Genomic DNA, 493,076 nt, shown 5'->3' with positions numbered 1-493,076 from the left:
TGGGGAAGAGGGACACTGTATCACAGTGAGAGGGGAGGGGAGAGGGGGACACTGTATCACAGTGAGAGGGGAGGGGAGAGGGGACACTGTATCTCAGTAAGAGGGGAGGGGAGAGGGGGACACTGTATCACAGAGAGAGGGGAGAGGAGAGGGGACACAGTGAGAGGGGAGGGAGAGGGGACACTGTATCACAGTGAGAGGGGAGGGGAGAGGGGACACTGTATCACAGTAAGAGTGGAGGGGAGAGGGTACACTGTATCACAGTGAGAGGGGAGGGGAGAGGGGACACTGTATCACAGTAAGAGGGGAGGGGAGAGGGGACACTGTATCTCAATGAGAGGAGAGGGGAGAGGGGACACTGTATCACAGTGAGAGGTGAGGGGAGAGGGGACACTGTATCACAGTGAGGGGAGGGGAGAGGGGACACTGTATCACAGTGAAAGGGGAGGGGAGAGGGGACACTGTATCACAGTGAGGGGAGGGGAGAGGGGACACTGTATCACAGTGAGAGGGGAGGGGAGAGGGGACAGTGTATCACAGTGAGAGGGGAGGGGAGATGGGGACACTGTATCTCAGTGAGAGGAGAGGGAGAGGGGACACTGTATCACAGTGAGAGGGGAGGGGAGAGGGGACACTATCACAGTGAGAGGTGAGGGGAGAGGGGACACTGTATCACAGTGAGAGGGGAGGGGAGAGGGGACACTGTATCACAGTGAGAGGGGACGGGAGAGGGGACACTGTATCACAGTGAGGGGGAGGGAGAGGGGACACTGTATCACAGTGAGAGGTGAGGGGAGAGGGGGACACTGTATCACAGTGAGGGGGAGCTGAGAGGGGACACTGTATCACAGTGAGAGGTGAGGGGAGAGGGGACACTGTATCACAGTGAGAGGGAGGAGAGAGGGGACACTGTATCACAGTGAGAGGTGTGGGGAGAGGGGACTCTGTATCACAGTGAGAGGGGGAGGGGAGAGGGACACTGTATCCACGTGAGAGGGGAGGGGAGAGGGGACACTGTATCACAGTGAGAGGTTGAGGGGAGAGGGGACACTGTATCACAGTGAGAGGGGAGGGGAGAGGGACACTGTATCACAGTGAGAGGGGAGGGGAGAGGGGACACTGTATCACAGTGAGAGGGGAGGGGAGAGGGGGACACTGTATCACAGTGAGAGGGGAGGGGAGAGGGGACACTGTATCACAGTGAGAGGGGAGGGAGAGGGGACACTGTATCACAGTGAGAGGGGAGGGGAGTGGGGACACTGTATCACAGTGAGAGGGGTGGGGAGAGGGGACACTGTATCACAGTGAGAGGGGAGGGGAGAGGGGACACTGTATCACAGTGAGAGGGGAGAGGAGAGGGGACACTGTATCACAGTGAGAGGGGAGGGGAGAGGGGACACTGTATCACAGTGAGAGGGGAGGGGAGAGGGGACACTGTATCACAGTGAGAGGAGAGGGGAGAGGGGACACTGTATCACAGTGAGAGGGGACGGGAGAGTGGACACTGAATCATAGTGAGAGGGGAGGGGAGAGGGGACACTGTATCACAGTGAAAGGGGAGGGGAGAGGGGACACTGTATCACAGTGGGAGGGGAGGGGAGAGGGACACTGTATCACAGTGAGAGGGGAGGGGAGAGGGGACACTGTATCACAGTGAGAGGGGAGGGGAGAGGGGACACTGTATCACAGTGAGAGGGGAGGGGAGAGGGGACACTGAATCATAGTGAGAGGGGAGGGGAGAGGGGACACTGTATCACAGTGAGAGGGGAGGGGAGAGGGGACACTGTATCACAGTGAGAGGGGAGGGGAGAGGGGACACTGTATCACAGTGAGAGGGGAGGGGAGAGGGGACACTGTATCACAGTGAGAGGGGAGGGGAGAGGGGACACTGTATCACAGTGAGAGTGGAGGGGAGAGGGGACACTGTGTCACAGTGAGAGGGGATTTGAGAGGGGACACTGTATCACAGTGAGAGGGGAGGGGAGAGGGGACACTGTATCACAGTGAGAGGGGTGGGAGAGGGGACAATGTGTCACAGTGAGAGTGGAGGGGAGAGGGGACACTGTATCACAGTGAGAGGGGAGGGGAGAGGGGACTCTGTATCACAGTGAGAGGGGAGGGGAGAGGGGATACTGTATCACAGTGAGAGGGGAGGGGATAGGGGACACTGTATCACAGTGAGAGGGGAGGGGAGAGGGGACACTGTATCACAGTGAGAGGGGAGGGGAGAGGGGACACTGTATCACAGTGAGAGGGGAGGGGAGAGGGGACACTGTATCACAGTGAGAGGGGAGGGGAGAGGGGACACTGTATCACAGTGATAAGGGAGGGAGAGGGGACACTGTATCACAGTGAGAGGGGATGGGAGAGGGGACACTGTATCAGAGTGAGAGGGGAGGGGAGAGGGGACACTGTATCACAGTGAGAGGGGAGGGGAGAGGGGACACTGTATCACAGTGAGAGAGGAGGGGAGATGGGACACTGTATCAGAGTGAGAGGGGAGGGGAGAGGGGGACACTGTATCACAGTGAGAGGGGAGGGGAGAGGGGACACTGTATCACAGTGAGAGGGGAGGGGAGAGGGGACACTGTATCTCAGTAAGAGGGGAGGGGAGAGGGGACACTGTATCACAGAGAGAGGGAGAGGAGAGGGGACACAGTGAGAGGGGAGGGGAGAGGGGACACTGTATCACAGTGAGAGGGGAGGGGAGAGGGGACACTGTATCACAGTAAGAGTGGAGGGGAGAGGGTACACTGTATCACAGTGAGAGGGGAGGGGAGAGGGGACACTGTATCACAGTAAGAGGGGAGGGGAGAGGGGACACTGTATCTCAATGAGAGGAGAGGGGAGAGGGGACACTGTATCACAGTGAGAGGTGAGGGGAGAGGGACACTGTATCACAGTGAGGGGAGGGGAGAGGGGACACTGTATCACAGTGAAAGGGGAGGGGAGAGGGGACACTGTATCACAGTGAGGGGAGGGGAGAGGGGACACTGTATCACAGTGAGAGGGGAGGGGAGAGGGGACAGTGTATCACAGTGAGAGGGGAGGGGAGAGGGGACACTGTATCTCAGTGAGAGGAGAGGGGAGAGGGGACACTGTATCACAGTGAGAGGGGAGGGGAGAGGGGACACTATCACAGTGAGAGGTGAGGGGAGAGGGGACACTGTATCACAGTGAGAGGGGAGGGGAGAGGGACACTGTATCACAGTGAGAGGGGACGGGAGAGGGGACACTGTATCACAGTGAGGGGGAGGGGAGAGGGGACCACTGTATCACAGTGAGAGGTGAGGGGAGAGGGGACACTGTATCACAGTGAGGGGGAGCTGAGAGGGGACACTGTATCACAGTGAGAGGTGAGGGAGAGAGGGACACTGTATCACAGTGAGAGGGGAGGAGAGAGGGGACACTGTATCACAGTGAGAGGTGTGGGGAGAGGGGACTCTGTATCACAGTGAGAGGGGAGGGGAGAGGGGACACTGTATCACAGTGAGAGGGGAGGGGGAGAGGGACACTGTATCACAGTGAGAGGTGAGGGGAGAGGGGACACTGTATCACAGTGAGAGGGGAGGGGAGAGGGGACACTGTATCACAGTGAGAGGGGAGGGGAGAGGGGACACTGTATCACAGTGAGAGGGGAGGGGAGAGGGGACACTGTATCACAGTGAGAGGGAGGGGAGAGGGGACACTGTATCACAGTGAGAGGGGAGGGAGAGGGGACACTGTATCAGTGAGAGGGGAGGGGAGTGGGGACACTGTATCACAGTGAGAGGGGTGGGGAGAGGGACACTGTATCACAGTGAGAAGGGGAGGGAGAGGGGACACTGTATCACAGTGAGAGGGGAGAGAGAGGGGACACTGGTATCACATTGAGAGGGGAGGGGAGAGGGACACTGTAATCACAGTGAGAGGGGAGGGAGAGGGGACACTGTATCACAGTGAGAGGAGAGGGGAGAGGGGACACTGTATCACAGTGAGAGGGGACGGGAGAGTGGACACTGAATCATAGTGAGAGGGGAGGGGAGAGGGACACTGTATCACAGTGAAAGGGGAGGGGAGAGGGGACACTGTATCACAGTGGGAGGGGAGAGGGAGAGGGGGACACTGTATCACAGTGAGAGGGGAGGGGAGAGGGGACACTGTATCACAGTGAGAGGGGAGGGGAGAGGGACACTGTATCACAGTGAGAGGGGAGGGGAGAGGGGACACTGAATCATAGTGAGAGGGGAGGGGAGAGGGACACTGTATCACAGTGAGAGGGGAGGGGAGAGGGGACACTGTATCACAGTGAGAGGGGAGGGAGAGGGGACACTGTATCACAGTGAGAGGGAGGGGAGAGGGGACACTGTATCACAGTGAGAGGGGAGGGGAGAGGGACACTGTATCACAGTGAGAGTGGAGGGTGAGAGGGGACACTGTGTCACAGTGAGAGGGGATTGAGAGGGGACACTGTATCACAGTGAGAGGGAGAGGGAGAGGGGACACTGTATCACAGTGAGAGGGGTGGGGAGAGGGGACAATGTGTCACAGTGAGAGTGGAGGGGAGAGGGGACACTGTATCACAGTGAGAGGGGAGGGGAGAGGGACTCTGTATCACAGTGAGAGGGGAGGGGAGAGGGGATACTGTATCACAGTGAGAGGGGAGGGGATAGGGGACACTGTATCACAGTGAGAGGGGAGGGGAGAGGGGACACTGTATCACAGTGAGAGGGGAGGGGAGAGGGGACACTGTATCACAGTGAGAGGGGAGGGGAGGGGACACTGTATCACAGTGAGAGGGGAGAGGGGACACTGTATCACAGTGAGAGGGGAGGGGAGAGGGGACACTGTATCACAGTGAGAGGGGAGGGGAGAGGGGACACTGTATCACAGTGAGAGGGGAGGGGAGAGGCGACACTGTATCACAGTGAGATGGGAGGGGAGAGGGGACACTGTATCACAGTGGGGGTGAGGGGAGAGGGGACACTGTATCACAGTGAGAGGGGAGGGGAGAGGGGACACTGTATCACAGTAAGAGGGGAGGGGAGAGGGGACACTGTATCACAGTGAGAGGGAGGGGAGAGGGGACACTGTATCACAGTGAGAGGGGAGGGGAGAGGGGACACTGTATCACAGTGAAAGGGAGGGGAGAGGGGACACTGTATCACAGTGAGAGGGAGGGGAGGGGAGAGGGGACACTGTATCACAGTGAGAGGGGAGGGGAGAGGGGACACTGTATCACAGTGAGAGTGAGAGAGAAGAGGGGACACTGTATCACAGTGAGAGGGGAGGGGAGAGGGGACACTGTATCACAGTGAGAAGGGAGGGGAGAGGGGACACTGTATCACAGTGAGAGGGGAGGGGGAGAGGGGACACTGTATCACAGTGAGGGGAGGGGAGAGGGGACACTGTATCACAGTGAGAGGGGAGGGGAGGGGAGAGGGGACACTGTATCACAGTAAGAGGGGAGGGGAGAGGGGACACTGTATCACAGTGAGAGGGGAGGGAGAGGGGACACTGCATCACAGTGAGAGGGGAGGGGAGAGGGGACACTGTATCACAGTGAGAGGGGAGGAGAGAGTGGACACTGTATCACAGTGAGAGGGGAGGGGAGAGGGGACACTGTATCACAGTGAGAGGGGAGGGGAGAGGGGGACACTGTATCACAGTGAGAGGGGAGGGGAGAGGGGACACTGTATCACAGTGAGAGGGGAGGGGAGGGGAGAGGGGACACTGTATCACAGTGAGAGGGAGGGGAGAGGGGACACTGTATCACAGTGAGAGGGGAGAGGGGACACTGTATCACAGTGAGAGGGGAGGGGAGAGGGGACACTGTATCACAGTGAGAGGGGAGGGGAGAGGGGACACTGTATCACAGTGAGAGGGGAGGGGAGAGGGGACACTGTATCACAGTGAGAGGGGAGGGGAGAGGGGACACTGTATCACAGTGAGAGGGGAGGGGAGAGGGGACACTGTATCACAGTGAGAGGGGAGGGGAGGGGAGAGGGGGACACTGTATCACAGTGAGAGGGGAGGGGAAAGGGGACACTGTATCACAGTGAGAGGGGAGGGGGAGAGGGGACACTGTATCACAGTGAGAGGGGAGGGGAGAGGGGACACTGTATCACAGTGAGAGGGGAGGGGAGAGGGGACACTGTCTCACATTGAGAGGGGAGGGGAGAGAGGAGACTGTATCACAGTATGAGGGGGAGGGGGAGAGGAGACACTGTATCACAGTGAGAGGGGAGGGGAGAGGGGACACTGTATCACAGTGAGAGGGGAGGAGAGAGGTGGACACTGTATCACAGTGAGAGGGGAGGGGAGAGGGGACACTGTATCACAGTGAGAGGGGAGGGAGAGGGGACACTGTATCACAGTGAGAGGGGAGGGGGAGAGGGACACTGATCACAGTGAGAGGGGGACTGTTCACAGGAGAGGGGAGGGAGAGGGGACACTGTATCACAGTGAGAGGGGAGAGGGGACACTGTATCACAGTGAGAGGGGAGGGAGAGGGGACACTGTATCACAGTGAGAGGGGAGGGGAGAGGGGACACTGTATCACAGTGAGAGGGGAGGGGAGAGGGGACACTGTATCACAGTGAGAGGGGAGGGGAGAGGGGACACTGTATCACAGTGAGAGGGGAGGGGAGAGGGGACACTGTATCACAGTGAGAGGGGAGGGGAGGGGAGAGGGGACACTGTATCACAGTGAGAGGGGAGGGGAAAGGGGACACTGTATCACAGTGAGAGGGGAGGGGAGAGGGGACACTGTATCACAGTGAGAGGGGAGGGGAGAGGGGACACTGTATCACAGTGAGAGGGGAGGGGAGAGGGGACACTGTCTCACATTGAGAGGGGAGGGGAGAGGGAGACTGTATCACAGTGAGAGGGGAGGGGAGAGGAGACACTGTATCACAGTGAGAGGGGAGGGGAGAGGGGACACTGTATCAGAGTGATAGGGAGGGGAGAGGGGACACTGTATCACAGTGAGAGGGGAGGGGAGAGGGGACACTGTATCACATTGGACACAGGAGGGGACAGTGGCACAGTATCACAGTGAGAGGGGAGGGGAGAGGGGACACTGTATCACAGTGAGAGGGGAGGAGAGGGGACACTGTATCACAGTGAGAGAGGAGGGGAGAGGGGACACTGTATCACATTGACACGGGAGGGGACAGGGGCACTGTATCAGAGTGAGAGGGGAGGGGAGAGGGGACACTGTATCACAGTGAGAGGGGTGAGGGAGAGGGGACCCTGTATCACAGTGAGAGGGGAGGGAGAGGGGACACTGTATCACAGTAAGAGGGGAGGGGAGAGGGGACACTGTATCACAGTGAGAGGGGAGGGGAGAGGGGACACTGTATCTCAGTGAGAGGGGAGTGGAGAGGGGACACTGTATCACAGTGAGAGGAGGGGAGAGGGGACACTGTATCACACTGAGAGGGGAGGGGAGAGGGGACAATGTAGCACAGTGAGAGGGGAGGGGAGAGGGGACACTGTATCACAGTGAGAGGGGAGGTGAGAGGGGACACTGTATCACAGTGAGAGGGGAGGGGAGAGGGGACACTGTATCACAGTGAGAGGGGAGGGGAGAGGGGACACTGTGTCACAGTGAGAGGGGATTTGAGAGGGGACACTGTATCACAGTGAGAGGGAGAGGAGAGGGGACACTGTATCACAGTGAGAGGGGGAGGGGAGGGGACACTGTATCACAGTGAGGGGAGGGGAGAGCGGACACTGTATCACAGTGAGAGGGGAGGGGAGAGGGGACACTGTATCAGAGTGAGAGGGAGGGGAGAGGGGACACTGTATCACAGTGAGAGGGGAGGGGAGAGGGGACACTGTATCACAGTGAGAGGGGAAGGGAGAGGGGACACTGTATCACAGTGAGAGGTGTGGGGAGAGGGGACACTGTATCACAGTGAGAGGGAGGGAGAGGGGACACTGTATCACAGTGAGAGGGGAGGGGAGAGAGGACACTGTATCACAGTGAGAGGGGTGGGGAGAGGGGACAATGTGTCACAGTGAGAGGGGAGGGGAGAGAGGACACTGTATCACAGTGAGAGGGGAGGGGAGAGGGGACACTGTATCACAGTGAGAGGGGTGGGGAGAGGGGACACTGTATCACAGTGAGAGGGGGAGGGGAGAGGAGACACTGTGTCACAGTGAGAGGGGAGGGGAGAGGGGACACTGTATCACAGTGAGAGGGGAGGGGAGAGGGGACACTGTATCTCAGTGAGAGGGGAGGGGAGAGGGGACACTGTATCACAGTGAGAGGGGAGGGGAGAGGGGACACTGTATCACAGGAGGTGAGCGTTGAGGGGAGAGGGGACACTGTATCACAGTGAGAGGGGAGGGAGAGGGGACACTGTATCACAGTGAGAGGGGAGGGGAGAAGGGGACACTCTATCACAGTGAGAGGGGTGGGAGAGGGGACAATGTGTCACAGTGAGAGGGAGGGGAGAGGGGGACACTGTATGCACAGTGAGAGGGGAGGGGAGAGGGGGACACTGTATCACAGTGAGAGGAGAGGGGAGAGGGGACACTGTATCACAGTGAGAGGGGAGGGGAGAGGGGACACTGTATCACAGTGAGAGGGGAGGGGAGAGGGGACACTGTATCACATTGAGAGGGGAGGGGAGAGGGGACACTGTATCACAGTGAGAGGGGAGGGGAAAGGGGACACTGTATCATAGTGAGAGGGGAGGGGAGAGGGGACACCTGTATCACAGTGAGAGGGGAGGGGAGTGGGGACACTGTATCACAGTGAGAGTGGAGGGGAGAGGGAACACTGTATCACAGTGAGGGGAGGGGAGAGGGGACACTGTATCACAGTGAGAGGGGAGGGGAGAGGGGACACGGGTATCACAGTGAGGGGAGGGGAGAGGGGACACTGTATCACAGTGAGAGGGGAGGGGAGACGGGACACTGTATCACAGTGAGAGGGGAGGGGAGAGGGAACACTGTATCACAGTGAGGGGAGGGGAGAGGGGACACTGTATCACAGTGAGAGGGGAGGGGAGAGGGGACACGGTATCACAGTGAGGGGAGGGAGAGGGGTCACTGTATCACAGTGAGAGGGGAGGGGAGAGGAGACACTGTATCACAGTGAGAGGGGGAGGGGATGAGGGGACACTGTATCACAGTGAGGGGAGGGGAGAGGGGACACTGTATCACAGTGAGAGGGAGGGGAGAGGAGACACTGTATCACAGTGAGAGGGGAGGGCAGAGGGACACTGTATCACAGTGATGAGGGGAGGGAGAGGGGACACTGTATCACAGTGAGAGGGGAGGGGAGAGGGGACACTGTATCACAGTGAGAGGGGAGGGGAGAGGGGACACTGTATCACAGTGAGGGAGGGGAGGGGACCACTGTATACAGTGAGAGGGAGGGAGAGAGACATCCTTTGACATCGAGCTTCCTGGATTTTCATTGTCGTGGCATGGAGCAGCTTTAGGTGACCTCGTAATTTAATCTCGGAATGTTTGTCAACGCACAAAACCTATTGGTCACACGGGTGTTTGTTTCAAAATCCCTTCCCCACCTAAAACCGTCCTGCTTTGTAATAATCTCATTCCCCTTTCAATATTTCTCTGTTCAATTTCTACGTCTGCCCCTAGGAATTCAAGAAAATCCAGAAATACGACCTTGGGATCTCGTCACCAGTCAGGTGAGTCCACGGTCTGGCATTCAATTCATTAAACGGACCTATAGGTGAGCACTGAAATAGAGAAGGGACTGAGAGACACCAGTCAGTGTACAGATATCTCCTGAGAGAGAGGAGACTGAGAGACACCAGTCAGTGTACAGATATCTCCCTGAAGAGAGAGGGGATGAGAGACACCAGTCAGTGTACAGATATCTCCCTGAGAGAGAGGACTGAGAGACACCAGTCAGTGTAAAGATATCTCCCTGAGAGAGAGGGGACAGAGAGACACCAGTCAGTGTGCAGATATCACCCTGAGAGCGAGGGGACTGAGAGACACCAGTCAGTGTACAGATATCTCCCCGAGAGAGAGGGGACTGAGAGACACCAGTCAGTGTACAGATATCTCCTGAGAGAGAGAGGGACTGAGAGAGACCAGTCAGTGTACAGATATCTCCCTGAGAGAGAGGGACTGAGAGGACACCAGTCAGTGTACAGATATCTCCTGAGAGAGAGAGGACTGAGAGACACCAGTCAGTGTACAGATATCTCCCTGAGAGAGAGGGGGACTGAGAGACACCAGTCAGTGTACAGATATCTCCATGAGAGAGAGGGGACTGAGAGACAACAGTCAGTGTACAGATATCTCCCTGAGAGAGTTGACTGAGAGTCACCAGTCAGTGTACAGATATTTCCCCTGAGAGAGAGGGGACCTGAGGAGACAACCAGTCAGTGTACAGATATCTCCCTGAGAGAGGGGACTGAGAGACACAGTCAGTGTACAGATATCTCCCTGAGAGAGAGGGGGACTGAGAGACACCAGTCAGTGTACAGATATCTCCCTGAGAGAGAGGGACTGAGAGACACCAGTCAGTGTACAGATATCTCCCTGAGAGAGAGGGGACTGAGAGACACTAGTCAGTGTACAGATATCTCCCTGAGAGAGAGGGGGACTGAGAGACACCAGTCAGTGTACAGATATAGAATCATAGAATCATAGAAGTTACAACATGGAAACAGGCCCTTCGGCCCAACATGTCCATGTCGCCCAGTTTATACCACTAAGCTAGTCCCAATTGCCTGCACTTGGCCCATATCCCTCGATACCCATCTTCCCCATGTAACTGTCCAAATGCTTTTAAAAGACAAAATTGTACCCGCCTCTACTACTGCCTCTGGCAGCTCGTTCCAGACACTCACCACCCTTTGAGTGAAAAAATTGCCCCTCTGGATCCTTTTGTATCTCTCCCCTCTCACCTTAAATCTGTGCCCCCTCGTTATAGACTCCCCTACCTTTGGGAAAAGATTTTGACTATCGACCTTATCTATGCCCCTCATTATTTTATAGACTTCTTTCAGATCACCCCTTAACCTCCTACTCTCCAGGGAATAAAGTCCCAGTCTGTCTAACCTCTCCCTGTAAGTCAAACCATCAAGTCCCGGTAGCATCCTAGTAAATCTTTTCTGCACTCTTTCTAGTTTAATAATATCCTTTCTATAATAGGGGTGACCAGAACTGTACACAGTACTCCAAGTGTGCCTCACCAATGCCCTGTACAACTTCAACAGACATCCCAACTCCTGCATTCAATGTTCTGACCAATGAAACCAAGCATGCTGAATGCCTTCTTCACCACCCTATCCACCTGTGACTCCACTTTCAAGGAGCTATGAATCTGTACTCCTAGATCTCTTTGTTCTATAACTCTCCCCAACGCCCTACCATTAACGGAGTAGGTCCTGGCCCGATTCGATCTACCAAAATGCATCACCTCACATTTATCTAAATAAACTCCATCTGCCATTCATCGGCCCACTGGCCCAATTATCAAGATCCCGTTGCAATCCTAGATAACCTTCTTCACTGTCCACAATGCCACCAATCTTGGTGTCATCTGCAAACTTACTAACCATGCCTCCCTAAATTCTCATCCAAATCATTAATATAAATAACAAATAACAGCGGACCCAGCACCGATCCCTGAGGCACACCGCTGGACACAGGCATCCAGTTTGAAAAACAACCCTCGACAACCACCCTCTGTCTTCTGTCGTCAAGCCAATTTTGTATCCAATTGGCTACCTCACCTTGGATCCATGAGATTTAAACCTTATGTAACAACCTACCATGCGGTACCTTGTCAAATGCTTTGCTGAAGTCCATGTAGACCACGTCTACTGCACAGCCCTCATCTATCTTCTTGGTTACCCCTTCAAAAACTCAATCAAATCGTGAGACATGATTTTCCTCTCACAAAACCATGCTGACTGTTCCTAATTAGTCCCTGCCTCTCCAAATGCCTGTAGATTCTGTCCCTCAGAATACCCTCTAACAACTTACCCACTACAGATGTCAGGCTCACTGTCTGTAGTTCCCAGGCTTTTCCCTGCCGCCCTTCTTAAACAAAGGCACAACATTTGCTACCCTCCAATCTTCAGGCACCTCACCTGTAGCGGTGGATGATTCAAATATCTCTGCTAGGGGACCCGCAATTCCTCCCTAACCTCCCATAACGTCCTGGGATACATTTCATCAGGTCCTGGAGATTTATCTACCTTGATGCGCGTTAAGACTTCCAGCACCTCCCTCTCTGTAATATGTACACTCCTCAAGACAATCACTATTATTTCCCAAGTTCCCTAACATCCATGCCTTTCTCAACCGTAAATACCGATGTGAAATATTCATTCAGGATCTCACCCATCTCTTGTGGTTCCGCACATAGATGACCTTGTTGATCCTTAAGAGGCCCTACTCTCTCCCTAGTTACCCTTTTGCCCTTTATGTATTTGTAGAAGCTCTTTGGATTCACCTTTGCCTGATCTGCCAAAGCAATCTCATATCCCCTTTTTGCCCTCCTGATTTCTCTCTTAACTCTACTCCGGCAATCTCTATACTCTTCAAGGGATCCACTTGATCCAGCTGCCTATGCATGTCATATGCCTCCTTCTTATTTTGACTAGTGCCTCAATCTCCCGAGTCATCCAAGGTTCCCTACTTCTACCAGCCTTGCCCTTCACTTTATAAGGAATGTGCTTACACTGAACCCTGGTTAACACACTTTTGAAAGCCTCCCACTTACCAGACGTCCCTTTGCCTGCCAACAGACTCTCCCAATCAACTTCTGAAAGTTCCTGTCTAATACCATCAAAATTGGCCTTTCCCCAATTTAGAATTTTAACTTTTGGGCCAGACCTATCCTTCTCCATAGCTATCTTAAACTAATGGAATTATGATCACTGGTCCCAAAGTGATCCCTCACTAACACTTCTGTCACCTGCCCTTCCTTATTTCCCAAGAGGAGGTCAAGTTTTGCCCCCTCTCTAGTCGGGCCATCCACATACTGAATGAGAAATTCCTCCTGAATACACTCAACAAATTTCTCTCCATCCAAGCCCCTAATGCTATGGCTGTCCCAGTCAATGTTGGGAAAGTTAAAGTCCCCTACTATTACCACCCTATTTTTCTTGCAGCTGTCTGTAATCTCCTTACATATTTGCTCCATGAGAGAGAGGGGACTGAGAGACAACAGTCAGTGTACAGATATCTCCCTGAGAGAGAGTTGACTGAGAGACACCAGTCAGTGTACAGATATCTCCCTGAGAGAGAGGGGACTGAGAGACACCAGTCATTGTACAGATATCTCCATGAGAGAGAGGGGACTGAGAGACTACAGTCAGTGTACTGATATCTCCCTGAGAGAGAGGGGACTGAGAGACACCAGTCAGTGTACAGATATCTCCCTGAGAGAGAGGGGACTGAGAGACACCAGTCAGTGTACAGATATCTCCCTGAGAGAGAGGGACTGAGAGACACCAGTCAGTGTACAGATATCTCCCTGAGAGAGAGGGACTGAGAGACACCAGTCAGTGTACAGATATCTCCCTGAGAGAGAGGGGAATGAGAGACACCAGTCAGTGTAAGATATCACCCTGAGAGAGACGGGACTGAGAGACACCAGTCAGTGTACAGATATCTCCCTGAGAGAGAGGGGACTGAGAGACACCAGTCAGTGTACTGATATCTCCCTGAGAGAGAGGACTGAGAGACACCAGTCAGTGTACTGATATCTCCCTGAGAGAGAGGGGACAGAGAGACACCAGTCAGTGTACTGATATCTCCCTGAGAGAGAGGACTGAGAGACACCAGTCAGTGTACTGATATCTCCCTGAGAGAGAGGGGACAGAGAGACACCAGTCAGTGTACTGATATCTCCCTGAGAGAGAGGGACTGAGAGAAACCAGTCAGTGTACTGATATCTCCCTGAGAGAGAGGGGACTGAGAGGCACCAGTCAGTGTACTGATATCACCCTGAGAGAGATGAGACTGAGAGACAGCAGTCAGTGTGCAGATATCTCCCCGAGAGAGAGGAACAGAGAGACACCAGTCAGTGACCAGACATCTCCCTGAGAGAGAGGGCACTGAGAGACACCAGTCAGTGTACTGATATCTCCCTGAGAGAGAGGACAGACAGACAGCAGTCAGTGTGCAGATATCTCCCTGAGAGAGAGGAACAGAGAGACACCAGTCAGTGACCAGATATCTCCCTGAGAGAGAGGGGACTGAGAGACACCAGTCAGTGCACAGATATCTCCCTGAGAGAGAGGGACTGAGAGACACCAGTCAGTGTACAGATATCTCCCTGAGAGAGAGGGACTGAGAGACACCAGTCAGTGTACAGATATCTCCCTGAGAGAGAGGGGAATGAGAGACACCAGTCAGTGTAAGATATCACCCTGAGAGAGACGGGACTGAGAGACACCAGTCAGTGTACAGATATCTCCCTGAGAGAGAGGGGACTGAGAGACACCAGTCAGTGTACTGATATCTCCCTGAGAGAGAGGACTGAGAGACACCAGTCAGTGCACTGATATCTCCCTGAGAGAGAGGGGACAGAGAGACACCAGTCAGTGTACTGATATCTCCCTGAGAGAGAGGACTGAGAGACACCAGTCAGTGTACTGATATCTCCCTGAGAGAGAGGGGACAGAGAGACACCAGTCAGTGTACTGATATCTCCCTGAGAGAGAGGGACTGAGAGAAACCAGTCAGTGTACTGATATCTCCCTGAGAGAGAGGGGACTGAGAGGCACCAGTCAGTGTACAGATATCACCCTGAGAGAGATGAGACTGAGAGACAGCAGTCAGTGTGCAGATATCTCCCCGAGAGAGAGGAACAGAGAGACACCAGTCAGTGACCAGATATCTCCCTGAGAGAGAGGGCACTGAGAGACACCAGTCAGTGTACTGATATCTCCCTGAGAGAGAGGACAGACAGACAGCAGTCAGTGTGCAGATATCTCCCTGAGAGAGAGGAACAGAGAGACACAAGTCAGTGACCAGATATCTCCCTGAGAGAGAGGGGACTGAGAGACACCAGTCAGTGTACTGATATCTCCCTGAGAGAGAGGGGACTGAGAGACACCAGTCAGTGTACTGATATCTCCCTGAGAGAGAGGACTGAGAGACACCAGTCAATGTACAGATATCTCCCTGAGAGAGAGGGGACTGAGAGACACCAGTCAGTGCACTGATATCTCCCTGAGAGAGAGGGGACTGAGAGACACCAGTCAATGTACAGATATCTCCCTGAGAGAGAGGGGACTGAGAGACACCAGTCAGTGTACTGATATCTCCCTGAGAGAGAGGACTGAGAGACACCAGTCAGTGTACTGATATCTCCCTGAGAGAGAGGGGACAGAGAGACACCAGTCAGTGTACTGATATCTCCCTGAGAGAGAGGGACTGAGAGAAACCAGTCAGTGTACTGATATCTCCCTGAGAGAGAGGGGACTGAGAGGCACCAGTCAGTGTACTGATATCTCCCTGAGAGAGAGGACTGAGAGACACCAGTCAATGTACAGATATCTCTCTGAGAGAGAGGGGACTGAGAGACACCAGTCAATGTACAGATATGTCCCTGAGAGAGAGGGGACTGAGAGACACCAGTCAGTGTACTGATATCTCCCTGAGAGAGAGTGGACTGAGAGACACCAGTCAGTGTACAGATATCTCCCTGAGAGAGAGGGGACTGAGAGACAGTAGTCAGTGTGCAGATATCTCCCTGAGAGAGAGGAACAGAGAGACACCAGTCAGTGACCAGATATCTCCCTGAGAGAGAGGGGACTGAGAGACACCAGTCAGTGTACTGATATCTCCCTGAGAGAGAGGGGACAGAGAGACACCAGTCAGTGTACTGATATCTCCCTGAGAGAGAGGGACTGAGAGAAACCAGTCAGTGTACTGATATCTCCCTGAGAGAGAGGGGACTGAGAGGCACCAGTCAGTGTACTGATATCTCCCTGAGAGAGAGGACTGAGAGACACCAGTCAATGTACAGATATCTCTCTGAGAGAGAGGGGACTGAGAGACACCAGTCAGTGTACAGATATCTCCCTGAGAGAGAGGGGACTGAGAGACACCAGTCAGTGTACAGATATCTCCCTGAGAGAGAGGGACTGAGAGACACCAGTCAGTGTACAGATATCTCCCTGAGAGGGAGGGACTGAGAGACACCAGTCAGTGTACAGATATCTCCCTGAGAGAGAGGGGAATGAGAGACACCAGTCAGTGTAAGATATCACCCTGAGAGAGACGGGACTGAGAGACACCAGTCAGTGTACAGATATCTCCCTGAGAGAGAGGGGACTGAGAGACACCAGTCAGTGTACTGATATCTCCCTGAGAGAGAGGACTGAGAGACACCAGTCAGTGTACTGATATCTCCCTGAGAGAGAGGGGACAGAGAGACACCAGTCAGTGTACTGATATCTCCCTGAGAGAGAGGACTGAGAGACACCAGTCAGTGTACTGATATCTCCCTGAGAGAGAGGGGACAGAGAGACACCAGTCAGTGTACTGATATCTCCCTGAGAGAGAGGGACTGAGAGAAACCAGTCAGTGTACTGATATCTCCCTGAGAGAGAGGGGACTGAGAGGCACCAGTCAGTGTACTGATATCACCCTGAGAGAGATGAGACTGAGAGACAGCAGTCAGTGTGCAGATATCTCCCCGAGAGAGAGGAACAGAGAGACACCAGTCAGTGACCAGATATCTCCCTGAGAGAGAGGGCACTGAGAGACACCAGTCAGTGTACTGATATCTCCCTGAGAGAGAGGACAGACAGACAGCAGTCAGTGTGCAGATATCTCCCTGAGAGAGAGGAACAGAGAGACACAAGTCAGTGACCAGATATCTCCCTGAGAGAGAGGGGACTGAGAGACACCAGTCAGTGTACTGATATCTCCCTGAGAGAGAGGGGACTGAGAGACACCAGTCAGTGTACTGATATCTCCCTGAGAGAGAGGACTGAGAGACACCAGTCAATGTACAGATATCTCCCTGAGAGAGAGGGGACTGAGAGACACCAGTCAGTGCACTGATATCTCCCTGAGAGAGAGGGGACTGAGAGACACCAGTCAATGTACAGATATCTCCCTGAGAGAGAGGGGACTGAGAGACACCAGTCAGTGTACTGATATCTCCCTGAGAGAGAGGACTGAGAGACACCAGTCAGTGTACTGATATCTCCCTGAGAGAGAGGGGACAGAGAGACACCAGTCAGTGTACTGATATCTCCCTGAGAGAGAGGGACTGAGAGAAACCAGTCAGTGTACTGATATCTCCCTGAGAGAGAGGGGACTGAGAGGCACCAGTCAGTGTACTGATATCTTCCTGAGAGAGAGGGGACTGAGAGACACCAGTCAGTGTACTGATATCTCCCTGAGAGAGAGTGGACTGAGAGACACCAGTCAGTGTACAGATATCTCCCTGAGAGAGAGGGGACTGAGAGACAGTAGTCAGTGTGCAGATATCTCCCTGAGAGAGAGGAACAGAGAGACACCAGTCAGTGACCAGATATCTCCCTGAGAGAGAGGGGACTGAGAGACACCAGTCAGTGCACTGATATCTCCCTGAGAGAGAGGGGACTGAGAGACACCAGTCAGTGTACTGATATCTCCCTGAGAGAGGACTGAGAGACACCAGTCATTGTACAGATATCTCACTGAGAGAGAGGGGACTGAGAGACACCAGTCAGTGTACAGATATCTCCCCGAGAGAGAGGAACAGAGAGACACCAGTCAGTGACCAGATATCTCCCTGAGAGAGAGGGCACTGAGAGACACCAGTCAGTGTACTGATATCTCCCTGAGAGAGAGGACAGACAGACAGCAGTCAGTGTGCAGATATCTCCTTGAGAGAGAGGAACAGAGAGACACCAGTCAGTGACCAGATATCTCCCTGAGAGAGAGGGGACTGAGAGACACCAGTCAGTGTACTGATATCTCCCTGAGAGAGAGGGGACTGAGAGACACCAGTCAGTGTACTGATATCTCCCTGAGAGAGAGGACTGAGAGACACCAGTCAATGTACAGATATCTCCCTGAGAGAGAGGGGACTGAGAGACACCAGTCAGTGCACTGATATCTCCCTGAGAGAGAGGGGACTGAGAGACACCAGTCAATGTACAGATATCTCCCTGAGAGAGAGGGGACTGAGAGACACCAGTCAGTGTACTGATATCTCCCTGAGAGAGAGGACTGAGAGACACCAGTCAGTGTACTGATATCTCCCTGAGAGAGAGGGGACAGAGAGACACCAGTCAGTGTACTGATATCTCCCTGAGAGAGAGGGACTGAGAGAAACCAGTCAGTGTGCTGATATCTCCCTGAGAGAGAGGGGACTGAGAGGCACCAGTCAGTGTACTGATATCTCCCTGAGAGAGAGGACTGAGAGACACCAGTCAATGTACAGATATCTCTCTGAGAGAGAGGGGACTGAGAGACACCAGTCAATGTACAGATATGTCCCTGAGAGAGAGGGGACTGAGAGACACCAGTCAGTGTACTGATATCTCCCTGAGAGAGAGTGGACTGAGAGACACCAGTCAGTGTGCAGATATCTCCCTGAGATAGAGGGGACTGAGAGACAGTAGTCAGTGTGCAGATATCTCCCTGAGAGAGAGGAACAGAGAGACACCAGTCAGTGACCAGATATCTCCCTGAGAGAGAGGGGACTGAGAGACACCAGTCAGTGCACTGATATCTCCCTGAGAGAGAGGGGACTGAGAGACACCAGTCAGTGTACTGATATCTCCCTGAGAGAGGACTGAGAGACACCAGTCAATGTACAGATATCTCACTGAGAGAGAGGGGACTGAGAGACACCAGTCAGTGTGCAGATATCTCCCTGAGAGAGAGGGGATTGAGAGACACCAGTTAGTGTACAGATATCTCCCTGAGAGAGAGGGGACTGAGAGGCACCAATCAGTGGACTGATATCTCCCTGTGAGAGAGGACTAAGAGACACCAGTCAATGTACAGATATCTCCCTGAGAGAGGGGACTGAGAGACACCAGTCAATGCACAGATATCTCCCTGAGAGAGTGGACAGAGAGACACCAGTCAGTGAACAGATATCTCACTGAGAGCGAGGGTAATGAGAGACACCAGTCAGTGCACTGATATCTCCCTGAGAGAGAGAGGACTGAGAGACACCAGTCAGTGTACAGATATCTCCCTGAGAGAAAGGGGAATGAGAGGCACCAGTCAGTGTACTGATATCTCCCTGAGAGAGAGGACTGAGAGACAGCAGTCAATGTACAGATATCTCCCTGAGAGAGAGGACTGAGAGACACCAGTCAATGCACAGATATCTCCCTGAGAGAGTGGACAGAGAGACACCAGTCAGTGTACAGATATCTCCCTGAGAGCGAGGGTAATGAGAGACACCAGTCAGTGCACTGATATCTCCCTGAGAGAGAGGGGACTGAGAGGCACCAGTCAGTGTACAGATATCTCCCTGATAGAAAGGGGACTGAGAGACAGCAGTCAATGCACAGATATCTCCCTGAGAGAGTGGACAGAGAGACACCAGTCAGTGCACTGATATCTCCCTGAGAGAGAGGGGACTGAGAGGCACCAGTCAGTGTACTGATATCTCCCTGATAGAGAGGACTGAGAGACACCAGTCAATGTACAGATATCTCCCTGAGAGAGAGGACAGAGAGACACCAGTCAGTGTACAGATATCTCCCTGAGAGAGAGGGGACTGAGAGACACCAGTCAGTTTACTGATATCTCCCTGAGAGAGAGGGACTGAGATACACCAGTCAATGTACTGACATCTCCCTGAGAGAGAGGACTGAGAGACACCAGTCAGTGTACTGATATCTCCCTGAGAGAGAGGGGACTGAGAGACAGCAGTCAGTGTACTGATATCTCCCTGAGAGAGAGTGGACTGAGAGACACCAGTCAGTGCACAGGTATCTCCCTGAGAGAGAGGGGACTGAGAGACAGCAGTCAGTGTACAGATATCTCCCTGAGAGAGAGGGACTGAGAGACACCAGTCAGTGCACAGGTATCTCCCTGAGAGAGAGTGGACTGAGAGACACCAGTCAGTGTACAGATATCTCCCTGAGAGAGAGGGGGACTGAGAGACACCAGTCAGTGTGCAGATATCTCCCTGAGAGAGAGGGGACTGAGAGCCACCAGTCAGTGTACTGATATCTCCCTGAGAGAGAGGGGACCGACATACACCAGTCAGTGTACTGATATCTCCCTGAGAGAGAGGGGACTGAGAGACATCAGTCAGTGCACTGATATCTCCCTGAGAGAGGACTGAGAGACACCAGTCAATGTACAGATATCTCCCTGAGAGGGGACTGAGAGACACCAGTCAGTGCACTGATATCTCCCTGAGAGAGAGGGACTGAGAGACACCAGTCAGTGTACAGATATCTCCATGAGAGAGAGGGGACTGAGAGACACCAGTCAGTGTACAGATATCTCCCTGAGAGAGAGGGGACTGAGAAACACCATTCAGTGTACTGATATCTCCCTGAGAGAGAGTGGACTGAGAGACACCAGTCAGTGTACAGACATCTCCCTGAGAGAGAGGGGACTGAGAGACAGCAGTCAGTGTGCAGATATCTCCCTGAGAGAGAGGAACAGAGAGACACCAGTCAGTGACCAGATATCTCCCTGAGAGAGAGGGGACTGACAGACACCAGTCAGTGTACTGATATCTCCCTGAGAGAGAGGGGACTGAGAGACATCAGTCAGTGTAATGATATCTCCCTGAGAGAGGACTGAGAGACACCAGTCAATGTACAGATATCTCCCTGAGAGGGGACTGAGAGACACCAGTCAGTGCACTGATATCTCCCTGAGAGAGAGGGGACTGAGAGGCACCAGTCAGTGTGCAGATATCTCCCTGAGAGAGAGGGGACTGAGAGACACCAGTCAGTGTACAGATATCTCCCTGAGAGAGAGGGGACTGAGAGGCACCAGTCAATGTACTGATATCTCCCTGAGAGAGAGGGGACTGAGAGACACCAGTCAGTGTACTGATATCTCCCTGAGAGAGAGGAACAGAGAGACACCAGTCAGTGACCAGATATCTTCCTGAGAGAGAGGGGACTGAGAGACACCAGTCAGTGTACTGATATCTCCCTGAGAGAGAGGGGACTGAGAGACACCAGTCAGTGTACAGATATCTCCCTGAGAGAGAGGGGACTGAGAGACACCAGTCAGTGTACAGATATCTCCCTGAGAGAGAGGGGACTGAGAGACACCAGTCAGTGTACAGATATCTCCATGAGAGAGAGGGGACTGAGAGACAAGTCAGTGTACAGATATCTCCCCGAGAGAGAGGGGTCTGAGAGGCACCAGTCAATGTACTGATATCTCCCTGAGAGAGAGGGGACTGAGAGACACCAGTCAGTGTACTGATATCTCCCTGAGAGAGAGGAACAGAGAGACACCAGTCAGTGACCAGATATCTCCCTGAGAGAGAGGGGACTGAGAGACACCAGTCAGTGTACTGATATCTCCCTGAGAGAGAGGGGACTGAGAGACACCAGTCAGTGTACTGATATCTCCCTGAGAGAGAGGGGACTGAGAGACACCAGTCAGTGTACAGATATCTCCCTGAGAGAGAGGAACAGAGAGACACCAGTCAGTGACCAGATATCTCCCTGAGAGAGAGGGGACTGAGAGTCACCAGTCAGTGTAATGATATCTCCCTGAGAGAGGACTGAGAGACACCAGTCAATGTACAGATATCTCCCTGAGAGGGGACTGAGAGACACCAGTCAGTGCACTGATATCTCCCTGAGAGAGAGGGGACTGAGAGGCACCAGTCAGTGTGCAGATATCTCCCTGAGAGAGAGGGGACTGAGAGACACCAGTCAGTGTACAGATATCTCCCTGAGAGAGAGGGGACTGAGAGGCACCAGTCAATGTACTGATATCTCCCTGAGAGAGAGGGGACTGAGAGACACCAGTCAGTGTACTGATATCTCCCTGAGAGAGAGGAACAGAGAGACACCAGTCAGTGACCAGATATCTTCCTGAGAGAGAGGGGACTGAGAGACACCAGTCAGTGTACTGATATCTCCCTGAGAGAGAGGGGACTGAGAGACACCAGTCAGTGTACAGATATCTCCCTGAGAGAGAGGGGACTGAGAGACACCAGTCAGTGTACAGATATCTCCCTGAGAGAGAGGGGACTGAGAGACACCAGTCAGTGTACAGATATCTCCATGAGAGAGAGGGGACTGAGAGACAAGTCAGTGTACAGATATCTCCCCGAGAGAGAGGGGTCTGAGAGGCACCAGGCAATGTACTGATATCTCCCTGAGAGAGAGGGGACTGAGAGACACCAGTCAGTGTACTGATATCTCCCTGAGAGAGAGGAACAGAGAGACACCAGTCAGTGACCAGATATCTCCCTGAGAGAGAGGGGACTGAGAGACACCAGTCAGTGTACTGATATCTCCCTGAGAGAGAGGGGACTGAGAGACACCAGTCAGTGTACTGATATCTCCCTGAGAGAGAGGGGACTGAGAGACACCAGTCAGTGTACAGATATCTCCCTGAGAGAGAGGAACAGAGAGACACCAGTCAGTGACCAGATATCTCCCTGAGAGAGAGGGGACTGAGAGTCACCAGTCAGTGTACAGATATCTCCCTGAGAGAGAGGGGGACTGAGAGACACCAGTCAGTGTACAGATATCTCCCTGAGAGAGAGGGACTGAGAGATACCAGTCAGTGTACAGATATTTCCCTGAGAGAGAGGGGACTGAGAGACACCAGTCAGTGTACAGATATCTCCCTGAGAGAGAGGGGACTGAGAGACACCAGTCAGTGTACAGATATCTCCCTGAGAGAGAGGGGGACTGAGAGACACCAGTCAGTGTACAGATATCTCCCTGAGAGAGAGTTGACTGAGAGACACCAGTCAGTGCACGGATATCTCCCTGAGAGAGAGGGGACTGAGAGACACCAGTCAGTGTACAGATATCTCCATGAGAGAGAGGGGACTGAGAGACAACAGTCAGTGTACAGATATCTCCCTGAGAGAGAGTTGACTGAGAGACACCAGTCAGTGTACAGATATCTCCCTGAGAGAGAGGGGACTGAGAGACACCAGTCAGTGTACAGATATCTCCATGAGAGAGAGGGGACTGAGAGACAACAGTCAGTGTACTGATATCTCCCTGAGAGAGAGGGGACTGAGAGACACCAGTCAGTGTACAGATATCTCCCTGAGAGAGAGGGGACTGAGAGACACCAGTCAGTGTACAGATATCTCCCTGAGAGAGAGGGACTGAGAGACACCAGTCAGTGTACAGATATCTCCCTGAGAGAGAGGGACTGAGAGACACCAGTCAGTGTACAGATATCTCCCTGAGAGAGAGGGGAATGAGAGACACCAGTCAGTGTAAGATATCACCCTGAGAGAGACGGGACTGAGAGACACCAGTCAGTGTACAGATATCTCCCTGAGACAGAGGGGACTTAGAGACACCAGTCAGTGTACAGATATCACCCTGAGAGAGATGGGACTGAGAGACAGCAGTCAGTGTGCAGATATCTCCCTGAGAGAGAGGAACAGAGAGACACCAGTCAGTGACCAGATATCTCCCTGAGAGAGAGGGGACTGAGAGACACCAGTCAGTGTACTGATATCTCCTTGAGAGAGAGGACAGAGAGACAGCAGTCAGTGTGCATATATCTCCCTGAGAGAGAGGAACAGAGAGACAACAGTCAGTGACCAGATATCTCCCTGAGAGAGAGGGGACTGAGAGACACCAGTCAGTGTCTTGATATCTCCCTGAGAGAGAGGGGACTGAGAGACACCAGTCAGTGTACTGATATCTCCCTGAGAGAGAGAACTGAGAGACACCAGTCAATGTACAGATATCTCCCTGAGAGAGAGGGGACTGAGAGACACCAGTCAGTGCACTGATATCTCCCTGAGAGAGAGGGCACTGAGAGACACCAGTCAATGTACAGATATCCCCCTGAGAGAGAGGGGACTGAGAGACACCAGTCAGTGTACTGATATCTCCCTGAGAGAGAGGACTGAGAGACACCAGTCACTGTACTGATATCTCCCTGAGAGAGAGGGGACTGAGAGACACCAGTCAGTGTACTGATATCTCCCTGAGAGAGAGGGACTGAGAGACACCAGTCAGTGTTCTGATATCTCCCTGAGAGAGAGGGGACTGAGAGACAGTAGTCAGTGTGCAGATATCTCCCTGAGAGAGAGGAACAGAGAGACACCAGTCAGTGACCAGATATCTCCCTGAGAGAGAGGGGACTGAGAGACACCAGTCAGTGCACTGATATCTCCCTGAGAGAGAGGGGACTGAGAGACACCAGTCAGTGTACTGATATCTCCCTGAGAGAGGACTGAGAGACACCAGTCAATGTACAGATATCTCCCTGAGAGAGAGGGGACTGAGAGACACCAGTCAGTGTACTGATATCTCCCTGAGAGAGAGGAACAGAGAGACACCAGTCAGTGACCAGATATCTCCCTGAGAGAGAGGGGACTGAGAGACACCAGTCAGTGTACTGATATCTCCCTGAGAGAGAGGGGACTGAGAGACACCAGTCAGTGTACAGATATCTCCCTGAGAGAGAGGGGACTGAGAGACACCAGTCAGTGTACAGATATCTCCATGAGAGAGAGGGGACTGAGAGACAAGTCAGTGTACAGATATCTCCCTGAGAGAGAGGGGTCTGAGAGGCACCAGTCAATGTACTGATATCTCCCTGAGAGAGAGGGGACTGAGAGACACCAGTCAGTGTACTGATATCTCCCTGAGAGAGAGGAACAGAGAGACACCAGTCAGTGACCAGATATCTCCCTGAGAGAGAGGGGACTGAGAGACACCAGTCAGTGTACTGATATCTCCCTGAGAGAGAGGGGACTGAGACACACCAGTCAGTGTACTGATATCTCCCTGAGAGAGAGGGGACTGAGAGACACCAGTCAGTGTACAGATATCTCCCTGAGAGAGAGGAACAGAGAGACACCAGTCAGTGACCAGATATCTCCCTGAGAGAGAGGGGACTGAGAGACACCAGTCAGTGTACAGATATCTCCCTGAGAGAGAGGGGGACTGAGAGACACCAGTCAGTGACCAGATATCTCCCTGAGAGAGAGGGACTGAGAGACACCAGTCAGTGTACAGATATCTCCATGAGAGAGAGGGGACTGAGAGACAACAGTCAGTGTACAGATATCTCCCTGAGAGAGAGGGGACTGAGAGACATCAGTCAGTGCACTGATATCTCCCTGAGAGAGGACTGAGAGACACCAGTCAATGTACAGATATCTCCCTGAGAGGGGACTGAGAGACACCAGTCAGTGCACTGATATCTCCCTGAGAGAGAGGGACTGAGAGACACCAGTCAGTGTACAGATATCTCCATGAGAGAGAGGGGACTGAGAGACACCAGTCAGTGTACAGATATCTCCCTGAGAGAGAGGGGACTGAGAAACACCAGTCAGTGTACTGATATCTCCCTGAGAGAGAGTGGACTGAGAGACACCAGTCAGTGTACAGACATCTCCCTGAGAGAGAGGGGACTGAGAGACAGCAGTCAGTGTGCAGATATCTCCCTGAGAGAGAGGAACAGAGAGACACCAGTCAGTGACCAGATATCTCCCTGAGAGAGAGGGGACTGACAGACACCAGTCAGTGTACTGATATCTCCCTGAGAGAGAGGGGACTGAGAGACATCAGTCAGTGTAATGATATCTCCCTGAGAGAGGACTGAGAGACACCAGTCAATGTACAGATATCTCCCTGAGAGGGGACTGAGAGACACCAGTCAGTGCACTGATATCTCCCTGAGAGAGAGGGGACTGAGAGGCACCAGTCAGTGTGCAGATATCTCCCTGAGAGAGAGGGGACTGAGAGACACCAGTCAGTGTACAGATATCTCCCTGAGAGAGAGGGGACTGAGAGGCACCAGTCAATGTACTGATATCTCCCTGAGAGAGAGGGGACTGAGAGACACCAGTCAGTGTACTGATATCTCCCTGAGAGAGAGGAACAGAGAGACACCAGTCAGTGACCAGATATCTTCCTGAGAGAGAGGGGACTGAGAGACACCAGTCAGTGTACTGATATCTCCCTGAGAGAGAGGGGACTGAGAGACACCAGTCAGTGTACAGATATCTCCCTGAGAGAGAGGGGACTGAGAGACACCAGTCAGTGTACAGATATCTCCATGAGAGAGAGGGGACTGAGAGAGACAAGTCAGTGTACTGATATCTCCCTGAGAGAGAGGAACAGAGAGACACCAGTCAGTGACCAGATATCTTCCTGAGAGAGAGGGGACTGAGAGACACCAGTCAGTGTACTGATATCTCCCTGAGAGAGAGGGGACTGAGAGACACCAGTCAGTGTACAGATATCTCCCTGAGAGAGAGGGGACTGAGAGACACCAGTCAGTGTACAGATATCTCCATGAGAGAGAGGGGACTGAGAGACAAGTCAGTGTACAGATATCTCCCTGAGAGAGAGGGGTCTGAGAGGCACCAGTCAATGTACTGATATCTCCCTGAGAGAGAGGGGACTGAGAGACACCAGTCAGTGTACTGATATCTCCCTGAGAGAGAGGAACAGAGAGACACCAGTCAGTGACCAGATATCTCCCTGAGAGAGAGGGGACTGAGAGACACCAGTCAGTGTACTGATATCTCCCTGAGAGAGAGGGGACTGAGAGACACCAGTCAGTGTACTGATATCTCCCTGAGAGAGAGGGGACTGAGAGACACCAGTCAGTGTACAGATATCTCCCTGAGAGAGAGGAACAGAGAGACACCAGTCAGTGACCAGATATCTCCCTGAGAGAGAGGGGACTGAGAGTCACCAATCAGTGTACAGATATCTCCCTGAGAGAGAGGGGGACTGAGAGACACCAGTCAGTGTACAGATATCTCCCTGAGAGAGAGGGACTGAGAGATACCAGTCAGTGTACAGATATTTCCCTGAGAGAGAGGGGACTGAGAGACACCAGTCAGTGTACAGATATCTCCCTGAGAGAGAGGGGACTGAGAGACACCAGTCAGTGTACAGATATCTCCCTGAGAGAGAGGGGGACTGAGAGACACCAGTCAGTGTACAGATATCTCCCTGAGAGAGAGTTGACTGAGAGACACCAGTCAGTGCACGGATATCTCCCTGAGAGAGAGGGGACTGAGAGACACCAGTCAGTGTACAGATATCTCCATGAGAGAGAGGGGACTGAGAGACAACAGTCAGTGTACAGATATCTCCCTGAGAGAGAGTTGACTGAGAGACACCAGTCAGTGTACAGATATCTCCCTGAGAGAGAGGGGACTGAGAGACACCAGTCAGTGTACAGATATCTCCATGAGAGAGAGGGGAATGAGAGACAACAGTCAGTGTACTGATATCTCCCTGAGAGAGAGGGGACTGAGAGACACCAGTCAGTGTACAGATATCTCCCTGAGAGAGAGGGGACTGAGAGACACCAGTCAGTGTACAGATATCTCCCTGAGAGAGAGGGACTGAGAGACACCAGTCAGTGTACAGATATCTCCCTGAGAGAGAGGGACTGAGAGACACCAGTCAGTGTACAGATATCTCCCTGAGAGAGAGGGGAATGAGAGACACCAGTCAGTGTAAGATATCACCCTGAGAGAGACGGGACTGAGAGACACCAGTCAGTGTACAGATATCTCCCTGAGACAGAGGGGACTTAGAGACACCAGTCAGTGTACAGATATCACCCTGAGAGAGATGGGACTGAGAGACAGCAGTCAGTGTGCAGATATCTCCCTGAGAGAGAGGAACAGAGAGACACCAGTCAGTGACCAGATATCTCCCTGAGAGAGAGGGGACTGAGAGACACCAGTCAGTGTACTGATATCTCCTTGAGAGAGAGGACAGAGAGACAGCAGTCAGTGTGCATATATCTCCCTGAGAGAGAGGAACAGAGAGACAACAGTCAGTGACCAGATATCTCCCTGAGAGAGAGGGGACTGAGAGACACCAGTCAGTGTCCTGATATCTCCCTGAGAGAGAGGGGACTGAGAGACACCAGTCAGTGTACTGATATCTCCCTGAGAGAGAGAACTGAGAGACACCAGTCAATGTACAGATATCTCCCTGAGAGAGAGGGGACTGAGAGACACCAGTCAGTGCACTGATATCTCCCTGAGAGAGAGGGCACTGAGAGACACCAGTCAATGTACAGATATCCCCCTGAGAGAGAGGGGACTGAGAGACACCAGTCAGTGTACTGATATCTCCCTGAGAGAGAGGACTGAGAGACACCAGTCACTGTACTGATATCTCCCTGAGAGAGAGGGGACTGAGAGACACCAGTCAGTGTACTGATATCTCCCTGAGAGAGAGGGACTGAGAGACACCAGTCAGTGTTCTGATATCTCCCTGAGAGAGAGGGGACTGAGAGACAGTAGTCAGTGTGCAGATATCTCCCTGAGAGAGAGGAACAGAGAGACACCAGTCAGTGACCAGATATCTCCCTGAGAGAGAGGGGACTGAGAGACACCAGTCAGTGCACTGATATCTCCCTGAGAGAGAGGGGACTGAGAGACACCAGTCAGTGTACTGATATCTCCCTGAGAGAGGACTGAGAGACACCAGTCAATGTACAGATATCTCCCTGAGAGAGAGGGGACTGAGAGACACCAGTCAGTGTACTGATATCTCCCTGAGAGAGAGGAACAGAGAGACACCAGTCAGTGACCAGATATCTCCCTGAGAGAGAGGGGACTGAGAGACACCAGTCAGTGTACTGATATCTCCCTGAGAGAGAGGGGACTGAGAGACACCAGTCAGTGTACAGATATCTCCCTGAGAGAGAGGGGACTGAGAGACACCAGTCAGTGTACAGATATCTCCATGAGAGAGAGGGGACTGAGAGACAAGTCAGTGTACAGATATCTCCCTGAGAGAGAGGGGTCTGAGATGCACCAGTCAATGTACTGATATCTCCCTGAGAGAGAGGGGACTGAGAGACACCAGTCAGTGTACTGATATCTCCCTGAGAGAGAGGAACAGAGAGACACCAGTCAGTGACCAGATATCTCCCTGAGAGAGAGGGGACTGAGAGACACCAGTCAGTGTACTGATATCTCCCTGAGAGAGAGGGGACTGAGACACACCAGTCAGTGTACTGATATCTCCCTGAGAGAGAGGGGACTGAGAGACACCAGTCAGTGTACAGATATCTCCCTGAGAGAGAGGAACAGAGAGACACCAGTCAGTGACCAGATATCTCCCTGAGAGAGAGGGGACTGAGAGACACCAGTCAGTGTACAGATATCTCCCTGAGAGAGAGGGGGACTGAGAGACACCAGTCAGTGACCAGATATCTCCCTGAGAGAGAGGGACTGAGAGACACCAGTCAGTGTACAGATATCTCCATGAGAGAGAGGGGACTGAGAGACAACAGTCAGTGTACAGATATCTCCCTGAGAGAGAGTTGACTGAGAGACACCAGTCAGTGTACAGATATCTCCCTGAGAGAGAGGGGACTGAGAGACACCAGTCAGTGTACAGATATCTCCATGAGAGAGAGGGGACTGAGAGACAACAGTCAGTGTACTGATATCTCCCTGAGAGAGAGGGGACTGAGAGACACCAGTCAGTGTACAGATATCTCCCTGAGAGAGAGGGGACTGAGAGACACCAGTCAGTGTACAGATATCTCCCTGAGAGAGAGGGACTGAGAGACACCAGTCAGTGTACAGATATCTCCCTGAGAGAGAGGGACTGAGAGACACCAGTCAGTGTACAGATATCTCCCTGAGAGAGAGGGGAATGAGAGACACCAGTCAGTGTAAGATATCACCCTGAGAGAGAGGGGACTGAGAGACACCAGTCAGTGTACAGATATCTCCCTGAGAGAGAGGGGACTGAGAGACACCAGTCAGTGTACAGATATCACCCTGAGAGAGATGGGACTGAGAGACAGCAGTCAGTGTGCAGAAATCTCCCTGAGAGAGAGGAACAGAGAGACACCAGTCAGTGACCAGATATCTCCCTGAGAGAGAGGGGACTGAGAGACACCAGTCAGTGTACTGATATCTCCCTGAGAGAGAGGGCAGAGAGACAGCAGTCAGTGTGCATATATCTCCCTGAGAGAGAGGAACAGAGAGACAACAGTCAGTGACCAGATATCTCCCTGAGAGAGAGGGGACTGAGAGACACCAGTCAGTGTACTGATATCTCCCTGAGAGAGAGGGGACTGAGAGACACCAGTCAGTGTACTGATATCTCCCTGAGATAGAGGACTGAGAGACACCAGTCAATGTACAGATATCTCCCTGAGAGAGAGGGGACTGAGAGACAGTAGTCAGTGTGCAGATATCTCCCTGAGAGAGAGGAACAGAGAGACACCAGTCAGTGACCAGATATCTCCCTGAGAGAGAGGGGACTGAGAGACACCAGTCAGTGCACTGATATCTCCCTGAGAGAGAGGGGACTGAGAGACACCAGTCAGTGTACTGATATCTCCCTGAGAGAGGACTGAGAGACACCAGTCAATGTACAGATATCTCCCTGAGAGAGAGGGGACTGAGAGACACCAGTCAGTGTACAGATATCTCCCTGAGAGAGAGGGGTCTGAGAGGCACCAGTCAATGTACTGATATCTCCCTGAGAGAGAGGGGACTGAGAGACACCAGTCAGTGTACTGATATCTCCCTGAGAGAGAGGAACAGAGAGACACCAGTCAGTGACCAGATATCTCCCTGAGAGAGAGGGGACTGAGAGACACCAGTCAGTGTACTGATATCTCCCTGAGAGAGAGGGGACTGAGAGACACCAGTCAGTGTACTGATATCTCCCTGAGAGAGAGGGGACTGAGAGACACCAGTCAGTGTACAGATATCTCCCTGAGAGAGAGGAACAGAGAGACACCAGTCAGTGACCAGATATCTCCCTGAGAGAGAGGGGACTGAGAGACACCAGTCAGTGTACAGATATCTCCCTGAGAGAGAGGGGGACTGAGAGACACCAGTCAGTGTACAGATATCTCCCTGAGAGAGAGGGACTGAGAGACACCAGTCAGTGTATAGATATTTCCCTGAGAGAGAGGGGACTGAGAGACACCAGTCAGTGTACAGATATCTCCCTGAGAGAGATGGGACTGAGAGACAGCAGTCAGTGTGCAGATATCTCCCTGAGAGAGAGGAACAGAGAGACACCAGTCAGTGACCAGATATCTCCCTGAGAGAGAGGGGACTGAGAGACACCAGTCAGTGTACTGATATCTCCCTGAGAGAGAGGACAGAGAGACAGCAGTCAGTGTGGAGATATCTCCCTGAGAGAGAGGAACAGAGAGACAACAGTCAGTGACCAGATATCTCCCTGAGAGAGAGGGGACTGAGAGACACCAGTCAGTGTACTGATATCTCCCTGAGAGAGAGGGGACTGAGAGACACCAGTCAGTGTACTGATATCTCCCTGAGAGAGAGGACTGAGAGACACCAGTCAATGTACAGATATCTCCCTGAGAGAGAGGGGACTGAGAGACACCAGTCAGTGTACTGATATCTCCCTGAGAGAGAGGACTGAGAGACACCAGTCACTGTACTGATATCTCCCTGAGAGAGAGGGGACTGAGAGACACCAGTCAGTGTACTGATATCTCCCTGAGAGAGAGGGGACTGAGAGGCACCAGTCAGTGTACTGATATCTCCCTGAGAGAGAGGACTGAGAGACACCAGTCAATGTACAGATATCTCCCTGAGAGAGAGGGGACTGAGAGACACCAGTCAATGTACAGATATGTCCCTGAGAGAGAGGAGACTGAGAGACACCAGTCAGTGTACTGATATCACCCTGAGAGAGAGTGGACTGAGAGACACCAGTCAGTGTACAGATATCTCCCTGAGAGAGAGGGGACTGAGAGACAGTAGTCAGTGTGCAGATATCTCCCTGAGAGAGAGGAACAGAGAGACACCAGTCAGTGACCAGATATCTCCCTGAGAGAGAGGGGACTGAGAGACACCAGTCAGTGCACTGATATCTCCCTGAGAGAGAGGGGACTGAGAGACACCAGTCAGTGTACTGATATCTCCCTGAGAGAGGACTGAGAGACACCAGTCAATGTACAGATATCTCCCTGAGAGAGAGGGGACTGAGAGACACCAGTCAGTGTACAGATATCTCCCTGAGAGAGAGGGGACTGAGAGACACCAGTCAGTGTACAGATAACTGGCTGAGAGAGAGGGGACTGAGAGGCACCAGTCAGTGTACTGATATCTCCCTGAGAGAGAGGACTGAGAGACACCAGTCAATGTACAGATATCTCCCTGAGAGAGAGGGGACTGAGAGACAGCAGTCAATGCACAGATATCTCCCTGAGAGAGTGGACAGAGAGACACCAGTCAGTGCACTGATATCTCCCTGAGAGAGAGGGGACTGAGAGGCACCAGTCAGTGTACTAATATCTCCCTGAGAGAGAGGACTGAGAGACACCAGTCAATGTACAGATATCTCCCTGAGAGAGAGGACAGAGAGACACCAGTCAGTGTACAGATATCTCCCTGAGGGAGAGGGGACTGAGAGACACCAGTCAGTTTACTGATATCTCCCTGAGAGAGAGGGACTGAGATACACCAGTCAATGTACTGATATCTCCCTGAGAGAGAGGACTGAGAGACACCAGTCAGTGTACTGATATCTCCCTGAGAGAGAGGGGACTGAGAGACAGCAGTCAGTGTACTGATATCTCCCTGAGAGAGAGTGGACTGAGAGACACCGGTCAGTGCACAGGTATCTCCCTGAGAGAGAGGGGACTGAGAGACAGCAGTCAGTGTGCAGATATCTCCCTGAGAGAGAGGAACAGAGAGACACCAGTCAGTGCGCAGATATCTCCATGAGAGAGAGGGGACTGAGAGACACCAGTCAGTGTACAGATATCTCCCTGAGAGAGAGGGGACTGAGAGACATCAGTCAGTGTAATGATATCTCCCTGAGAGAGGACTGAGAGACACCAGTCAATGTACAGATATCTCCCTGAGAGGGGACTGAGAGACACCAGTCAGTGCACTGATATCTCCCTGAGAGAGAGGGGACTGAGAGGCACCAGTCAGTGTGCAGATATCTCCCTGAAAGAGAGGGGACTGAGAGACACCAGTCAGTGTACAGATATCTCCCTGAGAGAGAGGGGACTGAGAGGCACCAGTCAATGTACTGATATCTCCCTGAGAGAGAGGGGACTGAGAGACACCAGTCAGTGTACTGAAACCTCCCTGAGAGAGAGGAACAGAGAGACACCAGTCAGTGACCAGATATCTCCCTGAGAGAGAGGGGACTGAGAGACACCAGTCAGTGTACTGATATCTCCCTGAGAGAGAGGGGACTGAGAGACACCAGTCAGTGCACAGATATCTCCCTGAGAGAGAGGGGACTGAGAGACACCAGTCAGTGTACAGATATCTCCATGAGAGAGAGGGGACTGAGAGACAAGTCAGTGTACAGATGTCTCCCTGAGAGAGAGGGGACTGAGAGACACCAGTCAGTGTGCAGATATCTCCCTGAGAGAGAGGAACAGAGAGACACCAGTCAGTGACCAGATATCTCCCTGAGAGAGAGGGGACTGAGAGACACCAGTCAGTGTACAGATATCTCCCTGAGAGAGAGTGGACTGCGAGACACCAGTCAGTGTACAGATATCTCCCTGAGAGAGAGGGGACTGAGAAACAGCAGTCAGTGTGCAGATATCTCCCTGAGAGAGGAACAGAGAGACACCAGTCAGTGACCAGATATCTCCCTGAGAGAGAGGGGACTGACAGACACCAGTCAGTGTACTGATATCTCCCTGAGAGAGAGGGACTGAGAGACACCAGTCAGTGTACTGATATCTCCCTGAGAGAGAGGACTGAGAGACACCAGTCAGTGTACTGATATCTCCCTGAGAGAGAGGGGACTGAGAGACACCAGTCAATGTACTGATATCTCCCTGAGAGAGAGGGGACTGAGAGACACCAGTCAGTGTACAGATATCTCCCTGAGAGAGAGGGGACTGAGAGGCACCAGTCAATGTACTGATATCTCCCTGAGAGAGAGCGGACTGAGAGACACCAGTCAGTGTACTGATATCTCCCTGAGAGAGAGGAACAGAGAGACACCAGTCAGTGACCAGATATCTCCCTGAGAGAGAGGGGACTGAGAGACACCAGTCAGTGTACTGATATCTCCCTGAGAGAGAGGGGACTGAGAGACACCAGTCAGTGTACAGATATCTCCCTGAGAGAGAGGGGACTGAGAGACACCAGTCAGTGTACAGATATCTCCATGAGAGAGAGGGGACTGAGAGACAAGTCAGTGTACAGATATCTCCCTGAGAGAGAGGGGTCTGAGAGGCACCAGTCAATGTACTGATATCTCCCTGAGAGAGAGGGGACTGAGTGACACCAGTCAGTGTACTGATATCTCCCTGAGAGAGAGGAACAGAGAGACACCAGTCAGTGACCAGATATCTTCCTGAGAGAGAGGGGACTGAGAGACACCAGTCAGTGTACTGATATCTCCCTGAGAGAGAGGGGACTGAGAGACACCAGTCAGTGTACTGATATCTCCCTGAGAGAGAGGGGACTGAGAGACACCAGTCAGTGTACAGATATCTCCCTGAGAGAGAGGAACAGAGAGACACCAGTCAGTGACCAGATATCTCCCTGAGAGAGAGGGGACTGAGAGACACCAGTCAGTGTAAAGATATCTCCCTGAGAGAGAGGGGACTGAGAGACACCAGTCAGTGTACAGATATCACCCTGAGAGAGAGTGGACTGCGAGACACCAGTCAGTGTACAGATATCTCCCTGAGAGAGAGGGGACTGAGAGACAGCAGTCAGTGTGCAGATATCTCCCTGAGAGAGAGGAACAGAGAGACACCAGTCAGTGACCAGATATCTCCCTGAGAGAGAGGGGACTGAGAGACACCAGTCAGTGTACAGATATCACCCTGAGAGAGAGTGGACTGCGAGACACCAGTCAGTGTACAGATATCTCCCTGAGAGAGAGGGGACTGAGAGACAGCAGTCAGTGTGCAGATATCTCCCTGAGAGAGAGGAACAGAGAGACACCAGTCAGTGACCAGATATCTCCCTGAGAGAGAGGGGACTGACAGACACCAGTCAGTGTACTGATATCTCCCTGAGAGAGAGGGACTGAGAGTCACCAGTCAGTGTACTGATATCTCCCTGAGAGAGAGGACTGAGAGACACCAGTCAGTGTACTGATATCTCCCTGAGAGAGAGGGGACTGAGAGACACCAGTCAATGTACTGATATCTCCCTGAGAGAGAGGACTGAGAGACACCAGTCAATGTACAGATATCTCCATGAGAGAGAGGGGACTGAGAGACACCAGTCAGTGTACAGATATCTCCCTGAGAGAGAGGGGACTGAGAGACACCAGTCAGTGTACAGATATCTCCCTGAGAGAGAGGGGACTGAGAGGCACCAGTCAATGTACTGATATCTCCCTGAGAGAGAGCGGACTGAGAGACACCAGTCAGTGTACTGATATCTCCCTGAGAGAGAGGAACAGAGAGACACCAGTCAGTGACCAGATATCTCCCTGAGAGAGAGGGGACTGAGAGACACCAGTCAGTGTACTGATATCTCCCTGAGAGAGAGGGGACTGAGAGACACCAGTCAGTGTACAGATATCTCCCTGAGAGAGAGGGGACTGAGAGACACCAGTCAGTGTACAGATATCTCCATGAGAGAGAGGGGACTGAGAGACAAGTCAGTGTACAGATATCTCCCTGAGAGAGAGGGGTCTGAGAGGCACCAGTCAATGTACTGATATCTCCCTGAGAGAGAGGGGACTGAGTGACACCAGTCAGTGTACTGATATCTCCCTGAGAGAGAGGGGACTGAGAGACACCAGTCAGTGTACTGATATCTCCCTGAGAGAGAGGGGACTGAGAGACACCAGTCAGTGTACAGATATCTCCCTGAGAGAGAGGAACAGAGAGACACCAGTCAGTGACCAGATATCTCCCTGAGAGAGAGGGGACTGAGAGACACCAGTCAGTGTAAAGATATCTCCCTGAGAGAGAGGGGACTGAGAGACACCAGTCAGTGTACAGATATCACCCTGAGAGAGAGTGGACTGCGAGACACCAGTCAGTGTACAGATATCTCCCTGAGAGAGAGGGGACTGAGAGACAGCAGTCAGTGTGCAGATATCTCCCTGAGAGAGAGCAACAGAGAGACACCAGTCAGTGACCAGATATCTCCCTGAGAGAGAGGGGACTGACAGACACCAGTCAGTGTACTGATATCTCCCTGAGAGAGAGGGGACTGAGAGACACCAGTCAGTGTACTGATATCTCCCTGAGAGAGAGGACTGAGAGACACCAGTCAATGTACAGATATCTCCCTGAGAGAGAGGACAGAGAGACAGCAGTCAGTGTGCAGATATCTCCCTGAGAGAGAGGAACAGAGAGACAACAGTCAGTGACCAGATATCTCCCTGAGAGAGAGGGGACTGAGAGACACCAGTCAGTGTACTGATATCTCCCTGAGAGAGAGGGGACTGAGAGACACCAGTCAGTGTACAGATATCTCCCTGAGAGAGAGTTGACTGAGAGACACCAGTCAGTGCACAGATATCTCCCTGAGAGAGAGGGGACTGAGAGAAACCAGTCAGTGTACAGATATCTCCATGAGAGAGAGGGGACTGAGAGACAACAGTCAGTGTACAGATATCTCCCTGAGATAGAGTTGACTGAGAGACACCAGTCAGTGTACAGATATCTCCCTGAGAGAGAGGGGACTGAGAGACACCAGTCAGTGTACAGATATCTCCATGAGAGAGAGGGGACTGAGAGACAACATTCAGTGTACTGATATCTCCCTGTGAGAGAGGGGACTGAGAGACATCAGTCAGTGTACAGATATCTCCCTGAGAGAGAGGGGACTGAGAGACACCAGTCAGTGTACAGATATCTCCCTGAGAGAGAGGGACTGAGAGACACCAGTCAGTGTACAGATATCTCCCTGAGAGAGAGGGACTGAGAGACACCAGTCAGTGTACAGATATCTCCCTGAGAGAGAGGGGAATGAGAGACACCAGTCAGTGTAAGATATCACCCTGAGAGAGAGTGGACTGAGAGACACCAGTCAGTGTACAGATATCTCCCTGAGAGAGAGGGGACTGAGAGACACCAGTCAGTGTACAGATATCACCCTGAGAGAGATGGGACTGAGAGACAGCAGTCAGTGTGCAGATATCTCCCTGAGAGAGAGGAACAGAGAGACACCAGTCAGTGACCAGATATCTCCCTGAGAGAGAGGGGACTGAGAGACACCAGTCAGTGTACTGATATCTCCCTGAGAGAGAGGACAGAGAGACAGCAGTCAGTGTGCAGATATCTCCCTGAGAGAGAGGAACAGAGAGACAACAGTCAGTGACCAGATATCTCCCTGAGAGAGAGGGGACTGAGAGACACCAGTCAGTGTACTGATATCTCCCTGAGAGAGAGGGGACTGAGAGACACCAGTCAGTGTACTGATATCTCCCTGAGAGAGAGGACTGAGAGACACCAGTCAATGTACAGATATCTCCCTGAGAGAGAGGGGACTGAGAGACACCAGTCAGTGTACTGATATCTCCCTGAGAGAGAGGACTGAGAGACACCAGTCACTGTACTGATATCTCCCTGAGAGAGAGGGGACTGAGAGACACCAGTCAGTGTACTGATATCTCCCTGAGAGAGAGGGGACTGAGAGGCACCAGTCAGTGTACTGATATCTCCCTGAGAGAGAGGACTGAGAGACACCAGTCAATGTACAGATATCTCCCTGAGAGAGAGGGGACTGAGAGACACCAGTCAATGTACAGATATGTCCCTGAGAGAGAGGAGACTGAGAGACACCAGTCAGTGTACTGATATCACCCTGAGAGAGAGTGGACTGAGAGACACCAGTCAGTGTACAGATATCTCCCTGAGAGAGAGGGGACTGAGAGACAGTAGTCAGTGTGCAGATATCTCCCTGAGAGAGAGGAACAGAGAGACACCAGTCAGTGACCAGATATCTCCCTGAGAGAGAGGGGACTGAGAGACACCAGTCAGTGCACTGATATCTCCCTGAGAGAGAGGGGACTGAGAGACACCAGTCAGTGTACTGATATCTCCCTGAGAGAGGACTGAGAGACACCAGTCAATGTACAGATATCTCCCTGAGAGAGAGGGGACTGAGAGACACCAGTCAGTGTACAGATATCTCCCTGAGAGAGAGGGGACTGAGAGACACCAGTCAGTGTACAGATAACTCCCTGAGAGAGAGGGGACTGAGAGGCACCAGTCAGTGTACTGATATCTCCCTGAGAGAGAGGACTGAGAGACACCAGTCAATGTACAGATATGTCCCTGAGAGAGAGGGGACTGAGAGACAGCAGTCAATGCACAGATATCTCCCTGAGAGAGTGGACAGAGAGACACCAGTCAGTGCACTGATATCTCCCTGAGAGAGAGGGGACTGAGAGGCACCAGTCAGTGTACTAATATCTCCCTGAGAGAGAGGACTGAGAGACACCAGTCAATGTACAGATATCTCCCTGAGAGAGAGGACAGAGAGACACCAGTCAGTGTACAGATATCTCCCTGAGAGAGAGGGGACTGAGAGACACCAGTCAGTTTACTGATATCTCCCTGAGAGAGAGGGACTGAGATACACCAGTCAATGTACTGATATCTCCCTGAGAGAGAGGGCTGAGAGACACCAGTCAGTGTACTGATATCTCCCTGAGAGAGAGGGGACTGAGAGACAGCAGTCAGTGTACTGATATCTCCCTGAGAGAGAGTGGACTGAGAGACACCGGTCAGTGCACAGGTATCTCCCTGAGAGAGAGGGGACTGAGAGACAGCAGTCAGTGTGCAGATATCTCCCTGAGAGAGAGGAACAGAGAGACACCAGTCAGTGCGCAGATATCTCCATGAGAGAGAGGGGACTGAGAGACACCAGTCAGTGTACAGATATCTCCCTGAGAGAGAGGGGACTGAGAGACATCAGTGAGTGTAATTATATCTCCCTGAGAGAGGACTGAGAGACACCAGTCAATGTACAGATATCTCCCTGAGAGGGGACTGAGAGACACCAGTCAGTGCACTGATATCTCCCTGAGAGAGAGGGGACTGAGAGGCACCAGTCAGTGTGCAGATATCTCCCTGAGAGAGAGGGGACTGAGAGACACCAGTCAGTGTACAGATATCTCCCTGAGAGAGAGGGGACTGAGAGGCACCAGTCAATGTACTGATATCTCCCTGAGAGAGAGGGGACTGAGAGACACCAGTCAGTGTACTGATATCTCCCTGAGAGAGAGGAACAGAGAGACACCAGTCAGTGACCAGATATCTCCCTGAGAGAGAGGGGACTGAGAGACACCAGTCAGTGTACTGATATCTCCCTGAGAGAGAGGGGACTGAGAGACACCAGTCAGTGCACTGATATCTCCCTGAGAGAGAGGGGACTGAGAGACACCAGTCAGTGTACAGATATCTCCATGAGAGAGAGGGGACTGAGAGACAAGTCAGTGTACAGATGTCTCCCTGAGAGAGAGGGGACTGAGAGACACCAGTCAGTGTACTGATATCTCCCTGAGAGAGAGGAACAGAGAGACACCAGTCAGTGACCAGATATCTCCCTGAGAGAGAGGGGACTGAGAGACACCAGTCAGTGTACTGATATCTCCCTGAGAGAGAGGGGACTGAGAGACACCAGTCAGTGTACTGATATCTCCCTGAGAGAGAGGGGACTGAGAGACACCAGTCAGTGTACAGATATCTCCCTGAGAGAGAGGAACAGAGAGACACCAGTCAGTGACCAGATATCTCCCTGAGAGAGAGGGGACTGAGAGACACCAGTCAGTGTAAAGATATCTCCCTGAGAGAGAGGGGACTGAGAGACACCAGTCAGTGTACAGATATCACCCTGAGAGAGAGTGGACTGCGAGACACCAGTCAGTGTACAGATATCTCCCTGAGAGAGAGGGGACTGAGAGACAGCAGTCAGTGTGCAGATATCTCCCTGAGAGAGAGGAACAGAGAGACACCAGTCAGTGACCAGATATCTCCCTGAGAGAGAGGGGACTGAGAGACACCAGTCAGTGTACAGATATCACCCTGAGAGAGAGTGGACTGCGAGACACCAGTCAGTGTACTGATATCTCCCTGAGAGAGAGGACTGAGAGACACCAGTCAGTGTACTGATATCTCCCTGAGAGAGAGGACTGAGAGACACCAGTCAGTGTACTGATATCTCCCTGAGAGAGAGGGGACTGAGAGACACCAGTCAATGTACTGATATCTCCCTGAGAGAGAGGGGACTGAGAGACACCAGTCAGTGTACAGATATCTCCCTGAGAGAGAGGGGACTGAGAGGCACCAGTCAATGTACTGATATCTCCCTGAGAGAGAGCGGACTGAGAGACACCAGTCAGTGTACTGATATCTCCCTGAGAGAGAGGAACAGAGAGACACCAGTCAGTGACCAGATATCTCCCTGAGAGAGAGGGGACTGAGAGACACCAGTCAGTGTACTGATATCGCCCTGAGAGAGAGGGGACTGAGAGACACCAGTCAGTGTACAGATATCTCCCTGAGAGAGAGGGGACTGAGAGACACCAGTCAGTGTACAGATATCTCCATGAGAGAGAGGGGACTGAGAGACAAGTCAGTGTACAGATATCTCCCTGAGAGAGAGGGGTCTGAGAGGCACCAGTCAATGTACTGATATCTCCCTGAGAGAGAGGGGACTGAGTGACACCAGTCAGTGTACTGATATCTCCCTGAGAGAGAGGAACAGAGAGACACCAGTCAGTGACCAGATATCTTCCTGAGAGAGAGGGGACTGAGAGACACCAGTCAGTGTACTGATATCTCCCTGAGAGAGAGGGGACTGAGAGACACCAGTCAGTGTACTGATATCTCCCTGAGAGAGAGGGGACTGAGAAACACCAGTCAGTGTACAGATATCTCCCTGAGAGAGAGGAACAGAGAGACACCAGTCAGTGACCAGATATCTCCCTGAGAGAGAGGGGACTGAGAGACACCAGTCAGTGTAAAGATATCTCCCTGAGAGAGAGGGGACTGAGAGACACCAGTCAGTGTACAGATATCACCCTGAGAGAGAGTGGACTGCGAGACACCAGTCAGTGTACAGATATCTCCCTGAGAGAGAGGGGACTGAGAGACAGCAGTCAGTGTGCAGATATCTCCCTGAGAGAGAGGAACAGAGAGACACCAGTCAGTGACCAGATATCTCCCTGAGAGAGAGGGGACTGAGAGACACCAGTCAGTGTACAGATATCACCCTGAGAGAGAGTGGACTGCGAGACACCAGTCAGTGTACAGATATCTCCCTGAGAGAGAGGGGACTGAGAGACAGCAGTCAGTGTGCAGATATCTCCCTGAGAGAGAGGAACAGAGAGACACCAGTCAGTGACCAGATATCTCCCTGAGAGAGAGGGGACTGACAGACACCAGTCAGTGTACTGATATCTCCCTGAGAGAGAGGGACTGAGAGTCACCATTCAGTGTACTGATATCTCCCTAAGAGAGAGGACTGAGAGACACCAGTCAGTGTACTGATATCTCCCTGAGAGAGAGGGGACTGAGAGACACCAGTCAATGTACTGATATCTCCCTGAGAGAGAGAACTGAGAGACACCAGTCAATGTACAGATATCTCCATGAGAGAGAGGGGACTGAGAGACACCAGTCAGTGTACAGATATCTCCCTGAGAGAGAGGGGACTGAGAGACACCAGTCAGTGTACAGATATCTCCCTGAGAGAGAGGGGACTGAGAGGCACCAGTCAATGTACTGATATCTCCCTGAGAGAGAGCGGACTGAGAGACACCAGTCAGTGTACTGATATCTCCCTGAGAGAGAGGAACAGAGAGACACCAGTCAGTGACCAGATATCTCCCTGAGAGAGAGGGGACTGAGAGACACCAGTCAGTGTACTGATATCTCCCTGAGAGAGAGGGGACTGAGAGACACCAGTCAGTGTACAGATATCTCCCTGAGAGAGAGGGGACTGAGAGACACCAGTCAGTGTACAGATATCTCCATGAGAGAGAGGGGACTGAGAGACAAGTCAGTGTACAGATATCTCCCTGAGAGAGAGGGGTCTGAGAGGCACCAGTCAATGTACTGATATCTCCCTGAGAGAGAAGGGACTGAGTGACACCAGTCAGTGTACTGATATCTCCCTGAGAGAGAGGAACAGAGAGACACCAGTCAGTGACCAGATATCTTCCTGAGAGAGAGGGGACTGAGAGACACCAGTCAGTGTACTGATATCTCCCTGAGAGAGAGGGGACTGAGAGACACCAGTCAGTGTACTGATATCTCCCTGAGAGAGAGGGGACTGAGAGACACCAGTCAGTGTACAGATATCTCCCTGAGAGAGAGGAACAGAGAGACACCAGTCAGTGACCAGATATCTCCCTGAGAGAGAGGGGACTGAGAGACACCAGTCAGTGTAAAGATATCTCCCTGAGAGAGAGGGGACTGAGAGACACCAGTCAGTGTACAGATATCACCCTGAGAGAGAGTGGACTGCGAGACACCAGTCAGTGTACAGATATCTCCCTGAGAGAGAGGGGACTGAGAGACAGCAGTCAGTGTGCAGATATCTCCCTGAGAGAGAGGAACAGAGAGACACCAGTCAGTGACCAGATATCTCCCTGAGAGAGAGGGGACTGACAGACACCAGTCAGTGTACTGATATCTCCCTGAGAGAGAGGGGACTGAGAGACACCAGTCAGTGTACAGATATCTCCCTGAGAGAGAGGACTGAGAGACACCAGTCAATGTACAGATATCTCCCTGAGAGAGAGGACAGAGAGACAGCAGTCAGTGTGCAGATATCTCCCTGAGAGAGAGGAACAGAGAGACAACAGTCAGTGACCAGATATCTCCCTGAGAGAGAGGGGACTGAGAGACACCAGTCAGTGTACTGATATCTCCCTGAGAGAGAGGGGACTGAGAGACACCAGTCAGTGTACAGATATCTCCCTGAGAGAGAGGGGACTGAGAGACACCAGTCAGTGTACAGATATCTCCATGAGAGAGAGGGGACTGAGAGACAAGTCAGTGTACAGATATCTCCCTGAGAGAGAGGGGTCTGAGAGGCACCAGTCAATGTACTGATATCTCCCTGAGAGAGAGGGGACTGAGTGACACCAGTCAGTGTAGTGATATCTCCCTGAGAGAGAGAGACACCAGTCAGTGACCAGATATCTTCCTGAGAGAGAGGGGACTGAGAGACACCAGTCAGTGTACTGATATCTCCCTGAGAGAGAGGGGACTGAGAGACACCAGTCAGTGTACTGATATCTCCCTGAGAGAGAGGGGACTGAGAGACACCAGTCAGTGTACAGATATCTCCCTGAGAGAGAGGAACAGAGAGACACCAGTCAGTGACCAGATATCTCCCTGAGAGAGAGGGGACTGAGAGACACCAGTCAGTGTAAAGATATCTCCCTGAGAGAGAGGGGACTGAGAGACACCAGTCAGTGTACAGATATCACCCTGAGAGAGAGTGGACTGCGAGACACCAGTCAGTGTACAGATATCTCCCTGAGAGAGAGGGGACTGAGAGACAGCAGTCAGTGTGCAGATATCTCCCTGAGAGAGAGGAACAGAGAGACACCAGTCAGTGACCAGATATCTCCCTGAGAGAGAGGGGACTGACAGACACCAGTCAGTGTACTGATATCTCCCTGAGAGAGAGGGGACTGAGAGACACCAGTCAGTGTACTGATATCTCCCTGAGAGAGAGGACTGAGAGACACCAGTCAATGTACAGATATCTCCCTGAGAGAGAGGACAGAGAGACAGCAGTCAGTGTGCAGATATCTCCCTGAGAGAGAGGAACAGAGAGACAACAGTCAGTGACCAGATATCTCCCTGAGAGAGAGGGGACTGAGAGACACCAGTCAGTGTACTGATATCTCCCTGAGAGAGAGGGGACTGAGAGACACCAGTCAGTGTACTGATATCTCCCTGAGAGAGAGGACTGAGAGACACCAGTCAATGTACAGATATCTCCCTGAGAGAGAGGGGACTGAGAGACACCAGTCAGTGTACTGATATCTCCCTGAGAGAGAGGACTGAGAGACACCAGTCACTGTACTGATATCTCCCTGAGAGAGAGGGGACTGAGAGACACCAGTCAGTGTACTGATATCTCCCTGAGAGAGAGGGGACTGAGACACCAGTCAGTGTACTGATATCTCCCTGAGAGAGAGAACTGAGAGACACCAGTCAATGTACAGATATCTCCCTGAGAGAGAGGGGACTGAGAGACACCAGTCAATGTACAGATATGTCCCTGAGAGAGAGGGGACTGAGAGACACCAGTCAGTGTACAGATATCTCCCTGAGAGAGAGGGGACTGAGAGACAGTAGTCAGTGTGCAGATATCTCCCTGAGAGAGAGGAACAGAGAGACACCAGTCAGTGACCAGATATCTCCCTGAGAGAGAGGGGACTGAGAGACACCAGTCAGTGCACTGATATCTCCCTGAGAGAGAGGGGACTGAGAGACACCAGTCAGTGTACTGATATCTCCCTGAGAGAGAGGAACAGAGAGACACCAGTCAGTGACCAGATATCTCCCTGAGAGAGAGGGGACTGACAGACACCAGTCAGTGTCCTGATATCTCCCTGAGAGAGAGGGGACTGAGAGACATCAGTCAGTGTACTGATATCTCCCTGAGAGAGGACTGAGAGGCACCAGTCAATGTACTGATATCTCCCTGAGAGAGAGCGGACTGAGAGACACCAGTCAGTGTACTGATATCTCCCTGAGAGAGAGGAACAGAGAGACACCAGTCAGTGACCAGATATCTCCCTGAGAGAGAGGGGACTGAGAGACACCAGTCAGTGTACTGATATCTCCCTGAGAGAGAGGGGACTGAGAGACACCAGTCAGTGTACAGATATCTCCCTGAGAGAGAGGGGACTGGGAGACACCAGTCAGTGTACAGATATCTCCATGAGAGAGAGGGGACTGAGAGACAAGTCAGTGTACAGAAATCTCCCTGAGAGAGAGGGGTCTGAGAGGCACCAGTCAATGTACTGATATCTCCCTGAGAGAGAGGGGACTGAGTGACACCAGTCAGTGTACTGATATCTCCCTGAGAGAGAGGAACAGAGAGACACCAGTCAGTGACCAGATATCTTCCTGAGAGAGAGGGGACTGAGAGACACCAGTCAGTGTACTGATATCTCCCTGAGAGAGAGGGGACTGAGAGACACCAGTCAGTGTACTGATATCTCCCTGAGAGAGAGGGGACTGAGAGACACCAGTCAGTGTACAGATATCTCCCTGAGAGAGAGGAACAGAGAGACACCAGTCAGTGACCAGATATCTCCCTGAGAGAGAGGGGACTGAGAGACACCAGTCAGTGTAAAGATATCTCCCTGAGAGAGAGGGGACTGAGAGACACCAGTCAGTGTACAGATATCACCCTGAGAGAGAGTGGACTGCGAGACACCAGTCAGTGTACAGATATCTCCCTGAGAGAGAGGGGACTGAGAGACAGCAGTCAGTGTGCAGATATCTCCCTGAGAGAGAGGAACAGAGAGACACCAGTCAGTGACCAGATATCTCCCTGAGAGAGAGGGGACTGAGAGACACCAGTCAGTGTACAGATATCACCCTGAGAGAGAGTGGACTGCGAGACACCAGTCAGTGTACAGATATCTCCCTGAGAGAGAGGGGACTGAGAGACAGCAGTCAGTGTGCAGATATCTCCCTGAGAGAGAGGAACAGAGAGACACCAGTCAGTGACCAGATATCTCCCTGAGAGAGAGGGGACTGACAGACACCAGTCAGTGTACTGATATCTCCCTGAGAGAGAGGGACTGAGAGACACCAGTCAGTGTACTGATATCTCCCTGAGAGAGAGGACTGAGAGACACCAGTCAGTGTACTGATATCTCCCTGAGAGAGAGGGGACTGAGAGACACCAGTCAATGTACTGATATCTCCCTGAGAGAGAGCACTGAGAGACACCAGTCAATGTACAGATATCTCCATGAGAGAGAGGGGACTGAGAGACACCAGTCAGTGTACAGATATCTCCCTGAGAGAGAGGGGACTGAGAGACACCAGTCAGTGTACAGATATCTCCCTGAGAGAGAGGGGACTGAGAGGCACCAGTCAATGTACTGATATCTCCCTGAGAGAGAGCGGACTGAGAGACACCAGTCAGTGTACTGATATCTCCCTGAGAGAGAGGAACAGAGAGACACCAGTCAGTGACCAGATATCTCCCTGAGAGAGAGGGGACTGAGAGACACCAGTCAGTGTACTGATATCTCCCTGAGAGAGAGGGGACTGAGAGACACCAGTCAGTGTACAGATATCTCCCTGAGAGAGAGGGGACTGAGAGACACCAGTCAGTGTACAGATATCTCCATGAGAGAGAGGGGACTGAGAGACAAGTCAGTGTACAGATATCTCCCTGAGAGAGAGGGGTCTGAGAGGCACCAGTCAATGTACTGATATCTCCCTGAGAGAGAGGGGACTGAGTGACACCAGTCAGTGTACTGATATCTCCCTGAGAGAGAGGAACAGAGAGACACCAGTCAGTGACCAGATATCTTCCTGAGAGAGAGGGGACTGAGAGACACCAGTCAGTGTACTGATATCTCCCTGAGAGAGAGGGGACTGAGAGACACCAGTCAGTGTACTGATATCTCCCTGATAGAGAGGGGACTGAGAGACACCAGTCAGTGTACAGATATCTCCCTGAGAGAGAGGAACAGAGAGACACCAGTCAGTGACCAGATATCTCCCTGAGAGAGAGGGGACTGAGAGACACCAGTCAGTGTAAAGATATCTCCCTGAGAGAGAGGGGACTGAGAGACACCAGTCAGTGTACAGATATCACCCTGAGAGAGAGTGGACTGCGAGACACCAGTCAGTGTACAGATATCTCCCTGAGAGAGAGGGGACTGAGAGACAGCAGTCAGTGTGCAGATATCTCCCTGAGAGAGAGGAACAGAGAGACACCAGTCAGTGACCAGATATCTCCCTGAGAGAGAGAGGACTGAGAGACACCAGTCAATGTACAGATATCTCCCTGAGAGAGAGGACAGAGAGACAGCAGTCAGTGTGCAGATATCTCCCTGAGAGAGAGGAACAGAGAGACAACAGTCAGTGACCAGATATCTCCCTGAGAGAGAGGGGACTGAGAGACACCAGTCAGTGTACTGATATCTCCCTGAGAGAGAGGGGACTGAGAGACACCAGTCAGTGTACTGATATCTCCCTGAGAGAGAGGACTGAGAGACACCAGTCAATGTACAGATATCTCCCTGAGAGAGAGGGGACTGAGAGACACCAGTCAGTGTACTGATATCTCCCTGAGAGAGAGGACTGAGAGACACCAGTCACTGTACTGATATCTCCCTGAGAGAGAGGGGACTGAGAGACACCAGTCAGTGTACTGATATCTCCCTGAGAGAGAGGGGACTGAGACACCAGTCAGTGTACTGATATCTCCCTGAGAGAGAGAACTGAGAGACACCAGTCAATGTACAGATATCTCCCTGAGAGAGAGGGGACTGAGAGACACCAGTCAATGTACAGATATGTCCCTGAGAGAGAGGGGACTGAGAGACACCAGTCAGTGTACTGATATCTCCCTGAGAGAGAGTGGACTGAGAGACACCAGTCAGTGTAGAGATATCTCCCTGAGAGAGAGGGGACTGAGAGACAGTAGTCAGTGTGCAGATATCTCCCTGAGAGAGAGGAACAGAGAGACACCAGTCAGTGACCAGATATCTCCCTGAGAGAGAGGGGACTGAGAGACACCAGTCAGTGCACTGATATCTCCCTGAGAGAGAGGGGACTGAGAGACACCAGTCAGTGTACTGATATCTCCCTGAGAGAGGACTGAGAGACACCAGTCAATGTACAGATATCTCCCTGAGAGAGAGGGGACTGAGAGACACCAGTCAGTGCACAGATATCTCCCTGAGAGAGAGGGGACTGAGAGACACCAGTCAGTGTACAGATAACTCCCTGAGAGAGAGGGGACTGAGAGGCACCAGTCAGTGTACTGATATCTCCCTGAGAGAGAGGACTGAGAGACACCAGTCAATGTACAGATATCTCCCTGAGAGAGGGGACTGAGAGACACCAGTCAATGCACAGATATCTCCCTGAGAGAGTGGATAGAGAGACACCAGTCAGTGTACAGATATCTCCCTGAGAGCGAGGGTAATGAGAGACACCAGTCAGTGCACTGATATCTCCCTGAGAGAGAGGGGACTGAGAGACACCAGTCAGTGTACAGATATCTCCCTGAGAGAAAGGGGAATGAGAGGCACCAGTCAGTGCACTGATATGTCCCTGAGAGAGAGGACTGAGAGACAGCAGTCAATGTACAGATATCTCCCTGAGAGAGGGGACTGAGAGACACCAGTCAATGCACAGATATCTCCCTGAGAGAGTGGACAGAGAGACACCAGTCAGTGTACAGATATCTCCCTGAGATCGAGGGTAATGAGAGACACCAGTCACTGCACTGATATCTCCCTGAGAGAGAGGGGACTGAGAGGCACCAGTCAGTGTACAGATATCTCCCTGAGAGAGAGGGGACTGAGAGACAGCAGTCAATGCACAGATATCTCCCTGAGAGAGTGGACAGAGAGACACCAGTCAGTGCACTGATATCTCCCTGAGAGAGAGGGGACTGACAGACACCAGTCAGTGTACTGATATCTCCCTGAGAGAGAGGGGACTGAGAGACATCAGTCAGTGTACTGATATCTCCCTGAGAGAGGACTGAGAGACACCAGTCAATGTACAGATATCTCCCTGAGAGGGGACTGAGAGACACCAGTCAGTGTACAGATATCTCCCTGAGAGAGAGGAACAGAGAGACACCAGTCAGTGACCAGATATCTCCCTGAGAGAGAGGGGACTGAGAGACACCAGTCAGTGTAAAGATATCTCCCTGAGAGAGAGGGGACTGAGAGACACCAGTCAGTGTACAGATATCACCCTGAGAGAGAGTGGACTGCGAGACACCAGTCAGTGTACAGATATCTCCCTGAGAGAGAGGGGACTGAGAGACAGCAGTCAGTGTGCAGATATCTCCCTGAGAGAGAGGAACAGAGAGACACCAGTCAGTGACCAGATATCTCCCTGAGAGAGAGAGGACTGAGAGACACCAGTCAATGTACAGATATCTCCCTGAGAGAGAGGACAGAGAGACAGCAGTCAGTGTGCAGATATCTCCCTGAGAGAGAGGAACAGAGAGACAACAGTCAGTGACCAGATATCTCCCTGAGAGAGAGGGGACTGAGAGACACCAGTCAGTGTACTGATATCTCCCTGAGAGAGAGGGGACTGAGAGACACCAGTCAGTGTACTGATATCTCCCTGAGAGAGAGGACTGAGAGACACCAGTCAATGTACAGATATCTCCCTGAGAGAGAGGGGACTGAGAGACACCAGTCAGTGTACTGATATCTCCCTGAGAGAGAGGACTGAGAGACACCAGTCACTGTACTGATATCTCCCTGAGAGAGAGGGGACTGAGAGACACCAGTCAGTGTACTGATATCTCCCTGAGAGAGAGGGGACTGAGACACCAGTCAGTGTACTGATATCTCCCTGAGAGAGAGAACTGAGAGACACCAGTCAATGTACAGATATCTCCCTGAGAGAGAGGGGACTGAGAGACACCAGTCAATGTACAGATATGTCCCTGAGAGAGAGGGGACTGAGAGACACCAGTCAGTGTACTGATATCTCCCTGAGAGAGAGTGGACTGAGAGACACCAGTCAGTGTAGAGATATCTCCCTGAGAGAGAGGGGACTGAGAGACAGTAGTCAGTGTGCAGATATCTCCCTGAGAGAGAGGAACAGAGAGACACCAGTCAGTGACCAGATATCTCCCTGAGAGAGAGGGGACTGAGAGACACCAGTCAGTGCACTGATATCTCCCTGAGAGAGAGGGGACTGAGAGACACCAGTCAGTGTACTGATATCTCCCTGAGAGAGGACTGAGAGACACCAGTCAATGTACAGATATGTCCCTGAGAGAGAGGGGACTGAGAGACACCAGTCAGTGTACTGATATCTCCCTGAGAGAGAGTGGACTGAGAGACACCAGTCAGTGTAGAGATATCTCCCTGAGAGAGAGGGGACTGAGAGACAGTAGTCAGTGTGCAGATATCTCCCTGAGAGAGAGGAACAGAGAGACACCAGTCAGTGACCAGATATCTCCCTGAGAGAGAGGGGACTGAGAGACACCAGTCAGTGCACTGATATCTCCCTGAGAGAGAGGGGACTGAGAGACACCAGTCAGTGTACTGATATCTCCCTGAGAGAGGACTGAGAGACACCAGTCAATGTACAGATATCTCCCTGAGAGAGAGGGGACTGAGAGACACCAGTCAGTGCACAGATATCTCCCTGAGAGAGAGGGGACTGAGAGACACCAGTCAGTGTACAGATAACTCCCTGAGAGAGAGGGGACTGAGAGGCACCAGTCAGTGTACTGATATCTCCCTGAGAGAGAGGACTGAGAGACACCAGTCAATGTACAGATATCTCCCTGAGAGAGGGGACTGAGAGACACCAGTCAATGCACAGATATCTCCCTGAGAGAGTGGATAGAGAGACACCAGTCAGTGTACAGATATCTCCCTGAGAGCGAGGGTAATGAGAGACACCAGTCAGTGCACTGATATCTCCCTGAGAGAGAGGGGACTGAGAGACACCAGTCAGTGTACAGATATCTCCCTGAGAGAAAGGGGAATGAGAGGCACAAGTCAGTGCACTGATATGTCCCTGAGAGAGAGGACTGAGAGACAGCAGTCAATGTACAGATATCTCCCTGAGAGAGGGGACTGAGAGACACCAGTCAATGCACAGATATCTCCCTGAGAGAGTGGACAGAGAGACACCAGTCAGTGTACAGATATCTCCCTGAGATCGAGGGTAATGAGAGACACCAGTCAGTGCACTGATATCTCCCTGAGAGAGAGGGGACTGAGAGGCACCAGTCAGTGTACAGATATCTCCCTGAGAGAGAGGGGACTGAGAGACAGCAGTCAATGCACAGATATCTCCCTGAGAGAGTGGACAGAGAGACACCAGTCAGTGCACTGATATCTCCCTGAGAGAGAGGGGACTGACAGACACCAGTCAGTGTACTGATATCTCCCTGAGAGAGAGGGGACTGAGAGACATCAGTCAGTGTACTGATATCTCCCTGAGAGAGGACTGAGAGACACCAGTCAATGTACAGATATCTCCCTGAGAGGGGACTGAGAGACACCAGTCAGTGTACAGATATCTCCCTGAGAGAGAGGAACAGAGAGACACCAGTCAGTGACCAGATATCTCCCTGAGAGAGAGGGGACTGAGAGACACCAGTCAGTGTAAAGATATCTCCCTGAGAGAGAGGGGACTGAGAGACACCAGTCAGTGTACAGATATCACCCTGAGAGAGAGTGGACTGCGAGACACCAGTCAGTGTACAGATATCTCCCTGAGAGAGAGGGGACTGAGAGACAGCAGTCAGTGTGCAGATATCTCCCTGAGAGAGAGGAACAGAGAGACACCAGTCAGTGACCAGATATCTCCCTGAGAGAGAGAGGACTGAGAGACACCAGTCAATGTACAGATATCTCCCTGAGAGAGAGGACAGAGAGACAGCAGTCAGTGTGCAGATATCTCCCTGAGAGAGAGGAACAGAGAGACAACAGTCAGTGACCAGATATCTCCCTGAGAGAGAGGGGACTGAGAGACACCAGTCAGTGTACTGATATCTCCCTGAGAGAGAGGGGACTGAGAGACACCAGTCAGTGTACTGATATCTCCCTGAGAGAGAGGACTGAGAGACACCAGTCAATGTACAGATATCTCCCTGAGAGAGAGGGGACTGAGAGACACCAGTCAGTGTACTGATATCTCCCTGAGAGAGAGGACTGAGAGACACCAGTCACTGTACTGATATCTCCCTGAGAGAGAGGGGACTGAGAGACACCAGTCAGTGTACTGATATCTCCCTGAGAGAGAGGGGACTGAGACACCAGTCAGTGTACTGATATCTCCCTGAGAGAGAGAACTGAGAGACACCAGTCAATGTACAGATATCTCCCTGAGAGAGAGGGGACTGAGAGACACCAGTCAATGTACAGATATGTCCCTGAGAGAGAGGGGACTGAGAGACACCAGTCAGTGTACTGATATCTCCCTGAGAGAGAGTGGACTGAGAGACACCAGTCAGTGTAGAGATATCTCCCTGAGAGAGAGGGGACTGAGAGACAGTAGTCAGTGTGCAGATATCTCCCTGAGAGAGAGGAACAGAGAGACACCAGTCAGTGACCAGATATCTCCCTGAGAGAGAGGGGACTGAGAGACACCAGTCAGTGCACTGATATCTCCCTGAGAGAGAGGGGACTGAGAGACACCAGTCAGTGTACTGATATCTCCCTGAGAGAGGACTGAGAGACACCAGTCAATGTACAGATATCTCCCTGAGAGAGAGGGGACTGAGAGACACCAGTCAGTGCACAGATATCTCCCTGAGAGAGAGGGGACTGAGAGACACCAGTCAGTGTACAGATAACTCCCTGAGAGAGAGGGGACTGAGAGGCACCAGTCAGTGTACTGATATCTCCCTGAGAGAGAGGACTGAGAGATACCAGTCAATGTACAGATATCTCCCTGAGAGAGGGGACTGAGAGACACCAGTCAATGCACAGATATCTCCCTGAGAGAGTGGATAGAGAGACACCAGTCAGTGCACAGATATCTCCCTGAGAGCGAGGGTAATGAGAGACACCAGTCAGTGCACTGATATCTCCCTGAGAGAGAGGGGACTGAGAGACACCAGTCAGTGTACAGATATCTCCCTGAGAGAAAGGGGAATGAGAGGCACCAGTCAGTGCACTGATATGTCCCTGAGAGAGAGGACTGAGAGACAGCAGTCAATGTACAGATATCTCCCTGAGAGAGGGGACTGAGAGACACCAGTCAATGCACAGATATCTCCCTGAGAGAGTGGACAGAGAGACACCAGTCAGTGTACAGATATCTCCCTGAGATCGAGGGTAATGAGAGACACCAGTCAGTGCACTGATATCTCCCTGAGAGAGAGGGGACTGAGAGGCACCAGTCAGTGTACAGATATCTCCCTGAGAGAGAGGGGACTGAGAGACAGCAGTCAATGCACAGATATCTCCCTGAGAGAGTGGACAGAGAGACACCAGTCAGTGCACTGATATCTCCCTGAGAGAGAGGGGACTGACAGACACCAGTCAGTGTACTGATATCTCCCTGAGAGAGAGGGGACTGAGAGACATCAGTCAGTGTACTGATATCTCCCTGAGAGAGGACTGAGAGACACCAGTCAATGTACAGATATCTCCCTGAGAGGGGACTGAGAGACACCAGTCAGTGCACTGATATCTCCCTGAGAGAGAGGGACTGAGAGAAACCAGTCAGTGTACTGATATCTCCCTGAGAGAGAGGACTGAGAGACACCAGTCAGTGTACTGATATCTCCCTGAGAGAGAGGGGACTGAGAGACACCAGTCAATGTACTGATATCTCCCTGAGAGAGAGGGGACTGAGAGACACCAGTCAGTGTACAGATATCTCCCTGAGAGAGAGGGGACTGAGAGACAGCATCAGTGTACAGATATCTCCCTGAGAGAGAGGGGACTGAGAGACAGCAGTCAGTGTGCAGATATCTCCCTGAGAGAGAGGGGACTGACAGACACCAGTCAGTGTACTGATATCTCCCTGAGAGAGAGGGGACTGAAAGACATCAGTCAGTTTAATGATATCTCCCTGAGAGAGGACTGAGAGACACCAGTCAATGTACAGATATCTCCCTGAGAGGGGACTGAGAGACACCAGTCAGTGCACTGATATCTCCCTGAGAGAGAGGGGACTGAGAGGCACCAGTCAGTGTGCAGATATCTCCCTGAGAGAGAGGGGACTGAGAGACACCAGTCAGTGTACAGATATCTCCCTGAGAGAGAGGGGACTGAGAGGCACCAGTCAATGTACTGATATCTCCCTGAGAGAGAGGGGACTGAGAGACACCAGTCAGTGTACTGATATCTCCCTGAGAGAGAGGAACAGAGAGACACCAGTCAGTGACCAGATATCGCCCTGAGAGAGAGGGGACTGAGAGACACCAGTCAGTGTACTGATATCTCCCTGAGAGAGAGGGGACTGAGAGACAGCAGTCAGTGTGCAGATATCTCCCTGAGAGAGAGGAACAGAGAGACACCAGTCAGTGACCAGATATCTCCCTGAGAGAGAGAGGACTGAGAGACACCAGTCAATGTACAGATATCTCCCTGAGAGAGAGGACAGAGAGACAGCAGTCAGTGTGCAGATATCTCCCTGAGAGAGAGGAACAGAGAGACAACAGTCAGTGACCAGATATCTCCCTGAGAGAGAGGGGACTGAGAGACACCAGTCAGTGTACTGATATCTCCCTGAGAGAGAGGGGACTGAGAGACACCAGTCAGTGTACTGATATCTCCCTGAGAGAGAGGACTGAGAGACACCAGTCAATGTACAGATATCTCCCTGAGAGAGAGGGGACTGAGAGACACCAGTCAGTGTACTGATATCTCCCTGAGAGAGAGGACTGAGAGACACCAGTCACTGTACTGATATCTCCCTGAGAGAGAGGGGACTGAGAGACACCAGTCAGTGTACTGATATCTCCCTGAGAGAGAGGGGACTGAGACACCAGTCAGTGTACTGATATCTCCCTGAGAGAGAGAACTGAGAGACACCAGTCAATGTACAGATATCTCCCTGAGAGAGAGGGGACTGAGAGACACCAGTCAATGTACAGATATGTCCCTGAGAGAGAGGGGACTGAGAGACACCAGTCAGTGTACTGATATCTCCCTGAGAGAGAGTGGACTGAGAGACACCAGTCAGTGTAGAGATATCTCCCTGAGAGAGAGGGGACTGAGAGACAGTAGTCAGTGTGCAGATATCTCCCTGAGAGAGAGGAACAGAGAGACACCAGTCAGTGACCAGATATCTCCCTGAGAGAGAGGGGACTGAGAGACACCAGTCAGTGCACTGATATCTCCCTGAGAGAGAGGGGACTGAGAGACACCAGTCAGTGTACTGATATCTCCCTGAGAGAGGACTGAGAGACACCAGTCAATGTACAGATATCTCCCTGAGAGAGAGGGGACTGAGAGACACCAGTCAGTGCACAGATATCTCCCTGAGAGAGAGGGGACTGAGAGACACCAGTCAGTGTACAGATAACTCCCTGAGAGAGAGGGGACTGAGAGGCACCAGTCAGTGTACTGATATCTCCCTGAGAGAGAGGACTGAGAGACACCAGTCAATGTACAGATATCTCCCTGAGAGAGGGGACTGAGAGACACCAGTCAATGCACAGATATCTCCCTGAGAGAGTGGATAGAGAGACACCAGTCAGTGTACAGATATCTCCCTGAGAGCGAGGGTAATGAGAGACACCAGTCAGTGCACTGATATCTCCCTGAGAGAGAGGGGACTGAGAGACACCAGTCAGTGTACAGATATCTCCCTGAGAGAAAGGGGAATGAGAGGCACCAGTCAGTGCACTGATATGTCCCTGAGAGAGAGGACTGAGAGACAGCAGTCAATGTACAGATATCTCCCTGAGAGAGGGGACTGAGAGACACCAGTCAATGCACAGATATCTCCCTGAGAGAGTGGACAGAGAGACACCAGTCAGTGTACAGATATCTCCCTGAGATCGAGGGTAATGAGAGACACCAGTCAGTGCACTGATATCTCCCTGAGAGAGAGGGGACTGAGAGGCACCAGTCAGTGTACAGATATCTCCCTGAGAGAGAGGGGACTGAGAGACAGCAGTCAATGCACAGATATCTCCCTGAGAGAGTGGACAGAGAGACACCAGTCAGTGCACTGATATCTCCCTGAGAGAGAGGGGACTGACAGACACCAGTCAGTGTACTGATATCTCCCTGAGAGAGAGGGGACTGAGAGACATCAGTCAGTGTACTGATATCTCCCTGAGAGAGGACTGAGAGACACCAGTCAATGTACAGATATCTCCCTGAGAGGGGACTGAGAGACACCAGTCAGTGCACTGATATCTCCCTGAGAGAGAGGGACTGAGAGAAACCAGTCAGTGTACTGATATCTCCCTGAGAGAGAGGACTGAGAGACACCAGTCAGTGTACTGATATCTCCCTGAGAGAGAGGGGACTGAGAGACACCAGTCAATGTACTGATATCTCCCTGAGAGAGAGGGGACTGAGAGACACCAGTCAGTGTACAGATATCTCCCTGAGAGAGAGGGGACTGAGAGACAGCATCAGTGTACAGATATCTCCCTGAGAGAGAGGGGACTGAGAGACAGCAGTCAGTGTGCAGATATCTCCCTGAGAGAGAGGGGACTGACAGACACCAGTCAGTGTACTGATATCTCCCTGAGAGAGAGGGGACTGAAAGACATCAGTCAGTTTAATGATATCTCCCTGAGAGAGGACTGAGAGACACCAGTCAATGTACAGATATCTCCCTGAGAGGGGACTGAGAGACACCAGTCAGTGCACTGATATCTCCCTGAGAGAGAGGGGACTGAGAGGCACCAGTCAGTGTGCAGATATCTCCCTGAGAGAGAGGGGACTGAGAGACACCAGTCAGTGTACAGATATCTCCCTGAGAGAGAGGGGACTGAGAGGCACCAGTCAATGTACTGATATCTCCCTGAGAGAGAGGGGACTGAGAGACACCAGTCAGTGTACTGATATCTCCCTGAGAGAGAGGAACAGAGAGACACCAGTCAGTGACCAGATATCGCCCTGAGAGAGAGGGGACTGAGAGACACCAGTCAGTGTACTGATATCTCCCTGAGAGAGAGGGGACTGAGAGACACCAGTCAGTGTACAGATATCTCCCTGAGAGAGAGGGGACTGAGAGACACCAGTCAGTGTACAGATATCTCCATGAGAGAGAGGGGACTGAGAGACAAGTCAGTGTACAGATATCTCCCTGAGAGAGAGGGGTCTGAGAGGCACCAGTCAATGTACTGATATCTCCCTGAGAGAGAGGGGACTGAGAGACACCAGTCAGTGTCCTGATATCTCCCTGAGAGAGAGGAACAGAGAGACACCAGTCAGTGACCAGATATCTCCCTGAGAGAGAGGTGACTGAGAGACACCAGTCAGTGTACTGATATCTCCCTGAGAGAGAGGGGACTGAGAGACACCAGTCAGTGTACTGATATCTCCCTGAGAGAGAGGGGACTGAGAGACACCAGTCAGTGTACAGATATCTCCCTGAGAGAGAGGAACAGAGAGACACCAGTCAGTGACCAGATATCTCCCTGAGAGAGAGGGGACTGAGAGACACCAGTCAGTGTAAAGATATCTCCCTGAGAGAGAGGGGACTGAGAGACACCAGTCAGTGTACTGATATCTCCCTGAGAGAGAGGACTGAGAGACACCAGTCACTGTACTGATATCTCCCTGAGAGAGAGGGGACTGAGAGACACCAGTCAGTGTACTGATATCTCCCTGAGAGAGAGGGGACTGAGACACCAGTCAGTGTACTGATATCTCCCTGAGAGAGAGAACTGAGAGACACCAGTCAATGTACAGATATCTCCCTGAGAGAGAGGGGACTGAGAGACACCAGTCAATGTACAGATATGTCCCTGAGAGAGAGGGGACTGAGAGACACCAGTCAGTGTACTGATATCTCCCTGAGAGAGAGTGGACTGAGAGACACCAGTCAGTGTAGAGATATCTCCCTGAGAGAGAGGGGACTGAGAGACAGTAGTCAGTGTGCAGATATCTCCCTGAGAGAGAGGAACAGAGAGACACCAGTCAGTGACCAGATATCTCCCTGAGAGAGAGGGGACTGAGAGACACCAGTCAGTGCACTGATATCTCCCTGAGAGAGAGGGGACTGAGAGACACCAGTCAGTGTACTGATATCTCCCTGAGAGAGGACTGAGAGACACCAGTCAATGTACAGATATCTCCCTGAGAGAGAGGGGACTGAGAGACACCAGTCAGTGCACAGATATCTCCCTGAGAGAGAGGGGACTGAGAGACACCAGTCAGTGTACAGATAACTCCCTGAGAGAGAGGGGACTGAGAGGCACCAGTCAGTGTACTGATATCTCCCTGAGAGAGAGGACTGAGAGACACCAGTCAATGTACAGATATCTCCCTGAGAGAGGGGACTGAGAGACACCAGTCAATGCACAGATATCTCCCTGAGAGAGTGGATAGAGAGACACCAGTCAGTGTACAGATATCTCCCTGAGAGCGAGGGTAATGAGAGACACCAGTCAGTGCACTGATATCTCCCTGAGAGAGAGGGGACTGAGAGACACCAGTCAGTGTACAGATATCTCCCTGAGAGAAAGGGGAATGAGAGGCACCAGTCAGTGCACTGATATGTCCCTGAGAGAGAGGACTGAGAGACAGCAGTCAATGTACAGATATCTCCCTGAGAGAGGGGACTGAGAGACACCAGTCAATGCACAGATATCTCCCTGAGAGAGTGGACAGAGAGACACCAGTCAGTGTACAGATATCTCCCTGAGATCGAGGGTAATGAGAGACACCAGTCAGTGCACTGATATCTCCCTGAGAGAGAGGGGACTGAGAGGCACCAGTCAGTGTACAGATATCTCCCTGAGAGAGAGGGGACTGAGAGACAGCAGTCAATGCACAGATATCTCCCTGAGAGAGTGGACAGAGAGACACCAGTCAGTGCACTGATATCTCCCTGAGAGAGAGGGGACTGACAGACACCAGTCAGTGTACTGATATCTCCCTGAGAGAGAGGGGACTGAGAGACATCAGTCAGTGTACTGATATCTCCCTGAGAGAGGACTGAGAGACACCAGTCAATGTACAGATATCTCCCTGAGAGGGGACTGAGAGACACCAGTCAGTGCACTGATATCTCCCTGAGAGAGAGGGACTGAGAGAAACCAGTCAGTGTACTGATATCTCCCTGAGAGAGAGGACTGAGAGACACCAGTCAGTGTACTGATATCTCACTGAGAGAGAGGGGACTGAGAGACACCAGTCAATGTACTGATATCTCCCTGAGAGAGAGGGGACTGAGAGACACCAGTCAGTGTACAGATATCTCCCTGAGAGAGAGGGGACTGAGAGACAGCATCAGTGCACAGATATCTCCCTGAGAGAGAGGGGACTGAGAGACAGCAGTCAGTGTGCAGATATCTCCCTGAGAGAGAGGGGACTGACAGACACCAGTCAGTGTACTGATATCTCCCTGAGAGAGAGGGGACTGAAAGACATCAGTCAGTTTAATGATATCTCCCTGAGAGAGGACTGAGAGACACCAGTCAATGTACAGATATCTCCCTGAGAGGGGACTGAGAGACACCAGTCAGTGCACTGATATCTCCCTGAGAGAGAGGGGACTGAGAGGCACCAGTCAGTGTGCAGATATCTCCCTGAGAGAGAGGGGACTGAGAGACACCAGTCAGTGTACAGATATCTCCCTGAGAGAGAGGGGACTGAGAGGCACCAGTCAATGTACTGATATCTCCCTGAGAGAGAGGGGACTGAGAGACACCAGTCAGTGTACTGATATCTCCCTGAGAGAGAGGAACAGAGAGACACCAGTCAGTGACCAGATATCGCCCTGAGAGAGAGGGGACTGAGAGACACCAGTCAGTGTACTGATATCTCCCTGAGAGAGAGGGGACTGAGAGACACCAGTCAGTGTACAGATATCTCCCTGAGAGAGAGGGGACTGAGAGACACCAGTCAGTGTACAGATATCTCCATGAGAGAGAGGGGACTGAGAGACAAGTCAGTGTACAGATATCTCCCTGAGAGAGAGGGGTCTGAGAGGCACCAGTCAATGTACTGATATCTCCCTGAGAGAGAGGGGACTGAGAGACACCAGTCAGTGTCCTGATATCTCCCTGAGAGAGAGGAACAGAGAGACACCAGTCAGTGACCAGATATCTCCCTGAGAGAGAGGTGACTGAGAGACACCAGTCAGTGTACTGATATCTCCCTGAGAGAGAGGGGACTGAGAGACACCAGTCAGTGTACTGATATCTCCCTGAGAGAGAGGGGACTGAGAGACACCAGTCAGTGTACAGATATCTCCCTGAGAGAGAGGAACAGAGAGACACCAGTCAGTGACCAGATATCTCCCTGAGAGAGAGGGGACTGAGAGACACCAGTCAGTGTAAAGATATCTCCCTGAGAGAGAGGGGACTGAGAGACACCAGTCAGTGTACAGATATCACCCTGAGAGAGAGTGGACTGCGAGACACCAGTCAGTGTACAGATATCTCCCTGAGAGAGAGGGGACTGAGAGACAGCAGTCAGTGTGCAGATATCTCCCTGAGAGAGAGGAACAGAGAGACACCAGTCAGTGACCAGATATCTCCCTGAGAGAGAGGGGACTGAGAGACACCAGTCAGTGAACAGATATCACCCTGAGAGAGAGTGGACTGCGAGACACCAGTCAGTGTACAGATATCTCCCTGAGAGAGAGGGGACTGAGAGACAGCAGTCAGTGTGCAGATATCTCCCTGAGAGAGAGGAACAGAGAGACACCAGTCAGTGACCAGATATCTCCCTGAGAGAGAGGGGACTGACAGACACCAGTCAGTGTACTGATATCTCCCTGAGAGAGAGTGGACTGAGAGACCCCAGTCAGTGTACTGATATCTCCCTGAGAGAGAGGGGACTGAGAGACACCAGTCAGTGTACTGATATCTCCCTGAGAGAGAGGGGACTGAGAGACACCAGTCAGTGTACAGATATCTCCCTGAGAGAGAGGGGACTGAGAGACACCAGTCAGTGTACAGATATCTCCATGAGAGAGAGGGGACTGAGAGACAAGTCAGTGTACAGATATCTCCCTGAGAGAGAGGGGTCTGAGAGGCACCAGTCAATGTACTGATATCTCCCTGAGAGAGAGGGGACTGAGTGACACCAGTCAGTGTACTGATATCTCCCTGAGAGAGAGGAACAGAGAGACACCAGTCAGTGACCAGATATCTTCCTGAGAGAGAGGGGACTGAGAGACACCAGTCAGTGTACTGATATCTCCCTGAGAGAGAGGGGACTGAGAGACACCAGTCAGTGTACTGATATCTCCCTGAGAGAGAGGGGACTGAGAGACACCAGTCAGTGTACAGATATCTCCCTGAGAGAGAGGAACAGAGAGACACCAGTCAGTGACCAGATATCTCCCTGAGAGAGAGGGGACTGAGAGACACCAGTCAGTGTAAAGATATCTCCCTGAGAGAGAGGGGACTGAGAGACACCAGTCAGTGTACAGATATCACCCTGAGAGAGAGTGGACTGCGAGACACCAGTCAGTGTACAGATATCTCCCTGAGAGAGAGGGGACTGAGAGACAGCAGTCAGTGTGCAGATATCTCCCTGAGAGAGAGGAACAGAGAGACACCAGTCAGTGACCAGATATCTCCCTGAGAGAGAGGGGACTGAGAGACACCAGTCAGTGTACTGATATCTCCCTGAGAGAGAGGGGACTGAGAGACACCAGTCAGTGTACTGATATCTCCCTGAGAGAGAGGACTGAGAGACACCAGTCAATGTACAGATATCTCCCTGAGAGAGAGGACAGAGAGACAGCAGTCAGTGTGCAGATATCTCCCTGAGAGAGAGGAACAGAGAGACAACAGTCAGTGACCAGATATCTCCCTGAGAGAGAGGGGACTGAGAGACACCAGTCAGTGCACTGATATCTCCCTGAGAGAGAGGGGACTGAGAGACACCAGTCAGTGTACTGATATCTCCCTGAGAGAGAGGACTGAGAGACACCAGTCAATGTACAGATATCTCCCTGAGAGAGAGGGGACTGAGAGACACCAGTCAGTGTACTGATATCTCCCTGAGAGAGAGGACTGAGAGACACCAGTCACTGTACTGATATCTCCCTGAGAGAGAGGGACTGAGAGACACCAGTCAGTGTACTGATATCTCCCTGAGAGAGAGGGGACTGAGAGACAGTAGTCAGTGTGCAGATATCTCCCTGAGAGAGAGGAACAGAGAGACACCAGTCAGTGACCAGATATCTCCCTGAGAGAGAGGGGACTGAGAGACACCAGTCAGTGCACTGATATCTCCCTGAGAGAGAGGGGACTGAGAGACACCAGTCAGTGTACTGATATCTCCCTGAGAGAGGACTGAGAGACACCAGTCAATGTACAGATATCTCCCTGAGAGAGAGGGGACTGAGAGACACCAGTCAGTGTACAGATATCTCCCTGAGAGAGAGGGGACTGAGAGACACCAGTCAGTGTACAGATAACTCCCTGAGAGAGAGGGGACTGAGAGCCACCAGTCAGTGTACTGATATCTCCCTGAGAGAGAGGACTGAGGGACACCAGTCAATGTACAGATATCTCCCTGAGAGAGGGGACTGAGAGACACCAGTCAATGCACAGATATCTCCCTGAGAGAGTGGATAGAGAGACACCAGTCAGTGTACAGATATCTCCCTGAGAGCGAGGGTAATGAGAGACACCAGTCAGTGCACTGATATCTCCCTGAGAGAGAGGGGACTGAGAGACACCAGTCAGTGTACAGATATCTCCCTGAGAGAAAGGGGAATGAGAGGCACCAGTCAGTGTACTGATATCTCCCTGAGAGAGAGGAGTGAGAGACAGCAGTCAATGTACAGATATCTCCCTGAGAGAGGGGACTGAGAGACACCAGTCAATGCACAGATATCTCCCTGAGAGAGTGGACAGAGAGACACCAGTCAGTGTACAGATATCTCCCTGAGAGCGAGGGGAATGAGAGTCACCAGTCAGTGCACTGATATCTCCCTGAGAGAGAGGGGACTGAGAGGCACCAGTCAGTGTACAGATATCTCCCTGAGAGAGAGGGGACTGAGAGACAGCAGTCAATGCACAGATATCTCCCTGAGAGAGTGGACAGAGAGACACCAGTCAGTGCACTGATATCTCCCTGAGAGAGAGGGGACTGACAGACACCAGTCAGTGTACAGATATCTCCCTGAGAGAGAGGGGACTGAGATACATCAGTCAGTGTACTGATATCTCCCTGAGAGTGGACTGAGAGACACCAGTCAATGTACAGATATCTCCCTGAGAGGGGACTGAGAGACACCAGTCAGTACACTGATATCTCCCTGAGAGAGAGGGACTGAGAGAAACCAGTCAGTGTACTGATATCTCCCTGAGAGAGAGGACTGAGAGACACCAGTCAGTGTACTGATATCTCCCTGAGAGAGAGGGGACTGAGAGACACCAGTCAATGTACTGATATCTCCCTGAGAGAGAGGGGACTGAGAGATACCAGTCAGTGTACAGATATCTCCCTGAGAGAGAGGGGACTGAGAGACAGCATCAGTGTACAGATATCTCCCTGAGAGAGAGGGGACTGAGAGACAGCAGTCAGTGTGCAGATATCTCCCTGAGAGAGAGGGGACTGACAGACACCAGTCAGTGTACTGATATCTCCCTGAGAGAGAGTGGACTGAGAGACACCAGTCAGTGTACAGATATCTCCCTGAGAGAGAGTGGACTGTGAGACACCAGTCAGTGTACAGATATCTCCCTGAGAGAGAGTGGACTGAGAGACACCAGTCAGTTTACAGATATCTCCCTGAGAGAGAGGGGACTGAGAGACAGCAGTCAGTGTGCAGATATCTCCCTGAGAGAGAGGAACAGAGAGACACCAGTCAGTGACCAGATATCTCCCTGAGAGAGAGGGGACTGAGAGACACCAGTCAGTGTACTGATATCGTCCTGAGAGAGAGGGGACTGAAAGACATCAGTCAGTTTAATGATATCTCCCTGAGAGAGGACTGAGAGACACCAGTCAATGTACAGATATCTCCCTGAGAGGGGACTGAGAGACACCAATCAGTGCACTGATATCTCCCTGAGAGAGAGGGGACTGAGAGGCACCAGTCAGTGTGCAGATATCTCCCTGAGAGAGAGGGGACTGAGAGACACCAGTCAGTGTACAGATATCTCCCTGAGAGAGAGGGGACTGAGAGGCACCAGTCAATGTACTGATATCTCCCTGAGAGAGAGGGGACTGAGAGACACCAGTCAGTGTACTGATATCTCCCTGAGAGAGAGGAACAGAGAGACACCAGTCAGTGACCAGATATCTCCCTGAGAGAGAGGGGACTGAGAGACACCAGTCAGTGTACTGATATCTCCCTGAGAGAGAGGGGACTGAGAGACACCAGTCAGTGTACAGATATCTCCCTGAGAGAGAGGGGACTGAGAGACACCAGTCAGTGTACAGATATCTCCATGAGAGAGAGGGGACCGAGAGACAAGTCAGTGTACAGATATCTCCCTGAGTGAGAGGGGTCTGAGAGGCACCAGTCAATGTACTGATATCTCCCTGAGAGAGAGGGGACTGAGAGACACCAGTCAGTGTACTGATATCTCCCTGAGAGAGAGGAACAGAGAGACACCAGTCAGTGACCAGATATCTCCCTGAGAGAGAGGGGACTGAGAGACACCAGTCAGTGTACTGATATCTCCCTGCGAGAGAGGGGACTGAGAGACACCAGTCAGTGTACTGATATCTCCCTGAGAGAGAGGGGACTGCGAGACACCAGTCAGTGTACAGATATCTCCCTGAGAGAGAGGAACAGAGAGACACCAGTCAGTGACCAGATATCTCCCTGAGAGAGAGGGGACTGAGAGACACCAGTCAGTGTAAAGATATCTCCCTGAGAGAGAGGGGACTGAGAGACACCAGTCAGTGTACAGATATCACCCTGAGAGAGAGTGGACTGCGAGACACCAGTCAGTGTACAGATATCTCCCTGAGAGAGAGGGGACTGAGAGACAGCAGTCAGTGTGCAGATATCTCCCTGAGAGAGAGGAACAGAGAGACACCAGTCAGTGACCAGATATCTCCCTGAGAGAGAGGGGACTGAGAGACACCAGTCAGTGTACAGATATCACCCTGAGAGAGAGTGGACTGCGAGACACCAGTCAGTGTACAGATATCTCCCTGAGAGAGAGGGGACTGAGAGACAGCAGTCAGTGTGCAGATATCTCCCTGAGAGAGAGGAACAGAGAGACACCAGTCAGTGACCAGATATCTCCCTGAGAGAGAGGGGACTGAGAGACACCAGTCAGTGGACTGATATCTCCCTGAGAGAGAGGGGACTGAAAGACATCAGTCAGTTTAATGATATCTCCCTGAGAGAGGACTGAGAGACACCAGTCAATGTACAGATATCTCCCTGAGAGGGGACTGAGAGACACCAGTCAGTGCACTGATATCTCCCTGAGAGAGAGGGGACTGAGAGGCACCAGTCAGTGTGCAGATATCTCCCTGAGAGAGAGGGGACTGAGAGACACCAGTCAGTGTACAGATATCTCCCTGAGAGAGAGGGGACTGAGAGGCACCAGTCAATGTACTGATATCTCCCTGAGAGAGAGGGGACTGAGAGACACCAGTCAGTGTACTGATATCTCCCTGAGAGAGAGGAACAGAGAGACACCAGTCAGTGACCAGATATCTCCCTGAGAGAGAGGGGACTGAGAGACACCAGTCAGTGTACTGATATCTCCCTGAGAGAGAGGGGACTGAGAGACACCAGTCAGTGTACAGATATCTCCCTGAGAGAGAGGGGACTGAGAGACACCAGTCAGTGTACAGATATCTCCATGAGAGAGAGGGGACTGAGAGACAAGTCAGTGTACAGATATCTCCCTGAGAGAGAGGGGTCTGAGAGGCACCAGTCAATGTACTGATATCTCCCTGAGAGAGAGGGGACTGAGAGACACCAGTCAGTGTACTGATATCTCCCTGAGAGAGAGGAACAGAGAGACACCAGTCAGTGACCAGATATCTCCCTGAGAGAGAGGGGACTGAGAGACACCAGTCAGTGTACTGATATCTCCCTGAGAGAGAGGGGACTGAGAGACACCAGTCAGTGTACTGATATCTCCCTGAGAGAGAGGGGACTGAGAGACACCAGTCAGTGTACAGATATCTCCCTGAGAGAGAGGAACAGAGAGACACCAGTCAGTGACCAGATATCTCCCTGAGAGAGAGGGGACTGAGAGACACCAGTCAGTGTAAAGATATCTCCCTGAGAGAGAGGGGACTGAGAGACACCAGTCAGTGTACAGATATCACCCTGAGAGAGAGTTGACTGCGAGACACCAGTCAGTGGACAGATATCTCCCTGAGAGAGAGGGGACTGAGAGACACCAGTCAGTTTACTGATATCTCCCTGAGAGAGAGGGACTGAGATACACCAGTCAATGTACTGATATCTCCCTGAGAGAGAGGACTGAGAGACACCAGTCAGTGTACTGATATCTCCCTGAGAGAGAGGGGACTGAGAGACAGCAGTCAGTGTACTGATATCTCCCTGAGAGAGAGTGGACTGAGAGACACCGGTCAGTGCACAGGTATCTCCCTGAGAGAGAGGGGACTGAGAGACAGCAGTCAGTGTGCAGATATCTCCCTGAGAGAGAGGAACAGAGAGACACCAGTAAGTGCGCAGATATCTCCATGAGAGAGAGGGGACTGAGAGACACCAGTCAGTGTACAGATATTTCCCTGAGAGAGATGGGACTGAGAGACATCAGTCAGTGTAATGATATCTCCCTGAGAGAGGACTGAGAGACACCAGTCAATGTACAGATATCTCCCTGAGAGGGGACTGAGAGACACCAGTCAGTGCACTGATATCTCCCTGAGAGAGAGGGGACTGAGAGGCACCAGTCAGTGTGCAGATATCTCCCTGAGAGAGAGGGGACTGAGAGACACCAGTCAGTGTACAGATATCTCCCTGAGAGAGAGGGGACTGAGAGGCACCAGTCAATGTACTGATATCTCCCTGAGAGAGAGGGGACTGAGAGACACCAGTCAGTGTACTGATATCTCCCTGAGAGAGAGGAACAGAGAGACACCAGTCAGTGACCAGATATCTCCCTGAGAGAGAGGGGACTGAGAGACACCAGTCAGTGTACTGATATCTCCCTGAGAGAGAGGGGACTGAGAGACACCAGTCAGTGCACAGATATCTCCCTGAGAGAGAGGGGACTGAGAGACACCAGTCAGTGTACAGATATCTCCATGAGAGAGAGGGGACTGAGAGACAAGTCAGTGTACAGATGTCTCCCTGAGAGAGAGGGGACTGTGAGACACCAGTCAGTGTACTGATATCTCCCTGAGAGAGAGGAACAGAGAGACACCAGTCAGTGACCAGATATCTCCCTGAGAGAGAGGGGACTGAGAGACACCAGTCAGTGTACTGATATCTCCCTGAGAGAGAGGGGACTGAGAGACACCAGTCAGTGTACTGATATCTCCCTGAGAGAGAGGGGACTGAGAGACACCAGTCAGTGTACAGATATCTCCCTGAGAGAGAGGAACAGAGAGACACCAGTCAGTGACCAGATATCTCCCTGAGAGAGAGGGGACTGAGAGACACCAGTCAGTGTAAAGATATCTCCCTGAGAGAGAGGGGACTGAGAGACACCAGTCAGTGTACAGATATCACCCTGAGAGAGAGTGGACTGCGAGACACCAGTCAGTGTACAGATATCTCCCTGAGAGAGAGGGGACTGAGAGACAGCAGTCAGTGTGCAGATATCTCCCTGAGAGAGAGGAACAGAGAGACACCAGTCAGTGACCAGATATCTCCCTGAGAGAGAGGGGACTGAGAGACACCAGTCAGTGTACAGATATCACCCTGAGAGAGAGTGGACTGCGAGACACCAGTCAGTGTACAGATATCTCCCTGAGAGAGAGGGGACTGAGAGACAGCAGTCAGTGTGCAGATATCTCCCTGAGAGAGGAACAGAGAGACACCAGTCAGTGACCAGATATCTCCCTGAGAGAGAGGGGACTGACAGACACCAGTCAGTGTACTGATATCTCCCTGAGAGAGAGGGACTGAGAGACACCAGTCAGTGTACTGATATCTCCCTGAGAGAGAGGACTGAGAGACACCAGTCAGTGTACTGATATCTCCCTGAGAGAGAGGGGTCTGAGAGACACCAGTCAATGTACTGATATCTCCCTGAGAGAGAGGGGACTGAGAGACACCAGTCAGTGTACAGATATCTCCCTGAGATAGAGGGGACTGAGAGGCACCAGTCAATGTACTGATATCTCCCTGAGAGAGAGGGGACTGAGAGACACCAGTCAGTGTACTGATATCTCCCTGAGAGAGAGGGGACTGAGAGACACCAGTCAGTGTACAGATATCTCCCTGAGAGAGAGGGGACTGAGAGACACCAGTCAGTGTACAGATATCTCCATGAGAGAGAGGGGACTGAGAGACAAGTCAGTGTACAGATATCTCCCTGAGAGAGAGGGGTCTGAGAGGCACCAGTCAATGTACTGATATCTCCCTGAGAGAGAGGGGACTGAGTGACACCAGTCAGTGTACTGATATCTCCCTGAGAGAGAGGAATAGAGAGACACCAGTCAGTGACCAGATATCTTCCTGAGAGAGAGGGGACTGAGAGACACCAGTCAGTGTACTGATATCTCCCTGAGAGAGAGGGGACTGAGAGACACCAGTCAGTGTACTGATATCTCCCTGAGAGAGAGGGGACTGAGAGACACCAGTCAGTGTACAGATATCTCCCTGAGAGAGAGGAACAGAGAGACACCAGTCAGTGACCAGATATCTCCCTGAGAGAGAGGGGACTGAGAGACACCAGTCAGTGTAAAGATATCTCCCTGAGAGAGAGGGGACTGAGAGACACCAGTCAGTGTACAGATATCACCCTGAGAGAGAGTGGACTGCGAGACACCAGTCAGTGTACAGATATCTCCCTGAGAGAGAGGGGACTGAGAGACAGCAGTCAGTGTGCAGATATCTCCCTGAGAGAGAGGAACAGAGAGACATCAGTCAGTGACCAGATATCTCCCTGAGAGAGAGGGGACTGAGAGACACCAGTCAGTGTACTGATATCTCCCTGAGAGAGAGGGGACTGAGAGACACCAGTCAGTGTACAGATATCTCCCTGAGAGAGAGGGGACTGAGAGACACCAGTCAGTGTACAGATATCTCCATGAGAGAGAGGGGACTGAGAGACAAGTCAGTGTACAGATATCTCCCTGAGAGAGAGGGGTCTGAGAGGCACCAGTCAATGTACTGATATCTCCCTGAGAGAGAGGGGACTGAGAGACACCAGTCAGTGTACTGATATCTCCCTGAGAGAGAGGAACAGAGAGACACCAGTCAGTGACCAGATATCTCCCTGAGAGAGAGGGGACTGAGAGACACCAGTCAGTGTACTGATATCTCCCTGAGAGAGAGGGGACTGAGAGACACCAGTCAGTGGACTGATATCTCCCTGAGAGAGAGGGGACTGAGAGACACCAGTCAGTGTACAGATATCTCCCTGAGAGAGAGGAACAGAGAGACACCAGTCAGTGACCAGATATCTCCCTGAGAGAGAGGGGACTGAGAGACACCAGTCAGTGTAAAGATATCTCCCTGAGAGAGAGGGGACTGAGAGACACCAGTCAGTGTACAGATATCACCCTGAGAGAGAGTTGACTGCGAGACACCAGTCAGTGGACAGATATCTCCCTGAGAGAGAGGGGACTGAGAGACACCAGTCAGTTTACTGATATCTCCCTGAGAGAGAGGGACTGAGATACACCAGTCAATGTACTGATATCTCCCTGAGAGAGAGGACTGAGAGACACCAGTCAGTGTACTGATATCTCCCTGAGAGAGAGGGGACTGAGAGACAGCAGTCAGTGTACTGATATCTCCCTGAGAGAGAGTGGACTGAGAGACACCGGTCAGTGCACAGGTATCTCCCTGAGAGAGAGGGGACTGAGAGACAGCAGTCAGTGTGCAGATATCTCCCTGAGAGAGAGGAACAGAGAGACACCAGTCAGTGCGCAGATATCTCCATGAGAGAGAGGGGACTGAGAGACACCAGTCAGTGTACAGATATTTCCCTGAGAGAGAGGGGACTGAGAGACATCAGTCAGTGTAATGATATCTCCCTGAGAGAGGACTGAGAGACACCAGTCAATGTACAGATATCTCCCTGAGAGGGGACTGAGAGACACCAGTCAGTGCACTGATATCTCCCTGAGAGAGAGGGGACTGAGAGGCACCAGTCAGTGTGCAGATATCTCCCTGAGAGAGAGGGGACTGAGAGACACCAGTCAGTGTACAGATATCTCCCTGAGAGAGAGGGGACTGAGAGGCACCAGTCAATGTACTGATATCTCCCTGAGAGAGAGGGGACTGAGAGACACCAGTCAGTGTACTGATATCTCCCTGAGAGAGAGGAACAGAGAGACACCAGTCAGTGACCAGATATCTCCCTGAGAGAGAGGGGACTGAGAGACACCAGTCAGTGTACTGATATCTCCCTGAGAGAGAGGGGACTGAGAGACACCAGTCAGTGCACAGATATCTCCCTGAGAGAGAGGGGACTGAGAGACACCAGTCAGTGTACAGATATCTCCATGAGAGAGAGGGGACTGAGAGACAAGTCAGTGTACAGATGTCTCCCTGAGAGAGAGGGGACTGAGAGACACCAGTCAGTGTACTGATATCTCCCTGAGAGAGAGGAACAGAGAGACACCAGTCAGTGACCAGATATCTCCCTGAGAGAGAGGGGACTGAGAGACACCAGTCAGTGTACTGATATCTCCCTGAGAGAGAGGGGACTGAGAGACACCAGTCAGTGGACTGATATCTCCCTGAGAGAGAGGGGACTGAGAGACACCAGTCAGTGTACAGATATCTCCCTGAGAGAGAGGAACAGAGAGACACCAGTCAGTGACCAGATATCTCCCTGAGAGAGAGGGGACTGAGAGACACCAGTCAGTGTAAAGATATCTCCCTGAGAGAGAGGGGACTGAGAGACACCAGTCAGTGTACAGATATCACCCTGAGAGAGAGTGGACTGCGAGACACCAGTCAGTGTACAGATATCTCCCTGAGAGAGAGGGGACTGAGAGACAGCAGTCAGTGTGCAGATATCTCCCTGAGAGAGAGGAACAGAGAGACACCAGTCAGTGACCAGATATCTCCCTGAGAGAGAGGGGACTGAGAGACACCAGTCAGTGTACAGATATCACCCTGAGAGAGAGTGGACTGCGAGACACCAGTCAGTGTACAGATATCTCCCTGAGAGAGAGGGGACTGAGAGACAGCAGTCAGTGTGCAGATATCTCCCTGAGAGAGGAACAGAGAGACACCAGTCAGTGACCAGATATCTCCCTGAGAGAGAGGGGACTGACAGACACCAGTCAGTGTACTGATATCTCCCTGAGAGAGAGGGACTGAGAGACACCAGTCAGTGTACTGATATCTCCCTGAGAGAGAGGACTGAGAGACACCAGTCAGTGTACTGATATCTCCCTGAGAGAGAGGGGACTGAGAGACACCAGTCAATGTACTGATATCTCCCTGAGAGAGAGGGGACTGAGAGACACCAGTCAGTGTACAGATATCTCCCTGAGATAGAGGGGACTGAGAGGCACCAGTCAATGTACTGATATCTCCCTGAGAGAGAGCGGACTGAGAGACACCAGTCAGTGTACTGATATCTCCCTGAGAGAGAGGAACAGAGAGACACCAGTCAGTGACCAGATATCTCCCTGAGAGAGAGGGGACTGAGAGACACCAGTCAGTGTACTGATATCTCCCTGAGAGAGAGGGGACTGAGAGACACCAGTCAGTGTACAGATATCTCCCTGAGAGAGAGGGGACCGAGAGACACCAGTCAGTGTACAGATATCTCCATGAGAGAGAGGGGACTGAGAGACAAGTCAGTGTACAGATATCTCCCTGAGAGAGAGGGGTCTGAGAGGCACCAGTCAATGTACTGATATCTCCCTGAGAGAGAGGGGACTGAGTGACACCAGTCAGTGTACTGATATCTCCCTGAGAGAGAGGAATAGAGAGACACCAGTCAGTGACCAGATATCTTCCTGAGAGAGAGGGGACTGAGAGACACCAGTCAGTGTACTGATATCTCCCTGAGAGAGAGGGGACTGAGAGACACCAGTCAGTGTACTGATATCTCCCTGAGAGAGAGGGGACTGAGAGACACCAGTCAGTGTACAGATATCTCCCTGAGAGAGAGGAACAGAGAGACACCAGTCAGTGACCAGATATCTCCCTGAGAGAGAGGGGACTGAGAGACACCAGTCAGTGTAAAGATATCTCCCTGAGAGAGAGGGGACTGAGAGACACCAGTCAGTGTACAGATATCACCCTGAGAGAGAGTGGACTGCGAGACACCAGTCAGTGTACAGATATCTCCCTGAGAGAGAGGGGACTGAGAGACAGCAGTCAGTGTGCAGATATCTCCCTGAGAGAGAGGAACAGAGAGACACCAGTCAGTGACCAGATATCTCCCTGAGAGAGAGGGGACTGAGAGACACCAGTCAGTGTACAGATATCACCCTGAGAGAGAGTGGACTGCGAGACACCAGTCAGTGTACAGATATCTCCCTGAGAGAGAGGGGACTGAGAGACAGCAGTCAGTGTGCAGATATCTCCCTGAGAGAGAGGAACAGAGAGACACCAGTCAGTGACCAGATATCTCCCTGAGAGAGAGGGGACTGACAGACACCAGTCAGTGTACTGATATCTCCCTGAGAGAGAGGGACTGAGAGTCACCAGTCAGTGTACTGATATCTCCCTGAGAGAGAGGACTGAGAGATACCAGTCAGTGTACTGATATCTCCCTGAGAGAGAGGGGACTGAGAGACACCAGTCAATGTACTGATATCTCCCTGAGAGAGAGAACTGAGAGACACCAGTCAATGTACAGATATCTCCATGAGAGAGAGGGGACTGAGAGACACCAGTCAGTGTACAGATATCTCCCTGAGAGAGAGGGGACTGAGAGACACCAGTCAGTGTACAGATATCTCCCTGAGAGAGAGGGGACTGAGAGGCACCAGTCAATGTACTGATATCTCCCTGAGAGAGAGCGGACTGAGAGACACCAGTCAGTGTACTGATATCTCCCTGAGAGAGAGGAACAGAGAGACACCAGTCAGTGACCAGATATCTCCCTGAGAGAGAGGGGACTGAGAGACACCAGTCAGTGTACTGATATCTCCCTGAGAGAGAGGGGACTGAGAGACACCAGTCAGTGTACAGATATCTCCCTGAGAGAGAGGGGACTGAGAGACACCAGTCAGTGTACAGATATCTCCATGAGAGAGAGGGGACTGAGAGACAAGTCAATGTACAGATATCTCCCTGAGAGAGAGGGGTCTGAGAGGCACCAGTCAATGTACTGATATCTCCCTGAGAGAGAGGGGACTGAGTGACACCAGTCAGTGTACTGATATCTCCCTGAGAGAGAGGAACAGAGAGACACCAGTCAGTGACCAGATATCTTCCTGAGAGAGAGGGGACTGAGAGACACCAGTCAGTGTACTGATATCTCCCTGAGAGAGAGGGGACTGAGAGACACCAGTCAGTGTACTGATATCTCCCTGAGAGAGAGGGGACTGAGAGACACCAGTCAGTGTACAGATATCTCCCTGAGAGAGAGGAACAGAGAGACACCAGTCAGTGACCAGATATCTCCCTGAGAGAGAGGGGACTGAGAGACACCAGTCAGTGTAAAGATATCTCCCTGAGAGAGAGGGGACTGAGAGACACCAGTCAGTGTACAGATATCACCCTGAGAGAGAGTGGACTGCGAGACACCAGTCAGTGTACAGATATCTCCCTGAGAGAGAGGGGACTGAGAGACAGCAGTCAGTGTGCAGATATCTCCCTGAGAGAGAGGAACAGAGAGACACAAGTCAGTGACCAGATATCTCCCTGAGAGAGAGGGGACTGACAGACACCAGTCAGTGTACTGATATCTCCCTGAGAGAGAGGGACTGAGAGACACCAGTCAGTGTACTGATATCTCCCTGAGAGAGCGGACTGAGAGACACCAGTCAGTGTACTGATATCTCCCTGAGAGAGAGGGGACTGAGAGACACCAGTCAATGTACTGATATCTCCCTGAGAGAGAGCACTGAGAGACACCAGTCAATGTACAGATATCTCCATGAGAGAGAGGGGACTGAGAGACACCAGTCAGTGTACAGATATCTCCCTGAGAGAGAGGGGACTGAGAGACACCAGTCAGTGTACAGATATCTCCCTGAGAGAGAGGGGACTGAGAGGCACCAGTCAATGTACTGATATCTCCCTGAGAGAGAGCGGACTGAGAGACACCAGTCAGTGTACTGATATCTCCCTGAGAGAGAGGAACAGAGAGACACCAGTCAGTGACCAGATATCTCCCTGAGAGAGAGGGGACTGAGAGACACCAGTCAGTGTACTGATATCTCCCTGAGAGAGAGGGGACTGAGAGACACCAGTCAGTGTACAGATAACTCCCTGAGAGAGAGGGGACTGAGAGACACCAGTCAGTGTACAGATATCTCCATGAGAGAGAGGGGACTGAGAGACAAGTCAGTGTACAGATATCTCCCTGAGAGAGAGGGGTCTGAGAGGCACCAGTCAATGTACTGATATCTCCCTGAGAGAGAGGGGACTGAGTGACACCAGTCAGTGTACTGATATCTCCCTGAGAGAGAGGAACAGAGAGACACCAGTCAGTGACCAGATATCTTCCTGAGAGAGAGGGGACTGAGAGACACCAGTCAGTGTACTGATATCTCCCTGAGAGAGAGGGGACTGAGAGACACCAGTCAGTGTACTGATATCTCCCTGAGAGAGAGGGGACTGAGAGACACCAGTCAGTGTACAGATATCTCCCTGAGAGAGAGGAACAGAGAGACACCAGTCAGTGACCAGATATCTCCCTGAGAGAGAGGGGACTGAGAGACACCAGTCAGTGTAAAGATATCTCCCTGAGAGAGAGGGGACTGAGAGACACCAGTCAGTGTACAGATATCACACTGAGAGAGAGTGGACTGCGAGACACCAGTCAGTGTACAGATATCTCCCTGAGAGAGAGGGGACTGAGAGACAGCAGTCAGTGTGCAGATATCTCCCTGAGAGAGAGGAACAGAGAGACACCAGTCAGTGACCAGATATCTCCCTGAGAGAGAGGGGACTGAGAGACACCAGTCAGTGTACTGATATCTCCCTGAGAGAGAGGGGACTGAGAGACACCAGTCAGTGCACTGATATCTCCCTGAGAGAGAGGACTGAGAGACACCAGTCAATGTACAGATATCTCCCTGAGAGAGAGGACAGAGAGACAGCAGTCAGTGTGCAGATATCTCCCTGAGAGAGAGGAACAGAGAGACAACAGTCAGTGACCAGATATCTCCCTGAGAGAGAGGGGACTGAGAGACACCAGTCAGTGTACTGATATCTCCCTGAGAGAGAGGGGACTGAGAGACACCAGTCAGTGTACTGATATCTCCCTGAGAGAGAGGACTGAGAGACACCAGTCAATGTACAGATATCTCCCTGAGAGAGAGGGGACTGAGAGACACCAGTCAGTGTACTGATATCTCCCTGAGAGAGAGGACTGAGAGACACCAGTCACTGTACTGATATCTCCCTGAGAGAGAGGGGACTGAGAGACACCAGTCAGTGTACTGATATCTCCCTGAGAGAGAGGGGACTGAGACACCAGTCAGTGTACTGATATCTCCCTGAGAGAGAGAACTGAGAGACACCAGTCAATGTACAGATATCTCCCTGAGAGAGAGGGGACTGAGAGACACCAGTCAATGTACAGATATGTCCCTGAGAGAGAGGGGACTGAGAGACACCAGTCAGTGTACTGATATCTCCCTGAGAGAGAGTGGACTGAGAGACACCAGTCAGTGTACAGATATCTCCCTGAGAGAGAGGGGACTGAGAGACAGTAGTCAGTGTGCAGATATCTCCCTGAGAGAGAGGACAGAGAGACACCAGTCAGTGACCAGATATCTCCCTGAGAGAGAGGGGACTGAGAGTCACCAGTCAGTGCACTGATATCTCCCTGAGAGAGAGGGGACTGAGAGACACCAGTCAGTGTCCTGATATCTCCCTGAGAGAGAGCGGACTGAGAGACACCAGTCAGTGTACTGATATCTCCCTGAGAGAGAGGAACAGAGAGACACCAGTCAGTGACCAGATATCTCCCTGAGAGAGAGGGGACTGAGAGACAGTAGTCAGTGTGCAGATATCTCCCTGAGAGAGAGGGGACTGAGAGACACCAGTCAGTGCACTGATATCTCCCTGAGAGAGAGGGGACTGAGAGGCACCAGTCAATGTACTGATATCTCCCTGAGAGAGAGCGGACTGAGAGACACCAGTCAGTGTACTGATATCTCCCTGAGAGAGAGGAACAGAGAGACACCAGTCAGTGACCAGATATCTCCCTGAGAGAGAGGGGACTGAGAGACACCAGTCAGTGTACTGATATCTCCCTGAGAGAGAGGGGACTGAGAGACACCAGTCAGTGTACAGATATCTCCCTGAGAGAGAGGGGACTGAGAGACACCAGTCAGTGTACAGATATCTCCATGAGAGAGAGGGGACTGAGAGACAAGTCAGTGTACAGATATCTCCCTGAGAGAGAGGGGTCTGAGAGGCACCAGTCAATGTACTGATATCTCCCTGAGAGAGAGGGGACTGAGTGACACCAGTCAGTGTACTGATATCTCCCTGAGAGAGAGGAACAGAGAGACACCAGTCAGTGACCAGATATCTTCCTGAGAGAGAGGGGACTGAGAGACACCAGTCAGTGTACTGATATCTCCCTGAGAGAGAGGGGACTGAGAGACACCAGTCAGTGTACTGATATCTCCCTGAGAGAGAGGGGACTGAGAGACACCAGTCAGTGTACAGATATCTCCCTGAGAGAGAGGAACAGAGAGACACCAGTCAGTGACCAGATATCTCCCTGAGAGAGAGGGGACTGAGAGACACCAGTCAGTGTAAAGATATCTCCCTGAGAGAGAGGGGACTGAGAGACACCAGTCAGTGTACAGATATCACCCTGAGAGAGAGTGGACTGCGAGACACCAGTCAGTGTACAGATATCTCCCTGAGAGAGAGGGGCCTGAGAGACAGCAGTCAGTGTGCAGATATCTCGCTGAGAGAGAGGAACAGAGAGACACCAGTCAGTGACCAGATATCTCCCTGAGAGAGAGGGGACTGAGAGACACCAGTCAGTGTCCTGATATCTCCCTGAGAGAGAGGGGACTGAGAGACACCAGTCAGTGTACTGATATCTCCCTGAGAGAGAGGACTGAGAGACACCAGTCAATGTACAGATATCTCCCTGAGAGAGAGGACAGAGAGACAGCAGTCAGTGTGCAGATATCTCCCTGAGAGAGAGGAACAGAGAGACAACAGTCAGTGACCAGATATCTCCCTGAGAGAGAGGGGACTGACAGACACCAGTCAGTGTACTGATATCTCCCTGAGAGAGAGGGGACTGAGAGACACCAGTCAGTGTACTGATATCTCCCTGAGAGAGAGGACTGAGAGACACCAGTCAATGTACAGATATCTCCCTGAGAGAGAGGGGACTGAGAGACACCAGTCAGTGTACTGATATCTCCCTGAGAGAGAGGACTGAGAGACACCAGTCACTGTACTGATATCTCCCTGAGAGAGAGGGGACTGAGAGACACCAGTCAGTGTACTGATATCTCCCTGAGAGAGAGGGGACTGAGACACCAGTCAGTGTACTGATATCTCCCTGAGAGAGAGAACTGAGAGACACCAGTCAATGTACAGATATCTCCCTGAGAGAGAGGGGACTGAGAGACACCAGTCAATGTACAGATATGTCCCTGAGAGAGAGGGGACTGAGAGACACCAGTCAGTGTACTGATATCTCCCTGAGAGAGAGTGGACTGAGAGACACCAGTCAGTGTACAGATATCTCCCTGAGAGAGAGGGGACTGAGAGACAGTAGTCAGTGTGCAGATATCTCCCTGAGAGAGAGGAACAGAGAGACACCAGTCAGTGACCAGATATCTCCCTGAGAGAGAGGGGACTGAGAGACACCAGTCAGTGCACTGATATCTCCCTGAGAGAGAGGGGACTGAGAGACACCAGTCAGTGTACTGATATCTCCCTGAGAGAGGACTGAGAGACACCAGTCAATGTACAGATATCTCCCTGAGAGAGAGGGGACTGAGAGACACCAGTCAGTGCACAGATATCTCCCTGAGAGAGAGGGGACTGAGAGACACCAGTCAGTGTACAGATAACTCCCTGAGAGAGAGGGGACTGAGAGGCACCAGTCAGTGTACTGATATCTCCCTGAGAGAGAGGACTGAGAGACACCAGTCAATGTACAGATATCTCCCTGAGAGAGGGGACTGAGAGACACCAGTCAATGCACAGATATCTCCCTGAGAGAGTGGATAGAGAGACACCAGTCAGTGTACAGATATCTCCCTGAGAGCGAGGGTAATGAGAGACACCAGTCAGTGCACTGATATCTCCCTGAGAGAGAGGGGACTGAGAGACACCAGTCAGTGTACAGATATCTCCCTGAGAGAAAGGGGAATGAGAGGCACCAGTCAGTGCACTGATATGTCCCTGAGAGAGAGGACTGAGAGACAGCAGTCAATGTACAGATATCTCCCTGAGAGAGGGGACTGAGAGACACCAGTCAATGCACAGATATCTCCCTGAGAGAGTGGACAGAGAGACACCAGTCAGTGTACAGATATCTCCCTGAGAGCGAGGGTAATGAGAGACACCAGTCAGTGCACTGATATCTCCCTGAGAGAGAGGGGACTGAGAGGCACCAGTCAGTGTACAGATATCTCCCTGAGAGAGAGGGGACTGAGAGACAGCAGTCAATGCACAGATATCTCCCTGAGAGAGTGGACAGAGAGACACCAGTCAGTGACCAGATATCTCCCTGAGAGAGAGGGGACTGACAGACACCAGTCAGTGCACTGATATCTCCCTGAGAGAGAGGGGACTGAGAGACATCAGTCAGTGTACTGATATCTCCCTGAGAGAGGACTGAGAGACACCAGTCAATGTACAGATATCTCCCTGAGAGGGGACTGAGAGACACCAGTCAGTGCACTGATATCTCCCTGAGAGAGAGGGACTGAGAGAAACCAGTCAGTGTACTGATATCTCCCTGAGAGAGAGGACTGAGAGACACCAGTCAGTGTACTGATATCTCCCTGAGAGAGAGGGGACTGAGAGACACCAGTCAATGTACTGATATCTCCCTGAGAGAGAGGGGACTGAGAGACACCAGTCAGTGTACAGATATCTCCCTGAGAGAGAGGGGACTGAGAGACAGCATCAGTGTACAGATATCTCCCTGAGAGAGAGGGGACTGAGAGACAGCAGTCAGTGTGCAGATATCTCCCTGAGAGAGAGGGGACTGACAGACACCAGTCAGTGTACTGATATCTCCCTGAGAGAGAGGGGACTGAAAGACATCAGTCAGTTTAATGATATCTCCCTGAGAGAGGACTGAGAGACACCAGTCAATGTACAGATATCTCCCTGAGAGGGGACTGAGAGACACCAGTCAGTGCACTGATATCTCCCTGAGAGAGAGGGGACTGAGAGGCACCAGTCAATGTACTGATATCTCCCTGAGAGAGAGGGGACTGAGAGACACCAGTCAGTGTACTGATATCTCCCTGAGAGAGAGGAACAGAGAGACACCAGTCAGTGACCAGGTATCTCCCTGAGAGAGAGGGGACTGAGAGACACCAGTCAGTGTACTGATATCTCCCTGAGAGAGAGGGGACTGAGAGACACCAGTCAGTGTACAGATATCTCCCTGAGAGAGAGGGGACTGAGAGACACCAGTCAGTGTACAGATATCTCCATGAGAGAGAGGGGACTGAGAGACAAGTCAGTGTACAGATATCTCCCTGAGAGAGAGGGGTCTGAGAGGCACCAGTCAATGTACTGATATCTCCCTGAGAGAGAGGGGACTGAGAGACACCAGTCAGTGTCCTGATATCTCCCTGAGAGAGAGGAACAGAGAGACACCAGTCAGTGACCAGATATCTCCCTGAGAGAGAGGTGACTGAGAGACACCAGTCAGTGTACTGATATCTCCCTGAGAGAGAGGGGACTGAGAGACACCAGTCAGTGTACTGATATCTCCCTAAGAGAGAGGGGACTGAGAGACACCAGTCAGTGTACAGATATCTCCCTGAGAGAGAGGAACAGAGAGACACCAGTCAGTGACCAGATATCTCCCTGAGAGAGAGGGGACTGAGAGACACCAGTCAGTGTAAAGATATCTCCCTGAGAGAGAGGGGACTGAGAGACACCAGTCAGTGTACAGATATCACCCTGAGAGAGAGTGGACTGCGAGACACCAGTCAGTGTACAGATATCTCCCTGAGAGAGAGGGGACTGAGAGACAGCAGTCAGTGTGCAGATATCTCCCTGAGAGAGAGGAACAGAGAGACAGCAGTCAGTGACCAGATATCTCCCTGAGAGAGAGGGGACTGAGAGACAAGTCAGTGTACAGATATCTCCCTGAGAGAGAGGGGTCTGAGAGGCACCAGTCAATGTACTGATATCTCCCTGAGAGAGAGGGGACTGAGAGACACCAGTCAGTGTCCTGATATCTCCCTGAGAGAGAGGAACAGAGAGACACCAGTCAGTGACCAGATATCTCCCTGAGAGAGAGGTGACTGAGAGACACCAGTCAGTGTACTGATATCTCCCTGAGAGAGAGGGGACTGAGAGACACCAGTCAGTGTACTGATATCTCCCTGAGAGAGAGGGGACTGAGAGACACCAGTCAGTGTACAGATATCTCCCTGAGAGAGAGGAACAGAGAGACACCAGTCAGTGACCAGATATCTCCCTGAGAGAGAGGGGACTGAGAGACACCAGTCAGTGTAAAGATATCTCCCTGAGAGAGAGGGGACTGAGAGACACCAGTCAGTGTACAGATATCACCCTGAGAGAGAGTGGACTGCGAGACACCAGTCAGTGTACAGATATCTCCCTGAGAGAGAGGGGACTGAGAGACAGCAGTCAGTGTGCAGATATCTCCCTGAGAGAGAGGAACAGAGAGACAGCAGTCAGTGACCAGATATCTCCCTGAGAGAGAGGGGACTGAGAGACACCAGTCAGTGAACAGATATCACCCTGAGAGAGAGTGGACTGCGAGACACCAGTCAGTGTACAGATATCTCCCTGAGAGAGAGGGGACTGAGAGACAGCAGTCAGTGTACTGATATCTCCCTGAGAGAGAGGGGACTGAGAGACACCAGTCAGTGTACAGATATCTCCCTGAGAGAGAGGGGACTGAGAGACACCAGTCAGTGTACAGATATCTCCATGAGAGAGAGGGGACTGAGAGACAAGTCAGTGTACAGATATCTCCCTGAGAGAGAGGGGTCTGAGAGGCACCAGTCAATGTACTGATATCTCCCTGAGAGAGAGGGGACTGAGTGACACCAGTCAGTGTACTGATATCTCCCTGAGAGAGAGGAACAGAGAGACACCAGTCAGTGACCAGATATCTTCCTGAGAGAGAGGGGACTGAGAGACACCAGTCAGTGTACTGATATCTCCCTGAGAGAGAGGGGACTGAGAGACACCAGTCAGTGTACTGATATCTCCCTGAGAGAGAGGGGACTGAGAGACACCAGTCAATGTACAGATATCTCCCTGAGAGAGAGGAACAGAGAGACACCAGTCAGTGACCAGATATCTCCCTGAGAGAGAGGGGACTGAGAGACACCAGTCAGTGTAAAGATATCTCCCTGAGAGAGAGGGGACTGAGAGACACCAGTCAGTGTACAGATATCACCCTGAGAGAGAGTGGACTGCGAGACACCAGTCAGTGTACAGATATCTCCCTGAGAGAGAGGGGACTGAGAGACAGCAGTCAGTGTGCAGATATCTCCCTGAGAGAGAGGAACAGAGAGACACCAGTCAGTGACCAGATATCTCCCTGAGAGAGAGGGGACTGAGAGACACCAGTCAGTGTACTGATATCTCCCTGAGAGAGAGGGGACTGAGAGACACCAGTCAGTGTACTGATATCTCCCTGAGAGAGAGGACTGAGAGACACCAGTCAATGTACAGATATCTCCCTGAGAGAGAGGACAGAGAGACAGCAGTCAGTGTGCAGATATCTCCCTGAGAGAGAGGAACAGAGAGACAACAGTCAGTGACCAGATATCTCCCTGAGAGAGAGGGGACTGAGAGACACCAGTCAGTGTACTGATATCTCCCTGAGAGAGAGGGGACTGAGAGACACCAGTCAGTGTACTGATATCTCCCTGAGAGAGAGGACTGAGAGACACCAGTCAATGTACAGATATCTCCCTGAGAGAGAGGGGACTGAGAGACACCAGTCAGTGTACTGATATCTCCCTGAGAGAGAGGACTGAGAGACACCAGTCACTGTACTGATATCTCCCTGAGAGAGAGGGGACTGAGAGACACCAGTCAGTGTACTGATATCTCCCTGAGAGAGAGGGGACTGAGACACCAGTCAGTGTACTGATATCTCCCTGAGAGAGAGAACTGAGAGACACCAGTCAATGTACAGATATCTCCCTGAGAGAGAGGGGACTGAGAGACACCAGTCAATGTACAGATATGTCCCTGAGAGAGAGGGGACTGAGAGACACCAGTCAGTGTACTGATATCTCTCTGAGAGAGAGTGGACTGAGAGACACCAGTCAGTGTCCAGATATCTCCCTGAGAGAGAGGGGACTGAGAGACAGTAGTCAGTGTGCAGATATCTCCCTGAGAGAGAGGAACAGAGAGACACCAGTCAGTGACCAGATATCTCCCTGAGAGAGAGGGGACTGAGAGACACCAGTCAGTGCACTGATATCTCCCTGAGAGAGAGGGGACTGAGAGACACCAGTCAGTGTACTGATATCTCCCTGAGAGAGGACTGAGAGACACCAGTCAATGTACAGATATCTCCCTGAGAGAGAGGGGACTGAGAGACACCAGTCAGTGTACAGATATCTCCCTGAGAGAGAGGGGACTGAGAGACACCAGTCAGTGTACAGATAACTCCCTGAGAGAGAGGGGACTGAGAGCCACCAGTCAGTGTACTGATATCTCCCTGAGAGAGAGGACTGAGGGACACCAGTCAATGTACAGATATCTCCCTGAGAGAGGGGACTGAGAGACACCAGTCAATGCACAGATATCTCCCTGAGAGAGTGGATAGAGAGACACCAGTCAGTGTACAGATATCTCCCTGAGAGCGAGGGTAATGAGAGACACCAGTCAGTGCACTGATATCTCCCTGAGAGAGAGGGGACTGAGAGACACCAGTCAGTGTACAGATATCTCCCTGAGAGAAAGGGGAATGAGAGGCACCAGTCAGTGTACTGATATCTCCCTGAGAGAGAGGACTGAGAGACAGCAGTCAATGTACAGATATCTCCCTGAGAGAGGGGACTGAGAGACACCAGTCAATGCACAGATATCTCCCTGAGAGAGTGGACAGAGAGACACCAGTCAGTGTACAGATATCTCCCTGAGAGAGAGGGGACTGAGAGACACCAGTCAATGTACAGATATGTCCCTGAGAGAGAGGGGACTGAGAGACACCAGTCAGTGTACAGATATCTCCCTGAGAGAGAGGGGACTGAGAGACAGTAGTCAGTGTGCAGATATCTCCCTGAGAGAGAGGAACAGAGAGACACCAGTCAGTGACCAGATATCTCCCTGAGAGAGAGGGGACTGAGAGACACCAGTCAGTGCACTGATATCTCCCTGAGAGAGAGGGGACTGAGAGACACCAGTCAGTGTACTGATATCTCCCTGAGAGAGAGGAACAGAGAGACACCAGTCAGTGACCAGATATCTCCCTGAGAGAGTGGGGACTGACAGACACCAGTCAGTGTACTGATATCTCCCTGAGAGAGAGGGGACTGAGAGACATCAGTCAGTGTACTGATATCTCCCTGAGAGAGGACTGAGAGGCACCAGTCAATGTACTGATATCTCCCTGAGAGAGAGCGGACTGAGAGACACCAGTCAGTGTACTGATATCTCCCTGAGAGAGAGGAACAGAGAGACACCAGTCAGTGACCAGATATCTCCCTGAGAGAGAGGGGACTGAGAGACACCAGTCAGTGTACAGATATCTCCCTGAGAGAGAGGGGACTGAGAGACACCAGTCAGTGTACAGATATCTCCATGAGAGAGAGGGGACTGAGAGACAAGTCAGTGTACAGAAATCTCCCTGAGAGAGAGGGGTCTGAGAGGCACCAGTCAATGTACTGATATCTCCCTGAGAGAGAGGGGACTGAGTGACACCAGTCAGTGTACTGATATCTCCCTGAGAGAGAGGAACAGAGAGACACCAGTCAGTGACCAGATATCTTCCTGAGAGAGAGGGGACTGAGAGACACCAGTCAGTGTACTGATATCTCCCTGAGAGAGAGGGGACTGAGAGACACCAGTCAGTGTACTGATATCTCCCTGAGAGAGAGGGGACTGAGAGACACCAGTCAGTGTACAGATATCTCCCTGAGAGAGAGGAACAGAGAGACACCAGTCAGTGACCAGATATCTCCCTGAGAGAGAGGGGACTGAGAGACACCAGTCAGTGTAAAGATATCTCCCTGAGAGAGAGGGGACTGAGAGACACCAGTCAGTGTCCAGATATCACCCTGAGAGAGAGTGGACTGCGAGACACCAGTCAGTGTACAGATATCTCCCTGAGAGAGAGGGGACTGAGAGACAGCAGTCAGTGTGCAGATATCTCCCTGAGAGAGAGGAACAGAGAGACACCAGTCAGTGACCAGATATCTCCCTGAGAGAGAGGGGACTGAGAGACACCAGTCAGTGTACAGATATCACCCTGAGAGAGAGTGGACTGCGAGACACCAGTCAGTGTACAGATATCTCCCTGAGAGAGAGGGGACTGAGAGACAGCAGTCAGTGTGCAGATATCTCCCTGAGAGAGAGGAACAGAGAGACACCAGTCAGTGACCAGATATCTCCCTGAGAGAGAGGGGACTGACAGACACCAGTCAGTGTACTGATATCTCCCTGAGAGAGAGGGACTGAGAGACACCAGTCAGTGTACTGATATCTCCCTGAGAGAGAGGACTGAGAGACACCAGTCAGTGTACTGATATCTCCCTGAGAGAGAGGGGACTGAGAGACACCAGTCAATGTACTGATATCTCCCTGAGAGAGAGCACTGAGAGACACCAGTCAATGTACAGATATCTCCATGAGAGAGAGGGGACTGAGAGACACCAGTCAGTGTACAGATATCTCCCTGAGAGAGAGGGGACTGAGAGACACCAGTCAGTGTGCAGATATCTCCCTGAGAGAGAGGGGACTGAGAGGCACCAGTCAATGTACTGATATCTCCCTGAGAGAGAGCGGACTGAGAGACACCAGTCAGTGTACTGATATCTCCCTGAGAGAGAGGAACAGAGAGACACCAGTCAGTGACCAGATATCTCCCTGAGAGAGAGGGGACTGAGAGACACCAGTCAGTGTACTGATATCTCCCTGAGAGAGAGGGGACTGAGAGACACCAGTCAGTGTACTGATATCTCCCTGAGAGAGAGGGGACTGAGAGACACCAGTCAGTGTACAGATATCTCCCTGAGAGAGAGGAACAGAGAGACACCAGTCAGTGACCAGATATCTCCCTGAGAGAGAGGGGACTGAGAGACACCAGTCAGTGTAAAGATATCTCCCTGAGAGAGAGGGGACTGAGAGACACCAGTCAGTGTACAGATATCACCCTGAGAGAGAGTGGACTGCGAGACACCAGTCAGTGTACAGATATCTCCCTGAGAGAGAGGGGACTGAGAGACAGCAGTCAGTGTGCAGATATCTCCCTGAGAGAGAGGAACAGAGAGACACCAGTCAGTGACCAGATATCTCCCTGAGAGAGAGGGGACTGAGAGACACCAGTCAGTGTACTGATATCTCCCTGAGAGAGAGGGGACTGAGAGACACCAGTCAGTGTACTGATATCTCCCTGAGAGAGAGGACTGAGAGACACCAGTCAATGTACAGATATCTCCCTGAGAGAGAGGACAGAGAGACAGCAGTCAGTGTGCAGATATCTCCCTGAGAGAGAGGAACAGAGAGACAACAGTCAGTGACCAGATATCTCCCTGAGAGAGAGGGGACTGAGAGACACCAGTCAGTGTACTGATATCTCCCTGAGAGAGAGGGGACTGAGAGACACCAGTCAGTGTACTGATATCTCCCTGAGAGAGAGGACTGAGAGACACCAGTCAATGTACAGATATCTCCCTGAGAGAGAGGGGACTGAGAGACACCAGTCAGTGTACTGATATCTCCCTGAGAGAGAGGACTGTGAGACACCAGTCACTGTACTGATATCTCCCTGAGAGAGAGGGGACTGAGAGACACCAGTCAGTGTACTGATATCTCCCTGAGAGAGAGGGGACTGAGACACCAGTCAGTGTACTGATATTCCCTGAGAGAGAGAACTGAGAGACACCAGTCAATGTACAGATATCTCCCTGAGAGAGAGGGGACTGAGAGACACCAGTCAATGTACAGATATGTCCCTGAGAGAGAGGGGACTGAGAGACACCAGTCAGTGTACTGATATCTCCCTGAGAGAGAGTGGACTGAGAGACACCAGTCAGTGTACAGATATCTCCCTGAGAGAGAGGGGACTGAGAGACAGTAGTCAGTGTGCAGATATCTCCCTGAGAGAGAGGAACAGAGAGACACCAGTCAGTGACCAGATATCTCCCTGAGAGAGAGGGGACTGAGAGACACCAGTCAGTGCACTGATATCTCCCTGAGAGAGAGGGGACTGAGAGACACCAGTCAGTGTACTGATATCTCCCTGAGAGAGGACTGAGAGACACCAGTCTATGTACAGATATCTCCCTGAGAGAGAGGGGACTGAGAGACACCAGTCAGTGCACAGATATCTCCCTGAGAGAGAGGGGACTGAGAGACACCAGTCAGTGTACAGATAACTCCCTGAGAGAGAGGGGACTGAGAGGCACCAGTCAGTGTACTGATATCTCCCTGAGAGAGAGGACTGAGAGACACCAGTCAATGTACAGATATCTCCCTGAGAGAGGGGACTGAGAGACACCAGTGAATGCACAGATATCTCCCTGAGAGAGTGGATAGAGAGACACCAGTCAGTGTACAGATATCTCCCTGAGAGCGAGGGTAATGAGAGACACCAGTCAGTGCACTGATATCTCCCTGAGAGAGAGGGGACTGAGAGACACCAGTCAGTGTACAGATATCTCCCTGAGAGAAAGGGGAATGAGAGGCACCAGTCAGTGCACTGATATGTCCCTGAGAGAGAGGACTGAGAGACAGCAGTCAATGTACAGATATCTCCCTGAGAGAGGGGACTGAGAGACACCAGTCAATGCACAGATATCTCCCTGAGAGAGTGGACAGAGAGACACCAGTCAGTGTACAGATATCTCCCTGAGAGCGAGGGTAATGAGAGACACCAGTCAGTGCACTGATATCTCCCTGAGAGAGAGGGGACTGAGAGGCACCAGTCAGTGTACAGATATCTCCCTGAGAGAGAGGGGACTGAGAGACAGCAGTCAATGCACAGATATCTCCCTGAGAGAGTGGACAGAGAGACACCAGTCAGTGCACTGATATCTCCCTGAGAGAGAGGGGACTGACAGACATCAGTCAGTGTACTGATATCTCCCTGAGAGAGGACTGAGAGACACCAGTCAATGTACAGATATCTCCCTGAGAGGGGACTGAGAGACACCAGTCAGTGCACTGATATCTCCCTGAGAGAGAGGGACTGAGAGAAACCAGTCAGTGTACTGATATCTCCCTGAGAGAGAGGACTGAGAGACACCAGTCAGTGTACTGATATCTCCCTGAGAGAGAGGGGACTGAGAGACACCAGTCAATGTACTGATATCTCCCTGAGAGAGAGGGGACTGAGAGACACCAGTCAGTGTACAGATATCTCCCTGAGAGAGAGGGGACTGAGAGACACCAGTCAGTGTACAGATATCTCTATGAGAGAGAGGGGACTGAGAGACAAGTCAGTGTACAGATATCTCCCTGAGAGAGAGGGGTCTGAGAGGCACCAGTCAATGTACTGATATCTCCCTGAGAGAGAGGGGACTGAGAGACACCAGTCAGTGTCCTGATATCTCCCTGAGAGAGAGGAACAGAGAGACACCAGTCAGTGACCAGATATCTCCCTGAGAGAGAGGTGACTGAGAGACACCAGTCAGTGTACTGATATCTCCCTGAGAGAGAGGGGACTGAGAGACACCAGTCAGTGTACTGATATCTCCCTGAGAGAGAGGGGACTGAGAGACACCAGTCAGTGTACAGATATCTCCCTGAGAGAGAGGAACAGAGAGACACCAGTCAGTGACCAGATATCTCCCTGAGAGAGAGGGGACTGAGAGACACCAGTCAGTGTAAAGATATCTCCCTGAGAGAGTGGATAGAGAGACACCAGTCAGTGTACAGATATCTCCCTGAGAGCGAGGGTAATGAGAGACACCAGTCAGTGCACTGATATCTCCCTGAGAGAGAGGGGACTGAGAGACACCAGTCAGTGTACAGATATCTCCCTGAGAGAAAGGGGAATGAGAGGCACCAGTCAGTGCACTGATATGTCCCTGAGAGAGAGGACTGAGAGACAGCAGTCAATGTACAGATATCTCCCTGAGAGAGGGGACTGAGAGACACCAGTCAATGCACAGATATCTCCCTGAGAGAGTGGACAGAGAGACACCAGTCAGTGTACAGATATCTCCCTGAGAGCGAGGGTAATGAGAGACACCAGTCAGTGCACTGATATCTCCCTGAGAGAGAGGGGACTGAGAGGCACCAGTCAGTGTACAGATATCTCCCTGAGAGAGAGGGGACTGAGAGACAGCAGTCAATGCACAGATATCTCCCTGAGAGAGTGGACAGAGAGACACCAGTCAGTGCACTGATATCTCCCTGAGAGAGAGGGGACTGACAGACATCAGTCAGTGTACTGATATCTCCCTGAGAGAGGACTGAGAGACACCAGTCAATGTACAGATATCTCCCTGAGAGGGGACTGAGAGACACCAGTCAGTGCACTGATATCTCCCTGAGAGAGAGGGACTGAGAGAAACCAGTCAGTGTACTGATATCTCCCTGAGAGAGAGGACTGAGAGACACCAGTCAGTGTACTGATATCTCCCTGAGAGAGAGGGGACTGAGAGACACCAGTCAATGTACTGATATCTCCCTGAGAGAGAGGGGACTGAGAGACACCAGTCAGTGTACAGATATCTCCCTGAGAGAGAGGGGACTGAGAGACACCAGTCAGTGTACAGATATCTCTATGAGAGAGAGGGGACTGAGAGACAAGTCAGTGTACAGATATCTCCCTGAGAGAGAGGGGTCTGAGAGGCACCAGTCAATGTACTGATATCTCCCTGAGAGAGAGGGGACTGAGAGACACCAGTCAGTGTCCTGATATCTCCCTGAGAGAGAGGAACAGAGAGACACCAGTCAGTGACCAGATATCTCCCTGAGAGAGAGGTGACTGAGAGACACCAGTCAGTGTACTGATATCTCCCTGAGAGAGAGGGGACTGAGAGACACCAGTCAGTGTACTGATATCTCCCTGAGAGAGAGGGGACTGAGAGACACCAGTCAGTGTACAGATATCTCCCTGAGAGAGAGGAACAGAGAGACACCAGTCAGTGACCAGATATCTCCCTGAGAGAGAGGGGACTGAGAGACACCAGTCAGTGTAAAGATATCTCCCTGAGAGAGAGGGGACTGAGAGACACCAGTCAGTGTACAGATATCACCCTGAGAGAGAGTGGACTGCGAGACACCAGTCAGTGTACTGATATCTCCCTGAGAGAGAGGGGACTGAGAGACACCAGTCAGTGTACAGATATCTCCCTGAGAGAGAGGGGACTGAGAGACACCAGTCAGTGTACAGATATCTCCATGAGAGAGAGGGGACTGAGAGACAAGTCAGTGTACAGATATCTCCCTGAGAGAGAGGGGTCTGAGAGGCACCAGTCAATGTACTGATATCTCCCTGAGAGAGAGGGGACTGAGTGACACCAGTCAGTGTACTGATATCTCCCTGAGAGAGAGGAACAGAGAGACACCAGTCAGTGACCAGATATCTTCCTGAGAGAGAGGGGACTGAGAGACACCAGTCAGTGTACTGATATCTCCCTGAGAGAGAGGGGACTGAGAGACACCAGTCAGTGTACTGATATCTCCCTGAGAGAGAGGGGACTGAGAGACACCAGTCAGTGTACAGATATCTCCCTGAGAGAGAGGAACAGAGAGACACCAGTCAGTGACCAGATATCTCCCTGAGAGAGAGGGGACTGAGAGACACCAGTCAGTGTAAAGATATCTCCCTGAGAGAGAGGGGACTGAGAGATACCAGTCAGTGTACAGATATCACCCTGAGAGAGAGTGGACTGCGAGACACCAGTCAGTGTACAGATATCTCCCTGAGAGAGAGGGGACTGAGAGACAGCAGTCAGTGTGCAGATATCTCCCTGAGAGAGAGGAACAGAGAGACACCAGTCAGTGACCAGATATCTCCCTGAGAGAGAGGGGACTGAGAGACACCAGTCAGTGTACTGATATCTCCCTGAGAGAGAGGGGACTGAGAGACACCAGTCAGTGTACTGATATCTCCCTGAGAGAGAGGACTGAGAGACACCAGTCAATGTACAGATATCTCCCTGAGAGAGAGGACAGAGAGACAGCAGTCAGTGTGCAGATATCTCCCTGAGAGAGAGGAACAGAGAGACAACAGTCAGTGACCAGATATCTCCCTGAGAGAGAGGGGACTGAGAGACACCAGTCAGTGTACTGATATCTCCCTGAGAGAGAGGGGACTGAGAGACACCAGTCAGTGTACTGATATCTCCCTGAGAGAGAGGACTGAGAGACACCAGTCAATGTACAGATATCTCCCTGAGAGAGAGGGGACTGAGAGACACCAGTCAGTGTACTGATATCTCCCTGAGAGAGAGGACTGAGAGACACCAGTCACTGTACTGATATCTCCCTGAGAGAGAGGGGACTGAGAGACACCAGTCAGTGTACTGATATCTCCCTGAGAGAGAGGGGACTGAGACACCAGTCAGTGTACTGATATCTCCCTGAGAGAGAGAACTGAGAGACACCAGTCAATGTACAGATATCTCCCTGAGAGAGAGGGGACTGAGAGACACCAGTCAATGTACAGATATCTCCCTGAGAGAGAGGGGACTGAGAGACACCAGTCAGTGTACTGATATCTCCCTGAGAGAGAGTGGACTGAGAGACACCAGTCAGTGTCCAGATATCTCCCTGAGAGAGAGGGGACTGAGAGACAGTAGTCAGTGTGCAGATATCTCCCTGAGAGAGAGGAACAGAGAGACACCAGTCAGTGACCAGATATCTCCCTGAGAGAGAGGGGACTGAGAGACACCAGTCAGTGCACTGATATCTCCCTGAGAGAGAGGGGACTGAGAGACACCAGTCAGTGTACTGATATCTCCCTGAGAGAGGACTGAGAGACACCAGTCAATGTACAGATATCTCCCTGAGAGAGAGGGGACTGAGAGACACCAGTCAGTGTCCAGATATCTCCCTGAGAGAGAGGGGACTGAGAGACACCAGTCAGTGTACAGATAACTCCCTGAGAGAGAGGGGACTGAGAGCCACCAGTCAGTGTACTGATATCTCCCTGAGAGAGAGGACTGAGGGACACCAGACAATGTACAGATATCTCCCTGAGAGAGGGGACTGAGAGACACCAGTCAATGCACAGATATCTCCCTGAGAGAGTGGATAGAGAGACACCAGTCAGTGTACAGATATCTCCCTGAGAGCGAGGGTAATGAGAGACACCAGTCAGTGCACTGATATCTCCCTGAGAGAGAGGGGACTGAGAGACACCAGTCAGTGTACAGATATCTCCCTGAGAGAAAGGGGAATGAGAGGCACCAGTCAGTGTGCTGATATCTCCCTGAGAGAGAGGACTGAGAGACAGCAGTCAATGTACAGATATCTCCCTGAGAGAGGGGACTGAGAGACACCAGTCAATGCACAGATATCTCCCTGAGAGAGTGGACAGAGAGACACCAGTCAGTGTACAGATATCTCCCTGAGAGCGAGGGGAATGAGAGTCACCAGTCAGTGCACTGATATCTCCCTGAGAGAGAGGGGACTGAGAGGCACCAGTCAGTGTACAGATATCTCCCTGAGAGAGAGGGGACTGAGAGACAGCAGTCAATGCACAGATATCTCCCTGAGAGAGTGGACAGAGAGACACCAGTCAGTGCACTGATATCTCCCTGAGAGAGAGGGGACTGACAGACACCAGTCAGTGTACAGATATCTCCCTGAGAGAGAGGGGACTGAGAGACATCAGTCAGTGTACTGACATCTCCCTGAGAGAGGACTGAGAGACACCAGTCAATGTACAGATATCTCCCTGAGAGGGGACTGAGAGACACCAGTCAGTGCACTGATATCTCCCTGAGAGAGAGGGACTGAGAGAAACCAGTCAGTGTACTGATATCTCCCTGAGAGAGAGGACTGAGAGACACCAGTCAGTGTACTGATATCTCCCTGAGAGAGAGGGGACTGAGAGACACCAGTCAATGTACTGATATCTCCCTGAGAGAGAGGGGACTGAGAGACACCAGTCAGTGTACAGATATCTCCCTGAGAGAGAGGGGACTGAGAGACAGCATCAGTGTACAGATATCTCCCTGAGAGAGAGGGGACTGAGAGACAGCAGTCAGTGTGCAGATATCTCCCTGAGAGAGAGGGGACTGACAGACACCAGTCAGTGTACTGATATCTCCCTGAGAGAGAGTGGACTGAGAGACACCAGTCAGTGTACAGATATCTCCCTGAGAGAGAGTGGACTGAGAGACACCAGTCAGTGTACAGATATCTCCCTGAGAGAGAGTGGACTGAGAGACACCAGTCAGTGTACAGATATCTCCCTGAGAGAGAGGGGACTGAGAGACAGCAGTCAGTGTGCAGATATCTCCCTGAGAGAGAGGAACAGAGAGACACCAGTCAGTGACCAGATATCTCCCTGAGAGAGAGGGGACTGAGAGACACCAGTCAGTGTACTGATATCGTCCTGAGAGAGAGGGGACTGAAAGACATCAGTCAGTTTAATGATATCTCCCTGAGAGAGGACTGAGAGACACCAGTCAATGTACAGATATCTCCCTGAGAGGGGACTGAGAGACACCAGTCAGTGCACTGATATCTCCCTGAGAGAGAGGGGACTGAGAGGCACCAGTCAGTGTGCAGATATCTCCCAGAGAGAGAGGGGACTGAGAGACACCAGTCAGTGTACAGATATCTCCCTGAGAGAGAGGGGACTGAGAGGCACCAGTCAATGTACTGATATCTCCCTGAGAGAGAGGGGACTGAGAGACACCAGTCAGTGTACTGATATCTCCCTGAGAGAGAGGAACAGAGAGACACCAGTCAGTGACCAGATATCTCCCTGAGAGAGAGGGGACTGAGAGACACCAGTCAGTGTACTGATATCTCCCTGAGAGAGAGGGGACTGAGAGACACCAGTCAGTGTACAGATATCTCCCTGAGAGAGAGGGGACTGAGAGACACCAGTCAGTGTACAGATATCTCCATGAGAGAGAGGGGACCGAGAGACAAGTCAGTGTACAGATATCTCCCTGAGAGAGAGGGGTCTGAGAGGCACCAGTCAATGTACTGATATCTCCCTGAGAGAGAGGGGACTGAGAGACACCAGTCAGTGTACTGATATCTCCCTGAGAGAGAGGAACAGAGAGACACCAGTCAGTGACCAGATATCTCCCTGAGAGAGAGGGGACTGAGAGACACCAGTCAGTGTACTGATATCTCCCTGAGAGAGAGGGGACTGAGAGACACCAGTCAGTGTACTGATATCTCCCTGAGAGAGAGGGGACTGCGAGACACCAGTCAGTGTACAGATATCTCCCTGAGAGAGAGGAAAAGAGAGACACCAGTCAGTGACCAGATATCTCCCTGAGAGAGAGGGGACTGAGAGACACCAGTCAGTGTAAAGATATCTCCCTGAGAGAGAGGGGACTGAGAGACACCAGTCAGTGTACAGATATCACCCTGAGAGAGAGTGGACTGCGAGACACCAGTCAGTGTACAGATATCTCCCTGAGAGAGAGGGGACTGAGAGACAGCAGTCAGTGTGCAGATATCTCCCTGAGAGAGAGGAACAGAGAGACACCAGTCAGTGACCAGATATCTCCCTGAGAGAGAGGGGACTGAGAGACACCAGTCAGTGTACAGATATCACCCTGAGAGAGAGTGGACTGCGAGACACCAGTCAGTGGACAGATATCTCCCTGAGAGAGAGGGGACTGAGAGACAGCAGTCAGTGTGCAGATATCTCCCTGAGAGAGAGGAACAGAGAGACACCAGTCAGTGACCAGATATCTCCCTGAGAGAGAGGGGACTGAGAGACACCAGTCAGTGGACTGATATCTCCCTGAGAGAGAGGGGACTGAAAGACATCAGTCAGTTTAATGATATCTCCCTGAGAGAGGACTGAGAGACACCAGTCAATGTACAGATATCTCCCTGAGAGGGGACTGAGAGACACCAGTCAGTGCACTGATATCTCCCTGAGAGAGAGGGGACTGAGAGGCACCAGTCAGTGTGCAGATATCTCCCTGAGAGAGAGGGGACTGAGAGACACCAGTCAGTGTACAGATATCTCCCTGAGAGAGAGGGGACTGAGAGGCACCAGTCAATGTACTGATATCTCCCTGAGAGAGAGGGGCCTGAGAGACACCAGTCAGTGTACTCATATCTCCCTGAGAGAGAGGAACAGAGAGACACCAGTCAGTGACCAGATATCTCCCTGAGAGAGAGGGGACTGAGAGACACCAGTCAGTGTACTGATATCTCCCTGAGAGAGAGGGGACTGAGAGACACCAGTCAGTGTACAGATATCTCCCTGAGAGAGAGGGGACTGAGAGACACCAGTCAGTGTACAGATATCTCCATGAGAGAGAGGGGACTGAGAGACAAGTCAGTGTACAGATATCTCCCTGAGAGAGAGGGGTCTGAGAGGCACCAGTCAATGTACTGATATCTCCCTGAGAGAGAGGGGACTGAGAGACACCAGTCAGTGTACTGTTATCTCCCTGAGAGAGAGGAACAGAGAGACACCAGTCAGTGACCAGATATCTCCCTGAGAGAGAGGGGACTGAGAGACACCAGTCAGTGTACTGATATCTCCCTGAGAGAGAGGGGACTGAGAGACACCAGTCAGTGTACTGATATCTCCCTGAGAGAGAGGGGACTGAGAGACACCAGTCAGTGTACAGATATCTCCCTGAGAGAGAGGAACAGAGAGACACCAGTCAGTGACCAGATATCTCCCTGAGAGAGAGGGGACTGAGAGACACCAGTCAGTGTAAAGATATCTCCCTGAGAGAGAGGGGACTGAGAGACACCAGTCAGTGTACAGATATCACCCTGAGAGAGAGTGGACTGCGAGACACCAGTCAGTGTACAGATATCTCCCTGAGAGAGAGGGGACTGAGAGACAGCAGTCAGTGTGCAGATATCTCCCTGAGAGAGAGGAACAGAGAGACACCAGTCAGTGACCAGATATCTCCCTGAGAGAGAGGGGACTGAGAGACACCAGTCAGTGTACAGATATCACCCTGAGAGAGAGTGGACTGCGAGACACCAGTCAGTGTACAGATATCTCCCTGAGAGAGAGGGGACTGAGAGACAGCAGTCAGTGTGCAGATATCTCCCTGAGAGAGAGGAACAGAGAGACACCAGTCAGTGACCAGATATCTCCCTGAGAGAGAGGGGACTGACAGACACCAGTCAGTGTACTGATATCTCCCTGAGAGAGACGGACTGAGAGACACCAGTCAGTGTACTGATATCTCCCTGAGAGAGAGGACTGAGAGACACCAGTCAGTGTACTGATATCTCCCTGAGAGAGAGGGGACTGAGAGACACCAGTCAATGTACTGATATCTCCCTGAGAGAGAGGACTGAGAGACACCAGTCAATGTCCAGATATCTCCATGAGAGAGAGGGGACTGAGAGACAGCAGTCAGTGTGCAGATATCTCCCTGAGAGAGAGGAACAGAGAGACACCAGTCAGTGACCAGATATCTCCCTGAGAGAGAGGGGACTGAGAGACACCAGTCAGTGTAAAGATATCTCCCTGAGAGAGAGGGGACTGAGAGACACCAGTCAGTGTACAGATATCACCCTGAGAGAGAGTGGACTGCGAGACACCAGTCAGTGTACAGATATCTCCCTGAGAGAGAGGGGACTGAGAGACAGCAGTCAGTGTGCAGATATCTCCCTGAGAGAGAGGAACAGAGAGACACCAGTCAGTGACCAGATATCTCCCTGAGAGAGAGGGGACTGAGAGACACCAGTCAGTGTACAGATATCACCCTGAGAGAGAGTGGACTGCGAGACTCCAGTCAGTGTACAGATATCTCCCTGAGAGAGAGGGGACTGAGAGACAGCAGTCAGTGTGCAGATATCTCCCTGAGAGAGAGGAACAGAGAGACACCAGTCAGTGACCAGATATCTCCCTGAGAGAGAGGGGACTGAGAGACACCAGTCAGTGGACTGATATCTCCCTGAGAGAGAGGGGACTGAAAGACATCAGTCAGTGTAATGATATCTCCCTGAGAGAGGACTGAGAGACACCAGTCAATGTACAGATATCTCCCTGAGAGGGGACTGAGAGACACCAGTCAGTGCACTGATATCTCCCTGAGAGAGAGGGGACTGAGAGGCACCAGTCAGTGTGCAGATATCTCCCTGAGAGAGAGGGGACTGAGAGACACCAGTCAGTGTACAGATATCTCCCTGAGAGAGAGGAACAGAGAGACACCAGTCAGTGACCAGATATCTCCTGAGAGAGAGGGGACTGAGAGACACCAGTCAGTGTAAAGATATCTCCCTGAGAGAGAGGGGACTGAGAGACACCAGTCAGTGTACAGATATCAGCCTGAGAGAGAGGGGACTGAGAGACAGCAGTCAGTGTGCAGATATCTCCCTGAGAGAGAGGAACAGAGAGACACCAGTCAGTGACCAGATATCTCCCTGAGAGAGAGGGGACTGAGAGACACCAGTCAATGTACTGATATCTCCCTGAGAGAGAGGGGACTGAGAGACACCAGTCAGTGTACTGATATCTCCCTGAGAGAGAGGAACAGAGAGACACCAGTCAGTGACCAGATATCTCCCTGAGAGAGAGGGGACTGAGAGACACCAGTCAGTGTACTGATATCTCCCTGAGAGAGAGGGGACTGAGAGACACCAGTCAGTGTACTGATATCTCCCTGAGAGAGAGGGGACTGAGAGACACCAGTCAGTGTACAGATATCTCCCTGAGAGAGAGGAACAGAGAGACACCAGTCAGTGACCAGATATCTCCTGAGAGAGAGGGGACTGAGAGACACCAGTCAGTGTAAAGATATCTCCCTGAGAGAGAGGGGACTGAGAGACACCAGTCAGTGTACAGATATCAGCCTGAGAGAGAGTGGACTGCGAGACACCAGTCAGTGTACAGATATCTCCCTGAGAGAGAGGGGACTGAGAGACAGCAGTCAGTGTGCAGATATCTCCCTGAGAGAGAGGAACAGAGAGACACCAGTCAGTGACCAGATATCTCCCTGAGAGAGAGGGGACTGAGAGACACCAGTCAGTGTACAGATATCACCCTGAGAGAGAGTGGACTGCGAGACACCAGTCGGTGTACAGATATCTCCCTGAGAGAGAGGGGACTGAGAGACAGCAGTCAGTGTGCAGATATCTCCCTGAGAGAGAGGAACAGAGAGACACCAGTCAGTGACCAGATATCTCCCTGAGAGAGAGGGGACTGACAGACACCAGTCAGTGTACTGATATCTCCCTGAGAGAGACGGACTGAGAGACACCAGCCAGTGTTCTGATATCTCCCTGAGAGAGAGGACTGAGAGACACCAGTCAGTGTACTGATATCTCCCTGAGAGAGAGGGGACTGAGAGACACCAGTCAATGTACTGATATCTCCCTGAGAGAGAGGACTGAGAGACACCAGTCAATGTACAGATATCTCCATGAGAGAGAGGGGACTGAGAGACAGCAGTCAGTGTGCAGATATCTCCCTGAGAGAGAGGAACAGAGAGACACCAGTCAGTGACCAGATATCTCCCTGAGAGAGAGGGGACTGACAGACACCAGTCAGTGTACTGATATCTCCCTGAGAGAGAGGGGACTGAGAGACATCAGTCAGTGTAATGATATCTCCCTGAGAGAGGACTGAGAGACACCAGTCAATGTACAGATATCTCCCTGAGAGGGGACTGAGAGACACCAGTCAGTGCACTGATATCTCCCTGAGAGAGAGGGGACTGAGAGGCACCAGTCAGTGTGCAGATATCTCCCTGAGAGAGAGGGGACTGAGAGACACCAGTCAGTGTACAGATATCTCCCTGAGAGAGAGGGGACTGAGAGGCACCAGTCAATGTACTGATATCTCCCTGAGAGAGAGGGGACTGAGAGACACCAGTCAGTGTACTGATATCTCCCTGAGAGAGAGGAACAGAGAGACACCAGTCAGTGACCAGATATCTCCCTGAGAGAGAGGGGACTGAGAGACACCAGTCAGTGTACTGATATCTCCCTGAGAGAGAGGGGACTGAGAGACACCAGTCAGTGTACAGATATCTCCTTGAGAGAGAGGGGACTGAGGGACACCAGTCAGTGTACAGATATCTCCATGAGAGAGAGGGGACTGAGAGACAAGTCAGTGTACAGATATCTCCCTGAGAGAGAGGGGTCTGAGAGGCACCAGTCAATGTACTGATATCTCCCTGAGAGAGAGGGGACTGAGAGACACCAGTCAGTGTACTGATATCTCCCTGAGAGAGAGGAACAGAGAGACACCAGTCAGTGACCAGATATCTCCCTGAGAGAGAGGGAACTGAGAGACACCAGTCAGTGTACTGATATCTCCCTGAGAGAGAGGGGACTGAGAGACACCAGTCAGTGTACTGATATCTCCCTGAGAGAGAGGGGACTGAGAGACACCAGTCAGTGTACAGATATCTCCCTGAGAGAGAGGAACAGAGAGACACCAGTCAGTGTACAGATATCTCCCTGAGAGAGAGGGGACTGAGAGACACCAGTCAGTGTAAAGATATCTCCCTGAGAGAGAGGGGACTGAGAGACACCAGTCAGTGTACAGATATCACCCTGAGAGAGAGTGGACTGAGAGACACCAGTCAGTGCACTGATATCTCCCTGAGAGAGAGGGGTCTGAGAGGCACCAGTCAGTGTGCAGATATCTCCCTGAGAGAGAGGGGACTGAGAGACACCAGTCAGTGTACAGATATCTCCCTGAGAGAGAGGGGACTGAGAGGCACCAGTCAATGTACTGATATCTCCCTGAGAGAGAGCGGACTGAGAGACAGCAGTCAGTGTACTGATATCTCCCTGAGAGAGAGGGGACTGAGAGACACCAGTCAGTGTACAGATATCTCCCTGAGAGAGAGGGGACTGAGAGACACCAGTCAGTGTACAGATATCTCCATGAGAGAGAGGGGACTGAGAGACAAGTCAGTGTACAGATATCTCCCTGAGAGAGAGGGGTCTGAGAGGCACCAGTCAATGTACTGATATCTCCCTGAGAGAGAGGGGACTGAGAGACACCAGCCAGTGTACTGATATCTCCCTGAGAGAGAGGAACAGAGAGACACCAGTCAGTGACCAGATATCTTCCTGAGAGAGAGGGGACTGAGAGACACCAGTCAGTGTACTGATATCTCCCTGAGAGAGAGGGGACTGAGAGACACCAGTCAGTGCACTGATATCTCCCTGAGAGAGAGGGGACTGAGAGACACCAGTCAGTGTACAGATATCTCCCTGAGAGAGAGGGGACTGAGAGACACCAGTCAGTGTACAGATATCTCCATGAGAGAGAGGGGACTGAGAGACAAGTCAGTGTACAGATATCTCCCTGAGAGAGAGGGGTCTGAGAGGCACCAGTCAATGTACTGATATCTCCCTGAGAGGGAGGGGACTGAGAGACACCAGTCAGTGTACTGATATCTCCCTGAGAGAGAGGAACAGAGAGACACCAGTCAGTGACCAGATATCTTCCTGAGAGAGAGGGGACTGAGAGACACCAGTCAGTGTACTGATATCTCCCTGAGAGAGAGGGGACTGAGAGACACCAGTCAGTGTACTGATATCTCCCTGAGAGAGAGGGGACTGAGAGACACCAGTCAGTGTACAGATATCTCCCTGAGAGAGAGGAACAGAGAGACACCAGTCAGTGACCAGATATCTCCCTGAGAGAGAGGGGACTGAGAGACACCAGTCAGTGTAAAGATATCTCTCTGAGAGAGAGGGGACTGAGAGACACCAGTCAGTGTACAGATATCACCCTGAGAGAGAGTGGACTGCGAGACACCAGTCAGTGTACAGATATCTCCCTGAGAGCGAGGGTACTGAGAGACAGCAGTCAGTGTGCAGATATCTCCCTGAGAGAGAGGAACAGAGAGACACCAGTCAGTGACCAGACATCTCCCTGAGAGAGAGGGGACTGAGAGACACCAGTCAGTGTACTGATATCTCCCTGAGAGAGAGGGGACTGAGAGACACCAGTCAGTGTACTGATATCTCCCTGAGAGAGAGGACTGAGAGACACCAGTCAATGTACAGATATCTCCCTGATAGAGAGGACAGAGAGACAGCAGTCAGTGTGCAGATATCTCCCTGAGAGAGAGGAACAGAGAGACAACAGTCAGTGACCAGATATCTCCCTGAGAGAGAGGGGACTGAGAGACACCAGTCAGTGTACAGATATCTCCCTGAGAGAGAGGGGACTGAGAGGCACCAGTCAATGTACTGATATCTCCCTGAGAGAGAGGGGACTGAGAGACACCAGTCAGTGGACTGATATCTCCCTGAGAGAGAGGAACAGAGAGACACCAGTCAGTGACCAGATATCTCCCTGAGAGAGAGGGGACTGAGAGACACCAGTCAGTGTACTGATATCTCCCTGAGAGAGAGGGGACTGAGAGACACCAGTCAGTGTACAGATATCTCCCTGAGAGAGAGGGGACTGAGAGACACCAGTCAGTGTACAGATATCTCCATGAGAGAGAGGGGACTGAGAGACAAGTCAGTGTACAGATATCTCCCTGAGAGAGAGGGGTCTGAGAGGCACCAGTCAATGTACTGATATCTCCCTGAGAGAGAGGGGACTGAGAGACACCAGTCAGTGTACTGATATCTCCCTGAGAGAGAGGAACAGAGAGACACCAGTCAGTGACCAGATATCTCCCTGAGAGAGAGGGGACTGAGAGACACCAGTCAGTGTACTGATATCTCCCTGAGAGAGAGGGGACTGAGAGACACCAGTCAGTGTACTGATATCTCCCTGAAAGAGAGGGGACTGAGAGACATCAGTCAGTGTACAGATATCTCCCTGAGAGAGAGGAACAGAGAGACACCAGTCAGTGACCAGATATCTCCCTGAGAGAGAGGGGACTGAGAGACACCAGTCAGTGTAAAGATATCTCCCTGAGAGAGAGGGGACTGAGAGACACCAGTCAGTGTACAGATATCACCCTGAGAGAGAGTGGACTGCGAGACACCAGTCAGTGTACAGATATCTCCCTGAGAGAGAGGAACAGAGAGACACCAGTCAGTGACCAGATATCTCCCTGAGAGAGAGGGGACTGAGAGACACCAGTCAGTGTACAGATATCACCCTGAGAGAGAGTGGACTGCGAGACACCAGTCAGTGTACAGATATCTCCCTGAGAGAGAGGGGACTGAGAGACAGCAGTCAGTGTGCAGATATCTCCCTGAGAGAGAGGAACAGAGAGACACCAGTCAGTGACCAGATATCTCCCTGAGAGGGAGGGGACTGAGAGACACCAGTCAGTGTACAGATATCACCCTGAGAGAGAGTGGACTGCGAGACACCAGTCAGTGTACAGATATCTCCCTGAGAGAGAGGGGACTGAGAGACAGCAGTCAGTGTGCAGATATCTCCCTGAGAGAGAGGAACAGAGAGACACCAGTCAGTGACCAGATATCTCCCTGAGAGAGAGGGGACTGACAGACACCAGTCAGTGTACTGATATCTCCCTGAGAGAGACGGACTGAGAGACACCAGTCAGTGTACTGATATCTCCCTGAGAGAGAGGACTGAGAGACACCAGTCAGTGTACTGATATCTCCCTGAGAGAGAGGGGACTGAGAGACACCAGTCAATGTACTGATATCTCCCTGAGAGAGAGGACTGAGAGACACCAGTCAATGGACAGATATCTCCATGAGAGAGTGGGGACTGAGAGACAGCAGTCAGTGTGCAGATATCTCCCTGAGAGAGAGGAACAGAGAGACACCAGTCAGTGACCAGATATCTCCCTGAGAGAGAGGGGACTGACAGACACCAGTCAGTGTACTGATATCTCCCTGAGAGAGAGGGGACTGAGAGACATCAGTCAGTGTAATGATATCTCCCTGAGAGAGGACTGAGAGACACCAGTCAATGTACAGATATCTCCCTGAGAGGGGACTGAGAGACACCAGTCAGTGCACTGATATCTCCCTGAGAGAGAGGGGACTGAGAGGCACCAGTCAGTGTGCAGATATCTCCCTGAGAGAGAGGGGACTGAGAGACACCAGTCAGTGTACAGATATCTCCCTGAGAGAGAGGGGACTGAGAGGCACCAGTCAATGTACTGATATCTCCCTGAGAGAGAGGGGACTGAGAGACACCAGTCAGTGTACTGATATCTCCCTGAGAGAGAGGAACAGAGAGACACCAGTCAGTGACCAGATATCTCCCTGAGAGAGAGGGGACTGAGAGACACCAGTCAGTGTACTGATATCTCCCTGAGAGAGAGGGGACTGAGAGACACCAGTCAGTGAACAGATATCTCCTTGAGAGAGAGGGGACTGAGGGACACCAGTCAGTGTACAGATATCTCCATGAGAGAGAGGGGACTGAGAGACAAGTCAGTGTACAGATATCTCCCTGAGAGAGAGGGGTCTGAGAGGCACCAGTCAATGTACTGATATCTCCCTGAGAGAGAGGGGACTGAGAGACACCAGTCAGTGTACTGATATCTCCCTGAGAGAGAGGAACAGAGAGACACCAGTCAGTGACCAGATATCTCCCTGAGAGAGAGGGGACTGAGAGACACCAGTCAGTGTACTGATATCTCCCTGAGAGAGAGGGGTCTGAGAGACACCAGTCAGTGTACTGATATCTCCCTGAGAGAGAGGGGACTGAGAGACACCAGTCAGTGTACAGATATCTCCCTGAGAGAGAGGAACAGAGAGACACCAGTCAGTGTACAGATATCTCCCTGAGAGAGAGGGGACTGAGAGACACCAGTCAGTGTAAAGAAATCTCCATGAGAGAGAGGGGACTGAGAGACACCAGTCAGTGTACAGATATCACCCTGAGAGAGAGTGGACTGAGAGACACCAGTCAGTGCACTGATATCTCCCTGAGAGAGAGGGGACTGAGAGGCTCCAGTCAGTGTGCAGATATCTCCCTGAGAGAGAGGGGACTGAGAGACACCAGTCAGTGTACAGATATCTCCCTGAGAGAGAGGGGACTGAGAGGCACCAGTCAATGTACTGATATCTCCCTGAGAGAGAGCGGACTGAGAGACAGCAGTCAGTGTACTGATATCTCCCTGAGAGAGAGGACTGAGAGACACCAGTCAGTGTACTGATATCTCCCTGAGAGCGAGGGGACTGAGAGACACCAGTCAATGTACTGATATCTCCCTGAGAGAGAGGACTGAGAGACACCAGTCAATGGACAGATATCTCCATGAGAGAGAGGGGACTGAGAGACAGCAGTCAGTGTGCAGATATCTCCCTGAGAGAGAGGAACAGAGAGACACCAGTCAGTGACCAGATATCTCCCTGAGAGAGAGGGGACTGACAGACACCAGTCAGTGTACTGATATCTCCCTGAGAGAGAGGGGACTGAGAGACATCAGTCAGTGTAATGATATCTCCCTGAGAGAGGACTGAGAGACACCAGTCAATGTACAGATATCTCCCTGAGAGGGGACTGAGAGACACCAGTCAGTGCACTGATATCTCCCTGAGAGAGAGGGGACTGAGAGGCACCAGTCAGTGTGCAGATATCTCCCTGAGAGAGAGGGGACTGAGAGACACCAGTCAGTGTACAGATATCTCCCTGAGAGAGAGGGGACTGAGAGGCACCAGTCAATGTACTGATATCTCCCTGAGAGAGAGGGGACTGAGAGACACCAGTCAGTGTACTGATATCTCCCTGAGAGAGAGGAACAGAGAGACACCAGTCAGTGACCAGATATCTCCCTGAGAGAGAGGGGACTGAGAGACACCAGTCAGTGTACTGATATCTCCCTGAGAGAGAGGGGACTGAGAGACACCAGTCAGTGAACAGATATCTCCTTGAGAGAGAGGGGACTGAGGGACACCAGTCAGTGTACAGATATCTCCATGAGAGAGAGGGGACTGAGAGACAAGTCAGTGTACAGATATCTCCCTGAGAGAGAGGGGTCTGAGAGGCACCAGTCAATGTACTGATATCTCCCTGAGAGAGAGGGGACTGAGAGACACCAGTCAGTGTACTGATATCTCCCTGAGAGAGAGGAACAGAGAGACACCAGTCAGTGACCAGATATCTCCCTGAGAGAGAGGGGACTGAGAGACACCAGTCAGTGTACTGATATCTCCCTGAGAGAGAGGGGACTGAGAGACACCAGTCAGTGTACTGATATCTCCCTGAGAGAGAGGGGACTGAGAGACACCAGTCAGTGTACAGATATCTCCCTGAGAGAGAGGAACAGAGAGACACCAGTCAGTGTACAGATATCTCCCTGAGAGAGAGGCGACTGAGAGACACCAGTCAGTGTAAAGATATCTCCCTGAGAGAGAGGGGACTGAGAGACACCAGTCAGTGTACAGATATCACCCTGAGAGAGAGTGGACTGAGAGACACCAGTCAGTGCACTGATATCTCCCTGAGAGAGAGGGGACTGAGAGGCTCCAGTCAGTGTGCAGATATCTCCCTGAGAGAGAGGGGACTGAGAGACACCAGTCAGTGTACAGATATCTCCCTGAGAGAGAGGGGACTGAGAGGCACCAGTCAATGTACTGATATCTCCCTGAGAGAGAGCGGACTGAGAGACAGCAGTCAGTGTACTGATATCTCCCTGAGAGAGAGGGGACTGAGAGACACCAGTCAGTGTACAGATATCTCCCTGAGAGAGAGGGGACTGAGAGACACCAGTCAGTGTACAGATATCTCCATGAGAGAGAGGGGACTGAGAGACAAGTCAGTGTACAGATATCTCCCTGAGAGAGAGGGGTCTGAGAGGCACCAGTCAATGTACTGATATCTCCCTGAGAGAGAGGGGACTGAGAGACACCAGTCAGTGTACTGATATCTCCCTGAGAGAGAGGAACAGAGAGACACCAGTCAGTGACCAGATATCTTCCTGAGAGAGAGGGGACTGAGAGACACCAGTCAGTGTACTGATATCTCCCTGAGAGAGAGGGGACTGAGAGACACCAGTCAGTGTACTGATATCTCCCTGAGAGAGAGGGGACTGAGAGACACCAGTCAGTGTAGAGATATCTCCCTGAGAGAGAGGGGACTGAGAGACACCAGTCAGTGTACAGATATCTCCATGAGAGAGAGGGGACTGAGAGACAAGTCAGTGTACAGATATCTCCCTGAGAGAGAGGGGTCTGAGAGGCACCAGTCAATGTACTGATATCTCCCTGAGAGAGAGGGGACTGAGAGACACCAGTCAGTGTACTGATATCTCCCTGAGAGAGAGGAACAGAGAGACACCAGTCAGTGACCAGATATCTTCCTGAGAGAGAGGGGACTGAGAGACACCAGTCAGTGTACTGATATCTCCCTGAGAGAGAGGGGACTGAGAGACACCAGTCAGTGTACTGATATCTCCCTGAGAGAGAGGGGACTGAGAGACACCAGTCAGTGTACAGATATCTCCCTGAGAGAGAGGAACAGAGAGACACCAGTCAGTGACCAGATATCTCCCTGAGAGAGAGGGGACTGAGAGACACCAGTCAGTGTAAAGATATCTCTCTGAGAGAGAGGGGACTGAGAGACACCAGTCAGTGTACAGATATCACCCTGAGAGAGAGTGGACTGCGAGACACCAGTCAGTGTACAGATATCTCCCTGAGAGAGAGGGGACTGAGAGACAGCAGTCAGTGTGCAGATATCTCCCTGAGAGAGAGGAACAGAGAGACACCAGTCAGTGACCAGATATCTCCCTGAGAGAGAGGGGACTGAGAGACACCAGTCAGTGTACTGATATCTCCCTGAGAGAGAGGGGACTGAGAGACACCAGTCAGTGTACTGATATCTCCCTGAGAGAGAGGACTGAGAGACACCAGTCAATGTACAGATATCTCCCTGAGAGAGAGGACAGAGAGACAGCAGTCAGTGTGCAGATATCTCCCTGAGAGAGAGGAACAGAGAGACAACAGTCAGTGACCAGATATCTCCCTGAGAGAGAGGGGACTGAGAGACACCAGTCAGTGTACTGATATCTCCCTGAGAGAGAGGGGACTGAGAGACACCAGTCAGTGTATTGATATCTCCCTGAGAGAGAGGACTGAGAGACACCAGTCAATGTACAGATATCTCCCTGAGAGAGAGGGGACTGAGAGACACCAGTCAGTGTACTGATATCTCCCTGAGAGAGAGGACTGAGAGACACCAGTCACTGTACTGATATCTCCCTAAGAGAGAGGGGACTGAGAGACACCAGTCAGTGTACTGATATCTCCCTGAGAGAGAGGGGACTGAGAGGCACCAGTCAGTGTACTGATATCTCCCTGAGAGAGAGAACTGAGAGACACCAGTCAATGTACAGATATCTCCCTGAGAGAGAGGGGACTGAGAGACACCAGTCAATGTACAGATATGTCCCTGAGAGAGAGGGGACTGAGAGACACCAGTCAGTGTACTGATATCTCCCTGAGAGAGAGTGGACTGAGAGACACCAGTCAGTGTACAGATATCTCCCTGAGAGTGAGGGGACTGAGAGACAGTAGTCAGTGTGCAGATATCTCCCTGAGAGAGAGGAACAGAGAGACACCAGTCAGTGACCAGATATCTCCCTGAGAGAGAGGGGACTGAGAGACACCAGTCAGTGCACTGATATCTCCCTGAGAGAGAGGGGACTGAGAGACACCAGTCAGTGTACTGATATCTCCCTGAGAGAGGACTGAGAGACACCAGTCAATGTACAGATATCTCCCTGAGAGAGAGGGGACTGCGAGACACCAGTCAGTGTACAGATATCTCCCTGAGAGAGAGGGGACTGAGAGACACCAGTCAGTGTACAGATAACTCCCTGAGAGAGAGGGGACTGAGAGGCACCAGTCAGTGTACTGATATCTCCCTGAGAGAGAGGACTGAGAGATACCAGTCAATGTACAGATATCTCCCTGAGAGAGGGGACTGAGAGACACCAGTCAATGCACAGATATCTCCCTGAGAGAGTGGATAGAGAGACACCAGTCAGTGTACAGATATCTCCCTGAGAGCGAGGGTAATGAGAGACACCAGTCAGTGCACTGATATCTCCCTGAGAGAGAGGGGACTGAGAGACAGCAGTCAGTGTACAGATATCTCCCTGAGAGAAAGGGGAATGAGAGGCACCAGTCAGTGAACTGATATCTCCCTGAGAGAGAGGTCTGAGAGACAGCAGTCAATGCACAGATATCTCCCTGAGAGAGGGGACTGAGATACACCAGTCAATGCACAGATATCTCCCTGAGAGAGTGGACAGAGAGACACCAGTCAGTGTACAGATATCTCCCTGAGAGCGAGGGTAATGAGAGACACCAGTCAGTGCACTGATATCTCCCTGAGAGAGAGGGGACTGAGAGGCACCAGTCAGTGTACAGATATCTCCCTGAGAGAGAGGGGACTGAGAGACAGCAGTCAATGCACAGATATCTCCCTGAGAGAGTGGACAGAGAGACACCAGTCAGTGCACTGATATCTCCCTGAGAGAGAGGGGACTGAGAGGCACCAGTCAGTGTACTAATATCTCCCTGAGAGAGAGAACTGAGAGACACCAGTCAATGTACAGATATCTCCCTGAGAGAGAGGACAGAGAGACACCAGTCAGTGTACAGATATCTCCCTGAGAGAGAGGGGACTGAGAGACACCAGTCAGTTTACTGATATCTCCCTGAGAGAGAGGGACTGAGATACACCAGTCAATGTACTGATATCTCCCTGAGAGAGAGGACTGAGAGACACCAGTCAGTGTACTGATATCTCCCTGAGAGAGAGGGGACTGAGAGACAGCAGTCAGTGTACTGATATCTCCCTGAGAGAGAGTGGACTGAGAGACACCAGTCAGTGCACAGGTATCTCCCTGAGAGAGAGAGGACTGAGAGACAGCAGTCAGTGTGCAGATATCTCCCTGAGAGAGAGGAACAGAGAGACACCAGTCAGTGTACTGATATCTCCCTGAGAGAGAGGGGACTGAGAGACATCAGTCAGTGTACTGATATCTCCCTGAGAGAGGACTGAGAGACACCAGTCAATGTACAGATATCTCCCTGAGAGGGGACTGAGAGACACCAGTCAGTGCACTGATATCTCCCTGAGAGAGAGGGACTGAGAGAAACCAGTCAGTGTACTGATATCTCCCTGAGAGAGAGGACTGAGAGACACCAGTCAGTGTACTGATATCTCCCTGAGAGAGAGGGGACTGAGAGACACCAGTCAATGTACTGATATCTCCCTGAGAGAGAGGGGACTGAGAGACACCAGTCAGTGTACAGATATCTCCCTGAGAGAGAGGGGACTGAGAGACAGCATCAGTGTACAGATATCTCCCTGAGAGAGAGGGGTCTGAGAGACAGCAGTCAGTGTGCAGATATCTCCCTGAGAGAGAGGGGACTGACAGACACCAGTCAGTGTACTGATATCTCCCTGAGAGAGAGGGGACTGAGAGACACCAGTCAGTGCACTGATATCTCCCTGAGAGAGAGGGGACTGAGAGGCACCAGTCAGTGTACTGATATCTCCCTGAGAGAGAGAACTGAGAGACACCAGTCAATGTACAGATATCTCCCTGAGAGAGAGGGGACTGAGAGACACCAGTCAATGTACAGATATGTCCCTGAGAGAGAGGGGACTGAGAGACACCAGTCAGTGTACTGATATCTCCCTGAGAGAGAGTGGACTGAGAGACACCAGTCAGTGTACAGATATCTCCCTGAGAGTGAGGGGACTGAGAGACAGTAGTCAGTGTGCAGATATCTCCCTGAGAGAGAGGAACAGAGAGACACCAGTCAGTGACCAGATATCTCCCTGAGAGAGAGGGGACTGAGAGACACCAGTCAGTGCACTGATATCTCCCTGAGAGAGAGGGGACTGAGAGACACCAGTCAGTGTACTGATATCTCCCTGAGAGAGGACTGAGAGACACCAGTCAATGTACAGATATCTCCCTGAGAGAGAGGGGACTGAGAGACACCAGTCAGTGTACAGATATCTCCCTGAGAGAGAGGGGACTGAGAGACACCAGTCAGTGTACAGATAACTCCCTGAGAGAGAGGGGACTGAGAGGCACCAGTCAGTGTACTGATATCTCCCTGAGAGAGAGGACTGAGAGACACCAGTCAATGTACAGATATCTCCCTGAGAGAGGGGACTGAGAGACACCAGTCAATGCACAGATATCTCCCTGAGAGAGTGGATAGAGAGACACCAGTCAGTGTACAGATATCTCCCTGAGAGCGAGGGTAATGAGAGACACCAGTCAGTGCACTGATATCTCCCTGAGAGAGAGGGGACTGAGAGACAGCAGTCAGTGTACAGATATCTCCCTGAAAGAAAGGGGAATGAGAGGCACCAGTCAGTGAACTGATATCTCCCTGAGAGAGAGGTCTGAGAGACAGCAGTCAATGCAGAGATATCTCCCTGAGAGAGGGGACTGAGATACACCAGTCAATGCACAGATATCTCCCTGAGAGAGTGGACAGAGAGACACCAGTCAGTGTACAGATATCTCCCTGAGAGCGAGGGTAATGAGAGACACCAGTCAGTGCACTGATATCTCCCTGAGAGAGAGGGGACTGAGAGGCACCAGTCAGTGTACAGATATCTCCCTGAGAGAGAGGGGACTGAGAGACAGCAGTCAATGCACAGATATCTCCCTGAGAGAGTGGACAGAGAGACACCAGTCAGTGCACTGATATCTCCCTGAGAGAGAGGGGACTGAGAGGCACCAGTCAGTGTACTAATATCTCCCTGAGAGAGAGAACTGAGAGACACCAGTCAATGTACAGATATCTCCCTGAGAGAGAGGACAGAGAGACACCAGTCAGTGTACAGATATCTCCCTGAGAGAGAGGGGACTGAGAGACACCAGTCAGTTTACTGATATCTCCCTGAGAGAGAGGGACTGAGATACACCAGTCAATGTACTGATATCTCCCTGAGAGAGAGGACTGAGAGACACCAGTCAGTGTACTGATATCTCCCTGAGAGAGAGGGGACTGAGAGACATCAGTCAGTGTACTGATATCTCCCTGAGAGAGGACTGAGAGACACCAGTCAATGTACAGATATCTCCCTGAGAGGGGACTGAGAGACACCAGTCAGTGCACTGATATCTCCTTGAGAGAGAGGGACTGAGAGAAACCAGTCAGTGTACTGATATCTCCCTGAGAGAGAGGACTGAGAGACACCAGTCAGTGTACTGATATCTCCCTGAGAGAGAGGGGACTGAGAGACACCAGTCAATGTACTGATATCTCCCTGAGAGAGAGGGGACTGAGAGACACCAGTCAGTGTACAGATATCTCCCTGAGAGAGAGGGGACTGAGAGACAACATCAGTGTACAGATATCTCCCTGAGAGAGAGGGGTCTGAGAGACAGCAGTCAGTGTGCAGATATCTCCCTGAGAGAGAGGGGACTGACAGACACCAGTCAGTGTACTGATATCTCCCTGAGAGAGAGTGGACTGAGAGACACCAGTCAGTGTACAGATATCTCCCTGAGAGAGAGTGGACTGAGAGACACCAGTCAGTGTACAGATATCTCCCTGAGAGAGAGTGGACTGAGGGACACCAGTCAGTGTACAGATATCTCCCTGAGAGAGAGGGGACTGAGAGACAGCAGTCAGTGTGCAGATATCTCCCTGAGAGAGAGGAACAGAGAGACACCAGTCAGTGACCAGATATCTCCCTGAGAGAGAGGGGACTGAGAGACACCAGTCAGTGTACTGATATCTCCCTGAGAGAGAGGGGACTGAAAAACATCAGTCAGTGTAATGATATCTCCCTGAGAGAGGACTGAGAGACACCAGTCAATGTACAGATATCTCCCTGAGAGGGGACTGAGAGACACCAGTCAGTGCACTGATATCTCCCTGAGAGAGAGGGGACTGAGAGGCACCAGTCAGTGTGCAGATATCTCCCTGAGAGAGAGGGGACTGAGAGACACCAGTCAGTGTACTGATATCTCCCTGAGAGAGAGGGGACTGAGAGACACCAGTCAGTGTACAGATATCTCCCTGAGAGAGAGGAACAGAGAGACACCAGTCAGTGACCAGATATCTCCCTGAGAGAGAGGGGACTGAGAGACACCAGTCAGTGTGAAGATATCTCCCTGAGAGAGAGGGGACTGAGAGACACCAGTCAGTGTACAGATATCACCCTGAGAGAGAGTGGACTGCGAGACACCAGTCAGTGTACAGATATCTCCCTGAGAGAGAGGGGACTGAGAGACAGCAGTCAGTGTGCAGATATCTCCCTGAGAGAGAGGAACAGAGAGACACCAGTCAGTGACCAGATATCTCCCTGAGAGAGAGGGGACTGAGAGACACCAGTCAGTGTACTGATATCTCCCTGATAGAGAGGGGACTGAGAGACAACAGTCAGTGTACTGATATCTCCCTGAGAGAGAGGACTGAGAGACACCAGTCAATGTACAGTTATCTCCCTGAGAGAGAGGACAGAGAGATACCAGTCAATGTACAGATATCTCCCTGAGAGAGAGGGGACTGAGAGACACCAGTCAGTGTACTGATATCTCCCTGAGAGAGAGGACTGAGAGACACCAGTCAATGTACAGATATCTCCCTGAGAGAGAGGGGACTGAGAGACACCAGTCAGTGTCCTGATATCTCCCTGAGAGAGAGGACTGAGAGACACCAGTCACTGTACTGATATCTCCCTGAGAGAGAGGGGACTGAGAGACACCAGTCAGTGTACTGATATCTCCCTGAGAGAGAGGGGACTGAGAGGCACCAGTCAGTGTACTGATATCTCCCTGAGAGAGAGAACTGAGAGACACCATTCAATGTACAGATATCTCCCTGAGAGAGAGGGGACTGAGAGACACCAGTCAATGTACAGATATGTCCCTGAGAGAGAGGGGACTGAGAGACACCAGTCAGTGTACTGATATCTCCCTGAGAGAGAGTGGACTGAGAGACACCAGTCCGTGCACAGATATCTCCCTGAGAGAGAGGGGACTGAGAGACAGTAGTCAGTGTGCAGATATCTCCCTGAGAGAGAGGAACAGAGAGACACCAGTCAGTGACCAGATATCTCCCTGAGAGAGAGGGGACTGAGAGACACCAGTCAGTGCACTGATATCTCCCTGAGAGAGAGGGGACTGAGAGACACCAGTCAGTGTACTGATATCTCCCTGAGAGAGGACTGAGAGACACCAGTCAATGTACAGATATCTCCCTGAGAGAGAGGGGACTGAGAGACACCAGTCAGTGTACAGATATCTCCCTGAGAGAGAGGGGACTGAGAGACACCAGTCAGTGTACAGATAACTCCCTGAGAGAGAGGGGACTGAGAGGCACCAGTCAGTGTACTGATATCTCCCTGAGAGAGGGGACTGAGAGACACCAGTCAATGCACAGATATCTCCCTGAGAGAGTGGATAGAGAGACACCAGTCAGTGTACAGATATCTCCCTGAGAGCGAGGGTAATGAGAGACACCAGTCAGTGTACAGATATCTCCCTGAGAGAGAGGGGACTGAGAGACAGCAGTCAGTGTACAGATAACTCCCTGAGAGAGAGGGGACTGAGAGGCACCAGTCAGTGTACAGATAACTCCCTGAGAGAGAGGGGACTGAGAGGCACCAGTCAGTGTACAGATATCTCCCTGAGAGAAAGGGGAATGAGAGGCACCAGTCAGTGAACTGATATCTCCCTGAGAGAGAGGACTGAGAGACAGCAGTCAATGTACAGATATCTCCCTGAGAGAGGGGACTGAGAGACACCAGTCAATGCACAGATATCACCCTGAGAGAGTGGACAGAGAGACACCAGTCAGTGTACAGATATCTCCCTGAGAGCGAGGGTAATGAGAGACACCAGTCAGTGCACTGATATCTCCCTGAGAGAGAGGGGACTGAGAGGCACCAGTCAGTGTACAGATATCTCCCTGAGAGAGAGGGGACTGAGAGACAGCAGTCAATGCACAGATATCTCCCTGAGAGAGTGGACAGAGAGACACCAGTCAGTGCACTGATATCTCCCTGAGAGAGAGGGGACTGAGAGGCACCAGTCAGTGTACTAATATCTCCCTGAGAGAGAGAACTGAGAGACACCAGTCAATGTACAGATATCTCCCTGAGAGAGAGGACAGAGAGACACCAGTCAGTGTACAGATATCTCCCTGAGAGAGAGGGGACTGAGAGACACCAGTCAGTTTACTGATATCTCCCTGAGAGAGAGGGACTGAGATACACCAGTCAATGTACTGATATCTCCCTGAGAGAGAGGACTGAGAGACACCAGTCAGTGTACTGATATCTCCCTGAGAGAGTGGGGACTGAGAGACAGCAGTCAGTGTACTGATATCTCCCTGAGAGAGAGTGGACTGAGAGACACCAGTCAGTGCACAGGTATCTCCCTGAGAGAGAGGGGACTGAGAGACAGCAGTCAGTGTGCAGATATCTCCCTGAGAGAGAGGAACAGAGAGACACCAGTCAGTGCGCAGATATCTCCCTGAGAGAGAGGGGACTGAGAGCCACCAGTCAGTGTACTGATATCTCCCTGAGAGAGAGGGGACTGACAGACACCAGTCAGTGTACTGATATCTCCCTGAGAGAGAGGGGACTGAGAGACATCAGTCAGTGTACTGATATCTCCCTGAGAGAGGAGTGAGAGACACGAGTCAATGTACAGATATCTCCCTGAGAGGGGACTGAGAGACACCAGTCAGTGCACCGATATCTCCCTGAGAGAGAGGGACTGAGAGAAACCAGTCAGTGTACTGATATCTCCCTGAGAGAGAGGACTGAGAGACACCAGTCAGTGTACTGATATCTCCCTGAGAGAGAGGGGACTGAGAGACACCAGTCAATGTACTGATATCTCCCTGAGAGAGAGGGGACTGAGAGACACCAGTCAGTGTACAGATATCTCCCTGAGAGAGAGGGGACTGAGAGACAGCATCAGTGTACAGATATCTCCCTGAGAGAGAGGGGACTGAGAGACAGCAGTCAGTGTGCAGATATCTCCCTGAGAGAGAGGGGACTGACAGACACCAGTCAGTGTACTGATATCTCCCTGAGAGAGAGTGGACTGAGAGACACCAGTCAGTGTACAGATATCTCCCTGAGAGAGAGTGGACTGAGAGACACCAGTCAGTGTACAGATATCTCCCTGAGAGAGAGTGGACTGAGAGACACCAGTCAGTGCACAGATATCTCCCTGAGAGAGAGGGGACTGAGAGACAGCAGTCAGTGTGCAGATATCTCCCTGAGAGAGAGGAACAGAGAGACACCAGTCAGTGACCAGATATCTCCCTGAGAGAGAGGGGACTGAGAGACACCAGTCAGTGTACTGATATCTCCCTGAGAGAGAGGGGACTGAAAGACATCAGTCAGTGTAATGATATCTCCCTGAGAGAGGACTGAGAGACACCAGTCAATGTACAGATATCTCCCTGAGAGGGGACTGAGAGACACCAGTCAGTGCACTGATATCTCCCTGAGAGAGAGGGGACTGAGAGGCACCAGTCAGTGTGCAGATATCTCCCTGAGAGAGAGGGGACTGAGAGACACCAGTCAGTGTACAGATATCTCCCTGAGAGAGAGGGGACTGAGAGGCACCAGTCAATGTACTGATATCTCCCTGAGAGAGAGGGGACTGAGAGACACCAGTCAGTTTACTGATATCTCCCTGAGAGAGAGGAACAGAGAGACACCAGTCAGTGACCAGATATCTCCCTGAGAGAGAGGGGACTGAGAGACACCAGTCAGTGTACTGATATCTCCCTGAGAGAGAGGGGACTGAGAGACACCAGTCAGTGTACAGATATCTCCCTGAGAGAGAGGGGACTGAGAGACACCAGTCAGTGTTCAGATATCTCCATGAGAGAGAGGGGACTGAGAGACAAGTCAGTGTACAGATATCTCCCTGAGAGAGAGGGGTCTGAGAGGCACCAGTCAATGTACTGATATCTCCCTGAGAGAGAGGGGACTGAGAGACACCAGTCAGTGTACTGATATCTCCCTGAGAGAGAGGAACAGAGAGACACCAGTCAGTGACCAGATATCTCCCTGAGAGAGAGGGGACTGAGAGACACCAGTCAGTGTACTGATATCTCCCTGAGAGAGAGGGGACTGAGAGACACCAGTCAGTGTACTGATATCTCCCTGAGAGAGAGGGGACTGAGAGACACCAGTCAGTGTACAGATATCTCCCTGAGATAGAGGAACAGAGAGACACCAGTCAGTGACCAGATATCTCCCTGAGAGAGAGGGGACTGAGAGACACCAGTCAGTGTAAAGATATCTCCCTGAGAGAGAGGGGACTGAGAGTCACCAGTCAGTGTACAGATATCACCCTGAGAGAGAGTGGACTGCGAGACACCAGTCAGTGTACAGATATCTCCCTGAGAGCGAGGGTACTGAGAGACAGCAGTCAGTGTGCAGATATCTCCCTGAGAGAGAGGAACAGAGAGACACCAGTCAGTGACCAGATATCTCCCTGAGAGAGAGGGGACTGAGAGACACCAGTCAGTGTACAGATATCACCCTGAGAGAGAGTGGACTGCGAGACACCAGTCAGTGTACAGATATCTCCCTGAGAGAGAGGGGACTGAGAGACAGCAGTCAGTGTGCAGATATCTCCCTGAGAGAGAGGAACAGAGAGACACCAGTCAGTGACCAGATATCTCCCTGAGAGAGACGGGACTGACAGACACCAGTCAGTGTACTGATATCTCCCTGAGATAGACGGACTGAGAGACACCAGTCAGTGTACTGATATCTCCCTGAGAGAGAGGACTGAGAGACACCAGTCAGTGCACTGATATCTCCCTGAGAGAGAGGGGACTGAGAGACACCAGTCAATGTACTGATATCTCCCTGAGAGAGAGGACTGAGAGACACCAGTCAATGTACAGATATCTCCATGAGAGAGCGGGGACTGAGAGACACCAGTCAGTGTACAGATATCTCCCTGAGAGAGAGGGGACTGAGAGACACCAGTCAGTGTACTGATATCTCCCTGAGAGAGAGTGGACTGAGAGACACCAGTCAGTGCACAGATATCTCCCTGAGAGAGAGGGGACTGAGAGACAGCAGTCAGTGTGCAGATATCTCCCTGAGAGAGAGGAACAGAGAGACACCAGTCAGTGACCAGATATCTCCCTGAGAGAGAGGGGACTGACAGACACCAGTCAGTGTACTGATATCTCCCTGAGAGAGAGGGGACTGAGAGACATCAGTCAGTGCAATGATATCTCCCTGAGAGAGGACTGAGAGACACCAGTCAATGTACAGATATCTCCCTGAGAGGTGACTGAGAGACACCAGTCAGTGCACTGATATCTCCCTGAGAGAGAGGGGACTGAGAGGCACCAGTCAGTGTGCAGATATCTCCCTGAGAGAGAGGGGACTGAGAGACACCAGTCAGTGTACAGATATCTCCCTGAGAGAGAGGGGACTGAGAGGCACCAGTCAATGTACTGATATCTCCCTGAGAGAGAGGGGACTGAGAGACACCAGTCAGTGTACTGATATCTCCCTGAGAGAGAGGAACAGAGAGACACCAGTCAGTGACCAGATATCTCCCTGAGAGAGAGGGGACTGAGAGACACCAGTCAGTGTACTGATATCTCCCTGAGAGAGAGGGGACTGAGAGACACCAGTCAGTGTACAGATATCTCCCTGAGAGAGAGGGGACTGAGAGACACCAGTCAGTGTACAGATATCTCCATGAGAGAGAGGGGACTGAGAGACAAGTCAGTGGACAGATATCTCCCTGAGAGAGAGGGGTCTGAGAGGCACCAGTCAATGTACTGATATCTCCCTGAGAGAGAGGGGACTGAGAGACACCAGTCAGTGTACTGATATCTCCCTGAGAGAGAGGAACAGAGAGACACCAGTCAGTGACCAGATATCTCCCTGAGAGAGAGGGGACTGAGAGACACCAGTCAGTGTCCTGATATCTCCCTGAGAGAGAGGGGACTGAGAGACACCAGTCAGTGTACTGATATCTCCCTGAGAGAGAGGGGACTGACAGACACCAGTCAGTGTACTGATATCTCCCTGAGATAGACGGACTGAGAGACACCAGTCAGTGTACTGATATCTCCCTGAGAGAGAGGACTGAGAGACACCAGTCAGTGCACTGATATCTCCCTGAGAGAGAGGGGACTGAGAGACACCAGTCAATGTACTGATATCTCCCTGAGAGAGAGGACTGAGAGACACCAGTCAATGTACAGATAACTCCCTGAGAGAGAGGGGACTGAGAGGCACCAGTCAGTGTACAGATAACTCCCTGAGAGAGAGGGGACTGAGAGGCACCAGTCAGTGTACAGATATCTCCCTGAGAGAAAGAGGAATGAGAGGCACCAGTCAGTGAACTGATATCTCCCTGAGAGAGAGGACTGAGAGACAGCAGTCAATGTACAGATATCTCCCTGAGAGAGGGGACTGAGAGACACCAGTCAATGCACAGATATCACCCTGAGAGAGTGGACAGAGAGACACCAGTCAGTGTACAGATATCTCCCTGAGAGCGAGGGTAATGAGAGACACCAGTCAGTGCACTGATATCTCCCTGAGAGAGAGGGGACTGAGAGGCACCAGTCAGTGTACAGATATCTCCCTGAGAGAGAGGGGACTGAGAGACAGCAGTCAATGCACAGATATCTCCCTGAGAGAGTGGACAGAGAGACACCAGTCAGTGCACTGATATCTCCCTGAGAGAGAGGGGACTGAGAGGCACCAGTCAGTGTACTAATATCTCCCTGAGAGAGAGAACTGAGAGACACCAGTCAATGTACAGATATCTCCCTGAGAGAGAGGACAGAGAGACACCAGTCAGTGTACAGATATCTCCCTGAGAGAGAGGGGACTGAGAGACACCAGTCAGTTTACTGATATCTCCCTGAGAGAGAGGGACTGAGATACACCAGTCAATGTACTGATATCTCCCTGAGAGAGAGGACTGAGAGACACCAGTCAGTGTACTGATATCTCCCTGAGAGAGTGGGGACTGAGAGACAGCAGTCAGTGTACTGATATCTCCCTGAGAGAGAGTGGACTGAGAGACACCAGTCAGTGCACAGGTATCTCCCTGAGAGAGAGGGGACTGAGAGACAGCAGTCAGTGTGCAGATATCTCCCTGAGAGAGAGGAACAGAGAGACACCAGTCAGTGCGCAGATATCTCCCTGAGAGAGAGGGGACTGAGAGCCACCAGTCAGTGTACTGATATCTCCCTGAGAGAGAGGGGACTGACAGACACCAGTCAGTGTACTGATATCTCCCTGAGAGAGAGGGGACTGAGAGACATCAGTCAGTGTACTGATATCTCCCTGAGAGAGGAGTGAGAGACACGAGTCAATGTACAGATATCTCCCTGAGAGGGGACTGAGAGACACCAGTCAGTGCACCGATATCTCCCTGAGAGAGAGGGACTGAGAGAAACCAGTCAGTGTACTGATATCTCCCTGAGAGAGAGAACTGAGAGACACCAGTCAGTGTACTGATATCTCCCTGAGAGAGAGGGGACTGAGAGACACCAGTCAATGTACTGATATCTCCCTGAGAGAGAGGGGACTGAGAGACACCAGTCAGTGTACAGATATCTCCCTGAGAGAGAGGGGACTGAGAGACAGCATCAGTGTACAGATATCTCCCTGAGAGAGAGGGGACTGAGAGACAGCAGTCAGTGTGCAGATATCTCCCTGAGAGAGAGGGGACTGACAGACACCAGTCAGTGTACTGATATCTCCCTGAGAGAGAGTGGACTGAGAGACACCAGTCAGTGTACAGATATCTCCCTGAGAGAGAGTGGACTGAGAGACACCAGTCAGTGTACAGATATCTCCCTGAGAGAGAGTGGACTGAGAGACACCAGTCAGTGCACAGATATCTCCCTGAGAGAGAGGGGACTGAGAGACAGCAGTCAGTGTGCAGATATCTCCCTGAGAGAGAGGAACAGAGAGACACCAGTCAGTGACCAGATATCTCCCTGAGAGAGAGGGGACTGAGAGACACCAGTCAGTGTACTGATATCTCCCTGAGAGAGAGGGGACTGAAAGACATCAGTCAGTGTAATGATATCTCCCTGAGAGAGGACTGAGAGACACCAGTCAATGTACAGATATCTCCCTGAGAGGGGACTGAGAGACACCAGTCAGTGCACTGATATCTCCCTGAGAGAGAGGGGACTGAGAGGCACCAGTCAGTGTGCAGATATCTCCCTGAGAGAGAGGGGACTGAGAGACACCAGTCAGTGTACAGATATCTCCCTGAGAGAGAGGGGACTGAGAGGCACCAGTCAATGTACTGATATCTCCCTGAGAGAGAGGGGGCTGAGAGACACCAGTCAGTTTACTGATATCTCCCTGAGAGAGAGGAACAGAGAGACACCAGTCAGTGACCAGATATCTCCCTGAGAGAGAGGGGACTGAGAGACACCAGTCAGTGTACTGATATCTCCCTGAGAGAGAGGGGACTGAGAGACACCAGTCAGTGTACAGATATCTCCCTGAGAGAGAGGGGACTGAGAGACACCAGTCAGTGTTCAGATGTCTCCATGAGAGAGAGGGGACTGAGAGACAAGTCAGTGTACAGATATCTCCCTGAGAGAGAGGGGTCTGAGAGGCACCAGTCAATGTACTGATATCTCCCTGAGAGAGAGGGGACTGAGAGACACCAGTCAGTGTACTGATATCTCCCTGAGAGAGAGGAACAGAGAGACACCAGTCAGTGACCAGATATCTCCCTGAGAGAGAGGGGACTGAGAGACACCAGTCAGTGTACTGATATCTCCCTGAGAGAGAGGGGACTGAGAGACACCAGTCAGTGTACTGATATCTCCCTGAGAGAGAGGGGACTGAGAGACACCAGTCAGTGTACAGATATCTCCCTGAGATAGAGGAACAGAGAGACACCAGTCAGTGACCAGATATCTCCCTGAGAGAGAGGGGACTGAGAGACACCAGTCAGTGTAAAGATATCTCCCTGAGAGAGAGGGGACTGAGAGTCACCAGTCAGTGTACAGATATCACCCTGAGAGAGAGTGGACTGCGAGACACCAGTCAGTGTACAGATATCTCCCTGAGAGAGAGGGGACTGAGAGACAGCAGTCAGTGTGCAGATATCTCCCTGAGAGAGAGGAACAGAGAGACACCAGTCAGTGACCAGATATCTCCCTGAGAGAGAGGGGACTGAGAGACACCAGTCAGTGTACAGATATCACCCTGAGAGAGAGTGGACTGCGAGACACCAGTCAGTGTACAGATATCTCCCTGAGAGAGAGGGGACTGAGAGACAGCAGTCAGTGTGCAGATATCTCCCTGAGAGAGAGGAACAGAGAGACACCAGTCAGTGACCAGATATCTCCCTGAGAGAGAGGGGACTGACAGACACCAGTCAGTGTACTGATATCTCCCTGAGATAGACGGACTGAGAGACACCAGTCAGTGTACTGATATCTCCCTGAGAGAGAGGACTGAGAGACACCAGTCAGTGCACTGATATCTCCCTGAGAGAGAGGGGACTGAGAGACACCAGTCAATGTACTGATATCTCCCTGAGAGAGAGGACTGAGAGACACCAGTCAATGTACAGATATCTCCATGAGAGAGAGGGGACTGAGAGACACCAGTCAGTGTACAGATATCTCCCTGAGAGAGAGGGGACTGAGAGACACCAGTCAGTGTACTGATATCTCCCTGCGAGAGAGTGGACTGAGAGACACCAGTCAGTGCACAGATATCTCCCTGAGAGAGAGGGGACTGAGAGACAGCAGTCAGTGTGCAGATATCTCCCTGAGAGAGAGGAACAGAGAGACACCAGTCAGTGACCAGATATCTCCCTGAGAGAGAGGGGACTGACAGACACCAGTCAGTGTACTGATATCTCCCTGAGAGAGAGGGGACTGAGAGACATCAGTCAGTGCAATGATATCTCCCTGAGAGAGGACTGAGAGACACCAGTCAATGTACAGATATCTCCCTGAGAGGTGACTGAGAGACACCAGACAGTGCACTGATATCTCCCTGAGAGAGAGGGGACTGAGAGGCACCAGTCAGTGTGCAGATATCTCCCTGAGAGAGAGGGGACTGAGAGACACCAGTCAGTGTACAGATATCTCCCTGAGAGAGAGGGGACTGAGAGGCACCAGTCAATGTACTGATATCTCCCTGAGAGAGAGGGGACTGAGAGACACCAGTCAGTGTACTGATATCTCCCTGAGAGAGAGGAACAGAGAGACACCAGTCAGTGACCAGATATCTCCCTGAGAGAGAGGGGACTGAGAGACACCAGTCAGTGTACTGACATCTCCCTGAGAGAGAGGGGACTGAGAGACACCAGTCAGTGTACAGATATCTCCCTGAGAGAGAGGGGACTGAGAGACACCAGTCAGTGTACAGATATCTCCATGAGAGAGAGGGGACTGAGAGACAAGTCAGTGGACAGATATCTCCCTGAGAGAGAGGGGTCTGAGAGGCACCAGTCAATGTACTGATATCTCCCTGAGAGAGAGGGGACTGAGAGACACCAGTCAGTGTACTGATATCTCCCTGAGAGAGAGGAACAGAGAGACACCAGTCAGTGACCAGATATCTCCCTGAGAGAGAGGGGACTGAGAGACACCAGTCAGTGTACTGATATCTCCCTGAGAGAGAGGGGACTGAGAGACACCAGTCAGTGTACTGATATCTCCCTGAGAGAGAGGGGACTGACAGACACCAGTCAGTGTACTGATATCTCCCTGAGATAGACGGACTGAGAGACACCAGTCAGTGTACTGATATCTCCCTGAGAGAGAGGACTGAGAGACACCAGTCAGTGCACTGATATCTCCCTGAGAGAGAGGGGACTGAGAGACACCAGTCAATGTACTGATATCTCCCTGAGAGAGAGGACTGAGAGACACCAGTCAATGTACAGATATCTCCATGAGATAGAGGGGACTGAGAGACACCAGTCAGTGTACAGATATCTCCCTGAGAGAGAGGGGACTGAGAGACACCTGTCAGTGTACTGATATCTCCCTGAGAGAGAGTGGACTGAGAGACACCAGTCAGTGTACAGATATCTCCCTGAGAGAGAGGGGACAGAGAGACAGCAGTCAGTGTGCAGATATCTCCCTGAGAGAGAGGAACAGAGAGACACCAGTCAGTGACCAGATATCTCCCTGAGAGAGAGGGGACTGACAGACACCAGTCAGTGTACTGATATCTCCCTGAGAGAGAGGGGACTGAGAGACATCAGTCAGTGTAATGATATCTCCCTGAGAGAGGACTGAGAGACACCAGTCAATGTACAGATATCTCCCTGAGAGGGGACTGAGAGACACCAGTCAGTGCACTGATATCTCCCTGAGAGAGAGGGGACTGAGAGGCACCAGTCAGTGTGCAGATATCTCCCTGAGAGAGAGGGGACTGAGAGACACCAGTCAGTGTACAGATATCTCCCTGAGAGAGAGGGGACTGAGAGGCACCAGTCAATGTACTGATATCTCCCTGAGAGAGAGGGGACTGAGAGACACCAGTCAGTGTACTGATATCTCCCTGAGAGAGAGGAACAGAGAGACACCAGTCAGTGACCAGATATCTCCCTGAGAGAGAGGGGACTGAGAGACACCAGTCAGTGTACTGATATCTCCCTGAGAGAGAGGGGACTGAGAGACACCAGTCAGTGTACAGATATCTCCCTGAGAGAGAGGGGACTGAGAGACACCAGTCAGTGTACAGATATCTCTATGAGAGAGAGGGGACTGAGAGACAAGTCAGTGTACAGATATCTCCCTGAGAGAGAGGGGTCTGAGAGGCACCAGTCAATGTACTGATATCTCCCTGAGAGAGAGGGGACTGAGAGACACCAGTCAGTGTACTGATATCTCCCTGAGAGAGAGGAACAGAGAGACACCAGTCAGTGACCAGATATCTCCCTGAGAGAGAGGGGACTGAGAGACACCAGTCAGTGCACTGATATCTCCCTGAGAGAGAGGGGACTGAGAGACACCAGTCAGTGTACTGATATCTCCCTGAGAGAGAGGGGTCTGAGAGACACCAGTCAGTGTACAGATATCTCCCTGAGAGAGAGGAACAGAGAGACACCAGTCAGTGACCAGATATCTCCCTGAGAGAGAGGGGACTGAGAGACACCAGTCAGTGTACAGATATCACCCTGAGAGAGAGTGGACTGCGAGACACCAGTCAGTGTACAGATATCTCTCTGAGAGAGAGGGGACTGAGAGACAGCAGTCAGTGTGCAGATATCTCCCTGAGAGAGAGGAACAGAGAGACACCAGTCAGTGACCAGATATCTCCCTGAGAGAGAGGGGACTGAGAGACACCAGTCAGTGTACTGATATCTCCCTGAGAGAGAGGGGACTGAGAGACACCAGTCAGTGTACTGATATCTCCCTGAGAGAGAGGACTGAGAGACACCAGTCAATGTACAGATATCTCCCTGAGAGAGAGGACAGAGAGACAGCAGTCAGTGTGCAGATATCTCCCTGAGAGAGAGGAACAGAGAGACAACAGTCAGTGACCAGATATTTCCCTGAGAGAATGGGGACTGAGAGACACCAGTCAGTGTACTGATATCTCCCTGAGAGAGAGGACTGAGAGACACCAGTCAATGTACAGATATCTCCCTGAGAGAGAGGGGACTGAGAGACACCAGTCAGTGTACTGATATCTCCCTGAGAGAGAGGACTGAGAGACACCAGTCAATGTACAGATATCTCCCTGAGAGAGAGGGGACTGAGAGACACCAGTCAATGTACTGATATCTCCCTGAGAGAGAGGGACTGAGAGACACCAGTCAATGTACAGATATGTCCCTGAGAGAGAGGGGACTGAGAGACACCAGTCAGTGTACTGATATCTCCCTGAGAGAGAGTGGACTGAGAGACACCAGTCAGTGTACAGATATCTCCCTGAGAGAGAGGGGACTGAGAGACAGCAGTCAGTGTGCAGCTATCTCCCTGAGAGAGAGGAACAGAGAGACACCAGTCAGTGACCAGATATCTCCCTGAGAGAGAGGGCCTGAGAGACAGTAGTCAGTGTGCAGATATCTCCCTGAGAGAGAGGAACAGAGAGACACCAGTCAGTGACCAGATATCTCCCTGAGAGAGAGGGGACTGAGAGACACCAGTCAGTGCACTGATATCTCCCTGAGAGAGAGGGGACTGAGAGACACCAGTCAGTGTACTGATATCTCCCTGAGAGAGAGGGGACTGAGAGACACCAGTCAGTGTACAGATAACTCCCTGAGAGAGAGGGGACTGAGAGGCACCAGTCAGTGTTCTGATATCTCCCTGAGAGAGAGGACTGAGAGACACCAGTCAATGTACAGATATCTCCCTGAGAGAGGGGACTGAGAGACACCAGTCAATGCACAGATATCTCCCTGAGAGAGTGGATAGAGAGACACCAGTCAGTGCTCTGATATCTCCCTGAGAGAGAGGGGACTGAGAGACACCAGTCAGTGTACAGATATCTCCCTGAGAGAGAGGGGACTGAGAGACACCAGTCAGTGTATTGATATCTCCCTGAGAGAGAGGACTGAGAGACACCAGTCAGTGTACAGATATCTCCCTGAGAGAGAGGGGACTGAGAGACACCAGTCAGTGTACTGATATCTCCCTGAGAGAGAGTGGACTGAGAGACACCAGTCAGTGTACAGATATCTCCCTGAGAGAGAGGGGACTGAGAGACAGCAGTCAGTGTGCAGATATCTCCCTGAGAGAGGGGAACAGGGAGACACCAGTCAGTGACCAGATATCTCCCTGAGAGAGAGGGGACTGACAGACACCAGTCAGTGTACGGATATCTCCCTGAGAGAGAGGGGACTGAGAGACATCAGTCAGTGTAATGATATCTCCCTGAGAGAGGACTGAGAGACACCAGTCAATGTACTGATATCTCCCTGAGAGAGAGGGGACTGAGAGACACCAGTCAGTTTACTGATATCTCCCTGAGAGAGAGGAACAGAGAGACACCAGTCAGTGACCAGATATCTCCCTGAGAGAGAGGGGACTGAGAGACACCAGTCAGTGTACTGATATCTCCCTGAGAGAGAGGGGTCTGAGAGGCACCAGTCAATGTACTGATATCTCCCTGAGAGAGAGGGGACTGAGAGACACCAGTCAGTGTACTGATATCTCCCTGAGAGAGAGGAACAGAGAGACACCAGTCAGTGACCAGATATCTCCCTGAGAGAGAGGGGACTGAGAGACACCAGTCAGTGTACTGATATCTCCCTGAGAGAGAGGGGACTGAGAGACACCAGTCAGTGTACTGATATCTCCCTGAGAGAGAGGGGACTGAGAGACACCAGTCAGTGTACAGATATCTCCCTGAGAGAGAGGAACAGAGAGACACCAGTCAGTGACCAGATATCTCCCTGAGAGAGAGGGGACTGAGAGACACCAGTCAGTGTAAAGATATCTCCCTGAGAGAGAGGGGACTGAGAGACACCAGTCAGTGTGCAGATATCTCCCTGAGAGAGAGGGGACTGCGAGACACCAGTCAGTGTACAGATATCTCCCTGAGAGAGAGGGGACTGAGAGACAGCAGTCAGTGTGCAGATATCTCCCTGAGAGAGAGGAACAGAGAGACACCAGTCAGTGACCAGATATCTCCCTGAGAGAGAGGGGACTGAGAGACACCAGTCAGTGTACTGATATCTCCCTGAGAGAGAGGGGACTGAGAGACACCAGTCAGTGTACTGATATCTCCCTGAGAGAGAGGACTGAGAGACACCAGTCAATGTACAGATATCTCCCTGAGAGAGAGGACAGAGAGACAGCAGTCAGTGTGCAGATATCTCCCTGAGAGAGAGGAACAGAGAGACAACAGTCAGTGACCAGATATTTCCCTGAGAGAGAGGGGACTGAGAGACACCAGTCAGTGTACTGATATCTCCCTGAGAGAGAGGGGACTGAGAGACACCAGTCAGTGTACTGATATCTCCCTGAGAGAGAGGACTGAGAGACACCAGTCAATGTACAGATATCTCCCTGAGAGAGAGGGGACTGAGAGACACCAGTCAGTGTACTGATATCTCCCTGAGAGAGAGGACTGAGAGACACCAGTCACTGTACTGATATCTCCCTGAGAGAGAGGGGACTGAGAGACACCAGTCAGTGTACTGATATCTCCCTGAGAGAGAGGGGACTGAGAGGCACCAGTCAGTGTACTGATATCTCCCTGAGAGAGAGGACTGAGAGACACCAGTCAATGTACAGATATCTCCCTGAGAGAGAGGGGACTGAGAGACACCAGTCAATGTACTGATATCTCCCTGAGAGAGAGGGACTGAGAGACACCAGTCAATGTACAGATATGTCCCTGAGAGAGAGGGGACTGAGAGACACCAGTCAGTGTACAGATATCTCCCTGAGAGAGAGGGGACTGAGAGACAGTAGTCAGTGTGCAGATATCTCCATGAGAGAGAGGGGACTGAGAGACAAGTCAGTGTACAGATATCTCCCTGAGAGAGAGGGGTCTGAGAGGCACCAGTCAATGTACTGATATCTCCCTGAGAGAGAGGGGACTGAGAGACACCAGTCAGTGTACTGATATCTCCCTGAGAGAGAGGAACAGAGAGACACCAGTCAGTGACCAGATATCTCCCTGAGAGAGAGGGGACTGAGAGACACCAGTCAGTGTACTGATATCTCCCTGAGAGAGAGGGGACTGAGAGACACCAGTCAGTGTACTGATATCTCCCTGAGAGAGAGGGGACTGAGAGACACCAGTCAGTGTACAGATATCTCCCTGAGATAGAGGAACAGAGAGACACCAGTCAGTGACCAGATATCTCCCTGAGAGAGAGGGGACTGAGAGACACCAGTCAGTGTAAAGATATCTCCCTGAGAGAGAGGGGAATGAGAGTCACCAGTCAGTGTACAGATATCACCCTGAGAGAGAGTGGACTGCGAGACACCAGTCAGTGTACAGATATCTCCCTGAGAGAGAGGGGACTGAGAGACAGCAGTCAGTGTGCAGATATCTCCCTGAGAGAGAGGAACAGAGAGACACCAGTCAGTGACCAGATATCTCCCTGAGAGAGAGGGGACTGAGAGACACCAGTCAGTGTACAGATATCACCCTGAGAGAGAGTGGACTGCGAGACACCAGTCAGTGTACAGATATCTCCCTGAGAGAGAGGGGACTGAGAGACAGCAGTCAGTGTGCAGATATCTCCCTGAGAGAGAGGAACAGAGAGACACCAGTCAGTGACCAGATATCTCCCTGAGAGAGAGGGGACTGACAGACACCAGTCAGTGTACTGATATCTCCCTGAGATAGACGGACTGAGAGACACCAGTCAGTGTACTGATATCTCCCTGAGAGAGAGGACTGAGAGACACCAGTCAGTGCACTGATATCTCCCTGAGAGAGAGGGGACTGAGAGACACCAGTCAATGTACTGATATCTCCCTGAGAGAGAGGACTGAGAGACACCAGTCAATGTACAGATATCTCCATGAGAGAGTGGGGACTGAGAGACACCAGTCAGTGTACAGATATCTCCCTGAGAGAGAGGGGACTGAGAGACACCAGTCAGTGTACTGATATCTCCCTGAGAGAGAGTGGACTGAGAGACACCAGTCAGTGCACAGATATCTCCCTGAGAGAGAGGGGACTGAGAGACAGCAGTCAGTGTGCAGATATCTCCCTGAGAGAGAGGAACAGAGAGACACCAGTCAGTGACCAGATATCTCCCTGAGAGAGAGGGGACTGACAGACACCAGTCAGTGTACTGATATCTCCCTGAGAGAGAGGGGACTGAGAGACATCAGTCAGTGCAATGATATCTCCCTGAGAGAGGACTGAGAGACACCAGTCAATGTACAGATATCTCCCTGAGAGGTGACTGAGAGACACCAGACAGTGCACTGATATCTCCCTGAGAGAGAGGGGACTGAGAGGCACCAGTCAGTGTGCAGATATCTCCCTGAGAGAGAGGGGACTGAGAGACACCAGTCAGTGTACAGATATCTCCCTGAGAGAGAGGGGACTGAGAGGCACCAGTCAATGTACTGATATCTCCCTGAGAGAGAGGGGACTGAGAGACACCAGTCAGTGTACTGATATCTCCCTGAGAGAGAGGAACAGAGAGACACCAGTCAGTGACCAGATATCTCCCTGAGAGAGAGGGGACTGAGAGACACCAGTCAGTGTACTGATATCTCCCTGAGAGAGAGGGGACTGAGAGACACCAGTCAGTGTACAGATATCTCCCTGAGAGAGAGGGGACTGAGAGACACCAGTCAGTGTACAGATATCTCCATGAGAGAGAGGGGACTGAGAGACAAGTCAGTGGACAGATATCTCCCTGAGAGAGAGGGGTCTGAGAGGCACCAGTCAATGTACTGATATCTCCCTGAGAGAGAGGGGACTGAGAGACACCAGTCAGTGTACTGATATCTCCCTGAGAGAGAGGAACAGAGAGACACCAGTCAGTGACCAGATATCTCCCTGAGAGAGAGGGGACTGAGAGACACCAGTCAGTGTACTGATATCTCCCTGAGAGAGAGGGGACTGAGAGACACCAGTCAGTGTACTGATATCTCCCTGAGAGAGAGGGGACTGACAGACACCAGTCAGTGTACTGATATCTCCCTGAGATAGACGGACTGAGAGACACCAGTCAGTGTACTGATATCTCCCTGAGAGAGAGGACTGAGAGACACCAGTCAGTGCACTGATATCTCCCTGAGAGAGAGGGGACTGAGAGACACCAGTCAATGTACTGATATCTCCCTGAGAGAGAGGACTGAGAGACACCAGTCAATGTACAGATATCTCCATGAGATAGAGGGGACTGAGAGACACCAGTCAGTGTACAGATATCTCCCTGAGAGAGAGGGGACTGAGAGACACCTGTCAGTGTACTGATATCGCCCTGAGAGAGAGTGGACTGAGAGACACCAGTCAGTGTACAGATATCTCCCTGAGAGAGAGGGGACTGAGAGACAGCAGTCAGTGTGCAGATATCTCCCTGAGAGAGAGGAACAGAGAGACACCAGTCAGTGACCAGATATCTCCCTGAGAGAGAGGGGACTGACAGACACCAGTCAGTGTACTGATATCTCCCTGAGAGAGAGGGGACTGAGAGACATCAGTCAGTGTAATGATATCTCCCTGAGAGAGGACTGAGAGACACCAGTCAATGTACAGATATCTCCCTGAGAGGGGACTGAGAGACACCAGTCAGTGCACTGATATCTCCCTGAGAGAGAGGGGACTGAGAGGCACCAGTCAGTGTGCAGATATCTCCCTGAGAGAGAGGGGACTGAGAGACACCAGTCAGTGTACAGATATCTCCCTGAGAGAGAGGGGACTGAGAGGCACCAGTCAATGTACTGATATCTCCCTGAGAGAGAGGGGACTGAGAGACACCAGTCAGTGTACTGATATCTCCCTGAGAGAGAGGAACAGAGAGACACCAGTCAGTGACCAGATATCTCCCTGAGAGAGAGGGGACTGAGAGACACCAGTCAGTGTACTGATATCTCCCTGAGAGAGAGGGGACTGAGAGACACCAGTCAGTGTACAGATATCTCCCTGAGAGAGAGGGGACTGAGAGACACCAGTCAGTGTACAGATATCTCTATGAGAGAGAGGGGACTGAGAGACAAGTCGGTGTACAGATATCTCCCTGAGAGAGAGGGGTCTGAGAGGCACCAGTCAATGTACTGATATCTCCCTGAGAGAGAGGGGACTGAGAGACACCAGTCAGTGTACTGATATCTCCCTGAGAGAGAGGAACAGAGAGACACCAGTCAGTGACCAGATATCTCCCTGAGAGAGAGGGGACTGAGAGACACCAGTCAGTGCACTGATATCTCCCTGAGAGAGAGGGGACTGAGAGACACCAGTCAGTGTACTGATATCTCCCTGAGAGAGAGGGGTCTGAGAGACACCAGTCAGTGTACAGATATCTCCCTGAGAGAGAGGAACAGAGAGACACCAGTCAGTGACCAGATATCTCCCTGAGAGAGAGGGGACTGAGAGACACCAGTCAGTGTAAAGATATCTCCCTGAGAGAGAGGGGACTGAGAGACACCAGTCAGTGTACAGATATCACCCTGAGAGAGAGTGGACTGCGAGACACCAGTCAGTGTACAGATATCTCTCTGAGAGAGAGGGGACTGAGAGACAGCAGTCAGTGTGCAGATATCTCCCTGAGAGAGAGGAACAGAGAGACACCAGTCAGTGACCAGATATCTCCCTGAGAGAGAGGGGACTGAGAGACACCAGTCAGTGTACTGATATCTCCCTGAGAGAGAGGGGACTGAGAGACACCAGTCAGTGTACTGATATCTCCCTGAGAGAGAGGACTGAGAGACACCAGTCAATGTACAGATATCTCCCTGAGAGAGAGGACAGAGAGACAGCAGTCAGTGTGCAGATATCTCCCTGAGAGAGAGGAACAGAGAGACAACAGTCAGTGACCAGATATTTCCCTGAGAGAGAGGGGACTGAGAGACACCAGTCAGTGTACTGATATCTCCCTGAGAGAGAGGACTGAGAGACACCAGTCAATGTACAGATATCTCCCTGAGAGAGAGGGGACTGAGAGACACCAGTCAGTGTACTGATATCTCCCTGAGAGAGAGGACTGAGAGACACCAGTCAATGTACAGATATCTCCCTGAGAGAGAGGGGACTGAGAGACACCAGTCAATGTACTGATATCTCCCTGAGAGAGAGGGACTGAGAGACACCAGTCAATGTACAGATATGTCCCTGAGAGAGAGGGGACTGAGAGACACCAGTCAGTGTACTGATATCTCCCTGAGAGAGAGTGGACTGAGAGACACCAGTCAGTGTACAGATATCTCCCTGAGAGAGAGGGGACTGAGAGACAGCAGTCAGTGTGCAGATATCTCCCTGAGAGAGAGGAACAGAGAGACACCAGTCAGTGACCAGATATCTCCCTGAGAGAGAGGGCCTGAGAGACAGTAGTCAGTGTGCAGATATCTCCCTGAGAGAGAGGAACAGAGAGACACCAGTCAGTGACCAGATATCTCCCTGAGAGAGAGGGGACTGAGAGACACCAGTCAGTGCACTGATATCTCCCTGAGAGAGAGGGGACTGAGAGACACCAGTCAGTGTACTGATATCTCCCTGAGAGAGAGGGGACTGAGAGACACCAGTCAGTGTACAGATAACTCCCTGAGAGAGAGGGGACTGAGAGGCACCAGTCAGTGTTCTGATATCTCCCTGAGAGAGAGGACTGAGAGACACCAGTCAATGTACAGATATCTCCCTGAGAGAGGGGACTGAGAGACACCAGTCAATGCACAGATATCTCCCTGAGAGAGTGGATAGAGAGACACCAGTCAGTGCTCTGATATCTCCCTGAGAGAGAGGGGACTGAGAGACACCAGTCAGTGTACAGATATCTCCCTGAGAGAGGGGAACAGGGAGACACCAGTCAGTGACCAGATATCTCCCTGAGAGAGTGGATAGAGAGACACCACTCAGTGTACTGATATCTCCCTGAGAGAGAGTGGACTGAGAGACACCAGTCAGTGTACAGATATCTCCCTGAGAGAGAGGGGACTGAGAGACAGCAGTCAGTGTGCAGATATCTCCCTGAGAGAGGGGAACAGGGAGACACCAGTCAGTGACCAGATATCTCCCTGAGAGAGAGGGGACTGACAGACACCAGTCAGTGTACTGATATCTCCCTGAGAGAGAGGGGACTGAGAGACATCAGTCAGTGTAATGATATCTCCCTGAGAGAGGACTGAGAGACACCAGTCAATGTACTGATATCTCCCTGAGAGAGAGGGGACTGAGAGACACCAGTCAGTTTACTGATATCTCCCTGAGAGAGAGGAACAGAGAGACACCAGTCAGTGACCAGATATCTCCCTGAGAGAGAGGGGACTGAGAGACACCAGTCAGTGTACTGATATCTCCCTGAGAGAGAGGGGTCTGAGAGGCACCAGTCAATGTACTGATATCTCCCTGAGAGAGAGGGGACTGAGAGACACCAGTCAGTGTACTGATATCTCCCTGAGAGAGAGGAACAGAGAGACACCAGTCAGTGACCAGATATCTCCCTGAGAGAGAGGAGACTGAGAGACACCAGTCAGTGTACTGATATCTCCCTGAGAGAGAGGGGACTGAGAGACACCAGTCAGTGTACTGATATCTCCCTGAGAGAGAGGGGACTGAGAGACACCAGTCAGTGTACAGATATCTCCCTGAGAGAGAGGAACAGAGAGACACCAGTCAGTGACCAGATATCTCCCTGAGAGAGAGGGGACTGAGAGACACCAGTCAGTGTAAAGATATCTCCCTGAGAGAGAGGGGACTGAGAGACACCAGTCAGTGTGCAGATATCACCCTGAGAGAGAGTGGACTGCGAGACACCAGTCAGTGTACAGATATCTCCCTGAGAGAGAGGGGACTGAGAGACAGCAGTCAGTGTGCAGATATCTCCCTGAGAGAGAGGAACAGAGAGACACCAGTCAGTGACCAGATATCTCCCTGAGAGAGAGGGGACTGAGAGACACCAGTCAGTGTACTGATATCTCCCTGAGAGAGAGGGGACTGAGAGACACCAGTCAGTGTACTGATATCTCCCTGAGAGAGAGGACTGAGAGACACCAGTCAATGTACAGATATCTCCCTGAGAGAGAGGACAGAGAGACAGCAGTCAGTGTGCAGATATCTCCCTGAGAGAGAGGAACAGAGAGACAACAGTCAGTGACCAGATATTTCCCTGAGAGAGAGGGGACTGAGAGACACCAGTCAGTGTACTGATATCTCCCTGAGAGAGAGGGGACTGAGAGACACCAGTCAGTGTACTGATATCTCCCTGAGAGAGAGGACTGAGAGACACCAGTCAATGTACAGATAACTCCCTGAGAGAGAGGGGACTGAGAGACACCAGTCAGTGTACTGATATCTCCCTGAGAGAGAGGACTGAGAGACACCAGTCACTGTACTGATATCTCCCTGAGAGAGAGGGGACTGAGAGACACCAGTCAGTGTACTGATATCTCCCTGAGAGAGAGGGGACTGAGAGGCACCAGTCAGTGTACTGATATCTCCCTGAGAGAGAGGACTGAGAGACACCAGTCAATGTACAGATATCTCCCTGAGAGAGAGGGGACTGAGAGACACCAGTCAATGTACTGATATCTCCCTGAGAGAGAGGGACTGAGAGACACCAGTCAATGTACAGATATGTCCCTGAGAGAGAGGGGACTGAGAGACACCAGTCAGTGTACAGATATCTCCCTGAGAGAGAGGGGACTGAGAGGCACCAGTCAGTGTACTGATATCTCCCTGAGAGAGAGGGGACTGAGAGACACCAGTCAATGTACTGATATCTCCCTGAGAGAGAGGGACTGAGAGACACCAGTCAGTGCACTGATATCTCCCTGAGAGAGAGGGGACTGAGAGACACCAGTCAGTGTACTGATATCTCCCTGAGAGAGGACTGAGAGACACCAGTCAATGTACAGATATCTCCCTGAGAGAGAGGGGACTGAGAGACACCAGTCAGTGTACAGATATCTCCCTGAGAGAGAGGGGACTGAGAGACACCAGTCAGTGTACAGATAACTCCCTGAGAGAGAGGGGACTGAGAGGCACCAGTCAGTGTACTGATATCTCCCTGAGAGAGAGGACTGAGAGACACCAGTCAATGTACAGATATCTCCCTGAGAGAGGGGACTGAGAGACACCAGTCAATGCACAGATATCTCCCTGAGAGAGTGGATAGAGAGACACCAGTCAGTGTACAGATATCTCCCTGAGAGAGAGGACTGAGAGACACCAGTCAGTGTACTGATATCTCCCTGAGAGAGAGGGGACTGAGAGACACCAGTCAATGTACTGATATCTCCCTGAGAGAGAGGACTGAGAGACACCAGTCAATGTACAGATATCTCCATGAGAGAGAGGGGACTGAGAGACACCAGTCAGTGTACAGATATCTCCCTGAGAGAGAGGGGACTGAGAGACACCAGTCAGTGCACTGATATCTCCCTGAGAGAGAGGGGACTGAGAGACACCAGTCAGTGTACTGATATCTCCCTGAGAGAGAGGAACAGAGAGACACCAGTCAGTGACCAGATATCTCCCTGAGAGAGAGGGGACTGAGAGACACCAGTCAGTGTACTGATATCTCCCTGAGAGAGAGGGGACTGAGAGACACCAGTCAGTGTACAGATATCTCCCTGAGAGAGAGGGGACTGAGAGACACCAGTCAGTGTACAGATATCTCCATGAGAGAGAGGGGACTGAGAGACAAGTCAGTGGACAGATATCTCCCTGAGAGAGAGGGGTCTGAGAGGCACCAGTCAATGTACTGATATCTCCCTGAGAGAGAGGGGACTGAGAGACACCAGTCAGTGTACTGATATCTCCCTGAGAGAGAGGAACAGAGAGACACCAGTCAGTGACCAGATATCTCCCTGAGAGAGAGGGGACTGAGAGACACCAGTCAGTGTACTGATATCTCCCTGAGAGAGAGGGGACTGAGAGACACCAGTCAGTGTACTGATATCTCCCTGAGAGAGAGGGGACTGAGAGACACCAGTCAGTGTACAGATATCTCCCTGAGAGAGAGGAACAGAGAGACACCAGTCAGTGACCAGATATCTCCCTGAGAGAGAGGGGACTGAGAGACACCAGTCAGTGTAAAGATATCTCCCTGAGAGAGAGGGGACTGAGAGACACCAGTCAGTGTACAGATATCACCCTGAGAGAGAGTGGACTGCGAGACACGAGTCAGTGTACAGATATCTCCCTGAGAGAGAGGGGACTGAGAGACAGCAGTCAGTGTGCAGATATCTCCCTGAGAGAGAGGAACAGAGAGACACCAGTCAGTGACCAGATATCTCCCTGAGAGAGAGGGGACTGAGAGACACCAGTCAGTGTACTGATATCTCCCTGAGAGAGAGGGGACTGAGAGACACCAGTCAGTGTACTGATATCTCCCTGAGAGAGAGGACTGAGAGACACCAGTCAATGTACAGATATCTCCCTGAGAGAGAGGACAGAGAGACAGCAGTCAGTGTGCATATATCTCCCTGAGAGAGAGGAACAGAGAGACAACAGTCAGTGACCAGATATCTCCCTGAGAGAGAGGGGACTGAGAGACACCAGTCAGTGTACTGATATCTCCCTGAGAGAGAGGGGACTGAGAGACACCAGTCAGTGTACTGATATCTCCCTGAGAGAGAGGACTGAGAGACACCAGTCAATGTACAGATATCTCCCTGAGAGAGAGGGGACTGAGAGACACCAGTCAGTGCACTGATATCTCCCTGAGAGAGATGACTGAGAGACACCAGTCACTGTACTGATATCTCCCTGAGAGAGAGGGGACTGAGAGACACCAGTCAGTGTACTGATATCTCCCTGAGAGAGAGGGGACTGAGAGGCACCAGTCAGTATACTGATATCTCCCTGAGAGAGAGGACTGAGAGACACCAGTCAATGTACAGATATCTCCCTGAGAGAGAGGGGACTGAGAGACACCAGTCAATGTACAGATATGTCCCTGAGAGAGAGGGGACTGAGAGACACCAGTCAGTGTACTTTTATCTCCCTGAGAGAGAGTGGACTGAGAGACACCAGTCAGTGTACAGATATCTCCCTGAGCGAGAGGGGACTGAGAGACAGTAGTCAGTGTGCAGATATCTCCCTGAGAGAGAGGAACAGAGAGACACCAGTGAGTGACCAGATATCTCCCTGAGAGAGAGGGGACTGAGAGACACCAGTCAGTGCACTGATATCTCCCTGAGAGAGAGGGGACTGAGAGACACCAGTCAGTGTACTGATATCTCCCTGAGAGAGGACTGAGAGACACCAGTCAATGTACAGATATCTCCCTGAGAGAGAGGGGACTGAGAGACACCAGTCAGTGTACAGATATCTCCCTGAGAGAGAGGGGACTGAGAGACACCAGTCAGTGTACAGATAACTCCCTGAGAGAGAGGGGACTGAGAGGCACCAGTCAGTGTACTGATATCTCCCTGAGAGAGAGGACTGAGAGACACCAGTCAATGTACAGATATCTCCCTGAGAGAGGGGACTGAGAGACACCAGTCAATGCACAGATATCTCCCTGAGAGAGTGGATAGAGAGACACCAGTCAGTGTACAGATATCTCCCTGAGAGCGAGGGTAATGAGAGACACCAGTCAGTGCACTGATATCTCCCTGAGAGAGAGGGGACTGAGAGACACCAGTCAGTGTACAGATATCTCCCTGAGAGAAAGGGGAATGAGAGGCACCAGTCAGTGTACTGATATCTCCCTGAGAGAGAGGACAGAGAGACACCAGTCAGTGTACTGATATCTCCCTGAGAGCGAGGGTAATGAGAGACACCAGTCAGTGCACTGATACCTCCCTGAGAGAGAGGGGACTGAGAGGCACCAGTCAGTGTACAGATATCTCCCTGAGAGAGAGGGGACTGAGAGACAGCAGTCAATGCACAGATATCTCCCTGAGAGAGTGGACAGAGAGACACCAGTCAGTGCACTGATATCTCCCTGAGAGAGAGGGGACTGAGAGGCACCAGTCAGTGTACTAATATCTCCCTGAGAGAGAGGACTGAGAGACACCAGTCAATGTTCAGATATCTCCCTGAGAGAGAGGACAGAGAGACACCAGTCAGTGTACAGATATCTCCCTGAGAGAGAGGGGACTGAGAGACACCAGTCAGTTTACTGATATCTCCCTGAGAGAGAGGGACTGAGATACACCAGTCAATGTACTGATATCTCCCTGAGAGAGAGGACTGAGAGACACCAGTCAGTGTACTGATATCTCCCTGAGAGAGAGGGGACTGAGAGACAGCAGTCAGTGTACTGATATCTCCCTGAGAGAGAGTGGACTGAGAGACACCAGTCAGTGCACAGGTATCTCCCTGAGAGAGAGGGGACTGAGAGACAGCAGTCAGTGTGCAGATATCTCCCTGAGAGAGAGGAACAGAGAGACACCAGTCAGTGCGCAGATATCTCCCTGAGAGAGAGGGGACTGAGAGCCACCAGTCAGTGTACTGATATCTCCCTGAGAGAGAGGGGACTGACAGACACCAGTCAGTGTACTGATATCTCCCTGAGAGAGAGGGGACTGAGAGACATCAGTCAGTGTACTGATATCTCCCTGAGAGAGGACTGAGAGACACCAGTCAATGTACAGATATCTCCCTGAGAGGGGACTGAGAGACACCAGTCAGTGCACTGATATCTCCCTGAGAGAGAGGGACTGAGAGAAACCAGTCAGTGTACTGATATCTCCCTGAGAGAGAGGACTGAGAGACACCAGTCAGTGTACTGATATCTCCCTGAGAGAGAGGGGACTGAGAGACACCAGTCAATGTACTGATATCTCCCTGAGAGAGAGGACTGAGAGACACCAGTCAATGTACAGATATCTCCATGAGAGAGAGGGGACTGAGAGACACCAGTCAGTGTACAGATATCTCCCTGAGAGAGAGGGGACTGAGAGACACCAGTCAGTGTACTGATATCTCCCTGAGAGAGAGGGGACTGAGAGGCACCAGTCAGTATACTGATATCTCCCTGAGAGAGAGGACTGAGAGACACCAGTCAATGTACAGATATCTCCCTGAGAGAGAGGGGACTGAGAGACACCAGTCAATGTACAGATATGTCCCTGAGAGAGAGGGGACTGAGAGACACCAGTCAGTGTACTTTTATCTCCCTGAGAGAGAGTGGACTGAGAGACACCAGTCAGTGTACAGATATCTCCCTGAGCGAGAGGGGACTGAGAGACAGTAGTCAGTGTGCAGATATCTCCCTGAGAGAGAGGAACAGAGAGACACCAGTGAGTGACCAGATATCTCCCTGAGAGAGAGGGGACTGAGAGACACCAGTCAGTGCACTGATATCTCCCTGAGAGAGAGGGGACTGAGAGACACCAGTCAGTGTACTGATATCTCCCTGAGAGAGGACTGAGAGACACCAGTCAATGTACAGATATCTCCCTGAGAGAGAGGGGACTGAGAGACACCAGTCAGTGTACAGATATCTCCCTGAGAGAGAGGGGACTGAGAGACACCAGTCAGTGTACAGATAACTCCCTGAGAGAGAGGGGACTGAGAGGCACCAGTCAGTGTACTGATATCTCCCTGAGAGAGAGGACTGAGAGACACCAGTCAATGTACAGATATCTCCCTGAGAGAGGGGACTGAGAGACACCAGTCAATGCACAGATATCTCCCTGAGAGAGTGGATAGAGAGACACCAGTCAGTGTACAGATATCTCCCTGAGAGCGAGGGTAATGAGAGACACCAGTCAGTGCACTGATATCTCCCTGAGAGAGAGGGGACTGAGAGACACCAGTCAGTGTACAGATATCTCCCTGAGAGAAAGGGGAATGAGAGGCACCAGTCAGTGTACTGATATCTCCCTGAGAGAGAGGACAGAGAGACACCAGTCAGTGTACTGATATCTCCCTGAGAGCGAGGGTAATGAGAGACACCAGTCAGTGCACTGATATCTCCCTGAGAGAGAGGGGACTGAGAGGCACCAGTCAGTGTACAGATATCTCCCTGAGAGAGAGGGGACTGAGAGACAGCAGTCAATGCACAGATATCTCCCTGAGAGAGTGGACAGAGAGACACCAGTCAGTGCACTGATATCTCCCTGAGAGAGAGGGGACTGAGAGGCACCAGTCAGTGTACTAATATCTCCCTGAGAGAGAGGACTGAGAGACACCAGTCAATGTTCAGATATCTCCCTGAGAGAGAGGACAGAGAGACACCAGTCAGTGTACAGATATCTCCCTGAGAGAGAGGGGACTGAGAGACACCAGTCAGTTTACTGATATCTCCCTGAGAGAGAGGGACTGAGATACACCAGTCAATGTACTGATATCTCCCTGAGAGAGAGGACTGAGAGACACCAGTCAGTGTACTGATATCTCCCTGAGAGAGAGGGGACTGAGAGACAGCAGTCAGTGTACTGATATCTCCCTGAGAGAGAGTGGACTGAGAGACACCAGTCAGTGCACAGGTATCTCCCTGAGAGAGAGGGGACTGAGAGACAGCAGTCAGTGTGCAGATATCTCCCTGAGAGAGAGGAACAGAGAGACACCAGTCAGTGCGCAGATATCTCCCTGAGAGAGAGGGGACTGAGAGCCACCAGTCAGTGTACTGATATCTCCCTGAGAGAGAGGGGACTGACAGACACCAGTCAGTGTACTGATATCTCCCTGAGAGAGAGGGGACTGAGAGACATCAGTCAGTGTACTGATATCTCCCTGAGAGAGGACTGAGAGACACCAGTCAATGTACAGATATCTCCCTGAGAGGGGACTGAGAGACACCAGTCAGTGCACTGATATCTCCCTGAGAGAGAGGGACTGAGAGAAACCAGTCAGTGTACTGATATCTCCCTGAGAGAGAGGACTGAGAGACACCAGTCAGTGTACTGATATCTCCCTGAGAGAGAGGGGACTGAGAGACACCAGTCAATGTACTGATATCTCCCTGAGAGAGAGGACTGAGAGACACCAGTCAATGTACAGATATCTCCATGAGAGAGAGGGGACTGAGAGACACCAGTCAGTGTACAGATATCTCCCTGAGAGAGAGGGGACTGAGAGACACCAGTCAGTGTACAGATATCTCCCTGAGAGAGAGGGGACTGAGAGACACCAGTCAGTGTACAGATATCTCCCTGAGAGAGAGGGGACTGAGAGACAGCAGTCAGTGTACAGATATCTCCCTGAGAGAGAGGGGACTGAGAGACAGCAGTCAGTGTGCAGATATCTCCCTGAGAGAGAGGAACAGAGAGACACCAGTCAGTGACCAGATATCTCCCTGAGAGAGAGGGGACTGACAGACACCAGTCAGTGTACTGATATCTCCCTGAGAGAGAGTGGACTGAGAGACACCAGTCAGTGTCCAGATATCTCCCTGAGAGAGAGTGGACTGAGAGACACCAGTCAGTGTACAGATATCTCCCTGAGAGAGATTGGACTGAGAGACACCAGTCAGTGTACAGATATCTCCCTGAGAGAGAGGGGACTGAGAGACACCAGTCAGTTTACTGATATCTCCCTGAGAGAGAGGGACTGAGATACACCAGTCAATGTACTGATATCTCCCTGAGAGAGAGGACTGAGAGACACCAGTCAGTGTACTGATATCTCCCTGAGAGAGAGGGGACTGAGAGACAGCAGTCAGTGTACTGATATCTCCCTGAGAGAGAGTGGACTGAGAGACACCAGTCAGTGCACAGGTATCTCCCTGAGAGAGAGGGGACTGAGAGACAGCAGTCAGTGTGCAGATATCTCCCTGAGAGAGAGGAACAGAGAGACACCAGTCAGTGCGCAGATATCTCCCTGAGAGAGAGGGGACTGAGAGCCACCAGTCAGTGTACTGATATCTCCCTGAGAGAGAGGGGACTGACAGACACCAGTCAGTGTACTGATATCTCCCTGAGAGAGAGGGGACTGAGAGACATCAGTCAGTGTACTGATATCTCCCTGAGAGAGGACTGAGAGACACCAGTCAATGTACAGATATCTCCCTGAGAGGGGACTGAGAGACACCAGTCAGTGCACTGATATCTCCCTGAGAGAGAGGGACTGAGAGAAACCAGTCAGTGTACTGATATCTCCCTGAGAGAGAGGACTGAGAGACACCAGTCAGTGTACTGATATCTCCCTGAGAGAGAGGGGACTGAGAGACACCAGTCAATGTACTGATATCTCCCTGAGAGAGAGGACTGAGAGACACCAGTCAATGTACAGATATCTCCATGAGAGAGAGGGGACTGAGAGACACCAGTCAGTGTACAGATATCTCCCTGAGAGAGAGGGGACTGAGAGACACCAGTCAGTGTACAGATATCTCCCTGAGAGAGAGGGGACTGAGAGACACCAGTCAGTGTACAGATATCTCCCTGAGAGAGAGGGGACTGAGAGACAGCAGTCAGTGTACAGATATCTCCCTGAGAGAGAGGGGACTGAGAGACAGCAGTCAGTGTGCAGATATCTCCCTGAGAGAGAGGAACAGAGAGACACCAGTCAGTGACCAGATATCTCCCTGAGAGAGAGGGGACTGACAGACACCAGTCAGTGTACTGATATCTCCCTGAGAGAGAGTGGACTGAGAGACACCAGTCAGTGTCCAGATATCTCCCTGAGAGAGAGTGGACTGAGAGACACCAGTCAGTGTACAGATATCTCCCTGAGAGAGATTGGACTGAGAGACACCAGTCAGTGTACAGATATCTCCCTGAGAGAGAGGGGACTGAGAGACAGCAGTCAGTGTGCAGATATCTCCCTGAGAGAGAGGAACAGAGAGACACCAGTCAGTGACCAGATATCTCCCTGAGAGAGAGGGGACTGACAGACACCAGTCAGTGTACTGATATCTCACTGAGAGAGAGGGGACTGAAAGACATCAGTCAGTGTAATGATATCTCCCTGACAGAGGACTGAGAGACACCAGTCAATGTACAGATATCTCCCTGAGAGGGGACTGAGAGACACCAGTCAGTGCACTGATATCTCCCTGAGAGAGAGGGGACTGAGAGGCACCAGTCAGTGTGCAGATATCTCCCTGAGAGAGAGGGGACTGAGAGACACCAGTCAGTGTACAGATATCTGCCTGAGAGAGAGGGGACTGAGAGGCACCAGTCAATGTACTGATATCTCCCTGAGAGAGAGGGGACTGAGAGACACCAGTCAGTGTACTGATATCTCCCTGAGAGAGAGGAACAGAGAGACACCAGTCAGTGACCAGATATCTCCCTGAGAGAGAGGGGACTGAGAGACACCAGTCAGTGTACTGATATCTCCCTGTGAGAGAGGGGAATGAGAGGCACCAGTCAGTGTACTGATATCTCCCTGAGAGAGAGGACTGAGAGACACCAGTCAATGTACGGATATCTCCCTGAGAGAGGGGACTGAGAGACACCAGTCAATGCACAGATATCTCCCTGAGAGAGTGGATAGAGAGACACCAGTCAGTGCACAGATACCTCCCTGAGAGCGAGGGTAATGAGAGACACCAGTCAGTGCACTGATATCTCCCTGAGAGAGAGGCGACTGAGAGACACCAGTCAGTGTACAGATATCTCCCTGAGAGAAAGGGGAATGAGAGGCACCAGTCAGTGTACTGATATCTCCCTGAGAGAGAGGACTGAGAGACAGCAGTCGATGTACAGATATCTCCCTGAGAGAGGGGACTGAGAGACACCAGTCAATGCACAGATATCTCCCTGAGAGAGTGGACAGAGAGACACCAGTCAGTGTACAGATATCTCCCTGAGAGCGAGGGTAATGAGAGACACCAGTCAGTGCACTGATATCTCCCTGAGAGAGAGGGGACTGAGAGGCACCAGTCAGTGTACAGATATCTCCCTGAGAGAGAGGGGACTGAGAGACAGCAGTCAATGCACAGATATCTCCCTGAGAGAGTGGACAGAGAGACACCAGTCAGTGCACTGATATCTCCCTGAGAGAGAGGGGACTGAGAGGCACCAGTCAGTGTACTAATATCTCCCTGAGAGAGAGGACTGAGAGACACCAGTCAATGTACAGATATCTCCCTGAGAGAGAGGACAGAGAGACACCAGTCAGTGTACAGATATCTCCCTGAGAGAGAGGGGACTGAGAGACACCAGTCAGTTTACTGATATCTCCCTGAGAGAGAGGGACTGAGATACACCAGTCAATGTACTGATATCTCCCTGAGAGAGAGGACTGAGAGACACCAGTCAGTGTACTGATATCTCCCTGAGAGAAAGGGGACTGAGAGACAGCAGTCAGTGTACTGATATCTCCCTGAGAGAGAGTGGACTGAGAGACACCAGTCAGTGCACAGGTATCTCCCTGAGAGAGAGGGGACTGAGAGACAGCAGTCAGTGTGCAGATATCTCCCTGAGAGAGGGGAACAGAGAGACACCAGTCAGTGCGCAGATATCTCCCTGAGAGAGAGGGGACTGAGAGCCACCAGTCAGTGTACTGATATCTCCCTGAGAGAGAGGGGACTGACAGACACCAGTCAGTGTACTGATATCTCCCTGAGAGAGTGGGGACTGAGAGACATCAGTCAGTGTACTGATATCTCCCTGAGAGAGGACTGAGAGACACCAGTCAATGTACAGATATCTCCCTGAGAGGGGACTGAGAGACACCAGTCAGTGCACTGATATCTCCCTGAGAGAGAGCGACTGAAGAAACCAGTCAGTGTACTGATATCTCCCTGAGAGAGAGGACTGAGAGACACCAGTCAGTGTACTGATATCTCCCTGAGATGAGAGGGGACTGAGAGACACCAGTCAATGTACTGATATCTCCCTGAGAGAGAGGACTGAGAGACACCAGTCAATGTACTGATATCTCCCTGAGAGAGAGGACTGAGAGACACCAGTCAATGTACAGATATCTCCATGAGAGAGAGGGGACTGAGAGACACCAGTCAGTGTACAGATATCTCCCTGAGAGAGAGGGGACTGAGAGACACCAGTCAGTGTACAGATATCTCCCTGAGAGAGAGGGGACTGAGAGACACCAGTCAGTGTACAGATATATCCCTGAGAGAGAGGGGACTGAGAGACACCAGTCAGTGTACAGATATCTCCCTGAGAGAGAGGGGACTGAGAGACACCAGTCAGTGTACAGATAACTCCCTGAGAGAGAGGGGACTGAGAGGCACCAGTCAGTGTACTGATATCTCCCTGAGAGAGAGGACTGAGAGACACCAGTCAATGTACAGATATCTCCCTGAGAGAGGGGACTGAGAGACACCAGTCAGTATACTGATATCTCCCTGAGAGAGAGGACTGAGAGACACCAGTCAATGTACAGATATCTCCCTGAGAGAGAGGGGACTGAGAGACACCAGTCAGTGTACAGATATCTCCCTGAGAGAAAGGGGAATGAGAGGCACCAGTCAGTGTACTGATATCTCCCTGAGAGAGAGGACTGAGAGACAGCAGTCAATGTACAGATATCTCCCTGAGAGAGGGGACTGAGAGACACCAGTCAATGCACAGATATCTCCCTGAGAGAGTGGACAGAGAGACACCAGTCAGTGTACAGATATCTCCCTGAGAGCGAGGGTAATGAGAGACACCAGTCAGTGCACTGATATCTCCCTGAGAGAGAGGGGACTGAGAGGCACCAGTCAGTGTACAGATATCTCCCTGAGAGAGAGGGGACTGAGAGACAGCAGTCAATGCACAGATATCTCCCTGAGAGAGTGGACAGAGAGACACCAGTCAGTGCACTGATATCTCCCTGAGAGAGAGGGGACTGAGAGGCACCAGTCAGTGTACTAATATCTCCCTGAGAGAGAGGACTGAGAGACACCAGTCAATGTACAGATATCTCCCTGAGAGAGAGGACAGAGAGACACCAGTCAGTGTACAGATATCTCCCTGAGAGAGAGGGGACTGAGAGACACCAGTCAGTTTACTGATATCTCCCTGAGAGAGAGGGATTGAGATACACCAGTCAATGTACTGATATCTCCCTGAGAGAGAGGACTGAGAGACACCAGTCAGTGTACTGATATCTGCCTGAGAGAGAGGGGACTGAGAGGCACCAGTCAGTGTGCAGATAACACCCTGAGAGAGAGGGGACTGAGAGACACCAGTCAGTGTACAGATATCTCCCTGAGAGAGAGGGGACTGAGCTGCACCAGTCAATGTACTGATATCTCCCTGAGAGAGAGGGGACTGAGAGACACCAGTCAGTGTACTGATATCTCCCTGAGAGAGAGGAACAGAGAGACACCAGTCAGTGACCAGATATCTCCCTGAGAGAGAGGGGACTGAGAGACACCAGTCAGTGTACTGATATCTCCCTGAGAGAGAGGGGACTGAGAGGCACCAGTCAGTGTACTGATATCTCCCTGAGAGAGAGGATTGAGAGACAACAGTCAATGTACAGATATCTCCCTGAGAGAGGGGACTGAGAGACACCAGTCAATGCACAGATATCTCCCTGAGAGAGTGGATAGAGAGACACCAGTCAGTGTACAGATATCTCCCTGAGAGCGAGGGTAATGAGAGACACCAGTCAGTGCAATGATATCTCGCTGAGAGAGAGGGGACTGAGAGACACCAGTCAGTGTACAGATATCTCCCTGAGAGAGAGGACTGAGAGACAGCAGTCAATGTACAGATATCTCCCTGAGAGAGGGGACTGAGAGACACCAGTCAATGCACAGATATCTCCCTGAGAGAGTGGACAGAGAGACACCAGTCAGTGTACAGATATCTCCCTGAGAGCGAGGGTAATGAGAGACACCAGTCAGTGTACTGATATCTCCCTGAGAGAGAGGGGACTGAAAGACATCAGTCAGTGTAATGATATCTCCCTGAGAGAGGACTGAGAGACACCAGTCAATGTACAGATATCTCCCTGAGAGGGGACTGAGAGACACCAGTCAGTGCACTGATATCTGCCTGAGAGAGAGGGGACTGCGAGGCACCAGTCAGTGTGCAGATATCTCCCTGAGAGAGAGGGGACTGAGAGACACCAGTCAGTGTACAGATATCTCCCTGAGAGAGAGGGGACTGAGAGGCACCAGTCAATGTACTGATATCTCCCTGAAAGAGAGGGGACTGAGAGACACCAGTCAGTGTACTGATATCTCCCTGAGAGAGAGGAACAGAGAGACACCAGTCAGTGACCAGATATCTCCCTGAGAGAGAGGGGACTGAGAGACACCAGTCAGTGTACTGATATCTCCCTGAGAGAGAGGGGACTGAGAGGCACCAGTCAGTGTACTGATATCTCCCTGAGAGAGAGGACTGAGAGACACCAGTCAATGTACAGATATCTCCCTGAGAGAGGGGACTGAGAGACACCAGTCAATGCACAGATATCTCCCTGAGAGAGTGGATAGAGAGACACCAGTCAGTGTACAGATATCTCCCTGAGAGCGAGGGTAATGAGAGACACCAGTCAGTGCACTGATATCTCCCTGAGAGAGAGGGGACTGAGAGACACCAGTCACTGTACAGATATCTCCCTGAGAGAAAGGGGAATGAGAGGCACCAGTCAGTGTACTGATATCTCCCTGAGAGAGAGGACTGAGAGACAGCAGTCAATGTACAGATATCTCCCTGAGAGAGGGGACTGAGAGACACCAGTCAATGCACAGATATCTCCCTGAGAGAGTGGACAGAGAGACACCAGTCAGTGTACAGATATCTCCCTGAGAGCGAGGGTAATGAGAGACACCAGTCAGTGCACTGATATCTCCCTGAGAGAGAGGGGACTGAGAGGCACCAGTCAGTGTACAGATATCTCCCTGAGAGAGAGGGGACTGAGAGACAGCAGTCAATGCACAGATATCTCCCTGAGAGAGTGGACAGAGAGACACCAGTCAGTGCACTGATATCTCCCTGAGAGAGAGGGGACTGAGAGGCACCAGTCAGTGTACTGATATCTCCCTGAGAGAGAGGACTGAGAGACACCAGTCAATGTACAGATATCTCCCTGAGAGAGAGGACAGAGAGACACCAGTCAGTGTACAGATATCTCCCTGAGAGAGAGGGGACTGAGAGACACCAGTCAGTTTACTGATATCTCCCTGAGAGAGAGGGACTGAGATACACCAGTCAATGTACTGATATCTCCCTGAGAGAGAGGACTGAGAGACACCAGTCAGTGTACTGATATCTCCCTGAGAGAGAGGGGACTGAGAGACAGCAGTCAGTGTACTGAAATCTCCCTGAGAGAGAGTGGACTGAGAGACACCAGTCAGTGCACAGGTATCTCCCTGAGAGACAGGGGACTGAGAGACAGCAGTCAGTGTGCAGATATCTCCCTGAGAGAGAGGGGACTGAGAGCCACCAGTCAGTGTACTGATATCTCCCTGAGAGAGAGGGGACTGACAGACACCAGTCAGTGTACTGATATCTCCCTGAGAGAGAGGGGACTGAGAGACATCAGTCAGTGTACTGATATCTCCCTGAGAGAGGACTGAGAGACACCAGTCAATGTACAGATATCTCCCTGAGAGGGGACTGAGAGACACCAGTCAGTGCACTGATATCTCCCTGAGAGAGAGCGACTGAAGAAACCAGTCAGTGTACTGATATCTCCCTGAGAGAGAGGACTGAGAGACACCAGTCAGTGTACTGATATCTCCCTGAGAGAGAGGACTGAGAGACACCAGTCAATGTACAGATATCTCCATGAGAGAGAGGGGACTGAGAGACACCAGTCAGTGTACAGATATCTCCCTGAGAGAGAGGGGACTGAGAGACACCAGTCAGTGTACAGATATCTCCCTGAGAGAGAGGGGACTGAGAGACAGCAGTCAGTGTACAGATATCTCCCTGAGAGAGAGGGGACTGAGAGACAGCAGTCAGTGTACAGATATCTCCCTGAGAGAGAGGGGACTGAGAGACAGCAGTCAGTGTGCAGATATCTCCCTGAGAGAGAGGAACAGAGAGACACCAGTCAGTGACCAGATATCTCCCTGAGAGAGAGGGGACTGACAGACACCAGTCAGTGCACTGATATCTCCCTGAGAGAGAGTGGACTGAGAGACACCAGTCAGTGTACAGATATCTCCCTGAGAGAGAGTGGACTGAGAGACACCAGTCAGTGTACAGATATCTCCCTGAGAGAGAGTGGACTGAGAGACACCAGTCAGTGTACAGATATCTCCCTGAGAGAGAGGGGACTGAGAGACAGCAGTCAGTGTGCAGATATCTCCCTGAGAGAGAGGAACAGAGAGACACCAGTCAGTGACCAGATATCTCCCTGAGAGAGAGGGGACTGAGAGACACCAGTCAGTGTACTGATATCTCCCTGAGAGAGAGGGGACTGAAAGACATCAGTCAGTGTAATGATATCTCCCTGAGAGAGGACTGAGAGACACCAGTCAATGTACAGATATCTCCCTGAGAGGGGACTGAGAGACACCAGTCAGTGCACTGATATCTCCCTGAGAGAGGGGGGACTGAGAGGCACCAGTCAGTGTGCAGATATCTGCCTGAGAGAGAGGGGACTGAGAGACACCAGTCAGTGTACAGATATCTCCCTGAGAGAGAGGGGACTGAGAGGCACCAGTCAATGTACTGATATCTCCCTGAGAGAGAGGGGACTGAGAGACAGCAGTCAGTGTACTGATATCTCCCTGAGAGAGAGGAACAGAGAGACACCAGTCAGTGACCAGATATCTCCCTGAGAGAGAGGGGACTGAGAGACACCAGTCAGTGTACTGATATCTCCCTGAGAGAGAGGGGACTGAGAGACACCAGTCAGTGTACAGATATCTCCCTGAGAGAGAGGGGACTGAGAGACACCAGTCAGTGTACAGATATCTCCATGAGAGAGAGGGGACTGAGAGACAAGTCAGTGTACAGATATCTCCCTGAGAGAGAGGGGTCTGAGAGGCACCAGTCAATGTCCTGATATCTCCCTGAGAGAGAGGGGACTGAGAGACACCAGTCAGTGTACTGATATCTCCCTGAGAGAGAGGAACAGAGAGACACCAGTCAGTGACCAGATATCTCCCTGAGAGAGAGGGGACTGAGAGACACCAGTCAGTTTACTGATATCTCCCTGAGAGAGAGGGGACTGAGAGACACCAGTCAGTGTACTGATATCTCCCTGAGAGAGAGGGGACTGAGAGACACCAGTCAGTGTACAGATATCTCCCTGAGAGAGAGGAACAGAGAGACACCAGTCAGTGACCAGATATCTCCCTGAGAGAGAGGGGACTGAGAGACACCAGTCAGTGTAAAGATATCTCCCTGAGAGAGAGGGGACTGAGAGACACCAGTCAGTGTACAGATATCACCCTGAGAGAGAGTGGACTGCGAGACACCAGTCAGTGTACAGATATCTCCCTGAGAGAGAGGGGACTGAGAGACAGCAGTCAGTGTGCAGATATCTCCCTGAGAGAGAGGAACAGAGAGACACCAGTCAGTGACCAGATATCTCCCTGAGAGAGAGGGGACTGAGAGACACCAGTCAGTGTACAGATATCACCCTGAGAGAGAGTGGACTGCGAGACACCAGTCAGTGTACAGATATCTCCCTGAGAGAGAGGGGACTGAGAGACAGCAGTCAGTGTGCAGATATCTCCCTGAGAGAGAGGAACAGAGAGACACCAGTCAGTGACCAGATATCTCCCTGAGAGAGAGGGGACTGACAGACACCAGTCAGTGTGCTGATATCTCCCTGAGAGAGAGGGACTGAGAGACACCAGTCAGTGTACTGATATCTCCCTGAGAGAGAGGACTGAGAGACACCAGTCAGTGTACTGATATCTCCCTGAGAGAGAGGACTGAGAGACACCAGTCAATGTACAGATATCTCCATGAGAGAGAGGGGACTGAGAGACACCAGTCAGTGTACAGATATCTCCCTGAGAGAGAGGGGACTGAGAGACACCAGTCAGTGTACTGATATCTCCCTGAGAGAGAGTGGACTGAGAGACACCAGTCAGTGTACAGATATCTCCCTGAGAGAGAGGGGACTGAGAGACAGCAGTCAGTGTGCAGATATCTGCCTGAGAGAGAGGAACAGAGAGACACCAGTCAGTGACCAGATATCTCCCTGAGAGAGGGGGGACTGACAGACACCAGTCAGTGTACTGATATCTCCCTGAGAGAGAGGGGACTGAGAGACATCAGTCAGTGTAATGATATCTCCCTGAGAGAGGACTGAGAGACACCAGTCAATGTACAGATATCTCCCTGAGAGGGGACTGAGAGACACCAGTCAGTGTACAGATATCTCCCTGAGAGAGAGGGGACTGAGAGACACCAGTCAGTGACCAGATATCTCCCTGAGAGAGAGGGGACTGACAGACACCAGTCAGTGTACTGATATCTCCCTGAGAGAGAGGGGACTGAGAGGCACCAGTCAATGTACTGATATCTCCCTGAGAGAGAGGGGACTGAGAGACACCAGTCAGTGTACTGATATCTCCCTGAGAGAGAGGAACAGAGAGACACCAGTCAGTGACCAGATATCTCCCTGAGAGAGAGGGGACTGAGAGACACCAGTCAGTGTACTGATATCTCCCTGAGAGAGAGAGGACTGAGAGACACCAGTCAGTGTACAGATATCTCCCTGAGAGAGAGGGGACTGAGAGACACCAGTCAGTGTACAGATATCTCCATGAGAGAGAGGGGACTGAGAGACAAGTCAGTGTACAGATATCTCCCTGAGAGAGAGGGGTCTGAGAGGCATCAGTCAATGTACTGATATCTCCCTGAGAGAGAGGGGACTGAGAGACACCAGTCAGTGTACTGATATCTCCCTGATAGAGAGGAACAGAGAGACACCAGTCAGTGACCAGATATCTCCCTGAGAGAGAGGGGACTGAGAGACACCAGTCAGTGGACTGATATCTCCCTGAGAGAGAGGGGACTGAGAGACACCAGTCAGTGCACTGATATCTCCCTGAGAGAGAGGGGACTGAGAGACACCAGTCAGTGTACAGATATCTCCCTGAGAGAGAGGAACAGAGAGACACCAGTCAGTGACCAGATATCTCCCTGAGAGAGAGGGGACTGAGAGACACCAGTCAGTGTAAAGATATCTCCCTGAGAGAGAGGGGACTGAGAGACACCAGTCAGTGTACAGATATCACCCTGAGAGAGAGTGGACTGCGAGACACCAGTCAGTGTACAGATATCTCCCTGAGAGAGAGGGGACTGAGAGACAGCAGTCAGTGTGCAGATATCTCCCTGAGAGAGAGGAACAGAGAGACACCAGTCAGTGACCAGATATCTCCCTGAGAGAGAGGGGACTGAGAGACACCAGTCAGTGTACTGATATCTCCCTGAGAGAGAGGGGACTGAGAGACACCAGTCAGTGTACTGATATCTCCCTGAGAGAGAGGACTGAGAGACACCAGTCAATGTACAGATATCTCCCTGAGAGAGAGGACTGAGAGACACCAGTCAGTGTACTGATATCTCCCTGAGAGAGAGGGGACTGAGAGACACCAGTCAATGTACTGATATCTCCCTGAGAGAGAGGACTGAGAGACACCAGTCAATGTACAGATATCTCCATGAGAGAGAGGGGACTGAGAGACACCAGTCAGTGTACAGATATCTCCCTGAGAGAGAGGGGACTGAGAGACACCAGTCAGTGTACAGATATCTCCCTGAGAGAGAGGGGACTGAGAGACACCAGTCAGTGTACAGATATCTCCCTGAGAGAGAGGGGACTGAGAGACAGCAGTCAGTGTACAGATATCTCCCTGAGAGAGAGGGGACTGAGAGACAGCAGTCAGTGTGCAGATATCTCCCTGAGAGAGAGGAACAGAGAGACACCAGTCAGTGACCAGATATCTCCCTGAGAGAGAGGGGACTGACAGACACCAGTCAGTGCACTGATATCTCCCTGAGAGAGAGTGGACTGAGAGACACCAGTCAGTGTACATATATCTCCCTGAGAGAGAGTGGACTGAGAGACACCAGTCAGTGTACAGATATCTCCCTGAGAGATAGTGGACTGAGAGACACCAGTCAGTGTACAGATATCTCCCTGAGAGAGAGGGGACTGACAGACAGCAGTCAGTGTGCAGATATCTCCCTGAGAGAGAGGAACAGAGAGACACCAGTCAGTGACCAGATATCTCCCTGAGAGAGAGGGGACTGAGAGACACCAGTCAGTGTACTGATATCTCCCTGAGAGAGAGGGGACTGAAAGACATCAGTCAGTGTAATGATATCTCCCTGAGAGAGGACTGAGAGACACCAGTCAATGTACAGATATCTCCCTGAGAGGGGACTGCGAGACACCAGTCAGTGCACTGATATCTCCCTGAGAGAGGGGGGACTGAGAGGCACCAGTCAGTGTGCAGATATCTCCCTGAGAGAGAGGGGACTGAGAGACACCAGTCAGTGTACAGATATCTCCCTGAGAGAGAGGGGACTGAGAGGCACCAGTCAATGTACTGATATCTCCCTGAGAGAGAGGGGACTGAGAGACAGCAGTCAGTGTACTGATATCTCCCTGAGAGAGAGGAACAGAGAGACACCAGTCAGTGACCAGATATCTCCCTGAGAGAGAGGGGACTGAGAGACACCAGTCAGTGTACTGATATCTCCCTGAGAGAGAGGGGACTGAGAGACACCAGTCAGTGTACAGATATCTCCCTGAGAGAGAGGGGACTGAGAGACACCAGTCAGTGTACAGATATCTCCATGAGAGAGAGGGGACTGAGAGACAAGTCAGTGTACAGATATCTCCCTGAGAGAGAGGGGTCTGAGAGGCACCAGTCAATGTCCTGATATCTCCCTGAGAGAGAGGGGACTGAGAGACACCAGTCAGTGTACTGATATCTCCCTGAGAGAGAGGAACAGAGAGACACCAGTCAGTGACCAGATATCTCCCTGAGAGAGAGGGGACTGAGAGACACCAGTCAGTTTACTGATATCTCCCTGAGAGAGAGGGGACTGAGAGACACCAGTCAGTGTACTGATATCTCCCTGAGAGAGAGGGGACTGAGAGACACCAGTCAGTGTACAGATATCTCCCTGAGAGAGAGGAACAGAGAGACACCAGTCAGTGACCAGATATCTCCCTGAGAGAGAGGGGACTGAGAGACACCAGTCAGTGTAAAGATATCTCCCTGAGAGAGAGGGGACTGAGAGACACCAGTCAGTGTACAGATATCACCCTGAGAGAGAGTGGACTGCGAGACACCAGTCAGTGTACAGATATCTCCCTGAGAGAGAGGGGACTGAGAGACAGCAGTCAGTGTGCAGATATCTCCCTGAGAGAGAGGAACAGAGAGACACCAGTCAGTGACCAGATATCTCCCTGAGAGAGAGGGGACTGAGAGACACCAGTCAGTGTACAGATATCACCCTGAGAGAGAGTGGACTGCGAGACACCAGTCAGTGTACAGATATCTCCCTGAGAGAGAGGGGACTGAGAGACAGCAGTCAGTGTGCAGATATCTCCCTGAGAGAGAGGAACAGAGAGACACCAGTCAGTGACCAGATATCTCCCTGAGAGAGAGGGGACTGACAGACACCAGTCAGTGTACTGATATCTCCCTGAGAGAGAGGGACTGAGAGACACCAGTCAGTGTACTGATATCTCCCTGAGAGAGAGGACTGAGAGACACCAGTCAGTGTACTGATATCTCCCTGAGAGAGAGGACTGAGAGACACCAGTCAATGTACAGATATCTCCATGAGAGAGAGGGGACTGAGAGACACCAGTCAGTGTACAGATATCTCCCTGAGAGAGAGGGGACTGAGAGACACCAGTCAGTGTACTGATATCTCCCTGAGAGAGAGTGGACTGAGAGACACCAGTCAGTGTACAGATATCTCCCTGAGAGAGAGGGGACTGAGAGACAGCAGTCAGTGTGCAGATATCTGCCTGAGAGAGAGGAACAGAGAGACACCAGTCAGTGACCAGATATCTCCCTGAGAGAGGGGGGACTGACAGACACCAGTCAGTGTACTGATATCTCCCTGAGAGAGAGGGGACTGAGAGACATCAGTCAGTGTAATGATATCTCCCTGAGAGAGGACTGAGAGACACCAGTCAATGTACAGATATCTCCCTGAGAGGGGACTGAGAGACACCAGTCAGTGTACAGATATCTCCCTGAGAGAGAGGGGACTGAGAGACACCAGTCAGTGACCAGATATCTCCCTGAGAGAGAGGGGACTGACAGACACCAGTCAGTGTACTGATATCTCCCTGAGAGAGAGGGGACTGAGAGGCACCAGTCAATGTACTGATATCTCCCTGAGAGAGAGGGGACTGAGAGACACCAGTCAGTGTACTGATATCTCCCTGAGAGAGAGGAACAGAGAGACACCAGTCAGTGACCAGATATCTCCCTGAGAGAGAGGGGACTGAGAGACACCAGTCAGTGTACTGATATCTCCCTGAGAGAGAGGGGACTGAGAGACACCAGTCAGTGTACAGATATCTCCCTGAGAGAGAGGGGACTGAGAGTCACCAGTCAGTGTACAGATATCTCCATGAGAGAGAGGGGACTGAGAGACAAGTCAGTGTACAGATATCTCCCTGAGAGAGAGGGGTCTGAGAGGCATCAGTCAATGTACTGATATCTCCCTGTGAGAGAGGGGACTGAGAGACACCAGTCAGTGTACTGATATCTCCCTGAGAGAGAGGAACAGAGAGACACCAGTCAGTGACCAGATATCTCCCTGAGAGAGAGGGGACTGAGAGACACCAGTCAGTGTACTGATATCTCCCTGAGAGAGAGGGGACTGAGAGACACCAGTCAGTGCACTGATATCTCCCTGAGAGAGAGGGGACTGAGAGACACCAGTCAGTGTACAGATATCTCCCTGAGAGAGAGGAACAGAGAGACACCAGTCAGTGACCAGATATCTCCCTGAGAGAGAGGGGACTGAGAGACACCAGTCAGTGTAAAGATATCTCCCTGAGAGAGAGGGGACTGAGAGACACCAGTCAGTGTACAGATATCACCCTGAGAGAGAGTGGACTGCGAGACACCAGTCAGTGTACAGATATCTCCCTGAGAGAGAGGGGACTGAGAGACAGCAGTCAGTGTGCAGATATCTCCCTGAGAGAGAGGAACAGAGAGACACCAGTCAGTGACCAGATATCTCCCTGAGAGAGAGGGGACTGAGAGACACCAGTCAGTGTACTGATATCTCCCTGAGAGAGAGGGCACTGAGAGACACCAGTCAGTGTACTGATATCTCCCTGAGAGAGAGGACTGAGAGACACCAGTCAATGTACAGATATCTCCCTGAGAGAGAGGATAGAGAGACAGCAGTCAGTGTGCAGATATCTCCCTGAGAGAGAGGAACAGAGAGACACCAGTCAGTGACCAGATATCTCCCTGAGATAGAGGGGACTGAGAGACACCAGTCAGTGTACTGATATCTCCCTGAGAGAGAGGGGACTGAGAGACACCAGTCAGTGTACTGATATCTCCCTGAGAGAGAGGGGACTGAGAGACATCAGTCAGTGTAATGATATCTCCCTGAGAGAGGACTGAGAGACACCAATCAATGTACAGATATCTCCCTGAGAGGGGACTGAGAGACACCAGTCAGTGCACTGATATCTCCCTGAGAGAGAGGAACAGAGAGACACCAGTCAGTGACCAGATATCTCCCTGAGAGAGAGGGGACTGAGAGACACCAGTCAGTGTACTGATATCTCCCTGAGAGAGAGGGGACTGAGAGACACCAGTCAGTGTACAGATATCTCCCTGAGAGAGAGGGGACTGAGAGACACCAGTCAGTGTACAGATATCTCCATGAGAGAGAGGGGACTGAGAGACAAGTCAGTGTACAGATATCTCCCTGAGAGAGAGGGGTCTGAGAGGCATCAGTCAATGTACTGATATCTCCCTGAGAGAGAGGGGACTGAGAGACACCAGTCAGTGTACTGATATCTCCCTGAGAGAGAGGAACAGAGAGACACCAGTCAGTGACCAGATATCTCCCTGAGAGAGAGGGGACTGAGAGACACCAGTCAGTGTACTGATATCTCCCTGAGAGAGAGGGGACTGAGAGACACCAGTCAGTGCACTGATATCTCCCTGAGAGAGAGGGGACTGAGAGACACCAGTCAGTGTACAGATATCTCCCTGAGAGAGAGGAACAGAGAGACACCAGTCAGTGACCAGATATCTCCCTGAGAGAGAGGGGACTGAGAGACACCAGTCAGTGTAAAGATATCTCCCTGAGAGAGAGGGGACTGAGAGACACCAGTCAGTGTACAGATATCACCCTGAGAGAGAGTGGACTGCGAGACACCAGTCAGTGTACAGATATCTCCCTGAGAGAGAGGACAGAGAGACAGCAGTCAGTGTGCAGATATCTCCCTGAGAGAGAGGAACAGAGAGACACCAGTCAGTGACCAGATATCTCCCTGAGATAGAGGGGACTGAGAGACACCAGTCAGTGTACTGATATCTCCCTGAGAGAGAGGGGACTGAGAGACACCAGTCAGTGTACTGATATCTCCCTGAGAGAGAGGGGACTGAGAGACATCAGTCAGTGTAATGATATCTCCCTGAGAGAGGACTGAGAGACACCAATCAATGTACAGATATCTCCCTGAGAGGGGACTGAGAGACACCAGTCAGTGCACTGATATCTCCCTGAGAGAGAGGGGACTGAGAGGCACCAGTCAGTGTGCAGATATCTCCCTGAGAGAGAGGGGACTGAGAGACACCAGTCAGTGTACAGATATCTCCCTGAGAGAGAGGGGACTGAGAGGCACCAGTCAATGTACTGATATCTCCCTGAGAGAGAGGGGACTGAGAGACACCAGTCAGTGTACTGATATCTCCCTGAGAGAGAGGAACAGAGAGACACCAGTCAGTGACCAGATATCTCCCTGAGAGAGAGGGGACTGAGAGACACCAGTCAGTGTACTGATATCTCCCTGAGAGAGAGGGGACTGAGAGACACCAGTCAGTGTACAGATATCTCCCTGCGAGAGAGGGGACTGAGAGACACCAGTCAGTGTACAGATATCTCCATGAGAGAGAGGGGACTGAGAGACAAGTCAGTGTACAGATATCTCCCTGAGAGAGAGGGGTCTGAGAGGCACCAGTCAATGTACTGATATCTCCCTGAGAGAGAGGGGACTGAGAGACACCAGTCAGTGTACTGATATCTCCCTGAGAGAGAGGAACAGAGAGACACCAGTCAGTGACCAGATATCTCCCTGAGAGAGAGGGGACTGAGAGACACCAGTCAGTGTAAAGATATCTCCCTGAGAGAGAGGGGACTGAGAGACACCAGTCAGTGTACAGATATCACCCTGAGAGAGAGTGGACTGCGAGACACCAGTCAGTGTACAGATATCTCCCTGAGAGAGAGGGGACTGAGAGACAGCAGTCAGTGTGCAGATATCTCCCTGAGAGAGAGGAACAGAGAGACACCAGTCAGTGACCAGATATCTCCCTGAGAGAGAGGGGACTGAGAGACACCAGTCAGTGTACTGATATCTCCCTGAGAGAGAGGGGACTGAGAGACACCAGTCAGTGTACTGATATCTCCCTGAGAGAGAGGACTGAGAGACACCAGTCAATGTACAGATATCTCCCTGAGAGAGAGGACAGAGAGACAGCAGTCAGTGTGCAGATATCTCCCTGAGAGAGAGGAACAGAGAGACACCAGTCAGTGACCAGATATCTCCCTGAGATAGAGGGGACTGCGAGACACCAGTCAGTGTACTGATATCTCCCTGAGAGAGAGGGGACTGAGAGACACCAGTCAGTGTACTGATATCTCCCTGAGCGAGAGGACTGAGAGACACCAGTCAGTGTACAGATATCTCCCTGAGAGAGAGGGACTGAGAGACACCAGTCAGTGTACAGATATCTCCCTGAGAGAGAGGGGAGTGAGAGACACCAGTCAGTGCAATGATATCTCCCTGAGAGAGAGGGGACTGAGAGACACCAGTCAGTGTACAGATATCTCCCTGAGAGAGAGGGGACTGAGAGACACCAGTCAGTGTACAGATATCTCCCTGAGAGAGAGGGGACTGAGAGACACCAGTCAGTGTACAGATATCTCCCTGAGAGAGAGGGGACTGAGAGACACCAGTCAATGTACAGATATCTCCCTGAGAGAGAGGGGACTGAGAGACACCAGTCAGTGTACTGATATCTCCCTGAGAGAGAGGACTGAGAGACACCAGTCAGTGCTCTGATATCTCCCTGAGAGAGAGGGGACTGATAGACACCAGTCAGTTTACTGATATCTCCCTGAGAGAGAGGGGACTGAGAGACACCAGTCAATGTACTGATATCTCCCTGAGAGAGAGGGGACTGAGAGACAGCAGTCAGTGTACTGATATCTCCCTGAGAGAGAGGAACAGAGAGACACCAGTCAGTGACCAGATATCTCCCTGAGAGAGAGGGGACTGAGAGACACCAGTCAGTGTACTGATATCTCCCTGAGAGAGAGGGGACTGAGAGACACCAGTCAGTGTACAGATATCTCCCTGAGAGAGAGGGGACTGAGAGACACCAGTCAGTGTACAGATATCTCCATGAGAGAGAGGGGACTGAGAGACAAGTCAGTGTACAGATATCTCCCTGAGAGAGAGGGGTCTGAGAGGCACCAGTCAATGTCCTGATATCTCCCTGAGAGAGAGGGGACTGAGAGACACCAGTCAGTGTACTGATATCTCCCTGAGAGAGAGGAACAGAGAGACACCAGTCAGTGACCAGATATCTCCCTGAGAGAGAGGGGACTGAGAGACACCAGTCAGTTTACTGATATCTCCCTGAGAGAGAGGGGACTGAGAGACACCAGTCAGTGTACTGATATCTCCCTGAGAGAGAGGGGACTGAGAGACACCAGTCAGTGTACAGATATCTCCCTGAGAGAGAGGAACAGAGAGACACCAGTCAGTGACCAGATATCTCCCTGAGAGAGAGGGGACTGAGAGACACCAGTCAGTGTAAAGATATCTCCCTGAGAGAGAGGGGACTGAGAGACACCAGTCAGTGTACAGATATCACCCTGAGAGAGAGTGGACTGCGAGACACCAGTCAGTGTACAGATATCTCCCTGAGAGAGAGGGGACTGAGAGACAGCAGTCAGTGTGCAGATATCTCCCTGAGAGAGAGGAACAGAGAGACACCAGTCAGTGACCAGATATCTCCCTGAGAGAGAGGGGACTGAGAGACACCAGTCAGTGTACAGATATCACCCTGAGAGAGAGTGGACTGCGAGACACCAGTCAGTGTACAGATATTTCCCTGAGAGAGAGGGGACTGAGAGACAGCAGTCAGTGTGCAGATATCTCCCTGAGAGAGAGGCACAGAGAGACACCAGTCAGTGACCAGATATCTCCCTGAGAGAGAGGGGACTGACAGACACCAGTCAGTGTACTGATATCTCCCTGAGAGAGAGGGACTGAGAGACACCAGTCAGTGTACTGATATCTCCCTGAGAGAGAGGACTGAGAGACACCAGTCAGTGTACTGATATCTCCCTGAGAGAGAGGACTGAGAGACACCAGTCAATGTACAGATATCTCCATGAGAGAGAGGGGCCTGAGAGACACCAGTCAGTGTACAGATATCTCCCTGAGAGAGAGGGGACTGAGAGACACCAGTCAGTGTACTGATATCTCCCTGAGAGAGAGTGGACTGAGAGACACCAGTCAGTGTACAGATATCTCCCTGAGAGAGAGGGGACTGAGAGACAGCAGTCAGTGTGCAGATATCTGCCTGAGAGAGAGGAACAGAGAGACACCAGTCAGTGACCAGATATCTCCCTGAGAGAGGGGGGACTGACAGACACCAGTCAGTGTACTGATATCTCCCTGAGAGAGAGGGGACTGAGAGACATCAGTCAGTGTAATGATATCTCCCTGAGAGAGGACTGAGAGACACCAGTCAATGTACAGATATCTCCCTGAGAGGGGACTGAGAGACACCAGTCAGTGTACAGATATCTCCCTGAGAGAGAGGGGACTGAGAGACACCAGTCAGTGACCAGATATCTCCCTGAGAGAGAGGGGACTGACAGACACCAGTCAGTGTACTGATATCTCCCTGAGAGAGAGGGGACTGAGAGGCACCAGTCAATGTACTGATATCTCCCTGAGAGAGAGGGGACTGAGAGACACCAGTCAGTGTACTGATATCTCCCTGAGAGAGAGGAACAGAGAGACACCAGTCAGTGACCAGATATCTCCCTGAGAGAGAGGGGACTGAGAGACACCAGTCAGTGTACTGATATCCCCCTGAGAGAGAGGGGACTGAGAGACACCAGTCAGTGTACAGATATCTCCCTGAGAGAGAGGGGACTGAGAGACACCAGTCAGTGTACAGATATCTCCATGAGAGAGAGGGGACTGAGAGACAAGTCAGTGTACAGATATCTCCCTGAGAGAGAGGGGTCTGAGAGGCATCAGTCAATGTACTGATATCTCCCTGAGAGAGAGGGGACTGAGAGACACCAGTCAGTGTACTGATATCTCCCTGAGAGAGAGGAACAGAGAGACACCAGTCAGTGACCAGATATCTCCCTGAGAGAGAGGGGACTGAGAGACACCAGTCAGTGTACTGATATCTCCCTGAGAGAGAGGGGACTGAGAGACACCAGTCAGTGCACTGATATCTCCCTGAGAGAGAGGGGACTGAGAGACACCAGTCAGTGTACAGATATCTCCCTGAGAGAGAGGAACAGAGAGACACCAGTCAGTGACCAGATATCTCCCTGAGAGAGAGGGGACTGAGAGACACGAGTCAGTGTAAAGATATCTCCCTGAGAGAGAGGGGACTGAGAGACACCAGTCAGTGTACAGATATCACCCTGAGAGAGAGTGGACTGCGAGACACCAGTCAGTGTACAGATATCTCCCTGAGAGAGAGGGGACTGAGAGACAGCAGTCAGTGTGCAGATATCTCCCTGAGAGAGAGGAACAGAGAGACACCAGTCAGTGACCAGATATCTCCCTGAGAGAGAGGGGACTGAGAGACACCAGTCAGTGTACTGATATCTCCCTGAGAGAGAGGGCACTGAGAGACACCAGTCAGTGTACTGATATCTCCCTGAGAGAGAGGACTGAGAGACACCAGTCAATGTACAGATATCTCCCTGAGAGAGAGGACAGAGAGACAGCAGTCAGTGTGCAGATATCTCCCTGAGAGAGAGGAACAGAGAGACACCAGTCAGTGACCAGATATCTCCCTGAGATAGAGGGGACTGAGAGACACCAGTCAGTGTACTGATATCTCCCTGAGAGAGAGGGGACTGAGAGACACCAGTCAGTGTACTGATATCTCCCTGAGAGAGAGGGGACTGAGAGACATCAGTCAGTGTAATGATATCTCCCTGAGAGAGGACTGAGAGACACCAATCAATGTACAGATATCTCCCTGAGAGGGGACTGAGAGACACCAGTCAGTGCACTGATATCTCCCTGAGAGAGAGGGGACTGAGAGGCACCAGTCAGTGTGCAGATATCTCCCTGAGAGAGAGGGGACTGAGAGACACCAGTCAGTGTACAGATATCTCCCTGAGAGAGAGGGGACTGAGAGGCACCAGTCAATGTACTGATATCTCCCTGAGAGAGAGGGGACTGAGAGACACCAGTCAGTGTACTGATATCTCCCTGAGAGAGAGGAACAGAGAGACACCAGTCAGTGACCAGATATCTCCCTGAGAGAGAGGGGACTGAGAGACACCAGTCAGTGTACAGATATCTCCCTGAGAGAGAGTGGACTGAGAGACACCAGTCAGTGTACAGATATCTCCCTGAGAGAGAGGGGACTGAGAGACACCAGTCAGTGTACAGATATCTCCCTGAGAGAGAGGGGACTGAGAGACACCAGTCAGTGTACAGATATCTCCCTGAGAGAGAGGGGACTGAGAGACACCAGTCAGTGTACAGATATCTCCATGAGAGAGAGGGGACTGAGAGACAAGTCAGTGTACAGATATCTCCCTGAGAGAGAGGGGTCTGAGAGGCACCAGTCAATGTACTGATATCTCCCTGAGAGAGAGGGGACTGAGAGACACCAGTCAGTGTACTGATACCTCCCTGAGAGAGAGGAACAGAGAGACACCAGTCAGTGACCAGATATCTCCCTGAGAGAGAGGGGACTGAGAGACACCAGTCAGTGTAAAGATATCTCCCTGAGAGAGAGGGGACTGAGAGACACCAGTCAGTGTACAGATATCACCCTGAGAGAGAGTGGACTGCGAGACACCAGTCAGTGTACAGATATCTCCCTGAGAGAGAGGGGACTGAGAGACAGCAGTCAGTGTGCAGATATCTCCCTGAGAGAGAGGAACAGAGAGACACCAGTCAGTGACCAGATATCTCCCTGAGAGAGAGGGGACTGAGAGACACCAGTCAGTGTACTGATATCTCCCTGAGAGAGAGGGGACTGAGAGACACCAGTCAGTGTACTGATATCTCCCTGAGAGAGAGGACTGAGAGACACCAGTCAATGTACAGATATCTCCCTGAGAGAGAGGACAGAGAGACAGCAGTCAGTGTGCAGATATCTCCCTGAGAGAGAGGAACAGAGAGACACCAGTCAGTGACCAGATATCTCCCTGAGATAGAGGGGACTGCGAGACACCAGTCAGTGTACTGATATCTCCCTGAGAGAGAGGGGACTGAGAGACACCAGTCAGTGTACTGATATCTACCTGAGCGAGAGGACTGAGAGACACCAGTCAGTGTACAGATATCTCCCTGAGAGAGAGGGACTGAGAGACACCAGTCAGTGTACAGATATCTCCCTGAGAGAGAGGGGACTGAGAGACACCAGTCAGTGCACTGATATCTCCCTGAGAGAGAGGGGACTGAGAGACACCAGTCAGTGTACAGATATCTCCCTGAGAGAGAGGTGACTGAGAGACACCAGTCAGTGTACAGATATCTCCCTGAGAGAGAGGGGACTGAGAGACACCAGTCAGTGTACAGATATCTCCCTGAGAGAGAGGGGACTGAGAGACACCAGTCAATGTACAGATATCTCCCTGAGAGAGAGGGGACTGAGAGACACCAGTCAGTGTACTGATATCTCCCTGAGAGAGAGGACTGAGAGACACCAGTCAGTGCTCTGATATCTCCCTGAGAGAGAGGGGACTGAGAGACACCAGTCAGTGTACTGATATCTCCCTGAGAGAGAGGGGACTGAGAGACACCAGTCAGTGTATTGATATCTCGCTGAGAGAGAGGACTGAGAGACACCAGTCAGTGTACAGATATCTCCCTGAGAGAGAGGGGACTGAGAGACACCAGTCAGTGTACTGATATCTCCCTGAGAGAGAGTGGACTGAGAGACACCAGTCAGTGTACAGATATCTCCCTGAGAGAGAGGGACTGAGAGACACCAGTCAGTGTGCAGATATCTCCCTGAGAGAGAGGGACTTAGAGACACCAGTCAGTGTACAGATATCTCCCTGAGAGAGAGTGGACTGAGAGACACCAGTAAGTGTACAGATATCTCCCTGAGAGAGAGGGACTGAGAGACACCAGTCAGTGTACTGATATCTCCCTGAGGGAGAGGGGACTGAGAGACACCAGTCAGTGTAAAGATATCTCCCTGAGAGAGAGTGGACTGCGAGACACCAGTCAGTGTACAGATATCTCCCTGAGAGAGAGGGGACTGAGAGACAGCAGTCAGTGTGCAGATATCTCCCTGAGAGAGAGGAACAGAGAGACACCAGTCAGTGACCAGTTATCTCCCTGAGAGAGAGGGGACTGAGAGACACCAGTCAGTGTACTGATATCTCCCTGAGAGAGAGGGGACTGAGAGACACCAGTCAGTGTACTGATATCTCCCTGAGAGAGAGGACTGAGAGACACCAGTCAATGTACAGATATCTCCCTGAGAGAGAGGACAGAGAGACAGCAGTCAGTATGCAGATATCTCCCTGAGAGAGAGGAACAGAGAGACACCAGTCAGTGACCAGATATCTCCCTGAGAGAGAGGGGACTGAGAGACACCAGTCAGTGTACTGATATCTCCCTGAGAGAGAGGGGACTGACAGACACCAGTCAGTGTACTGATATCTCCCTGAGAGAGAGGAGTGAGAGACACCAGTCAGTGTACAGATATCTCCCTGAGAGAGAGGGACTGAGAGACACCAGTCAGTGTACAGATATCTCCCTGAGAGAGAGGGGACTGAGAGACACCAGTCAGTGCACTGATATCTCCCTGAGAGAGAGGGGACTGAGAGACACCAGTCAGTGTGCAGATATCTCCCTGAGAGAGAGGGGACTGAGAGACACCAGTCAGTGTACTGATATCTCCCTGAGAGAGAGGGGACTGAGGGACACCAGTCAGTGTACTGATATCTCCCTGAGAGAGAGGACTGAGAGACACCAGTCAGTGCAATGATATCTCCCTGAGAGAGAGGGGACTGAGAGACACCAGTCAGTGTACTGATATCTCCCTGAGAGAGAGGACTGAGAGACACCAGTCAGTGTACAGATATCTCCCTGAGAGAGAGGGGACTGAGAGACACCAGTCAGTGTACTGATATCTCCCTGAGAGAGAGGACAGAGAGACAGCAGTCAGTGTGCAGATATCTCCCTGAGAGAGAGGGGACTGAGAGACACCAGTCAGTGTACTGATATCTCCCTGAGAGAGAGGAACAGAGAGACACCAGTCAGTGACCAGATATCTCCCTGAGAGAGAGGGGACTGAGAGACACCAGTCAGTGTACTGATATCTCCCTGAGAGAGAGGGGACTGAGAGACACCAGTCAGTGTACAGATATCTCCCTGAGAGAGAGGGGACTGAGAGACACCAGTCAGTGTACAGATATCTCCATGAGAGAGAGGGGACTGAGAGACAAGTCAGTGTACAGATATCTCCCTGAGAGAGAGGGGTCTGAGAGGCATCAGTCAATGTACTGATATCTCCCTGAGAGAGAGGGGACTGAGAGACACCAGTCAGTGTACTGATATCTCCCTGAGAGAGAGGAACAGAGAGACACCAGTCAGTGACCAGATATCTCCCTGAGAGAGAGGGGACTGAGAGACACCAGTCAGTGTACAGATATCTCCCTGAGAGAGAGGGGACTGAGAGACACCAGTCAGTGCACTGATATCTCCCTGAGAGAGAGGGGACTGAGAGACACCAGTCAGTGTACAGATATCTCCCTGAGAGAGAGGAACAGAGAGACACCAGTCAGTGACCAGATATCTCCCTGAGAGAGAGGGGACTGAGAGACACCAGTCAGTGTAAAGATATCTCCCTGAGAGAGAGGGGACTGAGAGACACCAGTCAGTGTACAGATATCACCCTGAGAGAGAGTGGACTGCGAGACACCAGTCAGTGTACAGATATCTCCCTGAGAGAGAGGGGACTGAGAGACAGCAGTCAGTGTGCAGATATCTCCCTGAGAGAGAGGAACAGAGAGACACCAGTCAGTGACCAGATATCTCCCTGAGAGAGAGGGACTTAGAGACACCAGTCAGTGTACAGATATCTCCCTGAGAGAGAGTGGACTGAGAGACACCAGTAAGTGTACAGATATCTCCCTGAGAGAGAGGGACTGAGAGACACCAGTCAGTGTACTGATATCTCCCTGAGGGAGAGGGGACTGAGAGACACCAGTCAGTGTAAAGATATCTCCCTGAGAGAGAGTGGACTGCGAGACACCAGTCAGTGTACAGATATCTCCCTGAGAGAGAGGGGACTGAGAGACAGCAGTCAGTGTGCAGATATCTCCCTGAGAGAGAGGAACAGAGAGACACCAGTCAGTGACCAGTTATCTCCCTGAGAGAGAGGGGACTGAGAGACACCAGTCAGTGTACTGATATCTCCCTGAGAGAGAGGGGACTGAGAGACACCAGTCAGTGTACTGATATCTCCCTGAGAGAGAGGACTGAGAGACACCAGTCAATGTACAGATATCTCCCTGAGAGAGAGGACAGAGAGACAGCAGTCAGTATGCAGATATCTCCCTGAGAGAGAGGAACAGAGAGACACCAGTCAGTGACCAGATATCTCCCTGAGAGAGAGGGGACTGAGAGACACCAGTCAGTGTACTGATATCTCCCTGAGAGAGAGGGGACTGACAGACACCAGTCAGTGTACTGATATCTCCCTGAGAGAGAGGAGTGAGAGACACCAGTCAGTGTACAGATATCTCCCTGAGAGAGAGGGACTGAGAGACACCAGTCAGTGTACAGATATCTCCCTGAGAGAGAGGGGACTGAGAGACACCAGTCAGTGCACTGATATCTCCCTGAGAGAGAGGGGACTGAGAGACACCAGTCAGTGTGCAGATATCTCCCTGAGAGAGAGGGGACTGAGAGACACCAGTCAGTGTACTGATATCTCCCTGAGAGAGAGGGGACTGAGGGACACCAGTCAGTGTACTGATATCTCCCTGAGAGAGAGGACTGAGAGACACCAGTCAGTGCAATGATATCTCCCTGAGAGAGAGGGGACTGAGAGACACCAGTCAGTGTACTGATATCTCCCTGAGAGAGAGGACTGAGAGACACCAGTCAGTGTACAGATATCTCCCTGAGAGAGAGGGGACTGAGAGACACCAGTCAGTGTACTGATATCTCCCTGAGAGAGAGGACAGAGAGACAGCAGTCAGTGTGCAGATATCTCCCTGAGAGAGAGGGGACTGAGAGACACCAGTCAGTGTACTGATATCTCCCTGAGAGAGAGGAACAGAGAGACACCAGTCAGTGACCAGATATCTCCCTGAGAGAGAGGGGACTGAGAGACACCAGTCAGTGTACTGATATCTCCCTGAGAGAGAGGGGACTGAGAGACACCAGTCAGTGTACAGATATCTCCCTGAGAGAGAGGGGACTGAGAGACACCAGTCAGTGTACAGATATCTCCATGAGAGAGAGGGGACTGAGAGACAAGTCAGTGTACAGATATCTCCCTGAGAGAGAGGGGTCTGAGAGGCATCAGTCAATGTACTGATATCTCCCTGAGAGAGAGGGGACTGAGAGACACCAGTCAGTGTACTGATATCTCCCTGAGAGAGAGGAACAGAGAGACACCAGTCAGTGACCAGATATCTCCCTGAGAGAGAGGGGACTGAGAGACACCAGTCAGTGTACAGATATCTCCCTGAGAGAGAGGGGACTGAGAGACACCAGTCAGTGCACTGATATCTCCCTGAGAGAGAGGGGACTGAGAGACACCAGTCAGTGTACAGATATCTCCCTGAGAGAGAGGAACAGAGAGACACCAGTCAGTGACCAGATATCTCCCTGAGAGAGAGGGGACTGAGAGACACCAGTCAGTGTAAAGATATCTCCCTGAGAGAGAGGGGACTGAGAGACACCAGTCAGTGTACAGATATCACCCTGAGAGAGAGTGGACTGCGAGACACCAGTCAGTGTACAGATATCTCCCTGAGAGAGAGGGGACTGAGAGACAGCAGTCAGTGTGCAGATATCTCCCTGAGAGAGAGGAACAGAGAGACACCAGTCAGTGACCAGATATCTCCCTGAGAGAGAGGGGACTGAGAGACACCAGTCAGTGTACTGATATCTCCCTGAGAGAGAGGGCACTGAGAGACACCAGTCAGTGTACTGATATCTCCCTGAGAGAGAGGACTGAGAGACACCAGTCAATGTACAGATATCTCCCTGAGAGAGAGGACAGAGAGACAGCAGTCAGTGTGCAGATATCTCCCTGAGAGAGAGGAACAGAGAGACACCAGTCAGTGACCAGATATCTCCCTGAGATAGAGGGGACTGAGAGACACCAGTCAGTGTACTGATATCTCCCTGAGAGAGAGGGGACTGAGAGACACCAGTCAGTGTACTGATATCTCCCTGAGAGAGAGGGGACTGAGAGACATCAGTCAGTGTAATGATATCTCCCTGAGAGAGGACTGAGAGACACCAATCAATGTACAGATATCTCCCTGAGAGGGGACTGAGAGACACCAGTCAGTGCACTGATATCTCCCTGAGAGAGAGGGGACTGAGAGGCACCAGTCAGTGTGCAGATATCTCCCTGAGAGAGAGGGGACTGAGAGACACCAGTCAGTGTACAGATATCTCCCTGAGAGAGAGGGGACTGAGAGGCACCAGTCAATGTACTGATATCTCCCTGAGAGAGAGGGGACTGAGAGACACCAGTCAGTGTACTGATATCTCCCTGAGAGAGAGGAACAGAGAGACACCAGTCAGTGACCAGATATCTCCCTGAGAGAGAGGGGACTGAGAGACACCAGTCAGTGTACTGATATCTCCCTGAGAGAGAGGGGACTGAGAGACACCAGTCAGTGTACAGATATCTCCCTGAGAGAGAGGGGACTGAGAGACACCAGTCAGTGTACAGATATCTCCATGAGAGAGAGGGGACTGAGAGACAAGTCAGTGTACAGATATCTCCCTGAGAGAGAGGGGTCTGAGAGGCACCAGTCAATGTACTGATATCTCCCTGAGAGAGAGGGGACTGAGAGACACCAGTCAGTGTACTGATATCTCCCTGAGAGAGAGGAACAGAGAGACACCAGTCAGTGACCAGATATCTCCCTGAGAGAGAGGGGACTGAGAGACACCAGTCAGTGTAAAGATATCTCCCTGAGAGAGAGGGGACTGAGAGACACCAGTCAGTGTACAGATATCTCCCTGAGAGAGAGGGGACTGAGAGACAGCAGTCAGTGTGCAGATATCTCCCTGAGAGAGAGGAACAGAGAGACCCCAGTCAGTGACCAGATATCTCCCTGAGAGAGAGGGGACTGAGAGACACCAGTCAGTGTACTGATATCTCCCTGAGAGAGAGGGGACTGAGAGACACCAGTCATTATACTGATATCTCCCTGAGAGAGAGGACTGAGAGACACCAGTCAATGTACAGATATCTCCCTGAGAGAGAGGACAGAGAGACAGCAGTCAGTGTGCAGATATCTCCCTGAGAGAGAGGAACAGAGAGACACCAGTCAGTGACCAGATATCTCCCTGAGTTAGAGGGGACTGCGAGACACCAGTCAGTGTACTGATATCTCCCTGAGAGAGAGGGGACTGAGTGACACCAGTCAGTGTACTGATATCTCCCTGAGCGAGAGGACTGAGAGACACCAGTCAGTGTACAGATATCTCCCTGAGAGAGAGGGACTGAGAGACACCAGTCAGTGTACAGATATCTCCCTGAGAGAGAGGGGACTGAGAGACACCAGTCAGTGCACTGATATCTCCCTGAGAGAGAGGGGACTGAGAGACACCAGTCAGTGTACAGATATCTCCATGAGAGAGAGGTGACTGAGAGACACCAGTCAGTGTACAGATATCTCCCTGAGAGAGAGGGGACTGAGAGACACCAGTCAGTGTACAGATATCTCCCTGAGAGAGAGGGGACTGAGAGACACCAGTCAATGTACAGATATCTCCCTGAGAGAGAGGGGACTGAGAGACACCAGTCAGTGTACTGATATCTCCCTGAGAGAGAGGACTGAGAGACACCAGTCAGTGCTCTGATATCTCCCTGAGAGAGAGGGGACTGTGAGACACCAGTCAGTGTACTGATATCTCCCTGAGAGAGAGGTGACTGAGAGACACCAGTCAGTGTATTGATATCTCGCTGAGAGAGAGGACTGAGAGACACCAGTCAGTGTACAGATATCTCCCTGAGAGAGAGGGGACTGAGAGACACCAGTCAGTGTACTGATATCTCCCTGAGAGAGAGTGGACTGAGAGACACCAGTCAGTGTACAGATATCTCCCTGAGAGAGAGGGACTGAGAGACACCAGTCAGTGTGCAGATATCTCCCTGAGAGAGAGGGACTTAGAGACACCAGTCAGTGTACAGATATCTCCCTGAGAGAGAGTGGACTGAGAGACACCAGTAAGTGTACAGATATCTCCCTGAGAGAGAGGGACTGAGAGACACCAGTCAGTGTACTGATATCTCCCTGAGGGAGAGGGGACTGAGAGACACCAGTCAGTGTAAAGATATCTCCCTGAGAGAGAGTGGACTGCGAGACACCAGTCAGTGTACAGATATCTCCCTGAGAGAGAGGGGACTGAGAGACAGCAGTCAGTGTGCAGATATCTCCCTGAGAGAGAGGAACAGAGAGACACCAGTCAGTGACCAGTTATCTCCCTGAGAGAGAGGGGACTGAGAGACACCAGTCAGTGTCCTGATATCTCCCTGAGAGAGAGGGGACTGAGAGACACCAGTCAGTGTACTGATATCTCCCTGAGAGAGAGGACTGAGAGACACCAGTCAATGTACAGACATCTCCCTGAGAGAGAGGACAGAGAGACAGCAGTCAGTGTGCAGATATCTCCCTGAGAGAGAGGAACAGAGAGACACCAGTCAGTGACCAGATATCTCCCTGAGAGAGAGGGGACTGAGAGACACCAGTCAGTGTACTGATATCTCCCTGAGAGAGAGGGGACTGACAGACACCAGTCAGTGTACTGATATCTCCCTGAGAGAGAGGAGTGAGAGACACCAGTCAGTGTACAGATATCTCCCTGAGAGAGAGGGACTGAGAGACACCAGTCAGTGTACAGATATCTCCCTGAGAGAGAGGGGACTGAGAGACACCAGTCAGTGCACTGATATCTCCCTGAGAGAGAGGGGACTGAGAGACACCAGTCAGTGTACAGATATCTCCCTGAGAGAGAGGGGACTGAGAGACACCAGTCAGTGTACTGATATCTCCCTGAGAGAGAGGGGACTGAGAGACACCAGTCAGTGTGCAGATATCTCCCTGAGAGAGAGGGGACTGAGAGACACCAGTCAATGTCCAGATATCTCCCTGAGAGAGAGGGGACTGAGAGACACCAGTCAGTGTACTGATATCTCCCTGAGAGAGAGGACTGAGAGACACCAGTCAGTGCAATGATATCTCCCTGAGAGAGAGGGGACTGAGAGACACCAGTCAGTGTACTGATATCTCCCTGAGAGAGAGGACTGAGAGACACCAGTCAGTGTACAGATATCTCCCTGAGAGAGAGGGGACTGAGAGACACCAGTCAGTGTACTGATATCTCCCTGAGAGAGAGTGGACTGAGAGACACCAGTCAGTGTACAGATATCTCCCTGAGAGAGAGGGACTGAGAGACACCAGTCAGTGTACAGATATCTCCCTGAGAGAGAGGGACTGAGAGACACCAGTCAGTGTACAGATATCTCCCTGAGAGAGAGTGGACTGAGAGACACCAGTAAGTGTACAGATATCTCCCTGAGAGAGAGGGACTGAGAGACACCAGTCAGTGTACTGATATCTCCCTGAGAGAGAGTGGACTGAGAGACACCAGTCAGTGTACAGATATCTCCCTCAGAGAGAGGGACTGAGAGACACCAGTCAGTGTACAGATATCTCCTTGAGAGAGGGGAACTGTGAGAGACCAGTCAGTGTGCAGATATCTCCCTGAGAGAGAGGAACAGAGAGACACCAGTCAGTGACCAGATATCTCCCTGAGAGAGAGGGGACTGAGAGACGTCAGTCAGTGTACTGATATCTCCCTGAGAGAGGACTGAGAGACACCAGTCAATGTACAGATATCTCCCTGAGAGAGGGGACTGAGAGACACCAGTCAATGCACTGATATCTCCCTGAGAGAGATGGGACTGAGAGGCACCAGTCAGTGCACTGATATCTCCCTGAGAGAGAGGACTGAGAGACACCAGTCAATGTACAGATATCTCCCTGAGAGAGAGGACAGAGAGACACCAGTCAGTGTACAGATTTCTCCCTGAGAGAGAGGGGACTGAGAGACACCAGTCAATGCACAGATATCTCCCTGAGAGAGAGGACTGAGATACACCAGTCAATGTACAGACATCTCCCTGAGAGAGAGGAGAGAGAGACACCAGTCAGTGTACAGATATCTCCCTGAGAGAGAGGGGACTGAGAGACACCAGTCAGTGTGCTGATATCTCCGTGAGAGAGAGGGACTGAGAGACACCAGTCAGTGTAGTGATATCTCCCTGAGAGAGAGGACTGAGAGACACCAGTCAGTGTACTGATATCTCCCTGAGAGAGAGGGGACTGAGAGACACCAGTCAGTGCACTGATATCTCTCTGAGAGAGCGGGGACTGAGAGACACCAGTCAGTGTACAGATATCTCCCTGAGAGAGAGGACAGAGAGACACCAGTCAGTGTACAGATATCTCCCTGAGAGAGAGGGGACTGAGAGACACCAGTCAATGCACAGATATCTCCCTGAGAGAGAGGACTGAGATACACCAGTCAATGTACAGATATCTCCCTGAGAGAGAGGACAGAGAGACACCAGTCAGTGTACAGTTATCTCCCTGAGAGAGAGGGGACTGAGAGACACCAGTCAGTGTACTGATATCTCCCGGAGAGAGAGGGGACTGAGAGACACCAGTCAGTGTACAGATATCTCCCTGAGAGAGAGGGGACTGAGAGACACCAGTCAGTGTACTGATATCTCCCTGAGAGAGGACTGAGAGACACCAGTCAATGTACAGATATCTCCCTGAGAGAGAGGGGACTGAGAGACACCAGTCAGTGTACAGATATCTCCCTGAGAGAGAGGGGACTGAGAGACACCAGTCAATGTACAGATATCTCCCTGAGAGAGAGGGGACTGAGAGACACCAGTCAGTGTACTGATATCTCCCTGAGAGAGAGGACTGCGAGACACCAGTCAGTGCACTGATATCTCCCTGAGAGAGAGGGGACTGAGAGACACCAGTCAGTGTACTGATATCTCCCTGAGAGAGAGGGACTGAGAGACACCAGTCAGTGTACTGATATCTCCCTGAGAGAGAGTACTGAGAGACACCAGTCAGTGTACTGATATCTCCCTGAGAGAGAGGGGACTGAGAGACACCAGTCAGTGTACTGATATCTCCCTGAGAGAGAGGACTGAGAGACACCAGTAAATGTACAGATATCTCCATGAGAGAGAGGGGACTGAGAGACACCAGTCAGTGTACAGATATCTCCCTGAGAGAGAGGGGACTGAGAGACACCAGTCAGTGTACTGATATCTCCCTGAGAGAGAGTGGACTGAGAGACACCAGTCAGTGTACAGATATCTCCCTGAGAGAGAGGGGACTGAGAGACAGCAGTCAGTGTGCAGATATCTCCCTGAGAGAGAGGAACAGAGAGACACCAGTCAGTGACCAGATATCTCCCTGAGAGAGAGGGGACTGACAGACACCAGTCAGTGTACTGATATCTCCCTGAGAGAGAGGGGACTGAGAGACACCAGTCAGTGCACTGATATCTCTCTGAGAGAGCGGGGACTGAGAGACACCAGTCAGTGTACAGATATCTCCCTGAGAGAGAGGACAGAGAGACACCAGTCAGTGTGCAGATATCTCCCTGAGAGAGAGGGGACTGAGAGACACCAGTCAATGCACAGATATCTCCCTGAGAGAGAGGACTGAGATACACCAGTCAATGTACAGATATCTCCCTGAGAGAGAGGACAGAGAGACACCAGTCAGTGTACAGTTATCTCCCTGAGAGAGAGGGGACTGAGAGACACCAGTCAGTGTACTGATATCTCCCTGAGAGAGAGGGGACTGAGAGACACCAGTCAGTGTACTGATATCTCCGTGAGAGAGAGGGACTGAGAGACACCAGTCAGTGTACTGATATCTCCCTGAGAGAGAGGGGACTGAGAGACAGCAGTCAGTGTGCAGATATCTCCCTGAGAGAGAGGAACAGAGAGACACCAGTCAGTGACCAGATATCCCCCTGAGAGAGAGGGGACTGAGAGGCACCAGTCAGTGCACTGATATCTCCCTGAGAGAGAGGGGACTGAGAGACACCAGTCAGTGTGCTGATATCTCCCTGAGAGAGGACTGAGAGACACCAGTCAATGTACAGATATCTACCTGAGAGAGAGGGGACTGAGAGACACCAGTCAGTGCACTGATATCTCCCTGAGAGAGAGGGGACTGAGAGGCACCAGTCAGTGCACTGATATCTCCCTGAGAGAGAGGACTGAGAGACACCAGTCAATGTACAGATATCTCCCTGAGAGAGAGGACTGAGTGACACCAGTCAATGTACAGATATCTCCCTGAGAGAGAGGGGACTGAGAGACACCAGTCAGTGTACAGATATCTCCCTGAGAGAGAGGGTAATGAGAGACACCAGTCAGTGTACTGATATCTCCCTGAGAGCGAGGGTAATGAGAGACACCAGTCAGTGTACAGATATCTCCCTGAGAGAGAGGGGACTGAGAGACACCAGTCAGTGTACAGATATCTCCCTGAGAGAGAGGGACTGAGAGACACCAGTCAGTGTACAGATATCTCCTTGAGAGAGGGGAACTGAGAGACACCAGGCAGTGTGCAGATATCTCCCTGAGAGAGAGGGGACTGAGAGATATCAGTCAGTGTACTGATATCTCCCTGAGAGAGGACTGAGAGACACCAGTCAATGTACAGATATCTCCCTGAGAGAGAGAGGACTGAGATACACCAGTCAGTGCACTGATATCTCCCTGAGAGAGAGGGGACTGAGAGGCACCAGTCAGTGCACTGATATCTCCCTGAGAGAGAGGGGACTGAGAGACACCAGTCAATGCACAGATATCTCCCTGAGAAAGAGGACTGAGATACACCAGTCAGTGTACAGATATCTCCCTGAGAGAGTGGGGACTGAGAGACAGCAGTCAGTGTGCAGATATCTCCCTGAGAGAGAGGAACAGAGAGACACCAGTCAGTGACCAGATATCTCCCTGAGAGAGAGGGGACTGACAGACACCAGTCAGTGTACTGATATCTCCCTGAGAGAGGACTGAGAGACACCATTCAGTGCACTGATTTCTCCCTGAGAGAGAGGGGACTGAGAGACACCAGTCAATGTACAGATATCTCCCTGAGAGAGAGGACAGAGAGACACCAGTCAGTGTACAGTTATCTCCCTGAGAGCGAGGGTAATGAGAGACACCAGTCAGTGCACTGATATCTCCCTGAGAGAGAGGGGACTGAGAGACACCAGTCAGTGTGCTGATATCTCCGTGAGAGAGAGGGACTGAGAGACACCAGTCAGTGTACTGAAATCTCCCTGAGAGAGAGGACTGAGAGACACCAGTCAGTGTACTGATATCTCCCTGAGAGAGAGGGGACTGAGAGACACCAGTCAGTGCACTGATATCTCTCTGAGAGAGCGGGGACTGAGAGACACCAGTCAGTGTACAGATATCTCCCTGAGAGAGAGGACAGAGAGACACCAGTCAGTGTGCAGATATCTCCCTGAGAGAGAGGGGACTGAGAGACACCAGTCAATGCACAGATATCTCCCTGAGAGAGAGGACTGAGATACACCAGTCAATGTACAGATATCTCCCTGAGAGAGAGGACAGAGAGACACCAGTCAGTGACCAGATATCCCCCTGAGAGAGAGGGGACTGAGAGGCACCAGTCAGTGCACTGATATCTCCCTGAGAGAGAGGGGACTGAGAGACACCAGTCAGTGTGCTGATATCTCCCTGAGAGAGGACTGAGAGACACCAGTCAATGTACAGATATCTACCTGAGAGAGAGGGGACTGAGAGACACCAGTCAGTGCACTGATATCTCCCTGAGAGAGAGGACTGAGAGACACCAGTCAATGTACAGATATCTCCCTGAGAGAGAGGACTGAGTGACACCAGTCAATGTACAGATATCTCCCTGAGAGAGAGGGGACTGAGAGACACCAGTCAGTGTACAGATATCTCCCTGAGAGAGAGGGTAATGAGAGACACCAGTCAGTGTACTGATATCTCCCTGAGAGCGAGGTTAATGAGAGACACCAGTCAGTGTACAGATATCTCCCTGAGAGAGAGGGGACTGAGAGACACCAGTCAGTGTACAGATATCTCCCTGAGAGAGAGGGACTGAGAGACACCAGTCAGTGTACAGATATCTCCTTGAGAGAGGGGAACTGAGAGACACCAGTCAGTGTGCAGATATCTCCCTGAGAGAGAGGGGACTGAGAGACACCAGTCAGTGTACAGATATCTCCCTGAGAGAGAGGGACTGAGAGACACCAGTCAGTGTACAGATATCTCCTTGAGAGAGGGGAACTGAGAGACACCAGTCAGTGTGCAGATATCTCCCTGAGAGAGAGGAACAGAGAGACACCAGTCAGTGACCAGATATCTCCCTGAGAGAGAGGGGACTGAGAGACACCAGTCAGTGTACTGATATCTCCCTGAGAGAGAGAGGACTGAGATACACCAGTCAATGCACAGATATCTCCCTGAGAAAGAGGACTGAGATACACCAGTCAGTGTACAGATATCTCCCTGAGAGAGAGAGGACTGAGAGACAGCAGTCAGTGTGCAGATATCTCCCTGAGAGAGAGGAACAGAGAGACACCAGTCAGTGACCAGATATCTCCCTGAGAGAGAGGGGACTGACAGACACCAGTCAGTGTACTGATATCTCCCTGAGAGAGGACTGAGAGACACCATTCAGTGCACTGATTTCTCCCTGAGAGAGAGGGGACTGAGAGACACCAGTCAATGTACAGATATCTCCCTGAGAGAGAGGACAGAGAGACACCAGTCAGTGTACAGTTATCTCCCTGAGAGCGAGGGTAATGAGAGACACCAGTCAGTGCACTGATATCTCCCTGAGAGAGAGGGGACTGAGAGACACCAGTCAGTGTGCTGATATCTCCGTGAGAGAGAGGGACTGAGAGACACCAGTCAGTGTACTGAAATCTCCCTGAGAGAGAGGACTGAGAGACACCAGTCAGTGTACTGATATCTCCCTGAGAGAGAGGGGACTGAGAGACACCAGTCAGTGCACTGATATCTCTCTGAGAGAGCGGGGACTGAGAGACACCAGTCAGTGTACAGATATCTCCCTGAGAGAGAGGACAGAGAGACACCAGTCAGTGTGCAGATATCTCCCTGAGAGAGAGGGGACTGAGAGACACCAGTCAATGCACAGATATCTCCCTGAGAGAGAGGACTGAGATACACCAGTCAATGTACAGATATCTCCCTGAGAGAGAGGACAGAGAGACACCAGTCAGTGTACAGTTATCTCCCTGAGAGAGAGGGGACTGAGAGACACCAGTCAGTGTACTGATATCTCCCTGAGAGAGAGGGGACTGAGAGACACCAGTCAGTGTACTGATATCTCCGTGAGAGAGAGGGACTGAGAGACACCAGTCAGTGTACTGATATCTCCCTGAGAGAGAGGGGACTGAGAGACAGCAGTCAGTGTGCAGATATCTCCCTGAGAGAGAGGAACAGAGAGACACCAGTCAGTGACCAGATATCCCCCTGAGAGAGAGGGGACTGAGAGGCACCAGTCAGTGCACTGATATCTCCCTGAGAGAGAGGGGACTGAGAGACACCAGTCAGTGTGCTGATATCTCCCTGAGAGAGGACTGAGAGACACCAGTCAATGTACAGATATCTACCTGAGAGAGAGGGGACTGAGAGACACCAGTCAGTGCACTGATATCTCGCTGAGAGAGAGGGGACTGAGAGGCACCAGTCAGTGCACTGATATCTCCCTGAGAGAGAGGACTGAGAGACACCAGTCAATGTACAGATATCTCCCTGAGAGAGAGGACTGAGTGACACCAGTCAATGTACAGATATCTCCCTGAGAGAGAGGGGACTGAGAGACACCAGTCAGTGTACAGATATCTCCCTGAGAGAGAGGGTAATGAGAGACACCAGTCAGTGTACTGATATCTCCCTGAGAGCGAGGGTAATGAGAGACACCAGTCAGTGTACAGATATCTCCCTGAGAGAGAGGGGACTGAGAGACACCAGTCAGTGTACAGATATCTCCCTGAGAGAGAGGGACTGAGAGACACCAGTCAGTGTACAGATATCTCCTTGAGAGAGGGGAACTGAGAGACACCAGTCAGTGCGCAGATATCTCCCTGAGAGAGAGGGGACTGAGAGACACCAGTCAGTGTACAGATATCTCCCTGAGAGAGAGGGACTGAGAGACACCAGTCAGTGTACAGATATCTCCTTGAGAGAGGGGAACTGAGAGACACCAGTCAGTGTGCAGATATCTCCCTGAGAGAGAGGAACAGAGAGACACCAGTCAGTGACCAGATATCTCCCTGAGAGAGAGGGGACTGAGAGACACCAGTCAGTGTACTGATATCTCCCTGAGAGAGAGGGGACTGAGAGATATCAGTCAGTGTACTGATATCTCCCTGAGAGAGGACTGAGAGACACCAGTCAATGTACAGATATCTCCCTGAGAGAGAGAGGACTGAGATACACCAGTCAGTGCACTGATATCTCCCTGAGAGAGAGGGGACTGAGAGGCACCAGTCAGTGCACTGATATCTCCCTGAGAGAGAGGGGACTGAGAGACACCAGTCAATGCACAGATATCTCCCTGAGAAAGAGGACTGAGATACACCAGTCAATGTACAGATATCTCCCTGAGAGAGAGGACAGAGAGACACCAGTCAGTGTGCAGATATCTCCCTGAGAGAGAGGGGACTAAGAGACACCAGTCAGTGTACTGATATCTCCCTGAGAGAGCGGGGACTGAGAGACACCAGTCAGTGTCCAGATATCTCCCTGAGAGAGAGGACAGAGAGACACCAGTCAGTGTACAGATATCTCCCTGAGAGAGAGGGGACTGAGAGACACCAGTCAATGCACAGATATCTCCCTGAGAGAGAGGACTGAGATACACCAGTCAATGCACAGATATCCCCCTGAGTGAGAGGACAGAGAGACACCAGTCAGTGTACAGTTATCTCCCTGAGAGAGAGGGGACTGAGAGACACCAGTCAGTGTACAGATATCTCCCTGAGAGAGAGGGGACTGAGAGACACCAGTCAGTGTACTGATATCTCCCTGAGAGAGGACTGAGAGACACCAGTCAATGTACAGATATCTCCCTGAGAGAGAGGAACAGAGAGACACCAGTCAGTGACCAGATATCCCCCTGAGAGAGAGGGGACTGAGAGGCACCAGTCAGTGCACTGATATCTCCCTGAGAGAGAGGGGACTGAGAGACACCAGTCAGTGTGCTGATATCTCCCTGAGAGAGGACTGAGAGACACCAGTCAATGTACAGATATCTACCTGAGAGAGAGGGGACTGAGAGACACCAGTCAGTGCACTGATATCTCCCTGAGAGAGAGGGGACTGAGAGGCACCAGTCAGTGCACTGATATCTCCCTGAGAGAGAGGACTGAGAGACACCAGTCAATGTACAGATATCTCCCTGAGAGAGAGGACTGAGTGACACCAGTCAATGTACAGATATCTCCCTGAGAGAGAGGGGACTGAGAGACACCAGTCAGTGTACAGATATCTCCCTGAGAGAGAGGGTAATGAGAGACACCAGTCAGTGTACTGATATCTCCCTGAGAGCGAGGGTAATGAGAGACACCAGTCAGTGTACAGATATCTCCCTGAGAGAGAGGGGACTGAGAGACACCAGTCAGTGTACAGATATCTCCCTGAGAGAGAGGGACTGAGAGACACCAGTCAGTGTACAGATATCTCCTTGAGAGAGGGGAACTGAGAGACACCAGGCAGTGTGCAGATATCTCCCTGAGAGAGAGGGGACTGAGAGATATCAGTCAGTGTACTGATATCTCCCTGAGAGAGGACTGAGAGACACCAGTCAATGTACAGATATCTCCCTGAGAGAGAGAGGACTGAGATACACCAGTCAGTGCACTGATATCTCCCTGAGAGAGAGGGGACTGAGAGGCACCAGTCAGTGCACTGATATCTCCCTGAGAGAGAGGGGACTGAGAGACACCAGTCAATGCACAGATATCTCCCTGAGAAAGAGGACTGAGATACACCAGTCAGTGTACAGATATCTCCCTGAGAGAGAGGGGACTGAGAGACAGCAGTCAGTGTGCAGATATCTCCCTGAGAGAGAGGAACAGAGAGACACCAGTCAGTGACCAGATATCTCCCTGAGAGAGAGGGGACTGACAGACACCAGTCAGTGTACTGATATCTCCCTGAGAGAGGACTGAGAGACACCATTCAGTGCACTGATTTCTCCCTGAGAGAGAGGGGACTGAGAGACACCAGTCAATGTACAGATATCTCCCTGAGAGAGAGGACAGAGAGACACCAGTCAGTGTACAGTTATCTCCCTGAGAGCGAGGGTAATGAGAGACACCAGTCAGTGCACTGATATCTCCCTGAGAGAGAGGGGACTGAGAGACACCAGTCAGTGTGCTGATATCTCCGTGAGAGAGAGGGACTGAGAGACACCAGTCAGTGTACTGAAATCTCCCTGAGAGAGAGGACTGAGAGACACCAGTCAGTGTACTGATATCTCCCTGAGAGAGAGGGGACTGAGAGACACCAGTCAGTGCACTGATATCTCTCTGAGAGAGCGGGGACTGAGAGACACCAGTCAGTGTGCAGATATCTCCCTGAGAGAGAGGACAGAGAGACACCAGTCAGTGTGCAGATATCTCCCTGAGAGAGAGGGGACTGAGAGACACCAGTCAATGCACAGATATCTCCCTGAGAGAGAGGACTGAGATACACCAGTCAATGTACAGATATCTCCCTGAGAGAGAGGACAGAGAGACACCAGTCAGTGACCAGATATCCCCCTGAGAGAGAGGGGACTGAGAGGCACCAGTCAGTGCACTGATATCTCCCTGAGAGAGAGGGGACTGAGAGACACCAGTCAGTGTGCTGATATCTCCCTGAGAGAGGACTGAGAGACACCAGTCAATGTACAGATATCTACCTGAGAGAGAGGGGACTGAGAGACACCAGTCAGTGCACTGATATCTCCCTGAGAGAGAGGACTGAGAGACACCAGTCAATGTACAGATATCTCCCTGAGAGAGAGGACTGAGTGACACCAGTCAATGTACAGATATCTCCCTGAGAGAGAGGGGACTGAGAGACACCAGTCAGTGTACAGATATCTCCCTGAGAGAGAGGGTAATGAGAGACACCAGTCAGTGTACTGATATCTCCCTGAGAGCGAGGTTAATGAGAGACACCAGTCAGTGTACAGATATCTCCCTGAGAGAGAGGGGACTGAGAGACACCAGTCAGTGTACAGATATCTCCCTGAGAGAGAGGGACTGAGAGACACCAGTCAGTGTACAGATATCTCCTTGAGAGAGGGGAACTGAGAGACACCAGTCAGTGTGCAGATATCTCCCTGAGAGAGAGGGGACTGAGAGACACCAGTCAGTGTACAGATATCTCCCTGAGAGAGAGGGACTGAGAGACACCAGTCAGTGTACAGATATCTCCTTGAGAGAGGGGAACTGAGAGACACCAGTCAGTGTGCAGATATCTCCCTGAGAGAGAGGAACAGAGAGACACCAGTCAGTGACCAGATATCTCCCTGAGAGAGAGGGGACTGAGAGACACCAGTCAGTGTACTGATATCTCCCTGAGAGAGAGAGGACTGAGATACACCAGTCAATGCACAGATATCTCCCTGAGAAAGAGGACTGAGATACACCAGTCAGTGTACAGATATCTCCCTGAGAGAGAGAGGACTGAGAGACAGCAGTCAGTGTGCAGATATCTCCCTGAGAGAGAGGAACAGAGAGACACCAGTCAGTGACCAGATATCTCCCTGAGAGAGAGGGGACTGACAGACACCAGTCAGTGTACTGATATCTCCCTGAGAGAGGACTGAGAGACACCATTCAGTGCACTGATTTCTCCCTGAGAGAGAGGGGACTGAGAGACACCAGTCAATGTACAGATATCTCCCTGAGAGAGAGGACAGAGAGACACCAGTCAGTGTACAGTTATCTCCCTGAGAGCGAGGGTAATGAGAGACACCAGTCAGTGCGCTGATATCTCCCTGAGAGAGAGGGGACTGAGAGACACCAGTCAGTGTGCTGATATCTCCGTGAGAGAGAGGGACTGAGAGACACCAGTCAGTGTACTGAAATCTCCCTGAGAGAGAGGACTGAGAGACACCAGTCAGTGTACTGATATCTCCCTGAGAGAGAGGGGACTGAGAGACACCAGTCAGTGCACTGATATCTCTCTGAGAGAGCGGGGACTGAGAGACACCAGTCAGTGTACAGATATCTCCCTGAGAGAGAGGACAGAGAGACACCAGTCAGTGTGCAGATATCTCCCTGAGAGAGAGGGGACTGAGAGACACCAGTCAATGCACAGATATCTCCCTGAGAGAGAGGACTGAGATACACCAGTCAATGTACAGATATCTCCCTGAGAGAGAGGACAGAGAGACACCAGTCAGTGTACAGTTATCTCCCTGAGAGAGAGGGGACTGAGAGACACCAGTCAGTGTACTGATATCTCCCTGAGAGAGAGGGGACTGAGAGACACCAGTCAGTGTACTGATATCTCCGTGAGAGAGAGGGACTGAGAGACACCAGTCAGTGTACTGATATCTCCCTGAGAGAGAGGGGACTGAGAGACAGCAGTCAGTGTGCAGATATCTCCCTGAGAGAGAGGAACAGAGAGACACCAGTCAGTGACCAGATATCCCCCTGAGAGAGAGGGGACTGAGAGGCACCAGTCAGTGCACTGATATCTCCCTGAGAGAGAGGGGACTGAGAGACACCAGTCAGTGTGCTGATATCTCCCTGAGAGAGGACTGAGAGACACCAGTCAATGTACAGATATCTACCTGAGAGAGAGGGGACTGAGAGACACCAGTCAGTGCACTGATATCTCGCTGAGAGAGAGGGGACTGAGAGGCACCAGTCAGTGCACTGATATCTCCCTGAGAGAGAGGACTGAGAGACACCAGTCAATGTACAGATATCTCCCTGAGAGAGAGGACTGAGTGACACCAGTCAATGTACAGATATCTCCCTGAGAGAGAGGGGACTGAGAGACACCAGTCAGTGTACAGATATCTCCCTGAGAGAGAGGGTAATGAGAGACACCAGTCAGTGTACTGATATCTCCCTGAGAGCGAGGGTAATGAGAGACACCAGTCAGTGTACAGATATCTCCCTGAGAGAGAGGGGACTGAGAGACACCAGTCAGTGTACAGATATCTCCCTGAGAGAGAGGGACTGAGAGACACCAGTCAGTGTACAGATATCTCCTTGAGAGAGGGGAACTGAGAGACACCAGTCAGTGCGCAGATATCTCCCTGAGAGAGAGGGGACTGAGAGACACCAGTCAGTGTCCAGATATCTCCCTGAGAGAGAGGGACTGAGAGACACCAGTCAGTGTACAGATATCTCCTTGAGAGAGGGGAACTGAGAGACACCAGTCAGTGTGCAGATATCTCCCTGAGAGAGAGGAACAGAGAGACACCAGTCAGTGACCAGATATCTCCCTGAGAGAGAGGGGACTGAGAGACACCAGTCAGTGTACTGATATCTCCCTGAGAGAGAGGGGACTGAGAGATATCAGTCAGTGTACTGATATCTCCCTGAGAGAGGACTGAGAGACACCAGTCAATGTACAGATATCTCCCTGAGAGAGAGAGGACTGAGATACACCAGTCAGTGCACTGATATCTCCTTGAGAGAGAGGGGACTGAGAGGCACCAGTCAGTGCACTGATATCTCCCTGAGAGAGAGGGGACTGAGAGACACCAGTCAATGCACAGATATGTCCCTGAGAAAGAGGACTGAGATACACCAGTCAATGTACAGATATCTCCCTGAGAGAGAGGACAGAGAGACACCAGTCAGTGTACAGATATCTCCCTGAGAGAGAGGGGACTAAGAGACACCAGTCAGTGTACTGATATCTCCCTGAGAGAGCGGGGACTGAGAGACACCAGTCAGTGTCCAGATATCTCCCTGAGAGAGAGGACAGAGAGACACCAGTCAGTGTACAGATATCTCCCTGAGAGAGAGGGGACTGAGAGACACCAGTCAATGCACAGATATCTCCCTGAGAGAGAGGACTGAGATACACCAGTCAATGCACAGATATCCCCCTGAGTGAGAGGACAGAGAGACACCAGTCAGTGTACAGTTATCTCCCTGAGAGAGAGGGGACTGAGAGACACCAGTCAGTGTACAGATATCTCCCTGAGAGAGAGGGGACTGAGAGACACCAGTCAGTGTACTGATATCTCCCTGAGAGAGGACTGAGAGACACCAGTCAATGTACAGATATCTCCCTGAGAGAGAGGGGACTGAGAGACACCAGTCAATGTACAGATATCTCCCTGAGAGAGAGGGGACTGAGAGACACCAGTCAGTGTACTGATATCTCCCTGAGAGAGAGGACTGAGAGACACCAGTCAGTGCACTGATATCTCCCTGAGAGAGAGGGGACTGAGAGACACCTGTCAGTGTACTGATATCTCCCTGAGAGAGAGGACTGAGAGACACCAGTCAGTGTACTGATATCTCCCTGAGAGAGAGGGGACTGAGAGACACCAGTCAGTGTGCTGATATCTCCCTGAGAGAGAGGACTGAGAGACACCAGTCAATGTACAGATATCTCCATGAGAGAGAGGGGACTGAGAGACACCAGTCAGTGTACAGATATCTCCCTGAGAGAGAGGGGACTGAGAGACACCAGTCAGTGTACTGATATCTCCCTGAGAGAGAGTGGACTGAGAGACACCAGTCAGTGTACAGATATCTCCCTGAGAGAGAGGGGACTGAGAGACAGCAGTCAGTGTGCAGATATCTCCCTGAGAGAGAGGAACAGAGAGATACCAGTCAGTGACCAGATATCTCCCTGAGAGAGAGGGGACTGACAGACACCAGTCAGTGTACTGATATCTCCCTGAGAGAGAGGGGACTGAGAGACATCAGTCAGTGTACTGATATCTCCCTGAGAGAGGACTGAGAGACACCAGTCAATGTACAGATATCTCCCTGAGAGGGGACTGAGAGACACCAGTCAGTGCACTGATATCTCCCTGAGAGAGTGGGGACTGAGAGGCACCAGTCAGTGCAATGATATCTCCCTGAGAGAGAGGACTGAGAGACACCAGTCAATGTACAGATATCTCCCTGAGAGAGAGGACAGAGTGACACCAGTCAGTGTGCAGATATCTCCCTGAGAGAGAGGGGACTGAGAGACACCAGTCAATGCACAGATATCTCCCTGAGAGAGAGGACTGAGAGACACCAGTCAATGTACAGATATCTCCCTGAGAGAGAGGACAGAGAGACACAAGTCAGTGTACAGTTATCTCCCTGAGAGCGAGGGGACTGAGAGGCACTAGTCAGTGTACTGATATCTCCCTGAGAGAGAGGACAGACAGACACCAGACAGTGTGCAGATATCTCCCTGAGAGAGAGGGGACTGAGAGACACCAGTCAATGCACAGATATCTCCCTGAGAGAGAGGACAGAGAGACACCAGTCAGTGTGCAGATATCTCCCTGAGAGAGAGGGGACTGAGAGACACCAGTCAATGCACAGATATCTCCCTGAGAGAGAGGACTGAGAGACACCAGTCAATGTACAGATATCTCCCTGAGAGAGGGGACAGAGAGACACCAGTCAGTGTACAGATATCTCCCAGAGAGAGAGGGGACTGAGAGACACCAGTCAGTGTACAGATATCTCCCTGAGAGAGAGGACTGAGTGACACCAGTCAATGTACAGATTTCTCCCTGAGAGAGAGGGGACTGAGAGACACCAGTCAGTGTACAGATATCTCCCTGAGAGAGAGGGGACTGAGAGACACCAGTCAGTGTACAGATATCTCCCTGAGTGAGGACTGAGAGACACCAGTCAATGTACAGATATCTCCCTGAGAGCGAGGGTAATGAGAGACACCAGTCAGTGTACAGATATCTCCCTGAGAGAGAGGGGACTGAGAGACACCAGTCAGTGTACAGATATCTCCCTGAGAGAGAGGGACTGAGAGACACCAGTCAGTGTACAGATATCTCCTTGAGAGAGGGGAACTGAGAGACACCAGTCAGTGTGCAGATATCTCCCTGAGAGAGAGGAACAGAGAGACACCAGTCAGTGACCAGATATCTCCCTGAGAGAGAGGGGACTGAGAGACACCAGTCAGTGTACTGATATCTCCCTGAGAGAGAGGGGACTGAGAGATATCAGTCAGTGTACTGATATCTCCCTGAGAGAGGACTGAGAGACACCAGTCAATGTACAGATATCTCCCTGAGAGAGAGAGGACTGAGATACACCAGTCAGTGCACTGATATCTCCCTGAGAGAGAGGGGACTGAGAGGCACCAGTCAGTGCACTGATATCTCCCTGAGAGAGAGGGGACTGAGAGACACCGGTCAATGCACAGATATCTCCCTGAGAAAGAGGACTGAGATACACCAGTCGATGGACAGATATCTCCCTGAGAGAGAGGACAGAGAGACACCAGTCAGTGTACAGATATCTCCCTGAGAGAGAGGGGACTAAGAGACACCAGTCAGTGTACTGATATCTCCCTGAGAGAGCGGGGACTGAGAGACACCAGTCAGTGTCCAGATATCTCCTTGAGAGAGAGGACAGAGAGACACCAGTCAGTGTACAGATATCTCCCTGAGAGAGAGGGGACTGAGAGACACCAGTCAATGCACAGATATCTCCCTGAGAGAGAGGACTGAGATACACCAGTCAATGTACAGATATCTCCCTGAGTGAGAGGACAGAGAGACACCAGTCAGTGTACAGTTATCTCCCTGAGAGAGAGGGGACTGAGAGACACCAGTCAGTGTACTGATATCTCCCTGAGAGAGAGGGGACTGAGAGACACCAGTCAGTGTACAGATATCTCCCTGAGAGAGAGGAGACTGAGAGACACCAGTCAGTGTACTGATATCTCCCTGAGAGAGGACTGAGAGACACCAGTCAATGTACAGATATCTCCCTGAGAGAGAGGACAGAGAGACACCAGTCAGTGTACAGATATCTCCCTGAGAGAGAGGGGACTGAGAGACACCAGTCAGTGTACTGATATCTCCCTGAGAGAGAGTGGACTGAGAGACACCAGTCAGTGTACAGATATCTCCCTGAGAGAGAGGGGACTGAGAGACAGCAGTCAGTGTGCAGATATCTCCCTGAGAGAGAGGAACAGAGAGATACCAGTCAGTGACCAGATATCTCCCTGAGAGAGAGGGGACTGACAGACACCAGTCAGTGTACTGATATCTCCCTGAGAGAGAGGGGACTGAGAGACATCAGTCAGTGTACTGATATCTCCCTGAGAGAGGACTGAGAGACACCAGTCAATGTACAGATATCTCCCTGAGAGGGGACTGAGAGACACCAGTCAGTGCACTGATATCTCCCTGAGAGAGTGGGGACTGAGAGGCACCAGTCAGTGCAATGATATCTCCCTGAGAGAGAGGACTGAGAGACACCAGTCAATGTACAGATATCTCCCTGAGAGAGAGGACAGAGTGACACCAGTCAGTGTGCAGATATCTCCCTGAGAGAGAGGGGACTGAGAGACACCAGTCAATGCACAGATATCTCCCTGAGAGAGAGGACTGAGAGACACCAGTCAATGTACAGATATCTCCCTGAGAGAGAGGACAGAGAGACACAAGTCAGTGTACATTTATCTCCTTGAGAGCGAGGGGACTGAGAGGCACTAGTCAGTGTACTGATATCTCCCTGAGAGAGAGGACAGACAGACACCAGACAGTGTGCAGATATCTCCCTGAGAGAGAGGGGACTGAGAGACACCAGTCAATGCACAGATATCTCCCTGAGAGAGAGGACAGAGAGACACCAGTCAGTGTGCAGATATCTCCCTGAGAGAGAGGGGACTGAGAGACACCAGTCAATGCACAGATATCTCCCTGAGAGAGAGGACTGAGAGACACCAGTCAATGTACAGATATCTCCCTGAGAGAGGGGACAGAGAGACACCAGTCAGTGTACAGATATCTCCCTGAGAGAGAGGGGACTGAGAGACACCAGTCAGTGTACAGATATCTCCCTGAGAGAGAGGACTGAGTGACACCAGTCAATGTACAGATTTCTCCCTGAGAGAGAGGGGACTGAGAGACACCAGTCATTGTACAGATATCTCCCTGAGAGAGAGGGGACTGAGAGACACCAGTCAGTGTACAGATATCTCCCTGAGAGAGGACTGAGAGACACCAGTCAATGTACAGATATCTCCCTGAGAGCGAGGGTAATGAGAGACACCAGTCAGTGTACAGATATCTCCCTGAGAGAGAGGGGACTGAGAGACACCAGTCACTGTACAGATATCTCCCTGAGAGAGAGGGACTGAGAGACACCAGTCAGTGTACAGATATCTCCTTGAGAGAGGGGAACTGAGAGACACCAGTCAGTGTGCAGATATCTCCCTGAGAGAGAGGAACAGAGAGACACCAGTCAGTGACCAGATATCTCCCTGAGATAGAGGGGACTGAGAGACACCAGTCAGTGTACTGATATCTCCCTGAGAGAGAGGGGACTGAGAGATATCAGTCAGTGTACTGATATCTCCCTGAGAGAGGACTGAGAGACACCAGTCAATGTACAGATATCTCCCTGAGAGAGAGAGGACTGAGATACACCAGTCAGTGCACTGATATCTCCCTGAGAGAGAGGGGACTGAGAGGCACCAGTCAGTGCACTGATATCTCCCTGAGAGAGAGGGGACTGAGAGACACCGGTCAATGCACAGATATCTCCCTGAGAGAGAGGACAGAGAGACACCAGTCAGTGTACAGATATCTCCCTGAGAGGGAGGGGACTAAGAGACACCAGTCAGTGTACTGATATCTCCCTGAGAGAGCGGGGACTGAGAGACACCAGTCAGTGTACAGATATCTCCCTGAGAGAGAGGGGACTGAGAGACACCAGTCACTGTACAGATATCTCCCTGAGAGAGAGGGACTGAGAGACACCAGTCAGTGTACAGATATCTCCTTGAGAGAGGGGAACTGAGAGACACCAGTCAGTGTGCAGATATCTCCCTGAGAGAGAGGAACAGAGAGACACCAGTCAGTGACCAGATATCTCCCTGAGATAGAGGGGACTGAGAGACACCAGTCAGTGTACTGATATCTCCCTGAGAGAGAGGGGACTGAGAGATATCAGTCAGTGTACTGATATCTCCCTGAGAGAGGACTGAGAGACACCAGTCAATGTACAGATATCTCCCTGAGAGAGAGAGGACTGAGATACACCAGTCAGTGCACTGATATCTCCCTGAGAGAGAGGGGACTGAGAGGCACCAGTCAGTGCACTGATATCTCCCTGAGAGAGAGGGGACTGAGAGACACCGGTCAATGCACAGATATCTCCCTGAGAGAGAGGACAGAGAGACACCAGTCAGTGTACAGATATCTCCCTGAGAGAGAGGGGACTAAGAGACACCAGTCAGTGTACTGATATCTCCCTGAGAGAGCGGGGACTGAGAGACACCAGTCAGTGTCCAGATATCTCCCTGAGAGAGAGGACAGAGAGACACCAGTCAGTGTACAGATATCTCCCTGAGAGAGAGGGGACTGAGAGACACCAGTCAATGCACAGATATCTCCCTGAGAGAGAGGACTGAGATACACCAGTCAATGTACAGATATCTCCCTGAGTGAGAGGACAGAGAGACACCAGTCAGTGTACAGTTATCTCCCTGAGAGAGAGGGGACTGAGAGACACCAGTCAGTGTACTGATATCTCCCTGAGAGAGAGGGGACTGATAGACACCAGTCAGTGTACAGATATCTCCCTGAGAGAGAGGGGACTGAGAGACACCAGTCAGTGTACTGATATCTCCCTGAGAGAGGACTGAGAGACACCAGTCAATGTACAGATATCTCACTGAGAGAGAGGGGACTGAGAGACACCAGTCAGTGTACAGATATCTCCCTGAGAGAGAGGGGACTGAGAGACACCAGTCAATGTACAGATATCTCCCTGAGAGAGAGGGGACTGAGAGACACCAGTCAGTGTACTGATATCTCCCTGAGAGAGAGGACTGAGAGACACCAGTCAGTGCACTGATATCTCCCTGAGAGAGAGGGGACTGAGAGACACCAGTCAGTGTACTGATATCTCCCTGAGAGAGAGGACTGAGAGACACCAGTCAGTGTACTGATATCTCCCTGAGAGAGAGGGGACTGAGAGACACCAGTCAGTGTGCTGATATCTCCCTGAGAGAGAGGACTGAGAGACACCAGTCAATGTACAGATATCTCCATGAGAGAGAGGGGACTGAGAGACACCAGTCAGTGTACAGATATCTCCCTGAGAGAGAGGGGACTGAGAGACACCAGTCAGTGTACTGATATCTCCCTGAGAGAGAGTGGACTGAGAGACACCAGTCAGTGTACAGATATCTCCCTGAGAGAGAGGGGACTGAGAGACAGCAGTCAGTGTGCAGATATCTCCCTGAGAGAGAGGAACAGAGAGATACCAGTCAGTGACCAGATATCTCCCTGAGAGAGAGGGGACTGACAGACACCAGTCAGTGTACTGATATCTCCCTGAGAGAGAGGGGACTGAGAGACATCAGTCAGTGTACTGATATCTCCCTGAGAGAGGACTGAGAGACACCAGTCAATGTACAGATATCTCCCTGAGAGGGGACTGAGAGACACCAGTCAGTGCACTGATATCTCCCTGAGAGAGTGGGGACTGAGAGGCACCAGTCAGTGCAATGATATCTCCCTGAGAGAGAGGACTGAGAGACACCAGTCAATGTACAGATATCTCCCTGAGAGAGAGGACAGAGTGACACCAGTCAGTGTGCAGATATCTCCCTGAGAGAGAGGGGACTGAGAGACACCAGTCAATGCACAGATATCTCCCTGAGAGAGAGGACTGAGAGACACCAGTCAATGTACAGATATCTCCCTGAGAGAGAGGACAGAGAGACACAAGTCAGTGTACAGTTATCTCCCTGAGAGCGAGGGGACTGAGAGGCACTAGTCAGTGTACTGATATCTCCCTGAGAGAGAGGACAGACAGACACCAGACAGTGTGCAGATATCTCCCTGAGAGAGAGGGGACTGAGAGACACCAGTCAATGCACAGATATCTCCCTGAGAGAGAGGACAGAGAGACACCAGTCAGTGTGCAGATATCTCCCTGAGAGAGAGGACTGAGAGACACCAGTCAATGTACAGATATCTCCCTGAGAGAGAGGACAGAGAGACACCAGTCAGTGCACTGATATCTCCCTGAGAGAGAGGGGACTGAGAGGCACCAGTCAGTGTACTGATATCTCCGTGGGAGAGAGGGACTGAGAGACACCAGTCAGTGTACTGATATCTCCCTGAGACAGAGGACTGAGAGACACCAGTCAGTGCACTGATATCTCCCTGAGAGAGAGGGGACTGAGAGACACCAGTCAGTGTACTGATATCTCCCTGAGAGAGAGGACTGAGAGACACCAGTCAATGTACAGATATCTCCCTGAGAGAGAGGGGACTGAGAGACACCAGTCAGTGTACAGATATCTCCCTGAGAGAGAGGGGACTGAGAGACACCAGTCAGTGTACTGATATCTCCCTGAGAGAGAGTGGACTGAGAGACACCAGTCAGTGTACAGATATCTCCCTGAGAGAGAGGGGACTGAGAGACAGCAGTCAGTGTGCAGATATCTCCCTGAGAGAGAGGAACAGAGAGACACCAGTCAGTGACCAGATATCTCCCTGAGAGAGAGGGGACTGAGAGGCACCAGTCAGTGCACTGATATCTCCCTGAGAGAGAGGGGACTGAGAGACACCAGTCAGTGTGCTGATATGTCCCTGAGAGAGGACTGAGAGACACCAGTCAATGTACAGATATCTCCCTGAGAGAGAGGGGACTGAGAGACACCAGTCAGTGCACTGATATCTCCCTGAGAGAGAGGGGACTGAGAGGCACCAGTCAGTGCACTGATATCTCCCTGAGAGAGAGGATTGAGAGACACCAGTCAATGTACAGATATCTCCCTGAGAGAGGGGACTGAGAGACACCAGTCAGTGTACAGATATCTCCCTGAGAGCGAGGGTAATGAGAGACACCAGTCAGTGTACAGATATCTCCCTGAGAGCGAGGGTAATGAGAGACACCAGTCAGTGTACAGATATCTCCCTGAGAGAGAGGGACTGAGAGACACCAGTCAGTGCGCAGATATCTCGCTGAGAGAGAGGGGACTGAGAGACACCAGTCAGTGCGCAGATATCTCTCTGAGAGAGAGGGGACTGAGATTAACGAGTCAATGTACAGATATCTCCCTGAGAGAGAGGACAGAGAGACAGCAGTCAGTGTGCAGATATCTCCCTGAGAGAGAGGAACAGAGAGACACCATTCAGTGACCAGATATCTCCCTGAGAGAGAGGGGACTGAGAGACACCAGTCAGTGCACTGATATCTCCCTGAGAGAGAGGGGACTGAGAGACACCAGTCAGTGTACTGATATCTCCCTGAGAGAGAGGAGTGAGAGACACCAGTCAGTGTACAGATATCTCCCTGAGAGAGAGGGACTGAGAGACACCAGTCAGTGTACAGATATCTCCCTGAGAGAGAGGGGACTGAGAGACACCAGTCAGTGTACTGATATCTCCCTGAGAGAGAGTGGACTGAGAGACACCAGTCAGTGTACAGATATCTCCCTGAGAGAGAGGGGACTGAGAGTAAGCAGTCAGTGTGCAGATATCTCCCTGAGAGAGATGAACAGAGAGATACCAGTCAGTGACCAGATATCTCCCTGAGAGAGAGGGGACTGACAGACACCAGTCAGTGTACTGATATCTCCCAGAGAGAGAGGGGACTGAGAGACATCAGTCAGTGTACTGATATCTCCCTGAGAGAGGACTGAGAGACACCAGTCAATGTACAGATATCTCCCTGAGAGGGGACTGAGAGACACCAGTCAGTGCACTGATATCTCCATGAGAGAGTGGGGACTGAGAGGCACCAGTCAGTGCAATGATATCTCCCTGAGAGAGAGGACTGAGAGACACCAGTCAATGTACAGATATCTCCCTGAGAGAGAGGACAGAGAGACACCAGTCAGTGTGCAGATATCTCCCTGAGAGAGAGGGGACTGAGAGACACCAGTCAATGCACAGATATCTCCCTGAGAGAGAGGACTGAGAGACACCAGTCAATGTACAGATATCTCCCTGAGAGAGAGGACAGAGAGACACCAGTCAGTGTACAGTTATCTCCCTGAGAGCGAGGGGACTGAGAGGCACCAGTCAGTGTACTGATATCTCCCTGAGAGAGAGGACAGACAGACACCAGACAGTGTGCAGATATCTCCCTGAGAGAGTGGGGACTGAGAGACACCAGTCAATGCACAGATATCTCCCTGAGAGAGAGGACAGAGAGACACCAGCCAGTGTGCAGATATCTCCCTGAGAGAGAGGGGACTGAGAGACACCAGTCAATGCACAGATATCTCCCTTAGAGAGAGGACTGAGAGACACCAGTCAATGTACAGATATCTCCCTGAGAGAGAGGACAGAGAGACACCAGTCAGTGCACTGATATCTCCCTGAGAGAGAGGGGACTGAGAGGCACCAGTCAGTGTACTGATATCTCCGTGGGAGAGAGGGACTGAGAGACACCAGTCAGTGTACTGATATCTCCCTGAGACAGAGGACTGAGAGACACCAGTCAGTGCACTGATATCTCCCTGAGAGAGAGGGGACTGAGAGACACCAGTCAGTGTACTGATATCTCCCTGAGAGAGAGGACTGAGAGACACCAGTCAATGTACAGATATCTCCCTGAGAGAGAGGGGACTGAGAGACACCAGTCAGTGTACAGATATCTCCCTGAGAGAGAGGGGACTGAGAGACACCAGTCAGTGTACTGATATCTCCCTGAGAGAGAGTGGACTGAGAGACACCAGTCAGTGTACAGATATCTCCCTGAGAGAGAGGGGACTGAGAGACAGCAGTCAGTGTGCAGATATCTCCCTGAGAGAGAGGAACAGAGAGACACCAGTCAGTGACCAGATATCTCCCTGAGAGAGAGGGGACTGAGAGGCAGCAGTCAGTGCACTGATATCTCCCTGAGAGAGAGGGGACTGAGAGACACCAGTCAGTGTGCTGATATGTCCCTGAGAGAGGACTGAGAGACACCAATCAATGTACAGATATCTCCCTGAGAGAGAGGGGACTGAGAGACACCAGTCAGTGCACTGATATCTCCCTGAGAGAGAGGGGACTGAGAGGCACCAGTCAGTGCACTGATATCTCCCTGAGATAGAGGACTGAGAGACACCAGTCAATGTACAGATATCTCCCTGAGAGAGGGGACTGAGAGACACCAGTCAGTGTACAGATATCTCCCTGAGAGTGAGGGTAATGAGAGACACCAGTCAGTGTACAGATATCTCCCTGAGAGCGAGGGTAATGAGAGACACCAGTCAGTGTACAGATAACTCCCTGAGAGAGAGGGACTGAGAGACACCAGTCAGTGCGCAGATATCTCGCTGAGAGAGAGGGGACTGAGAGACACCAGTCAGTGCGCAGATATCTCCCTGAGAGACAGGGGACTGAGATTAACGAGTCAATGTACAGATATCTCCCTGAGAGAGAGGACAGAGAGACAGCAGTCAGTGTGCAGATATCTCCCTGAGAGAGAGGAACAGAGAGACACCAGTCAGTGACCAGATATCTCCCTGAGAGAGAGGGGACTGAGAGACACCAGTCAGTGTACTGATATCTCCCTGAGAGAGAGGGGACTGAGAGACACCAGTCAGTGTACTGATATCTCCCTGAGAGAGAGGAGTGAGAGACACCAGTCAGTGTACAGATATCTCCCTGAGAGAGAGGGACTGAGAGACACCAGTCAGTGTACAGATATCTCCCTGAGAGAGAGGGGACTGAGAGACACCAGTCAGTGCACTGATATCTCCCTGAGAGAGAGGGGACTGAGAGACACCAGTCAGTGTACAGATATCTCCCTGAGAGAGAGGGGACTGAGAGACACCAGTCAGTGTACAGATATCTCCCTGAGAGAGAGTGGACTGAGAGACACCAGTCAGTGTACAGATATCTCCCTGAGAGAGAGGGGACTGAGAGACACCAGTCAATGTACAGATATCTCCCTGAGAGAGAGGGGACTGAGAGACACCAGTCAGTGTACTGATATCTCCCTGAGAGAGAGGACTGAGAGACACCAGTCAGTGCAATGATATCTCCCTGAGAGAGAGGGGACTGAGAGACACCAGTCAGTGTACTGATATCTCCCTGAGAGAGAGGAATGAGAGACACCAGTCAGTGTACAGATATCTCCCTGAGAGAGAGGGGACTGAGAGACGCCAGTCAGTGCACTGATATCTCCCTGAGAGAGAGTGGACTGAGAGACACCAGTCAGTGTACAGTTATCTCCCTGAGAGAGAGGGACTGAGAGACACCAGTCAGTGTACAGATATCTCCCTGAGAGAGAGGGACTGAGAGACACCAGTCAGTGTACAGATATCTCCCTGAGAGAGAGTGGACTGAGAGACACCAGCAAGTGCACAGATATCTCCCTGAGAGAGAGGGACTGAGAGACACCAGTCAGTGTACTGATATCTCCCTGAGAGAGAGTGGACTGAGAGACACCAGTCAGTGTACAGATATCTCCCTGAGAGAGAGGGACTGAGAGACACCAGTCAGTGTACAGATATCTCCTTGAGAGAGGGGAACTGTGAGACACCAGTCAGTGTGCAGATATCTCCCTGAGAGAGGAACAGAGAGACACCAGTCAGTGACCAGATATCTCCCTGAGAGAGAGGGGACTGAGAGACACCAGTCAGTGCACTGATATCTCCCTGAGAGAGAGGGGACTGAGAGACATCAGTCAGTGTACTGATATCTCCCTGAGAGAGGACTGAGAGACACCAGTCAATGTACAGATATCTCCCTGAGAGAGGGGACTGAGAGACACCAGTCAATGCACTGATATCTCCCTGAGAGAGATGGGACTGAGAGGCACCAGTCAGTGCACTGATATCTCCCTGAGAGAGAGGACTGAGAGACACCAGTCAATGTACAGATATCTCCCTGAGAGAGAGGACAGAGAGACACCAGTCAGTGTACAGATTTCTCCCTGAGAGAGAGGGGACTGAGAGACACCAGTCAATGCACAGATATCTCCCTGAGAGAGAGGACTGAGATACACCAGTCAATGTACAGATATCTCCCTGAGAGAGAGGACAGAGAGACACCAGTCAGTGTACAGATATCTCCCTGAGAGAGAGGGGACTGAGAGACACCAGTCAGTGTACTGATATCTCCGTGAGAGAGAGGGACTGAGAGACACCAGTCAGTGTACTGATATCTCCCTGAGAGAGAGGACTGAGAGACACCAGTCAGTGTACTGATATCTCCCTGAGAGAGAGGGGACTGAGAGACACCAGTCAGTGTACTGATATCTCTCTGAGAGAGCGGGGACTGAGAGACACCAGTCAGTGTACAGATATCTCCCTGAGAGAGAGGACAGAGAGACACCAGTCAGTGCACAGATATCTCCCTGAGAGAGAGGGGACTGAGAGACACCAGTCAATGCACAGATATCTCCCTGAGAGAGAGGACTGAGATACACCAGTCAATGTACAGATATCTCCCTGAGAGAGAGGACAGAGAGACACCAGTCAGTGTACAGTTATCTCCCTGAGAGAGAGGGGACTGAGAGACACCAGTCAGTGTACTGATATCTCCCTGAGAGAGAGGGGACTGAGAGACACCAGTCAGTGTACAGATATCTCCCTGAGAGAGAGGGGACTGAGAGACACCAGTCAGTGTACTGATATCTCCCTGAGAGAGGACTGAGAGACACCAGTCAGTGCACTGATATCTCCCTGAGAGAGAGGGGACTGAGAGACACCAGTCAGTGTACTGATATCTCCCTGAGAGAGAGGGACTGAGAGACACCAGTCAGTGCACTGATATCTCCCTGAGAGAGAGGACTGAGAGACACCAGTCAGTGTACTGATATCTCCCTGAGAGAGAGTGGACTGAGAGACACCAGTCAGTGTACTGATATCTCCCTGAGAGAGAGGACTGAGAGACACCAGTAAATGTACAGATATCTCCATGAGAGAGAGGGGACTGAGAGACACCAGTCAGTGTACAGATATCTCCCTGAGAGAGAGGGGACTGAGAGACACCAGTCAGTGTACTGATATCTCCCTGAGAGAGAGTGGACTGAGAGACACCAGTCAGTGTACAGATATCTCCCTGAGAGAGAGGGGACTGAGAGACAGCAGTCAGTGTGCAGATATCTCCCTGAGAGAGAGGAACAGAGAGACACCAGTCAGTGACCAGATATCTCCCTGAGAGAGAGGGGACTGACAGACACCAGTCAGTGTACTGATATCTCCCTGAGAGAGGACAAAGAGACACCATTCAGTGCACTGATTTCTCCCTGAGAGAGAGGGGACTGAGAGGCACCAGTCAGTGCACTGATATCTCCCTGAGAGAGAGGACTGAGAGACACCAGTCAATGTACAGATATCTCCCTGAGAGAGAGGACAGAGAGACACCAGTCAGTGTGCAGATATCTCCCTGAAAGAGAGGGGACTGAGAGACACCAGTCAATGCACAGATATCTCCCTGAGAGAGAGGACTGAGAGACACCAGTCAATGTACAGATATCTCCCTGAGAGAGAGGACAGAGAGACACCAGTCAGTGTACAGTTATGTCCCTGAGAGCGAGGGTAATGAGAGACACCAGTCAGTGCACTGATATCTCCCTGAGAGAGAGGGGACTGAGAGACACCAGTCAGTGTACTGATATCTCCCTGAGAGAGAGGGGACTGAGAGACACCAGTCAGTGTACTGATATCTCCGTGGGAGAGAGGGACTGAGAGACACCAGTCAGTGTACTGATATCTCCCTGAGAGAGAGGGGACTGAGAGACAGCAGTCAGTGTGCAGATATCTCCCTGAGAGAGAGGAACAGAGAGACACCAGTCAGTGACCAGATATCTCCCTGAGAGAGAGGGGACTGAGAGGCACCAGTCAGTGCACTGATATCTCCCTGAGAGAGAGGGGACTGAGAGACACCAGTCAGTGTGCTGATATCTCCCTGAGAGAGGACTGATAGACACCAGTCAATGTACAGATATCTACCTGAGAGAGAGGGGACTGAGAGACACCAGTCAGTGCACTGATATCTCCCTGAGAGAGAGGGGACTGAGAGGCACCAGTCAGTGCACTGATATCTCCCTGAGAGAGAGGACTGAGAGACACCAGTCAATGTACAGATATCTCCCTGAGAGAGAGGACAGAGAGACACCAGTCAGTGCACTGATATCTCCCTGAGAGAGAGGGGACTGAGAGGCACCAGTCAGTGTACTGATATCTCCGTGGGAGAGAGGGACTGAGAGACACCAGTCAGTGTACTGATATCTCCCTGAGACAGAGGACTGAGAGACACCAGTCAGTGCACTGATATCTCCCTGAGAGAGAGGGGACTGAGAGACACCAGTCAGTGTACTGATATCTCCCTGAGAGAGAGGACTGAGAGACACCAGTCAATGTACAGATATCTCCCTGAGAGAGAGGGGACTGAGAGACACCAGTCAGTGTACAGATATCTCCCTGAGAGAGAGGGGACTGAGAGACACCAGTCAGTGTACTGATATCTCCCTGAGAGAGAGTGGACTGAGAGACACCAGTCAGTGTACAGATATCTCCCTGAGAGAGAGGGGACTGAGAGACAGCAGTCAGTGTGCAGATATCTCCCTGAGAGAGAGGAACAGAGAGACACCAGTCAGTGACCAGATATCTCCCTGAGAGAGAGGGGACTGAGAGGCAGCAGTCAGTGCACTGATATCTCCCTGAGAGAGAGGGGACTGAGAGACACCAGTCAGTGTGCTGATATGTCCCTGAGAGAGGACTGAGAGACACCAATCAATGTACAGATATCTCCCTGAGAGAGAGGGGACTGAGAGACACCAGTCAGTGCACTGATATCTCCCTGAGAGAGAGGGGACTGAGAGGCACCAGTCAGTGCACTGATATCTCCCTGAGAGAGAGGACTGAGAGACACCAGTCAATGTACAGATATCTCCCTGAGAGAGGGGACTGAGAGACACCAGTCAGTGTACAGATATCTCCCTGAGAGTGAGGGTAATGAGAGACACCAGTCAGTGTACAGATATCTCCCTGAGAGCGAGGGTAATGAGAGACACCAGTCAGTGTACAGATAACTCCCTGAGAGAGAGGGACTGAGAGACACCAGTCAGTGCGCAGATATCTCGCTGAGAGAGAGGGGACTGAGAGACACCAGTCAGTGCGCAGATATCTCCCTGAGAGACAGGGGACTGAGATTAACGAGTCAATGTACAGATATCTCCCTGAGAGAGAGGACAGAGAGACAGCAGTCAGTGTGCAGATATCTCCCTGAGAGAGAGGGGACTGAGAGACACCAGTCAGTGTACTGATATCTCCCTGAGAGAGAGGGGACTGAGAGACACCAGTCAGTGTACTGATATCTCCCTGAGAGAGAGGAGTGAGAGACACCAGTCAGTGTACAGATATCTCCCTGAGAGAGAGGGACTGAGAGACACCAGTCAGTGTACAGATATCTCCCTGAGAGAGAGGGGACTGAGAGACACCAGTCAGTGCACTGATATCTCCCTGAGAGAGAGGGGACTGAGAGACACCAGTCAGTGTACAGATATCTCCCTGAGAGAGAGGGGACTGAGAGACACCAGTCAGTGTACAGATATCTCCCTGAGAGAGAGTGGACTGAGAGACACCAGTCAGTGTACAGATATCTCCCTGAGAGAGAGGGGACTGAGAGACACCAGTCAATGTACAGATATCTCCCTGAGAGAGAGGGGACTGAGAGACACCAGTCAGTGTACTGATATCTCCCTGAGAGAGAGGACTGAGAGACACCAGTCAGTGCAATGATATCTCCCTGAGAGAGAGGGGACTGAGAGACACCAGTCAGTGTACTGATATCTCCCTGAGAGAGAGGACTGAGAGACACCAGTCAGTGCAATGATCTCTCCCTGAGAGAGAGGGGACTGAGAGACACCAGTCAGTGTACTGATATCTCCCTGAGAGAGAGGACTGAGAGACACCAGTCAGTGTACAGATATCTCCCTGAGAGAGAGGGGACTGAGAGACACCAGTCAGTGCACTGAAATCTCCCTGAGAGAGAGTGGACTGAGAGACACCAGTCAGTGTACAGATTTCTCCCTGAGAGAGAGGGGACTGAGAGACACCAGTCAATGCACAGATATCTCCCTGAGAGAGAGGACTGAGATACACCAGTCAATGTACAGATATCTCCCTGAGAGAGAGGACAGAGAGACACCAGTCAGTGTACAGATATCTCCCTGAGAGAGAGGGGACTGAGAGACACCAGTCAGTGTACTGATATCTCCGTGAGAGAGAGGGACTGAGAGACACCAGTCAGTGTACTGATATCTCCCTGAGAGAGAGGACTGAGAGACACCAGTCAGTGTACTGATATCTCCCTGAGAGAGAGGGGACTGAGAGACACCAGTCAGTGTACTGATATCTCTCTGAGAGAGCGGGGACTGAGAGACACCAGTCAATGCACAGATATCTCCCTGAGAGAGAGGACTGAGATACACCAGTCAATGTCCAGATATCTCCCTGAAAGAGAGGACAGAGAGACACCAGTCAGTGTACAGTGATCTCCCTGAGAGAGAGGGGACTGAGAGACACCAGTCAGTGTACTGATATCTCCCTGAGAGAGAGGGGACTGAGAGACACCAGTCAGTGTACAGATATCTCCCTGAGAGAGAGGGGACTGAGAGACACCAGTCAGTGTACTGATATCTCCCTGAGAGAGGACTGAGAGACACCAGTCAATGTACAGATATCTCCCTGAGAGAGAGGGGACTGAGAGACACCAGTCAGTGTACAGATATCTCCCTGAGAGAGAGGGGACTGAGAGACACCAGTCAGTGTACTGATATCTCCCTGAGAGAGAGGACTGAGAGACACCAGTCAGTGCACTGATATCTCCCTGAGAGAGAGGGGACTGAGAGACACCAGTCAGTGTACTGATATCTCCCTGAGAGAGAGGGACTGAGAGACACCAGTCAGTGCACTGATATCTCCCTGAGAGAGAGGACTGAGAGACACCAGTCAGTGTACTGATATCTCCCTGAGAGAGAGTGAACTGAGAGACACCAGTCAGTGTACTGATATCTCCCTGAGAGAGAGGACTGAGAGACACCAGTAAATGTACAGATATCTCCATGAGAGAGAGGGGTCTGAGAGACACCAGTCAGTGTACAGATATCTCCCTGAGAGAGAGGGGACTGAGAGACACCAGTCAGTGTACTGATATCTCCCTGAGAGAGAGTGGAGTGAGAGACACCAGTCAGTGTACAGATATCTCCCTGAGAGAGAGGGGACTGAGAGACAGCAGTCAGTGTGCAGATATCTCCCTGAGAGAGAGGAACAGAGAGACACCAGTCAGTGACCAGATATCTCCCTGAGAGAGAGGGGATTGACAGACACCAGTCAGTGTACTGATATCTCCCTGAGACAGGACAAAGAGACACCATTCAGTGCACTGATTTCTCCCTGAGAGAGAGGGGACTGAGAGGCACCAGTCAGTGCACTGATATCTCCCTGAGAGAGAGGACTGAGAGACACCAGTCAATGTACAGATATCTCCCTGAGAGAGAGGAACAGAGAGACACCAGTCAGTGTACAGTTATGTCCCTGAGAGCGAGGGTAATGAGAGACACCAGTCAGTGCACTGATATCTCCCTGAGAGAGAGGGGACTGAGAGACACCAGTCAGTGTACTGATATCTCCCTGAGAGAGAGGGGACTGAGAGACACCAGTCAGTGTACTGATATCTCCGTGGGAGAGAGGGACTGAGAGACACCAGTCAGTGTACTGATATCTCCCTGAGAGAGAGGGGACTGAGAGACAGCAGTCAGTGTGCAGATATCTCCCTGAGAGAGAGGAACAGAGAGACACCAGTCAGTGACCAGATATCTCCCTGAGAGAGAGGGGACTGAGAGGCACCAGTCAGTGCACTGATATCTCCCTGAGAGAGAGGGGACTGAGAGACACCAGTCAGTGTGCTGATATCTCCCTGAGAGAGGACTGATAGACACCAGTCAATGTACAGATATCTACCTGAGAGAGAGGGGACTGAGAGACACCAGTCAGTGCACTGATATCTCCCTGAGAGAGAGGGGACTGAGAGGCACCAGTCAGTGCACTGATATCTCCCTGAGAGAGAGGACTGAGAGACACCAGTCAATGTACAGATATCTCCCTGAGAGAGAGGACAGAGAGACACCAGTCAGTGCACTGATATCTCCCTGAGAGAGAGGGGACTGAGAGGCACCAGTCAGTGTACTGATATCTCCGTGGGAGAGAGGGACTGAGAGACACCAGTCAGTGTACTGATATCTCCCTGAGACAGAGGACTGAGAGACACCAGTCAGTGCACTGATATCTCCCTGAGAGAGAGGGGACTGAGAGACACCAGTCAGTGTACTGATATCTCCCTGAGAGAGAGGACTGAGAGACACCAGTCAATGTACAGATATCTCCCTGAGAGAGAGGGGACTGAGAGACACCAGTCAGTGTACAGATATCTCCCTGAGAGAGAGGGGACTGAGAGACACCAGTCAGTGTACTGATATCTCCCTGAGAGAGAGTGGACTGAGAGACACCAGTCAGTGTACAGATATCTCCCTGAGAGAGAGGGGACTGAGAGACAGCAGTCAGTGTGCAGATATCTCCCTGAGAGAGAGGAACAGAGAGACACCAGTCAGTGACCAGATATCTCCCTGAGAGAGAGGGGACTGAGAGGCAGCAGTCAGTGCACTGATATCTCCCTGAGAGAGAGGGGACTGAGAGACACCAGTCAGTGTGCTGATATGTCCCTGAGAGAGGACTGAGAGACACCAATCAATGTACAGATATCTCCCTGAGAGAGAGGGGACTGAGAGACACCAGTCAGTGCACTGATATCTCCCTGAGAGAGAGGGGACTGAGAGGCACCAGTCAGTGCACTGATATCTCCCTGAGAGAGAGGACTGAGAGACACCAGTCAATGTACAGATATCTCCCTGAGAGAGGGGACTGAGAGACACCAGTCAGTGTACAGATATCTCCCTGAGAGTGAGGGTAATGAGAGACACCAGTCAGTGTACAGATATCTCCCTGAGAGCGAGGGTAATGAGAGACACCAGTCAGTGTACAGATAACTCCCTGAGAGAGAGGGACTGAGAGACACCAGTCAGTGCGCAGATATCTCGCTGAGAGAGAGGGGACTGAGAGACACCAGTCAGTGCGCAGATATCTCCCTGAGAGACAGGGGACTGAGATTAACGAGTCAATGTACAGATATCTCCCTGAGAGAGAGGACAGAGAGACAGCAGTCAGTGTGCAGATATCTCCCTGAGAGAGAGGAACAGAGAGACACCAGTCAGTGACCAGATATCTCCCTGAGAGAGAGGGGACTGAGAGACACCAGTCAGTGTACTGATATCTCCCTGAGAGAGAGGGGACTGAGAGACACCAGTCAGTGTACTGATATCTCCCTGAGAGAGAGGAGTGAGAGACACCAGTCAGTGTACAGATATCTCCCTGAGAGAGAGGGACTGAGAGACACCAGTCAGTGTACAGATATCTCCCTGAGAGAGAGGGGACTGAGAGACACCAGTCAGTGCACTGATATCTCCCTGAGAGAGAGGGGACTGAGAGACACCAGTCAGTGTACAGATATCTCCCTGAGAGAGAGGGGACTGAGAGACACCAGTCAGTGTACAGATATCTCCCTGAGAGAGAGTGGACTGAGAGACACCAGTCAGTGTACAGATATCTCCCTGAGAGAGAGGGGACTGAGAGACACCAGTCAATGTACAGATATCTCCCTGAGAGAGAGGGGACTGAGAGACACCAGTCAGTGTACTGATATCTCCCTGAGAGAGAGGACTGAGAGACACCAGTCAGTGCAATGATATCTCCCTGAGAGAGAGGGGACTGAGAGACACCAGTCAGTGTACTGATATCTCCCTGAGAGAGAGGACTGAGAGACACCAGTCAGTGCAATGATCTCTCCCTGAGAGAGAGGGGACTGAGAGACACCAGTCAGTGTACTGATATCTCCCTGAGAGAGAGGACTGAGAGACACCAGTCAGTGTACAGATATCTCCCTGAGAGAGAGGGGACTGAGAGACACCAGTCAGTGCACTGAAATCTCCCTGAGAGAGAGTGGACTGAGAGACACCAGTCAGTGTACAGATTTCTCCCTGAGAGAGAGGGGACTGAGAGACACCAGTCAATGCACAGATATCTCCCTGAGAGAGAGGACTGAGATACACCAGTCAATGTACAGATATCTCCCTGAGAGAGAGGACAGAGAGACACCAGTCAGTGTACAGATATCTCCCTGAGAGAGAGGACTGAGAGACACCAGTCAGTGCAATGATATCTCCCTGAGAGAGAGGGGACTGAGAGACACCAGTCAGTGTACTGATATCTCCCTGAGAGAGAGGGGACTGAGAGACACCAGTCAGTGTACTGATATCTCTCTGAGAGAGCGGGGACTGAGAGACACCAGTCAATGCACAGATATCTCCCTGAGAGAGAGGACTGAGATACACCAGTCAATGTCCAGATATCTCCCTGAAAGAGAGGACAGAGAGACACCAGTCAGTGTACAGTGATCTCCCTGAGAGAGAGGGGACTGAGAGACACCAGTCAGTGTACTGATATCTCCCTGAGAGAGAGGGGACTGAGAGACACCAGTCAGTGTACAGATATCTCCCTGAGAGAGAGGGGACTGAGAGACACCAGTCAGTGTACTGATATCTCCCTGAGAGAGGACTGAGAGACACCAGTCAATGTACAGATATCTCCCTGAGAGAGAGGGGACTGAGAGACACCAGTCAGTGTACAGATATCTCCCTGAGAGAGAGGGGACTGAGAGACACCAGTCAGTGTACTGATATCTCCCTGAGAGAGAGGACTGAGAGACACCAGTCAGTGCACTGATATCTCCCTGAGAGAGAGGGGACTGAGAGACACCAGTCAGTGTACTGATATCTCCCTGAGAGAGAGGGACTGAGAGACACCAGTCAGTGCACTGATATCTCCCTGAGAGAGAGGACTGAGAGACACCAGTCAGTGTACTGATATCTCCCTGAGAGAGAGTGAACTGAGAGACACCAGTCAGTGTACTGATATCTCCCTGAGAGAGAGGACTGAGAGACACCAGTAAATGTACAGATATCTCCATGAGAGAGAGGGGACTGAGAGACACCAGTCAGTGTACAGATATCTCCCTGAGAGAGAGGGGACTGAGAGACACCAGTCAGTGTACTGATATCTCCCTGAGAGAGAGTGGAGTGAGAGACACCAGTCAGTGTACAGATATCTCCCTGAGAGAGAGGGGACTGAGAGACAGCAGTCAGTGTGCAGATATCTCCCTGAGAGAGAGGAACAGAGAGACACCAGTCAGTGACCAGATATCTCCCTGAGAGAGAGGGGATTGACAGACACCAGTCAGTGTACTGATATCTCCCTGAGACAGGACAAAGAGACACCATTCAGTGCACTGATTTCTCCCTGAGAGAGAGGGGACTGAGAGGCACCAGTCAGTGCACTGATATCTCCCTGAGAGAGAGGACTGAGAGACACCAGTCAATGTACAGATATCTCCCTGAGAGAGAGGACAGAGAGACACCAGTCAGTGTGCAGATATCTCCCTGAAAGAGAGGGGACTGAGAGACACCAGTCAATGCACAGATATCTCCCTGAGAGAGAGGACTGAGAGACACCAGTCAATGTACAGATATCTCCCTGAGAGAGAGGAACAGAGAGACACCAGTCAGTGTACAGTTATGTCCCTGAGAGCGAGGGTAATGAGAGACACCAGTCAGTGCACTGATATCTCCCTGAGAGAGAGGGGACTGAGAGACACCAGTCAGTGTACTGATATCTCCCTGAGAGAGAGGGGACTGAGAGACACCAGTCAGTGTACTGATATCTCCGTGGGAGAGAGGGACTGAGAGACACCAGTCAGTGTACTGATATCTCCCTGAGAGAGAGGGGACTGAGAGACAGCAGTCAGTGTGCAGATATCTCCCTGAGAGAGAGGAACAGAGAGACACCAGTCAGTGACCAGATATCTCCCTGAGAGAGAGGGGACTGAGAGGCACCAGTCAGTGCACTGATATCTCCCTGAGAGAGAGGGGACTGAGAGACACCAGTCAGTGTGCTGATATCTCCCTGAGAGAGGACTGATAGACACCAGTCAATGTACAGATATCTACCTGAGAGAGAGGGGACTGAGAGACACCAGTCAGTGCACTGATATCTCCCTGAGAGAGAGGGGACTGAGAGGCACCAGTCAGTGCACTGATATCTCCCTGAGAGAGAGGACTGAGAGACACCAGTCAATGTACAGATATCTCCCTGAGAGAGAGGACAGAGAGACACCAGTCAGTGCACTGATATCTCCCTGAGAGAGAGGGGACTGAGAGGCACCAGTCAGTGTACTGATATCTCCGTGGGAGAGAGGGACTGAGAGACACCAGTCAGTGTACTGATATCTCCCTGAGACAGAGGACTGAGAGACACCAGTCAGTGCACTGATATCTCCCTGAGAGAGAGGGGACTGAGAGACACCAGTCAGTGTACTGATATCTCCCTGAGAGAGAGGACTGAGAGACACCAGTCAATGTACAGATATCTCCCTGAGAGAGAGGGGACTGAGAGACACCAGTCAGTGTACAGATATCTCCCTGAGAGAGAGGGGACTGAGAGACACCAGTCAGTGTACTGATATCTCCCTGAGAGAGAGTGGACTGAGAGACACCAGTCAGTGTACAGATATCTCCCTGAGAGAGAGGGGACTGAGAGACAGCAGTCAGTGTGCAGATATCTCCCTGAGAGAGAGGAACAGAGAGACACCAGTCAGTGACCAGATATCTCCCTGAGAGAGAGGGGACTGAGAGGCAGCAGTCAGTGCACTGATATCTCCCTGAGAGAGAGGGGACTGAGAGACACCAGTCAGTGTGCTGATATGTCCCTGAGAGAGGACTGAGAGACACCAATCAATGTACAGATATCTCCCTGAGAGAGAGGGGACTGAGAGACACCAGTCAGTGCACTGATATCTCCCTGAGAGAGAGGGGACTGAGAGGCACCAGTCAGTGCACTGATATCTCCCTGAGAGAGAGGACTGAGAGACACCAGTCAATGTACAGATATCTCCCTGAGAGTGAGGGTAATGAGAGACACCAGTCAGTGTACAGATATCTCCCTGAGAGCGAGGGTAATGAGAGACACCAGTCAGTGTACAGATAACTCCCTGAGAGAGAGGACTGAGAGACACCAGTCAGTGTACAGATATCTCCCTGAGAGAGAGGGGACTGAGAGACACCAGTCAGTGCACTGATATCTCCCTGAGAGAGAGTGGACTGAGAGACACCAGTCAGTGTACAGATTTCTCCCTGAGAGAGAGGGGACTGAGAGACACCAGTCAATGCACAGATATCTCCCTGAGAGAGAGGACTGAGATACACCAGTCAATGTACAGATATCTCCCTGAGAGAGAGGACAGAGAGACACCAGTCAGTGTACAGATATCTCCCTGAGAGAGAGGGGACTGAGAGACACCAGTCAGTGTACTGATATCTCCGTGAGAGAGAGGGACTGAGAGACACCAGTCAGTGTACTGATATCTCCCTGAGAGAGAGGACTGAGAGACACCAGTCAGTGTACTGATATCTCCCTGAGAGAGAGGGGACTGAGAGACACCAGTCAGTGTACTGATATCTCTCTGAGAGAGCGGGGACTGAGAGACACCAGTCAGTGTACAGATATCTCCCTGAGAGAGAGGACAGAGAGACACCAGTCAGTGCACAGATATCTCCCTGAGAGAGAGGGGACTGAGAGACACCAGTCAATGCACAGATATCTCCCTGAGAGAGAGGACTGAGATACACCAGTCAATGTACAGATATCTCCCTGAAAGAGAGGACAGAGAGACACCAGTCAGTGTACAGTTATCTCCCTGAGAGAGAGGGGACTGAGAGACACCAGTCAGTGTACTGATATCTCCCTGAGAGAGAGGGGACTGAGAGACACCAGTCAGTGTACAGATATCTCCCTGAGAGAGAGGGGACTGAGAGACACCAGTCAGTGTACTGATATCTCCCTGAGAGAGGACTGAGAGACACCAGTCAATGTACAGATATCTCCCTGAGAGAGAGGGGACTGAGAGACACCAGTCAGTGTACAGATATCTCCCTGAGAGAGAGGGGACTGAGAGACACCAGTCAGTGTACTGATATCTCCCTGAGAGAGAGGACTGAGAGACACCAGTCAGTGCACTGATATCTCCCTGAGAGAGAGGGGACTGAGAGACACCAGTCAGTGTACTGATATCTCCCTGAGAGAGAGGGACTGAGAGACACCAGTCAGTGCACTGATATCTCCCTGAGAGAGAGGACTGAGAGACACCAGTCAGTGTACTGATATCTCCCTGAGAGAGAGTGAACTGAGAGACACCAGTCAGTGTACTGATATCTCCCTGAGAGAGAGGACTGAGAGACACCAGTAAATGTACAGATATCTCCATGAGAGAGAGGGGACTGAGAGACACCAGTCAGTGTACAGATATCTCCCTGAGAGAGAGGGGACTGAGAGACACCAGTCAGTGTACTGATATCTCCCTGAGAGAGAGTGGACTGAGAGACACCAGTCAGTGCACAGATATCTCCCTGAGAGAGAGGGGACTGAGAGACAGCAGTCAGTGTGCAGATATCTCCCTGAGAGAGAGGAACAGAGAGACACCAGTCAGTCACCAGATATCTCCCTGAGAGAGAGGGGACTGACAGACACCAGTCAGTGTACTGATATCTCCCTGAGAGAGGACAAAGAGACACCATTCAGTGCACTGATTTCTCCCTGAGAGAGAGGGGACTGAGAGGCACCAGTCAGTGCACTGAGATCTCCCTGAGAGAGAGGACTGAGAGACACCAGTCAATGTACAGATATCTCCCTGAGAGAGAGGACAGAGAGACACCAGTCAGTGTGCAGATATCTCCCTGAAAGAGAGGGGACTGAGAGACATCAGTCAGTGTACTGATATCTCCCTGAGAGAGAGGACTGAGAGACACCAGTAAATGTACAGATATCTCCCTGAGAGAGAGGACTGAGAGACACCAGTCAGTGTACTGATATCTCCCTGAGAGAGAGTGAACTGAGAGACACCAGTCAGTGTACTGATATCTCCCTGAGAGAGAGGACTGAGAGACACCAGTAAATGTACAGATATCTCCATGAGAGAGAGGGGACTGAGAGACACCAGTCAGTGTACAGATATCTCCCTGAGAGAGAGGGGACTGAGAGACACCAGTCAGTGTACTGATATCTCCCTGAGAGAGAGTGGAGTGAGAGACACCAGTCAGTGTACAGATATCTCCCTGAGAGAGAGGGGACTGAGAGACAGCAGTCAGTGTGCAGATATCTCCCTGAGAGAGAGGAACAGAGAGACACCAGTCAGTGACCAGATATCTCCCTGAGAGAGAGGGGATTGACAGACACCAGTCAGTGTACTGATATCTCCCTGAGACAGGACAAAGAGACACCATTCAGTGCACTGATTTCTCCCTGAGAGAGAGGGGACTGAGAGGCACCAGTCAGTGCACTGATATCTCCCTGAGAGAGAGGACTGAGAGACACCAGTCAATGTACAGATATCTCCCTGAGAGAGAGGACAGAGAGACACCAGTCAGTGTGCAGATATCTCCCTGAAAGAGAGGGGACTGAGAGACACCAGTCAATGCACAGATATCTCCCTGAGAGAGAGGACTGAGAGACACCAGTCAATGTACAGATATCTCCCTGAGAGAGAGGAACAGAGAGACACCAGTCAGTGTACAGTTATGTCCCTGAGAGCGAGGGTAATGAGAGACACCAGTCAGTGCACTGATATCTCCCTGAGAGAGAGGGGACTGAGAGACACCAGTCAGTGTACTGATATCTCCCTGAGAGAGAGGGGACTGAGAGACACCAGTCAGTGTACTGATATCTCCGTGGGAGAGAGGGACTGAGAGACACCAGTCAGTGTACTGATATCTCCCTGAGAGAGAGGGGACTGAGAGACAGCAGTCAGTGTGCAGATATCTCCCTGAGAGAGAGGAACAGAGAGACACCAGTCAGTGACCAGATATCTCCCTGAGAGAGAGGGGACTGAGAGGCACCAGTCAGTGCACTGATATCTCCCTGAGAGAGAGGGGACTGAGAGACACCAGTCAGTGTGCTGATATCTCCCTGAGAGAGGACTGATAGACACCAGTCAATGTACAGATATCTACCTGAGAGAGAGGGGACTGAGAGACACCAGTCAGTGCACTGATATCTCCCTGAGAGAGAGGGGACTGAGAGGCACCAGTCAGTGCACTGATATCTCCCTGAGAGAGAGGACTGAGAGACACCAGTCAATGTACAGATATCTCCCTGAGAGAGAGGACAGAGAGACACCAGTCAGTGCACTGATATCTCCCTGAGAGAGAGGGGACTGAGAGGCACCAGTCAGTGTACTGATATCTCCGTGGGAGAGAGGGACTGAGAGACACCAGTCAGTGTACTGATATCTCCCTGAGACAGAGGACTGAGAGACACCAGTCAGTGCACTGATATCTCCCTGAGAGAGAGGGGACTGAGAGACACCAGTCAGTGTACTGATATCTCCCTGAGAGAGAGGACTGAGAGACACCAGTCAATGTACAGATATCTCCCTGAGAGAGAGGGGACTGAGAGACACCAGTCAGTGTACAGATATCTCCCTGAGAGAGAGGGGACTGAGAGACACCAGTCAGTGTACTGATATCTCCCTGAGAGAGAGTGGACTGAGAGACACCAGTCAGTGTACAGATATCTCCCTGAGAGAGAGGGGACTGAGAGACAGCAGTCAGTGTGCAGATATCTCCCTGAGAGAGAGGAACAGAGAGACACCAGTCAGTGACCAGATATCTCCCTGAGAGAGAGGGGACTGAGAGGCAGCAGTCAGTGCACTGATATCTCCCTGAGAGAGAGGGGACTGAGAGACACCAGTCAGTGTGCTGATATGTCCCTGAGAGAGGACTGAGAGACACCAATCAATGTACAGATATCTCCCTGAGAGAGAGGGGACTGAGAGACACCAGTCAGTGCACTGATATCTCCCTGAGAGAGAGGGGACTGAGAGGCACCAGTCAGTGCACTGATATCTCCCTGAGAGAGAGGACTGAGAGACACCAGTCAATGTACAGATATCTCCCTGAGAGTGAGGGTAATGAGAGACACCAGTCAGTGTACAGATATCTCCCTGAGAGCGAGGGTAATGAGAGACACCAGTCAGTGTACAGATAACTCCCTGAGAGAGAGGACTGAGAGACACCAGTCAGTGTACAGATATCTCCCTGAGAGAGAGGGGACTGAGAGACACCAGTCAGTGCACTGATATCTCCCTGAGAGAGAGTGGACTGAGAGACACCAGTCAGTGTACAGATTTCTCCCTGAGAGAGAGGGGACTGAGAGACACCAGTCAATGCACAGATATCTCCCTGAGAGAGAGGACTGAGATACACCAGTCAATGTACAGATATCTCCCTGAGAGAGAGGACAGAGAGACACCAGTCAGTGTACAGATATCTCCCTGAGAGAGAGGGGACTGAGAGACACCAGTCAGTGTACTGATATCTCCGTGAGAGAGAGGGACTGAGAGACACCAGTCAGTGTACTGATATCTCCCTGAGAGAGAGGACTGAGAGACACCAGTCAGTGTACTGATATCTCCCTGAGAGAGAGGGGACTGAGAGACACCAGTCAGTGTACTGATATCTCTCTGAGAGAGCGGGGACTGAGAGACACCAGTCAGTGTACAGATATCTCCCTGAGAGAGAGGACAGAGAGACACCAGTCAGTGCACAGATATCTCCCTGAGAGAGAGGGGACTGAGAGACACCAGTCAATGCACAGATATCTCCCTGAGAGAGAGGACTGAGATACACCAGTCAATGTACAGATATCTCCCTGAAAGAGAGGACAGAGAGACACCAGTCAGTGTACAGTTATCTCCCTGAGAGAGAGGGGACTGAGAGACACCAGTCAGTGTACTGATATCTCCCTGAGAGAGAGGGGACTGAGAGACACCAGTCAGTGTACAGATATCTCCCTGAGAGAGAGGGGACTGAGAGACACCAGTCAGTGTACTGATATCTCCCTGAGAGAGGACTGAGAGACACCAGTCAATGTACAGATATCTCCCTGAGAGAGAGGGGACTGAGAGACACCAGTCAGTGTACAGATATCTCCCTGAGAGAGAGGGGACTGAGAGACACCAGTCAGTGTACTGATATCTCCCTGAGAGAGAGGACTGAGAGACACCAGTCAGTGCACTGATATCTCCCTGAGAGAGAGGGGACTGAGAGACACCAGTCAGTGTACTGATATCTCCCTGAGAGAGAGGGACTGAGAGACACCAGTCAGTGCACTGATATCTCCCTGAGAGAGAGGACTGAGAGACACCAGTCAGTGTACTGATATCTCCCTGAGAGAGAGTGAACTGAGAGACACCAGTCAGTGTACTGATATCTCCCTGAGAGAGAGGACTGAGAGACACCAGTAAATGTACAGATATCTCCATGAGAGAGAGGGGACTGAGAGACACCAGTCAGTGTACAGATATCTCCCTGAGAGAGAGGGGACTGAGAGACACCAGTCAGTGTACTGATATCTCCCTGAGAGAGAGTGGACTGAGAGACACCAGTCAGTGCACAGATATCTCCCTGAGAGAGAGGGGACTGAGAGACAGCAGTCAGTGTGCAGATATCTCCCTGAGAGAGAGGAACAGAGAGACACCAGTCAGTCACCAGATATCTCCCTGAGAGAGAGGGGACTGACAGACACCAGTCAGTGTACTGATATCTCCCTGAGAGAGGACAAAGAGACACCATTCAGTGCACTGATTTCTCCCTGAGAGAGAGGGGACTGAGAGGCACCAGTCAGTGCACTGAGATCTCCCTGAGAGAGAGGACTGAGAGACACCAGTCAATGTACAGATATCTCCCTGAGAGAGAGGACAGAGAGACACCAGTCAGTGTGCAGATATCTCCCTGAAAGAGAGGGGACTGAGAGACATCAGTCAATGCACAGATATCTCCCTGAGAGAGAGGACTGAGAGACACCAGTCAATGTACAGATATCTCCCTGAGAGAGAGGACAGAGAGACACCAGTCAGTGTACAGTTATGTCCCTGAGAGCGAGGGTAATGAGAGACACCAGTCAGTGCGCTGATATCTCCCTGAGAGAGAGGGGACTGAGAGACACCAGTCAGTGTACTGATATCTCCCTGAGAGAGAGGGGACTGAGAGACACCAGTCAGTGTACTGATATCTCCGTGGGAGAGAGGGACTGAGAGACACCACTCAGTGTACTGATATCTCCCTGAGAGAGAGGGGACTGAGAGACACCAGTCAGTGTACTGATATCTCTCTGAGAGAGCGGGGACTGAGAGACACCAGTCAGTGTACAGATATCTCCCTGAGAGAGAGGACAGAGAGACACCAGTCAGTGCACAGATATCTCCCTGAGAGAGAGGGGACTGAGAGACACCAGTCAATGCACAGATATCTCCCTGAGAGAGAGGACTGAGATACACCAGTCAATGTACAGATATCTCCCTGAAAGAGAGGACAGAGAGACACCAGTCAGTGTACAGTTATCTCCCTGAGAGAGAGGGGACTGAGAGACACCAGTCAGTGTACTGATATCTCCCTGAGAGAGAGGGGACTGAGAGACACCAGTCAGTGTACAGATATCTCCCTGAGAGAGAGGGGACTGAGAGACACCAGTCAGTGTACTGATATCTCCCTGAGAGAGGACTGAGAGACACCAGTCAATGTACAGATATCTCCCTGAGAGAGAGGGGACTGAGAGACACCAGTCAGTGTACAGATATCTCCCTGAGAGAGAGGGGACTGAGAGACACCAGTCAGTGTACTGATATCTCCCTGAGAGAGAGGACTGAGAGACACCAGTCAGTGCACTGATATCTCCCTGAGAGAGAGGGGACTGAGAGACACCAGTCAGTGTACTGATATCTCCCTGAGAGAGAGGGACTGAGAGACACCAGTCAGTGCACTGATATCTCCCTGAGAGAGAGGACTGAGAGACACCAGTCAGTGTACTGATATCTCCCTGAGAGAGAGTGAACTGAGAGACACCAGTCAGTGTACTGATATCTCCCTGAGAGAGAGGACTGAGAGACACCAGTAAATGTACAGATATCTCCATGAGAGAGAGGGGACTGAGAGACACCAGTCAGTGTACAGATATCTCCCTGAGAGAGAGGGGACTGAGAGACACCAGTCAGTGTACTGATATCTCCCTGAGAGAGAGTGGACTGAGAGACACCAGTCAGTGCACAGATATCTCCCTGAGAGAGAGGGGACTGAGAGACAGCAGTCAGTGTGCAGATATCTCCCTGAGAGAGAGGAACAGAGAGACACCAGTCAGTCACCAGATATCTCCCTGAGAGAGAGGGGACTGACAGACACCAGTCAGTGTACTGATATCTCCCTGAGAGAGGACAAAGAGACACCATTCAGTGCACTGATTTCTCCCTGAGAGAGAGGGGACTGAGAGGCACCAGTCAGTGCACTGAGATCTCCCTGAGAGAGAGGACTGAGAGACACCAGTCAATGTACAGATATCTCCCTGAGAGAGAGGACAGAGAGACACCAGTCAGTGTGCAGATATCTCCCTGAAAGAGAGGGGACTGAGAGACATCAGTCAATGCACAGATATCTCCCTGAGAGAGAGGACTGAGAGACACCAGTCAATGTACAGATATCTCCCTGAGAGAGAGGACAGAGAGACACCAGTCAGTGTACAGTTATGTCCCTGAGAGCGAGGGTAATGAGAGACACCAGTCAGTGCACTGATATCTCCCTGAGAGAGAGGGGACTGAGAGACACCAGTCAGTGTACTGATATCTCCCTGAGAGAGAGGGGACTGAGAGACACCAGTCAGTGTACTGATATCTCCGTGGGAGAGAGGGACTGAGAGACACCACTCAGTGTACTGATATCTCCCTGAGAGAGAGGGGACTGAGAGACAGCAGTCAGTGTGCAGATATCTCCCTGAGAGAGAGGAACAGAGAGACACCAGTCAGTGACCAGATATCTCCCTGAGAGAGAGGGGATGAGAGGCACCAGTCAGTGCACTGATATCTCCCTGAGAGAGAGGGGACTGAGAGACACCAGTCAGTGTGCTGATATCTCCCTGAGAGAGGACTGATAGACACCAGTCAATGTACAGATATCTACCTGAGAGAGAGGGGACTGAGAGACACCAGTCAGTGCACTGATATCTCCCTGAGAGAGAGGGGACTGAGAGACACCAGTCAATGTACAGATATCTCCCTGAGAGAGAGGACAGAGAGACACCAGTCAGTGCACTGATATCTCCCTGAGAGAGAGGGGACTGAGAGGCACCAGTCAGTGTACTGATATCTCCGTGGGAGAGAGGGACTGAGAGACACCAATCAGTGTACTGATATCTCCCTGAGACAGAGGACTGAGAGACACCAGTCAGTGCACTGATATCTCCCTGAGAGAGAGGGGACTGAGAGACACCAGTCAGTGTACTGATATCTCCCTGAGAGAGAGGACTGAGAGACACCAGTCAATGTACAGATATCTCCCTGAGAGAGAGGGGACTGAGAGACACCAGTCAGTGTACAGATATCTCCCTGAGAGAGAGGGGACTGAGAGACACCAGTCAGTGTACTGATATCTCCCTGAGAGAGAGTGGACTGAGAGACACCAGTCAGTGTACAGATATCTCCCTGAGAGAGAGGGGACTGAGAGACAGCAGTCAGTGTGCAGATATCTCCCTGAGAGAGAGGAACAGAGAGACACCAGTCAGTGACCAGATATCTCCCTGAGAGAGAGGGGACTGAGAGGCAGCAGTCAGTGCACTGATATCTCCCTGAGAGAGAGGGGACTGAGAGACACCAGTCAGTGTGCTGATATGTCCCTGAGAGAGGACTGAGAGACACCAATCAATGTACAGATATCTCCCTGAGAGAGAGGGGACTGAGAGACACCAGTCAGTGCACTGATATCTCCCTGAGAGAGAGGGGACTGAGAGGCACCAGTCAGTGCACTGATATCTCCCTGAGAGAGAGGACTGAGAGACACCAGTCAATGTACAGATATCTCCCTGAGAGAGGGGACTGAGAGACACCAGTCAATGTACAGATATCTCCCTGAGAGAGAGGAACAGAGAGACACCAGTCAGTGACCAGATATCTCCCTGAGAGAGAGGGGACTGAGAGGCAGCAGTCAGTGCACTGATATCTCCCTGAGAGAGAGGGGACTGAGAGACACCAGTCAGTGTGCTGATATGTCCCTGAGAGAGGACTGAGAGACACCAATCAATGTACAGATATCTCCCTGAGAGAGAGGGGACTGAGAGACACCAGTCAGTGCACTGATATCTCCCTGAGAGAGAGGGGACTGAGAGGCACCAGTCAGTGCACTGATATCTCCCTGAGAGAGAGGACTGAGAGACACCAGTCAATGTACAGATATCTCCCTGAGAGAGGGGACTGAGAGACACCAGTCAGTGTACAGATATCTCCCTGAGAGTGAGGGTAATGTGAGACACCAGTCAGTGTACAGATATCTCCCTGAGAGCGAGGGTAATGAGAGACACCAGTCAGTGTACAGATAACTCCCTGAGAGAGAGGACTGAGAGACACCAGTCAGTGTACAGATATCTCCCTGAGAGAGAGGGGACTGAGAGACACCAGTCAGTGCACTGATATCTCCCTGAGAGAGAGTGGACTGAGAGACACCAGTCAGTGTACAGATTTCTCCCTGAGAGAGAGGGGACTGAGAGACACCAGTCAATGCACAGATATCTCCCTGAGAGAGAGGACTGAGATACACCAGTCAATGTACAGATATCTCCCTGAGAGAGAGGACAGAGAGACACCAGTCAGTGTACAGATATCTCCCTGAGAGAGAGGGGACTGAGAGACACCAGTCAGTGTACTGATATCTCCGTGAGAGAGAGGGACTGAGAGACACCAGTCAGTGTACTGATATCTCCCTGAGAGAGAGGACTGAGAGACACCAGTCAGTGTACTGATATCTCCCTGAGAGAGAGGGGACTGAGAGACACCAGTCAGTGTACTGATATCTCTCTGAGAGAGCGGGGACTGAGAGACACCAGTCAGTGTACAGATATCTCCCTGAGAGAGAGGACAGAGAGACACCAGTCAGTGCACAGATATCTCCCTGAGAGAGAGGGGACTGAGAGACACCAGTCAATGCACAGATATCTCCCTGAGAGAGAGGACTGAGATACACCAGTCAATGTACAGATATCTCCCTGAAAGAGAGGACAGAGAGACACCAGTCAGTGTACAGTTATCTCCCTGAGAGAGAGGGGACTGAGAGACACCAGTCAGTGTACTGATATCTCCCTGAGAGAGAGGGGACTGAGAGACACCAGTCAGTGTACAGATATCTCCCTGAGAGAGAGGGGACTGAGAGACACCAGTCAGTGTACTGATATCTCCCTGAGAGAGGACTGAGAGACACCAGTCAATGTACAGATATCTCCCTGAGAGAGAGGGGACTGAGAGACACCAGTCAGTGTACAGATATCTCCCTGAGAGAGAGGGGACTGAGAGACACCAGTCAGTGTACTGATATCTCCCTGAGAGAGAGGACTGAGAGACACCAGTCAGTGCACTGATATCTCCCTGAGAGAGAGGGGACTGAGAGACACCAGTCAGTGTACTGATATCTCCCTGAGAGAGAGGGACTGAGAGACACCAGTCAGTGCACTGATATCTCCCTGAGAGAGAGGACTGAGAGACACCAGTCAGTGTACTGATATCTCCCTGAGAGAGAGTGAACTGAGAGACACCAGTCAGTGTACTGATATCTCCCTGAGAGAGAGGACTGAGAGACACCAGTAAATGTACAGATATCTCCATGAGAGAGAGGGGACTGAGAGACACCAGTCAGTGTACAGATATCTCCCTGAGAGAGAGGGGACTGAGAGACACCAGTCAGTGTACTGATATCTCCCTGAGAGAGAGTGGACTGAGAGACACCAGTCAGTGCACAGATATCTCCCTGAGAGAGAGGGGACTGAGAGACAGCAGTCAGTGTGCAGATATCTCCCTGAGAGAGAGGAACAGAGAGACACCAGTCAGTCACCAGATATCTCCCTGAGAGAGAGGGGACTGACAGACACCAGTCAGTGTACTGATATCTCCCTGAGAGAGGACAAAGAGACACCATTCAGTGCACTGATTTCTCCCTGAGAGAGAGGGGACTGAGAGGCACCAGTCAGTGCACTGAGATCTCCCTGAGAGAGAGGACTGAGAGACACCAGTCAATGTACAGATATCTCCCTGAGAGAGAGGACAGAGAGACACCAGTCAGTGTGCAGATATCTCCCTGAAAGAGAGGGGACTGAGAGACATCAGTCAATGCACAGATATCTCCCTGAGAGAGAGGACTGAGAGACACCAGTCAATGTACAGATATCTCCCTGAGAGAGAGGACAGAGAGACACCAGTCAGTGTACAGTTATGTCCCTGAGAGCGAGGGTAATGAGAGACACCAGTCAGTGCACTGATATCTCCCTGAGAGAGAGGGGACTGAGAGACACCAGTCAGTGTACTGATATCTCCCTGAGAGAGAGGGGACTGAGAGACACCAGTCAGTGTACTGATATCTCCGTGGGAGAGAGGGACTGAGAGACACCAGTCAGTGTACTGATATCTCCCTGAGAGAGAGGGGACTGAGAGACAGCAGTCAGTGTGCAGATATCTCCCTGAGAGAGAGGAACAGAGAGACACCAGTCAGTGACCAGATATCTCCCTGAGAGAGAGGGGATGAGAGGCACCAGTCAGTGCACTGATATCTCCCTGAGAGAGAGGGGACTGAGAGACACCAGTCAGTGTGCTGATATCTCCCTGAGAGAGGACTGATAGACACCAGTCAATGTACAGATATCTACCTGAGAGAGAGGGGACTGAGAGACACCAGTCAGTGCACTGATATCTCCCTGAGAGAGAGGGGACTGAGAGACACCAGTCAATGTACAGATATCTCCCTGAGAGAGAGGACAGAGAGACACCAGTCAGTGCACTGATATCTCCCTGAGAGAGAGGGGACTGAGAGGCACCAGTCAGTGTACTGATATCTCCGTGGGAGAGAGGGACTGAGAGACACCAGTCAGTGTACTGATATCTCCCTGAGACAGAGGACTGAGAGACACCAGTCAGTGCACTGATATCTCCCTGAGAGAGAGGGGACTGAGAGACACCAGTCAGTGTACTGATATCTCCCTGAGAGAGAGGACTGAGAGACACCAGTCAATGTACAGATATCTCCCTGAGAGAGAGGGGACTGAGAGACACCAGTCAGTGTACAGATATCTCCCTGAGAGAGAGGGGACTGAGAGACACCAGTCAGTGTACTGATATCTCCCTGAGAGAGAGTGGACTGAGAGACACCAGTCAGTGTACAGATATCTCCCTGAGAGAGAGGGGACTGAGAGACAGCAGTCAGTGTGCAGATATCTCCCTGAGAGAGAGGAACAGAGAGACACCAGTCAGTGACCAGATATCTCCCTGAGAGAGAGGGGACTGAGAGGCAGCAGTCAGTGCACTGATATCTCCCTGAGAGAGAGGGGACTGAGAGACACCAGTCAGTGTGCTGATATGTCCCTGAGAGAGGACTGAGAGACACCAATCAATGTACAGATATCTCCCTGAGAGAGAGGGGACTGAGAGACACCAGTCAGTGCACTGATATCTCCCTGAGAGAGAGGGGACTGAGAGGCACCAGTCAGTGCACTGATATCTCCCTGAGAGAGAGGACTGAGAGACACCAGTCAATGTACAGATATCTCCCTGAGAGAGGGGACTGAGAGACACCAGTCAGTGTACAGATATCTCCCTGAGAGTGAGGGTAATGAGAGACACCAGTCAGTGTACAGATATCTCCCTGAGAGCGAGGGTAATGAGATACACCAGTCAGTGTACAGATAACTCCCTGAGAGAGAGGGACTGAGAGACACCAGTCAGTGCGCAGATATCTCGCTGAGAGAGAGGGGACTGAGAGACACCAGTCAGTGCGCAGATATCTCCCTGAGAGACAGGGGACTGAGATTAACGAGTCAATGTACAGATATCTCCCTGAGAGAGAGGACAGAGAGACAGCAGTCAGTGTGCAGATATCTCCCTGAGAGAGAGGAACAGAGAGACACCAGTCAGTGACCAGATATCTCCCTGAGAGAGAGGGGACTGAGAGACACCAGTCAGTGTACTGATATCTCCCTGAGAGAGAGGGGACTGAGAGACACCAGTCAGTGTACTGATATCTCCCTGAGAGAGAGGAGTGAGAGACACCAGTCAGTGTACAGATATCTCCCTGAGAGAGAGGGACTGAGAGACACCAGTCAGTGTACAGATATCTCCCTGAGAGAGAAGGGACTGAGAGACACCAGTCAGTGCACTGATATCTCCCTGAGAGAGAGGGGACTGAGAGACACCAGTCAGTGTACAGATATCTCCCTGAGAGAGAGGGGACTGAGAGACACCAGTCAGTGTACAGATATCTCCCTGAGAGAGAGTGGACTGAGAGACACCAGTCAGTGTACAGATATCTCCCTGAGAGAGAGGGGACTGAGAGACACCAGTCAATGTACAGATATCTCCCTGAGAGAGAGGGGACTGAGAGACACCAGTCAGTGTACTGATATCTCCCTGAGAGAGAGGACTGAGAGACACCAGTCAGTGCAATGATATCTCCCTGAGAGAGAGGGGACTGAGAGACACCAGTCAGTGTACTGATATCTCCCTGAGAGAGAGGACTGAGAGACACCAGTCAGTGTACAGATATCTCCCTGAGAGAGAGGGGACTGAGAGACACCAGTCAGTGCACTGATATCTCCCTGAGAGAGAGTGGACTGAGAGACACCAGTCAGTGTACAGTTATCTCCCTGAGAGAGAGGGACTGAGAGACACCAGTCAGTGTACAGATATCTCCCTGAGAGAGAGGGACTGAGAGACACCAGTCAGTGTACAGATATCTCCCTGAGAGAGAGTGGACTGAGAGACACCAGTAAGTGTACAGATATCTCCCTGAGAGAGAGGGACTGAGAGACACCAGTCAGTGTACTGATATCTCACTGAGAGAGAGTGGACTGAGAGACACCAGTCAGTGTACAGATATCTCCCTGAGAGAGAGGGACTGAGAGACACCAGTCAGTGTACAGATATCTCCTTGAGAGAGGGGAACTGTGAGACACCAGTCAGTGTGCAGATATCTCCCTGAGAGAGGAACAGAGAGACACCAGTCAGTGACCAGATATCTCCCTGAGAGAGAGGGGACTGAGAGACACCAGTCAGTGTACTGATATCTCCCTGAGAGAGGGGACTGAGAGACACCAGTCAATGCACTGATATCTCCCTGAGAGAGATGGGACTGAGAGGCACCAGTCAGTGCACTGATATCTCCCTGAGAGAGAGGACTGAGAGACACCAGTCAATGTACAGATATCTCCCTGAGAGAGAGGACAGAGAGACACCAGTCAGTGTACAGATTTCTCCCTGAGAGAGAGGGGACTGAGAGACACCAGTCAGTGTACTGATATCTCCGTGAGAGAGAGGGACTGAGAGACACCAGTCAGTGTACTGATATCTCCCTGAGAGAGAGGACTGAGAGACACCAGTCAGTGTACTGATATCTCCCTGAGAGAGAGGGGACTGAGAGACACCAGTCAGTGTACTGATATCTCTCTGAGAGAGCGGGGACTGAGAGACACCAGTCAGTGTACAGATATCTCCCTGAGAGAGAGGACAGAGAGACACCAGTCAGTGCACAGATATCTCCCTGAGAGAGAGGGGACTGAGAGACACCAGTCAATGCACAGATATCTCCCTGAGAGAGAGGACTGAGATACACCAGTCAATGTACAGATATCTCCCTGAGAGAGAGGACAGAGAGACACCAGTCAGCGTACAGTTATCTCCCTGAGAGAGAGGGGACTGAGAGACACCAGTCAGTGTCCTGATATCTCCCTGAGAGAGAGGGGACTGAGAGACACCAGTCAGTGTACAGATATCTCCCTGAGAGAGAGGGGACTGAGAGACACCAGTCAGTGTACTGATATCTCCCTGAGAGAGGACTGAGAGACACCAGTCAGTGTACAGATATCTCCCTGAGAGAGAGGGGACTGAGAGACACCAGTCAGTGTACAGATATCTCCCTGAGAGAGAGGACTGAGAGACACCAGTCAGTGCACTGATATCTCCCTGAGAGAGAGGGGACTGAGAGACACCAGTCAGTGTACTGATATCTCCCTGAGAGAGAGGGACTGAGAGACACCAGTCAGTGCACTGATATCTCCCTGAGAGAGAGGACTGAGAGACACCAGTCAGTGTACTGATATCTCCCTGAGAGAGAGTGGACTGAGAGACACCAGTCAGTGTACTGATATCTCCCTGAGAGAGAGGACTGAGAGACACCAGTAAATGTACAGATATCTCCATGAGAGAGAGGGGACTGAGAGACACCAGTCAGTGTACAGATATCTCCCTGAGAGAGAGGGGACTGAGAGACACCAGTCAGTGTACTGATATCTCCCTGAGAGAGAGTGGACTGAGAGACACCAGTCAGTGTACAGATATCTCCCTGAGAGAGAGGGGACTGAGAGACAGCAGTCAGTGTGCAGATATCTCCCTGAGAGAGAGGAACAGAGAGACACCAGTCAGTGACCAGATATCTCCCTGAGAGAGAGGGGACTGACAGACACCAGTCAGTGTACTGATATCTCCCTGAGAGAGGACAAAGAGACACCATTCAGTGCACTGATTTCTCCCTGAGAGAGAGGGGACTGAGAGGCACCAGTCAGTGCACTGATATCTCCCTGAGAGAGAGGACTGAGAGACACCAGTCAATGTACAGATATCTCCCTGAGAGAGAGGACAGAGAGACACCAGTCAGTGTGCAGATATCTCCCTGAAAGAGAGGGGACTGAGAGACACCAGTCAATGCACAGATATCTCCCTGAGAGAGAGGACTGAGAGACACCAGTCAATGTACAGATATCTCCCTGAGAGAGAGGACAGAGAGACACCAGTCAGTGTACAGTTATGTCCCTGAGAGCGAGGGTAATGAGAGACACCAGTCAGTGCACTGATATCTCCCTGAGAGAGAGGGGACTGAGAGACACCAGTCAGTGTACTGATATCTCCCTGAGAGAGAGGGGACTGAGAGACACCAGTCAGTGTACTGATATCTCCGTGGGAGAGAGGGACTGAGAGACACCAGTCAGTGTACTGATATCTCCCTGAGAGAGAGGGGACTGAGAGACAGCAGTCAGTGTGCAGATATCTCCCTGAGAGAGAGGAACAGAGAGACACCAGTCAGTGACCAGATATCTCCCTGAGAGAGAGGGGACTGAGAGGCACCAGTCAGTGCACTGATATCTCCCTGAGAGAGAGGGGACTGAGAGACACCAGTCAGTGTGCTGATATCTCCCTGAGAGAGGACTGATAGACACCAGTCAATGTACAGATATCTACCTGAGAGAGAGTGGACTGAGAGACACCAGTCAGTGCACTGATATCTCCCTGAGAGAGAGGGGACTTAGAGGCACCAGTCAGTGCACTGATATCTCCCTGAGAGAGAGGACTGAGAGACACCAGTCAATGTACAGATATCTCCCTGAGAGAGGGGACAGAGAGACACCAGTCAGTGTACAGATATCTCCCTGAGAGAGAGGGGACTGAGAGACACCAGTCAGTGTACAGATATCTCCCTGAGAGAGAGGACTGAGAGACACCAGTCAATGTACAGATATCTCCCTGAGAGAGAGGGGACTGAGAGACACCAGTCAGTGTACAGATATCTCCCTGAGAGAGAGGGGACTGAGAGACACCAGTCAGTGTACAGATATCTCCCTGAGAGAGAGGGTAATGAGAGACACCAGTCAGTGTACTGATATCTCCCTGAGAGCGAGGGTAATGAGAGACACCAGTCAGTGTACAGATATCTCCCTGAGAGAGAGGGGACTGAGAGACACCAGTCAGTGTACAGATATCTCCCTGAGAGAGAGGGACTGAGAGACACCAGTCAGTGTACAGATATCTCCTTGAGAGAGAGGAACAGAGAGACACCAGTCAGTGACCAGATATCTCCCTGAGAGAGAGGGGACTGAGAGATATCAGTCAGTGTACTGATATCTCCCTGAGAGAGGACTGAGAGACACCAGTCAATGTACAGATATCTCCCTGAGAGAGAGAGGACTGAGATACATCAGTCAGTGCACTGATATCTCCCTGAGAGAGAGGGGACTGAGAGGCACCAGTCAGTGCACTGATATCTCCCTGAGAGAGAGGGGACTGAGAGACACCGGTCAATGCACAGATATCTCCCTGAGAAAGAGGACTGAGATACACCAGTCAATGTACAGATATCTCCCTGAGAGAGAGGACAGAGAGACACCAGTCAGTGTACAGATATCTCCCTGAGAGAGAGGGGACTAAGAGACACCAGTCAGTGTACTGATATCTCTCTGAGAGAGCGGGGACTGAGAGACACCAGTCAGTGTCCAGATATCTCCCTGAGAGAGAGGACAGAGAGACACCAGTCAGTGTACAGATATCTCCCTGAGAGAGAGGGGACTGAGAGACACCAGTCAATGCACAGATATCTCCCTGAGAGAGAGGACTGAGATACACCAGTCAATGTACAGATGTCTCCCTGAGTGAGAGGACAGAGAGACACCAGTCAGTGTACAGTTATCTCCCTGAGAGAGAGGGGACTGAGAGACAACAGTCAGTGTACTGATATCTCCCTGAGAGAGAGTGGACTGAGAGACACCAGTCAGTGTACAGTTATCTCCCTGAGAGAGAGGGACTGAGAGACACCAGTCAGTGTACAGATATCTCCCTGAGAGAGAGGGACTGAGAGACACCAGTCAGTGTACAGATATCTCCCTGAGAGAGAGTGGACTGAGAGACACCAGTAAGTGTACAGATATCTCCCTGAGAGAGAGGGACTGAGAGACACCAGTCAGTGTACTGATATCTCCCTGAGAGAGAGTGGACTGAGAGACACCAGTCAGTGTACAGATATCTCCCTGAGAGAGAGGGACTGAGAGACACCAGTCAGTGTGCAGATATCTCCTTGAGAGAGGGGAACTGTGAGACACCAGTCAGTGTGCAGATATCTCCCTGAGAGAGAGGAACAGAGAGACACCAGTCAGTGACCAGATATCTCCCTGAGAGAGAGGGGACTGAGAGACACCAGTCAGTGTACTGATATCTCCCTGAGAGAGAGGGGACTGAGAGACATCAGTCAGTGTACTGATATCTCCCTGAGAGAGGACTGAGAGACACCAGTCAATGTACAGATATCTCCCTGAGAGAGGGGACTGAGAGACACCAGTCAATGCACTGATATCTCCCTGAGAGAGATGGGACTGAGAGGCACCAGTCAGTGCACTGATATCTCCCTGAGAGAGAGGACTGAGAGACACCAGTCAATGTCCAGATATCTCCCTGAGAGAGAGGACAGAGAGACACCAGTCAGTGTACAGATTTCTCCCTGAGAGAGAGGGGACTGAGAGACACCAGTCAATGCACAGATATCTCCCTGAGAGAGAGGACTGAGATACACCAGTCAATGTACAGATATCTCCCTGAGAGAGAGGACAGAGAGACACCAGTCAGTGTACAGATATCTCCCTGAGAGAGAGGGGACTGAGAGACACCAGTCAGTGTACTGATATCTCCGTGAGAGAGAGGGACTGAGAGACACCAGTCAGTGTACTGATATCTCCCTGAGAGAGAGGACTGAGAGACACCAGTCAGTGTACTGATATCTCCCTGAGAGAGAGGGGACTGAGAGACACCAGTCAGTGTACTGATATCTCTCTGAGAGAGCGGGGACTGAGAGACACCAGTCAGTGTACAGATATCTCCCTGAGAGAGAGGACAGAGAGACACCAGTCAGTGTACAGATATCTCCCTGAGAGAGAGGGGACTGAGAGACACCAGTCAATGCACAGATATCTCCCTGAGAGAGAGGACTGAGAGACACCAGTCAATGCACAGATATCTCCATGAGAGAGAGGGGACTGAGAGACACCAGTCAATGTACAGATATCTCCCTGAGAGAGAGTGGACTGAGAGACACCAGTCAGTGTACTGATATCTCCCTGAGAGAGAGGACTGAGAGACACCAGTAAATGTACAGATATCTCCATGAGAGAGAGGGGACTGAGAGACACCAGTCAGTGTGCAGATATCTCCCTGAGAGAGAGGGGACTGAGAGACACCAGTCAGTGTACTGATATCTCCCTGAGAGAGAGTGGACTGAGAGACACCAGTCAGTGCACTGATATCTCCCTGAGAGAGAGGGGACTGAGAGACACCAGTCAGTGTACTGATATCTCCCTGAGAGAGAGGGACTGAGAGACACCAGTCAGTGTACTGATATCTCCCTGAGAGAGAGGACTGAGAGACACCAGTCAGTGTACTGATATCTCCCTGAGAGAGAGTGGACTGAGAGACACCAGTCAGTGTACTGATATCTCCCTGAGAGAGAGGACTGAGAGACACCAGTAAATGTACAGATATCTCCATGAGAGAGAGGGGACTGAGAGACACCAGTCAGTGTGCAGATATCTCCCTGAGAGAGAGGGGACTGAGAGACACCAGTCAGTGTACTGATATCTCCCTGAGAGAGAGTGGACTGAGAGACACCAATCAGTGTACAGATATCTCCCTGAGAGAGAGGGGACTGAGAGACAGCAGTCAGTGTGCAGATATCTCCCTGAGAGAGAGGAACAGAGAGACACCAGTCAGTGACCAGATATCTCCCTGAGAGAGAGGGGACTGACAGACACCAGTCAGTGTACTGATATCTCCCTGAGAGAGGACTGAGAGACACCATTCAGTGCACTGATTTCTCCCTGAGAGAGAGGGGACTGAGAGGCACCAGTCAGTGCACTGATATCTCCCTGAGAGAGAGGACTGAGAGACACCAGTCAATGTACAGATATCTCCCTGAGAGAGAGGACAGAGAGACACCAGTCAGTGTGCAGATATCTCCCTGAAAGAGAGGGGACTGAGAGACACCAGTCAATGCACAGATATCTCCCTGAGAGAGAGGACTGAGAGACACCAGTCAATGTGAAGATATCTCCCTGAGAGAGAGGACAGAGAGACACCAGTCAGTGTACAGTTATCTCCCTGAGAGCGAGGGTAATGAGAGACACCAGTCAGTGCACTGATATCTCCCTGAGAGAGAGGGGACTGAGAGACACCAGTCAGTGTACTGATATCTCCCTGAGAGAGAGGGGACTGAGAGACACCAGTCAGTGAACTGATATCTCCGTGGGAGAGAGGGACTGAGAGACACCAGTCAGTGTACTGATATCTCCCTGAGAGAGAGGGGACTGAGAGACAGCAGTCAGTGTGCAGATATCTCCCTGAGAGAGAGGAACAGAGAGACACCAGTCAGTGACCAGATATCTCCCTGAGAGAGAGGGGACTGAGAGGCACCAGTCAGTGCACTGATATCTCCCTGAGAGAGAGGGGACTGAGAGACAGCAGTCAGTGTGCAGATATCTCCCTGAGAGAGAGGAACAGAGAGACACCAGTCAGTGACCAGATATCTCCCTGAGAGAGAGGGGACTGAGAGGCACCAGTCAGTGCACTGATATCTCCCTGAGAGAGAGGGGACTGAGAGACACCAGTCAGTGTGCTGATATCTCCCTGAGAGAGGACTGATAGACACCAGTCAATGTACAGATATCTACCTGAGAGAGAGGAACAGAGAGACACCAGTCAGTGACCAGATATCTCCCTGAGAGAGAGGGGACTGAGAGACACCAGTCAGTGTACTGATATCTCCCTGAGAGAGAGGGGACTGAGAGATATCAGTCAGTGTACTGATATCTCCCTGAGAGAGGACTGAGAGACACCAGTCAATGTACAGATATCTCCCTGAGAGAGAGAGGACTGAGATACACCAGTCAGTGCACTGATATCTCCCTGAGAGAGAGGGGACTGAGAGGCACCAGTCAGTGCACTGATATCTCCCTGAGAGAGAGGGGACTGAGAGACACCGGTCAATGCACAGATATCTCCCTGAGAAAGAGGACTGAGATACACCAGTCAATGTACAGATATCTCCCTGAGAGAGAGGACAGAGAGACACCAGTCAGTGTACAGATATCTCCCTGAGAGAGAGGGGACTAAGAGACACCAGTCAGTGTACTGATATCTCTCTGAGAGAGCGGGGACTGAGAGACACCAGTCAGTGTCCAGATATCTCCCTGAGAGAGAGGACAGAGAGACACCAGTCAGTGTACAGATATCTCCCTGAGAGAGAGGGGACTGAGAGACACCAGTCAATGCACAGATATCTCCCTGAGAGAGAGGACTGAGATACACCAGTCAATGTACAGATATCTCCCTGAGTGAGAGGACAGAGAGACACCAGTCAGTGTACAGTTATCTCCCTGAGAGAGAGGGGACTGAGAGACAACAGTCAGTGTACTGATATCTCCCTGAGAGAGAGTGGACTGAGAGACACCAGTCAGTGTACAGTTATCTCCCTGAGAGAGAGGGACTGAGAGACACCAGTCAGTGTACAGATATCTCCCTGAGAGAGAGGGACTGAGAGACACCAGTCAGTGTACAGATATCTCCCTGAGAGAGAGTGGACTGAGAGACACCAGTAAGTGTACAGATATCTCCCTGAGAGAGAGGGACTGAGAGACACCAGTCAGTGTACTGATATCTCCCTGAGAGAGAGTGGACTGAGAGACACCAGTCAGTGTACAGATATCTCCCTGAGAGAGAGGACAGAGAGACACCAGTCAGTGTACAGATATCTCCCTGAGAGAGAGGGGACTGAGAGACACCAGTCAGTGTACAGATATCTCCCTGAGAGAGAGGACAGAGAGACACCAGTCAGTGTACAGATATCTCCCTGAGAGAGAGGGGACTGAGATACACCAGTCAATGTACAGATATCTCCCTGAGAGAGAGGGGACTGAGAGACACCAGTCAGTGTACTGATATCTCCCTGAGAGAGAGGGGACTGAGAGACACCAGTCAGTGTACAGATATCTCCCTGAGAGAGAGGGGACTGAGAGACACCAGTCAGTGTACTGCTATCTCCCTGAGAGAGGACTGAGAGACACCAGTCAATGTACAGATATCTCCCTGAGAGAGAGGGGACTGAGAGACACCAGTCAGTGTACAGATATCTCCCTGAGAGAGAGGGGACTGAGAGACACCAGTCAGTGTACTGATATCTCCCTGAGAGAGAGGACTGAGAGACACCAGTCAGTGCACTGATATCTCCCTGAGAGAGAGGGGACTGAGAGACACCAGTCAGTGTACTGATATCTCCCTGAGAGAGAGGGACTGAGAGACACCAGTCAGTGTACTGATATCTCCCTGAGAGAGAGGACTGAGAGACACCAGTCAGTGTACTGATATCTCCCTGAGAGAGAGTGGACTGAGAGACACCAGTCAGTGTACTGATATCTCCCTGAGAGAGAGGACTGAGAGACACCAGTAAATGTACAGATATCTCCATGAGAGAGAGGGGACTGAGAGACACCAGTCAGTGTGCAGATATCTCCCTGAGAGAGAGGGGACTGAGAGACACCAGTCAGTGTACTGATATCTCCCTGAGAGAGAGTGGACTGAGAGACACCAGTCAGTGTACAGATATCTCCCTGAGAGAGAGGGGACTGAGAGACAGCAGTCAGTGTGCAGATATCTCCCTGAGAGAGAGGAACAGAGAGACACCAGTCAGTGACCAGATATCTCCCTGAGAGAGAGGGGACTGACAGACACCAGTCAGTGTACTGATATCTCCCTGAGAGAGGACTGAGAGACACCATTCAGTGCACTGATTTCTCCCTGAGAGAGAGGGGACTGAGAGGCACCAGTCAGTGCACTGATATCTCCCTGAGAGAGAGGACTGAGAGACACCAGTCAATGTACAGATATCTCCCTGAGAGAGAGGACAGAGAGACACCAGTCAGTGTGCAGATATCTCCCTGAAAGAGAGGGGACTGAGAGACACCAGTCAATGCACAGATATCTCCCTGAGAGAGAGGACTGAGAGACACCAGTCAATGTGAAGATATCTCCCTGAGAGAGAGGACAGAGAGACACCAGTCAGTGTACAGTTATCTCCCTGAGAGCGAGGGTAATGAGAGACACCAGTCAGTGCACTGATATCTCCCTGAGAGAGAGGGGACTGAGAGACACCAGTCAGTGTACTGATATCTCCCTGAGAGAGAGGGGACTGAGAGACACCAGTCAGTGAACTGATATCTCCGTGGGAGAGAGGGACTGAGAGACACCAGTCAGTGTACTGATATCTCCCTGAGAGAGAGGGGACTGAGAGACAGCAGTCAGTGTGCAGATATCTCCCTGAGAGAGAGGAACAGAGAGACACCAGTCAGTGACCAGATATCTCCCTGAGAGAGAGGGGACTGAGAGGCACCAGTCAGTGCACTGATATCTCCCTGAGAGAGAGGGGACTGAGAGACACCAGTCAGTGTGCTGATATCTCCCTGAGAGAGGACTGAGAGACACCAGTCAATATACAAATATCTACCTGAGAGAGAGGGGACTGAGAGACACCAGTCAGTGTACAGATATCTCCCTGAGAGAGAGGGGACTGAGAGACACCAGTCAGTGTACAGATATCTCCCTGAGAGAGAGGACTGAGAGACACCAGTCAGTGTACAGATATCTCCCTGAGAGAGAGGGGACTGAGATACACCAGTCAATGTACAGATATCTCCCTGAGAGAGAGGGGACTGAGAGACACCAGTCAGTGTACTGATATCTCCCTGAGAGAGAGGGGACTGAGAGACACCAGTCAGTGTACAGATATCTCCCTGAGAGAGAGGGGACTGAGAGACACCAGTCAGTGTACTGCTATCTCCCTGAGAGAGGACTGAGAGACACCAGTCAATGTACAGATATCTCCCTGAGAGAGAGGGGACTGAGAGACACCAGTCAGTGTACAGATATCTCCCTGAGAGAGAGGGGACTGAGAGACACCAGTCAGTGTACTGATATCTCCCTGAGAGAGAGGACTGAGAGACACCAGTCAGTGCACTGATATCTCCCTGAGAGAGAGGGGACTGAGAGACACCAGTCAGTGTACTGATATCTCCCTGAGAGAGAGGGACTGAGAGACACCAGTCAGTGTACTGATATCTCCCTGAGAGAGAGGACTGAGAGACACCAGTCAGTGTACTGATATCTCCCTGAGAGAGAGTGGACTGAGAGACACCAGTCAGTGTACTGATATCTCCCTGAGAGAGAGGACTGAGAGACACCAGTAAATGTACAGATATCTCCATGAGAGAGAGGGGACTGAGAGACACCAGTCAGTGTGCAGATATCTCCCTGAGAGAGAGGGGACTGAGAGACACCAGTCAGTGTACTGATATCTCCCTGAGAGAGAGTGGACTGAGAGACACCAGTCAGTGTACAGATATCTCCCTGAGAGAGAGGGGACTGAGAGACAGCAGTCAGTGTGCAGATATCTCCCTGAGAGAGAGGAACAGAGAGACACCAGTCAGTGACCAGATATCTCCCTGAGAGAGAGGGGACTGACAGACACCAGTCAGTGTACTGATATCTCCCTGAGAGAGGACTGAGAGACACCATTCAGTGCACTGATTTCTCCCTGAGAGAGAGGGGACTGAGAGGCACCAGTCAGTGCACTGATATCTCCCTGAGAGAGAGGACTGAGAGACACCAGTCAATGTACAGATATCTCCCTGAGAGAGAGGACAGAGAGACACCAGTCAGTGTGCAGATATCTCCCTGAAAGAGAGGGGACTGAGAGACACCAGTCAATGCACAGATATCTCCCTGAGAGAGAGGACTGAGAGACACCAGTCAATGTGAAGATATCTCCCTGAGAGAGAGGACAGAGAGACACCAGTCAGTGTACAGTTATCTCCCTGAGAGCGAGGGTAATGAGAGACACCAGTCAGTGCACTGATATCTCCCTGAGAGAGAGGGGACTGAGAGACACCAGTCAGTGTACTGATATCTCCCTGAGAGAGAGGGGACTGAGAGACACCAGTCAGTGAACTGATATCTCCGTGGGAGAGAGGGACTGAGAGACACCAGTCAGTGTACTGATATCTCCCTGAGAGAGAGGGGACTGAGAGACAGCAGTCAGTGTGCAGATATCTCCCTGAGAGAGAGGAACAGAGAGACACCAGTCAGTGACCAGATATCTCCCTGAGAGAGAGGGGACTGAGAGGCACCAGTCAGTGCACTGATATCTCCCTGAGAGAGAGGGGACTGAGAGACACCAGTCAGTGTGCTGATATCTCCCTGAGAGAGGACTGAGAGACACCAGTCAATATACAAATATCTACCTGAGAGAGAGGGGACTGAGAGACACCAGTCAGTGTACAGATATCTCCCTGAGAGAGAGGGGACTGAGAGACACCAGTCAGTGTACAGATATCTCCCTGAGAGAGAGGACTGAGAGACACCAGTCAATGTACAGATATCACCCTGAGAGAGAGGGGACTGAGAGACACCAGTCAGTGTACAGATATCTCCCTGAGAGAGAGGGGACTGAGAGACACCAGTCAGTGTACAGATATCTCCCTGAGAGAGAGGGTAATGAGAGACACCAGTCAGTGTACTGATATCTCCCTGAGAGCAAGGGTAATGAGAGACACCAGTCAGTGTACAGATATCTCCCTGAGAGAGAGGGACTGAGAGACACTAGTCAGTGTACAGATATCTCCTTGAGAGAGGGGAACTGAGAGACACCAGTCAGTGTGCAGATATCTCCCTGAGAGAGAGGAACAGAGAGACACCAGTCAGTGACCAGATATCTCCCTGAGAGAGAGGGGACTGAGAGACACCAGTCAGTGTACTGATATCTCCCTGAGAGAGAGGGGACTGAGAGACACCGGTCAATGCACAGATATCTCCCTGAGAAAGAGGACTGAGATACACCAGTCAATGTACAGATATCTCCCTGAGAGAGAGGACAGAGAGACACCAGTCAGTGTACAGATATCTCCCTGAGAGAGAGGGGACTAAGAGACACCAGTCAGTGTACTGATATCTCCCTGAGAGAGCGGGGACTGAGAGACACCAGTCAGTGTCCAGATATCTCCCTGAGAGAGAGGACAGAGAGACACCAGTCAGTGTACAGATATCTCCCTGAGAGAGAGGGGACTGAGAGACACCAGTCAATGCACAGATATCTCCCTGAGAGAGAGGACTGAGATACACCAGTCAATGTACAGATATCTCCCTGAGTGAGAGGACAGAGAGACACCAGTCAGTGTACAGTTATCTCCCTGAGAGAGAGGGGACTGAGAGACACCAGTCAGTGTACTGATATCTCCCTGAGAGAGAGGGGACTGAGAGACACCAGTCAGTGTACAGATATCTCCCTGAGAGAGAGGGGACTGAGAGACACCAGTCAGTGTACTGATATCTCCCTGAGAGAGGACTGAGAGACACCAGTCAATGTACAGATATCTCCCTGAGAGAGAGGGGACTGAGAGACACCAGTCAGTGTACAGATATCTCCCTGAGAGAGAGGGGACTGAGAGACACCAGTCAATGTACAGATATCTCCCTGAGAGAGAGGGGACTGAGAGACACCAGTCAGTGTACTGATATCTCCCTGAGAGAGAGGACTGAGAGACACCAGTTAGTGCACTGATATCTCCCTGAGAGAGAGGGGACTGAGAGACACCAGTCAGTGTACTGATATCTCCCTGAGAGAGAGGACTGAGAGACACCAGTCAGTGTACTGATATCTCCCTGAGAGAGGACTGAGAGACACCAGTCAATGTTCAGATATCTCCCTGAGAGAGAGGGGACTGAGAGACACCAGTCAGTGTACAGATATCTCCCTGAGAGAGAGGGGACTGAGAGACACCAGTCAATGTACAGATATCTCCCTGAGAGAGAGGGGACTGAGAGACACCAGTCAGTGTACAGATATCTCCCTGAGAGAGAGGGGACTGAGAGACACCAGTCAGTGTACTGCTATCTCCCTGAGAGAGGACTGAGAGACACCAGTCAATGTACAGATATCTCCCTGAGAGAGAGGGGACTGAGAGACACCAGTCAGTGTACAGATATCTCCCTGAGAGAGAGGGGACTGAGAGACACCAGTCAGTGTACTGATATCTCCCTGAGAGAGAGGACTGAGAGACACCAGTCAGTGCACTGATATCTCCCTGAGAGAGAGGGGACTGAGAGACACCAGTCAGTGTACTGATATCTCCCTGAGAGAGAGGGACTGAGAGACACCAGTCAGTGTACTGATATCTCCCTGAGAGAGAGGACTGAGAGACACCAGTCAGTGTACTGATATCTCCCTGAGAGAGAGTGGACTGAGAGACACCAGTCAGTGTACTGATATCTCCCTGAGAGAGAGGACTGAGAGACACCAGTAAATGTACAGATATCTCCATGAGAGAGAGGGGACTGAGAGACACCAGTCAGTGTGCAGATATCTCCCTGAGAGAGAGGGGACTGAGAGACACCAGTCAGTGTACTGATATCTCCCTGAGAGAGAGTGGACTGAGAGACACCAGTCAGTGTACAGATATCTCCCTGAGAGAGAGGGGACTGAGAGACAGCAGTCAGTGTGCAGATATCTCCCTGAGAGAGAGGAACAGAGAGACACCAGTCAGTGACCAGATATCTCCCTGAGAGAGAGGGGACTGACAGACACCAGTCAGTGTACTGATATCTCCCTGAGAGAGGACTGAGAGACACCATTCAGTGCACTGATTTCTCCCTGAGAGAGAGGGGACTGAGAGACACCAGTCAATGCACAGATATCTCCCTGAGAGAGAGGACTGAGAGACACCAGTCAATGTGAAGATATCTCCCTGAGAGAGAGGACAGAGAGACACCAGTCAGTGTACAGTTATCTCCCTGAGAGCGAGGGTAATGAGAGACACCAGTCAGTGCACTGATATCTCCCTGAGAGAGAGGGGACTGAGAGACACCAGTCAGTGTACTGATATCTCCCTGAGAGAGAGGGGACTGAGAGACACCAGTCAGTGAACTGATATCTCCGTGGGAGAGAGGGACTGAGAGACACCAGTCAGTGTACTGATATCTCCCTGAGAGAGAGGGGACTGAGAGACAGCAGTCAGTGTGCAGATATCTCCCTGAGAGAGAGGAACAGAGAGACACCAGTCAGTGACCAGATATCTCCCTGAGAGAGAGGGGACTGAGAGGCACCAGTCAGTGCACTGATATCTCCCTGAGAGAGAGGGGACTGAGAGACACCAGTCAGTGTGCTGATATCTCCCTGAGAGAGGACTGAGAGACACCAGTCAATGTACAGATATCTACCTGAGAGAGAGGGGACTGAGAGACACCAGTCAGTGCACTGATATCTCCCTGAGAGAGAGGGGACTGAGAGGCACCAGTCAGTGCACTGATATCTCCCTGAGAGAGAGGACTGAGAGACACCAGTCAATGTACAGATATCTCCCTGAGAGAGGGGACAGAGAGACACCAGTCAGTGTACAGATATCTCCCTGAGAGAGAGGGGACTGAGAGACACCAGTCAGTGTACAGATATCTCCCTGAGAGAGAGGACTGAGAGACACCAGTCAATGTACAGATATCTCCCTGAGAGAGAGGGGACTGAGAGACACCAGTCAGTGTACAGATATCTCCCTGAGAGAGAGGGGACTGAGAGACACCAGTCAGTGTACAGATATCTCCCTGAGAGAGAGGGTAATGAGAGACACCAGTCAGTGTACTGATATCTCCCTGAGAGCAAGGGTAATGAGAGAAACCAGTCAGTGTACAGATATCTCCCTGAGAGAGAGGGACTGAGAGACACTAGTCAGTGTACAGATATCTCCTTGAGAGAGGGGAACTGAGAGACACCAGTCAGTGTGCAGATATCTCCCTGAGAGAGAGGAACAGAGAGACACCAGTCAGTGACCAGATATCTCCCTGAGAGAGAGGGGACTGAGAGACACCAGTCAGTGTACTGATATCTCCCTGAGAGAGAGGGGACTGAGAGACACCGGTCAATGCACAGATATCTCCCTGAGAAAGAGGACTGAGATACACCAGTCAATGTACAGATATCTCCCTGAGAGAGAGGACAGAGAGACACCAGTCAGTGTACAGATATCTCCCTGAGAGAGAGGGGACTAAGAGACACCAGTCAGTGTACTGATATCTCCCTGAGAGAGCGGGGACTGAGAGACACCAGTCAGTGTCCAGATATCTCCCTGAGAGAGAGGACAGAGAGACACCAGTCAGTGTACAGATATCTCCCTGAGAGAGAGGGGACTGAGAGACACCAGTCAATGCACAGATATCTCCCTGAGAGAGAGGACTGAGATACACCAGTCAATGTACAGATATCTCCCTGAGTGAGAGGACAGAGAGACACCAGTCAGTGTACAGTTATCTCCCTGAGAGAGAGGGGACTGAGAGACACCAGTCAGTGTACTGATATCTCCCTGAGAGAGAGGGGACTGAGAGACACCAGTCAGTGTACAGATATCTCCCTGAGAGAGAGGGGACTGAGAGACACCAGTCAGTGTACTGATATCTCCCTGAGAGAGGACTGAGAGACACCAGTCAATGTACAGATATCTCCCTGAGAGAGAGGGGACTGAGTGACACCAGTCAGTGTACAGATATCTCCCTGAGAGAGAGGGGACTGAGAGACACCAGTCAATGTACAGATATCTCCCTGAGAGAGAGGGGACTGAGAGACACCAGTCAGTGTACTGATATCTCCCTGAGAGAGAGGACTGAGAGACACCAGTCAGTGCACTGATATCTCCCTGAGAGAGAGGGGACTGAGAGACACCAGTCAGTGTACTGATATCTCCCTGAGAGAGAGGACTGAGAGACACCAGTCAGTGTACTGATATCTCCCTGAGAGAGAGGGGACTGAGAGACACCAGTCAGTGTACTGATATCTCCCTGAGAGAGAGGACTGAGAGACACCAGTCATTGTACAGATATCTCCATGAGAGAGAGGGGACTGAGAGACACCAGTCAGTGTACAGATATCTCCCTGAGAGAGAGGGGACTGAGAGACACCAGTCAGTGTACTGATATCTCCCTGAGAGAGAGTGGACTGAGAGACACCAGTCAGTGTACAGATATCTCCCTGAGAGAGAGGGGACTGAGAGACAGCAGTCAGTGTGCAGATATCTCCCTGAGAGAGAGGAACAGAGAGATACCAGTCAGTGACCAGATATCTCCCTGAGAGAGAGGGGACTGAGAGACACCAGTCAGTGTACTGATATCTCCCTGAGAGAGAGGGGACTGAGAGACATCAGTCAGTGTACTGATATCTCCCTGAGAGAGGACTGAGAGACACCAGTCAATGTACAGATATCTCCCTGAGAGGGGACTGAGAGACACCAGTCAGTGCACTGATATCTCCCTGAGAGAGTGGGGACTGAGCGGCACCAGTCAGTGCAATGATATCTCCCTGAGAGAGTGGGGACTGAGAGACACCAGTCAGTGTACTGATATCTCCGTGGGAGAGAGGGACTGAGAGACACCAGTCAGCGTACTGATATCTCCCTGAGAGAGAGGGGACTGAGAGATAGCAGTCAGTGTGCAGATATCTCCCTGAGAGAGAGGAACAGAGAGACACCAGTCAGTGACCAGATATCTCCCTGAGAGAGAGGGGACTGAGAGGCACCAGTCAGTGCACTGATATCTCCCTGAGAGAGAGGGGACTGAGAGACACCAGTCAGTGTGCTGATATCTCCCTGAGAGAGGACTGAGAGACACCAGTCAATGTACAGATATCTACCTGAGAGAGAGGGGACTGAGAGACACCAGTCAGTGCACTGATATCTCCCTGAGAGAGAGGGGACTGAGAGGCACCAGTCAGTGCACTGATATCTCCCTGAGAGAGAGGACTGAGAGACACCAGTCAATGTACAGATATCTCCCTGAGAGAGGGGACAGAGAGACACCAGTCAGTGTACAGATATCTCCCTGAGAGAGAGGGGACTGAGAGACACCAGTCAGTGTACAGATATCTCCCTGAGAGAGAGGACTGAGAGACACCAGTCAATGTACAGATATCTCCCTGAGAGAGAGGGGACTGAGAGACACCAGTCAGTGTACAGATATCTCCCTGAGAGAGAGGGGACTGAGAGACACCAGTCAGTGTACAGATATCTCCCTGAGAGAGAGGGTAATGAGAGACACCAGTCAGTGTACTGATATCTCCCTGAGAGCGAGGGTAATGAGAGACACCAGTCAGTGTACAGATATCTCCCTGAGAGAGAGGGGACTGAGAGACACCAGTCAGTGCACAGATATCTCCCTGAGAGAGAGGGACTGAGAGACACCAGTCAGTGTACAGATATCTCCTTGAGAGAGAGGAACAGAGAGACACCAGTCAGTGACCAGATATCTCCCTGAGAGAGAGGGGACTGAGAGACACCAGTCAGTGTACTGATATCTCCCTGAGAGAGAGGGGACTGAGAGATATCAGTCAGTGTACTGATATCTCCCTGAGAGAGGACTGAGAGACACCAGTCAATGTACAGATATCTCCCTGAGAGAGAGGGGACTGAGAGACACCGGTCAATGCACAGATATCTCCCTGAGAAAGAGGACTGAGATACACCAGTCAATGTACAGATATCTCCCTGAGAGAGAGGACAGAGAGACACCAGTCAGTGTACAGATATCTCCCTGAGAGAGAGGGGACTAAGAGACACCAGTCAGTGTACTGATATCTCCCTGAGAGAGCGGGGACTGAGAGACACCAGTCAGTGTCCAGATATCTCCCTGAGAGAGAGGACAGAGAGACACCAGTCAGTGTACAGATATCTCCCTGAGAGAGAGGGGACTGAGAGACACCAGTCAATGCACAGATATCTCCCTGAGAGAGAGGACTGAGATACACCAGTCAATGTACAGATATCTCCCTGAGTGAGAGGACAGAGAGACACCAGTCAGTGTACAGTTATCTCCCTGAGAGAGAGGGGACTGAGAGACAACAGTCAGTGTACTGATATCTCCCTGAGAGAGAGTGGACTGAGAGACACCAGTCAGTGTACAGTTATCTCCCTGAGAGAGAGGGACTGAGAGACACCAGTCAGTGTACAGATATCTCCCTGAGCGAGAGGGACTGAGAGACACCAGTCAGTGTACAGATATCTCCCTGAGAGAGAGTGGACTGAGAGACACCAGTAAGTGTACAGATATCTCCCTGAGAGAGAGGGACTGAGAGACACCAGTCAGTGTACTGATATCTCCCTGAGAGAGAGTGGACTGAGAGACACCAGTCAGTGTACAGATATCTCCCTGAGAGAGAGGGACTGAGAGACACCAGTCAGTGTACAGATATCTCCTTGAGAGAGGGGAACTGTGAGACACCAGTCAGTGTGCAGATATCTCCCTGAGAGAGAGGAACAGAGAGACACCAGTCAGTGACCAGATATCTCCCTGAGAGAGAGGGGACTGAGAGACACCAGTCAGTGTACTGATATCTCCCTGAGAGAGAGGGGACTGAGAGACATCAGTCAGTGTACTGATATCTCCCTGAGAGAGGACTGAGAGACACCAGTCAATGTACAGATATCTCCCTGAGAGAGGGGTCTGAGAGACACCAGTCAATGCACTGATATCTCCCTGAGAGAGATGGGACTGAGAGGCACCAGTCAGTGCACTGATATCTCCCTGAGAGAGAGGACAGAGAGACACCAGTCAGTGTACAGATATCTCCCTGAGAGAGAGGGGACTAAGAGACACCAGTCAGTGTACTGATATCTCCCTGAGAGAGCGGGGACTGAGAGACACCAGTCAGTGTCCAGATATCTCCCTGAGAGCGAGGACAGAGAGACACCAGTCAGTGTACAGATATCTCCCTGAGAGAGAGGGGACTGAGAGACACCAGTCAATGCACAGATATCTCCCTGAGAGAGAGGACTGAGATACACCAGTCAATGTACAGATATCTCCCTGAGTGAGAGGACAGAGAGACACCAGTCAGTGTACAGTTATCTCCCTGAGAGAGAGGGGACTGAGAGACAACAGTCAGTGTACTGATATCTCCCTGAGAGAGAGTGGACTGAGAGACACCAGTCAGTGTACAGTTATCTCCCTGAGAGAGAGGGACTGAGAGACACCAGTCAGTGTACAGATATCTCCCTGAGAGAGAGGGACTGAGAGACACCAGTCAGTGTACAGATATCTCCCTGAGAGAGAGTGGACTGAGAGACACCAGTAAGTGTACAGATATCTCCCTGAGAGAGAGGGACTGAGAGACACCAGTCAGTGTACTGATATCTCCCTGAGAGAGAGTGGACTGAGAGACACCAGTCAGTGTACAGATATCTCCTTGAGAGAGGGGAACTGTAAGACACCAGTCAGTGTGCAGATATCTCCCTGAGAGAGAGGAACAGAGAGACACCAGTCAGTGACCAGATATCTCCCTGAGAGAGAGGGGACTGAGAGACACCAGTCAGTGTACTGATATCTCCCTGAGAGAGAGGGGACTGAGAGACATCAGTCAGTGTACTGATATCTCCCTGAGAGAGGACTGAGAGACACCAGTCAATGGACAGATATCTCCCTGAGAGAGGGGACTGAGAGACACCAGTCAATGCACTGATATCTCCCTGAGAGAGATGGGACTGAGAGGCACCAGTCAGTGCACTGATATCTCCCTGAGAGAGAGGACTGAGAGACACCAGTCAATGTACAGATATCTCCCTGAGAGAGAGGACAGAGAGACACCAGTCAGTGTACAGATTTCTCCCTGAGAGAGAGGGGACTGAGAGACACCATTCAATGCACAGATATCTCCCTGTGAGAGAGGACTGAGATACACCAGTCAATGTACAGATTTCTCCCTGAGAGAGAGGACAGAGAGACACCAGTCAGTGTACAGATATCTCCCTGAGAGAGAGGGGACTGAGAGACACCAGTCAGTGTACTGATATCTCCGTGAGAGAGAGGGACTGAGAGACACCAGTCAGTGTACTGATATCTCCCTGAGAGAGAGGACTGAGAGACACCAGTCAGTGTACTGATATCTCCCTGAGAGAGAGGGGACTGAGAGACACCAGTCAGTGCACTGATATCTCTCTGAGAGAGCGGGAACTGAGAGACACCAGTCAGTGTACAGATATCTCCCTGAGAGAGAGGACTGAGAGACACCAGTCAATGTACAGATATCTCCCTGAGAGAGAGGACAGAGAGACACCAGTCAATGCACAGATATCTCCCTGAGAGAGAGGACTGAGATACACCAGTCAATGTACAGATATCTCCCTGAGTGAGAGGACAGAGAGACACCAGTCAGTGTACAGATATCTCCCTGAGAGAGAGGGGACTAAGAGACACCAGTCAGTGTACTGATATCTCCCTGAGAGAGCGGGGACTGAGAGACACCAGTCAATGTCCAGATATCTCCCTGAGAGAGAGGACAGAGAGACACCAGTCAGTGTACAGATATCTCCCTGAGAGAGAGGGGACTGAGAGACACCAGTCAATGCACTGATATCTCCCTGAGAGAGAGGACTGAGATACACCAGTCAATGTACAGATATCTCCCTGAGTGAGAGGACAGAGAGACACCAGTCAGTGTACAGTTATCTCCCTGAGAGAGAGGGGACTGAGAGACAACAGTCAGTGTACTGATATCTCCCTGAGAGAGAGTGGACTGAGAGACACCAGTCAGTGTACAGTTATCTCCCTGAGAGAGAGGGACTGAGAGACACCAGTCAGTGTACAGATATCTCCCTGAGAGAGAGGGACTGAGAGACACCAGTCAGTGTACAGATATCTCCCTGAGAGAGAGTGGACTGAGAGACACCAGTAAGTGTACAGATATCTCCCTGAGAGAGAGGGACTGAGAGACACCAGTCAGTGTACTGATATCTCCCTGAGAGAGAGTGGACTGAGAGACACCAGTCAGTGTACAGATATCTCCTTGAGAGAGGGGAACTGTGAGACACCAGTCAGTGTGCAGATATCTCCCTGAGAGAGAGGAACAGAGAGACACCAGTCAGTGACCAGATATCTCCCTGAGAGAGAGGGGACTGAGAGACACCAGTCAGTGTACTGATATCTCCCTGAGAGAGAGGGGACTGAGAGACATCAGTCAGTGCACTGATATCTCCCTGAGAGAGAGGGGACTGAGAGACACCAGTCAGTGTGCTGATATCTCCCTGAGAGAGGGGACTGAGAGACACCAGTCAATGCACTGATATCTCCCTGAGAGAGATGGGACTGAGAGGCACCAGTCAGTGCACTGATATCTCCCTGAGAGAGAGGACTGAGAGACACCAGTCAATGTACAGATATCTCCCTGAGAGAGAGGACAGAGAGACACCAGTCAGTGTACAGATTTCTCCCTGAGAGAGAGGGGACTGAGAGACACCAGTCAATGCACAGATGTCTCCCTGTGAGAGAGGACTGAGATACACCAGTCAATGTACAGATATCTCCCTGAGAGAGAGGACAGAGAGACACCAGTCAGTGTACAGATATCTCCCTGAGAGAGAGGGGACTGAGAGACACCAGTCAGTGTACTGATATCTCCGTGAGAGAGAGGGACTGAGAGACACCAGTCAGTGTACTGATATCTCCCTGAGAGAGAGGACTGAGAGACACCAGTCAGTGTACTGATATCTCCCTGAGAGAGAGGGGACTGAGAGACACCAGTCAGTGTACTGATATCTCTCTGAGAGAGAGGGGACTAAGAGACACCAGTCAGTGTACTGATATCTCCCTGAGAGAGCGGGGACTGAGAGACACCAGTCAGTGTACAGATATCTCCCTGAGAGAGAGGGTAATGAGAGACACCAGTCAGTGTACTGATATCTCCCTGAGAGCAAGGGTAATGAGAGACACCAGTCAGTGTACAGATATCTCCCTGAGAGAGAGGGACTGAGAGACACTAGTCAGTGTACAGATATCTCCTTGAGAGAGGGGAACTGAGAGACACCAGTCAGTGTGCAGATATCTCCCTGAGAGAGAGGAACAGAGAGACACCAGTCAGTGACCAGATATCTCCCTGAGAGAGAGGGGACTGAGAGACACCAGTCAGTGTACTGATATCTCCCTGAGAGAGAGGGGACTGAGAGACACCGGTCAATGCACAGATATCTCCCTGAGAAAGAGGACTGAGATGCACCAGTCAATGTACAGATATCTCCCTGAGAGAGAGGACAGAGAGACACCAGTCAGTGTACAGATATCTCCCTGAGAGAGAGGGGACTAAGAGACACCAGTCAGTGTAATGATATCTCCCTGAGAGAGCGGGGACTGAGAGACACCAGTCAGTGTCCAGATATCTCCCTGAGAGAGAGGACAGAGAGACACCAGTCAGTGTACAGATATCTCCCTGAGAGAGAGGGGACTGAGAGACACCAGTCAATGCACAGATATCTCCCTGAGAGAGAGGACTGAGATACACCAGTCAATGTACAGATATCTCCCTGAGTGAGAGGACAGAGAGACACCAGTCAGTGTACAGTTATCTCCCTGAGAGAGAGGGGACTGAGAGACACCAGTCAGTGTACTGATATCTCCCTGAGAGAGAGGGGACTGAGAGACACCAGTCAGTGTACAGATATCTCCCTGAGAGAGAGGGGACTGAGAGACACCAGTCAGTGTACTGATATCTCCCTGAGAGAGGACTGAGAGACACCAGTCAATGTACAGATATCTCCCTGAGAGAGAGGGGACTGAGAGACACCAGTCAGTGTACAGATATCTCCCTGAGAGAGAGGGGACTGAGAGACACCAGTCAATGTACAGATATCTCCCTGAGAGAGAGGGGACTGAGAGACACCAGTCAGTGTACTGATATCTCCCTGAGAGAGAGGACTGAGAGACACCAGTCAGTGCACTGATATCTCCCTGAGAGAGAGGGGACTGAGAGACACCAGTCAGTGTACTGATATCTCCCTGAGAGAGAGGACTGAGAGACACCAGTCAGTGTACTGATATCTCCCTGAAAGAGAGGGGACTGAGAGACACCAGTCAGTGTACTGATATCTCCCTGAGAGAGAGGACTGAGAGACACCAGTCATTGTACAGATATCTCCATGAGAGAGAGGGGACTGAGAGACACCAGTCAGTGTACAGATATCTCCCTGAGAGAGAGGGGACTGAGAGACACCAGTCAGTGTACTGATATCTCCCTGAGAGAGAGTGGACTGAGAGACACCAGTCAGTGTACAGATATCTCCCTGAGAGAGAGGGGACTGAGAGACAGCAGTCAGTGTGCAGATATCTCCCTGAGAGAGAGGAACAGAGAGATACCAGTCAGTGACCAGATATCTCCCTGAGAGAGAGGGGACTGAGAGACACCAGTCAGTGTACTGATATCTCCCTGAGAGAGAGGGGACTGAGAGACATCAGTCAGTGTACTGATATCTCCCTGAGAGAGGACTGAGAGACACCAGTCAATGTACAGATATCTCCCTGAGAGGGGACTGAGAGACACCAGTCAGTGCACTGATATCTCCCTGAGAGAGTGGGGACTGAGAGGCACCAGTCAGTGCAATGATATCTCCCTGAGAGAGTGGGGACTGAGAGACACCAGTCAGTGTACTGATATCTCCGTGGGAGAGAGGGACTGAGAGACACCAGTCAGCGTACTGATATCTCCCTGAGAGAGAGGGGACTGAGAGATAGCAGTCAGTGTGCAGATATCTCCCTGAGAGAGAGGAACAGAGAGACACCAGTCAGTGACCAGATATCTCCCTGAGAGAGAGGGGACTGAGAGGCACCAGTCAGTGCACTGATATCTCCCTGAGAGAGAGGGGACTGAGAGACACCAGTCAGTGTGCTGATATCTCCCTGAGAGAGGACTGAGAGACACCAGTCAATGTACAGATATCTACCTGAGAGAGAGGGGACTGAGAGACACCAGTCAGTGCACTGATATCTCCCTGAGAGAGAGGGGACTGAGAGGCACCAGTCAGTGCACTGATATCTCCCTGAGAGAGAGGACTGAGAGACACCAGTCAATTTACAGATATCTCCCTGAGAGAGGGGACAGAGAGACACCAGTCAGTGTACAGATATCTCCCTGAGAGAGAGGGGACTGAGAGACACCAGTCAGTGTACAGATATCTCCCTGAGAGAGAGGGGACTGAGAGACACCAGTCAGTGTACAGATATCTCCCTGAGAGAGAGGGGACTGAGAGACACCAGTCAGTGTACAGATATCTCCCTGAGAGAGAGGGTAATGAGAGACACCAGTCAGTGTACTGATATCTCCCTGAGAGCGAGGGTAATGAGAGACACCAGTCAGTGTACAGATATCTCCCTGAGAGAGAGGGGACTGAGAGACACCAGTCAGTGCACAGATATCTCCCTGAGAGAGAGGGACTGAGAGACACCAGTCAGTGTACAGATATCTCCTTGAGAGAGAGGAACAGAGAGACACCAGTCAGTGACCAGATATCTCCCTGAGAGAGAGGGGACTGAGAGACACCAGTCAGTGCACTGATATCTCCCTGAGAGAGAGGGGACTGAGAGATATCAGTCAGTGTACTGATATCTCCCTGAGAGAGGACTGAGAGACACCAGTCAATGTACAGATATCTCCCTGAGAGAGAGGGGACTGAGAGACACCGGTCAATGCACAGATATCTCCCTGAGAAAGAGGACTGAGATACACCAGTCAATGTACAGATATCTCCCTGAGAGAGAGGACAGAGAGACACCAGTCAGTGTACAGATATCTCCCTGAGAGAGAGGGGACGAAGAGACACCAGTCAGTGTACTGATATCTCCCTGAGAGAGCGGGGACTGAGAGACACCAGTCAGTGTCCAGATATCTCCCTGAGAGAGAGGACAGAGAGACACCAGTCAGTGTACAGATATCTCCCTGAGAGAGAGGGGACTGAGAGACACCAGTCAATGCACAGATATCTCCCTGAGAGAGAGGACTGAGATACACCAGTCAATGTACAGATATCTCCCTGAGTGAGAGGACAGAGAGACACCAGTCAGTGTACAGTTATCTCCCTGAGAGAGAGGGGACTGAGAGACAACAGTCAGTGTACTGATATCTCCCTGAGAGAGAGTGGACTGAGAGACACCAGTCAGTGTACAGTTATCTCCCTGAGAGAGAGGGACTGAGAGACACCAGTCAGTGTACAGATATCTCCCTGAGCGAGAGGGACTGAGAGACACCAGTCAGTGTACAGATATCTCCCTGAGAGAGAGTGGACTGAGAGACACCAGTAAGTGTACAGATATCTCCCTGAGAGAGAGGGACTGAGAGACACCAGTCAGTGTACTGATATCTCCCTGAGAGAGAGTGGACTGAGAGACACCAGTCAGTGTACAGATATCTCCCTGAGAGAGAGGGACTGAGAGACACCAGTCAGTGTACAGATATCTCCTTGAGAGAGGGGAACTGTGAGACACCAGTCAGTGTGCAGATATCTCCCTGAGAGAGAGGAACAGAGAGACACCAGTCAGTGACCAGATATCTCCCTGAGAGAGAGGGGACTGAGAGACACCAGTCAGTGTACTGATATCTCCCTGAGAGAGAGGGGACTGAGAGACATCAGTCAGTGTACTGATATCTCCCTGAGAGAGGACTGAGAGACACCAGTCAATGTACAGATATCTCCCTGAGAGAGGGGACTGAGAGACACCAGTCAATGCACTGATATCTCCCTGAGAGAGATGGGACTGAGAGGCACCAGTCAGTGCACTGATATCTCCCTGAGAGAGAGGACAGAGAGACACCAGTCAATGTACAGATATCTCCCTGAGAGAGAGGACAGAGAGACACCAGTCAATGCACAGATATCTCCCTGAGAGAGAGGACTGAGATACACCAGTCAATGTACAGATATCTCCCTGAGTGAGAGGACAGAGAGACACCAGTCAGTGTACAGATATCTCCCTGAGAGAGAGGGGACTAAGAGACACCAGTCAGTGTACTGATATCTCCCTGAGAGAGCGGGGACTGAGAGACACCAGTCAGTGTCCAGATATCTCCCTGAGAGCGAGGACAGAGAGACACCAGTCAGTGTACAGATATCTCCCTGAGAGAGAGGGGACTGAGAGACACCAGTCAATGCACAGATATCTCCCTGAGAGAGAGGACTGAGATACACCAGTCAATGTACAGATATCTCCCTGAGTGAGAGGACAGAGAGACACCAGTCAGTGTACAGTTATCTCCCTGAGAGAGAGGGGACTGAGAGACAACAGTCAGTGTACTGATATCTCCCTGAGAAAGAGTGGACTGAGAGACACCAGTCAGTGTACAGTTATCTCCCTGAGAGAGAGGGACTGAGAGACACCAGTCAGTGTACAGATATCTCCCTGAGAGAGAGGGACTGAGAGACACCAGTCAGTGTACAGATATCTCCCTGAGAGAGAGTGGACTGAGAGACACCAGTAAGTGCACAGATATCTCCCTGAGAGAGAGGGACTGAGAGACACCAGTCAGTGTACTGATATCTCCCTGAGAGAGAGTGGACTGAGAGACACCAGTCAGTGTACAGATATCTCCTTGAGAGAGGGGAACTGTGAGACACCAGTCAGTGTGCAGATATCTCCCTGAGAGAGAGGAACAGAGAGACACCAGTCAGTGTACTGATATCTCCCTGAGAGAGAGGGGACTGAGAGACATCAGTCAGTGTACTGATATCTCCCTGAGAGAGGACTGAGAGACACCAGTCAATGTACAGATATCTCCCTGAGAGAGGGGACTGAGAGACACCAGTCAATGCACTGATATCTCCCTGAGAGAGATGGGACTGAGAGGCACCAGTCAGTGCACTGATATCTCCCTGAGAGAGAGGACTGAGAGACACCAGTCAATGTACAGATATCTCCCTGAGAGAGAGGACAGAGAGACACCAGTCAGTGTACAGATTTCTCCCTGAGAGAGAGGGGACTGAGAGACACCAGTCAATGCACAGATATCTCCCTGTGAGAGAGGACTGAGATACACCAGTCAATGTACAGATTTCTCCCTGAGAGAGAGGACAGAGAGACACCAGTCAGTGTACAGATATCTCCCTGAGAGACAGGGGACTGAGAGACACCAGTCAGTGTACTGATATCTCCGTGAGAGAGAGGGACTGAGAGACACCAGTCAGTGTACTGATATCTCCCTGAGAGAGAGGACTGAGAGACACCAGTCAGTGTACTGATATCTCCCTGAGAGAGAGGGGACTGAGAGACACCAGTCAGTGTACTGATATCTCTCTGAGAGAGCGGGGACTGAGAGACACCAGTCAGTGTACAGATATCTCCCTGAGAGAGAGGACTGAGAGACACCAGTCAATGTACAGATATCTCCCTGAGAGAGAGGACAGAGAGACACCAGTCAATGCACAGATATCTCCCTGAGAGAGAGGACTGAGATACACCAGTCAATGTACAGATATCTCCCTGAGTGAGAGGACAGAGAGACACCAGTCAGTGTACAGATATCTCCCTGAGAGAGAGGGGACTAAGAGACACCAGTCAGTGTACTGATATCTCCCTGAGAGAGCGGGGACTGAGAGACACCAGTCAATGTCCAGATATCTCCCTGAGAGAGAGGACAGAGAGACACCAGTCAGTGTACAGATATCTCCCTGAGAGAGAGGGGACTGAGAGACACCAGTCAATGCACAGATATCTCCCTGAGAGAGAGGACTGAGATACACCAGTCAATGTACAGATATCTCCCTGAGTGAGAGGACAGAGAGACACCAGTCAGTGTACAGTTATCTCCCTGAGAGAGAGGGGACTGAGAGACAACAGTCAGTGTACTGATATCTCCCTGAGAGAGAGTGGACTGAGAGACACCAGTCAGTGTACAGTTATCTCCCTGAGAGAGAGGGACTGAGAGACACCAGTCAGTGTACAGATATCTCCCTGAGAGAGAGGGACTGAGAGACACCAGTCAGTGTACAGATATCTCCCTGAGAGAGAGTGGACTGAGAGACACCAGTAAGTGTACAGATATCTCCCTGAGAGAGAGGGACTGAGAGACACCAGTCAGTGTACTGATATCTCCCTGAGAGAGAGTGGACTGAGAGACACCAGTCAGTGTACAGATATCTCCTTGAGAGAGGGGAACTGTGAGACACCAGTCAGTGTGCAGATATCTCCCTGAGAGAGAGGAACAGAGAGACACCAGTCAGTGACCAGATATCTCCCTGAGAGAGAGGGGACTGAGAGACACCAGTCAGTGTACTGATATCTCCCTGAGAGAGAGGGGACTGAGAGACATCAGTCAGTGTACTGATATCTCCCTGAGAGAGGACTGAGAGACACCAGTCAATGTACAGATATCTCCCTGAGAGAGGGGACTGAGAGACACCAGTCAATGCACTGATATCTCCCTGAGAGAGATGGGACTGAGAGGCACCAGTCAGTGCACTGATATCTCCCTGAGAGAGAGGACTGAGAGACACCAGTCAATGTACAGATATCTCCCTGAGAGAGAGGACAGAGAGACACCAGTCAGTGTACAGATTTCTCCCTGAGAGAGAGGGGACTGAGAGACACCAGTCAATGCACAGATATCTCCCTGTGAGAGAGGACTGAGATACACCAGTCAATGTACAGACATCTCCCTGAGAGAGAGGACAGAGAGACACCAGTCAGTGTACAGATATCTCCCTGAGAGAGAGGGGACTGAGAGACACCAGTCAGTGTACTGATATCTCCGTGAGAGAGAGGGACTGAGAGACACCAGTCAGTGTACTGATATCTCCCTGAGAGAGAGGACTGAGAGACACCAGTCAGTGTACTGATATCTCCCTGAGAGAGAGGGGACTGAGAGACACCAGTCAGTGTACTGATATCTCTCTGAGAGAGCGGGGACTGAGAGACACCAGTCAGTGTACAGATATCTCCCTGAGAGAGAGGACAGAGAGACACCCGTCAGTGTACAGATATCTCCCTGAGAGAGAGGGGACTGAGAGACACCAGTCAATGCACAGATATCTCCCTGAGAGAGAGGACTGAGATACACCAGTCAATGTACAGATATCTCCCTGAGAGAGAGGACAGAGAGACACCAGTCAGTGTACAGTTATCTCCCTGAGAGAGAGGGGACTGAGAGACACCAGTCAGTGTACTGATATCTCCCTGAGAGAGAGGGGACTGAGAGACACCAGTCAGTGTACAGATATCTCCCTGAGAGAGAGGGGACTGAGAGACACCAGTCAGTGTACTGATATCTCCCTGAGAGAGGACTGAGAGACACCAGTCAATGTACAGATATCTCCCTGAGAGAGACGGGACTGAGAGACACCAGTCAGTGTACAGATATCTCCCTGAGAGAGAGGGGGCTGAGAGACACCAGTCAGTGTACTGATATCTCCCTGAGAGAGAGGACTGAGAGACACCAGTCAGTGCACTGATATCTCCCTGAGAGAGAGGGGACTGAGAGACACCAGTCAGTGTACTGATATCTCCCTGAGAGAGAGGGACTGAGAGACACCAGTCAGTGTACTGATATCTCCCTGAGAGAGAGGACTGAGAGACACCAGTCAGTGTACTGATATCTCCCTGAGAGAGAGTGGACTGAGAGACACCAGTCAGTGTACTGATATCTCCCTGAGAGAGAGGACTGAGAGACACCAGTAAATGTACAGATATCTCCATGAGAGAGAGGGGACTGAGAGACACCAGTCAGTGTGCAGATATCTCCCTGAGAGAGAGGGGACTGAGAGACACCAGTCAGTGTACTGATATCTCCCTGAGAGAGAGTGGACTGAGAGACACCAGTCAGTGTACAGATATCTCCCTGAGAGAGAGGGGACTGAGAGACAGCAGTCAGTGTGCAGATATCTCCCTGAGAGAGAGGAACAGAGAGACACCAGTCAGTGACCAGATATCTCCCTGAGAGAGAGGGGACTGACAGACACCAGTCAGTGTACTGATATCTCCCTGAGAGAGGACTGAGAGACACCATTCAGTGCACTGATTTCTCCCTGAGAGAGAGGGGACTGAGAGGCACCAGTCAGTGCACTGATATCTCCCTGAGAGAGAGGACTGAGAGACACCAGTCAATGTACAGATATCTCCCTGAGAGAGAGGACAGAGAGACACCAGTCAGTGTGCAGATATCTCCCTGAAAGAGAGGGGACTTAGAGACACCAGTCAATGCACAGATATCTCCCTGAGAGAGAGGACTGAGAGACACCAGTCAATGTGAAGATATCTCCCTGAGAGAGAGGACAGAGAGACACCAGTCAGTGTACAGTTATCTCCCTGAGAGCGAGGGTAATGAGAGACACCAGTCAGTGCACTGATATCTCCCTGAGAGAGAGGGGACTGAGAGACACCAGTCAGTGTACTGATATCTCCCTGAGAGAGAGGGGACTGAGAGACACCAGTCAGTGAACTGATATCTCCGTGGGAGAGAGGGACTGAGAGACACCAGTCAGTGTACTGATATCTCCCTGAGAGAGAGGGGACTGAGAGACAGCAGTCAGTGTGCAGTAATCTCCCTGAGAGAGAGGAACAGAGAGACACCAGTCAGTGACCAGATATCTCCCTGAGAGAGAGGGGACTGAGAGACACCAGTCAGTGTGCTGATATCTCCCTGAGAGAGGACTGAGAGACACCAGTCAATGTACGGATATCTACCTGAGAGAGAGGGGACTGAGAGACACCAGTCAGTGCACTGATATCTCCCTGAGAGAGAGGGGACTGAGAGGCACCAGTCAGTGCACTGATATCTCCCTGAGAGAGAGGACTGAGAGACACCAGTCAATGTACTGATATCTCCCTGAGAGAGGGGACAGAGAGACACCAGTCAGTGTACAGATATCTCCCTGAGAGAGAGGGGACTGAGAGACACCAGTCAGTGTACAGATATCTCCCTGAGAGAGAGGACTGAGAGACACCAGTCAATGTACAGATATCTCCCTGAGAGAGAGGGGACTGAGAGACACCAGTCAGTGTACAGATATCTCCCTGAGAGAGAGGGGACTGAGAGCCACCAGTCAGTGTACAGATATCTCCCTGAGAGAGAGGGTAATGAGAGACACCAGTCAGTGTACTGATATCTCCCTGAGAGCGAGGGTAATGAGAGACACCAGTCAGTGTACAGATATCTCCCTGAGAGAGAGGGGACTGAGAGACACCAGTCAGTGTACAGATATCTCCCTGAGAGAGAGGGACTGAGAGACACCAGTCAGTGTACAGATATCTCCTTGAGAGAGGGGAACTGAGAGACACCAGTCAGTGTGCAGATATCTCCCTGAGAGAGAGGAACAGGGAGACACCAGTCAGTGACCAGATATCTCCCTGAGAGAGAGGGGACTGAGAGACACCAGTCAGTGTACTGATATCTCCCTGAGAGAGAGGGGACTGAGAGATATCAGTCAGTGTACTGATATCTCCCTGAGAGAGGACTGAGAGACACCAGTCAATGTACAGATATCTCCCTGAGAGAGAGAGGACTGAGATACACCAGTCAGTGCACTGATATCTCCCTGAGAGAGAGGGGACTGAGAGGCACCAGTCAGTGCACTGATATCTCCCTGAGAGAGAGGGGACTGAGAGACACCGGTCAATGCACAGATATCTCCCTGAGAAAGAGGACTGAGATACACCAGTCAATGTACAGATATCTCCCTGAGAGATAGGACAGAGAGACACCAGTCAGTGTACAGATATCTCCCTGAGAGAGAGGGGACTAAGAGACACCAGTCAGTGTACTGATATCTCCCTGAGAGAGCGGGGACTGAGAGACACCAGTCAGTGTCCAGATATCTCCCTGAGAGAGAGGACAGAGAGACACCAGTCAGTGTACAGATATCTCCCTGAGAGAGAGGGGACTGAGAGACACCAGTCAATGCACAGATAACTCCCTGAGAGAGAGGACTGAGATACACCAGTCAATGTACAGATATCTCCCTGAGTGAGAGGACAGAGAGACACCAGTCAGTGTACAGTTATCTCCCTGAGAGAGAGGGGACTGAGAGACACCAGTCAGTGTACTGATATCTCCCTGAGAGAGAGTGGACTGAGAGACACCAGTCAGTGTACTGATATCTCCCTGAGAGAGAGGACTGAGAGACACCAGTAAATGTACAGATATCTCCATGAGAGAGAGGGGACTGAGAGACACCAGTCAGTGTGCAGATATCTCCCTGAGAGAGAGGGGACTGAGAGACACCAGTCAGTGTACTGATATCTCCCTGAGAGAGAGGGGACTGAGAGACAGCAGTCAGTGTGCAGTAATCTCCCTGAGAGAGAGGAACAGAGAGACACCAGTCAGTGACCAGATATCTCCCTGAGAGAGAGGGGACTGAGAGGCACCAGTCAGTGCACTGATATCTCCCTGAGAGAGAGGGGACTGAGAGACACCAGTCAGTGTGCTGATATCTCCCTGAGAGAGGACTGAGAGACACCAGTCAATGTACGGATATCTACCTGAGAGAGAGGGGACTGAGAGACACCAGTCAGTGCACTGATATCTCCCTGAGAGAGAGGGGACTGAGAGGCACCAGTCAGTGCACTGATATCTCCCTGAGAGAGAGGACTGAGAGACACCAGTCAATGTACTGATATCTCCCTGAGAGAGGGGACAGAGAGACACCAGTCAGTGTACAGATATCTCCCTGAGAGAGAGGGGACTGAGAGACACCAGTCAGTGTACAGATATCTCCCTGAGAGAGAGGACTGAGAGACACCAGTCAATGTACAGATATCTCCCTGAGAGAGAGGGGACTGAGAGACACCAGTCAGTGTACAGATATCTCCCTGAGAGAGAGGGGACTGAGAGCCACCAGTCAGTGTACAGATATCTCCCTGAGAGAGAGGGTAATGAGAGACACCAGTCAGTGTACTGATATCTCCCTGAGAGCGAGGGTAATGAGAGACACCAGTCAGTGTACAGATATCTCCCTGAGAGAGAGGGGACTGAGAGACACCAGTCAGTGTACAGATATCTCCCTGAGAGAGAGGGACTGAGAGACACCAGTCAGTGTACAGATATCTCCTTGAGAGAGGGGAACTGAGAGACACCAGTCAGTGTGCAGATATCTCCCTGAGAGAGAGGAACAGGGAGACACCAGTCAGTGACCAGATATCTCCCTGAGAGAGAGGGGACTGAGAGACACCAGTCAGTGTACTGATATCTCCCTGAGAGAGAGGGGACTGAGAGATATCAGTCAGTGTACTGATATCTCCCTGAGAGAGGACTGAGAGACACCAGTCAATGTACAGATATCTCCCTGAGAGAGAGAGGACTGAGATACACCAGTCAGTGCACTGATATCTCCCTGAGAGAGAGGGGACTGAGAGGCACCAGTCAGTGCACTGATATCTCCCTGAGAGAGAGGGGACTGAGAGACACCGGTCAATGCACAGATATCTCCCTGAGAAAGAGGACTGAGATACACCAGTCAATGTACAGATATCTCCCTGAGAGATAGGACAGAGAGACACCAGTCAGTGTACAGATATCTCCCTGAGAGAGAGGGGACTAAGAGACACCAGTCAGTGTACTGATATCTCCCTGAGAGAGCGGGGACTGAGAGACACCAGTCAGTGTCCAGATATCTCCCTGAGAGAGAGGACAGAGAGACACCAGTCAGTGTACAGATATCTCCCTGAGAGAGAGGGGACTGAGAGACACCAGTCAATGCACAGATAACTCCCTGAGAGAGAGGACTGAGATACACCAGTCAATGTACAGATATCTCCCTGAGTGAGAGGACAGAGAGACACCAGTCAGTGTACAGTTATCTCCCTGAGAGAGAGGGGACTGAGAGACACCAGTCAGTGTACTGATATCTCCCTGAGAGAGAGGGGACTGAGAGACACCAGTCAGTGTACAGATATCTCCCTGAGAGAGAGGGGACTGAGAGACACCAGTCAGTGTACTGATATCTCCCTGAGAGAGGACTGAGAGACACCAGTCAATGTACAGATATCTCCCTGAGAGAGAGGGGACTGAGAGACACCAGTCAGTGTACAGATATCTCCCTGAGAGAGAGGGGACTGAGAGACACCAGTCAATGTACAGATATCTCCCTGAGAGAGAGGGGACTGAGAGACACCAGTCAGTGTACTGATATCTCCCTGAGAGAGAGGACTGAGAGACACCAGTCAGTGCACTGATATCTCCCTTAGAGAGAGGGGACTGAGAGACACCAGTCAGTGTGCTGATATCTCCCTGAGAGAGAGGACTGAGAGACACCAGTCAGTGTACTGATATCTCCCTGAGAGAGAGGGGACTGAGAGACACCAGTCAGTGTACTGATATCTCCCTGAGAGAGAGGACTGAGAGACACCAGTCAATGTACAGATATCTCCATGAGAGAGAGGGGACTGAGAGACACCAGTCAGTGTACAGATATCTCCCTGAGAGAGAGGGGACTGAGAGACACCAGTCAGTGTACTGATATCTCCCTGAGAGAGAGTGGACTGAGAGACACCAGTCAGTGTACAGATATCTCCCTGAGAGAGAGGGGACTGAGAGACAGCAGTCAGTGTGCAGATATCTCCCTGAGAGAGAGGAACAGAGAGATACCAGTCAGTGACCAGATATCTCCCTGAGAGAGAGGGGACTGAGAGACACCAGTCAGTGTACTGATATCTCCCTGAGAGAGAGGGGACTGAGAGACATCAGTCAGTGTACTGATATCTCCATGAGAGAGGACTGAGAGACACCAGTCAATGTACAGATATCTCCCTGAGAGGGGACTGAGAGACACCAGTCAGTGCACTGATATCTCCCTGAGAGAGTGGGGACTGAGTGGCACCAGTCAGTGCAATGATATCTCCCTGAGAGAGAGGACTGAGAGACACCAGTCAATGGACAGATATCTCCCTGAGAGAGAGGACAGAGAGACACCAGTCAGTGTGCAGATATCTCCCTGAGAGAGAGGGGACTGAGAGACACCAGTCAATGCACAGATATCTCCCTGAGAGAGAGGACTGAGAGACACCAGTCAATGTACAGATATCTCCCTGAGAGAGAGGACAGAGAGACACCAGTCAGTGTACAGTTATCTCCCTGAGAGCGAGGGGACTGAGAGGCACCAGTCAGTGTACTGATATCTCCCTGAGAGAGAGGACAGACAGACACCAGTCAGTGTGCAGATATCTCCCTGAGAGAGAGGGGACTGAGAGACACCAGTGAATGCACAGATATCTCCCTGAGAGAGAGGACAGAGAGACACCAGTCAGTGTGCAGATATCTCCCTGAGAGAGAGGGGACTGAGAGACACCAGTCAATGCACAGATATCTCCCTGAGAGAGAGGACTGAGAGACACCAGTCAATGTACAGATATCTCCCTGAGAGAGAGGACAGAGAGACACCAGTCAGTGCACTGATATCTCCCTGAAAGAGAGGGGACTGAGAGGCACCAGTCAGTGTACTGATATCTCCGTGGGAGAGAGGGACTGAGAGACACCAGTCAGTGTACTGATATCTCCCTGAGACAGAGGACTGAGAGACACCAGTCAGTGCACTGATATCTCCCTGAGAGAGAGGGGACTGAGAGACACCAGTCAGTGTACTGATATCTCCCTGAGAGAGAGGACTGAGAGACACCAGTCAATGTACAGATATCTCCCTGAGAGAGAGGACTGAGAGACACCAGTCAGTGCACTGATATCTCCCTGAGAGAGAGGGGACTGAGAGACACCAGTCAGTGTACTGATATCTCCCTGAGAGAGAGTGGACTGAGAGACACCAGTCAGTGTACAGATATCTCCCTGAGAGAGAGGGGACTGAGAGACAGCAGTCAGTGTGCAGATATCTCCCTGAGAGAGAGGAACAGAGAGACACCAGTCAGTGACCAGATATCTCCCTGAGAGAGAGGGGACTGACAGACACCAGTCAGTGTACTGATATCTCCCTGAGAGAGGACTGAGAGACACCATTCAGTGCACTGATTTCTCCCTGAGAGAGAGGGGACTGAGAGGCACCAGTCAGTGCACTGATATCTCCCTGAGAGAGAGGACTGAGAGACACCAGTCAATGTACAGATATCTCCCAGAGAGAGAGGACAGAGAGACACCAGTCAGTGTGCAGATATCTCCCTGAAAGAGAAGGGACTGAGAGACACCAGTCAATGCACAGATATCTCCCTGAGAGAGAGGACTGAGAGACACCAGTCAATGAACAGATATCTCCCTGAGAGAGAGGACAGAGAGACACCAGTCAGTGTACAGTTATCTCCCTGAGAGCGAGGGTAATGAGAGACACCAGTCAGTGCACTGATATCTCCCTGAGAGAGAGGGGACTGAGAGACACCAGTAAGTGTACTGATATCTCCCTGAGAGAGAGGGGACTGAGAGACACCAGTCAGTGTACTGATATCTCCGTGGGAGAGAGGGACTGAGAGACACCAGTCAGTGTACTGATATCGCCCTGAGAGAGAGGGGACTGAGAGACAGCAGTCAGTGTGCAGATATCTCCCTGAGAGAGAGGAACAGAGAGACACCAGTCAGTGACCAGATATCTCCCTGAGAGAGAGGGGACTGAGAGGCACCAGTCAGTGCACTGATATCTCCCTGAGAGAGAGGGGACTGAGAGACACCAGTCAGTGTGCTGATATCTCCCTGAGAGAGGACTGAGAGACACCAGTCAATGTACAGATATCTACCTGAGAGAGAGGGGACTGAGAGACACCAGTCAGTGCACTGATATCTCCCTGAGAGAGAGGGTAATGAGAGACACCAGTCAGTGTACAGATATCTCCCTGAGAGAGAGGGTAATGAGAGACACCAGTCAGTGTACAGATATCTCGCTGAGAGAGAGGGGACTGAGAGACACCAGTCAGTGTACAGATATCTCCCTGAGAGAGAGGGACTGTGAGACACCAGTCAGTGTACAGATATCTCCTTGAGAGAGGGGAACTGAGAGACACCAGTCAGTGTGCAGATATCTCCCTGAGAGAGAGGAACAGAGAGACACCAGTCAGTGACCAGATATGTCCCTGAGAGAGAGGGGACTGAGAGACACCAGTCAGTGTACTGATATCTCCCTGAGAGAGAGGGGACTGAGAGATATCAGTCAGTGTACTGATATCTCCCTGAGAGAGGACTGAGAGACACCAGTCAATGTACAGATATCTCCCTGAGAGAGAGAGGACTGAGATACACCAGTCAGTGCACTGATATCTCCCTGAGAGAGAGGGGACTGAGAGGCACCAGTCAGTGCACTGATATCTCCCTGAGAGAGAGGGGACTGAGAGACACCGGTCAATGCACAGATATCTCCCTGAGAAAGAGGACTGAGATACACCAGTCAATGTACAGATATCTCCCTGAGAGAGAGGACAGAGAGACACCAGTCAGTGTACAGATATCTCCCTGAGAGAGAGGGGACTAAGAGACACCAGTCAGTGTACTGATATCTCCCTGAGAGAGCGGGGACTGAGAGACACCAGTCAGTGTCCAGATATCTCCCTGAGAGAGAGGACAGAGAGACACCAGTCAGTGTACAGATATCTCCCTGAGATAGAGGGGACTGAGAGACACCAGTCAATGCACAGATATCTCCCTGAGAGAGAGGACTGAGATACACCAGTCAATGTACAGATATCTCCCTGAGTGAGAGGACAGAGAGACACCAGTCAGTGTACAGTTATCTCCCTGAGAGAGAGGGGACTGAGAGACACCAGTCAGTGTACTGATATCTCCCTGAGAGAGAGGGGACTGAGAGACACCAGTCAGTGTACAGATATCTCCCTGAGAGAGAGGGGACTGAGAGACACCAGTCACTGTACTGATATCTCCCTGAGAGAGGACTGAGAGACACCAGTCAATGTACAGATATCTCCCTGAGAGAGAGGGGACTGAGAGACACCAGTCAGTGTACAGATATCTCCTTGAGAGAGGGGAACTGAGAGACACCAGTCAGTGTGCAGATATCTCCCTGAGAGAGAGGAACAGAGAGACACCAGTCAGTGACCAGATATCTCCCTGAGAGAGAGGGGACTGAGAGACACCAGTCAGTGTACTGATATCTCCCTGAGAGAGAGGGGACTGAGAGATATCAGTCAGTGTACTGATATCTCCCTGAGAGAGGACTGAGAGACACCAGTCAATGTACAGATATCTCCCTGAGAGAGAGAGGACTGAGATACACCAGTCAGTGCACTGATATCTCCCTGAGAGAGAGGGGACTGAGAGGCACCAGTCAGTGCACTGATATCTCCCTGAGAGAGAGGGGACTGAGAGACACCGGTCAATGCACAGATATCTCCCTGAGAAAGAGGACTGAGATACACCAGTCAATGCACAGATATCTCCCTGAGAGAGAGGACAGAGAGACACCAGTCAGTGTACAGATATCTCCCTGAGAGAGAGGGGACTAAGAGACACCAGTCAGTGTACTGATATCTCCCTGAGAGAGCGGGGACTGAGAGACACCAGTCAGTGTCCAGATATCTCCCTGAGAGAGAGGACAGAGAGACACCAGTCAGTGTACAGATATCTCCCTGAGAGAGAGGGGACTGAGAGACACCAGTCAATGCACAGATATCTCCCTGAGAGAGAGGACTGAGATACACCAGTCAATGTACAGATATCTCCCTGAGAGAGGACTGAGAGACACCAGTCAATGTACAGATATCTCCCTGAGAGAGAGGGGACTGAGAGACACCAGTCAGTGTACATATATCTCCCTGAGAGAGAGGGGACTGAGAGACACCAGTCAATGTACAGATATCTCCCTGAGAGAGAGGGGACTGAGAGACACCAGTCAGTGTACTGATATCTCCCTGAGAGAGAGGACTGAGAGACACCAGTCAGTGCACTGATATCTCCCTGAGAGAGAGGGGACTGAGAGACACCAGTCAGTGTACTGATATCTCCCTGAGAGAGAGGACTGCGAGACACCAGTCAGTGTACTGATATCTCCCTGAGAGAGAGGGTACTGAGAGTCACCAGTCAGTGTACTGATATCTCCCTGAGAGAGAGGACTGAGAGACACCAGTCAATGTACAGATATCTCCATGAGAGAGAGGGGACTGAGAGACACCAGTCAGTGTACAGATATCTCCCTGAGAGAGAGGGGACTGAGAGACACCAGTCAGTGTACTGATATCTCCCTGAGAGAGAGTGGACTGAGAGACACCAGTCAGTGTACAGATATCTCCCTGAGAGAGAGGGGACTGAGAGACAGCAGTCAGTGTGCAGATATCTCCCTGAGAGAGAGGAACAGAGAGATACCAGTCAGTGACCAGATATCTCCCTGAGAGAGAGGGGACTGACAGACACCAGTCAGTGTACTGATATCTCCCTGAGAGAGAGGGGACTGAGAGACATCAGTCAGTGTACTGATATCTCCCTGAGAGAGGACTGAGAGACACCAGTCAATGTACAGATATCTCCCTGAGAGGGGACTGAGAGACACCAGTCAGTGCACTGATATCTCCCTGAGAGAGTGGGGACTGAGAGGCACCAGTCAGTGCAATGATATCTCCCTGAGAGAGAGGACTGAGAGACACCAGTCAATGTACAGATATCTCCCTGAGAGAGAGGACAGAGAGACACCAGTCAGTGTGCAGATATCTCCCTGAGAGAGAGGGGACTGAGAGACACCAGTCAATGCACAGATATCTCCCTGAGAGAGAGGACTGAGAGACACCAGTCAATGTACAGATATCTCCCTGAGAGAGAGGACAGAGAGACACCAGTCAGTGTACAGTTATCTCCCTGAGAGCGAGGGGACTGAGAGGCACCAGTCAGTGTACTGATATCTCCCTGAGAGAGAGAGGACTGAGATACACCAGTCAGTGCACTGATATCTCCCTGAGAGAGAGGGGACTGAGAGGCACCAGTCAGTGCACTGATATCTCCCTGAGAGAGAGGGGACTGAGAGACACCGGTCAATGCACAGATATCTCCCTGAGAAAGAGGACTGAGATACACCAGTCAATGTACAGATATCTCCCTGAGAGAGAGGACAGAGAGACACCAGTCAGTGTACAGATATCTCCCTGAGAGAGAGGGGACTAAGAGACACCAGTCAGTGTACTGATATCTCCCTGAGAGAGCGGGGACTGAGAGACACCAGTCAGTGTCCAGATATCTCCCTGAGAGAGAGGACAGAGAGACACCAGTCAGTGTACAGATATCTCCCTGAGAGAGAGGGGACTGAGAGACACCAGTCAATGCACAGATATCTCCCTGAGAGAGAGGACTGAGATACACCAGTCAATGTACAGATATCTCCCTGAGTGAGAGGACAGAGAGACACCAGTCAGTGTACAGTTATCTCCCTGAGAGAGAGGGGACTGAGAGACACCAGTCAGTGTACTGATATCTCCCTGAGAGAGAGGGGACTGAGAGACACCAGTCAGTGTACTGATATCTCCCTGAGAGAGGACTGAGAGACACCAGTCAATGTACAGATATTTCCCTGAGAGAGAGGGGACTGAGAGACACCAGTCAGTGTACATATATCTCCCTGAGAGAGAGGGGACTGAGAGACACCAGTCAATGTACAGATATCTCCCTGAGAGAGAGGGGACTGAGAGACACCAGTCAGTGTACTGATATCTCCCTGAGAGAGAGGACTGAGAGACACCAGTCAGTGCACTGATATCTCCCTGAGAGAGAGGGGACTGAGAGACACCAGTCAGTGTACTGATATCTCCCTGAGAGAGAGGACTGCGAGACACCAGTCAGTGTACTGATATCTCCCTGAGAGAGAGGGTACTGAGAGACACCAGTCAGTGTACTGATATCTCCCTGAGAGAGAGGACTGAGAGACACCAGTCAATGTACAGATATCTCCATGAGAGAGAGGGGACTGAGAGACACCAGTCAGTGTACAGATATCTCCCTGAGAGAGAGGGGACTGAGAGACACCAGTCAGTGTACTGATATCTCCCTGAGAGAGAGTGGACTGAGAGACACCAGTCAGTGTACAGATATCTCCCTGAGAGAGAGGGGACTGAGAGACAGCAGTCAGTGTGCAGATATCTCCCTGAGAGAGAGGAACAGAGAGATACCAGTCAGTGACCAGATATCTCCCTGAGAGAGAGGGGACTGACAGACACCAGTCAGTGTACTGATATCTCCCTGAGAGAGAGGGGACTGAGAGACATCAGTCAGTGTCCTGATATCTCCCTGAGAGAGGACTGAGAGACACCAGTCAATGTACAGATATCTCCCTGAGAGGGGACTGAGAGACACCAGTCAGTGCACTGATATCTCCCTGAGAGAGTGGGGACTGAGAGGCACCAGTCAGTGCAATGATATCTCCCTGAGAGAGAGGACTGAGAGACACCAGTCAATGTACAGATATCTCCCTGAGAGAGAGGACAGAGAGACACCAGTCAGTGTGCAGATATCTCCCTGAGAGAGAGGGGACTGAGAGACACCAGTCAATGCACAGATATCTCCCTGAGAGAGAGGACTGAGAGACACCAGTCAATGTACAGATATCTCCCTGAGAGAGAGGACAGAGAGACACCAGTCAGTGTACAGTTATCTCCCTGAGAGCGAGGGGACTGAGAGGCACCAGTCAGTGTACTGATATCTCCCTGAGAGAGAGGACAGACAGACACCAGTCAGTGTGCAGATATCTCCCTGAGAGAGAGGGGACTGAGAGACACCAGTCAATGCACAGATATCTCCCTGAGAGAGAGGACAGAGAGACACCAGTCAGTGTGCAGATATCTCCCTGAGAGAGAGGGGACTGAGAGACACCAGTCAATGCACAGGTATCTCCCTGAGAGAGAGGACTGAGAGACACCAGTCAATGTACAGATATCTCCCTGAGAGAGAGGACAGAGAGACACCAGTCAGTGCACTGATATCTCCCTGAGAGAGAGGGGACTGAGAGGCACCAGTCAGTGTACTGATATCTCCGTGGGAGAGAGGGACTGAGAGACACCAGTCAGTGTACTGATATCTCCCTGAGACAGAGGACTGAGAGACACCAGTCAGTGCACTGATATCTCCCTGAGAGAGAGGGGACTGAGAGACACCAGTCAGTGTACTGATATCTCCCTGAGAGAGAGGACTGAGAGACACCAGTCAATGTACAGATATCTCCCTGAGAGAGTGGGGACTGAGAGACACCAGTCAGTGTACAGATATCTCCCTGAGAGAGAGGGGACTGAGAGACACCAGTCAGTGTACAGATATCTCCCTGAGAGAGAGTGGACTGAGAGACACCAGTCAGTGTACAGATATCTCCCTGAGAGAGAGGGGACTGAGAGACAGCAGTCAGTGTGCAGATATCTCCTGAGAGAGAGGAACAGAGAGACACCAGTGAGTGACCAGATATCTCCCTGAGAGAGAGGGGACTGAGAGGCACCAGTCAGTGCACTGATATCTCCCTGAGAGAGAGGGGACTGAGAGACACCAGTCAGTGTGCTGATATGTCCCTGAGAGAGGACTGAGAGACACCAGTCAATGTACAGATATCTCCCTGAGAGAGAGGGGACTGAGAGACACCAGTCAGTGCACTGATATCTCCCTGAGAGAGAGGGGACTGAGAGGCACCAGTCAGTGCACTGATATCTCCCTGAGAGAGAGGACTGAGAGACACCAGTCAATGTACAGATATCTCCCTGAGAGAGAGGACTGAGAGACACCAGTCAATGTACAGATATCTCCCTGAGAGAGGGGACTGAGAGACACCAGTCAGTGTACAGATATCTCCCTGAGAGCGAGGGTAATGAGAGACACCAGTCAGTGTACAGATATCTCCCTGAGAGCGAGGGTAATGAGAGACACCAGTCAGTGTACAGATATCTCACTGAGAGAGAGGGACTGAGAGACACCAGTCAGTGCGCAGATATCTCGCTGAGAGAGAGGGGACTGAGAGACACCAGTCAGTGTACTGATATCTCCCTGAGAGAGAGGACTGAGAGACACCAGTCAGTGCACTGATATCTCCCTGAGAGAGAGGGGACTGAGAGACACCAGTCAGTGTACTGATATCTCCCTGAGAGAGAGGACTGAGAGACACCAGTCAGTGTACTGATATCTCCCTGAGAGAGAGGGGACTGAGAGACACCAGTCAGTGTACTGATATCTCCCTGAGAGAGAGGACTGAGAGACACCAGTCAATGTACAGATATCTCCATGAGAGAGAGGGGACTGAGAGACACCAGTCAGTGTACAGATATCTCCCTGAGAGAGAGGGGACTGAGAGACACCAGTCAGTGTACTGATATCTCCCTGAGAGAGAGTGGACTGAGAGACACCAGTCAGTGTACAGATATCTCCCTGAGAGAGAGGGGACTGAGAGACAGCAGTCAGTGTGCAGATATCTCCCTGAGAGAGAGGAACAGAGAGATACCAGTCAGTGACCAGATATCTCCCTGAGAGAGAGGGGACTGACAGACACCAGTCAGTGCACTGATATCTCCCTGAGAGAGAGGGGACTGAGAGACATCAGTCAGTGTACTGATATCTCCCTGAGAGAGGACTGAGAGACACCAGTCAATGTACAGATATCTCCCTGAGAGGGCACTGAGAGACACCAGTCAGTGCACTGATATCTCCCTGAGAGAGTGGGGACTGAGAGGCACCAGTCAGTGCAATGATATCTCCCTGAGAGAGAGGACTGAGAGACACCAGTCAATGTACAGATATCTCCCTGAGAGAGAGGACAGAGAGACACCAGTCAGTGTGCAGATATCTCCCTGAGAGAGAGGGGACTGAGAGACACCAGTCAATGCACAGATATCTCCCTGAGAGAGAGGACTGAGAGACACCAGTCAATGTACAGATATCTCCCTGAGAGAGAGGACAGAGAGACACCAGTCAGTGTACAGTTATCTCCCTGAGAGCGAGGGGACTGAGAGGCACCAGTCAGTGTACTGATATCTCCCTGAGAGAGAGGACAGACAGACACCAGTCAGTGTGCAGATATCTCCCTGAGAGAGAGGGGACTGAGAGACACCAGTCAATGCACAGATATCTCCCTGAGAGAGAGGACAGAGAGACACCAGTCAGTGTGCAGATATCTCCCTGAGTGAGAGGGGACTGAGAGACACCAGTCAATGCACATGTATCTCCCTGAGAGAGAGGACTGAGAGACACCAGTCAATGTACAGATATCTCCCTGAGAGAGAGGACAGAGAGACACCAGTCAGTGCACTGATATCTCCCTGAGAGAGAGGGGACTGAGAGGCACCAGTCAGTGTACTGATATCTCCGTGGGAGAGAGGGACTGAGAGACACCAGTCAGTGTACTGATATCTCCCTGAGACAGAGGACTGAGAGACACCAGTCAGTGCACTGATATCTCCCTGAGAGAGAGGGGACTGAGAGACACCAGTCAGTGTACTGATATCTCCCTGAGAGAGAGGACTGAGAGACACCAGTCAATGTACAGATATCTCCCTGAGAGAGAGGGGACTGAGAGACACCAGTCAGTGTACAGATATCTCCCTGAGAGAGAGGGGACTGAGAGACACCAGTCAGTGTACAGATATCTCCCTGAGAGAGAGTGGACTGAGAGACACCAGTCAGTGTACAGATATCTCCCTGAGAGAGAGGGGACTGAGAGACAGCAGTCAGTGTGCAGATATCTCCCTGAGAGAGAGGAACAGAGAGACACCAGTGAGTGACCAGATATCTCCCTGAGAGAGAGGGGACTGAGAGGCACCAGTCAGTGCACTGATATCTCCCTGAGAGAGAGGGGACTGAGAGACACCAGTCAGTGTGCAGATATCTCCCTGAGAGAGAGGAACAGAGAGACACCAGTGAGTGACCAGATATCTCCCTGAGAGAGAGGGGACTGAGAGGCACCAGTCAGTGTACTGATATCTCCCTGAGAGAGAGGGGACTGAGAGACACCAGTCAGTGTGCTGATATGTCCCTGAGAGAGGACTGAGAGACACCAGTCAATGTACAGATATCTCCCTGAGAGAGAGGGGACTGAGAGACACCAGTCAGTGCACTGATATCTCCCTGAGAGAGAGGGGACTGAGAGGCACCAGTCAGTGCACTGATATCTCCCTGAGAGAGAGGACTGAGAGACACCAGTCAATGTACAGATATCTCCCTGAGAGAGAGGACTGAGAGACACCAGTCAATGTACAGATATCTCCCTGAGAGAGGGGACTGAGAGACACCAGTCAGTGTACAGATATCTCCCTGAGAGCGAGGGTAATGAGAGACACCAGTCAGTGTACAGATATCTCCCTGAGAGCGAGGGTAATGAGAGACACCAGTCAGTGTACAGATATCTCCCTGAGAGAGAGGGACTGAGAGACACCAGTCAGTGCGCAGATATCTCGCTGAGAGAGAGGGGACTGAGAGACACCAGTCAGTGCGCAGATATCTCGCTGAGAGAGAGGGGACTGAGAGACACCAGTCAGTGTACAGATATCTCCCTGAGAGAGAGGACAGAGAGACACCAGTCAGTGTACAGATATCTCCCTGAGAGAGAGGGGACTGAGAGACACCAGTCAGTGTTCTGATGTCTCCCTGAGAGAGATGGGACTGAGAGACACCAGTCAGTGTACAGATATCTCCCTGAGAGAGAGGGACTGAGAGACACCAGTCAGTGTACTGATATCTCCCTGAGAGAGAGGACTGAGAGACACCAGTCAGTGTACTGATATCTCCCTGAGAGAGACGGAACTGAGAGACACCAGTCAGTGCACTGATATCTCCCTGAGAGAGTGGACTGAGAGACACCAGTCAATGTACAGATATCTCCCTGAGAGAGAGGGGACTGAGAGACACCAGTCAGTGTACAGATATCTCCCTGAGAGAGAGGGTACTGAGAGACAGCAGTCAGTGTGCAGATATCTGCCTGAGAGAGAGGAACAGAGAGACACCAGTCAGTGACCAGATATCTCCCTGAGAGAGAGGGGACTGAGAGACACCAGTCAGTGTCCTGATATCTCCCTGAGAGAGAGAGGGAACTGAGAGACACCAGTCAGTGTACTGATATCTCCCTGAGAGAGAGGACTGAGAGACACCAGTCAGTGTACTGATATCTCCCTGAGAGAAAGGGGACTGAGAGACACCAGTCAGTGTACTGATATCTCCCTGAGAGAGAGGACTGAGAGACACCAGTCAATGTACAGATATCTCCATGAGAGAGAGGGGACTGAGAGACACTAGTCAGTGTACAGATATCTCCCTGAGAGAGAGGGGACTGAGAGACACCAGTCAGTGTACAGATATCTCCCTGAGAGAGAGGGGACTGAGAGACAGCAGTCAGTGTGCAGATATCTCCCTGAGAGAGAGGGGACTGAGAGACACCAGTCAGTGTACTGATATATCCCTGAGAGAGAGGACTGAGAGACACCAGTCAATGTACAGATATCTCCCTGAGAGAGAGGACAGAGAGACACCAGTCAGTGTACAGATATCTCCCTGAGAGAGAGGGGACTGAGAGACACCAGTCCCTGTACTGATATCTCCGTGAGAGAGAGGGACTGAGAGACACCAGTCAGTGTACTGATATCTCCCTGAGAGAGAGGACTGAGAGACACCAGTCAGTGTCCTGATATCTCCCTGAGAGAGAGGGGACTGAGAGACACCAGTCAGTGCACTGATATCTCCCTGAGAGAGAGGACTGAGAGACACCAGTCAATGTACAGATATCTCCCTGAGAGAGAGGGGACTGAGAGACACCAGTCAGTGTACAGATATCTCCCTGAGAGAGAGGGGACTGAGAGACACCAGTCAGTGTACTGATATCTCCCTGAGAGAGAGTGGACTGAGAGACACCAGTCAGTGTACAGATATCTCCCTGAGAGAGAGGGGACTGAGAGACAGCAATCAGTGTGCAGATATCTCCCTGAGAGAGAGGAACAGAGAGACACCAGTCAGTGACCAGATATCTCCCTGAGAGAGAGGGGACTGAGAGGCACCAGTCAGTGCAGTGATATCTCCCTGAGAGAGAGGGGACTGAGAGACACCAGTCAGTGTGCTGATATCTCCCTGAGAGAGGGGACAGAGAGACACCAGTCAGTGTACAGATATCTCCCTGAGAGAGAGGGGACTGAGAGACAGCAGTCAGTGTACAGATATCTCCCTGAGAGAGAGGACTGAGAGACACCAGTCAATGTACAGATATCTCCCTGAGAGAGACGGGACTGAGAGACACCAGTCAGTGTACAGATATCTCCCTGAGAGAGAGGGGACTGAGAGACACCAGTCAGTGTACAGATATCTCCCTGAGAGAGAGGGTAATGAGAGACACCAGTCAGTGTACTGATATCTCCCTGAGAGCGAGGGTAATGAGAGACACCAGTCAGTGCGCAGATATCTCCCTGAGAGAGAGGACAGAGAGACACCAGTCAGTGTACAGATATCTCCCTGAGAGAGAGGGGACTGAGAGACACCAGTCAGTGTTCTGATATCTCCCTGAGAGAGAGGGGACTGAGAGACACCAGTCAGTGTACAGATATCTCCCTGAGAGAGAGGGACTGAGAGACACCAGTCAGTGCACTGATATCTCCCTGAGAGAGAGGACTAAGAGACAACAGTCAGTGTACTGATATCTCCCTGAGAGAGAGGGGACTGAGAAACAACAGTCAGTGCACTGATATCTCCCTGAGAGAGTGGACTGAGAGACACCAGTCAATGTACAGATATCTCCCTGAGAGAGAGGGGACTGAGAGACACCAGTCAGTGTACAGATATCTCCCTGAGAGAGAGGGGACTGAGAGACACCAGTCAGTGTACAGATATCTCCCTGAGAGAGATGGACTGAGAGACACCAGTCAGTGTACTGATATCTCCCTGAGAGAGAGGGGACTGAGAGACAGCAGTCAGTGTGCAGATATCTCCCTGAGAGAGAGGAACAGAGAGACACCAGTCAGTGACCAGATATCTCCCTGAGAGAGAGGGGACTGAGAGACACCAGTCAGTGCACTGATATCTCCCTGAGAGAGAGGGGACTGAGAGACACCAGTCAGTGTGCTGATATCTCCCTGAGAGAGAGGGGACTGAGAGGCACCAGTCAGTGTACTGATATCTCCCTGAGAGAGAGGACTGAGAGATACCATTCAATGTACAGATATCTCCCTGAGAGAGAGGGGACTGAGAGACACCAGTCAATGTACAGATATCTCCCTGAGAGAGTGGACAGAGAGACACCAGTCAGTGTACAGATATCTCCCTGAGAGAGAGGGACTGAGAGACACCAGTCAGTGCACTGATATCTCCCTGAGAGAGTGGACAGAGAGACACCAGTCAGTGTACAGATATCTCCCTGAGAGCGAGGGACTGAGAGACACCAGTCAGTGCACTGATATGTCCCTGAGAGAGAGGACTGAGAGACACCAGTCAATGTACAGATATCTCCCTGAGAGAGAGGGGACTGAGAGACACCAGTCAGTGCACAGATATCTCCCTGAGAGAGAGGGGACTGAGAGACACCAGTCAGTGTACAGATATTTCCCTGAGAGAGAGGGGACTGAGAGACAGCAGTCAATGTGCAGATATCTCCCTGAGAGAGAGGGGACTGACAGACACCAGTCAGTGTACTGATATCTCCCTGAGAGAGGACTGAGACACCAGTCAATGTACAGATATCTCCCTGAGAGGGGACTGAGAGACACCAGTCAGTGCACTGATATCTCCCTGAGAGAGAGGGGACTGAGAGGCACCAGTCAGTGCAATGATATCTCCCTGAGAGAGAGGACTGTGAGACACCAGTCAATGTACAGATATCTCCCTGAGAGAGAGGACAGAGAGACACCAGTCAGTGTGCAGATATCTCCCTGAGAGAGAGGGGACTGAGAGACACCAGTCAATGCACAGATATCTCCCTGAGTGAGAGGGACTGAGAGACACCAGTCAGTGTACTGATATCTCCCTGAGAGAGAGGACTGAGAGACACCAGTCAGTGTCCTGATATCTCCCTGAGAGAGAGGGGACTGAGAGACACCAGTCAGTGTACTGATATATCCCTGAGAGAGAGGACTGAGAGACACCAGTCAATGTACAGATATCTCCCTGAGAGAGAGGACAGAGAGACACCAGTCAGTGTACAGATATCTCCCTGAGAGAGAGGGGACTGAGAGACACCAGTCAGTGCACTGATATCTCCGTGAGAGAGAGGGACTGAGAGACACCAGTCAGTGTACTGATATCTCCCTGAGAGAGAGGACTGAGAGACACCAGTCAGTGTCCTGATATCTCCCTGAGAGAGAGGGGACTGAGAGACACCAGTCAGTGCACTGATATCTCCCTGAGAGAGAGGACTGAGAGACACCAGTCAATGTACAGATATCTCCCTGAGAGAGAGGGGACTGAGAGACACCAGTCAGTGTACAGATATCTCCCTGAGAGAGAGGGGACTGAGAGACACCAGTCAGTGTACTGATATCTCCCTGAGAGAGAGTGGACTGAGAGACACCAGTCAGTGTACAGATATCTCCCTGAGAGAGAGGGGACTGAGAGACAGCAGTCAGTGTGCAGATATCTCCCTGAGAGAGAGGAACAGAGAGACACCAGTCAGTGACCAGATATCTCCCTGAGAGAGAGGGGACTGAGAGGCACCAGTCAGTGCAGTGATATCTCCCTGAGAGAGAGGGGACTGAGAGACACCAGTCAGTGTGCTGATATCTCCCTGAGAGAGGGGACAGAGAGACACCAGTCAGTGTACAGATATCTCCCTGAGAGAGAGGGGACTGAGAGACAGCAGTCAGTGTGCAGATATCTCCCTGAGAGAGAGGACTGAGAGACACCAGTCAATGTACAGATATCTCCCTGAGAGAGACGGGACTGAGAGACACCAGTCAGTGTACAGATATCTCCCTGAGAGAGAGGGGACTGAGAGACACCAGTCAGTGTACAGATATCTCCCTGAGAGAGAGGGTAATGAGAGACACCAGTCAGTGTACTGATATCTCCCTGAGAGCGAGGGTAATGAGAGACACCAGTCAGTGCGCAGATATCTCCCTGAGAGAGAGGACAGAGAGACACCAGTCAGTGTACAGATATCTCCCTGAGAGAGAGGGGACTGAGAGACACCAGTCAGTGTTCTGATATCTCCCTGAGAGAGAGGGGACTGAGAGACACCAGTCAGTGTACAGATATCTCCCTGAGAGAGAGGGACTGAGAGACACCAGTCAGTGCACTGATATCTCCCTGAGAGAGAGGACTAAGAGACAACAGTCAGTGTACTGATATCTCCCTGAGAGAGAGGGGACTGAGAGACAACAGTCAGTGCACTGATATCTCCCTGAGAGAGTGGACTGAGAGACACCAGTCAATGTACAGATATCTCCCTGAGAGAGAGGGGACTGAGAGACAGCAGTCAGTGTGCAGATATCTCCCTGAGAGAGAGGAACAGAGAGACACCAGTCAGTGACCAGATATCTCCCTGAGAGAGAGGGGACTGAGAGACACCAGTCAGTGCACTGATATCTCCCTGAGAGAGAGGGGACTGAGAGACACCAGTCAGTGTGCTGATATCTCCCTGAGAGAGAGGGGACTGAGAGGCACCAGTCAGTGTACTGATATCTCCCTGAGAGAGAGGACTGAGAGATACCATTCAATGTACAGATATCTCCCTGAGAGAGAGGGGACTGAGAGACACCAGTCAATGTACAGATATCTCCCTGAGAGAGTGGACAGAGAGACACCAGTCAGTGTACAGAAATCTCCCTGAGAGAGAGGGACTGAGAGACACCAGTCAGTGCACTGATATCTCCCTGAGAGAGTGGACAGAGAGACACCAGTCAGTGTACAGATATCTCCCTGAGAGCGAGGGACTGAGAGACACCAGTCAGTGCACTGATATCTCCCTGAGAGAGAGGACTGAGAGACACCAGTCAATGTACAGATATCTCCCTGAGAGAGAGGGGACTGAGAGACACCAGTCAGTGTACAGATATCTCCCTGAGAGAGAGGGGACTGAGAGACACCAGTCAGTGTACAGATATCTCCCTGAGAGAGAGGACTGAGAGACACCAGTCAATGTACAGATATCTCCCTGAGAGAGAGGGGACTGAGAGACACCAGTCAGTGTACTGATATCTCCCTGAGAGAGAGGGGACTGAGAGACACCAGTCATTGTGCTGATATCTCCCTGAGAGAGGGGACAGAGAGACACCAGTCAGTGTACAGATATCTCCCTGAGAGAGAGGGGACTGAGAGGCACCAGTCAGTGCACTGATATCTCCCTGAGAGAGAGGGGACTGAGAGACACCAGTCATTGTGCTGATATCTCCCTGAGAGAGGGGACAGAGAGACACCAGTCAGTGTACAGATATCTCCCTGAGAGAGAGGGGACTGAGAGACACCAGTCAGTGTACAGATATCTCCCTGAGAGAGAGGACTGAGAGACACCAGTCAATGTACAGATATCTCCCTGAGAGAGAGGGGACTGAGAGACACCAGTCAGTGTACAGATATCTCCCTGAGAGAGAAGGGACTGAGAGACACCAGTCAGTGTACAGATATCTCCCTGAGAGAGAGGGTAATGAGAGACACCAGTCAGGGTACTGATATCTCCCTGAGAGCGAGGGTAATGAGAGACACCAGTCAGTGCGCAGATATCTCCCTGAGAGAGAGGACAGAGAGACACCAGTCAGTGTACAGATATCTCCCTGAGAGAGAGGGGACTGAGAGGCACCAGTCAGTGCAGTGATATCTCCCTGAGAGAGAGGGGACTGAGAGACACCAGTCAGTGTGCTGATATCTCCCTGAGAGAGGGGACAGAGAGACACCAGTCAGTGTACAGATATCTCCCTGAGAGAGAGGGGACTGAGAGACAGCAGTCAGTGTGCAGATATCTCCCTGAGAGAGAGGACTGAGAGACACCAGTCAATGTACAGATATCTCCCTGAGAGAGACGGGACTGAGAGACACCAGTCAGTGTACAGATATCTCCCTGAGAGAGAGGGGACTGAGAGACACCAGTCAGTGTACAGATATCTCCCTGAGAGAGAGGGTAATGAGAGACACCAGTCAGTGTACTGATATCTCCCTGAGAGCGAGGGTAATGAGAGACACCAGTCAGTGCGCAGATATCTCCCTGAGAGAGAGGACAGAGAGACACCAGTCAGTGTACAGATATCTCCCTGAGAGAGAGGGGACTGAGAGACACCAGTCAGTGTTCTGATATCTCCCTGAGAGAGAGGGGACTGAGAGACACCAGTCAGTGTACAGATATCTCCCTGAGAGAGAGGGACTGAGAGACACCAGTCAGTGCACTGATATCTCCCTGAGAGAGAGGACTAAGAGACAACAGTCAGTGTACTGATATCTCCCTGAGAGAGAGGGGACTGAGAGACAACAGTCAGTGCACTGATATCTCCCTGAGAGAGTGGACTGAGAGACACCAGTCAATGTACAGATATCTCCCTGAGAGAGAGGGGACTGAGAGACAGCAGTCAGTGTGCAGATATCTCCCTGAGAGAGAGGAACAGAGAGACACCAGTCAGTGACCAGATATCTCCCTGAGAGAGAGGGGACTGAGAGACACCAGTCAGTGCACTGATATCTCCCTGAGAGAGAGGGGACTGAGAGACACCAGTCAGTGTGCTGATATCTCCCTGAGAGAGAGGGGACTGAGAGGCACCAGTCAGTGTACTGATATCTCCCTGAGAGAGAGGACTGAGAGATACCATTCAATGTACAGATATCTCCCTGAGAGAGAGGGGACTGAGAGACACCAGTCAATGTACAGATATCTCCCTGAGAGAGTGGACAGAGAGACACCAGTCAGTGTACAGAAATCTCCCTGAGAGAGAGGGACTGAGAGACACCAGTCAGTGCACTGATATCTCCCTGAGAGAGTGGACAGAGAGACACCAGTCAGTGTACAGATATCTCCCTGAGAGCGAGGGACTGAGAGACACCAGTCAGTGCACTGATATCTCCCTGAGAGAGAGGACTGAGAGACACCAGTCAATGTACAGATATCTCCCTGAGAGAGAGGGGACTGAGAGACACCAGTCAGTGTACAGATATCTCCCTGAGAGAGAGGGGACTGAGAGACACCAGTCAGTGTACAGATATCTCCCTGAGAGAGAGGACTGAGAGACACCAGTCAATGTACAGATATCTCCCTGAGAGAGAGGGGACTGAGAGACACCAGTCAGTGTACTGATATCTCCCTGAGAGAGAGGGGACTGAGAGACACCAGTCATTGTGCTGATATCTCCCTGAGAGAGGGGACAGAGAGACACCAGTCAGTGTACAGATATCTCCCTGAGAGAGAGGGGACTGAGAGGCACCAGTCAGTGCACTGATATCTCCCTGAGAGAGAGGGGACTGAGAGACACCAGTCATTGTGCTGATATCTCCCTGAGAGAGGGGACAGAGAGACACCAGTCAGTGTACAGATATCTCCCTGAGAGAGAGGGGACTGAGAGACACCAGTCAGTGTACAGATATCTCCCTGAGAGAGAGGACTGAGAGACACCAGTCAATGTACAGATATCTCCCTGAGAGAGAGGGGACTGAGAGACACCAGTCAGTGTACAGATATCTCCCTGAGAGAGAAGGGACTGAGAGACACCAGTCAGTGTACAGATATCTCCCTGAGAGAGAGGGTAATGAGAGACACCAGTCAGGGTACTGATATCTCCCTGAGAGCGAGGGTAATGAGAGACACCAGTCAGTGCGCAGATATCTCCCTGAGAGAGAGGACAGAGAGACACCAGTCAGTGTACAGATATCTCCCTGAGAGAGAGGGGACTTAGAGACACCAGTCAGTGTACAGATATCTCCCTGAGAGAGAGGGGACTGAGAGACACCAGTCAGTGTTCTGATGTCTCCCTGAGAGAGAGGGGACTGAGAGACACCAGTCAGTGCGCAGATATCTCCCTGAGAGAGAGGACAGAGAGACACCAGTCAGTGTACAGATATCTCCCTGAGCGAAAGGGGTCTGAGAGACACCAGTCAGTGTTCTGATATCTCCCTGAGAGAGAGGGGACTGAGAGACACCAGTCAGTGTACAGATATCTCCCTGAGAGAGAGGGACTGAGAGACACCAGTCAGTGTACAGATATCTCGCTGAGAGAGAGGGGACTGAGAGACAGCAGTCAGTGTACAGATATCTCCCTGAGAGAGAGGGGACTGAGAGACAGCAGTCAGTGTGCAGATATCTCCCTGAGAGAGAGGAACAGAGAGACACCAGTCAGTGACCAGATATCTCCCTGAGAGAGAGGGGACTGAGAGACACCAGTCAATGTACAGATATCTCCCTGAGAGAGAGGGGACTGAGAGACACCAGTCAGTGTACAGATATCTCCCTGAGAGAGAGGGACTGAGAGACACCAGTCAGTGTTCTGATATCTCCCTGAGAGAGAGGGGACTGAGAGACACCAGTCAGTGTACAGATATCTCCCTGAGAGAGAGGGACTGAGAGACACCAGTCAGTGTACTGATATCTCCCTGAGAGAGAGGACTGAGAGACACCAGTCAGTGTACTGATATCTCCCTGAGAGAGAGGGGACTGAGAGACAACAGTGAGTGCACTGATATCTCCCTGAGAGAGTGGACTGAGAGACACCAGTCAATGTACAGATATCTCCCTGAGAGAGAGGGGACTGAGAGACACCAGTCAGTGTACAGATATCTCCATGAGAGAGAGGACTGAGAGAGACCAGTCAGTGTACAGATATCTCCATGAGAGAGAGGACTGAGAGAGACCCGTCTCCAGATATCTCCCTGAGAGAGAGGACTGAGAGACACCAGTCAGTGTACAGATATCTCCCTGAGAGAGAGGGACTGAGAGACACCAGTCAGTCTACCGATATCTCCCTGAGAGAGCAGGACTGAGAGACACCAGTGAGTGTACAGATATCACCCTGAGAGAGAAGGACTGAGAGATACCAGTCAGTGTACAGATATCTCCCTGAGAGAGAGGGGACTGAGAGATACCAGTCAGTATAAAGATATCTCCCTGAGAGAGAGGGGTCTGAGAGACACCTGTCAGTGTACAGATATCTCCCTGAGGGAGAGAGGACTGAGATACACCAGTCAGTATATAGATATCTCCGTGAGAGGGTCGGGACTGTGTGACACCAGTCAATGTCCAGATTATCCCTGTGAGATAGAGGACTGAGAGACACTTGTCAATGTACAGATATCTCCCTGAGAGAGAGAGGGGACTGAGTGTCACCAATCAGTGTACATATATCTTCCTGAGAGAGAGAGGACTGAGATACACCAGTCAGTGTACAGATATGTCCCTGAGAGAGAGTGACTGAGAGACACCAGTCAGTGTACAGATATCTCCCTGAGATGGAGAGACTGAGAGACACCAGTCAGTGTACAGATATCTCACTGAGAGTGAGTGACTGAGAGATACCAATCAGTGTACAGATATCTCCCTGAGTGAGAGAGGGGACCGAGAGTCACCAGTTAGTGTACAGATATCTCCCTGAGAGAGAGGACTGAGAGACACCAGTCAGTATGCAGATATCTCCCTGAGAGAGAGAGGACTGAGAGACACCAGTCAGTGTACAGATATCTCCCTGAGAGAGAGAGAGGGACTGAGAGACACCAGTCAGTGTCCAGATATCTCTCTGACAGAGAGGGGACTGAGAGACACCAGTCATTCTACAGGTATCTCCCTGAGGGAGAGAGACTGGGAGACACCAATCAGTGCACAGATATCTCGCTGAGATTGATAGACTGAGAGACACCAGTCAGTGCACAGATATCTGCCTGAGAAAGAGGGGCTTGAGAGACACCAGTCAGTGTACAGATATCTCCTTGAGAGAGAGGGGACTGAGAGACACCAGTCAGTGTACAGGTATCTCCCTGAGAGAAGACTAAGATAAAGCAGTCAGTGTACAGATATCTCCATGAGAGAGCGCAGACTGAAAGAGTCCAGTCAGTGGTCAGATATCTCCCTGACAGAGAGGGGACTGAGAGACACCAGTCAGTGTACAGATATCTCCCTGAGAGAGAGGGACTGAGAGACACCAGTCAGTCTACCGATATCTCCCTGAGAGAGCAGGACTGAGAGACACCAGTGAGTGTACAGATATCACCCTGAGAGAGAAGGACTGAGAGATACCAGTCAGTGTACAGATATCTCCCTGAGAGAGAGGGGACTGAGAGATACCAGTCAGTATAAAGATATCTCCCTGAGAGAGAGGGGTCTGAGAGACACCTGTCAGTGTACAGATATCTCCCTGAGGGAGAGAGGACTGAGATACACCAGTCAGTATATAGATATCTCCGTGAGAGGGTCGGGACTGTGTGACACCAGTCAATGTCCAGATTATCCCTGTGAGATAGAGGACTGAGAGACACTTGTCAATGTACAGATATCTCCCTGAGAGAGAGAGGGGACTGAGTGTCACCAATCAGTGTACATATATCTTCCTGAGAGAGAGAGGACTGAGATACACCAGTCAGTGTACAGATATGTCCCTGAGAGAGAGTGACTGAGAGATACCAGTCAGTGCACAGATATCTCCCTGAGATGGAGAGACTGAGAGACACCAGTCAGTGTACAGATATCTCACTGAGAGTGAGTGACTGAGAGATACCAATCAGTGTACAGATATCTCCCTGAGAGAGAGAGGGGACCGAGAGACACCAGTCAGTGTACAGATATCACCCTGAGAGAGAGGACTGAGAGACACCAGTCAGTATGCAGATATCTCCCTGAGAGAGAGAGGACTGAGAGACACCAGTCAGTGTACAGATATCTCCCTGAGAGAGAGAGAGGGACTGAGAGACACCAGTCAGTGTCCAGATATCTCTCTGACAGAGAGGGGACTGAGAGACACCAGTCATTCTACAGGTATCTCCCTGAGGGAGAGAGACTGGGAGACACCAATCAGTGCACAGATATCTCGCTGAGATTGATAGACTGAGAGACACCAGTCAGTGCACAGATATCTGCCTGAGAAAGAGGGGCTTGAGAGACACCAGTCAGTGTACAGATATCTCCCTGAGAGAGAGGGGACTGAGAGACACCAGTCAGTGTACAGGTATCTCCCTGAGAGAGAGAGACTGAGAGCCACCAGTCAGTCTACCGATATCTCCCTGAGAGAGAGGTACTGAGAGACACCAGTCAGTGTACAGATATCTCGCTGAGAGAGAGGGGACTGAGAGACACCAGTCAGTGTACAGATATCTCCATGAGAGAGAGGACTGAGAGAGACCCGTCTACAGATATCTCCCTGAGAGAGAGGACTGAGAGACACCAGTCAGTGTACAGATATCTCCCTGAGAGAGGGGACTGAGAGACACCAGTCAGTATATAGATATCTCCCTGAGAGACAGAGGGGACTGAGAGACACCAGTCAGTGTACAGATATCTCCCTCAGAGAGAGGGGTCTGAGAGACACCAGTCAGTGTGCAGATATCTCCCTGAGAGGGTGGGGACTGAGAGACACCAGTCAATGTCCAGATTATCCCTGATGGAGAGGGGACTGACAGACACCAGTCAGTGTACAGATATCTCCCTGAGAGACAGAGGGGACTGAGAGACACCAGTCAGTGTACAGATATCTCCCTGACAGAGAGAGGGGACTGAGAGTCACCAGTCAGTGCACAGATATCTCCCTGAGAGAGAGAGGGGACTGAGAGACACCAGTCAGTGTACATATATCTTCCTGAGAGAGAGGGGACTGAGAGACACCAGTCAGTGTACAGATATCTCCATGAGAGAGAGGACTGAGAGAGACCAGTGTGCAGATATCTCCCTGAGAGAGAGGACTGAGAGAGACCAGTCAGTGTACAGATATCTCCGTGAGAGAGAGAGGACTGAGAGACACCAGTCAGTGTCCAGATATCTCCCTGAAAGTGAGGGGGTCTGAGAGACACCGGTCAGTGTCCAGATAACTCACTGGCAGAGAGGGGACTGAGACAAACCAGTCAGAGTCCAAATATCTCCCTGAGGGAGAGGGGACTGAGAGACACCAGTGAGTGCACAGATATCTCCCTGAGGGAGAGTGACTGAGAGATACCAGTCAGTGCACAGAAATCTCCCTGAGAGAGTTGGGACTGAGACACATCAGTCAGTGGACAGATATCACCCTGAGAGAGAGGGCCAGATAGACACCAGTCCGTGTACAGATATCACCCTGAGATAGAGTGACTGAGAGACATGAGTCAGTGTCCAGATATCTTGCAGAGAGGGAGGGGACTGAGAGACACCAGTCAGTGTGCAGATATCTCCCTGAGAGAGAGGGACTGAGAGACACCAGTCAGTGTCCAGATATCTCCCTGAAAGAGAGGGGTTCTGAGAGACACCGGTCAGTGTCCAGATCACTCGCTGGCAGAGAGGGGACTGAGAGACAGCAGTCAGTGTACAGATACCACCCTGAGAGAGAGTGACTGAGAGACACCAGTCAGTGTTTCGATATCTCCCTGAGAGAGAGAGAGGACTGAGAGACACCAGTCAGTGCACAGATATCTCGCTGAGAGGGTGGGGACTGAAAGACACCAGTCAGTGTCCAGATTATTCCTGAGAGAGAGGGGACTGAGAGACACCAGTCAGTGTGCAGATATCACCCTGAGAGACAGAGGGGACTGAGAGACACCAGTCAGTGTACAGATATCTCCCTGAGAGAGAGAGGGGACTGAGAGTCACCAGTCAGTGTACAGATATCTCCCTGAGAGAGAGGGACTGAGAGACACCAGTCAGTGTACAGATATCTCCCTGAGAGAGAGGGACTGAGAGACACCAGTCAGTGTACAGATATCTCCCTGAGAGAGAGGGGACTGAGAGACACCAGTCAGTGTACAGATATCTCCCTGAGAGAGAGGGGACTGAGTGACACCAGTCAGAGTCCAAATACCTCCCTGAGGGAGAGGGGACTGAGAGACACCAGTCAGTGTACAGATATCTCCCTGAGAGAGAGGGGACTGAGTGACACCAGTCAGAGTCCAAATACCTCCCTGAGGGAGAGGGGACTGAGAGACACCAGTCAGTGTACAGATATCTCCACTATCTGATATTCTTGAATACTCTTTCTATTTCCTGTTTGATCAGTGATATTTCTTGACAGATCGCGATTACCGTGTGGAATGTCAATCTCCGAGACGAGAAGCTGAAGAAATTTCAACGTTACATTAAAGAGCAGGTAATTGAGATTTTAACAATCTGGGTTTGTGAATGGGACAGTGTGGACGGAGCTTTAGATTCATAGAATCATGGAATGTTACACACAGAAGGAGGCCGTTCGGCCCATTGTGTCTGTGCCGGCCCATACGGAGCTACCCAGCCTAATCCCACTTTCCTGCACTTGGTCCGTAGCCCTGTAGGTTGCAACGCTCCAAGTGCACATCCAAGTACTTTTTAAATGAGTTGAGGGTTTCTGCCTCTCCCACCCTCTCAGGCAGTGAGTTCCAGACCCCCACCACCCTCTGGGTGAAAGAATTTCTCCTCAGCTCCCCTCTACTCCTTCTACCAATCACTTTAAATCTATGCCCCCTGGTCACTGACCCCTCTGCAAAGGGAAATAGGTCCTTCCCATCCACTCTATCTCGGCCCCTCATAATTTTATACAACCCCAGCCTATTCAATCTTTCCTCAGAGCTAAAATTCTCTAGTCCTGGCAACATCCTCGTAAATCTCCTCTGTACCCTCTCCAGTGCAATTACATCTTTCCTATAATGTGGTGACCAGAACTGTACACAGTACTCAAGCTGTGGCCTAACTAGTGTTTTATACAGTTCGAGCACAACCTCCCTGCTCTTGTATTCTGTGCTTCGGCTAATAAAGGAAATCATTCCATCTCCCTTCTGAACCACCTTATCGACCTGTCCTGCTACCTTCAGGGATCTGTGGACATGCACTCCAAGGTCTCTCACTTCCTCTACCCCTCTCAGTATCCTCCCATTTATTGTGTATTCCCTTGCCTTGTTTGCCCTCTCCAAATGCATTACCTCACACTTCTCTGGATTGAATTCCATTTGCCACTTTTCTGCCCACCTGACCAGTCCATTGATATCTTCCTGCAGTTTACAGCTTTCCTCCTCACTATCAACCACACGGCCAATTTTTGTATCATCTGCAAACTTATTGATCAAGCCCCCAACATTCAAGTCCAAATCATTAATATATACCACAAAAAGCAAGGGACCTAATACTGAGCCGTGCAGAACTCCACTGGAAACAGCCTTCCAGTCATAGAAACACCCGTCAACCATTACCCTTTGATTCCTGTCACTGAGCCAATTTTGGATTCAACTTGCCACTTTCCCTTGGATCCCATGGGCTTTAATTTTTTGGCCATGTGGGACCTTGTCAAAAGCCTTGCTAATATCCATCCACACCACATCAAATGCGTTACCCTCAACGAACGTCCTTGTTACCTGCTCAAAAAACTCAATCAAGTTAGTCAGACACAACCTTCCCTGAACAAATCCATGCTGACTATCCTTGATTAACCCGTGCCTTTCTAAAAGATGGTTTATCCTGTCCCTCAGAATTGATTCCAATAATTTACCCACCACCGGGGTTAGACTGACTTTTTTTTTCATTCGTTCATGGGATTTGGGCGTCGCTGGCAAGGCCGGCATTTATTGCCCATCCCTAATTGCCCTTGAGAAGGTGGTGGTGAGCCGCCTTCTTGAACCGCTGCAGTCCGTGTGGTGAATGTTCTCCCACAGTGCTGTTAGGAAGGGAGTTCCAGCGACAATGAAGGAACGGCGATATATTTCCAAGTCGGGATGGTGTGTGACTTGGAGGGGAATGTGCAGGTGGTGTTGTTCCCATGTGCCTGCTGCTCTTGTCCTTCTAGGTGGTAGAGGCCGCGGGTTTGGGATGTGCTGTTGAAGAAGCCTTGGCGAGTTGCTGCAGTGCATCCTGTGGATGGTCCACACTGCAGCCACAGTGCGCCGGTGGTGAAGGGATTGAATGTTTAGGGTGGTGGATGGGGTGCCAATCAAGCGGGCTGCTTTGTCCTGGATGGTGTCGAGCTTCTTGAGTGTTGTTGGAGCTGCACTTATCCAGGCAAGTGGAGAGTTTTCCATCACATTCCTGACTTGTGCCTTGTAGATGGTGGAAGGGCTTTGGGGAGTCAGGAGGTGAGTCACTCGCTGCAGAATACCCAGCCTCTGACCTGCTCTTGTAGCCACAGTATTTATATGGCTGGTCCAGTTCAGTTTCTGGTCAATGGTGATCCCCAGGATGTTGATGGTGGGGGATTCGGCGATGGTAATGCCGTTGAATGTCATGGGGAGGTGGTTAGACTCTCTCTTGTTGGAGATGGTCATTGCCTGGCACTTGTCTGGCACGAATGTTACTTGCCACTTATGAGCCCAAGCCTGGATGTTGTCCAGGTCTTGCTGCATGCGGGCTCGGACTGCTTCATTATCTGAGGGGTTGCGAATGGAACTGAACACTGTGCAATCATCAGCGAACATCCCCATTTCTGACCTTATGATGGAGAGAAGATCATTGATGAAGCCTAGCAAGCCACTCAGTTGTAAAATCTCGCCAAAAAAAGTCATAATAAGAATAAAACCGGACGGACCACCCGGCATCGGACCACTAGGCACCGGACACGACAAAGGCAAACCAAGCCCAGTCGACCATGCAAAGTCCTCCTCACTAACATCTGGGGACTTGTGCCAAAATTGGGAGAGCTGTCCCACAGACTAGTCAAGCAACAGCCTGACATAGCCATACTCACAGAATCATACCTTTCAGCCAACGTCCCAGACTCTTCCATCACCATCCCTGGGTATGTCCTGTCCCACCGGCAGGACAGACCCACCAGAGGTGGCGGTACAGTGATATACAGTCAGGAGGGAGTGGCCCTGGGAGTCCTCAACATTGACTCTGGACCCCATGAAATCTCATGGCATCAGGTCAAACATGGGCAAGGAAACCTCCTGCTGATTACCACCTACCGTCCTCCCTCAGCTGATGAATCAGTCCTGCTCCATGTAGAACACCACTTGGAGGAAGCACTGAGGGTAGCAAGGACACAGAATGTACTCTGGGTGGGGGACTTCAATGTCCATCACCAAGAGTGGCTCGGTAGCACCACTACTGACCGAGCTGGCCGAGTCCTGAAGGACATAGCTGCCAGATTGGGCCTGCGGCAGGTGGTGAGCGAACCAACACGAGGGAAAAACATACTTGACCTCGTCCTCACCAATCAACCTGTCGCAAATGCATCTGTCCATGACATTATTGGTAGGAGTGACCACCGCACAGTCCTCGTGGAGACGAAGTCCCGTCTTCGCACTGAGGACACCATCCAACATGTTGTGTGGCACTACCACCGTGCTAAATGGGATAGATTCAGAACAGATCTGGCAGCTCAAAACTGGGCATCCATGAGGCGGTGTGGGCCATCAGCAGCAGCAGGATTGTATTCCAGCACAATCTGTAACCTCATGGCCCGGCATATTCCTCACTCTACCATTACCAACAAGCCAGGGGATCAACCCTGGTTCAATGAGGAGTGTAGAAGTGAATGCCAGGAGCAGCACCAGGCATACCTAAAAATGAGGTGACAACCTGATGAAGCTACAACTCAGGACTACATGCATGCTAAACAGCGGAAGCAACATGCTACAGACAGAGCTAAGCGATTCCACAGCCAACGGATCAGATCAAAGCTCTGCAGTCCTGCCACATCCAGTCGTGAATGGTGGTGGACAATTAAACAACTAACTGGAGGAGGAGGCTCTGCAAACGTCCCCATCCTCAATAATGGCGGAGTCCAGCACGTGAGTGCAAAAGACAAGGCTGAAGCGTTTGCAACCATCTTCAGCCAGAAGTGCCGAGTGGATGATCCATCTCGACCTCCTCCCGATATCCCCACCATCACAGAAGCCAGCCTTCAGCCAATTCGATTCACTCCACATGATATCAAGAAACGGCTGAGTGCACTGGATACAGCAAAGGCTGTGGGCCCCGACAACATCCCGGCTGTAGTGCTGAAGACTTGTGCTCCAGAACTAGCGACGCCTCCAGCCAAACTGTTCCAGTATAGCTGCAACACTGGCATCTACCCGACAATGTGGAAAATTGCCCAGGTATGTCCTGTCCACAAAAAGCAGGACAAATCCAATCCGGACAATTACCGCCCCATCAGTCTACTCTCAATCATCAGCAAAGTGATGGAAGGTGTCGTCGACAGTGCTATCAAGCGGCACTTACTCACCAATAACCTGCTCATCGATGCTCAGTTTGGGTTCCGCCAGGACCACTCAGCTCCAGAGCTCATTACAGCCTTGGTCCAAACATGGACAAAAGAGCTGAATTCCAGAGGTGAGGTGAGAGTGACTGCCCTTGACATCATGGCAGCATTTGACCGAGTGTGGCACCAAGGAGCCCTAGTAAAATTGAAGTTAATGGGAATCAGGGGGAAAACTCTCCAGTGGCTGGAGTCATACCTAGCACAAAGGAAGATGGTAGTGGTTGTTGGAGGCCAATCATCTCAGCCCCAGGACATTGCTGCAGGAGTTCCTCAGGGCAGTGTCCTAGGCCCAACCATCTTCAGCTGCTTCATCAATGACCTTCCCTCCATCATAAGGTCAGAAATGGGGATGTTCGCTGATGACTGCACAGTGTTCAGTTCCATTCGCAACCCCTCAGATAATGAAGCAGTCCGAGCCCGCATGCAGCAAGACCTGGACAACATCCAGGCTTGGGCTCATAAGTGGCAAGTAACATTCGTGCCAGACAAGTGCCAGGCAATGACCATCTCCAACAAGAGAGAGTCTAACCACCTCCCCATGACATTCAACGGCATTACCATCGCCGAATCCCCCACCATCAACATCCTGGGGATCACCATTGACCAGAAACTGAACTGGACCAGCCATATAAATACTGTGGCTACAAGAGCAGGTCAGAGGCTGGGTATTCTGCAGCGAGTGACTCACCTCCTGACTCCCCAAAGCCCTTCCACCATCTACAAGGCACAAGTCAGGAATGTGATGGAAAACTCTCCACTTGCCTGGATGAGTGCAGCTCCAACAACACACAAGAAGCTCGACACCATCCAGGACAAAGCAGCCCGCTTGATTGGCACCCCATCCACCACCCTAAACATTCACTCCCTTCACCACCGGCGCACTGTGGCTGCAGTGTGGACCATCCACAGGATGCACTGCAGCAACTCGCCAAGGCTTCTTCGACAGCACCTCCCAAACCCACGACCTCTACCACCTAGAAGGACAAGAGCAGCAGGCACATGGGAACAACATCACCTGCACGTTCCCCTCCAAGTCACACACCATCCCGACTTGGAAATATATCGCCGTTCCTTCATCGTCGCTGGGTCAAAATCCTGGAACTCCCTTCCGAACAGCACTGTGGGAGAACCGTCACCACACGGACTGCAGCGGTTCAAGAAGGCGGCTCACCACCACCTTCTCAAGGGCAATTAGGGATGGGCAATAAATGCTGGCCACGCCAGCGACGCCCACATCCTATGAACAAATAAAAAAAAGCTGAAGATGGTTGGGCCAAAGACACTGCCCTGAGGAACTCCTGCAACGATGTCCCGGTTGGTCATTGGCCTCCAACAACTACCATCTTCCTTTGTGTCTATCTCTTTTGCCCTTTTTAAACAAGTCTGAGTAACATTACTCTGTATCGAACCCATGCTGTCGCTGCCCTGGGAGTGTTTGATGGGACAGTGGAGAGGGAGCTTTACTCTGTATCTAACCCTGTTCCTGCCCTGGGAGTGTTTGATGAGACAGTGCAGAGGGAGCTTTACTCTGTATCTAACCCTGTACCTGCCCTGGGAGTGTTTGATTGGACAGTGTAGAGGGAGCTTTACTCTGTATCTAATCCTGTACCTGCCCTGGGGGTGTTTGATGGGACAGTGTAGAGGGAGCTTTACTCTGTATCTAACCCTGTACCTGCCCTGGGAGTGTTTGATGGGACAGTGTCGAGGGAGCTTTACTCTGTATCTAACCTGTGCTGTATCTGTCCTGGGAGTGTTTGATGGGACAGTGTTGAGGGAGCTTTACTCTGTATCTAACCCTGTACCTGCCCTGGGAGTGTTTGATTGGACAGTGTAGAAGGAGCTTTACTCTGTATCTAACCCTGTATCTGCCCTGGGTGTGTTTGATTTGACAGTGTAGAGGGAGCTTAACTCCGTATCTCACCCTGTATCTTCCCTGGGTGTGTTTGATGGGACAGTGTAGAGGGAGCTTTACTCTGTATCTCACCCTGTACCTGCCCTGGGGGTGTTTGATGAGACAGTGTAGAGGGAGCTTTACTCTGTATCTAACCCGTGCTGTACCTGCCCTGGGAGTGTTTGATGGGACAGTGTAGAGGGAGCTTTATACTGTATCTGACCCTGTACCTGCCCTGGGAGTGTTTGATGGGACAGTGTAGAGGGAGCTTTATACTGTATCTAACCCTGTACCTGCCCTGGGAGTGTTTGATGGGAAAGTGTCGAGGGAGCTTTGTACTGTATCTGACCCTGTACCTGCCCTGGGAGTGTTTGATGGGACAGTGTGGAGGGAGCTTTACTCTGTATCTTACCCTGTACCTGCCCTGGGAGTGTTTGATGGGACAGTGTAGAGGGAGCTTTACTCTGTATCTAACCCTGTACCTGCCCTGGGAGTGTTTGATGGGACAGTGTAGAGGGAGTTTTACTCTGTATCTAACACTGTACCTGCCCTGGAAGTGTTTGATGGGACAGTGTAGAGGGAGCTTTTCTCCATATCTGACGCTGTACATGTCCTGGGAGTGTTTGATGGGACAGTGTAGAGGGAGCTTTACTCTGTATCTCACCGTGTACCTGCCCTGGGAGTGTTTGATGGAACAGTGTCGAGGGATCTTTACTCTGTATCTAACCCTTTACCTGGCCTGGGAGTGTTTGACCGGACAGTGTCGAGGGAGCTTTACTCTGTATCTAACCCTGCACCTGCCCTGTGAGTGTTTGATGGGACAGTGTAGAGGGAGCTTTACTCTGTATCTAACCCTGTACCTGCCGTGGGAGTGTTTGATGGGACAGTGTCGAGGGAGCTTTACTCTGTATCTGACCCTGTACCTGCCCTGGGAGTGTTTGACGGGACAGTGTAGAGGGAGCTTTACTCTATATTTAACCCTGTACCTGCCCTGGGAGTGTTTGATGGGACAGTGTAGAGGGAGCTTTACTCTGTATCTAACCCTGTACCTGGCCTGGGAGTGTTTGATGGGACAGTGTAGAGGGAGTTTTACTCTGTATCTAACACTGTACCTGCCCTGGAAGTGTTTGATGGGACAGTGTCGAGGGAGCTTTACTCCATATCTGACGCTGTACATGTCCTGGGAGTGTTTGATGGGACAGTGTAGAGGGAGCTTTACTCTGTATCTCACCGTGTACCTGCCCTGGGAGTGTTTGATGGAACAGTGTCGAGGGATCTTTACTCTGTATCCAACCCTGTACCTGGCCTGGGAGTGTTTGATGGGACAGTGTCGAGGGAGCTTTACTCTGTATCTAACCCTGCACCTGCCCTGTGAGTGTTTGATGGGACAGTGTAGAGGGAGCTTTACTCTGTATCTGACCCTGTACCTGCCCTGGGAGTGTTTGATGGGACAGTGTCGAGGGAGCTTTACTCTGTATCTGACCCTGTACCTGCCCTGGGAGTGTTTGACGGGACAGTGTAGAGGGAGCTTTACTCTATATTTAACCCTGTACCTGCCCTGGGAGTGTTTGATGGGACAGTGTAGAGGGAGCTTTACTCTGTATCTAACCCTGTACCTGGCCTGGGAGTGTTTGATGGGACAGTGTAGAGGGAGCTTTACTCTGTATCTAACCCTGCACCTGCCCTGTGAGTGTTTGATGGGACAGTGTAGAGGGAGCTTTACTCTGTATCTGACCCTGTACCTGCCCCGGGAGTGTTTGATGGGACAGTGTAGAGGGAGCTTTACTCTGTATCTGACCCTGTACCTGCCCTGGGAGTGTTTGACGGGACAGTGTAGAGGGAGCTTTACTCTATATTTAACCCTGTACCTGCCCTGGGAGTGTTTGATGGGACAGTGTAGAGGGAGCTTTACTCTGTATCTGACCCTGTACCTGCCCTGGGAGTGTTTGATGGGACAGTGCAGAGGGAGCTTTACTCTGGACCTAACCCGTGCTGTACCTGCCCTGGGAGTGTTTGATGGGACAGTGTAGAGGGAGCTTTACTCTGTATCTAACCCTGTACCTGCCCTGGGAGTGTTTGATGGGACAGTGTAGAGGGAGCTTTACTCTGTATCTAACCCTGTACCTGCCCTGGGTGTGTTTAATGGGACAGTGCAGAGGGAGCTTTACTCTGTATCTAACCCTGTACCTGCCCTGGGAGTGTTTGATGGGACAGTGTAGAGGGAGCTTTACTCTGTATCTAACCCTGTACCTGCCCTGGGAGTGTTTGATGGGACACTCTAGAGGGAGCTTTACTCTGTATCTAACCCTGTACCTGCCCTGGGAGTGTTTGATGGGACAGTGCAGAGGGAGCTTTACTCTGTATCTTACCCTGTACCTGCCCTGGGAGTGTTTGATGGGACAGTGTCGAGGGAGCTTTACTCTGTATCTAACCCTGTACCTGCCCTGGGAGTATTTGATGGGACAGTGTCGAGGGAGCTTTACTCTGTATCTAACTCTGTACCTGCCCTGGGAGTGTTTGATGGGACAGTGTAGAGGGAGCTTTGCTCTGTATCTAACCCGTGCTGTCTCTGATATTTAGCAACGAGATGTGACGACCACTCCGATCTCGATGAGGAAGTTCCTGGAGAGAAAGGTGGATGAGCTGAGGGAGGAGATGAGGAACGAAGTGAGAGGGAGTGAGATGGAGATGGACAGAGCGACAGAGGAACTGGAAAAGTGTCTGCGGAACGAGCTCGAGGAGTTTTGCGGGAATTACGATCTGAATTTCAAGGTCAGCGGAGGCACCTGTCGCCTTATAACGGGGATGAGTATCGACAGAGAGACACCAGTCAGTGTTGAGATATCCCCCTGAGAGAGGTGATGGAGAGACACCAGTCAGTGTCCAGATATCACCCTGAGAGAGAGGATGGAGAGACACCAGTCAGTGTACAGATATCTCCCTGAGAGAGAGGGGACTGAGAGACACCAGTCAGTGTCCAGATATCACCCTGAGAGAGAGGGGGACTGAGAGACACCAGTCAGTGGACAGATATCACCCTGAGAGAGAGGGGATGGAGAGACACCAGTCAGTGTACAGATATCTCCCTGAGAGAGAGGATGGAGAGACACCAGTCAGTGTACAGATATCACCCTGAGAGAGAGGATGGAGAGACACCAGTCAGTGTACAGATATCACCCTGAGAGAGAGGGGACTGAGAGACACCATTCAGTGTACAGATATCACCCTGAGAGAGAGGGGACTGAGAGACACCAGTCAGTGTACAGATATCACCCTGAGGGAGAGGGGACTGAGAGACACCAGTCAGTGTACAGATATCACCCTGAGAGAGAGGATGGAGAGACACCAGTCAGTGTACAGATATCACCCTGAGAGAGAGGGACTGAGAGACACCAGTCAGTGTACAGATATCTCCCTGAGAGAGAGGGGACTGTGAGACACCAGTCAGTGTACAGATATCTCCCTGAGAGAGAGGGGGACTGAGAGACACCAGTCAGTGGACAGATATCACCCTGAGAGAGAGGGAATGGAGAGACACCATTCAGTGTACAGATATCTCCCTGAGAGAGAGGATGGAGAGACACCAGTCAGTGTCCAGATATCTCCCTGAGAGAGAGGGGGACTGAGAGACACCAGTCAGTGGACAGATATCACCCTGAGAGAGAGGGGATGGAGAGACACCAGTCAGTGTACAGATATCTCCCTGAGAGAGAGGATGGAGAGACACCAGTCAGTGTACAGATATCTCCCTGAAAGAGAGGGGACTGAGAGACACCAGTCAGTGTACAGATATCACCCTGAGAGAGAGGGGAATGAGAGACACCATTCAGTGTACAGATATCACCCTGAGAAAGAGGGACTGAGAGTCACCAGTCAGTGTACAGATATCTCCCTGAAAGAGAGGGGACTGAGAGACACCAGTCAGTGTTGAGATATCCCCCTGAGAGAGGGGATGGAGAGACACCAGTCAGTGTACCCATATCTCCCTGAGAGAGAGGGGACTGAGAGTCACCAGTCAGTGTGCAGATATTTTTTTTTATTCGTTCACAGGATGTGGGCGTCGCTGGCGAGGCCAACATTTATTGCCCATCCCTAATTGCCCTTGAGAAGGTGGTGGTGAGCCGCCTTCTTGAACCGCTGCAGTCCGTGTGGTGAAGGTTCTCCCACAGTGCTGTTAGGAAGGGAGTTCCAGGATTTTGACCCAGCGACAATGAAGGAACGGCTGATATATTTCCAAGTCAGGATGGTGTGTGACTTGGAGGGGAACGTGCAGGTGGTGTTGTTCCCATGCGCCTGCTGCTCTTGTCCTTCTAGATGGTAGAGGTCGCGGGTTTGGGAGGTGCTGTCGAAGAATCGTTGGCGAGTTGCTGCAGTGCATCCTGTGGATGGTCCACACTGCAGCCACAGTGCGCCGGTGGTGAAGGGAGTGAATGTTTAGGGTGGTGGATTGGGTGCCAATCAAGCGGGCTGCTTTGTCCTGGATGGTGTCGAGCTTCTTGAGTGTTGTTGGAGCTGCACTCATCCAGGCAAGTTGAGAGTATTCAATCACACTCCTGACTTGTGCCTTGTAGATGGTGGAAAGGCTTTGGGGAGTCAGGAGGTGAGTCACTCGCCGCAGAATACCCAGCCTCTGACCTGCTCTTGTAGCCACAGTATTTATATGGCTGGTCCAGTTCAGTTTCTGGTCAATGGTGACCCCCAGGATGTTGATGGTGGGGGATTCGGTGATGGTAATGCCGTTGAATGACAAGGGGAGGTGGTTAGACTCTCTCTTGTTGGAGATGGTCATTGCCTGGCACTTATCTGGCGCGAATGTTACTTGCCACTTCTGAGCCCAAGCCTGGATGTTGTCCAGGTCTTGCTGCATGCGGGCTCGGACTGCTTCATTATCTGAGGGGTTGCGAATGGAACTGAACACTGTGCAATCATCAGTGAACATCCCCATTTCTGACCTTATGATGGAGGGAAGGTCATTGATGAAGCAGCTGAAGATGGTTGGGCCTAGGACACTGCCCTGAGGAACTCCTGCAGCAATGTCCTGGGGCTGAGATGATTGGCCTCCAACAACCACTACCATCTTCCTTTGTGCGAGGTATGACTCCAGCCACTGGAGAGTTTTCCCCCTGATTCCCATGGACTTCAATTTTACGAGGGCTCCTTGGTGCCACACTCGGTCAAATGCTGCCTTGATTTACAGATATCACCCTGAGAGAGAGGGACTGAGAGACACCAGTCAGTGTACAGATATCTCCCTGAGAGAGAGGGAGTGAGGGACACCAGTCAGTGTACAGATATCACCCTGAGAGAGAGGGGACTGAGAGTCACCAGTCAGTGTACAGATATCTGCCTGAGAGAGAGGGACTGAGAGACACCAGTCAGTGTACAGATATCACCCGAAGAGAGAGGGACTGAGAGAAACCAGTCAGTGCACAGATATCTCCCTGAAAGAGAGGGGACTGAGAGACACCAGTCAGTGTACAGATATCTGCCTGAGAGAGAGGGACTGAGAGACACCAGTCAGTGCACAGATATCTCCCTGAGAGAGAGGGGACTGAGAGGCACCAGTCAGTGCACAGATATCTCCCTGAGAGAGCGGGGACTGAGAGACACCAGTCAGTGCACAGATATCTCCCTGAAAGAGAGGGGACTGAGAGACACCAGTCAGTGTCCAGATATCTGCCTGAGAGAGAGGGACTGAGAGTCACCAGTCAGTGTTGAGATATCCCCCTGAGAGAGGGGATGGAGAGACACCAGTCAGTGTACAGATATTTTTTTTTATTCGTTCACAGGATGTGGGTGTCGCTGGCGAGGCCAACATTTATTGCCCATCCCTAATTGCCCTTGAGAAGGTGGTGGTGAGCCGCCTTCTTGAACCGCTGCAGTCCGTGTGGTGAAGGTTCTCCCACAGTGCTGTTAGGAAGGGAGTTCCAGGATTTTGACCCAGCGACAATGAAGGAACGGCTGATATATTTCCAAGTCAGGATGGTGTGTGACTTGGAGGGGAACGTGCAGGTGGTGTTGTTCCCATGTACCTGCTGCTCTTGTCCTTCTAGGTGGTAGAGGTCGCGGGTTTGGGAGGTGCTGTCGAAGAAGCCTTGGCGAGTTGCTGCAGTGCATCCTGTGGATGATACACACTGCAGCCACGGTGCGTCGGTGGTGAAGGGAGTGAATGTTTAGGGTGGTGGATGGGGTGCTAATCAAGCGGGCTGCTTTATCTTGGATGGTGTCAAGCTTCTTGAGTGTTGTTGGAGCTGCACTCATCCAGGCAAGTGGAGAGTATTCAATCACACTCCTGACTTGTGCCTTGTAGATGGTGGAAAGTCTTTGGGGAGTCAGGAGGTGAGTCACTCGCCGCAGAATACCCAGCCTCTGACCTGCTCTTGTAGCCACAGTATTTATATGGCTGGTCCAGTTCAGTTTCTGGTCAATGGTGACCCCCAGGACACTGCCCTGAGGAACTCCTGCAGCAATGTCCTGGGGCTGAGATGATTGGCCTCCAACAACCACTACCATCTTCCTTTGTGCTCGGTATGACTCCAGCCACTGGAGAGTTTTCCCCCTGATTCCCATGGACTTCAATTTTACTAGGGCTCCTTGGTGCCACACTCGGTCAAATGCTGCCTTGATGTACAGATATCACCCTGAGAGAGAGGGACTGAGAGTCACCAGTCAGTGGACAGATATCTGCCTGAGAGAGAGGGACTGAGAGACACCAGTCAGTGTACAGATATCACCCTAAGAGAGAGGGACTGAGAGAAACCAGTCAGTGCACAGATATCTCCCTGAAAGAGAGGGGACTGAGAGACACCAGTCAGTGTACAGATATCTGCCTGAGAGAGAGGGACTGAGAGACACCAGTCAGTGTACAGATATCTCCCTGAGAGAGAGGGGACTGAGAGACACCAGTCAGTTTACACATATCTCTTTGAGAGAGGGACTGAGAGACACCAGTCAGTGGACAGATATCTCCCTGAGAGAGAGGGGACTGAGAGACACCAGTCAGTGTACAGATATCTCCCTGAGAGAGAGGGGACTGAGAGACACCAGTCAGTGTACAGATATCTCCCTGAGAGAGAGGGGACTGAGAGACACCAGTCAGTGTACAGATATCTCCCTGAGAGAGAGCGACTGAGAGGCACCAGTCAGTTTACACATATCTATCCGAGAGAGGGACTGAGAGACACCAGTCAGTGTACAGATATCTACCTGAGAGAAGGGACTGAGACAAACCAGTCAGAGCAGAGATACCTCCCTGAGAGAGAGGGGACTGTGAGACACCAGTCACTGTACAGATATCTCCCTGAGAGAGATGGACTGAGAGACACCAGTCAGTGCACAGATATCTCCCTGAGAGAGATGGGACTGAGAGACACCAGTCAGTGTACAGATATCTCCCTGAGAGAGATGGACTGAGAGACACCAGTCAGTGCACAGATATCTCCCTGAGAGTGAGGGGACTGAGAGACACCAGTCAGTGTTCTGATATCTCCCTGAGAGAGAGGGGACTGAGAGACACCAGTCAGTGTTCTGATATCTCCCTGAGAGAGAGGGGACTGAGAGACACCAGTCAGTGCACAGATATCTCCCTGAGAGAGAGGGGACTGAGAGACACCAGTCAGTGCACAGATATCTCCCTGAGAGAGATGGGACTGAGAGACACCAGTCAGTTTACAGATATCACCCTGAGAGAGAGGGGACTGAGAGTCACCAGTCAGTGTACAGATATCTGCCTGAGAGAGAGGGACTGAGAGACACCAGTCAGTGTACAGATATCACCCGAAGAGAGAGGGACTGAGAGAAACCAGTCAGTGCACAGATATCTCCCTGAAAGAGAGGGGACTGAGAGACACCAGTCAGTGTACAGATATCTCCCTGAGAGAGAGGGGATTGAGAGACACCAGTCAGTGTACAGATATCTCCCTGAGAGAGAGGGGATTGAGAGACACCAGTCAGTGTACAGATATCTGCCTGAGAGAGAGGGACTGAGAGACACCAGTCAGTGTACAGATATCTCCCTGAGAGAGAGGGGACTGAGAGACACCAGTCAGTTTACACATATCTCTCTGAGAGAGGGACTGAGAGACACCAGTCAGTGTACAGATATCTCCCTGAGGGAGAGAGGGGACTGAGAGACACCAGTCAGTGTACAGATATCTCCCTGAGAGAGAGGGGACTGAGAGACACCAGTCAGTGTACAGATATCTCCCTGAGAGAGAGGGGACTGAGAGACACCAGTCAGTGTACAGATATCTCCCTGAGAGAGAGCGACTGAGAGGCACCAGTCAGTTTACACATATCTATCTGAGAGAGGGACTGAGAGACACCAGTCAGTGTGCAGATATCTCCCTGAGAGAAGGGACTGAGACAAACCAGTCAGAGCAGAGATACCTCCCTGAGAGAGATGGGACTGAGAGACACCAGTCAGTGTACAGATATCTCCCTGAGAGAGATGGACTGAGAGATACCAGTCAGTGTACAGATATCTCCCCGTGAGAGAGGGGACTGAGAGACACCAGTCAGTGTACAGATATCTCCCTGAGAGAGGGGACTGAGAGACACCAGTCAGTGTTCTGATATCTCCCTGAGAGAGAGGGGACTGAGAGACACCAGTCAGTGTTCTGATATCTCCCTGAGAGAGAGGGGACTGAGAGACACCAGTCAGTGCACAGATATCTCCCTGAGAGAGAGGGGACTGAGAGACACCAGTCAGTGTACAGATATCTCCCTGAGAGAGAGGGGACTGAGAGACACCAGTCAGTGTACAGATATCTCCCTGAGAGAGAGGGGACTGAGAGACACCAGTCAGTGTTTCGATATCTCCCTGAGAGGGAGCGACTGAGAGGCACCAGTCAGTTTCCAGATATCACCCTGAGAGAGAGGGGACTGAGAGTCACCAGTCAGTGTACAGATATCTGCCTGAGAGAGAGGGACTGAGAGACACCAGTCAGTGTACAGATATCACCCGAAGAGAGAGGGACTGAGAGAAACCAGTCAGTGCACAGATATCTCCCTGAAAGAGAGGGGACTGAGAGACACCAGTCAGTGTACAGATATCTCCCTGAGAGAGAGGGGATTGAGAGACACCAGTCAGTGTACAGATATCTCCCTGAGAGAGAGGGGATTGAGAGACACCAGTCAGTGTACAGATATCTGCCTGAGAGAGAGGGACTGAGAGACACCAGTCAGTGTACAGATATCTCCCTGAGAGAGGGGGGACTGAGAGTCACCAGTCAGTTTACACATATCTCTCTGAGAGAGGGACTGAGAGACACCAGTCAGTGGACAGATATCTCCCTGAGAGAGATGGGACTGAGAGACACCAGTCAGTGTACAGATATCTCCCTGAGAGAGAGGGGACTGAGAGACACCAGTCAGTGTACAGATATCTCCCTGAGAGAGAGGGGACTGAGAGACACCAGTCAGTGTACAGATATCTCCCTGAGAGAGAGCGACTGAGAGGCACCAGTCAGTTTACACATATCTATCTGAGAGAGGGACTGAGAGACACCAGTCAGTGTACAGATATCTGCCTGAGAGAAGGGACTGAGAGAAACCAGTCAGAGCAGAGATACCTCCCTGAGAGAGAGGGGACTGTGAGACACCAGTCAGTGTACAGATATCTCCCTGAGAGAGATGGACTGAGAGACACCAGTCAGTGCACAGATATCTCCCTGAGAGAGATGGGACTGAGAGACACCAGTCAGTGTACAGATATCTCCCTGAGAGAGATGGACTGAGAGATACCAGTCAGTGTACAGATATCTCCCCGTGAGAGAGGGGACTGAGAGACACCAGTCAGTGTTCTGATATCTCCCTGAGAGAGAGGGGACTGAGAGACACCAGTCAGTGCACAGATATCTCCCAGAGAGAGAGGGGACTGAGAGACACCAGTCAGTGTACTGATATCTCCCTGAGAGAGAGGGGACTGAGAGACACCAGTCAGTGTTTCGATATCTCCCTGAGAGGGAGCGACTGAGAGGCACCAGTCAGTTTACAGATATCACCCTGAGAGAGAGGGGACTGAGAGTCACCAGTCAGTGTACAGATATCTGCCTGAGAGAGAGGGACTGAGAGACACCAGTCAGTGTACAGATATCACCCGAAGAGAGAGGGACTGAGAGAAACCAGTCAGTGCACAGATATCTCCCTGAAAGAGAGGGGACTGAGAGACACCAGTCAGTGTACAGATATCTCCGTGAGAGAGAGGGGATTGAGAGACACCAGTCAGTGTACAGATATCTGCCTGAGAGAGAGGGACTGAGAGACACCAGTCAGTGTACAGATATCTCCCTGAAAGAGAGCGACTGAGAGACACCAGTCAGTGTACAGATATCTCCCTGAGAGAGAGGGGACTGAGAGACACCAGTCAGTTTACACATATCTCTCTGAGAGAGGGACTGAGAGAAACCAGTCAGTGGACAGATATCTCCCTGAGAGAGAGGGGACTGTGAGACACCAGTCAGTGTACAGATATCTCCCTGAGAGAGAGCGACTGAGAGGCACCAATCAGTTTACAGATATCTCCCTGAGAGAGGGGACTGAGAGAAACCAGTCAGTGTACAGATATCTCCCTGAGAGAGGGGACTGAGAGAAACCAGTCAGAGCAGAGATACCTCCCTGAGAGAGAGGGGACTGTGAGACACCAGTCAGTGTACAGATATCTCCCTGAGAGAGATGGACTGAGAGACACCAGTCAGTGCACAGATATCTCCCTGAGAGAGAGGGAGTGAGAGACACCAGTCAGTGGAGAGATATTTCCCTGAGAGAGAGGGACTGAGAGACACCAGTCAGTGGAGAGATATTTCCCAGTGAGAACGGGAGTGAGAGACACCAGTCAGTGTTCTGATATCTCCCCGAGAGAGAGGGACTAAGAGGCACCAGTCAGTTTACACATATCTATCTGAGAGAGGAACTGAGAGACACCAGTCAGTGTACAGATGTCTCCCTGAGAGAGGGGACTGAGAGACACCAGTCAGTGCGGAGATATCTCCCTGAGACAGAGGGACTGAGAGACACCATTCACTGTCCAGATATCTCCCTGACAGGGAGGGGACTGAGAGACACCGGTCAGTGTACAGATATCTCCCTGAGAGAGAGGGGACTGAGAGGCACCAGTCAGTGTGTAGATATCTCCCTGAGAGCGAGGGGACTGAGAGACACCAGTCAATGCTCTGATATCAACCTGAAAGAGAGGGAACTGAGAGAAACCAGTCAGTGGAGAGATATGTCTCTGAAAGAGATGGATAGCTAGACACCAGTCAGTGGAGAGATATCTCTCTGGGTGAGAGGGACTGAGAGACACCAGTCAGTGTACAGATATCTCTCTGGGTGAGAGGGACTGAGAGACACCAGTCAGTGTACAGATATCTCCCTGAGAGAGGGACTGAGAGACACCAGTCAGTGTACAGATATCTCCCTGAGAGACAGGACTGAGAGAAACCAGTCAGTGCGGAGATATCTCCCTGAGAGAGAGGGGACTGAGAGACACCAGTCAGTGTGGAGATATCTCCCTGTGAGGCAGAGGACTGAGAGACACCAGTCAGTTCAGTGATATCTCCCTGAGAGAGAGGGGACTGAGAGACACCAGTCAGTGTGGAGATATCTCCCTGAGAGAGAGGGACTGAGAGACACCAGTCAGTGTACAGATATCTCCCTGAGATAGAGGGACTGAGAGGCACCAGTCAGTGTACAGATATCTCCCTGAAATAGAGGGACTGAGAGGCACCAGTCAGTGTCCAGATATCTCCCTGAGAGAGAGGGACTGAGAGACACCATTCAGTGTCCAGATATCTCACTGACAGAGAGGGGACTGAGAGACACCAGTCAGTGTACAGATATCTCCCTGCGAGAGGGGACTGAGAGAAACCAGTCAGTGCAGAGATAACTCCCTGAGAGCGAGGGGACTGAGAGACACCAGTCAGTGTACAGATATCTCCCTGAGAGAGAGGGGACTGAGAGACACCAGTCAGTGTACAGATATCTCCCTGAGAGAGAGGGGACTGAGAGACACCAGTCAGTGTACAGATATCTCCCTGAGAGAGAGGGGACTGAGAGACACCAGTCAGTGTACAGATATCTCCCAGAGAGAGAGGGGACTGAGAGACACCAGTCAGTGTACAGATATCACCCTGACAGAGAGTGCCTGATAGTCTCCACTCAGTGTCGAGATATCTCCCTGTGAGAGAGAGCGACTGAGAGACGACAGTCAGTGTACAGATATCTCCCTGAGAGAGAGGGGACTGAGAGACATCGGTCAGTGGAGAGATATCTCCCAGAGAGAGGGTGGACTGAGAGAAACCAGTCAGAGCGGAGATACCTCCCTGAGAGAGAGAGGGACTGAGAGACACCAGTCAGTGTTCAGATATCTCTCTGGGTGAGAGGGACTGAGAGACACCAGTCAGTGTTCAGATATCTCACTGAGAGAGGGGACTGAGAGACACCAGTCAGTGGAGAGACATCTCCCTGAGAGAGAGGGGACTGAGAGACACCAGTCAGTGTACAGATATATCCCTGAGAGAGAGGGGACTGAGTGACACTAGCCAGTGTACAGATATCTCCCTGAGAGAGGGGACTGAGAGACACCAGTCAGTGCACAGATATGTCCCTGAGAGAGAGGGGACTGAGAGACACCAGTCAGTGCACAGATATGTCCTGAGAGAGAGGGGACTGAGAGACACCAGTCAGTGCACAGATATGTCCCTGAGAGAGAGGGACTGAGAGACACCAGTCAGTGCACAGATATCATCCTGAGAGAGAGGGACTGAGAGACACCAGTCAGTGCACAGATATCTCCCTGAGAGAGAGGGGACTGAGAGACACCAGTCAGTGTACAGATATCCCTCTGAGAGAGGGGACTGAGAGACACCAGTCAGTGTACAGATATCTCCCTGAGAGAGAGGGGACTGAGAGACACCACTCAGTGTACAGATATCCCTCTGAGAGAGGGGACTGAGAGACACCAGTCAGTGTACAGATATCCCTCTGAGAGAGGGGACTGAGAGACACCAGTCAGTGTACAGATATCACCCTGAGAGAGAGGGACTGAGGGACACCAGTCAGTGTACAGATATCTCCCAGAGAGAGAGGGACTGAGAGACACCAGTCAGTGTACTGATATGTCCCTGAGAGAGAGGGACTGAGAGACACCAGTCAGTGTACAGATATCGCCCTGAGAGAGAGGGACTGAGAGACACCAGTCAGTGTACAGATATCTCCCAGAGAGAGAGGGACTGAGGGACACCAGTCAGTGTACAGATATCTCCCTGAGAGAGAGGGACTGAGAGGCACCAGTCAGTGTACAGATATCTCCCTAAGAGAGAGGGACTGAGAGACACCAGTCAGTGGAGAGACATCTCCCTGAGAGAGAGGGACTGAGAGACACCAGTCAGTGTACAGATATCACCCTGAGAGAGAGGGACTGAGAGACACCAGTCAGTGGAGAGACATCTCCCTGAGAGAGAGGGACTGAGAGACACCAGTCAGTGTACAGATATCACCTTGAGAGAGAGGGACTGAGAGACACCAGTCAGTGGAGAGACATCTCCCTGAGAGAGAGGGACTGAGAGACACCAGTCAGTGTACAGATATCTCCCTGAGAGAGGGGACAGAGAGAAATCAGTCAGTGTACAGATATCTCCCTGAGAGAGGGTGGACTGAGAGACACCAGTCAGTGTACAGATATCACCCTGAGAGAGAGGGACTGAGAGACACCAGTCAGTGGAGAGACATCTCCCTGAAAAAGAGGGACTGAGAAACACCAGTCAGTGTACAGATATCTCCCTGAGAGAGAGGGAGTGAGAGACACCAGTCAGTGTACAGATATCTCCCTGAGAGAGAGGGACTGAGAGACACCAGTCAGTGTACAGATATCACCTTGAGAGAGAGGGACTGAGAGACACCAGTCAGTGGAGAGACATCTCCCTGAGAGAGAGGGACTGAGAGACACCAGTCAGTGGAGAGACATCTCCCTGAAAAAGAGGGACTGAGAAACACCAGTCAGTGTACAGATATCTCCCTGCGAGAGTGGGGACTGAGACACACCAGTCAGTGTACAGATATCTCCCTGAGAGAGGGGACTGAGAGACACCAGTCAGTGTACAGATATCTTCCTGAGAGAGGGGACAGAGAGACATCAGTCAGTGTACAGAAAACTCCCTGAGAGAGGGTGGACTGAGAGACACCAGTCAGTGTACAGATATCTCCCTGAGAGAGAGGGGACTGAGAGACACCAGTCAGTGTACAGATATCTCCCTGAGAGAGAGGGGACTGAGAGACACCAGTCAGTGGACAGATATCTCCCTGAGAGAGAGGGACTGAGAGACACCAGTCAGTTTACAGATATCTTTTTGAGAGAGAGGGGACTGAGAGACACCAGTCAGTGTACAGATATCTCCCTGAAAGAGAGGGGACTGAGAGACACCAGTCAGTGTACAGATATCTCCCTGAGAGAGAGGGGACAGAGAGACATCAGTCAGTGTACAGATATCTCCCTGAGAGAGGGGACTGAGAGACACCAGTCAGTGTACAGATATCTCCCTGAAAGAGAGGGGACTGAGAGAGACCAGTCAGTGTACAGATATCTCCCTGAAAGAGAGGGTACTGAGAGACACCAGTCAGTGGACAGATATCTCCCTGAGTGAGAGGGGATTGAGAGACACCAGTCAGTGTACAGATATCTCCCTGAGAGAGAGGGGACTGAGAGACACCAGTCAGTGTACAGATATCTCCCTGAGAGAGAGGGGACTGTGAGACACCAGTCAGTGTACAGATATCTCCCTGAGAGAGAGGGGACTGTGAGACACCAGTCAGTGTACAGATATCTCCCTGAGAGAGAGCGACTGAGAGGCACCAGTCAGTTTACACATATCTCTCTGAGAGAGGGACTGAGAGACACCAGTCAGTGCACAGATATCTCCCTGAGAGAGGGGACTGAGATAAACCAGTCAGAGCAGAGATACCTCCCTGAGAGAGAGAGGGACTGAGAGACACCAGTCAGTGTACAGATATCTCCCTGTGAGACAGAGGACTGAGATACACCAGTCAGTGTACAGATATCTCCCTGAGAGAGAGGGACTGAGAGACACCAGACAGTGTACAGATATCTCCCTGAGAGAGAGGGACTGAGAGACACCAGTCAGTGTACAGATATCTCCCAGAGAGTGACTGAGAGACACGTGTCAGTTTGCAGATATCTCCCTGAGAGAGATGGACTGAGAGACACCAGACAGTGTACAGATAGTGCCCTGAGAGAGAGGACTGAGAGACACCAGACAGTGTACAGATATCTCCCTGAGAGAGAGGGACTGAGAGACACCAGACAGTGTACAGATATCACCCTGAGAGAGAGAGGACTGTGAGACACCAGTCAGTGTACAGATATCTCCCTGAGAGAGAGAGGACTGAGAGACACCAGTCAGTGTACAGATATCTCCCTGAGAGAGAGGGGACTGAGAGACACCAGTCAGTGTACAGATATCTCCCTGAGAGAGAGGGGACTGAGAGACACCAGTCAGTGTACAGATATCTCCCTGAGAGAGAGAGGACTGAGAGACACCAGTCAGTGTACAGATATCTCCCTGAGAGAGAGAGGACTGAGACACACCAGTCAGTGTACAGATGTCTCCCTGAGAGAGAGGGGACTGAGATACACCAGTCAGTGTACAGATATCACCCTGAGAGAGAGAGGACTGAGAGACATCAGTCAGTGAAGAGGTATCTCCCTGAGAGAGAGAGGACTGAGTGACACCAGTCAGTGTGTAGATATCTCCCTGAGACAGGGAACTGAGAGAAACCAGTCAGTGCAGAGTTATCTCCCTGAGAGAGAGAGGACTGAGAGACACCAGTCAGTGTACAGATATATCCCCGAGAGAGAGGGAGATTTACTCTGTATCTAACCCTGAACATGTCCTGGGAGTGTTTGACGGGACAGTGTAGAGGGAGTTTTTCTCTGTATCTAACCCGTGCTGTACCTGCCCTGGGAGTGTTTGATGGGACAGTGTAGAGGGAGCTTTACTCTGTATCTAACCCTGTACCTGCCCTGGGAGTGTTTGATGGGACAGTGTAGAGGGAGATTTACTCTGCATCTAACCCTGTACCTGCCCTGGGAGTGTTTGATGGGACAGTGTAGAGGGAGCTTTACTCTGTATCTAACCCTTTACCTGCCCTGGGAGTGTTTGACAGGACAGTGTGGAGGGAGCTTTACTCTGTATCTCACTCTGTACCTGCCCTGGGGTTGTTTGATGGGACAGTGTAGAGGGAGCTTTACTCTGTATCTAACCCTGTACCTGCCCTGGGAGTGTTTGATGGGACACTGTAGAGGGTGCTTTACTCTGTATCTAACCCTGTACCTGCCCTGTGAGTGTTTGACGGGACAGTGTCGAGGGAGCTTTACTCTGTATCTAACCCTGTACCTGCCCGAGGAGTGTTTGATTGGACAGTGTAGAGGGAGCTTTACTCTGTATCTAACCCTGTACCTGCCCTGGGAGTGTTTGATGGGACAGTGTAGAGGGAGCTTTACTCTGTATCTGACCCTGTATCTGCCCTGGGAGTGTTTGATGGGACAGTGTAGAGGGAGCTTCACTCTGTATCTGACCCTGTACCTGCCCTGGGAGTGTTTGATGGGACAGTGTAGAGGGAGCTTTACTCTGTATCTCACCCTGTACCTGCCCTGGGAGTGTTTGATGGGACAGTATAGAGGGAGCTTTACTCTGCATCTAACCCTGTACCTGCCCTGGGAGTGTTTGATGTGACAGTGTAGAGGGAGCTTTACTCTGTATCTAACCCTGTACTTGCCCTGGGAGTGTTTGATGGGACAGTGTAGAGGGAGCTTTACTCTGTATCTCACCCTGTACCTGCCCTGGGAGTGTTTGATGGGACAGTGTAGAGGGAGCTTTACTCTGTATCTAACCCTGTACCTGCCCTAGGAGTGTTTGATGGGACAGTGTAGAGGGAGCTTTACTCTGTATCTAACCCTGTACCTGCCCTGGGAGTGTTTGATGGGACAGTGTAGAGGGAGCTTTACTCTGTATCTCACCCTGTACCTGCCCTGGGAGTGTTTGATGGGACAGTGTAGAGGGAGCTTTACTCTGCATCTAACCCTGTACCTGCCCTGGGAGTGTTTGACGGGACAGTGTCGAGGGAGCTTTACTCTGTATCTAACCCTGTACCTGCCCGAGGAGTGTTTGATTGGACAGTGTAGAGGGAGCTTTACTCTGTATCTAACCCTGTACCTGCCCTGGGAGTGTTTGATGGGACAGTGTAGAGGGAGCTTTACTCTGTATCTAACCCTGTACCTGCCCTGGGAGTGTTTGACGGGACAGTGTAGAGGGAGCTTTACTCTGTATCTAACCCTGTTCATGCCCTGGGATTGTTTAATGTGACAGTGTAGAGGGAGCTTTACTCTTTATCTAACCCTGTACCTGCCCTGGGAGTGTTTGATGGGACAGTGTAGAGGGAGCTTTACTCTGTACCTAACCCTGTAGCTGCCCAGGGAGTGTTTGATGGGACAGTGCAGAGGGAGCATTGCTCTGTATCTAACCCTGTACCTGCCCTGGGAGTGTTTGATGGGACAGTGTAGAGGGAGCTTTACTCTGTATCTAACTCTGTACATGCCCTGGGAGTGTTTGATGGGACAGTGTAGAGGGAGCTTTACTCTGTATCTAACCCTGTACCTGCCCTGGGAGTGTTTGATGGGACAGTGTAGAGGGAGCTTTACTCTGTATCTAACCCTGTACCTGCCCTGGGAGTGTTTGATGGGACAGTGTTGAGGGAGCTTTACTCTGTATCTAACCCTGTACCTGCCCTGGGAGTGTTTGATGGGACAGTGTAGAGGGAGCTTTACTCTGTATCTAACCCTGTACATGCCCTGGGAGTGTTTGATGGGAAAGTGTCAAGGGAGCTTTACTCTGTATCTAACCCTGTACCTGCCCTGGGAGTGTTTGATGGGACAGTGTAGAGGGAGCTTTACTCTGTATCTGACCCTGTATCTGCCCTGGGAGTGTTTGATGGGACAGTGTAGAGGGAGCTTCACTCTGTATCTGACCCTGTACCTGCCCTGGGAGTGTTTGATGGGACAGTGTAGAGGGAGCTTTACTCTGTATCTCACCCTGTACCTGCCCTGGGAGTGTTTGATGGGACAGTGTAGAGGGAGCTTTACTCTGCATCTAACCCTGTACCTGCCCTGGGAGTGTTTGATGGGACAGTGTAGAGGGAGCTTTACTCTGTATCTAACCCTGTACCTGCCCTGGGAGTGTTTGATGGGACAGTGTTGAGGGAGCTTTACTCTGTATCTCACCCTGTACCTGCCCTGGGATTGTTTGATGGGACAGTGTAGAGGGAGCTTTACTCTGTATCTAACCCTGTACCTGCCCTGGGAGTGTTTGATGGGACAGTGTAGAGGGAGCTTTACTCTGTATCTAACCCTGTACCTGCCCTGGGAGTGTTTGATGGGACAGTGTAGAGGGAGCTTTACTCTGTATCTCACCCTGTACCTGCCCTGGGAGTGTTTGATGGGACAGTGTAGAGGGAGCTTTACTCTGCATCTAACCCTGTAACTGCCCTGGGAGTGTTTGATGGGACAGTGCAGAGGGAGCTTTACTCTGTATCTAACCCTGTACCTGCCCTGGGAGTGTTTGACGGGACAGTGTAGAGGGAGCTTTACTCTGTATCTGACCCTGTACCTGCCCTGGGAGTGTTTGATGGGACAGTGTAGAGGGAGCTTTACTCTGTATCTGACCCTGTACCTGCCCTGGGAGTGTTTGATGGGACAGTGTAGAGGGAGCTTTACTCTGTATCTAACCCTGTACCTGCCCTGGGAGTGTTTGATGGGACAGTGTAGAGGGAGCTATACTCTGTATCTGACGCTGTACCTGCCCTGGGAGTGTTTGATGGGACAGTGTAAAGGGAGCTTTACTCTGTATCTCACCCTGTACCTGCCCTGGGAGTGTTTGATGGGACAGTGCAGAGGGAGCTTTACTCTGTATCCAACCCTGTACCTGCCCTGGGAGTGTTTGACGGGACAGTGTAGAGGGAGCTTAACTCTGTATCTGACCCTGTACCTGCCCTGGGAGTGTTTGATGGGACAGTGTAGAGGGAGCTTTACTCTGTATCTGACCCTGCACCTGCCCTGGGAGTGTTTGATGGAACAGTGTAGAGGGAGCTTTACTCTGTATCTAACCCTGTACCTGGCCTGGGAGTGTTTGACGGGACAGTGTAGAGGGAGCTTTACTCTGTATCTGACCCTGTACCTGCCCTGGGAGTGTTTGATGGGACAGTGTAGAGGGAGCCTTACTCTGTATCTAACCCTGTACCTGCCCTGGGAGTGTTTGATGGGACAGTGTGGAGGGAGCTTTACTCTGTATCTCACCCTGTACCTGCCCTGGGAGTGTTTGATGGGACAGTGCAGAGGGAGCTTTACTCTGTATCTAACCCTGTACCTGCCTTGGGAGTGTTTGACGGGACAGTGTAGAGGGAGCTTTACTCTGCATCTAACCCTGTACCTGCCCTGGGAGTGTTTGATGGGACAGTGTAGAGGGAGCTTTACTCTGTATCTAACCCTGTACCTGCCCTGGGAGTGTTTGATGGGACAGTGTTGAGGGAGCTTTACTCTGTATCTCACCCTGTACCTGCCCTGGGAGTGTTTGATGGGACAGTGTAGAGGGAGCTTTACTCTGTATCTAACCCTGTACCTGCCCTGGGAGTGTTTGATGGGACAGTGTAGAGGGAGCTTTACTCTGTATCTAACCCTGTACCTGCCCTGGGAGTGTTTGATGGGACAGTGTAGAGGGAGCTTTACTCTGTATCTCACCCTGTACCTGCCCTGGGAGTGTTTGATGGGACAGTGTAGAGGGAGCTTTACTCTGCATCTAACCCTGTAACTGCCCTGGGAGTGTTTGATGGGACAGTGCAGAGGGAGCTTTACTCTGTATCTAACCCTGTACCTGCCCTGGGAGTGTTTGACGGGACAGTGTAGAGGGAGCTTTACTCTGTATCTGACCCTGTACCTGCCCTGGGAGTGTTTGATGGGACAGTGTAGAGGGAGCTTTACTCTGTATCTGACCCTGTACCTGCCCTGGGAGTGTTTGATGGGACAGTGTAGAGGGAGCTTTACTCTGTATCTAACCCTGTACCTGCCCTGGGAGTGTTTGATGGGACAGTGTAGAGGGAGCTATACTCTGTATCTGACGCTGTACCTGCCCTGGGAGTGTTTGATGGGACAGTGTAAAGGGAGCTTTACTCTGTATCTCACCCTGTACCTGCCCTGGGAGTGTTTGATGGGACAGTGCAGAGGGAGCTTTACTCTGTATCCAACCCTGTACCTGCCCTGGGAGTGTTTGACGGGACAGTGTAGAGGGAGCTTAACTCTGTATCTGACCCTGTACCTGCCCTGGGAGTGTTTGATGGGACAGTGTAGAGGGAGCTTTACTCTGTATCTGACCCTGCACCTGCCCTGGGAGTGTTTGATGGAACAGTGTAGAGGGAGCTTTACTCTGTATCTAACCCTGTACCTGGCCTGGGAGTGTTTGACGGGACAGTGTAGAGGGAGCTTTACTCTGTATCTGACCCTGTACCTGCCCTGGGAGTGTTTGATGGGACAGTGTAGAGGGAGCCTTACTCTGTATCTAACCCTGTACCTGCCCTGGGAGTGTTTGATGGGACAGTGTGGAGGGAGCTTTACTCTGTATCTCACCCTGTACCTGCCCTGGGAGTGTTTGATGGGACAGTGCAGAGGGAGCTTTACTCTGTATCTAACCCTGTACCTGCCCTGGGAGTGTTTGATGGGACAGTGTAGAGGGAGCTTTACTCTGTATCTAACCCTGTACCTGCCCTGGGAGTGTTTGATGGGACAGTGTTGAGGGAGCTTTACTCTGTATCCAACCCTGTACCTGCCCTGGGAGTGTTTGATGGGAAAGTGTCAAGGGAGCTTTACTATGCATCTAACCCTGTACCTGCCCTGGGAGTGTTTGATGGGACAGTGTAGAGGGAGCTTTACTCTGTATCTGACCCTGTATCTGCCCTGGGAGTGTTTGATGGGACAGTGTAGAGGGAGCTTCACTCTGTATCTGACCCTGTACCTGCCCTGGGAGTGTTTGATGGGACAGTGTAGAGGGAGCTTTACTCTGTATCTCACCCTGTACCTGCCCTGGGAGTGTTTGATGTGACAGTGTAGAGGGAGCTTTACTCTGCATCTAACCCTGTACCTGCCCTGGGAGTGTTTGATGGGACAGTGTAGAGGGAGCTTTACTCTGTATCTAACCCTGTACCTGCCCTGGGAGTGTTTGATGGGACAGCGTAGAGGGAGCTTTACTCTGTATCTCACCCTGTACCTGCCCTGGGAGTGTTTGATGGGACAGTGTAGAGGGAGCTTTACTCTGTATCTGACCCTGTACCTGCCCTGGGAGTGTTTGATGGGACAGTGTAGATGGAGCTTTACTCTGTATCTAACCCTGTACCTGCCCTGGGAGTGTTTGATGGGACAGTGTAGAGGGAGCTTTACTCTGTATCTGACCCTGTACCTGCCCTGGGAGTGTTTGATGGGACAGTGTAGAGGGAGCTTTACTCTGCATCTAACCCTGTACCTGCCCTGGGAGTGTTTGATGGGACAGTGCAGAGGGAGCTTTACTCTGTATCTAACCCTGTACCTGCCCTGGGAGTGTTTGACGGGACAGTGTAGAGGGAGCTTTACTCTGTATCTGACCCTGTACCTGCCCTGGGAGTGTTTGATGGGACAGTGTAGAGGGAGCTTTACTCTGTATCTGACCCTGTACCTGCCCTGGGAGTGTTTGATGGGACAGTGTAGAGGGAGCTTTACTCTGTATCTAACCCTGTACCTGCCCTGGGAGTGTTTGATGGGACAGTGTAGAGGGAGCTATACTCTGTATCTGACGCTGTACCTGCCCTGGGAGTGTTTGATGGGACAGTGTAGAGGGAGCTTTACTCTGTATCTAACCCTGTACCTGCCCTGGGAGTGTTTGATGGGACAGTGTAGAGGGAGCTTTACTCTGTATCTAACCCTCTACCTGCCCTGGGAGTGTTTGATGGGACAGTGCAGAGGGAGCTTTACTCTGTATCTGACCCTGTACCTGCCCTGGGAGTGTTTGATGGGACAGTGCAGAGGGAGCTTTACTCTGTATCTCACCCTGTACCTGCCCTGGGAGTGTTTGATGGGACAGTGTAGAGGGAGCTTTACTCTGTATCTAACGCTGTACATGCCCTGGGAGTGTTTGATGGGACAGTGTAGAGGGAGCTTTACTCTGTATCTAACCCTGTACCTGCCCTGGGAGTGTTTGATGGGACAGTGTAGAGGGAGCTTTACTCTGTATCTAACCCTGTACCTGCCCTGGGAGTGTTTGATGGGACAGTGTTGAGGGAGCTTTACTCTGTATCCAACCCTGTACCTGCCCTGGGAGTGTTTGATGGGAAAGTGTCAAGGGAGCTTTACTATGCATCTAACCCTGTACCTGCCCTGGGAGTGTTTGATGGGACAGTGTAGAGGGAGCTTTACTCTGTATCTGACCCTGTATCTGCCCTGGGAGTGTTTGATGGGACAGTGTAGAGGGAGCTTCACTCTGTATCTGACCCTGTACCTGCCCTGGGAGTGTTTGATGGGACAGTGTAGAGGGAGCTTTACTCTGTATCTCACCCTGTACCTGCCCTGGGAGTGTTTGATGTGACAGTGTAGAGGGAGCTTTACTCTGCATCTAACCCTGTACCTGCCCTGGGAGTGTTTGATGGGACAGTGTAGAGGGAGCTTTACTCTGTATCTAACCCTGTACCTGCCCTGGGAGTGTTTGATGGGACAGCGTAGAGGGAGCTTTACTCTGTATCTCACCCTGTACCTGCCCTGGGAGTGTTTGATGGGACAGTGTAGAGGGAGCTTTACTCTGTATCTAACCCTGTACCTGCCCTGGGAGTGTTTGATGGGACAGTGTAGAGGGAGCTTTACTCTGTATCTAACCCTGTACCTGCCCTGGGAGTGTTTGATGGGACAGTGTAGAGGGAGCTTTACTCTGTATCTGACCCTGTACCTGCCCTGGGAGTGTTTGATGGGACAGTGTAGAGGGAGCTTTACTCTGCATCTAACCCTGTACCTGCCCTGGGAGTGTTTGATGGGACAGTGCAGAGGGAGCTTTACTCTGTATCTAACCCTGTACCTGCCCTGGGAGTGTTTGACGGGACAGTGTAGAGGGAGCTTTACTCTGTATCTGACCCTGTACCTGCCCTGGGAGTGTTTGATGGGACAGTGTAGAGGGAGCTTTACTCTGTATCTGACCCTGTACCTGCCCTGGGAGTGTTTGATGGGACAGTGTAGAGGGAGCTTTACTCTGTATCTAACCCTGTACCTGCCCTGGGAGTGTTTGATGGGACAGTGTAGAGGGAGCTATACTCTGTATCTGACGCTGTACCTGCCCTGGGAGTGTTTGATGGGACAGTGTAGAGGGAGCTTTACTCTGTATCTCACCCTGTACCTGCCCTGGGAGTGTTTGATGGGACAGTGCAGAGGGAGCTTTACTCTGTATCCAACCCTGTACCTGCCCTGGGAGTGTTTGACGGGACAGTGTAGAGGGAGCTTTACTCTGTATCTGACCCTGTACCTGCCCTGGGAGTGTTTGATGGGACAGTGTAGAGGGAGCTTTACTCTGTATCTGACCCTGCACCTGCCCTGGGAGTGTTTGATGGAACAGTGTAGAGGGAGCTTTACTCTGTATCTAACCCTGTACCTGGCCTGGGAGTGTTTGACGGGACAGTGTAGAGGGAGCTTTACTCTGTATCTGACCCTGTACCTGCCCTGGGAGTGTTTGATGGGACAGTGTAGAGGGAGCTTTACTCTGTATCTCACCCTGTACCTGCCCTGGGAATGTTTGATGGGACAGTGCAGAGGGAGCTTTACTCTGTATCTAACCCTGTACCTGCCCTGGGAGTGTTTGACGGGACAGTGTAGACGGAGCTTTACTCTGTATCTGACCCTGTACCTGCCCTGGGAGTGTTTGATGGGACAGTGTAGAGGGAGCTTTACTCTGTATCTCACCCTGTACCTGCCCTGGGAGTGTTTGATGGGACAGTGCAGAGGGAGCTTTACTCTGTATCTGACCCTGCACCTGCCCTGGGAGTGTTTGATGGGACAGTGTGGAGGGAGCTTTACTCTGTATCTCACCCTGTACCTGCCCTGAGAGTGTTTGATGGGACAGTGCAGAGGGAGCTTTACTCTGTATCTAACCCTGTACCTGCCCTAGGAGTGTTTGACGGGACAGTGCAGAGGGAGCTTTACTCTGTATCTGACCCTGTACCTGCCCTGGGAGTGTTTGATGGGACAGTGTAGAGGGAGCTTTACTCTGTATCTGACCCTGCACCTGCCCTGGGAGTGTTTGATGGGACAGTGTAGAGGGAGCTTTACTCTGTATCTAACCCTGTACCTGCCATGGGAGTGTTTGACGGGACAATGTAGAGGGAGCTTTACTCTGTATCCAGCCCTATACCTGCCCTGGGAGTGTTTGACGGGACAGTGTAGAGGGAGCTTTACTCTGTATCTAACCCTGTACCTGCCCTGGGAGTGATTGACGGGACAGTGTAGAGGGAGCTTTACTCTGTATCTAACCCTGTACCTGCCCTGGGAGTGTTTGACGGGACAGTGGAGAGGGAGCTTTACTGTGTATCCAACCCTGTACCTGCCCTGGGAGTGTTTGACGGGACAGTGTAGAGGGAGCTTTACTCTGTATCTAACCCTGTACCTGCCCTGGGAGTGTTTGATGGGACAGTGTAGAGGGAGCTTTACTCTGTATCTGACCCTGTATCTGCCCTGGGAGTGTTTGATGCGACAGTTTAGAGGGAGCTTCACTCTGTATCTGACCCTGTACCTGCCCTGGGAGTGTTTGATGGGACAGTGTAGAGGGAGCTTTACTCTGTATCTCACCCTGTACCTGCCCTGGGAGTGTTTGATGGGACAGTGTAGAGGGAGCTTCACTCTGCATCTAACCCTGTACCTGCCCTGGGAGTGTTTGATGGGACAGTGTAGAGGGAGCTTTACTCTGTATCTAACCCTGTACCTGCCCTGGGAGTGTTTGATGGGACAGTGTAGATGGAGCTTTACTCTGTATCTCACCCTGTACCTGCCCTGGGAGTGTTTGATGGGACAGTGCAGAGGGAGCTTTACTCTGTATCTAACCCTGTACCTGCCCTGGGAGTGTTTGATGGGACAGTGTAGAGGGAGCTTTACTCTGTATCTAACCCTGTACCTGCCCTGGGAGTGTTTGATGGGACAGTGTGGAGGGAGCTTTACTCTGTATCTCACCCTGTACCTGCCCTGGGAGTGTTTGATGGGACAGTGTAGAGGGAGCTTTACTCTGCATCTAACCCTGTACCTGCCCTGGGAGTGTTTGATGGGACAGTGCAGAGGGAGCTTTACTCTGTATCTAACCCTGTACCTGCCCTGGGAGTGTTTGACGGGACAGTGTAGAGGGAGCTTTACTCTGTATCTGACCCTGTACCTGCCCTGGGAGTGTTTGATGGGACAGTGTAGAGGGAGCTTTACTCTGTATCTGACCCTGTACCTGCCCTGGGAGTGTTTGATGGGACAGTGTAGAGGGAGCTTTACTCTGTATCTAACCCTGTACCTGCCCTGGGAGTGTTTGATGGGACAGTGTAGAGGGAGCTATACTCTGTATCTGACGCTGTACCTGCCCTGGGAGTGTTTGATGGGACAGTGTAGAGGGAGCTTTACTCTGTATCTCACCCTGTACCTGCCCTGGGAGAGTTTGATGGGACAGTGCAGAGGGAGCTTTACTCTGTATCCAACCCTGTAGCTGCCCTGGGAGTGTTTGACGGGACAGTGTAGAGGGAGCTTTACTCTGTATCTGACCCTGTACCTGCCCTGGGAGTGTTTGATGGGACAGTGTAGAGGGAGCTTTACTCTGTATCTGACCCTGCACCTGCCCTGGGAGTGTTTGATGGAACAGTGTAGAGGGAGCTTTACTCTGTATCTAACCCTGTACCTGGCCTGAGAGTGTTTGACGGGACAGTGTAGAGGGAGCTTTACTCTGTATCTGACCCTGTACCTGCCCTGGGAGTGTTTGATGGGACAGTGTAGAGGGAGCCTTACTCTGTATCTAACCCTGTACCTGCCCTGGGAGTGTTTGATGGGACAGTGTGGAGGGAGCTTTACTCTGTATCTCACCCTGTACCTGCCCTGGGAGTGTTTGATGGGACAGTGCAGAGGGAGCTTTACTCTGTATCTAACCCTGTACCTGCCCTGGGAGTGTTTGACGGGACAGTGTAGACGGAGCTTTACTCTGTATCTGACCCTGTACCTGCCCTGGGAGTGTTTGATGGGACAGTGTAGAGGGAGCTTTACTCTGTATCTAACCCTCTACCTGCCCTGGGAGTGTTTGATGGGACAGTGCAGAGGGAGCTTTACTCTGTATCTGACCCTGGACCTGCCCTGGGAGTGTTTGATGGGACAGTGTGGAGGGAGCTTTACTCTGTATCTCACCCTGTACCTGCCCTGAGAGTGTTTGATGGGACAGTGCAGAGGGAGCTTTACTCTGTATCTAACCCTGTACCTGCCCTGGGAGTGTTTGACGGGACAGTGTAGAGGGAGCTTTACTCTGTATCTGACCCTGTACCTGCCCTGGGAGTGTTTGATGGGACAGTGTAGAGGGAGCTTTACTCTGTATCTGACCCTGCACCTGCCCTGGGAGTGTTTGATGGGACAGTGTAGAGGGAGCTTTACTCTGTATCTAACCCTGTACCTGCCCTGGGAGTGTTTGATGGGACAGCGTAGAGGGAGCTTTACTCTGTATCTCACCCTGTACCTGCCCTGGGAGTGTTTGATGGGACAGTGTAGAGGGAGCTTTACTCTGTATCTAACCCTGTACCTGCCCTGGGAGTGTTTGATGGGACAGTGTAGAGGGAGCTTTACTCTGTATCTAACCCTGTACCTGCCCTGGGAGTGTTTGATGGGACAGTGTAGAGGGAGCTTTACTCTGTATCTGACCCTGTACCTGCCCTGGGAGTGTTTGATGGGACAGTGTAGAGGGAGCTTTACTCTGCATCTAACCCTGTACCTGCCCTGGGAGTGTTTGATGGGACAGTGCAGAGGGAGCTTTACTCTGTATCTAACCCTGTACCTGCCCTGGGAGTGTTTGACGGGACAGTGTAGAGGGAGCTTTACTCTGTATCTGACCCTGTACCTGCCCTGGGAGTGTTTGATGGGACAGTGTAGAGGGAGCTTTACTCTGTATCTGACCCTGTACCTGCCCTGGGAGTGTTTGATGGGACAGTGTAGAGGGAGCTTTACTCTGTATCTAACCCTGTACCTGCCCTGGGAGTGTTTGATGGGACAGTGTAGAGGGAGCTATACTCTGTATCTGACGCTGTACCTGCCCTGGGAGTGTTTGATGGGACAGTGTAGAGGGAGCTTTACTCTGTATCTAACCCTGTACCTGCCCTGGGAGTGTTTGATGGGACAGTGTAGAGGGAGCTTTACTCTGTATCTAACCCTCTACCTGCCCTGGGAGTGTTTGATGGGACAGTGCAGAGGGAGCTTTACTCTGTATCTGACCCTGTACCTGCCCTGGGAGTGTTTGATGGGACAGTGCAGAGGGAGCTTTACTCTGTATCTCACCCTGTACCTGCCCTGGGAGTGTTTGATGGGACAGTGTAGAGGGAGCTTTACTCTGTATCTAACGCTGTACATGCCCTGGGAGTGTTTGATGGGACAGTGTAGAGGGAGCTTTACTCTGTATCTAACCCTGTACCTGCCCTGGGAGTGTTTGATGGGACAGTGTAGAGGGAGCTTTACTCTGTATCTAACCCTGTACCTGCCCTGGGAGTGTTTGATGGGACAGTGTTGAGGGAGCTTTACTCTGTATCCAACCCTGTACCTGCCCTGGGAGTGTTTGATGGGAAAGTGTCAAGGGAGCTTTACTATGCATCTAACCCTGTACCTGCCCTGGGAGTGTTTGATGGGACAGTGTAGAGGGAGCTTTACTCTGTATCTGACCCTGTATCTGCCCTGGGAGTGTTTGATGGGACAGTGTAGAGGGAGCTTCACTCTGTATCTGACCCTGTACCTGCCCTGGGAGTGTTTGATGGGACAGTGTAGAGGGAGCTTTACTCTGTATCTCACCCTGTACCTGCCCTGGGAGTGTTTGATGTGACAGTGTAGAGGGAGCTTTACTCTGCATCTAACCCTGTACCTGCCCTGGGAGTGTTTGATGGGACAGTGTAGAGGGAGCTTTACTCTGTATCTAACCCTGTACCTGCCCTGGGAGTGTTTGATGGGACAGCGTAGAGGGAGCTTTACTCTGTATCTCACCCTGTACCTGCCCTGGGAGTGTTTGATGGGACAGTGTAGAGGGAGCTTTACTCTGTATCTAACCCTGTACCTGCCCTGGGAGTGTTTGATGGGACAGTGTAGAGGGAGCTTTACTCTGTATCTAACCCTGTACCTGCCCTGGGAGTGTTTGATAGGACAGTGTAGAGGGAGCTTTACTCTGTATCTGACCCTGTACCTGCCCTGGGAGTGTTTGATGGGACAGTGTAGAGGGAGCTTTACTCTGCATCTAACCCTGTACCTGCCCTGGGAGTGTTTGATGGGACAGTGCAGAGGGAGCTTTACTCTGTATCTAACCCTGTACCTGCCCTGGGAGTGTTTGACGGGACAGTGTAGAGGGAGCTTTACTCTGTATCTGACCCTGTACCTGCCCTGGGAGTGTTTGATGGGACAGTGTAGAGGGAGCTTTACTCTGTATCTGACCCTGTACCTGCCCTGGGAGTGTTTGATGGGACAGTGTAGAGGGAGCTTTACTCTGTATCTAACCCTGTACCTGCCCTGGGAGTGTTTGATGGGACAGTGTAGAGGGAGCTATACTCTGTATCTGACGCTGTACCTGCCCTGGGAGTGTTTGATGGGACAGTGTAGAGGGAGCTTTACTCTGTATCTCACCCTGTACCTGCCCTGGGAGTGTTTGATGGGACAGTGCAGAGGGAGCTTTACTCTGTATCCAACCCTGTACCTGCCCTGGGAGTGTTTGACGGGACAGTGTAGAGGGAGCTTTACTCTGTATCTGACCCTGTACCTGCCCTGGGAGTGTTTGATGGGACAGTGTAGAGGGAGCTTTACTCTGTATCTGACCCTGCACCTGCCCTGGGAGTGTTTGATGGAACAGTGTAGAGGGAGCTTTACTCTGTATCTAACCCTGTACCTGGCCTGGGAGTGTTTGACGGGACAGTGTAGAGGGAGCTTTACTCTGTATCTGACCCTGTACCTGCCCTGGGAGTGTTTGATGGGACAGTGTAGAGGGAGCTTTACTCTGTATCTCACCCTGTACCTGCCCTGGGAATGTTTGATGGGACAGTGCAGAGGGAGCTTTACTCTGTATCTAACCCTGTACCTGCCCTGGGAGTGTTTGACGGGACAGTGTAGACGGAGCTTTACTCTGTATCTGACCCTGTACCTGCCCTGGGAGTGTTTGATGGGACAGTGTAGAGGGAGCTTTACTCTGTATCTCACCCTGTACCTGCCCTGGGAGTGTTTGATGGGACAGTGCAGAGGGAGCTTTACTCTGTATCTGACCCTGCACCTGCCCTGGGAGTGTTTGATGGGACAGTGTGGAGGGAGCTTTACTCTGTATCTCACCCTGTACCTGCCCTGAGAGTGTTTGATGGGACAGTGCAGAGGGAGCTTTACTCTGTATCTAACCCTGTACCTGCCCTAGGAGTGTTTGACGGGACAGTGCAGAGGGAGCTTTACTCTGTATCTGACCCTGTACCTGCCCTGGGAGTGTTTGATGGGACAGTGTAGAGGGAGCTTTACTCTGTATCTGACCCTGCACCTGCCCTGGGAGTGTTTGATGGGACAGTGTAGAGGGAGCTTTACTCTGTATCTAACCCTGTACCTGCCATGGGAGTGTTTGACGGGACAATGTAGAGGGAGCTTTACTCTGTATCCAGCCCTATACCTGCCCTGGGAGTGTTTGACGGGACAGTGTAGAGGGAGCTTTACTCTGTATCTAACCCTGTACCTGCCCTGGGAGTGATTGACGGGACAGTGTAGAGGGAGCTTTACTCTGTATCTAACCCTGTACCTGCCCTGGGAGTGTTTGACGGGACAGTGGAGAGGGAGCTTTACTGTGTATCCAACCCTGTACCTGCCCTGGGAGTGTTTGACGGGACAGTGTAGAGGGAGCTTTACTCTGTATCTAACCCTGTACCTGCCCTGGGAGTGTTTGATGGGACAGTGTAGAGGGAGCTTTACTCTGTATCTGACCCTGTATCTGCCCTGGGAGTGTTTGATGCGACAGTTTAGAGGGAGCTTCACTCTGTATCTGACCCTGTACCTGCCCTGGGAGTGTTTGATGGGACAGTGTAGAGGGAGCTTTACTCTGTATCTCACCCTGTACCTGCCCTGGGAGTGTTTGATGGGACAGTGTAGAGGGAGCTTCACTCTGCATCTAACCCTGTACCTGCCCTGGGAGTGTTTGATGGGACAGTGTAGAGGGAGCTTTACTCTGTATCTAACCCTGTACCTGCCCTGGGAGTGTTTGATGGGACAGTGTAGATGGAGCTTTACTCTGTATCTCACCCTGTACCTGCCCTGGGAGTGTTTGATGGGACAGTGCAGAGGGAGCTTTACTCTGTATCTAACCCTGTACCTGCCCTGGGAGTGTTTGATGGGACAGTGTAGAGGGAGCTTTACTCTGTATCTAACCCTGTACCTGCCCTGGGAGTGTTTGATGGGACAGTGTGGAGGGAGCTTTACTCTGTATCTCACCCTGTACCTGCCCTGGGAGTGTTTGATGGGACAGTGTAGAGGGAGCTTTACTCTGCATCTAACCCTGTACCTGCCCTGGGAGTGTTTGATGGGACAGTGCAGAGGGAGCTTTACTCTGTATCTAACCCTGTACCTGCCCTGGGAGTGTTTGACGGGACAGTGTAGAGGGAGCTTTACTCTGTATCTGACCCTGTACCTGCCCTGGGAGTGTTTGATGGGACAGTGTAGAGGGAGCTTTACTCTGTATCTGACCCTGTACCTGCCCTGGGAGTGTTTGATGGGACAGTGTAGAGGGAGCTTTACTCTGTATCTAACCCTGTACCTGCCCTGGGAGTGTTTGATGGGACAGTGTAGAGGGAGCTATACTCTGTATCTGACGCTGTACCTGCCCTGGGAGTGTTTGATGGGACAGTGTAGAGGGAGCTTTACTCTGTATCTCACCCTGTACCTGCCCTGGGAGAGTTTGATGGGACAGTGCAGAGGGAGCTTTACTCTGTATCCAACCCTGTAGCTGCCCTGGGAGTGTTTGACGGGACAGTGTAGAGGGAGCTTTACTCTGTATCTGACCCTGTACCTGCCCTGGGAGTGTTTGATGGGACAGTGTAGAGGGAGCTTTACTCTGTATCTGACCCTGCACCTGCCCTGGGAGTGTTTGATGGAACAGTGTAGAGGGAGCTTTACTCTGTATCTAACCCTGTACCTGGCCTGAGAGTGTTTGACGGGACAGTGTAGAGGGAGCTTTACTCTGTATCTGACCCTGTACCTGCCCTGGGAGTGTTTGATGGGACAGTGTAGAGGGAGCCTTACTCTGTATCTAACCCTGTACCTGCCCTGGGAGTGTTTGATGGGACAGTGTGGAGGGAGCTTTACTCTGTATCTCACCCTGTACCTGCCCTGGGAGTGTTTGATGGGACAGTGCAGAGGGAGCTTTACTCTGTATCTAACCCTGTACCTGCCCTGGGAGTGTTTGACGGGACAGTGTAGACGGAGCTTTACTCTGTATCTGACCCTGTACCTGCCCTGGGAGTGTTTGATGGGACAGTGTAGAGGGAGCTTTACTCTGTATCTAACCCTCTACCTGCCCTGGGAGTGTTTGATGGGACAGTGCAGAGGGAGCTTTACTCTGTATCTGACCCTGGACCTGCCCTGGGAGTGTTTGATGGGACAGTGTGGAGGGAGCTTTACTCTGTATCTCACCCTGTACCTGCCCTGAGAGTGTTTGATGGGACAGTGCAGAGGGAGCTTTACTCTGTATCTAACCCTGTACCTGCCCTGGGAGTGTTTGACGGGACAGTGTAGAGGGAGCTTTACTCTGTATCTGACCCTGTACCTGCCCTGGGAGTGTTTGATGGGACAGTGTAGAGGGAGCTTTACTCTGTATCTGACCCTGCACCTGCCCTGGGAGTGTTTGATGGGACAGTGTAGAGGGAGCTTTACTCTGTATCTAACCCTGTACCTGCAATGGGAGTGTTTGACGGGACAGTGTAGAGGGAGCTTTACTCTGTGTCTAACCCTGTACCTGCCCTGGGAGTGTTTGACGGGACAGTGTAGAGGGAGCTTTACTCTGTATCTAACCCTGTACCTGCCCTGGGAGTGATTGACGGGACAGTGTAGAGGGAGCTTTACTCTGTATCTAACCCTGTACCTGCCCTGGGAGTGTTTGACGGGACAGTGGAGAGGGAGCTTTACTCTGTATCTATCCCTGTACCTGCCCTGGGAGTGTTTGAAGGGACAGTGTAGAGGGAGCTTTACTCTGTATCTAACCCTGTACCTGCCCTGGGAGTGTTTGACGGGACAGTGTAGAGGGAGCTTTACTCTGTATCTAACCCTGTACCTGCCCTGGGAGTGTTTGACGGGACAGTGTAGAGGGAGCTTTACTCTGTATCTAACCCTGTACCTGCCCTGGGAGTGTTTGACGGGACAGTGTAGAGGGAGCTTTACTCTGTATCTAACCCTGTACCTGCCCTGGGAGTGTTTGACCGGACAGTGTAGAGGGAGCTTTACTCTGTATCTAACCCTGTACCTGCCGTGGGAGTGTTTGATGGGACAGTGTAGAGGGAGCTTTACTCTGTATCGAACCCTGTACCTGCCCTGGGAGTGTTTGACGGGACAGTGTAGAGGGAGCTTTACTCTGTATCTAACCCTGTACCTGCCCTGGGAGTGTTTGACGGGACAGTGTAGAGGGAGCTTTACTCTGTATCTAACCCTGTACCTGCCCTGGTAGTGTTTGACGGGACAGTGTAGAGGGAGCTTTACTCTGTATCTAACCCTGTACCTGCCCTGGGAGTGTTTGACGGGACACTGTAGAGGGAGCTTTACTCTGTATCTAACCCTGTACCTGCCCTGGGAGTGTTTGATGGGACTGTGTAGAGGGAGCTTTACTCTGTATCTAACCCTGTACCTGCCCTGGTAGTGTTTGATGGGACAGTGTAGAGGGAGCTTTATTCTGTATCTAACCCTGTACCTGCCCTGGGAGTGTTTGATGGGACAGTAGAGGGAGATTTACTCTGTATCTAACTCTGTACCTGCCCTGGGAGTGTTTGACGGGACAGTGCAGACGGAGCTTTACTCTGTATCTGACCCTGTACCTGCCCTGGGAGTGTTTGATGGGACAGTGTAGAGGGAGCTTTACTCTGTATCTAACCCTCTACCTGCCCTGGGAGTGTTTGATGGGACAGTGCAGAGGGAGCTTTACTCTGTATCTGACCCTGTACCTGCCCTGGGAGTGTTTGATGGGACAGTGTGGAGGGAGCTTTACTCTGTATCTCACCCTGTACCTGCCCTGAGAGTGTTTGATGGGACAGTGCAGAGGGAGCTTTACTCTGTATCTAACCCTGTACCTGCCCTAGGAGTGTTTGACGGGACAGTGTAGAGGGAGCTTTACTCTGTATCTGACCCTGTACCTGCCCTGGGAGTGTTTGATGGGACAGTGTACAGGGAGCTTTACTCTGTATCTGACCCTGCACCTGCCCTGGGAGTGTTTGATGGGACAGTGTAGAGGGAGCTTTACTCTGTATCTAACCCTGTACCTGCCATGGGAGTGTTTGACGGGACAGTGTAGAGGGAGCTTTACTCTGTATCTAACCCTGTTCCTGCCCTGGGAGTGTTTGACGGGACAGTGTAGAGGGAGCTTTACTCTGTATCTAACCCTGTACCTGCCCTGGGAGTGATTGACGAGACAGTGTAGAGGGAGCTTTACTCTGTATCTAACCCTGTACCTGCCCTGGGAGAGTTTGACGGGACAGTGTAGAGGGAGCTTTACTCTGTTTCTAACCCTGTACCTGCCCTGGGAGTGTTTGATGGGACAGTGTTGAGGGAGCTTTACTCTGTATCTAACCCTGTACCTGCCCTGGGAGTGTTTGATGGGACAGTGTAGAGGGAGCTTTACTCTGTATCTAACCCTGTACCTGCCATGGGAGTGTTTGATGGGACAGTGTAGAGGGAGCTTTACTCTGTATCTAACCCTGTACCTGCCCTGGGAGTGTTTGATGGGACAGTGTAGAGGGAGCTTTACTCTGTATCTAACCCTGTACCTGCCCTGGGAGTGTTTGATGGGACAGTGTAGAGGGAGCTTTACTCTGTATCTAACCCTGTACCTGCCCTGGGAGTGTTTGATGGGACAGTGTGGAGGGAGCTTTACTCTGTATCTGACCCTGTATCTGCCCTGGGAGTGTTTGATGGGACAGTGTAGAGGGAGCTTCACTCTGTATCTGACCCTGTACCTTCCTTGGGAGTGTTTGATGGGACAGTGTAGAGGGAGCTTTACTCTGTATCTCACCCTGTACCTGCCCTGGGAGTGTTTGATGGGACAGTGTCGAGGGAGCTTTACTCTGCATCTAACCCTGTACCTGCCCTGGGAGTGTTTGATGGGACAGTGTAGAGGGAGCTTTACTCTGTATCTAACCCAGTACCTGCCCTGGGAGTGTTTGATGGGACAGTGTAGAGGGAGCTTTACACTGTATCTCACCCTGTACCTGCCCTGGGAGTGTTTGATGGGACAGTGTAGAGGGAGCTTTACTCTGTATCTAACCCTGTACCTGCCCTGGGAGTGTTTGATGGGACAGTGTAGAGGGAGCTTTACTCTGTATCTGACCCTGCACCTGCCCTGGGAGTGTTTGATGGGACAGTGCAGAGGGAGCTTTACTCTGTATCTAACCCTGTACCTGCCCTAGGAGTGTTTGACGGGACAGTGTAGAGGGAGCTTTACTCTGTATCTGACCCTGTACCTGCCCTGGGAGTGTTTGATGGGACAGTGTACAGGGAGCTTTACTCTGTATCTGACCCTGCACCTGCCCTGGGAGTGTTTGATGGGACAGTGTAGAGGGAGCTTTACTCTGTATCTAACCCTGTACCTGCCATGGGAGTGTTTGACGGGACAGTGTAGAGGGAGCTTTACTCTGTATCTAACCCTGTTCCTGCCCTGGGAGTGTTTGACGGGACAGTGTAGAGGGAGCTTTACTCTGTATCTAACCCTGTACCTGCCCTGGGAGTGATTGACGAGACAGTGTAGAGGGAGCTTTACTCTGTATCTAACCCTGTACCTGCCCTGGGAGAGTTTGACGGGACAGTGTAGAGGGAGCTTTACTCTGTTTCTAACCCTGTACCTGCCCTGGGAGTGTTTGATGGGACAGTGTTGAGGGAGCTTTACTCTGTATCTAACCCTGTACCTGCCCTGGGAGTGTTTGATGGGACAGTGTAGAGGGAGCTTTACTCTGTATCTAACCCTGTACCTGCCATGGGAGTGTTTGATGGGACAGTGTAGAGGGAGCTTTACTCTGTATCTAACCCTGTACCTGCCCTGGGAGTGTTTGATGGGACAGTGTAGAGGGAGCTTTACTCTGTATCTAACCCTGTACCTGCCCTGGGAGTGTTTGATGGGACAGTGTAGAGGGAGCTTTACTCTGTATCTAACCCTGTACCTGCCCTGGGAGTGTTTGATGGGACAGTGTGGAGGGAGCTTTACTCTGTATCTGACCCTGTATCTGCCCTGGGAGTGTTTGATGGGACAGTGTAGAGGGAGCTTCACTCTGTATCTGACCCTGTACCTTCCTTGGGAGTGTTTGATGGGACAGTGTAGAGGGAGCTTTACTCTGTATCTCACCCTGTACCTGCCCTGGGAGTGTTTGATGGGACAGTGTCGAGGGAGCTTTACTCTGCATCTAACCCTGTACCTGCCCTGGGAGTGTTTGATGGGACAGTGTAGAGGGAGCTTTACTCTGTATCTAACCCAGTACCTGCCCTGGGAGTGTTTGATGGGACAGTGTAGAGGGAGCTTTACACTGTATCTCACCCTGTACCTGCCCTGGGAGTGTTTGATGGGACAGTGTAGAGGGAGCTTTACTCTGTATCTAACCCTGTACCTGCCCTGGGAGTGTTTGATGGGACAGTGTAGAGGGAGCTTTACTCTGTATCTAACCCTGTACCTGCCCTGGGAGTGTTTGACGGGACAGTGTAGAGGGAGCTTTACTCTGTATCTAACCCTGTACCTGCCCTGGTAGTGTTTGACGGGACAGTGTAGAGGGAGCTTTACTCTGTATCTAACCCTGTACCTGCCCTGGGAGTGTTTGACGGGACACTGTAGAGGGAGCTTTACTCTGTATCTAACCCTGTACCTGCCCTGGGAGTGTTTGATGGGACTGTGTAGAGGGAGCTTTACTCTGTATCTAACCCTGTATCTGCCCTGGTAGTGTTTGATGGGACAGTGTAGAGGGAGCTTTACTCTGTATCTAACCCTGTACCTGCCCTGGGAGTGTTTGATGGGACAGGAGAGGGAGATTTACTCTGTATCTAACTCTGTACCTGCCCTGGGAGTGTTTGATGTGACTGTGTAGAGGCAGCTTTACTCTGTATCGAACTCTGTACCTGCCCTGGGAGTGTTTAATGGGGCAGTGTAGAGGGAGCTTTACTCTGTATCTAACCCTGTCCCTGCCCTGGGAGTGTTTGACGGGACAGTGTAGAGGGAGCTTTACTCTGTATCTGACCCTGTACCTGCCCTGGGAGTGTTTGATGGGACAGTGTAGAGGGAGCTTTACTCTGTATCTAACTCTGTACCTGCCCTGGGAGTGTTTGATGGGACAGTGTAGAGGGAGCTTTACTCTGTATCTAACCCTGTACCTGCCCTGGGAGTGTTTGATGGGACAGTGTAGAGGGAGCTTTACTCTGTATCTCACCCTGTACCTGCCCTGGGAGTGTTTGATGGGACAGTGTAGAGGGAGCTTTACTCTGCATCTGACCCTGTACCTGCCCTGGGAGTGTTTGATGGGACAGTGTAGAGGGAGCCTTACTCTGTATCTAACCCTGTACCTGCCCTGGGAGTGTTTGATGGGACAGTGTGGAGGGAGCTTTACTCTGTATCTCACCCTGTACCTGCCCTGGGAGTGTTTGATGGGACAGTGCAGAGGGAGCTTTACTCTGTATCTAACCCTGTACCTGCCCTGGGAGTGTTTGACGGGACAGTGTAGACGGAGCTTTACTCTGTATCTGACCCTGTACCTGCCCTGGGAGTGTTTGATGGGACAGTGTAGAGGGAGCTTTACTCTGTATCTCACCCTGTACCTGCCCTGGGAGTGTTTGATGTGACAGTGCAGAGGGAGCTTTACTCTGTATCCAACCCTGTACCTGCCCTGGGAGTGTTTGACGGGACAGTGTAGAGGGAGCTTTACTCTGTATCTGACCCTGTACCTGCCCTGGGAGTGTTTGATGGGACAGTGTAGAGGGAGCTTTACTCTGTATCTAACCCTGTACCTGGCCTGGGAGTGTTTAACGGGACAGTGTAGAGGGAGCTTTACTCTGTATCTGACCCTGTACCTGCCCTGGGAGTGTTTGATGGGACAGTGTAGAGGGAGCCTTACTCTGTATCTAACCCTGTACCTGCCCTGGGAGTGTTTGATGGGACAGTGTGGAGGGAGCTTTACTCTGTATCTCACCCTGTACCTGCCCTGGGAGTGTTTGATGGGACAGTGCAGAGGGAGCTTTACTCTGTATCTAACCCTGTACCTGCCCTGGGAGTGTTTGACGGGACAGTGTAGACGGAGCTTTACTCTGTATCTGACCCTGTACCTGCCCTGGGAGTGTTTGATGGGACAGTGTAGAGGGAGCTTTACTCTGTATCTAACCCTCTACCTGCCCTGGGAGTGTTTGATGGGACAGTGTAGAGGGAGCTTTACTCTGTATCTGACCCTGTACCTGCCCTGGGAGTGTTTGATGGGACAGTGTGGAGGGAGCTTTACTCTGTATCTCACCCTGTACCTGCCCTGAGATTGTTTGATGGGACAGTGCAGAGGGAGCTTCACTCTGTATCTAACCCTGTACCTGCCATGGGAGTGTTTGACGGGACAGTGTAGAGGGAGCTTTACTCTGTATCTAACCCTGTCCCTGCCCTGGGAGTGTTTGACGGGACAGTGTAGAGGGAGCTTTACTCTGTATCTAACCCTGTACCTGCCCTGGGAGTGATTGACGGGACAGTGTAGAGGGAGCTTTACTCTGTATCTAACCCTGTACCTGCCCTGGGAGTGTTTGACGGGACAGTGGAGAGGGAGCTTTACTCTGTATCTAACCCTGTACCTGCCCTGGGAGTGTTTGACGGGACAGTGTAGAGGGAGCTTTACTCTGTATCTAACCCTGTACCTGCCCTGGGAGTGTTTGATGGGACAGTGTAGAGGGAGCTTTACTCTGTATCTGACCCTGTATCTGCCCTGGGAGTGTTTGATGGGACAGTTTAGAGGGAGCTTCACTCTGTATCTGACCCTGTACCTGCCCTGGGAGTGTTTGATGGGACAGTGTAGAGGGAGCTTTACTCTGTATCTCACCCTGTACCTGCCCTGGGAGTGTTTGATGGGACAGTGTAGAGGGAGCTTTACTCTGTATCTAACCCTGTACCTGCCCTGGGAGTGTTTGATGGGACAGTGTAGAGGGAGCTTTACTCTGTATCTCACCCTGTACCTGCCCTGGGAGTGTTTGATGGGACAGTGTAGAGGGAGCTTTACTCTGTATCTGACCCTGTACCTGCCCTGGGAGTGTTTGATGGGACAGTGTGGAGGGAGATTTACTCTGTATCTCACCCTGTACCTGCCCTGAGAGTGTTTGATGGGACAGTGCAGAGGGAGCTTTACTCTGTATCTAACCCTGTACCTGCCCTAGGAGTGTTTGACGGGACAGTGTAGAGGGAGCTTTACTCTGTATCTGACCCTGTACCTGCCCTGGGAGTGTTTGATGGGACAGTGTACAGGGAGCTTTACTCTGTATCTGACCCTGCACCTGCCCTGGGAGTGTTTGATGGGACAGTGCAGAGGGAGCTTTACTCTGTATCTAACCCTGTACCTGCCATGGGAGTGTTTGACGGGACAGTTTAGAGGGAGCTTTACTCTGTATCTAACCCTGTACCTGCCCTGGGAGTGTTTGATGGGACAGTGTTGAGGGAGCTTTACTCTGTATCTAACCCTGTACCTGCCCTGGGAGTGATTGACGGGACAGTGTAGAGGGAGCTTTACTCTGTATCTAACCCTGTACCTGCCCTGGGAGTGTTTGACGGGACAGTGTAGAGGGAGCTTTACTCTGTATCTAACCCTGTACCTGCCCTGGGAGTGTTTGATGGGACAGTGTTGAGGGAGCTTTACTCTGTATCTAACCCTGTACCTGCCCTGGGAGTGTTTGATGGGACAGTGTAGAGGGAGCTTTACTCTGTATCTAACCCTGTACCTGCCATGGGAGTGTTTGATGGGACAGTGTAGAGGGAGCTTTACTCTGTATCTAACCCTGTACATGCCCTGGGTGTGTTTGATGGGAAAGTGTCAAGGGAGCTTTACTATGTATCTAACCCTGTACCTGCCCTGGGAGTGTTTGATGGGACAGTGCAGAGGGAGCTTTATTCTGTATCTGACCCTGTATCTGCCCTGGGAGTGTTTGATGGGACAGTGTAGAGGGAGCTTCACTCTGTATCTGACCCTGTACCTTCCCTGGGAGTGTTTTATGGGACAGTGTAGAGGGAGCTTTACTCTGTATCTCACCCTGTACCTGCCCTGGGAGTGTTTGATGGGACAGTGTAGAGGGAGCTTCACTCTGCATCTAACCCTGTACCTGCCCTGGGAGTGTTTGATGGGACAGTGTAGAGGGAGCTTTACTCTGTATCTAACCCTGTACCTGCCCTGGGAGTGTTTGATGGGACAGTGTAGAGGGAGCTTTACTCTGTATCTCACCCTGTACCTGCCCTGGGAGTGTTTGATGGGACAGTGTAGAGGGAGCTTTACTCTGTATCTAACCCTGTACCTGCCCTGGGAGTGTTTGATGGGACAGTGTAGAGGGAGCTTTACTCTGTATCTAACCCTGTACCTGCCCTGGGAGTGTTTGATGGGACAGTGTAGAGGGAGCTTTACTCTGTATCTCACCCTGTACCTGCCCTGGGAGTGTTTGATGGGACAGTGCAGAGGGAGCTTTACTCTGTATCTGACCCTGTACCTGCCCTGGGAGTGTTTGATGGGACAGTGTAGAGGGAGCTTTACTCTGTATCTAACCCTGTACCTGCCCTGGGAGTGTTTGATGGGACAGTGTAGAGGGAGCTATACTCTGTATCTGACGCTGTACCTGCCCTGGGAGTGTTTGATGGGACAGTGTAGAGGGAGCTTTACTCTGTATCTCACCCTGTACCTGCCCTGGGAGTGTTTGATGTGACAGTGCAGAGGGAGCTTTACTCTGTATCCAACCCTGTACCTGCCCTGGGAGTGTTTGACGGGACAGTGTAGAGGGAGCTTTACTCTGTATCGGACCCTGTACCTGCCCTGGGAGTGTTTGATGGGACAGTGTAGAGGGAGCTTTACTCTGTATCTGACCCTGCACCTGCCCTAGGAGTGTTTGATGGGACAGTGTAGAGGGAGCTTTACTCTGTATCTAACCCTGTACCTGCCGTGGGAGTGTTTGACGGGACAGTGTAGAGGGAGCTTTACTCTGTATCTAACCCTGTACCTGCCCTGGGAGTGTTTGACGGGACAGTGTAGAGGGAGCTTTACTCTGTATCTAACCCTGTACCTGCCCTGGGAGTGATTGACGGGACAGTGTAGAGGGAGCTTTACTCTGTATCTAAACCTGTACCTGCCCTGGGAGTGTTTGACGGGACAGTGGAGAGGGAGCTTTACTCTGTATCTAACCCTGTACCTGCCCTGGGAGTGTTTGACGGGACAGTGTAGAGGGAGCTTTACTCTGTATCTAACCCTGTACCTGCCCTGGGAGTGTTTGATGGGACAGTGTAGAGGGAGCTTTACTCTGTATCTGACCCTGTATCTGCCCTGGGAGTGTTTGATGGGACAGTTTAGAGGGAGCTTCACTCTGTATCTGACCCTGTACCTGCCCTGGGAGTGTTTGATGGGACAGTGTAGAGGGAGCTTTACTCTGTATCTCACCCTGTACCTGCCCTGGGAGTGTTTGATGGGACAGTGTAGAGGGAGCTTTACTCTGCATCTAACCCTGTACCTGCCCTGGGAGTGTTTGATGGGACAGTGTAGAGGGAGCTTTACTCTGTATCTAACCCTGTACCTGCCCTGGGAGTGTTTGATGGGACAGTGTAGAGGGAGCTTTACTCTGTATCTCACCCTGTACCTGCCCTGGGAGTGTTTGATGGGACAGTGTGGAGGGAGCTTTACTCTGTATCTTACCCTGTACCTGCCCTGGGAGTGTTTGATGGGACAGTGTAGAGGGAGCTTTACTCTGTATCTAACCCTGTACCTGCCCTGGGAGTGTTTGATGGGACAGTGTAGAGGGAGCTTTACTCTGTATCTCACCCTGTACCTGCCCTGGGAGTGTTTGATGGGACAGTGCAGAGGGAGCTTTACTCTGTATCTAACCCTGTACCTGCCCTGGGAGTGTTTGACGGGACAGTGTAGAGGGAGCTTTACTCTGTATCTGACCCTGTACCTGCCCTGGGAGTGTTTGATGGGACAGTGTAGAGGGAGCTTTACTCTGTATCTGACCCTGTACCTGCCCTGGGAGTGTTTGATGGGACAGTGTAGAGGGAGCTTTACTCTGTATCTAACCCTGTACCTGCCCTGGGAGTGTTTGATGGGACAGTGTAGAGGGAGCTATACTCTGTATCTGACGCTGTACCTGCCCTGGGAGTGTTTGATGGGACAGTGTAGAGGGAGCTTTACTCTGTATCTCACCCTGTACCTGCCCTGGGAGTGTTTGATGGGACAGTGCAGAGGGAGCTTTACTCTGTATCCAACCCTGTACCTGCCCTGGGAGTGTTTGACGGGACAGTGTAGAGGGAGCTTTACTCTGTATCTGACCCTGTACCTGCCCTGGGAGTGTTTGATGGGACAGTGTAGAGGGAGCTTTACTCTGTATCTGACCCTGTACCTGGCCTGGGAGTGTTTGACGGGACAGTGTAGAGGGAGCTTTACTCTGTATCTGACCCTGTACCTGCCCTGGGAGTGTTTGATGGGACAGTGTAGAGGGAGCCTTACTCTGTATCTAACCCTGTACCTGCCCTGGGAGTGTTTGATGGGACAGTGTGGAGGGAGCTTTACTCTGTATCTCACCCTGTACCTGAGCTGGGAGTGTTTGATGGGACAGTGCAGAGGGAGCTTTACTCTGCATCTAACCCTGTACCTGCCCTGGGAGTGTTTGACGGGACAGTGTAGACGGAGCTTTACTCTGTATCTGACCCTGTACCTGCCCTGGGAGTGTTTGATGGGACAGTGTAGAGGGAGCTTTACTCTGTATCTAACCCTCTACCTGCCCTGGGAGTGTTTGATGGGACAGTGTAGAGGGAGCTTTACTCTGTATCTGACCCTGTACCTGCCCTGGGAGTGTTTGATGGGACAGTGTGGAGGGAGCTTTACTCTGTATCTCACCCTGTACCTGCCCTGAGAGTGTTTGATGGGACAGTGCAGAGGGAGCTTTACTCTGTATCTAACCCTGTACCTGCCCTGGGAGTGTTTGACGGGACAGTGTAGAGGGAGCTTTACTCTGTATCTGACCCTGTACCTGCCCTGGGAGTGTTTGATGGGACAGTGTACAGGGAGCTTTACTCTGTATCTGACCCTGCACCTGCCCTGGGAGTGTTTGATGGGACAGTGTAGAGGGAGCTTTACTCTGTATCTAACCCTGTACCTGCCATGGGAGTGTTTGACGGGACAGTGTAGAGGGAGCTTTACTCTGTATCTAACCCTGTACCTGCCCTGGGAGTGTTTGACGGGACAGTGTAGAGGGAGCTTTACTCTGTATCTAACCCTGTACCTGCCCTGGGAGTGATTGACGGGACAGTGTAGAGGGAGCTTTACTCTGTATCTAACCCTGTACCTGCCCTGGGAGTGTTTGACGGGACAGTGGAGAGGGAGCTTTACTCTGTATCTAACCCTGTACCTGCCCTGGGAGTGTTTGACGGGACAGTGTAGAGGGAGCTTTACTCTGTATCTAACCCTGTACCTGCCCTGGGAGTGTTTGACGGGACAGTGTAGAGGGAGCTTTACTCTGTATCTAACCCTGTACCTGCCCTGGGAGTGTTTGACGGGACAGTGTAGAGGGAGCTTTACTCTGTATCTAACCCTGTACCTGCCCTGGGAGTGTTTGACGGGACAGTGTAGAGGGAGCTTTACTCTGTATCTAACCCTGTACCTGCCCTGGGAGTGTTTGACCGGACAGTGTAGAGGGAGCTTTACTCTGTATCTAACCCTGTACCTGCCGTGGGAGTGTTTGATGGGACAGTGTAGAGGGAGCTTTACTCTGTATCTAACCCTGTACCTGCCATGGGAGTGATGACGGGACAGTGTAGAGGGAGCTTTACTCTGTATCTAACCCTGTACCTGCCCTGGGAGTGTTTGATGGGACAGTGTAGAGGGAGCTTTACTCTGTATCTAACTCTGTACCTGCCCTGGGAGTGTTTGATGGGACAGTGTAGAGGGAGCTTTACTCTGTATCTAACTCTGTAACTGCCCTGGGAGTGTTTGATGGGACAGTGTAGAGGGGGCTTTACTCTGTATCTAACCCTGTACCTGCCCTGGAATGTTTGACGGGACAGTGTCGAGGGAGCTTTACTCTGTATCGAACCCTGTACCTGCCCTGGGAGTGTTTGACGGGACAGTGTAGAGGGAGCTTTACTCTGTATCTAACCCTGTACCTGCCCTGGGAGTGTTTGACGGGACACTGTAGAGGGAGCTTTACTCTGTATCTCACCCTGTACCTGCCCTGAGATTGTTTGATGGGACAGTGCAGAGGGAGCTTTACTCTGTATCTAACCCTGTACCTGCCCTGGGAGTGTTTGACGGGACAGTGCAGAGGGAGCTTTACTCTGTATCTGACCCTGTACCTGCCCTGGGAGTGTTTGATGGGACAGTGTACAGGGAGCTTTACTCTGTATCTGACCCTGCACCTGCCCTGGGAGTGTTTGATGGGACAGTGTAGAGGGAGCTTTACTCTGTATCTAAACCTGTACCTGCCATGGGAGTGTTTGACGGGACAGTGTAGAGGGAGCTTTACTCTGTATCTAACCCTGTACCTGCCCTGGGAGTGTTTGACGGGACAGTGTCGAGGGAGCTTTACTCTGTATCTAACCCTGTACCTGCCCTGGGAGTGATTGACGGGACAGTGTAGAGGGAGCTTTACTCTGTATCTAACCCTGTACCTGCCCTGGGAGTGTTTGACGAGACAGTGGAGAGGGAGCTTTACTCTGTATCTAACCCTGTACCTGCCCTGGGAGTGTTTGACGGGACAGTGTAGAGGGAGCTTTACTCTGTATCTAACCCTGTACCTGCCCTGGGAGTGTTTGACGGGACAGTGTAGAGGGAGCTTTACTCTGTATCTAACCCTGTACCTGCCGTGGGAGTGTTTGATGGGACAGTGTAGAGGGAGCTTTACTCTGTATCTAACCCTGTACCTGCCCTGGGAGTGTTTGACGGGACAGTGTAGAGGGAGCTTTACTCTGTATCTAACCCTGTACCTGCCCTGGGAGTGTTTGATGGGACAGTGTAGAGGGAGCTTTACTCTGTATCTAACTCTGTACCTGCCCTGGGAGTGTTTGATGGGACAGTGTCGAGGGAGCTTTACTCTGTATCTAACTCTGTAACTGCCCTGGGAGTGTTTGATGGGACAGTGTAGAGGGGGCTTTACTCTGAATCTAACCCTGTACCTGCCCTGGAATGTTTGACGGGACAGTGTCGAGGGAGCTTTACTCTGTGTCGAACCCTGTACCTGCCCTGGGAGTGTTTGACGGGACAGTGTAGAGGGAGCTTTACTCTGTATCTAACCCTGGACCTGCCCTGGGAGTGTTTGACGGGACAGTGTAGAGGGAGCTTTACTGTGTATCTAACCCTGTACCTGCCCTGCTAGTGTTTGACGGGACAGTGTAGAGGGAGCTTTACTCTGTATCTAACCCTGTACCTGCCCTGGGAGTGTTTGACGGGACACTGTAGAGGGAGCTTTACTCTGTATCTAACCCTGTACCTGCCCTGGTAGTGTTTGATGGGACAGCGTAGAGGGAGCTTTACTCTGTATCTAACCCTGTACCTGCCCTGGGAGTGTTTGATGGGACAGTAGAGGGAGATTTACTCTATATCTAACTCTGTACCTGCCCTGGGAGTGTTTGATGTGACTGTGTAGAGGCAGCTTTACTCTGTATCTAACTCTGTACCTGCCCTGGGAGTGTTTAATGGGGCAGTGTAGAGGGAGCTTTACTCTGTATCTAACACTGTCGCTGCCCTGGGAGTGTTTGATGGGACAGTGTAGAGGGAGCTTTACTCTGTATCTAACTCTGTACCTGCCCTGGGAGTGTTTGATGGGACAGTGTAGAGGGAGCTTTACTCTGTATCTAACCCTGTACCTGCCCTGGGAGTGTTTGATGGGACAGTGTAGAGGGAGCTTTACTCTGTATCTAACTCTGTACCTGCCCTGGGAGTGTTTGATGGGACAGTGTAGAGGGAGCTTTACTCTGTATCTCACCCTGTACCTGCCCTGGGAGTGTTTGATGGGACAGTGTAGAGGGAGCTTTACTCTGTATCTAACCCTGTACCTGCCCCGGGAGTGTTTGATGGGACAGTGTAGAGGGAGCTTTACTCTGTATCTAACCCTGTACCTGCCCTGGTAGTGTTTAATGGGACAGTGGAGAGGGAGCTTTACTCTGTATCTAACCCTGTACCTGCCCTGGTAATGTTTGATGGGACAGTGTAGAGGGAGCTTTACTCTGTATCTAACACTGTACCTGCCCTGGGAGTGTTTGATGGGACAGTGTAGAGGGAGCTTTACTCTGTATCTAACCCTGTACCTGCCCTGGGAGTGTTTGACGGGACAGTGTAGAGGGAGCTTTACTCTGTATCTGACCCTGTACCTGCCCTGGGAGTGTTTGATGGGACAGTGTACAGGGAGCTTTACTCTGTATCTGACCCTGCACCTGCCCTGGGAGTGTTTGATGGGACAGTGTAGAGGGAGCTTTACTCTGTATCTAACCCTGTACCTGCCATGGGAGTGTTTGACGGGACAGTGTAGAGGGAGCTTTACTCTGTATCTAACCCAGTACCTGCCCTGGGAGTGTTTGACGGGACAGTGTAGAGGGAGCTTTACTCTGTATCTGACCCTGTAACTGCCCTGGGAGTGTTTGATGGGACAATGCAGAGGGAGCTTTACTCTGTACCTGACCCTGTACCTGCCCTGGGAGTGTTTGATGGGACAGTGTGGAGGGAGCTTTACTCTGTATCTCACCCTGTACCTGCCCTGAGAGTGTTTGATGGGACAGTGCAGAGGGAGCTTTACTCTGTATCTAACCCTGTATCTGCCCGAGGAGTGTTTGACGGGACAGTGTAGAGGGAGCTTTACTCTGTATCTGACCCTGTACCTGCCCTGGGAGTGTTTGATGGGACAGTGTACAGGGAGCTTTACTCTGTATCTGACCCTGCACCTGCCCTGGGAGTGTTTGATGGGACAGTGTAGAGGGAGCTTTACTCTGTATCTAACCCTGTACCTGCCGTGGGAGTGTTTGACGGGACAGTGTAGAGGGAGCTTTACTCTGTATCTAACCCTGTACCTGCCCTGGGAGTGTTTGACGGGACAGTGTAGAGGGAGCTTTACTCTGTATCTAACCCTGTACCTGCCCTGGGAGTGATTGACGGGACAGTGTAGAGGGAGCTTTACTCTGTATCTAAACCTGTACCTGCCCTGGGCGTGTTTGACGGGACAGTGGAGAGGGAGCTTTACTCTGTATCTAACCCTGTACCTGCCCTGGGAGTGTTTGACGGGACAGTGTAGAGGGAGCTTTACTCTGTATCTAACCCTGTACCTGCCCTGGGAGTGTTTGATGGGACAGTGTAGAGGGAGCTTTACTCTGTATCTGACCCTGTATCTGCCCTGGGAGTGTTTGATGGGACAGTTTAGAGGGAGCTTCACTCTGTATCTGACCCTGTACCTGCCCTGGGAGTGTTTGATGGGACAGTGTAGAGGGAGCTTTACTCTGTATCTCACCCTGTACCTGCCCTGGGAGTGTTTGATGGGACAGTGTAGAGGGAGCTTTACTCTGCATCTAACCCTGTACCTGCCCTGGGAGTGTTTGATGGGACAGTGTAGAGGGAGCTTTACTCTGTATCTAACCCTGTACCTGCCCTGGGAGTGTTTGATGGGACAGTGTAGAGGGAGCTTTACTCTGTATCTCACCCTGTACCTGCCCTGGGAGTGTTTGATGGGACAGTGTGGAGGGAGCTTTACTCTGTATCTTACCCTGTACCTGCCCTGGGAGTGTTTGATGGGACAGTGTAGAGGGAGCTTTACTCTGTATCTAACCCTGTACCTGCCCTGGGAGTGTTTGATGGGACAGTGTAGAGGGAGCTTTACTCTGTATCTCACCCTGTACCTGCCCTGGGAGTGTTTGATGGGACAGTGCAGAGGGAGCTTTACTCTGTATCTAACCCTGTACCTGCCCTGGGAGTGTTTGACGGGACAGTGTAGAGGGAGCTTGACTCTGTATCTGACCCTGTACCTGCCCTCGGAGTGTTTGATGGGACAGTGTAGAGGGAGCTTTACTCTGTATCTGACCCTGTACCTGCCCTGGGAGTGTTTGATGGGACAGTGTAGAGGGAGCTTTACTCTGTATCTAACCCTGTACCTGCCCTGGGAGTGTTTGATGGGACAGTGTAGAGGGAGCTATACTCTGTATCTGACGCTGTACCTGCCCTGGGAGTGTTTGATGGGACAGTGTAGAGGGAGCTTTACTCTGTATCTCACCCTGTACCTGCCCTGGGAGTGTTTGATGGGACAGTGCAGAGGGAGCTTTACTCTGTATCCAACCCTGTACCTGCCCTGGGAGTGTTTGACGGGACAGTGTAGAGGGAGCTTTACTCTGTATCTGACCCTGTACCTGCCCTGGGAGTGTTTGATGGGACAGTGTAGAGGGAGCTTTACTCTGTATCTGACCCTGTACCTGGCCTGGGAGTGTTTGACGGGACAGTGTAGAGGGAGCTTTACTCTGTATCTGACCCTGTACCTGCCCTGGGAGTGTTTGATGGGACAGTGTAGAGGGAGCCTTACTCTGTATCTAACCCTGTACCTGCCCTGGGAGTGTTTGATGGGACAGTGTGGAGGGAGCTTTACTCTGTATCTCACCCTGTACCTGAGCTGGGAGTGTTTGATGGGACAGTGCAGAGGGAGCTTTACTCTGCATCTAACCCTGTACCTGCCCTGGGAGTGTTTGACGGGACAGTGTAGACGGAGCTTTACTCTGTATCTGACCCTGTACCTGCCCTGGGAGTGTTTGATGGGACAGTGTAGAGGGAGCTTTACTCTGTATCTAACCCTCTACCTGCCCTGGGAGTGTTTGATGGGACAGTGTAGAGGGAGCTTTACTCTGTATCTGACCCTGTACCTGCCCTGGGAGTGTTTGATGGGACAGTGTGGAGGGAGCTTTACTCTGTATCTCACCCTGTACCTGCCCTGAGAGTGTTTGATGGGACAGTGCAGAGGGAGCTTTACTCTGTATCTAACCCTGTACCTGCCCTGGGAGTGTTTGACGGGACAGTGTAGAGGGAGCTTTACTCTGTATCTGACCCTGTACCTGCCCTGGGAGTGTTTGATGGGACAGTGTACAGGGAGCTTTACTCTGTATCTGACCCTGCACCTGCCCTGGGAGTGTTTGATGGGACAGTGTAGAGGGAGCTTTACTCTGTATCTAACCCTGTACCTGCCATGGGAGTGTTTGACGGGACAGTGTAGAGGGAGCTTTACTCTGTATCTAACCCTGTACCTGCCCTGGGAGTGTTTGACGGGACAGTGTAGAGGGAGCTTTACTCTGTATCTAACCCTGTACCTGCCCTGGGAGTGATTGACGGGACAGTGTAGAGGGAGCTTTACTCTGTATCTAACCCTGTACCTGCCCTGGGAGTGTTTGACGGGACAGTGGAGAGGGAGCTTTACTCTGTATCTAACCCTGTACCTGCCCTGGGAGTGTTTGACGGGACAGTGTAGAGGGAGCTTTACTCTGTATCTAACCCTGTACCTGCCCTGGGAGTGTTTGACGGGACAGTGTAGAGGGAGCTTTACTCTGTATCTAACCCTGTACCTGCCCTGGGAGTGTTTGACGGGACAGTGTAGAGGGAGCTTTACTCTGTATCTAACCCTGTACCTGCCCTGGGAGTGTTTGACGGGACAGTGTAGAGGGAGCTTTACTCTGTATCTAACCCTGTACCTGCCCTGGGAGTGTTTGACCGGACAGTGTAGAGGGAGCTTTACTCTGTATCTAACCCTGTACCTGCCGTGGGAGTGTTTGATGGGACAGTGTAGAGGGAGCTTTACTCTGTATCTAACCCTGTACCTGCCCTGGGAGTGATGACGGGACAGTGTAGAGGGAGCTTTACTCTGTATCTAACCCTGTACCTGCCCTGGGAGTGTTTGATGGGACAGTGTAGAGGGAGCTTTACTCTGTATCTAACTCTGTACCTGCCCTGGGAGTGTTTGATGGGACAGTGTAGAGGGAGCTTTACTCTGTATCTAACTCTGTAACTGCCCTGGGAGTGTTTGATGGGACAGTGTAGAGGGGGCTTTACTCTGTATCTAACCCTGTACCTGCCCTGGAATGTTTGACGGGACAGTGTCGAGGGAGCTTTACTCTGTATCGAACCCTGTACCTGCCCTGGGAGTGTTTGACGGGACAGTGTAGAGGGAGCTTTACTCTGTATCTAACCCTGTACCTGCCCTGGGAGTGTTTGACGGGACACTGTAGAGGGAGCTTTACTCTGTATCTCACCCTGTACCTGCCCTGAGATTGTTTGATGGGACAGTGCAGAGGGAGCTTTACTCTGTATCTAACCCTGTACCTGCCCTGGGAGTGTTTGACGGGACAGTGCAGAGGGAGCTTTACTCTGTATCTGACCCTGTACCTGCCCTGGGAGTGTTTGATGGGACAGTGTACAGGGAGCTTTACTCTGTATCTGACCCTGCACCTGCCCTGGGAGTGTTTGATGGGACAGTGTAGAGGGAGCTTTACTCTGTATCTAACCCTGTACCTGCCATGGGAGTGTTTGACGGGACAGTGTAGAGGGAGCTTTACTCTGTATCTAACCCTGTACCTGCCCTGGGAGTGTTTGACGGGACAGTGTCGAGGGAGCTTTACTCTGTATCTAACCCTGTACCTGCCCTGGGAGTGATTGACGGGACAGTGTAGAGGGAGCTTTACTCTGTATCTAACCCTGTACCTGCCCTGGGAGTGTTTGACGAGACAGTGGAGAGGGAGCTTTACTCTGTATCTAACCCTGTACCTGCCCTGGGAGTGTTTGACGGGACAGTGTAGAGGGAGCTTTACTCTGTATCTAACCCTGTACCTGCCCTGGGAGTGTTTGACGGGACAGTGTAGAGGGAGCTTTACTCTGTATCTAACCCTGTACCTGTCCTGGGAGTGTTTGACGGGACAGTGTAGAGGGAGCTTTACTCTGTATCTAACCCTGTACCTGCCCTGGGAGTGTTTGACGGGACAGTGTAGAGGGAGCTTTACTCTGTATCTAACCCTGTACCTGCCCTGGGAGTGTTTGACCGGACAGTGTAGAGGGAGCTTTACTCTGTATCTAACCCTGTACCTGCCGTGGGAGTGTTTGATGGGACAGTGTAGAGGGAGCTTTACTCTGTATCTAACCCTGTACCTGCCCTGGGAGTGTTTGACGGGACAGTGTAGAGGGAGCTTTACTCTGTATCTAACCCTGTACCTGCCCTGGGAGTGTTTGATGGGACAGTGTAGAGGGAGCTTTACTCTGTATCTAACTCTGTACCTGCCCTGGGAGTGTTTGATGGGACAGTGTCGAGGGAGCTTTACTCTGTATCTAACTCTGTAACTGCCCTGGGAGTGTTTGATGGGACAGTGTAGAGGGGGCTTTACTCTGTATCGAACCCTGTACCTGCCCTGGGAGTGTTTGACGGGACAGTGTAGAGGGAGCTTTACTCTGTATCTAACCCTGTACCTGCCCTGGGAGTGTTTGACGGGACAGTGTAGAGGGAGCTTTACTCTGTATCTAACCCTGGACCTGCCCTGGGAGTGTTTGACGGGACAGTGTAGAGGGAGCTTTACTCTGTATCTAACCCTGTACCTGCCCTGCTAGTGTTTGACGGGACAGTGTAGAGGGAGCTTTACTCTGTATCTAACCCTGTACCTGCCCTGGGAGTGTTTGACGGGACACTGTAGAGGGAGCTTTACTCTGTATCTAACCCTGTACCTGCCCTGGGAGTGTTTGATGGGACTGTGTAGAGGGAGCTTTACTCTGTATCTAACCCTGTACCTGCCCTGGTAGTGTTTGATGGGACAGCGTAGAGGGAGCTTTACTCTGTATCTAACCCTGTACCTGCCCTGGGAGTGTTTGATGGGACAGGAGAGGGAGATTTACTCTATATCTAACTCTGTACCTGCCCTGGGAGTGTTTGATGTGACTGTGTAGAGGCAGCTTTACTCTGTATCTAACTCTGTACCTGCCCTGGGAGTGTTTAATGGGGCAGTGTAGAGGGAGCTTTACTCTGTATCTAACCCTGTCCCTGCCCTGGGAGTGTTTGATGGGACAGTGTAGAGGGAGCTTTACTCTGTATCTAACTCTGTACCTGCCCTGGGAGTGTTTGATGGGACAGTGTAGAGGGAGCTTTACTCTGTATCTAACCCTGTACCTGCCCTGGGAGTGTTTGATGGGACAGTGTAGAGGGAGCTTTACTCTGTATCTAACTCTGTACCTGCCCTGGGAGTGTTTGATGGGACAGTGTAGAGGGAGCTTTACTCTGTATCTCACCCTGTACCTGCCCTGGGAGTGTTTGATGGGACAGTGTAGAGGGAGCTTTACTCTGTATCTAACCCTGTACCTGCCCCGGGAGTGTTTGATGGGACAGTGTAGAGGGAGCTTTACTCTGTATCTAACCCTGTACCTGCCCTGGTAGTGTTTAATGGGACAGTGGAGAGGGAGCTTTACTCTGTATCTAACCCTGTACCTGCCCTGGTAATGTTTGATGGGACAGTGTAGAGGGAGCTTTACTCTGTATCTAACACTGTACCTGCCCTGGGAGTGTTTGATGGGACAGTGTAGAGGGAGCTTTACTCTGTATCTAACCCTGTACCTGCCCTGGGAGTGTTTGACGGGACAGTGTAGAGGGAGCTTTACTCTGTATCTGACCCTGTATCTGCCCTGGGAGTGTTTGACGGGACAGTGTAGAGGGAGCTTTACTCTGTATCTAACCCTGTACCTGCCCTGGGAGTGTTTGATGGGACAGTGTAGAGGGAGCTTTACTCTGTATCTGACCCTGCACCTGCCCTGGGAGTGTTTGATGGGACAGTGTAGAGGGAGCTTTACTCTGTATCTAACCCTGTACCTGCCATGGGAGTGTTTGACGGGACAGTGTAGAGGGAGCTTTACTCTGTATCTAACCCTGTACCTGCCCTTGGAGTGTTTGACGGGACAGTGTAGAGGGAGCTTTACTCTGTATCTAACCCTGTACCTGCCCTGGGAGTGATTGACGGGACAGTGTAGAGGGAGCTTTACTCTGTATCTAACCCTGTACCTGCCCTGGGAGTGTTTGACGGGACAGTGGAGAGGGAGCTTTACTCTGTATCTAACCCTGTACCTGCCCTGGGAGTGTTTGACGGGACAGTGTAGAGGGAGCTTTACTCTGTATCTAACCCTGTACCTGCCCTGGGAGTGTTTGACGGGACAGTGTAGAGGGAGCTTTACTCTGTATCTAACCCTGTACCTGCCCTGGGAGTGTTTGACGGGACAGTGTAGAGGGAGCTTTACTCTGTATCTAACCCTGTACCTGCCCTGGGAGTGTTTGACGGGACAGTGTAGAGGGAGCTTTACTCTGTATCTAACCCTGTACCTGCCCTGGGAGTGTTTGACCGGACAGTGTAGAGGGAGCTTTACTCTGTATCTAACCCTGTACCTGCCGTGGGAGTGTTTGATGGGACAGTGTAGAGGGAGCTTTACTCTGTATCTAACCCTGTACCTGCCCTGGGAGTGATGACGGGACAGTGTAGAGGGAGCTTTACTCTGTATCTAACCCTGTACCTGCCCTGGGAGTGTTTGATGGGACAGTGTAGAGGGAGCTTTACTCTGTATCTAACTCTGTACCTGCCCTGGGAGTGTTTGATGGGACAGTGTAGAGGGAGCTTTACTCTGTATCTAACTCTGTAACTGCCCTGGGAGTGTTTGATGGGACAGTGTAGAGGGGGCTTTACTCTGTATCTAACCCTGTACCTGCCCTGGAATGTTTGACGGGACAGTGTCGAGGGAGCTTTACTCTGTATCGAACCCTGTACCTGCCCTGGGAGTGTTTGACGGGACAGTGTAGAGGGAGCTTTACTCTGTATCTAACCCTGTACCTGCCCTGGGAGTGTTTGACGGGACACTGTAGAGGGAGCTTTACTCTGTATCTCACCCTGTACCTGCCCTGAGAGTGTTTGATGGGACAGTGCAGAGGGAGCTTTACTCTGTATCTAACCCTGTACCTGCCCTGGGAGTGTTTGACGGGACACTGCAGAGGGAGCTTTACTCTGTATCTGACCCTGTACCTGCCCTGGGAGTGTTTGATGGGACAGTGTACAGGGAGCTTTACTCTGTATCTGACCCTGCACCTGCCCTGGGAGTGTTTGATGGGACAGTGTAGAGGGAGCTTTACTCTGTATCTAACCCTGTACCTGCCATGGGAGTGTTTGACGGGACAGTGTAGAGGGAGCTTTACTCTGTATCTAACCCTGCACCTGCCCTGGGAGTGTTTGACGGGACAGTGTAGAGGGAGCTTTACTCTGTATCTAACCCTGTACCTGCCCTGGGAGTGATTGACGGGACAGTGTAGAGGGAGCTTTACTCTGTATCTAACCCTGTACCTGCCCTGGGAGTGTTTGACGGGACAGTGGAGAGGGAGCTTTACTCTGTATCTAACCCTGTACCTGCCCTGGGAGTGTTTGACGGGACAGTGTAGAGGCAGCTTTACTCTGTATCTAACCCTGTACCTGCCCTGGGAGTGTTTGACGGGACAGTGTGGAGGGAGCTTTACTCTGTATCTAACCCTGTACCTGCCCTGGGAGTGTTTGACGGGACAGTGTAGAGGGAGCTTTACTCTGTATCTAACCCTGTACCTGCCCTGGGAGTGTTTGACGGGACAGTGTAGAGGGAGCTTTACTCTGTATCTAACCCTGTACCTGCCCTGGGAGTGTTTGACCGGACAGTGTAGAGGGAGCTTTACTCTGTATCTAACCCTGTACCTGCCGTGGGAGTGTTTGATGGGGCAGTGTAGAGGGAGCTTTACTCTGTATCTAACCCTGTACCTGCCCTGGGAGTGTTTGACGGGACAGTGTAGAGGGAGCTTTACTCTGTATCTAACCCTGTACCTGCCCTGGGAGTGTTTGATGGGACAGTGTAGAGGGAGCTTTACTCTGTATCTAACTCTGTACCTGCCCTGGGAGTGTTTGATGGGACAGTGTAGAGGGAGCTTTACTCTGTATCTAACTCTGTAACTGCCCTGGGAGTGTTTGATGGGACAGTGTAGAGGGGGCTTTACTCTGTATCTAACCCTGTACCTGCCCTGGAATGTTTGACGGGACAGTGTCGAGGGAGCTTTACTCTGTATCGAACCCTGTACCTGCCCTGGGAGTGTTTGACGGGACAGTGTAGAGGGAGCTTTACTCTGTATCTAACCCTGTACCTGCCCTGGGAGTGTTTGACGGGACAGTGTAGAGGGAGCTTTACTCTGTATCTAACCCTGTACCTGCCCTGGTAGTGTTTGACGGGACAGTGTAGAGGGAGCTTTACTCTGTATCTAACCCTGTACCTGCCCTGGGAGTGTTTGACGGGACACTGTAGAGGGAGCTTTACTCTGTATCTAACCCTGTACCTGCCCTGGGAGTGTTTGATGGGACTGTGTAGAGGGAGCTTTACTCTGTATCTAACCCTGTACCTGCCCTGGTAGTGTTTGATGGGACAGTGTAGAGGGAGCTTTACTCTGTATCTAACCCTGTACCTGCCCTGGGAGTGTTTGATGGGACAGTAGAGGGAGATTTACTCTATATCTAACTCTGTACCTGCCCTGGGAGTGTTTGATGTGACTGTGTAGAGGCAGCTTTACTCTGTATCTAACTCTGTACCTGCCCTGGGAGTGTTTAATGGGGCAGTGTCGAGGGAGCTTTACTCTGTATCTAACCCTGTCCCTGCCCTGGGAGTGTTTGATGGGACAGTGTAGAGGGAGCTTTACTCTGTATCTAACTCTGTACCTGCCCTGGGAGTGTTTGATGGGACAGTGTAGAGGGAGCTTTACTCTGTATCTAACCCTGTACCTGCCCTGGGAGTGTTTGATGGGACAGTGTAGAGGGAGCTTTACTCTGTATCTAACCCTGTACCTGCCCTGGTAGTGTTTAATGGGACAGTGGAGAGGGAGCTTTACTCTGTATCTAACCCTGTACCTGCCCTGATAGTGTTTGATGGGACAGTGTAGAGGGAGCTTTACTCTGTATCTAACCCTGTACCTGCCCTGGGAGTGTTTGATGGGACAGTGTAGAGGGAGCTTTACTCTGTATCCAACCCTGTACCTGCCCTGGGAGTGTTTGATGGGACAGTGTAGAGGGAGCTTTACACTGTATCTAACCCTGTACCTGCCCTGGGAGTGTTTAATGGGACAGTGTAGAGGGAGCTTTACTCTGTATCTAACCCTGTACCTGCCCTGGGAGTGTTTGATGGGACAGTGTAGAGGGAGCTTTACTCTGTATCTAACCCTGTACCTGCCCTTGGAGTGTTTGATGGGACAGTGTAGAGGGAGCTTTACTCTGTATCTAACACTGTACCTGCCCTGGGACTGTTTGATGGGACAGTGTAGAGGGAGCTTTACTCTGTATCTAACTCTGTACCTGCCCTGGGAGTGTTTGATGGGGCAGTGTAGAGGGAGCTTTACTCTGTATCTAACCCTGTACCTGCCCTGGGAGTGTTTGACGGGACAGTGTAGAGGGAGCTTTACTCTGTATCTAACCCTGTCCCTGCCCTGGGAGTGTTTGACGGGACAGTGTAGAGGGAGCTTTACTCTGTATCTAACCCTGTACCTGCCCTGGGAGTGTTTGATGGGACAGTGTAGAGGGAGCTTTACTCTGTATCTAACCCTGTACCTGCCCTGGGAGTGTTTGATGGGACAGTGTGAAGGGAGCTTTACTCTGTATCTAACTCTGTACCTGCCCTGGGAGTGTTTGATGGGACTGTGTAGAGGGAGCTTTACTCTGTATCTAACTCTGTACCTGCCCTGGGAGTGTTTGATGGGGCAGTGTAGAGGGAGCTTTACTCTGTATCTAACCCTGTACCTGCCCTGGGAGTGTTTGACGGGACAGTGTAGAGGGAGCTTTACTCTGTATCTAACCCTGTCCCTGCCCTGGGAGTGTTTGACGGGACAGTGTAGAGGGAGCTTTACTCTGTATCTAACCCTGTACCTGCCCTGGGAGTGTTTGATGGGACAGTGTAGAGGGAGCTTTACTCTGTATCTAACCCTGTACCTGCCCCGGGAGTGTTTGATGGGACAGTGTAGAGGGAGCTTTACTCTGTATCTAACCCTGTACCTGCCCTGGTAGTGTTTAATGGGACAGTGGAGAGGGAGCTTTACTCTGTATCTAACCCTGTACCTGCCCTGGTAGTGTTTGATGGGACAGTGTGAGTGAGCTTTACTCTGTATCTAACCGTGTACCTGCCCTGGGAGTGTTTGATGGGACAGTGTAGAGGGAGCTTTACTCTGTATCTAACCCTGTACCTGCCCTGGGAGTGTTTAATGGGACAGTGTCGAGGGAGCTTTACTCTGTATCTAACCCTGTACCTGCCCCGGGAGTGTTTGATTGGACAGTGTAGAGGGAGCTTTACTCTGTATCTAACCCTGTACCTGCCCTGGGAGTGTTTGATGGGACAGTGTAGAGGGAGCTTTACTCTGTATCTGACCCTGTACCTGCACTGGGAGTGTTTGATGGGACAGTGCAGAGGGAGCTTTACTCTGTATCTAACCCTGTACCTGCCCTGGGAGTGTTTGATGGGACAGTGTAGAGGGAGCTTTACTCTGTATCTGACCCTGTACCTGCACTGGGAGTGTTTGATGGGACAGTGTAGAGGGAGCTTTACTCTTTATCTAACCCAGTACCTGCACTGGGAGTGTTTGATGGGACAGTGGAGAGGGAGCTTTACCCTGCATCTGACCCTGTACCTGCACTGGGAGTGTTTGATGGGACAGTGGAGAGGGAGCTTTACTCTGTATCTAACCCTGTACCTGCACTGGGAGTGTTTGATGGGACAGTGTAGAGGGAGCTTTACTCTGTATCTCACCCTGTACCTGCCCTGGGAGTGTTTGATGGGACAGTGGAGAGGGAGCTTTACTCTGTATCTCACCCTGTACCTGCCCTGGGAGTGTTTGATGGGACAGTGGAGAGGGAGCTTTACTCTGTATCTCACCCTGTACCTGCCCTGGGAGTGTTTGATGGGACAGTGTAGAGGGAGCTTTACTCTGTATCTAACCCTGTACCTGCACTGGGAGTGTTTGATGGGACAGTGCAGAGGGAGCTTTACTCTGTATCTAACCCTGTACCTGCACTGGGAGTGTTTGATGGGACAGTGGAGAGGGAGCTTTACTCTGTATCTGACCCTGTACTGCACTGGGAGTGTTTGATGGGACAGTGTAGAGGGAGATTTACTCTGTATCTAACCCTGTACCTGTCCTGGGAGTGTTTGACGGGACAGTGTAGAGGGAGCTTTACTCTGTATCTACCCCTGTACCTGCACTGGGAGTGTTTGATGGGACAGTGTAGAGGGAGCTTTACTCTGTATCTCACCCCGTACCTGCCCTGGGAGTGTTTGATGGGACAGTGGAGAGGGAGCTTTACTCTGTATCTCACCCTGTACCTGCCCTGGGAGTGTTTGATGGGACAGTGTAGAGGGAGCTTTACTCTGTATCTCACCCTGTACCTGCCCTGGGAGTGTTTGATGGGACAGTGGAGAAGGAGCTTTACTCTGTATCTCACCCTGTACCTGCCCTGGGAGTGTTTGATGGGACAGTGTAGAGGGAGCTTTCCTCTGTATCTAACCCTGTACCTGCACTGGGAGTGTTTGATGGGACAGTGGAGAGGGAGCTTTACTCTGTATCTCACCCTGTACCTGCCCTGGGAGTGTTTGATGGGACAGTGTAGAGGGAGCTTTACTCTGTATCTAACCCTGTACCTGCCCTGGGAATGTTTGATGGGACAGTGTAGAGGGAGCTTTACTCTCCATCTAACCCTGTACCTGCACTGGGAGTGTTTGATGGGACAGTGGAGAGGGAGCTTTACTCTGTATCTAACCCAGTACCTGCCCTGGGAGTGTTTGATGGGACAGTGTAGAGGGAGCTTTACTCTGTATCTAACCCTGTACCTGCCCTTGGAGTGATTGATGGGACAGTGTAGAGGGACCTTTACTCTCTATCTGACCCTGTACCTGCACTGGGAGTGTTTGATGGGACAGTGGAGAGGGAGCTTTACTCTGTATCTCACCCTGTACCTGCCCTGGGAGTGTTTGACGGGACAGTGTAGAGGGAGCTTTACTCTGTATCTAACTCTGTACCTGCCCTGGGAGTGTTTGATGGGACAGTGTGGAGGGAGCTTTACTCTGTATCTAACCCTGTACCTGCCCTGAAAGTGTTTGATGGGACAGTGCAGAGGGAGCTTTACTCTGTATCTAACTCTGTACCTGCCCTGGGAGTGTTTGATGGGACAGTGTGAAGGGAGCTTTCCTCTGTATCTAACTCTGTACCTGCCCTGGGAGTGTTTGAAGGGACAGTGTAGAGGGAGCTTTACTCTGTATCTAACCCTGTCCCTGCCCTGGGAGTGTTTGACGGGACAGTGTAGAGGGAGCTTTACTCTTTATCTGACCCTGTACCTGCCCTGGGAGTGTTTGATGGGACAGTGTAGAGGGAGCTTTACTCTGTGTCTAACTCTGTACCTGCCCTGGGAGTGTTTGATGGGACAGTGTAGAGGGAGCTTTACTCTGTATCTAACCCTGTACCTGCCCTGGGAGTGTTTGATGGGACAGTGTAGAGGGAGCTTTACTCTGTATCTAACCCTGTACCTGCACTGGGAGTGTTTGATGGGACAGTGTAGAGGGAGCTTTACTCTGTATCTCACCCTGTACCTGCCCTGGGAGTGTTTGATGGGACAGTGGAGAGGGAGCTTTACTCTGTTTCTCACCCTGTACCTGCCCTGGGAGTGTTTGATGGGACAGTGGAGAGGGAGCTTTACACTGTATCTCACCCTGTACCTGCCCTGGGAGTGTTTGATGGGACAGTGTAGAGGGAGCTTTCCTCTGTATCTAACCCTGTACCTGCACTGGGAGTGTTTGATGGGACAGTGTAGAGGGAGCTTTACTCTGTATCTAACCCTGTACCTGCACTGGGAGTGTTTGATGGGACAGTGTAGAGGGAGCTTTCCTCTGTATCTAACCCTGTACCTGCACTGGGAGTGTTTGAATGGACAGTGTAGAGGGAGCTTTACTCTGTATCTAACCCTGTACCTGCACTGGGAGTGTTTGATGGGACAGTGTAGAGGGAGCTTTACTCTGTATCTGACCCTGTACGTGCCCTGGGAGTGTTTGATGGGACAGTGGAGAGGGAGCTTTACTCTGTATCTGACCCTGTACCTGCACTGGGAGTGTTTGATGGGACAGTGTAGAGGGAGATTTACTCTGTATCTAACCCTGTACCTGTCCTGGGAGTGTTTGACGGGACAGTGTAGAGGGAGCTTTACTCTGTATCTAACCCTGTACCTGCACTGGGAGTGTTTGATGGGACAGTGTAGAGGGAGCTTTACTCTGTATCTCACCCTGTACCTGCCCTGGGAGTGTTTGATGGGACAGTGGAGAGGGAGCTTTACTCTGTATCTCACCCTGTACCTGCCCTGGGAGTGTTTGATGGGACAGTGTAGAGGGAGCTTTACTCTGTATCTCACCCTGTACCTGCCCTGGGAGTGTTTGATGGGACAGTGGAGAAGGAGCTTTACTCTGTATCTCACCCTGTACCTGCCCTGGGAGTGTTTGATGGGACAGTGTAGAGGGAGCTTTCCTCTGTATCTAACCCTGTACCTGCACTGGGAGTGTTTGATGGGACAGTGGAGAGGGAGCTTTACTCTGTATCTCACCCTGTACCTGCCCTGGGAGTGTTTGATGGGACAGTGTAGAGGGAGCTTTACTCTGTATCTAACACTGTACCTGCCCTGGGAGTGTTTGATGGGACAGTGTAGAGGGAGCTTTACTCTGTATCTAACCCAGTACCTGCCCTGGGAGTGTTTGATGGGACAGTGTAGAGGGAGCTTTACTCTGTATCTAACCCTGTACCTGCCCTGGGAGTGATTGATGGGACAGTGTAGAGGGACCTTTACTCTCTATCTGACCCTGTACCTGCACTGGGAGTGTTTGATGGGACAGTGGAGAGGGAGCTTTACTCTGTATCTCACCCTGTACCTGCCCTGGGAGTGTTTGATGGGACAGTGTGGAGGGAGCTTTACTCTGTATCTAACCCTGTACCTGCCCTGGGAGTGTTTGACGGGACAGTGTAGAGGGAGCTTTACTCTGTATCTAACTCTGTACCTGCCCTGGGAGTGTTTGATGGGACAGTGTGGAGGGAGCTTTACTCTGTATCTAACCCTGTACCTGCCCTGAAAGTGTTTGATGGGACAGTGCAGAGGGAGCTTTACTCTGTATCTAACTCTGTACCTGCCCTGGGAGTGTTTGATGGGACAGTGTGAAGGGAGCTTTCCTCTGTATCTAACCCTGTACCTGCCCTGGGAGTGTTTGATGGGACAGTGTAGAGGGAGCTTTACTCTGTATCTAACCCTGTACCTGCCCTGGGAGTGTTTGATGGGACAGTGTGGAGGGAGCTTTACTCTGTATCTAACCCTGTACCTGCCCTGGGAGTGTTTGATGGGACAGTGTGGAGGGAGCTTTACTCTGTATCGAACCCTGTACCTGCCCTGGGAGTGTTTGATGGGACAGTGTAGAGGGAGCTTTACTCTGTATCTAACCCTGTACCTGCCCTGGGAGTGTTTGATGGGACAGTGTAGAGGGAGCTTTACTCTGTATCTAACTCTGTACCTGCCCTGGGAGTGTTTGATGGGGCAGTGTAGAGGGAGCTTTACTCTGTATCTAACCCTGTACCTGCCCTGGGAGTGTTTGATGGGACAGTGTAGAGGGAGCTTTACTCTGTATCTAACCCTGTACCTGCCCTGGGAGTGTTTGATGGGACAGTGTAGAGGGAGCTTTACTCTGTATCTAACCCTGTACCTGCCCTGGGAGTGTTTGACGGGACAGTGTAGAGGGAGCTTTACTCTGTATCTCACCCTGTACCTGCCCTGGGAGTGTTTGATGGGACAGTGTAGAGGGAGCTTTACTCTGTATCTAACTCTGTACCTGCCCTGGGAGTGTTTGATGGGACAGTGTAGAGGGAGCTTTACTCTGTATCTAACTCTGTACCTGCCCTGGGAGTGTTTGATGGGGCAGTGTAGAGGGAGCTTTACTCTGTATCTAACCCTGTCCCTGCCCTGGGAGTGTTTGACGGGACAGTGTAGAGGGAGCTTTACTCTTTATCTGACCCTGTACCTGCCCTGGGAGTGTTTGATGGGACAGTGTAGAGGGAGCTTTACTCTGTGTCTAACTCTGTACCTGCCCTGGGAGTGTTTGATGGGACAGTGTAGAGGGAGCTTTACTCTGTATCTAACCCTGGACCTGCCCTGGGAGTGTTTGATGGGACAGTGTAGAGGGAGCTTTACTCTGTATCTAACCCTGTACCTGCACTGGGAGTGTTTGATGGGACAGTGTAGAGGGAGCTTTACTCTGTATCTCACCCTGTACCTGCCCTGGGAGTGTTTGATGGGACAGTGGAGAGGGAGCTTTACTCTGTTTCTCACCCTGTACCTGCCCTGGGAGTGTTTGATGGGACAGTGGAGAGGGAGCTTCACACTGTATCTCACCCTGTACCTGCCCTGGGAGTGTTTGATGGGACAGTGTAGAGGGAGCTTTCCTCTGTATCTAACCCTGTACCTGCACTGGGAGTGTTTGATGGGACAGTGTAGAGGGAGCTTTACTCTGTATCTAACCCTGTACCTGCACTGGGAGTGTTTGATGGGACAGTGTAGCGGGAGCTTTACTCTGTATCTAACCCTGTACCTGCACTGGGAGTGTTTGATGGGACAGTGGAGAGGGAGCTTTACTCTGTATCTGACCCTGTACCTGCACTGGGAGTGTTTGATGGGACAGTGTAGAGGGAGCTTTACTCTGTATCTAACCCTGTACCTGCCCTGGGAGTGTTTGATGGGACAGTGTAGAGGGAGATTTACTCTGTATCTAACCCTGTACCTGCCCTGGGAGTGTTTGACGGGACAGTGTAGAGGGAGCTTTACTCTGTATCTAACCCTGTACCTGCACTGCGAGTGTTTGATGGGACAGTGCAGAGGGAGCTTTACTCTGTATCTAACCCTGTACCTGCCCTAGGAGTGTTTGACGGGACAGTGTAGAGGGAGCTTTACTCTGTATCTGACCCTGTACCTGCCCTGGGAGTGTTTGATGGGACAGTGTACAGGGAGCTTTACTCTGTATCTGACCCTGCACCTGCCCTGGGAGTGTTTGATGGGACAGTGCAGAGGGAGCTTTACTCCGTATCTAACCCTGTACCTGCCATGGGAGTGTTTGACGGGACAGTGTAGAGGGAGCTTTACTCTGTATCTAACCCTGTACCTGCCCTGGGAGTGTTTGACGGGACAGTGTGGAGGGAGCTTTACTCTGTATCTAACCCTGTACCTGCCCTGGGAGTGATTGACGGGACAGTGTGGAGGGAGCTTTACTCTGTATCTAACCCTGTACCTGCCCTGGGAGTGTTTGACGGGACAGTGTAGAGGGAGCTTTACTCTGTATCTAACCCTGTACCTGCCCTGGGAGTGTTTGATGGGACAGTGTTGAGGGAGCTTTACTCTGTATCTAACCCTGTACCTGCCCTGGGAGTGTTTGATGGGACAGTGTAGAGGGAGCTTTACTCTGTATCTAACCCTGTACCTGCCATGGGAGTGTTTGATGGGACAGTGTAGAGGGAGCTTTACTCTGTATCTAACCCTGTACATGCCCTGGGTGTGTTTGATGGGAAAGTGTCAAGGGAGCTTTACGATGTATCTAACCCTGTACCTGCCCTGGGAGTGTTTGATGGGACAGTGTAGAGGGAGCTTTACTCTGTATCTGACCCTGTATCTGCCCTGGGAGTGTTTGATGGGACAGTGTAGAGGGAGCTTCACTCTGTATCTGACCCTGTACCTTCCCTGGGAGTGTTTGATGGGACAGTGTAGAGGGAGCTTTACTCTGTATCTCACCCTGTACCTGCCCTGGGAGTGTTTGATGGGACAGTGTAGAGGGAGCTTTACTCTGCATCTAACCCTGTACCTGCCCTGGGAGTGTTTGATGGGACAGTGTAGAGGGAGCTTTACTCTGTATCTAACCCTGTACCTGCCCTGGGAGTGTTTGATGGGACAGTGTAGAGGGAGCTTTACTCTGTATCTCACCCTGTACCTGCCCTGGGAGTGTTTGATGGGACAGTGTAGAGGGAGCTTTACTCTGTATCTAACCCTGTACCTGCCCTGGGAGTGTTTGATGGGACAGTGTAGAGGGAGCTTTACTCTGTATCTAACCCTGTACCTGCCCTGGGAGTGATTGATGGGACAGTGTAGAGGGAGCTTTACTCTGTATCTCACCCTGTACCTGCCCTGGGAGTGTTTGATGGGACAGTGTAGAGGGAGCTTTACTCTGCATCTCACCCTGTACCTGCCCTGGGAGTGTTTGATGGGACAGTGCAGAGGGAGCTTTACTCTGTATCTGACCCTGTACCTGCCCTGGGAGTGTTTGATGGGACAGTGTAGAGGGAGCTTTACTCTGTATCTAACCCTGTACCTGCCCTGGGAGTGTTTGATGGGACAGTGTAGAGGGAGCTTTACTCTGTATCTGACGCTGTACCTGCCCTGGGAGTGTTTGATGGGACAGTGTAGAGGGAGCTTTACTCTGTATCCAACCCTGTACCTGCCCTGGGAGTGTTTGACGGGACAGTGTAGAGGGAGCTTTACTCTGTATCTGACCCTGTACGTGCCCTGGGAGTGTTTGATGGGACAGTGTAGAGGGAGCTTTACTCTGTATCTGACCCTGCACCTGCCCTGGGAGTGTTTGATGGAACAGTGTCGAGGGAGCTTTACTCTGTATCTAACCCTGTACCAGACCTGGGAGTGTTTGACGGGACAGTGTAGAGGGAGCTTTACTCTGTATCTGACCCTGTACCTGCCCTGGGAGTGTTTGATGGGACAGTGTAGAGGGAGCCTTACTCTGTATCTAACCCTGTACCTGCCCTGGGAGTGTTTGATGGGACAGTGTGGAGGGAGCTTTTCTCTGTATCTCACCCTGTACCTGCCCTGGGAGTGTTTGATGGGACAGTGCAGAGGGAGCTTTACTCTGCATCTAACCCTGTACCTGCACTGGGAGTGTTTGATGGGACAGTGTAGAGGGAGCTTTACTCTGTATCTAACCCTGTACCTGCCCTGGGAGTGTTTGACGGGACAGTGTAGACGGAGCTTTACTCTGTATCTAACCCTCTACCTGCCCTGGGAGTGTTTGATGGGACAGTGCAGAGGGAGCTTATCTCTGTATCTGACCCTGTACCTGCCCTGGGAGTGTTTGATGGGACAGTGTGGAGGGAGCTTTACTCTGTATCTGACCCTGCACCTGCCCTGGGAGTGTTTGATGGGACAGTGTAGAGGGAGCTTTACTCTGTATCTAACCCTGTACCTGCCATGGGAGTGTTTGACGGGACAGTGTAGAGGGAGCTTTACTATGTATCTAACCCTGTACCTGCCCTGGGAGTGTTTGACGGGACAGTGTAGAGGGAGCTTTACTCTGTATCTAACCCTGTACCTGCCCTGGGAGTGATTGACGGGACAGTGTAGAGGGAGCTTTACTCTGTATCTAACCCTGTATCTGCCCTGGGAGTGTTTGATGGGACAGTGGAGAGGGAGCTTTACTCTGTATCTAACCCTGTACCTGCCCTGGGAGTGTTTGACGGGACAGTGTAGAGGGAGCTTTACTCTGTATCTAACCCTGTACCTGCCCTGGGAGTGTTTGATGGGACAGTGTAGAGGGAGCTTTACTCTGTATCTGACCCTGTATCTGCCCTGGGAGTGTTTGATGGGACAGTTTAGAGGGAGCTTCACTCTGTATCTGACCCTGTACCTGCCCAGGGAGTGTTTGATGGGACAGTGTACAGGGAGCTTTACTCTGTATCTGACCCTGTACCTGCCCTGGGAGTGTTTGATGGGACAGTGTAGAGGGAGCTTTACTCTGCATCTAACCCTGTACCTGCCCTGGGAGTGTTTGATGGGACAGTGTAGAGGGAGCTTTACTCTGTATCTAACCCTGTACCTGCCCTGGGAGTGTTTGATGGGACAGTGTAGAGCGAGCTTTACTCTGTATCTCACCCTGTACCTGCCCTGGGAGTGTTTGATGGGACAGTGTAGAGGGAGCTTTACTCTGTATCTTACCCTGTACCTGCCCTGGGAGTGTTTGATGGGACAGTGTAGAGGGAGCTTTACTCTGTATCTAACCCTGTACCTGCCCTGGGAGTGTTTGATGGGACAGTGTAGAGGGAGCTTTACTCTGTATCTCACCCTGTACCTGCTCTGGGAGTGTTTGATGGGACAGTGCAGAGGGAGCTTTACTCTGTATCTAACCGTGTACCTGCCCTGGGAGTGTTTGACGGGACACTGTAGAGGGAGCTTTACTCGGTATCTGACCCTGTACCTGCCCTGGGAGTGTTTGATGGGACAGTGTAGAGGGAGCTTTACTCTGTATCTGACCCTGTACCTGCCCTGGGAGTGTTTGATGGGACAGTGTAGAGGGAGCTTTACTCTGTATCTAACCCTGTACCTGCCCTGGGAGTGTTTGATGGGACAGTGCAGAGGGAGCTATACTCTGTATCTGACGCTGTACCTGCCCTGGGAGTGTTTGATGGGACAGTGTAGAGGGAGCTTTACTCTGTATCTCACCCTGTACCTGCCCTGGGAGTGTTTGATGGGACAGTGCAGAGGGAGCTTTACTCTGTATCCAACCCAGTACCTGCCCTGGGAGTGTTTGACGGGACAGTGTAGAGGGAGCTTTACTCTGTATCTGACCCTGTACCTGCCCTGGGAGTGTTTGATGGGACAGTGTAGAGGGAGCTTCACTCTGTATCTGACCCTGCACCTGCCCTGGGAGTGTTTGATGGAACAGTGTAGAGGGAGCTTTACTCTGTATCTAACCCTGTACCTGGCCTGGGAGTGTTTGACGGGACAGTGTAGAGGGAGCTTTACTCTGTATCTGACCCTGTACCTGCCCTGGGAGTGTTTGATGGGACAGTGTGGAGGGAGCTTTACTCTGTATCTCACCCTGTACCTGCCCTGAGAGTGTTTGATGGGACAGTGCAGAGGGAGCTTTACTCTGTATCTCACCCTGTACCTGCCCTGAGAGTGTTTGATGGGACAGTGCAGAGGGAGCTTTACTCTGTATCTAACCCTGTACCTGCCCTGGGAGTGTTTGACGGGACAGTGTAGAGGGAGCTTTACTCTGTATCTGACCCTGTACCTGCCCTGGGAGTGTTTGATGGGACAGTGTACAGGGAGCTTTACTCTGTATCTGACCCTGCACCTGCCCTGGGAGTGTTTGATGGGACAGTGTAGAGGGAGCTTTACTCTGTATCTAACCCTGTACCTGCCATGGGAGTGTTTGACGGGACAGTGTAGAGGGAGCTTTACTCTGTATCTAACCCTGTACCTGCCCTGGGAGTGATTGACGGGACAGTGTAGAGGGAGCTTTACTCTGTATCTAACCCTGTACCTGCCCTGGGAGTGTTTGACGGGACAGTGGAGAGGGAGCTTTACTCTGTATCTAACCCTGTACCTGCCCTGGGAGTGTTTGACGGGACAGTGTAGAGGGAGCTTTACTCTGTATCTAACCCTGTACCTGCCCTGGGAGTGTTTGACGGGACAGTGTAGAGGGAGCTTTACTCTGTATCTAACCCTGTACCTGCCCTGGGAGTGTTTGACGGGACAGTGTAGAGGGAGCTTTACTCTGTATCTAACCCTGTACCTGCCCTGGGAGTGTTTGACGGGACAGTGTAGAGGGAGCTTTACTCTGTATCTAACCCTGTACCTGCCCTGGGAGTGTTTGACCGGACAGTGTAGAGGGAGCTTTACTCTGTATCTAACCCTGTACCTGCCGTGGGAGTGTTTGATGGGACAGTGTAGAGGGAGCTTTACTCTGTATCTAACCCTGTACCTGCCCTGGGAGTGTTTGACGGGACAGTGTAGAGGGAGCTTTACTCTGCATCTAACCCTGTACCTGCCCTGGGAGTGTTTGATGGGACAGTGTAGAGGGAGCTTTACTCTGTATCTAACTCTGTAACTGCCCTGGGAGTGTTTGATGGGACAGTGTAGAGGGGGCTTTACTCTGTATCTAACCCTGTACCTGCCCTGGAATGTTTGACGGGACAGTGTCGAGGGTTCTTTACTCTGTATCGAACCCTGTACCTGCCCTGGGAGTGTTTGACGGGACAGTGTCGAGGGAGCTTTACTCTGTATCTAACCCTGGACCTGCCCTGGGAGTGTTTGACGGGACAGTGTAGAGGGTGCTTTACTCTGTATCTAACCCTGTACCTGCCCTGGTAGTGTTTGACGGGACAGTGTAGAGGGAGCTTTACTCTGTATCTAACCCTGTACCTGCCCTGGGAGTGTTTGACGGGACACTGTAGAGGGAGCTTTACTCTGTATCTCACCCTGTACCTGCCCTGAGAGTGTTTGATGGGACAGTGCAGAGGGAGCTTTACTCTGTATCTAACCCTGTACCTGCCCTGGGACTGTTTGACGGGACAGTGTAGAGGGAGCTTTACTCTGTATCTGACCCTGTACCTGCCCTGGGAGTGTTTGATGGGACAGTGTACAGGGAGCTTTACTCTGTATCTGACCCTGCACCTGCCCTGGGAGTGTTTGATGGGACAGTGTAGAGGGAGCTTTACTCTGTATCTAACCCTGTACCTGCCGTGGGAGTGTTTGACGGGACAGTGTAGAGGGAGCTTTACTCTGTATCTAACCCTGTACCTGCCCTGGGAGTGTTTGACGGGACAGTGTAGAGGGAGCTTTACTCTGTATCTAACCCTGTACCTGCCCTGGGAGTGATTGACGGGACAGTGTAGAGGGAGCTTTACTCTGTATCTGACCCTGTACCTGCCCTGGGAGTGTTTGACGGGACAGTGGAGAGGGAGCTTTACTCTGTATCTAACCCTGTACCTGCCCTGGGAGTGTTTGACGGGACAGTGTAGAGGGAGCTTTACTCTGTATCTAACCCTGTACCTGCCCTAGGAGTGTTTGACGGGACAGTGTAGAGGGAGCTTTACTCTGTATCTCACCCTGTACCTGCCCTGGGAGTGTTTGACGGGACAGTGTAGAGGGAGCTTTACTCTGTATCTAACCCTGTACCTGCCCTGGGAGTGTTTGACGGGACAGTGTAGAGGGAGCTTTAATCTGTATCTAACCCTGTACCTGCCCTGGGAGTGTTTGACCGGACAGTGTAGAGGGAGCTTTACTCTGTATCTAACCCTGTACCTGCCGTGGGAGTGTTTGATGGGACAGTGTAGAGGGAGCTTTACTCTGTATCTAACCCTGTACCTGCCCTGGGAGTGTTTGACGGGACAGTGTAGAGGGAGCTTTACTCTGTATCTAACCCTGTAACTGCCCTGGGAGTGTTTGATGGGACAGTGTAGAGGGAGCTTTACTCTGTATCTAACTCTGTACCTGCCCTGGGAGTGTTTGATGGGACAGTGTAGAGGGAGCTTTACTCTGTATCTAACTCTGTAACTGCCCTGGGAGTGTTTGATGGGACAGTGTAGAGGGGGCTTTACTCTGTATCTAACCCTGTACCTGCCCTGGAATGTTTGACGGGACAGTGTCGAGGGAGCTTTACTCTGTATCGAACCCTGTACCTGCCCTGGGAGTGTTTGACGGGACAGTGTAGAGGGAGCTTTACTCTGTATCTAACCCTGGACCTGCCCTGGGAGTGTTTGACGGGACAGTGCAGAGGGAGCTTTACTCTGTATCTAACCCTGTACCTGCCCTGGTAGTGTTTGACGGGACAGTGTAGAGGGAGCTTTACTCTGTATCTAACCCTGTACCTGCCCTGGGAGTGTTTGACGGGACACTGTAGAGGGAGCTTTACTCTGTATCTAACCCTGTACCTGCCCTGGGAGTGTTTGATGGGACTGTGTAGAGGGAGCTTGACTCTGTATCTAACCCTGTACCTGCCCTGGTAGTGTTTGATGGGACAGTGTAGAGGGAGCTTTACTCTGTATCTAACCCTGTACCTGCCCTGGGAGTGTTTGATGGGACAGTAGAGGGAGATTTACTCTGTATCTAACTCTGTACCTGCCCTGGGAGTGTTTGATGTGACTGTGTAGAGGCAGCTTTACTCTGTATCTAACTCTGTACCTGCCCTGGGAGTGTTTAATGGGGCAATGTAGAGGGAGCTTTACTCTGTATCTAACCCTGTCCCTGCCCTGGGAGTGTTTGACGGGACAGTGTAGAGGGAGCTTTACTCTGTATCTGACCCTGTACCTGCCCTGGGAGTGTTTGATGGGACAGTGTAGAGGGAGCTTTACTCTGTATCTAACTCTGTACCTGCCCTGGGAGTGTTTGATGGGACAGTGTAGAGGGAGCTTTACTCTGTATCTAACCCTGTACCTGCCCTGGGAGTGTTTGATGGGACAGTGTAGAGGGAGCTTTACTCTGTATCTAACCCTGTACCTGCCCTGGGAGTGTTTGATGGGACAGTGTAGAGGGAGCTTTACTCTGTATCTAACCCTGTACCTGCCCCTGGAGTGTTTGATGGGACAGTGTAGAGGGAGCTTTACTCTGTATCTAACCCTGTACCTGCCCTGGTAGTGTTTAATGGGACAGTGTAGAGGGAGCTTTACTCTGTATCTAACCCTGTACCTGCCCTGGTAGTGTTTGATGGGACAGTGTAGAGGGAGCTTTACTCTGTATCTAACCCTGTACCTGCCCTGGGAGTGTTTGATGGGACAGTGTAGAGGGAGCTTTACTCTGTATCTAACCCTGTACCTGCCCTGGGAGTGTTTGATGGGAGAGTGTAGAGGGAGCTTTACACTGTATCTAACCCTGTACCTGCCCTGGGAGTGTTTAATTGGACAGTGTCGAGGGAGCTTTACTCTGTATCTAACCCTGTACCTGCCCCGGGAGTGTTTGATGGGACAGTGTAGAGGGAGCTTTACTCAGTATCTAACCCTTACCTGCCCTGGGAGTGTTTGATGGGACAGTGTAGAGGGAGCTTTACTCTGTATCTGACCCTGTACCTGCACTGGGAGTGTTTGATGGGACAGTGTAGAGGGAGCTTTACTCTGTATCTAACCCTGTACCTGCCCTGGGAGTGTTTGATGGGACAGTGTAGAGGGAGCTTTACTCTGTATCTAACCCTGTACCTGCCCTGGTAGTGTTTGAATGGACAGTGTAGAGGGAGCTTTACTCTGTATCTAACCCTGTACCTGCCCTGGGAGTGTTTGATGGGACAGTGTAGAGGGAGCTTTACTCTGTATCTAACCCTGTACCTGCCCTGGGAGTGTTTGATGGGACAGTGTAGAGGGAGCTTTACTCTGTATCTAACCCTGTACCTGCCCTGGGAGTGTTTGACGGGACAGTGTAGAGGGAGCTTTACTCTGTATCTAACACTGTACCTGCCCTGGGAGTGTTTGATGGGACAGAGTAGAGGGAGCTTTACTCTGTATCTAACTCTGTACCTGCCCTGGGAGTGTTTGATGGGACAGTGTGAAGGGAGCTTTACTCTGTATCTAACTCTGTACCTGCCCTGGGAGTGTTTGATGGGACTGTGTAGAGGGAGCTTTACTCTGTATCTAACTCTGTACCTGCCCTGGGAGTGTTTGATGGGGCAGTGTAGAGGGAGCTTTACTCTGTATCTAACCCTGTACCTGCCCTGGGAGTGTTTGACGGGACAGTGTAGAGGGAGCTTTACTCTGTATCTAACCCTGTACCTGCCCTGGGAGTGTTTGACGGGACAGTGTAGAGGGAGCTTTACTCTCTATCTAACCCTGTACCTGCCCTGGGAGTGTTTGATGGGACAGTGTAGAGGGAGCTTTACTCTGTATCTAACCCTGTACCTGCCCCGGGAGTGTTTGATGGGACAGTGTAGAGGGAGCTTTACTCTGTATCTAACCCTGTACCTGCCCTGGTAGTGTTTAATGGGACAGTGGAGAGGGAGCTTTACTCTGTATCTAACCCTGTACCTGCCCTGGTAGTGTTTGATGGGACAGTGTAGAGTGAGCTTTACTCTGTATCTAACCCTGTACCTGCCCTGGGAGTGTTTGATGGGACAGTGTAGAGGGAGCTTTACTCTGTATCTAACCCTGTACCTGCCCTGGGAGTGTTTAATGGGACAGTGTCGAGGGAGCTTTACTCTGTATCTAACCCTGTACCTGCCCCGGGAGTGTTTGATTGGACAGTGTAGAGGGAGCTTTACTCTGTATCTAACCCTGTACCTGCCCTGGGAGTGTTTGATGGGACAGTGTAGAGGGAGCTTTACTCTGTATCTGACCCTGTACCTGCACTGGGAGTGTTTGATGGGACAGTGCAGAGGGAGCTTTACTCTGTATCTAACCCTGTACCTGCCCTGGGAGTGTTTGATGGGACAGTGTAGAGGGAGCTTTACTCTGTATCTGACCCTGTACCTGCACTGGGAGTGTTTGATGGGACAGTGTCGAGGGAGCTTTACTCTGTATCTAACCCAGTACCTGCACTGGGAGTGTTTGATGGGACAGTGGAGAGGGAGCTTTACTCTGCATCTGACCCTGTACCTGCACTGGGAGTGTTTGATGGGACAGTGGAGAGGGAGCTTTACTCTGTATCTAACCCTGTACCTGCACTGGGAGTGTTTGATGGGACAGTGTAGAGGGAGCTTTACTCTGTATCTCACCCTGTACCTGCCCTGGGAGTGTTTGATGGGACAGTGGAGAGGGAGCTTTACTCTGTATCTCACCCTGTACCTGCCCTGGGAGTGTTTGATGGGACAGTGGAGAGGGAGCTTTACTCTGTATCTCACCCTGTACCTGCCCTGGGAGTGTTTGATGGGACAGTGTAGAGGGACCTTTCCTCTGTATCTAACCCTGTCCCTCCCTGGGAGTGTTTGACGGGACAGTGTAGAGGGAGCTTTACTCTGTATCTGACCCTGTACCTGCCCTGGGAGTGTTTGATGGGACAGTGTAGAGGGAGCTTTACTCTGTGTCTAACTCTGTACCTGCCCTGGGAGTGTTTGATGGGACAGTGTAGAGGGAGCTTTACTCTGTATCTAACCCTGTACCTGCCCTGGGAGTGTTTGATGGGACAGTGTAGAGGGAGCTTTCCTCTGTATCTAACCCTGTACCTGCCCTGGGAGTGTTTGATGGGACAGTGTAGAGGGAGCTTTACTCTGTATCTCACCCTGTACCTGCCCTGGGAGTGTTTGATGGGACAGTGGAGAGGGAGCTTTACTCTGTATCTCACCCTGTACCTGCCCTGGGAGTGTTTGATGGGACAGTGGAGAGGGAGCTTTACACTGTATCTCACCCTGTACCTGCCCTGGGAGTGTTTGATGGGACAGTGTAGAGGGAGCTTTCCTCTGTATCTAACCCTGTACCTGCACTGGGAGTGTTTGATGGGACAGTGTAGAGGGAGCTTTACTCTGTATCTAACCCTGTACCTGCACTGGGAGTGTTTGATGGGACAGTGTAGAGGGAGCTTTCCTCTGTATCTAACCCTGTACCTGCACTGGGAGTGTTTGATGGGACAGTGGAGAGGGAGCTTTACTCTGTATCTAACCCTGTACCTGCCCTGGGAGTGTTTGACGGGACAGTGTAGAGGGAGCTTTACTCTGTATCTAACCCTGTACCTGCCCTGGGAGTGTTTGACGGGACAGTGTAGAGGGAGCTTTACTCTGTATCTAACCCTGTACCTGCCCTGGGAGTGTTTGACGGGACAGTGTAGAGGGAGCTTTACTCTGTATCTAACCCTGTACCTGCCCTGGGAGTGTTTGACGGGACAGTGTAGAGGGAGCTTTACTCTGTATCTAACCCTGTACCTGCCCTGGGAGTGTTTGACCGGACAGTGTAGAGGGAGCTTTACTCTGTATCTAACCCTGTACCTGCCGTGGGAGTGTTTGATGGGACAGTGTAGAGGGAGCTTTACTCTGTATCTAACCCTGTACCTGCCCTGGGAGTGTTTGACGGGACAGTGTAGAGGGAGCTTTACTCTTTATCTAACCCTGTACCTGCCCTGGGAGTGTTTGATGGGACAGTGTAGAGGGAGCTTTACTCTGTATCTAACTCTGTAACTGCCCTGGGAGTGTTTGATGGGACAGTGTAGAGGGGGCTTTACTCTGTATCTAACCCTGTACCTGCCCTGGAATGTTTGACGGGACAGTGTCGAGGGAGCTTTACTCTGTATCGAACCCTGTACCTGCCCTGGGAGTGTTTGACGGGACAGTGTCGAGGGAGCTTTACTCTGTATCTAACCCTGTACCTGCCCTGGGAGTGTTTGACGGGACAGTGTAGAGGGAGCTTTACTCTGTATCTAACCCTGTACCTGCCCTGGTAGTGTTTGACGGGACAGTGTAGAGGGAGCTTGACTCTGTATCTAACCCTGTACCTGCCCTGGGAGTGTTTGACGGGACACTGTAGAGGGAGTTTTACTCTGTATCTCACCCTGTACCTGCCCTGAGAGTGTTTGATGGGACAGTGCAGAGGGAGCTTTACTCTGTATCTAACCCTGTACCTGCCCTGGGAGTGTTTGACGGGACAGTGTAGAGGGAGCTTTACTCTGTATCTGACCCTGTACCTGCCCTGGGAGTGTTTGATGGGACAGTGTACAGGGAGCTTTACTCTGTATCTGACCCTGCACCTGCCCTGGGAGTGTTTGATGGGACAGTGTAGAGGGAGCTTTACTCTGTATCTAACCCTGTACCTGCCGTGGGAGTGTTTGACGGGACAGTGTAGAGGGAGCTTTACTCTGTATCTAACCCTGTACCTGCCCTGGGAGTGTTTGACGGGACAGTGTAGAGGGAGCTTTACTCTGTATCTAACCCTGTACCTGCCCTGGGAGTGATTGACGGGACAGTGTAGAGGGAGCTTTACTCTGTATCTGACCCTGTACCTGCCCTGGGAGTGTTTGACGGGACAGTGGAGAGGGAGCTTTACTCTGTATCTAACCCTGTACCTGCCCTGGGAGTGTTTGACGGGACAGTGCAGAGGGAGCTTTACTCTGTATCTAACCCTGTACCTGCCCTGGGAGTGTTTGACGGGACAGTGTAGAGGGAGCTTTACTCTGTATCTAACCCTGTACCTGCCCTGGGAGTGTTTGACGGGACAGTGTAGAGGGAGCTTTACTCTGTATCTAACCCTGTACCTGCCCTGGGAGTGTTTGACGGGACAGTGTAGAGGGAGCTTTACTCTGTATCTAACCCTGTACCTGCCCTGGGAGTGTTTGACCGGACAGTGTAGAGGGAGCTTTACTCTGTATCTAACCCTGTACCTGCCGTGGGAGTGTTTGATGGGACAGTGTAGAGGGAGCTTTACTCTGTATCTAACCCTGTACCTGCCCTGGGAGTGTTTGATGGGACAGTGTAGAGGGAGCTTTACTCTGTATCTAACTCTGTACCTGCCCTGGGAGTGTTTGATGGGACAGTGTAGAGGGAGCTTTACTCTGTATCTAACTCTGTAACTGCCCTGGGAGTGTTTGATGGGACAGTGTAGAGGGGGCTTTACTCTGTATCTAACCCTGTACCTGCCCTGGAATGTTTGACGGGACAGTGTCGAGGGAGCTTTACTCTGTATCGAACCCAGTACCTGCCCTGGGAGTGTTTGACGGGACAGTGTAGAGGGAGCTTTACTCTGTATCTAACCCTGTACCTGCCCTGGGAGTGTTTGACGGGACAGTGCAGAGGGAGCTTTACTCTGTATCTAACCCTGTACCTGCCCTGGTAGTGTTTGACGGGACAGTGTAGAGGGAGCTTTACTCTGTATCTAACCCTGTACCTGCCCTGGGAGTGTTTGACGGGACACTGTAGAGGGAGCTTTACTCTGTATCTAACCCTGTACCTGCCCTGGGAGTGTTTGATGGGACTGTGTAGAGGGAGCTTGACTCTGTATCTAACCCTGTACCTGCCCTGGTAGTGTTTGATGGGACAGTGTAGAGGGAGCTTTACTCTGTATCTAACCCTGTACCTGCCCTGGGAGTGTTTGATGGGACAGTAGAGGGAGATTTACTCTGTATCTAACTCTGTACCTGCCCTGGGAGTGTTTGATGTGACTGTGTAGAGGCAGCTTTACTCTGTATCTAACTCTGTACCTGCCCTGGGATTGTTTAATGGGGCAGTGTAGAGGGAGCTTTACTCTGTATCTAACCCTGTCCCTGCCCTGGGAGTGTTTGACGGGACAGTGTAGAGGGAGCTTTACTCTGTATCTGACCCTGTACCTGCCCTGGGAGTGTTTGATGGGACAGTGTAGAGGGAGCTTTACTCTGTATCTAACTCTGTACCTGCCCTGGGAGTATTTGATGGGACAGTGTAGAGGGAGCTTTACTCTGTATCTAACCCTGTACCTGCCCTGGGAGTGTTTGATGGGACAGTGTAGAGGGAGCTTTACTCTGTATCTAACTCTGTACCTGCCCTGGGACTGTTTGATGGGACAGTGTAGAGGGAGCTTTGCTCTGTATCTAACCCTGTACCTGCCCTGGGAGTGTTTGATGGGACAGTGTAGAGGGAGCTTTACTCTGTATCTAACCCTGTACCTGCCCTGGGAGTGTTTGATGGGACAGTGTAGAGGGAGCTTTACACTGTATCTAACCCTGTACCTGCCCTGGTAGTGTTTAATGGGACAGTGTCGAGGGAGCTTTACTCTGTATCTAACCCTGTACCTGCCCCGGGAGTGTTTGATGGGACAGTGTAGAGGCAGCTTTACTCAGTATCTAACCCTTACCTGCCCTGGGAGTGTTTGATGGGACAGTGTAGAGGGAGCTTTACTCTGTATCTGACCCTGTACCTGCACTGGGAGTGTTTGATGGGACAGTGTAGAGGGAGCTTTACTCTGTATCTAACCCTGTACCTGCCCTGGGAGTGTTTGATGGGACAGTGTAGAGGGAGCTTTACTCTGTATCTAACCCTGTACCTGCCCTGGTAGTGTTTGATGGGACAGTGTAGAGGGAGCTTTACTCTGTATCTAACCCTGTACCTGCCGTGGGAGTGTTTGATGGGACAGTGTAGAGGGAGCTTTACTCTGTATCTAACCCTGTACCTGCCCTGGGAGTGTTTGATGGGACAGTGTAGAGGGAGCTTTACTCTGTATCTAACCCTGTACCTGCCCTGGGAGTGTTTGATGGGACAGTGTAGAGGGAGCTTTACTCTGTATCTAACACTGTACCTGCCCTGGGAGTGTTTGATGGGACAGTGTAGAGGGAGCTTTACTCTGTATCTAACTCTGTACCTGCCCTGGGAGTGTTTGATGGGACAGTGTGGAAGGGAGCTTTTCTCTGTATCTAACTCTGTACCTGCCCTGGGAGTGTTTGATGGGACTGTGTAGAGGGAGCTTTACTCTGTATCTAACTCTGTACCTGCCCTGGGAGTGTTTGATGGGGCAGTGTAGAGGGAGCTTTACTCTGTATCTAACCCTGTACCTGCCCTGGGAGTGTTTGACGGGACAGTGTAGAGGGAGCTTTACTCTGTATCTAACCCTGTACCTGCCCTGGGAGTGTTTGACGGGACAGTGTAGAGGGAGCTTTACTCTCTATCAAACCCTGTACCTGCCCTGGGAGTGTTTGATGGGACAGTGTAGAGGGAGCTTTACTCTGTATCTAACCCTGTACCTGCCCCGGGAGTGTTTGATGGGACAGTGTAGAGGGAGCTTTACTCTGTATCTAACCCTGTACCTGCCCTGGTAGTGTTTAATGGGACAGTGGAGAGGGAGCTTTACTCTGTATCTAACCCTGTACCTGCCCTGGTAGTGTTTGATGGGACAGTGTAGAGTGAGCTTCACTCTGTATCTAACCCTGTACCTGCCCTGGGAGTGTTTGATGGGACAGTGTAGAGGGAGCTTTACTCTGTATCTAACCCTGTACCTGCCCTGGGAGTGTTTAATGGGACAGTGTCGAGGGAGCTTTACTCTGTATCTAACCCTGTACCTGCCCCGGGAGTGTTTGATTGGACAGTGTAGAGGGAGCTTTACTCTGTATCTAACCCTGTACCTGCCCTGGGAGTGTTTGATGGGACAGTGTAGAGGGAGCTTTACTCTGTATCTGACCCTGTACCTGCACTGGGAGTGTTTGATGGGACAGTGCAGAGGGAGCTTTACTCTGTATCTAACCCTGTACCTGCCCTGGGAGTGTTTGATGTGACAGTGTAGAGGGAGCTTTACTCTGTATCTGACCCTGTACCTGCACTGGGAGTGTTTGATGGGACAGTGTAGAGGGAGCTTTACTCTGTATCTAACCCAGTACCTGCACTGGGAGTGTTTGATGGGACAGTGGAGAGGGAGCTTTACTCTGCATCTGACCCTGTACCTGCACTGGGAGTGTTTGATGGGACAGTGGAGAGGGAGCTTTACTCTGTATCTAACCCTGTACCTGCACTGGGAGTGTTTGATGGGACAGTGTAGAGGGAGCTTTACTCTGTATCTCACCCTGTACCTGCCCTGGGAGTGTTTGATGGGACAGTGGAGAGGGAGCTTTACTCTGTATCTCACCCTGTACCTGCCCTGGGAGTGTTTGATGGGACAGTGGAGAGGGAGCTTTACTCTGTATCTCACCCTGTACCTGCCCTGGGAGTGTTTGATGGGACAGTGTAGAGAGACCTTTCCTCTGTATCTAACCCTGTCCCTGCCCTGGGAGTGTTTGACGGGACAGTGTAGAGGGAGCTTTACTCTGTATCTCACCCTGTACCTGCCCTGGGAGTGTTTGATGGGACAGTGTAGAGGGAGCTTTACTCTGTGTCTAACTCTGTACCTGCCCTGGGAGTGTTTGACGGGACAGTGTAGAGGGAGCTTTACTCTGTATCTAACCCTGTACCTGCCCTGGGAGTGTTTGACGGGACAGTGCAGAGGGAGCTTTACTCTGTATCTAACCCTGTACCTGCCCTGGTAGTGTTTGACGGGACAGTGTAGAGGGAGCTTTACTCTGTATCTAACCCTGTACCTGCCCTGGGAGTGTTTGACGGGACACTGTAGAGGGAGCTTTACTCTGTATCTAACCCTGTACCTGCCCTGGGAGTGTTTGATGGGACTGTGTAGAGGGAGCTTGACTCTGTATCTAACCCTGTACCTGCCCTGGTAGTGTTTGATGGGACAGTGTAGAGGGAGCTTTACTCTGTATCTAACCCTGTACCTGCCCTGGGAGTGTTTGATGGGACAGTAGAGGGAGATTTACTCTGTATCTAACTCTGTACCTGCCCTGGGAGTGTTTGATGTGACTGTGTAGAGGCAGCTTTACTCTGTATCTAACTCTGTACCTGCCCTGGGATTGTTTAATGGGGCAGTGTAGAGGGAGCTTTACTCTGTATCTAACCCTGTCCCTGCCCTGGGAGTGTTTGACGGGACAGTGTAGAGGGAGCTTTACTCTGTATCTGACCCTGTACCTGCCCTGGGAGTGTTTGATGGGACAGTGTAGAGGGAGCTTTACTCTGTATCTAACTCTGTACCTGCCCTGGGAGTATTTGATGGGACAGTGTAGAGGGAGCTTTACTCTGTATCTAACCCTGTACCTGCCCTGGGAGTGTTTGATGGGACAGTGTAGAGGGAGCTTTACTCTGTATCTAACTCTGTACCTGCCCTGGGACTGTTTGATGGGACAGTGTAGAGGGAGCTTTACTCTGTATCTAACCCTGTACCTGCCCTGGGAGTGTTTGATGGGACAGTGTAGAGGGAGCTTTACTCTGTATCTAACCCTGTACCTGCCCTGGGAGTGTTTGATGGGACAGTGTAGAGGGAGCTTTACACTGTATCTAACCCTGTACCTGCCCTGGTAGTGTTTAATGGGACAGTGTCGAGGGAGCTTTACTCTGTATCTAACCCTGTACCTGCCCCGGGAGTGTTTGATGGGACAGTGTAGAGGCAGCTTTACTCAGTATCTAACCCTTACCTGCCCTGGGAGTGTTTGATGGGACAGTGTAGAGGGAGCTTTACTCTGTATCTGACCCTGTACCTGCACTGGGAGTGTTTGATGGGACAGTGTAGAGGGAGCTTTACTCTGTATCTAACCCTGTACCTGCCCTGGGAGTGTTTGATGGGACAGTGTAGAGGGAGCTTTACTCTGTATCTAACCCTGTACCTGCCCTGGTAGTGTTTGATGGGACAGTGTAGAGGGAGCTTTACTCTGTATCTAACCCTGTACCTGCCGTGGGAGTGTTTGATGGGACAGTGTAGAGGGAGCTTTACTCTGTATCTAACCCTGTACCTGCCCTGGGAGTGTTTGATGGGACAGTGTAGAGGGAGCTTTACTCTGTATCTAACCCTGTACCTGCCCTGGGAGTGTTTGATGGGACAGTGTAGAGGGAGCTTTACTCTGTATCTAACACTGTACCTGCCCTGGGAGTGTTTGATGGGACAGTGTAGAGGGAGCTTTACTCTGTATCTAACTCTGTACCTGCCCTGGGAGTGTTTGATGGGACAGTGTGGAAGGGAGCTTTTCTCTGTATCTAACTCTGTACCTGCCCTGGGAGTGTTTGATGGGACTGTGTAGAGGGAGCTTTACTCTGTATCTAACTCTGTACCTGCCCTGGGAGTGTTTGATGGGGCAGTGTAGAGGGAGCTTTACTCTGTATCTAACCCTGTACCTGCCCTGGGAGTGTTTGACGGGACAGTGTAGAGGGAGCTTTACTCTGTATCTAACCCTGTACCTGCCCTGGGAGTGTTTGACGGGACAGTGTAGAGGGAGCTTTACTCTCTATCAAACCCTGTACCTGCCCTGGGAGTGTTTGATGGGACAGTGTAGAGGGAGCTTTACTCTGTATCTAACCCTGTACCTGCCCCGGGAGTGTTTGATGGGACAGTGTAGAGGGAGCTTTACTCTGTATCTAACCCTGTACCTGCCCTGGTAGTGTTTAATGGGACAGTGGAGAGGGAGCTTTACTCTGTATCTAACCCTGTACCTGCCCTGGTAGTGTTTGATGGGACAGTGTAGAGTGAGCTTCACTCTGTATCTAACCCTGTACCTGCCCTGGGAGTGTTTGATGGGACAGTGTAGAGGGAGCTTTACTCTGTATCTAACCCTGTACCTGCCCTGGGAGTGTTTAATGGGACAGTGTCGAGGGAGCTTTACTCTGTATCTAACCCTGTACCTGCCCCGGGAGTGTTTGATTGGACAGTGTAGAGGGAGCTTTACTCTGTATCTAACCCTGTACCTGCCCTGGGAGTGTTTGATGGGACAGTGTAGAGGGAGCTTTACTCTGTATCTGACCCTGTACCTGCACTGGGAGTGTTTGATGGGACAGTGCAGAGGGAGCTTTACTCTGTATCTAACCCTGTACCTGCCCTGGGAGTGTTTGATGGGACAGTGTAGAGGGAGCTTTACTCTGTATCTGACCCTGTACCTGCACTGGGAGTGTTTGATGGGACAGTGTAGAGGGAGCTTTACTCTGTATCTAACCCAGTACCTGCACTGGGAGTGTTTGATGGGACAGTGGAGAGGGAGCTTTACTCTGCATCTGACCCTGTACCTGCACTGGGAGTGTTTGATGGGACAGTGGAGAGGGAGCTTTACTCTGTATCTAACCCTGTACCTGCACTGGGAGTGTTTGATGGGACAGTGTAGAGGGAGCTTTACTCTGTATCTCACCCTGTACCTGCCCTGGGAGTGTTTGATGGGACAGTGGAGAGGGAGCTTTACTCTGTATCTCACCCTGTACCTGCCCTGGGAGTGTTTGATGGGACAGTGGAGAGGGAGCTTTACTCTGTATCTCACCCTGTACCTGCCCTGGGAGTGTTTGATGGGACAGTGTAGAGGGACCTTTCCTCTGTATCTAACCCTGTCCCTGCCCTGGGAGTGTTTGACGGGACAGTGTAGAGGGAGCTTTACTCTGTATCTCACCCTGTACCTGCCCTGGGAGTGTTTGATGGGACAGTGTAGAGGGAGCTTTACTCTGTGTCTAACTCTGTACCTGCCCTGGGAGTGTTTGATGGGACAGTGTAGAGGGAGCTTTACTCTGTATCTAACCCTGTACCTGCCCTGGGAGTGTTTGATGGGACAGTGTAGAGGGAGCTTTCCTCTGTATCTAACCCCGTACCTGCCCTGGGAGTGTTTGATGGGACAGTGTAGAGGGAGCTTTACTCTGTATCTCACCCTGTACCTGCCTTGGGAGTGTTTGATGGGACAGTGGAGAGGGAGCTTTACTCTGTATCTCACCCTGTACCTGCCCTGGGAGTGTTTGATGGGACAGTGGAGAGGGAGCTTTACACTGTATCTCACCCTGTACCTGCCCTGGGAGTGTTTGATGGGACAGTGTAGAGGGAGCTTTCCTCTGTATCTAACCCTGTACCTGCACTGGGAGTGTTTGATGGGACAGTGTAGAGGCAGCTTTGCTCTGTATCTAACCCTGTACCTGCACTGGGAGTGTTTGATGGGACAGTGTAGAGGGAGCTTTCCTCTGTATCTAAACCTGTACCTGCACTGGGAGTGTTTGATGGGACAGTGGAGAGGGAGCTTTACTCTGTATCTGACCCTGTACCTGCACTGGGAGTGTTTGATGGGACAGTGTAGAGGGAGCTTTACTCTGTATCTAACCCTGTACCTGCCCTGGGAGTGTTTGATGGGACAGTGTAGAGGGAGATTTACTCTGTATCTAACCCTGTACCTGCCCTGGGAGTGTTTGACGGGACAGTGTAGAGGGAGCTTTACTCTGTATCTAACCCTGTACCTGCCCTGGGAGTGTTTGATGGGACAGTGTAGAGGGAGATTTACTCTGTATCTAACCCTGTACCTGCCCTGGGAGTGTTTGATGGGACAGTGTAGAGGGAGCTTTACTCTGTATCTCACCCTGTACCTGCCCTGGGCGTGTTTGATGGGACAGTGGAGAAGGAGCTTTACTCTGTATCTCACCCTGTACCTGCCCTGGGAGTGTTTGATGGGACAGTGTAGAGGGAGCTTTACTCTGTATCTCACCCTGTACCTGCCCTGGGAGTGTTTGATGGGACAGTGGAGAGTGAGCTTTGCTCTGTATCTCACCCTGTACCTGCCCTGGGAGTGTTTGATGGGACAGTGTAGAGGGAGCTTTCCTCTGTATCTAACCCTGTACCTGCACTGGGAGTGTTTGATGGGACATTGGAGAGGGAGCTTTACTCTGTATCTCACCATGTACCTGCCCTGGGAGTGTTTGATGGGACAGTGTAGAGGGAGCTTTACTCTGTATCTAACCCTGTACCTGCCCTGGGAGTGTTTGATGGGACAGTGGAGAGGGAGCTTCACTCTGTATCTAACCCAGTACCTGCCCTGGGAGTGTTTGATGGGACAGTGTAGAGGGAGCTTTACTCTGTATCGAACCCTGTACCTGCCCTGGGAGTGATTGATGGGACAGTGTAGAGGGACCTTTACTCTCTATCTAACCCTGTACCTGCACTGGGAGTGTTTGATGGGACAGTGGAGAGGGAGCTTTACTCTGTATCTCACCCTGTACCTGCCCTGGGAGTGTTTGATGGGACAGTGTAGAGGGAGCTATACTCTGTATCTCACCCTGTACCTGCCCTGGGAGTGTTTGACGGGACAGTGTGGAGGGAGCTTTACTCTGTATCTAACTCTGTACCTGCCCTGGGAGTGTTTGATGGGACAGTGTAGAGGGAGCTTTACTCTGTATCTAACCCTGTACCTGCACTGGGAGTGTTTGATGGGACAGTGGAGAGGGAGCTTTACTCTGTATCTGACCGTGTACCTGCACTGGGAGTGTTTGATGGGACAGTGTAGAGGGAGCTTTACTCTGTATCTAACCCTGTACCTGCCCTGGGAGTGTTTGATGGGACAGTGTAGAGGGAGATTTACTCTGTATCTAACCCTGTCCCTGCCCTGGGAGTGTTTGACGGGACAGTGTAGAGGGAGCTTTACTCTATATCTAACCCTGTACCTGCACTGCGAGTGTTTGATGGGACAGTGTAGAGGGAGCTTTACTCTGTATCTCACCCTGTACCTGCCCTGGGAGTGTTTGATGGGACAGTGGAGAGGGAGCTTTACTCTGTATCTCACCCTGTACCTGCCCTGGGAGTGTTTGATGGGACAGTGTCGAGGGAGCTTTACTCTGTATCTCACCCTGTACCTGCCCTGGGAGTGTTTGATGGGACAGTGGAGAGGGAGCTTTACTCTGTATCTCACCCTGTACCTGCCCTGGGAGTGTTTGATGGGACAGTGTAGAGAGAGCTTTCCTCTGTATCTAACCCTGTACCTGCACTGGGAGTGTTTGATGGGACAGTGGAGAGGGAGCTTTACTCTGTATCTCACCCTGTACCTGCCCTGGGAGTGTTTGATGGGACAGTGTAGAGGGAGTTTACTCTGTATCTAACCCTGTACCTGCCCTGGGAGTGTTTGATGGGACAGTGTAGAGGGAGCTTTACTCTGTATCTAAACCTGTACCTGCCCTGGGAGTGTTTGATGGGACAGTGTAGAGGGAGCTTTATTCTCTATCTAACCCTGTACCTGCACTGGGAGTGTTTGATGGGACAGTGGAGAGGGAGCTTTACTCTGTATCTAACCCAGTACCTGCCCTGGGAGTGTTTGATGGGACAGTGTAGAGGGAGCTTTACTCTGTATCGAACCCTGTACCTGCCCTGGGGGGGATTGATGGGACAGTGTAGAGGGACCTTTACTCTCTATCTAACCCTGTACCTGCACTGGGAGTGTTTGATGGGACAGTGGAGAGGGAGCTTTACTCTGTATCTCACCCTGTACCTGCCCTGGGAGTGTTTGATGGGACAGTGTCGAGGGAGCTTTACTCTGTATCTCACCCTGTACCTGCCCTGGGAGTGTTTGACGGGACAGTGTAGAGGGAGCTTTACTCTGTATCTAACTCTGTACCTGCCCTGGGAGTGTTTGATGGGACAGTGTAGAGGGAGCTTTACTCTGTATCTAACCCTGTACCTGCCCTGGGAGTGTTTGATGGGACAGTGTAGAGGGAGCTTTACTCTGTATCTAACCCTGTACCTGCCCCGGGAGTGTTTGATGGGACAGTGTAGAGGGAGCTTTACTCTGTATCTAACCCTGTACCTGCCCTGGTAGTGTTTAATGGGACAGTGGAGAGGGAGCTTTACTCTGTATCTCACCCTGTACCTGCCCTGGGAGTGTTTGATGGGACAGTGCACAGGGAGCTTTACTCTGTATCTAACCCTGTACCTGCCCTGGGAGTGTTTGACGGGACAGTGTAGACGGAGCTTTACTCTGTATCTGACCCTGTACCTGCACTGGGAGTGTTTGATGGGACAGTGGAGAGGGAGCTTTACTCTGTATCTCACCCTGTACCTGCCCTGGGAGTGTTTGATGGGACAGTGTAGAGGGAGCTTTACTCTGTATCTCACCCTGTACCTGCCCTGGGAGTGTTTGATGGGACAGTGTAGAGAGAGCTTTCCTCTGTATCTAACCCTGTACCTGCACTGGGAGTGTTTGATGGGACAGTGGAGAGGGAGCTTTACTCTGTATCTCACCCTGTACCTGCCCTGGGAGTGTTTGATGGGACAGTGTAGAGGGAGTTTACTCTGTATCTAACCCTGTACCTGCCCTGGGAGTGTTTGATGGGACAGTGTAGAGGGAGCTTTACTCTGTATCTAACCCTGTACCTGCCCTGGGAGTGTTTGATGGGACAGTGTAGAGGGAGCTTTACTCTCTATCTAACCCTGTACCTGCACTGGGAGTGTTTGATGGGACAGTGGAGAGGGAGCTTTACTCTGTATCTAACCCAGTACCTGCCCTGGGAGTGTTTGATGGGACAGTGTAGAGGGAGCTTTACTCTGTATCGAACCCTGTACCTGCCCTGGGGGGGATTGATGGGACAGTGTAGAGGGACCTTTACTCTCTATCTAACCCTGTACCTGCACTGGGAGTGTTTGATGGGACAGTGGAGAGGGAGCTTTACTCTGTATCTCACCCTGTACCTGCCCTGGGAGTGTTTGATGGGACAGTGTAGAGGGAGCTTTACTCTGTATCTCACCCTGTACCTGCCCTGGGAGTGTTTGACGGGACAGTGTAGAGGGAGCTTTACTCTGTATCTAACCCTGTACCTGCCCCGGGAGTGTTTGATGGGACAGTGTAGAGGGAGCTTTACTCTGTATCTAACCCTGTACCTGCCCTGGTAGTGTTTAATGGGACAGTGGAGAGGGAGCTTTACTCTGTATCTCACCCTGTACCTGCCCTGGGAGTGTTTGATGGGACAGTGCACAGGGAGCTTTACTCTGTATCTAACCCTGTACCTGCCCTGGGAGTGTTTGACGGGACAGTGTAGACGGAGCTTTACTCTGTATCTGACCCTGTACCTGCACTGGGAGTGTTTGATGGGACAGTGGAGAGGGAGCTTTACTCTGTATCTCACCCTGTACCTGCCCTGGGAGTGTTTGATGGGACAGTGTAGAGGGAGCTTTACTCTGTATCTCACCCTGTACCTGCCCTGGGAGTGTTTGATGGGACAGTGTAGAGAGAGCTTTCCTCTGTATCTAACCCTGTACCTGCACTGGGAGTGTTTGATGGGACAGTGGAGAGGGAGCTTTACTCTGTATCTCACCCTGTACCTGCCCTGGGAGTGTTTGATGGGACAGTGTAGAGGGAGTTTACTCTGTATCTAACCCTGTACCTGCCCTGGGAGTGTTTGATGGGACAGTGTAGAGGGAGCTTTACTCTGTATCTAACCCTGTACCTGCCCTGGGAGTGTTTGATGGGACAGTGTAGAGGGAGCTTTACTCTCTATCTAACCCTGTACCTGCACTGGGAGTGTTTGATGGGACAGTGGAGAGGGAGCTTTACTCTGTATCTAACCCAGTACCTGCCCTGGGAGTGTTTGATGGGACAGTGTAGAGGGAGCTTTACTCTGTATCGAACCCTGTACCTGCCCTGGGGGGGATTGATGGGACAGTGTAGAGGGACCTTTACTCTCTATCTAACCCTGTACCTGCACTGGGAGTGTTTGATGGGACAGTGGAGAGGGAGCTTTACTCTGTATCTCACCCTGTACCTGCCCTGGGAGTGTTTGATGGGACAGTGTAGAGGGAGCTTTACTCTGTATCTCACCCTGTACCTGCCCTGGGAGTGTTTGACGGGACAGTGTAGAGGGAGCTTTACTCTGTATCTAACTCTGTACCTGCCCTGGGAGTGTTTGATGGGACAGTGCAGAGGGAGCTTTACTCTGTATCTAACCCTGTACCTGCCCTGGGAGTGTTTGATGGGACAGTGTAGAGGGAGCTTTACTCTGTATCTAACTCTGTACCTGCCCTGGGAGTGTTTGATGGGACAGTGTGAAGGGATCTTTACTCTGTATCTAACTCTGTACCTGCCCTGGGAGTGTTTGATGGGACAGTGTAGAGGGAGCTTTACTCTGTATCTAACCCTGTACCTGCCCTGGGAGTGTTTGATGGGACAGTGTAGAGGGAGCTTTACTCTGTATCTAACCCTGTACCTGCCCCGGGAGTGTTTGATGGGACAGTGTAGAGGGAGCTTTACTCTGTATCTAACCCTGTACCTGCCCTGGTAGTGTTTAATGGGACAGTGGAGAGGGAGCTTTACTCTGTATCTCACCCTGTACCTGCCCTGGGAGTGTTTGATGGGACAGTGCACAGGGAGCTTTACTCTGTATCTAACCCTGTACCTGCCCTGGGAGTGTTTGACGGGACAGTGTAGACGGAGCTTTACTCTGTATCTGACCCTGTACCTGCACTGGGAGTGTTTGATGGGACAGTGGAGAGGGAGCTTTACTCTGTATCTCACCCTGTACCTGCCCTGGGAGTGTTTGATGGGACAGTGTAGAGGGAGCTTTACTCTGTATCTCACCCTGTACCTGCCCTGGGAGTGTTTGACGGGACAGTGTAGAGGGAGCTTTACTCTGTATCTAACTCTGTACCTGCCCTGGGAGTGTTTGATGGGACAGTGTAGAGGGAGCTTTACTCTGTATCTAACCCTGTACCTGCCCTGGGAGTGTTTGATGGGACAGTGTAGAGGGAGCTTTACTCTGTATCTAACTCTGTACCTGCCCTGCAGTGTTTGATGGGACAGTGTGAAGGGAGCTTTACTCTGTATCTAACCCTGTCCCTGCCCTGGGAGTTTTTGACGGGACAGTGTAGAGGGAGCTTTACTCTGTATCTGACCCTGTACCTGCCCTGGGAGTGTTTAATGGGACAGTGTAGAGGGAGCTTTACTCTGTGTCTAACTCTGTACCTGCCCTGGGAGTGTTTGATGGGACAGTGTAGAGGGAGCTTTACTCTGTATCTAACCCTGTACCTGCCCTGGGAGTGTTTGATGGGACAGTGTAGAGGGAGCTTTACTCTGTATCTCACCCTGTACCTGCCCTGGGAGTGTTTGATGGGACAGTGGAGAGGGAGCTTTACTCTGTATCTAACCCTTTACCTGCACTGGGAGTGTTTGATGGGACAGTGTAGAGGGAGCTTTACTCTGTATCTAACCCTGTACCTGCCCTGGGAGTGTTTGATGGGACAGTGCAGAGGGAGCTTTACTCTGTATCTAACCCTGTACCTGCACTGGGAGTGTTTGATGGGACAGTGTAGAGGGAGCCTTACTCTGTATCTAACCCTGTACCTGCACTGGGAGTGTTTGACGGGACAGTGTAGAGGGAGCTTTACTCTGTATCTAACTCTGTACCTGCCCTGGGAGTGTTTGATGGAACAGTGTAGAGGGAGCTTTACTCTGTATCTAACCCTGTACCTGCCCTGGGAGTGTTTGATGGGACAGTGTAGAGGGAGCTTTACTCTGTATCTAACTCTGTACCTGCCCTGGGAGTGTTTGATGGGACAGTGTGAAGGGATCTTTCCTCTGTATCTCACTCTGTACCTGCCCTGGGAGTGTTTGATGGGACAGTGTAGAGGGAGCTTTACTCTGTATCTAACCCTGTACCTGCCCTGGGAGTGTTTGATGGGACAGTGTAGAGGGAGCTTTACTCTGTATCTAACCCTGTACCTGCCCCGGGAGTGTTTGATGGGACAGTGTAGAGGGAGCTTTACTCTGTATCTAACCCTGTACCTGCCCTGGTAGTGTTTAATGGGACAGTGGAGAGGGAGCTTTACTCTGTATCTCACCCTGTACCTGCCCTGGGAGTGTTTGATGGGACAGTGCACAGGGAGCTTTACTCTGTATCTAACCCTGTACCTGCCCTGGGAGTGTTTGACGGGACAGTGTAGACGGAGCTTTACTCTGTATCTGACCCTGTACCTGCACTGGGAGTGTTTGATGGGACAGTGGAGAGGGAGCTTTACTCTGTATCTCACCCTGTACCTGCCCTGGGAGTGTTTGATGGGACAGTGTAGAGGGAGTTTACTCTGTATCTCACCCTGTACCTGCCGTGGGAGTGTTTGACGGGACAGTGTAGAGGGAGCTTTACTCTGTATCTAACTCTGTACCTGCCCTGGGAGTGTTTGATGGGACAGTGTAGAGGGAGCTTTACTCTGTATCTAACCCTGTACCTGCCCTGGGAGTGTTTGATGGGACAGTGTAGAGGGAGCTTTACTCTGTATCTAACTCTGTACCTGCCCTGGGAGTGTTTGATGGGACAGTGTGAAGGGAGCTTTACTCTGTATCTAACCCTGTCCCTGCCCTGGGAGTTTTTGACGGGACAGTGTAGAGGGAGCTTTACTCTGTATCTGACCCTGTACCTGCCCTGGGAGTGTTTAATGGGACAGTGTAGAGGGAGCTTTACTCTGTGTCTAACTCTGTACCTGCCCTGGGAGTGTTTGATGGGACAGTGTAGAGGGAGCTTTACTCTGTATCTAACCCTGTACCTGCCCTGGGAGTGTTTGATGGGACAGTGTAGAGGGAGCTTTACTCTGTATCTAACCCTGTACCTGCACTGGGAGTGTTTGATGGGACAGTGTAGAGGGAGCCTTACTCTGTATCTAACCCTGTACCTGCACTGGGAGTGTTTGACGGGACAGTGTAGAGGGAGCTTTACTCTGTATCTAACTCTGTACCTGCCCTGGGAGTGTTTGATGGGACAGTGTAGAGGGAGCTTTACTCTGTATCTAACCCTGTACCTGCCCTGGGAGTGTTTGATGGGACAGTGTAGAGGGAGCTTTACTCTGTATCTAACTCTGTACCTGCCCTGGGAGTGTTTGATGGGACAGTGTAGAGGGAGCCTTACTCTGTATCTAACCCTGTACCTGCACTGGGAGTGTTTGATGGGACAGTGTAGAGGGAGCTTTACTCTGTATCTAACCCTGTACCTGCCCTGGGAGTGTTTGATGGGACAGTGTAGAGGGAGCTTTACTCTGTATCTAACCCTGTACCTGCACTGGGAGTGTTTGATGGGACAGTGTAGAGGGAGCCTTACTCTGTATCTAACCCTGTACCTGCACTGGGAGTGTTTGACGGGACAGTGTAGAGGGAGCTTTACTCTGTATCTAACTCTGTACCTGCCCTGGGAGTGTTTGATGGGACAGTGTAGAGGGAGCTTTACTCTGTATCTAACCCTGTACCTGCCCTGGGAGTGTTTGATGGGACAGTGTAGAGGGAGCTTTACTCTGTATCTAACTCTGTACCTGCCCTGGGAGTGTTTGATGGGACAGTGTGAAGGGATCTTTACTCTGTATCTAACTCTGTACCTGCCCTGGGAGTGTTTGATGGGACAGTGTAGAGGGAGCTTTACTCTGTATCTAACCCTGTACCTGCCCTGGGAGTGTTTGATGGGACAGTGTAGAGGGAGCTTTACTCTGTATCTAACCCTGTACCTGCCCCGGGAGTGTTTGATGGGACAGTGTAGAGGGAGCTTTACTCTGTATCTAACCCTGTACCTGCCCTGGTAGTGTTTAATGGGACAGTGGAGAGGGAGCTTTACTCTGTATCTCACCCTGTACCTGCCCTGGGAGTGTTTGATGGGACAGTGCACAGGGAGCTTTACTCTGTATCTAACCCTGTACCTGCCCTGGGAGTGTTTGACGGGACAGTGTAGACGGAGCTTTACTCTGTATCTGACCCTGTACCTGCACTGGGAGTGTTTGATGGGACAGTGGAGAGGGAGCTTTACTCTGTATCTCACCCTGTACCTGCCCTGGGAGTGTTTGATGGGACAGTGTAGAGGGAGCTTTACTCTGTATCTCACCCTGTACCTGCCCTGGGAGTGTTTGACGGGACAGTGTAGAGGGAGCTTTACTCTGTATCTAACTCTGTACCTGCCCTGGGAGTGTTTGATGGGACAGTGTAGAGGGAGCTTTACTCTGTATCTAACCCTGTACCTGCCCTGGGAGTGTTTGATGGGACAGTGTAGAGGGAGCTTTACTCTGTATCTAACTCTGTACCTGCCCTGGGAGTGTTTGATGGGACAGTGTGAAGGGAGCTTTACTCTGTATCTAACCCTGTCCCTGCCCTGGGAGTTTTTGACGGGACAGTGTAGAGGGAGCTTTACTCTGTATCTGACCCTGTACCTGCCCTGGGAGTGTTTAATGGGACAGTGTAGAGGGAGCTTTACTCTGTGTCTAACTCTGTACCTGCCCTGGGAGTGTTTGATGGGACAGTGTAGAGGGAGATTTACTCTGTATCTAACCCTGTACCTGCCCTGGGAGTGTTTGATGGGACAGTGTAGAGGGAGCTTTACTCTGTATCTAACCCTGTACCTGCACTGGGAGTGTTTGATGGGACAGTGTAGAGGGAGCTTTACTCTGTATCTCACCCTGTACCTGCCCTGGGAGTGTTTGATGGGACAGTGGAGAGGGAGCTTTACTCTGTATCTAACCCTTTACCTGCACTGGGAGTGTTTGATGGGACAGTGTAGAGGGAGCTTTACTCTGTATCTAACCCTGTACCTGCCCTGGGAGTGTTTGATGGGACAGTGTAGAGGGAGCTTTACTCTGTATCTAACCCTGTACCTGCACTGGGAGTGTTTGATGGGACAGTGTAGAGGGAGCCTTACTCTGTATCTAACCCTGTACCTGCACTGGGAGTGTTTGATGGGACAGTGTAGAGGGAGCTTTACTCTGTATCTAACCCTGTACCTGCACTGGGAGTGTTTGATGGGACAGTGGAGAGGGAGCTTTACTCTGTATCTGACCCTGTACCTGCACTGGGAGTGTTTGATGGGACAGTGTAGAGGGAGCTTTACTCTGTATCTAACCCTGTACCTGCCCTGGGAGTGTTTGATGGGACAGTGTAGAGGGAGATTTACTCTGTATCTAACCCTGTACCTGCCCTGGGAGTGTTTGACGGGACAGTGTAGAGGGAGCTTTACTCTGTATCTAACCCTGTACCTGCACTGCGAGTGTTTGATGGGACAGTGTAGAGGGAGCTTTACTCTGTATCTCACCCTGTACCTGCCCTGGGAGTGTTTGATGGGACAGTGGAGAGGGAGCTTTACTCTGTATCTCACCCTGTACCTGCCCTGGGAGTGTTTGATGGGACAGTGTAGAGGGAGCTTTACTCTGTATCTCACCCTGTACTTGCCCTGGGAGTGTTTGATGGGACAGTGTAGAGGGAGCTTTACTCTCTATCTAACCCTGTACCTGCACTGGGAGTGTTTGATGGGACAGTGGAGAGGGAGCTTTACTCTGTATCTAACCCAGTACCTGCCCTGGGAGTGTTTGATGGGACAGTGTAGAGGGAGCTTTACTCTGTATCGAACCCTGTACCTGCCCTGGGAGTGATTGATGGGACAGTGTAGAGGGACCTTTACTCTCTATCTAACCCTATACCTGCACTGGGAGTGTTTGATGGGACAGTGGAGAGGGAGTTTTACTCTGTATCTCACCCTGTACCTGCCCTGGGAGTGTTTGATGGGACAGTGTAGAGGGAGCTTTACTCTGTATCTCACCCTGTACCTGCCCTGGGAGTGTTTGACGGGACAGTGTAGAGGGAGCTTTACTCTGTATCTAACTCTGTACCTGCCCTGGGAGTGTTTGATGGGACAGTGTAGAGGGAGCTTTACTCTGTATCTAACCCTGTACCTGCCCTGGGAGTGTTTGATGGGACAGTGTAGAGGGAGCTTTACTCTGCATCTAACTATGTACCTGCCCTGGGAGTGTTTGATGGGACAGTGTGAAGGGAGCTTTACTCTGTATCTAACTCTGTACCTGCCCTGGGAGTGTTTGATGGGACTGTGTGGAGGGAGCTTTACTCTGTATCTAACTCTGTACCTGCCCTGGGAGTGTTTGATGGGGCAGTGTAGAGGGAGCTTTACTCTGTATCTAACCCTGTCCCTGCCCTGGGAGTGTTTGACGGGACAGTGTAGAGGGAGCTTTACTCTGTATCTGACCCTGTACCTGCCCTGGGAGTGTTTGATGGGACAGTGTAGAGGGAGCTTTACTCTGTGTCTAACTCTGTACCTGCCCTGGGAGTGTTTGATGGGACAGTGTAGAGGGAGCTTTACTCTGTATCTAACCCTGTCCCTGCCCTGGGAGTGTTTGATGGGACAGTGTAGAGGGAGCTTTACTCTGTATCTAACCCTGTACCTGCCCTGGGAGTGTTTAATGGGACAGTGTCGAGGGAGCTTTACTCTGTATCTAACCCTGTACCTGCCACGGGAGTGTTTGATGGGACAGTGTAGAGGGAGCTTTACTCTGTATCTCACCCTGTACCTGCCCTGGGAGTGTTTGATGGGACAGTGTAGAGGGAGCTTTACTCTGTATCTGACCCTGTACCTGCACTGGGAGTGTTTGATGGGACAGTGTAGAGGGAGCTTTACTCTGTATCTAACCCTGTACCTGCCCTGGGAGTGTTTGATGGGACAGTGTAGAGGGAGCTTTACTCTGTATCTGACCCTGTACCTGCACTGGGAGTGTTTGATGGGACAGTGTGGAGGGAGCTTTACTCTGTATCTAACACTGTACCTGCACTGGGAGTGTTTGATGGGACAGTGGAGAGGGAGCTTTACTCTGTATCTCACCCTGTACCTGCCCTGGGAGTGTTTGATGGGACAGTGCAGAGGGAGCTTTACTCTGTATCTCACCCTGTACCTGCCCTGGGAGTGTTTGATGGGACAGTGTAGAGGGAGCTTTACTCTGTATCTAACTCTGTACCTGCCCTGGGAGTGTTTGATGGGACAGTGTGAAGGGATCTTTACTCTGTATCTAACTCTGTACCTGCCCTGGGAGTGTTTGATGGGACAGTGTAGAGGGAGCTTTACTCTGTATCTCACCCTGTACCTGCCCTGGGAGTGTTTGATGGGACAGTGGAGAGGGAGCTTTACTCTGTATCTCACCCTGTACCTGCCCTGGGAGTGTTTGATGGGACAGTGTAGAGGGAGCTTTACTCTGTATCTCACCCTGTACTTGCCCTGGGAGTGTTTGATGGGACAGTGTAGAGGGAGCTTTACTCTCTATCTAACCCTGTACCTGCACTGGGAGTGTTTGATGGGACAGTGGAGAGGGAGCTTTACTCTGTATCTAACCCAGTACCTGCCCTGGGAGTGTTTGATGGGACAGTGTAGAGGGAGCTTTACTCTGTATCGAACCCTGTACCTGCCCTGGGAGTGATTGATGGGACAGTGTAGAGGGACCTTTACTCTCTATCTAACCCTGTACCTGCACTGGGAGTGTTTGATGGGACAGTGGAGAGGGAGTTTTACTCTGTATCTCACCCTGTACCTGCCCTGGGAGTGTTTGATGGGACAGTGTAGAGGGAGCTTTACTCTGTATCTCACCCTGTACCTGCCCTGGGAGTGTTTGACGGGACAGTGTAGAGGGAGCTTTACTCTGTATCTAACTCTGTACCTGCCCTGGGAGTGTTTGATGGGACAGTGTAGAGGGAGCTTTACTCTGTATCTAACCCTGTACCTGCCCTGGGAGTGTTTGATGGGACAGTGTAGAGGGAGCTTTACTCTGCATCTAACTATGTACCTGCCCTGGGAGTGTTTGATGGGACAGTGTGAAGGGAGCTTTACTCTGTATCTAACTCTGTACCTGCCCTGGGAGTGTTTGATGGGACTGTGTGGAGGGAGCTTTACTCTGTATCTAACTCTGTACCTGCCCTGGGAGTGTTTGATGGGGCAGTGTAGAGGGAGCTTTACTCTGTATCTAACCCTGTCCCTGCCCTGGGAGTGTTTGACGGGACAGTGTAGAGGGAGCTTTACTCTGTATCTGACCCTGTACCTGCCCTGGGAGTGTTTGATGGGACAGTGTAGAGGGAGCTTTACTCTGTGTCTAACTCTGTACCTGCCCTGGGAGTGTTTGATGGGACAGTGTAGAGGGAGCTTTACTCTGTATCTAACCCTGTACCTGCCCTGGGAGTGTTTGATGGGACAGTGTAGAGGGAGCTTTACTCTGTATCTAACCCTGTACCTGCCCTGGGAGTGTTTGATGGGACAGTGTAGAGGGAGCTTTACTCTGTATCTAACCCTGTATCTGCCCCGGGAGTGTTTGATTGGACAGTGTAGAGGGAGCTTTACTCTGTATATAACCCTGTCCCTGCCCTGGTAGTGTTTAATGGGACAGTGGAGAGGGAGCTTTACTCTGTATCTAACCCTGTACCTGCCCTGGGAGTGTTTGATGGGACAGTGTAGAGGGAGCTTTACTCTGTATCTAACCCTGTCCCTGCCCTGGGAGTGTTTGATGGGACAGTGTAGAGGGAGCTTTACTCTGTATCTAACCCTGTACCTGCCCTGGGAGTGTTTAATGGGACAGTGTCGAGGGAGCTTTACTCTGTATCTAACCCTGTACCTGCCACGGGAGTGTTTGATGGGACAGTGTAGAGGGAGCTTTACTCTGTATCTCACCCTGTACCTGCCCTGGGAGTGTTTGATGGGACAGTGTAGAGGGAGCTTTACTCTGTATCTGACCCTGTACCTGCACTGGGAGTGTTTGATGGGACAGTGTAGAGGGAGCTTTACTCTGTATCTAACCCTGTACCTGCCCTGGGAGTGTTTGATGGGACAGTGTAGAGGGAGCTTTACTCTGTATCTGACCCTGTACCTGCACTGGGAGTGTTTGATGGGACAGTGTGGAGGGAGCTTTACTCTGTATCTAACACTGTACCTGCACTGGGAGTGTTTGATGGGACAGTGGAGAGGGAGCTTTACTCTGTATCTCACCCTGTACCTGCCCTGGGAGTGTTTGATGGGACAGTGCAGAGGGAGCTTTACTCTGTATCTCACCCTGTACCTGCCCTGGGAGTGTTTGATGGGACAGTGTAGAGGGAGCTTTACTCTGTATCTAACTCTGTACCTGCCCTGGGAGTGTTTGATGGGACAGTGTGAAGGGAGCTTTACTCTGTGTCTAACTCTGTACCTGCCCTGGGAGTGTTTGATGGGACAGTGTAGAGGGAGCTTTACTCTGTATCTAACCCTGTCCCTGCCCTGGGAGTGTTTGATGGGACAGTGTAGAGGGAGCTTTACTCTGTATCTAACCCTGTACCTGCACTGGGAGTGTTTGATGGGACAGTGTAGAGGGAGCTTTACTCTGTATCTCACCCTGTACCTGCCCTGGGAGTGTTTGATGGGACAGTGGAGAGGGAGCTTTACTCTGTATCTAACCCTTTACCTGCACTGGGAGTGTTTGATGGGACAGTGTAGAGGGAGCTTTACTCTGTATCTAACCCTGTACCTGCCCTGGGAGTGTTTGATGGGACAGTGTAGAGGGAGCTTTACTCTGTATCTAACCCTGTACCTGCACTGGGAGTGTTTGATGGGACAGTGTAGAGGGAGCCTTACTCTGTATCTAACCCTGTACCTGCACTGGGAGTGTTTGATGGGACAGTGTAGAGGGAGCTTTACTCTGTATCTAACCCTGTACCTGCACTGGGAGTGTTTGATGGGACAGTGGAGAGGGAGCTTTACTCTGTATCTGACCCTGTACCTGCACTGGGAGTGTTTGATGGGACAGTGTAGAGGGAGCTTTACTCTGTATCTAACCCTGTACCTGCCCTGGGAGTGTTTGATGGGACAGTGTAGAGGGAGATTTACTCTGTATCTAACCCTGTACCTGCCCTGGGAGTGTTTGACGGGACAGTGTAGAGGGAGCTTTACTCTGTATCTAACCCTGTACCTGCACTGCGAGTGTTTGATGGGACAGTGTAGAGGGAGCTTTACTCTGTATCTCACCCTGTACCTGCCCTGGGAGTGTTTGATGGGACAGTGGAGAGGGAGCTTTACTCTGTATCTCACCCTGTACCTGCCCTGGGAGTGTTTGATGGGACAGTGTAGAGGGAGCTTTACTCTGTATCTCACCCTGTACTTGCCCTGGGAGTGTTTGTTGGGACAGTGGAGAGTGAGCTTTACTCTGTATCTCACCCTGTACCTGCCCTGGGAGTGTTTGATGGGACCGTGTAGAGGGAGCTTTCCTCTGTATCTAACCCTGTACCTGCACTGGGAGTGTTTGATGGGACAGTGGAGATGGAGCTTTACTCTGTATCTCACCCTGTACCTGCCCTGGGAGTGTTTGATGGGACAGTGTGAAGGGAGCTTTACTCTGTATCTAACCCTGTACCTGCCCTGGGAGTGTTTGATGGGACAGTGTAGAGGGAGCTTTACTCTGTATCTAACCCTGTACCTGCCCTGGGAGTGTTTGATGGGACAGTGTAGAGGGAGCTTTACTCTCTATCTAACCCTGTACCTGCACTGGGAGTGTTTGATGGGACAGTGGAGAGGGAGCTTTACTCTGTATCTAACCCAGTACCTGCCCTGGGAGTGTTTGATGGGACAGTGTAGAGGGAGCTTTACTCTGTATCGAACCCTGTACCTGCCCTGGGAGTGATTGATGGGACAGTGTAGAGGGACGTTTACTCTCTATCTAACCCTGTACCTGCACTGGGAGTGTTTGATGGGACAGTGGAGAGGGAGTTTTACTCTGTATCTCACCCTGTACCTGCCCTGGGAGTGTTTGATGGGACAGTGTAGAGGGAGCTTTACTCTGTATCTCACCCTGTACCTGCCCTGGGAGTGTTTGACGGGACAGTGTAGAGGGAGCTTTACTCTGTATCTAACTCTGTACCTGCCCTGGGAGTGTTTGATGGGACAGTGTAGAGGGAGCTTTACTCTGTATCTAACCCTGTACCTGCCCTGGGAGTGTTTGATGGGACAGTGTAGAGGGAGCTTTACTCTGCATCTAACTATGTACCTGCCCTGGGAGTGTTTGATGGGACAGTGTGAAGGGAGCTTTACTCTGTATCTAACTCTGTACCTGCCCTGGGAGTGTTTGATGGGACTGTGTGGAGGGAGCTTTACTCTGTATCTAACTCTGTACCTGCCCTGGGAGTGTTTGATGGGGCAGTGTAGAGGGAGCTTTACTCTGTATCTAACCCTGTCCCTGCCCTGGGAGTGTTTGACGGGACAGTGTAGAGGGAGCTTTACTCTGTATCTCACCCTGTACCTGCCCTGGGAGTGTTTGATGGGACAGTGTAGAGGGAGCTTTACTCTGTATCTCACCCTGTACTTGCCCTGGGAGTGTTTGTTGGGACAGTGGAGAGTGAGCTTTACTCTGTATCTCACCCTGTACCTGCCCTGGGAGTGTTTGATGGGACCGTGTAGAGGGAGCTTTCCTCTGTATCTAACCCTGTACCTGCACTGGGAGTGTTTGATGGGACAGTGGAGATGGAGCTTTACTCTGTATCTCACCCTGTACCTGCCCTGGGAGTGTTTGATGGGACAGTGTGAAGGGAGCTTTACTCTGTATCTAACCCTGTACCTGCCCTGGGAGTGTTTGATGGGACAGTGTAGAGGGAGCTTTACTCTGTATCTAACCCTGTACCTGCCCTGGGAGTGTTTGATGGGACAGTGTAGAGGGAGCTTTACTCTCTATCTAACCCTGTACCTGCACTGGGAGTGTTTGATGGGACAGTGGAGAGGGAGCTTTACTCTGTATCTAACCCAGTACCTGCCCTGGGAGTGTTTGATGGGACAGTGTAGAGGGAGCTTTACTCTGTATCGAACCCTGTACCTGCCCTGGGAGTGATTGATGGGACAGTGTAGAGGGACGTTTACTCTCTATCTAACCCTGTACCTGCACTGGGAGTGTTTGATGGGACAGTGGAGAGGGAGTTTTACTCTGTATCTCACCCTGTACCTGCCCTGGGAGTGTTTGATGGGACAGTGTAGAGGGAGCTTTACTCTGTATCTCACCCTGTACCTGCCCTGGGAGTGTTTGACGGGACAGTGTAGAGGGAGCTTTACTCTGTATCTAACTCTGTACCTGCCCTGGGAGTGTTTGATGGGACAGTGTAGAGGGAGCTTTACTCTGTATCTAACCCTGTACCTGCCCTGGGAGTGTTTGATGGGACAGTGTAGAGGGAGCTTTACTCTGCATCTAACTATGTACCTGCCCTGGGAGTGTTTGATGGGACAGTGTGAAGGGAGCTTTACTCTGTATCTAACTCTGTACCTGCCCTGGGAGTGTTTGATGGGACTGTGTGGAGGGAGCTTTACTCTGTATCTAACTCTGTACCTGCCCTGGGAGTGTTTGATGGGGCAGTGTAGAGGGAGCTTTACTCTGTATCTAACCCTGTCCCTGCCCTGGGAGTGTTTGACGGGACAGTGTAGAGGGAGCTTTACTCTGTATCTGACCCTGTACCTGCCCTGGGAGTGTTTGATGGGACAGTGTAGAGGGAGCTTTACTCTGTGTCTAACTCTGTACCTGCCCTGGGAGTGTTTGATGGGACAGTGTAGAGGGAGCTTTACTCTGTATCTAACCCTGTACCTGCCCTGGGAGTGTTTGATGGGACAGTGTAGAGGGAGCTTTACTCTGTATCGAACCCTGTACCTGCCCTGGGAGTGTTTGATGGGACAGTGTAGAGGGAGCTTTACTCTGTATCTAACCCTGTACCTGCCCCGGGAGTGTTTGATTGGACAGTGTAGAGGGAGCTTTACTCTGTATCTAACCCTGTACCTGCCCTGGTAGTGTTTAATGGGACAGTGGAGAGGGAGCTTTACTCTGTATCTAACCCTGTACCTGCCCTGGGAGTGTTTGATGGGACAGTGTAGAGGGAGCTTTACTCTGTATCTAACCCTGTCCCTGCCCTGGGAGTGTTTGATGGGACAGTGTAGAGGGAGCTTTACTCTGTATCTAACTCTGTACCTGCCCTGGGAGTGTTTGATGGGACAGTGTGAAGGGAGCTTTACTCTGTATCTAACTCTGTACCTGCCCTGGGAGTGTTTGATGGGACTGTGTGGAGGGAGCTTTACCCTGTATCTAACTCTGTACCTGCCCTGGGAGTGTTTGATGGGGCAGTGTAGAGGGAGCTTTACTCTGTATCTAACCCTGTCCCTGCCCTGGGAGTGTTTGATGGGACAGTGTAGAGGGAGCTTTACTCTGTATCTGACCTTGTACCTGCCCTGGGAGTGTTTGATGGGATAGTGTAGAGGGAGTTTTACTCTGTGTCTAACTCTGTACCTGCCCTGGGAGTGTTTGATGGGACAGTGTAGAGGGAGCTTTACTCTGTATCTAACCCTGTACTTGCCCTGGGAGTGTTTGATGGGACAGTGTAGAGGGAGATTTACTCTCTATCTAACCCTGTACCTGCACTGGGAGTGTTTGATGGGACAGTGGAGAGGGAGCTTTACTCTGTATCTAACCCAGTACCTGCCCTGGGAGTGTTTGATGGGACAGTGTAGAGGGAGCTTTACTCTGTATCTAACCCTGTACCTGCCCTGGGAGTGATTGATGGGACAGTGTAGAGGGACCTTTACTCTCTATCTAATCCTGTACCTGCACTGGGAGTGTTTGATGGGACAGTGGAGAGGGAGCTTTACTCTGTATCTCACCCTGTACCTGCCCTGGGAGTGTTTGATGGGACAGTGTAGAGGGAGCCTTACTCTGTATCTCACGCTGTACCTGCCCTGGAAGTGTTTGACGGGACAGTGTAGAGGGAGCTTTACTCTGTATCTAACTCTGTACCTGACCTGGGAGTGTTTGATGGGACAGTGTAGAGGGAACTTTACTCTGTATCTAACTCTGTACCTGCCCTGGGAGTGTTTGATGGGACAGTGTGAAGGGAGCTTTACTCTGTATCTAACTCTGTACCTGCCCTGGGAGTGTTTGATGGGACTGTGTGGAGGGAGCTTTACTCTGTATCTCACTCTGTACCTGCCCTGGGAGTGTTTGATGGGGCAGTGTAGAGGGAGCTTTACTCTGTATCTAACCCTGTCCCTGCCCTGGGATTGTTTGACGGGACAGTGTAGAGGGAGCTTTACTCTGTATCTAACCCTGTACCTGCCCTGGGAGTGTTTGATGGGACAGTGTAGAGGGAGCTTTACTCTGTATCTAACCCTGTACCTGCCCTGGGAGTGTTTGATGGGACAGTGTAGAGGGAGCTTTACTCTGTATCTCACCCTGTACCTGCCCTGGGAGTGTTTGATGGGACAGTGGAGAGGGAGCTTTACTCTGTATCTCACCCTGTACCTGCCCTGGGAGTGTTTGATGGGACAGTGGAGAGGGAGCTTTACTCTGTATCTCACCCTGTACCTGCCCTGGGAGTGTTTGATGGGACAGTGTAGAGGGAGCTTTCCTCTGTATCTAACCCTGTACCTGCACTGGGAGTGTTTGATGGGACAGTGTAGAGGGAGCTTTACTCTGTAGCTAACCCTGTACCTGCACTGGGAGTGTTTGATGGGACAGTGTAGAGGGAGCTTTACTCTGTATCTAACCCTGTACCTGCACTGGGAGTGTTTGATGGGACAGTGGAGAGTGAGCTTTACTCTGTATCTGACCCTGTACCTGCACTGGGAGTGTTTGATGGGACAGTGTAGAGGGAGCTTTACTCTGTATCTAACCCTGTACCTGCCCTGGGAGTGTTTGATGGGACAGTGTAGAGGGAGATTTACTCTGTATCTAACCCTGTACCTGCCCTGGGAGTGTTTGACGGGACAGTGTAGAGGGAGCTTTACTCTGTATCTAACCCTGTACCTGCACTGCGAGTGTTTGATGGGACAGTGTAGAGGGAGCTTTACTCTGTATCTCACCCTGTACCTGCCCTGGGAGTGTTTGATGGGACAGTGGAGAGGGAGCTTTACTCTGTATCTCACCCTGTACCTGCCCTGGGAGTGTTTGATGGGACAGTGTAGAGGGAGCTTTTCTCTGTATCTCACCCTGTACCTGCCCTGGGAGTGTTTGATGGGACAGTGGAGAGGGAGCTTTACTCTGTATCTCACCCTGTAACTGCCCTGGGAGTGTTTGATGGGACAGTGTAGAGGGAGCTTTACTCTGTATCTAACCCTGTACCTGCCCTGGGAGTGTTTGATGGGACAGTGTAGAGGGAGCTTTACTCTCTATCTAACCCTGTACCTGCACTGGGAGTGTTTGATGGGACAGTGGAGAGGGAGCTTTACTCTGTATCTAACCCAGTACCTGCCCTGGGAGTGTTTGATGGGACAGTGTAGAGGGAGCTTTACTCTGTATCGAACCCTGTACCTGCCCTGGGAGTGATTGATGGGACAGTGTAGAGGGAACTTTCCTCTCTATCTAACCCTGTACCTGCACTGGGAGTGTTTGATGGGACAGTGGAGAGGGAGCTTTACTCTGTATCTCACACTTTACCTGCCCTGGGAGTGTTTGATGGGACAGTGTAGAGGGAGCTTTACTCTGTATCTCACCCTGTACCTGCCCTGGGAGTGTTTGACGGGACAGTGTAGAGGGAGCTTTACTCTGTATCTAACTCTGTACCTGCCCTGGGAGTGTTTGATGGGACAGTGTAGAGGGAGCTTTACTCTGTATCTAACCCTGTACCTGCCCTGGGAGTGTTTGATGGGACAGTGTAGAGGGAGCTTTACTCTGTATCTAACTCTGTACCTGCCCTGGGAGTGTTTGATGGGACAGTGTGAAGGGAGCTTTACTCTGTATCTAACTCTGTACCTGCCCTGGGAGTGTTTGATGGGACTGTGTGGAGGGAGCTTTACTCTGTATCTAACTCTGTACCTGCCCTGGGAGTGTTTGATGGGGCAGTGTAGAGGGAGCTTTACTCTGTATCTAACCCTGTCCCTGCCCTGGGAGTGTTTGACGGGACAGTGTAGAGGGAGCTTTACTCTGTATCTGACCCTGTACCTGCCCTGGGAGTGTTTGATGGGACAGTGTAGAGGGAGCTTTACTCTGTGTCTAACTCTGTACCTGCCCTGGGAGTGTTTGATGGGACAGTGTAGAGGGAGCTTTACTCTGTATCTAACCCTGTACCTGCCCTGGGAGTGTTTGATGGGACAGTGTAGAGGGAGCTTTACTCTGTATCGAACCCTGTACCTGCCCTGGGAGTGTTTGATGGGACAGTGTAGAGGGAGCTTTACTCTGTATCTAACCCTGTACCTGCCCCGGGAGTGTTTGATTGGACAGTGTAGAGGGAGCTTTACTCTGTATCTAACCCTGTACCTGCCCTGGTAGTGTTTAATGGGACAGTGGAGAGGGAGCTTTACTCTGTATCTAACCCTGTACCTGCCCTGGGAGTGTTTGATGGGACAGTGTAGAGGGAGCTTTACTCTGTATCTAACCCTGTCCCTGCCCTGGGAGTGTTTGATGGGACAGTGTAGAGGGAGCTTTACTCTGTATCTAACTCTGTACCTGCCCTGGGAGTGTTTGATGGGACAGTGTGAAGGGAGCTTTACTCTGTATCTAACTCTGTACCTGCCCTGGGAGTGTTTGATGGGACTGTGTGGAGGGAGCTTTACCCTGTATCTAACTCTGTACCTGCCCTGGGAGTGTTTGATGGGGCAGTGTAGAGGGAGCTTTACTCTGTATCTAACCCTGTCCCTGCCCTGGGAGTGTTTGATGGGACAGTGTAGAGGGAGCTTTACTCTGTATCTGACCTTGTACCTGCCCTGGGAGTGTTTGATGGGATAGTGTAGAGGGAGTTTTACTCTGTGTCTAACTCTGTACCTGCCCTGGGAGTGTTTGATGGGACAGTGTAGAGGGAGCTTTACTCTGTATCTAACCCTGTACTTGCCCTGGGAGTGTTTGATGGGACAGTGTAGAGGGAGATTTACTCTCTATCTAACCCTGTACCTGCACTGGGAGTGTTTGATGGGACAGTGGAGAGGGAGCTTTACTCTGTATCTAACCCAGTACCTGCCCTGGGAGTGTTTGATGGGACAGTGTAGAGGGAGCTTTACTCTGTATCTAACCCTGTACCTGCCCTGGGAGTGATTGATGGGACAGTGTAGAGGGACCTTTACTCTCTATCTAATCCTGTACCTGCACTGGGAGTGTTTGATGGGACAGTGGAGAGGGAGCTTTACTCTGTATCTAACCCTGTACCTGCCCTGGGAGTGTTTGATGGGACAGTGTAGAGGGAGCCTTACTCTGTATCTCACGCTGTACCTGCCCTGGAAGTGTTTGACGGGACAGTGTAGAGGGAGCTTTACTCTGTATCTAACTCTGTACCTGACCTGGGAGTGTTTGATGGGACAGTGTAGAGGGAACTTTACTCTGTATCTAACTCTGTACCTGCCCTGGGAGTGTTTGATGGGACAGTGTGAAGGGAGCTTTACTCTGTATCTAACTCTGTACCTGCCCTGGGAGTGTTTGATGGGACTGTGTGGAGGGAGCTTTACTCTGTATCTCACTCTGTACCTGCCCTGGGAGTGTTTGATGGGGCAGTGTAGAGGGAGCTTTACTCTGTATCTAACCCTGTCCCTGCCCTGGGATTGTTTGACGGGACAGTGTAGAGGGAGCTTTACTCTGTATCTAACCCTGTACCTGCCCTGGGAGTGTTTGATGGGACAGTGTAGAGGGAGCTTTACTCTGTATCTAACCCTGTACCTGCCCTGGGAGTGTTTGATGGGACAGTGTAGAGGGAGCTTTACTCTGTATCTCACCCTGTACCTGCCCTGGGAGTGTTTGATGGGACAGTGGAGAGGGAGCTTTACTCTGTATCTCACCCTGTACCTGCCCTGGGAGTGTTTGATGGGACAGTGGAGAGGGAGCTTTACTCTGTATCTCACCCTGTACCTGCCCTGGGAGTGTTTGATGGGACAGTGTAGAGGGAGCTTTCCTCTGTATCTAACCCTGTACCTGCACTGGGAGTGTTTGATGGGACAGTGTAGAGGGAGCTTTACTCTGTAGCTAACCCTGTACCTGCACTGGGAGTGTTTGATGGGACAGTGTAGAGGGAGCTTTACTCTGTATCTAACCCTGTACCTGCACTGGGAGTGTTTGATGGGACAGTGGAGAGTGAGCTTTACTCTGTATCTGACCCTGTACCTGCACTGGGAGTGTTTGATGGGACAGTGTAGAGGGAGCTTTACTCTGTATCTAACCCTGTACCTGCCCTGGGAGTGTTTGATGGGACAGTGTAGAGGGAGATTTACTCTGTATCTAACCCTGTACCTGCCCTGGGAGTGTTTGACGGGACAGTGTAGAGGGAGCTTTACTCTGTATCTAACCCTGTACCTGCACTGCGAGTGTTTGATGGGACAGTGTAGAGGGAGCTTTACTCTGTATCTCACCCTGTACCTGCCCTGGGAGTGTTTGATGGGACAGTGGAGAGGGAGCTTTACTCTGTATCTCACCCTGTACCTGCCCTGGGAGTGTTTGATGGGACAGTGTAGAGGGAGCTTTTCTCTGTATCTCACCCTGTACCTGCCCTGGGAGTGTTTGATGGGACAGTGGAGAGGGAGCTTTACTCTGTATCTCACCCTGTAACTGCCCTGGGAGTGTTTGATGGGACAGTGTAGAGGGAGCTTTACTCTGTATCTAACCCTGTACCTGCCCTGGGAGTGTTTGATGGGACAGTGTAGAGGGAGCTTTACTCTCTATCTAACCCTGTACCTGCACTGGGAGTGTTTGATGGGACAGTGGAGAGGGAGCTTTACTCTGTATCTAACCCAGTACCTGCCCTGGGAGTGTTTGATGGGACAGTGTAGAGGGAGCTTTACTCTGTATCGAACCCTGTACCTGCCCTGGGAGTGATTGATGGGACAGTGTAGAGGGAACTTTCCTCTCTATCTAACCCTGTACCTGCACTGGGAGTGTTTGATGGGACAGTGGAGAGGGAGCTTTACTCTGTATCTCACACTTTACCTGCCCTGGGAGTGTTTGATGGGACAGTGTAGAGGGAGCTTTACTCTGTAGCTAACCCTGTACCTGCACTGGGAGTGTTTGATGGGACAGTGTAGAGGGAGCTTTACTCTGTATCTAACCCTGTACCTGCACTGGGAGTGTTTGATGGGACAGTGGAGAGTGAGCTTTACTCTGTATCTGACCCTGTACCTGCACTGGGAGTGTTTGATGGGACAGTGTAGAGGGAGCTTTACTCTGTATCTAACCCTGTACCTGCCCTGGGAGTGTTTGATGGGACAGTGTAGAGGGAGATTTACTCTGTATCTAACCCTGTACCTGCCCTGGGAGTGTTTGACGGGACAGTGTAGAGGGAGCTTTACTCTGTATCTAACCCTGTACCTGCACTGCGAGTGTTTGATGGGACAGTGTAGAGGGAGCTTTACTCTGTATCTCACCCTGTACCTGCCCTGGGAGTGTTTGATGGGACAGTGGAGAGGGAGCTTTACTCTGTATCTCACCCTGTACCTGCCCTGGGAGTGTTTGATGGGACAGTGTAGAGGGAGCTTTTCTCTGTATCTCACCCTGTACCTGCCCTGGGAGTGTTTGATGGGACAGTGGAGAGGGAGCTTTACTCTGTATCTCACCCTGTAACTGCCCTGGGAGTGTTTGATGGGACAGTGTAGAGGGAGCTTTACTCTGTATCTAACCCTGTACCTGCCCTGGGAGTGTTTGATGGGACAGTGTAGAGGGAGCTTTACTCTCTATCTAACCCTGTACCTGCACTGGGAGTGTTTGATGGGACAGTGGAGAGGGAGCTTTACTCTGTATCTAACCCAGTACCTGCCCTGGGAGTGTTTGATGGGACAGTGTAGAGGGAGCTTTACTCTGTATCGAACCCTGTACCTGCCCTGGGAGTGATTGATGGGACAGTGTAGAGGGAACTTTCCTCTCTATCTAACCCTGTACCTGCACTGGGAGTGTTTGATGGGACAGTGGAGAGGGAGCTTTACTCTGTATCTCACACTTTACCTGCCCTGGGAGTGTTTGATGGGACAGTGTAGAGGGAGCTTTACTCTGTATCTCACCCTGTACCTGCCCTGGGAGTGTTTGACGGGACAGTGTAGAGGGAGCTTTACTCTGTATCTAACTCTGTACCTGCCCTGGGAGTGTTTGATGGGACAGTGTAGAGGGAGCTTTACTCTGTATCTAACCCTGTACCTGCCCTGGGAGTGTTTGATGGCACAGTGTAGAGGGAGCTTTACTCTGTATCTAACTCTGTACCTGCCCTGGGAGTGTTTGATGGGACAGTGTGAAGGGAGCTTTACTCTGTATCTAACTCTGTACCTGCCCTGGGAGTGTTTGATGGGACTGTGTGGAGGGAGCTTTACTCTGTATCTAACTCTGTACCTGCAATGGGAGTGTTTGATGGGGCAGTGTAGAGGGAGCTTTAGTCTGTGTCTAACTCTGTACCTGCCCTGGGAGTGTTTGATGGGACAGTGTAGAGGGAGCTTTACTCTGTATCTAACCCTGTACCTGCCCTGGGAGTGTTTGATGGGACAGTGTAGAGGGAGCTTTACTCTGTATCTAACCCTGTACCTGCCCTGGGAGTGTTTGATGGGACAGTGTAGAGGGAGCTTTACTCTGTATCTAACCCTGTACCTGCCCCGGGAGTGTTTGATGGGACAGTGTAGAGGGAGCTTTACTCTGTATCTAACCCTGTACCAGCCCTGGTAGTGTTTAATGGGACAGTGGAGAGGGAGCTTTACTCTGTATCTAACCCTGTACCTGCCCTGGGAGTGTTTGATGGGACAGTGTAGAGGGAGCTTTACTCTGTATCTAACCCTGTCCCTGCCCTGGGAGTGTTTGATGGGACAGTGTAGAGGGAGCTTTACTCTGTATCTAACCCTGTACCTGCCCTGGGAGTGTTTGATGGGACAGTGTAGAGGGAGCTTTACTCTGTATCTAACCCTGTACCTGCCCTGGGAGTGTTTAATGGGACAGTGTCGAGGGAGCTTTACTCTGTATCTAACCCTGTACCTGCCCCGGGAGTGTTTGATGGGACAGTGTAGAGGGAGCTTTACTCTGTATCTCACCCTGTACCTGCCCTGGGAGTGTTTGACGGCACAGTGTAGAGGGAGCTTTACTCTGTATCTGACCCTGTACCTGCACTGGGAGTGTTTGATGGGACAGTGTAGAGGAAGCTTTACTCTGTAACTAACCCTGTACCTGCCCTGGGAGTGTTTGATGGGACAGTGTAGAGGGAGCTTTACTCTGTATCTGACCCTGTACCTGCACTGGGAGTGTTTGATGGGACAGTGTAGAGGGAGCTTTACTCTGTATCTAACACTGTACCTGCACTGGGAGTGTTTGATGGGACAGTGGAGAGGGAGCTTTACTCTGTATCTGACCCTGTACCTGCTCTGGGAGTGTTTGATGGGACAGTGTAGAGGGAGCTTTACTCTGTATCTAACCCTGTACCTGCACTGGGAGTGTTTGATGGGACACTGTAGAGGGAGCTTTACTCTGTATCTCACCCTGTACCTGCCCTGGGAGTGTTTGATGGGACAGTGGAGAGGGAGCTTTACTCTGTATCTCACCCTGTACCTGCCCTGGGAGTGTTTGATGGGACAGTGGAGAGGGAGCTTTACTCTGTATCTCACCCTGTACCTGCCCTGGGAGTGTTTGATGGGACAGTGTAGAGGGAGCTTTCCTCTGTATCTAACCCTGTACCTGCCCTGGGAGTGACTGATGGGACAGTGTAGAGGGACCTTTACTCCCTATCTCACCCTGTACCTGCCCTGGGAGTGTTTGATGGGACAGTGTAGAGGGAGCTTTACTCTGTATCTCACCCTTTAACCTGCCCTGGGAGTGTTTGACGGGACAGTGTAGAGGGAGCTTTACTCTGTATCTAACTCTGTACCTGCCCTGGGAGTGTTTGATGGGACAATGTAGAGGGAGCTTTACTCTGTATCTAACCCTGTACCTGCCCTGGGAGTGTTTGATGGGACAGTGTAGAGGGAGCTTTACTCTGTATCTAACTCTGTACCTGCCCTGGGAGTGTTTGATGGGACAGTGTGAAGGGAGCTTTACTCTGTATCTTACTCTGTACCTGCCCTGGGAGTGTTTGATGGGACTGTGTGGAGGGAGCTTTACTCTGTATCTAACTCTGTACCTGCCCTGGGAGTGTTTGATGGGACAGTGGAGAGGGAGCTTTACTCTGTATCTCACCCTGTACCTGCCCTGGGAGTGTTTGATGGGACAGTGTAGAGGGAGCTTTTCTCTGTATCTCACCCTGTACCTGCCCTGGGAGTGTTTGATGGGACAGTGGAGAGGGAGCTTTACTCTGTATCTCACCCTGTAACTGCCCTGGGAGTGTTTGATGGGACAGTGTAGAGGGAGCTTTACTCTGTATCTAACCCTGTACCTGCCCTGGGAGTGTTTGATGGGACAGTGTAGAGGGAGCTTTACTCTCTATCTAACCCTGTACCTGCACTGGGAGTGTTTGATGGGACAGTGGAGAGGGAGCTTTACTCTGTATCTAACCCAGTACCTGCCCTGGGAGTGTTTGATGGGACAGTGTAGAGGGAGCTTTACTCTGTATCGAACCCTGTACCTGCCCTGGGAGTGATTGATGGGACAGTGTAGAGGGACCTTTCCTCTCTATCTAACCCTGTACCTGCACTGGGAGTGTTTGATGGGACAGTGGAGATGGAGCTTTACTCTGTATCTCACACTTTACCTGCCCTGGGAGTGTTTGATGGGACAGTGTAGAGGGAGCTTTACTCTGTATCTCACCCTGTACCTGCCCTGGGAGTGTTTGACGGGACAGTGTAGAGGGAGCTTTACTCTGTATCTAACTCTGTACCTGCCCTGGGAGTGTTTGATGGGACAGTGTAGAGGGAGCTTTACTCTGTATCGAACCCTGTACCTGCCCTGGGAGTGTTTGATGGGACAGTGTAGAGGGAGCTTTACTCTGTATCTAACTCTGTACCTGCCCTGGGAGTGTTTGATGGGACAGTGTGAAGGGAGCTTTACTCTGTATCTAACTCTGTACCTGCCCTGGGAGTGTTTGATGGGACTGTGTGGAGGGAGCTTTACTCTGTATCTAACTCTGTACCTGCCCTGGGAGTGTTTGATGGGGCAGTGTAGAGGGAGCTTTAGTCTGTGTCTAACTCTGTACCTGCCCTGGGAGTGTTTGATGGGACAGTGTAGAGGGAGCTTTACTCTGTATCTAACCCTGTACCTGCCCTGGGAGTGTTTGATGGGACAGTGTAGAGGGAGCTTTACTCTGTATCTAACCCTGTACCTGCCCTGGGAGTGTTTGATGGGACAGTGTAGAGGGAGCTTTACTCTGTATCTAACCCTGTCCCTGCCCTGGGAGTGTTTGATGGGACAGTGTAGAGGGAGCTTTACTCTGTATCTAACCCTGTACCTGCCCTGGGAGTGTTTGATGGGACAGTGTAGAGGGAGCTTTACTCTGTATCTAACCCTGTACCTGCCCTGGGAGTGTTTAATGGGACAGTGTCGAGGGAGCTTTACTCTGTATCTAACCCTGTACCTGCCCCGGGAGTGTTTGATGGGACAGTGTAGAGGGAGCTTTACTCTGTATCTCACCCTGTACCTGCCCTGGGAGTGTTTGACGGGACAGTGTAGAGGGAGCTTTACTCTGTATCTGACCCTGTACCTGCACTGGGAGTGTTTGATGGGACAGTGTAGAGGAAGCTTTACTCTGTAACTAACCCTGTACCTGCCCTGGGAGTGTTTGATGGGACAGTGTAGAGGGAGCTTTACTCTGTATCTGACCCTGTACCTGCACTGGGAGTGTTTGATGGGACAGTGTAGAGGGAGCTTTACTCTGTATCTAACACTGTACCTGCACTGGGAGTGTTTGATGGGACAGTGGAGAGGGAGCTTTACTCTGTATCTGACCCTGTACCTGCTCTGGGAGTGTTTGATGGGACAGTGTAGAGGGAGCTTTACTCTGTATCTAACCCTGTACCTGCACTGGGAGTGTTTGATGGGACAGTGGAGAGGGAGCTTTACTCTGTATCTCATCCTGTACCTGCCCTGGGAGTGTTTGATGGGACAGTGGAGAGGGAGCTTTACTCTGTATCTCACCCTGTACCTGCCCTGGGAGTGTTTGATGGGACAGTGTAGAGGGAGCTTTCCTCTGTATCTAACCCTGTACCTGCCCTGGGAGTGACTGATGGGACAGTGTAGAGGGACCTTTACTCCCTATCTCACCCTGTACCTGCCCTGGGAGTGTTTGATGGGACAGTGTAGAGGGAGCTTTACTCTGTATCTCACCCTTTAACCTGCCCTGGGAGTGTTTGACGGGACAGTGTAGAGGGAGCTTTACTCTGTATCTAACTCTGTACCTGCCCTGGGAGTGTTTGATGGGACAATGTAGAGGGAGCTTTACTCTATATCTAACCCTGTACCTGCCCTGGGAGTGTTTGATGGGACAGTGTAGAGGGAGCTTTACTCTGTATCGAACTCTGTACCTGCCCTGGGAGTGTTTGATGGGACAGTGTGAAGGGAGCTTTACTCTGTATCTTACTCTGTACCTGCCCTGGGAGTGTTTGATGGGACTGTGTGGAGGGAGCTTTACTCTGTATCTAACTCTGTACCTGCCCTGGGAGTGTTTGATGGGGCAGTGTAGAGGGAGCTTTACTCTGAATCTAACCCTGTACCTGCCCTGGGAGTGTTTGATTGGACAGTGTAGAGGGAGCTTTACTCTGTATCTAACCCTGTACCTGCCCTGGGAGTGTTTAATGGGACAGTGGAGGGGGAGCTTTACTCTGTATCTAAACCTGTACCTGCCCTGGGAGTGTTTGATGGGACAGTGTAGAGGGAGCTTTACTCTGTATCTAACTCTGTACCTGCCCTGGGAGTGTTTGATGGGACAGTGTGAAGGGAGCTTTACTCTGTATCTAACTCTGTACCTGCCCTGGGAGTGTTTGATGGGACAGTGTAGAGGGAGCTTTACTCTGTATCTAACCCTGTACCTGCCCTGGGAGTGTTTAATGGGACAGTGGAGAGGGAGCTTTACTCTGTATCTAACCCTGTACCTGCCCCGGGAGTGTTTGATGGGACAGTGTAGAGGGAGCTTTACTCTGTATCTCACCCTGTACCTGCCCTGGGAGTGTTTGATGGGACAGTGTAGAGGGAGCTTTACTCTGTATCTGCCTGTACCTGCACTGGGAGTGTTTGATGGGACAGTGTAGAGGGAGCTTTGCTCTGTATCTAACCCTGTACCTGCCCTGGGAGTGTTTGATGGGACAGTGTAGAGGGAGCTTTACTCTGTATCTGACCCTGTACCTGCACTGGGAGTGTTTGATGGGACAGTGTAGAGGGAGCTTTACTCTGTATCTAACCCTGTACCTGCACTGGGAGTGTTTGATGGGACAGTGGAGAGGGAGCTTTACTCTGTATCTGACCCTGTACCTGCTCTGGGAGTGTTTGATGGGACAGTGTAGAGGGAGCTTTACTCTGTATCTAACCCTGTACCTGCACTGGGAGTGTTTGATGGGACAGTGCAGAGGGAGCTTTACTCTGTATCTCACCCTGTACCTGCCCTGGGAGTGTTTGATGGGACAGTGGAGAGGGAGCTTTACTCTGTATCTCACCCTGTACCTGCCCTGGGAGTGTTTGATGGGACAGTGGAGAGGGAGCTTTACTCTGTATCTCACCCTGTACCTGCCCTGGGAGTGTTTGATGGGACAGTGTAGAGGGAGCTTTACTCTGTATCTAACCCTGTACCTGCCCTGGGAGTGTTTGATGGGACAGTGTAGAGGGAGCTTTACTCTGTATCTAACCCTGTACCTGCACTGGGAGTGTTTGATGGGACAGTGTAGAGGGAGCTTTACTCTGTATCTGACCCTGTACCTGCACTGGGAGTGTTTGATGGGACAGTGGAGAGGGAGCTTTACTCTGTATCTAACCCTGTACCTGCCCTGGGAGTGTTTGATGGGACAGTGTAGAGGGAGATTTACTCTGTATCTAACCCTGTACCTGCCCTGGGAGTGTTTGACGGGACAGTGTAGAGGGAGCTTTACTCTGTATCTAACCCTGTCCCTGCCCTGGGAGTGTTTGACGGGACAGTGTGGAGGGAGCTTTACTCTGTATCTGACCCTGTACCTGCCCTGGGAGTGTTTGATGGGACAGTGTAGAGGGAGCTTTACTCTGTGTCTAACTCTGTACCTGCCCTGGGAGTGTTTAATGGGACAGTGTAGAGGGAGCTTTCCTCTGTATCTAACCCTGTACCTGCACTGGGAGTGTTTGATGGGACAGTGTAGAGGGAGCTTTACTCTGTATCTAACCCTGTACCTGCACTGGGAGTGTTTGATGGGACAGTGGAGAGGGAGCTTTACTCTGTATCTGACCCTGTACCTGCACTGGGAGTGTTTGATGGGACAGTGGAGAGGGAGCTTTACTCTCTATCTAACCCTGTACCTGCCCTGGGAGTGTTTGATGGGACAGTGTAGAGGGAGATTTACTCTGTATCTAACCCTGTACCTGCCCTGGGAGTGTTTGACGGGACAGTGTAGAGGGAGCTTTACTCTGTATCTAACCCTGTCCCTGCCCTGGGAGTGTTTGACGGGACAGTGTAGAGGGAGCTTTACTCTGTATCTGACCCTGTACCTGCCCTGGGAGTGTTTGATGGGACAGTGTAGAGGGAGCTTTACTCTGTGTCTAACCCTGTACCTGCCCTGGGAGTGTTTGATGGGACAGTGTAGAGGGAGCTTTACTCTCTATCTAACCCTGTACCTGCCCTGGGAGTGTTTGATGGGACAGTGTAGAGGGAGCTTTACTCTGTATCTAACCCTGTACCTGCCCTGGGAGTGTTTGATTGGACAGTGTAGAGGGAGCTTTACTCTGTATCTAACCCTGTACCTGCCCCGGGAGTGTTTGATGGGACAGTGTAGAGGGAGCTTTACTCTGTATCTAACCCTGTACCTGCCCTGGGAGTGTTTGATGGGACAGTGTAGAGGGAGCTTTACTCTGTATCTAACTCTGTACCTGCCCTGGGAGTGTTTGATGGGACAGTGTGAAGGGAGCTTTACTCTGTATCTAACTCTGTACCTGCCCTGGGAGTGTTTAATGGGACCGTGTCGAGGGAGCTTTACTCTGTATCTAACCCTGTACCTGCCCCGGGAGTGTTTGATGGGACAGTGTAGAGGGAGCTTCACTCTGTATCTCACCCTGTACCTGCCCTGAAAGTGTTTGATGGGACAGTGTAGAGGGAGCTTTACTCTGCATCTGCCTGTACCTGCACTGGGAGTGTTTGATGGGACAGTGTAGAGGGAGCTTTACTCTGTATCTAACCCTGTACCTGCCCTGGGAGTGTTTGATGGGACAGTGTGGAGGGAGCTTTACTCTGTATCTAACCCTGTACCTGTCCTGGGAGTGTTTGATGGGACAGTGTAGAGGGAGCTTTACTCTGTATCTCACCCTGTACCTGCCCTGGGAGTGTTTGATGGGACAGTGTAGAGGGAGCTTTCCTCTGTATCTAACCCTGTACCTGCACTGGGAGTGTTTGATGGGACAGTGTAGAGGGAGCTTTACTCTGTATCTAACCCTGTACCTGCACTGGGAGTGTTTGATGGGACAGTGTAGAGGGAGCTTTACTCTGTATCTGACCCTGTACCTGCACTGGGAGTGTTTGATGGGACAGTGGAGAGGGAGCTTTACTCTGTATCTAACCCTGTACCTGCCCTGGGAGTGTTTGATGGGACAGTGTAGAGGGAGATTTACTCTGTATCTAACCCTGTACCTGCCCTGGGAGTGTTTGATGGGACAGTGTAGAGGAGATTTACTCTCTATCTAACCCTGTACCTGCACTGGGAGTGTTTGATGGGACAGTGGAGAGGGAGCTTTACTCTGTATCTAACCCTGTACCTGCCCTGGGAGTGTTTGATGGGACAGTGTAGAGGGAGCTTTCCTCTGTATCTAACCCTGTACCTGCCCTGGGAGTGTTTGATGGGACAGTGTAGAGGGAGATTTACTCTCTATCTAACCCTGTACCTGCCCTGGGAGTGTTTGATGGGACAGTGTAGAGGGAGCTTTCCTCTGTATCTAACCCTGTACCTGCCCTGGGAGTGTTTGATGGGACAGTGTAGAGGGAGATTTACTCTCTATCTAACCCTGTACCTGCACTGGGAGTGTTTGATGGGACAGTGGAGAGGGAGCTTTACTCTGTATCTAACCCTGTACCTGCCCTGGGAGTGTTTGATGGGACAGTGTAGAGGGAGCTTTACTCTGTATCTAACCCTGTACCTGCGCTGGGAGTGTTTGATGGGACAGTGGAGAGGGAGCTTTACTCTGTATCTAACCCTGTACCTGCCCTGGGAGTGTTTGATGGGACAGTGTAGAGGGAGCTTTACTCTGTATCTAACCCTGTACCTGCCCTGGGAGTGTTTGATGGGACAGTGTAGAGGGAGCTTTACTCTGTATCTAACCCTCTACCTGCCCTGGGAGTGTTTGATGGGACAGTGTAGAGGGAGCTTTACTCTGTATCTAACCCTGTACCTGCCCTGGGAGTGTTTAATGGGACAGTGGAGAGGGAGCTTTACTCTGTATCTAAACCTGTACCTGCCCTGGGAGTGTTTGATGGGACAGTGTAGAGGGAGCTTTACTCTGTATCTAACTCTGTACCTGCCCTGGGAGTGTTTGATGGGACAGTGTGAAGGGAGCTTTACTCTGTATCTAACTCTGTACCTGCCCTGGGAGTGTTTGATGGGACAGTGTAGAGGGAGCTTTACTCTGTATCTAACCCTGTACCTGCCCTGGGAGTGTTTAATGGGACAGTGTCGAGGGAGCTTTACTCTGTATCTAACCCTGTACCTGCCCCGGGAGTGTTTGATGGGACAGTGTAGAGGGAGCTTTACTCTGTATCTCACCCTGTACCTGCCCTGGGAGTGTTTGATGGGACAGTGTAGAGGGAGCTTTACTCTGTATCTGCCTGTACCTGCACTGGGAGTGTTTGATGGGACAGTGTAGAGGGAGCTTTACTCTGTATCTAACCCTGTACCTGCCCTGGGAGTGTTTGATGGGACAGTGTAGAGGGAGCTTTACTCTGTATCTGACCCTGTACCTGCACTGGGAGTGTTTGATGGGACAGTGTAGAGGGAGCTTTACTCTGTATCTAACCCTGTACCTGCACTGGGAGTGTTTGATGGGACAGTGGAGAGGGAGCTTTACTCTGTATCTGACCCTGTACCTGCTCTGGGAGTGTTTGATGGGACAGTGTAGAGGGAGCTTTACTCTGTATCTAACCCTGTACCTGCACTGGGAGTGTTTGATGGGACAGTGCAGAGGGAGCTTTACTCTGTATCTCACCCTGTACCTGCCCTGGGAGTGTTTGATGGGACAGTGGAGAGGGAGCTTTACTCTGTATCTAACCCTGTACCTGCCCTGGGAGTGTTTGATGGGACAGTGGAGAGGGAGCTTTACTCTGTATCTCACCCTGTACCTGCCCTGGGAGTGTTTGATGGGACAGTGGAGAGGGAGCTTCACTCTGTATCTCACCCTGTACCTGCCCTGGGAGTGTTTGATGGGACAGTGTAGAGGGAGCTTTCCTCTGTATCTAACCCTGTACCTGCACTGGGAGTGTTTGATGGGACAGTGTAGAGGGAGCTTTACTCTGTATCTAACCCTGTACCTGCACTGGGAGTGTTTGATGGGACAGTGGAGAGGGAGCTTTACTCTGTATCTGACCCTGTACCTGCACTGGGAGTGTTTGATGGGACAGTGGAGAGGGAGCTTTACTCTGTATCTAACCCTGTACCTGCCCTGGGAGTGTTTGATGGGACAGTGTAGAGGGAGATTTACTCTGTATCTAACCCTGTCCCTGCCCTGGGAGTGTTTGACGGGACAGTGTAGAGGGAGCTTTACTCTGTATCTGACCCTGTACCTGCCCTGGGAGTGTTTGATGGGACAGTGTAGAGGGAGCTTTACTCTGTGTCTAACTCTGTACCTGCCCTGGGAGTGTTTGATGGGACAGTGTAGAGGGAGCTTTCCTCTGTATCTAACCCTGTACCTGCACTGGGAGTGTTTGATGGGACAGTGTAGAGGGAGCTTTCCTCTGTATCTAACCCTGTACCTGCACTGGGAGTGTTTGATGGGATAGTGGAGAGGGAGCTTTACTCTGTATCTGACCCTGTACCTGCACTGGGAGTGTTTGATGGGACAGTGGAGAGGGAGCTTTACTCTGTATCTAACCCTGTACCTGCCCTGGGAGTGTTTGATGGGACAGTGTAGAGGGAGATTTACTCTGTATCTAACCCTGTACCTGCCCTGGGAGTGTTTGACGGGACAGTGTAGAGGGAGCTTTCCTCTGTATCTAACCCTGTCCCTGCCCTGGGAGTGTTTGATGGGACAGTGGAGAGGGAGCTTTACTCTGTATCTAACCCTGTACCTGCCCTGGGAGTGTTTGATGGGACAGTGTAGAGGGAGCTTTACTCTGTATCTGACCCTGTACCTGCCCTGGGAGTGTTTGATGGGACAGTGTAGAGGGAGCTTTACTCTGTGTCTAACTCTGTACCTGCCCTGGGAGTGTTTGATGGGACAGTGTAGAGGGAGCTTTACTCTGTATCTAACCCTGTACCTGCACTGGGAGTGTTTGATGGGACAGTGTAGAGGGAGCTTTCCTCTGTATCTAACCCTGTACCTGCACTGGGAGTGTTTGATGGGACAGTGTAGAGGGAGCTTTACTCTGTATCTAACCCTGTCCCTGCCCTGGGAGTGTTTGACGGGACAGTGTAGAGGGAGCTTTACTCTGTATCTGACCCTGTACCTGCCCTGGGAGTGTTTGATGGGACAGTGTAGAGGGAGCTTTACTCTGTATCTAACCCTGTACCTGCCCTGGGAGTGTTTGATGGGACAGTGTAGAGGGAGCTTTACTCTGTATCTCACCCTGTACCTGCCCTGGGAGTGTTTGATGGGACAGTGTAGAGGGAGCTTTACTCTGTATCTAACCCTGTACCTGCCCTGGGAGTGTTTGATGGGACAGTGTAGAGGGAGCTTTACTCTGTATCTAACCCTGTACCTGCCCTGGGAGTGTTTGATGGGACAGTGTAGAGGGAGCTTTACTCTGTATCTCACCCTGTACCTGCCCTGGGAGTGTTTGATGGGACAGTGTAGAGGGAGATTTACTCTCTATCTAACCCTGTACCTGCCCTGGGAGTGTTTGATGGGACAGTGTAGAGGGAGCTTTCCTCTGTATCTAACCCTGTACCTGCCCTGGGAGTGTTTGATGGGACAGTGTAGAGGGAGATTTACTCTCTATCTAACCCTGTACCTGCACTGGGAGTGTTTGATGGGACAGTGGAGAGGGAGCTTTACTCTGTATCTAACCCTGTACCTGCCCTGGGAGTGTTTGATGGGACAGTGTAGAGGGAGCTTTACTCTGTATCTAACCCTGTACCTGCGCTGGGAGTGTTTGATGGGACAGTGGAGAGGGAGCTTTACTCTGTATCTAACCCTGTACCTGCCCTGGGAGTGTTTGATGGGACAGTGTAGAGGGAGCTTTACTCTGTATCTAACCCTGTACCTGCCCTGGGAGTGTTTGATGGGACAGTGTAGAGGGAGCTTTACTCTGTATCTAACCCTCTACCTGCCCTGGGAGTGTTTGATGGGACAGTGTAGAGGGAGCTTTACTCTGTATCTAACCCTGTACCTGCCCTGGGAGTGTTTAATGGGACAGTGGAGAGGGAGCTTTACTCTGTATCTAAACCTGTACCTGCCCTGGGAGTGTTTGATGGGACAGTGTAGAGGGAGCTTTACTCTGTATCTAACTCTGTACCTGCCCTGGGAGTGTTTGATGGGACAGTGTGAAGGGAGCTTTACTCTGTATCTAACTCTGTACCTGCCCTGGGAGTGTTTGATGGGACAGTGTAGAGGGAGCTTTACTCTGTATCTAACCCTGTACCTGCCCTGGGAGTGTTTAATGGGACAGTGTCGAGGGAGCTTTACTCTGTATCTAACCCTGTACCTGCCCCGGGAGTGTTTGATGGGACAGTGTAGAGGGAGCTTTACTCTGTATCTCACCCTGTACCTGCCCTGGGAGTGTTTGATGGGACAGTGTAGAGGGAGCTTTACTCTGTATCTGCCTGTACCTGCACTGGGAGTGTTTGATGGGACAGTGTAGAGGGAGCTTTACTCTGTATCTAACCCTGTACCTGCCCTGGGAGTGTTTGATGGGACAGTGTAGAGGGAGCTTTACTCTGTATCTGACCCTGTACCTGCACTGGGAGTGTTTGATGGGACAGTGTAGAGGGAGCTTTACTCTGTATCTAACCCTGTACCTGCACTGGGAGTGTTTGATGGGACAGTGGAGAGGGAGCTTTACTCTGTATCTGACCCTGTACCTGCTCTGGGAGTGTTTGATGGGACAGTGTAGAGGGAGCTTTACTCTGTATCTAACCCTGTACCTGCACTGGGAGTGTTTGATGGGACAGTGCAGAGGGAGCTTTACTCTGTATCTCACCCTGTACCTGCCCTGGGAGTGTTTGATGGGACAGTGGAGAGGGAGCTTTACTCTGTATCTAACCCTGTACCTGCCCTGGGAGTGTTTGATGGGACAGTGGAGAGGGAGCTTTACTCTGTATCTCACCCTGTACCTGCCCTGGGAGTGTTTGATGGGACAGTGGAGAGGGAGCTTCACTCTGTATCTCACCCTGTACCTGCCCTGGGAGTGTTTGATGGGACAGTGTAGAGGGAGCTTTCCTCTGTATCTAACCCTGTACCTGCACTGGGAGTGTTTGATGGGACAGTGTAGAGGGAGCTTTACTCTGTATCTAACCCTGTACCTGCCCTGGGAGTGTTTGATGGGACAGTGTAGAGGGAGCTTTACTCTGTATCTAACCCTGTACCTGCACTGGGAGTGTTTGATGGGACAGTGGAGAGGGAGCTTTACTCTGTATCTGACCCTGTACCTGCACTGGGAGTGTTTGATGGGACAGTGTAGAGGGAGCTTTACTCTGTATCTAACCCTGTACCTGCCCTGGGAGTGTTTGATGGGACAGTGTAGAGGGAGCTTTACTCTGTATCTAACCCTGTACCTGCCCTGGGAGTGTTTGATGGGACAGTGTAGAGGGAGCTTTACTCTGTATCTAACCCTGTACCTGCACTGGGAGTGTTTGATGGGACAGTGGAGAGGGAGCTTTACTCTGTATCTGACCCTGTACCTGCACTGGGAGTGTTTGATGGGACAGTGGAGAGGGAGCTTTACTCTGTATCTAACCCTGTACCTGCCCTGGGAGTGTTTGATGGGACAGTGTAGAGGGAGATTTACTCTGTATCTAACCCTGTCCCTGCCCTGGGAGTGTTTGACGGGACAGTGTAGAGGGAGCTTTACTCTGTATCTGACCCTGTACCTGCCCTGGGAGTGTTTGATGGGACAGTGTAGAGGGAGCTTTACTCTGTGTCTAACTCTGTACCTGCCCTGGGAGTGTTTGATGGGACAGTGTAGAGGGAGCTTTCCTCTGTATCTAACCCTGTACCTGCACTGGGAGTGTTTGATGGGACAGTGTAGAGGGAGCTTTCCTCTGTATCTAACCCTGTACCTGCACTGGGAGTGTTTGATGGGATAGTGGAGAGGGAGCTTTACTCTGTATCTGACCCTGTACCTGCACTGGGAGTGTTTGATGGGACAGTGGAGAGGGAGCTTTACTCTGTATCTAACCCTGTACCTGCCCTGGGAGTGTTTGATGGGACAGTGTAGAGGGAGATTTACTCTGTATCTAACCCTGTACCTGCCCTGGGAGTGTTTGACGGGACAGTGTAGAGGGAGCTTTCCTCTGTATCTAACCCTGTCCCTGCCCTGGGAGTGTTTGATGGGACAGTGGAGAGGGAGCTTTACTCTGTATCTAACCCTGTACCTGCCCTGGGAGTGTTTGATGGGACAGTGTAGAGGGAGCTTTACTCTGTATCTGACCCTGTACCTGCCCTGGGAGTGTTTGATGGGACAGTGATGAGGGAGCTTTACTCTGTGTCTCACTCTGTACCTGCCCTGGGAGTGTTTGATGGGACAGTGTAGAGGGAGCTTTACTCTGTATCTAACCCTGTACCTGCACTGGGAGTGTTTGATGGGACAGTGTAGAGGGAGCTTTCCTCTGTATCTAACCCTGTACCTGCACTGGGAGTGTTTGATGGGACAGTGTAGAGGGAGCTTTACTCTGTATCTAACCCTGTCCCTGCCCTGGGAGTGTTTGACGGGACAGTGTAGAGGGAGCTTTACTCTGTATCTGACCCTGTACCTGCCCTGGGAGTGTTTGATGGGACAGTGTAGAGGGAGCTTTACTCTGTATCTAACCCTGTACCTGCCCTGGGAGTGTTTGATGGGACAGTGTAGAGGGAGCTTTACTCTGTATCTAACCCTGTACCTGCCCTGGGAGTGTTTGATGGGACAGTGTAGAGGGAGCTTTACTCTGTATCTAACCCTGTACCTGCCCTGGTAGTGTTTAATGGGACAGTGGAGAGGGAGCTTTACTCTGTATCTAAACCTGTACCTGCCCTGGGAGTGTTTGATGGGACAGTGTAGAGGGAGCTTTACTCTGTATCTAACTCTGTACCTGCCCTGGGAGTGTTTGATGGGACAGTGTGAAGGGAGCTTTACTCTGTATCTAACTCTGTACCTGCCCTGGGAGTGTTTGATGGGACAGTGCAGAGGGAGCTTTACTCTGTATCTAACCCTGTACCTGCCCTGGGAGTGTTTGATGGGACAGTGTGGAGGGAGCTTTACTCTGTATCTAACCCTGTACCTGCCCCGGGAGTGTTTGATGGGACAGTGTAGAGGGAGCTTTACTCTGTATCTCACCCTGTACCTGCCCTGGGAGTGTTTGATGGGACAGTGTAGAGGGAGCTTTACTCTGTATCTGCCTGTACCTGCACTGGGAGTGTTTGATGGGATCGTGTAGAGGGAGCTTTACTCTGTATCTAAGCCTGTACCTGCCCTGGGAGTGTTTGATGGGACAGTGTAGAGGGAGCTTTACTCTGTATCTAACCCTGTACCTGTCCTGGGAGTGTTTGATGGGACAGTGCAGAGGGAGCTTTACTCTGTATCTCACCCTGTACCTGCCCTGGGAGTGTTTGATGGGACAGTGTAGAGGGAGCTTTCCTCTGTATCTAACCCTGTACCTGCACTGTGAGTGTTTGATGGGACAGTGTAGAGGGAGCTTTACTCTGTATCTAACCCTGTACCTGCACTGGGAGTGTTTGATGGGACAGTGTAGAGGGAGCTTTACTCTGTATCTGACCCTGTACCTGCACTGGGAGTGTTTGATGGGACAGTGGAGAGGGAGCTTTACTCTGTATCTAACCCTGTACCTGCCCTGGGAGTGTTTGATGGGACAGTGTAGAGGGAGCTTTACTCTGTATCTAACCCTGTACCTGCCTTGGGAGTGTTTGACGGGACAGTGTAGAGGGAGCTTTACTCTGTATCTAACCCTGTACCTGCCCTGGGAGTGTTTGATGGGACAGTGGAGAGGGAGCTTTAATCTGTATCTCACCCTGTACCTGCCCTGGGAGTGTTTGATGGGACAGTGTAGAGGGAGCTTTACTCTGTATCTAACCCTGTACCTGCCCTGGGAGTGTTTGATGGGACAGTGTAGAGGGAGCTTTCCTCTGTATCTAACCCTGTACCTGCCCTGGGAGTGTTTGATGGGACAGTGTAGAGGGAGATTTACTCTCTATCTAACCCTGTACCTGCACTGGGAGTGTTTGATGGGACAGTGTAGAGGGAGCTTTCCTCTGTATCTAACCCTGTACCTGCCCTGGGAGTGTTTGATGGGACAGTGCAGAGGGAGATTTACTCTCTATCTAACCCTGTACCTGCCCTGGGAGTGTTTGATGGGACAGTGTAGAGGGAGCTTTCCTCTGTATCTAACCCTGTACCTGCCCTGGGAGTGTTTGATGGGACAGTGTAGAGGGAGATTTACTCTGTATCTAACCCTGTACCTGCCCTGGGAGTGTTTGACGGGACAGTGTAGAGGGAGCTTTACTCTGTATCTAACACTGTCCCTGCCCTGGGAGTGTTTGACGGGACAGTGTAGAGGGAGCTTTACACTGTATCTGACCCTGTACCTGCCCTGGGAGTGTTTGATGGGACAGTGTAGAGGGAGCTTTACTCTGTATCTAACCCTGTACCTGCCCTGGGAGTGTTTGATGGGACAGTGTAGAGGGAGCTTTACTCTGTATCTAACCCTGTTCCTGCCCTGGGAGTGTTTGATGGGATAGTGTAGAGGGAGCTTTACTCTGTATCTAACCCTGTACCTGCCCTGGGAGTGTTTGATGGGACAGTGTAGAGGGAGCTTTACTCTGTATCTAACCCTGTACCTGCCCTGGGAGTGTTTGATTGGACAGTGTAGAGGGAGCTTTACTCTGTATCTAACCCTGTACCTGCCCTGGGAGTGTTTGACGGGACAGTGTAGAGGGAGCTTTACTCTGTATCTAACCCTGGACCTGCCCTGGGAGTGTTTGATTGGACAGTGTAGAGGGAGCTTTACTCTGTATCTAACCCTGTACCTGCCCTGGGAGTGTTTGACGGGACAGTGTAGAGGGAGCTTTACTCTGTATCTAACCCTGTACCTGCCCCGGGAGTGTTTGATGGGACAGTGTAGAGGGAGCTTTACTCTGTATCTAACCCTGTACCTGCCCTGGTAGTGTTTAATGGGACAGTGGAGGGGGAGCTTTACTCTGTATCTAAACCTGTACCTGCCCTGGGAGTGTTTGACGGGACAGTGTGGAGGGAGCTTTACTCTGTATCTCACCCTGTACCTGCCCTGGGAGTGTTTGACGGGACAGTGTAGAGGGAGCTTTACTCTGTATCTAACTCTGTACCTGCCCTGGGAGTGTTTGATGGGACAGTGTGAAGGGAGCTTTACTCTGTATCTAACTCTGTACCTGCCCTGGGAGTGTTTGATGGGACAGTGCAGAGGGAGCTTTACTCTGTATCTAACCCTGTACCTGCCCTGGGAGTGTTTAATGGGACCGTGTCGAGGGAGCTTTACTCTGTATCTAACCCTGTACCTGCCCCGGGAGTGTTTGATGGGACAGTGTAGAGGGAGCTTTACTCTGTATCTCACCCTGTACCTGCCCTGGGAGTGTTTGATGGGACAGTGTAGAGGGAGCTTTACTCTGTATCTGCCTGTACCTGCACTGGGAGTGTTTGATGGGACAGTGTAGAGGGAGCTTTACTCTGTATCTAACCCTGTACCTGCCCTGGGAGTGTTTGATGGGACAGTGTAGAGGGAGCTTTACTCTGTATCTAACCCTGTACCTGTCCTGGGAGTGTTTGATGGGACAGTGTAGAGGGAGCTTTACTCTGTATCTCACCCTGTACCTGCCCTGGGAGTGTTTGATGGGACAGTGTAGAGGGAGCTTTCCTCTGTATCTAACCCTGTACCTGCACTGGGAGTGTTTGATGGGACAGTGTAGAGGGAGCTTTACTCTGTATCTGACCCTGTACCTGCACTGGGAGTGTTTGATGGGACAGTGGAGAGGGAGCTTTACTCTGTATCTAACCCTGTACCTGCCCTGGGAGTGTTTGATGGGACAGTGTAGAGGGAGATTTACTCTGTATCTAACCCTGTACCTGCCCTGGGAGTGTTTGATGGGACAGTGTAGAGGGAGCTTTACTCTGTATCTAACCCTGTACCTGCCCTGGGAGTGTTTGATGGGACAGTGGAGAGGGAGCTTTACTCTGTATCTCACCCTGTACCTGCCCTGGGAGTGTTTGATGGGACAGTGTAGAGGGAGCTTTACTCTGTATCTAACCCTGTACCTGCCCTGGGAGTGTTTGATGGGACAGTGTAGAGGGAGCTTTCCTCTGTATCTAACCCTGTACCTGCCCTGGGAGTGTTTGATGGGACAGTGTAGAGGGAGATTTACTCTCTATCTAACCCTGTACCTGCACTGGGAGTGTTTGATGGGACAGTGGAGAGGGAGCTTTACTCTGTATCTAACCCTGTACCTGCCCTGGGAGTGTTTGATGGGACAGTGTAGAGGGAGCTTTACTCTGTATCTAACCCTGTACCTGCCCTGGGAGTGTTTGATGGGACAGTGTAGAGGGAGCTTTACTCTGTATCTAACCCTGTACCTGCCCTGGGAGTGTTTGATGGGACAGTGTAGAGGGAGCTTTACTCTGTATCTCACCCTGTACCTGCCCTGGGAGTGTTTGATTGGACAGTGTAGAGGGAGCTTTACTCTGTATCTAACCCTGTACCTGCCCTGGGAGTGTTTGATGGGACAGTGTAGAGGGAGCTTTACTCTGTATCTAACCCTGTACCTGCCCTGGGAGTGTTTGATGGGACAGTGTAGAGGGAGCTTTACTCTGTATCTAACCCTGTACCTGCCCTGGGAGTGTTTGATGGGACAGTGTAGAGGGAGCTTTACTCTGTATCTAACCCTCTCCCTGCCCTGGGAGTGTTTGACGGGACAGTGTAGAGGGAGCTTTACTCTGCATCTAACCCTCTACCTGCCCTGGGAGTGTTTGATGGGACAGTGTAGAGGGAGCTTTACTCTGTATCTAACCCTGTACCTGCCCTGGGAGTGTTTGACGGGACAGTTTAGAGGGAGCTTTACTCTGTATCTAACCCTGTACCTGCCCTGGGAGTGTTTGATGGGACAGTGTAGAGGGAGCTTTACTCTGTATCTAACCCTCCACCTGCCCTGGGAGTGTTTGACGGGACAGTGTAGAGGGAGCTTTACTCTGTATCTAACCCTGTACCTGCCCTGGGAGTGTTTGATGGGACAGTGTAGAGGGAGCTTTACTCTGTATCTAACCCTCTACCTGCCCTGGGAGTGTTTGACGGGACAGTGTAGAGGGAGCTTTACTCTGCATCTAACCCTCTACCTGCCCTGGGAGTGTTTGATGGGACAGTGTAGAGGGAGCTTTACTCTGTATCTAACCCTGTACCTGCCCTGGGAGTGTTTGACGGGACAGTGTAGAGGGAGCTTTACTCTGTATCTCACCCTGTACCTGCCCTGGGAGTGTTTGATGGGACAGTGTAGAGGGAGCTTTACTCTGTATCTAACCCTGTACCTGCCCTGGGAGTGTTTGATGGGACAGTGTCGAGGGAGCTTTACTCTGTATCTAACCCTGTACCTGCCCTGGGAGTGTTTGATGGGACAGTGTCGAGGGAGCTTTACTCTGTATCTGACCCTGTACCTGCCCTGGGAGTGTTTGATGGGACAGTGTCGAGGGAGCTTTACTCTGTATCTAACCCTGTACCTGCCCTGGGAGTGTTTGATGGGACAGTGTCGAGGGAGCTTTACTCTGTATCTAACCCTGTACCTGCCCTGGGAGTGTTTGATGGGACAGTGTCGAGGGAGCTTTACTCTGTATCTGACCCTGTACCTGCCCTGGGAGTGTTTGACGGGACAGTGTAGAGGGAGCTTTACTCTGTATCTAACACTGTACCTGCCCTGGGAGTGTTTGATGGGACAGTGTCGAGGGAGCTTTACTCTGTATCTAACCCTGTACCTGCCCTGGGAGTGTTTGACGGGACAGTGCAGAGGGAGCTTTACTCTGTATCTAACCCTGTACCTGTCCTGGGAGTGTTTGATGGGACAGTGTGGAGGGAGCTTTACTCTGTATCTAACCCTGTACCTGCCCTGGGAGAGTTTGATGGGACAGTGTAGAGGGAGCTTTACTCTGTATCTAACTCTGTACCTGCCCTGGGAGTGTTTGATGGGACAGTGTGGAGGGAGCTTTACTCTGTATCTAACCCTGTACCTGCCCTGGGAGAGTTTGATGGGACAGTGTAGAGGGAGCTTTACTCTGTATCTAACCCTGTACCTGCCCTGGGAGTGTTTGATGGGACAGTGTAGAGGGAGCTTTACTCTGTATCTAACTCTGTACCTGCCCTGGGAGTGTTTGATGGGACAGTGTGGAGGGAGCTTTACTCTGTATCTAACCCTGTACCTGCCCTGGGAGAGTTTGATGGGACAGTGTAGAGGGAGCTTTACTCTGTATCTAACCCTGTACCTGCCCTGGGAGTGATTGATGGGACAGTGTAGAGGGAGCTTTACTCTGTATCTAACCCTGTACCTGTCCTGGGAGTGTTTGACGGGACAGTGTAGAGGGAGCTTTACTCTGTATCTAACCCTGTACCTGCCCTGGGAGTGTTTGATGGGACAGTGTAGAGGGAGCTTTACTCTGTATCTAACCCTGTACCTGCCCTGGGAGTGTTTGATGGGACAGTGTAGAGGGAGCTTTACTCTGTATCTAACTCTGTACCTGCCCTGGGAGTGTTTGATGGGACAGTGTGGAGGGAGCTTTACTCTGTATCTAACCCTGTACCTGCCCTGGGAGTGTTTGATGGGACAGTGTAGAGGGAGCTTTACTCTGTATCTAACTCTGTACCTGCCCTGGGAGTGTTTGATGGGACAGTGTAGAGGGAGCTTTACTCTGTATCTAACTCTGTACCTGCCCTGGGAGTGTTTGATGGGACAGTGTAGAGGGAGCTTTACTCTGTATCTAACTCTGTACCTGCCCTGGGAGTGTTTGATGGGACAGTGTAGAGGGAGCTTTACTCTGTATCTAACCCTGTACCTGCCCTGGGAGAGTTTGATGGGACAGTGTAGAGGGAGCTTTACTCTGTATCTAACCCTGTACCTGCCCTGGGAGTGTTTGATGGGACAGTGTAGAGGGAGCTTTACTCTGTATCTAACCCTGTACCTGCCCTGGGAGTGTTTGATGGGACAGTGTAGAGGGAGCTTTACTCTGTATCTAACCCTGTACCTGCCCTGGGAGTGTTTGATGGGACAGTGTAGAGGGAGCTTTACTCTGTATCTAACTCTGTACCTGCCCTGGGAGTGTTTGATGGGACAGTGTGGAGGGAGCTTTACTCTGCATCTAACCCTGTACCTGCCCTGGGAGTGTTTGATGGGACAGTGTGGAGGGAGCTTTACTCTGTATCTAACCCTGTACCTCTCCTGGGAGTGTTTGATGGGACAGTGTCGAGGGAGCTTTACTCTGTATCTAACCCTGTACCTGCCCTGGGAGTGTTTGACGGGACAGTGTAGAGGGAGCTTTACTCTGTATCTAACCCTGTACCTGCCCTGGGAGTGTTTGATGGGACAGTGGAGAGGGAGCTTTACTCTGTATCTAACCCTGTACCTGCCCTGGGAGTGTTTGACGGGACAGTGTAGAGGGAGCTTTACTCTGTATCTAACCCTGTACCTGCCCTGGGAGTGTTTGATGGGACAGTGTAGAGGGAGCTTTACTCTGTATCTAACCCTGTACCTGCCCTGGGAGTGTTTGACGGGACAGTGTAGAGGGAGCTTTACTCTGTATCTAACCCTGTACCTGCCCTGGGAGTGTTTGATGGGACAGTGTAGAGGGAGCTTTACTCTGTATCTAACCCGTGTTTTATGTGGTGTTCAGGAGTGTGCGATGAAGACCCCCGTGAACTCTGTGAGGAAGCGTCTGCAGGGGACAGCTGGTGATCTGGTTGAGGAGACGTGGAGGGAACTGATTCCGAGTAATGAGGAGAGGGACTCCGTGCCCCGGGAGCTGGACCGTGATCTGCGGAGGGAGCCCGAGGGGTTTCGTGAGAATGACAGGCCGGGTTCCAAGACTTTCTCTCGGAGATTCCTGGTCGGCATGTCGATCGGTGCCCTGATTGTAGGATTTGTCCTCGGGGTTGTGTTGTGGGCCACAGTCCCCAATCCCAGGTTTGCTTGCTCCAATCCCACGGGAGTGAGGAAAGAGAATGTGACCGCTTACCCATCAGGGAATGCCCCCCCCGGTGGAGGAGCCGGAGTTAGGGACTGGGACGGTGTCGATGTCCCCCCGACCATCCCCCTGATAGAGACACCGAACCGTGCTAAACGGAGTCAGGATCATGAGGCCCCCCCCGGTGGAAGAGCCGGAGTTAGGCCGGGTTCGAAGACTTACTCTCGGAGATTCCTGGTCGGCATGCCGATCGGTGCCCTGATTGTAGGATTTGTCCTCGGGGTTGTGTTGTGGGCCACAGCCCCCAATCCCAGGTTTGCTTGCTCCAATCCCACGGGAGCTTCGCTGGACACGGGGCTGGGCTTAGAATGGGTGGGAGTGGGGAAAGAGAAAGCGACCAGTCACCCATCAGGTAATGCCCCCCCCGGTGGAGGAGCTGGAGTTAGGGACTGGGACGGTGTCGATGTCCCCCCGACCATCCCCCCGATACAGACACAGAACCGTGCTAAACGGAGTCAGGATCATGAGGCCCCCCCCGGTGGAGGAGCTGGAGTTAGGGACTGGGACGGTGTCGATGTCCCCCCGACCATCCCCCCGATACAGACACAGAACCGTGCTAAACGGAGTCAGGATCATGAGGCCCCCCCCGGTGGAGGAGCTGGAGTTAGGGACTGGGACGGTGTCGATGTCCCCCCCGACCATCCCCCCGATACAGACACAGAACCGTGCTAAACGGAGTCAGGGGTCGTGACCCCGCTCTCAGTGTGAACTTGAGACGAGGCCGTGGACACACCGGATAGAAGAGAGACCCCCCAAAGTGGGGAGCCCCCCTCCCCCTGATCAATCCCAATCCCAAATAACCCCCGCCCCTCCTTCCCTTCTCTCACTCAGAGTGTAAACTGATAACTCGGCCTTGAATTGATTTATTGATGTTGGGGAATCGAGGGGGGACTGAACGATCTGGGGAATTCCCTCTCCCACCGGGTTGACTCTCACCGTCCAATCACATTCTCAAAATGGTTCAAAATAAACTCATCACTGAAATTAAAGCCTGTTTTCCTGCAGTGTCGTTTGTTTCATGATCCTCAGTGTCGGCCGTCTCTCACTCAGTCTCACTCTCCCCGCTCCGGGTCAGAGAGTCGGGGGTTCGAGCCCCACACACTCCATAGACTCGAGAACGATCATCCAGGGGAACACTCCAAGTATCAGGACTGAGGGAGCGCTGCACAGTCGGACGGTCAGTACTGAGGGAGCGCCGCACTGTCGGAGGGTCAGTACTGAGGGAGCGCCGCACTGTCGGAGGGTCAGTACTGAGGGAGCGCCGCACTGTCGGAGGGTCAGTACTGAGGGAGCGCTGCACTGTCGGAGGGTCAGTACTGAGGGAGCGCCGCACTGTCGGACGGTCAGTACTGAGGGAGCGCCGCACTGTCGGAGGGTCAGTACTGAGGGAGCGCCGCACTGTCGGAGGGTCAGTACTGAGGGAGCGCTGCACTGTCGGAGGGTCAGTACTGAGGGAGCGCTGCACTGTCGGAGGGTCAGTACTGAGGGAGCGCTGCACTGTCGGAGGGTCAGTACTGAGGGAGCGCTGCACTGTCGGAGGGTCAGTACTGAGGGAGCGCCGCACTGTCGGAGGGTCGGTACTGAGGGAGCGCTGCACTGTCGGAGGGTCAGTACTGAGGGAGCGCTGCACTGTGGGAGGGTCAGTCCTGAGGGAGCGCTGCACTGTCGGAGGGTCAGTACTGAGGGAGCGCTGCACTGTCGGAGGGTCAGTACTGAGGGAGCGCTGCACTGTCGGAGGGTCGGTACTGAGGGAGCGCTGCACTGTCGGAGGGTCAGTACTGAGGGAGCGCTGCACTGTCGGAGGGTCGGTACTGAGGGAGCGCTGCACTGTGGGAGGGTCAGTCCTGAGGGAGCGCTGCACTGTCGGAGGGTCAGTACTGAGGGAGCGCTGCACTGTCGGAGGGTCAGTACTGAGGGAGCGCCGCACTGTCGGAGGGTCAGCACTGAGGGAGCGCCGCACTGTCGGAGGGTCAGTACTGAGGGAGCGCTGCACTGTCGGAGGGTCAGTACTGAGTGGGCGCCGCACTGTCGGAGGGTCAGTACTGAGGGAGCGCCGCACTGTGGGAGGGTCGGTACTGAGGGAGCGCCGCATCGTCGGAGGGTCAGTACTGAGGGAGCGCTGCACTGTCGGAGGGTCAGTACTGAGGGAGCGCCGCACCGTCGGAGGTTCAGTACTGAGGGAGCGATGCACTGTCGGAGGGTCAGTACTGAGGGAGCGCTGCACTGTCGGAGGGTCAGTACTGAGGGAGTGCCGCACTGTCGGAGGGTCAGTACTGAGGGAGCGCCGCACCGTCGGAGGGTCAGTACTGAGGGAGCGCCGCACTGTCGGAGGGTCAGTACTGAGGGAGCGCCGCACCGTCGGAGGGTCAGTATTGAGGGAGCGCCGCACCGTCGGAGGGTCAGTACTGAGGGAGCGCTGCACTGTCGGAGGGTCAGTACTGAGGGAGCGCCGCACTGTCGGAGGGTCAGTACTGAGGGAGCGCCGCACTGTCGGAGGTTCAGTACTGAGGGAGCGCCGCACTGTCGGAGGGTCAGTACTGAGGGAGCGCCGCACTGTCAGGGGGTCAGTACTGAGGGAGCGCTGCACTGTCGGAGGGTCGGTACTGAGGGAGCTCCGCACTGTCGGAGGGTCAGTACTGAGGGAGCTCCGCACTGTCGGAGGGTCAGTACTGAGGGAGCTCCGCACTGTCGGAGGGTCAGTACTGAGGGAGCGCCGCACCGTCGGAGGGTCAGTACTGAGGGAGCGCTGCACTGTCGGAGGGTCAGTACTGAGGGAGCTCCGCACCGTCGGAGGGTCAGTATTGAGGGAGCGCCGCACCGTCGGAGGGTCAGTACTGAGGGAGCGCTGCACTGTCGGAGGGTCAGTACTGAGGGAGTGCTGCACTGTCGGAGGGTCAGTACTGAGGGAGCGCCGCACTGTCGGAGGGTCAGTACTGAGGGAGCGCTGCACTGTCGGAGGGTCAGTACTGAGGGAGAGCCGCACTTTCGGAGGGTCGGTACTGAGGGAGCGCCGCACTGTCGGAGGGTCAGTACTGAGGGAGCGCCGCACTGTGGGAGGGTCAGTACTGAGGGAGGGCTGCACTGTCGGAGGGTCAGTACTGAGGGAGCGCTGCACTGTCGGAGGGTCAGTACTGAGGGAGCGCTGCACTGTCGGAGGGTCAGTACTGAGGGAGCGCTGCACTGTCGGAGGGTCAGTACTGAGGGAGCGCTGCACTGTGGGAGGGTCAGTACTGAGGGAGCGCCGCACTGTCGGAGGGTCAGTACTGAGGGAGCGCTGCACTGTCGGAGGGTCAGTACTGAGGGAGCGCTGCACTGTCGGAGGGTCGGTACTGAGGGAGGGCTGCACTGTCGGAGGGTCAGTACTGAGGGAGTGCCGCACTGTCGGAGGGTCAGTACTGAGGGAGCGCTGCACTGTCGGAGGGTCAGTACTGAGGGAGCGCTGCACTGTCGGAGGGTCAGTACTGAGGGAGCGCCGCACTGTGGGAGGGTCAGTACTGAGGGAGCGCTGCACTGTCGGAGGGTCAGTAATGAGGGAGCGCTGCACTGTCGGAGGGTCAGTACTGAGGGAGCGCCGCACTGTCGGAGGGTCAGTACTGAGGGAGCGCCGCACTGTCGGAGGTTCAGTACTGAGGGAGCGCTGCACTGTCGGAGGGTCAGTACTGAGGGAGCGCCGCACTGTCGGAGGGTCGGTACTGAGGGAGCGCCGCACTGTCGGAGGGTCAGTACTGAGGGAGCGCTGCACTGTCGGAGGGTCAGTACTGAGGGAGCGCCGCACTGTCGGAGGGTCAGTACTGAGGGAGTGCTGCACTGTCGGAGGGTCAGTACTGAGGGAGTGCTGCACTGTCGGAGGGTCAGTAATGAGGGAGCCCTGCACTGTCGGAGGGTCAGTACTGAGGGAGCGCTGCACTGTCTGAGGGTCAGTACTGAGGGAGCGCCGCACTGTCGGAGGGTCAGCACTGAGGGAGCGCTGCACTGTGGGAGGGTCAGTCCTGAGGGAGCGCCGCACTGTCGGAGGGTCAGTACTGAGGGAGCGCCGCACTGTCGGAGGGTCAGTACTGAGGGAGCGCCGCACTGTCGGAGGGTCAGTACTGAGGGAGCGCCGCACTGTCGGAGGGTCAGTACTGAGGGAGAGCCGCACTGTCGGAGGGTCAGTACTGAGGGAGTGCTGCACTGTCGGAGGGTCGGTACTGAGGGAGCGCCGCACTGTTGGAGGGTCAGTACTGAGGGAGCGCCGCACTGTCGGAGGGTCAGTACTGAGGGAGATCGGCACTGTCGGAGGGTCAGTCCTGAGGGAGCGCTGCACTGTCAGAGGGTCAGTACTGAGGGAGCGCCGCACTGTCGGAGGGTCAGTCCTGAGGGAGCGCTGCACTGTCAGAGGGTCAGTACTGAGGGAGCGCCGCACTGTCGGAGGGTCGGTACTGAGGGAGCGCCGCACTGTCGGTGGGTCAGTACTGAGGGAGCGCCGCACTGTCGGAGGGTCAGTACTGAGGGAGCGCTGCACTGTCGGAGGGTCGGTACTGAGGGAGCGCCGCACTGTCGGAGGGTCAGTACTGAGGGAGCGCTGCACTGTCGGAGGGTCAGTACTGAGGGAGCTCCGCACCGTCGGAGGGTCAGTATTGAGGGAGCGCCGCACCGTCGGAGGGTCAGTACTGAGGGAGCGCTGCACTGTCGGAGGGTCAGTACTGAGGGAGTGCCGCACTGTCGGAGGGTCAGTACTGAGGGAGCGCTGCACTGTCGGAGGGTCAGTACTGAGGGAGCGCTGCACTGTCGGAGGGTCAGTACTGAGGGAGCGCCGCACTGTCGGAGGGTCGGTACTGAGGGAGCGCCGCACTGTCGGAGGGTCAGTACTGAGGGAGCGCCGCACTGTCGGAGGGTCAGTACTGAGGGAGTGCTGCACTGTCGGAGGGTCAGTACTGAGGGAGTGCTGCACTGTCGGAGGGTCAGTACTGAGGGAGCGCTGCACTGTCGGAGGGTCAGTACTGAGGGAGTGCTGCACTGTCGGAGTGTCGGTACTGAGGGAGCCCTGCACTGTCGGAGGGTCAGTACTGAGGGAGCGCTGCACTGTCTGAGGGTCAGTACTGAGGGAGCGCCGCACTGTCGGAGGGTCAGCACTGAGGGAGCGCTGCACTGTGGGAGGGTCAGTCCTGAGGGAGCGCTGCACTGTCGGAGGGTCAGTACTGAGGGAGCGCTGCACTGTCGGAGGGTCGGTACTGAGGGAGCGCCGCGCTGTCGGAGGGTCAGTACTGAGGGAGCTCTGCACTGTCGGAGGGTCAGTACTGAGGGAGCGCCGCGCTGTCGGAGGGTCAGTACTGAGGGAGCGCTGAACTGTCGGAGGGTCAGTACTGAGGGAGCGCCGCACTGTCGGATGGTCAGTACTGAGGGAGCGCTGCACTGTCGGAGGGTCAGTACTGAGGGAGCGCTGCACTGTCGGAGGGTCGGTACTGAGGGAGGGCTGCACTGTCGGAGGGTCAGTACTGAGGGAGTGCCGCACTGTCGGAGGGTCAGTACTGAGGGAGCGCTGCACTGTCGGAGGGTCAGTACTGAGGGAGCGCCGCACTGTCGGAGGGTCAGTACTGAGGGAGCGCCGCACTGTGGGAGGGTCAGTACTGAGGGAGCGCTGCACTGTCGGAGGGTCAGTAATGAGGGAGCGCTGCACTGTCGGAGGGTCAGTACTGAGGGAGCGCCGCACTGTCGGAGGGTCAGTACTGAGGGAGCGCCGCACTGTCGGAGGTTCAGTACTGAGGGAGCGCTGCACTGTCGGAGGGTCAGTACTGAGGGAGCGCCGCACTGTCGGAGGGTCGGTACTGAGGGAGCGCCGCACTGTGGGAGGGTCAGTACTGAGGGAGCGCTGCACTGTCGGAGGGTCAGTAATGAGGGAGCGCTGCACTGTCGGAGGGTCAGTACTGAGGGAGCGCCGCACTGTCGGAGGGTCAGTACTGAGGGAGCGCCGCACTGTCGGAGGTTCAGTACTGAGGGAGCGCTGCACTGTCGGAGGGTCAGTACTGAGGGAGCGCCGCACTGTCGGAGGGTCAGTACTGAGTGAGCGCCGCACTGTCGGAGGGTCAGTACTGAGGGAGCGCCGCACTGTCGGAGGGTCAGTACTGAGGGAGCGCCGCACTGTCGGAGGGTCAGTACTGAGGGAGTGCTGCACTGTCGGAGGGTCAGTACTGAGGGAGCGCCGCACTGTTGGAGGGTCAGTACTGAGGGAGCGCCGCACTGTCGGAGGGTCAGTACTGAGGGAGATCGGCACTGTCGGAGGGTCAGTCCTGAGGGAGCGCTGCACTGTCAGAGGGTCAGTACTGAGGGAGCGCCGCACTGTCGGAGGGTCAGTCCTGAGGGAGCGCTGCACTGTCAGAGGGTCAGTACTGAGGGAGCGCCGCACTGTCGGAGGGTCGGTACTGAGGGAGCGCCGCACTGTCGGTGGGTCAGTACTGAGGGAGCGCCGCACTGTCGGAGGGTCAGTACTGAGGGAGCGCTGCACTGTCGGAGGGTCGGTACTGAGGGAGCGCCGCACTGTCGGAGGGTCAGTACTGAGGGAGCGCTGCACTGTCGGAGGGTCAGTACTGAGGGAGCTCCGCACCGTCGGAGGGTCAGTATTGAGGGAGCGCCGCACCGTCGGAGGGTCAGTACTGAGGGAGCGCTGCACTGTCGGAGGGTCAGTACTGAGGGAGTGCCGCACTGTCGGAGGGTCAGTACTGAGGGAGCGCTGCACTGTCGGAGGGTCAGTACTGAGGGAGCGCTGCACTGTCGGAGGGTCAGTACTGAGGGAGCGCCGCACTGTCGGAGGGTCGGTACTGAGGGAGCGCCGCACTGTCGGAGGGTCAGTACTGAGGGAGCGCCGCACTGTCGGAGGGTCAGTACTGAGGGAGTGCTGCACTGTCGGAGGGTCAGTACTGAGGGAGTGCTGCACTGTCGGAGGGTCAGTACTGAGGGAGCGCTGCACTGTCGGAGGGTCAGTACTGAGGGAGTGCTGCACTGTCGGAGTGTCGGTACTGAGGGAGCCCTGCACTGTCGGAGGGTCAGTACTGAGGGAGCGCTGCACTGTCTGAGGGTCAGTACTGAGGGAGCGCCGCACTGTCGGAGGGTCAGCACTGAGGGAGCGCTGCACTGTGGGAGGGTCAGTCCTGAGGGAGCGCTGCACTGTCGGAGGGTCAGTACTGAGGGAGCGCTGCACTGTCGGAGGGTCGGTACTGAGGGAGCGCCGCGCTGTCGGAGGGTCAGTACTGAGGGAGCTCTGCACTGTCGGAGGGTCAGTACTGAGGGAGCGCCGCGCTGTCGGAGGGTCAGTACTGAGGGAGCGCTGAACTGTCGGAGGGTCAGTACTGAGGGAGCGCCGCACTGTCGGAGGGTCAGTACTGAGGGAGCGCTGCACTGTCGGAGGGTCAGTACTGAGGGAGCGCTGCACTGTCGGAGGGTCGGTACTGAGGGAGGGCTGCACTGTCGGAGGGTCAGAACTGAGGGAGTGCCGCACTGTCGGAGGGTCAGTACTGAGGGAGCGCTGCACTGTCGGAGGGTCAGTACTGAGGGAGCGCTGCACTGTCGGAGGGTCAGTACTGAGGGAGCGCCGCACTGTGGGAGGGTCAGTACTGAGGGAGCGCTGCACTGTCGGAGGGTCAGTAATGAGGGAGCGCTGCACTGTCGGAGGGTCAGTACTGAGGGAGCGCCGCACTGTCGGAGGGTCAGTACTGAGGGAGCGCCGCACTGTCGGAGGTTCAGTACTGAGGGAGCGCTGCACTGTCGGAGGGTCAGTACTGAGGGAGCGCCGCACTGTCGGAGGGTCGGTACTGAGGGAGCGCCGCACTGTGGGAGGGTCAGTACTGAGGGAGCGCTGCACTGTCGGAGGGTCAGTACTGAGGGAGCGCCGCACTGTGGGAGGGTCAGTACTGAGGGAGCGCTGCACTGTCGGAGGTTCAGTACTGAGGGAGCGCTGCACTGTCGGAGGGTCAGTACTGAGGGAGCGCCGCACTGTCGGAGGGTCAGTACTGAGTGAGCGCCGCACTGTCGGAGGGTCAGTACTGAGGGAGCGCCGCACTGTCGGAGGGTCAGTACTGAGGGAGCGCCGCACTGTCGGAGGGTCAGTACTGAGGGAGTGCTGCACTGTCGGAGGGTCAGTACTGAGGGAGTGCTGCACTGTCGGAGGGTCAGTACTGAGGGAGCCCTGCACTGTCGGAGGGTCAGTACTGAGGGAGCGCTGCACTGTCGGAGGGTCAGTACTGAGGGAGCGCCGCACTGTCGGAGGGTCAGCACTGAGGGAGCGCTGCACTGTGGGAAGGTCAGTCCTGAGGGAGCGCCGCACTGTCGGAGGGTCAGTGCCGAGGGAGCGCCGCACTGTCGGAGGGTCAGTACTGAGGGAGCGCTGCACTGTTGGAGGGTCGGTACTGAGGGAGCGCTGCACTGTCGGAGGGTCGGTACTGAGGGAGCGCCGCACTGTCGGTGGGTTAGTACTGAGGGAGCGCCGCACTGTCGGAGGGTCAGTACTGAGGGAGCGCTGCACTGTCGGAGGGTCGGTACTGAGGGAGCGCTGCACTGTCGGAGGGTCAGTACTGAGGGAGCGCTGCACTGTCGGAGGGTCAGTACTGAGGGAGCGCTGCACTATGGGAGGGTCAGTACTGAGGGAGCGCCGCACTGTCGGAGGGTCGGTACTGAGGGAGCGCCGCACTGTCGGAGGGTCAGTACTGAGGGAGCGCCGCACTGTCGGAGGGTCAGTACTGAGGGAGCGCCGCACTGTCGGAGGGTCAGTACTGAGGGAGCGCCGCACTGTCAGAGGGTCAGTACTGAGGGAGCGCCGCACTGTCGGAGGGTCAGTACTGAGGGAGCGCCGCACTGTCGGAGGGTCAGTACTGAGGGAGCGCCGCACTGTCGGAGGGTCAGTACTGAGGGAGCGCTGCACTGTCGGAGGGTCAGTACTGAGGGAGCGCTGCACTGTCGGAGGGTCAGTACTGAGGGAGCGCTGCACTGTCCAAGGAAAGGCCCAGGCTCCATCCCCGGCCTGTACTAAGTGAGCTGATCTCCCCCGGGGTGGGACTGAGCCCCAGGAAAGGCCCAGGCTCCATCCCGGCCCGTACTGAGTGAGCTGATCACCCCCGGGGTGGGACTGAGCCCCAGGAAAGGCCCAGGCTCCATCCCCGGACCGTACTGAGTGAGCTGATCACCCCCGGGGTGGGACTGAGCCCCAGGAAAGGCCCAGGCTCCATCCCGGCCCGTACTGAGTGAGCTGATCACCCCCGGGGTGGGACTGAGCCCCAGGAAAGGCCCAGGCTCCATCCCCGGCCTGTATTGAGTGAGCTGATCTCCCCCGGGGTGGGACTGAGCCCCAGGAAAGGCCCAGGCTCCATCCCCGGCCTGTACTGAGTGAGCTGATCACCCCCGGGGTGGGACTGAGCCCCAGGAAAGGCCCAGGCTCCATCCCCGGCCTGTACTGAGTGAGCTGATCTCCCCCCGGGGTGGGACTGAGCCCCAGGAAAGGCCCAGGCTCCATCCCCGACCTGCACTGAGTGAGCTGATCTCCCCCCGGGGTGGGACTGAGCCCCAGGAAAGGCCCAGGCTCCATGCCCGGCCTGCACTGAGTGAGCTGATCTCCCCCGGGGTGGGACTGAGCCCCAGGAAAGGCCCAGGCTCCATCCCCGGCCTGTACTGAGTGAGCTGATCTCCCCCGGGGTGGGACTGAGCCCCAGGAAAGGCCCAGGCTCCATCCCCGGCCCGTACTGAGTGAGCTGATCTCCCCCGGGGAGGGACTGAGCCCCAGGAAAGGCCCAGGCTCCATCCCCGGCCTGTACTGAGTGAGCTGATCTCCCCCGGGGTGGGACTGAGCCCCAGGAAAGGCCCAGGCTCCATCCCCGGACCGTACTGAGTGAGCTGATCACCCCCGGGGTGGGACTGAGCCCCAGGAAAGGCCCAGGCTCCATCCCGGCCCGTACTGAGTGAGCTGATCACCCCCGGGGTGGGACTGAGCCCCAGGAAAGGCCCAGGCTCCATCCCCGGCCTGTATTGAGTGAGCTGATCTCCCCCGGGGTGGGACTGAGCCCCAGGAAAGGCCCAGGCTCCATCCCCGGCCTGTACTGAGTGAGCTGATCACCCCCGGGGTGGGACTGAGCCCCAGGAAAGGCCCAGGCTCCATCCCCGGCCTGTACTGAGTGAGCTGATCACCCCCGGGGTGGGACTGAGCCCCAGGAAAGGCCCAGGCTCCATCCCCGGCCTGTACTAAGTGAGCTGATCTCCCCCGGGGTGGGACTGAGCCCCAGGAAAGGCCCAGGCTCCATCCCCGGCCCGTACTGAGTGAGCTGATCTCCCCCGGGGAGGGACTGAGCCCCAGGAAAGGCCCAGGCTCCATCCCCGGCCTGTACTGAGTGAGCTGATCTCCCCCGGGGTGGGACTGAGCCCCAGGAAAGGCCCAGGCTCCATCCCCGGACCGTACTGAGTGAGCTGATCACCCCCGGGGTGGGACTGAGCCCCAGGAAAGGCCCAGGCTCCATCCCGGCCCGTACTGAGTGAGCTGATCACCCCCGGGGTGGGACTGAGCCCCAGGAAAGGCCCAGGCTCCATCCCCGGCCTGTATTGAGTGAGCTGATCTCCCCCGGGGTGGGACTGAGCCCCAGGAAAGGCCCAGGCTCCATCCCCGGCCTGTACTGAGTGAGCTGATCACCCCCGGGGTGGGACTGAGCCCCAGGAAAGGCCCAGGCTCCATCCCCGGCCTGTACTGAGTGAGCTGATCTCCCCCCGGGGTGGGACTGAGCCCCAGGAAAGGCCCAGGCTCCATCCCCGACCTGCACTGAGTGAGCTGATCTCCCCCCGGGGTGGGACTGAGCCCCAGGAAAGGCCCAGGCTCCATGCCCGGCCTGCACTGAGTGAGCTGATCTCCCCCGGGGTGGGACTGAGCCCCAGGAAAGGCCCAGGCTCCATCCCCGGCCTGTACTGAGTGAGCTGATCTCCCCCGGGGTGGGACTGAGCCCCAGGAAAGGCCCAGGCTCCATCCCCGGCCCGTACTGAGTGAGCTGATCTCCCCCGGGGAGGGACTGAGCCCCAGGAAAGGCCCAGGCTCCATCCCCGGCCTGTACTGAGTGAGCTGATCTCCCCCGGGGTGGGACTGAGCCCCAGGAAAGGCCCAGGCTCCATCCCCGGACCGTACTGAGTGAGCTGATCACCCCCGGGGTGGGACTGAGCCCCAGGAAAGGCCCAGGCTCCATCCCGGCCCGTACTGAGTGAGCTGATCACCCCCGGGGTGGGACTGAGCCCCAGGAAAGGCCCAGGCTCCATCCCCGGCCTGTATTGAGTGAGCTGATCTCCCCCGGGGTGGGACTGAGCCCCAGGAAAGGCCCAGGCTCCATCCCCGGCCTGTACTGAGTGAGCTGATCACCCCCGGGGTGGGACTGAGCCCCAGGAAAGGCCCAGGCTCCATCCCCGGCCTGTACTGAGTGAGCTGATCTCCCCCCGGGGTGGGACTGAGCCCCAGGAAAGGCCCAGGCTCCATCCCCGGCCTGTACTGAGTGAGCTGATCTCCCCCGGGGTGGGACTGAGCCCCAGGAAAGGCCCAGGCTCCATCCCCGGCCTGTACTGAGTGAGCTGATCTCCCCCGGGGTGGGACTGAGCCCCAGGAAAGGCCCAGGCTCCATCCCCGGCCTGTACTGAGTGAGCTGATCTCCCCCGGGGTGGGACTGAGCCCCAGGAAAGGCCCAGGCTCCATGCCCGGCCTGCACTGAGTGAGCTGATCTCCCCCGGGGTGGGACTGAGCCCCAGGAAAGGCCCAGGCTCCATCCCCGGCCTGTACTAAGTGAGCTGATCTCCCCCGGGGTGGGACTGAGCCCCAGGAAAGGCCCAGGCTCCATCCCCGGCCCGTACTGAGTGAGCTGATCTCCCCCGGGGTGGGACTGAGCCCCAGGAAAGGCCCAGGCTCCATCCCCGGACCGTACTGAGTGAGCTGATCACCCCCGGGGTGTGACTGAGCCCCAGGAAAGGCCCAGGCTCCATCCCGGCCCGTACTGAGTGAGCTGATCACCCCCGGGGTGGGACTGAGCCCCAGGAAAGGCCCAGGCTCCATCCCCGGCCTGTATTGAGTGAGCTGATCTCCCCCGGGGTGGGACTGAGCCCCAGGAAAGGCCCAGGCTCCATCCCCGGCCTGTACTGAGTGAGCTGATCACCCCCGGGGTGGTACTGAGCCCCAGGAAAGGCCCAGGCTCCATCCCCGGCCTGTACTGAGTGAGCTGATCTCCCCCCGGGGTGGGACTGAGCCCCAGGAAAGGCCCAGGCTCCATCCCCGACCTGCACTGAGTGAGCTGATCTCCCCCCGGGGTGGGACTGAGCCCCAGGAAAGGCCCAGGCTCCATCCCCGGCCTGTACTGAGTGAGCTGATCTCCCCCGGGGTGGGACTGAGCCCCAGGAAAGGCCCAGGCTCCATCCCCGGCCTGTACTGAGTGAGCTGATCTCCCCCGGGGTGGGACTGAGCCCCAGGAAAGGCCCAGGCTCCATCCCCGGCCTGTACTGAGTGAGCTGATCTCCCCCGGGGTGGGACTGAGCCCCAGGAAAGGCCCAGGCTCCATGCCCGGCCTGTACTGAGTGAGCTGATCTCCCCCGGGGTGGGACTGAGCCCCAGGAAAGGCCCAGGCTCCATCCCCGGCCTGTACTGAGTGAGCTGATCACCCCCGGGGTGGGACTGGTCCCCAGGAAAGGCCCAGGCTCCATCCCCGGCCTGTACTGAGTGAGCTGATCTCCCCCGGGGTGGGACTGAACCCCAGGAAAGGCCCAGGCTCCATCCCCGGCCTGTACTGAGTGAGCTGACCTCCCCCGGGGTGGGACTGAGCCCCAGGAAAGGCCCAGGCTCCATCCCCGGCCTGTACTGAGTGAGCTGATCTCCCCCGGGGTGGGACTGAGCCCCAGGAAAGGCCCAGGCTCCATCCCCGGCCTGTACTGAGTGAGCTGATCTCCCCCGGGGTGGGACTGAGTCCCAGGAAAGGCCCAGGCTCCATCCCCGGCCTGCACTGAGTGAGCTGATCTCCCCCGTGGTGGGACTGAGCCCCAGGAAAGGCCCAGGCTCCATCCCCGGCCTGCACTGAGTGAGCTGATCACCCCCGGGGTGGGACTGGTCCCCAGGAAAGGCCCAGGCTCCATCCCCGGCCTGTACTGAGTGAGCTGATCTCCCCCGGGGTGGGACTGAACCCCAGGAAAGGCCCAGGCTCCATCCCCGGCCTGTACTGAGTGAGCTGACCTCCCCCGGGGTGGGACTGAGCCCCAGGAAAGGCCCAGGCTCCATCCCCGGCCTGTACTGAGTGAGCTGACCTCCCCCGGGGTGGGACTGAACCCCAGGAAAGGCCCAGGCTCCATCCCCGGCCTGTACTGAGTGAGCTGACCTCCCTCGGGGTGGGACTGAGCCCCAGGAAAGGCCCAGGCTCCATCCCCGGCCTGTACTGAGTGAGCTGACCTCCCCCGGGGTGGGACTGAGCCCCAGGTAAGGCCCAGGCTCCATCCCCGGCCTGTACTGAGTGAGCTGATCTCCCCCGGGGTGGGACTGAACCCCAGGAAAGGCCCAGGCTCCATCCCCGGCCTGTACTGAGTGAGCTGACCTCCCCCGGGGTGGGACTGAGCCCCAGGAAAGGCCCAGGCTCCATCCCCGGCCTGTACTGAGTGAGCTGACCTCCCCCGGGGTGGGACTGAACCCCAGGAAAGGCCCAGGCTCCATCCCCGGCCTGTACTGAGTGAGCTGACCTCCCTCGGGGTGGGACTGAGCCCCAGGAAAGGCCCAGGCTCCATCCCCGGCCTGCACTGAGTGAGCTGACCTCCCCCGGGGTGGGACTGAGCCCCAGGAAAGGCCCAGGCTCCATCCCCGGCCTGTACTGAGTGAGCTGATCTCCCCCCGGGGTGGGACTGAGCCCCAGGAAAGGCCCAGGCTCCATCCCCGGCCTGTACTGAGTGAGCTGACCTACCCCGGGGTGGGACTGAGCCCCAGGAAAGGCCCAGGCTCCATCCCCGGCCTGTACTGAGTGAGCTGATCACCCCCGGGGTGGGACTGAGCCCCAGGAAAGGCCCAGGCTCCATCCCCGGCCTGTACTGAGTGAGCTGATCTCCCCCGGGGTGGGAGTGAGCCCCAGGAAAGGCCCAGGCTCCATCCCCGGCCTGTACTGAGTGAGCTGATCTCCCCCGGGGTGGGACTGAGCCCCAGGAAAGGCCCAGGCTCCATCCCCGGCCTGTACTGAGTGAGCTGATCTCCCCCAAGGTGGGACTGAACCCCAGGAAAGGCCCAGGCTCCATCCCCGGCCTGTACTGAGTGAGCTGACCTCCCCCGGGGTGGGACTGAGCCCCAGGAAAGGCCCAGGCTCCATCCCCGGCCTGTACTGAGTGAGATGATCTCCCCCGGGGTGGGACTGAACCCCAGGAAAGGCCCAGGCTCCATCCCCGGCCTGTACTGAGTGAGCTGATCTCCCCCGGGGTGGGACTGAGCCCCAGGAAAGGCCCAGGCTCCATCCCCGGCCTGTACTGAGTGAGCTGATCTCCCCCGGGGTGGGACTGAGCCCCAGGAAAGGCCCAGGCTCCATCCCCGGCCTGTGCTGAGTGAGCTGATCTCCCCCGGGGTGGGACTGAGCCCCAGGAAAGGCCCAGGCTCCATCCCCGGCCTGTACTGAGTGAGCTGATCTCCCCCGGGGTGGGACTGAGCCCCAGGAAAGGCCCAGGCTCCATCCCCGGCCTGTACTGAGTGAGCTGATCTCCCCCGGGGTGGGACTGAGCCTCAGGAAAGGCCCAGGCTCCATCTCCGGCCTGTACTGAGTGAGCTGACCTCCCCCGGGGTGGGACTGAACCCCAGGAAAGGCCCAGGCTCCATCCCCGGCCTGTACTGAGTGAGCTGACCTCCCTCGGGGTGGGACTGAGCCCCAGGAAAGGCCCAGGCTCCATCCCCGGCCTGTACTGAGTGAGCTGACCTCCCCCGGGGTGGGACTGAGCCCCAGGTAAGGCCCAGGCTCCATCCCCGGCCTGTACTGAGTGAGCTGATCTCCCCCGGGGTGGGACTGAACCCCAGGAAAGGCCCAGGCTCCATCCCCGGCCTGTACTGAGTGAGCTGACCTCCCCCGGGGTGGGACTGAGCCCCAGGAAAGGCCCAGGCTCCATCCCCGGCCTGTACTGAGTGAGCTGACCTCCCCCGGGGTGGGACTGAACCCCAGGAAAGGCCCAGGCTCCATCCCCGGCCTGTACTGAGTGAGCTGACCTCCCTCGGGGTGGGACTGAGCCCCAGGAAAGGCCCAGGCTCCATCCCCGGCCTGCACTGAGTGAGCTGACCTCCCCCGGGGTGGGACTGAGCCCCAGGAAAGGCCCAGGCTCCATCCCCGGCCTGTACTGAGTGAGCTGATCTCCCCCCGGGGTGGGACTGAGCCCCAGGAAAGGCCCAGGCTCCATCCCCGGCCTGTACTGAGTGAGCTGACCTACCCCGGGGTGGGACTGAGCCCCAGGAAAGGCCCAGGCTCCATCCCCGGCCTGTACTGAGTGAGCTGATCACCCCCGGGGTGGGACTGAGCCCCAGGAAAGGCCCAGGCTCCATCCCCGGCCTGTACTGAGTGAGCTGATCTCCCCCGGGGTGGGAGTGAGCCCCAGGAAAGGCCCAGGCTCCATCCCCGGCCTGTACTGAGTGAGCTGATCTCCCCCGGGGTGGGACTGAGCCCCAGGAAAGGCCCAGGCTCCATCCCCGGCCTGTACTGAGTGAGCTGATCTCCCCCAAGGTGGGACTGAACCCCAGGAAAGGCCCAGGCTCCATCCCCGGCCTGTACTGAGTGAGCTGACCTCCCCCGGGGTGGGACTGAGCCCCAGGAAAGGCCCAGGCTCCATCCCCGGCCTGTACTGAGTGAGATGATCTCCCCCGGGGTGGGACTGAACCCCAGGAAAGGCCCAGGCTCCATCCCCGGCCTGTACTGAGTGAGCTGATCTCCCCCGGGGTGGGACTGAGCCCCAGGAAAGGCCCAGGCTCCATCCCCGGCCTGTACTGAGTGAGCTGATCTCCCCCGGGGTGGGACTGAGCCCCAGGAAAGGCCCAGGCTCCATCCCCGGCCTGTGCTGAGTGAGCTGATCTCCCCCGGGGTGGGACTGAGCCCCAGGAAAGGCCCAGGCTCCATCCCCGGCCTGTACTGAGTGAGCTGATCTCCCCCGGGGTGGGACTGAGCCCCAGGAAAGGCCCAGGCTCCATCCCCGGCCTGTACTGAGTGAGCTGATCTCCCCCGGGGTGGGACTGAGCCTCAGGAAAGGCCCAGGCTCCATCTCCGGCCTGTACTGAGTGAGCTGATCACCCCCGGGGTGGGACTGAGTCCCAGGAAAGGCCCCGGCTCCATCCCCGGCCTGTACTGAGTGAGCTGATCTCCCCCGGGGTGGGACTGAGCCCCAGGAAAGGCCCAGGCTCCATCCCCGGCCTGTACTGAGTGAGCTGATCTCCCCCGGGGTGGGACTGAACCCCAGGAAAGGCCCAGGCTCCATCCCCGGCCTGTACTGAGTGAGCTGATCTCCCCCGGGGTGGGACTGAGCCCCAGGAAAGGCCCAGGCTCCATCCCCGGCCTGTACTGAGTGAGCTGATCTCCCCCGGGGTGGGACTGAGCCTCAGGAAAGGCCCAGGCTCCATCCCCGGCCTGTACTGAGTGAGCTGATCTCCCCCGGGGTGGGACTGAGCCCCAGGAAAGGCCCAGGCTCCATCCCCGGCCTGTACTGAGTGAGCTGATCTCCCCCGGGGTGGGACTGAGCCCCAGGAAAGGCCCAGGCTCCATCCCCGGCCTGTACTGAGTGAGCTGATCTCCCCCGGGGTGGGACTGAGCCTCAGGAAAGGCCCAGGCTCCATCTCCGGCCTGTACTGAGTGAGCTGATCACCCCCGGGGTGGGACTGAGTCCCAGGAAAGGCCCCGGCTCCATCCCCGGCCTGTACTGAGTGAGCTGATCTCCCCCGGGGTGGGACTGAGCCCCAGGAAAGGCCCAGGCTCCATCCCCGGACCGTACTGAGTGAGCTGATCTATCCCCGGGGTGGGACTGAGCCCCAGGAAAGGCCCAGGCTCCATCCCCGACCTGCACTGAGTGAGCTGATCTCCCCCGGGGTGGGACTGAGCCCCAGGAAAGGCCCAGGCTCCATCCCCGGCCTGTACTGAGTGAGCTGATCTCCCCCGGGGTGGGACTGAGCCCCAGGAAAGGCCCAGGCTCCATCCCCGGCCTGTACTGAGTGAGATGATCTCCCCCGGGGTGGGACTGAGCCCCAGGAAAGGCCCAGGCTCCATCCCCGGCCTGTACTGAGTGAGATGATCTCCCCCTGGGTGGGACTCAGCCCCAGGAAAGGCCCAGGCTCCATCCCCGGCCTGTACTGAGTGAGCTGATCACCCCCCGGGGTGGGACTGAGCCCCAGGAAAGGCTCAGGCTCCATCCCCGGCCTGTACTGAGTGAGATGATCTCCCCCGGGGAGGGACTGAGCCCCAGGAAAGGCCCAGGCTCCATCCCCGGCCTGTACTGAGTGAGCTGATCTCCCCCGGGGTGGGACTGAGCCCCAGGAAAGGCCCAGGCTCCATCCCCGGCCTGTACTGAGTGAGCTGATCTCCCCCGGGTTGGGACTGAGCCCCAGGAAAGGCCCAGGCTCCATCCCCGGCCTGTACTGAGTGAGCTGATCTCCCCCGGGGTGGGACTGAGCCCCAGGAAAGGCCCAGGCTCCATCCCCGGCCTGTACTGAGTGAGCTGATCTCCCCCGGGGTGGGACTGAGCCCCAGGAAAGGCCCAGGCTCCATCCCCGGCCTGTACTGAGTGAGCTGATCTCCCCCGGGGTGGGACTGAGCCCCAGGAAAGGCCCAGGCTCCATCCCCGGCCTGTACTGAGTGAGCTGATCTCCCCCGGGGTGGGACTGAGCCCCAGGAAAGGCCCAGGCTCCATCCCCGGCCTGTACTGAGTGAGCTGATCTCCCCCGGGGTGGGACTGAGCCCCAGGAAAGGCCCAGGCTCCATCCCCGGACCGTACTGAGTGAGCTGATCTCCCCCGGGGTGGGACTGAGCCCCAGGAAAGGCCCAGGCTCCATCCCCGGCCTGTACTGAGTGAGCTGATCTCCCCCGGGGTGGGACTGAGCCCCAGGAAAGGCCCAGGCTCCATCCCCGGCCTGTACTGAGTGAGCTGATCTCCCCCGGGGTGGGACTGAGTCCCAGGAAAGGCCCAGGCTCCATCCCCGGCCTGCACTGAGTGAGCTGATCTCCCCCGGGGTGGGACTGAGCCCCAGGAAAGGCCCAGGCTCCATCCCCGGCCTGTACTGAGTGAGCTGATCTCCCCCGTGGTGGGACTGAGCCCCAGGAAAGGCCCAGGCTCCATCCCCGGCCTGCACTGAGTGAGCTGATCACCCCCGGGGTGGGACTGGTCCCCAGGAAAGGCCCAGGCTCCATCCCCGGCCTGTACTGAGTGAGATGATCTCCCCCGGGGTGGGACTGAACCCCAGGAAAGGCCCAGGCTCCATCCCCGGCCTGTACTGAGTGAGCTGATCTCCCCCGGGGTGGGACTGAACCCCAGGAAAGGCCCAGGCTCCATCCCCGGCCTGTACTGAGTGAGCTGACCTCCCCCGGGGTGGGACTGAGCCCCAGGAAAGGCCCAGGCTCCATCCCCGGCCTGTACTGAGTGAGCTGACCTCCCCCGGGGTGGGACTGAACCCCAGGAAAGGCCCAGGCTCCATCCCCGGCCTGTACTGAGTGAGCTGACCTCCCTCGGGGTGGGACTGAGCCCCAGGAAAGGCCCAGGCTCCATCCCCGGCCTGTACTGAGTGAGCTGACCTCCCCCGGGGTGGGACTGAGCCCCAGGTAAGGCCCAGGCTCCATCCCCGGCCTGTACTGAGTGAGCTGATCTCCCCCCGGGGTGGGACTGAGCCCCAGGAAAGGCCCAGGCTCCATCCCCGGCCTGTACTGAGTGAGCTGACCTCCCCCGGGGTGGGACTGAGCCCCAGGAAAGGCCCAGGCTCCATCCCCGGCCTGTACTGAGTGAGCTGACCTCCCCCGGGGTGGGACTGAGCCCCAGGAAAGGCCCAGGCTCCATCCCCGGCCTGTACTGAGTGAGCTGATCTCCCCCGGGGTGGGACTGAGCCCCAGGAAAGGCCCAGGCTCCATCCCCGGCCTGTACTAAGTGAGCTGATCTCCCCCGGGGTGGGACTGAGCCCCAGGAAAGGCCCAGGCTCCATCCCCGGCCCGTACTGAGTGAGCTGATCTCCCCCGGGGAGGGACTGAGCCCCAGGAAAGGCCCAGGCTCCATCCCCGGCCTGTACTGAGTGAGCTGATCTCCCCCGGGGTGGGACTGAGCCCCAGGAAAGGCCCAGGCTCCATCCCCGGACCGTACTGAGTGAGCTGATCACCCCCGGGGTGGGACTGAGCCCCAGGAAAGGCCCAGGCTCCATCCCCGGCCCGTACTGAGTGAGCTGATCACCCCCGGGGTGGGACTGAGCCCCAGGAAAGGCCCAGGCTCCATCCCCGGCCTGTATTGAGTGAGCTGATCTCCCCCGGGGTGGGACTGAGCCCCAGGAAAGGCCCAGGCTCCATCCCCGGCCTGTACTGAGTGAGCTGATCACCCCCGGGGTGGGACTGAGCCCCAGGAAAGGCCGAGGTTCCATCCCCGGCCTGTACTGAGTGAGCTGATCTCCCCCCGGGGTGGGACTGAGCCCCAGGAAAGGCCCAGGCTCCATCTCCGGCCTGTACTGAGTGAGCTGATCTCCCCCGGGGTGGGACTGAGCCCCAGGAAAGGCCCAGGCTCCATCCCCGGCCTGTACTGAGTGAGCTGATCTCCCCCGGGGTGGGACTGAGCCCCAGGAAAGGCCCAGGCTCCATCCCCGGCCTGTACTGAGTGAGCTGATCTCCCCCGGGGTGGGACTGAGCCCCAGGAAAGGCCCAGGCTCCATGCCCGGCCTGCACTGAGTTAGCTGATCTCCCCCGGGGTGGGACTGAGCCCCAGGAAAGGCCCAGGCTCCATCCCCGGCCTGTACTAAGTGAGCTGATCTCCCCCGGGGTGGGACTGAGCCCCAGGAAAGGCCCAGGCTCCATCCCCGGCCCGTACTGAGTGAGCTGATCTCCCCCGGGGTGGGACTGAGCCCCAGGAAAGGCCCAGGCTCCATCCCCGGACCGTACTGAGTGAGCTGATCACCCCCGGGGTGGGACTGAGCCCCAGGAAAGGCCCAGGCTCCATCCCGGCCCGTACTGAGTGAGCTGATCACCCCCGGGGTGGGACTGAGCCCCAGGAAAGGCCCAGGCTCCATCCCCGGCCTGTATTGAGTGAGCTGATCTCCCCCGGGGTGGGACTGAGCCCCAGGAAAGGCCCAGGCTCCATCCCCGGCCTGTACTGAGTGAGCTGATCACCCCCGGGGTGGTACTGAGCCCCAGGAAAGGCCCAGGCTCCATCCCCGGCCTGTACTGAGTGAGCTGATCTCCCCCCGGGGTGGGACTGAGCCCCAGGAAAGGCCCAGGCTCCATCCCCGACATGCACTGAGTGAGCTGATCTCCCCCCGGGGTGGGACTGAGCCCCAGGAAAAGCCCAGGCTCCATCCCCGGCCTGTACTGAGTGAGCTGATCTCCCCCGGGGTGGGACTGAGCCCCAGGAAAGGCCCAGGCTCCATCCCCGGCCTGTACTGAGTGAGCTGATCTCCCCCGGGGTGGGACTGAGCCCCAGGAAAGGCCCAGGCTCCATCCCCGGCCTGTACTGAGTGAGCTGATCTCCCCCGGGGTGGGACTGAGCCCCAGGAAAGGCCCAGGCTCCATGCCCGGCCTGTACTGAGTGAGCTGATCTCCCCCGGGGTGGGACTGAGCCCCAGGAAAGGCCCAGGCTCCATCCCCGGCCTGTACTGAGTGAGCTGATCACCCCCGGGGTGGGACTGGTCCCCAGGAAAGGCCCAGGCTCCATCCCCGGCCTGTACTGAGTGAGCTGATCTCCCCCGGGGTGGGACTGAACCCCAGGAAAGGCCCAGGCTCCATCCCCGGCCTGTACTGAGTGAGCTGACCTCCCCCGGGGTGGGACTGAGCCCCAGGAAAGGCCCAGGCTCCATCCCCGGCCTGTAATGAGTGAGCTGATCTCCCCCGGGGTGGGACTGAGTCCCAGGAAAGGCCCAGGCTCCATCCCCGGCCTGCACTGAGTGAGCTGATCTCCCCCGTGGTGGGACTGAGCCCCAGGAAAGGCCCAGGCTCCATCCCCGGCCTGCACTGAGTGAGCTGATCACCCCCGGGGTGGGACTGGTCCCCAGGAAAGGCCCAGGCTCCATCCCCGGCCTGTACTGAGTGAGCTGATCTCCCCCGGGGTGGGACTGAACCCCAGGAAAGGCCCAGGCTCCATCCCCGGCCTGTACTGAGTGAGCTGATCTCCCCCGGGGTGGGACTGAACCCCAGGAAAGGCCCAGGCTCCATCCCCGGCCTGTACTGAGTGAGCTGACCTCCCCCGGGGTGGGACTGAGCCCCAGGAAAGGCCCAGGCTCCATCCCCGGCCTGTACTGAGTGAGCTGACCTCCCCCGGGGTGGGACTGAACCCCAGGAAAGGCCCAGGCTCCATCCCCGGCCTGTACTGAGTGAGCTGACCTCCCTCGGGGTGGGACTGAGCCCCAGGAAAGGCCCAGGCTCCATCCCCGGCCTGTACTGAGTGAGCTGACCTCCCCCGGGGTGGGACTGAGCCCCAGGTAAGGCCCAGGCTCCATCCCCGGCCTGTACTGAGTGACCTGATCTCCCCCCGGGGTGGGACTGAGCCCCAGGAAAGGCCCAGGCTCCATCCCCGGCCTGTACTGAGTGAGCTGACCTCCCCCGGGGTGGGACTGAGCCCCAGGAAAGGCCCAGGCTCCATCCCCGGCCTGTACTGAGTGAGCTGATCTCCCCCGGGGTGGGACTGAACCCCAGGAAAGGCCCAGGCTCCATCCCCGGCCTGTACTGAGTGAGCTGACCTCCCCCGGGGTGGGACTGAGCCCCAGGAAAGGCCCAGGCTCCATCCCCGGCCTGTACTGAGTGAGCTGACCTCCCCCGGGGTGGGACTGAACCCCAGGAAAGGCCCAGGCTCCATCCCCGGCCTGTACTGAGTGAGCTGACCTCCCTCGGGGTGGGACTGAGCCCCAGGAAAGGCCCAGGCTCCATCCCCGGCCTGCACTGAGTGAGCTGACCTCCCCCGGGGTGGGACTGAGCCCCAGGAAAGGCCCAGGCTCCATCCCCGGCCTGTACTGAGTGAGCTGATCTCCCCCCGGGGTGGGACTGAGCCCCAGGAAAGGCCCAGGCTCCATCCCCGGCCTGTACTGAGTGAGCTGACCTACCCGGGGTGGGACTGAGCCCCAGGAAAGGCCCAGGCTCCATCCCCGGCCTGTACTGAGTGAGCTGACCTTCCCCGGGGTGGGACTGAGCCCCAGGAAAGGCCCAGGCTCCATCCCCGGCCTGTACTGAGTGAGCTGATCTCCCCCGGGGTGGGAGTGAGCCCCAGGAAAGGCCCAGGCTCCATCCCCGGCCTGTACTGAGTGAGCTGATCTCCCCCGGGGTGGGACTGAGCCCCAGGAAAGGCCCAGGCTCCATCCCCAGCCTGTACTGAGTGAGCTGATCTCCCCCAAGGTGGGACTGAACCCCAGGAAAGGCCCAGGCTCCATCCCCGGCCTGTACTGAGTGAGCTGACCTCCCCCGGGGTGGGACTGAGCCCCAGGAAAGGCCCAGGCTCCATCCCCGGCCTGTACTGAGTGAGATGATCTCCCCCGGGGTGGGACTGAACCCCAGGAAAGGCCCAGGCTCCATCCCCGGCCTGTACTGAGTGAGCTGATCTCCCCCGGGGTGGGACTGAGCCCCAGGAAAGGCCCAGGCTCCATCCCCGGCCTGTACTGAGTGAGCTGATCTCCCCCGGGGTGGGACTGAGCCCCAGGAAAGGCCCAGGCTCCATCCCCAGCCTGTGCTGAGTGAGCTGATCTCCCCCGGGGTGGGACTGAGCCCCAGGAAAGGCCCAGGCTCCATCCCCGGCCTGTACTGAGTGAGCTGATATCCCCCGGGGTGGGACTGAGCCCCAGGAAAGGCCCAGGCTCCATCCCCGGCCTGTACTGAGTGAGCTGATCTCCCCCGGGGTGGGACTGAGCCCCAGGAAAGGCCCAGGCTCCATCCCCGGCCTGTACTGAGTGAGCTGATCTCACCCGGGGTGGGACTGAGCCTCAGGAAAGGCCCAGGCTCCATCTCCGGCCTGTACTGAGTGAGCTGATCACCCCCGGGGTGGGACTGAGTCCCAGGAAAGGCCCCGGCTCCATCCCCGGCCTGTACTGAGTGAGCTGATCTCCCCCGGGGTGGGACTGAGCCCCAGGAAAGGCCCAGGCTCCATCCCCGGCCTGTACTGAGTGAGATGATCTCCCCCGGGGTGGGACTGAGCCCCAGGAAAGGCCCAGGCTCCATCCCCGGCCTGTACTGAGTGAGATGATCTCCCCCGGGGTGGGACTCAGCCCCAGGAAAGGCCCAGGCTCCATCCCCGGCCTGTACTGAGTGAGCTGATCACCCCCCGGGGTGGGACTGAGCCCCAGGAAAGGCTCAGGCTCCATCCCCGGCCTGTACTGAGTGAGATGATCTCCCCCGGGGTGGGACTGAGCCCCAGGAAAGGCCCAGGCTCCATGCCCGGCCTGTACTGAGTGAGCTGATCTCCCCCGGGGTGGGACTGAGCCCCAGGAAAGGCCCAGGCTCCATCCCCGGCCTGTACTGAGTGAGCTGATCACCCCCGGGGTGGGACTGGTCCCCAGGAAAGGCCCAGGCTCCATCCCCGGCCTGTACTGAGTGAGCTGATCTCCCCCGGGGTGGGACTGAACCCCAGGAAAGGCCCAGGCTCCATCCCCGGCCTGTACTGAGTGAGCTGACCTCCCCCGGGGTGGGACTGAGCCCCAGGAAAGGCCCAGGCTCCATCCCCGGCCTGTAATGAGTGAGCTGATCTCCCCCGGGGTGGGACTGAGTCCCAGGAAAGGCCCAGGCTCCATCCCCGGCCTGCACTGAGTGAGCTGATCTCCCCCGTGGTGGGACTGAGCCCCAGGAAAGGCCCAGGCTCCATCCCCGGCCTGCACTGAGTGAGCTGATCACCCCCGGGGTGGGACTGGTCCCCAGGAAAGGCCCAGGCTCCATCCCCGGCCTGTACTGAGTGAGCTGATCTCCCCCGGGGTGGGACTGAACCCCAGGAAAGGCCCAGGCTCCATCCCCGGCCTGTACTGAGTGAGCTGATCTCCCCCGGGGTGGGACTGAACCCCAGGAAAGGCCCAGGCTCCATCCCCGGCCTGTACTGAGTGAGCTGACCTCCCCCGGGGTGGGACTGAGCCCCAGGAAAGGCCCAGGCTCCATCCCCGGCCTGTACTGAGTGAGCTGACCTCCCCCGGGGTGGGACTGAACCCCAGGAAAGGCCCAGGCTCCATCCCCGGCCTGTACTGAGTGAGCTGACCTCCCTCGGGGTGGGACTGAGCCCCAGGAAAGGCCCAGGCTCCATCCCCGGCCTGTACTGAGTGAGCTGACCTCCCCCGGGGTGGGACTGAGCCCCAGGTAAGGCCCAGGCTCCATCCCCGGCCTGTACTGAGTGACCTGATCTCCCCCCGGGGTGGGACTGAGCCCCAGGAAAGGCCCAGGCTCCATCCCCGGCCTGTACTGAGTGAGCTGACCTCCCCCGGGGTGGGACTGAGCCCCAGGAAAGGCCCAGGCTCCATCCCCGGCCTGTACTGAGTGAGCTGATCTCCCCCGGGGTGGGACTGAACCCCAGGAAAGGCCCAGGCTCCATCCCCGGCCTGTACTGAGTGAGCTGACCTCCCCCGGGGTGGGACTGAGCCCCAGGAAAGGCCCAGGCTCCATCCCCGGCCTGTACTGAGTGAGCTGACCTCCCCCGGGGTGGGACTGAACCCCAGGAAAGGCCCAGGCTCCATCCCCGGCCTGTACTGAGTGAGCTGACCTCCCTCGGGGTGGGACTGAGCCCCAGGAAAGGCCCAGGCTCCATCCCCGGCCTGCACTGAGTGAGCTGACCTCCCCCGGGGTGGGACTGAGCCCCAGGAAAGGCCCAGGCTCCATCCCCGGCCTGTACTGAGTGAGCTGATCTCCCCCCGGGGTGGGACTGAGCCCCAGGAAAGGCCCAGGCTCCATCCCCGGCCTGTACTGAGTGAGCTGACCTACCCGGGGTGGGACTGAGCCCCAGGAAAGGCCCAGGCTCCATCCCCGGCCTGTACTGAGTGAGCTGACCTTCCCCGGGGTGGGACTGAGCCCCAGGAAAGGCCCAGGCTCCATCCCCGGCCTGTACTGAGTGAGCTGATCTCCCCCGGGGTGGGAGTGAGCCCCAGGAAAGGCCCAGGCTCCATCCCCGGCCTGTACTGAGTGAGCTGATCTCCCCCGGGGTGGGACTGAGCCCCAGGAAAGGCCCAGGCTCCATCCCCAGCCTGTACTGAGTGAGCTGATCTCCCCCAAGGTGGGACTGAACCCCAGGAAAGGCCCAGGCTCCATCCCCGGCCTGTACTGAGTGAGCTGACCTCCCCCGGGGTGGGACTGAGCCCCAGGAAAGGCCCAGGCTCCATCCCCGGCCTGTACTGAGTGAGATGATCTCCCCCGGGGTGGGACTGAACCCCAGGAAAGGCCCAGGCTCCATCCCCGGCCTGTACTGAGTGAGCTGATCTCCCCCGGGGTGGGACTGAGCCCCAGGAAAGGCCCAGGCTCCATCCCCGGCCTGTACTGAGTGAGCTGATCTCCCCCGGGGTGGGACTGAGCCCCAGGAAAGGCCCAGGCTCCATCCCCAGCCTGTGCTGAGTGAGCTGATCTCCCCCGGGGTGGGACTGAGCCCCAGGAAAGGCCCAGGCTCCATCCCCGGCCTGTACTGAGTGAGCTGATATCCCCCGGGGTGGGACTGAGCCCCAGGAAAGGCCCAGGCTCCATCCCCGGCCTGTACTGAGTGAGCTGATCTCCCCCGGGGTGGGACTGAGCCCCAGGAAAGGCCCAGGCTCCATCCCCGGCCTGTACTGAGTGAGCTGATCTCACCCGGGGTGGGACTGAGCCTCAGGAAAGGCCCAGGCTCCATCTCCGGCCTGTACTGAGTGAGCTGATCACCCCCGGGGTGGGACTGAGTCCCAGGAAAGGCCCCGGCTCCATCCCCGGCCTGTACTGAGTGAGCTGATCTCCCCCGGGGTGGGACTGAGCCCCAGGAAAGGCCCAGGCTCCATCCCCGGCCTGTACTGAGTGAGATGATCTCCCCCGGGGTGGGACTGAGCCCCAGGAAAGGCCCAGGCTCCATCCCCGGCCTGTACTGAGTGAGATGATCTCCCCCGGGGTGGGACTCAGCCCCAGGAAAGGCCCAGGCTCCATCCCCGGCCTGTACTGAGTGAGCTGATCACCCCCCGGGGTGGGACTGAGCCCCAGGAAAGGCTCAGGCTCCATCCCCGGCCTGTACTGAGTGAGATGATCTCCCCCGGGGTGGGACTGAGCCCCAGGAAAGGCCCAGGCTCCATCCCCGGCCTGTACTGAGTGAGCTGATCTCCCCCGGGTTGGGACTGAGCCCCAGGAAAGGCCCAGGCTCCATCCCCGGCCTGTACTGAGTGAGCTGATCTCCCCCGGGGTGGGACTGAGCCCCAGGAAAGGCCCAGGCTCCATCCCCGGCCTGTACTGAGTGAGCTGATCTCCCCCGGGGTAGGACTGAGCCCCAGGAAAGGCCCAGGCTCCATCCCCGGCCTGTACTGAGTGAGCTGATCTCCCCCGGGGTGGGACTGAGCCCCAGGAAAGGCCCAGGCTCCATCCCCGGCCTGTACTGAGTGAGCTGATCTCCCCCGGGTTGGGACTGAGCCCCAGGAAAGGCCCAGGCTCCATCCCCGGCCTGTACTGAGTGAGCTGATCTCCCCCGGGGTGGGACTGAGCCCCAGGAAAGGCCCAGGCTCCATCCCCGGACCGTACTGAGTGAGCTGATCTCCCCCGGGGTGGGACTGAGCCCCAGGAAAGGCCCAGGCTCCATCCCCGGCCTGTACTGAGTGAGCTGATCTCCCCCGGGGTGGGACTGAGCCCCAGGAAAGGCCCAGGCTCCATGCCCGGCCTGCACTGAGTGAGCTGATCTCCCCCGGGGTGGGACTGAGCCCCAGGAAAGGCCCAGGCTCCATCCCCGGCCTGTACTGAGTGAGCTGACCTCCCCCGGGGTGGGACTGAGCCCCAGGAAAGGCCCAGGCTCCATCCCCGGCCTGTACTGAGTGAGCTGATCTCCCCCGGGGTGGGACTGAGCCCCAGGAAAGGCCCAGGCTCCATCCCCGGCCTGTACTGAGTGAGCTGATCTCCCCCGGGGTGGGACTGAGTCCCAGGAAAGGCCCAGGCTCCATCCCCGGCCTGCACTGAGTGAGCTGATCTCCCCCGGGGTGGGACTGAGCCCCAGGAAAGGCCCAGGCTCCATCCCCGGCCTGTACTGAGTGAGCTGATCTCCCCCGTGGTGGGACTGAGCCCCAGGAAAGGCCCAGGCTCCATCCCCGGCCTGCACTGAGTGAGCTGATCACCCCCGGGGTGGGACTGGTCCCCAGGAAAGGCCCAGGCTCCATCCCCGGCCTGTACTGAGTGAGCTGATCTCCCCCGGGGTGGGACTGAACCCCAGGAAAGGCCCAGGCTCCATCCCCGGCCTGTACTGAGTGAGCTGACCTCCCCCGGGGTGGGACTGAACCCCAGGAAAGGCCCAGGCTCCATCCCCGGCCTGTACTGAGTGAGCTGACCTCCCTCGGGGTGGGACTGAGCCCCAGGAAAGGCCCAGGCTCCATCCCCGGCCTGTACTGAGTGAGCTGACCTCCCCCGGGGTGGGACTGAGCCCCAGGTAAGGCCCAGGCTCCATCCCCGGCCTGTACTGAGTGAGCTGATCTCCCCCCGGGGTGGGACTGAGCCCCAGGAAAGGCCCAGGCTCCATCCCCGGCCTGTACTGAGTGAGCTGACCTCCCCCGGGGTGGGACTGAGCCCCAGGAAAGGCCCAGGCTCCATCCCCGGCCTGTACTGAGTGAGCTGACCTCCCCCGGGGTGGGACTGAGCCCCAGGAAAGGCCCAGGCTCCATTCCCGGCCTGTACTGAGTGAGCTGATCTCCCCCGGGGTGGGACTGAGCCCCAGGAAAGGCCCAGGCTCCATCCCCGGCCTGTACTGAGTGAGCTGATCACCCCCGGGGTGGGACTGGTCCCCAGGAAAGGCCCAGGCTCCATCCCCGGCCTGTACTGAGTGAGCTGATCTCCCCCGGGGTGGGACTGAACCCCAGGAAAGGCCCAGGCTACATCCCCGGCCTGTACTGAGTGAGCTGATCTCCCCCGGGGTGGGACTGAACCCCAGGAAAGGCCCAGGCTCCATCCCCGGCCTGTACTGAGTGAGCTGACCTCCCCCGGGGTGGGACTGAGCCCCAGGAAAGGCCCAGGCTCCATCCCCGGCCTGTACTGAGTGAGCTGACCTCCCCCGGGGTGGGACTGAACCCCAGGAAAGGCCCAGGCTCCATCCCCGTCCTGTACTGAGTGAGCTGACCTCCCTCGGGATGGGACTGAGCCCCAGGAAAGGCCCAGGCTCCATCCCCGGCCTGCACTGAGTGAGCTGACCTCCCCCGGGGTGGGACTGAGCCCCAGGAAAGGCCCAGGCTCCATCCCCGGCCTGTACTGAGTGAGCTGATCTCCCCCCGGGGTGGGACTGAGCCCCAGGAAAGGCCCAGGCTCCATCCCCGGCCTGTACTGAGTGAGCTGACCTACCCGGGGTGGGATTGAGCCCCAGGAAAGGCCCAGGCTCCATCCCCGGCCTGTACTGAGTGAGCTGACCTCCCCCGGGGTGGGACTGAGCCCCAGGAAAGGCCCAGGCTCCATCCCCGGCCTGTACTGAGTGAGCTGATCTCCCCCGGGGTGGGAGTGAGCCCCAGGAAAGGCCCAGGCTCCATCCCCGGCCTGTACTGAGTGAGCTGATCTCCCCCGGGGTGGGACTGAGCCCCAGGAAAGGCCCAGGCTCCATCCCCGGCCTGTACTGAGTGAGCTGATCTCCCCCAAGGTGGGACTGAACCCCAGGAAAGGCCCAGGCTCCATCCCCGGCCTGTACTGAGTGAGCTGACCTCCCCCGGGGTGGGACTGAGCCCCAGGAAAGGCCCAGGCTCAATCTCCGGCCTGTACTGAGTGAGATGATCTCCCCCGGGGTGGGACTGAACCCCAGGAAAGGCCCAGGCTCCATCCCCGGCCTGTACTGAGTGAGCTGATCTCCCCCGTGGTGGGACTGAGCCCCAGGAAAGGCCCAGGCTCCATCCCCGGCCTGTACTGAGTGAGCTGACCTCCCCCGGGGTGGGACTGAGCCCCAGGAAAGGCCCAGGCTCCATCCCCGGCCTGTACTGAGTGAGCTGATCTCCCCCGGGGTGGGACTGAGCCCCAGGAAAGGCCCAGGCTCCATCCCCGGCCTGTACTGAGTGAGCTGATCTCCCCCGGGGTGGGACTGAGCCCCAGGAAAGGCCCAGGCTCCATCCCCGGCCTGTGCTGAGTGAGCTGATCTCCCCCGGGGTGGGACTGAGCCCCAGGAAAGGCCCAGGCTCCATCCCCGGCCTGTGCTGAGTGAGCTGATCTCCCCCGGGGTGGGACTGAGCCCCAGGAAAGGCCCTGGCTCCATCCCCGGCCTGTACTGAGTGAGCTGATCTCCCCCGGGGTGGGACTGAGCCCCAGGAAAGGCCCAGGCTCCATCCCCGGCCTGTACTGAGTGAGCTGATCTCCCCCGGGGTGGGACTGAGCCCCAGGAAAGGCCCAGGCTCCATCCCCGGCCTGTACTGAGTGAGCTGATCTCCCCCGGGGTGGGACTGAGCCTCAGGAAAGGCCCAGGCTCCATCTCCGGCCTGTACTGAGTGAGCTGATCACCCCCGGGGTGGGACTGAGTCCCAGGAAAGGCCCCGGCTCCATCCTCGGCCTGTACTGAGTGAGCTGATCTCCCCCGGGTTGGGACTGAGCCCCAGGAAAGGCCCAGGCTCCATCCCCGGCCTGTACTGAGTGAGCTGATCTCCCCCGGGGTGGGACTGAGCCCCAGGAAAGGCCCAGGCTCCATCCCGGGCCTGTACTGAGTGAGCTGATCTCCCCCGGGGTGGGACTGAGCCCCAGGAAAGGCCCAGGCTCCATCCCCGGCCTGTACTGAGTGAGCTGATCTCCCCCGGGTTGGGACTGAGCCCCAGGAAAGGCCCAGGCTCCATCCCCGGCCTGTACTGAGTGAGCTGATCTCCCCCGGGTTGGGACTGAGCCCCAGGAAAGGCCCAGGCTCCATCCCCGGCCTGTACTGAGTGAGCTGATCTCCCCCAGGGTGGGACTGAGCCCCAGGAAAGGCCCAGGCTCCATCCCCGGCCTGTACTGAGTGAGCTGATCTCCCCCGGGGTGGGACTGAGCCCCAGGAAAGGCCCAGGCTCCATCACCGCCCTGTACTGATTGAGCTGATCTCCCCCGGGGTGGGACTGAGCCCCAGGAAAGGCCCAGGCTCGATCCCCGGCCTGCACTGAGTTAGCTGATCCATCCCCGGGGTGGGACTGAGCCCCAGGAAAGGCCCAGGCTCCATCCCCGGCCTGCACTGAGTGATCTGATCTCCCCCGGGGTGGGACTGAGCCCCAGGAAAGGCCCAGGCTCCATCCCCGGCCTGCACTGAGTGAGCTGATCTCCCCCGGGGTGGGACTGAGCCCCAGGAAAGGCCCAGGCTCCATCCCCGGCCTGTACTGAGTGAGCTGATCTGCCCCGGGGTGGGACTGAGCCCCAGGAAAGGCCCAGGCTCCATCCCCGGCCTGTACTGAGTGAGCTGATCTCCCCCGGGGTGGGACTGAACCCCAGGAAAGGCCCAGGCTCCATCCCCGGCCTGTACTGAGTGAGTTGATCTCCCCCGGGGTGGGACTGAGCCCCAGGAAAGGCCCAGGCTCCATCCCCGGCCTGTACTGAGTGAGCTGATCTCTCCCGGGGTGGGACTGAGCCCCAGGAAAGGCCCAGGCTCCATCCCCGGCCTGTACTGAGTGAGCTGATCTCCCCCGGGGTGGGACTGAGCCCCAGGAAAGGCCCAGGCTCCATCCCCGGCCTGTACTGAGTGAGCTGATCTCCCCCGGGGTGGGACTGAGCCCCAGGAAAGGCCCAGGCTCCATCCCCGGCCTGTACTGAGTGAGCTGATCTCCCCCGTGGTGGGACTGAGCCCCAGGAAAGGCCCAGGCTCCATCCCCGGCCTGTACTGAGTGAGCTGATCTCCCCCGGGGTGGGACTGAGCCCCTGGAAAGGCCCAGGCTCCATCCCCGGCCCGTACTGAGTGAGCTGATCTCCCCCGGGGTGGGACTGAGCCCCAGGAAAGGCCCAGGCTCCATCCCCGGCCTGTACTGAGTGAGCTGATCACCCCCCGGGGTGGGACTGAGCCCCAGGAAAGGCCCAGGCTCCATCCCCGGCCTGTACTGAGTGAGCTGATCTCCCCCGGGGTGGGACTGAGCCCCAGGAAAGGCCCAGGCTCCATCCCCGGCCTGTACTGAGTGAGCTGATCTCCCCCGGGTTGGGACTGAGCCCCAGGAAAGGCCCAGGCTCCATCCCCGGCCTGTACTGAGTGGGCTGATCTCCCCCGGGGTGGGACTGAGCCCCAGGAAAGGCCCAGGCTCCATCCCCGGCCTGTACTGAGTGAGCTGATCTCCCCCGGGGTGGGACTGAGCCCCAGGAAAGGCCCAGGCTCCATCCCCGGCCTGTACTGAGTGAGCTGATCTCCCCCGGGGTGGGACTGAGCCCCAGGAAAGGCCCAGGCTCCATCCCCGGCCTGTACTGAGTGAGCTGATCTCCCCCGGGGTGGGACTGAGCCCCAGGAAAGGCCCAGGCTCCATCCCCGGCCTGTACTGAGTGAGCTGATCTCCCCCGGGGTGGGACTGAGCCCCAGGAAAGGCCCAGGCTCCATCCCCGGCCTGTACTGAGTGAGCTGATCTCCCCCGGGGTGGGACTGAGCCCCAGGAAAGGCCCAGGCTCCATCCCCGGCCAGTACTGAGTGAGCTGATCACCCCCGTGGTGGGACTGAGTCCCAGGTAAGGCCCAGGCTCCATCCCCGGCCCGTACTGAGTGAGCTGATCTCCCCCGGGGTGGGACTGAGCCCCAGGAAAGGCCCAGGCTCCATCCCCGGCCTGTACTGAGTGAGCTGATCACCCCCCGGGGTGGGACTGAGCCCCAGGAAAGGCCCAGGCTCCATCCCCGGCCTGTACTGAGTGAGCTGATCTCCCCCGGGGTGGGACTGAGCCCCAGGAAATGCCCAGGCTCCATCCCCGGCCTGTACTGAGTGAGCTGATCTCCCCCGGGTTGGGACTGAGCCCCAGGAAAGGCCCAGGCTCCATCCCCGGCCTGTACTGAGTGAGCTGATCTCCCCCAGGGTGGGACTGAGCCCCAGGAAAGGCCCAGGCTCCATCCCCGGCCTGTACTGAGTGAGCTGATCTCCCCCGGGGTGGGACTGAGCCCCAGGAAAGGCCCAGGCTCCATCCCCGGCCTGTACTGAGTGAGCTGATCTCCCCCGGGGTGGGACTGAGCCCCAGGAAAGGCCCAGGCTCGATCCCCGGCCTGCACTGAGTTAGCTGATCCATCCCCGGGGTGGGACTGAGCCCCAGGAAAGGCCCAGGCTCCATCCCCGGCCTGCACTGAGTGATCTGATCTCCCCCGGGGTGGGACTGAGCCCCAGGAAAGGCCCAGGCTCCATCCCCGGCCTGCACTGAGTGAGCTGATCTCCCCCGGGGTGGGACTGAGCCCCAGGAAAGGCCCAGGCTCCATCCCCGGCCTGTACTGAGTGAGCTGATCTGCCCCGGGGTGGGACTGAGCCCCAGGAAAGGCCCAGGCTCCATCCCCGGCCTGTACTGAGTGAGCTGATCTCCCCCGGGGTGGGACTGAACCCCAGGAAAGGCCCAGGCTCCATCCCCGGCCTGTACTGAGTGAGCTGATCTCCCCCGGGGTGGGACTGAGCCCCAGGAAAGGCCCAGGCTCCATCCCCGGCCTGTACTGAGTGAGCTGATCTCCCCCGGGGTGGGACTGAGCCCCAGGAAAGGCCCAGGCTCCATCCCCGGCCTGTACTGAGTGAGCTGATCTCCCCCGGGGTGGGACTGAGCCCCAGGAAAGGCCCAGGCTCCATCCCCGGCCTGTACTGAGTGAGCTGATCTCCCCCGGGGTGGGACTGAGCCCCAGGAAAGGCCCAGGCTCCATCCCCGGCCTGTACTGAGTGAGCTGATCTCCCCCGGGGTGGGACTGAGCCCCAGGAAAGGCCCAGGCTCCATCCCCGGCCTGTACTGAGTGAGCTGATCTCCCCCGTGGTGGGACTGAGCCCCAGGAAAGGCCCAGGCTCCATCCCCGGCCTGTACTGAGTGAGCTGATCTCCCCCGGGGTGGGACTGAGCCCCTGGAAAGGCCCAGGCTCCATCCCCGGCCCGTACTGAGTGAGCTGATCTCCCCCGGGGTGGGACTGAGCCCCAGGAAAGGCCCAGGCTCCATCCCCGGCCTGTACTGAGTGAGCTGATCACCCCCCGGGGTGGGACTGAGCCCCAGGAAAGGCCCAGGCTCCATCCCCGGCCTGTACTGAGTGAGCTGATCTCCCCCGGGGTGGGACTGAGCCCCAGGAAAGGCCCAGGCTCCATCCCCGGCCTGTACTGAGTGAGCTGATCTCCCCCGGGTTGGGACTGAGCCCCAGGAAAGGCCCAGGCTCCATCCCCGGCCTGTACTGAGTGAGCTGATCTCCCCCGGGGTGGGACTGAGCCCCAGGAAAGGCCCAGGCTCCATCCCCGGCCTGTACTGAGTGAGCTGATCTCCCCCGGGGTGGGACTGAGCCCCAGGAAAGGCCCAGGCTCCATCCCCGGCCTGTACTGAGTGAGCTGATCTCCCCCGGGGTGGGACTGAGCCCCAGGAAAGGCCCAGGCTCCATCCCCGGCCTGCACTGAGTTAGCTGATCTCCCCCGGGGTGGGACTGAGCCCCAGGAAAGGCCCAGGCTCCATCCCCGGCCTGCACTGAGTTAGCTGATCTCCCCCCGGGGTGGGACTGAGCCCCAGGAAAGGCCCAGGCTCCATCCCCGGCCTGCACTGAGTGAGCTGATCTCCCCCTGGGTGGGACTGAGCCCCAGGAAAGGCCCAGGCTCCATCCCCGGCCTGTACTGAGTGAGCTGATCTCCCCCGGGGTGGGACTGAGCCCCAGGAAAGGCCCAGGCTCCATCCCCGGCCTGTACTGAGTGAGCTGATCTCCCCCGGGGTGGGACTGAGCCCCAGGAAAGGCCCAGGCTCCATCCCCGGCCTGTACTGAGTGAGCTGATCTCCCCCGGGGTGGGACTGAGCCCCAGGAAAGGCCCAGGCTCCATCCCCGGCCTGTACTGAGTGAGCTGATCTCCCCCGGGGTGGGACTGAGCCCCAGGAAAGGCCCAGGCTCCATCCCCGGCCTGTACTGAGTGAGCTGATCTCCCCCGGGGTGGGACTGAGCCCCAGGAAAGGCCCAGTCTCCATCCCCGGCCTGCACTGAGTGAGCTGATCTCCCCCGGGGTGGGACTGAGCCCCAGGAAAGGCCCAGGCTCCATCCCCGGCCTGTACTGAGTGAGCTGATCTCCCCCGGGGTGGGACTGAGCCCCAGGAAAGGCCCAGGCTCCATCCCCGGCCCGTACTGAGTGAGCTGATCTCCCCCGTGGTGGGACTGAGCCCCAGGAAAGGCCCAGGCTCCATCCCCGGCCCGTACTGAGTGAGCTGATCTCCCCCGGGGTGGAACTGATCCCCTGGAAAGGCCCAGGCTCCATCCCCGGCCCGTACTGAGTGAGCTGATCTCCCCCGGGGTGGGACTGAGCCCCAGGAAAGGCCCAGGCTCCATCCCCGGCCTGTACTGAGTGAGCTGATCACCCCCCGGGGTGGGTCTGATCCCCAGGAAAGGCCCAGGCTCCATCCCCGGCCTGTACTGAGTGAGCTGATCTCCCCCGGGGTGGGACTGAGCCCCAGGAAAGGCCCAGGCTCCATCCCCGGCCTGTACTGAGTGAGCTGATCTCCCCCGGGTTGGGACTGAGCCCCAGGAAAGGCCCAGGCTCCATCCCCGGCCTGTACTGAGTGAGCTGATCTCCCCCGGGGTGGGACTGAGCCCCAGGAAAGGCCCAGGCTCCATCCCCGGCCTGTACTGAGTGAGCTGATCTCCCCCGGGGTGGGACTGAGCCCCAGGAAAGGCCCAGGCTCCATCCCCGGCCTGTACTGAGTGAGCTGATCTCCCCCGGGGTGGGACTGAGCCCCAGGAAAGGCCCAGGCTCCATCCCCGGCCTGCACTGAGTGAGCTGATCTCCCCCCGGGGTGGGACTGAGCCCCAGGAAAGGCCCAGGCTCCATCCCCGGCCTGCACTGAGTGAGCTGATCCCCCCCGGGGTGGGACTGAGCCCCAGGAAAGGCCCAGGCTCCATCCCCGGCCTGTACTGAGTGAGCTGATCTCCCCCGGGGTGGGACTGAGCCCCAGGAAAGGCCCAGGCTCCATCCCCGGCCTGTACTGAGTGAGCTGATCTCCCCCGGGGTGGGACTGAGCCCCAGGAAAGGCCCAGGCTCCATCCCCGGCCTGTACTGAGTGAGCTGATCTCCCCCGGGGTGGGACTGAGCCCCAGGAAAGGCCCAGGCTCCATCCCCGGCCTGTACTGAGTGAGCTGATCACCCCCCGGGGTGGGACTGAGCCCCAGGAAAGGCCCAGGCTCCATCCCCGGCCTGTACTGAGTGAGCTGATCTCCCCCGGGGTGGGACTGAGCCCCAGGAAAGGCCCAGGCTCCATCCCCGGCCTGTACTGAGTGAGCTGATCTCCCCCGGGTTGGGACTGAGCCCCAGGAAAGGCCCAGGCTCCATCCCCGGCCTGTACTGAGTGAGCTGATCTCCCCCGGGGTGGGACTGAGCCCCAGGAAAGGCCCAGGCTCCATCCCCGGCCTGTACTGAGTGAGCTGATCTCCCCCGGGGTGGGACTGAGCCCCAGGAAAGGCCCAGGCTCCATCCCCGGCCTGTACTGAGTGAGCTGATCTCCCCCGGGGTGGGACTGAGCCCCAGGAAAGGCCCAGGCTCCATCCCCGGCCTGCACTGAGTTAGCTGATCTCCCCCGGGGTGGGACTGAGCCCCAGGAAAGGCCCAGGCTCCATCCCCGGCCTGCACTGAGTTAGCTGATCTCCCCCCGGGGTGGGACTGAGCCCCAGGAAAGGCCCAGGCTCCATCCCCGGCCTGCACTGAGTGAGCTGATCTCCCCCTGGGTGGGACTGAGCCCCAGGAAAGGCCCAGGCTCCATCCCCGGCCTGTACTGAGTGAGCTGATCTCCCCCGGGGTGGGACTGAGCCCCAGGAAAGGCCCAGGCTCCATCCCCGGCCTGTACTGAGTGAGCTGATCTCCCCCGGGGTGGGACTGAGCCCCAGGAAAGGCCCAGGCTCCATCCCCGGCCTGTACTGAGTGAGCTGATCTCCCCCGGGGTGGGACTGAGCCCCAGGAAAGGCCCAGGCTCCATCCCCGGCCTGTACTGAGTGAGCTGATCTCCCCCGGGGTGGGACTGAGCCCCAGGAAAGGCCCAGGCTCCATCCCCGGCCTGTACTGAGTGAGCTGATCTCCCCCGGGGTGGGACTGAGCCCCAGGAAAGGCCCAGGCTCCATCCCCGGCCTGCACTGAGTGAGCTGATCTCCCCCGGGGTGGGACTGAGCCCCAGGAAAGGCCCAGGCTCCATCCCCGGCCTGTACTGAGTGAGCTGATCTCCCCCGGGGTGGGACTGAGCCCCAGGAAAGGCCCAGGCTCCATCCCCGGCCCGTACTGAGTGAGCTGATCTCCCCCGTGGTGGGACTGAGCCCCAGGAAAGGCCCAGGCTCCATCCCCGGCCCGTACTGAGTGAGCTGATCTCCCCCGGGGTGGAACTGATCCCCTGGAAAGGCCCAGGCTCCATCCCCGGCCCGTACTGAGTGAGCTGATCTCCCCCGGGGTGGGACTGAGCCCCAGGAAAGGCCCAGGCTCCATCCCCGGCCTGTACTGAGTGAGCTGATCACCCCCCGGGGTGGGTCTGATCCCCAGGAAAGGCCCAGGCTCCATCCCCGGCCTGTACTGAGTGAGCTGATCTCCCCCGGGGTGGGACTGAGCCCCAGGAAAGGCCCAGGCTCCATCCCCGGCCTGTACTGAGTGAGCTGATCTCCCCCGGGTTGGGACTGAGCCCCAGGAAAGGCCCAGGCTCCATCCCCGGCCTGTACTGAGTGAGCTGATCTCCCCCGGGGTGGGACTGAGCCCCAGGAAAGGCCCAGGCTCCATCCCCGGCCTGTACTGAGTGAGCTGATCTCCCCCGGGGTGGGACTGAGCCCCAGGAAAGGCCCAGGCTCCATCCCCGGCCTGTACTGAGTGAGCTGATCTCCCCCGGGGTGGGACTGAGCCCCAGGAAAGGCCCAGGCTCCATCCCCGGCCTGCACTGAGTGAGCTGATCTCCCCCCGGGGTGGGACTGAGCCCCAGGAAAGGCCCAGGCTCCATCCCCGGCCTGCACTGAGTGAGCTGATCCCCCCCGGGGTGGGACTGAGCCCCAGGAAAGGCCCAGGCTCCATCCCCGGCCTGTACTGAGTGAGCTGATCTCCCCCGGGGTGGGACTGAGCCCCAGGAAAGGCCCAGGCTCCATCCCCGGCCTGTACTGAGTGAGCTGATCTCCCCCGGGGTGGGACTGAGCCCCAGGAAAGGCCCAGGCTCCATCCCCGGCCTGTACTGAGTGAGCTGATCTCCCCCGGGGTGGGACTGAGCCCCAGGAAAGGCCCAGGCTCCATCCCCGGCCTGTACTGAGTGAGCTGATCTCCCCCGGGGTGGGACTGAGCCCCAGGAAAGGCCCAGGCTCCATCCCCGGCCTGTACTGAGTGAGCTGATCTCCCCCGGGGTGGGACTGAGCCCCAGGAAAGGCCCAGGCTCCATCCCCGGCCTGTACTGAGTGAGCTGATCTCCCCCGGGGTGGGACTGAGCCCCAGGAAAGGCCCAGGCTCCATCCCCGGCCTGTACTGAGTGAGCTGATCTCCCCCGGGGTGGGACTGAGCCCCAGGAAAGGCCCAGGCTCCATCCCCGGCCTGTACTGAGTGAGCTGATCTCCCCCGGGGTGGGACTGAGCCCCAGGAAAGGCCCAGGCTCCATCCCCGGCCTGTACTGAGTGAGCTGATCTCCCCCGGGGTGGGACTGAGCCCCAGGAAAGGCCCAGGCTCCATCCCCGGCCTGTACTGAGTGAGCTGATCTCCCCCCGGGTGGGACTGAGCCCCAGGAAAGGCCCAGGCTCCATCCCCGGCCTGTACTGAGTGAGCTGATCTCCCCCGGGGTGGGACTGAGCCACAGGAAAGGCCCAGGCTCCATCCCCGGCCCGTACTGAGTGAGCTGATCTCCCCCGGGGTGGGACTGAGCCCCAGGAAAGGCCCAGGCTCCATCCCCGGCCCGTACTGAGTGAGCTGATCTCCCCCGGGGTGGGACTGAGCCCCAGGAAAGGCCCAGGCTCCATCCCCGGCCCGTACTGAGTGAGCTGATCTCCCCCGTGGTGGGACTGAGCCCCAGGAAAGGCCCAGGCTCCATCCCCGGCCCGTACTGAGTGAGCTGATCTCCCCCGGGGTGGGACTGAGCCCCAGGAAAGGCCCAGGCTCCATCCCCGGCCCGTACTGAGTGAGCTGATCTCCCCCGGGGTGGGACTGAGCCCCAGGAAAGGCCCAGGCTCCATCCCCGGCCTGTACTGAGTGAGCTGATCTCCCCCGGGGTGGGACTGAGCCTCAGGAAAGGCCCAGGCTCCATCTCTGGCCTGTACTGAGTGAGCTGATCACCCCCGGGGTGGGACTGAATCCCAGGAAAGGCCCAGGCTCCATCCCCGGCCTGTACTGAGTGAGCTGATCTCCCCCGGGGTGGGACTGAGCCCCAGGAAAGGCCCAGGCTCCATCCCCGGCCTGTACTGAGTGAGCTGATCACCCCCCGGGGTGGGACTGAGCCACCGGAATGGCCCAGGCTCCATCCCCGGCCTGTACTGAGTGAGCTGATCTCCCCCGGGGTGGGACTGAGCCCCAGGAAAGGCCCAGGCTCCATCCCCGGCCTGTACTGAGTGAGCTGATCTCCCCCGGGTTGGGACTGAGCCCCAGGAAAGGCCCAGGCTCCATCCCCGGCCTGTACTGAGTGAGCTGATCTCCCCCAGGGTGGGACTGAGTCCCAGGAAAGGCCCAGGCTCCATCCCCGGCCTGTACTGAGTGAGCTGATCTCCCCCGGGGTGGGACTGAGCCCCAGGAAAGGCCCAGGCTCCATCCCCGGCCTGTACTGAGTGAGCTGATCTCCCCCGGGGTGGGACTGAGCCCCAGGAAAGGCCCAGGCTCGATCCCCGGCCTGCACTGAGTTAGCTGATCTATCCCCGGGGTGGGACTGAGCCCCAGGAAAGGCCCAGGCTCAATCCCCGGCCTGCACTGAGTGAGCTGATCTCCCCCGGGGTGGGACTGAGCCCCAGGAAAGGCCCAGGCTCCATCCCCGGCCTGTACTGAGTGAGCTGATCTCCCCCGGGGTGGGACTGAGCCCCAGGAAAGGCCCAGGCTCCATCCCCGGCCTGTACTGAGTGAGCTGATCTCCCCCGGGGTGGGACTGAGCCCCAGGAAAGGCCCAGGCTCCATCCCCGGCCTGTACTGAGTGAGCTTATCTCCCCCGGGGTGGGACTGAGCCCCAGGAAAGGCCCAGGCTCCATCCCCGGCCTGTACTGAGTGAGCTGATCTCCCCCGGGGTGGGACTGAGCCCCAGGAAAGGCCCAGGCTCCATCCCCGGCCTGTACTGAGTGAGCTGATCTCCCCCGGGGTGGGACTGAGCCCCAGGAAAGGCCCAGGCTCCATCCCCGGCCTGTACTGAGTGAGCTGATCTCCCCCGGGGTGGGACTGAGCCCCAGGAAAGGCCCAGGCTCCATCCCCGGCCTGTACTGAGTGAGCTGATCTCCCCCGGGGTGGGACTGAGCCCCAGGAAAGGCCCAGGCTCCATCCCCGGCCTGTACTGAGTGAGCTGATCTCCCCCGGGGTGGGACTGAGCCCCAGGAAAGGCCCAGGCTCCATCCCCGGCCCGTACTGAGTGAGCTGATCTCCCCCGGGGTGGGACTGAGCCCCAGGAAAGGCCCAGGCTCCATCCCCGGCCCGTACTGAGTGAGCTGATCTCCCCCGTGGTGGGACTGAGCCCCAGGAAAGGCCCAGGCTCCATCCCCGGCCCGTACTGAGTGAGCTGATCTCCCCCGGGGTGGGACTGAGCCCCAGGAAAGGCCCAGGCTCCATCCCCGGCCCGTACTGAGTGAGCTGATCTCCCCCGGGGTGGGACTGAGCCCCAGGAAAGGCCCAGGCTCCATCCCCGGACCGTACTGAGTGAGCTGACCTCCCCCGGGGTGGGACTGAGCCCCAGGAAAGGCCCAGGCTCCATCCCCGGCCTGTACTGAGTGAGCTGATCTCCCCCGGGGTGGGACTGAGCCCCAGGAAAGGCCCAGGCTCCATCCCCGGACCGTACTGAGTGAGCTGATCTCCCCCGGGGTGGGACTGAGCCCCAGGAAAGGCCCAGGCTCCATCCCCGGCCCGTACTGAGTGAGCTGATCTCCCCCGGGGTGGGACTGAGCCCCAGGAAAGGCCCAGGCTCCATCCCCGGCCCGTACTGAGTGAGCTGATCTCCCCCGTGGTGGGACTGAGCCCCAGGAAAGGCCCAGGCTCCATCCCCGGCCCGTACTGAGTGAGCTGATCTCCCCCGGGGTGGGACTGAGCCCCAGGAAAGGCCCAGGCTCCATCCCCGGCCCGTACTGAGTGAGCTGATCTCCCCCGGGGTGGGACTGAGCCCCAGGAAAGGCCCAGGCTCCATCCCCGGCCTGTACTGAGTGAGCTGATCTCCCCCGGGGTGGGACTGAGCCTCAGGAAAGGCCCAGGCTCCATCTCTGGCCTGTACTGAGTGAGCTGATCACCCCCGGGGTGGGACTGAATCCCAGGAAAGGCCCAGGCTCCATCCCCGGCCTGTACTGAGTGAGCTGATCTCCCCCGGGGTGGGACTGAGCCCCAGGAAAGGCCCAGGCTCCATCCCCGGCCTGTACTGAGTGAGCTGATCACCCCCCGGGGTGGGACTGAGCCCCCGGAATGGCCCAGGCTCCATCCCCGGCCTGTACTGAGTGAGCTGATCTCCCCCGGGGTGGGACTGAGCCCCAGGAAAGGCCCAGGCTCCATCCCCGGCCTGTACTGAGTGAGCTGATCTCCCCCGGGTTGGGACTGAGCCCCAGGAAAGGCCCAGGCTCCATCCCCGGCCTGTACTGAGTGAGCTGATCTCCCCCAGGGTGGGACTGAGCCCCAGGAAAGGCCCAGGCTCCATCCCCGGCCTGTACTGAGTGAGCTGATCTCCCCCGGGGTGGGACTGAGCCCCAGGAAAGGCCCAGGCTCCATCCCCGGCCTGTACTGAGTGAGCTGATCTCCCCCGGGGTGGGACTGAGCCCCAGGAAAGGCCCAGGCTCGATCCCCGGCCTGCACTGAGTTAGCTGATCTATCCCCGGGGTGGGACTGAGCCCCAGGAAAGGCCCAGGCTCAATCCCCGGCCTGCACTGAGTGAGCTGATCTCCCCCGGGGTGGGACTGAGCCCCAGGAAAGGCCCAGGCTCCATCCCCGGCCTGTACTGAGTGAGCTGATCTCCCCCGGGGTGGGACTGAGCCCCAGGAAAGGCCCAGGCTCCATCCCCGGCCTGTACTGAGTGAGCTGATCTCCCCCGGGGTGGGACTGAGCCCCAGGAAAGGCCCAGGCTCCATCCCCGGCCTGTACTGAGTGAGCTTATCTCCCCCGGGGTGGGACTGAGCCCCAGGAAAGGCCCAGGCTCCATCCCCGGCCTGTACTGAGTGAGCTGATCTCCCCCGGGGTGGGACTGAGCCCCAGGAAAGGCCCAGGCTCCATCCCCGGCCTGTACTGAGTGAGCTGATCTCCCCCGGGGTGGGACTGAGCCCCAGGAAAGGCCCAGGCTCCATCCCCGGCCTGTACTGAGTGAGCTGATCTCCCCCGGGGTGGGACTGAGCCCCAGGAAAGGCCCAGGCTCCATCCCCGGCCTGTACTGAGTGAGCTGATCTCCCCCGGGGTGGGACTGAGCCCCAGGAAAGGCCCAGGCTCCATCCCCGGCCTGTACTGAGTGAGCTGATCTCCCCCGGGGTGGGACTGAGCCCCAGGAAAGGCCCAGGCTCCATCCCCGGCCCGTACTGAGTGAGCTGATCTCCCCCGGGGTGGGACTGAGCCCCAGGAAAGGCCCAGGCTCCATCCCCGGCCCGTACTGAGTGAGCTGATCTCCCCCGTGGTGGGACTGAGCCCCAGGAAAGGCCCAGGCTCCATCCCCGGCCCGTACTGAGTGAGCTGATCTCCCCCGGGGTGGGACTGAGCCCCAGGAAAGGCCCAGGCTCCATCCCCGGCCCGTACTGAGTGAGCTGATCTCCCCCGGGGTGGGACTGAGCCCCAGGAAAGGCCCAGGCTCCATCCCCGGACCGTACTGAGTGAGCTGACCTCCCCCGGGGTGGGACTGAGCCCCAGGAAAGGCCCAGGCTCCATCCCCGGCCTGTACTGAGTGAGCTGATCTCCCCCGGGGTGGGACTGAGCCCCAGGAAAGGCCCAGGCTCCATCCCCGGACCGTACTGAGTGAGCTGATCTCCCCCGGGGTGGGACTGAGCCCCAGGAAAGGCCCAGGCACCATCCCCGGCCTGTACTGAGTGAGCTGATGTCCCCCGGGGTGGGACTGAGCCCCAGGAAAGGCACAGGCTCCATCCCCGGACCGTACTGAGTGAGCTGATCTCCCCCCGGGGTGGGACTGAGCCCCAGGAAAGGCCCAGGCTCCATCCCCGGCCTGTACTGAGTGAGCTGATCTCCCCCGGGGTGGGACTGAGCCCCAGGAAAGGCCCAGGCTCCATCCCCGGACCGTACTGAGTGAGCTGATCTCCCCCCGGGGTGGGACTGAGCCCCAGGAAAGGCCCAGGCTCCATCCCCGGCCTGTACTGAGTGAGCTGATCTCCCCCCGGGGTGGGACTGAGCCCCAGGAAAGGCCCAGGCTCCATCCCCGGACCGTACTGAGTGAGCTGACCTTCCCCGGGGTGGGACTGAGCCCCAGGAAAGGCCCAGGCTCCATCCCCGGCCTGTACTGAGTGAGCTGATCTCCCCCGGGGTGGGACTGAGCCCCAGGAAAGGCCCAGGCTCCATCCCCGGACCGTACTGAGTGAGCTGATCTCCCCCCGGGGTGGGACTGAGCCCCAGGAAAGGCCCAGGCTCCATCCCCGGCCTGTACTGAGTGAGCTGATCACCCCCCGGGGTGGGACTGAGCCCCAGGAAAGGCCCAGGCTCCATCCCCGGCCTGTACTGAGTGAGCTGACCTCCCCCGGGGTGGGACTGAGCCCCAGGAAAGGCCCAGGCTCCATCCCCGGCCTGTACTGAGTGAGCTGATCTCCCCCCGGGGTGGGACTGAGCCCCAGGAAAGGCCCACGCTCCATCCCCGGACCGTACTGAGTGAGCTGACCTCCCCCGGGGTGGGACTGAGCCCCAGGAAAGGCCCAGGCTCCATCCCCGGCCCGTACTAAGTGAGCTGATCTCCCCCCGGGGTGGGACTGAGCCCCAGGAAAGGCCCAGGCTCCATCCCCGGACCGTACTGAGTGAGCTGACCTCCCCCGGGGTGGGACTGAGCCCCAGGAAAGGCCCAGGCTCCATCCCCGGCCTGTACTGAGTGAGCTGATCTCCCCCGGGGTGGGACTGAGCCCCAGGAAAGGCCCAGGCTCCATCCCCGGACCGAACTGAGTGAGCTGACCTCCCCCGGGGTGGGACTGAACCCCAGGAAAGGCCCAGGCTCCATCCCCGGCCTGTACTGAGTGAGCTGACCTCCCCCGGGGTGGGACTGAGCCCCAGGAAAGGCCCAGGCTCCATCCCCGGCCTGTACTGAGTGAGCTGATCTCCCCCCGGGGTGGGACTGAGCCCCAGGAAAGGCCCAGGCTCCATCCCCGTCCTGTACTGAGTGAGCTGATCTCCCCCGGGGTGGGACTGAGCCCCAGGAAAGGCCCAGGCTCCATCCCCGGCCTGTACTGAGTGAGCTGATCTCCCTCGGGGTGGGACTGAGCCCCAGGAAAGGCCCAGGCTCCATCCCCGGCCTGTACTTAGTGAGCTGATCTCCCCCCGGGGTGGGACTGAGCCCCAGGAAAGGCCCAGGCACCATCCCCGGCCTGTACTGAGTGAGCTGATCTCCCCCGGGGTGGGACTGAGCCCCAGGAAAGGCCCAGGCTCCATCCCCGGCCTGCACTGAGTGAGCTGATCTCCCCCGGGGTGGGACTGAGCCCCAGGAAAGGCCCAGGCTCCATCCCCGGCCTGCACTGAGTGAGCTGATCTCCCCCGGGGTGGGACTGAGCCCCAGGAAAGGCCCAGGCTCCATCCCCGGCCTGTACTGAGTGAGCTGATCTCCCCCCGTAGTGGGACTGAGCCCCAGGAAAGGCCCAGGCTCCATCCCCGGCCTGTACTGAGTGAGCTGATCTCCCCCGGGGTGGGACTGAGCCCCAGGAAAGGCCCAGGCTCCATCCCCGGCCTGCACTGAGTGAGCTGATCTCCCCCGGGGTGGGACTGAGCCCCAGGAAAGGCCCAGGCTCCATCCCCGGCCTGCACTGAGTGAGCTGATCTCCCCCGGGGTGCGACTGAGCCCCAGGAAAGGCCCAGGCTCCATCCCCGGCCTGCACTGAGTGAGCTGATCTCCCCCGGGGTGGGACTGAGCCCCAGGAAAGGCCCAGGATCCATCCCCGGCCTGCACTGAGTGAGCTGATCTCCCCCGGGGTGGGACTGAGCCCCAGGAAAGGCCCAGGCTCCATCCCCGGCCCGTACTGAGTGAGCTGATCTCCCCCGGGGTGGGACTGAGCCCCAGGAAAGGCCCAGGCTCCATCCCCGGCCCGTACTGAGTGAGCTGATCTCCCCCGGGGTGGGACTGAGCCCCAGGAAAGGCCCAGGCTCCATCCCCGGCCCGTACTGAGTGAGCTGATCTCCCCCGGGGTGGGACTGAGCCCCAGGAAAGGCCCAGGCTCCATCCCCGGCCCGTACTGAGTGAGCTGATCTCCCCCGGGGTGGGACTGAGCCCCAGGAAAGGCCCAGGCTCCATCCCCGGCCTGTACTGAGTGAGCTGATCTCCCCCAGGGTGGGACTGAGCCCCAGGAAAGGCCCAGGCTCCATCCCCGGCCTGTACTGAGTGAGCTGATCTCCCCCGGGGTGGGACTGAGCCCCAGGAAAGGCCCAGGCTCCATCACCGCCCTGTACTGAGTGAGCTGATCTCCCCCGGGGTGGGACTGAGCCCCAGGAAAGGCCCAGGCTCGATCCCCGGCCTGCACTGAGTTAGCTGATCCATCCCCGGGGTGGGACTGAGCCCCAGGAAAGGCCCAGGCTCCATCCCCGGCCTGCACTGAGTGATCTGATCTCCCCCGGGGTGGGACTGAGCCCCAGGAAAGGCCCAGGCTCCATCCCCGGCCTGCACTGAGTGAGCTGATCTCCCCCGGGGTGGGACTGAGCCCCAGGAAAGGCCCAGGCTCCATCCCCGGCCTGTACTGAGTGAGCTGATCTGCCCCGGGGTGGGACTGAGCCCCAGGAAAGGCCCAGGCTCCATCCCCGGCCTGTACTGAGTGAGCTGATCTCCCCCGGGGTGGGACTGAACCCCAGGAAAGGCCCAGGCTCCATCCCCGGCCTGTACTGAGTGAGCTGATCTCCCCCGGGGTGGGACTGAGCCCCAGGAAAGGCCCAGGCTCCATCCCCGGCCTGTACTGAGTGAGCTGATCTCCCCCGGGGTGGGACTGAGCCCCAGGAAAGGCCCAGGCTCCATCCCCGGCCTGTACTGAGTGAGCTGATCTCCCCCGGGGTGGGACTGAGCCCCAGGAAAGGCCCAGGCTCCATCCCCGGCCTGTACTGAGTGAGCTGATCTCCCCCGGGGTGGGACTGAGCCCCAGGAAAGGCCCAGGCTCCATCCCCGGCCTGTACTGAGTGAGCTGATCTCCCCCGTGGTGGGACTGAGCCCCAGGAAAGGCCCAGGCTCCATCCCCGGCCTGTACTGAGTGAGCTGATCTCCCCCGGGGTGGGACTGAGCCCCTGGAAAGGCCCAGGCTCCATCCCCGGCCCGTACTGAGTGAGCTGATCTCCCCCGGGGTGGGACTGAGCCCCAGGAAAGGCCCAGGCTCCATCCCCGGCCTGTACTGAGTGAGCTGATCACCCCCCGGGGTGGGACTGAGCCCCAGGAAAGGCCCAGGCTCCATCCCCGGCCTGTACTGAGTGAGCTGATCTCCCCCGGGGTGGGACTGAGCCCCAGGAAAGGCCCAGGCTCCATCCCCGGCCTGTACTGAGTGAGCTGATCTCCCCCGGGTTGGGACTGAGCCCCAGGAAAGGCCCAGGCTCCATCCCCGGCCTGTACTGAGTGAGCTGATCTCCCCCGGGGTGGGACTGAGCCCCAGGAAAGGCCCAGGCTCCATCCCCGGCCTGTACTGAGTGAGCTGATCTCCCCCGGGGTGGGACTGAGCCCCAGGAAAGGCCCAGGCTCCATCCCCGGCCTGTACTGAGTGAGCTGATCTCCCCCGGGGTGGGACTGAGCCCCAGGAAAGGCCCAGGCTCCATCCCCGGCCTGTACTGAGTGAGCTGATCTCCCCCGGGGTGGGACTGAGCCCCAGGAAAGGCCCAGGCTCCATCCCCGGCCTGTACTGAGTGAGCTGATCTCCCCCGGGGTGGGACTGAGCCCCAGGAAAGGCCCAGGCTCCATCCCCGGCCTGTACTGAGTGAGCTGATCTCCCCCGGGGTGGGACTGAGCCCCAGGAAAGGCCCAGGCTCCATCCCCGGCCTGTACTGAGTGAGCTGATCACCCCCGTGGTGGGACTGAGTCCCAGGTAAGGCCCAGGCTCCATCCCCGGCCCGTACTGAGTGAGCTGATCTCCCCCGGGGTGGGACTGAGCCCCAGGAAAGGCCCAGGCTCCATCCCCGGCCTGTACTGAGTGAGCTGATCACCCCCCGGGGTGGGACTGAGCCCCAGGAAAGGCCCAGGCTCCATCCCCGGCCTGTACTGAGTGAGCTGATCTCCCCCGGGGTGGGACTGAGCCCCAGGAAATGCCCAGGCTCCATCCCCGGCCTGTACTGAGTGAGCTGATCTCCCCCGGGTTGGGACTGAGCCCCAGGAAAGGCCCAGGCTCCATCCCCGGCCTGTACTGAGTGAGCTGATCTCCCCCAGGGTGGGACTGAGCCCCAGGAAAGGCCCAGGCTCCATCCCCGGCCTGTACTGAGTGAGCTGATCTCCCCCGGGGTGGGACTGAGCCCCAGGAAAGGCCCAGGCTCCATCCCCGGCCTGTACTGAGTGAGCTGATCTCCCCCGGGGTGGGACTGAGCCCCAGGAAAGGCCCAGGCTCGATCCCCGGCCTGCACTGAGTTAGCTGATCCATCCCCGGGGTGGGACTGAGCCCCAGGAAAGGCCCAGGCTCCATCCCCGGCCTGCACTGAGTGATCTGATCTCCCCCGGGGTGGGACTGAGCCCCAGGAAAGGCCCAGGCTCCATCCCCGGCCTGCACTGAGTGAGCTGATCTCCCCCGGGGTGGGACTGAGCCCCAGGAAAGGCCCAGGCTCCATCCCCGGCCTGTACTGAGTGAGCTGATCTGCCCCGGGGTGGGACTGAGCCCCAGGAAAGGCCCAGGCTCCATCCCCGGCCTGTACTGAGTGAGCTGATCTCCCCCGGGGTGGGACTGAACCCCAGGAAAGGCCCAGGCTCCATCCCCGGCCTGTACTGAGTGAGCTGATCTCCCCCGGGGTGGGACTGAGCCCCAGGAAAGGCCCAGGCTCCATCCCCGGCCTGTACTGAGTGAGCTGATCTCCCCCGGGGTGGGACTGAGCCCCAGGAAAGGCCCAGGCTCCATCCCCGGCCTGTACTGAGTGAGCTGATCTCCCCCGGGGTGGGACTGAGCCCCAGGAAAGGCCCAGGCTCCATCCCCGGCCTGTACTGAGTGAGCTGATCTCCCCCGGGGTGGGACTGAGCCCCAGGAAAGGCCCAGGCTCCATCCCCGGCCTGTACTGAGTGAGCTGATCTCCCCCGGGGTGGGACTGAGCCCCAGGAAAGGCCCAGGCTCCATCCCCGGCCTGTACTGAGTGAGCTGATCTCCCCCGTGGTGGGACTGAGCCCCAGGAAAGGCCCAGGCTCCATCCCCGGCCTGTACTGAGTGAGCTGATCTCCCCCGGGGTGGGACTGAGCCCCTGGAAAGGCCCAGGCTCCATCCCCGGCCCGTACTGAGTGAGCTGATCTCCCCCGGGGTGGGACTGAGCCCCAGGAAAGGCCCAGGCTCCATCCCCGGCCTGTACTGAGTGAGCTGATCACCCCCCGGGGTGGTACTGAGCCCCAGGAAAGGCCCAGGCTCCATCCCCGGCCTGTACTGAGTGAGCTGATCTCCCCCGGGGTGGGACTGAGCCCCAGGAAAGGCCCAGGCTCCATCCCCGGCCTGTACTGAGTGAGCTGATCTCCCCCGGGTTGGGACTGAGCCCCAGGAAAGGCCCAGGCTCCATCCCCGGCCTGTACTGAGTGAGCTGATCTCCCCCGGGGTGGGACTGAGCCCCAGGAAAGGCCCAGGCTCCATCCCCGGCCTGTACTGAGTGAGCTGATCTCCCCCGGGGTGGGACTGAGCCCCAGGAAAGGCCCAGGCTCCATCCCCGGCCTGTACTGAGTGAGCTGATCTCCCCCGGGGTGGGACTGAGCCCCAGGAAAGGCCCAGGCTCCATCCCCGGCCTGCACTGAGTTAGCTGATCTCCCCCGGGGTGTGACTGAGCCCCAGGAAAGGCCCAGGCTCCATCCCCGGCCTGCACTGAGTTAGCTGATCTCCCCCCGGGGTGGGACTGAGCCCCAGGAAAGGCCCAGGCTCCATCCCCGGCCTGCACTGAGTGAGCTGATCTCCCCCTGGGTGGGACTGAGCCCCAGGAAAGGCCCAGGCTCCATCCCCGGCCTGTACTGAGTGAGCTGATCTCCCCCGGGGTGGGACTGAGCCCCAGGAAAGGCCCAGGCTCCATCCCCGGCCTGTACTGAGTGAGCTGATCTCCCCCGGGGTGGGACTGAGCCCCAGGAAAGGCCCAGGCTCCATCCCCGGCCTGTACTGAGTGAGCTGATCTCCCCCGGGGTGGGACTGAGCCCCAGGAAAGGCCCAGGCTCCATCCCCGGCCTGTACTGAGTGAGCTGATCTCCCCCGGGGTGGGACTGAGCCCCAGGAAAGGCCCAGGCTCCATCCCCGGCCTGTACTGAGTGAGCTGATCTCCCCCGGGGTGGGACTGAGCCCCAGGAAAGGCCCAGGCTCCATCCCCGGCCTGCACTGAGTGAGCTGATCTCCCCCGGGGTGGGACTGAGCCCCAGGAAAGGCCCAGGCTCCATCCCCGGCCTGTACTGAGTGAGCTGATCTCCCCCGGGGTGGGACTGAGCCCCAGGAAAGGCCCAGGCTCCATCCCCGGCCCGTACTGAGTGAGCTGATCTACCCCGTGGTGGGACTGAGCCCCAGGAAAGGCCCAGGCTCCATCCCCGGCCCGTACTGAGTGAGCTGATCTCCCCCGGGGTGGAACTGATCCCCTGGAAAGGCCCAGGCTCCATCCCCGGCCCGTACTGAGTGAGCTGATCTCCCCCGGGGTGGGACTGAGCCCCAGGAAAGGCCCAGGCTCCATCCCCGGCCTGTACTGAGTGAGCTGATCACCCCCCGGGGTGGGTCTGATCCCCAGGAAAGGCCCAGGCTCCATCCCCGGCCTGTACTGAGTGAGCTGATCTCCCCCGGGGTGGGACTGAGCCCCAGGAAAGGCCCAGGCTCCATCCCCGGCCTGTACTGAGTGAGCTGATCTCCCCCGGGTTGGGACTGAGCCCCAGGAAAGGCCCAGGCTCCATCCCCGGCCTGTACTGAGTGAGCTGATCTCCCCCGGGGTGGGACTGAGCCCCAGGAAAGGCCCAGGCTCCATCCCCGGCCTGTACTGAGTGAGCTGATCTCCCCCGGGGTGGGACTGAGCCCCAGGAAAGGCCCAGGCTCCATCCCCGGCCTGTACTGAGTGAGCTGATCTCCCCCGGGGTGGGACTGAGCCCCAGGAAAGGCCCAGGCTCCATCCCCGGCCTGCACTGAGTGAGCTGATCTCCCCCCGGGGTGGGACTGAGCCCCAGGAAAGGCCCAGGCTCCATCCCCGGCCTGCACTGAGTGAGCTGATCCCCCCCGGGGTGGGACTGAGCCCCAGGAAAGGCCCAGGCTCCATCCCCGGCCTGTACTGAGTGAGCTGATCTCCCCCGGGGTAGGACTGAGCCCCAGGAAAGGCCCAGGCTCCATCCCCGGCCTGTACTGAGTGAGCTGATCTCCCCCGGGGTGGGACTGAGCCCCAGGAAAGGCCCAGGCTCCATCCCCGGCCTGTACTGAGTGAGCTGATCTCCCCCGGGGTGGGACTGAGCCCCAGGAAAGGCCCAGGCTCCATCCCCGGCCTGTACTGAGTGAGCTGATCTCCCCCGGGGTGGGACTGAGCCCCAGGAAAGGCCCAGGCTCCATCCCCGGCCTGTACTGAGTGAGCTGATCTCCCCCGGGGTGGGACTGAGCCCCAGGAAAGGCCCAGGCTCCATCCCCGGCCCGTACTGAGTGAGCTGATCTCCCCCGGGGTGGGACTGAGCCCCAGGAAAGGCCCAGGCTCCATCCCCGGCCTGTACTGAGTGAGCTGATCACCCCCCGGGGTGGGACTGAGCCCCAGGAAAGGCCCAGGCTCCATCCCCGGCCTGTACTGAGTGAGCTGATCTCCCCCGGGGTGGGACTGAGCCCCAGGAAAGGCCCAGGCTCCATCCCCGGCCTGTACTGAGTGAGCTGATCTCCCCCGGGTTGGGACTGAGCCCCAGGAAAGGCCCAGGCTCCATCCCCGGCCTGTACTGAGTGAGCTGATCTCCCCCGGGGTGGGACTGAGCCCCAGGAAAGGCCCAGGCTCCATCCCCGGCCTGTACTGAGTGAGCTGATCTCCCCCGGGGTGGGACTGAGCCCCAGGAAAGGCCCAGGCTCCATCCCCGGCCTGTACTGAGTGAGCTGATCTCCCCCGGGGTGGGACTGAGCCCCAGGAAAGGCCCAGGCTCCATCCCCGGCCTGCACTGAGTTAGCTGATCTCCCCCGGGGTGTGACTGAGCCCCAGGAAAGGCCCAGGCTCCATCCCCGGCCTGCACTGAGTTAGCTGATCTCCCCCCGGGGTGGGACTGAGCCCCAGGAAAGGCCCAGGCTCCATCCCCGGCCTGCACTGAGTGAGCTGATCTCCCCCTGGGTGGGACTGAGCCCCAGGAAAGGCCCAGGCTCCATCCCCGGCCTGTACTGAGTGAGCTGATCTCCCCCGGGGTGGGACTGAGCCCCAGGAAAGGCCCAGGCTCCATCCCCGGCCTGTACTGAGTGAGCTGATCTCCCCCGGGGTGGGACTGAGCCCCAGGAAAGGCCCAGGCTCCATCCCCGGCCTGTACTGAGTGAGCTGATCTCCCCCGGGGTGGGACTGAGCCCCAGGAAAGGCCCAGGCTCCATCCCCGGCCTGTACTGAGTGAGCTGATCTCCCCCGGGGTGGGACTGAGCCCCAGGAAAGGCCCAGGCTCCATCCCCGGCCTGTACTGAGTGAGCTGATCTCCCCCGGGGTGGGACTGAGCCCCAGGAAAGGCCCAGGCTCCATCCCCGGCCTGCACTGAGTGAGCTGATCTCCCCCGGGGTGGGACTGAGCCCCAGGAAAGGCCCAGGCTCCATCCCCGGCCTGTACTGAGTGAGCTGATCTCCCCCGGGGTGGGACTGAGCCCCAGGAAAGGCCCAGGCTCCATCCCCGGCCCGTACTGAGTGAGCTGATCTACCCCGTGGTGGGACTGAGCCCCAGGAAAGGCCCAGGCTCCATCCCCGGCCCGTACTGAGTGAGCTGATCTCCCCCGGGGTGGAACTGATCCCCTGGAAAGGCCCAGGCTCCATCCCCGGCCCGTACTGAGTGAGCTGATCTCCCCCGGGGTGGGACTGAGCCCCAGGAAAGGCCCAGGCTCCATCCCCGGCCTGTACTGAGTGAGCTGATCACCCCCCGGGGTGGGTCTGATCCCCAGGAAAGGCCCAGGCTCCATCCCCGGCCTGTACTGAGTGAGCTGATCTCCCCCGGGGTGGGACTGAGCCCCAGGAAAGGCCCAGGCTCCATCCCCGGCCTGTACTGAGTGAGCTGATCTCCCCCGGGTTGGGACTGAGCCCCAGGAAAGGCCCAGGCTCCATCCCCGGCCTGTACTGAGTGAGCTGATCTCCCCCGGGGTGGGACTGAGCCCCAGGAAAGGCCCAGGCTCCATCCCCGGCCTGTACTGAGTGAGCTGATCTCCCCCGGGGTGGGACTGAGCCCCAGGAAAGGCCCAGGCTCCATCCCCGGCCTGTACTGAGTGAGCTGATCTCCCCCGGGGTGGGACTGAGCCCCAGGAAAGGCCCAGGCTCCATCCCCGGCCTGCACTGAGTGAGCTGATCTCCCCCCGGGGTGGGACTGAGCCCCAGGAAAGGCCCAGGCTCCATCCCCGGCCTGCACTGAGTGAGCTGATCCCCCCCGGGGTGGGACTGAGCCCCAGGAAAGGCCCAGGCTCCATCCCCGGCCTGTACTGAGTGAGCTGATCTCCCCCGGGGTAGGACTGAGCCCCAGGAAAGGCCCAGGCTCCATCCCCGGCCTGTACTGAGTGAGCTGATCTCCCCCGGGGTGGGACTGAGCCCCAGGAAAGGCCCAGGCTCCATCCCCGGCCTGTACTGAGTGAGCTGATCTCCCCCGGGGTGGGACTGAGCCCCAGGAAAGGCCCAGGCTCCATCCCCGGCCTGTACTGAGTGAGCTGATCTCCCCCGGGGTGGGACTGAGCCCCAGGAAAGGCCCAGGCTCCATCCCCGGCCTGTACTGAGTGAGCTGATCTCCCCCGGGGTGGGACTGAGCCCCAGGAAAGGCCCAGGCTCCATCCCCGGCCTGTACTGAGTGAGCTGATCTCCCCCGGGGTGGGACTGAGCCCCAGGAAAGGCCCAGGCTCCATCCCCGGCCTGTACTGAGTGAGCTGATCTCCCCCGGGGTGGGACTGAGCCCCAGGAAAGGCCCAGGCTCCATCCCCGGCCTGTACTGAGTGAGCTGATCTCCCCCCGGGTGGGACTGAGCCCCAGGAAAGGCCCAGGCTCCATCCCCGGCCTGTACTGAGTGAGCTGATCTCCCCCGGGGTGGGACTGAGCCACAGGAAAGGCCCAGGCTCCATCCCCGGCCCGTACTGAGTGAGCTGATCTCCCCCGGGGTGGGACTGAGCCCCAGGAAAGGCCCAGGCTCCATCCCCGGCCCGTACTGAGTGAGCTGATCTCCCCCGGGGTGGGACTGAGCCCCAGGAAAGGCCCAGGCTCCATCCCCGGCCCGTACTGAGTGAGCTGATCTCCCCCGGGGTGGGACTGAGCCCCAGGAAAGGCCCAGGCTCCATCCCCGGCCCGTACTGAGTGAGCTGATCTGCCCCGGGGTGGGACTGAGCCCCAGGAAAGGCCCAGGCTCCATCCCCGGCCTGTACTGAGTGAGCTGATCTCCCCCGGGGTGGGACTGAGCCACAGGAAAGGCCCAGGCTCCATCCCCGGCCCGTACTGAGTGAGCTGATCTCCCCCGGGGTGGGACTGAGCCCCAGGAAAGGCCCAGGCTCCATCCCCGGCCCGTACTGAGTGAGCTGATCTCCCCCGGGGTGGGACTGAGCCCCAGGAAAGGCCCAGGCTCCATCCCCGGCCCGTACTGAGTGAGCTGATCTCCCCCGGGGTGGGACTGAGCCCCAGGAAAGGCCCAGGCTCCATCCCCGGCCCGTACTGAGTGAGCTGATCTCCCCCGGGGTGGGACTGAGCCCCAGGAAAGGCCCAGGCTCCATCCCCGGCCTGTACTGAGTGAGCTGATCTCCCCCGGGGTGGGACTGAGCCTCAGGAAAGGCCCAGGCTCCATCTCTGGCCTGTACTGAGTGAGCTGATCACCCCCGGGGTGGGACTGAATCCCAGGAAAGGCCCAGGCTCCATCCCCGGCCTGTACTGAGTGAGCTGATCTCCCCCGGGGTGGGACTGAGCCCCAGGAAAGGCCCAGGCTCCATCCCCGGCCTGTACTGAGTGAGCTGATCACCCCCCGGGGTGGGACTGAGCCCCCGGAATGGCCCAGGCTCCATCCCCGGCCTGTACTGAGTGAGCTGATCTCCCCCGGGGTGGGACTGAGCCCCAGGAAAGGCCCAGGCTCCATCCCCGGCCTGTACTGAGTGAGCTGATCTCCCCCGGGTTGGGACTGAGCCCCAGGAAAGGCCCAGGCTCCATCCCCGGCCTGTACTGAGTGAACTGATCTCCCCCAGGGTGGGACTGAGTCCCAGGAAAGGCCCAGGCTCCATCCCCGGCCTGTACTGAGTGAGCTGATCTCCCCCGGGGTGGGACTGAGCCCCAGGAAAGGCCCAGGCTCCATCCCCGGCCTGTACTGAGTGAGCTGATCTCCCCCGGGGTGGGACTGAGCCCCAGGAAAGGCCCAGGCTCGATCCCCGGCCTGCACTGAGTTAGCTGATCTATCCCCGGGGTGGGACTGAGCCCCAGGAAAGGCCCAGGCTCAATCCCCGGCCTGCACTGAGTGAGCTGATCTCCCCCGGGGTGGGACTGAGCCCCAGGAAAGGCCCAGGCTCCATCCCCGGCCTGTACTGAGTGAGCTGATCTCCCCCGGGGTGGGACTGAGCCCCAGGAAAGGCCCAGGCTCCATCCCCGGCCTGTACTGAGTGAGCTGATCTCCCCCGGGGTGGGACTGAGCCCCAGGAAAGGCCCAGGCTCCATCCCCGGCCTGTACTGAGTGAGCTTATCTCCCCCGGGGTGGGACTGAGCCCCAGGAAAGGCCCAGGCTCCATCCCCGGCCTGTACTGAGTGAGCTGATCTCCCCCGGGGTGGGACTGAGCCCCAGGAAAGGCCCAGGCTCCATCCCCGGCCTGTACTGAGTGAGCTGATCTCCCCCGGGGTGGGACTGAGCCCCAGGAAAGGCCCAGGCTCCATCCCCGGCCTGTACTGAGTGAGCTGATCTCCCCCGGGTTGGGACTGAGCCCCAGGAAAGGCCCAGGCTCCATCCCCGGCCTGTACTGAGTGAGCTGATCTCCCCCGGGGTGGGACTGAGCCCCAGGAAAGGCCCAGGCTCCATCCCCGGCCCGTACTGAGTGAGCTGACCTCCCCCGGGGTGGGACTGAGCCCAAGGAAAGGCCCAGGCTCCATCCCCGGCCTGTACTGAGTGAGCTGATCTCCCCCGGGGTGGGACTGAGCCCCAGGAAAGGCCCAGGCTCCATCCCCGGACCGTACTGAGTGAGCTGATCTCCCCCGGGGTGGGACTGAGCCCCAGGAAAGGCCCAGGCTCCATCCCCGGCCCGTACTGAGTGAGCTGATCTCCCCCGGGGTGGGACTGACCCCAGGAAAGGCCCAGGCTCCATCCCCGGCCCGTACTGAGTGAGCTGATCTCCCCCGTGGTGGGACTGAGCCCCAGGAAAGGCCCAGGCTCCATCCCCGGCCCGTACTGAGTGAGCTGATCTCCCCCGGGGTGGGACTGAGCCCCAGGAAAGGCCCAGGCTCCATCCCCGGCCCGTACTGAGTGAGCTGATCTCCCCCGGGGTGGGACTGAGCCCCAGGAAAGGCCCAGGCTCCATCCCCGGCCTGTACTGAGTGAGCTGATCTCCCCCGGGGTGGGACTGAGCCTCAGGAAAGGCCCAGGCTCCATCTCTGGCCTGTACTGAGTGAGCTGATCACCCCCGGGGTGGGACTGAATCCCAGGAAAGGCCCAGGCTCCATCCCCGGCCTGTACTGAGTGAGCTGATCTCCCCCGGGGTGGGACTGAGCCCCAGGAAAGGCCCAGGCTCCATCCCCGGCCTGTACTGAGTGAGCTGATCACCCCCCGGGGTGGGACTGAGCCCCCGGAATGGCCCAGGCTCCATCCCCGGCCTGTACTGAGTGAGCTGATCTCCCCCGGGGTGGGACTGAGCCCCAGGAAAGGCCCAGGCTCCATCCCCGGCCTGTACTGAGTGAGCTGATCTCCCCCGGGTTGGGACTGAGCCCCAGGAAAGGCCCAGGCTCCATCCCCGGCCTGTACTGAGTGAGCTGATCTCCCCCAGGGTGGGACTGAGCCCCAGGAAAGGCCCAGGCTCCATCCCCGGCCTGTACTGAGCGAGCTGATCTCCCCCGGGGTGGGACTGAGCCCCAGGAAAGGCCCAGGCTCCATCCCCGGCCTGTACTGAGTGAGCTGATCTCCCCCGGGGTGGGACTGAGCCCCAGGAAAGGCCCAGGCTCGATCCCCGGCCTGCACTGAGTTAGCTGATCTATCCCCGGGGTGGGACTGAGCCCCAGGAAAGGCCCAGGCTCAATCCCCGGCCTGCACTGAGTGAGCTGATCTCCCCCGGGGTGGGACTGAGCCCCAGGAAAGGCCCAGGCTCCATCCCCGGCCTGTACTGAGTGAGCTGATCTCCCCCGGGGTGGGACTGAGCCCCAGGAAAGGCCCAGGCTCCATCCCCGGCCTGTACTGAGTGAGCTGATCTCCCCCGGGGTGGGACTGAGCCCCAGGAAAGGCCCAGGCTCCATCCCCGGCCTGTACTGAGTGAGCTTATCTCCCCCGGGGTGGGACTGAGCCCCAGGAAAGGCCCAGGCTCCATCCCCGGCCTGTACTGAGTGAGCTGATCTCCCCCGGGGTGGGACTGAGCCCCAGGAAAGGCCCAGGCTCCATCCCCGGCCTGTACTGAGTGAGCTGATCTCCCCCGGGGTGGGACTGAGCCCCAGGAAAGGCCCAGGCTCCATCCCCGGCCTGTACTGAGTGAGCTGATCTCCCCCGGGGTGGGACTGAGCCCCAGGAAAGGCCCAGGCTCCATCCCCGGCCTGTACTGAGTGAGCTGATCTCCCCCGGGGTGGGACTGAGCCCCAGGAAAGGCCCAGGCTCCATCCCCGGCCTGTACTGAGTGAGCTGATCTCCCCCGGGGTGGGACTGAGCCCCAGGAAAGGCCCAGGCTCCATCCCCGGCCCGTACTGAGTGAGCTGATCTCCCCCGGGGTGGGACTGAGCCCCAGGAAAGGCCCAGGCTCCATCCCCGGCCCGTACTGAGTGAGCTGATCTCCCCCGTGGTGGGACTGAGCCCCAGGAAAGGCCCAGGCTCCATCCCCGGCCCGTACTGAGTGAGCTGATCTCCCCCGGGGTGGGACTGAGCCCCAGGAAAGGCCCAGGCTCCATCCCCGGCCCGTACTGAGTGAGCTGATCTCCCCCGGGGTGGGACTGAGCCCCAGGAAAGGCCCAGGCTCCATCCCCGGACCGTACTGAGCGAGCTGACCTCCCCCGGGGTGGGACTGAGCCCCAGGAAAGGCCCAGGCTCCATCCCCGGCCTGTACTGAGTGAGCTGATCTCCCCCGGGGTGGGACTGAGCCCCAGGAAAGGCCCAGGCTCCATCCCCGGACCGTACTGAGTGAGCTGATCTCCCCCGGGGTGGGACTGAGCCCCAGGAAAGGCCCAGGCTCCATCCCCGGCCTGTACTGAGTGAGCTGATGTCCCCCGGGGTGGGACTGAGCCCCAGGAAAGGCACAGGCTCCATCCCCGGACCGTACTGAGTGAGCTGATCTCCCCCCGGGGTGGGACTGAGCCCCAGGAAAGGCCCAGGCTCCATCCCCGGCCTGTACTGAGTGAGCTGATCTCCCCCGGGGTGGGACTGAGCCCCAGGAAAGGCCCAGGCTCCATCCCCGGACCGTACTGAGTGAGCTGATCTCCCCCCGGGGTGGGACTGAGCCCCAGGAAAGGCCCAGGCTCCATCCCCGGCCTGTACTGAGTGAGCTGATCTCCCCCCGGGGTGGGACTGAGCCCCAGGAAAGGCCCAGGCTCCATCCCCGGCCTGTACTGAGTGAGCTGATCTCCCCCGGGGTGGGACTGAGCCCCAGGAAAGGCCCAGGCTCCATCCCCGGACCGTACTGAGTGAGCTGATCTCCCCCCGGGGTGGGACTGAGCCCCAGGAAAGGCCCAGGCTCCATCCCCGGCCTGTACTGAGTGAGCTGATCACCCCCCGGGGTGGGACTGAGCCCCAGGAAAGGCCCAGGCTCCATCCCCGGCCTGTACTGAGTGAGCTGACCTCCCCCGGGGTGGGACTGAGCCCCAGGAAAGGCCCAGGCTCCATCCCCGGCCTGTACTGAGTGAGCTGATCTCCCCCCGGGGTGGGACTGAGCCCCAGGAAAGGCCCACGCTCCATCCCCGGACCGTACTGAGTGAGCTGACCTCCCCCGGGGTGGGACTGAGCCCCAGGAAAGGCCCAGGCTCCATCCCCGGCCCGTACTAAGTGAGCTGATCTCCCCCCGGGGTGGGACTGAGCCCCAGGAAAGGCCCAGGCTCCATCCCCGGACCGTACTGAGTGAGCTGACCTCCCCCGGGGTGGGACTGAGCCCCAGGAAAGGCCCAGGCTCCATCCCCGGCCTGTACTGAGTGAGCTGATCTCCCCCGGGGTGGGACTGAGCCCCAGGAAAGGCCCAGGCTCCATCCCCGGACCGAACTGAGTGAGCTGACCTCCCCCGGGGTGGGACTGAACCCCAGGAAAGGCCCAGGCTCCATCCCCGGCCTGTACTGAGTGAGCTGACCTCCCCCGGGGTGGGACTGAGCCCCAGGAAAGGCCCAGGCTCCATCCCCGGCCTGTACTGAGTGAGCTGATCTCCCCCCGGGGTGGGACTGAGCCCCAGGAAAGGCCCAGGCTCCATCCCCGGCCTGTACTGAGTGAGCTGATCTCCCCCGGGGTGGGACTGAGCCCCAGGAAAGGCCCAGGCTCCATCCCCGGCCTGTACTGAGTGAGCTGATCTCCCCCGGGGTGGGACTGAGCCCCAGGAAAGGCCCAGGCTCCATCCCCGGCCTGTACTTAGTGAGCTGATCTCCCCCCGGGGTGGGACTGAGCCCCAGGAAAGGCCCAGGCTCCATCCCCGGCCTGTACTGAGTGAGCTGATCTCCCCCGGGGTGGGACTGAGCCCCAGGAAAGGCCCAGGCTCCATCCCCGGCCTGCACTGAGTGAGCTGATCTCCCCCGGGGTGGGACTGAGCCCCAGGAAAGGCCCAGGCTCCATCCCCGGCCTGCACTGAGTGAGCTGATCTCCCCCGGGGTGGGACTGAGCCCCAGGAAAGGCCCAGGCTCCATCCCCGGCCTGTACTGAGTGAGCTGATCTCCCCCCGTAGTGGGACTGAGCCCCAGGAAAGGCCCAGGCTCCATCCCCGGCCTGTACTGAGTGAGCTGATCTCCCCCGGGGTGGGACTGAGCCCCAGGAAAGGCCCAGGCTCCATCCCCGGCCTGCACTGAGTGAGCTGATCTCCCCCGGGGTGGGACTGAGCCCCAGGAAAGGCCCAGGCTCCATCCCCGGCCTGCACTGAGTGAGCTGATCTCCCCCGGGGTGCGACTGAGCCCCAGGAAAGGCCCAGGCTCCATCCCCGGCCTGCACTGAGTGAGCTGATCTCCCCCGGGGTGGGACTGAGCCCCAGGAAAGGCCCAGGATCCATCCCCGGCCTGCACTGAGTGAGCTGATCTCCCCCGGGGTGCGACTGAGCCCCAGGAAAGGCCCAGGCTCCATCCCCGGCCCGTACTGAGTGAGCTGATCTCCCCCGGGGTGGGACTGAGCCCCAGGAAAGGCCCAGGCTCCATCCCCGGCCCGTACTGAGTGAGCTGATCTCCCCCGGGGTGGGACTGAGCCCCAGGAAAGGCCCAGGCTCCATCCCCGGCCCGTACTGAGTGAGCTGATCTCCCCCGGGGTGGGACTGAGCCCCAGGAAAGGCCCAGGCTCCATCCCCGGCCCGTACTGAGTGAGCTGATCTCCCCCGGGGTGGGACTGAGCCCCAGGAAAGGCCCAGGCTCCATCCCCGGCCTGTACTGAGTGAGCTGATCTCCCCCGGGGTGGGACTGAGCCCCAGGAAAGACCCAGGCTCCATGCCCGGCCTGCACTGAGTGAGCTGATCTCCCCCGGGGTGGGACTGAACCCCAGGAAAGGCCCAGGCTCCATCCCCGGCCTGTACTGAGTGAGCTGATCACCCCCGGGGAGGGACTGGTCCCCAGGAAAGGCCCAGGCTCCATCCCCGGCCTGCACTGAGTGAGCTGATCTCCCCCGGGGTGGGACTGAACCCCAGGAAAGGCCCAGGCTCCATCCCCGGCCTGTACTGAGTGAGCTGATCACCCCCGGGGAGGGACTGGTCCCCAGGAAAGGCCCAGGCTCCATCCCCGGCCTGCACTGAGTGAGCTGATCCCCCCCGGGGTGGGACTGAGCCCCAGGAAAGGCCCAGGCTCCATCCCCGGCCTGTACTGAGTGAGCTGATCACCCCCGGGGAGGGACTGGTCCCCAGGAAAGGCCCAGGCTCCATCCCCGGCCTGCACTGAGTGAGCTGATCTCCCCCGGGGAGGGACTGGTCCCCAGGAAAGGCCCAGGCTCCATCCCCGGCCTGTACTGAGTGAGCTGATCTCCCCCGGGGTGGGACTGAGCCCCAGGAAAGGCCCAGGCTCCATCCCCGGCCTGTACTGAGTGAGCTGATCTCCCCCGGGGTGGGACTGAGCCCCAGTAAAGGCCCAGGCTCCATCCCCGGCCTGTACTGAGTGAGCTGATCTCCCCCGGGGTGGGACTGAGCCCCAGGAAAGGCCCAGGCTCCATCCCCGGCCTGTACTGAGTGAGCTGATCTCCCCCGGGGTGGGACTGAGCCCCAGGAAAGGCCCAGGCTCCATCCCCGGCCTGCACTGAGTGAGCTGATCACCCCCGGGGTGGGACTGGTCCCCAGGAAAAGCCCAGGCTCCATCCCCGGCCTGTACTGAGTGAGCTGATCTCCCCCGGGGTGGGACTGAACCCCAGGAAAGGCCCAGGCTCCATCCCCGGCCTGTACTGAGTGAGCTGATCTCCCCCGGGGTGGGACTGAGCCCCAGGAAAGGCCCAGGCTCCATCCCCGGCCTGTACTGAGTGAGCTGATCTCCCCCGGGGTGGGACTGAGTCCCAGGAAAGGCCCAGGCTCCATCCCCGGCCTGTACTGAGTGAGCTGATCTCCCCCGGGGTGGGACTGAGCCCCAGGAAAGGCCCAGGCTCCATCCCCGGCCTGTACTGAGTGAGCTGATCTCCCCCGGGGTGGGACTGAGCCCCAGGAAAGGCCCAGGCTCCATCCCCGGCCTGTACTGAGTGAGCTGATCTCCCCCGGGGTGGGACTGAGCCCCAGGAAAGGCCCAGGCTCCATCCCCGGCCTGTACTGAGTGAGCTGATCTCCCCCGGGGTGGGACTGAGCCCCAGGAAAGGCCCAGGCTCCATCCCCGGCCTGTACTGAGTGAGCTGATCTCCCTCAGTACTGACCCTCCGACAGTGCAGCCCTCCCTCAGTACTGACCCTCCAACAGTGCAGCGCTCCCTCAGTACTGACCCTCCGACAGTGCAGCCCTCCCTCAGTACTGACCCTCCGACAGTGCAGCGCTCCCTCAGTACTGACCCTCCGACAGTGCAGCGCTCCCTCATTACTGACACTCCGACAGTGCAGCGCTCCCTCAGTACTGACCCTCCGACAGTGCAGCACTCCCTCAGTACTGACCCTCCGACTGTGCGGCGCTCCCTCAGTACTGACCCTCCGACAGTGCAGCACTCCCTCAGTACTGACCCTCCGACTGTGCGGCGCTCCCTCAGTACTGACCCTCCGACAGTGCGGCGCTCCCTCAGTACTGACCCTCCGACAGTGCAGCGCTCCCTCAGTACTGACCCTCCAACAGTGCAGCGCTCCCTCAGTACCGACCCTCCGACAGTGCAGCGCTCCCTCAGTACTGACCCTCCGACAGTGCAGCGCTCCCTCATTACTGACACTCCGACAGTGCAGCGCTCCCTCAGTACTGACCCTCCGACAGTGCAGCACTCCCTCAGTACTGACCCTCCGACTGTGCGGCGCTCCCTCAGTACTGACCCTCCGACAGTGCAGCACTCCCTCAGTACTGACCCTCCGACTGTGCGGTGCTCCCTCAGTACTGACCCTCCGACAGTGCGGCGCTCCCTCAGTACTGACCCTCCGACAGTGCAGCGCTCCCTCAGTACTGACCCTCCAACAGTGCAGCGCTCCCTCAGTACCGACCCTCCGACAGTGCAGCGCTCCCTCAGTACTGACCCTCCGACAGTGCAGCGCTCCCTCAGTACTGACCCTCCGACAGTGCAGCGCTCCCTCAGTACTGACCCTCCGACAGTGCAGCGCTCCCTCAGTACTGACCCTCCGACAGTGCAGCGCTCCCTCAGTACTGACCCTCCGACAGTGCAGCGCTCCCTCAGTACTGACCTTCTGACAGTGCGGCGCTCCCTCAGTACTGACCCTCCGACAGTGCGGCGCTCCCTCAGTACTGACCCTCCGACAGTGCGGCGCTCCCTCAGTACTGACCCTCCGACAGTGCAGCGCTCCCTCAGTACTGACCCTCCGACAGTGCATCGCTCCCTCAGTACTGACCCTCCGACAGTGCGGCGCTCCCTCAGTACTGACCCTCCGACAGTGCGGCGCTCCCTCAGTACTGACCCTCCGACAGTGCAGCGCTCCCTCAGTACTGACCCTCCCACAGTGCGGCGCTCCCTCAATACTGACCCTCCGACAGTGCAGCGCTCCCTCAGTACTGACCCTCCGACAGTGCAGCGCTCCCTCAGTACTGACCCTCCGACAGTGCGGCGCTCCCTCAGTACTGACCCTCCGACAGTGCAGCGCTCCCTCAGTACCGACCCTCCGACAGTGCAGCGCTCCCTCAGTACCGACCCTCCGACAGTGCTGCGCTCCCTCAGTGTTGACACTCCGACAGTGCAGCACTCCCTCAGTACTGACCCTCCGACAGTGCGGCCCTCCCTCTGTACTGACCCTCCGACAGTGCAGCACTCCCTCAGTTCTGACCCTCCGACAGTGCAGCACTCCCTCAGTACTGACCCTCCGACAGTGCAGCGCTCCCTCAGTGTTGACACTCCGACAGTGCAGCACTCCCTCAGTACTGACCCTCCGACAGTGCGGCCCTCCCTCTGTACTGACCCTCCGACAGTGCAGCGCTCCCTCAGTGTTGACACTCCGACAGTGCAGCGCTCCCTCAGTACCGACCCTCCGACAGTGCAGCGCTCCCTCAGTACCGACCCTCCGACAGTGCGGCGCTCCCTCAGTACCGACCCTCCGACAGTGCTGCGCTCCCTCAGTACTGACGCTCCGACAGTGCGGCGCTCCCTCAGTACCGACCCTCCGACAGTGCAGCGCTCCCTCAGTACCGACCCTCCGACAGTGCGGCGCTCCCTCAGTACCGACCCTCCGACAGTGCTGCGCTCCCTCAGTACTGACGCTCCGACAGTGCAGCGCTCCCTCAGTACTGACCCTCCGACAGTGCGGCGCTCCCTCAGTACCGACCCTCCGACAGTGCTGCGCTCCCTCAGTACTGACGCTCCGACAGTGCTGCGCTCCCTCAGTACCGACCCTCCGACAGTGCGGCGCTCCCTCAGTACCGACCCTCCGACAGTGCAGCGCTCCCTCAGTACTGAACCTCCGACAGTGGATCGCTCCCTCAGTACTGAACCTCCGACAGTGCAGCGCTCCCTCAGTACCGACCCTCCGACAGTACAGCGCTCCCTCAGTGCTGACCCTCCGACAGTGCAGCCCTCCCTCAGTACTGACCCTCCGACAGTGCAGCGCTCCCTCAGCACTGACCCTCCCACAGTGCTGCGCTCCCTCAGTAATGACCCTCCGACAGTGCAGCGCTCCCTCAGTACTGACCCTCCGACAGTGCAGCGCTCCCTCAGCACTGACGCTCCCACAGTGCTGCGCTCCCTCAGTAATGACCCTCCGACAGTGCAGCGCTCCCTCAGGACTGAACCTCCGACATTGGAGTGCTCCCTCAGTACTGACCCTCCGACAGTGCAGCGCTCCCTCAGTACTGACCCTCCGACAGTGAAGCGCTCCCTCAGTACTGACCCTCCGACAGTGCAGTGCTCCCTCAGTACTGACCCTGCGACAGTGCAGCGCTCCCTCAGTACCGACCCTCCGACAGTGCAGCGCTCCCTCAGTACTGACCCTCAGACAGTGCAGCGCTCCCTCATTACTGACCCTCCGACAGTGCAGCGCTCCCTCAGTACTGACCCTCCGACAGTGCAGCACTCCCTCAGTACCGACCCTCCGACAGTGCAGCACTCCCTCAGTACTGACCCTCCGACAGTGCGGCGCTCCCTCAGTCCTGACCCTCCAACAGTGCTGCGTTCCCTCATTACTGACCCTCCGACAGTGCAGCGCACCCTCAGTACCGACCGTCTGACAGTGCAGCGCTCCCTCAGTACCGACCCTCTGACAGTGCGGCGCTCCCTCAGTACCGACCCTCCGACAGTGCAGCCCTCCCTCAGTACTGAACCTCCGACAGTGCAGCGCTCCCTCAGTACTGACCCGCCGACAGTGCAGCCCTCCCTCAGTACTTACACTCCGACAGTGCGGCGCTCCCTCCGTACTGACCCTCCAACAGTGCGGCGCTCCCTCAGTACTGACCCTCCGACAGTGCAGCGCTCCCTCAGTACTGACCCTCCGACAATGTGGCGCTCCCTCAATACTGACCCTCCGACAGTGCAGCACTCCCTCAGTACTGACCCTCCGACACTGCATCGCTCCCTCAGTACTGACCCGCCGACAGTGCGGCGCTCCCTCAGTACTGACCCTCCTACAGTGCGGCGCTCCCTCAATACTGACCCTCCGACAGTGCAGCACTCCCTCAGTACTGACCCTCCGACACTGCATCGCTCCCTCAGTACTGACCCGCCGACAGTGCGGCGCTCCCTCAGTACTGACCCTCCTACAGTGCAGCCCTCCCCCAGTACCGACCCTCCGACAGTGCAGCGCTCCCTCAGTACTGACCCTCCTACAGTGCAGCGCTCCCTCAGTACTGACCCTCCGACAGTGCAGCGCTCCCTCAGTACTGACCCTCCGACAGTGCAGCGCTCCCTCAGTGTTGACACTCCGACAGTGCGGCCCTCCCTCTGTACTGACCCTCCGACAGTGCAGCACTCCCTCAGTTCTGACCCTCCGACAGTGCAGCGCTCCCTCAGTCCTGACCATCCGACAGTGCAGCGCTCCCTCAGTACTGACCCTCCGACAGTGCAGCGCTCCCTCAGTACCGACCCTCCGACAGTGCAGCGCTCCCTCAGTACCGACCCTCCGACAGTGCGGCGCTCCCTCAGTACCGACCCTCCGACAGTGCTGCGCTCCCTCAGTACTGACCCTCCGACAGTGCAGCGCTCCCTCAGGACCGACCCTCCGACAGTGCGGCGCTCCCTCAGTACCGACCCTCCAACAGTGCAGCGCTCCCTCAGTACCGACCCACCAACAGTGCTGCGCTCCCTCAGTACTGACCCTCCGACAGTGCGGCGCTCCCTCAGTACTGACCCTCCGACAGTACAGCGCTCCCTCAGTGCTGACCCTCCGACAGTGCAGCCCTCCCTCAGTACTGACCCTCCGACAGTGCAGCGCTCCCTCAGTACTGACCCTCCGACAGTGCAGCGCTCCCTCAGTACTGACCCTCCGACAGTGCAGCGCTCCCTCAGGACTGAACCTCCGACATTGGAGTGCTCCCTCAGTACTGACCCTCCGATAGTGCAGCGCTCCCTCAGTACTGACGCTCCGACAGTGCAGCGCTCCCTCAGTCCCGACCCTCCGACAGTGCAGCGCTCCCTCAGTACTGACCCTCCAACAGTGCTGCGCTCCCTCATTACTGACACTCCGACAGTGCAGCCCTCCCTCATTACTGACACTCCGACAGTGCAGCCCTCCCTCAGTACTGACCCTCCGACAGTGCAGCGCTCCCTCAGTACTGACCCTCCGACAGTGCAGCCCTCCCTCAGCACTGACCCTCCCACAGTGCTGCGCTCCCTCAGTAATGACCCTCAGACAGTGCAACGCTCCCTCAGTACTGACCCTCCGAAAGTGCAGCGCTCCCTCAGGACTTAACCTCCGACATTGGAGTGCTCCCTCAGTACTGACCCTCCGACAGTGCAGCGCTCCCTCAGTACTGACGCTCCGACAGTGCAGCGCTCCCTCAGTCCCGACCCTCCGACAGTGCAGCGCTCCCTCAGTACTGACCCTCAGACAGTGCAGCGCTCCCTCATTACTGACCCTCCGACAGTGCAGCGCTCCCTCAGTACCGACCCTCTGACAGTGCAGCGCTCCCTCAGTACCGACCCTCCAACAGTGCGGCGCTCCCTCAGTACTGACCCTCCAACAGTGCTGCGCTCCCTCATTACTGACACTCCGACAGTGCAGCCCTCCCTCAGTACTGACCCTCCGACAGTGCAGCGCTCCCTCAGTACTGACCCGCCGACAGTGCAGGGCTCCCTCAGTACTGACCCTCCGACAGTGCAGCGCTCCCTCAGTACTGACCCTCCGACAGTGTGGCGCTCCCTCAATACTGACCCTCCGACAGTGCAGCACTCCCTCAGTACTGACCCTCCGACACTGCATCGCTCACTCAGTACTGACCCGCCGACAGTGCGGCGCTCCCTCAGTACTGACCCTCCGACAGTGCGGCGCTCCCTCAGTACTGACCCTCCGACAGTGCAGTGCTCCCTCAGTACTGACCCTCCTACAGTGCAGCGCTCCGTCAGTACTGACCCTCCTACAGTGCAGCGCTCCCTCAGTACTGAACCTCCGACAGTGCAGCGCTCCCTCAGTGTTGACACTCCGACAGTGCGGCCCTCCCTCTGTACTGACCCTCCGACAGTGCAGCACTCCCTCAGTTCTGACCCTCTGACAGTGCAGCGCTCCCTCAGTACTGACCCTCCGACAGTGCAGCGCTCCCTCAGTACTGACCCGCCGACAGTGCAGCCCTCCCTCAGTACTTACACTCCGACAGTGCGGCGCTCCCTCCGTACTGACCCTCCAACAGTGCAGCGCTCCCTCACTACTGACCCTCCGACAGTGCAGCACTCCCTCAGTAGTGACCCTCCGATAGTGTGGCGCTCCCTCAATACTGACCCTCCGACACTGCATCGCTCCCTCAGTACTGACCCGCCGACAGTGCGGCGCTCCCTCAGTACTGACCCTCCTACAGTGCAGCGCTCCCTCAGTACTGACCCTCCTACAGTGCAGCGCTCCCTCAGTACTGACCCTCCGACAGTGCAGCGCTCCCTCAGTACTGACCCTCCGACAGTGCAGCGCTCCCTCAGTCCTGACCATCCGACAGTGCAGCGCTCCCTCAGTACTGACCCTCCGACAGTGCAGGGCTCCCTCAGTACTGACCCTCCGACAGTGCAGCGCTCCTTCAGCACCGACCCTCCGACAGTGCGGCGCTCCCTCAGTACCGACCCTCCGACAGTGCTGCGCTCCCTCAGTACTGACCCTCCGACAGTGCAGCGCTCCCTCAGTACCGACCCTCCGTCAGTGCAGCGCTCCTTCAGCACCGACCCTCCGACAGTGCGGCGCTCCCTCAGTACTGACCCTCCGACAGTGCGGTGCTCCCTCAGTACCGACCCTCCGACAGTGCAGCGCTCCCTCAGTACTGACCCTCCGACAGTGCAGCGCTCCCTCAGTACCGACCCTCCGACAGTGCGGCGCTCCCTCAGTACCAACCCTCCAACAGTGCAGCGCTCCCTCAGTACTGACCCTCCGACAGTGCGGCGCTCCCTCAGTACTGACCCTCCGACAGTGCGGCGCTCCCTCAGTACCGACCCTCCGACAGTGCAGCGCTGCCTCAGTACTGACCCTCCGACAGTACAGCGCTCCCTCAGTGCTGACCCTCCGACAGTGCAGCCCTCCCTCAGTACTGACCCTCCGACAGTGCAGCGCTCCCTCAGTACTGACCCTCCGACAGTGCAGTGCTCCCTCAGTACTGACCCTCCGACAGTGCAGCCCTCCCTCAGCACTGACACTCCCACAGTGCTGCGCTCCCTCAGTAATGACCCTCCGACAGTGCAGCGCTCCCTCAGTACTGACCCTCCGACAGTGCAGCGCTCCCTCAGGACTGAACCTCCGACATTGGAGTGCTCCCTCAGTACTGACCCTCCGACAGTGCAGCGCTCCCTCAGTACTGAGCCTCCGACAGTGCAGCGCTCCCTCAGTACTGACCCTCAGACAGTGCAGCGCTCCCTCAGTACCGACCCTCCGACAGTGCGGCGCTCCCTCAGTACTGACCCTCCAACAGTGCTGCGCTCCCTCATTACTGACACTCCGACAGTGCAGCCCTCCCTCAGTACTGACCCTCCGACAGTGCAGCGCTCCCTCAGTACTTACACTCCGACAGTGCGGCGCTCCCTCCGTACTGACCCTCCAACAGTGCAGCGCTACCTCACTACTGACCCTCCGACAGTGCAGCCCTCCCTCAGTACTGACCCTCCGACAGTGCGGCGCTCCCTCAGTACTGACCCTCCGACAGTGCAGCGCTACCTCAGTACTGACCCTCCCACAGTGCCGCGCTCCCTCAGTACTGACCCTCCGACAGTGCAGCGCTCCCTCAGTACTGACCTTCCGACAGTGCAGCGCTCCCTCAGTACTGACCCTCCGACAGTGCGGCGCTCCCTCAGTACTGACCCTCCGACAGTGCGGCGCTCCCTCAGTACCGACCCTCCGACAGTGCGGCGTTCCCTCAGTACCGACCCTCCGACAGTGCGGCGCTCCCTCAGTACTGACCCTCCGACAGTGCGGCACTCCCTCAGTACTGACCCTCCGACAGTGCAGCCCGCCCTCAGTACTGACCCTCCAACAGTGCAGCGCTCCCTCAGTACTGACCCTCCGACAGTGCAGCGCTCCCTCAGTACTGACCCTCCGACAGTGCAGCGCTCCCTCAGTCCTGACCCTCCGACAGTGCAGCGCTCCCTCAGTACTGACCCTCCGACAGTGCAGCGCTCCCTCAGTACTGACCCTCCGACAGTGCAGTGCTCCCTCAGTACTGACCCTCCGACAGTGCGGCGTTCCCTCAGTACCGACCCTCCGACAGTGCGGCGCTCCCTCAGTACCGACCCTCCGACAGTGCGGCGCTCCCTCAGTACCGACCCTCCGACAGTGCGGAGCTCCCTCAGTACTGACCCTCCGACAGTGCGGCACTCCCTCAGTACTGACCCTCCGACAGTGCAGCGCTCCCTCAGTCCTGACCCTCCGACAGTGCAGCGCTCCCTCACTACTGACCCTCCGACAGTGCAGCCCGCCCTCAGTACTGACCCTCCAACAGTGCAGCGCTCCCTCAGTACTGACCCTCCGACAGTGCAGCGCTCCCTCAGTACTGACCCTCCGACAGTGCAGCGCTCCCTCAGTACTGACCCTCCGACAGTGCAGCGCTCCCTCAGTCCTGACCCTCCGACAGTGCAGCGCTCCCTCACTACTGACCCTCCGACAGTGCAGCCCTCCCTCAGTACTGACCCTCCGACAGTGCAGCGCTCCCTCACTACTGACCCTCCGACAGTGCAGCCCTCCCTCAGTACTGACACTCCGACAGTGCAGCGCTCCCTCAGTCCTGACCCTCCGACAGTGCAGCGCTCCCTCAGTACTGACCCTCCGACAGTGCGGCGCTCCCTCAGTACTGACCCTCCGACAGTGCAGCCCTCCCTCAGTCCTGACCCTCCGACAGTGCAGCGCTCACTCAGTACTGACCCTCCGACAGTGCAGCCCTCCCTCAGTACTGACATTCTGACAGTGCAACGCTCCCTCAGTACTGACCCTCCGACAGTGCGGCGCTCCCTCAGTACTGACCCTCCAACAGTGCAGCGCTCCCTCACTACTGACCCTCCGACAGTGCAGCCCTCCCTCAGTACTGACCCTCCGACAGTGCAGCCCTCCCTCAGTACTGACCCTCCGACAGTGCAGCGCTCCCTCAGTACTGACCCTCCGACAGTGCAGCGCTCTCTCAGTACTGACCGTCCGACCGTTCAGCCCTCCCTCAGTACTGACCCTAAGACAGTGCGGCGCTCCCTCAATACTGACCCTCCGACAGTGCAGCCCTCCCTCAGTACTGACCCTCCAACAGTGCAGCGCTCCCTCAGTACTGACCCTCCGACAGTGCAGCCCTCCCTCAGTACTGACCCTCCGACAGTGCAGCGCTCCCTCAGTACTGACCCTCCGACAGTGCAGCGCTCCCTCATTACTGACCCTCCGACAGTGCAGCGCTCCCTCAGTACCGACCCTCTGACAGTGCAGCGCTCCCTCATTACTGACCCTCCGACAGTGCAGCGCTCCCTCGGTTCCGATCCTCCGACAGTGCAGCGCTTCCTCAGTACTGACCCTCCGACAGTGCGGCGCTCCCTCATTACTGACCCTCCGACAGTGCAGCGCTCCCTCAGTACTGACTCTCCGACAGTGCAGCGCTCCCTCAGTACTGACCCTCCGACAGTGCAGCCCTCCCTCAGTACTGACCCTCCAACAGTGCAGCGCTCCCTCAGTACTGACCCTCCGACAGTGCAGCCCTCCCTCAGTACCGACCCTCTGACAGTGCAGCGCTCCCTCATTACTGACCCTCCGACAGTGCAGCGCTCCCTCAGTACCGATCCTCCGACAGTGCAGCGCTCCCTCAGTACCGACCCTCCGACAGTGCAGCGCTCCCTCACTACTGACCCTCCGACAGTGCTGCACTCCCTCAGTACCGACCCTCCGACAGTGCAGCGCTCCCTCAGTCCTGACCCTCCGACAGTGCAGCGCTCCCTCACTACTTACCCTCCGACAGTGCAGCCCTCCCTCAGTACTGACCCTCCAACAGTGCAGCGCTCCCTCAGTACTGACCCTCCGACAGTGCAGCGCTCCCTCAGTACCGACCCTCCGACAGTGCAGCGCTCCCTCAGTCCTGACCCTCCGACAGTGCAGCACTCCCTCACTACTGACCCTCCGACAGTGCAGCCCTCCCTCATTACTGACCCTCCGACAGTGCGGCGCTCCCTCCGTACTGACCCTCAAACAGTGCAGCGCTCCCTCACTACTGACCCTCCGACAGTGCAGCCCTCCCTCAGTACTGAACCTCCGACAGTGCAGCGCTCCCTCAGTACTGACCCTCCGACAGTGCAGCGCTCCCTCAGTCCTGACCCTCCGACAGTGCGGCGCTCCCTCAGTACTGACCCTCCAACAGTACAGCGCTCCCTAACTACTGACCCTCCGACAGTGCAGCCCTCCCTCAGTACTGACCCTCCGACAGTGCAGCGCTCCCTCAGTACTGACCCTCCGACCGTTCAGCCCTCCCTCAGTACTGACCCTCCGACAGTGCAGCGCTCCCTCAATACTGACCCTCCGACAGTGCAGCCCTCCCTCAGTACTGACCCTCCGACAGTGCAGCGCTCCCTCAGTACTGACCCTCCGACAGTACAGCCCTCCCTCAGTACTGACCCTCCGACAGTGCAGCGCTCCCTCAGTACTGACCCTCCGACAGTGCAGCACTCCCTCATTACTGACCCTCCGACAGTGCAGCGCTCCCTCAGTACCGACCCTCTGACAGTGCAGCGCTCCCTCATTACTGACCCTCCGACAGTGCAGCCGTCCCTCAGTACTGACCCTCCGACAGTGCGGCGCTCCCTCAGTACTGACCCTCCGACAGTGCGGCGCTCCCTCAGTACTGACCCTCCGACAGTGCGGCGCTCCCTCAGTACTGACCCTCCGACAGTGCGGCGCTCCCTCAGTACTGACCCTCCGACAGTGCGGCGCTCCCTCATTACTGACCCTCCGACAGTGCAGCGCTCCCTCAGTACCGACCCTCTGACAGTGCAGCGCTCCCTCATTACTGACCCTTCCACACTGCAGCCGTCCCTCAGTACTGACCCTCCGACAGTGCGGCGCTCCCTCAGTACTGACCCTCCGACAGTGCGGCGCTCCCTCAGTACTGACCCTCCGACAGTGCGGCGCTCCCTCAGTACTGACCCTCCGACAGTGCGGCGCTCCCTCAGTACTGACCCTCTGACAGTGCGGCGCTCCCTCAGTACTGACCCTCCGACAGTGCGGCGCTCCCTCAGTACTCACCCTCCGACAGTGCTGCGCTCCCTCAGTACTGACCCTCCGACAGTGCGGCGCTCCCTCAGTACTGACCCTCCCACAGTGCAGCGCTCCCTCAGTACTGACCCTCCGACAGTGCGGCGCTCCCTCAGTACCGACCCTCCGACAGTGCGGCGCTCCCTCAGTACTGACCCTCCGACAGTGCGGCACTCCCTCAGTACTGACCCTCCGACAGTGCGGCGCTCCCTCAGTACTGACCCTCCGACAGTGCGGCACTCCCTCAGTACTGACCCTCCGACAGTGCGGCGCTCCCTCAGTACTGACCCTCCCACAGTGCAGCGCTCCCTCAGTACTGACCCTCCGACAGTGCGGCGCTCCCTCAGTACCGACCCTCCGACAGTGCGGCGCTCCCTCAGTACTGACCCTCCGACAGTGCGGCACTCCCTCAGTACTGACCCTCCCACAGTGCAGCGCTCCCTCAGTACTGACCCTCCGACAGTGCGGCGCTCCCTCAGTACCGACCCTCCGACAGTGCGGCGCTCCCTCAGTTCTGATTCTTGGAGTGTTCCCCTGGATGATCGTTCTCGAGTCTATGGAGTGTGTGGGACTCGAACCCCCGACTATCTGACTCAGAGGGGAGAGTGAGACTGAGTGAGAGATGGCCGACACTGAGGATCATGAAACAAACGACACTGCAGGAAAACAGGCTTTAATTTCAGTGATGAGTTTATTTTGGACCATTTTGAGAGTGTGATTGGACGATGAGAGTAAACCCTCTGGGAGAGGGAATTCCCCACATTCCCTCGATCGGGGGGAGGAGGGTCTCCCCACTTTGAAGGGTCTCTCTCCCATCCAGTGTGAGCAAGGCCTCGTCTCAGTCTGACCCTGAGGTGGGGTCATGACCCCGACCCCATCAACTCGGAGCGGTTCAGTATCCAAGTCTCCGCAGGGAGGTATCGTACCCATCCCAGCCCCCACCCCCAAATCGTATCGCATCACTGCCCCCAACCTCATCCCAGCCCCCAACCTCATCCCAGCCCCCTTCCCCAATCCCAACCCCACCCTCATCCCCAACCCCACCCTCATCCCCAACCCCGACCTTATCCCCGACCCCGTCAACTCGGAGCGGTTCAGTATCCAAGTCTCCGCAGGGAGGCATCGTACCCATCCCTGCCCCCACCCCCAAATCGTCTCGCATCCCAGCCCCCACCCTCATCCCAGTCCCCTTCCCCAATCCCAACCCCACCCATATCCCCAACCCCACCCTCATCCCCATCCTCAACCCCATCCTCACCCTCAACCCTATCCGAGTCCCCATCGCCAACACCATCCCAACCCCCACCCCCAAACAAAGCCCAGCCCCCACTCCAAACCCCATCCCTATAACAACCCCACCCTCATCCCCATCCGGGCCCCCACCCCCAAACCCAACTCCATGCCAACCCACATCCCCAATCCCATACCCATTCCCAATCCCATTCCCATTCCCAATCCCATTCCCAACTCTGACCTTATCCCCATCTCCAACCCCATCCCCATCCCCGACCTTAACTCCATCCCCAATCCCGACCTTATCCCCTTCCCCAATCCCATCCCCAATCCCGACCTTATCCCCATCTCCAACCCCATCCATTTCCCTGACATTATCCCCTTCCCCAATCCCATCCCCATTCCCAATCCCATTCCAATTCCCAACCCCATCCCCATCCCTGACCTTATCCCCTTCCCCAATCCCAGCCCCATTCCCAATCCCATTCCCATTCCCAATCCCATTCCCAACCCTGACCTTATCCCCATCCCCAAACCCATCCCCAATCTTGACCTTATCCCCTTCCCCAATCCCATCCCCAACCCTGACCTTATCCCCATCCCCAACCCTGACCTTATCCCCTTCCCCAATCCCATCCCCAATCCCGACCTTATCCCCTTCCCCAATCCCATCCACAACCCTGACCTTATCCCCTTCCCCAATCCCATCCCCAATCCCGACCTTATCCCCTTCCCCAATCCCATCCCCATTCCCAATCCCATTCCCATTCCCAATCCCATTCCCAACCCTGACCTTATCCCCATCCCCAATCCCATCCCCAACCCTGACCTTATCCCCTTCCCCAATCCCATCCCCAATCCCGACCTTATCCCCTTCCCCAATCCCATCCCCAATCCCGACCTTATCTCCATCCCCAATCCCATCCCCAATCCCATCCCCAATCCCGACCTTATCCCCATCCCCAATCCCATCCCCAACCCTGACCTTATCCCCTTCCCCAATCCCATCCCCAACCCTGACCTTATCCCCATCCCCAATCCCATCCCCAACCCTGACCTTATCCCCTTCCCCAATCCCGACCTTATCCCCTTCCCCAATCCCATCCCCAATCCCGACCTTATCCCCATCTCCAACCCCATCCCCATCCCTGACATTATCCCCTTCCCCAATCCCATCCCCATTCCCAATCCCATTCCAATTCCCAACCCCATCCCCATCCCTGACCTTATCCCCTTCCCCAATCCCATCCCCATTCCCAATCCCATTCCCATTCCCAATCCCATTCCCAACCCTGACCTTATTCCCATCCCCAAACCCATCCCCAATCCCGACCTTATCCCCTTCCCCAATCCCATCCCCATTCCCAATCCCATTCCAATTCCCAACCCCATCCCCATCCCTGACCTTATCCCCTTCCCCAATCCCATCCCCATTCCCAATCCCATTCCCATTCCCAATCCCATTCCCAACCCTGACCTTATCCCCATCCCCAAACCCATCCCCAATCTCGACCTTATCCCCTTCCCCAATCCCATCCCCAACCCTGACCTTATCCCCATCCCCAATCCCATCCCCAACCCTGACCTTATCCCCATCCCCAATCCCATCCCCAACCCTGACCTTATCCCCATCCCCAATCCCATCCCCAATCCCGACCTTATCCCCATCCCCAATCCCATCCCCAATCCCGATCTTATCCCCATCCCCAATCCCATCCCCAATCCCGACCTTATCCCCATCCCCAATCCCATCCCCAACCCTGACCTTATCCCCATCCCCAATCCCATCCCCAACCCTGACCTTATCCCCATCCCCAATCCCATCCCCAACCCTGACCTTATCCCCATCCCCAATCCCATCCCCATTCCCAATCCCATTCCCATTCCCAATCCCATTCCCAACCCTGACCTTATCCCCATCCCCAAACCCATCCCCAATCTCGACCTTATCCCCTTCCCCAATCCCATCCCCAACCCTGACCTTATCCCCATCCCCAATCCCATCCCCAACCCTGACCTTATCCCCATCCCCAATCCCATCCCCAACCCTGACCTTATCCCCATCCCCAATCCCATCCCCAATCCCGACCTTATCTCCATCCCCAATCCCATCCCCAATCCCATCCCCAATCCCATCCCCAATCCCGACCTTATCCCCATCCCCAATCCCATCCCCAACCGTGACCTTATCCCCTTCCCCAATCCCATCCCCAACCCTGACCTTATCCCCATCCCCAATCCCATCCCCAACCCTGACCTTATCCCCATCCCCAATCCCATCCCCAACCCTGACCTTATCCCCATCCCCAATCCCATCCCCAATCCCGACCTTATCTCCATCCCCAATCCCGACCTTATCTCCATCCCCAATCCTATCCCCAATCCCGACCTTATCTCCATCCCCAATCCCATCTCCAATCCCGACCTTATCTCCATCCCCAATCCCTTCCCCAATCCCATCCCCACCCCCGACCCCATCCCTGTCCCTCCCACTAAACCCACCTCCACACCCCCACTCCACACCAGTGCACAGGTCCAGTTTGACTCCCTCGGGAGTGGTGACTTTGACCCACACGACAGCCCCAAAGACAACGATCACAAAAAGTGCCAAAATCAGGCAGCACTTGACCACAGCTCGCTTGAAAGTCCAGGAGTAGGTGTTGGAAAACCCCTCGAGCTCCCTCCGCAGATCCTCGTCCAGTCCCCGGGTCACCCTCTCCGTCTCCTCCTCACTCACTCTCAGTTCCTTCCGCATCTCCTTCCTCAGCTCATCGGCCTTCTCCTCCAGGAGCTTCCTCATCGAGCTCGGAGTGATCTTCATCATCGAGCACACACGGTCCGTCACTCGCTCCTAAATACCATGGACAGCACAGTTAAGATACAGAGTAAAGCTCCCTCTACACTGTCCCATCAAACACTCCCAGGGCAGGTACAGGGTCAGATACAGAGTAAAGCTCCCTCTACACTGTCCCATCAAACACTCCCAGGGCAGGTACAGGGTTAGATACAGAGTAAAGCTCCCTCTACACTGTCCCATCAAACACTCCCAGGGCAGGTACAGGGTTAGATACAGAGTAAAGCTCCCTCTACACTGTCCCATCAAACACTCCGAGGGCAGGTACAGGGTTAGATACAGAGTAAAGCTCCCTCTACACTGTCCCATCAAACACTCCCAGGGCAGGTACAGGGTTAGATACAGAGTAAAGCTCCCTCTACACTGTCCCATCAAACACTCCCAGGGCAGGTACAGGGTTAGATACAGAGTAAAGCTCCCTCTACACTGTCCCATCAAACACTCCGAGGGCAGGTACAGGGTTAGATACAGAGTAAAGCTCCCTCTACACTGTCCCATCAAACACTCCCAGGGCAGGTACAGGGTTAGATACAGAGTAAAGCTCCCTCTACACTGTCCCATCAAACACTCCCAGGGCAGGTACAGGGTTAGATACAGAGTAAAGCTCCCTCTACACTGTCCCATCAAACACTCCCAGGGCAGGTACAGGGTTAGATACAGAGTAAAGCTCCCTCTACACTGTCCCGTCAAACACTCCCAGGGCAGGTACAGGGTTAGATACAGAGTAAAGCTCCCTCTACACTGTCCCATCAAACACTCCCAGGGCAGGTACAGGGTTAGATACAGAGTAAAGCTCCCTCTACACTGTCCCGTCAAACACTCCCAGGGCAGGTACAGGGTTAGATACAGAGTAAAGCTCCCTCTACACTGTCCCATCAAACACTCCCAGGGCAGGTACAGGGTTAGATACAGAGTAAAGCTCCCTCTACACTGTCCCATCAAACACTCCCAGGGCAGGTACAGGGTTAGATACAGTGTAAAGCTCCCTCTACACTGTCCCATCAAACACTCCCAGGGCAGGTACAGGGTTAGATACAGAGTAAAGCTCCCTCTACACTGTCCCATCAAACACTCCCAGGGCAGGTACAGGGTTAGATACAGAGTAAAGCTCCCTCTACACTGTCCCATCAAACACTCCCAGGGCAGGTACAGGGTTAGATACAGAGTAAAGCTCCCTCTACACTGTCCCATCAAACACTCCCAGGGCAGGTACAGGGTTAGATACAGAGTAAAGCTCCCTCTACACTGTCCCATCAAACACTCCCAGGGCAGGTACAGGGTTAGATACAGAGTAAAGCTCCCTCTGCACAGTCCCATCAAACACTCCCAGGGCAGGTACAGAGTTAGATACAGAGTAAAGCTCCCTCTACACTGTCCCATCAAACACTCCCAGGGCAGGTACAGGGTTAGATACAGAGTAAAGCTCCCTCTACACTGTCCCATCAAACACTCCCAGGGCAGGTACAGGGTTAGATACAGAGTAAAGCTCCCTCTACACTGTCCCATCAAACACTCCCAGGGCAGGTACAGGGTTAGATACAGAGTAAAGCTCCCTCTACACTGTCCCATCAAACACTCCCAGGGCAGGTACAGGGTTAGATACAGAGTAAAGCTCCCTCTACACTGTCCCATCAAACACTCCCAGGGCAGGTACAGGGTTAGATACAGAGTAAAGCTCCCTCTACACTGTCCCATCAAACACTCCCAGGGCAGGTACAGGGTTAGATACAGAGTAAAGCTCCCTCTGCACAGTCCCATCAAACACTCCCAGGGCAGGTACAGAGTTAGATACAGAGTAAAGCTCCCTCTACACTGTCCCATCAAACACTCCCAGGGCAGGTACAGGGTTAGATACAGAGTAAAGCTCCCTCCACACTGTCCCATCAAACACTCCCAGGGCAGGTACAGGGTTAGATACAGAGTAAAGCTCCCTCTACACTGTCCCATCAAACACTCCCAGGCCAGGTACAGGGTTAGATACAGAGTAAAGCTCCCTCTACACTGTACCATCAAACACTCCCAGGGCAGGTACAGGGTTAGATACAGAGTAAAGCTCCCTCCACACTGTCCCATCAAACACTCCCAGGGCAGGTACAGGGTTAGATACAGAGTAAAGCTCCCTCTACACTGTCCCATCAAACACTCCCAGGGCAGGTACAGGGTTAGATACAGACTAAAGCTCCCTCCACACTGTCCCATCAAACACTCCCAGGGCAGGTACAGGGTTAGATACAGAGTAAAGCTCCCTCGACACTGTCCCATCAAACACTCCCAGGGCAGGTACAGGGTTAGATACAGAGTAAAGCACCCTCTACACTGTCCCATCAAACACTCCCAGGGCAGGTACAGGGTTAGATACAGAGTAAAGCTCCCTCTACACTGTCCCATCAAACACTCCCAGGGCAGGTACAGGGTTAGATACAGAGTAAAGCTCCCTCTACACTGTCCCATCAAACACTCCCAGGGCAGGTACAGGGTTAGATACAGAGTAAAGCTCCCTCTACACTGTCCCATCAAACACTCCCAGGGCAGGTACAGGGTTAGATACAGAGTAAAGCTCCCTCTACACTGTCCCATCAAACACTCCCAGGGCAGGTACAGGGTTAGATACAGAGTAAAGCTCCCTCTACAGTGTCCCATCAAACACTCCCAGGGCAGGTACAGGGTTAGATACAGAGTAAAGCTCCCTCTGCACTGTCCCATCAAACACTCCCAGGGCAGGTACAGAGTTAGATACAGAGTAAAGCTCCCTCTACACTGTCCCATCAAACACTCCCAGGGCAGGTACAGGGTTAGATACAGAGTAAAGCTCCCTCTACACTGTCCCATCAAACACTCCCAGGGCAGGTACAGGGTTAGATACAGAGTAAAGCTCCCTCTACACTGTCCCATCAAACACTCCCAGGGCAGGTACAGGGTTAGATACAGAGTAAAGCTCCCTCCACACTGTCCCATCAAACGCTCCCAGGGCAGGTACAGGGTTAGATACAGAGTAAAGCTCCCTCTACACTGTCCCATCAAACACTCCCAGGGCAGGTACAGGGTGAGATACAGAGTAAAGCTCCTTCTACACTGTCCCATCAAACACTGCCAGGGCAGGTACAGGGTTAGATACAGAGTAAAGCTCCCTCCACACTGTCCCATCAAACACTCCCAGGGCAGGTACAGGGTTAGATACAGAGTAAAGCTCCCTCCACACTGTCCCATCAAACACTCCCAGGGCAGGTACAGGGTTAGATACAGCGTAAAGCTCCCTCTACACTGTCCATTCAAACACTCCCAGGGCAGGTACAGGGTTAGATACAGAGTAAAGCTCCCTCTACACTGTCCCATCTAACACTCCCAGGGCAGGTACAGGGTTAGATAAAGAGTAAAGCTCCCTCCACACTGTCCCATCAAACACTCCCAGGGCAGGTACAGGGTTAGATACAGAGTAAAGCTCCCTCCACACTGTCCCATCAAACACTCCCAGGGCAGGTACAGGGTTAGATACAGAGTAAAGCTCCCTCTACACTGTCCCATCAAACACTCCCAGGGCAGTTACAGGGTTAGATACAGAGTCTAGCTCCCTCTACACTGTCCC

The 493,076-nt window shown here is 53.7% G+C and overlaps 1 protein-coding gene across 1 annotated transcript; it reads left to right on the top strand.

Annotated features, from left to right (window-relative positions):
• The first annotated feature begins 9,604 nt into the window (after positions 1-9,604).
• Positions 9,605-414,662, top strand: LOC137309872 (uncharacterized). Its single transcript, XM_067977888.1, has 4 exons — positions 9,605-9,648; positions 279,517-279,594; positions 288,143-288,334; positions 413,323-414,662. The coding sequence occupies exons 3-4, from the start codon at positions 288,173-288,175 to the stop codon at positions 414,343-414,345; spliced, it is 1,185 nt and encodes a 394-aa protein (XP_067833989.1). The 5' UTR covers positions 9,605-9,648; positions 279,517-279,594; positions 288,143-288,172; the 3' UTR covers positions 414,346-414,662.
• Positions 414,663-493,076: the final 78,414 nt, after the last annotated feature.

The sequence above is a fragment of the Heptranchias perlo genome, unplaced genomic scaffold, assembly GCF_035084215.1.
Source record: "Heptranchias perlo isolate sHepPer1 unplaced genomic scaffold, sHepPer1.hap1 HAP1_SCAFFOLD_187, whole genome shotgun sequence".
Taxonomy (NCBI): domain Eukaryota; kingdom Metazoa; phylum Chordata; class Chondrichthyes; order Hexanchiformes; family Hexanchidae; genus Heptranchias; species Heptranchias perlo.
Note: the sequence above shows the minus strand (reverse complement) of the source record. Positions and strands in the feature narration are given on the sequence as shown.

What these genes read in the sequence shown, in the direction of transcription:
- LOC137309872 (XM_067977888.1), top strand. Translation starts at nt 288,173, where the DNA reads ATGAGGAAGTTCCTGGAGAGAAAGGTGGATGAGCTGAGGGAGGAGATG. An exon ending in ATTACGATCTGAATTTCAAG is followed by an intron (nt 288,335 to 413,322) that starts GTCAGCGGAGGC and finishes TGTGGTGTTCAG; the next exon opens with GAGTGTGCGATGAAGACCCC.